Source organism: Ranitomeya imitator, chromosome 5, assembly GCF_032444005.1.
Source record: "Ranitomeya imitator isolate aRanImi1 chromosome 5, aRanImi1.pri, whole genome shotgun sequence".
NCBI classification, from domain to species: domain Eukaryota; kingdom Metazoa; phylum Chordata; class Amphibia; order Anura; family Dendrobatidae; genus Ranitomeya; species Ranitomeya imitator.
In genome coordinates, this window is record NC_091286.1 from 668,786,628 (window position 1) to 669,363,343 (window position 576,716).

Consider the following 576,716-nt stretch of genomic DNA (forward strand, 5'->3'; position numbering starts at 1 on the left):
GCCCCTGTGACAAAAGATCTGGCTGTATTGGAAGTTGCCAAGGAACGCCGGCAAGCAGCTGTACCAGGTCTGCATACCATGACCGCCGAGGCCAATCTGGAGCGACTAGTATTGCTGGAACTCCCTCTGTCTTGATCTTCCTGACTACCTTTCGGAGCAGCGCCAGAGGGGGAATATAGATATAGGAGACTAAATTGGTTCCAAGATAGGACTAGTGCATCTACGGCAATTGCTCTTGGATCTCGATACCGTGCGACGAACCTGGGTACTTTGGCATTCAACCCAGAGGCCATTAGATCCACGTTCGGGGTTCACCAGCGTTGGCATATCTGCCGAAAAATGTCGGGGTGAAGAGACCATTCCCCGGACGCAAGACCCTGTCGGCTCAGAAAATCCGCTGCCCAGTTCTCCTTGCCCGGGATGTGAACTGCCGAGATCACTGAATGGTTGTTTTCGGCCCAGCGGAGGACTTGCTCTTGTGCATGGCTGACCTGCTGCGGGTGCCCCCCTCATGATTTGTGTAGGCCACATCCGTGGCATTGTCCGATTGGATCCGGACCTGGTGATCCGCCAGAAAGTGGTGAAAGTGCTGCAGTGTCAGCCAAATCGCCCTTATTTCCAACAGATTGATTGGAAGAGATGACTCCCTTGGGGACCAATGTCCCTGTACTGTGTGTTGGCAAAACACTGCTCTCCAACCGAGAAGACTGGCATCTGTAGTGACTACCAGCCAATGGTCTGGAGGAAAGGCTTTCCCCTGCTGCAGAGAGGAACTCCTTATCCACCATATTAGGGATTGCCTGACCCGGGGTGACAGACGATACCTGAGATTGAGTGAAAAAGGACTCCTGTCCCAGGCTGTCAACAGTGCATGTTGGAGTGGGCGAAGATGGAATTGTGCGAATGGTACTGATTCTATAGCAGCCACCATTCTTCCTAAGACCTTCATGCAGAACCGGATTGTGTGGGAACTCAGCTGCCGAAGAATTTTCGCTTCCTGCCGGAGGCAGAGTACCTTGTCCTGGGGAAGGACAGTCAGACCCCGAGAGGTGTCGAAGACCATACCTAAAAAAGAACTTTTTCGAGATGGTACTAGAGATGACTTCTTTAAATTGATAAGCCACCCTAGGCGAGATAGAGTGTCCAGAGTGATGCTGACGTTCTCTTTTCATGCCCGAAAAGTTGACCCGTTGACTAAGAGGTCGTCTAAGTATGGCAGAATGACTATGCCCCGAGAGTGCAAGATGGACACAACTGCTGCCATTCCCTTTGTGAACACCCTGGGAGCGGTGGCGAGCTCAAAAGGCAATGCTGTGACTTGGAAGTGCAGTTCGCCTATTGAAAAACGTAAAAATCTTAGATGTGGAGGAAATATGGGGAAGTGCAGATAGGCAGCTTGAATGTCTATGGAAGCTAGGAATTCTCTTTTTTCCATAGCCGCAATGGCAGAGCGGAGAGACTCCATTCGGAAGTGACGAGTGCTGACAAATTTGTTTAAACACTTTAAGACCAGAATGGGTTTTATGACCCCATCCTTCTTGGGAACTATAAACAGATTGGAATAGAATCCTTGAAACCTTTCTTCCTTTGGAACGGGAACAATGACCCCATTGAACTGAAGAGACTCGACTGCCTTGAATAAACTCATAAGCGGGACATTGAACTGGGAAGACTGGACAGAAAAAAACGGCCTGGAGGTACCCTGAAACCACCAGTTCTCTTGCCCATCTGTCGTGAACGACCGACAGCCAGGACTGATGGAACAGAAGTAGGCGACCGCCTACTCTGTTGGAAACGACCTGAGGCTGCCTCCAGTCATTTAGCTGAAAACCGAGGATACCTAGATCCCCTTGATCTTGGCGGTTGGGATCGCATTCTTGTCAATGGATTGGCCCTATATGAAACCTGGTGCTCTCTGACTTGATTAGACCGACTTGGAGGGACTGAGCTTGGCGTTGCAGTCCACCGGGTGTTACGAAAGGATTTAAACCTTGCTTGAAATTGGCAACGAAACGGTTGTTTAACCTTTTGTTGTGGAAGAAAATTGCTCTTTCCTCCTGTGGTATCAGATATAAGCTGATCCAACTTTGCGCCAAATAGTCAGCCACTCTGTTAGGAAGAGATGTAAGGGACTTCTTTGAGGTAGAGTCCGGGCGCCAAGTTCTCAGCCATAGATCCCTTCTGATAGAAATAGCATTTGCAGCTGCCAATGCTGCACAATTTTCAGCATCCAGGGCTGCGTTAATCAGGTAGCTTCCAGCTAAAGAGATCTGATTAGACATCTATGTCACTTCTATAGGTAACTCCCTATCCTGAAGAGCCTTAGTTACGGACTCTGACCAAGCTATCATGGCTTTGGCAACCCATGTCGCTGCAAAAGACGGCGCGAAGGCTGAACCTGAAGCCTCAAACACAGACCGACCTAGACTCTCTATGAGCCGATGAGTCGGATCCTTAATAGCAGACCCATTGCAGCAGTGTGTTAGAGGCCAAATGAGACACGGGGGGATCCACTGAAGGGGATTCTGCCCACCTTTTAGGAAGCTCTGGTGCAAAAGGATACCTTGCACCTAGGGCCTTCTGGCCTAAAAAACGTTTATCCGTTCGCTCCATGAGGTTGCTTGAATTTCTTAAAAGACACCTTATGACCCGAAGGTAAGGTGGCTACGTCCTCTACTCCCAAAGTCTGGTTAACCGCCTCAATGAGACTGTCAACTGATTCCTGATAATCAGGAGCTTCTAAATAAAGAGACCCTTCTGAGTCATAGTCCGAACCGTGTTCACTCATTTCCACAGGTGAGGGAGAACGAGAGACAGATCTCAAAGATGCTGATGCACCCGATGGACCAGGAGACGCTGTGTGGGTTCGTTTCCCCAGCGTCTGCCTATAGGGAGCACGGCCCCTGCAGGCCGGAGGATCCTGAGAACCGGAGGATCTTTCCAAGACAGGCGAATGAATGTCCCTGACGGGCTTGAAGGGACTCAACCGCCTTTGTTAGTGACGCCATAGATTGCGTTAAGGATATGACCCACTCAGGGGGCAATACCGCAGTCTCAGGTACAGGCACACCGGACAGGGTCGCAGGGGGGGGTTCCTGAGCGTGTTCGGAGTCGCAAGCCTCACAGAAACAGTTAGTTTGCTCATGCGGAAAAGCAGACCGACAGGTAATACATGAGTTATACAGAACTGTATGAGTCTTAGTCATTCTAGACATGATCACTCTGCTGCTGCTGCTATGATCCATACCCTTCATGAGCTACTGGATCTAAAACAATGTCGCTGTCAGGCTGAGGGAAGTAGCACTTACCCCAGTCCTGTGTCCCCGTATGTCTTGACCCGACACTGAACCATGCCTCTGTGCAAAACCTCCTTATGTCCAGATTACAGGGCAGATGTGCCCGAAGAAATAGGGGGAGGAGTTACCAGCGTACGGCCCGGAAATAGGCCGAAGCAGGGGGCTTGATTTTTGATTCCCTGAACTCTCCCAGGAAAGCTGGGCGCGCGGCCGGAAGTAAATGCGGCCGATGGGGGCGGGACTTCTGCCCGTGTCCTTGCTGGAAACTACAGGATCCATGATGCAACAGGCCGAGGGTCTAAAACTGGAAGTAGCCGATAGGGGCCGGACTTCTGCCCGCGCTGGGAAATAACAAATAAGTAGCACACGTGAATCTGGAAAATAGCACCGTTCCGGGTCCCTGCAGTATGGCGCTTTGCACCAGCAGAACGCGCAACGAAGCAGGAGCCCCCCGCAGCCTCTTGACAGAGCATGAGGTCAGAGAGACGTACATATGTATATGAAAATATATATATATGGAAAGATGGTGCAGGCACCCTAAGTCTGTACACCCTTCAGAAGGTGAGGAGAGGGACCGTCTGCCTCCTTTAAGCACCGCAGTCAGTGCATTGGAGATGAAGTGGAGGCTGCATGGACAGAGCATGTATGCCTGTACAACCTAGGGTTCTGTTACCTCAGGGTGGTAAGGTTTTAGTCCGGCAAACGAGGTCCCACATTGCGGGAGAGGATACGTGGAGGCGACATTCCACGTGCTCGCCCGTTGTTGGTTTGGGGAGATCGGACCCCTTCAAAAGGATCCGTCGCCCCTGTCTCATCCTCAGAGAAAATGTATCTGGGGAAACCCAGAGATGTGCCTCCTACGGACACTAAGCATAAACTGGAGCTGTCAGGGCCAGTGTCAAGGTGTATACTACGGAGAAGGAGCTAACTTTCTTTGTGTCTACTTAGTGTCAGCCTCCTTGCGGCAGTAGCATTCACCCACAGTCCTGTGTCCCCCAATGAGACAATGGAGAAAAGCTATTTTTTATAACCTTGCATTTATTAAGTTTTGTGGTCTGCCAAAATCTCCGGAGTAAAATTTCAAATTCGATTTGCATGAAATATATTTGACATGAATCAAAGTTCACAAAAATCACACAAATCTGCCGAATCTGAATTTCCCCTCTAGTACTGTAGTTAACTGTTCATAAGGCTATCTCTACATTTTACATTCACCCATAGCATGACATGGCTGCCTACTAAGCAGCTGAATTTTCCTCTTATGAAAGACGGCAAAGGCTGAAGTGAGGATCAACTTTTAAGAATTTAAGCCTCCATTGTCCTTTAACAATTAGCAAAGCATTTATTTTAGACTTGCTTATTTTCATTCCTAATATTTTATAGAAAGAATCTTCAAATTGAAGGGCAACTATAAATTGGCCATAGATGCACACGATGTCTTATCCGCGAGGGATTGCACACATGTCATAGGGTAATGGAGAATTAGTCAATCCCATTTCAGGTGAAAGGTCTAGCTTTGCCCCTGATGGAGCCTTGAATGTGAAGTTCTGGAGCAGGGTTGTGAAGAACAGGAACATTTCCCTTTTTGCCAAGTTCTCTCCGGCACAACTTCTTTTACCTGTATAAGAAAAAAAAAATAGAAAAAACAAACAAAATTCCAGTGATCAGTCATATTGATTATGCATGTAATAGAGCAGGAAAAAATAGCTTTATTTTAGTTTTTCTTTTTTTCCAGAAAACCATAAATCAAAATGGTATACAATGTAACTGAAAGAGTTACTAATATTTCAGATATTCAAATTGCCTCTTCTGAGAAAAAGAGGACTTAAACTCTATAGTGCCACCTACTGGAAGTAGCGATCCTACAAGTCACAATCAACCCTTTAACGAGTCGTGCAATATGACTTAGGATAAAAGCCAAATCGGTATCTCAATTCGCAGACACGGTGTTTTGGGCTGTTGACCCTCTTCAGTGCGAAGCAAGAGAACTGATTTGGCTAGATGAGAGGCTCTGGACTGGGGTCTAAGGGGTAACGTTTCTCCTTATGGAGAGTGACATACCAGCTTATGTATGTAAGAGATATTTTATCTAGCATTCTCTGTATGTTACGGTGTAAGAGTGGATTGAATCAGGTTGACTCCTATTTTTTATCAGTACATCAAAATATTTATTCTATGGCCTAGATGACTATCCATTTTACAACTTGATTGGATACCTATCCCAAGATATCAAAAACAGTTCTTAATGCATATACGGTATATTTTAATATTTCTTATATTTTATTATTATAGTGCTTTTCATCCAGTGCTATTAGATTTGTCTTCCAAAGTTATATATTGTGGCCCATTTTCCTCTGGGAGTATACATAGCACAGAGGTATATGCCTGTTTTTGGTTTTCGTATATACTTTAGAGACTGTTTGATTTAAACCACTGATGCCGCTGTGATCACAGGACTAACATCAGGATGTAAATAAAAAATTCAGTACAGAATCAGCACGCAAAATTACCGTATATACTCGAGTATAAGCCCAGAATTTCAGACCATTTCTTTAGGATGAAATTGTCCCTCTTGGCTTATACTCGAGTCATACCCAGGGGCCGGCAGGGGAGGGGTAGCAGCAACTGTGTAATAATACTCACCTGCTCCTGGCATGGTCCCTGCACGTGCCTGGTTCTCCGAGCACCGGCAGCTTCTTCCTGTAGAGTGAGCAGTTACATGGTACTGCTCATTACAGTGATGAATATGGACGCGGCTCCTCTCCCATAGGGGTGGAGCCGCATATTCATTACTGTAAGGAGCGGTACCATGTGACCGCTCACTACAGGAAGAAGCTGCTGGCGCCAGAGAACCAGGGACTGTACCGCGCCAGGAGCAGGTGAGTATAACTCAGTGCGCGATATTCACATGTTCCCGCTGCGTCTTCCCTGTCCTCTGCAGTGACGCTCAGGTCAGAGGTCGCGGTGACGTGATTCGTGTGCACGCCGCCCTCTGCCTGAACAGTCAGTCCAGAGGACGGAGAAGACACAGCAGCGTCCGTCGGTGGAACGCGGACCAGTGAATATAGCAAGTGCTGGGGGCCTGATAGTATCATTTTTTTTAAATCGCAGCAACAACATATGGGGCAAATGTCTGTATGAAGCATCTTATGGGGCCATGTGCAGCATTATATGGGGCAAATATCTGTATGGGGCCATGTGCAGCTTTATATGGGGCAAATATCTATTTGGAGCATCTTATGGGGCGATGTGCAGCATTATATGGGGCAAATATCTGTATGGAGCATCTTATGGGGGCAAGTGCAGCATTATATGAGGCAAATGTCTGTATGGGGCCATGTGCAGCATTATATGGGGCAAATGTCTGTATGGGGCCATGTGCAGCATTATATGAGGAAAATGTCTGTATGGTGCCATGTGCAGCATTATATGGGGCAAATGTCTGTATGGGGCCATGTGCAGCATTATATGAGGAAAATGTCTGTATGGGGCCATGTGCAGCATTATATGGGGCAAATGTCTGTATGGGGCCATGTTCAGCATTATATGAGGCAAATATCTGTATGGTGCCATGTGCAGCATTATATGGGGCAAATATCTGTATGGGGCCATGTGCAGCATTATATAGGGCAAATATCTGTATGGGGCCATGTGCAGCATTATATGGGGCAAATATCTATATGGAGCATCTTATGGGGCCATGTGCAGCATTATATGAGGCAAATGTCTGTATGGGGCCATGTGCAGCATTATATGGGGCAAATATCTGTATGGGGCCATGTGCAGCATTATATGGGCAAATATCTGTATTGGGCCATGAGCAGCATTATATGGGGCAAATATCTGTATGGTGCAATGTGCAGCATTATATGGGGCAAATATCTATATAGAGCATCATGTGGGGCCATGTGCAGCATTATATGGGGTAAATATCTCTATGGGGCCATGTCCAGCATTATATGGGGCAAATATCTCTATGGAGCATTTTATGGGGCCATGTGCAGCATTATATGGGGCAAATATCTGTATGGGGCCATGTGCAGCATTATATGGGGCAAATATCTGTATGGGGCCATGTACAGCATTATATGAGGCAAATATCTGTATGGGGTCATGTGAAGAATTATTTGGTGCAAATATCTGTATGGAGCATCTTATGGGGCCATGTGCAGCATCATATGGGGCAAATGTCTGTATGGGGCCATGTGCAGCATTATATGAGGAAAATGTCTGTATGGGGCCATGTGCAGCATTATATGGGGCAAATGTCTGTATGGGGCCATGTGCAGCATTATATGAGGCAAATATCTGTATGGTGCCATGTGCAGCATTATATGGGGCAAATATCTGTATGGGGCCATGTGCAGCATTATATAGGGCAAATATCTGTATGGGGCCATGTGCAGCATTATATGGGGCAAATATCTATATGGAGCATCTTATGGGGCCATGTGCAGCATTATATGAGGCAAATGTCTGTATGGGGCCATGTGCAGCATTATATGGGGCAAATATCTGTCTGGGGCCATGTGCAGCATTATATGGGGCAAATATCTGTATTGGGCCATGAGCAGCATTATATGGGGCAAATATCTGTATGGGGCCATGTACAGCATTATATGGGGCAAATATCTGTATGGTGCAATGTGCAGCATTATATGGGGCAAATATCTATATAGAGCATCATGTGGGGCCATGTGCAGCATTATATGGGGTAAATATCTCTATGGGGCCATGTCCAGCATTATATGGGGCAAATATCTCTATGGAGCATTTTATGGGGCCATGTGCAGCATTATATGGGGCAAATATCTGTATGGGGCCATGTGCCGCATTATATGGGGCAAATATCTGTATGGGGCCATGTACAGCATTATATGAGGCAAATATCTGTATGGGGCCATGTGCAGAATTATTTGGTGCAAATATCTGTATGGAGCATCTTATGGGGCCATGTGCAGCATTATATGGGGCAAATGTCTGTATGGGGCCATGTGCAGCACTATATGAGGAAAATGTCTGTATGGTGCCATGTGCAGCATTATATGGGGCAAATGTCTGTATGGGGCCATGTGCAGCATTATATGAGGAAAATGTCTGTATGGGGCCATGTGCAGCATTATATGGGGCAAATGTCTGTATGGGGCCATGTGCAGCATTATATGAGGCAAATATCTATATGGTGCCATGTGCAGCATTATATGGGGTAAATATCTGTATGGGGCCATGTGCAGCATTATATAGGGCAAATATCTGTATGGGGCCATGTGCAGCATTATATGTGGCAAATATCTATATGGAGCATCTTATGGGGCCATGTGCAGCATTATATGAGGCAAATGTCTGTATGGGGCCATGTGCAGCATTATATGGGGCAAATATCTGTATGGGGCCATGTGCAGCATTATATGGGGCAAATATCTGTATTGGGCCATGAGCAGCATTATATGGGGCAAATATCTGTATGGGGCCATGTACAGCATTATATGGGGCAAATATCTGTATGGTGCAATGTACAGCATTATATGGGGCAAATATCTGTATAGAGCATCATGTGGGGCCATGTGCAGCATTATATGGGGTAAATATCTCTATGGGGCCATGTCCAGCATTATATGGGGCAAATATCTCTATGGAGCATTTTATGGGGCCATGTGCAGCATTATATGGGGCACATATCTGTATGGAGCATTTTATGGGGCCATGTGCAGCATTATATGAGGCAAATGTCTGTATGGGGCCATGTGCAGCATTATATGGGGCAAATATCTGTATGGGGCCATGTGCAGCATTATATGGGGCAAATATCTGTATGGGGCCATGTACAGCATTATATGGGGCAAATATCTGTATGGGGCCATGTACAGCATTATATGAGGCAAATATCTGTATGGGGCCATGTGCAGCATTATTTGGTGCAAATATCTGTATGGAGCATCTTATGGGGCCATGTGCAGCATTATATGGGGCAAAAATCTCTATGGGGCCATGTGCAGCATTATATGGGGCAAATATCTCTATGGAGCATCTTATGGGGCCATAATCAGCACTTGTGGAGCATTATTTGGGGCAAATGTGTCTATGGAGCATCGTATGGGGCCATAAACAGCATTTGTGGAGCATTATATGGGACATATTTTAATATGGAGCATCTTATGGGGCCCATCATAAACTGTATGGAGCATTATATGGTGCTCCTGATTCAATATGGATATTCAAAAACACTTAACCTACTTATATCTCAATTAATTTTACTTTTATTGGTATCTATTTTTATTTTTGAAATTTACCAGTAGCTGCTGCATTTTCCACCCTAGGCTTAAACTTGAGTCATTAAGTTTTCCCAGTTTTTTGTGGCAAAATTAGGAGTCTCGGCTTATACTAGAGTATATACGAATACGAGTATGTTTAACCCCTTCACCCCCAAAGCCTGTTTTCACCTAAGTGACAGGGCCAATTTTTACAATTCTGACCACTGTCACTTTATGAGGTCATAACTCTGAAACGCTTCAACGGATCCTGGTGATTCTGACATTGTTTTCTCGTGACATATTGTACTTCATGATCGTGGTAAAACTTCTTCGATATGACTTGCATTTATATGTGAAAAAAACAAAAATTTGTCGGAAATTATGAAAATTTAGCAATTTTCAAACTCTTAGTTTTTATGCCCTTAAATTAGAGAGTTATATCACATAATATAGTTAATAAACAACATTTCCCACATGTCTGCTTTACATCAGCACAATTTTGGAAACATAATTTTTTTTTGTTAGGACGTTATAAGGGTTAAAAGTTGACCAGCGATTTCTCATTTTTGCAACAAAATTTGCAAAACCATTTTTTTAGGGACCACCTCACACTTGAAGTGACTTTGAGGGGTCTATATGACAGAAAATGCCCAAAAGTGACACCATTCTAAAAACTGCACCCCTCAAGGTACTCAAAACCACATTCAAAAAGTTTATTAACCCTTCAGGTGCTTCACAGGAATTTTTTGAATGTTTAAAAAAATTGAACATTTAACTTTTTTTCACAAAATTTTTACTTCAAGTCCTATTTGTTTCATTTTACCAAGGGTAACAGGAGAAATTGGACCACAAAAGTCGTTGTACAATTTGTCCTGAGTACGCTGATACCCCATATGTGGGGGTAAACCACTGTTTGGGCACATGGCAGAGCTCGGAAGGGAAGGAGCGCCATTTGACTTTTCAATGCAAGATTTGCTGGAATTGAGATCGGAGCCCATGTCACGATTGGAGAGCCCCTGATGTGCCTAAACAGTGGAAACCCCCACAAGTGACACCATTTTGGAAAGTAGACCCCCTAAGGAACTAATCTAGATGTGTGGTGAGCACTTTGAACCTCCAAGTGCTTCACAGAAGTTTGTAATGTAGAGCCGTAAAAAAAAATTTATATTAATTTTCACAAAAAATGATCTTTTTGCCCCAAATTTTTTATTTTCCCAAGGGTGAAAGGATAAATTGGACCCCAAAAGTTGTTGTGCAATTTGTCCTGAGTACGTCGATACTTCATATATGGGGATAAACCACTGTTTGAGCGCATGGCAGAGCTCGGAAGGGAAGGAGTGCCATTTGACTTTTCAATGCACAATTGGCTGGAATTGAGATCGGACGCCATGTCGCATTTGGAGAGCCCCTGACGTGCCTTAACAGTGGAAACCCCCACAAGTGACCCCATTTTGGAAAGAAGACCCCCTAAGGAACTTATCTAGATGTGTGGTGAGCACTTTTAACCCCCAATTGTTTCACTAAAGTTTAGAATGTAGCATTGTGAAAATTAAAAAATTATTTTTTCTTTCCACAAAATGATGTTTTAGCCCGCAATTTTTTTTTCCCAAGGGTAACAGGAGAAATTGGACCACAAATGTTATTGTCCAATTTGTCCTGAGTACGCTGATACCCCACATGTGGGGGGGAACCACCGTTTGAGTGCATGGCAGAGCTCGGAAGGGAAGGAGCACCGTTTGAAATGCAGACTTAGATGGAATGGACTGCAGGTGTCATGTTGCATTTGCAGAGCCCCTGATGTTACTTAAACAGTAGAAACCCACCACAAGTGACCCCATATTGGAAACTAGACCCCCCAAAGAACTTATGTAGATGTGTTGTGAGAGCTTTGAACCAACAAGTGTTTCACTACAGTTTATAACGCAGAGCCGTGAAAATAAAAAATATTTTTTTTCCACAAAAATGATATTTTATCCCCTATGTTTTTATTTTCCCAAGGGTATCAGGACAAATTGGACCCCAAAAGTTGTTGTCCAACTTGTCCTGAGAACGCTGATACCCCATATGTTGGGGGGAACCACTGTTTGGGTGCACGGCAGAGCTCGGAAGGGAAGGAGCACCATTTGAAATGCAGACTTAGATGGATTGGTCTGCAGGCGTCATGTTGCATTTGCAGAGCCCCTGATGTACCTAAACAGTAGAAACCCCCCACAAGTGACCCCATATTGGAAACTAGACCCCCCAAGGAACTTATCTAGATGTGTTATGAGAGCTTTGAACCAACAAGTGTTTCACTACAGTTTATAACGCAGAGCCGTGAAAATAAAAAATATTTTTTTTTCCACGAAAATGATATTTTATCCCCTATGTTTTTATTTTCCCAAGGGTAACAGGACAAATTGGACCCCAAAAGTTGTTGTCCAACTTGTCCTGAGAACGCTGATACCCCATATGTTGGGGGGAACCACTGTTTGGGCACACAGGAGAACTCGGAAGGGAAGGAGCCCTGTTTTACTTTTTCAAAGCAGAATTGGCTGGAATTGAGATCGGACGCCATGTCGCGTTTGGAGAGCCCCTGATGTGCCTAAACAGTGGAAACCCCCAATTATAGCTGAAACCCTAACCCCAACCCTAACCCTAGCCCTAACCCTAACCCTAGCCCTAACCCTAGCCCTAACCCTAGCCCTAACCCTAGCCCTAATGGGAAAATGGAAATAAATACATTTTTTTACATTTTATTATTTTTCCCTAACTAAGGGGGTGATGAAGGGGGGTTTGATTTACTTTTATAGTGTTTTTTAGCGGATTTTTAGGGTTGGCAGCCGTCACACACTAAAAGACGCTTTTTATTGCAAAAAATAGTTTTTGCATCACCACATTTTGAGAGCTATAATTTATCCATATTTTGGCCCACAGAGTCATATGAGGTCTTGTTTTTTGCTGGACGAGTTGACGTTTTTATTGGTATCATTTTCGGGCAGATGACATATTTTGACCGCTTTTTATTCCGATTTTTGGGAGGCGGAATGAACAAAAACCAGCTATTCATGAATTTCTTTTGGGGGAGGCGTTTATACCGTTCCACGTGTGGTAAAATGGATAAAGCAGTTTTATTCTTCGGGTCAGTACGATTACAGAGATACCTCATTTATGTAATTTTTTTATGTTTTGGCGCTTTTACACAATAAAAACTATTTTATATAAAAAAATAATTGTTTTTGCATCGCATTATTCTGAGAGCTATAACTTTTTTATTTTTCTGCTGATGATGCTGTATGGTGGCTTTTTTTTTGCGGGACAAGATGACGTTTTCAGCGGTACCATGGCTATTTATATCCGTCGTTTTGATCGCGTGTTATTCCACTTTTTGTTCGCCTGTATGATAACAAAGCGTTGTTTTTTGCCTTGTTTTTTTTTTGCGGTGTTCACTGAAGGGGTTAACTAGTGGGATAGTTTTATAGAGCGGGTCGTTACGGACGCGGCGATACCAAATATGTGTACATTTATTGTTTTTTTTTTTTTTTACATAAATAAATGGATTTATTGGGAAATGTTTTTTTTTTTTATTTGGGGATTTTTTTTTATTTTTTTTACACATTCTATTTTTTTTTTTTACTTTCTAACATTGTCCCAGGGTGGGACATCTCTGTATTAGATCAGATCGTTGATCTGACACTGTGCATAGCACACTGTCAGATCAACGATCTGACAGGCAGTTTAGGTGGCTTTCTGGCGCCTGCTCTCAGCAGGCGCCGGCTAGCCAGATCACTTCATGACCCGGAAGGAGTCCGGCGGCCATCTTGGATCCGGGGACTCCTTCCGGGTCACCGGAGCAACGCGATCTCATTGCGTTGCTCCGGTGGGAGAGCGCAGGGAGCCCCCGTCCCTGCGCGATCCCCCTCTATGCCGCTGTCACTACTGACAGCGCATCAGAGGGGTTAAATGCCCGCGATCGGCGATAGCGCCGATCGTGGGCATTGCTGCGGGGTGTCAGCTGTCATATACAGCTGACACCCGCACCCGATCACCGCGGCGCTCAGCGCGAGACCGCGGTGATCGGTGCGCCGTACTAGTACTGCTGCTGGCACTAATGCAGTGCCGGCAGCGCAGTACTAGTACGGCGCATGTCACGAAGGGGTTAAACCAAGGCAAATTTTGTGGACAGTTTCTACAGTTCACTTTACGTTATATAAACGCATGATGCCATTAAAAGGGAATGAAAGAAAGAAATGTACCTAATGAGAAGGGAATGAAGGCTTCGTTCTTCTTAAATTTTCCTTCTGAGTCAAGAAAGTGCCCAGGATAAAACTCTTCTGGCTTCTCAAAATAAGCTTTATCTCTAAGAGCAGAGTGAAGAAACGGAATGACAGTTGTGCCCTGGAAAAACAAAAGGCAATATGAATTACCATAAAAAATATAATGAAAATATTATAAATATACATCATTTATTAAAATATTTAATGAAAAACACACACAAGTCCAGACTTAAGATATAAACTAAGTCTCCTAACCTTTGGAAGATTATAACCCCTGAATGTGATGTCCGTAGTTGTGGCATGTGGGAGGCTTACAGGTGCGATGTCCCCAAATCTTTGAATTTCATGAATGACAGCATCAGTATATGGCATTTCCTTTCTATGTTCTACTTGAGGTTGAGCAGATCCAATAACATTTTCAATTTCATTTTGGACTTTTTCTAAAAGGTAAAAATGGTATGTATTGTGAGTTACAAAGCAAATTCTAAAAGATATAAAACAAAGTACAAGTTCAATATATGTTGGACCTGTAAAACAATTTTTTTTAATATTGTTATTCTACACTTTCGTTACAGGAGTATTCCCATCTCCAAGATTCTATCCCAACATGCAGTAAATGTAATAATATTAGTAAATAACGACAAATAGAAATATAGTATAGTTCCCCTGATTAACTATGTCACTAAACCTTTAGCTTAGGTATCCATGGTTACAACAACTCATGTAGTGACAGCTACAGTTAGGTCCATATTTATATTTGGACAGAGACATTTTTCTAATTTTGGTTATAGACATTACCACAATGAACTTTAAGCAAAACAATTCAGATGCAGTTGAAATTCAGACTTTCATCTTTCATTTGAGGGTATCCACATTAAAATTGGATGAAGGGTTTAGGCGTTTCAGCTCCTTAACCTGTGCCACCCTGTTTTTAAAGGGACCAAAAGTAATTGGACAACTGACTCCAAGGCTATTTCATGGACAGATGTGGGCAATCCCTTCGTTAGTTCATTGTCAATTAAGCAGATTAAAGGCCTGGAGTTGATTTGAGGTGTGGTGCTTGCATTTGGAAGGTTTTGCTGTGAAGTAAACATGCGGTCAAAGGAGCTCTCCATGCAGGTGAAACAAGCCATCATTAAGCTGCGAAAACAGATAAAACCCATCTGAGAAACTGCTACAATATTAGGAGTGGCAAAATCTACAGTTTGGTACATCCTGAGAAAGAAAGAAAGAAAGCACTGGTGAACTCATCAATGCAAAAAGACCTGGGCGCCCACGGAAGACAACAGTGGTGGATGATCGCAGAATAATCTCCATGGTGAAGAGAAAACCCTTCACAACAGCCGACCAAGTGAACAACACTCTCCAGGAGGTCGGCGTATTAATATCCAAATCTACCATAAAGAGAAGACTGCATGAAAGTAAATACAGAGGGTTCACTGCACGGTGCAGCCACTCATAAGCATCAAGAATAAAAAGGCTAGACTGGACTTAACAAAAAAACATCTAAAAAAGCCAGCACAGTTCTGGAAGAACATTCTTTGGACAGATGAAACCAAGATCAACCTCTACCAGAATGATGGAAAGAGAAAAGTATGGCGAAGGCGTGGTACAGCTCATGATCCAAAGCACCACATCATCTGTAAAACACGGCGGAGACAGTGTGATGGCGCGGGCATGCATGTCTGCCAGTGGCACTGGGTCACTAGTGTTTATTGATGATGTGACACAGGACAGAAGCAGCCGAATGAATTCTGAGGTATTCAGAGCCGCCATACTGTGTGCTCAGATCCAGCCAAATGCAGCCAAACTGATTGGTCGTCATTTCATACTACAGATGGACAATGACCCAAAACATAAAACCAAAGCAACCCAGGAGTTTATTAAAGCAAAGAGTGGAATATCCTTGAATGGCCAAGTCAGTCACCTGATCTCAACCCAATTGAGCAGCATTTCACTTGTTAAAGACTAAACTTCAGACAGAAAGGCCACAACCAAACAGCAACTGAAAACCACCGAAGGCCTGGCCGAGCATTAAAAAGGAGGAAACACAGCGTCTAGTGATGTCCATGAGTTCAAGACTTCAGGCAGTCATTCCCAACAAAGGGTTTTCAACCAAGTACTAGAAATGAACATTTTATTTACAATTATTGAATCTGTCCAATTACTTTTGGTTTCTTTTAAAAACAGGGTGGCACATGTTAAGGAGCTGAAACTCCTAAACCCTTCATCCAATTTTAATGTGGATACCCTCAAATGAAAGCTTAAAGTCTGATCTTCTACTGAATCTGAATTGTTTTGTTTAAAATTCATTGTGGTAACGTCTATAACCAAAATTAGAAAAATGTTGTCTCTGTCCAAATATATATTAACCTAACTGTATTTAACTGTTGAAAGAAACAAAGGATTTAACCGATTCATAGTTAGTAAGGCCGAAAAAAGACATTTGTCCATCCAGTTCAGCCTATATTCCATCATAATAAATCCCCAGATCTACGTCCTTCTACAGAACCTAATAATTGTATGATACAATATTGTTCTGCTCCAGGAAGACATCCAGGCCTCTCTTGAACCCCTCGACTGAGTTCACCCCGAAGCCTATTTTTACCTATCTGACCAGGTCAATTTTTACAATTCTGACCACTGTCAATTTATGAGGTAAAAACTGTGGAACGCTTCAATGGATCCCAGGTATTCTGAGACTGTTTTCTTGTGAAATATTGTACTTTATGGTAGTGGTAAAATTTCTTTTGTATGACTTATGTTTATTTAAAAAACAAAAATGGAAATTTGGCAATTTTCTAAATTTCACAATTTTGAAAATTTAAATTTTTATTCCCTTAAATCATAGTTATATCGCACAAAATAGTCTATATACTGTATATAATCGTCTAGGGTCCATTTCCGTCTGTTTGTCTGTAACAGAAATCCTGTGTCGCTGATTGGTCGCGCCACCCGCCCACTACCAATCAGTGGCTGGCGCAGTCTAGCCGAGGCAAATTGGCGCGGGATTTGAACCACGCTTCACTGATTGGTCACGCCCGGCCGGGCGCAACCAATCAGCGAAGCGGAGTTTAAATCTCGCGCCAATATCGCTGATTGGTCGTGGCCGGCTGGCGCGACCAATCAGCGATGTGGGATTTCCATTACAGACAAACAGACAAACAAACAGACAGTAATGCAAATCCAGCATCTCGGATTGGTCACTCCCGGCCGGCCGCAACCAATCAGTGACAGGCTTTACTATTGATGCTGTCTATGCAGCATCAATAGTAAAAAGATATAAAGTTAAAAATAATAAGAAATAAAAAATCATGCTATTTTCACCTTCAGGCTGCCCTCGATGCCTTCCCCATCCTCGCTATGCTCTCGGCAGCTCCGTTCCCAGTAATGCTTTGCGAAATGACCCCAGATGAGGTATGATCACGCAAGACCGCTACGTCATCACGGGTTATTGCCGCAAAGCATCACTGGTAATTGACCTGGCGAGAGCATTGCTAACTCCTGAGCTGGATCCAGGGGCTGCCGAGAGGTGAGTATATAACTATTTTTTATTTTTATTAACAGGGTTGTGGTGCCCACACTGCTATATACTATGTGGGCTGTGCTATATACTACATGGGCTGTGTTATATACTCAGCGGCTGTGCTATAAACTACATGGGCTGTGCCTGTGCTATATACTACGTGGCTGTGCTATATACTATGTGGTTGTGCTATATACTAAGTGCACTGTGCTATATATTACATGGACTATGCTATATGCTATGTGGGCTGTGTTATATAGTACGTGGACTGTACTATATACTATGTGGATTGTGCAATATACTACGTGGACTGTGCTATATACTATGTGGGCTGTGCTATATACTATGTGGGCTGTGTTATATACTACGTGGCTGCTATATACTACGTCGCTATGCTATACATTAATAAATAATAAATTTATTATTAAATAATTATTAAATAATTAATAAATAGGTTCCAGGGGTACACGGGCAGCAGTGGTCTGGTCAGTGGAGGAGTAGTAGAAAGAAGGGACCGCAGACAGGCTTCGAAAGCCTAACATAATAAAATTGGGCTGTAGGCACTTTATAATTGGTTCCAGGGGTACACGGGCAGCAGTGGTCTGGTCAGTGGAGGAGTAGTAGAAAGAAGGGACCGCAGACAGGCTTCGAAGGCCTAACATAAAAAAATTGGGCTGTAGGCACTTTATAATTGGTTCCAGGGGTACACGGGCAGCAGTGGTCTGGTCAGTGGAGATGTAGTAGAAAGAAGGGACCGCAGACAGGCTTCGAAGGCCTAACATAAAAAAATTGGGCTGTAGGCACTTTATAATTGGTTCCAGGGGTACACGGGAAGCAGTGGTCTGGTCAGTGGAGGAGTAGTAGAAAGAAGGGACCGCAGACAGTCTTCGAAGGCCTAACATAAAAAAATTGGGCTGTAGGCACTTTTAAAAAGGTTCCAGGGGTACACGGGCAGCAGTGGTCTGGTCAGTGGAGGAGTAGTAGAAAGAACGGACCGCAGACAGGCTTCGAAGGCCTAACATAAAAAAATTGGGCTGCAGGCACTTTTAAATAGGTTCCAGAGGTACACGGGCAGCAGTGGTCTGGTCAGTGGAGGAGTAGTAGAAAGAACGGACCGCAGACAGGCTTCGAAGGCCTAACATAATAAAATTGGGCTGTAAGCACTTTATAATTGGTTCCAGGGGTACACGGGCAGCAGTGGTCTGGTCAGTGGAGGAGTAGTAGAAAGAACGGACCGCAGACAGGCTTCGAAGGCCTAACATAATAAAATTGGGCTGTAGGCACTTTATAATTGGTTCCAGGGGTACACGGGCAGCAGTGGTCTAGTCAGTGGAGGAGTAGTAGAAAAAGGGACCGCAGACAGGCTTCGAAGGCCTAACATAATAAATTAGGGCTGTAGGCACTTTAACATTGGTTCCAGGGGTACACGGGCAGCAGTAGACTGGTCAGTGGAGGCCTAGTGGAAGGAGGGACCGCAGACAGGCTTCGAAGGCCTAACATAAAAAAATTGGGCTGTAAGCACTTTTAAATAGGTTCCAGGGGTACATGGGCAGCAGTGGTCTGGTCAGTGGAGGAGTAGTAGAAAGAACGGACTGCAGACAGGCTTCGAAGGCCTAACATAAAAAAATTGGGCTGTAGGCACTTTATAATTGGTTCCAGGGGTACACGGGCAGCAGTGGTCTGGTCAGTGGAGGAGTAGTAGAAAGAACGGACCGCAGACAGGCTTCGAAGGCCTAACATAATAAAATTGGGCTGTAGGCACTTTATAATTGGTTCCAGGGGTACACGGGTAGCAGTGGTCTGGTCAGTGGAGGAGTAGTAGAAAGAACGGACCGCAGACAGGCTTCGAAGGCCTAACATAATAAAATTGGGCTGTAGGCACTTTATAATTGGTTCCAGGGGTACACGGGCAGCAGTGGTCTGGTCAGTGGAGGAGTAGTAGAAAGAAGGGACCGCAGACAGGCTTCGAAGGCCTAACATAATAAAATATGGCTGTATGCACTTTAGAATTGGTTCCAGGGGTGCACGGGCAGCAGTAGACAGGTCAGTGGAGGCCTAGTGGAAGGAGGGACCGCAGACAGGCTTCGAAGGCCTAAGATAATAAAATTGGGCTGTAGGCACTTTGAATTCTCTTGCAGGGGTACACAGGCAGTGGGCACCATTGGTGTTGTCAGCGGCGGCCGATTGTAATGAGTGTCTGCCAGTTAGTAGTCCCAAAAAATCAATACATGTTAATGTCTCGCATTACAACAAAAAGAAAAACCAAAAGGGTGCAATCATTAGGTACAGGGTTGGGCTCCTCTGCGTAGTTTCAGACCTAGTAATTTTGCACAAAGTATTTACTTGGGTAAATATAGGACACTGCCCCTGACTATGTTAAGTACCATCATACATGTCAACACAATGGTATTGTCAGTGGCAGTAATTTACGGATGTCCGCGCATAGACTAAACATAGGTGTAACTGTGAGAGATAATTGTGCAAGTGGTAGAGCAATGTTTGAGCTGGGGGTGGGTGAACTCTCTTGTGGCCGGCGGTACAGGCCCAGGGCCCCTCATGTTACAACAGTGTGTCTGATGTTGGGTGCGCACCACCACCGCCAGAGACACTTTATTGTACTATGAGGGACCCAGTGGCAGTGCTGTCGACCAAAAGCGGGCACACCCACCTCTTCAGACAAACAGCACTCTCACGGGTGCTTGCGCCAAGTGGCGATACCACAGCCCCGTGTGGGGAGTTTGGCCATTTAGGGAGGTGTAAACATGTCGTATGCTGGACAATCAGCTGCTGCAAATTACGAGATTGGTAAAGTCATTCAGAGTAGTCCACAGGCAATACCTTTTCATAGGAAAGCTAGGTGTCGGCCGGGCAAGGTGGGGCAAAAGAATTCGATATCCAGTTGTGGTTCATTTTAATGAAGGTTAGATCATCAACATTTTGGGTGGCCAGACGAGTCCTTTTTTCGGTTAATATTGAACCTGCAGCACTGAATACTCGTTCTGATAGGACACTAGCTGCCGGGCAAGCAAGCTCCTGCAATGCATATTCTGCCAATTCTGGCCAGGTGTCTAATTTGGATGCCCAGTAATCAAATGGGAATGACGGTTGAGGTAGAACATCGATAAGTGATGAAAAATAGTTAGTAACCATACTGGACAAATGTTGTCTCCTGTCACTTTGAATTGATGCAGCAGTACCTGTCCTGTCTGCGGTCATTGCAAAATCACTCCACAACCTGGTCAGAAAACCCCTCTGTCCAATGCCACTTTGGATTTCTGCACCTCTAACACTTCTGTTCTGCTGCCCCCTGCTGCTCGTGTGAGAACGATCACGGGCGCTGTGTGCTGGGAATGCCTGAAGCAAACGGTCAACAAGAGTTGATTGTTTGGTTGCTAATATTAGTTCCAAGTTCTCATGTGGCATAATATTTTGCAATTTGCCTTTATAGCGAGGATCAAGGAGGCAGGCCAACCAGTAATCGTCATCGTTCATCATTTTAGTAATGCGTGTGTCCCTTGTGAGGATACGTAAGGCATAATCCGCCATGTGGGCCAAACTTCAAGTTGTCAAATCAGCGGTTGTGTTTGGTTGAGGGGCAGTTTCAGGCAAATCTACGTCACTTGTGTCCCTCAAAAAACCAGAACCCGGCCTTGCCACGCCACCAATTTCCAGTGGCCCCGGAAAAGCTTCCTCATTAAAAATATACTCATCCCCATCATCCTTCTCGTCCTCCTCCGCTTCGCCCGCTACCTCGTCCTGTACACTGCCCTGACCAGACAATGGCTGACTGTCATCAAGGCTATCCTCTTCCTCGGCTGCAGACGCCTGATTTTTTATGTGCGTCAAACTTTGCATCAGCAGACGCATTAGGGGGATGCTCATGCTTATTATGGCGTTGTCTGCACTAACCAGCCGTGTGCATTCCTCAAAACACTGAAGGACTTGACACATGTCTTGTATCTTCGACCACTGCACACCAGACAACTCCATGTCTGCCATCCTACTGCCTGCCCGTGTATGCGTATCCTCCCACAAAAACATTACAGCCCGCCTCTGTTCGCACAGTCTCTGAAGCATGTGCAGTGTTGAGTTCCACCTTGTTGCAACGTCTTTGATTAGGCGATGCTGGGGAAGGTTCAAAGACCGCTGATAGGTCTGCATACGGCTGGAGTGTACGGGCGAACGGCGGATATGTGAGCAAAGTCCGCGCACTTTGAGGAGCAGGTCGGATAACCCCGGATAAGTTTTCAGGAAGCACTGCACCACCAGGTTTAAGGTGTGAGCCAGGCAAGGAATGTGTTTCAGTTCGGAAAGGGAGATGGCAGCCATGAAATTCCTTCCGTTATCACTCACTACCTTGCCTGCCTCAAGATCTACTGTGCCCAGTCACGACTGTGTTTCTTTCTGCAAGAACTCGGACAGAACTTCCGCGGTGTGTCTGTTGTCGCCCAAACACTTCATAGCCAATACAGCCTGCTGACGCTTGCCAGTAGCTGCCCCATAATGGGACAACTGGTGTGCAACAGTGGCAGCTGCGGATGGAGTGATTGGGCGACTGCGATCTGTGGACGAGCTCTCGCTTCTGCAGGAGGACGAGGAGGAGGAGGGGGTGCGAACGCCTACAGCCAACTGTTTCCTAGACCGTGGGCTAGGCAGAACTGTCCCGAAATTGCTGTCCCCTGTGGACCCTGCATCCACCACATTCACCCAGTGTGCCGTGATGGACACGTAACGTCCCTGGCCATGCCTACTGGTCCATGCATCTGTTGTCAGGTGCACCTTTGTACTCACAGATTGCCTGAGTGCATAGACGATGCGCTCTTTAACATGCTGGTGGAGGGCTGGGATGGCTTTTCTCGAAAAGAAGTGTCGACTGGGTAGCTCGTAGCGTGGTACAGCGTAGTCCATCAGGGCTTTGAAAGCTTCACTTTCAACTAACCGGTAGGGCATCATCTCTAACGACATTAGTCTAGCTATGTGGGCGTTCAAACCCTGTGTACGCGGATGCGAGGATAAGTACTTTTTCTAACCAGAGTCTCATGTAGGGTGAGCTGGACTGGAGAGCTGGAGATCGTGGAACTAGCGGGTGTGCCGGTGGACATGGCAGACTGAGAGACGGTTGGAGACGGTATTGTTTCCGCCTGTGCCCTAGATGCAGTGTTTCCTACTACGAAACTGGTGATTCCCTGACCCTGACTGCTTTGGCCTGGTGTTATGAAAGGTAATTCAGTACCACAATGGACATAGAGGTCAGCGCACATACAGTGACCTGGCAATAACCCAAAAAACAAGAACGAGCTCTGAGACGTGGGAACTCTGTTGACCGCAATCCCTAATCCTCTCAAACCACACTAAAGGCAGCCGTGGATTGCGCCTAACGCTCCCTATGCAACTCGGCACGACCTGAGAAACTAGCTAGCCTGAAGATAGAAAATAAGCCTACCTTGCCTCAGAGAAATACCCCAAAGGAAAAGGCAGCCCCCACATATAATGACTGTGAGTTAAGATGAAAAGACAAACATAGAGATGAAATAGATTTAGCAAAGTGAGGCCCAACTTTCTGAACAGAGCGAGGATAGGAAAGGTAACTTTGCGGTCAACACAAAACCCTACAATAACCACACAAAGGGGGCAAAAAGACCCTCCGTACTGAACAAACGGCACGGAGGTACACCCTCTGCGTCCCAGAGCTTCCAGCAAGCAGTAAAAAACAAATTGACAAGCTGGACAGAAAAAAACAGCAAACAAATAGCAAAGAGGAACTTAGCTATGCAGAGCAGCAGGCCACAGGAACGATCCAGGAGGAAACAGGTCTAATACTAGAACATTGACTGGAGGCCAGGATCAAAGCACTAGGTGGAGTTAAATAGAGCAGCATCTAACGACTTCACCATATCACCTGAGGAAGGAAACTCAGAAGCCGCAGTACCACTTTCCTCCACCAACGGAAGCTCACAGAGAGAACCAGCCGAAGTACCACTTGTGACCACAGGAGGGAGCTCTGCCACAGAATTCACAACAGTACCCCCCCTTGAGGAGGGGTCACCGAACCCTCACCAGAGCTCCCAGGACGACCAGGATGAGCCATATGAAAGGCACGAACAAGATCGGGAGCATGGACATCAGAGGCAAAGACCCAGGAATTATCTTCCTGAGCATAACCCTTCCACTTAACCAGATACTGGAGTTTCCGCCCTGAAACACGAGAATCCAAAATCTTCTCCACAATATACTCCAACTCCCCCTCCACCAAAACCGGGGCAGGAGGATCAACAGATGGAACCATAGGTGGCACGTATCTCCGCAACAATGACCTATGGAATACCTTATGTATGGAAAAAGAATCTGGAAGGGTCAGACGAAAAGACACAGGATTAAGAACCTCAGAAATCCTATACGGACCAATAAAACGAGGTTTAAACTTAGGAGAGGAAACCATAGGAATATGACGAGAAGATAACCAAACCAAGTCCCCAACCCGAAGTCGGGGACCCACATAGCATCTGCGATTAGCGAAGCGTTGAGCCTTCTCCTGGGACAAAGTCAAATTGTCCACTACATGAGTCCAAATCTGCTGCAACCTGTCCACCACAGTATCCACACCAGGACAGTCCGAAGACTCAACCTGCCCTGAAGACAAACGAGGATGGAACCCAGAGTTGCAGAAAAACGGTGAAACCAAGGTAGCCGAGCTGGCCCGATTATTAAGGGCGAACTCAGCCAAAGGCAAAAAGGACACCCAGTCATCCTGATCAGCAGAAACAAAGCATCTCAGATATGTTCCCAAGGTCTGATTGGTTCGTTCGGTCTGTCCATTAGTCTGAGGATGGAAAGCCGAGGAAAAAGACAAGTCAATGCCCATCCTACCACAAAAGGCTTGCCAAAACCTCGAAACAAACTGGGAACCTCTGTCAGAAACGATATTCTCTGGAATGCCATTTTAAACGAACCACATGCTGGAAAAACAATGGCACCAAATCAGAGGAGGAAGGCAATTTAGACAAGGGTTTCCAAATGGACCATCTTAGAGAAGCGATCACAGACCACCCAAATGACTGACATCTTTTGAGAGACGGGAAGATCTGAAATAAAATCCATAGAGATATGTGTCCAAGGCCTCTTCGGGACCGGCAAGGGCAAAAGCAACCCACTGGCACGAGAACAGCAGGGCTTAGCCCGAGCACAAATCCCACAGGACTGCACAAAAGTACGCACATCCTGCGACAGAGATGGCCACCAAAAGGATCTAGCCACTAACTCTCTGGTACCAAAGATTCCAGGATGACCAGCCAACACCGAACAATGAACCTCAGAGATCACTTTATTCGTCCACCTATCAGGGACAAACAGTTTCTCCGCTGGGCAACGATCAGGTTTATTAGCCTGAAATTTTTGCAGCACCCGCCACAAATCAGGGGAGATGGCAGACACAATTACTCCCTCTTTGAGGATACCCGCCGGCTCAGATACACCCGGAGAGTCGGGCACAAAACTCCTAGACAAAGCATCCGCCTTCACATTTTTAGAGCCCGGAAGGTATGAAATCACAAAGTCAAAACGGGCAAAAAACAACGACCAACAAGCTTGTCTAGGATTCAACCACCTGGCGGACTCGAGATAAGTCAAGTTCTTATGATCAGTCAAGACCACCACGCGATGCTTAGCTCCTTCAAGCCAATGACGCTACTCCTCGAATGCCCACTTCATGGCCAGCAACTCTCGATTGCCCACATCATAATTTCGCTCAGCAGGCGAAAACTTCCTGGAAAAGAAGGCGCATGGTTTCATCACCGAGCAATCAGAACTTCTCTGCGACAAAACAGCCCCTGCTCCAATCTCAGAAGCATCAACCTCGACCTGGAACGGAAGCGAAACATCTGGTTGACACAACACAGGGGCAGAAGAAAAACGACGCTTCAACTCTTGAAAAGCTTCCACCGCAGCAGAAGACCAATTGACCAAATCAGCACCTTTCTTGGCCAAATCGGTCAATGGTTTAGCAATACTAGAAAAATTGCAGATGAAGCGACGATAAAAATTAGCAAAGCCCAGGAACTTTTGCAGACTTTTCAGAGATGTCGGCTGAGTCCAATTATGGATGGCTTGGACCTTAACAGGGTCCATCTCGATAGTAGAAGGGGAAAAGATGAACCCCAAAAATGAAACCTTCTGAACACCAAAGAGACACTTTGATCCCTTCACAAACAAAGAATTAGCACGCAGGACCTGAAACACAGTTCTGACCTGCTTCACATGAGACTCCCAATCATCCGAGAAGATCAAAATGTCATCTAAGTACACAATCAGGAATTTATCCAGGTACTCTCGGAAGATGTCATGCATAAAGGACTGAAACACTGATGGAGCATTGGCAAGTCCGAATGGCATTACTAGATACTCAAAATGGCCCTCGGGCGTATTAAATGCAGTTTTCCACTTATCGCCTCGCTTAATACGCACAAGATTATACGCACCACGAAGATCTATCTTGGTGAACCAACTAGCCCCCTTAATCCGAGCAAACAAATCAGATAACAATGGCAAGGGGTACTGAAATTTAACCGTGATCTTATTTAGAAGGCGGTAATCTATACAAGGTCTCAGTGAACCATCCTTCTTGGCTACAAAAAAGAACCCTGCTCCTAATGGCGACGATGACGGGCGAATATGCCCCTTCTCCAAAGACTCCTTCACATAACTCCGCATAGCGGCGTGCTCAGGCACAGATAAATTAAACAGTCGACCTTTTGGGAATTTACTACCAGGAATCAAATCGATAGCACAATCACAATCCCTATGCGGAGGTAGGGTATCGGACTTGGGCTCATCAAATAAATCCCGGTAATCAGACAAGAACTCAGGAACCTCAGAAGGGGTGGATGACGAAATAGTCAGAAATGGGACATCACCATGTACCCCCTGACAACCCCAGCTGGACACAGACATGGATTTCCAATCTAATACTGGATTATGGACTTGTAGCCATGGCAACCCCAACACGACCACATCATGCAGATTATGCAACACCAGAAAGCGAATAACCTCCTGATGTGCAGGAGCCATGCACATGGTCAGCTGGGTCCAGTACTGAGGCTTATTCTTGGCCAAAGGCGTAGCATCAATTCCTCTCAATGGAATAGGACACTGCAAGGGCTCCAAGAAAAACCCACAACCTAGCATACTCCAAGTCCATCAAATGCAGAGCAGCGCCTGAGTCCACAAATGCCATGACAGAATACGATGACAAAGAGCAGATCAAGGTAACAGACAGAAGAAATTTTGACTGTACCATACCAATGGTGGCAGACCTAGCGAACCGCTTAGTGCGCTTAGGACAATCAGAGATAGCATGAGTGGAATCACCACAGTAGAAACACAGCACATTCAGACGTCTGTGTTCTTGCCGTTCAACTCTGGTCAAAGTCCTATCGCACTGCATAGGCTCAGGTTCAAGCTCAGGTATTACCGCCAAATGGTGCACAGATTTACGCTTGCGCAAGCGTCGACCGATCTGAATGGCCAAAGACATAGACTCATTCAGACCAGCAGGCATAGGAAATCCCACCATGACATCCTTAAGGGCTTCAGAGAGACCTTTTCTGAAAATAGCTGCGAGCGCACCTTCATTCCACTGAGTGAGTACGGACCACTTTCTAAATTTCTGACAATATACCTCTATTTCATCCTGACCCTGACAGAGCCAGCAAATTCTTCTGTACCTGATCCACAGAATTAGGCTCATCGTACAGCAATCCGAGCGCCAGGAAAAATGCATTGATATTAGTTAATGCAGGATCTCCTGACGCAAGAGAAAATGCCCAGTCCTGAGGGTCGCCACGCAAAAAAGAAATAACGATCCTAACTTGTTGAACTAGGTCACCAGAGGAGCGAGGTTTCAAAGCCAGAAATAGTTTACAATTATTTTTGAAACTCAGAAATTTAGTTCTATCTCCAAAAAACAAATCAGGAATAGGAATTCTCGGTTCTAACATAGAATTCTGAACCACAAAGTCTTGAATACTTTGTACTCTTGCCGTGAGCTGATCCACACATGAAGACAGACCTTTAATGTCGATTGCTACACCTGTGTCCTGAACCACCCAAATGTCTAGGGGAAAAAAAAGGCAAAACACAGTGCAAAGAAAAAAAAATGGTCTCAGAACTTCTTTTTTCCCTCTATTGAGAATCATTAGTACTTTGGGCCTCCAGTACTGTTATGAAAGGTAATTCAGTACCACAATGGACATAGAGGTCAGCGCACATACAGTGACCTGGCAATAACCCAAAAAACAAGAAGGAGCTCTGAGACGTGGGAACTCTGTTGACCGCAATCCCTAATCCTCTCAAACCACACTAAAGGCAGCCGTGGATTGCGCCTAACGCTCCCTATGCAACTTGGCACGGCCTGAGAAACTAGCTAGCCTGAAGATAGAAAATAAGCCTACCTTGCCTCAGAGAAATACCCCAAAGGAAAAGGCAGCCCCCACATATAATGACTGAGTTAAGATGAAAAGACAAACGTAGAGATGAAATAGATTTAGCAAAGTGAGGCCCAACTTTCTGAACAGAGCGATGATAGGAAAGGTAACTTTGCGGTCAACACAAAACCCTACAAAAACCATGCAAAGGGGGCAAAAAGACCCTCCGTACCGAACTAACGGCACGGAGGTACACCCTCTGCGTCCCAGAGCTTCCAGCAAGCAGTAAAAAACAAATTAACAAGCTGGACAGAAAAAAACAGCAAACAAATAGCAAAGAGGAACTTAGCTATGCAGAGCAGCAGGCCACAGGAACGATCCAGGAGGAAACAGGTCCAATACTAGAACATTTCAAAAACCTGACCTGCACATCCAAACATAGACTGAGTGTGAACAGGTGCTGAACCCAGAGTCGCCAACTCGTATATAGTTAAGTAAAAAGGGCAGCACACTGCAGCGCCAAAACATGCAAACTTGAAAACACGAAATTTGAACTGCATTACTGCACTAGAAATATGAAAAATGAGAGCTTTTAGCGCATAAAAATGGCCATATTTATGTGTACCTCATAGCCACTTTACGGCATCTCTCTTATACGAGGTCCTACGCTTGACCTACCTCACCGAGAATAAACGTCTCCATCTGAATGGGTACATGTGAAACCTCTTCTTGGACTCAAATTATAGTATACCCCTCCACAGAAAGAGAGAATTTGAGTCCAAGAAGAGGTTTCACATGTAGCCGTAAAGTGGCTACGAGGTACACATAAATATGGCCATTTTTATGCGCTAAAAGCTCTCATTTTTCATATTTCTAGTGCAGTAATGCAGTTCAAATTTCGTGTTTTCAAGTTTGCATGTTTTGGCGCTGCAGTGTGCTGCCCTTTTTACTTAACTATATACGAGTTGGCGACTCTGGGTTCAGCACCTGTTCACACTCAGTCTATGTTTGGATGTGCAGGTCAGGTTTTTGAAATGTATTCTTTGGCCTTCTGATCGTGCACTCCCCGCCTCCTAGCCACAGGTGTTTTAATTATAGTAGGTCCAATACCCCTCCACAGAAAGAGAGAATTTGAGTCCAAGAAGAGGTTTCACATGTACCCATTCAGATGGAGACGTTTATTCTCGGTGAGGTAGGTCAAGCGTAGGACCTCGTATAAGAGAGATGCCGTAAAGTGGCTACGAGGTACACATAAATATGGCCATTTTTATGCGCTAAAAGCTCTCATTTTTCATATTTCTAGTGCAGTAATGCAGTTCAAATTTCGTGTTTTCAAGTTTGCATGTTTTGGCGCTGCAGTGTGCTGCCCTTTTTACTTATCAATACTAGAACATTGACTGGAGGCCAGGATCAAAGCAATAGGTGGAGTTAAATAGAGCAGCACCTAACGACTTCACCACATCAAATGAGGAAAGAAACTCAGAAGCCGCAGTACCACTTTCCTCCACCAACGGAAGCTCACAGAGAGAACCAGCCGAAGTACCACTTGTGACCACAGGAGGGAGCTCTGCCACAGAATTCACAACAGCCTGGCAAAGAAACCTGCACAGATACTGCAGGTGGTGCAGAAAATGGTGGCCTTACAGCGATGGCAGGGATGTTGCATTGGTGAGTAGCTTCATTGGCCGAGGGTGCTACAACCTTAAGGGACGTTTGGTAGTTAGTCCAGGCTTGCAAATGCATGGTGGTTAAATGTCTATGCATGCAACTTGTATTCAGACTTTTCAGATTCTGACCTCTGCTGAAGGTAGTTGAACATTTTTGACAGATGACTTTGTGCGGATCAATTGGATGTTGTTTAAAAAAATGCCAGACTGCACTCTTTTTACCATCGGATACCTTTTCAGGCATTGCAGACTGAGCTTTAACCGGATGGACACGCTGTCCTCCAACAGATTTTGGCTTTGCCACGCGTTTTGGGCCAGATACGGGCCCGGCAGATGGAACCTGTTGCGATGTTGATGCCTGCTGCGGCCCCTCCTCCTCCGCTTCAGAACTACTGCCGCCTGCACCCTTTTCCCCCAATGGCTGCCAATCGGGGTCAACAACTGGGTCATCTATAACCTCCTCTTCTAGCTCGTGCGCAACTTCGTCTGTGTCACCATGTAAGTCGGTGGTAGAGCATTCATGACGGGGCAACATAGTCTCATCAGGGTCTGATTCTGGATCAGTTCCCTGCGAGGGCAATGTTGTGGTCTGAGTCAAAGGACCAGCATAGTAGTCTGGATGTGGCTGTGCATCAGTGCACTCCATGTCAGATTCAACTTGTAATGGGCATGGCCTGTTAACTGCTTCACTTTCTAAGCCAGGGACGGTATGTGTAAAGAGCTCCATGGAGTAACCCGTTGTGTCGCCTGCTGCATCCTTCTCTGTTGTTGTTTTTGCTGAAGAGGACAAGGAAGCGACTTGTCCCTGACCGTGAACATCCCCTAACGACGCGCTGCTTTTACATTTACCAGTTTCAAAAGAGGAGGCAAAAGAGCTAGAGGCTGAGTCAGCAAGGTAAGCCAAAACTTGCTCTTGCTGCTCCGGCTTTAAAAGCGGTTTTCCTACTCCCAGAAAAGGGAGCGTTCGAGGCCTTCTGTAGCCAGACGACGAACCTGGCTCCACAGCTCCAGGCTTAGGTGCAATATTTTATTTCCCACGACCACCTGATGCTCCACTACCACTACCATCATTACCAGCTGACAATGAACTCCCACGGCCACGACCTCTTCCACCAGACTTCCTCATTGTTTTAAAAACGTAACCAAAGTAACAGTATTTGTTGCTGTCAAACAACTTACACGGTGAGCTATAACTTCAGTATGATTTAGATATCCCTTTACAGGTGGGTGAGACCGCAAGGAAAATCAGGCACAATGTTACACACTCTGTTTTTGGTGGCACCAAATGAGAGAGATGCCACACACGCAGGACTGTCACTCAAGCAGAAATGTCAATATTGTTCTCCCACTTTTTTTTTTTATTTGTTCAGGGAGAATTTAGAAACCAAATAAAAAAAAGAAAATAGCCTTTCTATGGCCCAGTGCCCACTATTTGAGAGAGAGAGATGGCACACCCAGGAGTCAAGACTGGCACACAAGCAGAAAGGGCAATATTAATCTCCCACTGATTTCTTTTTGATTTTTTCAGGGCGAATATAGAAACACAATAAAAAAAAAATTAGGCTTTCTATGGCCCAGTGCCCACTATTTGAGAGAGAGAGATGGCACACCCAGGAGTCAAGACTGGCACACAAGCAGAAAGGGCAATATTAATCTCCCACTGATTTTTTTTTTCAGGGAGACTTTAGAAACAAAATAAAATAAAATGATTTTTTCAGGAAGAATTTAGAAACCAAATAAAATAAAATGATTTTTTCAGGGAGAATTTAGAAACCAAATAAAAAAAAGAAAATAGCCTTTCTATGGCCCAGTGCCCACTATTTGAGAGAGAGAGAGATGGCACACCCAGGAGTCAAGACTGGCACACAAGCAGAAAGGGCAATATTAATCTCCCACTGATTTCTTTTTGATTTTTTCAGGGAAAATTTAGAAACACAATAAAAAAAAAATAGGCTTTCTATGTCCCAGTGCCCACTACTTGAGAGAGAGAGATGGCACACCCAGGAGTCAAGACTGGCACACAAGCAGAAAGGACAATATTAATCTCCCACTGATTTTTTTTTTCAGGGAGACTTTAGAAACAAAATAAAATAAAATGATTTTTTCAGGAAGAATTTAGAAACCAAATAAAATAAAATGATTTTTTCAGGGAGAATTTAGAAACCAAATAAAAAAAAAGAAAATAGCCTTTTTTATGGCCCAGTGCCCACTATTTGAGAGAGAGAGAGATGGCACACCCAGGAGTCAAGACTGGCACACAAGCAGAAAGGGCAATATTAATCTCCCACTGATTTCTTTTTGATTTTTTCAGGGAGAATTTAGAAACACAATAAAAAAAAAAATTAGGCTTTCTATGTCCCAGTGCCCACTACTTGAGAGAGAGAGATGGCACACCCAGGAGTCAAGACTGGCACACAAGCAGAAAGGGCAATATTAATCTCCCACTGATTTTTTTTTTTTCAGGGAGACTTTAGAAACAAAATAAAATAAAATGATTTTTTCAGGAAGAATTTAGAAACCAAATAAAATAAAATGATTTTTTCAGGAAGAATTTAGAAACCAAATTAAAAAAAATAGCATTTCTATGGCCCAGTGCCCACTATTTGAGAGAGAGAGATGGCACACCCAGGAGTCAAGACTGGCACACAAGCAGAAAGGGCAATATTAATCTCCCACTGATTTTTTTAAATTATTTTTTCAGGGAGAATTTAGAAACACAATAAAAAAAAAAATTGGCTTTCTATGGCCCAGTGCCCACTATTTGAGAGAGAGGGATGACACACCCAGGAGTCAAGACTGGCACACAAAAAGAAAGGGCAATATTAATCTCCCACTGATTTTTTTTTTGTTTTTCAGGGAGATTTTAGAAACAAAATAAACGAAAATGATTTTTTCAGGAAGAATTAAGAAACCAAATAAAATAAAATGATTTTTTCAGGGAGAATTTAGAAACCAAATAAAAAAAAAATTGCCTTTCTATGGCCCAGTGCCCACTATTTGAGAGAGAGATGGCACACCCAGGAGTCAAGACTGGCACACAAGCAGAAAGGGCAATATTAATCTCCCACTGATTTTTTTTTTTTTCAGGGAGACTTTAGAAACAAAATAAAATAAAATGATTTTTTCAGGAAGAATTTAGAAACCAAATAAAATAAAATGATTTTTTCAGGGAGAATTTAGAAACCAAATAAAAAAAAAAATAGCCTTTCTATGGCCCAGTGCCCACTATTTGAGAGAGAGAGAGATGGCACACCCAGGAGTCAGGAGTGGCACACAAGCAGAAAGGGCAATATTAATCTCCCACTGATTTCTTTTTGATTTTTTCAGGGAGAATTTAGAAACACAATAAAAAAAATATATAGGCTTTCTATGGCCCACTAGTTGAGAGAGAGAGATGGCACACCCAGGAGTCAGGAGTGGCACACAAGCAGAAAGGGCAATATTAATCTCCCACTGATTTTTTTTTATTTTTTCTGGGAGTATTTAGAAACCCAATAAAAAAAAAATAATAGGCTTTCTATGGCCCACTATTTGAGAGAGAGATGGCACACTCAGGACTGGCACAGAAGCCCAAAGGCCAATATTAATCTCCCACTGTTTCTTTTTTTTATCAGGGAGAATTTATAAACCCCACAAAAAAAAACAGAAAAATAAATAGGCTTTCTATGGCCCACTATGTGAGAGAGACGGCACACACAGGGATGGCACTCTAGCAGAAATGCCAATCTTAATCTCCCACAAAAAAAAAAAAAAAACAGGGACTGTCCTACAATTACTATCTGCAGTAATCTCAGCAATGTATGGCAGGCAGCAATAAGGAGTGGACTGATGCACAAATGAAATAAAAAGTGTGGACAAACAAACAAGATAGCTGTGCAGAAAGGAAGGAACAACAGGATTTGTGCTTTGAAAAAAGCAGTTGGTTTGCACAGCGGCGTACACACAGCAATGCAGCTATCAGGGAGCCTTCTAGGGCAGCCTAATGAGCTACAGCGCTGAGAAAAAAAAAATGTAGCTTTCACTGTCCCTGCAAACAAAAGGTGGTGTTGGACAGTGGAAATCGCTACAGCACAAGCGGTTTGGGGGTTAATGGATCCTGCCTAACGCTATCCCTGCTTCTGACGAAGCGGCAGCAACCTCTCCCTATGCTCAGATCAGCAGCAGTAAGATGGCGGTCGGCGGGAACGCCTCTTTATAGCCCCTGTGATGCCGCAGACAGCAAGCCAATCACTGCAATGCCCTTCTCTAAGATGGTGGGGACCAGGACCTATGTCATCACGCTGCCCACATTCTGCGTCCACCTTCATTGGCTGAGAAATGGCGCATTTCGCGTCATTGAAACGTGACTTTGGCGCGAAAGTCGCGTACCGCATGGCCGACCCCACACAAGAGTCGGATCGGGTTTCATGAAACCCGACTTTGTTAAAAGTCGGCGACTTTTAAAAATGAACGATCCGTTTCGCTCAACCCATTCACCAATACAAACATTTACCCTTTTTTTTCTCTCCTCATTCCCCTAAGATTCTGGTAGTACTTTAAGGACCTATTACAACATCCACTGCATAACCAATGATTACTCATTAAACAAGTGCTCTCTTATTCGTCTATTTTTCATTTTATTGTTCGTTTTTGTAGACAGCGCAGGTGAATACCATCCTTTTTCATATCTATCTATATCCATCTATCTCTCTCTATATATATATCTATAATATAATGCTGGGAGCGTCACTCTGTCCGAAGCCTTTATAGACTGTGCAAGGCAAGCGCCGGCGCAGTCTGGCCCCCACAGAGTGACGCTCCCAGGAGATCGCGGTATGCGGAAACACTGAACGCACACCGCGATCTCCTCCGGAGAGGCAGGGACGTGCCAGGAGGGTGAGTATATTCACCTGTCCCCCGTTTCAGCACTGCGTGCGGCTCCGTCTCCCGGGTCCTCTGCCTGTGACGTTCACAGTTCAGAGGGCGCGATGACGCGCTTAATGTGCGCCGCCCTCTGACTGAACAGTCACAGCCAGAGGAGCCGGAACATGGAGCGGACGCAGCGCTAGATCAGGGCCAGGTGAATATAGCAAGTGTCAGGGGCCTGAGCTTGCGGCGATACCGGCACCTGACCCCCACAGCGCACCGATGTCCCTGCCTGCTCAGGCCCCCAGCACTCGGCGCCCAGCGACGATAGGTGAGTATGGTATTTTTTTTTATATACAGTTAGGGCCAGAAATATTTGGACAGTGACACAAGTTTTGTTATTTTAGCTGTTTACAAAAACATGTTCAGAAATACAATTATTTATGTAATATGAGCTGAAAGTGCACACTCCCAGCTGCAATATGATAGTTTCCACATCCAAATCGGAGAAAGGGTTTAGGAATCATAGCTCTGTAATGCATAGCGTCCTCTTTTTCAAGGGACCAAAAGTAATTGGACTATGGACTCTAAGGGCTGCAATTAACTCTGAAGGCGTCTCCCTCGTTAACCTGTAATCAATGAAGTAGTTAAAAGGTCAGGGGTGGATTCCAGGTGTGTGGTTTTGCATTTGGAAGCTGTTGCTGTGAGCAGACAACATGCGGTCAAAGGAACTCTCAATTGAGGTGAAGCAGAACATCCTGAGGCTGAAAAAAAAGAAAAAATCCATCAGGGAGATAGCAGACATGCTTGGAGTAGCAAAATCAACAGTTGGGTACATTCTGAGAAAAAAGGAATTGACTGCTGAGCTTGGGAACTCAAAAAGGCCTGGGCGTCCACGGATGACAACAGTGGTGGATGATCGCCGCATACTTAATTTGGTGAAGAAGAACCCGTTCACAACATCAACTGAAGTCCAGAACACGCTCAGTGAAGTAGGTGTATCTGTCTCTAAGTCAACAGTAAAGAGAAGACTCCATGACAGTAAATACAAAGGGTTCACATCTAGATGCAAACCATTCATCAATACCAAAAATAGACAGGCCGGAGTTAAATTTGCAGAAAAACACCTCAAGAAGCCAGCTCAGTTCTGGAAAAGTATTCTATGGACAGATGAGACAAAGATCAACCTGTACCAGAATGATGGGAAGAAAAAAGTTTGGAGAAGAAAGGGAACGGCACATGATCCAAGGCACACCACATCCTCTGTAAAACATGGTGTAGGCAACGTGATGGCATGGGCATGCATGGCTTTCAATGGCACTGGGTCACTTGTGTTTATTGATGACATAAGAGCAGACAAGAGTAGCCGGATGAATTCTGAGGTGTACCGGGATATACTTTCAGCCCAGATTCAGCCAAATGCTGCAAAGTTGATTGGACGGCGCTTCATAATACAGATGGACAATGACCCCAAGCATACAGCCAAAGCTACCCAGGAGTTCATGAGTGCCAAAAAGTGGAACATTCTGCAATGGCCAAGTCAATCTCCAGATCTAAACCCAATTGAGCATGCATTTCACTTGCTCAAATCCAGACTTAAGACGGAAAGACCCACAAACAAGCAAGACCTGAAGGCTGCGGCTGTAAAGGCCTGGCAAAGCATTAAGAAGGAGGAAACCCAGCGTTTGGTGATGTCCATGGGTTCCAGACTTAAGGCAGTGATTGCCTCCAAAGGATTTGCAACAAAATATTGAAAATAAAAATATTTTGTTTGGGTTATGTTTATTTGTCCAATTACTTTTGACCTCCTAAAATGTGGAGTGTTTGTAAAGAAATGTGTACAATTCCTACATTTTCTATCAGATATTTTTGTTCAACCCTTCAAATTAAACGTTACAATCTGCACTTGAATTCTGTTGTAGAGGTTTCATTTCAAATTCAATGTGGTGGCATGCAGAGCCCAACTCGCGAAAATTGTGTCACTGTCCTTATGGGGCCATCAACCATAATGGAGCAGTGTACGGGGCATATAATACCATGGAGCATCTTATGGGGCCATAAACCTTTATGGAGCAGTGTACGGGGCATATAGTATGGAGCATCTTATAGTGGCCAAAAACCTTTATGGAGCAGCATATGGGGCATATGGATGGGAGCATCAAATTACAGAACGGGGGCGCAGGATGGGAGCAGCACATGACAGAACGGGGTCACAGGATGGGAGCAGCACATGACAGGATGGGGGCGCACATGTCAGAATGGGGGCGCAGGATGGGGGCGCAGGATGGAGCAGCTCATGACAGGATGGGGACGCAGGATGGAGCAGCACATACCAGGATGGGGACGCAGGATGGAGCAGCACATGACAGGATGGTGACGCAGGATGGAGCAGCACATGACAGGATGGGGACGCAGGATGGAGCAGCACATGACAGGATGGGGGCGCAGGATGGAGCAGCACATGACAGGATGGGGACACAGGATGGGTGCAGCACATGACAGGATGGGGGCGCAGGATGGGTGCAGCACATGACAGGATGGGGACGCAGGATGGAGCAGCACATGACAGGATGGGGGCACAGGATGGAGCAGCACATGACAGGATGGGGACGCAGGATGGAGCAGCACATGACAGGATGGGGACGCAGGATGGAGCAGCACATGATAGGATGGAGACCATATACCAATATAAATGCTCGCCACCTGGGCGTAGAACGGGTTCAATAGCTAGTATAAATATATATATTATTTCTTTGTTTACAGAGCTTTGTGAGGATTTGTTTTTTGTGATGGTAATATTTATTTTTGTGTGTGTGTTTTCAAAGCTTTAATTTCACTTTGCTCACAAGTTTCTCTTAACTTTCTTTCTGAAAGTTCCCAGCATCAGTTTTATATATGTCCCTGACTAATGACATTTCAAATATACAGATTTGTCCATCATTACCCTTTCACCAATCTCTCATTGTATATATTCATATACAGGTGCATCTCACAAAAAAAAAAATCATCAAAAAGTTACGCTATTTCTGTTCTTCAATGCAAAAAGTGAAACTCATATATTATATAGAGTCATTACAAACAGTGATTGATTTCAAGCATTTATTTCTGTTAATGTTTATGATTATTGTTTACAGACAATGGAAATTCAAAAGTCATTATCTCAGTAAATTAGAATACTTTTTAACACTAGCTTGAAAAATTATTGTAAAATTCAAAATGTTTGCCTACTGAAATGTATGTTCAGTAAATGCACTCCATACTTGATCAGGGCTCCTTTTGCATCAATTACTGCATCAATGCGGCGTGGCATGAAGGGGATCAGCCTGTGGCACTGCTGAGGTGTTATGGAAGCCCAGGTTGCTTTGATGGCAGCCTTCAGCTCTTCTGCATTGTTGGATCTGGTGTCTCTCATCTTCCTCTTGACAATACTCCATAGATTCTCTATGGGGTTAAAGTCAGATGAGTTTGCTGGCCAATTATACAGCAGGGATACTGTTGCTTGTAAACCAGGTATTGACACTTCTGGCAGTGTGGACAGGGGCCAAGAACTGCTGGAGAATTAAATTTCAATCTCCAAAAAGCTTGTTGCAGAGGGAAGCATGAAGAGCTCTAAAATTTCCTGGAAGACGGCTACTCTGACTTTGGTGTTGATAAAACACAGTAAACCTACACCAGGAGATGACATGGCTCCCCAAACCATCACTGATTGTGGAGACTTCACACTAGACCTCCAGCAGCTTGGATTGTGGCCTGTCCACTCTTCCTCCAGACTCTGGGACCTTGATTTCCAAATTAAATGCAAAATTTACTTTCATCTGAAAACACCTTGGACCACTGAGTAACAGTCCAGTTCTTTTCTCCTTGGCCCAGGTAAGACGCTTCTGGTGTTGTCTATTGGTCATGAGTGGCTTGACACAAGGAATGTGACACTTGTAGCCCATGTCCTGGATACGTCTGTGTGTGGTGGCTCTTGAAGAAATGACTCCAGCTGCAGTCCACTCCTTGTGAATCTCACTCAAATTTTTGAATGGCATTTTCTTAACAATCTTTTCAAGGCTGCGGTTATCCCGGTTGCTTGTGCACCTTTTTCCTACCACACTTTTTTCCACCCAACTTTCCATTAATATGCTTGGATACAGCACTCTCTGTACAGCCGGCTTCTTTAGCAATTACTTTTTGTGGCTTACCCTCCTTGTGGAGTGTGTCATTGACTACCTTCTGGAGATCTGTCTAATCAGCAGTCTTCCCCATGATTGTGGAGCTACTGGAGCAGACTAAGGAACCTTTTTAAATGTTAGGAAGCCTTTGCAGGAGTTTTTGTTAGTTATTATAATTTACTGAATTGGCTGTAAGCCATAATCATAAACATTAACAGAAATAAACACTTGAAATAGATCACTCTGTTTCTAATGACTCTATATAATATATGAGTTTCACTCTTTGTATTGAAGAACTGAAATAAATTAACTATTTGATAATATTCCAATTTAGTGAGAAGAACTTGTATATTAGTCATGTCAATAGCTTTGCCACCATAACCACTGTGTGATGATTTAAGGCATAAACAAGAAATATACCATGCAGAAAAGAAAAAGTGCAGATAGTGTCTTATCTCACAATTTAAGAGAATAGTTGACAGTAATGTTACTGCTCATCTGATGTAAAGTATTCATAAGCATATAGTGGTGGCTGCCGCAGATCCACCAGTCAACATGCGACCGTAGCTAAAACGCTGAATAGGAGGATTTGTGGGTTATGATCCACTTTTTAGTCACAAAAATGATGTTTTAGCAACAATGTTTTTATTTTCCCAAGGGTACAAAGAGAAACTGGACACCAAAATTTATTGTACAATTTGTCCTGAGTACGCCAATACCCCATATGTGGGGAAGAACCACTGTTTGGGTGCACAACAGGGCTCGGAAAGGAAGAAGTGCCATTTGACTTTTTCAATGAAAAATTGGCTCCAATCTTTAGCGGACACCATGTCGCGTTTGGAGAGCCCCTGTGTGCCTAAACATTAGAGCTCCCCCACATGTGACCCCATTTTGGAAACTAGACCCCCCCAAGGAATTATTTAATGCATAGTGAGCACAAACTTGCTTCACAAACTGATCCATAAAAATGAAAAAGTACTTTTTCTTCACATAAAATTCTTTTTAACTTCAATTTTTTCATTCTCACAAGGGCAACAGGATAAAATGGATCCTAAAATGTGTTGGGCAGTTTCTTCTTAGTACATCGATACCTCATATGTGGTCACAATTCACTGTTTGTGCACACAGCAATGCTCGGAAGGGAAGGAGCGCCATTTGACTTTTGAATAAAAAATTAGCTCCAATCATTAATGGACACCATGTCGTGTTTGGAGAGCCCCTGTGTGCCTAAACATTGGAGCTCCCCAACATGTGACCCCATTTTGGAAACTAGACCCCCCAGGAACTTATGTAGATGCATAGTGAGCACTTTGAACCCCCAGGTGCTTCACAAATTGATCCGTAAAAATGAAAAAGTACTTTTTTTTCACATGAAATTCTTTTTAACCTCAATTTGTTCATTTCCACATGGGCAACAAGATAAAATGAATCCTAAAATTTATTGGGCAATTTCTCCTGAGTACACTGATACCTCACATGTGGGGGTAAACCACTGTTTGGGCACACAGCAGGGCTTGGAAGGGAAGGAGCGCCATTTGACTTTTTGAATGAAAAATTAGCTCCAATCCTTAGCGGACACCATGTCGTGTTTGGAGAGCCCCTGTGTGCCTAAATATTGGAGCTCCCCCACATGTGACCCCATCTAGATGTGCAGTGACCACTTTAAATCCTCAAGTGCTTCACAGAAGTTTATAACGCAGAGCCTTGAAAATAAAAAATCATTTTAATTTCCTCAAAAATTATATTTTAGCCAGCAATTTTTTATTTTAACAAGAGTAACAGGAGAAATTGGACCCGAAAAATTGTTGTCCAGTTTGTTCTGAGTACGCTGATACCCCATGTGTGGGGGTAAACCATTGTTTGGGCACACGTCGGGGCTCGAAAGGGAAGTAGTGACTTTTGAAATGCAGACGTTGATGGAATGGTCTGCGGGTGTCACGTTGCATTTGCAGAGCCCCTGATATGCCTAAACAGTAGAAACCCCCCCACAAGTGACACCATTTTGGAAACTTGACCCCCAAGGAAGTTATCTAATATGTGGTGAGCACTTTGAACCCCCAAGTGCTTCACAGAAGTGTACAACGCAGAGCCGTGAAAATAAAAAATCATTTTTCTTTCCTCAAAAATTATGTTTTAGCAAGCATTTTTTTATTTTCACAAGGGTAACAGGAGAAATTTGACCCCAGTAATTGTTGCGCAGTTTGTACTGAGTACACTGATAACCCATGTGTGGGGGTAAACCATTGTTTGGGCACACGTTGGGGCTCAAAAGGGAAGTAGTGACTTTTGAAATGCAGACGTTGATAGAATGGTCTGCGGGTGTCACATTGCATTTGCAGAGCCCTTGATGTGCCTAAACAGTAGAAACCCCCCACAAGTGACACCATTTTGGAAACTTGACCCCCAACGAACTTATGTGAGCACTTTGAACCCCCAAGTGCTTCACAGACGTTTACAACGCAGAGTCGTGAAAATAAAAAATCATTTTTCTTTCCACAAAAATTATGTTTTAGGAAGCAATTTTTTATTTTCACAAGGGTAACAGGAGAAATTGGACCCCAATAATTGTTGCCCAGTTTGTCCTAAGTATGCTGGTACCCCATATGTGGGGCTAAACCACAGTTTTGGAACACGTCAAGGCTCGGAAGGGAGGGAGCACCATTTGACTTTTTGAATACAAGATTGGCTGGAATCAATGGTGGCGCCATGTTGCGTTTGGAGACCCCTGATGTGCCTAAACAGTGGAAACCCCTCAATTCTAACTCCAACACTAACCCCAACACACCCCTAACCCTAATCCCAACTCTAGCCATAACCCTAATTACAACCCTAACCCCAACACACCCCTAACCACAACCCTGACCCCAACACACCCCTAACCCTAATCCTAACCCTAATCCCAACCCCTATCGTAACCCTAATCCCAACCCTAACCCCAGTACACTCCTAACCCTAACCATAACCCTAACCACAACCTAATCTTAACCCTATTTCCAACCCTAACCCTAATTCCAACCCTAACTCTAATTCCAACCCTAATCCTAAGGCTATGTGCCCACGTTGCGGATTCGTGTGAGATTTTTCTGCATCATTTTTGAAAAATCCGCAGGTACAAGGCACTGCGTTTTACCTGCGGATTTACTGCGGATTTCCAGTGTTTTTTGTGCAGATTTCACCTGCGGATTCCTATTGAGGAACAGGTGTAAAACGCTGCGGAATACACACAAAGAATTGCCATGCGGCGGAAAATACAACACAGTGTTTCCGCACGGTATTTTCCGCACCATGGGCACAGCGGATTTGGTTTTCCATAGGTTTACATGGTACTGTAAACCTGATGGAAAACTGCTACGAATCCGCCGCAGCGGCCAATCCACACCGTGTGCACATACCCTAACCTAACCCTAGTGGGGCCAAAAAAAAAAATATTTATTTTATTATTGTCCCTACCTATGGGGGTGATAAAGGGGGGGGGGGTTATTTCTTTTTTTTTTTTTTGATCGCTGTGAACCTATCACAGCGATCAAAATATACTTGTAACAAATCTGCCGGCCGGCAGATTCGGCGGGCGCACTGCGCATGTGCCCGTCATTTTGGAATATGGCGGCGCCCATAAAACAGACGGACGGACACTGGGAGGGACACCAGAGGTCGATAAGTATGAGGTAGGGGAGATCGGACAGCAGGGGGGAGATCGGACTACGGGGGGAGCAGACAGGTGGACTTAGGGGAGCGGAGGACAGCAGATGACAGTATGGAGGATGAAGGGGAGGATATCGGTGGCGGTGGCGGGGGGGCAGATCGGGATCTCCAGCCAAGGATGATGCTATTGCAGCATCGGCCATGGCTGGATTGTAATATTTCACCAATTTTCATTGGTGAAATATTACTATCTCTCTGATAGAAAGTGAAACGTCACTTTCAACAGCCAATCAGAGCGATCGTAGCCACGGGGGGGGCAAAGCCCCCCCCCGTCCTCAAGTACAGCTCCATCTGTCCTTGCAGGTCAGGTGAAATTACAGTTAACCATTTCACCCGGCCTGCTGGAGAGCGATCCGACCATGATGCATATGCTGCGTCACAGGTCGGATTGGCACAGGTTTTCATGAAGCATACGCTGCGTCAAAGGTCGGGAAGGGGTTAATAGAAGTGAAGGCCTTGGAGACCTCCTCAGACAACAATTTAGAATTTGCTCCCTTCTTGGTGAGGGCTACCAAGGGAGCTACCAAAGTTGAGAAATGAGGAATGAACTGGCGATAATAGTTAATGAACCCCATAAAGCACTGCACCACTTTAAGAGAATGAGGTTCTTGCCAGCACATCACAGCCTGTAGTTTGGCAGGATCTACAGCCAATCCCTGTGCGGAGATAATATAGCCCAGGAAAGGTAAGGACTCCTGCTCAAACACACATTTCTCCAACTTGGCGTAGAGAGAATTAGCTCGTAAGAGGTCGAAGACTTTGCAAACATCTCTACGGTGTGAGTCAATATCTGGAGAGTAGATGACGATATCATCCAGATAGACTACGACCGAGGTGGAGAGCATATCCCGGAAGATATCGTTTGCAAAGTCTTGGAAAATGGCTGGGGCATTACATAGCCCAAAAGGCATCAGTAGATATTCATAGTGCCCATCCCTGACGTTAAAACCATGTTCCATTCATCCCACACAGGTTGTAAGCACCCCGCAGATCTACTTTAGTAAATACTAGGGTTGAGCGAAACGGGTCGTTCATTTTCAAAAGTCGCCGACTTTTGGCAAAGTCGGGTTTCATGAAACCCGATCCGACCCCTGTGCGGGGTCGGCCATGCGGTACGCGACTTTCGCGCCAAAGTCGCGTTTCAATGACGCGAAAAGCGCCATTTCTCAGCCAATGAAGGTAAACGCAGAGTGTGGGCAGCGTGATGACATAGGTCCTGGTCCCCACCATCTTAGAGAAGGGCATTGCAGTGATTGGCTTGCTGTCTGCGGCGTCACAGGGGCTATAAAGGGGCGTTCCCGCCGACCGCCATGTTACTGCTGCTGATCTGAGCTTAGGGAGAGGTTGCTGCCGCTTCGTCAGAAGCAGGGATAGCGTTAGGCAGGGTCCATTAACCACCAAACCGCTTGTGCTGTAGCGATTTCCACTGCCCAACACCACCTTCGGTGTGCAGGGACAGTGGAAGCTACATTTTTTTTTTTTTTTTTCCCCTCAGCGCTGTAGCTCATTGGGCTGCCCTAGAAGGCTCCCTGATAGCTGCATTGCTGTGTGTACGCCGCTGTGCAAACCAACTGCTTTTTTCAAAGCACAAATCCTCTTGTTCCTTCCTTTCTGCACAGCTATCTTTTTTGGTTGTACACACTTTTTATTTAATTTGTGCATCAGTCCACTCCTTATTGCTGCCTGCCATACCTGGCTGAGATTACTGCAGGGAGATAGTAATTGAAGGACACTCCCTGTTTTTTTTTTTTTTGTGGGAGATTAAGATTGACTTTTCTGCTAGAGTGCCATCCCTGTGTGTGCCATCTCTCACTCAGTGGGCCATAGAAAGCCTATTTATTTTTTTGCTTGATTTGGGTTATAAAATCTACCTGAAAAAATCACTACATCAATCAGTGGGAGAAAAATATTGGCCTCAGGGCTTGTGTGCCACTCTTGACTCCTGTGTGTGCCATCTCTCAGTCAGTGGGCCATAGAATGCCTATTTATTTTTTTGCTTGATTTTGGTTCTAAAATCTACCTGAAAAAATCACAACATCAATCAGTGGGAGAAAAATATTGGCCTCAGGGCTTGTGTGCCACTCCTGACTCCTGTGTGCATCATCACTCACTCAGTGGGCCATAAAAAGCCCTTTTTTTTTTTTTTTTTGCTTTATTTGGGTTCTAAATTCTACCTGAAAAAATCAATAAATCAATCAGTGGGAGATTAATATTGGCCTTTGGGCTTGTGTGCCAGTCCTAAGCGTGCCATCTCTCTCTCTCAGATAGTGGGCCATAGAAAGCCTATTTATTATTTTTTTTATTGGGTTTATAAATTTTCCCTGGAGCAAAAAAAAAAAAAGTGGGAGATTAATATTGGTCTCTGGGCTTGTGTGCCAGTCCTGAGCGTGCCATCTCTCTCACAAATAGTGGGCCATAGAAAGCCTATTTATTTTTTTGCTTGATTTGGGTTCTAAAATCTACCTGAAAAAATCACTACATCAATCAGTGGGAGAAAAATATTGGCCTCAGGGCTTGTGTGCCACTCCTGACTCCTGTGTGCATCATCACTCACTCAGTGGGCCATAGAAAGCCCATTTTTTTTTTTTTGCTCTATTTGGGTTCTAAATTCTACCTGAAAAAATCAATAAATCAATCAGTGGGAGATTAATATTGGCCTTTGGGCTTGTGTGCCAGTCCTAAGCGTGCCATCTCTCTCTCTCAGATAGTGGGCCATAGAAAGCCTATTTATTATTTTTTTTATTGGGTTTATAAATTTTCCCTGGAAAAAAAAAAAAAAAGTGGGAGATTAATATTGGCCTCTGGGCTTGTGTGCCAGTCCTGAGCGTGCCATCTCTCTCACAAATAGTGGGCCATAGAAAGCCTATTTATTTATTTTTTTGGGGTTTTATAAATTCTCCCTGAAAAAAAAAGGGAGCTTAATATTGGCCTTTGGGCTTGTGTGCCAGTCCTAAGCGTGCCATCTCTCTCTCTCTCTCAGATAGTGGGCCATAGAAAGCCTATTTATTATTTTTTTTATTGGGTTTATAAATTTTCCCTGGAACAAAAAAAAAAAGTGGGAGATTAATATTGCCCTTTCTGCTTGTGTGCCAGTCTTGACTCCTGGGTGTGCCATCTCTCTCTCTCTCTCCAATTGTGGGCCATAGAAAGCCTATTATTTTTTTACCTTGATTTGGGTTCCAAAATCTACCTGAAAAAATCACTACATCAATCAGTGGGAGATAAATATTGGCCTCTGGGCTTGTGTGCCACTCCTGACTCCTGTGTGCGTCATCTCTCACTCAGTGGGCCATAGAAAGCCTTTTTTTGTTTTATTTGTTTTCTAAATTCTCCCTGAAAAAATCATTTTATTTTATTTGGTTTCTAAATTCTTCCTGAAAAAATCATTTTATTCTATTATTTTTTTTCCTAAAGTCTCCCTGAAAAAAAAAAAAAAATCAAATCAGTGGGAGATTAATATTTACATTTGTGCTTCAGTGACAGTCCTGCGTGTGTGGCATCTCTCTCATTTGTTGCCACCAACAACAGAGTGTGTAACATTGTGCCTGATTTTCGTTGTGGTCTCACTCACCTGTAAAGGGGAAGCTAAATCATACTGAAGTTATAGCTCACCGTGTAATTTGTGTGACAGCAACAAATACCGTTAGTTTGTTTACGTTTTTAAAACAATGAGGAAGTATGGTGGAAGAGGTCGTGGCCGGGGGCGTTCATTGTCAGCTGGTAATGAGGGTAGTGGTAGTGGTGGAGCATCAGGTGGTCGTGGGAAAAAAAATATTGCACCTAAGTCTGGAGCTGTGGAGCCAGGTTCGTCGTCTGGCTACACAAGGCCTCGAACGCTCCCTTTTCTGGGACTAGGAAAACCGCTTTTAAAGCCGGAGCAGCAAGAGCAAGTTTTGGCTTATCTTGCTGACTCAGCCTCTAGCTCTTTTGCCTCCTCTCGTGAAACTGGTAAATGTCAAAGCAGCGCGTCGTTAGTGGATGTTCACGGTCAGGGACAAGTCGCTTCCTTGTCCTCTTCAGCAAAAACAACAACAGAGAAGAATGCAGCAGGCGACACAACGGGTTACTCCATGGAGCTCTTTACACATACCGTCCCTGGCTTAGAAAGTGAAGCAGTTAACAGTCCATGCCCATTACAAGTTGAATCTGACATGGAGTGCACTGATGCACAGCCACAGCCAGACTACTATGCTGGTCCTTTGACTCAGACCACAACATTGCCCTCGCAGGGTAATGATCAAGAATCAGACCCTGATGAGACTATGTTGCCCCATCACGAACGCTATACCACCGACCGACACGGTGACACAGACGAAGTTGCACACGAGCTACAAGAAGAGGTAATAGATGACCCAGTTCTTGACCCCGATTGGCAGCCATTGGGGGAACAGGGTGCAGGCGGCAGCAGTTCTGAAGCGGAGGAGGAGGGGCCGCAGCAGGCATCAACATCGCAACAGGTTCCATCTGCCGGGCCCGTATCTTGCCCAAAACGCGTGGCAAAGCCAAAACCTGTTGGAGGACAGCGTGGCCATCCGGTTAAAGCTCAGTCTGCAATGCCTGAAAAGGTATCCGATGCTAGAAAGAGTGCAGTCTGGCATTTTTTTAAACAACATCCAATTGATCAGCGCAAAGTCATCTGTCAAAAATGTTCAACTACCTTAAGCAGAGGACAGAATCTGAAAAGTCTCAATACAAGTTGCATGCATAGACATTTAACCACCATGCATTTGCAAGCCTGGACTAACTACCAAACGTCCCTTAAGGTTGTAGCACCCTCGGCCAATGAAGCTAGTCAGCAACGCAACATCCCTTCCGGCAGTGTAGGGCCACCATTTTCCGCACCACCTGCAGTATCTGTGCAGGTTTCTTTGCCAGGCCAAAGCAGTCAGGGTCAGGGAATCACCAGTTTCGTAGTAGGAAACACTGCATCTAGGGCACCGGCGGCAACAATACCATCTCCCACCATCTCTCAGTCTGCCATGTCCACCGGCACCCCCGCTAGTTCCACGATCTCCAGCTCTCCAGTCCAGCTCACCCTACATGAGACTATGGTTAGAAAAAGGAAGTACTTAGCCTCGCATCCGCGTACACAGGGTTTGAACGCACACATAGCTAGACTAATCTCGTTAGAGATGATGCCCTACCGGTTAGTTGAAAGCGAAGCTTTCAAAGCCCTGATGGACTACGTTGTACCACGCTACGAGCTACCCAGTCGACACTTTTTTTCCAGAAAAGCCATCCCAGCCCTCCACCAGCATGTTAAAGAGCGCATCGTCCATGCACTCAGGCAATCTGTGAGCACAAAGGTGCACCTGACAACAGATGCATGGACCAGTAGGCATGGCCAGGGACGTTACGTGTCCATCACGGCACACTGGGTAAATGTGGTGGATGCAGGGTCCACAGGGGACAGCAAGTTTGGGACAGTTCTGCCTAGCCCACGGTCTAGGAAACAGTTGGCTGTAGCCGTTCGCACCCCCTCCTCCTCCTCCTCCTGCAGAAGCGAGAGCTCGTCCACAGACCGCAGTCGCACAACCACTCCATCCGCAGCTGCCACTGTTGCACACCAGGTCTCCCATTATGGGGCAGCTACTGGCAAACGTCAGCAGGCTGTATTGGCTATGAAGTGTTTGGGCGACAACAGACACACCGCGGAAGTTCTGTCCGAGTTCTTGCAGAAAGAAACGCAGTCGTGGCTGGGCACTGTAGATCTTGAGGCAGGCAAGGTAGTGAGTGATAACGGAAGGAATTTCATGGCTGCCATCTCCCTTTCCCAACTGAAACACATTCCTTGCCTGGCTCACACCTTAAACCTGGTGGTGCAGTGCTTCCTGAAAAGTTATCCGGGGTTATCCGACCTGCTCCTCAAAGTGCGTGGACTTTGCTCACATATCCGCCGTTCGCCCGTACACTCCAGCCGTATGCAGACCTATCAGTATTCTTTGAACCTTCCCCAGCATCGCCTAATCATAGACGTTGCAACAAGGTGGAACTCAACACTGCACATGCTTCAGAGACTGTGCGAACAGAGGCGGGCTGTTATGTTTTTGTGGCAGGATACACATACACGGGCAGGCAGTAGGATGGCAGACATGGAGTTGTCAGGTGTGCAGTGGTCGAAGATTCAAGACATGTGCCAAGTCCTTCAGTGTTTTGAGGAATGCACACGGCTGGTTAGTGCAGACAACGCCATAATAAGCATGAGCATCCCCCTAATGCGTCTGCTGATGCAAAGTTTGACGCACATAAAGGATCAGGCGTCTGCAGCTAAGGAAGAGGAAAGCCTTGATGACAGTCAGCCATTGTCTGTCCAGGGCAGTGTACAGGACGAGTTAGCGGGCGAAGAAGAGGAGGAGGACGAGGAGGATGACGGGGATGATTATATTTTTAATGAGGAAGCTTTTCCGGGGCCACTGGAAATTGGTGGCGTGGCAAGGCCGGGTTCTGGTTTTTTGAGGGACACAAGTGACGTAGATTTGCCTGAAACTGCCCCTCAACCAAACACAACCGCTGATTTGAGAACTGGAACTTTGGCCCACATGGCGGATTATGCCTTACATATCCTCAAAAGGGACACACGCATAACTAAAATGATGAACGATGACGATTACTGGTTGGCCTGCCTCCTTGATCCTCGCTATAAAGGCAAATTGCTAAATATAATGCCACATGAGAACTTGGAACTAATATTAGCAACCAAACAATCAACTCTTGTTGACCGTTTGCTTCTGGCATTCCCTGCACACAGCGCCCGTGATCGTTCTAACAAGAGCTGCAGGGGCCAGCAGACCAGAGGAGTTAGAGGGGCAGAAATCAGAAGTGGCGTTGGCCAGAGGGGTTTTCTGACCAGGTTGTGGAGTGATTTTGCTATGACCGCAGACAGGACAGGTACTGCAGCATCAATTCAAAGTGACAGGAGACAACATTTGTCCAGTATGGTTACAAACTATTTTTCATCCCTTATCGATGTTCTCCCTCAACCGTCATTCCCATTTGATTACTGGGCATCAAAATTAGACACCTGGCCAGAATTGGCAGAATATGCATTGCAGGAGCTTGCTTGCCCGGCAGCTAGTGTCCTATCAGAAAGAGTATTCAGTGCTGCAGGTTCAATACTAACAGGAAAAAGGACTCGTCTGGCTACCCAAAATGTAGATGATCTAACCTTCATTAAAATGAACCACAACTGGATTTCGAAATCTTTTGCCCCACCTTGCCCGGCTGACACCTAGCTTTCCTATGAAAAGGTCTTGCCTGTGGACTATTCTGAATGCCTTTTCCAATCTCGTAATTTTCTGCACCTGATTGTCCAGCATACGACATGTTTACACCTAACTAAATGGCCAAACTCCCCACACGGGGCCGTGGTATCGACACTTGGCGACAGCACCCGTGAGAGTGCTGTTTGTCTGAAGAGGTGGGTGTGCCCGCTTTTGGTCGACGGCACTGCCACTGGGTCCCTCCTAGTACAATAAAGTGTCTCTGGCGGTGGTGGTGCGCACCCAACGTCAGACACACCGTTGTAATATGAGGGGCCCTGGGCCTGTACCGCCGGCCACAAGACAGTTCCCCCCCACCAGCTCAAACAGTGCTCTACCACTTGCAAAATTATCTCACAGCTCCACCAATGTTTAGTCTATGCGCTGACATCCTTCAATGCCTGCCACTGACAATACCATTGTATTGACATTTTTGTTATGTTAGGCCTTCGAAGCCTGTCTGCGGTGACTCCTTCCACTAGGCCTCAACTGACCACACCACTGCTGCCCGTGTACCCCTGGAACCAATTTAAAATTGCCTACAGCCATGTGTTATTATTTTAGGCCTTCGATGCCTGTCTGCGGTCACTCCTTACAATATGCCTCCACTGACCACACCACTGCTGCCCGTGTACCCCTGGAACCAATTTAAAATTGCCTACAGCCAGCCCAATTTTTTTATTTTAGGCCTTCGATGCCTGTCTGCGGTCACTCCTTCCACTAGGCCTCCACTGACCACACCACTGCTGCCCGTGTACCCCTGGAACCAATTTAAAATTGCCTACAGCCATGTGTTATTATTTTAGGCCTTCGATGCCTGTCTGCGGTCACTCCTTCCACTAGGCCTCCACTGACCACACCACTACTGCCCGTGTACCCCTGGAACCAATTTAAATTTGCCTACAGCCAGCCCAATTTTTTTATTTTAGGCCTTCGATGCCTGTCTGCGGTCCATTCTTTCTACTACTACTACACTGACCAGGCCACTGCTGCCCGTGTACCCCTGGAACCAATTTAAAATTGCCTACAGCCATGTGTTATTATTTTAGGCCTTCGATGCCTGTCTGCGGTCACTCCTTACAATATGCCTCCACTGACCACACCACTGCTGCCCGTGTACCCCTGGAACCAATTTAAAATTGCCTACAGCCAGCCCAATTTTTTTATTTTAAGCCTTCGATGCCTGTCTGCGGTCCGTTCTTTCTACTACTACTACACTGACAAGGCCACTGCTGCCCGTGTACCCCTGGAACCAATTTAAAATTGCCTACAGCCATGTGTTATTATTTTAGGCCTTCGATGCCTGTCTGCGGTCACTCCTTCCACTAGGCCTCCACTGACCACACCACTGCTGCCCGTGTACCCCTGGAACCAATTTAAAATTGCCTACAGCCAGCCCAATTTTTTTACTTTAGGCCTTCGAAGCCTGTCTGCGGTCACTCCTTCCACTAGGCCTCCACTGACCACACCACTGCTGCCCGTGTACCCCTGGAACCAATTTAAAATTGCCTACAGCCATGTGCTATTATTTTAGGCCTTTGATGCCTGTCTGTGGTCACTCCTTCCACTAGGCCTCCACTGACCACACCACTGCTGCCCGTGTACCCCTGGAACCAATTTAAAATTGCCTACAGCCATGTGTTATTATTTTAGTCCTTCGATGCCTGTCTGCGGTCACTCCTTACAATGTGCCTCCACTGACCACACCACTGCTGCCCGTGTACCCCTGGAACCAATTTAAAATTGCCTACAGCCAGCTTAATTTTTTTATTTTAGGCCTTCGATGCCTGTCCGCGGTCCGTTCTTTCTACTACTACACTGACCAGGCCACTGCTGCCCGTGTACCCCTGGAACCAATTTAAAATTGCCTACAGCCATGTGTTATTATTTTAGGCCTTCGATGCCTGTCTGCGGTCACTCCTTCCACTAGGCCTCCACTGACCACACCACTGCTGCCCGTGTACCCCTGGAACCAATTTAAAATTGCCTACAGCCAGCCCAATTTTTTTACTTTAGGCCTTCGATGCCTGTCTGCGGTCACTCCTTCCACTAGGCCTCCACTGACCACACCACTGCTGCCCGTGTACCACTGGAACCAATTTAAAATTGCCTACAGCCAGCCCAATTTTTTTACTTTAGGCCTTCGATGCCTGTCTGCGGTCACTCCTTCCACTAGGCCTCCACTGACCACACCACTGCTGCCCGTGTACCCCTGGAACCAATTTAAAATTGCCTACAGCCATGTGATATTATTTTAGGCCTTCGATGCCTGTCTGTGGTCACTCCTTCCACTAGGCCTCCACTGACCACACCACTGCTGCCCGTGTACCCCTGGAACCAATTTAAAATTGCCTACAGCCAGCCCAATTTTTTTACTTTAGGCCTTCGATGCCTGTCTGCGGTCACTCCTTACAATATACCTCCACTGAACACACCACTGCTGCCCGTGTACCCCTGAAACCAATTTAAAATTGCCTACAGCCAGCCCAATTTTTTTATTTTAGGCCTTCGATGCCTGTCTGCGGTACGTTCTTTCTACTACTACTACACTGACCAGGCCACTGCTGCCCGTGTACCCCTGGAACCAATTTAATATTGCCTACAGCCATGTGTTATTATTTTAGGCCTTCAATGCCTGTCTGCGGTCACTCCTTCCACTAGGCCTCCACTGACCACACCACTGCTGCCCGTGTACCCCTGGAACCAATTTAAAATTGCCTACAGCCAGCCCAATTTTTTTACTTTAGGCCTTCGATGCCTGTCTGCGGTCACTCCTTCCACTAGGCCTCCACTGACCACACCACTGCTGCCCATGTACCCCTGGAACCAATTTAAAATTGCCTACAGCCAGCCCAATTTATTTACTTTAGGCCTTCGATGCCTGTCTGCGGTCACTCCTTCCACTAGGCCTCCACTGACCACACCACTGCTGCCCGTGTACCCCTGGAACCAATTTAAAATTGCCTACAGCCAGCCCAATTTTTTTACTTTAGGCCTTCGATGCCTGTCTGCGGTCACTCCTTCCACTAGGCCTCCACTGACCACAACACTGCTGCCCGTGTACCCCTGGAACCAATTTAAAATTGCCTACAGCCATGTGTTATTATTTTAGGCCTTCGATGCCTGTCTGTGGTCACTCCTTCCACTAGGCCTCCACTGACCACACCACTGCTGCCCGTGTACCCCTGGAACCAATTTAAAATTGCCTACAGCTGTGTGATTATTTTAGGCCTTCGATGCCTGTCTGCGATCACTCCATACAATATACCTCCACTGAACACACCACTGCTGCCCGTGTACCCCTGAAACCAATTTAAAATTGCCTACAGCCAGCCCAATTTTTTTATTTTAGGCCTTCGATGCCTGTCTGCGGTCCGTTCTTTCTACTACTACTACACTGACCAGGCCACTGCTGCCCGTGTACCCCTGGAACCAATTTAAAATTGCCTACAGCCATGTGTTATTATTTTAGGCCTTTGATGCCTGTCTGCGGTCACTCCTTCCACTAGGCCTCCACTGACCACACCACTGCTGCCCGTGTACCCCTGGAACCAATTTAAAATTGCCTACAGCCAGCCCAATTTTTTTACTTTAGGCCTTCGATGCCTGTCTGTGGTCACTCCTTCCACTAGGCCTCCACTGACCACACCACTGCTGCCCGTGTACCCCTGGAACCAATTTAAAATTGCCTACAGCCAGCCCAATTTTTTTACTTTAGGCCTTCGATGCCTGTCTGCGGTCACTCCTTCCACTAGGCCTCCACTGACCACACCACTGCTGCCCGTGTACCCCTGGAACCAATTTAAAATTGCCTACAGCCATGTGTTATTATTTTAGGCCTTCGATGCCTGTCTGCGGTCACTCCTTACAATATGCCTCCACTGACCACACCACTGCTGCCCGTGTACCCCTGGAACCAATTTAAAATTGCCTACAGCCAGCCCAATTTTTTTATTTTAGGCCTTCGATGCCTGTCTGCGGTACGTTCTTTCTACTACTACTACACTGACCAGGCCACTGCTGCCCGTGTACCCCTGGAACCAATTTAATATTGCCTACAGCCATGTGTTATTATTTTAGGCCTTCGATGCCTGTCTGTGGTCACTCCTTCCACTAGGCCTCCACTGACCACACCACTGCTGCCTGTGTACCCCTGGAACCAATTTAAAATTGCCTACAGCCATGTGTTATTATTTTAGGCCTTCGATGCCTGTCTGCGGTCACTCCTTACAATATGCCTCCACTGACCACACCACTGCTGCCCGTGTACCCCTGGAACCAATTTAAAATTGCCTACAGCCAGCCCAATTTTTTTTTTTTTAGGCCTTCGATGCCTGTCTGCGGTACGTTCTTTCTACTACTACTACACTGACCAGGCCACTGCTGCCCGTGTACCCCTGGAACCAATTTAATATTGCCTACAGCCATGTGTTATTATTTTAGGCCTTCAATGCCTGTCTGCGGTCACTCCTTCCACTAGGCCTCCACTGACCACACCACTGCTGCCCGTGTACCCCTGGAACCAATTTAAAATTGCCTACAGCCAGCCCAATTTTTTTACTTTAGGCCTTCGATGCCTGTCTGCGGTCACTCCTTCCACTAGGCCTCCACTGACCACACCACTGCTGCCCGTGTACCCCTGGAACCAATTTAAAATTGCCTACAGCCATGTGTTATTATTTTAGGCCTTCGATGCCTGTCTGCGGTCACTCCTTACAATATGCCTCCACTGACCACACCACTGCTGCCCGTGTACCCCTGGAACCAATTTAAAATTGCCTACAGCCAGCCCAATTTTTTTATTTTAGGCCTTCGATGCCTGTCTGCGGTACGTTCTTTCTACTACTACTACACTGGCCACTGCTGCCCGTGTACCCCTGGAACCAATTTAATATTGCCTACAGCCATGTGTTATTATTTTAGGCCTTCGATGCCTGTCTGTGGTCACTCCTTCCACTAGGCCTCCACTGACCACACCACTGCTGCCTGTGTACCCCTGGAACCAATTTAAAATTGCCTACAGCCATGTGTTATTATTTTAGGCCTTCGATGCCTGTCTGCGGTCACTCCTTACAATATGCCTCCACTGACCACACCACTGCTGCCCGTGTACCCCTGGAACCAATTTAAAATTGCCTACAGCCAGCCCAATTTTTTTATTTTAGGCCTTCGATGCCTGTCTGCGGTACGTTCTTTCTACTACTACTACACTGACCAGGCCACTGCTGCCCGTGTACCCCTGGAACCAATTTAATATTGCCTACAGCCATGTGTTATTATTTTAGGCCTTCAATGCCTGTCTGCGGTCACTCCTTCCACTAGGCCTCCACTGACCACACCACTGCTGACCGTGTACCCCTGGAACCAATTTAAAATTGCCTACAGCCATGTGTTATTATTTTAGGCCTTCGATGCCTGTCTGCGGTCACTCCTTACAATATGCCTCCACTGACCACACCACTGCTGCTCGTGTACCCCTGGAACAAATTTAAAATTGCCTACAGCCAGCCCAATTTTTTTATTTTAGGCCTTCGATGCCTGTCTGCGGTCCGTTCTTTCTACTACTACTACACTGACCAGGCCACTGCTGCCCGTGTACCCCTGGAACCAATTTAATATTGCCTACAGCCATGTGTTATTATTTTAGGCCTTCGATGCCTGTCTGCGGTCACTCCTTCCACTAGGCCTCCACTGACCACACCACTGCTGCCCGTGTACCCCTGGAACCAATTTAAAATTGCCTACAGCCAGCCCAATTTTTTTACTTTAGGCCTTCGATGCCTGTCTGCGGTCACTCCTTCCACTAGGCCTCCACTGACCACACCACTGCTGCCCGTGTACCCCTGGAACCAATTTAAAATTGCCTACAGCCATGTGTTATTATTTTAGGCCTTCGATGCCTGTCTGCGGTCACTCCTTCCACTAGGCCTCCACTGACCACACCACTGCTGCCCGTGTACCCCTGGAACCAACATCAGAAAATATATAAATATGTATTTTGCTTATAAAAAAGAAAATACTGGAGAGATATCAAATGCAGACATTTTAACATTAAAAACAAACACATACAACAAAAATCTGGTACAGTACTAAAAATGGCCACCAGCTACAATAACTTTCTCCTGCAAGTAGTTAACTGAAAGTTTTTTTCAATTTAAAACACAGATATGGCATCCACCGAGTGTTGTCCTGTCGCGTCTTCTTTATATTATTGCCAAGAAGATGCAAAACAATGAAAATAATAAAATCATTATTTACCAAAAAAATAGAGAAAGTCAAAACCACATTGCAAATAAACATTTATTACAAATAAAGAAGCAGGGCGCGTCCGAGGGTGAGTATATACCTAATAAGAATATAATCACCCTCGGACGCGCCCTGCTTCTTTCCGACAGCCTTCCTTCCTAAGAATCAGCCCTTCCTTGGTGTAGAGAGAGGGTTTGTTACACTCCAAGGTGTTCCCCAGGTTGCCTTTCCTGAGCTTCGATCTTCATGCTCTCGTTTAGTAGTTGTCGGAAAGTAGGCTGCATTAGGCCTACAAATTGGGTATGGGGTGGAGAGAGATGGTGTGTTACACTCCAAGGTGTTCCCCAGGTTTCCTTGCCATTGCTTCGGTCTTCCGACTCTCGTTTAGTAGTTCTTGGAAACTACACTGCATTAGGCCTACAAATTGGGTATGGGGTGTAGAGAGATGGTGTGTTCCACTCCAAGGTGTTCTCCAGGTTGCCTTTCCTGAGCTTCGATCTTCCGGCTCTCGTTTAGTAGTTGTTGACAACTACGCTGCATTAGGCCTACGAATTGGGTATGGGGTGTAGAGAGATGGTGTCTTCCACTCCAAGGTGTTCTCCAGGTTGCCTTTCCTGAGCTTCGATCTTCCGGCTCTCGTTTAGTAGTTGTTGGAAACTACGCTGCATTAGGCCTACAAATTGGGTATGGGGTGTAGAGAGATGGTGTGTTCCACTCCAAGGTGTTCTCCAGGTTGCCTTTCCTGAGCTTCGATCTTTCGGCTCTCGTTTAGTAGTTCTTGGAAACTACACTGCATTAGGCCTACAAATTGGGTATGGGGTGTAGAGAGATGGTGTGTTCCACTCCAAGGTGTTCTCCAGGTTGCCTTTCCTGAGCTTCGATCTTCCGGCTCTCGTTTAGTAGTTCTTGGAAACTACACTGCATTAGGCCTACAAATTGGGTATGGGGTGTAGAGAGATGGTGTGTTCCACTCCAAGGTGTTCCCCAGGTTGCCTTTCCTGAGCTTCGATCTTCCGGCTCTCGTTTAGTAGTTGTTGGAAACTACGCTGCATTAGGCCTACAAATTGGGTATGGGGTGTAGAGAGATGGTGGGTTCCACTCCAAGGTGTTCCCCAGGTTTCCTCGCCAATGCTTCGATCATCATGCTCTCGTTTAGTAGTTGTTGGAAACTACGCTGCATTAGGCCTACAAATTGGGTATGGGGTGTAGAGAGATGGTGTGTTCCACTCCAAGGTGTTCTCCAGGTTGCCTTTCCTGAGCTTCGATCTTCCGGCTCTCGTTTAGTAGTTGTTGGAAACTACGCTGCATTAGGCTTACAAATTGGGTATGGGGTGTAGAGAGATGGTGTGTTCCACTCCGAGGTGTTCTCCAGGTTTCCTCGCCAATGCTTCGATCTTCATGCTCTCGTTTAGTAGTTGTTGGAAACTACGCTGCATTAGGCCTACAAATTGGGTATGGGGTGTAGGGAGATGGTGTGTTCCACTCCAAGGTGTTCTCCAGGTTGCCTTTCCTGAGCTTCGATCTTTCGGCTCTCGTTTAGTAGTTCTTGGAAACTACACTGCATTAGGCCTACAAATTGGGTATGGGGTGTAGAGAGATGGTGTGTTCCACTCTCCAAGGACGTCCACCCATTTCTTCTGATACATGTTGGCACCAATGACACGGCAAGGAAGGACCTACCGACAATCTGCAAGGACTTTGAAGAGTTGGGGAAGAAAGTAAAGGAACTGGATGCACAGGTAGTTTTTTCTTCTATCCTTCCAGTAGACGGGCATGGCACCAGGAGATGGAACAGGATCCTTGATGCAAACAACTGGCTAAGACGATGGTGCAGACAACAAGGATTTGGATTCCTGGACCACGGTGTGAATTACTGGTATGATGGACTCCTCGCCAGAGACGGACTACACCTCAACAAACCTGGGAAACACACATTCGCCAGAAGACTCGCTACACTCATCAGGAGGGCGTTAAACTAGAAGAAGAGGGGACGGGAAGAAAAACATTAGACTCGAACAAAGACGACCCAGGAAAACATACTCAGAAGGGAGGTAAGAACATTTCTAAAACAATCCACAGTGAGGAGATTGGAACAAAACAAAATCCTCTAAACTGCATGCTCGCAAACGCCAGAAGCCTGACAAACAAGATGGAAGAACTAGAAGCAGAAATATCTACAGGTAACTTTGACATAGTGGGAATAACCGAGACATGGTTAGATGAAAGCTATGACTGGGCAGTTAACTTACAGGGTTACAGTCTGTTTAGAAAGGATCGTAAAAATCGGAGAGGAGGAGGGGTTTGTCTCTATGTAAAGTCTTGTCTAAAATCCACTTTAAGGGAGGATATTAGCGAAGGGAATGAGGATGTCGAGTCCATATGGGTTGAAATTCATGGAGGGAAAAATGGTAACAAAATTCTCATTGGGGTCTGTTACAAACCCCCAAATATAACAGAAAGCATGGAAAGTCTACTTCTAAAGCAGATAGATGAAGCTGCAACCCATAATGAGGTCCTGGTTATGGGGGACTTTAACTACCCGGATATTAACTGGGAAACAGAAACCTGTGAAACCCATAAAGGCAACAGGTTTCTGCTAATAACCAAGAAAAATTATCTTTCACAATTGGTGCAGAATCCAACCAGAGGAGCAGCACTTTTAGACCTAATACTATCTAATAGACCTGACAGAATAACAAATCTGCAGGTGGTTGGGCATTTAGGAAATAGCGACCACAATATTGTGCAGTTTCACCTGTCTTTCACTAGGGGGACTTGTCAGGGAGTCACAAAAACATTGAACTTTAGGAAGGCAAAGTTTGAACAGCTTAGAGATGCCCTTAATCTGGTAGACTGGGACAATATCCTCAGAAATGAGAATACAGATAATAAATGGGAAATGTTTAAGAACATCCTAAATAGGCAGTGTAAGCGGTTTATACCTTGTGGGAATAAAAGGACTAGAAATAGGAAAAACCCAATGTGGCTAAACAAAGAAGTAAGACAGGCAATTAACAGTAAAAATAAAGCATTTGCACTACTAAAGCAGGATGGCACCATTGAAGCTCTAAAAAACTATAGGGAGAAAAATACTTTATCTAAAAAACTAATTAAAGCTGCCAAAAAGGAAACAGAGAAGCACATTGCTAAGGAGAGTAAAACTAATCCCAAACTGTTCTTCAACTATATCAATAGTAAAAGAATAAAAACTGAAAATATAGGCCCCTTAAAAAATAGTGAGGAAAGAATGGTTGTAGATGACGAGGAAAAAGCTAACATATTAAACACCTTCTTCTCCACGGTATTCACGGTGGAAAATGAAATGCTAGGTGAAATCCCAAGAAACAATGAAAACCCTATATTAAGGGTCACCAATCTAACCCAAGAAGAGGTGCGAAACCGGCTAAATAAGATTAAAATAGATAAATCTCCGGGTCCGGATGGCATACACCCACGAGTACTAAGAGAACTAAGTAATGTAATAGATAAACCATTATTTCTTATTTTTAGTGACTCTATAGCGACAGGGTCTGTTCCACAGGACTGGCGCATAGCAAATGTGGTGCCAATATTCAAAAAGGGCTCTAAAAGTGAACCTGGAAATTATAGGCCAGTAAGTCTAACCTCTATTGTTGGTAAAATATTTGAATGGTTTCTGAGGGATGTTATTCTGGATTATCTCAATGAGAATAACTGTTTAACTCCATATCAGCATGGGTTTATGAGAAATCGCTCCTGTCAAACCAATCTAATCAGTTTTTATGAAGAGGTAAGCTATAGACTGGACCAAGGTGAGTCATTGGACGTGGTATATCTCGATTTTTCCAAAGCGTTTGATACCGTGCCGCACAAGAGGTTGGTACACAAAATGAGAATGCTTGGTCTGGGGGAAAATGTGTGTAAATGGGTTAGTAACTGGCTTAGTGATAGAAAGCAGAGGGTGGTTATAAATGGTATAGTCTCTAACTGGGTCGCTGTGACCAGTGGGGTACCGCAGGGGTCAGTATTGGGACCTGTTCTCTTCAACATATTCATTAATGATCTGGTAGAAGGTTTACACAGTAAAATATCGATATTTGCAGATGATACAAAACTATGTAAAGCAGTTAATACAAGAGAAGATAGTATTCTGCTACAGATGGATCTGGATAAGTTGGAAACTTGGGCTGAAAGGTGGCAGATGAGGTTTAACAATGATAAATGTAAGGTTATACACATGGGAAGAGGGAATCAATATCACCATTACACACTGAACGGGAAACCACTGGGTAAATCTGACAGGGAGAAGGACTTGGGGATCCTAGTTAATGATAAACTTACCTGGAGCAGCCAGTGCCAGGCAGCAGCTGCCAAGGCAAACAGGATCATGGGGTGCATTAAAAGAGGTCTGGATACACATGATGAGAGCATTATACTGCCTCTGTACAAATCCCTAGTTAGACCGCACATGGAGTACTGTGTCCAGTTTTGGGCACCGGTGCTCAGGAAGGATATAATGGAACTAGAGAGAGTACAAAGGAGGGCAACAAAATTAATAAAGGGGATGGGAGAACTAGAATACCCAGATAGATTAGCGAAATTAGGATTATTTAGTCTAGAAAAAAGACGACTGAGGAGCGATCTAATAACCATGTATAAGTATATAAGGGGACAATACAAATATCTCGCTGAGGATCTGTTTATACCAAGGAAGGTGACGGGCACAAGGGGGCATTCTTTGCGTCTGGAGGAGAGAAGGTTTTTCCACCAACATAGAAGAGGATTCTTTACTGTTAGGGCAGTGAGAATCTGGAATTGCTTGCCTGAGGAGGTGGTGATGGCGAACTCAGTCGAGGGGTTCAAGAGAGGCCTGGATGTCTTCCTGGAGCAGAACAATATTGTATCATACAATTATTAGGTTCTGTAGAAGGACGTAGATCTGGGTATTTATTATGATGGAATATAGGCTGAACTGGATGGACAAATGTCTTTTTTCGGCCTTACTAACTATGTTACTATGTTACTATGTTACTCCAAGGTGTTCTCCAGGTTGCCTTTCCTGAGCTTCGATCTTCCGGCTCTCGTTTAGTAGTTCTTGGAAACTACACTGCATTAGGCCTACAAATTGGGTATGGGGTGTAGAGAGATGGTGTGTTCCACTCCAAGGTGTTCTCCAGGTTGCCTTTCCTGAGCTTCGATCTTCCGGCTCTCGTTTAGTAGTTGTTGGAAACTACGCTGCATTAGGCCTACAAATTGGGTATGGGGTGTAGAGAGATGGTGTGTTCCACTCCAAGGTGTTCCCCAGGTTTCCTCGCCAATGCTTCGATCTTCATGCTCTCGTTTAGTAGTTGTTGGAAACTACGCTGCATTAGGCCTACAAATTGGGTATGGGGTGTAGAGAGATGGTGTGTTCCACTCCAAGGTGTTCCCCAGGTTTCCTCGCCAATGCTTCGATCTTCATGCTCTCGTTTAGTAGTTCTTGGAAACTACACTGCATTAGGCCTACAAATTGGGTATGGGGTGTAGAGAGATGGTGTGTTCCACTCCAAGGTGTTCCCCAGGTTTCCTCGCCAATGCTTCGATCTTCATGCTCTCGTTCAGTAGTTCTTGGAAACTACACTGCATTAGGCCTACAAATTGGGTATGGGGTGTAGAGAGATGGTGTGTTCCACTCCAAGGTGTTCTCCAGGTTGCCTTTCCTGAGCTTCGATCTTCCGGCTCTCGTTTAGTAGTTGTTGGAAACTACTCTGCATTAGGCCTACAAATTGGGTATGGGGTGTAGAGAGATGGTGTGTTCCACTCCAAGGTGTTCTCCAGGTTGCCTTTCCTGAGCTTCGATCTTCCGGCTCTCGTTTAGTAGTTGTTGGAAACTACGCTGCATTAGGCCTACAAATTGGTTATGGGGTGTAGAGAGATGGTGTGTTCCACTCCAAGGTGTTCCCCAGGTTTCCTCGCCAATGCTTCGATCTTCATGCTCTCGTTTAGTAGTTGTTGGAAACTACGCTGCATTAGGCCTACAAATTGGGTATGGGGTGTAGAGAGATGGTGTGTTCCACTCCAAGGTGTTCTCCAGGTTGCCTTTCCTGAGCTTCGATCTTCCGGCTCTCGTTTAGTAGTTCTTGGAAACTACACTGCATTAGGCCTACAAATTGGGTATGGGGTGTAGAGAGATGGTGTGTTCCACTCCAAGGTGTTCTCCAGGTTGCCTTTCCTGAGCTTCGATCTTCCGGCTCTCGTTTAATAGTTCTTGGAAACTACACTGCATTAGGCCTACAAATTGGGTATGGGGTGTAGAGAGATGGTGTGTTCCACTCCAAGGTGTTCTCCAGGTTGCCTTTCCTGAGCTTCGATCTTCCGGCTCTCGTTTAGTAGTTGTTGGAAACTACGCTGCATTAGGCCTTCAAATTGTGTATGGGGTGTAGAGAGATGGTGTGTTCCACTCCAAGGTGTTCCCCAGGTTTCCTCGCCAATGCTTCGATCTTCATGCTCTCGTTTAGTAGTTCTTGGAAACTACACTGCATTAGGCCTACAAATTGGGTATGGGGTGTAGAGAGATGGTGTGTTCCACTCCAAGGTGTTCTCCAGGTTGCCTTTCCTGAGCTTCGATCTTCCGGCTCTCGTTTAGTAGTTGTTGGAAACTACGCTGCATTAGGCCTACAAATTGGGTATGGGGTGTAGAGAGATGGTGTGTTCCACTCCAAGGTGTTCTCCAGGTTGCCTTTCCTGAGCTTCGATCTTCCGGCTCTCGTTTAATAGTTCTTGGAAACTACACTGCATTAGGCCTACAAATTGGGTATGGGGTGTAGAGAGATGGTGTGTTCCACTCCAAGGTGTTCTCCAGGTTGCCTTTCCTGAGCTTCGATCTTCCGGCTCTCGTTTAGTAGTTGTTGGAAACTACGCTGCATTAGGCCTACAAATTGGGTATGGGGTGTAGAGAGATGGTGTGTTCCACTCCAAGGTGTTCTCCAGGTTGCCTTTCCTGAGCTTCGATCTTCCAGCTCTCGTTTAGTAGTTGTTAGAAACTACGCTGCATTAGGCCTACAAATTGGGTATGGGGTGTAGAGAGATGGTGTGTTCCACTCCAAGGTGTTACCCAGGTTTCCTCGCCAATGCTTAGATCTTCATGCTCTCGTTTAGTAGTTGTTGGAAACTACGCTGCATTAGGCCTACAAATTGGGTATGGGGTGTAGAGAGATGGTGTGTTCCACTCCAAGGTGTTCTCCAGGTTGCCTTTCCTGAGCTTCGATCTTCCGGCTCTCGTTTAGTAGTTGTTGGAAACTACGCTGCATTAGGCCTACAAATTGGGTATGGGGTGTAGAGAGATGGTGTGTTCCACTCCAAGGTGTTCTCCAGGTTGCCTTTCCTGAGCTTCGATCTTCCGGCTCTCGTTTAGTAGTTGTTGGAAACTACGCTGCATTAGGCCTACAAATTGGGTATGGGGTGTAGAGAGATGGTGTGTTCCACTCCAAGGTGTTCCCCAGGTTTCCTCGCCAATGCTTCGATCTTCATGCTCTCGTTTAGTAGTTGTTGGAAACTACGCTGCATTAGGCCTACAAATTGGGTATGGGGTGTAGAGAGATGGTGTGTTCCACTCCAAGGTGTTCTCCAGGTTGCCTTTCCTGAGCTTCGATCTTCCGGCTCTCGTTTAGTAGTTGTTGGAAACTACGCTGCATTAGGCCTACAAATTGGGTATGGGGTGTAGAGAGATGGTGTGTTCCACTCCAAGGTGTTCTCCAGGTTGCCTTTCCTGAACTTCTATCTTCAGGCTCTCATTAAATTGTGGTTAAACGGAACAACTGCATTTGGCGTACTAGTTGGTTTGGGGCCTACTATCGGTGTCTGCCACTCCTTGCTGTTCTCCTGGTTTCCTGTCCTGAAATTCCGTTTTCAGGCGCTCGTTAAGTAGTTGTTAATGTTAGACTGCATTTGGCCTACTAGTTGGGTTGGGGCCTACTATCGGTGTCTGCCACTCCTTGCTGTTCTCCTCCACTGAACAAAGCTGTGCCGCCTGTTTACTACGGTTGCCAATTTTGAACTGCATTTCCACTACTTACTGATTTGGGCCTACTCTCTGTGTCAGCCTCTCATTCCAGTTGTCCTCCACTGCAATGCCCCCTGGTTATTCCTGTGTTACCAATTTTGAACTGCATTTAGCCAACTTTATTCTTTGGGCCTATATCTGTGTTTCCTCCTCATCCTGCCCATTGCCCAGCCAGTGATAGATGAGTCTGCTGGTACATTGACCCATAACACAACATTCCCCATGCACGCTACACAACAACATTGTGACCCTGCTGAAAGTCAGGTTGCTCTTCCCGCATACCATACCACCTTACACGGGGACAAAGAGGAAGGTGCAGATGAAAGTGCAGGTTCCTTCATCAGGTGGGGGGAGGAATACTAGTTGGCGACGTCACTGGCACAGGGCCTCTCATAGTATGCAAAAGTGTTGCTGCCGGTGGGAGGCGCCCCCGCCGTGCAAACACACCGCTGTACTTTGAGGGGCCCTGTGCCAGTGCCAATGCCAACGAGTGGGCCCCCCCTGCTTGCTCAGGTTCACAGCACTTGCAAAGTTGAAATACTTACCTCTCCCTGCTCCACTGCCGTGACGTGGTCCAGATTTCCTGGGCCCACTAATTACTTGAACCAGCCCTACCCACCACAACTTTAGCCAAATGACCCCCAATTTCAAATGCCTTCCAATTATTATAAGGTAAATTACGCTTGACAAGCTTCATTAAGAAGAATGGATGGTTTTGACATTAAAATGGGCACTCTAGGTGTTTTCCTGGCCCCCACTCACTGCCGACTATGCTGCCCCATTGACTTGCATTGGGTTTCGTGTTTCGGTCGATCCCGACTTTACGTCATAATCGGCCGATTTCACTCGACCCGACTTTTGAGATAGTCGGGTTTCGCGAAACCCGGCTCGACTCTAAAAAGGTCAAGGTCGCTCAACTCTAGTAAATACCCTTGCTCCCTGAAACCTATCAAAGAGCTCAGATATCAGGGGCAGGGGATATTTATTCTTAACGGTGATGGCGTTAAGACCCCTGTAGTCTAAACACGGATTTAGTTCCTCGTTCTTCTTCTGCACGTAGAAGAACCCGGACCCTGCAGGTGACACTGACTTCTTAATGAATCCCCTTGCCAGATTTTCCTGGATGTACTGTGACATTGCCTCCATCTCCGGGAGAGATAACGGATAGACTCGACCCCGGGGAGGCTCAGCACCAGGCAAGAGGTATATAGGACAGTCATAGGGGCGGTGAGGCGGAAGGGTCTCCGCAGCCCTTTTGGAGAATATGTCCGCATAGGGCCAATATTGCTTGGGGACAGAGGATAGATCTGCGGGTACCTTGGTAGTAGCAACCTGAACACATTCCCTCTGACATCTACCCCCACAAAATTCACCCCATCCCAAAATTCTGCCTGTGGACCACTCAATGTGAGGAGAGTGGTACCGTAGCCAAGGTATCCCTAACAAGACCCCATCAATTCCCTTAGGAATGATGAGCAGAGATATAATCTCCTGATGAGATGGCAACATGAGTGAAAGGGATGGTCTGGTGTGTTATCTGAAAGGGCAGTGTCGACCCAATCACCACTCATACGGTAACTGGTTGAGCAAGCATTACCAGGGGAATTGCGTGACGTTGGGTGAAGGCTAAAGACTAGAGTTGAGCGACTTTTACTTTTTGAGGATTGAGCCGGGTTTCGTCGGGTTTTTTTTGACAAAGTCAGGTCGGGTGAAAACGGCCGATTATTGAGAAATGTCAGGGATCGAACGAAATACGAAACCCAATGCAGATCAATGGGGAATAAAAATCGGCAGTGAGTGGAGGACAGGAAAACACCTAGAGTGTCCATATTAATGCCAAAAACATCAATTCTTATTATTTAAGCTTGTCAATCTTAATTTACTTTATAATAATAGTTAGGCATTGAAAACTGGGGGTAATTTGGCTAAAGTTGTGGGGGGTAGGGCTGGCTCAAGGGAAACGCGGAATACGTCACGGCTGTGACGCAGGGAGAGGTAAGTATTTCAACTTTGCAAGTGCTGTGATCCTGAGCAAGCAGGGAGGGCCCACTCGTTGGCATTGGCACTGGCACAGGGCCCCTCATAGTACGGCGGTGTGTTTGACAGCAGGTGGCGCCTCCCACTGCCAGAGACACTTTTGCGTACTATGAGGGGCCCTGTGGCAGTGACGTCGCCAATGAGTATGCCCCCCCAACCTGATGAAGGAACCTGCACTTTCATCTGCACCTTCCTCTTTGTCCCCGTGTAAGGTGGTATAGTATGTGGGAAGGGGAGCCTGTCTTTCAGCAGGGTCAGATTCTGGCTATGTAGAGTGCAAGGGGAATGTAGTGGTCAGGGTCAATGTACTAGCAAACTCATCTAGCAGTGGCTGGGCAATGGGCAGGATGAGGAGGAAACACAGATATAAGCCCAAATAATAAAGTAGGCTATATGCAGATCAAAATTGGTAACATGACTAAACAGGCGGCATTGCTTTGTTCAGTGGAGGACAACTGTATTGACTGGCAGACACAGTTATTAGGCCCAAATAAGAAAGTAGGCTAAATGCAGTTCAAAACTGGTAACAGGACTAAACAGACGGCATTGCTTTGTTCAGTGGAGGACAACTGTAATGACTGGCAGACACAGTTACTAGGCCCAAATAAGAAAGTAGGCCAAATACAGTTCAAAACTGGTAACATGACTAAACAGGCGGCATTGCTTTGTTCAGTGGAGGACAACTGTAATGACTGGCAGACACAGTTACTAGGCCCAAATAGTAAAGTAGGCTAAATGCAGTTCAAAACTAGTAACAGGACTAAGCAGGCGGCATTGCTTTGTTCAGTGGAGGACAACTGTGATGACTAGCAGACACAATTACTAGGCCCAAATAAGAAAGTAGGCTAAACGTAAATGCAGTTCAAAACTGGTAACAGGACTAAACAGACGGCATTGCTTTGTTCAGTGGAGGACAACTGTAATGACTGGCAGACATAGTTACTAGGCCCAAATAAGAAAGTGGGCTAAATGTATGCCAAAAAATTGTTCATAAATAAACAGCTGGCATAGCTAGGAACAGGGGTGGGCTGCTCTGCTGAGTAGCAGACATTGGTAGTAGGAACACAGTATTAATGTCAAGGTAAAAATATATTTTCTTTATACTCTTTTGTACTTTTATGTATTCTTATGCTGTGAAACAATAAGTTTTTCCTTTATGCTTGCTAATGCAAATTTAACTGTATTTAAGATGGCTGCCAGTATTCACCTTTGCCCCAGATTCGCCCTGCTGAAGAAGCAAGTTACACATTCCAGAAGGACAAGTATCATTTCTCTGGAAATGATACTTAAAGCGATGTGGACAAGATGTGGACAAAGGAAGATTCATCAGAGGAGGGGTCTCACTAGGAGACCGCCTCCCAACGTTTAGAATATCGTGACAGGGCAGACTGTAATCACTGGTGTTCAGGTTAGGGAAAAATATTGAGCGCGAGGCTCTTTATTCATAGCACGTCGAACGAGAAGCTCCGTGTTAAGGACCCAGTGCTGTTGTCGCTGTCAGCGGCCTGCTACAGAATGAAGTAGTATTCTGTGAGTCATTTTGCATCTCTTATAGCAGAAGAAGTCCGTGCCCCACGAGTTGAGCGAGGATGCTGTGGAAGTCAAGACAAAAGTAGAGTCACGGAGGGCAAGAAGGCAGTCAAGAATGTTGAGAGGTTGTACAAGCATGTAGGATTGCCCTCGACAGGGAGATTGCAGCCGTCTACATGGCACAATCTCATAGAGAACAAAAAGGGCATATTGAAAGATAAAGGACTGTTAGAACAAGCGCATGCTCATCTGCGAGTTGGCGAGGTTTAAAGAACGAGGAATGGAAAAAGGTTGATGGAGAGGAAAGATGAAAGGATGCAGAGCCCGTGTTTGGTTATAAAATATCTCAATTATTAGTTTTTCTAGGGTGTTCTGGCATATGAGTTGTGTGAAGGTTTTGTAGAAATTAATTAAGTCTGAGAACTGCTGTATTCCGTTACTCTGTGTGGTTTTTCGAGACACCCGACGGGAGGGGTCAAACAGCTGCGCTGTGCTTTTTTTCTTTTGTGTTGAGGAATGCTGTGATGTTCTTATCTATTCCGTGTTTCTGGTATGGAGGGGGCGAGTCGCTGCATCCTCTCCTTGTGTAGTAAGAATTATTGTAAGTTTAAAGTGAAATGTGTTTTGTTTTAGGAGATTGTTTGGTTATCAGTGTAATTAAAAAAAAATTGGTAAAAGATTCACCTGTTTCAAGTTGAATGGTTGATATATATAGTCAATTAAGGATTAACAGAGAAAGTGAATTCGGATCTGTTTTGTTACGTTGAAAAAAAAAAAAAAAAGGAAAATTGTCTATTGCTACGACAAAAAAAAATTGGATGTTTTGTGGTGCAAGAAGGAATTAAGAAAGTGACTGAGATTAATGTGTTGGGAAAGCAAACAATAAGAAATTTGGTACAGGGGGGCTCCCTGTTAGGTAATATGGTCCCTCCCCAGGAAATTAAGTCTCTTTTCCCGACTGTAAGCTCTGTGCCCCTTAACCGCAAGGCACCAATATATCCTAGACTGCCGAGAAATTCTATGGGCGTCTTATGGTAGTGTTTAAAGATCTGGGGTTTTCACTGTATAATAAAGCCCATTCACACGTTTTTGTGGTAGCTTTGATGTCCGAGTTTTAAATCTGAATTGAAAGAGGCAATAATGTCAGTTAGACCTGACATCGAGAATTCCACTCTGGACGATGCATTAAAAGTAGTACAAAGTTTCCAGAAGAACTTAACCCATTCTGTATCAGCAGCTGCGCTCTGTAGCCCCCACCGCAGCTTCAAGGAGCAGGAACGGCAGCTTCAAGGACACAGCTCCCAGCTCCGTTCCTTATCAGTGGCCCAAGCAGAAGACTTCAGCTCCAGCCCCCCTCCCTTACACAAATCCAGTCTCATACTCCAATATCCATTTTAACCCTGTGTCTGGAAATCTCCCTCGCCATGTTAATTCTCAGACCAAGACAAGACAGATGGACTTGTAAATATTGCGGTCAGACAAACCAAGACTGGAGAAATACTTGTATAATCTGTGCTGCAACCCAACCTAAGTGAATTACACTGAATCCTGTCCAGACAAGATCACATGTAGTGATATAAGAAGCTGACACAGGATTGTGGTTAGTGGGTAGTGGGGACATTAACTTTTGGGAGTAAGCTGACAGTAATCCTTTTGGGAAGGAGCTGTAGACCAGCATGTCATGTCACCCCCAACCGGTCATCTAGTCACCCCCACCACCAGAGAACCAACCACATCAGGTAGTGTAAGACAGATACAGGAGTATTATCCCGGGAAGCCCTCTGACTAGCTAGCTACGCTAAAATAATTGGCTGACCCTGAGAACAAACCTTTCCCATTTTACAGACAAAGATAATATGATGGACGTATAAGTGCACCTGAGCAGACCTAGAGAGTTGGTGAGCCAAGATGATGGTCAGATGGTCCTTATGTTATATAACCTGTATCTTACACGCCCTTTGCCGATCAGTTTGAAAAAAAAAAATAAAAAATAGGGGGGATAGTGTGTGTCTTTAACCCTGACAGTTAGAATATCCCTATGTTATGTTGCTTCAGTATGTGGGCAATCTTTTGTTGTGTGCATAGACAGAGCAGGAAGCCATTTTTGCCACTGTTAGCCTTCGCAAGTATCTGGCAGATCTGAACTGTCGGGTTTCGGCCTCGAAACTTCAGTTCTGCCTTGGTCAAGTGATATTTTTGGGTCACTGTCTCCTTCAGGGTGCCAGACACCTCACAGAAGAAAGAAAAATAGCCGTCAGCTACAAAAGATGAGACTGAACTCCAGCGTTTCCTTGGACCATGTACTTATTGTTGTCAGTGAATACCGGACGCATCCCGCATAATGCAACCTCTCTACAATGCCCTGAAAGACTGTTCAAGATATGGTGATGATTTTGGCAGATTCCACACCGGATAAGCTGTTACTACGGAAGACACTGTAGTGCACGGAGCTGCACTCCCTCCCTCACTGTCAGCACAAGAAGCAGAATTTCGGTATCTGTCTACTGCATGTGTTCTGGCCAAAGACAGGTGGGCTAATATACACGGACTCACAGTATGCATTTGGTATTGCTCATGATTTCGGAGCCCTATGAGCCAATCGAGGATTTGTTACTACTGCCGGGACTCAGTGAAGAATGCTGAAGCTGTTAAAGCCCTCATGGACTAAATCAAATTACCTACCCAGGTGGCCATTATCAAAGTTAAGGAGCACGGTACTATGGAACAGACCACAGACTGGTGGTAACACCTTTGCGGATATGCAAGCAAAAGCCACTGCTCTCCTACCCGTTGAACTGACCATACCAGCTATGGTGACCACACGCTCTCAGCGTGAACAGTTACAAGAAACACTGACTCTACAGGAACCTGATGATCTATGCCAGACTGAGGTTTTCTGCCGGACATCGCAAGACCGCTTAATGATGATGCAGAGAATGTCTCCAAAGGAAGAAGTGAAGCAGTGGAAAGCTGATGGAGCACGTATGGACAATGGTCGCTGGAAAAAGGACCAACTTGTGTGTCTCCCTAAGCGGATGTACCCTGCTATTGCCACGTGGGCGCATGGGCCCACACATCGAAGTATCTGTCAGACCTGCAATCCCGGTCAACTTCAACGTGTAACCCCGAAGCACCTTGCTAAGCCTGACTATCCTTTCCAAAAGCTCCAGTCGGACCACCTCATGTTGCCTAAGTCTGGAAGGTATGAATATTGTCTGGTGGTTGTCGATATGTTCTCCAGTTGGCCAGAAGAATTCCCCGTTACCAACATGACTGCAAAGACCACAGCAAAGAAACTGGTGATGGAAGTTATATGCAGATATGGTGTTCCAGAAGTTGTTGAAAGTGACCATGGCTCATGTGTATCAGGAGGTTCTGACAATGCTTGGATCTACTGTAGCCCTCCATACTCCATACTCTCCACAATCTAGTGGGAAAGTTAAGAGGCTGAACGGCACACTGAAGGGACAATTGACCAAAATGATGCAGGAGACTACGGCTCCATGGCCAGTGCTCTTATATATTTGTACTACCTTTATTGCAAAATATGGCCTGTCCCCATATGAGATATTGTTTGGTGCTAGGTTCTCAGTTGCAAATTTTCAGTCTCAGTAGTTGTCAGAAGAAACTGACCGTGCTGTTCAATATGTTATTCAGTTTAGTAAAAATATTGCTAACACCCATGTTTTAGTTTTTTTCTTCCCTTCCAGATTCAGCAGAAACCGATATTGGTCACAATTTGAAGCCTGGTGGTTTTATGGTCATAGTAACATAGTAACATAGTAACATAGTTAGTAAGGCCGAAAAAAGACATTTGTCCATCCAGTTCAGCCTATATTCCATCATAATAAATCCCCAGATCTACGTCCTTCTACAGAACCTAATAATTGTATGATACAATATTGTTCTGCCCCAGGAAGACATCCAGGCCTCTCTTGAACCCCTCGACTGAGTTCGCCATCACCACCTCCTCAGGCAAGCAATTCCAGATTCTCACTGCCCTAACAGTAAAGAATCCTCTTCTATGTTGGTGGAAAGACCTTCTCTCCTCCAGACGCAAAGAATGCCCCCTTGTGCCCGTCACCTTCCTTGGTATAAACAGATCCTCAGCGAGATATTTGTATTGTCCCCTTATATACTTATACATGGTTATTAGATCGCCCCTCAGTCGTCTTTTTTCTAGACTAAATAATCCTAATTTCGCTAATCTATCTGGGTATTGTAGTTCTCCCATCCCCTTTATTAATTTTGTTGCCCTCCTCTGTACTCTCTCTAGTTCCATTATATCCTTCATGAGCACCGGTGCCCAAAACTGGACACAGTACTCCATGTGCGGTCTAACTAGGGATTTGTACAGAGGCAGTATAATGCTCTCATCATGTGTATCCAGACCTCTTTTAATGCACCCCATGATCCTGTTTGCCTTGGCAGCTGCTGCCTGGCACTGGCTGCTCCAGGTAAGTTTATCATTAACTAGGATCCCCAAGTCCTTCTCCCTGTCAGATTTACCCAGTGGTTTCCCATTCAGTGTGTAATGGTGATATTGATTCCTTCTTCCCATGTGTATAACCTTACATTTATCATTGTTAAACCTCATCTGCCACCTTTCAGCCCAAGTTTCCAACTTATCCAGATCCATCTGTAGCAGAATACTATCTTCTCTTGTATTAACTGCTTTACATAGTTTTGTATCATCTGCAAATATCGATATTTTACTGTGTAAACCTTCTACCAGATCATTAATGAATATGTTGAAGAGAACAGGTCCCAATACTGACCCCTGCGGTACCCCACTGGTCACAGCGACCCAGTTAGAGACTATACCATTTATAACCACCCTCTGCTTTCTATCACTAAGCCAGTTACTAACCCATTTACACACATTTTCCCCGTGAAAAGCTATGTCAGAAGACACGGACTAAAACCCTTGTATGACGGTCCCTACCAAGTCCTCATTACTCCTATGTCAGTAAAGCTGGAAGGAAGGCCGACATGGATCCACGCATCGCACTGCAAGCTGGTCAAACAGACTAGTAGCAAATAAGGGGACATGATGTTTTAGTTTTTCGTATTTCCATATAATAATATTGGTAACCGCATGGGACAGTCTAAATTCCCCAATATCCTTGAATAATAAGTTTGTACAATATCATGAAAGATTAGTAGTACAGATGGGTATAGCCAATAAAATTGTCAGTTATACAAATGTGGGATAAATTGGTTAGGGCCACTGTTGTGAATTCTGTGGCTGAATTCACTCCTGTGGTCACAAGTGGTACTGCAGCTTCTGAGCTTCCTTCCTCAGGTGTTCTGGTGAGCTCATTAGCTGCTTCGTTACTTAACTCCACCTGATGCTGCTATCCTTGCTCCTAGTCAATGTTCCAGTGTTGGATCTGAGCTTCTCCTGATTGTTCCTGTGACCTGCTGCTCTGTATAGCTAAGTGCTTTTTTGCTATTTTGTTGCCTTTTTTCTGTCCAGCTTGTCTTTTGTTTTGCTGGAAGCTCTGAGACGCAAAGGGTGTACCGCCGTGCCGTTAGTCCGGCACGGTGGGTCTTTTTTGCCCCCTTAGCGTGGGTTTTGCTTTAGGGTTTTTTGTAGACTGCAAAGTTCGCTTTACTGTCCTCGCTCTGTCTAAGAATATCGGGCCCCACTTTGCTGAATCTATTTCATCCCTACGTTTTGTCTTTTCATCTTACTCACAGTCATTATATGTGGGGGGCTGCCTTTTCCTTTGGGGTATTTCTCTGGGGGCAAGTCAGGCTTATTTTTCTATCTTCAGGCTAGCTAGTTTCTTAGGCTGTGCCGAGTTGCATAGGTAGTGGTTAGGCGCAATCCACAGCCACTTTTAGTTGTGTTTAGGATAGGATCAGGTGTGCAGTCTACAGAGTTTCCACGTCTCAGAGCTCGTTCTTTTGTTTTTGGGTATTTGTCAGATCACTGTGTGCGCTCTGATCGCTAGGCACACTGTGTCTCTGGATTGCCTTCATTACACCTTTCATTAGCAGACAGAACAGCACTAGGAGCCAACTAATGATTCTCAATAGAGGGAAAGAAAAAGTTCTGACATCATTTTTTTTTTTCTCTGCTCTGTGTTCACTTTTTTTTTTTTTTTTCCCCTAGACATTTGGGTGTTTCTGGACACAGGTGTGGACATGGATTTTCAGGGTCTGTGCTCTTCAATAGATAATCTCGTTATAAATGTACAAAAGATTCAAGATACTATTGATCAGAAATCTATGTTAGAACCAAGAATTCCTATTCCTGATTTGTTTTTTGGAGATAGAACTAAGTTTCCAAGTTTCAAAAATAATTGTAAGCTATTTCTGGCCTTGAAACCTCATTCTTCTGGTAATCCTATTCAACAGGTTTTGATTATTATTTATTTTTTGCGCGGCGACCCTCAAGACTGGGCATTTTCTCTTGCGCCAGGAGACCCTGCATTGAGTAGTGTCGATGCGTTTTTCCTGGCACTCGGATTACTGTACGATGAGCCTAATTCAGTGGATCAGGCTGAGAAAAATTTGCTGGCTTTTTGCCAGGGTCAGGATGATATAGAAGTATATTGACAGAAATTTAGGAAATGGTCAGTAATCACTCAGTGGAATGAATCTGCGCTGGCAGCTTTGTTCAGAAAGGGTCTCTCTGAGGCTCTTAAGGATGTCATGGTGGGATTTCCTATGCCTGCTGGTTTGAATGAGTCTTTGTCTTTAGCCATTCAGATCGGTAGACGCTTGCGCGAGCGTAAATCTGTGCACCATTTGGCGGTATTGCCTGAGGTTAAACCTGAGCCTATGCAGTGCGATAGGACTATGACCAGAGTGGAACGGCAGGAATACAGACGTCTGAATGGGCTATGTTTCTACTGTGGTGATTCCACTCATGCTATTTCTGATTGTCCTAAGCGCACTAAGTGGTCCGCTAGGTCTGCCGTCATTGGTACTGTACAGTCCAAATTCCTTCTGTCCATTACCTTGATATGCTCTTTGTCGTCGTTTTCTGTCATGGCGTTTGTGGATTCAGGCGCTGCCCTAAATCTGATGGATTTGGATTATGCTAAACGTTGTGGGTTTTTCTTGGAGCCTTTGCGGTGTCCTATTCCATTGAGAGGAATTGATGCTACACCTTTGGCCAAGAATAAACCTCAGTACTGGGCCCAGCTGACCATGTGCATGGCTCCTGCACATCAGGAAGTTATTTGCTTTCTGGTGTTGCATAATCTGCATGATGTGGTCGTGTTGGGGTTGCCATGGCAACAAACCCATAATCCAGTATTGGATTGGAATTCCATGTCGGTATCCAGCTGGGGTTGTCAGGGGGTACATGGTGATGTTCCATTTTTGTCGATTTCGTCATCCACCCCTTCTGAGGTCCCAGAGTTCTTGTCTGATTATCAGGATGTATTTGAAGAGCCCAAGTCCGATGCCCTACCTCCGCATAGGGATTGTGATTGTGCTATCAATTTGATTCCTGGTAGTAAATTCCCTAAAGGTCGATTATTTAATTTATCCGTGCCCGAACACGCCGCTATGCGCAGTTATGTGAAGGAATCCCTAGAGAAGGGACATATTCGCCCATCGTCATCACCACTGGGAGCAGGGTTCTTCTTTGTAGCTAAGAAGGATGGTTCGCTGAGACCGTGTATTGATTACCGCCTTCTTAATAAGATCACTGTTAAATTTCAGTATCCCTTGCCATTGTTATCTGACTTGTTTGCTCGGATTAAGGGGGCTAGTTGGTTCACTAAGATAGATCTTCGTGGTGCGTATAATCTGGTGAGAATCAGGCAAGGAGATGAATGGAAAACTGCATTCAATACGCCCGAGGGTCATTTTGAGTATCTAGTGATGCCGTTCGGACTTGCCAATGCTCCATCAGTGTTTCAATCCTTTATGCATGACATCTTCCGTGAGTACCTGGATAAATTCCTGATTGTTTACTTGGATGACATTTTGATCTTCTCAGATGATTGGGAGTCTCATGTGAAGCAGGTCAGAATGGTTTTTCAGGTCCTGCGTGCTAACTCTTTGTTTGTGAAGGGATCAAAGTGTCTCTTCGGTGTGCAGAAAGTTTCATTTTTGGGGTTCATCTTTTCCCCTTCTACTATCGAGATGGATCCAGTTAAGGTCCAAGCCATCCAGGATTGGATTCAGCCGACATCTCTGAAAAGTCTGCAAAAGTTCCTGGGCTTTGCTAATTTTTATCGTCGCTTCATCTGTAATTTTTCTAGCATTGCCAAACCATTGACCGATTTGACCAAGAAGGGTGCTGATTTGGTCAATTGGTCTTCTGCTGCTGTGGAAGCTTTTCAGGAGTTGAAGCGTCGTTTTTGTTCTGCCCCTGTGTTGTGTCAGCCAGATGTTTCTCTTCCGTTCCAGGTCGAGGTTGATGCTTCTGAGATTGGAGCAGGGGCGGTTTTGTCACAGAGAGGTTCTGATTGCTCAGTGATGAAACCATGTGCTTTCTTTTCCAGGAAGTTTTCGCCCGCTGAGCGTAATTATGATGTGGGCAACCGAGAGTTGCTGGCCATGAAGTGGGCATTCGAGGAGTGGCGTCATTGGCTTGAAGGAGCTAAGCATCGCGTGGTGGTATTGACTGATCATAAGAACTTGACTTATCTCGAGTCTGCCAAGCGCTTGAATCCTAGACAGGCCCGTTGGTCGTTATTTTTTGCCCGCTTCGACTTTGTGATTTCGTACATTCCGGGCTCTAAAAATGTGAAGGCGGATGCTCTGTCTAGGAGTTTTGTGCCCGACTCTCCGGGTTTATCTGAGCCAGCGGGTATCCTCAAGGAAGGAGTCATTGTGTCTGCCATCTCCCCTGATTTGCGGCGGGTGCTGCAAAAATTTCAGGCGAATAAACCTGATCGTTGTCCAGCGGAGAAACTGTTCGTCCCTGATAGGTGGACTAATAAACTTATCTCTGAACTTCATTGTTCGGTGTTGGCTGATCATCCTGGAATCTTTGGTACCAGAGAGTTAGTGGCTAGATCCTTCTGGTGGCCATCTCTGTCACGGGATGTACGTACTTTTGTGCAGTCCTGTGGGATTTGTGCTAGGGCTAAGCCCTCCTGTTCTCGTGCCAGTGGGTTGCTTTTGCCCTTGCCGGTCCCAAAGAGGCCTTGGACACATATTTCGATGGATTTCATTTCTGACCTTCCCGTTTCTCAAAAGATGTCAGTCATTTGGGTGGTCTGTGATCGCTTTTCTAAAATGGTCCATCTGGTGCCCTTGGCTAAATTGCCTTCCTCCTCTGATTTGGTACCTTTGTTCTTTCAGCATGTGGTTCGGTTGCATGGCATTCCTGAGAATATTGTTTCTGACAGAGGTTCCCAGTTTGTTTCAAGGTTCTGGCGAGCCTTTTGTGGTAGGATGGGCATTGACCTATCCTTTTCCTCGGCTTTCCATCCTCAGACTAATGGCCAGACCGAACGAACCAATCAGACCTTGGAAACATATCTGAGATGTTTTGTTTCTGCAGACCAGGATGATTGGGTGTCCTTTTTGCCGTTGGCTGAGTTCGCCCTTAATAATCGGGCCAGCTCGGCTACCTTGGTTTCTCCATTTTTCTGCAATTCTGGGTTCCATCCTCGTTTCTCTTCAGGACAGGTTGAGTCTTCGGACTGTCCTGGTGTGGATTCTGTGGTGGACAGGTTGCAGCAGATCTGGACTCAGGTAGTGGACAATTTGACATTGTCCCAGGAGAAGGCTCAACTTTTCGCTAATCGCAGACGCCGTGTGGGTCCCCGACTTCGTGTTGGGGATCTGGTTTGGTTATCTTCTCGTCATATTCCTATGAAGGTTTCCTCTCCTAAATTTAAACCTCGTTTTATTGGTCCGTATAGGATTTCTGAGGTTCTCAATCCTGTGTCTTTTCGTCTGACCCTCCCAGACTCCTTTTCCATACATAATGTATTCCATAGGTCATTGTTGCGGAGATACGTGGCACCTATGGTTCCATCTGTTGAGCCTCCTGCCCCGGTTTTGGTGGAGGGGGAATTGGAGTATATTGTGGAGAAGATTTTGGATTCTCGTGTTTCTAGACGGAAACTCCAGTATCTGGTTAAATGGAAGGGTTATGCTCAGGAAGATAATTCCTGGGTTTTTGCCTCTGATGTTTATGCTCCCGATCTTGTTCGTGCCTTTCATGCGGCTCATCCTGGTAGGCCTGGGGGCTCTGGTGAGGGTTCGGTGACCCCTCCTCAAGGGGGGGGTACTGTTGTGAATTCTGTGGCTGAATTCACTCCTGTGGTCACAAGTGGTACTGCAGCTTCTGAGCTTCCTTCCTCAGGTGTTCTGGTGAGCTCATTAGCTGCTTCGTTACTTAACTCCACCTGATGCTGCTATCCTTGCTCCTAGTCAATGTTCCAGTGTTGGATCTGAGCTTCTCCTGATTGTTCCTGTGACCTGCTGCTCTGTATAGCTAAGTGCTTTTTTGCTATTTTGTTGCCTTTTTTCTGTCCAGCTTGTCTTTTGTTTTGCTGGAAGCTCTGAGACGCAAAGGGTGTACCGCCGTGCCGTTAGTCCGGCACGGTGGGTCTTTTTTGCCCCCTTTGCGTGGGTTTTGCTTTAGGGTTTTTTGTAGACTGCAAAGTTCGCTTTACTGTCCTCGCTCTGTCTAAGAATATCGGGCCCCACTTTGCTGAATCTATTTCATCCCTACGTTTTGTCTTTTCATCTTACTCACAGTCATTATATGTGGGGGGCTGCCTTTTCCTTTGGGGTATTTCTCTGGGGGCAAGTCAGGCCTATTTTTCTATCTTCAGGCTAGCTAGTTTCTTAGGCTGTGCCGAGTTGCATAGGTAGTGGTTAGGCGCAATCCACAGCCACTTTTAGTTGTGTTTAGGATAGGATCAGGTGTGCAGTCTACAGAGTTTCCACGTCTCAGAGCTCGTTCTTTTGTTTTTGGGTATTTGTCAGATCACTGTGTGCGCTCTGATCGCTAGGCACACTGTGTCTCTGGATTGCCTTCATTACACCTTTCATTAGCAGACATAACAGGCCACAGATTGTCCAGATGATCAAATTTGGGATATATTGGATATACTTAATACCACTGCCTGTGTTATGAATCTGTTGAAGGGTCTAAAGCCCACTGATTGCTCAGATTATGTCTCACTAATTCATGAAGAACCCACACTAAAGGTCCCAGGGGGGATAACCGTATTAGCTGATAATTATACCTGCTATAATACCCACGACACTACAGGTACACCAGTAGGGGTCTTCGAGACAGGTTTCTGCAAAGAGAACAGTTCCCTAGATACTGACTTGCTAGTTAATTATACACAGTATATGTACGATATTTATTGGTTATGTGGAGATGGTGAGCTCCGTCCTAGGTTGCCTAATGCCTGGACAGGTCAATGCACCCTTGTTAAACTAGCTATGCAGTTTAAGATTTCACCTTGGGATCCAGAGACACCTGATGAATATACCAGAAAGAGGAGAAGTCTCGATCAGCTCCACATGAGTTATGAAGAAGATCCATTGGTATATGTCGATGGCATTGGAGTGCCAAGGGTGGTGCCTGACCAATTTAAAGCCCAGAATCAGATTTATGCTGGTTTTGCTTCCATAATCTCACAGGTGCAGATTAATAAAAATGTTGATTGGATCAATTACATATATTTCAGTGAACAAAGGTTTGTCAATTTTATCTGTGATGCTTTCCAGGGTATAGTTGAGGAATTGGGCCCTAACACTAGAATGACCCTCCAAAACCGACTAGCCCTTGATATGATCTTAGCTGAGAAAGGAGGAGTCTGTGGGATGGTGGGAGAGGAGTGTTGTACATATATCCCTCAGAACTCTGGGGTAAATGGAAAGACCATGATAGCCCTTAGAAAGATAAATGGGTTAGCAGCAGAATTAAAAACTAATGCTGGAGTAGACACATCTTTCCTTTCCGGCTGGTTGGTTGGGCTCAAAGGATTCCTCCAACAAGCTTGTCTAGTACTGATTGCCCTTCTTATAGTTGGATCGATAATCCTCTGTTGTGTTATTCCCCTGTATAAAAAAGGTTATTGCTGAGGCAACCCCGACTGGCACCTTCCTCAACCAAGAAGTAGACCCACCAGAGTATGATGGCACTGATCCAGGGGAGATCCCCAAGTACGTCCCCCTCAAGGAGTTAGACAAAACCCCTTACTCTCAGATGATGCTAAGAGATTTAGTTTAGGGACAGCGGGAGAACTCCATGTGAAGCTAGTGAAGGGTTCAGCTGCCTGGAGGCCTCTCACAAGGGGAGAGCTTCTGAGGTGTCTGGATGAAGAAATCCACCTCCCCTTTCCCCATCACATGGACAGTCTCGAAGGATTTTTCTTTTTAGGGAAAAACTTAGTGTTTAGGGGGGATTGTCAAGGTAAAAATATATTTTCTTTATACTCTTTTGTACTTTTATGTATTCTTATGCTGTGAAACAATAAGTTTTTCCTTTATGCTTGCTAATGCAAATTTAACTGTATTTAAGATGGCTGCCAGTATTCACCTTTGCCCCAGATTCGCCCTGCTGAAGAAGCAAGTTACACATTCCAGAAGGACAAGTATCATTTCTCTGGAAATGATACTTAAAGCGATGTGGACAAGATGTGGACAAAGGAAGATTCATCAGATGATGTCAGAGCCAACCAGAAGGACTGAATACTAGATACATTGCTTAACCCCTGCATATCCCCGCCCTCTGCACACCTTCCCCCAATAGATCATGTAGTGTTGTGTATTAGAAAATAAAGTCAGTTATTAAAAAAAAAAATTGTTAATAAAAATTATTTGAAAAAAAAAGAAAATAAAGTCAGTTGCTGTGACGTTCCCACTACGTGTGGAAGCACGAGCAGGCACTGAGTTTGAACCAGCTTTTGTCTGACTCATTCTTCACCCCGGTACCACTGCTCTTATTCTGATTTGGAATCACTGGTGAAGGAAGGGTATTGTCGTGAAGACCCCGACATTAACTGGTCTAAATGGAGGTCAGGGCCCTTGTATATTTTAACTATCATCTATCATTTCAACAAATTTGTATTGGCAGTGGCATTGAAGGATTTATCAACACAGACTACACAGTGGAGGAGCAGGGAGAGGTAAGTATTGCAAATGGTAGAGCACTGTTCGAGCAAAGGGGGAACACTCTCTTGTGGGCTGCGGTACTGGCACAGGGCCCCTCTTATTACGACGGTGTGTCTAACATTGGTTGTGCACCACCACCATCAGAGACACTTCACTGTACTATGAGGGACCCTGTGCCAGTGCCGTCGCCTACGAGTGGGCACACCCACCTGTCCAGGCAAACGGCACTCACACGGGTGCTTGCGCCTGTGGTGACCACGGCCCTGTGGGGGGAGTCAGCCCATTTAGAGACGTATAAAAATGGCCTATGGTAGACATTCAGCTGCTGCAAATGGAGGAATTGGAGAAGTCAGTAAGAGGAGGCCAAAAGCAAGATATTTTTCAGGCAAGCTACGTGTCAGCAGGGGAAGGTGGGGCAAAATAATTTGAAATCCATGATTGGTTCATTTTTATGAAAGTTAGATCATTAACATTCTGGGTAGCCAGACGTGTCCTTTTTTTGGTCAGTATTGAACCAGCAGCACTGAAGACACTTTCTGATAGCACACTAGCAGCAGGGCAAGCGAGCTCCTGTAATGCATATTCTGCCAATTCAGGCCAGGTGTCTATTTTAGATGCCCAGTAATCAAAGAGGAATGACCTGTGAGGGAGAACATTGGTAAGGGAGGAAAAGTAGTTGGTAACCATACTGGACAAATGCTGTCTCCTGTCACTTTGAATCGATGCAGCAGTACCTGTTGTGTCAGCGGTCATTGCGAAATCACTCCACAACCTGGTCATGAAACCTCTCTGTCCAACGCCACTTTGGATTTGTGCACCTCTAACACCTCTGGCATGTTGCCCCCTATGGCTCCTGTGAGAACCATGACCGCCACTGTGTGCTGGGAATGCCTGAACCAAACGGTCTACAAGAGTTGCTTGTTTGGCAGCCAATATTTGCTCAAGGTTCTTATGTGGCATGATATTTTGTAATTTTCCTTTATATTGTGGATCCAGGAGGCAGGCCAACCAGTAATCGTCATCGGTCATCATTTTGATAATGCGGGGGTCCCTTTTTAGGATATGCAAGGCATACTCAGCCATGTGGGCCAATGTTCCATGTGTTAATTCACTGCTTGTGCTGGTTTGAGGAGTAGGGTTGAGCGACTTTTACTTTTTTAGGGTCATGAAACCCGACTTTGCCAAAAGTCGGCGACTTTTGAAAATGAACGATCCGTTTCGCTCAACCCTATTGAGGAGCATTTTCTTGCAAATCAACATCACTTGTGTCCCACAAAAACCCTGTACCTGACCTTGCAATACCACCAGTTTCTAGTGCCCCCTGAGAAGCATCCTCCTCCCATAAATATTCATCCCCATCATCCTCCTCCTCCTCCTCTTCATCCGCCACCTTTTCCTGAGTAGACATTGGCTGACTGTCATCAAGTCTTCCCTCCTCCTCGGTTGCAGACGCCTGCTCCTTAATGTGTGTCAAACTTTGCATCAGCAGATGCATTAGTGGGATGCTCAGCTTATGATGGCATTGTCTGCACTTACCAGCCGTGTGCATTCCTAAAAACACTGAAGGACTTGACAGAGGTCTTGTAGCTTCGACCACTGCACACCAGACAACTCCATGTCTTCCATCCAAGTGACTGCCCGTGTATGTGTATCCTCCCACAAATTAATTACAGCACGCCTCTGTTCGCACAGCCTCTGAAGCATGTGCAGTGTGGAATTCCACCTTGTTGCAACGTCGATTATTAGGCGGTGCTGGGGAAGATTCAGCGATCGCTGATGGTTCAGCATACGGCTGGAGTGTACGTTCAGGGCTGGTAACTCCGGATAAGTTTTGAGGAAGCACTGCACCACCAGGTTCAAGGTGTGAGCCAGGCAAGGTATGTGTAAGTTCTGAAAGGGCTATGGCAGCCATAAAATTCCTTTCGTTATCACTGACTACCTTGCCTGCCTCAAAATGTATACTGCCCAGCCATGACTGAGTTTGTTGCTGCGAGTACTCGGCCAGCACTTCCGCGGTGTGTCTGTTGTCGCCCAAACACTTAAATTGTAACACAGCCTGCTGACGCTTACGACTAGCTGTTCGAAAACGGAACACCTCGTGTGCAACACTGGCAGCTGTGGATGGAGTGGTTGTGCAACTGCGCTCTGTGGACGAGCTTTCATTCTGGAGGAGGAGAACGAGGGGTGGCGAACGCCTACAGCCAACTGTTTCCTAGACCGTGGGCTCGGCAGAACTGTCTCTCTATGGGTGTCCCCAGTGGACCCTGCATCCACCACATTAACCCAGTGCACCGTGATGGACACGTAAATCCCTGGCCAAGCCTACTGGTCCATGCATCTGTTGTGAGGTGCACCATTCCACTGATTGATTGTCTCAGTGCATGGACAATGCGGTCTTTGACATGCTGGTGGAGGGGTGGGATGCCTTTTCTCGCAAAGAAGTGCCGATTGGGTAGGTCATAGCGTGGTACTTCATAGGCCATCAGGCCACCAGGTCTTTGAAAGCTTCCCTTTCAACCAACCGGTAGGGCATCATCTCTAACGAGATTTGTCTACAATGTGGGCGTTCAAACCCTGTGTACGCGGATGAGAGGATAAGTACTTTCTTTTCCTAACGAGAGTCTTTTGTAGGGTGATCTGGACTGGAGAGCTGCATATGGTGGAACTAGCGGGTGTGGTGGTGGATATGGCGGATTGAGAGAGGGTTGGCGATGGTATTCTTGATGTTGGCCTACATACAGTGTTTCTTACCAAGAACCTTGTGATTCCCTGACAGCTTTGGCCTTGCGACGATACCTCCACATTTGCTGCTGGTGGTGTCCTAACCAGTGGGCTTACAGTGAGGGAAGCAATGTAGCGCTGCTGACTACCTTCATTCTAAGCAGGTGCATCAAACGGTACCGGACGTTTGGTAGTTAGTCCAGGCTTGCAAGTGCCTGCTGGTTAAATGTCTAAGCATCGACATTGTATTTAAATTTTGAAGATTCTTCCCTCTGCTAAAGGTCTTTGAGCATTTCTTACAGATAACTTTTGACTGATCATTCGGATCTTGATTAAAAAATTGCCACACTGCACTCTCCCTACTACGAAATACTTTTTCAGGCATTGCACGCTGTGTTACTTTCACCGGGCCAGATTCGGGCCTGCCAGATGAAAGCTGTTGCGATGTAGATGCCTGCTGTGGATCCTCCTTCTCCGCTTCAGAGCTATTGCCAGTGACACCCTGTTCCCCCAATGGCTGCCAATCTGGGTCAACAACTGGGTCATCTATCACCTCCTCTTCAATTTCATGTGCACCTTCCTCTGTGTCACTGTGTAAGGTGCTATAGCTTTCGGGACGGGGCACCATAGTCTCATCAGGGTCAGATTCTGGCTCAGTACAATGCGAGGGCAATGTAGTGATCTGAGTCAATGGAACAGCATAATAATCTAGCTGTGGCTGTGCATCTGTTCACACCATGTCCAATTCATCTTGTAATGGGCTTTTAACAATTTCCCTCTCTAACCCAGGCACGGTATGTGTAATGAGCTCCATGGAGTAAACTATAGTGTCACCTGCCGCATCCATCACTTTTGGTTAGGGTGAAGGACACAAGGAAGCGACTTGTTCCTGACCGGGAGCATCCACTGACGACTCGCTGCTTTTATATTTCAAACTTTCTAAAGAGGATACGAAAGAGCTAGAGGCTGAGTCCGCAAGGAATGCCAAAACTTTTTCCTGCTGCTCCGGCTTTAAAAGCGGTTTTCCTACTCCCAGATAAGGGAGCCTTCGAGGCCTTTTGTAGCCAGACGATGACGCTGGCTCAACACCTCCAGCCTTAGGTGCTATTTTGGTTTTCCCACTACCACCAGATGCTCCACCACCACCACCATCATCAGTACCAGCTGGCAACGACCGCCCACGGCCTCTTCCACCAGACTTCCTCATTTTTAGGGAAAATCTAACCAAAATAACAATCGTTATATGGTACTGTAAAACAAGGTAGAAGGTGTAAATAAACGTGTTGTTAATTTAAATCTCCCTTTTTTGGGGGGGAGACTGCCGAAAAAACAGGCCCAGTGTATTACACTACACAATGTAAGCGGCGGAACGTGGCTGAAAGATGTACAACAAACAGAACTGACGTATAGAAACTTGTTGTCAATTTAAATCTCCCTTTTTTGGGGGGGAGACTGCAGCAAAAAACAGGCCCTGTGTATTACACTACACAATGTAAGTGGCAGAACGTGGCTGGCAGATATACGACTAACAGAACTGACGTACAGAAACTTGTCCATTTAAATCTCCCTTTTTTGGGGGGGAGACTACAGCAAAAAACAGGCCCTGTGTATTACACTACACAATGTAAGTGGCAGAACGTGGCTGGCAGATATATAAAAAAATACAAGCACTGTAGTACAATTTCAATCTCCCTACAATGATCAAAGGACAAGTATGGCAGCAATAAAAAGGACTGCTGCACACAAAAGTGTGGACAAAGAAACAAGAGTACTGTGCAGAAAGGAGCAACAGGATTTTTGCTTTTAAAAAAGCAGTTGGTTTGCACAGCGGCGTGCAAACAGCAATGCAGCTATCAGGGAGCCTTATAAGGCAGCCTAATAAGCTACAGAGCTGATGCACAAAAAAAACTCCACTGTCCCTGCAAAGAAAAGGTGGTGTTGGACAGTGGAAATCGCTACAGCACAAGCAGTTTGGGGGTTAATCTTCCCTCCCTAACTATATCCCTTCTTCTGATGCAGCTGCAGCAACCTCTCCCTATGCTAAGATCGGCAGAAGTAAGATGGCGGTCGGCGTGCACGCCCCTTTGTAGCCCCTGTGACGCCGCAGAAAGCAAGCCAATCACTGTCATGCCCTTCTCTAAGATGGTGGGGACCGAGACCTATGTCATCAGCTGCGCACACTCTGCGTCCACCTTCATTGGATGAGAAATGGCGCTGAAAGTGTCATACAAAACGTGACTTTGGCGCGAAGATCACCAACCTCATGGCCGATCCCACACTAGGGTCGGGTTTCATGGAACCCGACTTTGCCAAAAATCGGCGATTTTTTAAATTGTCCGATCCGTTTCGCTCAACCTTAGCGCTAACATATTCCGTAGCTCTTTACAGGTTGCACACATTATCATCACTGTCCCCGATGGGGCACATAATCTAAATTCCCTATCAGTATATCTTTGGAATGTGGGTGGAAACCCATGAAAACACGGGGAGAACATAAATACTCCTTGCAGATGTTGTCCTGGTGGGATTTAGAAATCAGGACTCAAGCGCTGCAAGGCTGCAGTGCTAACCCACCACTGAGCTACAGTACAATAGAGAAACATTGAAAGCCTTCACAAAAGCTGTAGGAGCGATCAGCTCAATGTAGGGTCTTATCCGAGGAGTATGACAGGTGGTAAATTCAAAATTACTCTCAATTTTTATAAACATCTAGAAAGCATGTAATAAAGCACGTCAGCTGCAGCATATCCGTGGGTCAGTAACTGACCATACAATATCCACGACAGAAAGGAGAGGTTTTGTGGATGATTTCCATGCTTACTGATAAATGATTAGATATATATCCCAGAATGTCAAACAAAATTGTTTATTTATTCTACGCATTTCAAAGTACGAAAGACTTCTTAATCAGGAAAGACCACAAGTAGGGTTGAGCAAAACGGATCAGACAAATTCAGAAATCGCCGACTTTCGGCAAAGTCGGATTTCGTGAAACAAGACCATATCCTAGTGTGGGATCGGCCATGAGGTCGGCGATCTTCGCGCCAAAGTCGCGTTTCGTATGACGCTTTCAGCGCCATTTCTCATCCAATAAAGGAGGATGCAGAGTGTGGGCAGCGTGATGACATAGGTCTCGGTCCCCACCATCTTAGAGAAGGGCATGACAGTGATTTGCTTGCTTAATGTGGTGTCACAGGGGCTATAAAGGAATATTTAGAGAGTTAGGGAGCACCACAACTGGGCGACTACCATAATTATGATGAACACATAAAGGGGTGCAGCTCAATGCATAGCAAAAACATCATGGAAAAATAACAAGAGAAAGAAAGCTATGCAAATAGGGCGCACGCCCAAAAAAATACAAACTGAATAGCAAAAAATACAAAAATAATTTATTAAAGAAAGAAACAAATGCACAAAAATAAAAACATATAAAATACAACAACCACACTACTGGTCCCAAGATATTCATATATAAACAGCCCAAATATAAATTATATTAAACGACAGCAATAAAGACATGCCAAAGACATCAATGGGGCCCCAATAAGCGCATAAGAGAATAATATCAAAAAAAAAAAAAAAAATCCCCCCCCCCCAAAAAAAAGTCCCCTGACGAAGCTGCGTCTAGCAGCGATACGCGTGGGGCTCCCCCCACACTCTCTGTATCCCGGGTTCGCCCTTTTCCACCTTTGACTACTGACTGCCGACGACCCATGCCACATACTGGATGACCTACTCTGGGTATTTATCTTTAACCCCTGTATCTTTTTACATCATTGTGCCACATACTTCCATTTTTATGGACGCCTTCTCTATACCTGAGTGGGTTTATTTCCCCACCTGGCTGCTTTGCTTGTCGCATCTCTTTACTAATATCTCAAAATGTATTCATTTTTTTTTATTATTTTTTGGGGGATTTTTTTTTTTATATTATTCTCTTATGCGCTTATTGGGGCCCCATTGATGGTATTAGTCTCTTTCTCTATATTAGGGCACTTTATTTATTGCAAGGTTGTCTGGGGACGCCCAGACTCTTTATGCTCATATATGTTTATATTTGTATAGATATTGTTATATTGTGGCCATTTGAAATATTTAGTCATATTTTACCTATATAAGTATCAGGGGGTTCTTATTTTTCCATATTATAGGCCTTTCCCATATATTGTTTTGGGAAAGGTATGTATATATATTCATGCATATACTTCTATGGTATAACAATCCAATTGTGGCATGTCTTTATTGCTGTCGTTTAATATCATTTATATTTGGGCTGTTTATATATGAATATCTTGGGACCAGTAGTGTGGTTGTTGTATTTTATATGTTTTTATTTTTGTGCATTTGTTTCTTTCTTTAATAAATTATTTTTGTATTTTTTGCTATTCAGTTTGTATTTTTTTGGGCGTGCGCCCTATTTGCATAGCTTTCTTTCTCTTGTTATTTTTCCACAGGGGCTACATTCCTCCATCCCACAAATCTTCCTTACTTGACCTATCTATCGCAGTCAATGACATCATGCTTTCCCCTGTACCCGAAGTCCGCTGCCTCGGAGTAACCTTCGACTCTGCCCTGTCCTTCAAACCACACATCCAAGCTCTTTCCACCTCCTGTCGCCTCCAGCTCAAAAATATCTCCAGGATCCGTCCTTTCCTCAACCCCCAATCTACTAAAATGCTTGTGCATGCCCTCATCATTTTCCGCCTTGACTACTGCAACATCCTTTTCTGTGGCCTCCCTGCTAACACCCTTGCACCTCTCCAGTCCATCCTTAACTCTGCTGCCCGACTAATCCATCTCTCTCCTCGCTACTCCTCCGCTTCCCCCCTCTGCAAATCTCTTCACTGGCTCCCATTCCCTCAGCGTATCCAGTTCAAATTGCTAATACTGACCTACAAAGCCATCCACAACCTGTCTCCTCCATATATCTCTGAACTAATCTCTCGATATCTTCCCTCACGTGATCTCCGGTCCTCCCAAGACCTCCTTCTCTCCTCCACACTTATTCGCTCCTCATCCAATCGCCTCCAAGACTTCTCCCGAATATCCCCCATCCTCTGGAACTCTCTGCCCCAACACGTTCGACTATCAACCACAGTCGGATCCTTCAGACGGAACCTGAAAACTCATCTCTTCAGGAAAGCCTACAGCCTGCACTGACACCGCTGCTGCCTCACCAACACCGGAGCTACCGCCTCACCAACACCGGAGCTACCGCCTCACCAACACCGGAGCTACCGCCTCACCAACACCGGAGCTCTTGCAACCCTCAACCTACTGTCTCCTTCCCCATAATCCTGTAGAATGTAAGCCCGCAAGGGCAGGGTCCTCGCCCCTCTGTATCAGTCCGTCATTGTTTGTTTACTGTATGTGATATTTGTAACTTGTATGTAACCCCTTCTCACGTACTGCACCATGGAATCAATGGTGCTATATAAATAAATAATAATAATAATAATAGAGGGGCATGCACGCCGACCGCCATCTTACTTCTGCCGATCTTAGCATAGGGAGAGGTTGCTGCAGCTGCATCAGAAGAAAGGATATAGTTAGGGAGGGAAGATTAACCCCGAAACTGCTTGTGCTGTAGCGATTTCCACTGTCCAACACCACCTTTTCTTTACAGGGACAGTGGAGTTTGTTTTTTGTGCATCAGCTCTGTAGTTTATTTGGCTGCCCAATAAGGCTCCCTGATAGCTGCATTGCAGTTTGTACGCCGCTGTGCAAACCAACTGCTTTTTTAAAAGCAAAAATCCTGTTGCTCCTTTCTGCACAGTTGTCTTGTTTCTTTGTCCACACTTTTGTGTGCAGCAGTCCTTTTTATTGCTGCCATACTTGTCCTTTGATCATTGTAGGGAGATTGAAATTGTACTACAGCCCTTGTATTTTTTTATATATCTTCCAGCCTCGTGCTGCCACTTACATTGTGTAGTGTTATACACTGGGCCTGTGTTTTGTTGCAGTCTCCCCCCCAAAAAAGGGAGGTTTAAATTCTCCACAAGTTTATATACACCTTCTACCTTGTTTTACAGTACCATATAACAGTTGTTATTTTGGTTAGATGTTTACAAAAATGAGGAAGTCTGGTGGAAGATGCCGTGGGCGTGCGTTGCCAGCTGGTACTGATGTTGGTGGTGGTGGTGTTGGAGCATCTGGTGGTAGTGGGAAAAGCAAAATAGCACCAAATGCTCGAGGTGTTGAGCCAGCGTTATCATCTGGCTGCATAAGGCCTCGAAGGCTCCCTTATCTGGGAGTAGGAAAACAGGCTCTTTTGCCTCCTCTTTAGAAGGTTCGAAATCTAAAAGCAGCGAGTCGTCAGTGGATGCTCCCGGTCAGGAACAAGTCGCTTCCTTGTGTCCTTCACCCAAACCAAAAGTAAAGGATGCGACAGTTTACACATACTGTGCCTGGGTTAGAGAGGGAAATAGTTAAAAGCCCATTAAAAGCCCATTACAAGATGAATCGGACATGGAGTCCACAGATGCACAGCCACAGCTAGATTATTATGCTGTTCCATTGACTCAGATCACTACATTGCCCTCGCAGTGTACTGAGCCAGAATCTGACCCTGATGAGACTATGGTGCCCCGTCACGAACGCTATAGCACCTTACACGGTGACACAGAGGAAGGTTCACATGACATTGAAGAGGAGGTGATAGATGACCCAGTTGTTGACCCAGATTGGCAGCCATTGGGGGAAGAGGGTGCCGCTGCCAGTAGCTCAGAAGCGCAGGAGGATGATCCGCAGCAGCCATCTACATCGCAACAGCTTTTATCTGGCAGGCCCCTATCTGGCCAAAAATGTTTGTCCAATCCAAAAACAGTTTTAGGACACCTTGGCTATCAGGTGACAGTAGCACAGCGTTCAATGCCTGAAAAGGTAATCCATAGTAGGAAGAGTGCATTGTGGGCATTTTTTAACCAAGATCCGAATGATCAGTGCAAAGTTATCTGTAAGAAGTGCTCAAAGACCTTTAGCAGAGGGAATAATCTCCTAAATTTAAATACAACATGCATGCGTAGACATTTAACCAGCATGCACGCTACATTGCTTCCGGCAGACTAAGCCCATTGGTTAGGACACCACCAACAGCAAATGTGGAGGTATCGTCGCAAGGCCAAAGCAGTCAGGGAATCACAAGGTTCTTGGTAGAAAACACTGTACGTAGGCCAACATCAAGAATACCATCACCAACCCTCTCTCAATCTGCCATGTCCACCACCACCCCCGCTAGTTCCACCATATGCAGCTCTCCAGTCCAGCTCACCCTACAAGAGACTCTCGTTAGGAAAAGAAAGTACTCATCCTGTCATCCACGTACACAGGGTTTGAATGCCCACATTGCTAGACTAATCTCGTTAGAGATGATGCCCTACCTGTTGGTTGAAAGCAAAGCTTTCAAAGCCCTGATGGCCTGCGCAGAACCACGCTATGACCTACCCAGTTGACACTTCTTTGCGAGAAATGCCATCCCAGCCCTCCGCCAGCATGTCAAAGACCGCATTGTCCATGCACTGAGGCAATCAGTCAGTAGAAAGGTGCACCTTACAACAGATGCACGGACCAGTAAGCTTGGCCAGGGACGTTACGTGTCCATCACGGCACATTCGGTTAATGTGGTGGATGCAGGGTCCACAGGGGACAGCCTGTTATGATGCGGTGGTCTAGGAGCAACATGGAACGAGCTCAGAAGGAAGTGGTAACCGTACTGACCGCAGTCCCTAAGCTCAACACAACACTAGAAGTAGCCGTGGAATGCTCCTAACTCTCCCTAGGCCTTTCATCACAGCCAAAGAGCCAACTACCCCTAAAGACAGAAGCAGGAAAACTATCTTGCTTCAGAGAAAATCCCCAAAGGATAGATTAGCCCCCCACAAATAAAGACTGTGAGTGGAGAGGAAAAAGACATACACAGAATGAAACCAGGATGAGCACAGGAGGCCAGTCTAACTTGATAGATAGGACAGGATGGAATACTGTGCGGTCAGTATAAAACACTACAAAAATCCACGCAGAGTTTACAAAAAAAATCTCCACACCTGACTAAAGGTGTGGAGGGTAAATCTGCTTCCCAGAGCTTCCAGCAAGACAGAATTAATTCATACTGATAACGCTGGACAAACATAGAAAGCACAGAACGGATATGTCCACAATCTGTGAACAGAAAAGCGCAAGCAAAAACTTAGCTTTGCTGAACTGGTCAGGATAACAGGGAAATCCAAAGAGATGTGAATCCAACCAGGAACCATTTACAAGTGGCACTGGCTGAAGGAACAGCCAGGCGTAAATAGCCGAGCAGAAGAGACGATAAGTGGAGGCAGCTGATGACAGCTAACTCCAAGGAGCAGCCATACCACTTGAAACCACAAGAGGGAGCCCAAGAGCAGAACTCACAAAAGTGCCACTTACAACCAAAGGAGGGAGCCCAAGAGCGGAATTCACAACAGTACCCCCCCTTGAGGAGAGGTCACAGAACCCTCACCAGAGCCCCCAGGCCGATCAGGATGAGCTAAATGAAAAGCACAAACCAAATCGGTGGCATGGACATCGGAGGCAACAACCCAAGAATTATCCTCCTGGCCATAACCCTTCCACTTGACAAGATACTGAAGCCTCCGCCTCGAAAAACGAGAATCCAAAATCTTCTCAACCTCATATTCCAACTCTCCCTCAACTAACACTGGGGCAGGAGGGTCAATCGAGGAACAACGGGCACCACATATCTCCGCAACAAAGATCTATGGAAAACATTATGAATGGCAAAAGAGGCTGGAAGAGCCAAACGAAAAGACACCGGATTAATAATTTCAGAAATTTTATAAGGACCAATAAACCGAGGCTTAAACTTAGGGGAAGAAACCTTCATAGGAACATGACGAGAAGACAACCAAACCAAATCCCCAACACGAAGCCGGGGACCAACACATCGACGGCGGTTAGCAAAACGTTGAGCCCTTTCCTGAGACAACGTCAAATTGTCCACCACATGAGTCCAAATCTGCTGCAGCCTGTCCACCACAGAATCAACACCAGGACAATCAGAAGGCTCAACCTGCCCAGAAGAAAAACGAGGATGAAAACCAAAATTACAAAAGAAAGGTGAAACCAAAGTAGCCGAACTAGCCCGATTATTAAGGGCAAACTCGGCCAACGGCAAGAAAGACACCCAATCATCCTGATCAGCAGACACAAAACATCTCAAATAGGTCTCCAAGGTCTGATTAGTTCGCTCTGTTTGGCCATTAGTCTGAGGATGAAACGCCGAAGAAAAAGACAAATCAATGCCCATCCTAGCACAAAAGGCCCGCCAAAATCTAGAGACAAACTGAGAACCTCTGTCAGAGAGACAATATTCGCCGGAATGCCATGCAAATGAACCACATGCTGAAAAAATAATGGAACCAGATCTGAGGAGGAAGGCAACTTAGCGAAAGGTACCAGATGGACCATTTTAGAGAACCGGTCACAAACAACCCAGATAACAGACATTTTTTGGGAAACAGGAAAATCCGAAATAAAATCCATGGAAATATGCGTCCAGGGCCTCTCAGGGACCGGCAAAGGCAAAAGCAACCCACCAGCGCGGGAACAGCAAGGCTTGGCCCGGGCGCAAGTCCCACAGGACTGCACAAAAGCACGCACATCGCATGACAAGGAAGGCCACCAAAAGGACCTAGCAACCAAATCTCTGGTACCAAAAATCCCAGGATGACCAGCCAACACTGAACAATGAACCTCAGAAATAACCTTACTTGTCCATCTATCAGGAACAAACAGCTTCCCCACTGGACAGCGGTCAGGCCTATCAGCCTGAAATTCCTGAAGCACCCGCCGCAAATCAGGGGAGATAGCAGAAAGAATCACCCCCTCCTTAAAGAATGCCAACCGGCTCAAGGACTCCAGGAGAATCAGGCGAAAAACTCCTAGAGAGGGCATCAGCCTTAACATTCTTAGATCCCGGAAGATAAGAGACGACAAAATCAAAACGGGAGAAAAACAGGGACCATCGAGCCTGTCTAGGATTCAGCCGCTTGGCCGACTAGAGGTAAATCAGATTCTTATGATCGGTCAGGACCACAACGCGGTGTTTAGCTCCCTCAAGCCAATGTCGCCACTCCTCAAACGCCCACTTCATAGCCAACAACTCCCGATTGCCGACATCATAATTGCATTCCGCAGGCGAAAACTTTCTGGAAAAAAAAGCACACGGTTTCATCAAAGAACCATCAGACTCCCTCTGAGACCAAACGGCCCCTGCCCCAATCTCAGAAGCATCGACCTCAACCTGAAAAGGAAGAGAAACATCCGGCTGACGCAACACAGGGGCAGAAGTAAATCGGCGTTTAGGCTCCTGAAAGGCCTCAACAGCCTCAGAGGACCAATTCGTCACATCAGCGCCTTTCTTCGTCAAATCAGTAAGGGGCTTAACCACACTGGAAAAGTTGGCAATGAAACGGCGATAGAAATTAGCAAAGCCCAAAAATTTTTGAAGGCCCTTCACAGATGTGGGTTGAATCCAGTCATGAATAGCTTGGACCTTAACAGGATCCATTTCTATAGACGAGGGAGAAAAAATAAAACCCAAAAAAGAGACCTTCTGAACTCCGAATAGGCACTTAGACCCCTTCACAAACAAAGCATTATCACGAAGGATCTGGAACACCATCCTGACCTGCTTCACATGAGACTCCCAATCATCGGAAAAAATCAAAATATCATCCAAATATACGACCATGAATTTATCAAGATAATTGCGGAAAATATCATGCATGAAAGACTGGAACACAGATGGAGGATTAGAGAGCCCAAATGGCATCACAAGATATTCAAAATGGCCTTCGGGCGTATTAAATGCAGTTTTCCATTCGTCACCCTGTTTAATACGAACAAGATTATATGCCCCTCGGAGGTAAATCTTAGTAAACCAACTAGCCCCCTTAATCTGAGCAAACAAATCAGTAAGCAAAGGCAAGGGGTATTGGAATTTGACCGTGATCTTATTAAGAAGACGATAATCAATACAAGGTCTCAAGGAGCCATCCTTCTTAGCAACAAAAAAGAAACCCGCTCCCAATGGTGACGAAGAGGGTCGAATATGCCCCTTCTCCAAAGACTCCTTAACATAACTCCGCATGGCGGCATGCTCTGGCACAGACAGATTGAAAAGTCGGCCCTTAGGGAACTTGCAACCAGGAATCAAGTTAATAGCACAATCACAGTCCCTGTGCGGAGGAAGGGAACTGGACTTGGGCTCATCAAATACATCCTGGAAATCCGACAAAAATTCAGGGACCTCAGAAGAGGGGGAAGAGGAAATTGACATCAAAGGAACGTCACTATGTACCCCTTGACAACCCCAACTAGTCACCGACATAGTTTTCCAATCCAGCACTGGATTATGTTCCTGTAACCATGGAAAACCCAGTACAACAACATCATGCAAGTTATGCAACACCAGAAAACGGCAATCTTCCTGATGTGCTGGAGCCATGTACATAGTCATCTGTGTCCAGTACTGAGGTTTATCCTTGGCCAAGGGTGTAGCATCAATACCCCTCAAAGGAATAGGGCTCTGCAAAGGCTGCAAGGAAAAACCACAGCGCCTGGCGAATTCTAAGTCCATTAAGTTCAGGGCAGCGCCTGAATCCACAAATGCCATGACAGAAAAGGATGACAATGAGCAAATCAGGGTCACAGATAAGAGAAATTTAGGTTGTATAGTACTAATGGTAACAGACCTATTGACTCTCTTAGTACGCTTAGGGCAATCAGAGATAACATGAGCAGAATCACCACAGTAAAAACACAGCCTATTCTGACGTCTGAATTCCTGCCGTTCTGTTCTAGTCAAAATCCTATCACATTGCATAGGTTCTGGACTCTGCTCAGAGGATACTGCCATATGGTGCACAACGTTGCGCTCGCGCAGACGCCGATCGATCTGAATGGCTAGAGACATAGATTCGCTCAAACCGGCAGGCGTAGGAAAGCCCACCATAACATCTTTAAGGGCTTCAGAAAGACCTTTTCTGAAAATAGCAGCCAGAGCCTCTTCATTCCATTTAGTGAGCACAGACCATTTTCTAACCATTTTCTAAATTTCTGGCAGTATAACTCTGTGGCTTCCTGACCTTGACACAAGGCCAACATGGTTTTTCCTGCATGATCCACAGAATTAGGTTCGTCATACAATAATCCGAGCGCTTGAAAAAATGCATCAACATTCAATAATGCCGGATCCCCTGTTTCAAGAGAAAAAGGCCAGTCTTGAGGGTCACCACGCAGCAAGCATATGATGATTTTTACTTGCTGAATGGGATCACCAGAAGAACGGGGTTTCAAAGCAAAAAACAATCTGCAGTTATTTTTAAAGTTCAAAAACTTGGATCTGTCCCCAAAAAACAAATCAGGAGTAGGAATTCTAGGCTCTAAAGCTGGAGTCTGGACAACATAGTCCTTGATACTCTGTACTCTTGCAGCAAGTTGATCCACACGAGAAAACAAACCCTGAACATCCATGCCAAAGCATATATCCTGAATCACCCAGATATCAAGAGGAAAAAAAAGACAAACCAGAGCACAAAAAAAAATGGTTCAGAACTTTCTTTTCCTTCTTTTGAGATGCATTTAATTCATTTTTGGCCACTTGTACTGTTATGATTCGGTGGTCTAGGAGCAACATGGAACGAGCTCAGAAGGAAGTGGTAACTGTACTGACTGCAGTCCCTAAGCTCAACACAACACTAGAAGTAGCCGTGGAATGCTCCTAACTCTCCCTAGGCATCTCGTCACAGCCTAAGAGCTAACTACCCCTAAAGACAGAAGCAGGAAAACTATCTTGCCTCAGAGAAAATCCCCAAAGGATAGATTAACCCCCCACAAATAATGACTGTGAGTGGAGAGGAAAAAGATATACACAGAATGAAACCAGGATGAGCACAGGAGGCCAGTCTAGCTTGATAGATAGGACAGGATGGAATACTGTGTGGTCAGTATAAAACACTACAAAAATCCACGCAGAGTTTACAAAAAAAATCTCCACACCTGACTAAAGGTGTGGAGGGTAAATCTGCTTCCCAGAGCTTCCAGCAAGACAGAATTAATTCATACTGATAACGCTGGACAAACATAGAAAGCACAGAACGGATAAGTCCACAATCTGTGAACAGAAAAGCGCAAGCAAAAACTTAGCTTTGCTGAACTGGTCAGGATAACAGGGAAATCCAAAGAGATGTGAATCCAACCAGGAACCATTTACAAGTAGCACTGGCTGAAGGAACAGCCAGGCCTAAATAGCCGAGCAGAAGAGACGATAAGTGGAGGCAGCTGATGACAGCTAACTCCAAGGAGCAGCCATACCACTTGAAACCACAAGAAGGAGCCCAAGAGCAGAACTCACAAAAGTGCCACTTACAACCACTGGAGGGAGCCCAACAGCGGAATTCACTACAACAGCCATAGTGGGACAGTTCTGCCTAGCCCACGGTCTAGGAAACAGATAACGGAAGGAATTTTAAGGCTGCCATAGCCCTTTCAGAACTTAAACACATACCTTTCCTGGCTCACACCTTGAACCTGGTAGTGCAGTGCTTCCTCAAAAATTACCCGGAGTTACCAGCCCTGCTCCTGAAGGTGCAAAGACTTTGCTCGCACATCCGCCGGTCTCCCGTACACTCCAGCCGTATGCATAATCATCAGTGATCACTGAATCTTCCCCAGCACTGCTGTTATGTTTGCTAATGACAGGTGTTATGAAGGCAATCCAGAAACACAGTGTGCTTAGCGATCAGAGCGCACACAGTGATCTGACAAATACCCAAAAATACAAGAACGAGCTCTGAGACGTGGAAACTCTGTAGACTGCACACCTGATCCTATCCTAAACACAACTAAAAGCGGCTGTGGATTGCGCCTAACAACTACCTAGGCAACTCGGCACAGCCTAAGAAACTAGCTAGCCTGAAGATAGAAAAATAGGCCTGACTTGCCCCAGAGAAATTCCCCAAAGGAAAAGGCAGCCCCCCACATATAATGACTGTGAGTAAGATGAAAAGACAAAACGTAGGGATGAAATAGATTCAGCAAAGTGGGGCCCGATATTCTAGGACAGAGCGAGGACAGTAAAGCGAACTTTGCAGTCTACAAAAAACCCTAAAGCAAAACCACGCAAAGGGGGCAAAAAAAACCCACCGTGCCGAACTAACGGCACGGCGGTACACCCTTTGCGTCTCAGAGCTTCCAGCAAAACAAAAGACAAGCTGGACAGAAAAAAAGCAACAAAAAAACAAAAAGCACTTAGCTATACAGAGCAGCAGGTCACAGGAACAATCAGGAGAAGCTCAGATCCAACACTGAAACATTGACAAGGAGCAAGGATAGCTGCAGTACCACTTGTGACCACAGGAGTGAATTCAGCCACAGAATTCACAACAGTACCCCCCCCTTGAGGAGGGGTCACCGAACCCTCACCAGAGCCCACAGGCCGACCAGGATGAGCCGCATGAAAGGCACGAACAAGATCGGAAGCATGAACATCAGAGGCAAAAACCCAGGAATTATCTTCCTGAGCATAACCCTTCCATTTAACCAGATACTGGAGTTTCCGTCTAGAAACACGAGAATCCAAAATCTTCTCCACAATATACTCCAATTCCCCCTCCACCAAAACCGGGGCAGGAGGCTCAACAGATGGAACCATAGGTGCCACGTATCTCCGCAACAATGACCTATGGAATACATTATGTATGGAAAAGGAGTCTGGGAGGGTCAAACGAAAAGACACAGGATTGAGAACCTCAGAAATCCTATACGGACCAATAAAACGAGGTTTAAATTTAGGAGAGGAAACCTTCATAGGAATATGACGAGAAGATAACCAAACCAGATCCCCAACACGAAGTCGGGGACCCACACGGCGTCTGCGATTAGCGAAAAGTTGAGCTTTCTCCTGGGACAAGATCAAATTGTCCACTACTTGAGTCCAGATCTGCTGCAACCTATCCACCACAGAATCCACACCAGGACAGTCCGAAGACTCAACCTGTCCTGAAGAGAAACGAGGATGGAACCCAGAATTGCAAAAAAATGGAGAAACCAAGGTAGCCGAGCTGGCCCGATTATTAAGGGCGAACTCAGCCAACGGCAAAAAGGACACCCAATCATCCTGGTCTGCAGAAACAAAACATCTCAGATATGTTTCCAAGGTCTGATTGGTTCGTTCGGTCTGGCCATTAGTCTGAGGATGGAAAGCCGAGGAAAAGGATAGGTCAATGCCCATCCTACCACAAGAGGCTCGCCAAAACCTTGAAACAAACTGGGAACCTCTGTCAGAAACAATATTCTCAGGAATGCCATGCAACCGAACCACATGCTGAAAGAACAAAGGTACCAAATCAGAGGAGGAAGGCAATTTAGCCAAGGGCACCAGATGGACCATTTTAGAAAAGCGATCACAGACCACCCAAATGACTGACATCTTTTGAGAAATGGGAAGGTCAGAAATGAAATCCATCGAAATATGTGTCCAAGGCCTCTTTGGGACCGGCAAGGGCAAAAGCAACCCACTGGCACGAGAACAGCAGGGCTTAGCCCTAGCACAAATCCCACAGGACTGCACAAAAGTACGTACATCCCGTGACAGAGATGGCCACCAGAAGGATCTAGCCACTAACTCTCTGATACCAAAGATTCCAGGATGACCAGCTAACACCGAACAATGAAGTTCAGAGATAAGTTTATTAGTCCACCTATCAGGGACGAACAGTTTCTCTGCTGGACAACGATCAGGTTTATTCGCCTGAAATTTTTGCAGCACCCGCCGCAAATCAGGGGAGATGGCAGACACAATGACTCCTTCCTTGAGGATACCCGCTGGCTCAGATAAACCCGGAGAGTCGGGCACAAAACTCCTAGACAGAGCATCCGCCTTCACATTTTTAGAGCCCCGAAGGTACGAAATCACAAAGTCGAAGCGGGCAACAAATAACGACCAACGGGCCTGTCTAGGATTCAAGCGCTTGGCAGACTCGAGATAAGTCAAGTTCTTATGATCAGTCAATACCACCACGCGATGCTTAGCTCCTTCAAGCCAATGACGTCACTCCTCGAATGCCCACTTCATGGCCAGCAACTCTCGATTGCCCACATCATAATTACGCTCAGCGGGCGAAAACTTCCTGGAAAAGAAAGCACATGGTTTCATCACTGAGCAATCAGAACCTCTCTGTGACAAAACCGCCCCTGCTCCAATCTCAGAAGCATCAACCTCGACCTGGAACGGAAGAGAAACATCTGGCTGACACAACACAGGGGCAGAACAAAAACGACGCTTCAACTCCTGAAAAGCTTCCACAGCAGCAGAAGACCAATTAACCAAATCAACACCCTTCTTGGTCAAATCGGTCAATGGTTTGGCAATGCTAGAAAAATTACAGATGAAGCGACGATAAAAATTAGCCAAGCCCAGGAACTTTTGCAGACTTTTCAGAGATGTCGGCTGAATCCAATCCTGGATGGCTTGGACCTTAACTGGATCCATCTCGATAGTAGAAGGGGTAAAGATGAACCCCAAAAATGAAACTTTCTGCACACCGAAGAGACACTTTGATCCCTTCACAAACAAAGAGTTAGCACGCAGGACCTGAAAAACCATTCTGACCTGCTTCACATGAGACTCCCAATCATCTGAGAAGATCAAAATGTCATCCAAGTAAACAATCAGGAATTTATCCAGATACTCACGGAAGATGTCATGCATAAAAGACTGAAACACAGATGGAGCATTGGCAAGTCCGAACGGCATCACTAGATACTCAAAATGACCCTCGGGCGTATTGAATGCAGTTTTCCATTCATCTCCTTGCCTGATTCTCACCAGATTATACGCACCACGAAGATCTATCTTAGTGAACCAACTAGCCCCCTTAATCCGAGCAAACAAGTCAGATAACAATGGCAAGGGATACTGAAATTTAACAGTGATCTTATTAAGAAGGCGGTAATCAATACACGGTCTCAGCGAACCATCCTTCTTGGCTACAAAGAAGAACCCTGCTCCCAGTGGTGATGACGATGGGCGAATATGTCCCTTCTCCAGGGATTCCTTCACATAACTGCGCATAGCGGCGTGTTCGGGCATGGATAAATTAAATAATCGACCTTTAGGGAATTTACTACCAGGAATCAAATTGATAGCACAATCACAATCCCTATGCGGAGGTAGAGCATCGGACTTGGGCTCTTCAAATACATCCTGATAATCAGACAAGAACTCTGGGACCTCAGAAGGGGTGGATGACGAAATCGACAAAAATGGAACATCACCATGTACCCCCTGACAACCCCAGCTGGATACCGACATGGAATTCCAATCCAATACTGGATTATGGGTTTGTAGCCATGGCAACCCCAACACGACCACATCATGCAGATTATGCAACACCAGAAAGCGAATAACTTCCTGATGTGCAGGAGCCATGCACATGGTCAGCTGGGCCCAGTATTGAGGTTTATTCTTGGCCAAAGGTGTAGCATCAATTCCTCTCAATGGAATAGGACACCGCAAAGGCTCCAAGAAAAACCCACAACGTTTACCATAATCCAAATCCATCAGATTCAGAGCAGCGCCCGAATCCACAAACGCCATGACAAAAAAACGACGACAAAGAGCATATCAAGGTAATGGACAGAAGGAATTTGGACTGTACAGTACCAATGACGGCAGACCTAGCGGACCGCTTAGTGCGCTTAGGACAATCAGAAATAGCATGAGTGGAATCACCACAGTAGAAACACAGACCATTCAGACGTCTGTATTCCTGCCGTTCAACTCTAGTCATAGTCCTATCGCACTGCATTGGCTCAGGTTTAACCTCAGGCAGTACCGCCAAATGGTGCACAGATTTACGCTCGCGCAAGCGTCGACCGATCTGAATGGCCAAAGACAAAGACTCATTCAAACCAGCAGGCATAGGAAATCCCACCATGACATCCTTAAGAGCCTCAGAGAGACCCTTTCTGAACAAAGCTGCCAGCGCAGATTCATTCCACTGAGTGAGTACTGACCATTTCCTAAATTTCTGACAATATACTTCTATATCATCCTGACCCTGGCACAAAGCCAGCAAATTTTTCTCAGCCTGATCCACTGAATTAGGCTCATCGTACAGCAATCCGAGCGCCAGGAAAAACGCATCGACACTACTCAATGCAGGGTCTCCTGGCGCAAGAGAAAATGCCCAGTCTTGAGGGTCGCCGCGCAAAAAAGAAATAATAATCAAAACCTGTTGAATAGGATTACCAGAAGAATGAGGTTTCAAGGCCAGAAATAGCTTACAATTATTTTTGAAACTTGGAAACTTAGTTCTATCTCCAAAAAACAAATCAGGAATAGGAATTCTTGGTTCTAACATAGATTTCTGATCAATAGTATCTTGAATTTTTTGTACATTTATAACGAGATTATCCATTGAAGAGCACAGACCCTGAATATCCATGTCCACACCTGTGTCCAGAATCACCCAAATGTCTAGGGGAAAAAAAAAAAGTGAACACAGAGCAGAAAAAAAAAAAAAATGATGTCAGAACTTTTTCTTTCCCTCTATTGAGAATCATTAGTTTGGGCTCCTTGTACTGTTATGTTTGCTAATGACAGGTGTTATGAAGGCAATCCAGAAACACAGTGTGCTTAGCGATCAGAGCGCACACAGTGATCTGACAAATACCCAAAAATACAAGAACGAGCTCTGAGACGTGGAAACTCTGTAGACTGCACACCTGATCCTATCCTAAACACAACTAAAAGCGGCTGTGGATTGCGCCTAACAACTACCTAGGCAACTCGGCACAGCCTAAGAAACTAGCTAGCCTGAAGATAGAAAAATAGGCCTGACTTGCCCCAGAGAAATTCCCCAAAGGAAAAGGCAGCCCCCCACATATAATGACTGTGAGTAAGATGAAAAGACAAAACGTAGGGATGAAATAGATTCAGCAAAGTGGGGCCCGATATTCTAGGACAGAGCGAGGACAGTAAAGCGAACTTTGCAGTCTACAAAAAACCCTAAAGCAAAACCACGCAAAGGGGGCAAAAAAAACCCACCGTGCCGAACTAACAGCACGGCGGTACACCCTCTGCGTCTCAGAGCTTCCAGCAAAACAAAAGACAAGCTGGACAGAAAAAAAGCAACAAAAAAGCAAAAAGCACTTAGCTGTACAGAGCAGCAGGTCACAGGAACAATCAGGAGAAGCTCAGATCCAACACTGAAACATTGACAAGGAGCAAGGATAGCAGCATCAGGCGGAGTTAAGTAATGAAGCAGTTAACGAGCTCACCAGAACACCTGAGGGAGGAAGCTCAGAAGCTGCAGTACCACTTGTGACCACAGGAGTGAATTCAGCCACAGAATTCACAACACACTGCCTAATAATAGAAGTTGCAACAAGGTGGAACTCCACACTGCACATGCTTCAGAGGTTGTGCGAACAGAGGCGTGCTGTCATTTATTTGTGGGAGGATACACATACATGTGCAAGCAGTTGGATGGCAGACATGCAGTTGTCTGGTATGCAGTGGTCGAAGCTCCAAGACCTCTGTCAAGTCCTTCAGTGTTTTGAGGAATGCACACGGCTGTTAAGTGCAGACGACGCCATCATAAGCATGACCATCCCACTAATGTGTCTGCTGATGCAAAGTTTGATGCACATCAAGGAGCAGGCGTCTGCAGCCGAGGAGGAGGGAAGCCTTGATGACAGTCAGCCATTGTCTGGTCAGGGAACTCTCCTGGACGAGGTGGTGGATGAAGAGGAGGAGAAGGAGGATGATGGGGATGATTATTTATGGGAGGAGGATGCTTCTCAGGGGGCAATAGAAACTGGTGGCGTTGCAAGGTCAGGTACAGGGTTTTTGCAGGCAACAAGTGATGTTGAATTGCAAGAAAGTGCTCCTCAACCCAGCACAAGCAGTGAATGGACACCTGGAACATTGGCCCACATGGCAGAGTATGCCTTGTATATCCTAAAAAGGGACCCGCGCATTATCAAAATGATGACCGATGACGATAACTGGTTGGCCTGCCTCCTGGATCCACGATACAAAGGAAAATTACAAAATATCATGCCACATGAGAACCTGGAGCAAATATTGGCTACCAACCAAGCAACTCTTGTAGACCGTTTGGTTCAGGCATTCCCAGCACACAGAGGCGGTGATAGTTCTCACACGAGCTGTAGGGGGCAACATGGCAGAGGTGTTAGATGTGCACAAATCAGAAGTGGCGTTGGACAGAGGGGTTTTATGACCAGGTTGTGGAGTGATTTCTCAATGGCCGCAGACACTACAGGTACTGCTGCATCAATTCAAAGTGACAAGAGACAGCATTTGTCCAGTATGGTTACCAACCATTTTTCCTCCCTTATCGATGTTCTCCCTCACAGGTCATTCCCCTTTGATTACTGGGCATCTAAAATAGACACCTGGCCTGAATTGGCAGAATATGCATTACAGGAGCTTGCTTGCCCTGCTGCTAGTGTGCAATCAGAAAGAGTCTTCAGTGCTGCTGGTTCAATACTGACCAAAAAAAGGACAAGTCTGGCTACTCGAAATGTTGATGATCTAACCTTCATTAAAATGAAGCAATCATGGGTTTCAAATTATTTTGCCCCACCTTTCCCTGCTGATACGTAGCTTGCCTGAAAAATGTCTTGCTTTTGGCCTCCTCTTACTGACTGCTCCAATTCCTCCATCTGCAGCTTCTGAATGTCCACCATAGGCCATTTTTATACGTCTCTAAATGGGCTGACTCCCCCAACAGGGCCATGGTCACAACTTGGTGCAAGCACCCGTGCAAGTGCCATTTGCCTGGACAGGTGGGTGTGCCCACTCTTGGGCGACGGCACTGGCACAGGGTCCCTCATAGTACAATGAAGTGTCTCTGGTGGTGGTGGTGCACAACCAACACCAGACACACCGTCGTAATATGAGGGATTTCTGTGCCAGTATCGCCTCCCACGAGAGAGTGTTCCCCCTCAGCTCGAACAGTGCTCTACCACTTGCAAAACTTACCTCTCCCTGCTCCACCACTGTGTAGTCTGTGCTGTTAAATCCTTCAATGACACTGCCAATAGAAATTTGTTGAAATGATAGATGATGGTAAAAATATACAGGGGCCCTGGCCTCCATTTAGACCAGTTAATATTTTGCACCAACTTCCACTGTCTGCTACTCAGCAGAGGAGCCCACCCAAGTACCTAGCTATGCCACCAGTTTATTTATGATCTTTTTTTGGCTGACATTTAGCCCACTTTATTATTTTGGCCTACTAACTGTGTCAGCCACTTATTACAGTTGTCCTCCACTGAACAAAGCTATGCCGCCTGTGTACTCCTATTACCTATTTTGAACTGCATTTAGCCTACTTTTTTATCTTAGGCCTACTAAGCCTGCATACCTCCCAACCGTCCCGGATCCAGCAGGACTGTCCTGATTTTGACAGTCAGCCCCGCGATCCCAGGCGGGACATTAACTGTCCCGCACTGGTTGGGAGGTATGTGATATTACCAGGTCAGCTCCCTGAGTCCCTGCACCCGGCCCGCACAGCAGCAAACCACATGATGGCTGCTCTGTGCGCACAGGACCTGTGATGAGGTCACAGGATGGGAGGAGTCAGGGGTCACATGATCGGGAGGACATCCTTGTACAGGACTCTGCTGGTTGCCATGGGCACCGGAGGAGGGTAAGTCAAGTGTATGTGTGTGTTGTGAGGTCAGGAGGTGTTTACAGTGTGGATGTAGCAGAGCCGTGTGTGTACGAGGTGTATGGATCAGAGCAGCGTGTGAAAGGTGTACGGAGCGGAGCCGTGTGTGTAAGAGGTGTACGGAGCCGTGTGCATGAGATGTAAGGAGCGCAGCCGCGTGTGTACGAGGTGTACGGAGGGGAGCAGCATGTGAAAGGTGTACGGAGCGGAGCCATGTGTACGAGGTGTACGGAACCATGTGTACGAGGTGTACGGAGCGCAGCCGCGTGTGTACGAGGTGTACGGAGCGCAGCCGAGTGTGTACGAGGTGTACGGAGCGCAGCCGCGTGTGTACGAGGTGTACGGAGCGCAGCCGCGTGTGTACGAGGGGTACGGAGCGCAGCCGCGTGTGTACGAGGGGTACGGAGCGCAGCCGCGTGTGTACGAGGGGTACGGAGCGCAGCTGCGTGTGTACGAGGTGTACGGAGCGCAGCCGCGTGTATACGAGGTGTACAGAGCGCAGCCGCGTGTGTTCGGGGTGTACGGAGCGCAGCTGCATGTGTACGAGGTGTACGGAGCGCAGCCGCGTGTGTACGAGGTGTACAGAGCGCAGCCGCGTGTGTACGAGGTGTACGGAGCTCAGCCGAGTGTGTACGAGGTGTACGGAGCGCAGCCGTGTGTGTATGAGGTGTACAGAGCGGAGCCGTGTGTACGAGGTGTACGGAGCTCAGCCGCGTGTGTACGAGGTGTACGGAGCGCAGCCGAGTGTGTACGAGGTGTACGGAGCGCAGCCGCGTGTGTACGAGGTGTACGGAGCGCAGCCGCGTGTGTACGAGGTGTACGGAACGCAGCCGCGTGTATACGAGGTGTACAGAGCGCAGCCACGTGTGTACGAGGTGTACGGTGCTCAGCCGAGTGTGTACGAGGTGTACGGAGCGCAGCCGCGTGTGTATGAGGTGTAAGGAGCGGAGCCGTGTGTACGAGGTGTACGGAGCTCAGCCGCGTGTGTACGAGGTGTACGGAGCGCAGCCGAGTGTGTACGAGGTGTACGGAGCGCAGCCGCGTGTGTACGAGGTGTACGGAGCGCAGCCGCGTGTCTACGAGGTGTACGGAGCGCAGCCGCGTGTATACGAGGTGTACAGAGCGCAGCCGCGTGTGTTAGGGGTGTACGGAGCGCAGCTGCATGTGTACGAGGTGTACGGAGCGCAGCTGCGTGTGTACGAGGTGTACGGAGTGCAGCCGAGTGTGTACGAGGTGTACGGAGCGCAGCCGCGTGTGTACGAGGTGTGCGGAGCGCAGCCGCGTGTGTACGAGGTGTGCGGATCAGAGCAGAGTGTGAAAGGTGTATGGAGCGCAGCCGCATGTGTACGAGGTGTACAGAGCGCAGCCGCGTGTGTACAAGGTGTACGGAGCGCAGCCGCATGTGTACGAGGTGTAAGGAGCGCAGCCGCGTGTGGACGAGGTGTACGGAGCGCAGCCGCGTGTGTATGAGGTGTACGGAGCGGAGCTGTGTGTACGAGGTGTACGGAGCTCAGCCGCGTGTGTATGAGGTGTACGGAGCGCAGCCGAGTGTGTACGAGGTGTACGGAGCGCAGCCGCGTGTGTACGAGGTGTACGGAGCGCAGCCGCGTGTGTACGAGGTGTACGGAGCGCAGCCACGTGTATACGAGGTGTACAGAGCGCAGCCGCGTGTGTTCGGGGTGTACGGAGAGCAGCTGCATGTGTACGAGGTGTACGGAGCGCAGCCGCGTGTGTACGAGGTGTACGGAGCGCAGCCGCGTGTGTACGAGGTGTACGGAGTGCCGCCGAGTGTGTACGAGGTGTACGGAGCGCAGCCGCGTGTGTACGAGGTGTACAGAGCGCAGCCGCGTGTGTACGAGGTGTGCGGAGCGCAGCCGCGTGTGTACGAGGTGTGCGGATCAGAGCAGAGTGTGAAATGTGTATGAAGCAGAGCCACGTGTGTACGAGGTGTATGGAGCGCAGCCGCATGTGTACGAGGTGTACAGAGCACAGCCGCGTGTGTACGAGGTGTACGGAGCGCAGCCGCGTGTGTACGAGGTGTACGGAGCGCAGCCGCGTGTGTACGAGGTGTACGGAGCGCAGCCGCGTGTGTACGAGGTGTACGGAGCGCAGCCGCGTGTGTACGAGGTGTACGGAGCGCAGCCGCGTGTGTACGAGGTGTACGAAGCGCAGCCGCGTGTGTACGAGGTCTACGGAGCGCAGCCGCGTGTGTACGAGGTGTACGAAGCGCAGCCGCGTGTGTACGAGGTCTACGGAGCGCAGCCGCGTGTGTACGAGGTGTACGGAGCGCAGCCGCGTGTGTACGAGGTGTACGGAGCGCAGCCGCGTGTGTACGAGGTCTGCGGATCAGAGCAGAGTGTGAAAGGTGTACGGAGCGGAGCAGCATGTGAAAGGTGTACGGAGCCGTGTGTACGAGGTGTACGGAGCGCAGCCGCGTGTGTACGAGGTGTACGGAGCAGAGCAGCATGTAAAAGGTGTGCGGAGCGGAGTCGTGTGTAAGAGGTGTACGGAGCCGTGTGTACGAGGTGTACGGAGCACTGCCGCGTGTGTACGAGGTGTACGGAGCGGAGCAGCATGTGACAGGTGTACGGAGCGGAGTCGTGTGTGTAAGAGGTGTGCGGATCAGAGCAGAGTGTGAAAGGTGTAGGGAGTGGAGCCACGTGTGTACGAGGTGTACGGAGCGGAGCCACGTGTGTACGAGGTGTACAGAGCAGAGCCACGTGTGTGGAGCAGAGCCATGCGTGTACAAGGTATACAGAGCGGAGCAGCGTGTGTAATGTGTATGGAGCAGAGCGGTGTGTGTACGAGGTGTACGGAGTAGTGCCTTGTGTACGAGATGTATGAAGAGGAGCCGTGTGTGTATGAGGTGTATGGAGCGGAGCTGAATGTGTACGAGGTGTATGGAGCAGAGCTGAATGTATACGAGGTGCCTTGTGTACGAGGTGTACGGAGCGCAGCCGCGTGTGTACGAGGTGTACGGAGTGCAGCCAAGTGTGTACGAGGTGTACGGAGCGCAGCCGTGTGTGTACGAGGTGTGCGGAGCGCAGCCGCGTGTGTACGAGGTGTGCGGATCAGAGCAGAGTGTGAAAGGTGTATGGAGCGCAGCCGCATGTGTACGAGGTGTACAGAACGCAGCCGCGTGTGTACAAGGTGTACGGAGCGCAGCCGCGTGTGTACGAGCTGTACGGAGCGCAGCCGCGTGTGTACGAGGTGTACGGAGCTCAGCCGAGTGTGTACGAGGTGTACGGAGCGCAGCCGCGTGTGTATGAGGTGTACGGAGCGGAGCTGTGTGTACGAGGTGTACGGAGCTCAGCCGCGTGTGTACGAGGTGTACGGAGCGCAGCCGAGTGTGTACGAGGTGTACGGAGCGCAGCCGCGTGTGTACGAGGTGTACGGAGCGCAGCCGCGTGTGTACGAGGTGTACGGAGCGCAGCCGCGTGTATACGAGGTGTACAGAGCGCAGCCGCGTGTGTACGAGGTGTACGGAGCGCAGCCGCATGTGTACGAGGTCTACGGAGCGCAGCCGCGTGTGTACGAGGTGTACGGAGCGCAGCCGCGTGTCTACGAGGTTTGCGGATCAGAGCAGAATGTGAAAGGTGTACGGAGCGGAGCAGCATGTGAAAGGTGTACGGAGCAGAGCAGCATGTCAAAGGTGTACGGAGCGGAGTCGTGTGTAAGTCTACGTTCACATTTGCGTTGTGCGCCGCAGCGTCGTCGCCGCAACGCACAACGCAAACAAAAACGCAGCAAAACGCATGCACATGCGGCCCCATGCGGCGCCTATGTTAAAGATAGGGCCGCACGACGCATGCGTTTTTTAAAAGGTCGGCGCCGCACAAAAAATCCAACATGTTGCGTTTGCCGCGCCCAGACAGGTGCGCCCTAACGCCGCATGCGGCGTAAAACGCAACACAACGCATGCACATGCGGCCCCATGCGGCGCCAATGTTAAAGATAGGGCCGCACGACGCATGCGTTTTGTTGCGGCGGCGACGCTGCGGCGCAAACCGCAAATGTGAACGTACCCTAAGAGGTGTACGGAGCCACGTGTACGAGGTGTACGGAGCACAGCCGCGTGTGTACGAGGTGTACGGAGCGGAGCAGCATGTGAAAGGTGTATGGAGCAGAGTTGTGTGTACGAGGTGTACGGAGCACAGCCGCATGTGTACGAGGTGTACGGAGCGGAGCAGCATGTGAAAGGTGTACGGAGCGGAGTTGTGTGTACGAGGTGTACGGAGCGGAGCAGCATGTGAAAGGTGTACGGAGCGGAGTTGTGTGTATGAGGTGTACGGAGCACAGCCGCATGTGTACGAGGTGTACGGAGCGGAGCAGCATGTGAAAGGTGTACGGAGCCGTGTGTACGAGGTGTACGGAGCGCAGCTGCGTGTGTACGAGGTGTACGGAGCAGAGCAGCATGTGAAAGGTGTACGGAGCGGAGTCGTGTGTAAGAGGTGTACGGAGCCGTGTGTACGAGGTGTACGGAGCACAGCCGCGTGTGTACAAGGTGTACGGAGCGGAGCAGCATGTGACAGGTGTACGGAGCGGAGTCGTGTGTGTAAGAGGTGTGCGGATCAGAGCAGAGTGTGAAAGGTGTAGGGAGTGGAGCCACGTGTGTACGAGGTGTACGGAGCGGAGCCACGTGTGTACGAGGTGTACAGAGCAGAGCCACGTGTGTGGAGCAGAGCCATGCGTGTACAAGGTAAACAGAGCGGAGTAGCGTGTGTAATGTGTATGGAGCAGTGCGGTGTGTGTACGAGGTGTACGGAGTAGTGCCGTGTGTACGAGAGGTATGGAAAGGAGCCGTGTGTGTATGAGGTGTATGGAGCGGAGCTGAATGTGTACGAGGTGTATGGAGCAGAGCTGAATGTGTACGAGGTGTACAGAGCGGAGCCGTGTGTGTATGAGATGTATGGAGTGGAACCGTGTGTACGGAGCGGAGCCGTGTGTGCAAAGTTTACAGAGCGCAGCCGCGTGTGTAGGAGTAGCTATGTGTGGCCATTATACGGTACGAAGTATCATGTGCTGCCAATATACAGTATGGAGCATCATGTGCAGTCATTATACAGTATGGAGCATCATGTGCGGCCATTATATAGTATGGAGCATCATGTGGGGTCATTATACAGTATGGAGCATCATGTGCAGTCATTATACAGTATGGAGCATCATGTGCAGTAATTATACAGCATGGAGCATCATGTGTGGCTATTATATATTATGGAGCATCATGTGTGGTCATTATACAGTATGGAACATCATGCGGGGTCATCATACAGTATGGAGCATTATGTGCGGTCATTATACAGTATGGAGCATCATGTGTGGCCATTATACAGTATGGAGCATCATGTGTGGTCATTATACAGTATGGAGCATCATGTGTGGTCATTATACAGTATGGAGCATCATGTGCGGTCATTATACAGTATGGAGCATCATGTGTGGTCATTATACAGTATGGAGCATCATGTGCAGCTATTATACAGTATGGAGCATCATGTGCGGCCATTATACAGTATGGAGCATCATGTGTGGCTATTATACAGTATGAAGCATCATGTGCGGTCATTATACAGTATGGAGCATCATGTGCGGTCATTATACAGTATGGAGCATCATGTGTGGCCATTATACAGTATGGAGCATCATGTGTGGCCATTATACAGTATGGAGCATCATATGCGGTCATTATACAGTATGAAGCATCATGTGCGGTCATTATACAGAATGGAGCATCATGTGGGGTCATTATACAGTATGGAGCATCATGTGTGGTCATTATACAGTATGGAGCATCATATGCGGTCATTATACAGTATGAAGCATCATGTGCGGTCATTATACAGTATGGAGCGTCATGTGCGGCCATTATACAGTATGGAGCGTCATGTGTGGCTATTATACAGTATGGAGCATCATATGCGGCCATTATACAGTATGGAGCGTAATGTGTGGCTATTATACAGTATGGAGCAACATGTGCGGCCATTATACAGTATGGAGCTTCATGTGTGGCTATTATACAGTATGGAGCATCATATGCTGCCATTATACAGTATTGAGCATCATGTGCGGCCATTATACAGTATTGAGCATCATGTGCGGCCATTATACAGTATGGAGCATCATGTGCGGCCATTATACAGTATGCAGCATCATGTGCGGCCAATATACAGTATGGAGCATCATGTGCAGCCAATATACAGTATGGAGCATCATGTGGGGCCATTATACAGTATGGAGCATCATGTGGGGTCATTATACAGTATGGAGCACTGTGTGGCCAATATACAGTATGGAGCATCATGTGGGGCCATTATACAGTATGGAGCATCATGTGCGGCCATTATACAGTATGGAGCATAATGTGGGGCCATTATACAGTATGGAGCATCATGTGGGGCCATTATACAGTATGGAGCATCATGTGCAGCCAATATACAGTATGGAGCATCATGTGCAGTCATTATACAGTATGGAGCACTGTGTGGCCATTATACAGTATGGAGCATCATGTGGGGCCATTATACAGTATGGAGCATCATGTACAGCCATTATACAGTATGGAGCATCATGTGGGGTCATTCTACAGTAAGAAGCATCATTTGCGGCCAATATACAGTATGGAGCATCATGTGCGGCCATTATACAGTATTGAGCATCATGTGCGGTCATTATACAGTATTGAGCACCATGTGCGGCAATTATACAGTATGGAGCATCATGTGCGGTCATTATACAGTATGGAGCATCATGTGTGGTCACTATACAGTATGGAGCATCATATGCGGCCATTATACAGTATGGAGCATCAAGTACGGCCATTATACAGTATGGAGCATCACGTGCGGCCATTATACAGTATGGATCATCACGTGCGGCCATTATACAGTATGGAGCATCACGTGTGGTCATTATACAGTATGGAGCATCACGTGCGGCCATTATACAGTATGGAGCATCACGTGTGGCCATTATACAGTATGGAGCATCATGTGTGACCATTATACAGTATAGAGCATCATGTGGGGTCATTATAGAGTATGGAGCATCACGTGCGGTCATTATACAGTATGGAGCATCATGTGCGGCCATTATACAGTATGGAGCATCATGTGCGGCCATTATACAGTATGGAGCATCATGTGCGGCCATTATACAGTATGGAGCATCATGTGCAGTCACTATACAGTATGGAGCATCATGTGCGGCCATTATACAGTATGGAGCATCATGTGCAGCCATTATACAGTATGGAGCATCACGTGTGGCCATTATACAGTATGGAGCATAACGTGTGGCCATTATACAGTATGGAGCATCACGTGCGTTCATTATACAGTATGGAGCATCATGTGCGGCCATTATACAGTATGGAGCATCACGTGCGGCTATTATACAGTATGGAGCATCATGTGTGGCCATTATACAGTATGGAGCATCATGTGCGGCCATTATACAGTATGGAGCATCACGTGTGGCCATTATACAGTATGGAGCATAACGTGTGGCCATTATACAGTATGGAGCATCACGTGCGTTCATTATACAGTATGGAGCATCATGTGCGGCCATTATACAGTATGGAGCATCACGTGCGGCTATTATACAGTATGGAGCATCATGTGTGGCCATTATACAGTATGGAGCATCATGTGCGGCCATTATACAGTATGGAGCATCACGTGTGGCCATTATACAGTATGGAGCATAACGTGTGGCCATTATACAGTATGGAGCATCACGTGCGTTCATTATACAGTATGGAGCATCATGTGCGGCCATTATACAGTATGGAGCATCACGTGCGGCTATTATACAGTATGGAGCATCATGTGTGGCCATTATACAGTATGGAGCATCATGTGCGGCCATTATACAGTATGGAGCATCACGTGTGGCCATTATACAGTATGGAGCATAACGTGTGGCCATTATACAGTATGGAGCATCACGTGCGTTCATTATACAGTATGGAGCATCATGGGCGGCCATTATACAGTATGGAGCATCACGTGCGGCCATTATACAGTATGGAGCATCATGTGCGGCCATTATACAGTATGGAGCACCATGTGTGGCCATTATACAGTATGGAGCATCATGTGTTACCATTATACAGTATAGAGCATCACGTGCGATCATTATACAGTATAGAGCATCATGTGTGGCCATTATACAGTATTGAGCATCATGTGGGGCCATTATACAGTATGGAGCATCATGTGCGGTCATTGTACAGTATGGAGCATCATGTGCGGCCATTATACAGTATGGAGCAGCATGTGCGGCTATTATACAGTTTGGAGCATCATGTGCGGCTATTATACAGTATGGAGCATCATGTGCGGCCATTATACAGTATGGAGCATCATGTGTGGCCATTATACAGTATGGAGCATCATGTGCGGCCATTATACAGTATGGAGCATCATATGCGGCTATTATACAGTATGGAGCATCATGTGCGGCTATTATACAGTATGGAGCATCATATGCGGTCATTATACAGTATTGAGCATCATGTGTGGCCATTATACAGTATGGAGCACTGTGGCCATATTTTTTTGTTTATAATTATTCTTTATGAGCAGTGTGATCAGCAGTGCTAAATGGGTGTGGTTGGGTCGTGAATATGGGTGTGGCTAGTAAATGGGTGTGGTCAGAGGTGTGGCCGAAAATTTGCCGCGGCGCGCGTTTCGCACCGCAAAATTTGTCCCTCATTCCCAGCTTCAAAAGTTGGGAGGTATGAGTCTGTCTGAGCCACTTATTACAGTTGCCCTTGACTGAACAAAGCAATGCCGCCAGTGTACTCCTGTTACCAATTTTGAACTGCATTTAGCCTACTTTTTTATTTTAGACCTACTAAGTCTGTGTGAGCCTCTCATAACAGTTGTCCTCTTCTGCTGAACAAAGCTATGCCGCCTGTGTACTCCTCTTACCAATTTTGAACTGTATTTAGCCTACTTACTTACTTGGGCCTAGTAACTGTGTGAGCCTCTCATAACAGTTGTCCTCCTCCGCTGAACAAAGCTATGCCGCCTGTATACTCCTCTTACCAATTTTGAACTGCATTTAGCCTACTTACTTACTTGGGCCTAGTAACTGTGTGAGCCTCTCATAACAGTTGTCCTCCTCCCATGAAAAAAGCTATGCCGCCTGTGTACTCCTCTTACCAATTTTGAACTGCATTTAGCCTGCTTACTTACTTGGGCCTAGTAACTGTGTGAGCCTCTCATAACAGTTGTCCTCCGCTGAAAAAAGCTATGCCACCCGTGTGCTCCTCATATATTTTGAACTGCATTTGGCCTACTTACTTATTTGAGCCAGCCCAACCCCCCCCCAACTTTAGCCAAATGACCCCCAGTTTTCAATGCCTAACTATTATTATAAAGTTAATTAAGATTGACAAGCTTAAGTAATAAGAATTGATGTTTTTGGCATTAAAATGGGCACTGTAGGGGTTTTCCTGTCCTCCACTCACTGCCGACTTTGATTCCCCATTGACTTGCATTGGGTTTCGTGTTTCAGTCGACCCCCGACTTTTGAGAAAGTCGGGTTTCACGAAACCCGACTCGATCCTAAAAAAGTAAAAGTCGCTCAACTCTAACCACAAGTATAACAAAGGCAGCAAGGGTAACATTTAAATAGTGTAAGGATTTCACTACGCTATTTAATCATTACCCTTGCTACCTTTGTTTTTCTTGTGGTCCTTCCTGATGAAGAAGTATTTTGTACTTTGAAATGTGTAGAATAAAGGACTAAAGGACAATTTGGTTTGATATTCTGGGATATACGTCTAATCATTTATCCGCAGACGCTGACAACATCAACAAACCTTTCCTTTCTGTCTTGAATATTGAAATTTTACTTTAATTTCCAAAATATTTAAAGATACTACTATTATTCTCCAAATATATGGTGTACATACACTAATCATGGTTTAATTTTTAAAATATGTATTATATCAAATGAACATTTGGCACTATTCACTTTCATATCTTGAGCTAAAAGGCAGTGGCACCACTCTACAGATACTATACCTCTGGATCATAATCACCAGGTATCATGACCATGTCCTCTTCATGACACATGCACAGTACTTACAATTTCATTCAGGTAATGCAATGAAATTAATAAACTGAGGTAGATTTAGTGCCCATTGCGGTACCATAAATTATTACATTGATGCAGTTCAGAAATCTATGTTCATATCTGTTTCAGTTCATTGTTCAGTTACTATTTGTTATTACTTACGTACTTTGGATTTCAGGATATTTCATCATTAGCAAAAGGCCCCATCGCAAAGTGGATGATGTGGTCTCCATTCCAGCAGCAAATAGATTGGTCACCAGTTTGCCCAAGTTTTTATCATGAAAGTATAATGTAGATTCTGGCTTATCCTTTGTAAGATATAAATAAACAGTTTGGATAATTATTTTATTTTAGGAATTGAATTATGCAACTTAAATCTTAAGATTATCTGCAACACAATACTTAGTATTAATATTAGAATAACTTTGTAACATATAATATGAAAAGGTCAATTGTCTGTACCACACAACCAGCAGCTTGCATTCATCAGTTTTCTGGTGACTCGAAATGAAAAGCAAGACAGGAAGGATGGGCATATAGATTTAGTGCATCAGATTGTTTCCTGAAAGATTGAGTGACAAAGAGAAAGAGAATGTGGAGCAGTTGGTGGGAGACGATATTTGATCCTAAAAGACTAAGGAGACTTATTTAATTTATTTTATTTTTTAATGTCAATAAATGGAATTGTTTATATCCAAAATGTTATATCCCCTATAGACTAATCACATATCAACTTACATCCATTTCTCAGGAGATGGACTTGTAGTCTTGAGATTTTTTTATATTGTTCAGTAATTTTGATTCTTAAGCCATCAGACAGCTGTCTTCTCCTCTTTCTGTTCACCATACTTAGGCCTCATACCCATTTGCGAGAAAAACTGACGAGTGCAATCCAATAAAAAATCGGTTTGCACTCGGACCAATGTTATTCAATAGGTGACATCTCATTTGCAAATTTTTTCTGAGCAAAAATTGGACTGAGAAAAAAAGTGCAGCATGCTGCAATTTGCTGCAATTCTTGGAGACTCACCAATGTAAGTCAATGGGTGCGAGCAAAAAAATCTGATTTTTACGCACCGGTGTCCTTTAGAAAAGCCAGTAATTAAGTACGGTGTACAGTAAAATCACACTGACAGGTTAGAATAGAATAGATAAAATAAATGTCTACACATAGTATAGGTAGATATATATATATATATATATATATATATATATATATATATATGTCATTGACACACACACATATATATATATATATATACACATATATATATGTATAAATATATATATTTCACATAGAGCTATATAGCATAAAAGCCGGTAATTCAATTGCCGGCTTTTGCTAAGTCCCCCCAAACCCGACAGGATATGAGACACGGTTTACATACAGTAAACCATTTCAGATCCGTTAAATTTTTACATTTTCCTCACTAATAATGTTAGAAGTGTTTGTGTGTAAAATTTGGGAGCTCTAGGTGTTAAATTAAAGGGTTAATTCACAAAAAAACTGCCATGGGCTCCCGCGCAATTTTCTCCGCCAGAGAGGGAAAGCCACTGACTGAGGGCAGATATTGATAGCCTTGAGAGGGACCATGGTTATTGCCCCCCGGCTAAAACATCTGCCTAAAGCCACCCCAGAAAAGGCGCATCTATAAGATATACCTTTTCCAGCACTTAGCCTCTTTCTTCCCACTGCTGCAGCAGTGGGATATAGGGCAACAAGGGGGTAATGTCACCTTGCTATTGTATGGTGACATTAAGCCTGGGTAATAATGAAGAAGTGTCAATGAAACACCTATCCATTATTAAGCCACTAGTCTGAAAGGGTTAAAACACACACACACACTCACACACATTAAGAATAAAGTATTTTAATGAAAGAAAGAAAGACACAGGGTTTTTAATTACTTCTGAGAAACATTCCCCCCAAAAAAGCAACAATATCCCATACCTGTCCGCCGTACAGTCATGTCCCACGCAGTAAATCCATCTAAAGAGGTTACATTCATTTACAACTGATGCTGCCTGTTGTGAATTCTGTTGTCGAGCTCCCTCCTGTGGTCGTGAGTGGTACTTCGGCGAGTTCTGTCCATGGACTCCCTCTGGTGGCTGTGAGTGGAGCTGCTGCTTCTGAGGTTCCTTACACAGATGACGTGGTTTATCCTTTGGTTGGCTGCTCTATTTAACTCCACTCAGATCGTTACTCCATGCCAGCTGCCAATGTTCCTGCATTGGTTCAGTTCGCTCTTGGATCTTTCTGGTGACCTGTCTACTCCAGCAGAAGCTAAGTTTCTGCTTGTTATTATTTGTTCATTGTTTCCTTGTCCAGTTGGCTATCATGATTTTGTCTTGCTAGCTGGAAGCTCTGGGATGCAGAGTGGCATCTCCGCACCGCTAGTCGGTGCAGAGGTCTTTTGCACACTCTGCGTGGTCTTTTGTAGTTTTTTGTGCTGACCGCAAAGATACCTTTCCTATCCTCTGTCTGTTTAGTAAGTCTGGCCTCCCTTTGCTGAAACCTGTTTCATTTCTGCGTTTGTGACTTTCATCTTTACTCACAGTCAATATATGTGGGGGGCTGCCTTTTCCTTTGGGGAATTTCTCTGAGGCAAGGTAGGCTTTATTTTCTATTTCTAGGGCTAGCTAGCTCTTAGGCTGTGAAGAGGCGTCTAGGGAGAGTCAGGAACGCTCCACGGCTATTTCTAGTTGTTGTGATAGGATTAGGGGTTGCGGTCAGCAGAGTTCCCACATCCCAGAGCTTGTCCTGTTGAGTTTAACTATCAGGTCGTGCCGGGTGCTCTTAACCACCAGGTCCATAACAGCTGCCGCTCCCAGCTGTAAAACACTGGGGAATGAATTAAATGAAGGTAAAGTAGCTTCGGTGACAAGCGGTGCTGTCAACGAAGCTGCGTCCCTTGGTGGCATAAACTCATATGAACTGTAGCATGAGAAAATATGCAGAAAAATTCCCACGCTACAGTTTATATGAGTTTATGTCACCAGGGGTTGCAGCTTCGGTGATGGCACCGCTAGTCACAGAAGCTATGTTACCTTCATTTCATTCATTCCCCAGTCTTTTACAGCCAGGAGCGGCCGCATTATCAGCGCTCCCGGATGTAAATGTATTTAACCACTTGAGATGGATTTACAGCGTGGGACATGACTGTACGGCGGACAGGTATTGGATATTGTTGGGGTTTTTTGGAATATTTTTTCAGCGTACAATAAAGATAATAAAACCCTGTGTATTTCTTTCTTTCGTTGAAACACTTTATTCTTAATGTGTGTGTGTTTTTTTAGCCGTTTCAGACTAGTGGCTTAATAATGGATAGGTGTCTCAAAAGAATCATATAGTGTGCAAAACTTGTTCATAATTAGTGTTGAGCGATACCGTCCGATGTATCGGTATCGGATAGTATCGGCCGATACCCGAAAAGTATCGGATATCGCCGATACCGATACCCGATACCAATACAAGTCAATGGGACACCAAGTATCGGAAGGTATCCTGATGGTTCCCAGGGTCTGAAGGAGAGGATACTCTCCTTCAGGCCCTGGGATCCATATTAATGTGTAAAATAAAGAATTAAAATAAAAAATATTGATATACTTACCTCTCCGGAGGCCCCTGGACATTACCGCTGGTAACCGGTCGCCTTCTGTGCTTAAAATTAGGGACTTCCATGACGTCACGGCTTCTGATTGGTCGCGTGCCGCTCATGTGACCGCCACGCGAACAATCACAAGCCACGACGTCATTCTCAGGCTCTAAACTCCTCATTCTAGGAATTTAGGACCTGAGAATGACGTCGCGGCTTCTGATTGGTCGCGTGGCGGTCACGTGAGCGGCATGCGACCAATCAGAAGCCGCGACGTCATTCTCAGGTCCTAAATTCCTAGAATGAGGAGTTTAGGGCCTGAGAATGACGTCGTGGCTTGTGATTGGTTGCGTGGCGGTCACATGAGCGGCACGCGACCAATCAGAAGCCGTGACGTCATGGAAGTCCCTAAACGCGCGCATTTTAAGCACAGAAGGCTGCCGGTTACCAGCGGTGATGTCCAGGGGCCTCCGGAGAGGTGAGTATGTTAATATTTTTTATTTTAATTCTTTATTTTACACATTAATATGGATCCGATACCGATTCCCGATACCACAAAAGTATCGGAACTCGGTATCGGAATTCCGATACCGCAAGGCAGGCAGCAGGAATCGGCGCCTGCGCAGTCCGCGCTCTCCGGCACCATTTTCTTGAAGACACACCTGCAGTGGAGCCGGAGTGTGTGTTCAAGAAAATGGCACCGGAAAGCGCGGACTGCGCAGGCACCAATTCCGGCAGCAGGAATCGGCGTCTGCGCAGTCCGGCGCCATTTTCTTGAACACACACTCCGGCTCCTCTGCCTGTGACTGGACTTTGTCACAGCAGAGGAGCCGGAAGACGGAGCCGCACGCAGCGCTGGAACGGAGGACAGGTGAATATACTTACCCTCCCTCCTGGCGCGTCCACGGTCCCTGACTCTCCGGTGGAGATCGCGGTATGCGTTCAGTGCTTACGCATACCGCGATCTCCTGGGAGCGTCACTCTGTGGGGGCCAGACTGCGCCGGCGCTTGCGCCTGCGCAGTCTATAAAGGCTTCAGACAGAGTGACGCTCCCAGCGTTATATTATAGATATATATATATATATATATATATATATATATATATATATATATACACACACACAGTGTAGAGGAAAAGTTTGGACACACCTTCTCATTTAAAGATTTTTCTGTATTTTCATGACTATGAAAATTGTACATTCACACTGAGAGCATCAAAACTATGAATTAACACATGTGGAATTATATACTTAACAAGAAAGTGTGAACCAACTAAATGTATGTCTTATATTCTAGGTTCTTCAAAGTAGCCACCTTTTGCTTTGATGACTGCTTTGCACAGTCTTGGCATTCTCTTGATGAGCTTCAAGAGGTAGTCACTGGGAATAATTTTCACTTCACAGGTGTGCCCTGTCAGGTTTAATAAGTGGGATTTCTTGCCTTATAAATGGGGTTGGGACCATCAGTTGTGTTGTGCAGAAGTCTGGTGGATACACAGCCGATAGTCCTACTGAATAGACTGTTGGAATTTGTATTATGGCAAGAAAAAAGCAGCTAAGTAAAGAAAAACGAGTGGTCATCATTACTTTAAGAAATGAAGGACAGTCAGTACAAAAAATTGGGAAAACTTTGAAAGCGTCCCCAAGTGAAGTTGCAAAAACCATCAAGCGCTAGAAAGAAACTGGCTCACATGAGGACCGCCCCAGGAAAGGAAGACCAAGAGTCATCTCTGCTGCTGAAGATAAGTTTATCCGAGTCACCAGCCTCAGAAATCGCAGGTTAACAACAGCTCAGATTAGAGACCAGGTCAATGCCACACAGAGCTCTAGCAGCAGACACATCTCTACTTCAACTGTTAAGAGGAGACTTTGTGCAACAGACCTTCATGGTAAACCTCTGCTAAGGACAGGCAACAAGCAGAAGAGAATTGTTTGGGCTAAAGAACATAAAGAATGGTTGAGATGTGAGCATGTTGTGCATTTGGAAACCCAGATTCTGACTCTAAATGTGCAGCTGGCAACACTGAGATCCATAGACAATATGGAGAGGAGTCTTCTGCTCACGGAGCAGACGTTCAATGGGACAGATGAGGCGGGGGATGGTGGGATGGAGCTGCAGGACGGTGAAGTAGCAAGCTGGGTGACAGTTAGGAAGCGGGGTAGAGGGAAGAGTGCCAGTGAGGCTAGTCCTGATCTGGAACACCCCAATAAGTTTGCTAAGTTGGCAGATGAGGGGGGTGCCAGTACAGGGGTAGCACTGCTGCAGCCAGGCATGTCCTCTGAAAGCCGGGGGAGTGACTGCTCCAGTAAGGAGGGAAATAGGAGAGCAGGGCAGGCCAGACAGGTGTTGGTAGTGGGGGACTCAATTATTAGGGGAACAGATAGGGCAATCTGTCACAAAGACAGGGATCGTCGAACGGTGTGCTGCCTACCTGGCGCTCGAGTCCGACACATTGCTGATCGGGTGGACAGATTACTGGGAGGGGCTGGTGAGGACCCAGCGGTCATGGTGCACATAGGCACAAATGACAAAGTTAGAGGTAGGTGGAAGGTCCTTAAAGATGATTTCAGGGAATTAGGCTGCAAGCTGAAAGCAAGGACCTCCAACGTGGTATTCTCCGAAATACTGCCTGTACCACGTGCCACGCCAGAGAGGCAACGGGAGATTAGGGAGGTTAATAAGTGGCTCAAGAATTGGTGTAGGAAGGAGGGGTTTGGGTTCCTGCAGAACTGGGCCGACTTCTCAGTTGGCTACAGGCTCTACGCTAGGGATGGACTGCACCTCAATGGGGAGGGTGCAGCTGTGCTGGGGGAGAAAATGGCTAGAAGGTTGGAGGAATATTTAAACTAGGGATTGGGGGGAGGGTATTCAATTTATAGGAGGGGAAGATAGTGCAGACAGAGACCTGGGCACAAATAAGGAAGTTGGGGGTGGCGGTGGCATGGGGGGGTGGGGTTAGAACAGTTAATAATTTAAGAAAGAGTAGAGGTACAGAGAGGAACATCAAGTGCATGTATACTAATGCCAGAAGCCTCGCCAACAAAATGGACGAATTAGAACTAATGTTGTTGGAGCATAATTATGACATGGTGGGGATATCTGAAACGTGGCTGGATGAGAGCCATGACTGGGCTGTTAACTTGCAGGGCTATAGTCTGTTCAGAAATGACCGTACAGATAAGCGAGGGGGAGGGGTGTGTCTATATGTAAAATCGTCCTTAAAACCCATCCGGCGTGATAATATACGTTAATTTAATGAAAATGTAGAATCCCTGTGGGTGGAGATAAGGGGAGGGGGAAAAATAATAAATTACTGATAGGGGTTTGTTATAAATGTCCAAAAATAATGGAAGCAATGGAGAATATCCTCGTAAAGCAAATAGATGAAGCTGCGACTCAAGGAGAAGTCATTATTATGGGGGACTTCAACTACCCTGAAATAGATTGGGGAACAGAAACCTGCAGTTCCAGCAAAGGTAATCGGTTTTTGACAACTATGAGAGACAAATACCTTTCACAGCTGGTTCAGGACCCAACAGGAAGGGGGGCACTGCTAGACCTAATATTAACCAACACGCCAGACCGCATAGCAAATATAAGGGTTGGGGGTTACTTGGGAAATAGCGATCACAAAATAATAAGTTTTCATGTATCCTTTAAAAAGATGTGTAATAGAGGGGTTACAAGGACACTAAACTTCAGGAGGGCAAATTTCCAACGGGTGAGAGAGGATCTTGGTGCAATTAAATGGGACGATATCCTGAGACACAAAAATACACAAAGAAAATGGGAGACATTTATTAGCATCCTGGATAGGACCTGTGCACAGTATATACCGTATGGGAATAAACATACTAGAAATAGGAGGAAACCAATATGGCTAAATAGAGCTGTAAGGGGAGCAATAAGTGACAAAAAGAAAGCATTTAGAGAATTAAAGGAAGTAGGTAGTGAGGAGGCATTAAATAAATACAAAAAATTAAATAAATTCTGTAAAAAGCAAATCAAGGCAGCAAAGATTGAGACAGAGAGACTCATTGCCAGAGAGAGTAAAAATAATCCCAAAATATTCTTTAACTACATAAATAGTAAGAAACTAAAAAATGATAGTGTTGGCCCCCTTAAAAATAGTCTGGGTGAAATGGTGGATGAGGATGAGGAAAAAGCCAATATGCTAAATGACTTTTTTTCATCAGTATTTACACAAGAAAATCCCATGGCAGACAAAATGACTAGTGATAAAAATTCCCAATTAAATGTCACCTGCTTAACCCAGCAGGAAGTGCGGCGGCGTCTAAAAATCACTAAAATTGACAAATCTCCGGGCCTGGATGGGATACACCCTCGAGTACTGCAGGAATTAAGTACAGTCATTGAGAGACCATTATTTTTAATCTTTAAAGACTCCATAACAACAGGGTCTGTACCACAGGACTGGCGTATAGCAAATGTGGTGCCAATATTCAAAAAGGGGACAAAAACTGAACTCGGTAATTATAGGCCAGTAAGCTTAACCTCTACTGTGGGTAAAATCCTGGAGGGAATTCTAAGGGATGCTATACTGGAGTATCTGAAGAGGAATAACCTCATGACCCTGTATCAGCACGGGTTTACTAGGGACCGTTCATGTCAGACTAATTTGATCAGTTTCTATGAAGAGGTAAGTTCCGGACTGGACCAAAGGAACCCAGTGGATGTAGTGTATATGGACTTTTCAAAAGCTTTTGATACAGTGCCACACAAAAGGTTGATACATAAAATGAGAATAATGGGGATAGGGGAAAATATGTGTAAGTGGGTTGAGAGCTGGCTCAGGGATAGGAAACAAAGTGTGGTTATTAATGGAGCACACTCGGACTGGGTAGCGGTTAGCAGTGGGGTACCACAGGGGTCAGTATTGGACCCTCTTCTTTTTAACATATTTATTAATGACCTTGTAGGGGGCATTCAGAGTAGAATTTCAATATTTGCAGATGACACTAAACTCGGCAGGGTAATCAATACAGAGGAGGACAATTTTATATTACAGGATGATTTATGTAAACTAGTAGCTTGGGCTGATAAATGGCAAATGAGCTTTAATGGGGATAAATGTAAGGTCATGCACTTGGGTAGAAGTAATAAGATATATAATTATGTGCTTAATTCTAAAACTCTGGGCAAAACCGTCAATGAAAAAGACCTGGGTGTATGGGTGGATGACAAACTCATATTTAGTAGCCAGTGTCAGGCAGCTGCTACAAAGGCAAATAAAATAATGGGATGCATTAAAAGAGGCATAGATGCTCATGAGGAGAACATAATTTTACCTCTATACAAGTCACTAGTTCGACCACACTTAGAATACTGTGCACAGTTCTGGTCTCCGGTGTATAAGAAAGACATAGCTGAACTAGAGCGGGTGCAGAGAAGAGCGACCAAGGTTATTAGAGGACTGGGGGATCTGCAATACCAAGATAGGTTATTACACTTGGGGCTATTTAGTTTGGAAAAACGAATACTAAGGGGTGATCTTATGTTAATGTATAAATATATGAGGGGACAGTACAAAGACCTTTCTGATGATCTTTTTAATCATAGACCTGAAACAGGGACAAGGGGGCATCCTCTACGTTTGGAGGAAAAAAGGTTTAAGCATAATAACAGACGCGAATTCTTTACTGTAAGAGCAGTGAGACTATGGAACTCTCTGCCGTATGATGTTGTAATGAGTGATCCATTACTTAAATTTAAGAGGGAACTGGATACATTTCTGGAAAAGTATAATGTTACAGGGTATATACACTAGATTCCTTGATAGGGCGTTGATCCAGAGAACTAGTCTGATTGCCGTATGTGGAGTCGGGAAGGAATTTTTTTCCCCAAGGTGGAGCTTACTCTTTGCCACATGGGTTTTTTTTGCCTAACTCTGGATCAACATGTTAGGGCAAGTTAGGTTAGGCTATGGGTTGAACTAGATGGACTTAAAGTCTTCCTTCAACCTTAATAACTATGTAACTATGTAACTATTAGACCATTGGAAATCTGTGCTTTGGTCTGATGAGTCCAAATTTGAGATCTTTGGTTCCAACCACCGTGTCTTTGTGCGATGCAGAAAAAGTGAACGAATCGACTCTACATGCCTGGTTCCCACCGTGAAGCATGGAGGAGGTGGTGTGATGGTGTGGGGGTGCTTTGCTGGTGACACTGTTGGGGATTTATTAAAAATTGAAGGCATACTGAACCAGCATCGATACCACAGCATCTTGCAGCAGCATGCTATTCCATCCGGTTTGCGTTTAGTTGGACCATCATTTATTTTTCAACAGGACAATGACCCCAAACACACCTCCAGGCTGTGTAAGGGCTATTTGACCAAGAAGGAGAGTGATGGGGTGCTACGCCAGATGACCTGGCCTCCACAGTCACCAGACCTGAACCCAATCGAGATGGTTTGGGGTGAGCTGGACCGCAGAGTGAAGGCAAAAGGGCCAACAAGTGCTAAGCATCTCTGGGAACTCCTTCAAGGTTATTGGAAGACCATTTCCGGTGACTACCTCTTGAAGCTCATCAAGAGAATGCCAAGAGTGTGCAAAGCAGTCATCAAAGCAAAAGGTGGATACTTTGAAGAACCTAGAATATAAGACATATTTTCAGTTGTTTCACACTTTTTGTTAAGTATATAATCCCACATGTGTTAATTCATAGTTTTGATGCCTTCACTGTGAATGTACAATTTTCATAGTCATGAAAATATAGAAAAATCTTTAAATGAGAAGGTGTGTCCAAACTTTTGCTCTGTGTGTATATATATACAGTTAGGTCCATATATATTTGGACAGAGACAACATTTTTCTAATTTTGGTTTTAGACATTACCACAATGAATTTTAAACAAAACAATTCAGATGCAGTTGAAGTTTAGACTTTCAGCTTTCATTTGAGGGTATCCACATTAAAATTGGATGAAGGGTTTAGGAGTTTCAGCTCCTTAACATGTGCCACCCTCTTTTTAAAGGGACCAAAAGTAATTGGACAATTGACTCCAAGGCTATTTCATGGACAGGTGCGGGTAATCCCTTCGTTATGTCATTCTCAATTAAGCAGATAATAGGCGTGGAGTTGATTTGAGGTGTGGTGCTTGCATTTGGAAGGTTTTGCTGTGAAGTAAACATGCGGTTAAAGGAGCTCTCCATGCAGGTGACACAAGCCATCCTTAAGCTGCGAAAACAGAAAAAACCCATCCGAGAAATTTCTACAATATTAGGAGTGGCAAAATCTACAGTCTGGTACATCCTGAGAAAGAAAGAAAGCACTGGTGAACTCATCAATGCAAAAAGACCTGGGCACCCACAGAAGACAACAGTGGTGGATGATCGCAGAATAATCTCCATGGTGAAGAGAAACCCCTTCACAACAGCCGACCAAGTGAATAACGCTCTCCAGGAGGTCGGCGTATTAATATCCAAATCTACCATAAAGAGAAGACTGCATGAAAGTAAATACAGAGGGTTCACTGTGAAGTGACCGAGGGCAAGGTCGCCCATGTATATCCATGATCAGGCCCAGCAAAACTTCCACACTCAGATTCTATTTTAACAACCGTATCTTTACTGTTATACATTTTCCTTAACACAGCGGAACACAATAATATACAGTACAAAATATGCCTATTCACAGAGATAACGTGTAATAACAAACTGTCCCTCACTTTCCCTATCCACACGTTACCAGTTCCTTTGTTCCAAGAGGTTATCTTCCCACGTCGCAGGCCTGTCTGTCACTGCAGGGGGACGCTCCAGCCGAAGAGAAAAACAACAGGGATTGAACAAAACTCCGTCTCTCAGGTCCAGACTGTAGTCCTTGGAGTTCAACAGGTAAGGGTGGAATGTTCGGCCTCTCAACAGAGGACCCGCTTACAGTTCATGGGCTCCAGGATCTGTGAAGATGTCACCGTTGGGTGCTCCGCAGTGTGGGAGCTGGGAACAATCTGGATGTCGGCTTCCAAGAGATAGCGGTCATCCAGGCAATCTTCTATATCGCCTCTACAGGAGGACGCCAGCAGACACAGACCTCTCTCTGCACACACCAGTTTCCCGGGCTTTCTCTTTTCCTCCCCTTCCTGTTCACATGACATCACAGGGGGAAGTTTTGCCAATACAGTTTGTCCCTCTGTAATCACATTTGGCATAGGTATAACTTCTGGCCACACGGGGGCAGTGTCTGTCACAGATTCTATGTCAATGATAACAGAACAGTCACAGCCGGCCAGCTCACTACAACTGCACGGTGCAAGCCACTCACAAGCATCAAGAATAAAAAGGCTAGACTGGACTTTGCTAAAAAACATCCAAAAAAGCCAGCACAGTTCTGGAAGAATATTCTTTGGACAGATGAAACCAAGATCAACCTGTACCAGAATGATGGAAAGAGAAAAGTATGGCGAAGGCGTGGTACAGCTCACGATCCAAAGCATACCACATCATCTGTAAAACATGGCGGAGGCAGTGTGATGGCTTGGGCATGCATGGCTGCCAGTATCTCTGGGACACTAGTGTTTATTGATGATGTGACACAGGACAGAAGCAGCCGAATGAATTCTGAGGTATTCAGAGACATACTGTGTGCTCAGATCCAGCTAAATGCAGCCAAACTCCTGGTCATCGTTTCACACTACAGATGGACAATGACCCAAAACATAAAGCCAAAGCAACCCAGGAGTTTATTAAAGCAAAGAAGTGCAATATTCTTGATTGGCCAAGTCAGTCACCTGATCTCAACCCAACTGAGCAGCATTTCACTTGTTAAAGACTAAACTTCAGACAGAAAAGCCCACAACCAAACAGCAACTAAAAACCACCGCAGTGAAGGCCTGGCAGAGCATCAAAAAGGAGGAAACACAGCGTCTGGTGATGTCCATGAGTTCAAGACTTCAGGCAGTCATTGCCAACAAAGGGTTTTCAACCAAGTATTAGAAATGAATATTTTATTTAAAATTATTAAATCTGTCTAATTACTTTTGGTCCCTTTAAAAACAGGGTGGCATATGTTAAGGAGCTGAAACTCCTAAACCCTTCATCCAATTTTAATGTGGATACTCTCAAATGAAAGCTGGAAGTCTGAACTTCAACTGCATCTGAATTGTTTTGTTTAAAATTCATTGTGGTAATGTCTATAACCAAAATTAGAAAAATGTTGTCTCTGTCCAAATATATATGGACCTAACTGTATATATATATATATATATATATATATATATATATATATATATATATATATATATATATATATATGGACCCGTAGAAGCGCTCGTGTAGCGCGAAACGGCCGTCGTCTTGTTTGCCGCACTCCCTTTGGTCATTTCCCTCTCCCCCGTGCCGTGAAGATGTCCTGCTTTATGTTTGAATAAACACCTTCAACTGCAGTTGGTGAGTGCATTTGCGATTCTTCTTTACTATTTGGATTCATATGGACTTTTTTTTCATGCAAATAGCACCTCCTTCTCTCTCTTGGACTGCTACAGCGGACCTGAATGTGTTAATTTGGATTTTCTCTACGTTGGTGGGGGGTTGTGCTGCTCCTTTCTTCTTTTGTTTTCTGATATATATATATATATATATATATACACGTGTGTGTTTTGAAGAATATTTTATTCTAAAACGATGTGAAAATGTCAGAGAACTTCTGTATGTAAAAGTTCATGTTAAAATCGCATTGCATACGTGTCTTGCGATAAAGAAATCGCATTGACATCGCTTGACATTTGCATGGCAATTGCATGTCTTGCCTCTGTTTTTTTCCGTCCGGAAATCCGACCTTTTTTTCTCCCAAATTGTTATGAGGCCTTAATGTGAAACACACATACACACAGTGCAAAGTTAACTTCTCACCTTTTTATCTGGTTTCAGGTGTGATTTTCATATTGCCCACACCTGTTTGAGCAAGCATCACATGCCAGAAACAGAGTTATCTACATATATAAAAAGGTGTAGCCTGCCTTTTTTTGAGCTGGGCATTATCTTAATGTGGTCTCCCATAGTTGTGTGCCCATTAGCTGGCCCCAGTCCTTCTCAGCCCTTAACCACAGGCATGTCACTTGACAAACAGTAAGGTTTTTAACAGTAGAGCTAGAACTGTCCCAATTATGGTCATGAAGTAGTGGGATGGCTTTCACATTTTTTTTTATCAAAAACATATGAACTAATTACCGTATATTATTTTCATGCACTATGCTATTTATTTATTGCAAGGTATGTAATCATTAGGTTTCTGTCTTTAGTTAATTTTAGAAAGGTGTCAATAATTTTAACCAGCCCATTTTTGGGACTGTGTGCGAAATTTTGTCAATTTACGTTTTTTTCCCTTATTTTGTGTTGTTCGAATACACACAAATGAAATAAACATGCGTGTTAGGCGCCTGGACTCTCCCACTGCACGGGGTAGATCCCAAGCCTTGTCTGCCACTACGGTCTCCCATTCTGTTCCGGCCACAGTGGGGGCTGCTCAGCAAAGTCGTCAGTCTCAGCGTCTTGCTCAGACTAGGGCTGGTTGCTTGATTACTGCTGACCTTCCAGCCAAAGCTATGGTAATAGGCAATAAGAACCAGCAAACAGATGCTCCAGAGGGTAAGTTCAGAAATCACTTACTGAGCATGCTTGTGAGGTGGCAACTTGTCATTGGTGGTTGGTTGTCAGCTGCTCAGGTGATGTGGCTGTTCCGGATTGGTCCTCAAGCAAGCTCCTGTCTGACTGGACTTAGGTGGAACATATAAAAGGTTCTCTGGAGCGCAAGCCGGCGCGCTAAGATCACTTATGTTAAATGTGTGTGTGGAACATTACGGTAGTGTGAACTTTTCTGCATGTGCTCATGGCAGGTGTACAGCCTTTAGAATTGCGGCACCTCAGTAGAGGAGTACATGTGCGTGCATGCACTGTGACTGTGTCCACTGCCTGTTCCTTTGCCCCAGTGAGGGTTGCATTCACCTGTGAAATAACAGGGGATTTCACATAGCGCCATTTTCATGAGCATTACATCTAGCTGCACCATACTGTCTAGGGACAGCTCTATCTCCGTCCATACCCCTCTGTAAAGCTAACAGAGTTGGATAATTAGTTTCATTCACACAGGGTGACATTTAACCCCATGTGTTTTCAAGATCGCTTGCCACACGCTTCCCCCATTGTTTACTAGCTGCGGCTTTCCATCTCTACATGGTGGACCCGGGTTGCAATCGCATTCCATCATAATTTATATGTAGTGTAATCTGACGACCATAACAATGTGTTTAACAAAACATGTAAAATTGCAATCATTTTCTTACAGAAATACTTCATTTTCTGAAACAATTTCAATGGTGCCAACACTACAAAGAGCAACTCTTTCTGTAGAATCCAGAACCTCTATCACAATCTATGCCAATAAAATAGAAAAGTTGCAACTTGAACATTGACTACAATTCCATTTATCTTTACCATTGGGGCTTTATTGACATAGGTATGGTTAGTCAAAACATGACAACTCTTTCAAGCATCATATAGTGTGAAAAACTTGTTCATAGTGTTAGGACTGGCGGAACGCACCAAGTACAAGATGAAATGGAACTAGGTGCGTTCGCAGTCCGAGGTCCACCGTGCAGGTAAAAACCCTGCTGCTAGTAAGACGGACTATATGGCGGTACTACAAGTATACACGCACGGGTTAACTGCACCCTGCGTGAAGTAAGCGATCCTGTTGCGTCACAGGACCGCGGTACCGCACATAGAGCGTGAGCAATAAGTCAGCGAACTCAACCCCAACTAGGATTGAAGTCCGATTAGACACTTGCTGGCACAACACCGCAACTGGGTGTGTAAGGAAACTAAATAATAATATAAAGGCACAAGAGTGCATGCGGTGCCGCACAGACGGACGCCACTTACCACCTAGGCTTGGGTCAGGAAAGCGCAGAGCAAGCGAACGGCGCCGTACAGGCGGACACAGCAACTGGCAGCTGTAATGTGTGTTACGTGCTGTTGGATAAGTCGGGCGCTAGAGAGCAAACATACACCTTCCGCGAAAAGACATTCAATAGGGAGGGTATTTAAAGAGCGACTTTCACTCACAACACACACACATATTTACAAGACAATACTAGCGCATGGCCGTGCAGTCATGCGCAGTTTATATAGCTGCAGCACAGGAAACAGCTACAGAAGTTTTGCCCTTTCAGGACCTGCCAAAAGGACCAATGGGATGTGCTGCAGTACCTGAGCATGTGACCCTCGATCTCCAACAGGAGATCTTGCCCTGGGCATGCTCAGTGTGTGCAAATAAGGACATAGATCCAGAAACGTCCACTCGCCACTGCCCAGCACTGGATTCAATGGCAGAAGCAGGAAAAGCAGTAGTAACTCTTCGCACAGAGTCACACTGAGCGAGACGCTGGGATCGACGTCCCTGCTGAGCAGACTCCACTGCAGCTGGAGGAGAATGGGAGACCGCAGCGGAGACGGATCGAGATTCCCCCTGTGCAGCAGAGGAAACTCGACTCCTAACATTACCCCACCTCCTAGGGCCCCCCTCCTTGGGCCTCGCTACGTTCGAAGGCAGCAATGAGCTGCGGGGCCCGAATGTGCTCAACAGGCTCCCAGGACCTGTCCTCGGGGCCATAACCCTTCCAGTCTACCAAATAAAATTTTTTGCCACGTACCACCTTGCACCCCAAAATAGCGTTCACCTCATAATCGTCCGTAGACGAACCCGATGTCCCAGCAGATGACTCGGAGAACCGGGACATATACACGGGTTTCAAGAGGGACACATGAAAGGTGTCGGTGATACCCAGGCGTGGCGGAAGTGCCAAATGATAGACCACAGGATTAACCTGCTCGAGGACCTTGAATGGGCCCAAGTAGCGAGGAGCAAATTTAGTGGACTCAACTCGCAGCCTGATGTTACGGGCGGAGAGCCACACCAAGTCGCCAGGAGCAAAGGTCGGAGCGGGGCGCCGATGAGCATCGGCGGAGGACCTCATTCTCTCCTTAGAGGCCCGAATGGCATCCTGAGTGCGGTCCCAAATATCCCGTGCCTCCACAGCCCAGTCTGCCACCCTGGAGTCTGCGGAAGACACGGGCATAGGCACAGGTACCCGTGGATGCTGACCATAGTTGAGGAGGAATGGGGTTTGTCCAGTGGAGTCGGCTACGGCGTTGTTCAGTGCAAATTCTGCCCATGATAGCAAGGATGCCCAGTCATCCTGCCTGGCTGAAACAAAATGTCGCAGGTATGTGACCAAGGTCTGGTTGGCCCTCTCTACCAACCCATTTGTCTCGGGATGATATGCGGAAGAGAGATTTAACTCAATGCTGAGAAGACGGCAAAGCTCTCTCCAGAACCGAGACGCAAACTGGGGACCCCGGTCACTGACAATTTTGTCTGGCATGCCGTGTAGGCGGAAGATGTGTCTTATGAACAACGCTGCCAAGGACCGTGCAGAAGGTAACCGTGGGAGCGGCACCAAATGCACCATTTTCGAGAAATGATCGGTAATAACCCAAATGACGGTACAGCCGCGAGACTTGGGCAAACCCACTACAAAGTCCATCCCGACCATCTCCCAGGGCCTGTCTGCCACCGGCAAGGGATAGAGTAACCCAGATGGCTGTTGTCGAGGAGACTTATTTTTGGCGCATGAGACACATGCCAGAACGTAATCTCTGACATCTCGGACCATATGCGGCCACCAGTACGTCCTCGCCAGTAGCTCAGATGTCCTCTTTGTCCCAAAGTGTCCACCCACCCTGGACGAATGAGCCCAAGAGAGAACCTCCGGTCGCAAATTAATGGGCACAAAAGTCTTGCCCAGAGGCACAGACTCTAGCGAAACCGGCGCTGCGGTTCTCAGGCTCTCGGAAGGGACAATAAGCCGAGGCTCCTCTTCCTCCTCCTCAGTTGACATAAGGGAGCAAGAGAGAGCGTCAGCACGGATATTCTTCTCCCCGGCGAGAAAATGAAGGGAAAAGTGGAACCGGGAGAAGAACAGGGACCATCTGGCCTGGCGAGAATTTAGCCGCTGGGTTGTCTGCAAATAGACCAAATTTTTGTGGTCCGTGTAAACTTGGAAGGGAAACCGCGCACCTTCCAGAAGGTGTCTCCACTCCGAAAAGGCCAACTTCATTGCTAGCAACTCCCTGTCCCCGATGGAGTAGTTTCTCTCCGCTGGCATGAAGGTCTTAGAGAAGAAGAAGCATGGATGCTTCCGACCTTGAGCATCCTTTTGATAGAGGACTGCTCCAGCACCAACGGACGAGGCATCCACCTCCATTAGGAATGGCTTATCCACATCGGGACGATGTAAGATGGGAGCGCTAGCAAAGTGGGACTTAATAGAAGTGAAGGCCTTGGAGACCTCTTCCGACCACAATTTGGGATTTGCTCCCTTCTTGGTGAGGGCTACCAAGGGAGCTACCAGAGTTGAGAAGTGGTGAATGAACTGGCGGTAATAGTTTATGAACCCCATAAAGCGCTGCACCGCTTTAAGAGAATGGGGCTCTTGCCAGTCCATCACAGCCTGTAGTTTGGCAGGATCCATAGCCAATCCCTGGGCGGAGATGATATAGCCCAGGAAAGGTAAAGACTCCTGCTCAAATATACACTTCTCCAACTTTGCATAAAGAGAGTTTGCCTGTAGGAGGTCGAAGACTCTGCCAACATCTCTCCGGTGGGAGTCAATATCTGGAGAAAAGATGAGAATATCATCCAGATAGACTACAACTGAGGTGGAAAGCATATCCCGGAAGATGTCATTGACAAAGTCTTGGAAAACGGCTGGGGCGTTACAGAGCCCGAAGGGCATTACCAGATACTCATAGTGCCCATCTCTGGTGTGAAACACCGTTTTCCATTCGTCCCCCTCACGGATGTGAATCAGGTTGTAAGCACCCCGCAGATCTAGTTTAGTAAACACCCTTGCTCCCCGAAGCCTATCGAAAAGCTCAGATATCAAGGGCAAAGGATACTTGTTCTTAACGGTGATAGCGTTAAGACCCCTGTAGTCTATGCATGGACGTAGTTCCCCATTCTTCTTCTGCACGAAAAAGAACCCTGCCCCAGCAGGTGACACCGACTTCCTGATGAACCCTCTTGCCAGATTCTCTTGAATGTACTGAGACATTGCCTCCGTCTCCGGGAGAGATAATGGATAGACTCAACCCCGGGGAGGCTCAGCACCAGGCAAGAGATCAATAGGACAGTCATGGGGGCGATCGGGTGGAAGGGTCTCCGCCGCCTTTTTGGAGAACACGTCTGCATAAGACCAATATTGCTTGGGGAGAGAGGATAGATCTGCGGGTACCTCTGTAGTAGCAACCTGAACGCACTCTCGGTGACACCTACCCCCACAAGATTCACCCCATCCCAGAATTCTGCCTAAGGACCACTCGATGTGAGGAGAGTGGTACCGTAGCCAAGGTATCCCCAACAGGACCTCATCAATTCCCTCAGGAATGATGTGCAGAGATATAATCTCCTGATGGGATGGCGACATGGACAGAGTAAAAGGGATAATCTGATGTGTTATCTGTGAGGGCAGTGTCGACCCATTCACCACTCGTACTGTTACTGGTTGAGGTAGCATAAAATTGCCCTCCGCCCCAGAATCCACGCAGAGCTCTACCGAGTGGGAGGATGAGCCTAATGTTATTGTCCCCTTAAAGGACAATTTGGAGGCAAACGTCGCCGTGTCTAGTGTACCTCCACCTACTACCACTAGACGCTGATGTTTCCTCGTCTGCTGGAAACATCTGGTGGCAAGATGTCCTGACTGCTGGCACACATGACAAACCTGGAGTGCACGAGCGGTCCCGGACTTAGATCCCGCTTGTGACACTACCATAGGCTCATGGGACTCAGGGGCCTGGACTGGAGATTCCAAAGGTTTGGCGAAGGTGGGAGCCAGCCGAAACCTCTGCCTACACTGGGCTCGCTGTAGCCTCCACTCGTGAAAACGGAGGTCAATACGAGTGGATACTGTTATTAATTCCTCCAGTGTGGCGGGAATCTCCCTAGTGGCCAGAGCGTCCTTAACGTGGTCAGCCAGCCCCCTCCAAAATATAGGAATAAGGGCTTTATCCGACCACTCCAGCTCAGATGCTAGGGTGCGGAAGTGTACGGCAAAATGGCTGACCAAGGACGAGCCCTGAGTCAATGCCAACAGTTGGAGTGCCGTATCATGGGTGACAGGAGATCCTAAAAAGACCTGTTTCAGAGTGCTCAGGAATAACGGAGCACTCTGCACCACATGATCGCCACGCTCCCACAGCGGCGTAGCCCACTGCAACGCCCTGTCCGACAGGAGAGACACGATAAACCCCACCTTTGCCCGCTCTGTAGGGAAACGAGAGGCCAGAAGCTCGAGATGTATAGAGCACTGACTCACGAAACCCCTACAAGACTTACTGTCACCAGAAAATTTCTCTGGTAGCGGGAGGCGAGATAGAGTCGGAACAGGGGTGGCAGTGGACAAGGTAGCTGCAGCCACGCTAGCAGCCTGAACAGCGACAGCAGTGACATCCACAGCTGATGTTGAACGCTCTAGAGCCGCAAACCTTCCCTCCAGCTGCTGGATGTACCGCTGTAAACGCTGATCGTCCGCCATTTACTAGCCAGACCTTGGCGCTAGTATTATGTTAGGACTGGCGGAACGCACCATGTACAAGATGAAATGGAACTAGGTGCGTTCGCAGTCCGAGGTCCACCGTGCAGGTAAAAACCCTGCTGCTAGTAAGACGGACTATATGGCGGTACTACAAGTATACACGCACGGGTTAACTGCACCCTGCGTGAAGGAAGCGATCCTGTTGCGTCACAGGACCGCGGTACCGCACATAGAGTGTGAGCAATAAGTCAGCGAACTCAACCCCAACTAGGATTGAAGTCCGATTAGACACTTGCTGGCACAACACCGCAACTGGGTGTGTAAGGAAACTAAATAATAATATAAAGGCACAAGAGTGCGTGCGGTGCCGCACAGACGGACGCCACTAACCACCCAGGCTTGGGTCAGGAAAGCGCAGAGCAAGCGCACGGCGCCGTACAGGCGGACACAGCAACTGGTAGCTGTAATGTGTGTTACGTGCTGTTGGATAAGTCGGGCGCTAGATAGCAAACATACACCTTCCGCGAACAGACATTCAATAGGGAGGGTATTTAAAGAGCGACTTTCACTCACAACACACACACATATTTACAAGACAATACTAGCGCATGGCCGTGCGGTCATGCGCAGTTTATATAGCTGCAGCACAGGAAACAGCTACAGAAGTTTTGCCCTTTCAGGACCTGCCAAAAGGACCAAAGGGATGTGCTGCAGTACCTGAGCATGTGACCCTCGATCTCCAACAGGAGATCTTGCCCTGGGCATGCTCAGTGTGTGCAAATAAGGACTTAGATCCAGAAACGTCCACTCGCCGCTGCCCAGCACTGGCTTCAATGGCAGAAGCAGGAAAAGCAGTAGTAACTCTTTGCACAGAGTCAGACTGAGCGAGACGCTGGGATCGACGTCCCTGCTGAGCAGACTCCACTGCGGCTGGAGGAGAATGGGAGACCGCAGCGGAGACGGATCGAGATTCCCCCAGTGCAGCAGAGGAAACTCGACTCCTAACACATAGTGCATAAAAATGGGGAGAGCAATCTAAAACTGCATCTTCTAGGATACACTAGAGTTTCTGTGCACAATGCATCAGCAGAGTCGAAAGAGATGGTGGGGAAAAAAGAGATACATGGAAGGTGGTGTTGGGTAGGGGAGGGTCTGAGGGTCTCTAGAAAGAACTGGATATGTGATTGGGCCATCCAGTAAGTCATTGCAAATTAGAGTGTGACTTCCTGGCCACGCTTTAGACCATGTACTGGACTAGCGGTCATACAGGAAATCACATGATGCCAATATTAAAAGTTGTACAATATATTAAGGTAATTGGGATTGGATGAAATAAATAAAAAATACTGCTGAAATAAATTAATAGTTAGTTAGCATTATATGAAAAAAAAACACTTTTTAAAAGTGCTTCTGTAAAGGCAGTCTGTCAGCAATTGTGACCAACATGGGTTACTGGAGACCTGCTTCTTAAAGGGACTCCTAACAGCACAGAAAGTCCGGTAGCTCAGTGTAACACGGCAGGACCAATATTTTGTATACACCTTTCTACTTGCTTATTTTCCCTCAATCTCCAGCCCCCACTTCTTTGATTGACAGCTCAAATTTCATAGAGCCAGAGATGGTGGTGATAAATGGAAACAAAGCAGGTGGGAACCTGTATACAAGTGATTGGCCTCACTATGAAGCACCGAGCGCCTGTACTTGGTTTGAGCATTCGTTCTGTGCTAACAGAGTTCCTTTAATCTTACCTTCCTGTACTGTTTTTTTCAGTTATACTGGCATTTAAGGATTTATGCCCTACAGTAATCACTCAAAAGCAGATGTCAGGGGTTGAAAAGTCTTTAATGAAGAGATCTGAGAGCATTTCAGGCATGAGAACCGCCCTCCAGGGCACTTGTTGGCGATGTGCTGCTGTGGTAAGACTTAACTTCCACATTCATGCTAATGCTGAAACAGTGCAAAATTGTATGTTTAACCTTCGTCAGGCTGCATAATTTTACAACGTTAACAGGCAGCAGAGGTACAATTGTACCTTCATATATATTTTATTAAAATTTGGCCAATATATTCTGGACCAAAACTGCAGAGATGTCACGAAATTTCAGCCCTCTACGGCTTTTTGAAAAAAAAAAGTTATTGCAATTTTAAAACGGAATAGTTACAATTGTACCTACTCAGCCGGACGAAGGTTAAAGGCGGATTCCCGTCTCTTAGATTATATAATATCAGTAATATTAGCAAATACCTCCAATTAGAAATGTAATATAGTCTTCTGATTCGCTATGTCACTTATCATATGTGCAGGGCATTGCCGAAGCTTAGTTATCCATGGTTACGACTAGTGATGTGCGAAATGTTCGGTACTGCTTGTTAATAATTCGGGTTTCTAGCATTATGGTACTCAAAATACTCGGTACTCATCCACCATTCTCAAATAATACTGTTCTGAGCTGCAATTAGTTTAGGGAAAGTTTATAGATAAGGGATATTTTCTTAGAGGTATGTATTCAATGATTATTGTTACCTTACCTTCCTTCATGCTGCAATCTAAAACCAACAGTCCTTATCAGCGTTACATGTATTGTATTCTATTCCCTATTAATACCGATGTTAGCTGCATTTAGTGCAGGAATAGGTGCTGCAAGAGGGATAGTGTGGATTTAAAAATAAACAATGAACCATATACCCTTTTTGAGAGGGGAAGGGATGCATGGGAATACACCAAAAAAAATGCAACTCCTAACCCCTGGTCTGGGAACGTAGCGTGAGTGAGTGCTCTTGGGAACAGTTGTTTGGCTTCTCCTTCTAGCCACCCCACTACCTCTTCCTGCCTGTTGCGCTGCTACTTATCCCACCACCAATGCACTGCTGTGCTTGCTCTTCATGGCACCTTGCCCGGTTGGGTAACTTACTTCATCATTATCCACCTCGTTTTCTACTTAAGCAATCTTGTCCTCCTCCAGACTTGTTGACTTAACAATGTTGCTTGTCAAATGTGTCTCATTATCATCAACTGCTGGAGACTCTAATATACCACACCCTTATCTTCTTCTGGCTGTAACTGCACAAATATTTGTCCATTATGACACACAATATCCTCATGTCCTCCTTGAGCTATCTAGGGAGAGAGGCACTTGTCTCCTGGAACTTGCCATGGTGGGACAAAGGAGAATCAGGTTGATGATTGGGTTGTCTAGACTCTTGGCTACTGAGACTGGACCGTGTAGAAGACAGGGTGGTGCTGATCAACGCAATGGAAGTATTATCTGCCATACAACCGACCACCTGTTTCCAAGGTTCTGCCTTAAAGCATGTCGTTCACCGCCCCCCTGCAAAGTGGGACAGGAATCTAGGTCTCATGGATTAGCATATCTGCTGGCTCTCTAAAATTTATGAGTGTATTTATGAGTTCTACTCAGAGCGTGGGTCAAGAATGGTGAGCAACCAGTATTCAATTTTGTTCAAAAATACATATAACGTGTGGGTATCGGGAAACGCAGCAGTAAATAAAGTTACCATGTCTGCCATGCTCCCAATAGTCAAGACTTCCCTGTTCCCATAAGGAAAAGGACTTTTCATCTCCTCCTCCCTCTACTTATTGTAACATTTCAGTGTTGCTGCTGGCAAACAATTTTGAAAAAATTAGCAAAAAGCCAGTGAGGCAGATAATTTAGAATTGATAAAAGGACCAAGTATGGAATGGACAAGGTAACTGTTAGGTGGATTCATAACTGGCTTAGTGATCAGACCCAAAGTGTGGTTGCAAATGGCTGCACATCCAGTTGAAAGAATGTCTCAAGTGGGGTACCACAGGGCTCTGTCCTGGGCCCTGTATTGTTCTTTATCAATGATTTAGATAAATGAATTGAGGGTAAACTGATTAAATTTGCTGATGACACAAAGCTAGGAGAGATAGCTAATACTAGAGAACAGAGAGAGTATTCAAAAAGATTTAAATAAACTGGAGCCGTGGGCAGCAACTAACAGAATGTTTTTTTAAAGGGAAGAAAGCAAAGTAATACATCTGGGCAATAAAAGTGAAAAAAGCATATACAGAATGGGAGGAATAGGGCTAAGCAACAGCACATGTGGAAAAGACTTGGGTATACTAATAGATCACAGACTGAACATGAGTCAACAGTGTGATGCTGCAGCAAAAAAGGCAAAATACAATTTTGGGATGTATTAACAGAAGCATACAGTCTAGATCACGTGAAGTCATTATTGCTCTCTACTCATCTTTGGTCAGACCTCACCTGGAATACTGTGTCTAGTTTTGGGCACCACATTTTAAAAATGACATCAACAAACTGGAGCAAGTTCAGAGAAGAGCGACCAGAATGGTGACCGGTCTGCAAACCATGTCCTATGAGGAACGGTTACAGGATTTGGGAATGTTTAGCTTGCAAAAAAGAAGACAGAGGACATAATAGCTGTCTACAAATATCTCAAGGGCTGTCACAATGTAGAAGGATCATCTTTATTCTCATGTTCACAAGGAAAGACTAGAAGCAATGGGATGAAACTGAATGGGAGGAGACACAGATTAGATATTAGAAAAAACTTTTTGACACTTAGGGTGATCAATGAGTGGAACAGGCTGTCACGAAAGGTGGCGAGTTCTCCTTCAATGGGAGTCTTCAAACAGAGGCTAGACAGACATCTGTCTGGGATGAAGCAGTGAATCCTGCTTTGAGCAGGAGGTTGGATAAGATGACCCAGGAGGTCCCTTCCAACTCTACTATTCTATGATTGGTAATCTTAAAGTGCCAAACTCTGCAGTCAAACAGAGACAATTCAGAGTCAGGTTTAGGCAACTCTTAGCCTCTTTAGGGTCCTTTGGCTATATCTTCCCATCTTTTTCCATCCTTGTGTGCATAAGGATGCAGTAGTAAAAGAAGTATAGCATTCTTATCCACAAGACTTGTCCACATGTCGGTTGTTAGAATGACATTCACAGTAGCTGCATTGGTCATGGCATGGGTGCTGTTATGAGATACGTGCTGGTGTAAGGTGAGGGAAGTACGCCGCCATGAGGTTGCAGAAACCCAAAGTGTCCACCAGTCTGAAAGTCAAGATTACAGAGCAAGCAGTCTGTAAATGTGACCATTTAGCCTGTGGCTGGGTGGGTTGTTGGATATTTTCTTTGTGTTTCAAGGTCTGTGGTAGGGACAGCTTAAAGGTGCATTGGGACAAGCAAGTGGAAGTGATTAATGATGGTGCTTGCAAATGTGGAATGATAGTTGCAGTGCTGGACACATGCACGCCTGCCTACTGGACAGGGAATTGACAAGCACAAAGCATCCTGTGTACTTTCTTCCTCCATCTCTGCCAGGTCTGTATGCAAGCCTTCCTCTTTATTTGTGAGCAGTGAGCGTTTGAGTAGATATATGCAAATTTTCGCTTCATAGAGGAAGAGGACTAGAACTCTAGTGTCACCTATAGGAAGTAGCAATCCAAAAAGTCAATATCGACTTTACAAAGAGACTTGTCACATGACTTAGGATAAAAGACAAGGTGGCACTGGAGTTCTAGTTTTCTTCCTCTCCGTTTTTATTTCCCAGCGGAGCATTGCTGCTCAAATATCTCCTCACGTCTGCATAATTGACATGTTATTCTATGCAAGGAGAAATATTACTCTTTGGATCCTGAGGAGGTATGTAGGCAGGATAATTACACTGATTATGGCGACATTGCCATTCATCATCTAGGTTGATTCGTCACAGATGTCATACTTCCATAGCCACTCGTAACTTGTTATGTGCAGAATGCTGAGTGGAATACCAATGGGCATGTTGAAGCTGGTATTCAAATACTGCCCACTACTAGAGCTGAGTGACTTTTACTTTTTTAAGATCGAGTCGGGTTTTGAAAACCCGACTTTGTCAAAAGTCGGGTCGGGTGAAATCGGCCGATTATTGCAAAAAGTCGGGGGGGCCGACTGAAACACGAAACCCAATGCAAGTCAATGGGAATCAAAGTCGGCAGTGAGTGGAGGACAGGAAAACACCTACAGTGCCCATTTTAATGCCAAAAACATCATTTCGTATTACTGAAGCTTGTCAATCTTAATTTACTTCATAATAGTAGTTAGGCATTGAAAACTGGGGGTCATTTGGCTAAAGTTGTGGGGGGGTAGCAGGCGTCATTGCTTTGTTCAGTGGAGGACAACTGTAATGAGGGGCTGACACAGTTAGTAGGCCCAAAACGTAAGTAGGCTAAATGCAGTTCAAAATAGCTAACAGGACTAAACTGTTGTGAGTTCTGTTTTTGGGCTCCCTCTGGTGGTTACTGATGGTACTGGGTGACTTGTCTTTCCTGGGTTTCTGGGTTCCACCTGTTCCATCAGCATATGGGAGTTTCCTATTTAACCTGGCTTTGCTGGCAGTTCCTCGCCGGTTTTCAATGTATCCAGTGTGTCTTGTTACCTCTGCTCCCTGCTCCTAGAACCTTCTGGTCAAGCTAAGTTTGGATTTTCCTGTTTTGGTGTTTTGCTTTATTTGGTTTTTAGTCCAGCCTGCAGATATGTGATTCTTGCTGCTGGTTGCTCTAGTGGGCTGAAATTGCTCCTCATGTACCATGAGTTGGCACATGAGTTCAAGTAATTTCAGGATGGGTTTTTGAAGGGTTTTTCGCTGACCGCGCAGTTCACTTTTGTATCCTCTGCTATCTAGCTTTAGCGGGCCTCATTTTGCTGAAACTGTTTTCATACTGCGTATGTGCTTTCCTCTCATTTCACCGTCATTATATGTGGGGGGCTGCTATTTCTGTGGGGGATTTCTCTGGAGGCAAGAGAGGTCTGTGTTTCTTCTAATAGGGGAAGTTAGATCTTCGGCTGGAGCGAGACGTCTAGGATCATCGTAGGCACGTTCCCTGGCTACTTTTATTTGTGTGTTAGGTTCAGGGTCGCGGTCAGCTCAGGTTCCATCGCCCTAGAGCTTGTTTGTATCTGTGCTTGTCCTTTAGTGATCCCCTGCCATTGGGATCATGACAGTATAACCGGCCCACAAAGTGTTAATTGTATTGGCTGAAGTAGGAGGATAAGTAGTCTGAGGAAGTTGTTTTTTTTTTTTTTTTTTTTCCCCCCTCAGAGTTTGCTGCCTAGCCTTATTGCAGCCTGGCTACTTCCTCCTCCTCTTAATCTTTGAATGGCTCTGATCCCAGCTGTTTATCATGGACGTCCAGAGTTTGGCTTCCAGCCTGAATAATCTTGCCACTAAGGTTCAAAATATACAGGATTTTGTTGTACATGCTCCTATGTCTGAACCTAGAATTCCTGTCCCAGAGTTTTTTTCTGGAGATAGATCTCGTTTTCTGAATTTTAGGAACAATTGCAAGTTGTTTCTTTCTTTGAAATCTCGCTCCTCTGGAGACCCTGCTCAGCAAGTCAAGATAATTATATCTTTCCTGCGGGGTGACCCTCAGGATTGGGCATTTGCATTGGCACCAGGGGACCCTGCGTTGCTTAATGCGGATGCGTTTTTTCTGGCATTGGGTTTGCTCTATGAGGAACCTAACCAAGAGATTCAGGCTGAAAAAGCTTTGTTGGCCCTCTCTCAGGGGCAAGATGAAGCAGAAATTTATTGTCAAAAATTTCGGAAGTGGTCGGTGCTTACTCAGTGGAATGAGTGCGCTCTGGCTGCAAAGTTCAGAGATGGCCTTTCTGAGGCCATTAAAGATGTTATGGTGGGGTTCCCTGCGCCTGCTGGTCTGAATGAGTCTATGACTATGGCTGTTCAGATTGATCGGCGTTTACGGGAGCGCAAACCTGTGCATCATTTGGCGGTGTCGTCTGAACCGTCACCTGAGATAATGCAATGTGATAGAATTCAGTCCAGAAGTGAACGGCAAAAGTATAGGCGGAAAAAAGGGTTGTGCTTTTATTGTGGTGATTCAGCTCATGTTATATCAGCATGCTCTAAACGCACAAAAAAGGTTGATAAGTCTGTTGCCATTAGTACTTTACAGTCTAAGTTCATTCTGTCTGTGACTCTGATTTGTTCATTATCATCCATTTCCGTCGATGCCTATGTGGATTCAGGCGCTGCCCTGAGTCTTATGGATTGGTCATTTGCCAATCGCTGTGGGTTTAGTCTGGAGCCTCTGGAAGTCCCTATTCCTTTGAAGGGAATTGACTCTACACCTTTGGCTATGAATAAACCTCAGTACTGGACACAAGTGACCATGCGTATGACTCCCGTTCATCAGGAGGTGATTCGCTTCCTGGTACTGTATAATTTGCATGATGTTCTAGTACTTGGTCTGCCATGGTTACAAACTCATAATCCAGTCCTTGACTGGAAATCAATGTCTGTGTTAAGCTGGGGTTGTCAGGGGGTTCATGATGATGCACCTCCGATTTCTATCGCTTCATCTACTCCTTCTGAGATTCCTGTGTTTTTGTCTGACTATCGGGATGTTTTTGAGGAGCCTAAGCTCAGTTCGCTTCCTCCTCACAGGGATTGCGATTGTGCTATAAATTTAATTCCAGGCAGTAAATTTCCTAAAGGTCGTTTGTTCAATCTGTCAGTGCCAGAGCATACTGCTATGCGGGATTATGTTAAGGAGTCCTTGGAAAAGGGACATATCCGTCCATCTTTGTCCCCTTTGGGAGCAGGTTTTTTTTTCGTGGCCAAAAAAGATGGTTCCTTGAGGCCTTGTATAGATCATCGTCTTTTGAATAAGATTACCGTAAAATATCAGTATCCTTTGCCATTGTTGACTGATTTGTTTGCTCGCATTAAGGGGGCTAAATGGTTCACTAAGATTGATCTTCGGGGTGCGTATAATCTTATACGAATAAAGCAAGGTGATGAGTGGAAAACCGCATTTAATACGCCTGAGGGCCATTTTGAGTATTTGGTAATGCCTTTTGGACTTTCTAATGCTCCTTCAGTCTTCCAGTCCTTTATGCACGATATTTTACGTGAATATCTGGATAAATTTATGATTGTGTATTTGGATGATATTTTGTTTTTTTCTGATGACTGGGAGTCTCATGTTCAGCAGGTCAGGAAGGTGTTTCAGGTTCTGCGGGCCAATTCCTTGTTTGTAAAAGGCTCAAAGTGTCTCTTTGGAGTCCAGAAGATTTCTTTCTTGGGGTATATTTTTTCCCCTTCTACTATTGAGATGGATCCCGTCAAGGTTCAGGCTATTTGTGACTGGACGCAGCCTACATCTCTTAAGAGTCTACAGAAGTTCTTGGGCTTTGCTAATTTCTATCGTCGTTTTATAACTAATTTTTCTAGTGTTGTTAAGCCTTTGACGGATTTGACTAAGAAGGGTGCTGATGTTGCTAATTGGTCTCCTGCGGCTGTGGAGGCCTTTCAGGAACTTAAGCGCCGGTTTTCTTCTGCTCCTGTGTTGTGTCAGCCAGATGTTTCGCTCCCTTTTCGGGTTGAGGTTGATGCTTCCGAGATTGGAGCGGGGGCGGTTTTGTCACAGAGAAGCTCCGATGGTTCAGTGATGAAGCCATGCGCGTTTTTTTCTAGAAAGTTTTCGCCGGCTGAGCGGAATTATGATGTTGGTAATCGGGAACTTTTGGCCATGAAGTGGGCATTTGAGGAGTGGCGTCATTGGCTAGAGGGTGCTAGACATCGTGTGGTGGTCTTGACTGATCACAAAAATTTGATTTACCTTGAGTCTGCCAGGCGTCTGAATCCTAGACAGGCTCGTTGGTCACTGTTTTTCTCTCGTTTCAATTTTGTGGTTTCATACCTGCCAGGTTCAAAGAATGTGAAGGCGGATGCTCTTTCTAGGAGTTTTGTGCCTGACTCCCTTGGAAATTCTGAGCCCTCTGGTATCCTTAGGGATGGGGTGATTTTGTCTGCTGTCTCCCCAGACTTGCGACGTGCTTTGCAGGAGTTTCAGGCGGGTAAACCTGATCGTTGTCCACCTGAGAGACTGTTTGTTCCGGATAATTGGACCAGTAGAGTCATCTCCGAGGTCCATTCTTCTGCGTTGGCAGGTCATCCTGGAATATTTGGTACTAGAGACTTGGTGGCCAGGTCTTTTTGGTGGCCTTCCTTGTCGAGGGATGTGCGTTCTTTTGTGCAGTCTTGTGAGGTTTGTGCTCGGGCTAAGCCTTGCTGTTCTCGGGCCAGTGGATTGTTGTTACCTTTGCCTATCCCGAAGAGGCCTTGGACGCACATTTCCATGGACTTTATTTCGGATCTCCCTGTCTCTCAAAAGATGTCCGTCATCTGGGTTGTGTGTGATCGCTTTTCTAAAATGGTTCATCTGGTACCCTTGCCTAAGTTGCCTTCCTCCTCTGAGTTGGTCCCTCTGTTTTTTCAGAATGTGGTTCGTTTGCATGGGATTCCTGAGAACATCGTTTCTGACAGGGGATCCCAGTTTGTGTCTAGATTTTGGCGGACGTTCTGTGCTAAGATGGGCATTGATTTGTCCTTTTCGTCTGCATTCCATCCTCAGACGAATGGCCAGACTGAACGAACTAATCAGACCTTGGAAACTTATTTAAGGTGTTTTGTTTCTGCTGATCAGGATGACTGGGTTACCTTTTTGCCGCTGGCCGAGTTTGCCCTTAATAATCGGGCTAGTTCTGCTACCTTGGTTTCTCCTTTCTTTTGTAATTCGGGGTTTCATCCTCGTTTTTCCTCTGGTCAGGTGGAACCTTCTGATTGTCCTGGAGTGGACATGGTGGTGGATAGGTTGCATCGGATTTGGAGTCATGTGGTGGACAATTTGAAGTTGTCCCAGGAGAAGGCTCAGCAGTTTGCTAATCGCCGTCGCCGCGTGGGTCCTCGACTTCTTGTTGGTGACTTGGTGTGGTTGTCTTCTCGTTTTGTTCCTATGAAGGTCTCTTCTCCTAAGTTCAAGCCTCGGTTCATCGGTCCCTATAGGATCTTGGAAATTCTTAACCCTGTGTCGTTTCGTTTGGATCTCCCGGCATCGTTTGCTATTCATAATGTGTTCCATCGGTCGTTGTTGCGGAAGTATGAGGTACCTGTTGTTCCTTCGCTTGAGCCTCCTGCTCCAGTGCTGGTGGAGGGAGAATTGGAGTATGTTGTGGAGAAGATCTTGGATTCTCGTGTTTCCAGACGGAAACTCCAGTATTTGGTCAAGTGGAAGGGTTATGGTCAGGAGGATAATTCTTGGGTGGTTGCCTCGGATGTTCATGCTGATGATTTGGTTCGCGCTTTTCATAGGGCTCATCCTGGTCGCCCTGGTGGTTCTCGTGAGGGTTCGGTGACCCCTCCTCAAGGGGGGGGTACTGTTGTGAGTTCTGTTTTTGGGCTCCCTCTGGTGGTTACTGATGGTACTGGGTGACTTGTCTTTCCTGGGTTTCTGGGTTCCACCTGTTCCATCAGCATATGGGAGTTTCCTATTTAACCTGGCTTTGCTGGCAGTTCCTCGCCGGTTTTCAATGTATCCAGTGTGTCTTGTTACCTCTGCTCCCTGCTCCTAGAACCTTCTGGTCATGCTAAGTTTGATTTTCCTGTTTTGGTGTTTTGCTTTATTTGGTTTTTAGTCCAGCCTGCAGATATGTGATTCTTGCTGCTGGTTGCTCTAGTGGGCTGAAATTGCTCCTCATGTACCATGAGTTGGCACATGAGTTCAAGTAATTTCAGGATGGTTTTTTGAAGGGTTTTTCGCTGACCGCGCAGTTCACTTTTGTATCCTCTGCTATCTAGCTTTAGCGGGCCTCATTTTGCTGAAACTGTTTTCATACTGCGTATGTGCTTTCCTCTCATTTCACCGTCATTATATGTGGGGGGCTGCTATTTCTGTGGGGGATTTCTCTGGAGGCAAGAGAGGTCTGTGTTTCTTCTAATAGGGGAAGTTAGATCTTCGGCTGGAGCGAGACGTCTAGGATCATCGTAGGCACGTTCCCCGGCTACTTTTATTTGTGTGTTAGGTTCAGGGTCGCGGTCAGCTCAGGTTCCATCGCCCTAGAGCTTGTTTGTATCTGTGCTTGTCCTTTAGTGATCCCCTGCCATTGGGATCATGACACTAAACAGGCAGCATAGCTTTGTTCACTGGAGTACAACTGTAATGAGTGGAGCAGACACCGTTTGTAGGCCCACAAGAAAAAAAGGCTAAAAGCATTTCAAAATTGGAAACAGGACTAAACAGGCGGCATTGATTTGTTCAGTGGAGTATGACTATAATGAGTGGAGCAGACACAGTTTTTACGCCCACAAGAAAAAGTGGGCAAAAAGCAGTTCAAAATTGGTAACAGGACTAAACAGGCAGCCTTGCTTTGTTCAGTGGAGGACAACTGTAATGAGGGACTGACACAGTTAGTAGGCCTAAATAAGTAAGTAGGCTAAATGCAGTTCAAAATAGCTACAAGACTAAACAGGTGGCATAGCTTTGTTCAGTGGAGTACGACTGTAATGAGTGGAGCAGACACAGTTTGTAGGCCCACAAGAAAAAAGTAGGCTAAAAGCATTTCAAAATTGGAAACAGGACTAAACAGGCGGCATTGCTTTGTTCAGTGGAGTACAGTGTGGAGTCAGTGTGATTCCCTGACAGCTTTGGCCTTGCGTCGATACCTCCACATTTGCTGCTGGTGGTGTCCTAACCGGTGGGCTAACAGTGAGGGAAGCAATGTAGTGTTGCTGACTACCTTCTTTCTGAGCAGGTGCACCAACGGTACGGGGTGTTTGGTAGTTAGTCCAGGCTTGCAAGTGCATGCTGGTTAAATGTCTAAGCATGCACGTTGCGTTTAAATTTTGGAGATTCTTCCCTCTGCTAAAGGTCTTTAAGCATTTCTTACAGATAACTTTGCACTGATCATTCGGATCTTGGTTAAAAAATTGCCACACTACACTTTTCCTACTATGGAATATGCAGCGCCCCAGAGACCTGGTCGTTGCAGTATTGTCGCTCTGCCACTAAGGGGAGTGATGGTACGTCTGATGGCACTAAAGGAGTTCACCTGACCAGGTATCACAGTCACACACTACATTTCACATTCCGGCCACCAGGGGGAGCAAAAGGTTCTATTTATTAGGCCACTCCTCACACTTTGGTAAAACTGGGGGTTGGATAGGAAGTTAGTCAGAAGCTGGCTGGGTTTAGTCCAGGCAACATCCCGTGGCATGGGGTGTTGCGGGGAAGATTCAGAGGGGTCCCTGTCAGGCGTGGGAACCTTGCAGTGACTTAGCGACAAGGACAGATCGTTACAGAACCGCGCCTGCACTACCTTGCGGTGGTATCTTAAACGAGGACACGAAGTGAAGTATATTGTGGAGAAGTGAGAAACGAGATCAAAGCACAAAGGAGAACCAGTAGGAGTTGTGCCCCGAGATTGGCAACATCCTACTGAGGCGCTTAGCCGGTGGCCAGAACGCCGAGGAAGTAACTGACTCCAAGCATTACTTCAAACAGAGGCAGGACAGCCAGAATAGCTCCGAGCCTTCCCATCAAACGGGTGCATCCTAGCCATAACAAACTGGGGGACGAAGCAGAACATCAGAATAGAAATGACAGTTGTGAGGACTATCCTGAATGCTCAGCAGGGAAGGACTGCAACACAGGCACTAGTTGGTAGGCACTGATTTCCACCTGCAAAGGGAACTCTGGATGTGCCTTCGGACCGGCCGGTCTCAGACAGCCCTGTTAACAGTGCTCCGGATTGAGGATCCTGAAGTCACCAGTAAAGAGGTAAAGAGACTGCAACCCTGTGTCCTCATTATTAACTGCGCCTCACACCATCGCCACCTACACTACTGGGAAGCCCTGGGGATACACTTCACCTGTGGGAAGGTATACCATCTAGCTGCCATTCCATCACCCCAGTGGACCACCAAGCAGCGTCGGTCGCCCTGACCGAACACCACAGGTGGCATCACGAACCCTTGACAAACTACCATCTACCCTTTTATTGGATGCCCCTTAGCAGGGTCACGGACCGGGTCCCGCCACCATGACAACCCCAGAACTGAGACAGAGAGGACCGGTACCGAGTAACCTGTGGCCCTGTGTCTGGGGGCGCTCCAGAATACCTTTTCAGGCATTGCATGCTGTGCTACTTTAACAGGATGGCCACACTGTCCTAAAACTGGTTTTGTTTTTGACAAACATTTTTTGACCAGATACGAGCCTGCCTGATGAAAGCTGTTGCGATGTAGATGGCTGCTGCGGATCATTCTCCTCCGCTTCTGAGCTACTGGCAGCGGCACCCTCTTCCCCCAATGGCTGCCAATCTGGGTCAACAACTGAGTCATCTATCACCTCCTCTTAAATGTCATGTGCACCTTCCTCTGTGTCACCGTGTAAGGTGCTATAGCGTTCAGGAAGGGGCACCATAGTCTCATCAGGGTCAGATTCTGGCTCAGTACACTGTAAGGGCAATGTAGTGATCTGAGTCAATGGAACAGCATAATAATCTAGCTGTGGCTGTGCATCAGTGCACTCCAGGTCCGATTCATCTTGTAATGGGCTGTTAACAATTTCCCTTTCTAACCCAGGCACGGTATGTGTAAAGAGCTCCATGGAGTAAACTGTAGTGTCGCCTGCCGCATTCTTCACTTTTGGTTTGGGTGAAGGACACAAGGAAGCAACTTATTCTTGACCGGGAGCATCCACTGACAACTCACTGCTTTTATATTTGGAATTTTCTGAAGAGGAGGCGAAAGAGCTAGAGGCTGAGTCAGCAAGGAAAGCCAAAACTTTTTCCTGCTGCTCCGGCTTTAAAAGCGGTTTTCCTACTCCCAGATAAGAGAGCCTTCGAGGCCTTGTGTAGCCAGACGATGACGCTGGCTCAACACCTCGAGCCTTAAGTGCTATTTTGCTTTTCCCACTACCACCAGATCCCCCCACCACCACCACCACCACCATCAGTATCAGCTGGCAACGACCGCCCATGGCCTCTTCCACCGGACTTCCTCATTTTTGGGAAAATGTAACCAAAATAACAACCGTTATATGATACTGTACAACAAGGATGAAAATATATATAAACTTGTTGATAATTTAAATCTCCCTTCTTTTGTTGGGAGACTAAACCAAAACTCAGGCCCAGTGTACAACACTACACAATGTAAGTGGCAGAACGTGGCTGGCTGAAATACTCCAAACTAACAGAACTCACGTAGCTCCACTTTGTGACAATTTGAATCTCCCTTTTTTGGGGGGGGAGACTGCACCAAAACTCAGGCCCAGTGTACAACACTACACAATGTAAGTGGCAGAACGTGGCTGGAAGATATACGCCAAACTAACAGAACTGACACTTTGTCCACTTTGTGACAATTTGAATCTCCCTTTTTTTTTGGGGGGGGAGACTGCACCAAAACTCAGGCCCAGTGTATAACACTACACAGTGTAAGTGGCAGAACGTGGCTGGCTGATATACGCCAAAATAACAGAACTGACGTAGATTCACTTTGTGACAATTTGAAGCTCCCTTTTTTGGGGGGAGGAGACTGCACCAAAACTCAGGCCCAGTGTACAACATTACACAATGTAAGTGGCAGAACGTGGCTGGCTGATATAGGCCAAACTAACAGAACTGACGTAGATCCACTTTGTGACAATTTGAATCTCCCTTTTTTTTTTGGGGGGGGGGTGAGACTGCACCAAAACTCAGGCCCAGTGTACAACACTAAACAATGTAAGTGGCAGAATGTGGCTGGAAGATATATTAAAAAAAATACAAGAGCTGTATTACAATTTCAATCTCCCTACAATGATCTCAGGACAAGTATGACAGCAATAAAAAGGACTGATGCACACAAAAGTGTGGACAAATAAACAAGAGAACTATGCAGAAAGGAGCAACAGGATTTTTGCTTTTAAAAAAGCAGTTGGTTTGCACAGCGGCGTACAAACAGCAATGCAGCCATCAGGGAGCCTTATAGGGCAGCCTAATAAGCTACAGAGCTGATGCACAAAATATAAACTCCACTGTCCCTGCAAAGAAAAGGTGATGTTGGACAGTGGAAATCGCTACAGCACAAGCAGTTTCGGGGTTAAATTTCCCTCTCTAACTATATCCCTTCTTCTGATGCAGCTGCAGCAACCTCTTCCTATGCTAAGATCGGCAGAAGTCAGATGGCGGTCAATGTGCACGCCCCTTTATAGCCCCTGTGATGCCGCAGAAAGCAAGCCAATCACTGTCATGCCCTTCTCTAAGATGGTGGGGACCGAGACCTATGTCATCACGCTGCCCACACTCTACGTCCTCCTTCATTGGATGAGAAATGGCACTGAAAACTTCATACAAAACACGACTTTGGTGCGCTGATGCCGACCTCATGGCTGATCCCACACTAGGATCAGGTCGGGTTTCACGAAACCCAACTTTGCCGAAAGTCGGCAATTTTTGAATTTGTCCGATCCGTTTCGCTCAACCTTACTTGGGGATTCAAAGTGCTCGCACACATCTAGATAACTTCCTTGGGGGTCTAGTTTCCAAAATGGGGTCACTTGCGGGGGGTTTCTACTGTTTAGGCACATCAGGGGCTCTGCAAACGTAACATGATGCCCGCAGATCATTCCATCAAAGTCTGCAATCCAAAACATCACTACTTACCTTCCGAGCCCCGACGTGTGCCAAAAAAGTGGTTCCCCCAATCTTTGGGGTATCAACATACTCTGGACAAACTGGACACCAACGTTTGGTGTCCAATTTCTCCTGTCACCCTTGTGAAAATAAAAAAATTGCGTCCTAAAAAATAATTTTTGAGGAAAAAAAATGATTTTTTATTTTCACGGCTCTGCGTTATAAAATTCTTTGAAGCACTTGGGGGTTCAAAGTGCTCACCATGCATCTATATAAGTTCCTTGGGGGGTCAAGTTTCCAAAATGGAGTCTTTTGTGGGGGGTTTCTATTGTTTAGGCACATCAGGGACTGTGCAAACGTAACATGATGTGTTGTGAATTCTGTGGTCAAGCTCCCTCCTGTGGTCATGAGTGGTACTTCGGCTGGTTCTGTCTATGAGCTTCCTCTGGTGGATGTGAGTGGGGCTGCGGCTTCTGAGTTTCCTTCCTCAGGTGACGAGGTTAAGTCGTTAGGTGCTGCTCTATTTAACTCCACCTAGTTCTTTGTTCCTGGCCTCCAGTCAATGTTCCAGTGTTGGTCTTGTTCTCTCCTGGATCGTTCATGTGGCCTGTCTACCCTGCATAAGCTAAGTTTTGCTGGTGTTACTTTTGCTTGCTATTTTTTCTGTCCAGCTTGCTATATTGGTTTTTCTTGCTTGCTGGAAGCTCTGAGACGCAGAGGGAGCACCTCCGTACCGTTAGTCGGTGCGGAGGGTCTTTTTGCGTCCTCTGCGTGGTTGTTTGTAGGTTTTTGTGCTGATCGCAAAGCTATCTTTCCTATCCTCTATTCAGTAAGTCGGGCCTCACTTTGCTAAAATCTATTTCATCTCTGTGTTTGTATTTTCATCTTTACTCATAGTCATTATATGTGGGGGGCTGCCTTTTCCTTTGGGGAATTTCTCTGAGGCAAGGTAGGCTTCTCTTTCTATCTTCAGGGCTAGCTAGTTTCTCAGGCTGTGCCCGAGGCGCCTAGGTCTGGTCAGGAGCGCTCCACGGCTACCTCTAGTGTGGTATGATAGGATTAGGAATTGCAGTCAGCAGAGTTCCCACGTCTCAGAGCTCGTCCTATGTTATTAGTAACTATCAGGTCACCTTGCGTGCTCTTAACCACTAGGTCCATTGTGGTTCTGAATCACCAGTTCATAACAGTACTGGAGGCCCAAAGTACTAATTCTTCTCAATAGAGGGAAAGGAGAAGTTCTGAGACCATTTTTTTTTCTTTGCACTGTGTTTTGTCTTTCCTTTCCCCTAGACATTTGGGTGGTTCAGGACACAGGTGTAGTGATGGACATTAAAGGTCTGTCTTCTTGTGTGGATCATCTCACTGCAAGAGTACAAAAATTCAAGACATTGTGGTTCAGAAATCTATGTTAGAACCTAGAATTCCTATTCCTGATTTATTTTCTGGAGATAGAGCTAAGTTTCTGAATTTCAAAAATAATTGCAAACTGTTTCTGGCTTTGAAACCCCGCTCCTCTGGTGACCCAGTTCAACAAGTTAAGATCATTATTTCTTTATTACGTGGTGACCCTCAAGACTGGGCATTTTCCCTTGCGCTAGGAGATCCTGCATTATGTGATATTGATGCGTTTTTCCTTTCGCTCGGATTGCTTTATGATGAACCTAATTCAGTGGATCAGGCAGAGAAAAATTTGCTGGCTCTGTGTCAGGGTCAGGATGAGGTAGAGATATATTGTCAGAAGTAGTGTTGAGCATTCCGATACCGCAAGTATCGGGTATCGGCCGATACTTGCGGTATCGGAATTCCGATACCGAGATCCGATACTTTTGTGGTATCGGGTATTGGTATCGGATACATAGAGATGTGTAAAATAAAGAATTAAAATAAAAAATATTGATATATTTACCTCTCCGGCGGCCCCTGGACTCAGCGCGGGTAACCGGCAGGCTTCGTTGTTCAAAATCAGCGCTTTTAGGACCTGAGAATCACGTCCCGGCTTCTGATTGGTCGCGGGCCGCCCATGTGACCGCCACGCGACCAATCACAAGCCGCGACGTCACCGCAAGCTATTAACGCGCTCATTTTTAAAAATGAGCGCGTTAATGACTTTCAAAGACGTAGCGGCTTGTGATTGGTCGCGGCCAATCACAAGCCGCTACGTCTTTGAAAGTCATTAACGCGCTCATTTTTAAAATGAGCGCGTTAATAGCTTGCGGTGACGTCGCGTCTTGTGATTGGTCGCGTGGCGGTCACATGGGTGGCCCGCGACCAATCAGAAGCCGGGACGTGATTCTCAGGTCCTAAAAGCGCTGATTTTGAACAAAGAAGCCTGCCGGTTACCCGCACTGAGTTCAGGGGCCGCCGGAGAGGTAAATATATCAATATTTTTTATTTTAAGTCTTTATTTTACACATCCCTATGGATCCCAGGGCCTGAAGGAGAGTTTCCTCTCCTTCAGACCCTGGGAACCATGAGAATACCTTCCGATACTTGATGTCCCATTGACTTGTATTGGTATCGGATATCGGTATCGGCGATATCCGATATTTTTCGGGAATCGGCCGATACTATCCGATACCGATACTTTCAAGTATCGGACGGTATCGCTCAACACTAGTCAGAAGTTTAGGAAGTGGTCTGTGCTCACTCAATGGAATGAATGTGCGCTGGCAGCAATTTTCAGAAAGGGTCTCTCTGAAGCCCTTAAGGATGTCATGGTTGGATTTCCTATGCCTGCTGGTCTGAATGAGTCTATGTCTTTGGCCATTCAGATCGGTCGACGCTTGCGTGAGCGTAAAACTGTGCACCATTTGGCGGTATCATCTGAGCATAAACCTGAGCCTATGCAGTGCGATAGGACTTTGACCAGAGCTGAACGGCAAGAACACAGACGTCAGAATGGGCTGTGTTTCTACTGTGGTGATTCCACTCATGCTATCTCCGATTGTCCTAAGCGCAATAAGCGGTTCGCTAGTTCTGCCACCATTGGTACGGTACAGTCAAAATTTCTTTTGTCCGTTACTTTGATCTGTTCTTTGTCATCCTATCCTGTCATGGCATTTGTGGATTCAGGCGCTGCCCTGAATTTGATGGACTTGGAGTATGCTAGGCGCTGTGGGTTTTTCTTGGAGCCCTTGCAGTATCCTATTCCATTGAGAGGAATTGATGCTACGCCTTTGGCCAAGAATAAGCCTCAGTACTGGACCCAGCTGACCATGTGCATGGCTCCTGCGCATCAGGAGGATATTCGCTTTCTGGTGTTGCATAATCTGCATGATGTGGTCGTGTTGGGGTTGCCATGGCTACAAGTCCATAACCCAGTATTGGATTGGAAATCAATGTCTGTGTCCAGCTGTTGTTGTCAGGGGGTACATGATGATGTTCCATTTCTGTCTATTTCATCATCCACCCCTTCTGAGGTCCCAGAGTTCTTGTCGGATTACCGGGATGTATTTGATGAGCCCAAGTCCAATGCCCTACCTCCGCATAGGGATTGCGATTGTGCTATCGATTTGATTCCTGGTAGTAAGTTTCCTAAAGGTCGACTGTTTAATTTGTCTGTGCCTGAGCACGCCGCTATGCGGAGTTACGTAAAGGAATCCTTGGAGAATGGTCATATTCGCCCGTCGTCGTAGCCATTGGGAGCGGGGTTCTTTTTTGTGGCCAAGAAGGATGGTTCGTTGAGACCTTGTATTGATCACCGCCTTCTAAATAAAATCATGGTCAAATTCCAGTACCCCTTGCCGCTGCTGTCTGATTTGTTTGCTCGGATTAAGGGGGCTAGTTGGTTCACCAAGATAGATCTTCGTGGTGCGTATAATCTTGTGCGTATTAAACCAGGTGATGAATGGAAAACAGCATTTCATACGCCCGAGGGCCATTTTGAGTACCTGGTTATGCCATTCGGGCTTTCTAATGCTCCATCAGTGTTTCAGTTTATTATGCATGATATCTTCCGAGAGTACCTGGATAAATTCCTGATTGTATACTTGGATGATATTTTGGTCTTCTCGGATGATTGGGATTCTCACGTGAAGCAGGTCAGAATGGTGTTCCAGGTCCTGCGTGCGAATTCTTTGTTTGTGAAGGGGTCAAAGTGTCTCTTTGGTGTTCAGAAGGTTTCATTTTTGGGTTTCATTTTTTCCCCTTCTACTATCGAGATGGACCCTGTTAAAGTTCAGGCCATTTATGATTGGACTCAGCCGACATCTCTGAAGAGTCTGCAAAAGTTCCTGGGCTTTGCTAATTTTTATCGTCGCTTCATCAATAATTTTTCTAGTATTGCTAAACCGTTGACTGATTTAACCAAGAAGGGTGCTGATGTGGTCAATTGGTCTTCTGCTGCTGTGGAAGCTTTTCAGGAGTTAAAGCATCGTTTTTCTTCTGCCCCTGTGTTGTGCCAGCCAGATGTTTCGCTCCCGTTCCAGGTCGAGGTTGATGCTTCTGAGATTGGAGCAGGGGCTGTTTTGTCGCAGAGAAATTCTGATGGCTCGGTGATGAAACCATGCGCCTTCTTTTCCATGAAGTTTTCACCTGCTGAGCGTAATTATGATGTTGGCAATCAAGAGTTGCTGGCCATGAAGTGCGCATTCGAGGAGTGGCGTCATTGGCTTGAAAGAGCTAAGCATCGCGTGGTGGTCTTGACTGATCACAAAAACTTGACTTATCTCGAGTCTGCCAAACGGTTGAATCCTAGACAGGCTCGTTGGTCGCTGTTTCTCTTCCGTTTTGACTTTGTGGTTTCGTACCTTCCTGGCTCTAAAAATGTGAAGGCGGATGCCCTTTCTAGGAGTTTTGTGCCCGACTCTCCGGGTTTGCCTGAGCCGGCGGGTATTCTCAAAGAGGGGGTAATTTTGTCTGCCATCTCCCCTGATTTGCGGCGGGTGCTGCAAAAATTTCAGGCTAATAGACCTGACCGTTGCCCAGCGGAGAAACTGTTTGTCCCTGATAAATGGACGAGTAGAGTTATCTCTGAGGTTCATTGTTCTGTGTTGGCTGGTCATCCTGGAATCTTTGGTACCAGAGATTTGGTGGCTAGATCCTTTGGTGGCCGTCTCTGTCGCGGGATGTACGTTCGTTTGTGCAGTCCTGTGGGATTTGTGCTCGGACTAAGCCCTGCTGTTCTCGTGCCAGTGAGTTGCTTTTGCCCTTGCCAGTCCCGAAGAGGCTCTGGACACATATCTCTATGGATTTTATTTCGGATCTCCCCGTCTCTCAAAAAATGTCAGTTATTTGGGTGGTTTGTGATCGCTTCTCTAAGATGGTCCATTTGGTACCCTTGTCTAAATTGCCTTCCTCCTCTGATTTGGTGCCATTAATCTTCCAGCATGTGGTTCGTTTACATGGCATTCCGGAGAACATCGTTTCTGACAGAGGTTCCCAGTTTGTTTCGAGGTTTTGGCGAGCCTTTTGTGCTAGGATGGGCATTGATTTGTCTTTTTCCTCGGCTTTCCATCCTCAGACAAATGGCCAGACTGAACGAACCAATCAGACCTTGGAAACATATCTGAGATGTTTTGTTTCTGCTGATCAGGATGATTGGGTGTCCTTTTTGCCTTTGGCTGAGTTCCCCCTTAACAATCGGGCCAGCTCGGCTACTTTGGTTTCGCCGTTTTTCTGTAATTCTGGTTTCCATCCTCGTTTCTCTTCAGGGCAGGTTGAGTCTTCAGACTGTCCTGGTGTGGATACTGTGGTGGATAGGTTGCAGCAGATTTGGACTCATGTAGTTGACAATTTGACATTGTCCCAGGAGAAGGCTCAACGTTTCGCTAACCGCAGGCGCTGTGTGGGTCCCCGACATCGTGTTGGGGATTTGGTGTGGTTGTCATCTCGTTATATTCCTATGAAAGTTTCCTCTCCTAAGTTTAAGCCTCGTTTCTTTGGTCCGTATAGGATTTTTGAGGTTCTTAATCCTGTGTCTTTTCATTTGACCCTTCCAGCTTCTTTTTCCATCCATAATGTATTCCATAGGTCATTGTTGCGGAGATACGTGGCACCTGTGGTTCCATCCGTTGATCCTCCTGCCCCGGTTTTGGTTGAGGGGGAGTTGGAGTATATAGTGGAGAAGATTTTGGATTCTCGTATTTCGAGACGAAAACTCCAGTACCTGGTCAAGTGGAAGGGTTATGGTCGGGAAGATAATTCCTGGGTCTTTGCCTCTGATATTCATGCTGCCGATCTGGTTCGTGCCTTTCATTTGGCTCATCCTGGTCGGCCTGGGGGCTCTGGTGAGGGTTCGGTGACCCCTCCTCAAGGGGGGGGTACTGTTGTGAATTCTGTGGTCAAGCTCCCTCCTGTGGTCATGAGTGGTACTTCGGCTGGTTCTGTCTATGAGCTTCCTCTGGTGGATGTGAGTGGGGCTGCGGCTTCTGAGTTTCCTTCCTCAGGTGACGAGGTTAAGTCGTTAGGTGCTGCTCTATTTAACTCCACCTAGTTCTTTGTTCCTGGCCTCCAGTCAATGTTCCAGTGTTGGTCTTGTTCTCTCCTGGATCGTTCATGTGGCCTGTCTACCCTGCATAAGCTAAGTTTTGCTGGTGTTACTTTTGCTTGCAATTTTTTCTGTCCAGCTTGCTATATTGGTTTTTCTTGCTTGCTGGAAGCTCTGAGATGCAGAGGGAGCACCTCCGTACCGTTAGTCGGTGCAGAGGGTCTTTTTGCTCCCTCTGCGTGGTTGTTTGTAGGTTTTTGTGCTGATCGCAAAGCTATCTTTCCTATCCTCGGTCTATTCAGTAAGTCGGGCCTCACTTTGCTAAAATCTATTTCATCTCTGTGTTTGTATTTTCATCTTTACTCATAGTCATATGTGGGGGGCTGCCTTTTCCTTTGGGGAATTTCTCTGAGGCAAGGTAGGCTTATCTTTCTATCTTCAGGGCTAGCTAGTTTCTCAGGCTGTGCCCGAGGCGCCTAGGTCTGGACAGGAGCGCTCCACGGCTACCTCTAGAGTGGTATGATAGGATTAGGGATTGCGGTCAGCAGAGTTCCCACGTCTCAGAGCTCGTCCTATGTTATTAGTAACTATCAGGTCACCTTGCGTGCTCTTAACCACTAGGTCCATTGTGGTTCTGAATCACCAGTTCATAACAATGATGCCCACTGACCATTCCGTCAAAGTCTGCATTCCAAAACGTCACTATTTCCCTTCTGGGCCCCAATGTGTTCCCAACCAGTAGTTCCCCCCACATATGGGGTATCAGCGTACTCAGGACAAACTGGACAACAACGTTTGTGGTCCAATTTCTCCTATTAACCTTGTGAAAATAAAAAATTGTGGGCCTAAAAATAATTTTTGAGGAAAGTAAAATGATTTTTTATTTTCACGGCTCTGCGTTATAAACTTCTGTGAAGCACTTGAGGGTTTAAAGTGGTCACCGCACATCTAGATTAGTTCCATGGGAGGTCTAGTTTCCAAATTGGGGTCACATGTGGGTGGAGATCCAATGTTTAGGCACACAGGGGCTCTCCAAACGCGACATGGTGTCCGCTAACGATTGGAGCTAATTTTTCATTCAAAAAGTCAAATGGTGCTCCTTCTCTTCCGAGCCTTGCCATGTGCCCAATCAGTGGTTTACCCCCACATTTGAGTTATCGGCGTACTCAGGAGACATTGACTAACAAATTTTAGGATCCATTTTATCCTGTTGCCCATGTGAAAATGAAAAAATTGAGGGAAAAACATTATCTTGTGAAAAAAAGTACTTTTTCATTTTTATGGATCAAGTTGTGAAGCACCGGGGGGGTTCAAAGTGCTCACTATGTATCTAGATAAGTTCCTTGGGGGGTCTAGTTTCCAAAATGTGCTCAATTGTGGGGGAGCACCAATCTTTAATCAGGAAGAGCACTCGAGCAGGTTCGATAAGAGTAATGTGCGCCAAGGCATTTTAGTGCTCGCTCATCACAAGTTGCGGCTTCTCATATAGTGACAGTTAATTGTTACTGGTTGTAACCATGGATACTTAAGCTCCTGTAATGCCCTGCACATGGGGTAAATAACACAGCTTATCAGAAGAATTATACTACATTTCTAATTGGAGGTTGTTGCTAATATTATTATTATTACTACTACTATAAAATCTTGGAGATGGAAATACCCTTTATAGCACCTCTATTGCTCTCCTATTCTGAATGGTCAGCATTTTGTAGGATCAAAATTGCTAACAGACCCCTTTTAAATACTGGAATACTATACCTCTTGTTGCTTTGCAAGGAAGGCATCAATAAGGTTTCTCTGATTGTTCACATCCAGTTCTCTCCGTTTTCTTGTGAAGGTCTCCCTTACAAAGTTCTGCATCTCATTGTGGCATTTGTTCAGTTTTCTATGATTCCCTGGCAGCCAGCCAACCAGTGAGGGATAACCGTTGTATAGCTTTAAATACAAAGTCACATTACTTCATCAAATATATATATATAAAAACAAATACATTTCACATAAACTACGAGTTATTCAGCAATCAAAGCTTAGATATCTGAGAAAAAAAATTCACCCATGAAACTCAGACATCTCATGTACCGAACATTAAAGTTAAGAAACTGAAATATAGCGAATGGGAATGTTCTTTCCCTGGTCCTTCTTATTGACCAAATCAGTCCACCCATTATATAAGCTGATTTAAAACGTATGTGGGGTTTTCTTGCTGCTCAATATACTGTATTTTTATTTTTTTTCATAAACTAGTTTATTTATTAAGAACAGCATGTAGTTGCAATATTTCTAAATACAACCAAAGAAATAGTTTTCAGACCTTAGTAATACTGTCAAAGGTATTCAAAAATATCAAGAGAATATGTTAACTTCAAATCACATATCAGAATACCGTATATACTCGAGTATAAGCCGAGATTTTCAGCCCAAATTTTTGGGCTGAAAGTGCCCCTCTCGGCTTATACTCGAGTTACGGTCGGCGGTGGGGTCGGCAGGTGAGGGGGAGAGAGGACTGTCATATACTCACCTAGTCCCGGCGCTCCTGGCGCTCCCCCTGCCCGTCCCATGGTCTTCGGTGCCGCAGCTCTTCCCCTGTTTAGTGGTCACATGGGACCACTCATTAAAGTTATGAATATGGACTCCACTCCCATAGGGGTGGAGCCGCATATTCATTCCTCTAATGAGCGGTGCCAGTGACCGCTGACAGAGGAAGAGGCTGCGGCACCCGGAGACCAGCTGTCCGGGATAAGGAGCCAGGGACGCCGGGAGCAGGTAAGTATGTCATAGTTAGGCTGCTTTCACACATCATGTTTTTTCTTTCAGGCACAATCCGGCAGTTTCAGGCACAATCCGGATCCGTTTTTTTCTTACACTGGATCCATTTTTTTCCCATAGAGTTGTATTAGCGGCGGATTGTGCCTGAAGGACATGCGTTTCATCCGTTTTGTGCCGGATCCGTCCCTTCAGGCTTTTTTGCCGGACACAAAAAACGTCTCCTGCAACGTTTTTTGTGTCCGGCGAAAAAGCCTGAAGGGACGTTTTCGGCAATAAACGCATGTGTGAATGAACGTTTCCGGCAGCCGAATCCGTTTTTATCTCTATCTATCTATCTCTCTCTCCTCTCTCTCTCTCTTCCCACCAGGAAGTCAAAAACCATGCGCAGTACAGAGAGCCGGATCCAGCTAAAAAAAACGGATCCGGTGCATCAGTTTTTCACAATTTATGCTGGATCCGTTTTTTAGCAAATTTGCCGGATTTAGCCTGAAACCAAAAACCTGATGTGTGAAAGCAGCCTTACCTGTCCACGTTCCACCCGCCGGGCGCCGCTCCGTCTTCCCGTCCTCTGCACTGACTGTTCAGGTCAGAGGGCGCGAAGATGTACTAGTGTGCGCTGCCCTCTTCCTGAATAGTCAGTGCGGAGAGAAGCCGAGACGGGACGCTGAGGAGCTGCAAGCAGCAGCAGCATTCTATATTATATATGGGGCAGCTTTATGTGGAGCATCTATGGGGCCATAATGAACAATGCAGAGCATCATATATGGCACAGCTTTATATGGAGCATCTATGGGGCCATACTGAATGGTGCAGAGCATTATATATGGCACAGCTTTATATGGAGCATCTATGGGGCCATAATGAACGGTATGGAGCATTTATTTTTACTTTTGACAATTACCGGTAGCTGCTGCATTTTCCACCCTAAGCTTATACTTGAGTCAATAAGTTTTCCCAGTCTTTTGTGGCAAAATTTGGGGGGTCGGCTTATACTCGGGTCGGCTTATACTCGAGTATAAACGGTACCCCTTTTTTAAAGAAAAATGTGACATATTAACAAATTGTTCATTAACCCATTTACCCCCAAGTGTGGTTTGCACATTAATGACCAGGCCAATTTTTACAATTCTGACCACTTCCCTTTATGAGGTTATAACTCTGGAACGCTTCAATGGATGCAGGTGATTTTGACAATGTTTTCTTGAGACATATTGTTCTTCATAATAGTGGTAAAATTTCTTTGATATTACGTGCGTTTATTTGTGAAAAAAATTGAAATTTGGCAAAAAAGTTTGAAAATTTTGCAATTTTCCAAATTTGAATTTTTATGCAATTAAATCACAGAGACATGTCACACAAAATACTTAATAAGTAACATTTCCCACATGTATACTTTACATCAGCACAATTTTGGAACAAATTTTTTTTTGTTACAGAGTTATAAGGGTTAAAAGTTGACCAGCAATTTCTCATTTTTACAACACCATTTTTTTAGGGACCACATCTCATTTGAAATAATTTTGAGGAGTCTATATGATAGAAAATAACCCAGTTTGACACCATTCTAAAAACTGCACCCCTCAAGGTGCTCAAAACCACATTCAAGAAGTTTATTAACCCTTCAGGTGTTTCACAGGAATTTTTGGAATGTTTAAATAAAAATGAACATTTACCTTTTTTCACAAAAATGTACTTCAGCTCCAATTTGTTTTATTTTACCAAGGGTAACAGGAGAAAATGGACCCCAAACTTTGTTGTACAATTTGTCCTGAGTATGCCAATACCCCATATGTGGGGGTAAACCACTGTTTGAGCGCATGACAGAGCTCGTAAGCGAAGCAAATTTGACTTTTCAATGCAAAATTGACTGTAATTGAGATGGGACGCCATGTTGAGTTTGGAGAGCCCTTGATGTGCCTAAACATTGAAACCCCCCAAAAGTGACACCATTTTGGAAAGTATTTCCCATTAAGTGATTCACAGAAGTTTATAATGCCGAGCCGCAAAAATAAAAAATCATATTTTTTCACAAAAATGATTTTTCGCCACCAATTGTTTATTTTCCCAAGGGTAAGAGAAGAAATTGGACCCCAAAAGTTGTTGTACAATTTGTTCTGAGTATGCTGATACCCCATATGTGGGGGTAAACCACTGTTTGGGCAGATGGGAGAGCTCGGAAGGGAAGGAGCGCCGTTTGACTTTTCAATGCAAAATTGACTGGAATTGAGATGGGACGCCATGTTGGGTTTGAAGAGCCACTGATGTGCCTAAACATTGATACCCCCCAAAAGTTACACCATTTTGGAAAGTAGATTCCCTAAGCAACTCATATAGATGTGTTATGAGAGCTTTGAATTCCCAAGTGTTTCACTACAGTTTATAACGTAGAGCCGTGAAAATAAAAATACTTTTTTTTTTCCACAAAAATTATTTTTAGCCCCCAGTTTTGTATTTTCCCAAGGGTACCAGGAGAAATGGGACCCCAAAAGTTGTTGTCCAATTTGTCCTGAGTACGCTGATACCCCATATGTAGGGGAGAACCACCGTTTGGGCGCATGGTAGGGCTCGGAAGGGAAGGAGCGCCATTTGGAATGCAGACTTAGATGGAATGGTCTGCAGGCGTCACATTGCGTTTGCAGAGCCCCTAATGTACCTAAACATTAGAAACCCCCCACAAGTGACCCCATATTGGAAACTAGACCAACCACGGAACTTATCTAGATGTTTTGTGAGAACTTTGAACCCCCAAGTGTTTCACTACAGTTTATAACGCAGAGCAGTGAAAATAAAAAAAATCTTTTTTTTTCCACAAAAAATATTTTTTTAGCCCAAAGTTTTGTATTTTTACAAGGGTAACAGTTGAAATTGTACCCCAAAAGTTGTTGTCCAATGTGTCCTGAGTTTGCTGATACCCCATATGTTGGGGTAAACCCCTGTTTAGGCGCACGGGAGAGCTCGGAAGGGAAGGAGCACTGTTTTACTTTTTCAATGCAGAATTGGCTGGAATTGAGATCGGATGCCATGTCGCGTTTGGAGAGCCCCTGATGTGTCTAAACAGTGGAAACCCCCAATTATAACTGAAACGCTAATCCAAACACACCCCTAACCCTATTCCCAATGGTAACCCTAACCACACCTCTAACCCAGACACACCCCTAACCCTGACACACCCCCAACCCTATTCCCAACGTAAATGTAATCCAAACCCTAACCCTAAATTTAGCCCCAACCATAACCCTAACTTTAGCCCCAACCCTAACCGTAGCCTTAATCCTAGCCCCAACCCTAACCCTAGCCCTAACCCTAGACCTAACCCTAGCCCGAACCCTAACCCTAGACCTAGCCCTAACCTTAGCCCCAACCCTAACCCTAGCCCTAACCCTAATGGGAAAATTGAAATAAATACATTTTTTTTTTTTCCCCTAACTAAGGGGGTGATGAAGGGGGGTTTGATTTACTTTTATAGTGGTTTTTTTAGCAGATTTTTATGATTGGCAGCCGTCACACACTGAAAGACGCTTTTTATTGCAAAAAATATTTTTTGCGTTACCATATTTTGAGAGCTATAATTATTTCATATTTTGGTCCACAGAGTCATGTGAGGTCTTGTTTTTTGCGGGACGAGTTGACGTTTATATTGGTAACATTTTCGGGCATGTGACATTTTTTGATCGCATTTTATTCTGATTTTTGTGATGCAGAATGACCAAAAACCAGCTTTTCATGAATTTCTTTTGGGGGAGGCGTTTATATCGTTCCACGCTTGGTAAAATGGATAAAGCAGTTTTATTCTTCGGGTCGGTATGATTACAGAGATACCTCATTCATATTTTTTTTATGTTTTGGCGCTTTTATACGATAAAAATTGTTTTATAGAAAAAAAAATTATTTTTGCATTGCTTTATTATGAGGACTATAACTTTTTTCTTTTTTCTTTGATGACGCTGTATCACGACTCGTTTTTTGCAGGACAAGATGCCATATTCAGCGGTCCCATGGTTATTTATATCCATCATTTTGATTGCGTGTTATTCCACTTTTTGTTTGGCGGTATGATAATAAAGTGTTGTTTTTTGCCTCGTTTTTTTGTTTTTTTTTACGGTGTTCACTGAAGGGGTTAACTAGTGGGACAGTTTTATAGGTCTGGTCGTTACAGACACGGCGATACTAAATATGTGTACTTGTATTGTTTTTTTGTATTTAGATTAAGAAATGTATTTATAGGAACAATATATATTTTTTAGGAATTTTTTTAGGAATTTTTTTTTTTTTTTTTTTTTTTTTTTTTTACACATGTGAATATTTTTTTTACACTATAGCATTGCCCCAGGAGGGGGGGGGGCATCATGTTATAGTGTAAGATCGCTGATCTGACACTTTGCTGTGCACTGTGTCAGATCAGCGATCTGACATGCACACAGCAGTGAGGCATCCCAGCGCCTGCTTTGAGGAGGCGCTGTGAAGCCATCTCCCTGCAGGACCCGGATGCCGTGGCCATCTTGGATCCGGGCCTGCTGCAGGAAGGAGGAGATAAGAGTCCCTCGCAACAACACGATCACATCGCGTTGCTCCGGGGGTCTCAGGGAAGCCCGCATCGAGCCCCCTCCCTGCGCGATGCTTCCCTTTACCGCCGGAACACTGCGATCATGTCAGCTGCGATAGTCAGCTGACGCCCAGCTGTGATCGGCCGCATTCCCCCTGTGAGCGCGGCTGATCGCTCTGGACGTACTATTCCATCCTTGGGAATTAGCCCCCCCCCACATGGACAGAATAGTACGTCCAATGGCAGAAAGGGGTTAATTTTTGCAATCAAGTTCAGGGAGTCTCTGAATAAAATCCATCCTTGCCAAGTACGGAAAAAAGTTGTCTGAGCTTGTTTTATTATGAGCAGAGAGTCTTTCCATTCTACATAAAAAATCAATTTCAAGAGACCATTCTTGGGTAGATCGAGTGGTTCTGCAATGCCAGTGTCTGGGAATGACTGTCCTAGTGGTGAATAAACAGTGTCTCAGCAATCCTCTTTTGATAGATGTAAAAGACCCTGGTACCATAGAAAGAAGTCCAAATTGGGGAGTTCTAGATGATTATCCCCTGTAATCCGTTTGTGAACTTCAAAGACTTTGGCCACTTATTTGAGGGCACTCCCACCAGATATGAAGCATAGTGCCTTCAGCACTTTCACATATCTAGCATTTATTGGAAACAGAGGGAAATATCTTATGAAGATCTGTTGGCAACGATCCCATCTAGTTATGATTTTGTAATTATTTTCTTTAACTTTGCAAGCCAATGGAAATCTGTCCGTGCAAAATAAAGATTTGTTCCATTGCTCCTTTGAGAAGGTCATCCTAATCTTTCTAACTCTTTCTTGAACCATAGGAGCTCTATATTAGTCTGAGATGACAAAATATAATCTATTTGGGAGATCATATGCTTGGGCGCAACTTCTCCAATCAGCAATAAATCAAACTGAGTAGGGTCAGACATGAGCACCGAGAACGGCTGAAAGGAATCAATGAATGAACGGAAATGGAAGTATGATACCCAAGGTATAGGTTGATCGGGGTAGAGAATTTTAAGCTCATTTAGCGATGGTATATTAATTAAATTTGCAGGGACCTGATGGAGTCTAGTTTTATAGTTGAAGACCAGGAATTTACTCACTCAAACTCCAGGGGGGGAATTCTGGATTGTCCATGGTCAGTGTCTTAGGTCCTAGAATCTTAGAAATCTTAAGTTTCTTTACCAATTGGTTCCAAACTCTGAGAAAATCAACTGTTGGGGGGAGTGGACCCTTTGAAGAATAAAATTGTTTAGAAATCCAGGGTAGAGAAGTTGTCTAGAAACGATAAGAATTACTCTAGTGTGACCCAACGCTTTTGATTTGCACCATGAAACCTGTCCACCATCCGCACCAGCACAGCTGCAGCATGATAGAGTTGAAAATTCATGAGGCCGGCACCCCCTTGAGATTTAGATCTAGCCAAAAATTTAACAGCCAGTTTCGATCTTTTTGATCTAAAAATGAAATTGTTACCAACTGTATTTAGTTGCTTAAAGAGGAACAGGGGAGTGCAATTGGAACCGCTTGAAATACATAAAGCAGTTTCAAAAGAATGACCATCTTTAATACGTTAATTCTACCAAACCAAGATCATTGTGTTTTGTCATAAGCCTTGAGCTCAGCTTTGACATGACTGAGAAAAGGCTCATGATTCAGATGGGAGAGCTGGGACAAATCTAAGGGCAATTTGACCCCAAGATATTTCATAGAACCATTATACCAACGAAAAGGAAAGGACCCCTTTAACCCCTTCACCCCAAAGCCTGTTTTCACCTAAGTGACAGGGCCAATTTTTACAATTCTGACCACTGTCACTTTATGAGGTCATAACTCTGAAACGCTTCAACGGATCCTGGTGATTCTGACACTGTTTTCTCGTGACATATTGTACTTCATGATAGTGGTAAAACTTCTTCGATATGACTTGCATTTATTTGTGAAAAAAACAAAAATTTGTCGGAAATTATGAAAATTTAGCAATTTTCAAACTCTTAGTTTTTATGCCCTTAAATTAGAGAGTTATATCACATAATATAGTTAATAAACAACATTTCCCACATGTCTGCTTTACATCAGCACAATTTTGGAAACATAATTTTTTTTTGTTAGGACGTTATAAGGGTTAAAATTTGACCAGCGATTTCTCATTTTTGCAACAAAATTTGCAAAACCATTTTTTTTAAGGACCACCTCACACTTTAAGTGACTTTGAGGGGTCTATATGACAGAAAATGCCCAAAAGTGACACCATTCTAAAAACTGCACCCCTCAAGGTACTCAAAACCACATTCAAAAAGTTTATTAACCCTTCAGGTGCTTCACAGGAATTTTTTGAATGTTTGAAAAAAATTGAACATTTAACTTTTTTTCACAAAATTTTTACTTCAGGTCCAATTTGTTTCATTTTACCAAGGGTAACAGGAGAAATTGGACCACAAAAGTCGTTGTACAATTTGTCCTGAGTACGCCGATACCCCATATGTGGGGGTAAACTACTGTTTGGGCACATGGCAGAGCTCGGAAGGGAAGGAGCGCCATTTGACTTTTCAATGCAAGATTTGCTGGAATTGAGATCAGAGCCCATGTCACGATTGGAGAGCCCCTGATGTGCCTAAACAGTGGAAACCCCCACAAGTGACACCATTTTGGAAAGTAGACCCCCTAAGGAACTAATCTAGATGTGTGGTGAGCACTTTGAACCTCCAAGTGCTTCACAGAAGTTTATAATGTAGAGCCGTAAAAAAAATTTTTATATTAATTTTCACAAAAAATGATATTTTTGCCCCAAATTTTTTATTTTCCCAAGGGTAAAAGGATAAATTGGACCCCAAAAGTTGTTGTGCAATTTGTCCTGAGTACGTCGATACTTCATATATGGGGATAAACCACTGTTTGAGCGCATGGCAGAGCTCGGAAGGGAAGGAGTGCCATTTGACTTTTCAATGCAAAATTGGCTGGAATTGAGATCGGACGCCATGTCGCATTTGGAGAGCCCCTGACGTGCCTTAACAGTGGAAACCCCCCACAAGTGACCCCATTTTGGAAAGAAGACCCCCTAAGGAACTTATCTAGATGTGTGGTGAGCACTTTTAACCCCCAATTGTTTCACTAAAGTTTAGAATGTAGCATTGTGAAAATTAAAAAATCATTTTTTCTTTCCACAAAATGATGTTTTAGCCCGCAATTTTTTTTCCCAAGGGTAACAGGAGAAATTGGACCACAAATGTTATTGTCCAATTTGTCCTGAGTACGCTGATACCCCACATGTGGGGGGGAACCACCGTTTGAGTGCATGGCAGAGCTCGGAAGGGAAGGAGCACCGTTTGAAATGCAGACTTAGATGGAATGGACTGCAGGTGTCATGTTGCATTTGCAGAGCCCCTGATGTACCTAAACAGTAGAAACCCCCCACAAGTGACCCCATATTGGAAACTAGACCCCCCAAGGAACTTATCTAGATGTGTTGTGAGAGCTTTGAACCAACAAGTGTTTCACTACAGTTTATAACGCAGAGCCGTGAAAATAAAAAATATTTTTTTTTCCACGGAAATGATATTTTATCCCCTATGTTTTTATTTTCCCAAGGGTAACAGGACAAATTGGACACCAAAAGTTGTTGTCCAACTTGTCCTGAGAACGCTGATACCCCATATGTTGGGGGAACCACTGTTTGGGTGCACGGCAGAGCTCGGAAGGGAAGGAGCGCCATTTGAAATGCAGACTTAGATGGATTGGTCTGCAGGCGTCATGTTGCATTTGCAGAGCCCCTGATGTACCTAAACAGTAGAAACCCCCCACAAGTGACCCCATATTGGAAACTAGACCCCCCAAGGAACTTATCTAGATGTGTTGTGAGAGCTTTGAACCAACAAGTGTTTCACTACAGTTTATAACGCAGAGCCGTGAAAATAAAAAATATTTTTTTTTCCACGAAAATGATATTTTATCCCCTATGTTTTTATTTTCCCAAGGGTAACAGGACAAATTGGACCCCAAAAGTTGTTGTCCAACGTGTCCTGAGTTTGCTGATACCCCATATGTTGGGGGGAACCACTGTTTGGGCACACAGGAGAACTCGGAAGGGAAGGAGCACTGTTTTACTTTTTCAAAGCAGAATTGGCTGGAATTGAGATCGGACGCCCCCTGATGTGCCTAAACAGTGGAAACCCCCAATTATAACTGAAACCCTAACCCCAACCCTAACCCTAGCCCTAACCCTAGCCCTAGCCCTAATGGGAAAATGGAAATAAATACATTTTTTTACATTTTATTATTTTTCCCTAACTAAGGGGGTGATGAAGGGGGGTTTGATTTACTTTTATAGCGTTTTTTTGGCGGATTTTTATGATTGGCAGCTGTCACACACTAAAAGACGCTTTTTATTGCAAAAAATAGTTTTTGCATCACCACATTTTGAGAGCTATAATTTATCCATATTTTGGCCCACAGAGTCATATGAGGTCTTGTTTTTTGCGGGACGAGTTGACGTTTTTATTGGTAACATTTTCGGGCAGATGACATTTTTTGGTCGCTTTTTATTCCGATTTTTGGGAGGTGGAATGAACAAAAACCAGCAATTCCTGAAATTCTTTTAGGGGGGGGCGTTTATACCGTTCCACGTGTGGTAAAATGAATAAAGCAGTTTTATTCTTCGAGTCAGTACGATTACAGCGATACCTCATTTATGTAATTTTTTTATGTTTTGGTGCTTTTACACAATAAAAACTATTTTATATAAAAAAATAATTGTTTTTGCATCGCATTATTCTGAGAGCTATAACTTTTTTATTTTTCTGCTGATGATGCTGTATGGTGGCTTTTTTTTTGCAGGACAAGATGACGTTTTCAGCGGTACCATGGTTATTTATATCCGTCGTTTTGATCGCGTGTTATTCCACTTTTTGTTCGCCTGTATGATAATAAAGCGTTGTTTTTTGCCTTTTTTTTTTTTTTTTTTGCGGTGTTCACTGAAGGGGTTAACTAGTGGGATAGTTTTATAGAGCGGGTCGTTACGGACGCGGCGATACCAAATATGTGTACATTTATTGTTTTTTTTTTTTTTACATAAATAAATGGATTTATTGGGAAATGTTTTTTTTTTTTTATTTGGGGATTTTTTTTTTTTTACTTTCTAACATTGTCCCAGGGTGGGACATCTCTGTATTAGATCAGATCGTTGATCTGACACTGTGCATAGCACACTGTCAGATCAACGATCTGACAGGCAGTTTAGGTGGCTTTCTGGCGCCTTCTCTCAGCAGGCGCCGGCTAGCCAGGTCACTTCATGACCCGGAAGGAGTCCGGCGGCCATCTTGGATCCGGGGACTCCTTCCGGGTCACCGGAGCAACGCGATCTCATTGCGTTGCTCCGGTGGGAGAGCGCAGGGAGCCCCCGTCCCTGCGCGATCCCCCTCTATGCCGCTGTCACTACTGACAGCGGCATCAGAGGGGTTAAATGCCCGCGATCGGCGATAGCGCCGATCATGGGCATTGCTGCGGGGTGTCAGCTGTCGTATACAGCTGACACCCGCACCCGATCACCGCGGCGCTCAGCGCGAGACCGCGGTGATCGGTGCGCCGTACTAGTACTGCTGCTGGCACTAATGCAGTGTCGGCAGCGCAGTACAAGTACGGCGCATGTCGCGAAGGGGTTAACAATTGTGCCTCCTCCTGTGAAATATTGGTGATCAGTAATCTCTGACTTAGAAAGATTTACCTTAAAATTTCTCAGTCGACTATATGTCTCAAATTCTTTCAGAATAGAGGACAGTGATGTTTTAGGATTATTTATGTACAACAGGAGGTCATCTGCGTATAGTGCCAATTTATGAGATTCGTGCCTGACTGGGATTCCTTGAATGTTGGAGCTTTTCCTGAGGACAATTGCCAGATGTTCCATTACAATAGCATACAATAACGGGGAGAGTGGACACCCCTGTCTTGTTCCATTCGACATGCCTAAAGATTCTGAATAGGTGCCATTGCAATGGACCTTGGCAGAGGGATCTGAATATAAATACCGTACATTATTTGTTAAAAATGTTGGGACCTAAATTGATTTGTTTAAGAGCACTATGTAGAAATGGCCAACAAACCCGGTAAAATACTTTTTCAGCATCAACCGATAGAATGCATGCTGGGATCTTTTTCAATTTCATGTAGCATATAAGCAGCACCATTTTAATCGTGTTGTCTCTGCCTCCCTCTGGGGCACAAATCCTACTTGACCATTGTGCACGATATGAGGCATCAGGGGGGCTAATTAAGGATATTGGCCAGTAACTTGAGCATAATGTTTGGTCTTTCCCAGGTTTCAGTATCACCAAAAATGGGGTTCCAGAGTTTGTCTGGGAAAAGTGTTTGAAGTCGAAACCAAATTAAATAATTTGGTTAAGACTGGTGTTATTTGCTTAGCAAATGTTTTATAAAATTTGGTAGAGTAACCATCTGGACCTGAGCATTTATTAGATGGGGAGCTTTTGATGACCAGAAATAGCTCCTCTTCTTCAAATGATTGCTCTTGGGATGCCTTTGTGTCAACTGGTATTGAGGGCAGAGCAGTGTCTCTCATGTATTAGTCAATTTTCAAATGAAGTCGGGTTGGTGACATATCTACGTATTGGCCCTCAATATTGTATAGGAAGCTATCATATCCTTTGAATGCCTCAAGAATTTGTTTGAATTCATTGATTACAAATCCTGCAGCATCCTATATAGATTGGAAAAATGTTGTTGGGGCTTTAGGATGGATGCTTCTAGCTAGAGGTATGCAAATTGCTTCTTCTGAGAAAAAAGAGGACTTAAACTCTATAGCGCCACCTATTGAAAGTAGCGATCCTACAAGTCACAATCAACTCTTTAACGAGTCGTGCAATATGACTTAGGATTAAAGCCAAATCAGTATCTCAATTTGCAGACACGGTGTTTCGGGCTGTTGGCCCTCGTCAGTGCGAAGCATGAGAACTGATTTGGCTAAGTGAGAGGCTCTGGACTGGGGTCTAAGGGGTATAGTTTCTCCTTGTGGAAAGTGACATACCATCTCTGGCTTGTCAAGGTAAGGAGGCTTATTCTTTTTCTCAGAAGAGGCAATTTGCATATTTAATTTCCCAGAGGAGCGTTGCATGGCGAATAAGCCTCCTTACCTTGACAAGCCAGAGATGGTATGTCACTCTCCACAAGGAGAAACGATACCCCTTAGACCCCAGTCCAGAGCCTCTCACCTAGCCAAATCAGTTCTCATGCTTCGCACTGACGAGGGCCAACAGCCCGAAACACCGTGTCTGCGAATTGAGATACTGATTTGGCTTTAATCCTAAGTCATATTGCACGACTCGTTAAAGAGTTGATTGTGACTTGTAGGATCGCTACTTCCAATAGGTGGCGCTATAGAGTTTAAGTCCTCTTTTTCTCAGAAGAGGCAATTTGCATATTTAATTTCCCAGAGGAGCGTTGCATGGCGAATAAGCCTCCTTACCTTGACAAGCCAGAGATGGTATGTCACTCTCCACAAGGAGAAACGATACCCCTTAGACCCCAGTCCAGAGCCTCTCACCTAGCCAAATCACTTCTCATGCTTCGCACTGACGAGGGCCAACAGCCCGAAACACCGTGTCTGCGAATTGAGATACTGATTTGGCTTTAATCCTAAGTCATATTGCACGACTCGTTAAAGAGTTGATTGTGACTTGTAGGATCGCTACTTCCAATAGGTGGCGCTATAGAGTTTAAGTCCTCTTTTTCTCAGAAGAGGCAATTTGCATATTTAATTTCCCAGAGGAGCGTTGCATGGCGAATAAGCCTCCTTACCTTGACAAGCCAGAGATGGTATGTCACTCTCCACAAGGAGAAACGATACCCTCTAGCTAGAGGGTCACCACATTTGTCTGCAACCTTTTCCTATGTTTTGAGTAAGAGAAGCTACCTTAATTGATATTGGCCTGTAACTTAAGCCTAATGTTTGGTTTTTCCCATGTTTCAGTATCACCAAAAATGGGGTTCCAGTGTTTGTCTGGGAAAAGTGTTTGAAGTCGAAACCAAATTAAATACTTTGGTTAAGAATGGTGTTATTTGCTTAGCAAATAATTTAGATTAGGTCATTGTTTGGAAGATAAAAGTTAGCTAGTGTGTAGATCTGATTTAAAAAAAGATCTTGAATAACAAAAAATGTTCATTTTTATCAGTTTCAAGCCCTAGTAGGGAGAAGGGGAAATTTTTGTTTATAGCAATGCTAACCCCTTTAGATTTAGCCATCAGATTCGAATTATGATACCAGGTTGTGTAGTACTGATTCTAAATTTCTGGGAAGTGATTACTATTAAAATGGGTCTCCTGTAAGAAAAGAATTTGCACTCCCATTTTATGCATCCCACAAGTGGATTATCAGCGTACTCAGGACAAATTGTACAACAACTTTTAGGATTGATTTTCTCCTGTTACCCTTGGTAAAATAAAACAAGTTGGAGCTGAAAGAAATTTTTTGTTAAAAAAGTTAAATGTTCATTTTTTTATACATTCCAAAAATTCCTGTGAAACACCTGAAGGGTTAATAAACTTCTTGAATGGGGTTTTGAGCACCTTGAGGGGTGCAGTTTTTAGAATGGTGTCACACTTGGTTGGTTTTCTATCATATAGACCCCTCAAAATGACTTCAAATATGATGTGGTCCTTAAAAATATTGGTGTTGTAAAAATGAGAAATAGCTGGTCAATTTTAACCCTTATAACTCCCTAACCAAAAAAACAAATTTGGTTCCAAAATTATGCTGATGTAAAGTAGACATGTGGGAAGTGTTACGTATTAATTGTTTTGTGTGACATATCTTTGTGATTTAAGGGCATAAAAATTAAAAGTTGGAAAATTGCAAAATTTTCTAAATTTTTGCCAAATTTCCATTTTTTTCACAAATAAATGAAAATTATATCAAAGAAATTTTACCATTTTCATGAAGTACAATATTTCTCGAGAAAACACTGTCAGAATCGCCAAGATTCGTTGAAGTGTTCCAGAGTTATAACCTCATAAAGGGACAGTGGTCAGAGTTGTAAAAAATTGGCCCGGTCATTAACGTGCAAACCACCCTTGGGGCTTAAGGGGTTAAAGATGCATAACACTAGGCAACCTATAAGAAAAAGAAAATGCAGTAATTAACCCAATTAGAACATATCCCAGTGTTCATTCTAAACCGTTAGGTGTTTCTGAAAGTTGTGTTAGTCTGTCACACAAACTACAGGTATCTATTTTTATGTTCATAAATCTTCTCACATTAACACGATGTACATCACATTTTTGTGTCTAAATTATTAGTCTAAGAGCTCAGTAGAATCTACTTCACAGGCAAGGTATATCAAACGACATCACCCTGGTGGCCTTTCCAGGAGCATACTAAAGATGCAGCAAAGGGTGAGAATAAGATCGGCTGTGCCAGTTGCTTCAGGTAAACACTGCATGCAAATTTTATTTCAGCAGTTGTATGCGGATGCGTACGCATGCATAGTTTTGATGTGCCCGCCGAGCACGAGAAAATGCAACATGTTGTGTTTGGTGGGCAAGTCATCGGCATACAACGCATGTCCCTGCGTACACAATGCTAAAGATAGGTACGCAGGATGCATGCAGAAGTAGGCTGGGCTTAAGGGAAGAAGTCTGCAGCACCAATCTGTGGATTCAAATGCTAATGTGAACCCGTCCCAAGGCAGTTTCAGCAGGAGGGATCTTGCTTTGCTGCAAGCGTAGAGACACATGACCATCTTCTCTCTCCTCTCAACGTCTTCCCCCTCACCTCAAATACAGAGCTGCTCATCCTCCTCACTAGGGTTGATCGAAACGGGTCGTTCATTTTCATAAGTCGCCGACTTTTGGCAAAGTCTGGTTTCATGAAACCCGACCCGATCCTTGTGTGGGGTCGGCCATGCGGTACGCGACTTTCGCGCCAACGTCGCGTTTCAATGATGCGAAAAGCACCATTTCTCAGCCAATGAAGGTGGACGCAGAGTGTGGGCAGCGTGATGACATAGGTCTCAGTCCCCACTATCTAAAAGAAGGGCATAGCATTCATTGGCTTGCTTTCTGCGGCGTCACAGGGGCTATAAAGGGGCGTTCCCGCCGACCGCCATCTTACTGCTGCTGATCTGAGCATAGGGAGAGGTTGCTGCCGCTTCGTCAGAAGCAGGGATAGCGTTAGGCAGGGTCCATTAACCCCCAAACCGCTTGTGCTATAGCGATTTCCACTGTCCAACACCATCTATTCTTAGCAGGGACAGTGGAGGCTAGATTTTTTTTTTACTCAGCGCTGTAGCTCATTGGGCTGCCCTAGAAGGCTCCCTGATAGCTGCATTGCTGTTTGTACACCGCTCTGCAAACCAACTGCTTTTTTCAAAGCACAAATCCTGTTGCTCCTTCCTTTCTGCACAGCTATCTTGTTTGTTTGGCCACACTTTTGTGTGCAGCAGTCCTTTTTATTGCTGCCTGCCATACTTTGCTGAGATTACTGCAGGGAGATAGTAATTGTAGGACAGTCCCTTTTTTTTTCCTTATATCTCTTCAAGCCACTTTCTGCCACTGAAAATATACTCTAATACAGTAGCCCAGATTTATTCACTAGTCTCTGTGAAGAAAAAAAAAAGGGTGCAGATTAAAATTGGCAAATCTGTATCAGTGGCAGTCCTGTGTGTGGCATCTGTGTCTCATTTTCTGGCACAGAAAACATACAGTCTAACAGTGGGCCTGATTTCTTGCCAATTCTCCCAAAACTAAAAAAAAAAATAGTGGGAGATTAAGATTGGCAATTTTGCCTCAGTGCCAGTGCTGTGTGTGCCACCTGTCTCATATTTTGTGCCACATTAAACCTAGTGTGTAATACTGGGCCAGATTTCTTTTCAATTCTCCCTGAAAAAAAAAAATAGTGGGAGATTAAGATTGGCATTTCTGCTTCAGTGCCATTCCTGTGTGTGCCACCTGTCTCAAATCTTGTGCCACATTAAACCTAGTGTGTAATACTGGGCCAGATTTCTTTTAAATTCTCCCTGAAAAAAAAATAGTGGGAGATTAAGATTGGCAATTCTGCCTCATTTCCAGTGCTGTGTGTGGCATCTGTCTCTAATTTTGTGCCACAGAACATATACTGTATAAGAGTGGGCCAAATTTCTTCAATATTCTCCCAGAAAAAAATAAAAAAGGGGAGATTTTTATTGGTAGTGTCTGCATCAGCGTCAGTCCTGTTAGTGGCATATCTGTCTGCCACTGAAGCTGTGTACTGTTATACCTTGGGCCTGATTTTCCCTGCAGTCTCACCCACCTATAAAGGGATATATAAATCCAACAGAAGTTTGAGTTCACCTTGTAACTGGTTTTACAGTAACAAATACCATTAGTTTGGTTATGTTTTTCAAACAATGAGGAAGTCTGGTGGAAGAGGTCGTGACCGTGGGCGGTCATTGCCAGCTGGTAATGATGGTAGTGGTGGTGGAGCATCAGGTGGTCGTGGGAAAAGCAATATAGCACATAAGTCTCAAGTTGTTTAGCCAGGTTCATCGTCTGGCTACACAAGGCCTCGAACGCTCCCTTTTCTGGGAGTAGGAAAACCGCTTTTAAAGCCGGAGCAGCAAGAACAAGTTTTGGCTTTCCTTGCTGACTCAGCCTCTAGCTCTTTCGCCTCCTCTTCTGAAACTGCTAAATGTAAAAGTATTGCGTCGTTAGTGGATGTTCACAGTCAGGGACAAGTCGCTTCCTTGTCTTCTTCACCAAGAACAACAGAGAAGGATGCATCAGGTGACAACGGGTTACTCCATGGAGCTCTTTACACATACCGTTCCTGGGTTAGAAAGTGAAACAGTTAACAGGCCATGCCCATTACAAGTTGAATCGGACATGGAGTGCACAGATGCACCGCCACAGCCAGATTACTATGCTGTTCCTTTGACTCAGACCACAACATTGCCCTCGCAGTGTACTGATCCAGAATCAGACCCTGATGAGACTATGGTGCCCCGTCACGAACGCTATACCACCGGCTTACACGGTGACACAGACGAAGTTGTACACGAGATAGAAGAGTAGGCCATAGATGACCCAGTTGTTGACCCCGATTGGCAGCCATTGGGGGAACAGGGTGCAGGCGGCAGTAGCTCTGAAGTGGAGGAGGAGGAGCCGCAGAAGGCATCAACATCGCAACAGGTTCCATCTGCCAGGCCCATATCTGGCCAAAAACGCGTGGCAAAACCAGTTGTAGGACAGCGTGGACATTCGGTTACAGAAGCTCAGTCTGCAATGCCTGAAAAGGTATCCGATAGTAGAAAGAGTGCAGTCTGGCATTTTTTGAAACAACCTCCAAATGATCATCTGTCAAAAATGTTCAACTACCTTAAGCAGAGGTCAGAATCTTAAAAGTCTAAATACAAGATGCATGCGTAGACATTTAACCACCATGCATTTGCAAGCCTGGACTAACTACCAAACGTCCCTTAAGGTTGTAGCACCCTCGGTCAATGAAGCTAGTCAGGAACGCTACATCCCTTCCATCACTGTAAGCCCAACATTTCCCGCACCACCTGCAGTAAATGTGCAGGTTTCATCACCAGGCCAAAGCAGTCAAGGAATCACCAGTTTCATAGTAGGAAACACTGCATGTAGGGCACCAGCAAGAATACCATCTCCAACCCTCTCTCAGTCTGCCATGTCCACTGGCACCCCCGCTAGTTCCACGATCTGCAGCTCTCCAGTCCAGCTCACCCTACATGAGACTCTCGTTAGGAAAAGGAAGTACTCATCCTCGCATCCGCATACACAGGGTTTGAACACTCACATTGCTAGACTAATCTCATTAGAGATGATGCCCTACCGGTTAGTTGAAAGCGAAGCTTTCAAAGCCCTGATGGACTACGCTGAACCACGCTACGAGCTACCCAGTCGACACTTCTTTTCGAGAAAATTCATCCCAGCCCTCCACCAGCATGTAAAAGACTGCATCGTCCATGCAATTCGGCAATCTGTGAGTACAAAGGTGCACCTGACAACAGATGCATGGACCAGTAGGAATGGCCAGGGACGTTACGTGTCCATCACGGCACACTGGGTTAATGAGGTGGATGCAGGGTCCACAGGGGACAGCAATATTGGGACAGTTCTGCCTAGCCTACGGTCTAGGAAACAGTTGGTTGTAGGCGTTCGCTCCCCCTCCTCCTTGTCGTCCTGTAGAAGCGAGAGCTCGTCCACAGACCGCAGTCGCACGAGCACTCCATCCGCAGCTGCCACTGTTGCACACGAGGTGTCCCATTATGGGACAGCTAGTGGCAAGCGTCAGCAGGCTGTATTGGCAATGAAGTGTTTGGGTGACAACAGACACACCACGGAAGTTCTGTCCGAGTTCTTGCAGCAAGAAACTCAGTCATGGCTGGGCACTGTACATCTTGAGGCAGGCAAGGTAGTGAGTGATAATGGAAGGAATTTTATGGCTGCCATAGCCCTTTCCTAACTGAAACACATCCCTTGCCTTGCTCACACCTTAAACCTGCTGGTGTAGTGCTTCTTGAAAAGTTATCTGGGGTTACCCGACTTGCGCCTCAAAGTGCGCAGACTTTGCACGCATATCCGCCGTTCGCCCGTACACTCCAGCCGTATGCAGAACCATCACCGGTCTTTGAACTTTCCCCAGCATCGCCTAATCATCAACGTTGCAACAAGGTGGAACTCCACACTGCACATGCTTCAGAGACTGTGCGAACAGAGGCGTGCTGTTATGTATTTGTGGGAGGATACACATACACGAGCAGGCAGTTGGATGGCAGACATGGAGTTGTCAGGTGTGCAGGGGTCGAAGGTACAAGACCTGTGTCAAGTCCTTCAGTGTTTTGAGGAATGCACACGGCTGGTAAGTGCAGACAACGCCAAAATAAGCATGAGCATCCCCTTAATGCGTCTGCTGATGCAAAGTTTGACGCACATAAAGGAGCACGCGTCTGCAGCCGAGGAAGAGGATAGCCTTGATGACAGTCAGCCATTGTCTGGTCAGGGCAGTCTACAGGACAAGGTAGCGGGCGAAGAGGAGGAGGACGAGGAAGATGATGGGGATGAGTATTTTTTGAATGAGGAAGCTTCTCCGGGCCAATAGAAACTGGTGGCGTTGCAACGCCGGGTTCAGATTTTTTGAGGGAGACAAGTGACGTAGATTTGCCTGAAACTGCCCCTTAACCCAGCACAACCGCAGATTTGACAACTGGAACTTTGGCCCACATGGCGGATTATGCCTTATGTATCCTCAAAAGGGAACCACGCATTATTAAAATGATGACCGATGACGATTACTGGTTGGCCTGCCTCCTTGATCCTTACTATAAAGGCAAATTGCAAAATATCATGCCACATGAGAACTTCGAACAAATATTAGCAACCAAACAAGCAACTCTTGTAGACCGTTTGATTCAGGCATTCCCAGCACACAGTGCCTGTGATGGTTCTCACACGAGCTGTAGGGGGCAACAGGGCAGAGGTGTTAGACTTGCACAAATCAGAAGTGGCATTGGACAGAGGGGTTTTCTGACCAGGTTGTGGAGTGATTTCGCAATGACCGCAGACAGGACAGGTACTGCAGCATCAATTCAAAGTGACAGGAGACAACATTTGTCCAGTATGGTTACTAACTATTTTTCATCCCTTATCGATGTTCTCCCTCAACCGTCATTCCCATTTGATTACTGGGCATCCAAAATAGACACCTGGCCTGAATTGGCAGAATATGCATTGCAGGAGCTTGCTTGCCCAGCAGCTAGTGTGCTATCAGAAAGAGTATTCAGTGCTGCTGGTTCAATATTGACCGAAAAAAGGACTCGTCTGGCTACCCAAAATGTTGATGATCTAACCTTCATTAAAATGAACCACTCATGGATTTCAAATTATTTTGCCCCACCTTTCCCGGCTGACACCTAGCTTTTCTATAAAAAGGTTTAGCTTGTGGACTGGTCTTACTGACTGTTCCAATCTCTTAATTTGCAGCAGCTGTTTGTCCAGCATACGACATGTTTACACCTCCCTAAATGGGCTAACTCCCCTCACGGGGCCATGGTCTCGCCACTTGGCGCGAGCACCCGTGAGAGTGCCGTTTGTCTGAAGAGGTGGGTGTGCCCGTTTTTGGTCTACAGCACTGCCACTGGGTCCCTCATAGTACAATAAAGTGTCTCTGGCGGTGGTGGTGCGCAACCAACGTCAGACACACCGTTGTAACATGAGGGGCCCTGGGCCTGTACCGCCGGCCACAAGAGAGTTTCCCCCCCAGCTCAAACACTGTTCTACCACTTGCAAAATTATCTCTCACAGCTCCACCAATGTTTAGTCTATGCGCTGACATCCTTCAATGCCTGGCACTGACAATACCAATTTTTTGACATGTATGATGCTAGTTAAAATAGTCAGGGTCAGTGTCCTATATTGACACCAGTAAATACTTAGCGGCGCCAAATTACTATGTCTGAAACTCAGCAGAGCAGCCCACCCCTGTACCTAAGTATGCCACCCTTTCGTTTTTTGGTTTTGTTGTTTTGCGAGACATTAACATCTATTTATTTTTTGGGAGTACTAACTGTGTCAGACACTCCTTCCAATCGTCCTCCGCTGACCACACCAATGCTGCCTGTGTATCCCTGCAAGATAATTCAAACTGCATTGAGCCTAATTGTTTTAAATTTTAGGCCTACTAAGTCTGTCTGCGGTCCCTCTTTCCATTTGTCCTCCGCTGAGCACACCAATGCCGACTGTGTACCATGTAACTTTTTTCATCCTGCAGTGAGCCTACTTTGTGGTGTAAGGCCTACTAGCAGTGTCTGTCTGCGCCACTTAATACAGCTGTCCTCCAAAAAAAGAAAATGGCTGATTTTCAGCTTGTCAGAATTATAAAACTGCATTGGGGCCACAAGTTTTGTTGTGGTCTACAAACTGAGTCTTCCGCTCCAAGGTGTTCTCTCTGTTGTCTCTCCCTCGCTTCTATCTTGAAGCTCTTGTTAAGTAGTTGTTGAAACAACACTGCATTAGGCCTACAAGTTGGGTCTGGGTTGTAGAGACGGTGTCTGCCGCTCCAAGGTGTTCTCCTGATTGCCTTTTCTGAGCTTCAATCTTCAGGCTCTTGTTAAATAGATTTTTAATCAAACAACTGCAGTGGGGCTACTAGTTTGGTTGGGGCCTACTAACGGTGTGTGCCGCTCCGTGCTGTTCTCCATGTTTCCTGTCCTGAAATTCCATTTTCAGGCTCTCGTTAAGTAGTTGTTGAAGCAACACTGCATTAGGCCTACAAGTTGGGTCTGTGTTGTAGAGACTGTGTCTGCCGCTCCAAGGTCTTCTCCAGGTTGTCTCTCCCTAGCTTCTATCTTTGAAGCTCTCTTTAAGTAGTTTTTGAAACAACACTGCATTAGGCCTACAAGTTGGGTCTGGGTTCTACAAACGGTGTCTTCTGCTCCAAGGTGTTCTCCAGGTTGCCTTTCCATAGCTTCTATCTTCAGGCTCTCGTTAAATTGTTTTTAATATAACACTGCATTTGACCTACTTGTTTTGTTGGCCCTACTAACGGTGTCTGCCACTCCTTGATGTTCTCCTACACTGAACAAACCAGTGCCGCCTGTTTACTTCTGTTACCAATTTTGAACTGCATTTAGCCTACTTACTGATTTGGGCCTACTCACTGTGTCAGCCTCTCATTACAGTTGTACTCCACTGAACAAAGCAATGCCCCCTGGTTAGTCCTGTTACCAATTTTGAACTGCATTTAGCCCACTTTATTTTTTGGGCCTATATCTGTGTTTCCTCCTCATCCTGCCCATTGCCCAGCCAGTGATAGATGAGTCTGCTGGTACATTGACCCAGAATGCTACATTCCCTGTGCATGCTACAAAGCCAGAATTTGACCCTGCTGAAAGTCAGGTTCCCCTTCCCGCATACCGTACCACCTTACACGGGGACAAAGAGGAAGGTGCAGATGAAAGTGCAGGTTCCTTCATCAGGTGGGGGGGAAACTCGTTGGCAACGTCACTGGCACAGGGCCCCTCATAGTACGCAAAAGTGTCGCTGCCAGTGGGAAGCGCCCCCGCCGTGCAAACACACGCCGTACTTTGAGGGGCCCTGTGCCAGTGCCAATTCCAACGAGTGCCCCCCCCCCCCCTGCTTGCTCAGGATCACAGCACTTGCAAAGTTTAAATACTTACCTCTCCCTGCTCCACTGCCGTGACATGTTCCAGATTTCCTGGGCCCACTAAATACGTGAACCAGCCCTACCCCCCACAACCTTAGCCAAATGACCCCCAATTTTCAATGCCTTACTATTATTATAAGGTAAATTAAGATTGACAAGCTTCAGTAACAAGAATGGATGTTTTTGCCATTAAAATGGGCACTGTAGGTGTTTTCCTGGCCTCCACTCACTGCCGACTATGCTCCCCCATTGACTTGCATTGGGTTTCGTGTTTCAGTCAATCCCCGACTTTTCGCGATAATCGGCCGATTCCACTCGACTCGACTTTTGAGATAGTCGGGTTTCGCGAACTCCGACTCAACCCTAAAAATCTAGAAGTCGCTCAACCCTACTCCTCACCTCTCCTTTGTTACTACTTGATGCCTGATGTCCTAGAGCTCTTTATTGCAGCATATAGCCTTGACCATGGCCCTTGAATCACCGGGAGCAGCAGGAGCATCAATGAACATATCCACTTGGAGCTATAGCCAGGCCCCGCCCCTCAATGTACTGTATTTTAACCCATTAAATCATTTGAATAATAGAAAACTTATTATATATTTCATAAATTTACAGTAGGTTGGACTAATTTTTGTGTACTGGCTCTCATAGATTGTCGAGGAACCTGGAAAGAAGACAGAAGCAGCAAAAAATGAGCCGTGGATGTCGCGTTGGAGACCACTGCAGCTCCAGAAATCTTCCTATTTGCTCATAGCAGGTTTGCCTACAACAACCACGCAGAACTAATTTTGATATATGATCGTGCAGCGATTAAAATTCCCATAACCGGCATTTATTTGATAATCTCCTGTAACTGATGAAGGTCACAATTGACCGAAATGTTTTCCTGTATTTACTACAATACATTTTTCCTGCTGCATCTTACCTAAAGTTGAGTGCTAGGTCTCTTACTAGGGTTAAGCGACCTTTAGTTTTATAGGATCGGGTCGGGTTTCACGAAACCCGACCTTTTCAAAAGTCGGGTCGAGTGAAATCGGCCGATCCTATAAAAAAGTCGGGTCGGGGTCGGCCGAAACTCGAAACCCAATGCAGTGCATTCGGTTTCCAATGGTTCCCAGGGTCTGAAGGAGCGGCCCTGGGATCCATATTTAAGTGTAAAATAAAGAATTAAAATAAAAAATATCTCTATACTTACCCTCTGACGCGCCCTGGTACTAACCGGGAACCTTCCTTCCTTCGAATCAGCGCTTCCAGGACCTTGCGGTGACGTCGCAGCTTGTGATTGGTCGCGCGGCCGAACATGTGACCGCTTGCGCGACCAATCACAAGCCGCGACGTCACGCAAGGTCCTGCAAGCGCTGATTCTTAGGAAGGAAGGCTGCCGGAAAGAAGCAGGGCGCGTCCGAGGGTGAGTATATTCCTATTAGGAAACCCGACTTTGCCAAAAGTCGGCGACTTCTGAAAGTGGCCGACCCGTTTCGCTCAACCCTATCTCTTACTATTAATCTATATGGTTTGGGAACCTGTCATTGGCACCCCTTCTCTAGTAGTGCTCACGGTTAAATTTTCCAATTATAAATTCATAGACACCAAACATGTCATGTCGAGGTTACATTTTATCTAGTTGGTAAAAAAAATCTAAACTTTGCTAAAAAAAAAAAAAATAAAAAAAATAAAAATTTTGCAATTTTCCGAGACCCGTAGCATCTCCATTTTTCGTGATCTTGGGTTGGGCTTAATTTTTGCGAGCCGAGCTGACATTTTTAATGATACTGTTTTGGTGCAGATACGTTCTCTTGATCGCCCGTTATTACGTTTTAATGCAATATCGCGGCGACCAAAAAAACGTAATTCCGGCGTTTTGAATTTTTTTCTCGCTATGCTGTTTAGTAGGGTTGAGCGAAACGGGTCGAACATTTTCAAAAGTCGCCGACTTTTGGCTAAGTCGGGGTTTCATGAAACCCGATCCGACCCCTGTGCGGGGTCGGCCATGCGGTACGCGACTTTCGCGCCAAAGTCGCGTTTCAATGACGCGAAAAGCGCCATTTCTCAGCCAATGAAGGTAAACGCAGAGTGTGGGCAGCGTGATGACATAGGTCCTGGTCCCCACCATCTTAGAGAAGGGCATTGCAGTGATTGGCTTGCTGTCTGCGACGTCACAGGGGCTATAAAGAGGCGTTCCCGCCGACCGCCATCTTACTGCTGCTGATCTGAGCTTAGGGAGAGGTTGCTGCCGCTTTGTCAGAAGCAGGGATAGCGTTAGGCAGGGTCCATTAACCACAAAACCGCTTGTGCTGCAGCGATTTGCACTGTCCAACACCACCCTCGGTGTGCAGGGACAGTGGAAGTTTTTTTTTTTTTTTTTTTCCCCTCAGCGCTGTAGCTCATTGGGCTGCCCTAGAAGGCTCCCTGATAGCTGCATTGCTGTGTGTACGCCGCTGTGCAAACCAACTGCTTTTTTCAAAGCACAAATCCTCTTGTTCCTTCCTTTCTGCACAGCTATCTTTTTTGTTTGTCCACACTTTTTATTTCATTTGTGCATCAGTCCACTCCTTATTGCTGCCTGCCATACCTGGCTGAGATTACTGCAGGCAGGGAGATAGTAGCTGCCTGCCATACCTGGCTGAGATTACTGCAGGCAGGGAGATAGTAATTGTAGGACATTCCCTGTTTTTTTTTTTTTTTTTTTTTTGGTGGGAGATTAAGATTGGCAATTTGGCATTTCTGCTAGAGTGCCATCCCTGTGTGTGCCATCTCTCTCACATAGTGGGCCATAGAAAGCCTTTTCATTTTTCTGTATTTTTTTTTGTGGGGTGTATAAATTCTCCCTGATAAAAATACAGTGGGAGATTAATATTGGCCTTTGGGCTTGTGTGCCAGTCCTGAGTGTGCCATCTCTCTCACAAATAGTGGGCCATAGAAAGCCTATTTATTTTTTTTTTTGGTTTTATAAATTCTCCCTGAAAAAAAGGGAGATTAATATTGGCCTCTGGGCTTGTGTGCCAGTCCTGAGCGTGCCATCTGTGCCAGCCCTGAGCGTGCCATCTCTCTCACAAATAGTGGGCCATAGAAAGCCTATTTAATTTTTTTTTTTGTTTTATAAATTTTCCCTGAAAAAAGGGAGATTAATATTGGCCTCTGGGCTTGTGTGCCAGTTGTGAGCGTGCCATCTGTGCCAGTCCTGAGCGTGCCATCTCTCTCACAAATAGTGGGCCATAGAAAGCCTATTTAAATATTTTTTTGGTTTTATAAATTCTCCCAGAAAAAAAGGGAGATTAATATTGGCCTCTGGGCTTGTGTGCCAGTCCTGAGCGTGCCATCTGTGCCAGCCAGCCCTGAGCGTGCCATCTCTCTCACAAATAGTGGGCCATAGAAAGCCTATTTAATTTTTTTTTTTGTTTTATCAATTTTCCCTGAAAAAAGGGAGATTAATATTGGCCTCTGGGCTTGTGTGCCAGTTGTGAGCGTGCCATCTGTGCCAGTCCTGAGCGTGCCATCTCTCTCACAAATAGTGGGCCATAGAAAGCCTATTTAAATATTTTTTGGGTTTTATAAATTCTCCCAGAAAAAAAGGGAGATTAATATTGGCCTCTGGGCTTGTGTGCCAGTCCTGAGCGTGCCATCTGTGCCAGCCAGCCCTGAGCGTGCCATCTCTCTCACAAATAGTGGGCCATAGAAAGCCTATTTAATTTTTTTTTTTGTTTTATCAATTTTCCCTGAAAAAAGGGAGATTAATATTGGCCTCTGGGCTTGTGTGCCAGTTGTGAGCGTGCCATCTGTGCCAGTCCTGAGCGTGCCATCTCTCTCACAAATAGTGGGCCATAGAAAGCCTATTTAAATATTTTTTTGGTTTTATAAATTCTCCCAGAAAAAAAGGGAGATTAATATTGGCCTCTGGGCTTCTGTGCCAGTCCTGAGCGTGCCATCTGTGCCAGTCCTGAGCGTCCCATCTCTCTCACAAATAGTGGGCCATAGAAAGCCTATTTTATTTTTTTTTTGGGTTTTAGAAATTCTCCCTGAAAAAAGGGAGATTAATATTGGCCTCTGGGCTTGTGTGCCAGTTGTGAGCGTGCCATCTGTGCCAGTCCTGAGCGTGCCATCTCTCTCACAAATAGTGGGCCATAGAAAGCCTATTTAAATATTTTTTTGGTTTTATAAATTCTCCCAGAAAAAAAGGGAGATTAATATTGGCCTCTGGGCTTCTGTGCCAGTCCTGAGCGTGCCATCTGTGCCAGTCCTGAGCGTCCCATCTCTCTCACAAATAGTGGGCCATAGAAAGCCTATTTTATTTTTTTTTTGGGTTTCAGAAATTCTCCCTGGAAAAAAAAAGGGAGATTAATATTGCCCTTTGGGCTTGTGTGCCAGTACTAAGCGTTCCATCTCTCTCTCTCTCTCAGTCAGTGGGCCATAGAACGCATATTTTTGGTTTTATTTGTTTTCTAAATTCTCCCTGAAAAAATCATTTTATTTTATTTGGTTTCTAAATTCTTCCTGATAAAATCATATTTTTTTTATTATTTTTATTTCTAAAGTCTCCCTGAAAAAAAAAAAAAAAAAACAACCAAAAAAACAGTGGGAGATTAATATTGGCCTTTCTGCTTGTGTGCCAGTCTTGACTCCTGGGTGTGCCATCTCTCTCTCTCTCTCTCTCTCTCTCTCTCTCTCTCTCTCCAATTGTGGTCCATAGAAAGCCTATATTTTTTTTCCTTGATTTGGGTTCTAAAATCTACCAGAGAAAATAACTACATCAATCATTGGTAGAAAAATATTGGCCTCTGGGTTTGTGTGCCACTCCTGACTCCTGTGTGCGTCATCTCTCAGTCAGTGGGCCATAGAACGCCTATTTTTGGTTTTATTTGTTTTATAAATTCTCCCTGAAAAAATCATTTTATTTTATTTGGTTTCTAAATTCTTCCTGATAAAATCATATTTTTTTTATTATTTTTTTTTCTAAAGTCTCCCTGAAAAAAAAAAAAAAAAAAAAAAAAAAAAAAACAGTGGGAGATTAATATTGGCCTTTCTGCTTGTGTGCCAGTCTTGACTCCTGGGTGTGCCATCTCTCTCTCTCTCTCTCTCCAATTGTGGTCCATAGAAAGCCTACATTTTTTTTCCTTGATTTGGGTTCCAAAATCTACCAGAGAAAATAACTCCATCAATCATTGGTAGAAAAATATTGGCCTCTGGGCTTGTGTGCCACTCCTGATTCCTGTGTGCGTCATCTCTCACTCAGTGGCCCATAGAAAGCATATAGTTTGTTACATTTGTTTTCTAAATTCTCCCTGCAAAAATCTATTTTTTTTTTTTTGGGGGGTTTCTAAAGTGTTCCTGAAAAAAATAAAAATAAAAAAAAAATAATAGTGTGACATTAATATTAACATTTGTGCTTCAGTGACAGTCCTGCGTGTGGGGCATCTCTCTAATTTGCAGCCACCAAAAAAAGAGTGTGTAACATTGGGCCTGATTTTCGCTGTGGTCTCACCAACCTGTAAAGGGGTAGCTAAATCATACTGAAGTTATAGCTCACCGTGTAAGTTGTGTGACTGCAACAAATAACGTTAGTTTGGTTACGTTTTTAAAACAATGAGGAAGTCTAGTGGAAGAGGTCGTGGCCGGGGGCGTTCATTGTCAGCTGGTAATGAGGGTAGTGGTAGTGGTGGAGCATCAGGTGGTCGTGGGGGAAAAAATATTGCACCTAAGTCTGGAGCTGTGGAGCCAGGTTCGTCGTCCGGCTACACAAGGCCTCGAACGCTCCCTTTTCTGGGATTAGGAAAACCGCTTTTAAAGCCGGAGCAGCAAGAGCAAGTTTTGGCTTATCTTGCTGACTCAGCCTCTAGCTCTTTTGCCTCATCTCGTGAAACTGGTAAAAGTAAAAGCAGCGCGTCGTTAGTGGATGTTCACGGTCAGGGACAAGTCACTTCCTTGTCCTCTTCAGCAAAAACAACAACAGAGAAGAATGCAGCAGGCGACACAACGGGTTACTCCATGGAGCTCTTTACACATACCGTCCCTGGCTTAGAAAGTGAAGCAGTTAACAGTCCATGCCCATTACAAATTGAATCTGACATGGAGTGCACTGACGCACAGCCACAGCCAGACTACTATGCTGGTCCTTTGACTCAGACCACAACATTGCCCTCGCAGGGTGCTGATCAAGAATCAGACCCTGATGAGACTATGTTGCCCCATCACGAACGCTATACCACCGAACGACACGGTGACACAGACGAAGTTGCGCAGGAGGTACAAGAAGAGTTATTAGATGACCCAGTTCTTGACCCCGATTGGCAGCCATTGGGGGAACAGGGTGCAGGCGGCAGCAGTTCTGAAGCAGAGGAGGAGGAGGGGCCGCAGCAGGCATCAACATCGCCACAGGTTCCATCTGCCGGGCCCGTATCTTGCCCAAAACGCGTGGCAAAGCCAAAACCTGGTGGAGGACAGCGTGGCCATCCGGTTAAAGCTCAGTCTGCAATGCCTGAAAAGGTATCCGATGCTAGAAAGAGTGCAGTCTGGCATTTTTTTAAACAACATCCAATTGATCAGCGCAAAGTCATCTGTCAAAAATGTTCTACTTCCTTAAGCAGAGGTCAGAATCTGAAAAGTCTCAATACTAGTTGCATGCATAGACATTTAACCACCATGCATTTGAAAGCTTGGACTAACTACCAAACGTCCCTTAAGGTTGTTGCACCCTCGGCCAATGAAGCTAGTCATCAACGCAACATCCCTTCCGGCAGTGTAGGACCACCATTTAGCGCACCACCTGCTGTATCTGTGCAGGTATCTTTGCCAGGCCAAAGCAGTCAGGGTCAGGGAATCACCAGTTTCGTAGTAGGAAACACTGCATCTAGGGCACCGGCGGCAACAATACCATCTCCCACCGTCTCTCAGTCTGCCATGTCCACCGGCACCCCCGCTAGTTCCACGATCTCCAGCTCTCCAGTCCAGCTCACCCTACATGAGACTATGGTTAGAAAAAGGAAATACTTAGCCTCGCATCCGCGTACACAGGGTTTGAACGCCCACATAGCTAGACTAATCTCGTTAGAGATGATGCCCTACCGGTTAGTTGAAAGCGAAGCTTTCAAAGACCTGATGGACTACGCTGTACCACGCTACGAGCTACCCAGTCGACACTTTTTTTCCAGAAAAGCCATCCCAGCCCTCCACCAGCATGTTAAAGAGCGCATCGTCCATGCACTCAGGCAATCTGTGAGCACAAAGGTGCACCTGACAACAGATGCATGGACCAGTAGGCATGGCCAGGGACGTTACGTGTCCATCACGGCACACTGGGTAAATGTGGTGGATTCAGGGTCCACAGGGGACAGCAAGTTTGGGACAGTTCTGCCTAGCCCACGGTCTAGTAAACAGTTGTCTGTAGCCGTTCGCACCCCCTCCTCCTCCTCCTCCTCGTCCTCCTGCAGAAGCAAGAGCTCGTCCACAGACCGCAGTCGCACAAACACTCCATCCGCACCTGCCACTGTTGCACACCAGGTCTCCCATTATGGGGCAGCTACTGGCATACGTCAGCAGGCTGTATTGGCTATGAAGTGTTTGGGCGACAATAGACACACCGCGGAAGTTCTGTCCGAGTTCTTGCAGCAAGAAACGCAGTCGTGGCTGGGCACTGTAGATCTTGAGGCAGGCAAGGTAGTGAGTGATAACGGAAGGAATTTCATGGCTGCCATCTCCCTTTCCCAACTGAAACACATTCCTTGCCTGGCTCACACCTTAAACCTGGTGGTGCAGTGCTTCCTGAAAAGTTATCCGGGGTTATCCGACCTGCTCCTCAAAGTGCGTGGACTTTGCGCACATATCCGCCGTTCGCCTGTACACTCCAGCCGTATGCAGACCTATCAGCGTTCTTTGAACCTTCCCCAGCATCGCCTAATCATAGACGTTGCAACAAGGTGGAACTCAACACTGCACATGCTTCAGAGACTGTGCGAACAGAGGCGGGCTGTTATGTTTTTGTGGGAGGATACACATACACGGGCAGGCAGTAGGATGGCAGACATGGAGTTGTCAGGTGTGCAGTGGTCGAAGATTCAAGACATGTGTCAAGTCCTTCAGTGTTTTGAGGAATGCACACGGCTGGTTAGTGCAGACAACGCCATAATAAGCATGAGCATCCCCCTAATGCGTCTGCTGATGCAAAGTTTGACGCACATAAAGGATCAGGCGTCTGCACCAGAGGAAGAGGAAAGCCTTGATGACAGTCAGCGATTGTCTGGTCAGGGCAGTGTACATGACGAGGTACCGGGCGAAGAGGAGGTGGAGGATGAGGAGGATGATGGGGATGAGTATATTTTTAATGAGGAAGCTTTCCCGGGGGCACGGGAAATTGGTGGCGTGGCAAGGCCGGGTTCTGGTTTTTTGAGGGACACAAGTGACGTAGATTTGCCTGCAACTGCCCCTCAACCAAGCACAACCGCAGATTTGACAACGGGAACTTTGGCCCACATGGCGGATTATGCCTTGCGTATCCTCAAAAGGGACACACGCATTACAAAAATGATGAACGATGACGATTACTGGTTGGCCTGCCTCCTTGATCCTCGCTATAAAGGCAAATTGCAAAATATTATGCCACATGAGAACTTGGAACTAATATTAGCAACAAAACAATCAACTCTTGTTGACCGTTTGCTTCTGGCATTCCCTGCACACAGCGCCCGTGATCGTTCTCACACGAGCTCCAGGGGCCAGCAGACCAGAGGTGTTAGAGGGGCAGAAATCAGAAGTGGCGTTGGACAGAGGGGTTTTCTGACCAGGTTGTGGAGTGATTTTTCTATGACCGCAGACAGGACAGGTACTGCAGCATCAATTCAAAGTGACAGGAGACAACATTTGTCCAGTATGGTTACAAACTATTTTTCATCCCTTATCGACGTTCTCCCTCAACCGTCATTCCCATTTGATTACTGGGCATCCAAATTAGACACCTGGCCAGAATTGGCAGAATATGCATTGCAGGAGCTTGCTTGCCCGGCAGCTAGTGTCCTATCAGAAAGAGTATTCAGTGCTGCAGGTTCAATACTAACAGAAAAAAGGACTCGTCTGGCTACCCAAAATGTAGATGATCTAACCTTCATTAAAATGAACCACAACTGGATTTCAAAATCTTTTGCCCCACCCTGCCCGGCTGACACCTAGCTTTCCTATGAAAAGGTCTTGCCTGTGGACTATTCTGAATGACTTTTCCAATCTCGTAATTTTCTTCACCTGATTGTCCAGCATACGACATGTTTCCACCTCACGAAATGGCCAAACTCCCCACACGGGGCCGTGCTATCGCCACTTTGCGCTTGGACCCTTGAGAGTGCTGTTTGTCTGAAGAGGTGGGTGTGGCCGCTTTTGGTCGACGGCACTGCCACTGGGTCCCTCATAGTACAATAAAGTGTCTCTGGCGGTGGTGGTGCGCACCCAACGTCAGACACACCGTTGTAATATGAGGGGCCCTGTGCCTGTACCGCCGGCCACAAGACAGTTCCCCCCCCCAGCTCAAACAGTGCTCTACCACTAGCAAAATTATCTCTCACAGCTTCACCAATGTGTAGTCTAGCCGCTGACATCCTTCAATGCCTGGCACTGACAATACCATTGTTTTGACATTTTTGTTATGTTAGGCCATCGAAGCCTGTCTGCGGTCCCTTCTTTCTACAACTACTACACTGACCAGGCCACTGCTGGCCGTGTTACCCTGGAACCAATTTAAAAGTGCCTACAGTCAGCCCAATTTTGTTATGTTAGGCCTTCGAAGACTGTCTGCCGTCACTCCTTCCACTAGACTTCCACTGACCATACACTGCTGCCCATGTACCCCTGGAACCAATTTAAAGTGCCTACAGCCAGCCCAATTTTGTTATGTTAGGCCTTCGAAGCCTGTCTGCGGTCACTCCTTCCACTAGACTTCCACTGACCAGACCACTGCTGCCCGTGTACCCCTGGAACCAATTTAAAAGTGCCTACAGCCAGCCCAAGTTTGTTATGTTAGGCCTTGGAAGCCTGTCTGCGGTCACTCCTTCCACTAGACTTCCACTGACCAGACCACTGCTGCCCGTGTACCCCTGGAACCAATTTAAAAGTGCCTACAGCCAGCCCAAGTTTGTTATGTTAGGCCTTGGAAGCCTGTCTGCGGTCACTCCTTCCACTAGACTTCCACTGACCAGACCACTGCTGCCCGTGTACCCCTGGAACCAATTTAAAAGTGCCTACAGCCAGCCCAAGTTTGTTATGTTAGGCCTTGGAAGCCTGTCTGCGGTCACTCCTTCCACTAGACTTCCACTGACCAGACCACTGCTGCCCGTGTACCCCTGGAACCAATTTAAAAGTGCCTACAGCCAGCCCAAGTTTGTTATGTTAGGCCTTCTAAGCCTGTCTGCGGTCCATTCTTTCAACTACTACTACACTGACCAGGTCACTGCTGCCCGTGTACCCCTGGAACCAATTTAAAATTGCCTACAGCCAGCCCAATTTTTTTATTTTAGGCCTTCGATGCCTGTCTGCGGTCCATTCTTTCAACTACTACTACACTGACCAGGTCACTGCTGTCCGTGTACCCCTGGAACCAATTTAAAATTGCCTACAGCCATGTGTTATTATTTTAGGCCTTCGATGCCTGTCTGCGGTCACTCCTTCCACTAGGCCTCCACTGACCACACCACTGCTGTCCGTGTACCCCTGGAACCAATTTAAAATTGCCTACAGCCAGCCCAATTTTTTTATTTTAGGCCTTCGATGCCTGTCTGCGGTCCATTCTTTCAACTACTACTACACTGACCAGGTCACTGCTGTCCGTGTACCCCTGTAACCAATTTAAAATTGCCTACAGCCATGTGTTATTATTTTAGGCATTCGATGCCTGTCTGCGGTCCATTTTTTCAACTACTACTACACTGACCAGGTCACTGCTGCCCGTGTACCCCTGGAACCAATTTAAAATTGCCTACAGCCATGTGTTATTATTTTAGGCCTTCGATGCCTGTCTGCGGTCACTCCTTCCACTAGGCCTCCACTGACCACACCACTGCTGCCCGTGTACCCCTGGAACCAATTTAAAATTGCCTACAGCCAGCCCAATTTTTTTATTTTAGGCCTTCGATGCCTGTCTGCGGTCCATTCTTTCAACTACTACTACACTGACCAGGTCACTGCTGCCCGTGTACCCCTGGAACCAATTTAAAATTGCCTACAGCCATGTGTTATTATTTTAGGCCTTCGATGCCTGTCTGCGGTCACTCCTTCCACTAGGCCTCCACTGACCACACCACTGCTGTCCGTGTACCCCTGGAACCAATTTAAAATTGCCTACAGCCAGCCCAATTTTTTTATTTTAGGCCTTCGATGCCTGTCTGCGGTCCATTCTTTCAACTACTACTACACTGACCAGGTCACTGCTGTCCGTGTACCCCTGTAACCAATTTAAAATTGCCTACAGCCATGTGTTATTATTTTAGGCATTCGATGCCTGTCTGCGGTCCATTTTTTCAACTACTACTACACTGACCAGGTCACTGCTGCCCGTGTACCCCTGGAACCAATTTAAAATTGCCTACAGCCATGTGTTATTATTTTAGGCCTTCGATGCCTGTCTGCGGTCACTCCTTCCACTAGGCCTCCACTGACCACACCACTGCTGTCCGTGTACCCCTGGAACCAATTTAAAATTGCCTACAGCCAGCCCAATTTTTTTATTTTAGGCCTTCGATGCCTGTCTGCGGTCCATTCTTTCAACTACTACTACACTGACCAGGTCACTGCTGCCCGTGTACCCCTGGAACCAATTTAAAATTGCCTACAGCCATGTGTTATTATTTTAGGCCTTCGATGCCTGTCTGCGGTCACTCCTTCCACTAGGCCTCCACTGACCACACCACTGCTGTCCGTGTACCCCTGGAACCAATTTAAAATTGCCTACAGCCATGTGTTATTATTTTAGGCCTTCGATGCCTGTCTGCGGTCCATTCTTTCAACTACTACTACACTGACCAGGGCACTGCTGGCCGTGTACCCCTGGAACCAACATCAGAAAATATAAAAATAAGTATTTTGCTTATAAAAAAGAAAATACTGGTGAGATATCAAATGCAGACATTTTAACATTAAAAACAAACACACAACTCTAATCTGGTACAGTACTAAAAATGGCCACCAGCTACAATTACTTTCTCCTGCAAGTAGTTAACTGAAAGTTTTTTTAAATTGAAAACACACATATGGCATCCACCGAGTGTTGTCCTGTCGCGTCTTCTTTATATTATTGCCGAGAAGATGCAAAATAATGAAAATAATAAAATCATTAATTACCAAAATAATAGAGAAAGTCAACACCACATTGCAAATAAACATTCATTCCAAATAAAGAAGCAGGGCGCGTCCGAGGGTGAGTATATACCTAATAAGAATATAATCACCCTCGGACGCGCAATGCTTATTTCCAACAGCCTTCCTTCCTAAGAATCAGCCCTTCCGTCGTGTAGAGAGACGTTGTGTTACACTCCAAGGTGTTCCCCAGGTTGCCTTTCCTGAGCTTCGATCTTCCGGCTCTCGTTTAGTAGTTCTTGGAAACTACTCTGCATTAGGCCTTCAAATTGGGTATGGGGTGTAGAGAGATGGTGTGTTCCACTCCAAGGTGTTCCCCAGGTTGCCTTTCCTGAGCTTCGATCTTCCGGCTCTCGTTTAGTAGTTGTTGGAAACTACGCTGCATTAGGCCTTCAAATTGGGTATGGGGTGTAGCGAGAGGGTGTGTTACACTCCAAGGTGTTCCCCAGGTTGCCTTTCCTGAGCTTCGATCTTCCGGCTCTCGTTTAGTAGTTCTTGGAAACTACACTGCATTAGGCCTTCAAATTGGGTATGGGGTGTAGAGAGAGGGTGTGTTACACTCCAAGGTGTTCCCCAGGTTGCCTTTCCTGAGCTTCGATATTCCGGCTCTCGTTTAGTAGTTGTCGGAAACTACGCTGCATTAGGCCTACAAATTGGGTATGGGGCGTAGAGAGAGGGTGTGTTACACTCCAAGGTGTTCCCCAGGTTGCCTTTCCTGAGCTTCGATATTCCGGCTCTCGTTTAGTAGTTGTCGGAAACTACGCTGCATTAGGCCTACAAATTGGGTATGGGGTGTAGAGAGAGGGTGTGTTACACTCCAAGGTGTTCCCCAGGTTGCCTTTCCTGAGCTTCGATCTTCATGCTCTCGTTTAGTAGTTGTCGGAAACTACGCTGCATTAGGCCTACAAATTGGGTATGGGGTGTAGAGAGAGGGTTTGTTACACTCCAAGGTGTTCCCCAGGTTGCCTTTCCTGAGCTTCGATCTTCCGGCTCTCGTTTAGTAGTTGTTGGAAACTACGCTGCATTAGGCCTTCAAATTGGGTATGGGGTGTAGCGAGAGGGTGTGTTACACTCCAAGGTGTTCCCCAGGTTGCCTTTCCTGAGCTTCGATCTTCCGGCTCTCGTTTAGTAGTTCTTGGAAACTACACTGCATTAGGCCTTCAAATTGGGTATGGGGTGTAGAGAGAGGGTGTGTTACACTCTAAGGTGTTCCCCAGGTTTCCTTGCCATTGCTTCGGTCTTCCGACTCTCGTTTAGTAGTTGTAGAAAAGTACACTGCATTAGGCCATACAAAATGGGTATGGGGTGGAGAGAGATGGTGTGTTACACTCCAAGGTGTTCCCCAGGTTGCCTTTCCTGAGCTTCTATCTTCAGGCTCTCATTAAATTGTGGTTAAATGGAACAACTGCATTTGGCGTACTAGTTGGTTTGGGGCCTACTATCGGTGTCTGCCACTCCTTGCTGTTCTCCTCCACTGAACAAAGCTGTGCCGCCTGTTTACTACGGTTGCCAATTTTGAACTGCATTTCGACTACTTACTGATTTGGCCCTACTCTCTGTGTCAGCCTCTCATTCCAGTTGTCCTCCACTGCAATGCCCCCTGGTTATTCCTGTGTTACCAATTTTGAACTGCATTTAGCCCACTTTCTTCTTTGGGCCTATATCTGTGTTTCCACTTCATCGTGCCCATTGCCCAGCCAGTGATAGATGAGTCTGCTGGTACATTGACCCATAACGCAACATTCCCCGTGCACGCTACACAACAACATTGTGACCCTGCTGAAAGTCAGGTTGCTCTTCCCGCATACCATACCACCTTACACGGGGACAAAGAGGAAGGTGCAGATGAAAGTGCAGGTTCCTTCATCAGGTGGGGGGAGGAATACTAGTTGGCGACGTCACTGGCACAGGGCCTCTCATAGTACGCAAAAGTGTTGCTGCCGGTGGGAGGCGCCCCCGCCGTGCAAACACACCGCTGTACTTTGAGGGGTCCTGTGCCAGTGCCAATGCCAACGAGTGGGCCCCCCCTGCTTGCTCAGGTTCACAGCACTTGCAAAGTTGAAATACTTACCTCTCCCTGCTCCACTGCCGTGACGTGGTCCAGATTTCCTGGGCCCACTAATTACTTGAACCAGCCCTACCCCCCACAACTTTAGCCAAATGACCCCCAATTTCAAATGCCTTCCAATTATTATAAGGTAAATTACGCTTGACAAGCTTCATTAAGAAGAATGGATGGTTTTGACATTAAAATGGCCACTCTAGGTGTTTTCCTGGCCCCCACTCACTGCCGACTATGCTGCCCCATTGACTTGCATTGGGTTTCGTGTTTCGGTCGATCCCGACTTTACGTCATAATCGGCCGATTTCACTCGACCCGACTTTGGACATAGTCGGGTTTCGCAAAACCCGGCTCGACTCTAAAAAGGTCAAGGTCGCTCAACTCTACTGTTTAGCGATCAGGTTAATGCTTTCTTTTCTTGATAGATTGGGCGATTCTGAACGCAGTGATACCAAATTTGTGTATGTTTGATTTTTTTATAGTTTTATTTTGAATGGGGCGAAAGGGGGGCGATTTAATCTTTTATATATTTTTTTTTCATATTTTTTTTTAAACTTTTTTTTACTTTTGCCATGCTTCAATAGCCTCCATGGTAGGCTGGAAGCTGGCATAGCCTGATCGGCTCTGCTACATAGGAGCGATCATTAGATCGCTGCAATGTAGCTTAATTACAGGCTTGCTATGAGCGCTGACCACAGAGTGGCACTCACAGCAAGCCGGCATCAGTAACCATAGAGGTCTTAAGGAGACCTCTGGTTACTATGCCGATGCATCGCTGACCCCCGATCATGTGACGGGGATCGGCGATGCGCTCATTTCCGGCCCGATGGTCGGAAGCTCCGGATAAATGCCGCTGTCAGCATTTAAGTCAGTGTTTAACTAGTAGATAGCAGCGGGTGAATCGCGATTTCACCCGCTGCTATTGTGGGCACATGTCAGCTGTTCAAAACAGCTGACATGTCCCGGCTTTGAGGTGGGCTTAGCGCCGGAGCCCACATCAAAGCAAGGGATCCGACCTCCGCAGTAATAGTACAGCAGAGGTTGGTAAGGGGTTAATCTGTGCTTTTTGGCGGAATTCCTTTTATCCATAGTCAAGCAAAGATGTCATTCACAACTCACTGTATTGTCTGACGCAGCTTTTATACAGACCTTATTGGCTATGATATACCTTGTTATTTGTCAGCTTCAAGCATCACAAGGAAATTTGAAGGGCCACATCCGCGGTCATATGAGCCTTATCTTGCTCTATTAATCTTATGCTTTGTGACAAATGTGAGGAAGAATTTTTGGGAAAATATATGCGAATTGAGTCAAATTGTTTGAATTCTCCAGTTTAAGCAAATTTGATCTCTTATTAGAATCAACTTTAAAACTTTTTAACATTTTAAAGAAAACTTTTTGGCTAAGCTGTGTATGGTCTTGGAAATGCAATCGCAAATACATCGCAACAGCTGTCATCTGGCAGGCCCGTATCAGGTCAAAAATGTTTGTCAAAAACAGTTTTAGGACAGCGTGGCCATGCGGTGAAAGTAGCACAGCGTCCAATGCCTGAAAAGCTAATCCATAGTAAGAAGAGTGTGGTGTTGCAATTTTTTAACCAAGATCCGAATGATCAGTGCAAAGTTATCTGTAAGAAATGCTCAAAGGCCTTTATCAGAGGGAAGAATCTTCAAAATGTAAATAGAACGTGCATGCTTAGACATTTAATCAGCATGCACTTGCAAGCCTGGACTAACTACCAAACGTCCCATACCATTGGTGCACCTGCTCAGAGTGAAGGTAGTCAGCAACGCTACATTGCTTCCCTCACTAAAAGCCCACCGGTTGGGACACCACCTGGAGCAAATGTGGAAGTATCGTCGCAAGGCCAAAGCAGTCAGGGAATCACAAGGTTCTTGGTAGGAAACACTGTATGTAGGCCAACATCAAGAATACCATCACCAACCCTCTCTTAATCCACAATGTCCACCACCATCACCACCGCTTGTCCCACCATATGCAGCTCTCCAGTCCAGCTCACCCTACAAGAGACTCTCGTTAGGAAAAAAAAAGTACTCATCCTCTCATCCGCGTACACAGGGTTTCAATGCCCACATTGCTATACTAATCTCATTAGAGATGATGCCCTACTGGTTAGTTGAAAGCGAAGCTTTCAAAGACCTGATGGCCTACGTAGTACCACGCTATGACCTACCCAGTCGGCACTTCTTTGCGAGAAAAGCCATCCCAGCCCTCCACCAGCTTGTCAAAGACCGCATTGTCCATGCACTAAGGCAATCAGTCAGTAGAAAGGTGACATCAGATGCATGGACCAGGGGGAAAGGTCACATCAGATGCATGGACCAGTAGGCATGGCCAGGGACATTACGTGTCCATCACGGTGCACTGGGTTAATGTGGTGGATACAGGGTCCACACGGGACAGCCATAGTGGGACAATTTTGCCTAGCCCACGGTCTAGGAAACAGTTGGCTGTAGGCCTTCGCCCCCCCTCCTCCACCCCTCCTCCTCCTTCTCCAGAAGCGAAAGCTCATCCACAGAGCGCAGTTGCAAGAACACTCCATCAGCATCTGTCAGAGTTGCACATGGTGTCCCATTATCGAACAGCTAGTGGTAAGCGTCAGCAGGCTGTGTTACAAATGAAGTGTTTGGGCGACAACAGGCACACCGCAGTAGTACTTGCAGCAACAAACTCAGTCATGGCTGGGCAGTGTACATCTCGAGGCAGGCAAGGTAGTCAGTGATAACGGAAGGAATTTAATGGCTGCGATAGCCCTTTCAGAACTGAAACACATACCTTGCCTGGCTCACACCTTGAACCTGGTGGTGCAGTGCTTCCTCAAAAAGTATCCGGAGTTACCAGCCCTGCTCCTGAAGATGCGAAGACTTTGCTCGCACATCCGCAGGTCGCCCGTACACTCCAGCCGTATGCTGAACCATCAGCTGAATCTTCCCAGGCATCGCCAAATCATCGACGTTGCAACAAGGTGGAACTCCACACTGCACATTGTTCAGAGGCTGTGCGAACAGAGGCGTGCTGTAATTAATTTGTGGAAGGATACACATAAACGGGCAGGCACTTGGATGGCAGATATGGAGTTGTCTGGTGTGCAGTGGTCGAAGCTACAAGACCTCTGTCAAGTCCTTCAGTGTTTTGAGGAATGCACACGGCTGGTAAGTGCAGATGACGCCATCATAAGCATGAGCATCTCACTAATGCGTCTGCTGATGCAAAGTTTGACGCACATTAAGGAGCAGGCATGTGCAGCCGAGGAGGAGGGAAGCCTTGATGACAGTCAGCCATTGTCTGTTCAGGGAACTCTCCTGGGCGAGGTGGCGGACGAAGAGGAGGAGGAGGAGGATGATGGGAATGAATATTTATGGGAGGAGGATGCTTCTCAGCGTGCAATAGAAACTGGTGGCGTTGCAGGGTTTTTTGCGGGACACAAGTGATGTTGATTTCCAAGAAAGTGCTCCTCAACCCAGCACAAGCTGTTAATTGACACCTGGAACATTGGCCCACATGGCTGAGTATGTCTTGCATATCCTAAAAAGGGACCCCCACATTATCAAAATCATGACCAATGACGATTACTGGTTGGCCTGCCACCTGGATCCATGATATAAAGGACAATTACAAAATATCATGCCACATGAGAACCTTGAGAAAATATTGGCTACCAAACAAGCAACTCTTGTAGACCATTTGGTTCAGGCATTCCCAGCACACAGCGGCGGTGATGGTTCTCACACGAGCCGTAGGGGGCAACATGGCATAGGTGTTAGAGGTGCAGAAATCCGAAGTGGCGTTGGACAGAGGAGTTTGATGACCAGGTTGTGGAGTGATTTTGCAATGACCGCTGATACGACAGGTACTGCTGCATCGATTCAAAGTGACAGGAGACAGCATTTGTCCAGTATGGTTACAAACTACTTTTCCTCCCTTATCGATGTTCTCCCTCACAGATCATTCTTCTTTGAATACTGGGCATCTAAAATAGACACCTGGCCTGAATTGGCAGAATATGCATTACAGGAGCTCGCTTGCCCTGTTGCTAGTGTGCTATCAGAAAGAGTCTTCAGTGCTGCTGGTTTAATACTGAACGAAAAAAGACACGTCTGGCTACCCAGAATGTTGATGATCTAACCTTCATTAAAATGAACCAATCATGGATTTCAAATTATTTGGCCCCACCTTCCCCTGCTGACACGTAGCTTGCCTGAACAATGTCTTGCTTTTGGCCTCCTCTTACTATCTTCTCCAATTCCTCCATTTGCAGCTGCTGAATGTCCACCATAGGCCATTTTTATACCTTTCTAAATGGGCCGACTCCCCCCACAGGGCCGTGGTCACCACCTGGCGCAAGCACCCATGCGAGTGCCGTTTGCCTGGACAGGTGGGTATGCCCACTCTGGGGAGACTGTACTGGCACAGGGTCCCTCATAGTACAACGAAGTGTCTCTGAGGGTGGTAGTGCACAACCAATGTCAGACACACCGTCTTAATATGAGGGGACCTGTGCCAGTACCGCCGCCCACGAGAGAGTGTTCCCCCCAGCTCAAACAGTGCTCTACCACTTGGAATACATACCTCTCCCTGCTCCACCACTGTGTAGTCTGTGCTGTTAAATCCTTCAATGGCACTGCCAATACAAATTTGTTGAAATGATAGATGATAGTTAAAATATACAGGGGCTCTGGCCTCCATTTACACCAGTTAATACTTTGTGCCTACTACTACTGTCTGCTACTCAGCAGAGGAGCCCACTCCTGTACCTAGCTATGCCACCAGTTTATTTATGAACAATTTTTTGGCAGACATTTAGCCCACTTTACTATTTAGGCCTACTAACTGTGTCTGCCACTCAATACAGTTGTCCTCCACTGAACAAAGCAATGCCGCCTGTTTAGTCCTGTTACCAATTTTGTACTGCAGTTAGCCTACTATAATATTTGGGCCCACTAACTGTGTCTGTCACTCATTTCAGTTGTCCTCCACTGAACAAAGCCATGCCGCCTGTTTAGTCCTGTTACCAATTTTGAACTGCATTTAGCCCACTTTATTATTTGGGCCTATATCTGTGTTTCCTCCTCATCCTGCCCATTGCCCAGCGTCTGCTAGATGAGTCTGCTGGTATATTGACCCAGACCACGACATTCCCCTTGCACTCTACACAGCCATAATCTGACCCTGCTGAATGTCAGGTTCCCCTTCCCGCATACTATACAACCTTACACGGGGACAAAGAGGAAGGTGCAGATGAAAGTGCAGGTACCTTCATCAGGTGGGGGGGCATACTCGTTGGCAACGTCACTGCCACAGGGCCCCTCATAGTACGCAAAAGTGTCTCTGGCAGTGGGAGGTGCCACCCACCATCAAACACACCGCCGTTCTATGAGGGGCCCTGTGCCAGTGCCAACGCCAATGAGTGGGCCCCCTGCTTCCTCAGGATCACAGCACTTGCAAAGTTGGAATACTTACCTCTCCCTGCTCCACCGCCGTGATGTATTCCGCGTTTCCTGGGCCCAAGAAAATCTTTAGCCAGCCCTACCCCCCACAAATTTAGCCAAATGACCCCCAGTTTTCAATGCCTAACTATTATTATAAAGTAAATTAAGATTGACAAGCTTAAGTAATAAGAATTGATGTTTTTGGCATTAAAATGGGCACTGTAGGTGTTTTCCTGTCCTCCACCCACTGCCAACTTTGATTCCCCTTTGACTTGCATTGGGTTTCGTGTTTCAGTCGGCCCCTGACTTTTCACAATAATCGGGCGAATTCACCCAACCCGACTTTTGACAAAGACTCGATCCGAAAAAAGCAAAAGTCGCTCAACTCCTGCTTGTACATCTAACCAACATACTGGTGGGGTACCATGTCCAAATTTTGCACCAGGGCCCATACGACTCTAGTTACACCACTGCCAATAACCCATTTCTTGTGGTACAGTTATAAAAGTATACCTACCCGAACCATCTTACTTTCCATGATCCTGAAAATTTCATTCACTATATTCATGAGTTTTAGGAGTGTCGGGTCATCATATTCATATCTATGACCCAGCAGGATGCACACGATTATGTTGGCCATTGCAGCATTTATGATGGTTTGGTTATTGAATTTTTTCCCTGAAAATACAATGTGGGGAAGTTTTTAGTTCAAGGAATTAAAATGAAGTTTGTTAGATCAAAAACAACACAAAATTAAACTCATTTCTTTGCCACTTTGTATGTCATTACCAGTAATTGGGAATGCTCCAATTAAGGTTTTTATTACTCCAATCTAACCAAAATAAAAATTAAGAAACTTTGAAAACACTCCTGATAAAAAAAGAGTCTATACAGTTTCTATGCAGATACGTTAAGACATTTTTTGAACTGAATTACCTCCATAAGATCTGATTATCTGTAGTAAGCAGTCACACTCTTCAGTGATCTTGATTTCTATGTCCTTTCTCCCCATGCCATAGTCTCGTAATGTGGACAGCGTGAATCTTCTCATCACTCTCCAGTTCTCTCCATTGGAGAAGAGGACACCTGCATGGATTGAAGACAGGTCACTGTTGTTATAATAATTGCTAAAAATTGATGCTATGGGATAAGCGCACGCCTGTTCTCCAGGTTCTCCAGCCTTGAGGATATTTGTATAGAGCAGAATGTGGCTCAGGAGCTCTGCATACTATATGCATTTTTGACAATTTTATTACAACAATCCCTATCTAAACGTCCCAATTAGAAGTTTTCTGTCCATCACTCATCTTAATGGGTGCTGCACAAGAGATGTCTAACTGGTCGCACTTTCACTGGTACCATCTGGTTCTTTGCAGGGACAAAGGAAGAAGAACCTGGTGTGACCGGCTGATCATCCCGTAGCCACATTTTGAAATATGTGATAGTATTCTACTCCTCAAAATTCATTCAAATTGCAACAACAAGAATGAAAAGTCATGGACTTCACAGGATCAATAGCCATGATAATTTTATGCAAATTGCAAAATGTAGAAAATAAATTGAGTTGTTTGGAAAGATGTCATTATCCAGTATGAGCATCATGCACAGAAAAACACACACAGCCTTGGCTTCTTTCAATGTGGTTATTAATGATTGTATAATGAATGTTCTGGGTATAGAATTCATCTTGTATTTCTATGGGATTGTTTTGTAGTGGCTTCATTTTGGCAAGGTGCCTCTCATCATATTTCTAAAATTGTTGGTTTTGGAAGTTGTGTTCCCTATACAGTACCTACGGCCGTAACGGGAGTTATTAACAAAACTTGATTACATCATTCTTTTGACATGATTGATATTTATCAACCAAAATGTCCAGAATGATACAAAGGGCAATTCTACATACAATATCACCCAACTTCCATTTACACTATATCTGTGGAAATATGAAGAGATCTCAAATTAAGATAAATATTAGCTTTTATTCAATAATACATAAAACAATTAAAAAAACAAGAATACTGTCAAAGGACTCTGAAAAAATGAACACACACATAGTACACTGATATCAATGATACACGGGATATTCTACATTACCAATGATAATGCAGAAAAATATTGCTATACCAATATAATGCAAAAAAAAAGGGAAGAAGCCAGCACTGCTTATGGTCAGAACGCAATAACTGAAGTGCAATTGCACATAAATTCTAACTGTATTTCAAATATGAGACATTTAGCAAACAATTGATCAATTCTTTGAGCTACCCCGCCACTTCACGGCATTCTCATAATGGTGCAGTCCTAATCTACGTATTTTATTTACGTTGTGCCATTATGGCCTCCTGAATGTATAAAAAAAAAAAAAAAAAAGGACCACATAACATGCGAACTGTACCTGGAGCATTTTCAGAATCACTCCCTTGGTGCCAGGAAAGACAAACGCAGGTAAAGGCCGATCAGGTCCAGTGCGGACATTTCAGATCTGGCATCCACACTGCCAAACCCGCACCAAAGATGAAGGGTGAGACAGGCTGAGACACAGGTGCACAATTAACTTGAGCCTGAGGCAGGGCAGGGCTGCTATGTGTGTGCACAGCAGCCTATCAATCACAGTGAACACAGAAAGAATGGCGCACATAACCCAGCGTGCGCGGCAACAGTGGTGGTCAGCCACATACCAATGCAAAGCAAAAAAAAGGGAAGAAGCCAGCACTGCTTATGGTCAGAACGCAATAACTGAAGTGCAATTGCACATAAATTCTAACTGTATTTCAAATATGAGACATTTAGCAAACAATTGATCAATTCTTTGAGCTACCCCGCCACTTCACGGCATTCTCATAATGGGGCAGTCCTAATCTATGTATTTTATTTACGTTGTGCCATTATGGCCTCCTGAATGTATAAAAAAAAAAAAAAAAAAAAAAAAAAAAAAAAAAAGGACCACATAACATGCGAACTGTACCTGGAGCATTTTCAGAATCACTCCCTTGGTGCCAGGAAAGACAAACGCAGGTAAAGGCCGATCAGGTCCAGTGCGGACATTTCAGATCTGGCTTCCACACTGCCAAACCCGCACCAAAGATGAAGGGTGAGACAGGCTGAGACACAGGTGCACAATTAACTGGAGCCTGAGGCAGGGCAGGGCTGCTATGTGTGTGCACAGCAGCCTATCAATCACAGTGAACACAGAAAGAATGTCAGCCTGTGTTCATTCAGGAAGCCATAATGGCACAACGTAAATAAAATACGAAGATTAGGACTGCCCCATTATGAGATTGCCGTGAAGTGGCGGGGTAGCTCAAAGAATTGATCAATTGTTTGCTAAATGTCTCATATTTGAAATACAGTTAGAATTTATGTGCAATTGCACTTCAGTTATTGCGTTCTGACCATAAGCAGTGCTGGCTTCTTCCCTTTTTTTTTGCTTTGCATTGGTATGTGGCTGACCACCACTGTTGCCGCGCACGCTGGGTTATGTGCGCCATTCTTTCTGTGTTCACTGTGATTGATAGGCTGCTGTGCACACACACAGCAGCCCTGCCCCGCCTCAGGCTCAAGTTAGTTGTGCACCTGTGTCTCAGCCTGTCTCACCCTTCATCTTTGGCGCGGGTTTGGCAGTGTGGAAGCCAGATCTGAAATGTCCGCACTGGACCTGATCGGCCTTTACCTGCGCTTGCCTTTCCTAGCACCAAGGGAGTGATTCTGAAAATGCTCCAGGTACAGTTCGCATTTAATGTGGTCCTTTTTTTTTTTTTTTTTTTTTTTTTTTATACATTCAGGAAGCCATAATGGCACAACGTAAATAAAATACGAAGATTAGGACTGCCCCATTATGAGATTGCCGTGAAGTGGCGGGGTAGCTCAAAGAATTGATCAATTGTTTGCTAAATGTCTCATATTTGAAATACAGTTAGAATTTATGTGCAATTGCACTTCAGTTATTGCGTTCTGACCATAAGCAGTGCTGGCTTCTTCCCTTTTTTTTTGCATACCAATATAATGCAGTTTGTAAATTCCCACAGTTCTAAGAATAAATACAACAAATATCAATGTTAATGGACGACTGGCACTAAACATATACTGACATGAAAGCTCACAAGCAGTGTATATATCAAGGGCACATTATATTGACATATAGCCATATGGATTAACTGTTACAATAAAGTGCAGTGTTATAAAGTAGATCCACTATCTCCATGTAAACTCATACAGATATAAGGCTAATACAAGTAATAATGTCAGTGTTGCCCACATCAATTTAGCCACTAGTCCCATCAATCCATTAAAAAATGTAGGAATTACCTGTGCAAAGGTGCTTAGTGTTTGTTCGGCGTCCACTCACCCAGACGTACTTTCGCCACTACCCTCTTCTTTGGGTGAAACATATGTCCAGGTGAGTGGACACCGAACGAACAATAAGAACCTTTGTTTATTCTCCAGTCTTTGGAACGCAAGCGGAAATACCCAGCCAACGCCCCACAGGCCACAGTCCTAAATTCTAATATTTCTCTTCTGCTTGCACTATAAATGCTGCCTTTTAGGCTCGTTGAGATGTAAGCTTTCTGCAACCTGATAGCCCCAGCTGTCCCAAGGTACTCGGTCCCCAGTCGCCACTATTTCTCCCGGGGTGCTGAATTGGCATTACACCAGCATGTGTCCCACAACATTACCCATGCCCTCAACAATGCTGTTAAAGGGAAAGTCCACATAACCATGGACATATGGACAAGTGCTTGTGGGCAGGGACGGTACATCTCACTGACGGCACACTCGGTTAACATAGTGGACCTTGGGATGGAACACATCCTCCCCACGCTGAGGATTGCTGGCTCTACGTCAATCAGGGTTGCCCCATAGTCTACAGCTCCTGCACCTCCTCCTCTTATTCATCCTCCATCTCTGAAATCAACACATCAGTCAGAAGCTGGAAACACTTTAGCATTTCCTCAGCCAAGCGGCAACAGGCTGTACTGAAGCTAATCTGCATAAGTGACAAACCGCACGATGCAGAAAAGTTGTGGACAGCACTGAAAGAGCAGTCAGATGTTTGGATGACACCGCTGAAACTACAGCCAGGCATCGTCGTGTGCCACAATGGCTGTAACTTGGTGGCGGGTTTGAGGCAAGGTGAGCTCACACACGTACCTTGCTTAGCCCATGTGCTTAACCTCGTGGTTCAACGTTTTCTGAAAAGCTACCCGGAGCTGCCGGATCTGCTAGTGAAAGTATGCCATCTATCTGCCCATTTTAGAAAGTCTGCTACAGCTTCAGCCGCCCTTGCCATGCTTCAGCAGCGTTTGCAGCTTCCAGCTCACCGACTGGTGTGTGATGTCCCCACGAGCTGGAACTTTACGCTGCATATGTTGGAAAGGATTTGTGAGCAGAAGAGGGTAGTTGTTGACTACCAACATCAACAAGGCGATGACGCCATAATTAGCATCACCATCCCGCTTCTCAGCATTCTGAAAACCTCTCTGCTCACAATTAAAGAGGATGCATTGCAGGCAGAGCACGAGGACATGGAGCAAGGAAACATACAGGGGGATTGCGTGCAGCCCAGCCTCTTGTCTTCTCAACGTGGATTGGTAGTCAATGAGGAGGAGTAAGAGGAGGAAGAACAGGAGCTACTTTCATGTGCTATAGAGAGTACTACTAACACAACTGTCCTATCGTCTGTTCAGTGGGAATGGCCAGAGGACAGGGAGGAGGAGGATGAGGATAAGGAGGAGCAGGACTGCATGGTCAGTTGTCATGTTGGTGAGGACATGGAAGTCTTGCCTGTTAGCAGTCTGGCACGCATGGCTGACGTTATGTTGCGCTGCATGTCACATGACCCTTGCATTATAGAAATTTTGGGTGACACTCATTACTGGTTGGTGACACTTCTAGACCCACGCTACAAGGAGAACTTTCAATCTCTTCTACCAGAGGCAGAGAGGTGTGTTATGACTTGGTGGTCAGGACAATAATGGACCTGGTGGTTAAGAGCACACGGAATGACCTGATAGTTACTGATAATAAAGGACGAGCTCTGGGACGTGGGAACTCTGCTGACCGCAATCCCTAATTCTATCAAACACACTAGAAATAGCCGTGGTTTGCGCCTAACACTCCCTATGCAACTCGGCACAGCCTAAGAAACTAGCTAGCCCTGAAGATAGAAAAATAAAGCCTACCTTGCCTCAGAGAAATTCCCCAAAGGAAAAGGCAGCCCCCCACATATAATGACTGAGAGTAAAGATGAAAATACAAACACAGAGAAGAAATAGATTTAGCAAAGTGAGGCCCAACTAACTGAACAGACCGAGGATAGGAAAGGTTACTTTGCGGTCAGCACAAAAACCTACAAAAAGACAACGCAGAGGACGCAAAAAAGACCCTCCGCACCGACTCACGGTGCGGAGGCACTCCCTCTGCGTCCCAGAGCTTCCAGCAAGCAAGACAACAATAAAATAGCAAGCTGGACAGAAAAATAGTAAACCAAAGAAATACAAGCTGGAACTTAGCTTCTGCTGGGAAGACAGGTCACAAGAACGATCCAGGAGAGAACTAGACCAATACTGGAACATTGACAGGTGGCCTGGAGCAAAGATCTAAGTGGAGTTAAATAGAGCAGCCAGCTAACGAATTAACCTCGTCACCTGAGGAAGGAAACTCAGAAACATCCACCAGAGGAAGTCCATGGACAGAACCAGCCGAAGTACCATTCATGACCACAGGAGGGAGTCCGACAACAGAATTCACAACAGTACCCCCCCCTTGAGGAGGGGTCACCGAACCCTCACCAGAGCCCCCAGGCCGACCAGGATGAGCCAAATGAAAGGCACGAACCAGATCAGCAGCATGAACATCAGAGGCAAAAACCCAGGAATTATCTTCCTGACCATAACCCTTCCACTTGACCAGGTACTGGAGTTTCCGTCTCGAAACACGAGAATCCAAAATCTTCTCCACCACATACTCCAACTCCCCCTCAACCAACACCGGGGCAGGAGGATCAACAGATGGAACCACAGGCGCCACGTATCTCCGCAATAACGACCTATGGAACACATTATGGATGGCAAAAGAAGCAGGAAGGGCCAAACGAAATGACACAGGATTGATAACCTCAGAAATCTTATATGGACCAATGAAACGAGGCTTAAACTTAGGAGAGGAAACCTTCATAGGAACATAACGAGACGACAACCAAACCAAATCCCCAACACGAAGTCGGGGACCCACACAGCGCCGGCAGTTAGCGAAACGTTGAGCCTTCTCCTGGGACAATGTCAAATTGTCCACCACATGAGTCCAAATCTGCTGCAACCTATCCACCACAGTATCTACACCAGGACAGTCCGAAGACTCAACCTGCCCTGAAGAGAAACGAGGATGGAAACCAGAATTGCAGAAAAACGGCGAAACCAAAGTAGCCGAGCTGGCCCGATTATTAAGGGCGAACTCAGCCAACGACAAAAAGGACACCCAATCATCCTGATCAGCAGAAACAAAGCATCTCAGATATGTTTCCAAAGTTTGATTAGTTCGTTCGGTTTGGCCATTTGTCTGAGGATGGAAAGCCGAGGAAAAAGGTAAATCAAGGCCCATCCTAGCACAAAAGGTTCGCCAAAACCTCGTAACAAACTGGGAACCTCTGTCAGAAACGATGTTCTCCGGGATACCATGTAAACGAACCACATGCTGGAAAAATAATGGCACCAAATCAGAGGAGGAAGGCAATTTAGACAAAGGTACCAAATGGACCATCTTAGAAAAGCGATCACAAACCACCCAAATGACCGACATCTTTTGAGAGACGGGGAGATCCGAAATAAAATCCATAGAAATATGCGTCCAGGGCCTCTTCGGGACCGGCAAGGGCAAAAGCAACCCACTGGCACGAGAACAGCAGGGCTTAGCCCGAGCCCAAGTCCCACAGGACTGCACAAAAGAACGCACATCCCGTGACAAAGACGGCCACCAGAAGGATCTAGCCACCAAATCTCTGGTACCAAAGATTCCAGGATGCCCAGCCAACACTGAACAATGAATCTCAGAGATAACTCTACTAGTCCATCTATCAGGGACAAACAGTTTCTCCGCTGGGCAACGGTCAGGTCTATCAGCCTGAAATTTTTGCAGCACCCGCCGCAAATCAGGGGAGATGGCAGACAAAATTACCCCCTCTTTGAGAATACCCGCCGGCTCAGGAACACCCGGAGAGTCAGGCACAAAACTCCTTGACAGGGCATCAGCCTTCACATTCTTAGAGCCCGGAAGGTACGAAACCACAAAATCAAAACGGGAGAAAAATAACGACCATCGAGCCTGTCTCGGATTCAACCGTTTGGCAGACTCGAGATAAGTCAAATTCTTGTGATCTGTCAAGACCACCACGCGATGCTTGGCTCCTTCCAGCCAATGACACCACTCCTCGAATGCCCACTTCATGGCCAACAACTCACGATTACCAACATCATAGTTACGCTCAGCAGGCGAAAACTTCCTAGAAAAGAAAGCACATGGCTTCATCACCGAGCCATCAGAACTTCTTTGCGACAAAACAGCCCCTGCTCCAATCTCAGAAGCATCAACCTCAACCTGAAATGGGAGCGAAACATCTGGCTGGCACAACACAGGGGCAGAAGAAAAACGACGCTTCAACTCCTGAAAAGCCTCTACAGCTGCAGAAGACCAATTGACCACATCAGCACCCTTCTTGGTCAAATCAGTCAACGGTTTAGCAACAGTAGAAAAATTAGCGATGAAGCGCCGATAAAAATTAGCAAAGCCCAGGAACTTTTGCAGGCTCTTCACAGATGTCAGCTGAGTCCAATCGTAAATGGCCTGGACTTTAACAGGGTCCATCTCGATAGTAGAAGGGGAAAAAATGAACCCCAAAAATGAAACCTTCTGAACTCCAAAGAGACACTTTGACCCCTTCACAAACAAGGAATTTGCACGAAGGACCTGGAACACCATTCTGACCTGCTTCACATGAGACTCCCAATCATCCAAAAAGACCAAAATATCATCCAAATACACAATCAGGAATTTATCCAGGTACTCTCGGAAGATGTCATGCTTAAAGGACTGAAACACAGATTGAGCATTAGAAAGCCCGAATGGCATAACCAGGTACTCAAAATGGCCCTCGGGCGTATTAAATGCTGTTTTCCATTCATCGCCTTGTTTAATACGCACAAGATTATACGCCCCTCGAAGATCTATCTTGGTGAACCAACTAGCCCCTTTAATACGAGCAAACAAATCAGACAGCAACGTCAAAGGATACTGAAATTTTACTGTAATTTTATTAAGAAGGCGGTAATCAATACAAGGTCTCAAAGAACCATCCTTCTTGGACACAAAAAAGAACCCTGCTCCTAACGGTGATAACGACGGGCGAATATGACCCTTCTCCAAGGATTCCTTTATATAACTCCGCATAGCGGCGTGCTCTGGCACAGATAAATTGAACAATCGGCCCTTAGGAAACTTACTACCAGGAATCAAATTAATTGCACAATCGCAATCCCTATGAGGAGGTAGGGCACTGGCTTTGGGCTCATCAAATACATCCCGATAATCCGACAAAAACTCTGGAACTTCAGAAGGAGTGGAAGACGAAATAGACAAAAATGGAACATCACCATGTACCCCCTGGCAACCCCAGCTGGACACAGACATAGATTTCCAGTCCAATACTGGATTATGAACCTGTAGCCATGGCAACCCCAAAACGACCACATCATGCAGATTATGCAACACCAGAAAGCGGATATCCTCCTGATGTGCAGGAGCCATGCACATGGTCAATTGGGTCCAGTACTGAGGCTTATTCTTGGCCAAAGGCATAGCATCAATTCCTCTCAATGGAATAGGATACTGCAAGGGCTCCAAGAAAAAACCACAGCGCCTAGCATACTCCAAGTCCATCAAATTCAGGGCAGCGCCTGAATCCACAAATGCCATAACAGAATAGGATGACAAAGAGCAAATCAGAGTAACAGACAATAGAAATTTAGACTGTACCGTACCAATGGTGGCAGACCTAGCGAACCGCTTAGTGCGCTTAGGACAATCGGAGATAGCATGAGTGGAATCACCACAGTAAAAACATAGCCCATTCCGACGTCTGTGTTCTTGCCGTTCAGCTCTGGTCAAAGTCCTATCACATTGCATAGGCTCAGGCCCATTACATAGTAACATAGTAACATAGTTAGTAAGGCCGAAAAAAGACATTTGTCCATCCAGTTCAGCCTATATTCCATCATAATAAATCCCCAGATCTACGTCCTTCTACAGAACCTAATAATTGTATGATACAATATTGTTCTGCTCCAGGAAGACATCCAGGCCTCTCTTGAACCCCTCGACTGAGTTCGCCATCACCACCTCCTCAGGCAAGCAATTCCAGATTCTCACTGCCCTAACAGTAAAGAATCCTCTTCTATGTTGGTGGAAAAACCTTCTCTCCTCCAGACGCAAAGAATGCCCCCTTGTGCCCGTCACCTTCCTTGGTATAAACAGATCCTCAGCGAAATATTTGTATTGTCCCCTTACATACTTATACATGGTTATTAGATCGCCCCTCAGTCGTCTTTTTTCTAGACTAAATAATCCTAATTTCGCTAATCTATCTGGGTATTGTAGTTCTCCCATCCCCTTTATTAATTTTGTTGCCCTCCTTTGTACTCTCTCTAGTTCCATTATATCCTTCCTGAGCACCGGTGCCCAAAACTGGACACAGTACTCCATGTGCGGTCTAACTAGGGATTTGTACAGAGGCAGTATAATGCTCTCATCATGTGTATCCAGACCTCTTTTAATGCACCCCATGATCCTGTTTGCCTTGGCAGCTGCTGCCTGGCACTGGCTGCTCCAGGTAAGTTTATCATTATCTAGGATCCCCAAGTCCTTCTCCCTGTCAGATTTACCCAGTGGTTTCCCATTCAGTGTGTAATGGTGATATTGATTCCTTCTTCCCATGTGTATAACCTTACATTTATCATTGTTAAACCTCATCTGCCACCTTTCAGCCCAAGTTTCCAACTTATCCAGATCCATCTGTAGCAGAATACTATCTTCTCTTGTATTAACTGCTTTACATAGTTTTGTATCATCTGCAAATATCGATATTTTACTGTGTAAACCTTCTACCAGATCATTAATGAATATGTTGAAGAGAACAGGTCCCAATACCGACCCCTGCGGTACCCCACTGGTCACAGCGACCCAGTTAGAGACTATACCATTTATAACCACCCTCTGCTTTCTATCACTAAGCCAGTTACTAACCCATTTACACACATTTTCCCCCAGACCAAGCATTCTCATTTTGTGTACCAACCTCTTGTGCGGCACGGTATCAAACGCTTTGGAAAAATCGAGATATACCACGTCCAATGACTCACCGTGGTCCAGCCTATAGCTTACCTCTTCATAAAAACTGATTAGATTGGTTTGACAGAAGTGATTTCTCATAAACCCATGCTGATATGGAGTTAAACAGTTATTCTCATTGAGATAATCCAGAATAACATCCCTCAGAAACCCTTCAAATATTTTACCAACAATAGAGGTTAGACTTACTGGCCTATAATTTCCAGGTTCACTTTTAGAGCCCTTTTTGAATATTGGCACCACATTTGCTATGCGCCAGTCCTGCGGAACAGACCCTGTCGCTATAGAGTCCCTAAAAATAAGAAATAATGGTTTATCTATTACATTACTTAGTTCTCTTAGTACTCGTGGGTGTATGCCATCCGGACCCGGAGATTTATCTATTTTAATCTTATTTAGCCGGTTTCGCACCTCTTCTTGGGTTAGATTGGTGACCCTTAATATAGGGTTTTCATTGTTTCTTGGGATTTCACCTAGCATTTCATTTTCCACCGTGAATACCGTGGAGAAGAAGGTGTTTAATATGTTAGCTTTTTCCTCGTCATCTACAACCATTCTTTCCTCACTATTTTTTAAGGGGCCTACATTTTCAGTTTTTATTCTTTTACTATTGATATAGTTGAAGAACAGTTTGGGATTAGTTTTACTCTCCTTAGCAATGTGCTTCTCTGTTTCCTTTTTGGCAGCTTTAATTTGTTTTTTTAGATAAAGTATTTTTCTCCCTATAGTTTTTTAGAGCTTCAATGGTGCCATCCTGCTTTAGTAGTGCAAATGCTTTCTTTTTACTGTTAATTGCCTGTCTTACTTCTTTGTTTAGCCACATTGGGTTTTTCCTATTTCTAGTCCTTTTATTCCCACAAGGTATAAACCGCTTACACTGCCTATTTAGGATGTTCTTAAACATTTCCCATTTATTATCTGTATTCTTATTTCTGAGGATATTGTCCCAGTCTACCAGATTAAGGGCATCTCTAAGCTGGTCAAACTTTGCCTTCCTAAAGTTCAGTGTTTTTGTGACTCCCTGACAAGTCCCCCTAGTGAAAGACAGGTGAAACTGTACAATATTGTGGTCGCTATTTCCTAGATGCCCGACCACCTGCAGATTTGTTATTCTGTCAGGTCTATTAGATAGTATTAGGTCTAAAAGTGCTGCTCCTCTGGTTGGATTCTGCACCAATTGTGAAAGATAATTTTTCTTGGTTATTAGCATAAACCTGTTGCCTTTATGGGTTTCACAGGTTTCTGTTTCCCAGTTAATATCCGGGTAGTTAAAGTCCCCCATAACCAGGACCTCATTATGGGTTGCAGCTTCATCTATCTGCTTTAGAAGTAGACTTTCCATGGTTTCTGTTATATTTGGGGGTTTGTAACAGACCCCAATGAGAATTTTGTTACCATTTTTCCCTCCATGAATTTCGACCCATATGGACTCGACATCCTCATTTCCTTCGCTAATATCCTCCCTTAAAGTGGACTTTAGACAAGACTTTACATAGAGACAAACCCCTCCTCCTCTCCAATTTTTACGATCCTTTCTAAACAGACTGTAACCCTGTAAGTTAACTGCCCAGTCATAGCTTTCATCTAACCATGTCTCGGTTATTCCTACTATGTCAAAGTTACCTGTAGATATTTCTGCTTCTAGTTCTTCCATCTTGTTTGTCAGGCTTCTGGCGTTTGCGAGCATGCAGTTTAGAGGATTTTGTTTTGTTCCAATCTCCTCGCTGTGGATTGTTTTAGAAATGTTCTTACCTCCCTTCTGAGTATGTTTTCCTGGGTCTTCTTTGTTCAAGTCTAATGTTTTTCTTCCCGTCCCCTCTTCTTCTAGTTTAACGCCCTCCTGATGAGTGTAGCGAGTCTTCTGGCGAATGTGTGTTTCCCAGGTTTGTTGAGGTGTAGTCCGTCTCTGGCGAGGAGTCCATCATACAAGTAATTCACACCGTGGTCCAGGAATCCGAATCCTTGTTGTCTGCACCATCGTCTTAGCCAGTTGTTTGCATCAAGGATCCTGTTCCATCTCCTGGTGCCATGCCCGTCTACTGGAAGGATAGAAGAAAAAACTACCTGTGCATCCAGTTCCTTTACTTTCTTCCCCAACTCTTCAAAGTCTTTGCAGATTGTCGGTAGGTCCTTCCTTGCCGTGTCATTGGTGCCAACATGTATCAGAAGAAATGGGTGGACATCCTTGGAGCTGAAGAGCTTTGGTATCCTATCGGTCACATCCTTGATCATCGCACCTGGAAGGCAGTATACTTCTCTTGCGGTTATGTCCGGTCTGCAGATGACTGCTTCTGTGCCTCTCAGTAGTGAGTCTCCCACCACCACCACTCTTTGTTGCTTCTTGGCTGTACTTTTTGCTGTCACTTGTTGCTGTGTGCCCTTTTCTTTTTTGCTTGCTGGTATTGCTTCATCCTTAGGTGTGCCATCTTCATCCTCTACAAAGATTTGATATCGGTTCTTCAGTTGTGTGGTTGGTGATTTCTCCATGGTCTTCTTGCTTCTTTTGGTCACATGCTTCCACTCATCTGCTTTTGGAGGTTCTCTGACACTTTTTTCACCTTCTGTGACCAGTAGAGATGCTTATGTTCTGTCTAGAAAGTCTTCATTCTCTTTGATGAGTTTCAATGTTGCTATTCTTTCTTCCAGACCCCGCACCTTTTCTTCTAAAAGGGCCACTAGTCTACACTTCTGACAGGTGAAATTGGATTCTTCTTCTGGTCGATCTGTGAACATGTAGCACATGCTGCAGCTCACCATGTAGGTTGTCACATCTGCCATGTTGCTCCTAGATACTGCTGACTTGCTGTGTGTTTTCCTTCTTGTGTAATCTACTCAGTCAAGCTCTCTTGCAATAATGTCCTACAGGCAAAAATTTGCGCGCCGTCAGGCGCGCGGTTTGGTGATGCTTTCCAAGCAGCTGGTCCCGGCTGTACCCAACGATCTTCTAGCTTAGGGAGACTCTTCGCTTTTCCCAGAAGGCACCTGGAATATGCAAATTAGCCTCCTCAAGCTTGAATCCCTGGTTCTCAGATAGTACCGCCAAATGGTGCACAGCTTTATGCTCACGCAAGCGTCGATCGATCTGAATGGCCAAGAACATAGACTCATTCAGACCAGCAGGCATGGGAAACCCCACCATGACATCCTTAAGGGCTTCAGAGAGACCCTTTCTGAAGATTGCAGCCAGGGCACATTCATTCCACTGAGTGAGCACAGAACACTTTCTAAACTTCTGACAATATATCTCCGCTTCATCCTGACCCTGACACAGAGCCAGCAAGATTTTCTCTGCCTGATCCACTGAATTAGGTGCGTCATAATGCAATCCAAGAGCCAGGAATAACGCATCAACATCACGCAATGCCGGATCTCCTGGCGCAAGGGAAAATGCCCAGTCTTGAGGGTCACCACGTAACAAAGAAATAATGATCCTTACTTGTTGAACAGGGTCACCTGAGGAGCGAGGTTTCAAGGCAAGAAACAATTTACAATTATTTTTGAAATTCAAGAACTTAGATCTATCACCAAAAAACAAATTAGGAATTGGAATCCTAGGCTCTGACATCGGATTCTGAACCACAAAATCTTGAATGTTTTGTACCCTTGTAGTGAGATTATCCATCCAAGAGGACAGACCTTGAATGTCAATGTTTACACCAGTGTCCTGAACCACCCAGAGGTAAAGAAGGGGAAAAGAGAGACAAAACACACTGCAAAGAAAAAAAAATGGTCTCAGAACTTCTCTTATCCCTCTATTGAGATGCATTAGTACTTTGTGCCACCTGTACTGTTATGACCTGGTGGTCAGGACAATAATGGACCTGGTGGTTAAGAGCACACGGAATGACCTGATAGTTACTGATAATAAAGGACGAGCTCTGGGACGTGGGAACTCTGCTGACCGCAATCCCTAATCCTATCAAACACACTAGAAATAGCCGTGGATTGCGCCTAACGCTCCCTATGCAACTCGGCACAGCCTAAGAAACTAGCTAGCTCTGAAGATAGAAAAATAAAGCCTACCTTGCCTCAGAGAAATTCCCCAAAGGAAAAGGCAGCCCCCCACATATAATGACTGAGAGTAAAGATGAAAATACAAACACAGAGAAGAAATAGATTTAGCAAAGTGAGGCCCGACTAACTGAACAGACCGAGGATAGGAAAGGCTACTTTGCGGTCAGCACAAAAACCTACAAAAAGACCACGCAGAGGACGCAAAAAAGACCCTCCGCACCGACTCACGGTGCGGAGGCGCTCCCCCTGCGTCCCAGAGCTTCCAGCAAGCAAGACAACAATAAAATAGCAAGCTGGACAGAAAAATAGTAAACCAAAGAAATACAAGCTGGAACTTAGCTTCTGCTGGGAAGACAGGTCACAAGAACGATCCAGGAGAGAACTAGACCAATACTGGAACATTGACAGGTGGCCTGGAGCAAAGATCTAAGTGGAGTTAAATAGAGCAGCCAGCTAACGAATTAACCTCGTCGCCTGAGGAAGGAAACTCAGAAACACCCACCAGAGGAAGTCCATGGACAGAACCAGCCGAAGTACCATTCATGACCACAGGAGGGAGCCCGACAACAGAATTCGCAACAGAGGTGTATTATTATATTGCAGTTCCAGAGGGCCCTTGTAGCAAATTACTTAGAAAATTTCCATGTGTTTCCATGTGCAAACGCTGGCAGCAGACGTCAGAATTTATTGAACAACCAAGGAGTCCAAGCGAGAGAGACAGAAGTACAATCCAGCTCAGGCAGAGGAACAATGGCAAAGTTCTGGGACAGTTTTCTCAGACCCTCCCATCGTCATGGTACAGAGGCAAGGGGTGCTATCACAAGAAGTGCAATGTTTGGGAAGATGCTGAGGGAGTACCTTTAACCCCTTCCCGACCCATGACGCCACGTAGGCATCATGAAAGTCGGTGCCAATCCGACCCATGACGCCTATGTGGCGTCATGGAAAGATCGCGTCCCTGCAGATCGGGTGAAAGGGTTAACTCCCATTTCACCCGATCTGCAGGGACAGGGGGAGTGGTAGTTTAGCCCAGGGGGGGTGGCTTCACCCCCTCGTGGCTACGATCGCTCTGATTGGCTGTTGAAAGTGAAACTGCCAATCAGAGCGATTTGTAATATTTCACCTATTATAACTGGTGAAATATTACAATCCAGCCATGGCCGATGCTGAAATATCATCGGCCATGGCTGGAAATACTAATGTGCCCCCACCCCACCCCACCGATCGCCCCCCCAGCCCCCCGATCTGGCCGGTACACTGCTCCGGCTCCCCTCTGTCCAGTGCTCCGCTCCCCCCCGTGCTCTTGTCCGCTCCCCCCGTGCTCCAATCACCCCCCCGTGCTCCATTCCAGCCCCCCCGTGCTCCGTTCCACGCCCCCCGTGCTCCGTTCCACCCCTCCCGCGCTCTGATTCCTCCCCGCCCGTGCTCCGATCCCCCCCCCCGTGGTCCCCCACCACCCCATCATACTTACCGATCCAGCCGGGGTCCCGTCCGTCTTCTCCCTGGGCGCCGCCATCTTCCAAAATGGCGGGCGCATGCGCAGTGCGCCAGCCGAATCTGCCGACTGGCAGATTCGTTCCAAAGTGCATTTTGATCACTGAGATAGATTATATCTCAGTGATCAAAATAAAAAAAATAATAAATGACCCCCCCCCCTTTGTCACCCCCATAGGTAGGGACAATAAAAAAATAAAGAAAATTTTTTTTTTCCACTAATGTTAGAATAGGGTTAGGGTTAGGGGTAGGGTTAGGGTTAGGGGTAGGGCTAGGGGTAGGGTTAGGGTTAGGGGTAGGGTTAGGGGTAGGGTTAGGGCTATGGTTAGGGGTAGGGTTAGGGGTAGGGTTAGGGCTAGGGTTAGGGTTTCGGTATGTGCACACGTATTCTGGTCCTCTGCGGATTTTTCCGCTGCGGATTTGATAAATCCGCAGTGCTAAACCGCTGCGGATTTATGGCGGATTTACCGCGTTTTTTTCTGCGCATTTCACTGCGGTTTTACAACTGCGATTTTCTATTGGAGCAGTTGTAAAACCGCTGCAGAATCCGCACAAAGAAGTGACATGCTGCGGAATGTAAACCACTGCGTTTCCGTGCAGTTTTTCCGCAGCGTGTGCACAGCGATTTTTGTTTCCCGTAGGTTTACATTGAACTGTAAACTCATGGGAAACTGCTGCGGATCCGCAGCGTTTTCCGCAGCGTGTGCACATACCTTTAGAATTAGGCTATGTGCACACGGTGCGGATTTGGCTGCGGATTGGCCGCTGCGGATTCGCAGCAGTGTTCCATCAGGTTTACAGTACCATGTAAACATATGAAAAACCAAATCCGCTGTGCCCATGGTGCGGAAAATACCACGCGGAAACGCTGCGTTGTATTTTCCGCAGCATGTCAATTCTTTGTGCGGATTCCGCAGCGTTTTACACCTGTTCCTCAATAGGAATCCGCAGGTGAAATCCGCACAAAAAACACTGGAAATCCGCGGAAAATCCGCAGGTAAAACGCAGTACCTTTTACCCGCGGATTTTTCAAAAATGGTGCGGAAATATCTCACATGAATCCGCAACGTGGGCACATAGCCTTAGGGTTAGGGTTGGAATTAGGGTTGTGGTTAGGGGTGTGTTGGGTTACGGGTGTGTTGGGGTTAGGGTTGTGATTAGGGTTATGGCTACAGTTGGGATTAGAGTTAGGGGTGTGTTGGGGTTAGTGTTGGAGTTAGAATTGAGGGGTTTCCACTGTTTAGGCACATCAGGGGTCTCCAAACGCAACATGGCGCCACCATTGATTCCAGCCAATCTTGTATTCAAAAAGTCAAATGGTGCTCCCTCACTTCCGAGCCCTGACGTGTGCCCAAACAGTGGTTTACCCCCACATATGGGTACCAGCATACTCAGGACAAACTGCGCAACAATTACTGGGGTCCAATTTCTCCTGTTACCCTTGTGAATCTAAAAAAATGCTTGCTAAAACATAATTTTTGAGGAAAGAAAAATGATTTTTTATTTTCACGGCTCTGCGTTGTAAACGTCTGTGAAGCACTTGGGGGTTCAAAGTGCTCACCACATATCTAGATAAGTTCCTTGGGGGGTCTAGTTTCCAAAATGGGGTCACTTGTGGGGGGTTTCTACTGTTTAGGCACACCAGGGGCTCTGCAAACGCAACGTGACACCCGCAGACCATTCCATCAAAGTCTGCATTTCAAAAGTCACTACTTCCCTTCTGAGCCCCGACGTGTGCCCAAACAGTGGTTTACCCCCACTCATGGGGTATCAGCGTACTCAGGAGAAACTGGACAACAACTTTTGGGGTCCAATTTCTCCTGTAACCCTTGGGAAAATAAAAAATTCTGGGCTAAATAATAATTTTTGAGGAAAGAAAACGTATTTATTATTTTCACGGCTCTGCATTATAAACTTCTATGAAGCACTTGGGGGTTCAAAGTGCTCACCACACATCTAGATAAGTTTCTTTGGGGGTCTAGTTTCCAGCGTACTCAGGAGAAACTGGACAACAATTTTTGGGGTCAAATTTCTCCTGTTACCCTTGGGAAAATAATAAATTGCAGGCTAAAAGATCATTTTTGAGAAAAAAAAAATTTATTTTTATTTTCATGGCTATGCGTTATAAACTTCTGAGAAGCACTTGGGGGTTCAAAGTCCTCACCACACATCTAGATTAGTTCCTTTGGGGGTCTAGTTTCCAAAATGGTGTCATTTCTGGGGGATCTCCAATGTTTAGGCACACAGGGGCTCTCCAAACGTGACATGGTGTCCGCTAATGATTGGAGCTAATTTTCCATTTAAAAAGCCAAATGGCGTGCCATCCCTTCCGAGCCCTGCAGTGCGCCCAAACAGTGGTTTACCCCCACATATGGGGTATCAGCGTACTCAGGACAAATTGGACAACAATATTTGGGGTCCAATTTCTCCTATTATCCTTGGCAAAATAGGAAATTCCAGGCTAAAAATCATTTTTGAGGAAAGAAAAATTATTTTTTATTTTCATGGCTCTGCGTTATAAACTTCTGTGAAGCACCTGGGGGTTTAAAGTGCTCAATATGCATCTAGATAAGTTCCTTGGGGGGTCTAGTTTCCAAAATGGGGTCACTTGTGGGGGAGCTCCAATGTTTAGGCACACAGGGGCTCTCCAAACGCGACATGGTGTCCGCTAACGATGGAAATAATTTTTCATTCAAAAAGTCAAATGGCGCTCCTTCCCTTCCGAGCCTTACCATGTGCCCAAACAGTGGTTTACCCCCACATATGAGGTATCTGCGTACTCAGGAAAAATTGCCCAACAAATTTTAGGATCCATTTTATCCTGTTACCCATGTGAAAATGAAAAAATTGAGGCTAAAAGAATTTTTTTGTGAAAAAAAAGTACTTTTTCATTTTTACGGATCAATTTGTGAAGCACCTGGGGGTTCAAAGTGCTCACTATGCATCTAGATAAGTTCCTTGGGGCGTCTAGTTTCCAAAATGGGGTCACTTGTGGGGGAGCTCCAATTTTTAGGCACACGGGGGCTCTCCAAACGTGACATGGTGTCCGCTAAAGAGTGGAGCCAATTTTTGATTCAAAAAGTCAAATGGCGCTCCTTCCCTTCCAAGCCCTGCCGTGCGCCCAAACAGTGGTTTACCCCCACACATGAGGTATCAGCGTACTCAGGACAAATTGGACAACAACTTTCGTGGTTCAGTTTCTCCTTTTACCATTGGGAAAATAAAAAAATTGTTGCTAAAAGATAATTTTTGTGACTAAAAAGTTAAATATTCATTTTTTCCTTCCATGTTGCTTCTGCTGCTGTGAAGCACCTGAAGGGTTAATAAACTTCTTGAATGTGGTTTTTTGCACCTTGAGGGGTGCAGTTTTTAGAATGGTGTCACTTTTGGGTATTTTCAGCCACATAGACCCCTCAAACTGACTTCAAATGTGAGGTGGTCCCTAAAAAAAATGGTTTTGTAAATTTTGTTGTAAAAATGACAAATCGCTGGTGAAATTGTAATCCTTATAACTTCCTAACAAAAAAAAATTTTGTTTCCAAAATTGTGCTGATGTAAAGTAGACATGTGGGAAATGTTATTTCTTAACTATTTTGTGTCACATATCTCTCTGTTTTAACAGAATAAAAATTCAAAATGTGAAAATTGCGAAATTTTCTAAATTTTCGCCAAATTTCCGTTTTTATCACAAATAAACGCAGAATTTATTGACCTAAATTTACCACTAACATGAAGCCCAATATGTCATGAAAAAACAATCTCAGAACCGCTAGGATCCGTTGAAGCGTTCCTGAGTTATTACCTCATAAAGGGACACTGGTCAGAATTGCAAAAAACGGCAAGGTCTTTAAGGTCAAAATAGGCTGGGTCATGAAGGGGTTACGATCGTACAAACGTCCTCCGGGATTCCACTGTGCCTTTGGGTATCCAAGCTGGACACGTGGCATGAACTGCCTCTCTACGCCTTGGAGGTCCTGGCCTGCCCTGCTGCTAGCGTTCTGTCAGAGCAGATTTTTAGTGCCGCTGGTGGAATTATAACAGATAAGCGCATATGCCTGTCAACTGAAAATGCTGACAGGCTGACTCTTATAAAAATGAACAAGGGCTAGATTGGGAAAGACTTCTGAACACCACCAAGTGAAAACAGCGACACAGAACCTCAAATACATTATCTTGTTTGGGGAGGTGTATTCTCAGGCACATCTTGACAACTACACATGTGTATACGCTTCCAGATTTGGTCTGTTTGTTGTTATTCTCCTCCCTATCCTCATCCTCATCATCCATAACCAGTAGAACACCAGAGTGAACGGATTCTGTGATGCCAAAGACACATTTTTTCTTTTTGCAAGGGTGTAAATATTATGGCCGTAACTAATTTTAAACCAAAACAAATGCTACTCTCATAAGGGGAAATATCATAAAAAAGAGATGTAGGTCTATTTATCCCATGTATTCTTATATTTTCCATTTTCCCAATCTCTGGACAGTCCTGTTATGAGGAAGTGTATACCTCAGCAATAGAAAATTATTCAAAGACTTTTAAATTATATTTTTATTTATAGCCCTGTCTCTCAACTGTTGCTAGGGACAAACATATCTCGTTGGACACATTCAGGCTTCAAATTTATGAACGTGTGTTCGCCAATCCCTTTTGTTCTTTACTTTCATCGGTTGATTCACATTTTTTATTTCTTTGTTTAATTTCATTATGATTTAGCTTTATGTCTCCTCATTGTCCACCACTAGATCACCAGGGTTATCGGCCTCTGGGCCGCTACAGGCAATCAATTTTTTGGCATGGGTGTCTCGGATGCCCGTAGTATGTTTTTAATCAATGTATCCCACTTGAGGAAATGTTTGTCAGCCCATACGCACTTAGTGTATGGGCAATACTAGTGTAGGAGAAACACTCCTTTCAATTGAGCCTAGGTTTTAATGAGGCCATCCTCCAGTTCTCATCATTTTCTACCATTAGATCCCCAGGGTTCATGTGTTCTGTGCTGCTACAGACAGTCAATTTTGTGGAAAGGGTGTCTTTGATCCACATGAAATATTTTTAAAAAATGTACCCCCATGAGCAAATGCTTGTCAGGCCAGGCACTCCTTTACAAGTCTCAGAGACCCACACCCCTACATTGGGCGCACCTCTTAACTCTGTCTCCTGCAATGTTTCTTCTTTACCTGCCACTAGATAACCAGGGTGAACGAGCTCTGTACTGTTATAGGCCCGTGAATTTTGGGCAAGGGGGCTTTGATAGCACTATTTTATTTAGTAAAGAAAGGACCCCACAATGGGGAATTGGGCATTACATTACATTGGGCCTACTTCTTAACTCTGTCTCCTGCAATGTGTCCTTTAACTGCCACTAGATCACCAAGGTGAATGTGCTCTGTATGGTGAATTTTGGGCAAGGGTGCTGTGATGGCACTATTTTAGTAAAGAAAAGACCCCACATTGGGGAATTGTTTGTCAGCTCATGCCCTCCATTAAAAGTCTCAGAGAACCACACCCCTACATCGGGTCTACTTCTTAACTCTGTTTCCTGCAATGTCTCTTCCTTATCTCCAGCGACATGACCTGGATGAACGTGTACTGTACATTTATAGGCCACAAAATTTTTAGCAAGGAGGTCTGTGATGGCACTAGTATACTTTTAAAAAATGTACCCCCCATTGGTGAAACCACATCAATGTTGGCAAAGACTTCATAACATTTGTGTACCTTAAAGAGCTCACTTGAAAAGCTCCTTTTTGTGTTGCCTGGTTGCTCACATTGGACACAATACACTTCATATAAATTTGATAAAGCAATGCTGTTAGTTTGGCTCAATAGTTCCTTATAATTATTTCTTTGTTGACTATATTAGTTTCTCTACTTGAGAGCCATAACTTTGGCTGCCTAAAATGTACAAATGTCGAATATACAAATGGCGATTTGGAATCCAGACTAAAATACGGTATACCGAATGCATTCAGACAATCACATAGCATTTCTTGTAAAACAATTACAGATGTGACAGACAATGCTCATAGTGACACAATCTTGAGAAATGTTTGTTTATTCACTTCACAAACAGTTTTAAGCCTCTATATGTTTGCTGTTTGTCAGTGTAAAACATTAAGGTTTACTGAAACTCTGCCTGAGGTGGTTTGATATATATCCTTGTGGCTTTTAATTTCTAGGGGTTTATGGCCCCTCCTCTGAAGACTCCATGATATCTCAGTTTCATACAACCTTGAAAGCTGGTCACTTGAAGGTCTGGGTGAAACTAGAGTTAATACATAGTGTAAATCACTATATAACACCAGAGAAACATGACTAAGACAGAGGCCAAAACTGGGGTACCTGTACATGTACAGTGTGCTGATACCTGCATAATTGGGGATGCCCATGCAGTGTACGTAATCTCCCAGGGGTTCTCTGTCTTGGTGTTGCTTCTCTGATATTCCAGACGGATGATGTTTAAATGCCTCTTGTGGATCATGTAAGTATACTGTATGTTAATCTTTATATATACGTAATCACTATATGTATTTAATCCTTGTATGTACTTATTAACCTTTGTATGTTAACATACAAAAAAGTGTACGCACTCACACTATCACACATCATACTATTCCTTGGATTTTGTAGTTTGCAATAAAATTGCGTTGTATTGCAAGTGTTAGCCTTATTTAAAGCCATATCAGAACCTACAGTCATGGCCAAAACTATTGAGAATGAGACAAATAGTAATTTTTCCAAAGTTTACTGCTTCATTTTTGTAATGGCAATTTGCATATACTCCTGAATGTCAAAGAGTGATCAGCTTAACAGCAATTACTGTACTTGCAAAGTCAATATTTGCCCAGAAAATGAACTTTAACCCCCAAAACACATTTCAACATCATTGCAGTCCTGCCTTAAAAGGAGCAGCTAACATCGTTTTAGTGCTTGATTCATTAACACAGGTGTGGGTGTTGATGAGGACAGGGCTGGCGATCAATCAGTCATGATAAAGTAAGAATGACATCACTGGACACTTTAAAAGGAGGCTGGTTCTTGGTATCATTGTTTCTCTTCAGTTAACCATGGTTATCTCTAAAGAAACATGTGCAGCCATCATTGCACTGCACAAAAATGGCCTAACAGGGAAGAGTATCGCAGCTACAAAGATTGCACCTCAGTCAACAATCTATTGCATCATCAAGAACTTCAAGGAGAGAGCTTCCATTGTTGTCAAAAAGGCTCCAGGGCGCCCAAGAAAGGCCAGCAAGCGCCAGGACCGTATCTTAAAACTGTTTCAGCTGCGGGATCGGACTACCAGCAGTGCCGAGCTTGCTCAGGAATGGCAGCAGGCTGGTGTGAGTGCTTCTGCACGCACTGTGAGGCGGAGACTCTTTGAGCAAGGCCTGGTTTCAAGGAGGGCAGCAAAGAAGCCACTTCTCTCCAGAAAAAACATCAGGGACCGACTGATATTCTGCAAAAGGTACAGGGAGTGGACTGCTGAGGACTGGGGCAAAGTCATTTTCTCTGATGAATCCCCTTTTCGATTGTTTGGGACATCTGGAAAACAGCTTATTCGGAGAAGAAGAGGTGAGCGCTACCTTCAGTCTTGTCTCATGCCAACTGTAAAGCATCCTGAAACCATTCATGTGTGGGGTTGCTTCTCAGCCAAGGGAATCGGCTCACTCACAGTCTTGCCTAAAAACACACAGCCATGAATAAAGAATGGTACCAGAATGTCCTCCAAGAGCAACTTCTCCCAACCGTCCAAGAGCAGTTTGGCGCCCAACAATGCCTTTTCCAGCATGATGGAGCACCTTGCCATAAAGCAAATGTGATAACTAAATGGCTCATGGAACAAAACATAGAGATTTTGGGTCCATGGCCTTGAAACTCCCCAGATCTTAATCCCATTGAGAACTTGTGGTCAGTCATCAAGAGACGGGTGGACAAACAAAAACCAACAAATTCTGGCAAAATGCAAGCACTGATTATGCAAGAATGGACGGCTATCAGTCAGGATTTGGTCCAAAAGTTGATTGAGAGCATGCCAGGGAGAATTACAGAGGTCTTGAAGAAGAAGGGGCAACACTGCAAATATTGACTTGCTGCATTAACTCATTCTAACTGTCAATATAACCTATTGGTACTCATAATATGATTGCAATTATATTTCTGTATGTGATATAAACATCAGACAAACACTAATAAAAACCAGAGGCCAGCAGATCATGTGAAAATATAATTTTGGTGTCATTCTCAAAACTTTTGGCCATGACTGTAGGTGTTAAAAACACAGCAAATAAAATTGCCAAATTCTCCTGTAAATAATTCTGCAAAGTGGGAGCCATCATACCATTAAAAAATACAAGTGGATTTTCATGGGCCCATCCAGTATGTGGGTTCCAAGGCGTAATGGGGTGCATATGACTGACTATGCAGCAGGGCTGGCCTTGCTGCCAATGTGTAAAACAAAGGAGTACAGAGTACAAAATGCATATTATGAAGTGGATTTTCATGGGCCCATCAAGTATGTGGGTTCCAAGGTATAATGGGGTGCTTATGAATTGGTAGCAGAGCAGGCCTTGCATTCAATGCAACATTTTTTCAGGAGGCCCTCCTGGACATCTTATGAAAGAGGTATTGTGGTAATTCTTGGCAGCCCATCCACTCAGAGCATAGGCTACAACAGCTTCAGAGACCCACTGTTTAATAATGGCCCTTTAAGAAGATTAATGTCGCCTGATGCACCAGTAAAAATAGGCTCTGTGACTTTAAGAGTCCCTCCTTCATAAATGAAACAAGATGGGTCTGCTCATGTGTCACACACCACATGGCCAGATAGGGGTGTTACATGTTACAATGACATTTCCCAGTGAATGAATTTGCAGTGGTTGAAAGCAATTATAAAATTGAAAAACACTTCAATAACACTGCGACTGAACTAAGCCTAAGTGGGAGAAGAAATTTTTGGCCTGGGGTTAAATATTTGGCCTTACAGGCAAGTCATTAACCTGCAAAGGATGTACCTTATCATATTTCACAGCAAAATCCGTTCTGGTTTTGTTTTAGTGTGTTTTTTGTGGCATCGGGAAAAATGGCATGAATCTCAGAAAAAAAATGTTTACAGCTGTGAACTAGCAGTCAGGAATGCTTCCAGGGGCTATATCCATAATGTCTCTGTGTCATTTGAGCAGTGTTTCCATCATTTTCAGACATTTTTAGACATTAAAAGGACCCCAGGGGGAGATCGTGGTAAAAATACTCGGGTTTCCCATAGACTTACATTGGGCTCGTTGCTCGGATCGAGTACCTGAGTATACCAATCTGCTTGACCTGAGCATTTTAGTGCTCGCTCATCACTATTCCTTTCCTTTACATCCTCCTCCTCAGCTTTTGCTTTATTTCTATATGTCAAACAGTAAAAAATTTGTGGAACTGAAAAACAGATTGTGGGATAATTTCGAGAAATATCTGGACCATTGGTTCGACTAGCAAATCAATACCTCACATATTTTTTTATATATGTGTTTTTTGCATTTTTTCGGGGTGCAGTTGGGCCCATTCTGTCTTGCAAACTGTGGTGTCTGTTCACATGGGATGCATCTTAATAGCGCTGGGCAGCCCGCCTGAGCTAATAGAAGGGCGTCACTAATAGGCTGTTATCCTGGATGCTGTGCATTCCCATTGTGTGAACAGCGACACATACAAGTCTCTAATGTGCAGTCATATGCCAAGCAGCCACCCCCTACATTAATTTGGTAGGTTGTGAGTGGCTGCCTCATCGGTATTTCAGCACCTGTGTTGCCTCCATCTTAACCACATGGGTCCACTGCATCCTGGTGCATTTGTTTGGAGGTCGAGGCAGGCAAGCATCTCCTGCCCTTTTTGCTATTTTTCTGAATTTTTGGAGGATCTCTGAATCCTCTTTTTGTGCTAGCATTGGCTTGAGTAGCAAATCAATGCAATGCTGAGCTGGGATTCATCTACCGTAAATTATGCCATCCCACACCGTATACCATTGTGATGTTTCTTTATGAAGACCTCTTCATGGCATTGCCTATATGGTCCCCACTTCAGACAAAATTGTGGCTATAATTAAGTCCAAGACAATTAGGACTCAACTCTTGAGTGGAAAGTCCTTTATTCCAGTCTTCATTTGGAGACCATGTTTGCAAAGCAATAAAGAGACCTTCATGAGGGAACTTTACACCATTCCTATTTCCAGGATTTTGGTGTGGATTGGTATAAAAGCTGGAACCCTCTAGTCTTCATTCCCAGTACACTAACAGTTTGGGTTACATTGATTTGGTGGTGGAACTTAGGTGAGACCATTTCTGCAGTGTCCCAGGATCAGTTCCTCAACACAACACTAGACCGCATGTTGCTTGTGCTAGTGTGAGCAGTCTGTCTGATGTAAAGGTTCTACCATGGTCTTTAACACCTCTCCAGACTCATCTCCCATCAAACACATCTGGAACGTCACTGTTCAGAAAATACAATGTGTACTGCTAGCAGTGGATCCTCATGATTTCAATGTGCAAGCACGTATAGTGCTACAGAACATTCAACGAACAATCACTAAAAACCTCACTGATAACAGTCAAGGTGGAAAAGTGTGTGTATTTCTGTGCATGGCACTTACATTTGATACATAATTTGAGAGGTTTCAAAAATGTTTGTTTCCATTATTCCCTCATTTGCAGATCATTACTATGTCTATCGATCCTGCGATTTTCATAATTCCACAACCATTTTTCTTGGTGTTGTAATGTTATAGCCTTACGATTGGTCATCTATTTAAGATAGTTGGGGGTGTGACACCCAGAACTCCCAATTTGCAGTCTCACATCAGATGAATGAAAAATGGTGTGCAGAATGGGAAAAGCAGAGTTCTGTACACAAATGAATAGCCGTTCTCAGGTAATGCAAGTCAGATTCTTAGCTTCCTGCTATGGATCTATAAACAGCTGATCAGTTGGGGTGCCAGGAGTTGGACTCCCAATGATCGGTAATCAATATCCAAGTCCCCCAAACCCCCCTGTGAAATGTTGTAATAGGTGTTGTGAATTCTGTGGCTGAATTCACTCCTGTGGTCACAAGTGATACTGCAGCTTCTGAGCTTCTTCCCTCAGGTGTTCTGGTGAGCTCGTTAACTGCTTCATTACTTAACTCCGCCTGATGCTGCTATCCTTGCTCCTTGTCAATGTTTCAGTGTTGGATCTGAGCTTCTCCTGATTGTTCCTGTGACCTGCTGCTCTGTATAGCTAAGTGCTTGTTGCTTTTTTGTTGCTTTTTTTCTGTCCAGCTTGTCTTTTGTTTTGCTGGAAGCTCTGAGACGCAAAGGGTGTACCGCCGTGCCGTTAGTTCGGCACGGTGAGTTTTTTTTGCCCCCTTTGCGTGGTTTTGCTTTAGGGTTTTTTGTAGACTGCAAAGTTCGCTTTACTGTCCTCGCTCTGTCCTAGAATATCGGGCCCCACTTTGCTGAATCTATTTCATCCCTACGTTTTGTCTTTTCATCTTACTCACAGTCATTATATGTGGGGGGCTGCCTTTTCCTTTGGGGAATTTCTCTGGGGCAAGTCAGGCCTATTTTTCTATCTTCAGGCTAGCTAGTTTCTTAGGCTGTGCCGAGTTGCCTAGGTAGTTGTTAGGCGCAATCCACAGCCGCTTTTAGTTGTGTTTAGGATAGGATCAGGTGTGCAGTCTACAGAGTTTCCACGTCTCAGAGCTCGTTCTTGTATTTTTGGGTATTTGTCAGATCACTGTGTGCGCTCTGATCGCTAAGCACACTGTGTTTCTGGATTGCCTTCATAACACCTGTCATTAGCAAACATAACAAATAGGATATTTGAAATTAAATAGCTTAGAAAGAAAAGATGCTTTAGAGGAGACCTTATTTATATGTATAGTACATGTGTGGTCAGTACTAAGGATGGCACATGACTTATTGCTTCCAAATACCTTACAAAGAATTTTCATTATATGTGAAGGAAAGACTTTGGGTAGCTAAATCGAAAGGGTTCTTAATAATGATGAGTGAGCATACTCAGTAATGCTCGGTACTCGCCCGAACATCTCTGTACTTGTGGTGCTTGGTGAACATCGAGCATTTCCAGGATTATTCGTCGGGAGCTCGGGTCCCCGCCCTGCATGTTTGGCGTTCTTTAGAGTGCCAATCAACATGAAGGGATTGTCTGCCACGCACTGTAATGTTGCAGCCATGTTGGTTGTGGCATTACAGTGATTGGCTGGCCGCACAGCTTCATCAGGTCTATATCTGACCTGGCACCGCCCTACTTGACACAGTCAGCACCAGAATCACCAGTGTAGGGAGAAAGTTGCTGCAGCGATAGGGACAGAATAGGTGGGGTATACAGTTACTGTGGGTATACTATAATTGAATACACAAATCCAGCTAATCCAACAGTCCTCCTAAGGACTAATTACAGTGTATATAGATTGCAGTGCTAGGTAGGCAGGAAGTGTATATGGGTATATAGATATCAGTAGCAGGCAGGTATCATATGTGGCATACTTCATTACATACATCAAGAGGGTCTATTCCATTACTGTCTGCTGCTGCCTATTACATATATTGACCATTTATACATAGCCTCCGGTATCATTGGCCAGGAATAATTTTTTTGCACCTTAATCATGCTTACTTCATTGCAAAGCATTCCAGAGACCACATTTTTTTCTCCATTTGCTTGCTGGGACTGCAGAATACAGCCAAATCCTATTTATAGTACAGTGTAAAAATCCAGCTATTTTAAACGGGTTTGCCCTTCCCAGCGGTCACATCTGAGTGCGCATAAAATTCTGCCATTTTTGTGGTACTGTAAAAAGTTTTGTGAGTGTCTTATACAATTTCTTGATACCATTTTGCTGCCAAAAAAATATTTAGCTACAGGACAAATATTTTACACTGGGTTTTGTCTGCCACACAGATGGCATATCATTGCGGTCAAAATTGTGCCATTTCAGGTCTCCATAGAATTGTTTTTGTTGTGTCATAGTCTACTTACTGACACAATTTTGCTGGCCAAAAAAAAATAAAAATACAGGTCAGATATTTGAAAGTGGGCTATCTCCGTCAGATGCCTCTTTGCTTTGTGGGCTGCAAATTGTGGCATTTCAGGCCTACATTGAACTGTTTTTGCTGTGTGCTACCCTAGCTTTTGACACTGTTTTCCTGCAAGAAAATAAAAATACAGGCCACATATTTTACAGTTGGGTATCTCTGTCACACAGCTTATCTATCTGTGGTCTAGAATTTGTGGCATTTCAGGCCTACATTGAACTGTTTGTGCTGCGTGCTACTCTAGTTAGTGACAATATTTTGCTGTTCAACACTTTATCGAAAGCTACCCGGAGCTGCCGGATCTGCTTGTGAAAGTATGACGCTCGTGTGCAGCTTCCGACTCACAAACTGGTGTTTGATATCCCCACGTATTGGAACTCTACACTGCATATGTTGGAAAGGATTTGTGAGTAAAAGATGGCAGTTGTTGACTACCAACATCAACAAGGCCATTGATATTCAGTTCAGACTCCACACTTAAGATCTCACGAGTGTACATGGATGTCAGACATCTGTACCATCCTACAAAACTTTGAGGAGTCCACTAAGATGGTGAGCTCGCGATGACGCCATAATTAGCATCATCATTCAACTTCTCTGTATTCTGAAAGCTCTGTGCTCACAATGAAAGAGGATGTATAGCAGAAGGAGCATAATGAGATGGAGCAAGGAACGATACAGGGTGATTACACACAGCCCAGTCTTATGTCATCCCAACATAGATTGGTTGACAATGAGGAAGAGGAGGAGGAAGAAAAGGAGCTACTTTCATGCGCTATAGACGATACTACAAGCACAACTGTCATACCATCTGTTCAGCGTTGATGGCCTGAAGACAGGGAGGAGGAGGAGAGCATGGTCAGTCGTCCTCTTGGTGAAGACACAGCAGTCTTGCCTGTTAGCTGTCTGGCACACATGGCTGACTTTGCTGCTTTTCCCGTGACCATCGTATTCTCCAAATTTTGGGTGACAGTCATTACAGGTTGGTGACACTTCTAGACCCATGCTACAAGGAGAACTTTCAATCTGTTATACCATTGCCAGACAGGTCTAGTAAAATGGGGCAGTACCAGAAGGCCATTGTTGTGGAATTATTAAAAAAAATTCTCATCTGAAAATGCTGGTGGCAGAGGTCACAGTTCTTTGGACAACCAAAGAGTACATGCGAGAGAGACACAACTTTAATCCAGCAGAGGAAGGAGAACACTGGCAAAGTTCTGGGACCGTTTTATTAGACCCTGATATCGCACTGGCCCTGAGGCACGAGGTACTCTCACAAGGAGTGCAAAGTTTTGGAAGATTCTGAGAGAGTACCTTGCTTACCGTAACAATGTCCTCCGTGATTCCTCTGTGCCTTTTAATTATTGGGTATCCAAGCTGGACACGTGTCATGAACTGGCTCTCTACGCCTTGGAGGTCCTGGCCTGCCCTGCCACTAGCATTTTGTCAGAGCTGGTTTTTATTGTCATTGGTGGAATTATAACTGATAAGTGCATCCACCTGTCAACTGAAAATGCTGACAGGCTGACTCTTATAAAAATGAACAAGGGCTGAACTGGGCCAGACTTCTCTACACCACTAAATGATAGCAGCGAAACAAACTGAAATCCAATGTCTTTTTTGGGAACTCTATTCCCATGCACCTCTTCACACACCCACACATGGCTATACCCTTCCTGATTTTGCCTATGTGCTGTTATCCTTCTTCCTCTCCTTATCCTCATCAGCCACCACCACTAGATCATCATAGTGACCATGGTCCATGATGCAACAGCCATGTTATTGTGTTAAAGGGTGTTCTTAATGCCTGTTAAAAAATATGTTTACACAGTATGTTAATGTGCACCCACCAGGGGGAAATGTTTATCAGCCCATACATTTAGTGTATGGGCATTACAATTATAGGAAACATGCTCTTTTAAACTATGAAAATATTTTTAGGAGGCCATCCTCCACTTCTCTTCCAACACCACCACTAGATCACCAGGATGAAAGTGTTCTGTGATGCAACAGTCAAGTTATTTTTTTCAGGGATGTTTTAGATGCCCATAAAAAAATGTTTACACAGCATGTTGAGGTATACTCCCCAGGGGGAAATGTTTGTCAGCCCATACATTTAGTGTATGGGCATTAAAAATATAGGAGACCTGCTGCTTTAAGCTGGGAAAACATTTTTTGGAGGCCATAGTCCACATTTATTCCAAGTAGGATTGGGGTGTGTGCAAATTTGTGGTAGGTCTTGCATTCACTTCATGGGCAAACTTTATGGGAGTACCAAATGACTAATAATGGGAACTGTTCAATGGGTTGTTGGGATGCGTCCAAATTTTGGGCAGCTCTGCCACTCACAGCATATGCAAAAAAGTATAAGGGACCCACTGCTTAATACTGGGAACAACAAAGCATAGCCAGCTGAGGCTCTCTAAGAATCCAGTAGTGTGGGTCGACTGCTGGTCCTATAAAAATAGACTTTATGACTTTCAGAATTCCTCCTTCATAAATGAAATAGGATGTGTCTGATGATGTCTCCCACACCACATGGCCAAATAGGGTTGTAAAATGTTAAAATGACATTTCCCAGTGGACGCTTTGTCCTGGTTGAAAGCAATGCTAAAGTTGAAAAAAGTATCAAAAACGCTTTGTGTGAACGGATCCCCCCCCCCCCCGGGTAGTCACTGCAAAAATGCTCGGTTTTCCCATAGACTTACATTGGGCTTGTTGCTCGGGTCGAGCACCCGAACATTCCAATTTGCTCGACCCGAGCAACGAGTACCTGAGCATATTCGTGCTCGTCCATCACTAGTTCTTTACAGTTAGAGGAGTCAGAATGTGGAATGCCGACCACAAGAGGTAGTAATGGCCAATACTATAACAGCAATTATAGGAGAACTGAATGATTTTCTCACATCCAATGGGTGATAAAAAATTTTGCGAAAAAGAATGTAGAACTGGTGGAGAAAGTTTGAACTTTATAGACCCAAGTCTTTTTTTCACTTATGTAATCTTGTTTATTACTTACCATACTTATCGGATACTTTAGAACCCATCGCCGTATACGGCCTGCCAGAAAATTCCTCGGCGTGGTTGACGAGAGCATCTTTCACCGTGTCATAACCACACAGTACAACGAGCCTTTGAACACCTAGATACACGGTGAATATTGGTCCGTATTTCTTTGACATCTGGATAAACATAATAGGAATATTTATTAAAATGATTTTACAGCTTAGTTATCATTAAAAGCTTCCATTTGATGCATTTTTGCCTCAGCTAGTCTACATGTCAAATTCTGTTCTCTTCAATGCTGACAGAAAATCTGATGCCCTGATATCTCTTTCCTAAAAAGTGTTTTCTGATATTTTTTTTTAAAAAGTGGGCCACAAGGAAAAAAATTATATAAAATTAGGAAGTAACCCATATCCCCCTATCTGACACACTCTTGGCTTCGGTACTGCCGTGCTGGTGGTGGTCTTCGCTCTCTGGCTACTTCCTGTGTATTATTCATGTACACATGACCGCTGCAGCCAATTACTGTCACCAACAATGAGGTCATCATCATGGCAGGAAGCAAGTAGAGAATATCGGGGGATTATTAAATATCATTTGGTCCTTTTTGGCAATTTTGTTAAAATACTAGACAATTCATTTAATGCTTTAAAAATATAAGACGTTTGCAAATTTTTAAATCTCTCATTTTTTGCAGACTTAGGTGTTCCTTCGTTAGCAGACTACACACAATTATGTAGCCTGATCCTGCAGTCAGGTGCTATTCTTTTTTTATCTGCCCTGTATTTTACTGCCTGAAACTAAAGAAAACATTGATTTAAATTTGCCCCCCTTTCACATGTAAAGTGACATGGAATAAATGGCCCTAAAAAAAAAAGTATAATCGTAATAATAGTAAAGTTGAGCATATGGAATGGAGTAACCCATGACTGCAGAATCCACACAGGGTTTGTTTGTTGTGCTCTTCATTAGGAAATAAAATAGCTGAATACACAAAATGATAGGATATATAAATGAAAGGAATGGTCTGGGACTTTGACATTGGTGACCTATTCTTAGGAGGAGTCATCAGTGTCTGATCCTTTGGGTGGGGCATACGGCACTCCCACAGATTAGCTGTTCCTGCTGCTGACATTGTCTAGAACTGCTCAGTTCCGCACAATCACAGGAATATCTATATTAAATGTATACTCGACAGGTCAAAAGTGGTGCACTCTCCAAGTTGTATGGTGCTCAAAGGAAAAATAATCGTATGTAGAAAGAATATCCTTCGGCACTCAACAAGTCCACAAGTATTAGTTCTCAATGAAAAATGATATATTGATAGACAGCCAGCAAAAAAACAGACATCAGAACTCCAACGTTTCGGCATACAATGCCTTTGTCAAGGAAGTCTGTATATGATCCACAATATTTATGATACGCCGTTTTGCCAAAGATGGCTTAGGCTGGTTTCACACTTGCGTTTCAAAACGCATGCGTTTAAAAAAAAACGCATGGTGAAAAAACGCATGTAAACGCGTGCAAACGCTGCGGTTTTTTTTACGCATGCGTTTTTGCATGCAGATAAATGTGTGACAGCTGCCAATCATCAAAATAGAGTAAAAACCCCACTATAAACAGAAAGAGCTAGGGTTAGGGTTAGGGGTAGTGTTAGGGGCAGGGATCCTAACCCTAACCCTAACCCTAAAGGGATCCTAACCCTAACCCTAACCCTACCCCTAACCCTAAAGGGATCCTAACCCTAACCCTACCCCTAACCCTACCCCTAACCCTACCCCTAAACCTAACCCTAACCTTAACCCTAACCCTAACCCTACCCCTAAACCTAACCCTACCCCTAACCCTACCCCTACCCCTAACCCTACCCTTAAAGAGTTTAGGGTTAGGGGTAGAGTTAGGGTTAGGGGTAGGGTTAGGGGTAGGGGTAGGGTTAGGGGTAGGGTTAGGGGTAGGGTTAGGGTTAGGGTTAGGGGTTAGGGTTAGGGGTAGGATCATTTTATCAATTTTATGGTGTGGGGTGGTTTATCAGTGTGTTTTTTTTTTTGTTTTTTTTAAACGCATGCGTTTTTAATGCATGCAAACGCATGTGGTTAAAAACGCATGCGTTTACATAGACAGCAATGCATTTTTTTGCCACAAAAAAATGCATGCGTTTTTTTGTGGCCAAAAAACGCCGCTAAAAATACTACATGTTGCATTTCTGCAACACAACGCATTCAGAAAAAAACGCATGCGTTGCAAAAACGCGTCAAAACGCATACAAAAAAACGCATGCGTTTTTAATGTTAAATATAGGGAAAAAAACGCATGCGTTTTTTGCGTTTTTTACCGCAAAAACGCAAAAAAAAAAAAAATGAAACCACCCTTACTGAAGAGAAATAATGACTGCAATCATAGGAACAAATCGTGCTATGCCATTGCCAAATGATTAATGGCTACAAAGGAAGCCGGGTATTAGATCAGGGAGATCAACAAACGTGTGATCGCGTGCCTAAAAGAAGTAAGTAACCGGCATGCGTCCCATGGCTCCAGGGCAGGATGACAACAGGATGATATAACAACTGCAGCTGGGTGCTGCATAAGTTGCCTCCTATCAGTTTGTATAAAATTGAAATTTCATTACTCCTCTAAACATTAATAAAAAAAAAAGATAATTAGCTCATAAATTGGCTAATTCATGTAAACCAGCAGCCACAACAAGGCAACCTTCTTTGCTGGGAATCTAACCTAATGTGTTTCCCTTCTTGGGCTGATAGCCTACATTTATATGGGTAGGTGGGATCCTGTTGTGATTAAAAAAAACATCTGTTGACGGGTAGAAGGTTTGGTCAGAGAGTCTATGCATGCAAATATCAAAAGACTGTCAATCACTTCCAAACAGAACAGGTGTGAACAGGTGCATAGTAAGAGTAGCAATCTCCATATATAACTATCAGCCTATGGCAGTTTTAATCACAGCAGGATCATCAGGATCTTACAATCCATTTAAATGTAGGTTATCAGTTCAATAGAGGAAACACATTAGGTTAGGTTGCAGGAAAAAGAGGAAATGCTTCAGGTGGTGGTAAAATTTTCAGAGTAAACTTTACTCCATCAAAAAACAATTACAAATATGGTGGACAGGGACAGGAACAAGCGACACGGTTCAAACATGGTTGTTCTTTATCAAGCTTACATACAGTAAACCACTGCAGAACAGTTAGATTTATATATGTCAGTGTCTAATACTAAAAGTAGTATGTGTGTTTAAAATTTGGGATCTGTACGTATTTAATAAAATAATTTTTTCACAGAAAAAAATGCCGTGGACTCCCGCGCAATTTTCTGCGCCAGAGAGGGAAAGCCAGTGACTGAAGGCAGATATTAATAGTTTAGAGAGGGACCATGGTTATTGTCCCCCCATGGCTAAAAACATCTGCCCCCAGCCATCCCAGAAAAGGATGGCGCCATGGAAGTGATTCAGAAATGCTACAGGTACGGTTTGCATTTAATATGGTCCCGCTTTTAACACATTTAGGAGGCCATAATGGCACAGTGAATATAACAAAAAAAAACGTAGAGTGGGATTAACGTGGTCTTTCTCCTAACATATTAAGGAGGCCGTAATGGCACAGCGAATATAAAAATCCTAGAGTAGGACTGCTCCAAGAGAATGCCGTGACGTGGCGGGGTGGCTCAAAGAATTGATCAATTGTTTGTCTCATTTTGATATACAGTTAGAAATTAATATGTGCATGTGCACTTTTAGTATTGCGTTCTGACCACAAGCAGCGCTGGCTTCTCCCCTTTTGATCCTAAATTCTACACACACAGACTACTAACAGTATTAGATACTGATATTTATAAATATAACTGTTCTGCAATGGTTTACTGTCTGTAAACCATGTCGTCTATCCTGTCGGCTTCTGCAATGATTTTTCAGAAGCCAACAAATTAATAGCCATTCTGCTATCGCTCTAAAAAATATACAGATATATATATATATACTGTATATATATATACAATGTGTGTGTGTCACTGACATAAAGTATATTACATACAGTTAGGGCCAGAAATATTTGGACAGTGACACAAGTTTTGTTATTTTAGCTGTTTACAAAAACATGTTCAGAAATACAATTATATATATAATATGGGCTGAAAGTGCACACTCCCAGCTGCAATATGATAGTTTCCACATCCAAATCGGAGAAAGGGTTTAGGAATCATAGCTCTGTAATGCATAGCGTCCTCATTTTCAAGGGACCAAAAGTAATTGGACAATGGACTCTAAGGGCTGCAATTAACTCTGAAGGCGTCTCCCTCGTTAACCTGTAATCAATGAAGTAGTTAAAAGGTCAGCGGTGGATTCCAGGTGTGTGGTTTTGCATTTGGAAGCTGTTGCTGTGAGCAGACAACATGCGGTCAAAGGAACTCTCAATTGAGGTGAAGCAGAACATCCTGAGGCTGAAAAAAAAGAAAAAATCCATCAGAGAGATAGCAGACATGCTTGGAGTAGCAAAATCAACAGTTGGGTACATTCTGAGAAAAAAGGAATTGACTGGTGAGCTTGGGAACTCAAAAAGGCCTGGGCGTCCACGGATGACAACAGTGGTGGATGATCGCCGCATACTTAATTTGGTGAAGAAGAACCCGTTCACAACATAAACTGAAGTCCACAACACTCTCAGTGAAGTAGGTGTATCTGTCTCTAAGTCAACAGTAAAGAGAAGACTCCATGACAGTAAATACAAAGGGTTCACATCTAGATGCAAACCATTCATCAATACCAAAAATAGACAGGCCAGAGTTAAATTTGCAGAAAAACACCTCAAGAAGCCAGCTCAGTTCTGGAAAAGTATTCTATGGACAGATGAGACAAAGATCAACCTGTACCAGAATGATGGGAAGAAAAAAGTTTGGAGAAGAACGGGACATGATCCAAGGCACACCACATCCTCTGTAAAACATGGTGGAGGCAACGTGATGGCATGGGCATGCATGGCTTTCAATGGCACTGGGTCACTTGTGTTTATTGATGACATAAGAGCAGACAAGAGTAGCCGGATGAATTCTGAAGAGTACCGGGATATACTTTCAGCCCAGATTCAGCCAAATGCTGCAAAGTTGATTGGACGGCGCTTCATAGTACAGATGGACAATGACCCCAAGCATACAGCCAAAGCTACCCAGGAGTTCATGAGTGCCAAAAAGTGGAACATTCTGCAATGGCCAAGTCAATCTCCAGATCTAAACCCAATTGAGCATGCATTTCACTTGCTCAAATCCAGACTTAAGACGGAAAGACCCACAAACAAGCAAGACCTGAAGGCTGCGGCTGTAAAGGCCTGGCAAAGCATTAAGATGGAGGAAACCCAGCGTTTGGTGATGTCCATGGGTTCCAGACTTAAGGCAGTGATTGCCTCCAAAGGATTTGCAACAAAATATTGAAAATAAAAATATTTTGTTTGGGTTATGTTTATTTGTCCAATTACTTTTGACCTCCTAAAATGTGGAGTGTTTGTAAAGAAATGTGTACAATTCCTACATTTTCTATCAGATATTTTTGTTCAACCCTTCAAATTAAACGTTACAATCTGCACTTGAATTCTGTTGTAGAGGTTTCATTTCAAATCCAATGTGGTGGCATGCAGAGCCCAACTCGCGAAAATTGTGTCACTGTCCAAATATTTCTGGCCCTAACTGTATATACAAATATATATACACCTATACTGTGTATATATTTCTATTCTATCTACTTTGTTGTTACCTATTCTATACTGTACGCGGCATCTGCCAGCTTTTGATAGGTAGGGGGCGCTGCATGGTCTCCCCAGAATACTCATGGAGGCGTATTGAGGCCATCGGAATGCATGGCAGTCACAGGCATAACTATGGTGATGAGACAAAGTCCGGCATTATTGTGAATGGCTGTTATGTGTGTCGCAGAGGAAGAAACTCTGCGCTGTAAGCCTGAAGTAAGGTTGTTCTGGGACCTGTAGTCCCACAAGTAATTGTGGTGTTTTTGAGGGCGGCTGGAAGGGCTAGTTTGAGAGCTGGGCGGGTCAAACTAGCCACACAGAGCTTCCACCTATGGGAGTGGTTACAAGTGTGTAATGTGACCAGCGTGTGGGTCACATGTTTCCTGTGTATGGACCTGAATGATGTCCTGTGAGAGGAAGGGCCTGAGTGTTGGGAGATTCAGATTGTGGACCGGTCCCTGAATAGTAAGAGGTGAGGCCAAGGACCTACAGAGCCAATGACAGCTACTGTGATGGGGAAGCTACCGTCCTTCGATAAGTCTGGAAACGACTGGTGTATGCCTGTCAGACATGTTGGTGATCCCCATAAGGCAGTTCCCCAGAAGAGAGGACTGACAAGGAGTCAGCAGGTGGAGCAGGAGTTCCCGTAAGTTACCTCCACAGACCATTGGGGCTTATTATGTTCTATGAACTGTGCGGTCACCACGGCAACTGGTCAGAGGCGGACCAGCGTGTTTAGTTGCCGCAAACTAATGACATGAAACCTAATGTCATGTCCTGATACAGTGTGTAATGGACTGTGCATGACCCGGATTAAGATGCCATAAAAAAAAGCCTGGACTGTTTTTGTGAGAAAAACGTGCCTGTGTGACTGAGTCCCCGTTGCTAAGTGAGTGTCCTCCAACACATGCAGTAAGCGCTATCTAACACTATCTATCTATCTATCTATCTATCTATCTATCTATCTATGTATCTATCTATCTATCTATCTATCTATCTATTATCTATCTATCTATCTATCTATCTATCTATCTATCTATCTATCTATCTATTATCTATCTATCTATCTATCTATCTATCTATCTATCTATCTATCTATCTATCTATTATCTATCTATCTATCTTCTATCTATCTATCTATTATCTATCTATCTATCTATCTATCTATGTATCTATCTATCTATCTATCTATCTATCTATTATCTATCTATCTATCTATCTATCTATCTGTCTATCTATCTATCTATCTATTATCTATCTATCTATCTTCTATCTATCTATGTATTATCTGTCTATCTATTATCTATCTATCTATGTATCTATCTATCTATTATCTATCTATCATCTATCTATCATCTATCTATCATCTATCTATCTATCCATGTGTTTTGAAGATTATTTGGTTTTATAATGATGTGTACACTTGTATTTTAAAATGCAATTTTAACATGAGCTTTTACATACGGAGAACTGCTTTATGTAAAACCTCATGTTAAAATTGCATACGGATTGCATACGCATGTCATACGGATGTTCCGTGAAAAAATCGCATGGCACTCACATGACACTCGCATAGCACTCGTCAGTTTTTTCAGTCCGGATATTGGATCTTTTTTTTTTTCTCCTAAATGGGTTTGAGCCCTAAGGCCACGTGCACACATTCAGTATTTGGTGAGTATTTTATCCCAGTATTTGTAAGCCAAAACAGGAGTGGGTGAAAAATGCAGAAGTGGTGCATATGTTTCTATTATGCTTTTCCTCTCTGACAGTTCCAATCCTGGTTTTGGCTTACAAATACAGGGGTAAAAACTCACCAAATACTCAATGTGTGCATGTGGCCTAATACTGACAAGTCAGAGCTTTAGCATTAAGCAATTCAATAATTCAATAATTATAACGCTGATCACGTCGTTTATGCCATCGAATGTACAGCCTGTAGCAAGCAGTACATTGGATGTACATCGCGCAAATTAAAAGTTCGTATCAATGAACATATTAATGATATTACTGGTAATAATTAAGCTTGAGCGAAACGGATCGGACAAATTCAAAAGTCGCCGACTTTTGGCAAAGTCGGGTTTCATGAAACCCGACCCGATCCTAGTGTGGGATCGGCCATGCGGTCGGCGATCTTCGCGCCAAAGTCGCGTTTCGTATGACGCGTTTGGCACCATTTTTTCTGCCAATGTAGGAGCGTGGGCAGAGTGATGACATAGGTCTTAGGGGTGTGGACGCCTATCGCCATCTTGTTGCTTGTGCGCTGTAGCGATTTGCAGTGTGTAACACCAGCTTTTCTGTTCAGGAACGGAGGAGAGAGAGAGAGAGAGAGAGAAAGAGAGAGAGAGAGAAAAAAAAGTTAGATTTCCCTTTGACTTGCATTGGGTTTCGTGTTTCGGTCGATCCCCGACTTTTCACCATAATCGGCCGATTTCACTCGACTCGACTTTTGAGATAGTCGGGTTTCAAGAAACCCGACTCGACCCTAAAAAAGTAAAAGTTGCTCAACCCTAGTAATAATCATTACAATAGGAATATATCCTCTGTATCCAAACACTTTGACACACATAGAGGCGGTCTCTCATCTGTTATGATAAGGTAATTCAGTACCATAATGGACATAGAGGTCAGAGCACAAACACTGACCTGACAATAACCCAAAAACATAGAACGAGCTCTGAGACGTGGGAACTCTGCTGACCGCAATCCCTAATCCTCTCCAACCACACTAGAGGCAGCCGTGGATTGCGCCTAACGCTCCCTATGCAACTCGGCACAGCCTGAGAAACTAGCTAGCCTTAAGATAGAAAATAAGCCTACCTTGCCTCAGAGAAATACCCCAAAGGAAAAGGCAGCCCCCACATATAATGACTGTGAGTTAAGATGAAAAGACAAACGTAGAGATGAAATAGATTTAGCAAAGAGAGGCCCGACTTTCTGAACAGAGCGAGGATAGGAAAGGTAACTTTGCGGTCAACACAAAACCCTACAAAAACCACGCAAAGGGGGCAAAAAGACCCTCCGTACTGAACTAACGGCACGGAGGTACACCCTCTGCGTCCCAGAGCTTCCAGCAAGCAGGAAAAAACAAATAGACAAGCTGGACAGAAAAAACAGCAAACAAAATAGCAAAGCGGAACTTAGCTATGCAGAGCAGCAGGCCACAGGAATGATCCAGGAGGAAACAGGTCCAATACTAGAACATTGACTGGAGGCCAGGATCAAAGCACTAGGTGGAGTTAAATAGAGCAGCACCTAACGACTCACCACATCACCTGAGGAAGGAAACTCAGAAGCCGCAGTACCACTTTCCTCCACCAACGGAAGCTCACAGAGAGAATCAGCCGAAGTACCACTCGTGACCACAGGAGGGAGCTCTGCCACAGAATTCACAACACTCCACTTAACCAGATACTGGAGTTTCCATCTTGAAACACGAGAATCCAAAATCTTCTCCACAATATACTCCAGCTCCCCCTCCACCAAAACCGGGGCAGGAGGATCAACAGATGGAACCATAGGTGCCACGTATCTCCGCAACAATGACCTATGGAATACGTTATGTATGGAAAAAGAATCTGGAAGGGTCAGACGAAAAGACACAGGATTAAGAACCTCAGAAATCCTATACGGACCAATGAAACGAGGTTTAAACTTAGGAGAGGAAACCTTCATAGGAATATGACGAGAAGATAACCAAACCAAATCCCCAACACGAAGTCGGGGACCCACACAGCGTCTGCGATTAGCGAAACGTTGAGCCTTCTCCTGGGACAAGGTCAAATTGTCCACTACATGAGTCCAAATCTGCTGCAACCTGTCCACCACAGTATCCACACCAGGACAGTCCGAAGACTCAATCTGCCCTGAAGAGAAACGAGGATGGAACCCAGAGTTGCAGAAAAACGGCAAAACCAAGGTAGCCGAGCTGGCCCGATTATTAAGGGCGAACTCAGCCAAAGGCAAAAAGGACACCCAGTCATCCTGATCAGCAGAAACAAAGCATCTCAGATATGTTTCCAAGGTCTGATTGGTTCGTTCGGTCTGGCCATTAGTCTGAGGATGGAAGCCGAGGAAAAAGACAAGTCAATGCCCATCCTACCACAAAAGGCTCGCCAAAACCTCGAAACAAACTGGGAACCTCTGTCAGAAACGATATTCTCTGGAATGCCATGTAAACGAACCACATGCTGGAAGAACAATGGCACCAAATCAGAGGAGGAAGGTAATTTAGACAAGGTTACCAAATGGACCATCTTAGAGAAGCGATCACAGACCACCCAAATGACTGACATCTTTTGAGAGACGGGAAGATCTGAAATAAAATCCATAGAGATATGTGTTCAAGGCCTCTTCGGGACCGGCAAGGGCAAAAGCAACCCACTGGCATGAGAACAGCAGGGCTTAGCCCGAGCACAAATCCCACAGGACTGCACAAAAGAACGCACATCCCGCGACAGAGATGGCCACCAAAAGGATCTAGCCACTAACTCTCTGGTACCAAAGATTCCAGGATGACCGGCCAACACCGAACAATGAACCTCAGAGATAACTTTATTCGTCCACCTATCAGGGACAAACAGTTTCTCCGCTGGGCAACGATCAGGTTTATTAGCCTGAAATTTTTGCAGCACCCGCCGCAAATCAGGGGAGATGGCAGACACAATTACTCCCTCTTTGAGGATACCCGCCGGCTCAGATAAACCCGGAGAGTTGGGCACAAAACTCCTAGACAGAGCATCCGCCTTCACATTTTTAGAGCCCGGAAGGTACAAAATCACAAAGTCAAAACGGGCAAAAAACAGCGACCAACGAGCCTGTCTAGGATTCAACCGCTTGGCAGACTCGAGATAAGTCAAGTTCTTATGATCAGTCAAGACCGCCACGCGATGCTTAGCTCCTTCAAGCCAATGACACCACTCCTCGAATGCCCACTTCATGGCCAGCAACTCTCGATTGCCCACATCATAATTTCGCTCAGCAGGCGAAAACTTCCTGGAAAAGAAGGCGCATGGTTTCATCACCGAGCAATCAGAACTTCTCTGCGACAAAACAGCCCCTGCTCCAATCTCAGAAGCATCAACCTCGACCTGGAACGGAAGCGAAACATCTGGTTGACACAACACAGGGGCAGAAGAAAAACGATGCTTCAACTCTTGAAAAGCTTCCACAGCAGCAGAAGACCAATTGACCACATCAGCACCCTTCTTGGTCAAATCGGTCAATGGTTTAGCAATACTAGAAAAATTGCAGATGAAGCGACGATAAAAATTAGCAAAGCCCAGGAACTTTTGCAGACTTTTCAGAGATGTCGGCTGAGTCCAATCATGGATGGCTTGGACCTTAACAGGGTCCATCTCGATAGTAGAAGGGGAAAAGATGAACCCCAAAAATGAAACCTTCTGAACACCAAAGACACACTTTGATCCCTTCACAAACAAAGAATTAGCACGCAGGACCTGAAACACCGTTCTGACCTGCTTCACATGAGACTCCCAATCATCCGAGAAGATCAAAATGTCATCCAAGTACACAATCAGGAATTTATCCAGGTACTCTCGGAAGATGTCATGCATAAAGGACTGAAACACTGATGGAGCATTGGCAAGTCCGAATGGCATTACTAGATACTCAAAATGGCCCTCGGGCGTATTAAATGCAGTTTTCCATTCATCGCCTCGCTTAATACGCACAAGATTATACGTACCACGAAGATCTATCTTGGTGAACCAACTAGCCCCCTTAATCCGAGCAAACAAATCAGATAACAACGGCAAGGGGTACTGAAATTTAACCGTGATCTTATTTAGAAGGCAGTAATCTATACAAGGTCTCAGTGAACCATCCTTCTTGGCTACAAAAAAGAACCCTGCTCCTAATGGCGACGATGACGGGCGAATATGCCCCTTCTCCAAGGACTCCTTCACATAACTCCGCATAGCGGCGTGCTCAGGCACAGATAAATTAAACAGTCGACCTTTTGGGAATTTACTACCAGGAATCAAATCGATAGCACAATCACAATCCCTATGCGGAGGTAGGGTATCGGACTTGGGCTCATCAAATACATCCCGATAATCAGACAAGAACTCTGGAACCTCAGAAGGGGTGGATGACGAAATAGTCAGAAATGGGACATCACCATGTACCCCCTGACAACCCCAGCTGGACACAGACATGGATTTCCAATCTAATACTGGATTATGGACTTGTAGCCATGGCAACCCCAACACGACCACATCATGCAGATTATGCAACACCAGAAAGCGAATAACCTCCTGATGTGCAGGAGCCATGCACATGGTCAGCTGGGTCCAGTACTGAGGCTTATTCTTGGCCAAAGGCGTAGCATCAATTCCTCTCAATGGAATAGCATACTCCAAGTCCATCAAATTCAGGGCAGCGCCTGAATCCACAAATGCCATGACAGAATACGATGACAAAGAGCAGATCAAGGTAACGGACAGAAGAAATTTTGACTGTACCGTACCAATGGTGGCAGACCTAGCGAACCGCTTAGTGCGCTTAGGACAATCAGAGATAGCATGATTGGAATCACCACAGTAGAAACACAGCCCATTCAGACGTCTGTGTTCTTGCCATTCAACTCTGGTCAAAGTCCTATCGCACTGCATAGGCTCAGGTTTAAGCTCAGGTAATACCGCCAAATGGTGCACAGATTTACGCTCACGCAAGCGTCGACCGATCTGAATGGCCAAAGACATAGACTCATTCAGACCAGCAGGCATAGGAAATCCCACCATGACATCCTTAAGGGCTTCAGAGAGACCTTTTCTGAAAATAGCTGCGAGCGCACCTTCATTCCACTGAGTGAGTACGGACCACTTTCTAAATTTCTGACAATATATCTCCACTTCATCCTGACCCTGACACAGAGCCAGCAAATTCTTCTCTGCCTGATCCACAGAATTAGGCTCATCGTACAGCAATCCGAGCGCCAGGAAAAACGCATCGATATTACTTAATGCAGGATCTCCTGACGCAAGAGAAAATGCCCAGTCCTGAGGGTCGCCACGTAAAAAAGAAATAATGATCCTAACTTGTTGAACTGGGTCACCAGAGGAGCGAGGTTTCAAAGCCAGAAATAGTTTACAATTATTTTTGAAACTCAGAAATTTAGTTCTATCTCCAAAAAACAAATCAGGAATAGGAATTCTCGGTTCTAACATAGAATTCTGAACCACAAAGTCTTGAATATTTTGTACTCTTGCCGTGAGCTGATCCACACATGAAGACAGACCTTTAATGTCCATCGCTACACCTGTGTCCTGAACCACCCAAATGTCTAGGGGAAAAAAAAGGCAAAACACAGTGCAGAGAAAAAAAAATGGTCTCAGAACTTCTTTTTTCCCTCTATTGAGAATCATTAGTACTTTGGGCCTCCAGTACTGTTATGATAAGGTAATTCAGTACCACAATGGACATAGAGGTCAGAGCACATACAGTGACCTGACAATAACCCAAAAACATAGAACGAGCTCTGAGACGTGGGAACTCTGCTGACCGCAATCCCTAATCCTCCCCAACCACACTAGAGGCAGCCGTGGATTGCGCCTAACGCTCCCTATGCAACTCGGCACAGCCTGAGAAACTAGCTAGCCTGAAGATAGAAAATAAGCCTACCTTGCCTCAGAGAAATACCCCAAAGGAAAAGGCAGCCCCCACATATAATGACTGTGAGTTAAGATGAAAAGACAAACGTAGAGATGAAATAGATTTAGCAAAGAGAGGCCCGACTTTCTGAACAGAGCGAGGATAGGAAAGGTAACTTTGCGGTCAACATAAAACCCTACAAAAACCACACAAAGGGGGCAAAAAGACCCTCCGTACCGAACTAACGGCACGGAGGTACACCCTCTGCGTCCCAGAGCTTCCAGCAAGCAGGAAAAAAAAATAGACAAGCTGGACAGAAAAAACAGCAAACAAAATAGCAAAGCGGAACTTAGCTATGCAGAGCAGCAGGCCACAGGAACTATCCAGGAGGAAACAGGTCCAATACTAGAACATTGACTGGAGGCCAGGATCAAAGCACTAGGTGGAGTTAAATAGAGCAGCACCTAACGACTCACCACATCACCTGAGGAAGGAAACTCAGAAGCCGCAGTACCACTTTCCTCCACCAACGGAAGCTCACAGAGAGAATCAGCCGAAGTACCACTCGTGACCACAGGAGGGAGCTCTGCCACAGAATTCACAACACTCATCCCTCAAGGTTTTTGGTTTTCAGAAAATTACTAGACCGGCTAGAGGAGGCTATATGCGGAGACTTCTAATGGTGAGAGAGGCGTTCAGGATTTTTAACTTGGGTGCTCATTCCCCTTTGGGACTTAATTTAGAGAAATTAAATAACTTATCATAGGTTTTGAATATTGTCAAATTGTCCTATGTATTTCTTTTTCCTCTGGTTTCATTTTATTTTCTATTTGGATTTTAATATTTATTCATTTTTTGTGTTTCCTTTCTCCCCCCTCCCTCCTTATTTCACAATGTGTTCGTTTCAAATAGTTAATTATTTCTCATGTGTGTTTCACCTGTGTATTTAAGACTGGTGTTTGGTCATTTTAAAGTAAGCTTGATAAAGATCACCCATGTTCGAAACATGTCGCTTGCTCCTGTTCCTGTCCACTATATTTTTAATTGTTTCTTTTTTTTGATGGAATAAAGATTACTCTGAAAATTTTACCAGAAGCTGGAACATTTCCTCTTTTTCTTGCAAAACATTCACCAAACATAAATTCAGCACGAATATGGCACATTCGGATTCGTGATCAGAAACCCAAGCAATCCATCTCTGCAGATATTTTGGAAAACAATCTCCAGGACTATTTTTGAGGTCATGGGCAAGCAATTCACTCTGAAACCCGAATCCGCCTTACTAAATTTCCCAATCTGGCCTAACAATAAGCTACATTCAAAACTTACCGAATCTATAATCGCAGTAGGGAAATCCTTGATCCCTATACAATATCAGACAAGTGTGGTTCCCACGACACAGCAAATTTACCGCAAAATAGACCAAATCTATCATGTTGCGGAATTAGCAGCTAAAGTGAATCATGGTAGTAATAAATTCTATGAAACCTAGACAACCTTAGAATCTTTTTCGATCCAAACCATCGTATTACACCACAATTTCCTCTTAAATGATCAATGTTTGTATCACCCGAGATGCTCCCCACTAGGGTTGAGCGACCTTGACCTTTTTAGAGTCGAGCCGTGTTTCGCGAAACCCGACTATCTTAGAAGTCGAGTCGAGTGGAATCGGCCGATTATCGCGAAAAGTCGGGTATCGCCCGAAACACGAAACCCAATGCAAGTCAATGGGGGAGCATAGTCGGCAGTGAGTGGAGGCCAGGAAAACACCTACACTGCCCATTTTAATGGCAAAAACATCCATTCTTGTTACAGAAGCTTGTCAATCGTAATTTACCTTATAATAATTGGAAGGCATTTGAAATTGGGGGTCATTTGGCTAAAGTTTTGGGGGGTAGGGCTGGTTCAAGTAATTAGTGGGCCCAGAAAATCTGGAACACGTCACGGCAGTGGAGCAGGGAGAGGTAAGTATTTAAACTTTGCAAGTGCTGTGATCCTGAGCAAGCAGGGGGGGCCCACTAGTTGGCATTGGCACTGGCACAGGGCCCCTCAAAGTACAGCGGTGTGTTTGCACGGCGGGGGCGCCTCCCACCGGCAGCAACACTTTTGCGTACTATGAGAGGCCCTGTGCCAGTGACGTCGCCAACTAGTATTCCTCCCCCCACCTGATGAAGCAACCTGCACTTTCATCTGCACCTTCCTCTTTGTCCCCATGTAAGGTGGTATGGTATGCGGGAAGAGGAACCTGACTTTCAGCAGGGTCACAATCTTGCTGTGTAGCGTGCACGGGGAATTTTGCGTTATGGGTCAATGTACCAGCAGACTCATCTATCACTGGCTGGGCAATGGGCAGGATGAGGAGGAAACACAGATATAGGCCCAAAGAATAAAGTTGGCTAAATGCAGTTCAAAATTGGTAACACAGGACTAACCAGGGGGCATTGCAGTGGAGGACAACTGGAATGAGAGGCTGACACAGAGAGTAGGCCCAAATCAGTAAGTAGTCGAAATGCAGTTCAAAATTGGCAACCGTAGTAAACAGGCGGCACACCTTTGTTCAGTGGAGGAGAACAGCAAAGAGTGGCAGACACCGATAGTAGGCCCCAACCCAACTAGTAGGCCAAATGCAGTCTAACATTAACAACTACTTAACGAGAGCCTGAAAATGGAATTTCAGGACAGGAAACCAGGAGAACAGCAAGGAGCGGCAGACACTGTTAGTAGGCCCCAACCCAAATAGTACGCCAAATGCAGTTGTTCCATTTAACCACTATTTAACAAGAGCCTGAAGATAGAAGCTCAGGAAAGGCAACCTGGAGAACACCTTGGAGTGGAACACACCATCTCTACACCCCATACCAAATTTGTAGGCCTAATGCAGTGTAGTTTCCAACAACTACTAAACGAGAGCATTAAGATTGAAGCAATGGAGAGGAAACCTGGGGAACACCTTGGAGTGGAACACACCGTCTCTACACCCCATACCCAATTTGTAGGCCTAATGCAGTGTAGTTTTCTACAACTACTAAACGAGAGTCGGAAGACCGAAGCAATGTGGACGGAACCTGGGGAACACCTTGGAGTGTAACACACCATCTCTCTACACCCCATACCCAATTTGTAGGCCTAATGCAGTGTAGTTTTCTACAACTACTAAACGAGAGTCGGAAGACCGAAGCAATGTTGACAAAACATGGGGAACACCTTGGAGTGTAACACACCATCTCTCTACACCCCATACCCAATTTGTAGGCCTAATGCAGTGTAGTTTCCAACAACTACTAAACGAGAGCATTAAGATTGAAGCAATGGAGAGGAAACCTGGGGAACACCTTGGAGTGGAAAACACCGTTTATACACCCCATACCCAATTTGTAGGCCTAATGCAGTGTAGTTTTCTACAACTGATAAACGAGAGTCGGAAGACCGAAGCAATGTGGACGAAACCTGGGGAACACCTTGGAGTGTAACACACCATCTCTCTACACCCCATACCCAATTTGTAGGCCTAATGCAGTGTAGTTTCCAACAACTACTAAACGAGAGCCAGAAGATCGAAGCAATGGCGAGGAAACCTGGGGAACACCTTGGAGTGGAACACACCGTCTCTACACCCCATACCCAATTTGTAGGCCTAATGCAGTGTAGTTTCCAACAACTACTAAACGAGAGCATTAAGATCGAAGCAATGGCGAGGAAACCTGGGAAACACCTTGGAGTGGAACACACCGTCTCTACACCCCATACCCAAGTTGTAGGCCTAATGCAGTGTAGTTTTCTACAACTACTAAACGAGAGCCTGAAGATAGAAACTCAGGAAAGGCAACCTGGAGAACACCTTGGAGTGGAACACACCGTCTCTACACCCCATACCCAATTTGTAGGCCTAATGCAGTGTAGTTTTCTACAACTACTAAACGAGAGTAGGAAGACCGAAGCAATGTGGACGAAACCTGGGGAACACCTTGGAGTGTAACACACCATCTCTCTACACCCCATACCCAATTTGTAGGCCTAATGCAGTATAGTTTTCTACAACTACTAAACGAGAGTCGGAAGACTGAAGCAATGTTGACGAAACCTGGGGAACACCTTGGAGTGTAACACACCATCTCTCTACACCCCATACCCAATTTGTAGGCCTAATGCAGTGTAGTTTCCAACAACTACTAAACGAGAGCATTAAGATCGAAGCAATGGAGAGGAAACCTGGGGAACACCTTGGAGTGGAACACACCGTTTATACACCCCATACCCAATTTGTAGGCCTAATGCAGTGTAGTTTCCAACAACTACTAAACGAGAGCATTAAGATTGAAGCAATGGAGAGGAAACCTGGGGAACACCTTGGAGTGGAACACACCGTCTCTACACCCCATACCCAATTTGTAGGCCTAATGCAGTGTAGTTTTCTACAACTACTAAACGAGAGTCGGAAGACCGAAGCAATGTGGACGAAACCTGGGGAACACCTTGGAGTGTAACACACCATCTCTCTACACCCCATACCAAATTTGTAGGCCTAATGCAGTGTAGTTTTCTACAACTACTAAACGAGAGTCGGAAGACCGAAGCAATGTGGACGAAACCTGGGGAACACCTTGGAGTGTAACACACCATCTCTCCACACCCCATACCCAATTTGTAGGCCTAATGCAGTGTAGTTTTCTACAACTACTAAACTAGAGTCGGAAGACCGAAGCAATGTTGACAAAACCTGGGGAACACCTTGGAGTGTAACATACCATCTCTCTACACCCCATACCCAATTTGTAGGCCTAATGCAGTGTAGTTTCCAACAACTACTAAACGAGAGCATTAAGATCGAAGCAATGGAGAGGAAACTTGGGGAACACCTTGGAGTGTAACACACCGTTTATACACCCCATACCCAATTTGTAGGCCTAATGCAGTGTAGTTTTCTACAACTACTAAACGAGAGTTGGAAGACCGAAGCAATGTGGACGAAACCTGGGGAACACCTTGGAGTGTAACACACCATCTCTCTACACCCCATACCCAATTTGTAGGCCTAATGCAGTGTAGTTTCCAACAACTACTAAACGAGAGCCAGAAGATCGAAGCAATGGCGAGGAAACCTGGGGAACACCTTGGAGTGGAACACACCGTCTCTACACCCCATACCCAATTTGTAGGCCTAATGCAGTGTAGTTTCCAACAACTACTAAACGAGAGCATTAAGATAGAAGCAATGGCGAGGAAACCTGGGGAACACCTTGGAGTGGAACACACCGTCTCTACACCCCATACCCAATTTGTAGGCCTAATGCAGTGTAGTTTTCTACAACTACTAAACGAGAGCCTGAAGATAGAAGCTCAGGAAAGGCAACCTGGAGAACACCTTGGAGTGGAACACACCGTCTCTACACCCCATACCCAATTTGTAGGCCTAATGCAGTGTAGTTTTCTACAACTACTAAACGAGAGTCGGAAGACCGAAGCAATGTGGACGAAACCTGGGGAACACCTTGGAGTGTAACACACCATCTCTCTACACCCCATACCCAATTTGTAGGCCTAATGCAGTGTAGTTTCCAACAACTACTAAACGAGAGCCTGAAGATAAAAGCTCAGGAAAGGAAACCTGGAGAACACCTTGGAGTGGAACACAACGTCTCGACACCCCATACCCAATTTGTAGGCCTTATGCCGTGTAGTTTCCAACAACTACTAAACGAGAGCATTAAAATTGAAGCAATGGAGAGGAAACCTGGGGAACACCTTGGAGTGGAACACACCGTCTCTACACCCCATACCCAAGTTGTAGGCCTAATGCAGTGTAGTTTTCTACAACTACTAAACGAGAGCCTGAAGATAGAAGCTCAGGAAAGGCAACCTGGAGAACACCTTGGAGTGGAACACACCTTCTCTACACCCCATACCCAATTTGTAGGCCTAATGCAGTGTAGTTTTCTACAACTACTAAACGAGAGTCGGAAGAGCGAAGCAATGTGGACGAATCCTGGGGAACACCTTGGAGTGTAACACACCATCTCTCTACACCCCATACCCAATTTGTAGGCCTAATGCAGTGTAGTTTCCAACAACTACTAAACGAGAGCCTGAAGATAGAAGCTCAGGAAAGGCAACCTGGAGAACACCTTGGAGTGGAACACACCTTCTCTACACCCCATACCCAATTTGTAGGCCTAATGCAGTGTAGTTTTCTACAACTACTAAACGAGAGTCGGAAGAGCGAAGCAATGTGGACGAATCCTGGGGAACACCTTGGAGTGTAACACACCATCTCTCTACACCCCATACCCAATTTGTAGGCCTAATGCAGTGTAGTTTCCAACAACTACTAAACGAGAGCCTGAAGATAGAAGCTCAGGAAAGGCAACCTGGAGAACACCTTGGAGTGGAACACACCGTCTCTACACCCCATACCCAATTTGTAGGCCTAATGCAGTGTAGTTTCCAACAACTACTAAACGAGAGCATTAAGATTGAAGCAATGGAGAGGAAACCTGGGGAACACCTTGGAGTGGAACACCGTCTCTACACCCCATACCCAATTTGTAGGCCTAATGCAGTGTAGTTTTCTACAACTACTAAACGAGAGTCGGAAGACCGAAGCAATGTTGACGAAACCTGGGGAACACCTTGGAGTGTAACACACCATCTCCCTACACCCCATACCCAATTTGTAGGCCTAATGCAGTGTAGTTTTCTACAACTACTAAACGAGAGTAGGAAGACCGAAGCAATGTGGACGAAACCTGGGGAACACCTTGGAGTGTAACACACCATCTCTCTACACCCCATACCCAATTTGTAGGCCTAATGCAGTGTAGTTTCCAACAACTATTAAACGAGAGCCTGAAATAGAAGCTCAGGAAAGGAAACCTGGAGAACACCTTGGAGTGGAACACACCGTCTCTACACCTCATACCCAATTTGTAGGCCTTATGCCGTGTAGTTTCCAACAACTACTAAACGAGAGCATTAAAATTGAAGCAATGGAGAGGAAACCTGGGGAACACCTTGGAGTGGAACACACCGTCTCTACACCCCATACCCAATTTGTAGGCCTAATGCAGTGTAGTTTTCTACAACTACTAAACGAGAGCCTGAAGATAGAAGCTCAGGAAAGGCAACCTGGAGAACACCTTGGAGTGGAACACACCGTCTCTACACCCCATACCCAATTTGTAGGCCTAATGCAGTGTAGTTTTCTACAACTACTAAACGAGAGTCGGAAGAGCGAAGCAATGTGGACGAAACCTGGGGAACACCTTGGAGTGTAACACACCATCTTTCTACACCCCATACCCAATTTGTAGGCCTAATGCAGTGTAGTTTCCAACAACTACTAAACGAGAGCCTGAAGATAGAAGCTCAGGAAAGGCAACCTGGAGAACACCTTGGAGTGGAACACACCGTCTCTACACCCCATACCCAATTTGTAGGCCTAATGCAGTGTAGTTTTCTACAACTACTAAACGAGAGTCGGAAGACCGCAGCAATGTGGATGAAACCTTGGGAACACCTTGGAGTGTAACACACCATCTCTCTACACCCCATACCCAATTTGTAGGCCTAATGCAGTGTAGTTTCCAACAACTACTAAACGAGAGCATTAAGATTGAAGCAATGGAGAGGAAACCTGGGGAACACCTTGGAGTGTAACACACCATCTCTCTACACCCCATACCCAATTTGTAGGCCTAAAGCAGTGTAGTTTCCAACAACTACTAAACGAGAGCCAGAAGATCGAAGCAATGGCGAGGAATTTGTAGGCCTAATGCAGTGTAGTTTCCAACAACTACTAAACGAGAGCATTAAGATCGAAGCAATGGCGAGGAAACCTGGGGAACACCTTGGAGTGGAACACACCGTCTCTACACCCCATACCCAATTTGTAGGCCTAATGCAGTGTAGTTTCCAACAACTACTAAACGAGAGCCTGAAGATAGAAGCTCAGGAAAGGCAACCTGGAGAACACCTTGGAGTGGAACACACCGTCTCTACACCCCATACCCAATTTGTAGGCCTAATGCAGTGTAGTTTTCTACAACTACTAAGCGAGAGTCGGAAGACCGAAGCAATGTGGACGAAACCTGGGGAACACCTTGGAGTGTAACACATCATCTCTCTACACCCCATGCCCAATTTGTAGGCCTAATGCAGTGTAGTTTCCAACAACTACTAAACGAGAGCCTGAAGATAGAAGCTCAGGAAAGGCAACCTGGAGAACACCTTGGAGTGGAACACACCGTCTCTACACCCCATACCCAATTTGTAGGCCTAATGCAGTGTAGTTTCCAACAACTACTAAACGCGAGCATTAAGATTGAAGCAATGGAGAGGAAACCTGGGGAACACCTTGGAGTGGAACACACCGTCTCTACACCCCATACCCAATTTGTAGGCCTAATGCAGTGTAGTTTTCTACAACTACTAAACGAGAGTCGGAAGACCGAAGCAATGTGGATGAAACCTTGGGAACACCTTGGAGTGTAACACACCATCTCTCTACACCCCATACCCAATTTGTAGGCCTAATGCAGTGTATTTTCCAACAACTACTAAACGAGAGCATTAAGATAGAAGCAATGGAGAGGAAACCTGGGGAACACCTTGGAGTGGAACACACCGTCTCTACACCCCATACCCAATTTGTAGGCCTAATGCAGTGTAGTTTTCTACAACTACTAAACGAGAGTCGGAAGACTGAAGCAATGTTGACGAAACCTGGGGAACACCTTGGAGTGTAACACACCATCTCTCTACACCCCATACCCAATTTGTAGGCCTAATGCAGTGTAGTTTCCAACAACTACTAAACGAGAGCCAGAAGATCGAAGCAATGGCAAGGAATTTGTAGGCCTAATGCAGTGTAGTTTCCAACAACTACTAAACGAGAGCATTAAGATCGAAGCAATGGCGAGGAAACCTGGGGAACACCTTGGAGTATAACACACCGTCTCTACACCCCATACCCAATTTGTAGGCCTAATGCAGTGTAGTTTCCAACAACTACTAAACGAGAGCCTGAAGATAGAAGCTCAGGAAAGGCAACCTGGAGAACACCTTGGAGTGGAACACACCGTCTCTACACCCCATACCCAATTTGTAGGCCTAATGCAGTGTAGTTTCCAACAACTACTAAACGAGAGCATTAAGATCGAAGCAATGTGGACGAAACCTGGGGCACACCCTGGGGCGGCAGACACCGTTAGTAGGCCCTACTAAAGTTGTAGCCCCAATGCAGTTTTAAAATTCCTAGAGGCTGAAAACAAGACTATTTACGCTCAGCTTTTTTAAAAGGAACACAGCTGTATTGAGTGGCGCAGACAGACACAGGTAGTAGGCCTTAAACCAAAAATGTGGCTTACTGCAGCTTAAAAAAGGTTACAGGGGTACACAGGCAGCATTGCTCTGGGCAGTGGAGGACAATTTCAATAGTGGACCGCAGACAGACTTTGTACGCCTACTATTAAAAAAAGGATGCTCTATGCAATAAAAAATAGGTTCCAGGGGTACAGGGGCAGCAGTGGTCTGGTCAGTGTAGGAGTAGTAGAAAGAACGGGCCACAGACAGGCTTCGAAGGCGTAACATAAAAAAATATTGGACTGTAGGCACTTTAACATTGGTTCCAGGGGTACACGGGCAGCAGTAGACTGGTCAGTGTAGTAGTAGTAGAAAGAACGGGCCGCAGACAGGCTTCGAAGGCCTAACATAAAAAAATTGGACTGTAGGCACTTTAACATTGGTTCCAGGGGTACACGGGCAGCAGTAGACTGGTCAGTGTAGTAGTAGTAGAAAGAAAGGGCCGCAGACAGGCTTCGAAGGCCTAACATAAAAAAATATTGGGCTGTAGGCACTTTTAAATAGGTTCCAGGGGTACACAGGCAGCAGTAGACTGGTCAGTGTAGTAGTAGTAGAAAGAACGGGCCACAGACAGGCTTCGAAGGCCTAACATAATAAAATGGGCTGGCTGTAGGCAATTTAAAATTGGTTCCAGGGGTACACGGGCAGCAGTGGTCTGGTCAGTGGAGGCCTAGTGGAAGGAGGGACCGCAGACAGGCTTCGAAGGCCTAACATAATAAAATGGGCTGGCTGTAGGCAATTTAAAATTGTTTCCAGGGGTACACGGGCAGCAGTAGACAGGTCAGTGGAGGCCTAGTGGAAGGAGGGACCGCAGACAGGCTTCGAAGGCCTAACATAATAAAATTGGACAGGCTGTAGGCACTTTATAATTGGTTCCAGGGGTACACGGGCAGCAGTAGACAGGTCAGTGGAGGCCTAGTGGAAGGAGGGACCGCAGACAGGCTTCAAAGGCCTAACATAATAAAATGGGCTGGCTGTAGGTAATTTAAAATTGGTTCCAGGGGTACACGGGCAGCAGTGGTCTGGTCAGTGGAGGCCTAGTGGAAGGAGGGACCGCAGACAGGCTTTGAAGGCCTAACATAATAAAATTGGACAGGCTGTAGGCACTTTATAATTGGTTCCAGGGGTACACGGGCAGCAGTGGTCTGGTCAGTGGAGGCCTAGTGAAAGGAGGGACCGCAGACAGGCTTCGAAGGCCTAACATAATAAAATGGGCTGGCTGTAGGCAATTTAAAATTGGTTCCAGGGGTACATGGGCAGCAGTAGACAGGTCAGTGGAGGCCTAGTGGAAGGAGGGACCGCAGACAGGCTTCGAAGGCCTAACATAATAAAATTGGACAGGCTGTAGGCACTTTATAATTGGTTCCAGGGGTACACGGGCAGCAGTGGTCTGGTCAGCGGAGGCCGATTGTAATGAGTGTCTGCCAGTTAGTAGTCCAAAACAATAAATAAATGTGAATGTCTCGCATTAAAACAAAACGAAAACACTAAAGGGTGCAATCATTAGGTACAGGGGTGGGATCCTCTGCGTAGTTTCAGACCTACTAATTTAGCGCAAAGTATTTACTGTGGTAAATAGAGGACACTGCCCCTGACTATGTTAAGTACCATCATACATGTCAACACAATGGTATTGTCAGTGGCAGGAATGGAAGGATGTCAGCGCATAGACTAAACATTGGTGGAAGTGTGAGAGATAACTGAGGAAGTGGTAGAGCAATGTTTGACCTGGGGGTGGGTGAACTCTCTTGTGGCCGGCGGTACAGGCCCAGGGCCCCTCATGTTACAACAGTGTGTCTGACGTTGGGTGCGCACCACCACCGCCAGAGACACTTTATTGTACTATGAGGGACCCAGTGGCAGTGCCGTCGACCAAAAGCGGGCACACCCACCTCTTCAGACAAACAGCACTCTCACGGGTGTTGCGCCAAGTCTGTCACGATATGGTATGAAATATCATAAGTAGTTCTCTAGCCTGTGTGGGCTAAGCCCCCCTTCTTGGAGCAACAGTTTGTAGCTGCAAATTTCTGGCTTTCCTTCTCTGAGAGTATGGGGGAAGAGAGGTTTTATTGCTCTGGGGTCGTAAATTCCAGGCTCAGAGGAAAGTCCCTCACCCCTCCCACATTCTCTAGTTCAAACTGGAAAAGTGGCTCCAAGATTCAGGAAAGATTCTTTGTTTAGTTTTTGTTAGATATTAGGCAAACGATTTAAGCTAGAAATACGAAAATATATATTTTTATTCTCACTCGGTGTATCTACACAACCCGCGAAACACGAGTTTCTAACTCCATCTGGTAAAGAAGTAGGGTTTTCTCTGTAAATATGTATCCCAGATAGGACATATTTGATCTCATTAGAATGCTCACGTTAATCCGAGATGAATTATGGGTTTGGTATGACTCTGTCATGTTTTGTAGTGAAGTTATAGAAATTAGAGAGAATAGTTTAAAGTTTAGGCAGAATGTAGAGAGAGGAGGGTCTGGATAAGCCAGCCTTTCTGTGATGTCACAGCCTTAATGTTTTAAGTGTCTGGCAGGCTCTGAGGAGTGACTTTTTTGCTGATTTCTCCTTCTGGACTGCTTTGTCCTATTGTCCTGGAAGAGCTGGTACATCCCATGGACTGGGATGTATGGAAACTGCACTAGCCTGGATGCCTGCAATGCTTTTAATATGTGAGTGTTATCTTTTCTCATTTATTCCCTTTATGTTATAATTACCCTTGTACATATTTGCAATTGTCTCATGTATAACATCGTTATAAACTATTTTTGATAACGCACTGCCTAGTTATTTTGAATGGGATATACTATTATATATTAGTTCGTTCTCCTGCTCTAAACTGTACCCTAAGTCTCTTGAAGGGAAAATTCGCTACTGTTACTGTTGAGTTGGGTTAGCTTCGGACCCGTTTAATCGAAGCTGGTGGCAGCGAAAGTGTGCTGACGGTTGGATTATGCTGAAGCAACTGCGGGTTTGATAATTATTGTTCCTGCCTGTGTGGGAGTAGTTATCGCGTCGCTGCAGCGTGCCCAATAGCCAGTACATAGCAGGCAGCCTTTCTGGCGACTAATTACCCAGGGTGCAGTACCTAATCTGACCTGAGAGTAAGGGGGGCGCCAGAGAGCTGCAAGTGTTAAGTGGAACTGTAAGCGGGATATACATAAATCCCTGCAGTTCGTGGTATATAGAAAAGCAGTGGGATACCTAGAATAAGCCCCTGCTGGAAACTAAGAGGTCAATAGCCTTGTGTGTGGTTTTTCATCACATTGTTAGCAGTGGAGGGATAACTAAGATAAGCCCCCCTGCACATGTGATAGCCGTCTGTTGGCCTAAAGTCACCCTGATCCGTGACGTAGGGGGGACGGTCACGGTGTGAATCCTGACCCAGTGGTGACAGCGGTCGGGGGAATCGTGACAATTGGTGGCAAGGCGGTGGGATATCTTAGAGCATTAGTGATTTGGTTTGAGTAATCATTCCTCTCACTAAAAACTTGCAGAAAGTTCTTGCGAGGACTCTGCACAAATAAGTTTGGAGAACGAACTCAGTGCTTTTTAGTTGTGAGACAATTGCGTACTGGTAATTATCCCCTCCCTTTCTCTTCGTTTTTCTATCCTATCTTTTATTTGGCAACCATGGCTGCGAAAGGGGAAGCTTGGTACAACCAGCAGAAGAAGGACATTCTTGCTGGGATATGCACGTACCATGGCCTGAACCCCCAGGGTAAGACCAAGACTCAAATGGTCGCTGAACTGGTGCAATTTGAAGCAGACCAAGCCAGGTCACAGAGCCCAGAGGCCGCAGAAGCCGGCACAAGTGAACATGGTGCTGCAGCAGAGGCCCAACCACTGAATACGGGCCCTACTGGCAACCAGGGGGGTGCAGACCTCCTCCTGCAGCTGGCTCTGCAACAATGCTCCGCAGATGACCTAGAGAGACGTCTGCAGCTGATCCAGCAATACCAGGAGCGAGCCGAGCGAGAGGCCCAGGCCCAGCGAGCCGAGAGAGAGGCCCAGCGAGCCGAGCGAGAGGCCCAGGCCCAGCGGCAGTACCAGCTGCAGATGGCCCGACTGCAAATGCAGGGGTCGTCCCAGTCCAGCCGTGAGCCCAGCAGCGCTCAGATACCTAAGCCCCGGCTCGATCACTTCCCTGTTATGGAGAAGGACGGGGACTTGGACACTTTTCTGCGGGCCTTTGAGAAAGCCTGCAGGCAGTACCAGCTGCCTACAGATGAATGGGCCCGATACCTGACACCAGGGCTGAGAGGCAAAGCTCTGGAGGCGTTTGCTGCCCTCCCTCAAGAACAAGATGGAGACTATGAGGCCATCAAGCAGGCCCTGATAGCAAAGTACCAGCTTACTCCTGAGGTGTACCGTAGAAAGTTCCGGACCCTCCAACGTGGCCCACACGACAGTTACAGTGATGTGATGCATGGACTGGGGACCCACTTTGACCAGTGGACCCAAGGACTGTCAGTGACCACCTTTGCACAGCTGCGAGACCTGATGATCAAAGACCAGTTCTTTCATCTTTGCCCAGCTGAGGTGCGACAGTTCGTGATGGACAGAGAACCCAAAGACGTGACGAAAGCAGCGCAGATTGCCGATGCCTATGAGGCCAACCGTAGATCGGAAGTGCGGAAGCCAGTCACCACCAGCTGGAGAGGGGGTAAGCCTGCAACCAACGCCAGTACCCCTGCCAGCCAGCACACCAGAGGTCCTGGCCCTGTGGCCAACAGCACCAGACCTACCACCGAACCTCGCACGTGTCACACCTGCAAGCGGCCTGGGCATATCAGTACCTTCTGTCCAGACAGGCCGAAGAACCCCCCAGCCAAGTCCCCAGGGCCTAATGCAGCAGTTCTTTTGGTGGGTGGTGTGGTTGGGAGGGTGTGTGACAACGTACAGCCCGTCACTGTGGGAGGCCATGTTGCTACAGGCCTCAAGGACACCGGGGCTGAACGAACCCTCATCCGACCCGAACTGGCGGCCCCTGAAGAAATCATTCCGGGGAAAACCCTAACTGTCACTGGGATTGGGGGCATCAGCTGTCCCTTACCGATGGCGCGGGTTTTTATTGATTGGGGTGCCGGGAGCGGGGTGAAGGAAGTGGGGCTGTCTGATAATTTGCCCACTGATGTTTTGTTGGGGACTGATTTGGGGAGGATGGTTGCATACTACGTCCCTGACACCCCTCCCCAATCTACTAATAAGGGTAAAGTTAACCCTGATGATGATGATGATGGGAAATCGCATGTGTTACCTGACCATGCTTTATCTTGTAATGATGCATCTAATAACCATTTTTTCCCTAGGATTGATGGTGAAAATGTTGTACCTGTGCCAACTGAACCTGATAATGATTTTTCTGTGAAGGTTAATGTGTCCATAGGTACAGGCGTGCCCAGCCCCGTCGCTCTGCGGAGTGAGACGGCTGAGGAACCCCTAGCAGGGGCAAGTGTCGGTGCTACAGGAAATGGGGAGAAGCATGGGAACCGTGAGAAAGGTGATGCCATGAAATTGACCAGTGCCACCGAGGAAGGTAACTGGCCCATAAGTAGCACTGCCCCTGGAGTGTTGGGGGTGGATGGGGAGGTAGAGCCCATAGCAGCATCGGCTGATGGGCCTGTAGAAATCCCCGGGGAGACAGCCTACGTAGCTGCTGTCACCCGCAGTCAGAGTGCCCGGAACGCAGATAACTGTCGGCCTTCCAGACCCTCCTCAGTCATTACTGTGACTGAACCAGAGGTGGACCCAGAGCAGGTCCAAGAGGGTTCCCGTGGGGAAGGGACCCTGACATCGCTTCTGGCTTCCCCTAGCCAGGAGTTTCAGGCCGCTCTGCACACAGATGCGAGCCTAGAGAGTTTGAGACAACTTGCCGGGACGCACTTCTCCGAGACTGATAAGGAGAGGATGTTCTGGGAACGAGGAAGGTTGTACCGGGAGACAGTACCCGGAGAATCACAAAAGGAGTGGTTGAGGGAAAGACAGCTGGTCGTCCCGCAGCAATTCCGGGGTGAGTTGTTGCGGATTGCCCATGAGATCCCGCTAGCTGGACACTTGGGGATCAGCAAAACTAAGGCCCGGCTGTCTCAACACTTCTATTGGCCTAAGATGGGGACAGATGTGTCAAACTACTGCCGCTCCTGTATCACTTGTCAAAGAGTGGGGAAGGCGGGACCTGCTATTAAGGCTCCCCTGATCCCTTTGCCAGTGATAGAGGAGCCTTTCCAGAGGATCGCGGTGGACATTGTGGGCCCGCTGGCCGTCCCCAGCAGCTCTGGAAAGCAATACATCCTTACTGTGGTAGACTATGCTACCCGGTACCCAGAGGCAGTAGCTCTGTCGTCAACTAGGGCAGATAAGGTGGCGGATGCCCTGTTGGCCATCTTTTCACGTGTAGGATTTCCCAGGGAAATGCTTACTGATCAAGGGACCCAATTTATGTCTCGCCTAATGGAGGCTCTCTGTAAGAGAATGCAGGTGAAGCACCTGGTATCGAGTGCGTATCACCCACAGACCAATGGCTTGTGTGAACGCTTCAATGGTACCCTCAAACAGATGCTACGCATGCTGGTTGAGACTCAAGGGCGCGACTGGGAGCGGTACCTCCCACACCTGCTGTTCGCTTACCGAGAGGTTCCGCAGGCCTCGACGGGGTTCTCACCCTTCGAGCTCCTGTACGGCAGGCGAGTCCGGGGACCCCTTGGGTTGGTAAGAGAATTCTGGGAAGAGGAGCCGAACCCTTCTGAAGTGTCCATAGTGGAGTATGTCATGCGCTTCCGTGACAAGATGCAGACCTTGACGCAGTTGGTGCATGACAACATGACGCAGGCTCAGGCTGATCAGAAGCACTGGTACGACCAGAACGCCCGGGAGCGGACCTACCACGTGGGTCAAAAGGTGTGGGTGCTGGTCCCTGTACCAACGGATAAGCTTCAGGCAGCCTGGGAGGGCCCGTACGTCGTCCACCAACAGCTCAACCCGGTCACGTACGTGGTCACGCTTGACCACGCTCGGGGTAGGCGAAAGGCCTTTCACGTCAACATGATGAAGGCTCATCACGAACGTGAACCTTTCGTCCTACCGGTCTGCAGCTTACCCAAAGACGGGGAGGAAGACACCCTCCTGGACTTGCTGGCCCAAGCCAAGGCCAATGGGTCCATCGAGGATGTGGAGGTAAGCGCCTTGTTAACTGAACCCCAGCGGGTGCAGTTGCAAACCACACTGGAACCCTTCCGGGTCGTATTCTCCAACCGACCTGGGAGGACTGAGTTAGCAGTCCACGAGGTGGACACCGGGAATCACGCCCCACTACGGCGAACACCCTATCGAATCTCTGACCAGGTGCAGCAGACTATGCGCCAAGAGATCGATGAGATGTTACAGCTGGGGGTGATTCGACGGTCAAAGAGCGCGTGGGCATCACCTGTAGTTCTCGTGCCAAAGAAGGACCGGACCACCCGGTTCTGCGTGGACTACAGGGGGCTCAACGCCATCACAGCCTCGGATGCGCACCCAATGCCGCGCATGGAGGAGCTGCTTGAGAAGTTAGCTGGCGCAGATTACCTAACAATAATGGATCTGAGTCGAGGATACTGGCAGATTCCCCTGAGCCCCGAGGCGCAGGAGAAGTCCGCCTTTATCATGCCCTTCGGACTGTACGAGTCCACGGTCATGCCCTTCGGCATGAAGAATGCCCCTGCCACTTTCCAGCGGATGGTCAACCTCCTGCTTCAGGGACTGGAGACGTACGCCGTGGCGTACTTGGATGACATTGCCATCTTCAGTCCCTCCTGGAAGGAACACCTGCAGCATCTCGAGGAGGTGCTCAGGCGAATTCACCAAGCAGGACTGACTATCAAGCCGGGAAAGTGTCAGATGGGCATGAGGGAGGTTCACTACCTGGGAAACCGGGTAGGCGAAGGCACCATGGAGCCAGATCATGGCAATGGTGATGGGTTGGCCCACCAGGGTGAACCTGCTGAGGTGCGCATGGAGGAGAACCATCAGGTCCTGCCTCCCTAGCGCACACCAAAAGGGGGAGGTGTCACGATATGGTATGAAATATCATAAGTAGTTCTCTAGCCTGTGTGGGCTAAGCCCCCCTTCTTGGAGCAACAGTTTGTAGCTGCAAATTTCTGGCTTTCCTTCTCTGAGAGTATGGGGGAAGAGAGGTTTTATTGCTCTGGGGTCGTAAATTCCAGGCTCAGAGGAAAGTCCCTCACCCCTCCCACATTCTCTAGTTCAAACTGGAAAAGTGGCTCCAAGATTCAGGAAAGATTCTTTGTTTAGTTTTTGTTAGATATTAGGCAAACGATTTAAGCTAGAAATACGAAAATATATATTTTTATTCTCACTCGGTGTATCTACACAACCCGCGAAACACGAGTTTCTAACTCCATCTGGTAAAGAAGTAGGGTTTTCTCTGTAAATATGTATCCCAGATAGGACATATTTGATCTCATTAGAATGCTCACGTTAATCCGAGATGAATTATGGGTTTGGTATGACTCTGTCATGTTTTGTAGTGAAGTTATAGAAATTAGAGAGAATAGTTTAAAGTTTAGGCAGAATGTAGAGAGAGGAGGGTCTGGATAAGCCAGCCTTTCTGTGATGTCACAGCCTTAATGTTTTAAGTGTCTGGCAGGCTCTGAGGAGTGACTTTTTTGCTGATTTCTCCTTCTGGACTGCTTTGTCCTATTGTCCTGGAAGAGCTGGTACATCCCATGGACTGGGATGTATGGAAACTGCACTAGCCTGGATGCCTGCAATGCTTTTAATATGTTATCTTTTCTCATTTATTCCCTTTATGTTATAATTACCCTTGTACATATTTGCAATTGTCTCATGTATAACATCGTTATAAACTATTTTTGATAACGCACTGCCTAGTTATTTTGAATGGGATATACTATTATATATTAGTTCGTTCTCCTGCTCTAAACTGTACCCTAAGTCTCTTGAAGGGAAAATTCGCTACTGTTACTGTTGAGTTGGGTTAGCTTCGGACCCGTTTAATCGAAGCTGGTGGCAGCGAAAGTGTGCTGACGGTTGGATTATGCTGAAGCAACTGCGGGTTTGATAATTATTGTTCCTGCCTGAGTGGGAGTAGTTATCGCGTCGCTGCAGCGTGCCCAATAGCCAGTACATAGCAGGCAGCCTTTCTGGCGACTAATTACCCAGGGTGCAGTACCTAATCTGACCTGAGAGTAAGGGGGGCGCCAGAGAGCTGCAAGTGTTAAGTGGAACTGTAAGCGGGATATACATAAATCCCTGCAGTTCGTGGTATATAGAAAAGCAGTGGGATACCTAGAATAAGCCCCTGCTGGAAACTAAGAGGTCAATAGCCTTGTGTGTGGTTTTTCATCACATTGTTAGCAGTGGAGGGATAACTAAGATAAGCCCCCCTGCACATGTGATAGCCGTCTGTTGGCCTAAAGTCACCCTGATCCGTGACGTAGGGGTGACGGTCACGGTGTGAATCCTGACCCAGTGGTGACAGCGGTCGGGGGAATCGTGACAAGTGTCTGCCAGTTAGTAGTCCAAAACAATAAATAAATGTGAATGTCTCGCATTAAAACAAAACGAAAACACTAAAGGGTGCAATCATTAGGTACAGGGGTGGGATCCTCTGCGTAGTTTCAGACCTACTAATTTAGCGCAAAGTATTTACTGTGGTAAATAGAGGACACTGCCCCTGACTATGTTAAGTACCATCATACATGTCAACACAATGGTATTGTCAGTGGCAGGAATGGAAGGATGTCAGCGCATAGACTAAACATTGGTGGAAGTGTGAGAGATAACTGAGGAAGTGGTAGAGCAATGTTTGACCTGGGGGTGGGTGAACTCTCTTGTGGCCGGCGGTACAGGCCCAGGGCCCCTCATGTTACAACAGTGTGTCTGACGGGTGCGCACCACCACCGCCAGAGACACTTTATTGTACTATGAGGGACCCAGTGGCAGTGCCGTCGACCAAAAGCGGGCACACCCACCTCTTCAGACAAACAGCACTCTCACGGGTGTTGCGCCAAGTCGCGATACCACGGCCCCGTGTGGGGAGTTTGGCCATTTAGGGAGGTGTAAACATGTCGTATGCTGGACAATCAGCTGCAGCAAATTAGACATTAGAAAAGTAATTCACAGTAGTCCACAGGCAAGAGCTTTTCATAGGAAAGCTAGGTGTCGGCCGGGCAAGGTGGGGCAAAAGAATTCAAAATCCAGTTGTGGTTCATTTTAATGAATGTTAGATCATCAGCATTTTGGGTAGCCAGACGAGTCCTTTTTTCGGTTAATATTGAACCTGCAGCAATGAATACTCTTTCTGATAGGACACTAGCTGCCGGGCAAGCAAGCTCCTGCAATGTATATTCTGCCAATTCTGGCCAGGTGTCTAATTTTGATGCCCAGTAATCAAATGGGAATGACGGTTGAGGGAGAACATCGATAAGGGATGAAAAATATTTAGTAACCATACTGGACAAATGTTGTCTCCTGTCACTTTCAATTGATGCTGCAGTACCTGTCCTGTCTGCGGTCATAGCAAAATCACTCCACAACCTGGTCAGAAAACCCCTCTGTCCAACGCCACTTCTGATGTGTGCACCCCTAACACTCCTGGTCTGCTGCCCCCTGGAGCTCGTGTGAGAACGATCACGGGCGCTGTGTGCTGGGAATGCCTGAAGTAAACGGTCAACAAGAGTTGATTGTTTGGTTGCTAATATTAGTTCCAAGTTCTCATGTGGCATAATATTTTGCAATTTGCCTTTATAGCGTGGATCAAGGAGGCAGGCCAACCAGTAATCGTCATCGTTCATCATTTTAGTAATGCGTGTGTCCCTTTTGAGGATACGTAAGGCATAATCCGCCATGTGGGCCAAAGTTCCAGTTGTCAAATCTGCGGTTGTGATTGGTTGAGGGGCAGTTTCAGGCAAATCTACATCACTTGTGTCCCTCAAAAAACCAGAACCCGGCCTTGCCACGCAACCAATTTCCAGTGCCCCCGGGAAAGCTTTCTCATTAAAAATATACTCATCCCCATCATCCTCCTCGTCCTCCACCTCCTCTTCGCCCGCTACCTCGTCCTGTACACTGCCCTGACCAGACAATGGCTGACTGTCATCAAGGCTTTCCTCTTCCTCTGGTGCAGACGCCTGATCCTTTTTGTGCGTCAAACTTTGCATCAGCAGACACATTAGGGGGATGCTCATGCTTATTATGGCGTTGTCTGCACTAACCAGCCGTATGCATTCCTCAAAACACTGAAGGACTTGACACATGTCTTGTATCTTCGCCCACTGCACACCTGACAACTCCATGTCTGCCATCCTACTGCTTGCCCGTGTATGTGTATCCTCCCACAAAAACATAACAGCCCGCCTCTGTTGGCACAGTCTCTGAAGCATGTGCAGTGTTGAGTTCCACCTTGTTGCAACGTCTATGATTAGGCGATGCTGGGGAAGGTTCAAAGACCGCTGATAGGTCTGCATACGGCTGGAGTAAACAGGCGAATGTCGGATATGTGAGCAAAGTCCACGCACTTTGAGGAGCAGGTCGGAGAACCCAGGATAAGTTTTCAATAAGCACTGCACCACCAGGTTTAAGGTGTGAGCCAGGCAAGGAATGTGTTTCAGTTGGGAAAGGGAGATGGCAGCCATGAAATTCCTTCCGTTATCACTCACTACCTTGCCTGCCTCAAGATCTACTGTGCCCAGCCACGACTGCATTTCTTGTTGCAAGAACTCGGACAGAACTTCCGCGGTGTGTCTGTTGTCGCCCAAACACTTCATAGCCAATACAGCCTGCTGACGCTTGCCAGTAGCTGGCCCATAATGGGACAACTGGTGTGCAACAGTGTCAGCTGCCGATGGAGTGGTTGGCCGACTGCTGTCTGTGGAAGAGCTGTCGCTTCTGCAGGAGGAGGAGGAGGAGGGGGTAAGAACGCCTACAGCCAACTGTTTCCTAGACCGTGGGCTAGGCACAACTGTCCCGAAATTGATGTCCCCTGTGGACCCTGCATCCACCACATTCACTCAGTGTGACGTGATGGACACGTAACGTCTCTGGCCATGCCTACTGGTCCATGCATCTGTAGTCAGGTGCACCTTTGTACTCACAGATTGCCTGAGTGCATGGACGATGCGCTGTTTAACATGCTGGTGCAGGGCTGGGATGGCTTTTCTGGAAAAAAACTGTCGACTGGGTAGCTCGTAGCGTGGTTCAGCGTACTCCATCAGGGCTTTGAAAGCTTCGCTTTCAACTAACCGGTAGGGCATCATCTCTAACGAGATTAGTCTGGCTATGTGGGCGTTAAAACCCTGTGTACGCGGATGAGAGGATAAGTACTTTCTTTTTCTAACCAGAGTCTCATGTAGGGTGAGCTGAACTGGAGAGCTGGAGATCGTGGAACTAGCGGGTGTGCCGGTGGACATGGCAGACTGAGAGACGGTTGGAGACGGTATTGTTTCCGCCGGTGCCCTAGATGCAATATTTCCTCCTACAAAACTGGTGATTCCCTGACCCTGACTGCTTTTGGCTGGCAAAGAAACCTGCACAGATACTGCCGGCGGTGCGGAAAATGGTGGCCTTACAGTGACGGAAGGGATGTTGCGTTGCTGACTAGCATCATTGGCCGAGGGTGCTACAAGCTTAAGGGACGTTTGGTAGTTAGTCCAGGCTTGAAAATGCATGGTGGTTAAATGTCTATGCATGCAACTTGTATTGAGACTTTTCAGATTCTGACCTCTGCTTAAGCTAGTTGAACATTTTTGACAGATGACTTTGCGTTGATCAATTTGATGTTGTTTAAAAAAATGCCAGACTGCACTCTTCCTAGCATCTGATCCCTTTTCAGGGATTGCAGACTGAGCTTTAACCGGATGGCCACGCTGTCCTCCAACAGGTTTTGGCTTTGACACGCGTTTTGGGCCAGATACGGGCCCGGCAGATGGAACCTGTTGCGATGTTGATGCCTGCTGCGGCCCCTCCTCCACCTCCGCTTCTGAACTACTGCCGCCTGCACCCTGTTCCCCAAATGGCTGCCAATCGGGGTCAACAAATGGGTCATCTATTACCTCCTCTTCTAGCTCGTGTGCAACTTTGTCTGTGTCACCGTGTCGGTCGGTGGTATAGCGTTCGTGACGGGGCAACATAGTCTCATCAGGGTCTGATTGTGGATCAGTACCCTGAGAGGGCAATGTTGTGGTCTGAGTCAAAGGACCAGCATAGTAGTCTGGCTGTGGCTGTGCATCAGTGCACTACATGTCAGAATCTACTTGTAATGGGCATGGCCTGTTAAGTGTTTCACTTTCCAAGCCAGGGACGGTATGTGTAAAGAGCTCCATGGAGTAACCCGTTGTGTCGCCTGCTGCATCCTTTTCTCTTGTTGTTGTTTTTGCTGAAGAGGACAAGGAAGCGACTTGTCCCTGACCGTGAACATCCACAAGCGACGCGCTGCTTTTACATTTACCAGTTTCAGAAGAGGAGGCAAAAGAGCTAGAGGCTGAGTCTGCAAGCCAAAACTTGCTGCTGCTGCTCCGGCTTTAAAAGCGGTTTTCCTACTCCCAGAAAAGAGAGCGTTCGAGGCCTTGTGTAGCCAGACGACGAACCTGGCTCCACAGATCCAGACTTAGGTGGAATATTTTTTTTCCCACGACCACCTGATGCTCCACTACCACTACCATCATTACCAGCTGACAATGAACGCCCACGGCCACGACCTCTTGCACCAGACTTCCTCATTGTTTTTAAACTTAACCAAAGTAACTTTATTTGTTGCTGTCAAACAACTTACATGGTGAGCTATAACTTCAGTATGATTTCAATATCCCTTTACAGGTTGGTGAGACCACAAGGAAAATCAGGCACAATGTTACACACTCTATTTTCTGTGGCACCAAATCACAGAGATGCCACACACGCAGGACTGTCACTCAAGCACAAATGTCAATATTAATCTCCCACTTATTTTTTTTTTTTTTTCAGGGAGACTTTAGAAACAAAATAAAATAAAATGATTTTTTCAGGAAGAATTTAGAAACCAAATAAAATAAAATGATTTTTTCAGGGACAATTTAGAAACCAAATAAAAAAAAAAGGCTTTCTATGGCCCACTGAGTGAGAGATGGCACACACAGGAGTCAGGAGTGGCACACAAGCCCAGAGGCCAATATTGTTCTCCCACTGATTGATGTAGTGATTTTTTCAGGTTGATTTTGGAACCCAAATCAAGCAAAAAAATAAATAGGCTTTCTATGGCACACAATTTGAGAGAGAGAGAGAGAGAGAGAGAGAGAGAGATGCCACACCCAGGAGTCAAGACTGGCACACAAGCAGAAAGGGCAATATTAATCTCCCACTGTTTTATTTTTATTTATTTTTTTCAGGGAGACTTTAGAAACAAAATAAAATGATTTTTTCAGGAAGAATTTAGAAACCAAATAAAATAAAATGATTTTTTCAGGGACAATTTAGAAACCAAATAAAAAAAAAAGGCTTTCTATGGCCCACTGAGTGAGAGATGGCACACACAGGAGTCAGGAGTGGCACACAAGCCCAGAGGCCAATATTTTTCTCCCACTGATTGATGTAGTGATTTTTTCAGGTTGATTTTGGAACCCAAATCAAGCAAAAAAAATAAATAGGCTTTCTATGGCACACAATTTGAGAGAGAGAGAGAGAGATGGCACACCCAGGAGTCAAGAGTGGCACACAAGCAGAAAGGGCAATATTAATCTCCCACTGTTTTTTTTTTTTTCAGGGAGACTTTAGAAACAAAATAAAATAAAATGATTTTTTCAGGAAGAATTTAGAAACCAAATAAAATTAAATGATTTTTTCAGGGACAATTTAGAAACCAAAAAAAAAAAAAAAAAAAAAGGCTTTCTATGGCCCACTGAGTGAGAGATGGCACACACAGGAGTCAGGCACACAAGCCCAGAGGCCAATATTTTTCTCCCACTGATTGATGTAGTGATTTTTTCAGGTAGATTTTAGAACCCAAATCAAGCAAAAAAATAAATAGGCTTTCTATGGCCCACTGAGTGAGAGATGGCACACACAGGAGTCAGGAGTGGCACACAAGCCCAGAGGCCAATATTTTTCTCCCACTGATTGATGTAGTGATTTTTTCAGGTAGATTTTAGAACCCAAATCAAGCAAAAAAATAAATAGGCTTTCTATGGCCCACTGAGTGAGAGATGGCACACACAGGGATGGCACTCTAGCAGAAATGCCAATCTTAATCTCCCACAAAAAAAAAATAAAAACAGGGACTGTCCTACAATTACTATCTCCCTGCTGTAATCTCAGCCAGGTATGGCAGGCAGCAATAAGGAGTGGACTGATGCACAAATTAAATAAAAAGTGTGGACAAACAAAAAAGATAGCTGTGCAGAACGGAAGGAACAAGAGGATTTGTGCTTTGAAAAAAGCAGTTGGTTTGCACAGCGGCGTACACACAGCAATGCAGCTATCAGGGAGCCTTCTAGGGCAGCCCAATGAGCTACAGCGCTGAGAAAAAAAAAATGTAGCTTCAGTGGAAATCGCTACAGCACAAGCGGTTTGGTGGTTAATGGACCCTGCCTAACGCTATCCCTGCTTCTGACGAAGCGGCAGCAACCTCTCCCTAAGCTCAGATCAGCAGCAGTAAGATGGCGGTCGGCCGGAACGCCCCTTTATAGCCCCTGTGACGCCGCAGACAGCAAGCCAATCACTGCAATGCCCTTCTCTAAGATGGTGGGGACCAGGACCTATGTCATCACGCTGCCCACACTCTGCGTTCACCTTCATTGGCTGAGAAATGGTGCTTTTTGCGTCATTGAAACGTGACTTTGGCGCGAAAGTCGCGTACCGCATGGCCGACACCGCACAGGGGTCGGGTCGGGTTTCATGAAACCCGACTTTGCCAAAAGTCGGCGACTTTTGAAAATGAACGACCCGTTTCGCTCAACCCTACTCCCCACCTCCTCGCCCCCTTTTACCCTCATCCTCGACTCTTCCTCCACCCCTTCCATCTTACATCTCTAAACCCTCCCATCCCTTGCCTTGTTACTTCCTCTTCCTTAACTAGTCCCTTATTTTCTTATTCTAAGTTTGCTTAAAGGAATAACCTTGATAATATTTCATTCAACTAAAAATTTTTTAAAGTATCATTGCTTTAATAGATTTGCCATGTTTGGTTAATTTGTCATATACAGTTAGGGCCAGAAATATTTGGACAGTGACACAATTTTCGCGAGTTGGGCTCTGCATGCCACCACATTGGATTTGAAATGAAACCTCTACAACAGAATTCAAGTGCAGATTGTAACGTTTAATTTGAAGGGTTGAACAAAAATATCTGATAGAAAATGTAGGAATTGTACACATTTCTTTACAAACACTCCACATTTTAGGAGGTCAAAAGTAATTGGACAAATAAACATAACCCAAACAAAATATTTTTATTTTCAATATTTTGTTGCAAATCCTTTGGAGGCAATCACTGCCTTAAGTCTGGAACCCATGGACATCACCAAACGCTGGGTTTCCTCCTTCTTAACCCTCCGTCACATACAACTGATCTCACAGGCGCTTCTCTTTTACTTTCATTTCTCCTTCCTCACCAGATTGTGAGGAAACCCCCTCCCTCCAGGTAGTCTCCTGTCTCTTGAAGGTCTGTGAAACCTGATATCACAGTTGGATTTCAGAGATTCAGGGGAGAGGATATAGCTGCACAGATCTCTCAGGCTCATTGTATGTGAATACGTCACATTCAGTAAGGTTGGTATTTTATGTTTTTATTCATCACAATAGTTTATTTAGCTTGTTTTATGAATGTATAGCACAAAATGTGAGGATATTTCATAGAAATAAGGGAGATTTTATAAAAGAAAGTGTGCTGCTCAGGCATATACAGTAGTTCCCTAACATATTCCTTCTCTTGCTTCAGATTATCTGCTGAAATGGAGAGGAAAATGTACAATTTATCCAAACAACTTGATGTTGAGGAAGTAACAAACATGATGTTAGATGATAGAGACCTCACACTGAATGAGGATTTAGGAGAGGAAAGTGAGATTGATTCTCATGATGAGGTGGAAGAATGTGTCCTGGATTCTGAAACAGAGCAAGATGGTGACAGTGGTGAGGATGAAGAAGTTGGATCATATTATATTGGAAAAGATAAAAATACTAAATGGAACAAGAAGCCATTCCAGAAAAAACGTAGGGAACCTTTAAACATTATTACTCACCTTCCTGCAGTAATAGGAACTGCACGTAATGCAAAAACTGCAGTTGAATGCTGGAACAGTATATTTACAGATGACATTCTGGACTCTATTGTCACATATACCAACCAATATATAGACATTATAAAGGACAAGTACATCTGCAACAGAACCATCAAGCCCACAGATGAAATAGAACTGCGTGCTTTTTTTGGATTACTGTACCTTGCAGGAGCTTATAGGGCAAATAGACAAACTTTGGAGGAACTTTGGGGTAAAGATGGGGATGGAGTTGAAAAATTTAGCCTTGTTATGTCCATAAACAGATTCAAGATTCTAATTCGTTGCCTTCGGTTTGACGACAGAACTACCCGAACCGAACGCAAAACACATGACCGACTTGCTCCAATTCGTGATGTATTTCAAAGATTTGTTGCAAACTGTAAACAAAGTTATTACCCTGGAGAGAATCTCACTATTGACGAAATGCTCCCTGGTTTTCGTGGTAGATGTGCCTTTCATCAATATATTCCATCAAAGCCAAACAAATATGGAATAAAAATTTATGCCCTTGTTGATGCCAGTAAGACCTACACTTACAACCTGGAAGTTTATGCAGGAAAACAACCAGAAGGTCCTTACTGTGTGAGCAACAAACCCATTGATGTTGTAAAAAGACTGGCTGAACCCTTATTTGGATCAGGTCGCAATATTACAGCTGACAATTGGTTTACAAGTTGTGATCTGATTGATTATCTGAAAATTCAGAAGCTGTCATATGTGGGAACTGTAAGAAAAAATAAAAGGGAATTGCCGCCACAGTTTGTAAGTGTGAAAGAGAGACAACAGTACAGCAGTATGTTTGCATTCCATAATGGAAAGGCTTTAGTTTCCTATGTACCACATGCCAAAAAAATCGTACTTCTTCTATCAACACTTCATGATGATGCTGCCATCGATCCTGGGACTGGGACAGAAAAAAAAACGGAGATAATTACATTTTACAATGCCACCAAAGGGGGTGTGGATACAGCAGATCAGATGTGCTCCACTTTCAACGTCAGCAGAAACATCAAACGCTGGCCAATGGTCATATTTTTTGCTATGTTGAATTTGGGTGGTATAAATTCACAAGTAATTTATCTTGAAAACAAGCTTGAACCACTCCGTAGACGATTGTATCTGAAAAAATTGGCCCATGAACTAGTACTTGGAGAGCTACGCAGGAGAAGCGTGAAAACAATTGGTATCCCCTCTCGCCTTCAAGTTCAGCTCAAAAGGTTCCGCCCAGAAGATGATGGTGAAAAGTCACCATCTGCACCACCTCACAAAAGAAGGAGATGCACCACCTGCCAAACGGAAAGCGGAACCAGAAGGCTTTCAAATTATGAATGTCTCAAATGTCATAAAGCAATTTGCCTTACACATGCAAAAATGGTGTGTAATTCTTGCTATTTGCTCTGCAAGTGTGACTTTTCTGGGGAAACCTCAGCATCTACTTCTGATTGAATATGTTTTTAATAGTACTTAAGGTACCTTAAAATTAAGTTTGTGCTCAAAAATTTTCTTTGTACATTTTTTTGAGAGAGTCGAACTGGGGACTATTTGGCGGGAGTTTTGAAAAGTTTGTATTTCATAGTTATTAGTTTTATGTTAAGTAAATGTTTTTTTTTTGCAACTGATTATGTGTAGTCTCTTTTATTACATCCCTATGAAGGTCACTGATCACTTTTAGAGCACTGAAATTGCAAACATTAGATATTATAGGTATTTTTCCAGCAGGCGCCTGACAGGCACACTGTATGTGAACTCGTTAGTCCGAATATTGTATGTGACGGAGGGTTAATGCTTTGCCTGGCCTTTACAGCCGCAGCCTTCAGGTCTTGCTTGTTTGTGGGTCTTTCCGTCTTAAGTCTGGATTTGAGCAAGTGAAATGCATGCTCAATTGGGTTTAGATCTGGAGATTGACTTGGCCATTGCAGAATTTTCCACTTTTTGGCACTCATGAACTCCTGGGTAGCTTTGGCTGTATGCTTGGGGTCATTGTCCATCTGTACTATGAAGCGCCGTCCAATCAACTTTGCAGCATTTGGCTGAATCTGGGCTGAAAGTATATCCCGGTACACTTCAGAATTCATCCGGCTACTCTTGTCTGCTCTTATGTCATCAATAAACACAAGTGACCCAGTGCCATTGAAAGCCATGCATGCCCATGCCATCACGTTGCCTCCACCATGTTTTACAGAGGATGTGGTGTGCCTTGGATCATGTACCGTTCCCTTTCTTCTCCAAACTTTTTTCTTCCCATCATTCTGGTACAGGTTGATCTTTGTCTCATCTGTCCATAGTATACTTTTCCAGAACTGAGCTGGCTTCTTGAGGTGTTTTTCTGCAAATTTAACTATGGCCTGTCTATTTTTGGTATTGATGAATGGTTTGCATCTAGATGTGAACCCTTTGTATTTACTGTCATGGAGTTTTCTCTTTACTGTTGACTTAGAGACAGATACACCTACTTCACTGAGAGTGTTCTGGACTTCAGTTGATGTTGTGAACGGGTTCTTCTTCACCAAATTAAGTATGCGGCGATCATCCACCACTGTTGTCATCCTTGGACGCCCAGGCCTTTTTGAGTTCCCAAGCTCACCAGTCAATTCCTTTTTTCTCAGAATGTACCCAACTGTTGATTTTGCTACTCCAAGCATGTCTGCTATCTCTCTGATGGATTTTTTCTTTTTTTTCAGCCTCAGGATGTTCTGCTTCACCTCAATTGAGAGTTCCTTTGACCGCATGTTGTCTGCTCACAGCAACAGCTTCCAAATGCAAAACCACACACCTGGAATCCACCCCTGACCTTTTAACTACTTCATTGATTACAGGTTAACGAGGGAGACGCCTTCAGAGTTAATTGCAGCCCTTAGAGTCCATTGTCCAATTACTTTTGGTCCCTTGAAAAAGAGGACACTATGCATTACAGAGCTATGATTCCTAAACCCTTTCTCCGATTTGGATGTGGAAACTATCATATTGCAGCTGGGAGTGTGCACTTTCAGCCCATATTACATATATAATTGTATTTCTGAACATGTTTTTGTAAACAGCTAAAATAACAAATCTTGTGTCACTGTCCAAATATTTCTGGCCCTAACTGTACTATGCAGAGCGATTATCTTTAAAGGTTTAACCGCTCTTTATTTTTTCATTCATGTCCTTTAATTGTTCATATTTATTTATTAGCTTTACAAGATATATATGGTCATAAAAATCCTATTTGAGCGAATGCCTCATTTCCATACATGGATTAATGTTCATGATATGTTTGTTATTTTTCATTGTATACTTTACTAACGTTACATAAAAAGAAAGAAACGCAAGCAAAATTTTATAAAATTGGGAAAAAAAATCAGTAGAATTCCTTAAAAGTGCGGGAAAATATTTGCTTTGCCGCAAAAATATTTTCAGCACTTTAGCAACGATAATGGTGGTGGATCATGAGCGTTTGGCGTTTGGCACATGTTTGATGAGAGGAGGGGTCTGCAGAGCCCAGATGCGCAGCATTCTTGGAAGCACAGCACAGAAGTATTTTTTTTTTCCTAACTTTATTTGTGCACATTGCGACTAGCCAGTCATGGCGCAGAAAAACACCCACAATGTCCTGACACTACGGCTTGTGTCATTGGCTGCAGAAATCACATGTACCTATCCATAAACACAGCGGACATCTTGTTTAGCGCTATTTTGACACTGTAACAGCGCAGAGAGGCTTCTCCTGATGCTGCCACTGTAAACAGAAATATTTTAGCTACTTTGTATACAGTTGTATATCAATCAGATTAGGTGTAGTGATATAAAACTGTCTGTGGATCTAAGGCACATTAAAAAAATTATCATTTCCAGTTCACCACCTGACAGCACCATTGGAGGATGTCCATCTTACCCTCAGTTGGACAGGAACAACAAGAGGTTAAAAGGACCCTCCCCCTACCACTCACCAATGTTTTTCCTGTCCCATTGTGGATAGGAACGGCAGGCGTGTCCTCAGATGGTGCTATGCAGGTGGTGAGGATTGGGGGCCCCAGCCTTTCCCTTCCCACCGCAAGACAACTGCCGCTGATACCTGCGATGGGTCCTTCAGCCTCACCAGTATAGTGCTGCTCCTGGGCCCCCAGGCATTGGTCGGGGAGACTGCTGTCTTTTGCTTGATTAGATGTCCGGATCCATCTGATGAAACCGCATACCCACCACGGACCCGTGTTATTTGGATCTATTTAACATCGCTTTATATCCACCACGGACCTGCAGATGAGTATTGAATGCTCTCTGATTTCTTTTTATGAGGGGGATCATTGTGTCCTGCCCTATTACTTTTTGTACCTGTGGGGGTTTCGGTGCGGTGGGCTATGATTGACCTGTCACTTTGTAGCATATATGGAAACAATAATAACACCTGCTCTTGTGAGATATGCATTGAAATTACAATAACAGTGTGAGCAAATCTGATGCTACTTATCTTAAAGTACTGTTTCAATGTGACTAACGGGCAATCTCTATCAAGCATTCATATTTATTATTCTTTATTTGGGTGTAAGGAGTTATACATCTGATCTTCTAGTTGCTGTATCCTGCTGCTCAATTGAGGCTTCTGATGTTAGTATACTATATGGTTGACTTTTTGTATAGCGGGTGACCATGTTCTTATACTTTAGCATTTGACTAAAACCTCAAGTATTTTTTTACTCCTTAAACCAGAAAAGATCGCATGTATGTATTGAGTATGGACAATACTGGTATTTTCTCATTCACCCTATTTTTGTGAATCTTTTTGCTGGCAGATATTGCTATAGACATAATTGTCTACTACATGAAATATACGCATATTTAAGCAACGCATTAGACTCATTGCATATTCTTTATTATTTAATAGTTTTTCGTTTTTTGTTTAAGATATTTATGATTTCTGGGTGTTTGGGTTTGTTTGTGGGACATTTTCTTTATTCTATCCCTATTCAGGGACGTTTTAGGGCTCCTAGGGTCAGTCGAGTGGAGTGGGGGCGCCTACCGCTTCACATTAGGGTGCCAACCCCCACTGCCAGGTAGGTCTTCCGTTAGGGATTTTTTAGATCTACTTTAGGGTTCCCAATTTAGGGTCTTCTAGGGATTCCCTAGGGTTAGTCGACGTTGAGCGGGGGCGCCTACCGTAGTAACTTAGGGTGCCAACCTCCACTGCTAGGTAGGTCTCAGTGTAGTTTCTTCCTAGGGCCCTACAGGTACATAATTATATGTTTGTTAAATTTTTTGAGTACTTTTTTAACGACTATTAATAAAGGTTATTTTTTAGGTATCCTTGTTAGTTTTAGGTTTTTTGAGTTGGTCTAGGATTCCACATATATTTGGATTAAGGTTTTTTTTAGTGCTGCTCCTGGGGTCAGATCCTCTTCCTCCGCTCAGGGGACTCTCGGACCGGGCGCCATGCCGCTGAGCTGTGTGCGGCGGCCGCGTCGCTTCCGGCCGCGACGGCCACACACTTCAAGATTCCTGATTGCCGGAGGGCAGATGTCAGTGGCGGCAGCGGCCTCAGGAGAGCCCTTTCAAGCACTGTCACGCCACGTGGGGCACAGTCGAGGATGAGCAGGATCAACCAGGTAAATCGCATATAAGGGGGGAAATTGCAGTTTATGCCGCCTGCCATCCTGAGTAAGGAGCACTCAGCTAGTGTGCTTTGTAACATGCAGGATACAGGCAAACCTGAAGGTCCAGAACAAAGCGAGGGGCACGTGAGTAGGCTACTCAAAAGCCATACCACAATGCCAATTTTAATCCCCTATTCACTCGGAGATAATACTAGGATCTCTGTGTATTGCATTGTAGGGAGAGCCACCCACCCCCGCAGCTGAAAGGAAGAAATCTGGGAAAGATAAATGTCCCATTTATGCAGCTAAATTGCCAGAGAACTGGCGGAAGCTGCTCTCTAAAACCTGCACATTTAAAATCGTCGGCGAAGAGCAAACTTCATTAATGACTAACATGAGGGCAATGATAAGACAGGAGGTTCAGGCGTCCATCTCGAGTCTGAATCTCCCTCAGACCAGCCAGACAGAACCGCAAAAATCGCGAAAGAGACTTAGAGAATCCAGCACATCCTTGCATCATGATGTTTCTGAGAATTTGAATCAGGAAAAAAGAGAAGACTCTGTAGGAAGGTGGAAAAAATATCTTTTCCCAGCAGCAGATACGGATGAGCTCCTACATGCATTACGAAACACTATGCAGTTACAGGATGCCCCAAAGGAAGTCTCTATTCAGGATGAAATGTTTGGCGGTCTGCGTGCTCAGGTCGCTAGAGTTTTCCCAGTTAATATCCACATCCGTTCCGTGATCTTAGAAGAGTGGCAAGAAGCGGAGAAGAGGCTAGTGGTACCTAGAGACTTTAGGCTCCATTTGCCTTTTAATCCAGAGGATATAAAAGTTTGGGATGAAGTACCCAAGATAGATGTGCCATTGGCCAAAGTGGCAAAGAAGATGGTGATTCCATTCGAGGACTCCTCCGCACTGAAGGAGAGCTTGGGAATCTTCAGCAGCGATAATACGGGCCAACATAGCAGCAACCTCTGTAGCCCGGTCCATGCGTCTATGGATGGACAATTTGGAGGAACATCTCAGGGCAAAGACTTCCAGAGATGTCATCGTTAAATCAATACCTTTGCTTAAGCTCACGACAGGTTTCATGGTGGACGCTTCGGCTGAGTCAGTGCGATTCACCGCAAGGAGCGAATCTTTGTCCAATGCGGCCAGAAGAGATATCTGGCTAAAGACTTGGTCAGGGGATATTTAATCAAAAATAAACTCTGTGGGATCCCTTTCTTAGGGTTTAAAGTGTTTAGGCCGATTCTATACGACATATTAGAAAAGGCCTCAGACGAGAAAAATGGGTTCCCCAAGGAAAATGCAAAAAAGTACCAGCCCTTTCGTAGATCCCAGCCTAGTCAGAAGACAGACTACAGGAAGAAAGGGAAATCAGGAAGGTGGTCTCATCCCAAATGGAAGAAAAAGTAGAGACTCCATCTTCCTGGGTCCCGGCTCAGGAAAATGTAATAAATGACATGAGAGTGGGAGGTCGGTTACAAAAATTTCTAGGCGGTTGGCAGAATACATCCAAAAATGCTTCAGGTGGTTGGTCAAGGCTACAAACTATAATTCACAAGCCTACCACCGGAAAGGTTCAATAGTAACCAGATCCTATCCCCTCTTAAGCTCTACATCCAGGAGTTATTAAGAATAGAAGCAGTTGTTCCAGTACCTATTCCAAAGAGAGGCAAGGTCCATTATTCAAATCTCTTCTCAATAAAAAAAAACATCTGGAGACCCCCAGGCAATCATAAATCTCCAACTCCTAAACAGGTGGATAAGATAGAAAAGATTCAAGCTGGAGTCCATAAGGTCCACAATACCCCTGATAGACAAGGATATGGTCATGTGTACCTTAGACTTAAAGAGTGCATACTATCACGTTCCAATCCACACTTCCTACCAGAGATACCTAAGATTTGCTCTGATGAACAGAGGAGTAGTGCAACATTTCCAATTCAGGTGCCACTGCCTTCCCTTTGGCCTAGCTTCGTCCCCTAGAATATTTACCAAACTGATGTTAGAGGAAGTCACCTACTTGAGGAACCAGGGTATTTCCATAGTACCATATCTGGATGACTTTCTAATAATTGCGAAATCCGAGAAGCTTCTCAGGATCGAGTGGGACTTTACAATCTCCATTCTACAGGAGCTAGGGTGGATTGTAAATTGGGAGAAATCAAATCTGGTCCCACATTCCAGAATAAAGTTTTTGGGAGTCATACTAGATTCCCACATCAAAACACCTTTTTTGACAGAAGAGAGGCAGGTGACGTTAATCGAAAACGTCCATCGCTTTAGTAGAAATCCATCCTCTATAAGAGAAGCAATGAGGTTTCTAGGCTTAATGACGGCCTGCATCCCCTGTGTGAAGTGGAGTCAATTTCACTCACTAGGGTTGCAGAAGGAGGTTTTGAAGGACTGGGACATAAGGCAAAGTTCTTTGGACAAAAAGATGACTCTTTCTCTTTCAGGGAAGAAAGCACTAACTTGGTGGACCATCCCAGAAAACCTGAGGGTGGGAGTACCATGGATTCTTTATCACGTTGTCACCGTTACCACAGACGCCAGTCAGTACGGATGGGGCAGACACATAGAAGTAACATACTACCATGGGAAGTGGGATCCAGAAATGACAACCAAATCATCAAATTTCAGAGAGCTATATGCAGTTTGGAAGGTGCTTTACCAGGCCCAGTCACGGATCAGAGGCAAGCACGTAAAGATACTATCCGACAATGTGACAGCGGTGGTGTTTCTAAGACACCAAGGAGGCCCGAAGCACCCATCGTTACAGCATCTGGCAAACCATCTTTTTATGTGGGTGGAAAACTCTGTTGAATCCATCTCGGCGGTACACCTGGAGGGAGCCAAGAACCAGGTGGCAGATTTTTTGAGCAGAACCACCAATAGATCCCACAGAGTGGGAGTTGAATTCAGAAGTGTTCAACAGGCTGTGTCAACAGTGGGGAACACCACAAGTGGATCTCTTTGCCACCAGGTCAAATGCAAAGGCCAGAACATTTTTTTCACTCAATCCTCTAGACGGGGCAGCAGGGGTCGACATGCTATCACATCGTTGGGGAGAACGACTCCTATACGCCTTCCCGTAGATACTTCAAGTACAGACATCCCTAAGATCCTCAACCTCCTACAATTAGATTTTAAAAAAGGCCTTCGGCCTAGTACTTTAAAAGTACAGATTTTGGATCTTAGTGTCCTCTTTGACTCCTCTTTGGCCTCCCATTCTTGGATAGCAAGGTTCTCTAGAGCCATGCAAAGAATGAGACCCATTGTGAGGAAGTCATCTCCACCTTGGGACCTTAACTTAGTCCTTAATGCCCTGTGTAATTCTCTGTATCTCTTATTAGAGGACATAGATATAGCCAATCTCTCTTTTAAAACAGCTTTTCTGGTGGCCATCACTTCGGCTAAGAGATTAGGGGAGATGCAGGCTTTATATCTTCAGATTTTTGACGATAGAATAGTCTTAAGACTTGACCCCGCCATTCTCCCTAAAGTAGTTTCATCTACAAATATGAACCAAGAAGTAATCCTTCTCTCGTTCTGCCAACATCCTAGAAATTAGAAACCCAAAAGAAGAGGTCTATCATAATCCAGACGTTAGAGAGATGGTTTTAAAATATCTAAAGGCGACTGAGAGTTGGAGACGAGACAAGAACCTGTTCATACAGTATAGGGGACCAAATAAGGGTTGTAAATCAACAAGGGCAACCATCACAAGGTGGATAAAAACTACAATAGACTTAGTGTATAGAGCTCAAGGGAAGGATCCTCGAGACATTCTTAGAGTGCATTCAACCCGAGCTGTAGCTACGTCATGGGCAGAAAGGGGGGAGCTTCAACAGAACAGATCTGTAGGGTCGCAACTTGGACTAGTCTTACTACTTTTGCCAGACATTATAATCTAGATGTTGCTTCAGAGCAGTTTGCTTTTGGCCAAAAGGTATTACATGCAGTAGTCCCACCCTAAGATTTTCATCCTTTGGTATTTCTCCAATGGTGCTGTCAGGTGGTTAACGGGGAAACCGTAATTAGACCTACTGGTAATTGTATTTCCCACTGCAGAATTGGTGTTGTTTACTAATGTGATGTAACATTGGTGTGAGAATTGTTAATAAACTCTCTCTTTTGCATCCATCCAGGTGTGCTACTTTGGAAAATCACTGGTTGGTGGTAGGAGGAGGGTCCTTTTTAACGCTTGTTGTTCCTGTCCCACTGAGGGTAAGAAGGACGTCCTCTAATGGTGCTGTCAAGATGGATTCCTGGAAATACAATTACCGGTAGGTCTAATGACTGTTTTTTCAGTTGCAAAAAGTTAGACAACCTGCCGTATCACACTTAGTCATTTGTTTAGGTTGGAATAAAGCTGTGGAGGCCTGATCTGTAGGCCACAAAAAATTCTTGTTATTTGCATCATACAGTAAGGGGCCTAACTGTAAAATAGTTTGTAGCATCTAGTGTGTTATAGATGCCTGATCTAGACACCACAAAAAATTCTTCTGTTCCTAGTGTTATACAGTAATGGACCTGACTTTAACATAGTTTGTAGCATCTAGTGTGTTATAGAGGCCTGATCCATAAGCCACAACAAAGTCTTGATTTATTAACATCATACAGTAAAGGACCTGACTTGAAAATTGTTTGTAGCACAACTCTTTTGTCATACAGGCCTCATCCAAACTCAAACAATCCTTTTTCTGTGACTAACACGATACAGCACACCATATTTCAACTTTGAGTTTACTGTAGCTGATGTTCAGCTGTTTGCAGAGATGGTGCAGCATTTAAAATCTAATTTTTGTTGCTAATAATGTGCTCCTACCACACTATCTGTGCAACATGACTAGGAAAAAGTGAGGCCGTGGTGGAAGGGGAATTAGGCTTGTTGTTCATAACTGTACGTGGGGTAGGTGATAATGTTTGTGAAAGCACTAGTAAAGTAACGTTCTATGCAAAGACCATGGACAATTTATGTTACTGGACAGGCTACTCCACTGCCATTCTTGGGCAGATGCACAGAGGTATGCCTTATCGATGATGCCCAGAAAGAGCATGTACTCGAGTGGATGACAAGTGCCACTTCAAGTGGCCTCTCCTCCTCTTCCTCCACCTCAACATCACACCCAGTACAGTCCAGAGATGTGGTACCCAAATTCCCCTTGCTTCCCCCCAAGTCCCAACTATCCAACCACTCAACTGACTGTATGGAACCACAGATGGGTGAGTTTGAAAAGCTGTTCTCGCATTCTATGCCTTGTTCATCAGTGTACTCAAAAGCTTTGCAGAGTCAAGAGGAGGAAATCTGCACCAATGCCCCAAATTTGTTTAGCTTAGATCCTGGGCAGGACGGAGTAGGGTCCAAACAACATACTGACCTTCGTTAACAGATGTTAACCCCGGGGGGTGATCCTGATGGGACTCCGATATCTAAGGCTCATGCGGACTGTACTGTGCTGTCAGGGCAAGAAGAGGAGGAGGGTGATTCCAATGGTGAGGAATGTGATAACACAGGAGATGATGATTATGATGAGGTGTTAGATCCCAGATGGTGGGGAACATAGAGGCACGCAGCTAAGTAGGTCATCTGAGGAGGAAGATGAAGAGGTTGCATTGTGCCGTCCATCATAGACACATGGTGTGGCAGCCATGATTAGATATGCATCATCAGCCACAATTGTGCCTCTGATCTGCATCATCCACGGGTCTGCAGCACGCAGGGGTGGCAAGGGGTGCCTTTTATGACACTACAAAGGATGAGCCAAATCAAGTAATCTGCCAACTTTGCAAAAAAAACAGTCGAGGTAAAAAGTGCAATAATTTGACTTCTACAGGTGTGAACCTTCACATGTGCAATCAACATGCGTTACTGTGGGAATCCCACTGCACAAAATGCGGATCAGCAAACCTCAATAACCAACAGCTGTTCCATCAATCGCATCTTCCGCCTCTTCCTCCTTCTCTGTTACTGTTCCAACTAGGGTTGAGCGACTTTTACTTTTATAGGGTCGGGTTTCACGAAACCCGACTTTCTCAAAAGTCGGGTCGAGTGAAATCGGCCGATCCTATAGAAAAGTCGGGGTCGGGGTCGGCCGAAACACGAAACCCAATGCAGTGCATTGGGTTTCTAATGGTTCCCAGGGTCTGAAGGAGAGGAAACTCTCCTTCAGGCCCTGGGATCCATATTTAAGTGTAAAATAAAGAATTAAAATAAAAAATATTGCTATGCTCACCCTCTGACGCGCCCTGGTACTAACCGGCAGCCTTCCTTCCTTAGAATCAGCTCGTGAAGGACCTTAGATGACGTCGCGGCTTGTGATTGGTCGCGTGACCGCCCATGTGACCGCTCACACGACCAATCACAAGCCTCGATGTCACCGAAGGTCCTTCAAGCGCTGATTCTTAGGAAGGAAGGCTGCCGGAAAGAAGCAGGGCGCGTCCGAGGGTGAGTATATACCTAATAATAGTTAGTGTAATTTACACTTAAATATGGATCCCAGGGCCTGAAGGAGAGTTTCCTCTCCTTCAGACCCTGGGAACCATAGTATCCCATTGCACTGCATTGGGTTTCGTGTTTCGGCCGACCCCGACCCCGACTTTTCTATATAATCGGCCGATTTCACTCGACCCGACTTTTGAGAAAGTCGGGTTTCGTGAAACCCGACCCGATCCTATAAAAGTAAAAGTCGCTCAACCCAAGTGGACATGCCTGCTTTTTTTGACCAGTTAAAGAGAATGATCACACCACAAGTTTCTTAATCCACAGTAACTTCTCTGCCTTCACCTCTCTCACGATACAGCAGTTTGTCCAGTTCACTGTACTCTACCCTCTCATAGCTCTGCAGCCAGCCCACGGTTCCACAGTTGTGGTCACATAAAAGATTGTTTCTTCCTACGCATGACAAAGCTATGAGGTTGAACTCCACTAGTCATACAGCTGAAGAATTTTAGACAGCTGGAGAGCCTGAGTTTGATCAATGGTTGTCTCTGCTGAACCTGCATCCAGGGAAGGCCGTGTCCAATAATAGTGCAAACCTCGTGGTGGCCCTACAGTGAGGCAAGCTCACACATATGCCTTGTATGGTTCACATCCTAAACCTGGTGGTACAGCATTTTCTCAGCCACTATCCAGGCCTGGGTGAGCTGCTCCACAAAGCACAAAAGCTGTATACTCATTTCCATAGTTCGCCCATGTCTGCTTATCAACTTGCATCAATACAGAGGTGTTTATCTATACCAGTTAACAGGTTAGTATGCCGATATGGTGGAATTTCATTCTGCACATGATGCAGGGACTGTAGCAGCAGCAATGAGCCCTGACGCAGTATGTCATGCCATATAGCCTGGGCCAACGCAGTACGGATGTGGGGCATATAATGTTTAAACAGTGGGCAAAGAGCAAGGACCACTGCACTTTTCCTGCACAGTTTAAAAATGGCTATTGAAATTATTAGCACTGACGATGCCGTCATCAGCATCACTATCCCGGTCATCTTTATGCTGGATGTTATGAACAGGTGATTCAGAACCACAATGGACCTAGTGGTTAAGAGCACACAAAGTGACCTGATAGTTACTAACATAGGACGAGCTCTGAGACGTGGGAACTCTGCTGACCACAATCCCTAATCCTATCATACCACACTAAAGGTAGCCGTGGAGCGCTCCTGACCAGACCTAGGTGCCTCGGGCACAGCCTGAGAAACTAGCTAGCCCTGAAGATAGAAAAATAAGCCTACCTTGCCTCAGAGAAATTCCCCAGAGGAAAAGGCAGCCCCCCACATATAATGACTGTGAGTTAAGATGAAAATACAAACACAGAGATGAAATAGATTTTAGCAAAGTGAGGCCAGACTTACTGAATAGACCGAGGATAGGAAAGATAGCTTTGCGGTCAGCACAAAAACCTACAAACAACCACGCAGAGGGGGCAAAAAGACCCTCCACACCGACTAATGGTACGGAGGTGCTCCCTCTGCGTCTCAGAGCTTCCAGCAAGCAAGAAAAACCAATATAGCAAGCTGGACAGAAAATATAGCAAACAAAAGTAACACAAGCAAAACTTAGCTTATGCAGAGCAGACAGGCCACAAGATAGATCCAGGAGAGAGCAAGACCAATACTGGAACATTGACTGGAGGCCAGGAACAAAGAACTATGTGGAGTTAAATAGAGCAGCACCTAACGACTTAATCTCGTCACCTGAGGAAGGAAACTCAGAAGCCGCAGCCCCACTCACATCCACCAGAGGAAGCTCACAGACAGAACCAGCCGAAGTACCACTCATGACCACAGGAGGGAGCTTGACCACAGAATTCACAACAGTACCCCCCCTTGAGGAGGGGTCACCGAACCCTCACCAGAGCCCCCAGGCCGACCAGAATGAGCCAAATGAAAGGCACGAACCAGATCGGCAGCATGAACATCAGAGGCAAAGACCCAGGAATTATCTTCCTGACCATAACCCTTCCACTTAACCAGGTACTGGAGTTTCCGTCTCGAAATACGAGAATCCAAAATCTTCTCCACTATATACTCCAACTCCCCCTCAACCAAAACCGGGGCAGGATGATCAACGGATGGAACCACAGGTGCCACGTATCTCCGCAACAATGACCTATGGAATACGTTATGGATGGAAAAAGAAGCTGGAAGGGTCAAACGAAAAGACACAGGATTAAGAACCTCAGAAATCCTATACGGACCAATGAAACGAGGCTTAAACTTAGGAGAGGAAACTTTCATAGGAATATAACGAGATGACAACCAAACCAAATCCCCAACACGAAGTCGGGGACCCACACAGCGCCTGCGGTTAGCGAAACGTTGAGCCTTCTCCTGAGACAATGTCAAATTGTCCACCACATGAGTCCAAATCTGCTGCAACCTATCCACCATAGTATCCACACCAGGACAGTCAGAAGACTCAACCTGCCCTGAAGAGAAACGAGGATGGAAACCAGAATTGCAGAAAAATGGCGAAACCAAAGTAGCCGAGCTGGCCCGATTATTAAGGGCGAACTCAGCCAAAGGCAAAAAGGACACCCAATCATCCTGATCGGCAGAAACAAAACATCTCAGATATGTCTCCAAGGTCTGATTGGTTCGTTCAGTCTGGCCATTTGTCTGAGGATGGAAAGCCGAGGAAAAAGACAAATCAATGCCCATCCTAGCACAAAAGGCTCGCCAAAACCTCGAAACAAACTAGGAACCTCTGTCAGAAACGATGTTCTCCGGAATGCCATGTAAACGAACCACATGCTGGAAGAACAATGGCACCAAATCAGAGGAGGAAGGCAATTTAGACAAGGGTACCAAATGGACCATCTTAGAGAAGCGATCACAAACAACCCAAATGACCGACATTTTTTGAGAGACAGGGAGATCCGAAATAAAATCCATAGAGATATGTGTCCAGGGCCTCTTCGGGACTGGCAAGGGCAAAAGCAATCCACTGGCACGAGAACAGCAGGGCTTAGCCCGAGCACAAATCCCACAGGACTGCACAAACGAACGCACATCCCGCGACAGAGACGGCCATCAAAAGGATCTAGCCACCAAATCTCTGGTACCAAAGATTCCAGGATGACCAGCCAACACCGAACAATGAACCTCAGAGATAACTCTACTCGTCCATTTATCAGGGACAAACAGTTTCTCCGCTGGGCAACGGTCAGGTCTATTAGCCTGAAATTTTTGCAGCACCCGCCGCAAATCAGGGGAGATGGCAGACAAAATTACCCCCTCTTTGAGAATACCCGCCGGCTCAGACAAACCCGGAGAGTCGGGCACAAAACTCCTAGACAGGGCATCCACCTTCACATTTTTAGAGCCCGGAAGGTACGAAACCACAAAGTCAAAACGGGAGAAAAACAGCGACCAACGAGCCTGTCTAGGATTCAACCGTTTGGCAGACTCGAGATAAGTCAAGTTCTTGTGATCAGTCAAGACCACCACACGATGCTTAGCTCCTTCAAGCCAATGACGCCACTCCTCGAATGCCCACTTCATGGCCAGCAACTCTCGATTGCCAACATCATAATTACGCTCAGCAGGCGAAAACTTCCTGGAAAAGAAGGCGCATGGTTTCATCACCGAGCCATCAGAACTTCTTTGCGACAAAACAGCCCCTGCTCCAATCTCAGAAGCATCAACCTCAACCTGGAACGGGAGCAAAACATCTGGTTGGCACAACACAGGGGCAGAAGAAAAACGACGCTTCAACTCTTGAAAAGCTTCGACAGCAGCAGAAGACCAATTGACCACATCAGTACCCTTCTTGGTTAAATCAGTCAACGGTTTAGCAATACTAGAAAAATTATTGATGAAGCGACGATAAAAATTAGCAAAGCCCAGGAACTTTTGCAGACTCTTCAGAGATGTAGGCTGAGTCCAATCATAAATGGCCTGAACTTTAACAGGGTCCATCTCGATAGTAGAAGGGGAAAAAATGAAACCCAAAAATGAAACCTTCTGAACACCAAAGAGACACTTTGACCCCTTCACAAACAAAGAATTCGCACGCAGGACCTGGAACACCATTCTGACCTGCTTCAAGTGAGACTCCCAATCATCCGAGAAGACCAAAATATCATCCAAGTATACAATCAGGAATTTATCCAGGTACTCTCGGAAGATGTCATGCATAAAGGACTGAAACACTGATGGAGCATTAGAAAGCCCGAATGGCATAATCAGGTACTCAAAATGGCCCTCGGGCGTATTAAATGCTGTTTTCCATTCATCGCCCTGTTTAATACGCACAAGATTATACGCACCATGAAGATCTATCTTGGTGAACCAACTAGCCCCCTTAATCCGAGCAAACAAATCAGACAGCAGCGGCAAGGGGTACTGAAATTTGACCGTGATTTTATTTAGAAGGCGGTAATCAATACAAGGTCTCAGCGAACCATCCTTATTGGCCACAAAAAAGAACCCTGCTCCCAATGGCGACGACGACGGGCGAATATGACCCTTCTCCAAGGATTCCTTTACGTAACTCCGCATAGCGGCGTGCTCAGGCACAGACAAATTAAACAGTCGACCTTTAGGAAACTTACTACCAGGAATCAAATCGATAGCACAATCACAATCCCTATGCGGAGGTAGGGCACTGGACTTGGGCTCATCAAATACATCCCGGTAATCCGACAAGAACTCTGGGACCTCAGAAGGGGTGGATGATGAAATAGACAGAAATGGAACATCACCATGTACCCCCTGACAACCCCAGCTGGACACAGACATTGATTTCCAATCCAATACTGGGTTATGGACTTGTAGCCATGGCAACCCCAACACGACCACATCATGCAGATTGTGCAACACCAAAAAGCGAATATCCTCCTGATGCGCAGGAGCCATGCACATGGTCAGCTGGGTCCAGTACTGAGGCTTATTCTTGGCCAAAGGCGTAGCATCAATTCCTCTCAATGGAATAGGATACTGCAAGGGCTCCAAGAAAAACCCACAGCGCCTAGCATACTCCAAGTCCATCAAATTCAGGGCAGCGCCTGAATCCACAAATGCCATGACAGAATAGGATGACAAAGAGCAGATCAAAGTAACGGACAAAAGAAATTTCGACTGTACCGTACCAATGGTGGCAGACCTAGCGAACCGCTTAGTACGCTTAGGACAATCGGAGATAGCATGAGTGGAATCACCACAGTAAAAACACAGCCCATTCTGACGTCTGTGTTCTTGCCGTTCAGCTCTGGTCAAAGTCCTATCGCACTGCATAGGCTCAGGTCCATGCTCAGATAATACTGCCAAATGGTGCACAGTTTTACGCTCACGCAAGCGTCGACCGATCTGAATGGCCAAAGACATGGACTCATTCAGACCAGCAGGCATAGGAAATCCCAACATGACATCCTTAAGGGCTTCAGAGAGACCTTTTCTGAAAATTGCTGCCAGCGCACATTCATTCCATTGAGTGAGCACAGACCACTTCCTAAACTTCTGACAATATATCTCTACCTCATCCTGACCCTGACACAGAGCCAGCAAATTTTTCTCTGCCTGATCCACTGAAATAGGTTCATCATACAGCAATCCGAGCGCCAAAAAAAACGCATCAATATTACATAATGCAGGATCTCCTGGCGCAAGGGAAAATGCCCAGTCTTGAGGGTCGCCACGTAATAAAGAAATAATGATCTTAACTTGTTGAACTGGGTCACCAGATGTTAGGAGTCGAGTTTCCTCTGCTGCACAGGGGGAATCTCGATCCGTCTCCGCTGCGGTCTCCCATTCTCCTCCAGCCGCAGTGGAGTCTGCTCAGCAAGGACGTCGCTCCCAGTGGCTTGCTCGCTCTCACTCTGTACAGAGAGTTACTGCTGCTTCTTCAGCTCCTGCCATTAAAGTCAGTGCTGGTCAGCGGCGAGCGGACTTCCCTGGGACTAAGTCCTTGTTTGCGCACACTGAGCATGCCCAGAGCAAGATCTCCCGTTGGAGATCGAGGGTCATGTGCTCTGGCTCTGCAGCGCATTCCATTGGTCCTCTTGGCAAAGTTTCTGTGGCCACTTCCTGTCCTGCAATTATATAAACTGCGCATGACCGCACGGCCATGCGCTAGTGTACAATTGAATACGTGTGTTTGTTGTGAGTGCAAGTCGATCATTAAATACCCCTACCCTATTGTATGACTGTTCGCGTATGGTGTGTGGCTGCTATCTAGCGCCCGACAAATCACTTAACGTGTCACACACGTATCAGCGTCTATTGCTGTGACCGCCAGTGCGGCGCCACGCGCCAGTAGTGCGCTTCCTGACCCACGTCTGGGTGCTTAGTGGTGCCTGCCAGCACGGCACAGTTCGCACTTCGGTGCTCTAATTATAAGAGTTGCCTAACACACCCTGTTGCGGTGTTGTGCCAGCAAGGGTCTAATCGGACTTCAATCCTAGTTGGGGTTAAGTTCGCTGACTGCTTGCTCGCCTTCTATGTGCGGTACCGCGACCCTGTGACTCAACAGGATCGCTTCCTTCACGTTGGGTGAAGTTTAACCCACGCGAGTATACTTATGAGCACCGCCATATAGTCCGTCATTACTCAGCAGCAGGTTCCATCTCTGCACGGTGGACCCCGGGCTACAAACGCACCGTACACTATCAGTCTTATTATTTGGTGCGTTCCGCTAGCCCTAACATTACACTAGCGCCAGGGTCTGGCTAGTGATGACGGACAAACAGCAATCCCTGCGGTATATACAGCAGCTGGAGGGTAGGTTGGCGGCTCTCGAGAGCGCAACCTCAGCTGTGGATGTTACCGCAGTTGCTGTACAGGCTGCCAGCGTGGCTGCAGCAACTTTGTCCATTGCCACCCCTGTTCCGACATTTTCTCGCGTCCCGCTGCCAGAAAAATTTTCTGGTAATAGCAAATTTTGTAGGGGATTCGTGAGTCAGTGCTCTATTCATCTCGAGCTTCTGGCTGCACGTTTCCCCACAGAGCGGGCTAAGGTGGGATTTATTGTGTCTCTATTGTCGGACAGGGCGTTGGAATGGGCTACGCCGCTGTGGGAGCGTGGCGATCATGTGGTGCAGAGTGCTCCGCTGTTTCTGAGCACTCTGAAACAGGTCTTTTTAGGACCTCAAGTCACCCATGATACTGCGCTCCAACTGCTGGCATTAACTCAGGGTGAGTCCTTGGTCAGTCATTTTGCCGTCCAATTCCGCACTTTAGCATCTGAGCTGGAATGGTCGGATAAAGCTCTTATCCCCATATTTTGGAGAGGCTTGGCTGACCATGTAAAGGACGCTCTGGCCACTAGGGAGATTCCTGCCACACTGGAGGACTTAATAACAGTCTCCACTCGAATTGACCTCCGTTTTAACGAGCGGAGGTTAGAGCGAGCCCAGTGTAGGCAGAGGTTTCGGCTGGCTCCTACTTTCGCCAAACCTCTGGAATCTCCGGTCCTGGTTCCTGAGTCACATGAGGCCAGGGAAGTGTCACAAGCGGGACCTAAGTCCCGTACCGCTTGTGCACTCAGGGTCTGTCATGTTTGCAAGCAGTCTGGACATTTAGCCACCAGATGTCCTCAGCGGTCGAGGAAACGTCAGCGTCTAGTGGTCGTAGGTGGAGGTACACTAGACACGGCGACGTTTGCCTCTAAATTGTCCTTTAAGGGGACAATTACTATAGGCTCATTCTCCCACTCGGTAGAGCTCTGCGTGGATTCTGGGGCGGAGGGCAATTTTATGTCTTCTGCCTTCGCCCAACGCCACGCAATACCTCTGGTTATGCTAGCTCAACCTGTAACGGTACGAGTGGTGAATGGGTCGACTCTGCCCTCACAGATAACTCACCAGACCATCCCTTTTACTCTGTCCATGTCGCCATCTCATCAGGAGAATATTTCTCTGCTCGTCATTCCAGAGGGAATTGATGAAGTCCTGTTGGGAATACCTTGGCTACGGTACCACTCTCCTCATATCGAGTGGTCCTCAGGCAGAATTCTGGGATGGGGTGAATCTTGTGGGGGTAGGTGTCAGAGGGAGTGCGTTCAGGTAGCTACAACTGAGGTACCCGCAGATCTTTCCTCTCTCCCCAAGCAGTATTGGTCGTATGCAGACGTATTCTCCAAAAAGGCGGCGGAGACCCTTCCGCCCCATCGCCCCTATGACTGTCCTATTGACCTCTTGCTTGGTGCTGAGCCTCCCCGGGGTCGAGTCTATCCGCTATCTCTCCCGGAGATGGAGGCAATGTCACAGTACATCCAGGAAAATCTGGCAAGAGGGTTCATCAGGAAGTCAGTGTCACCTGCTGGGGCAGGGTTCTTCTTCGTGCAGAAGAAGAGTGGGGAATTGCGTCCATGCATAGACTACAGGGGTCTTAACGCCATCACCGTTAAGAATAAATACCCTTTGCCTTTGATATCTGAACTGTTTGATAGGCTTCGGGGAGCAAGGGTATTTACTAAATTAGATCTGCGGGGTGCTTACAACCTGATTCGCATCCGTGAGGGGGACGAATGGAAGATGGCTTTTAACACCAGGGATGGGCACTATGAATATCTGGTGATGCCCTTTGGGCTCTGTAATGCCCCAGCCGTTTTCCAAGACTTTGTGAACGATATCTTCCGGGATATGCTTTCCACCTCGGTTGTAGTCTATCTGGATGATATTCTCATCTACTCTCCAGATATTGACTCCCACCGGAGAGATGTTTGCAAAGTCTTCGACCTCCTACGGGCAAACTCCCTCTATGCCAAGTTGGAGAAGTGTATGTTTGAGCAGGAGTCCTTACCTTTCCTAGGCTACATCATCTCAGCCCAGGGATTGGCTATGGATCCTGCCAAACTACAGGCTGTGATGGACTGGCAGGAACCCCATTCTCTTAAAGCGGTGCAGCGCTTTATGGGGTTCATCAATTATTATCGCCAGTTCATCCCGCATTTCTCAACTTTGGTAGCTCCCTTGGTTGCCCTCACCAAGAAGGGGGCGAATCCCAAATTGTGGTCTGAGGAGGTCTCCAAGGCTTTTATCTCTATAAAGTCACACTTCGCTAGCGCTCCCATTCTTCGTCGCTCCGATGTTGATAAGCCATTTATCATGGAGGTGGATGCCTCTTCTGTTGGTGCTGGAGCAGTCCTCTTCCAATAGGATGCTCAAGGTCGGAAGCATCCTTGCTTCTTTTTCTCCAAGACCTTCGCACCAGCAGAAAGGAATTATTCCATCGGGGACAGGGAGTTGCTAGCCATGAGGTTGGCTTTCTCGGAGTGGAGACATCTCTTGGAGGGAGCACGTTTTCCCTTCCAAGTCTTCACAGATCACAAAAATTTGGTGTATCTGCAGACAGCTCAGCGGTTGAAATCTCGCCAGGCCAGATGGTCCTTGTTCTTCTCCCGATTTCATTTCACCCTCCATTTCCTTTCTGGGGAGAAGAACATTCGGGCTGACGCTCTCTCTCGCTCCGTTGTGTCATCTGCGGAGGAGGAGGAGGAGCCTCGGCTTATTGTCCCCACCGAGAGTTTGAGAACCGTGGCCCCGGTTTCGCTGGAGTCTGTGCCCCCGGGCAAGACTTTTGTTCCATCTAGTTTGCGACCGGAGGTTCTCTCTTGGGCGCACTCGTCCAGGGTGGGTGGACATTTTGGTACTAAAAGGACATCAAAGTTACTGGCGAGGACATACTGGTGGCCGCATATGGCTCGTGATGTCGCGGAGTACGTTCGGACGTGTGTCTCTTGCGCCAGGAACAAGACTCCTCGGCAACGGCCAGCTGGGTTGCTTTATCCTCTGCCCGTGGCTGACAGGCCCTGGGAGATGGTCGGGATGGACTTTGTGGTTGGCTTACCCAAGTCTCGTAATTGCACCATTATCTGGGTAATCACCGATCATTTCTCCAAAATGGTGCATTTGGTGCCTCTTCCACGGCTACCATCTGCACGGGCGTTGGCTGTCTTGTTTATCAAGCATATCTTTCGCTTACACGGTATGCCAGACAAAATTGTTAGTGACCGGGGTCCCCAGATTGCGTCTCGATTCTGGAGGGAGCTATGTCGTCTACTCAGTATTGAGTTAAATCTCTCTTCGGCATATCATCCCGAGACGAATGGGTTGGTAGATAGGGCCAACCAGACCTTGGTCACATATCTGCGAAATTTTGTTTCTGCCAGACAGGATGACTGGGCATCCTTGCTACCATGGGCAGAGTTTGCACTTAACAATGCCGTAGCCGACTCTACCGGTCAGACTCCATTCCTCTTAAATTACGGCCAGCATCCGCGTGTTCCTGTGCCCATGCCTGTGTCTTCCGCTGATCCCGGGGTGGCAGACTGGGCTGTGGAGGCATGGGACATTTGGGATCGCACGCAGGATGCCATTCGGGCCTCCAAGGAGAGAATGAGGTCCTCCGCCGATGTTCATCGGCGCCCCGCTCCGACTTTTGCCCCTGGCGACTTGGTGTGGCTCTCCGCCCGTAACATCAGGCTGCGAGTTGAGTCCACTAAGTTTGCTCCTCGCTACTTGGGTCCCTTCAAGGTTCTTGAACAGGTTAATCCTGTGGTCTACCGCCTGGCTCTTCCTCCACGCTTGGGTATCACCGACACCTTTCATGTGTCCCTCTTGAAACCCGTATACATGTCCCGGTTTTCCGAGTCATCTGCCGGGACATCGGGTTCGTCTACGGACGATTACGAGGTGAACGCTACTTTGGGGTGCAAGGTGGTACGCGGCAAAAAGTTTTATTTGGTGGATTGGAAGGGTTATGGTCCAGAGGACAGGTCTTGGGAGCCTGCTGAAAACATTCGGGCCCCACAGCTCATTGCTGCCTTCGAGCGTAGCGAGGCCCAAGGAGGGGGGGCCCTAGGAGGGGGGGTAATGTTAGGAGTCGAGATTCCTCTGCTGCACAGGGGGAATCTCGATCCGTCTCCGCTGGGGTCTCCCATTCTCCTCCAGCCGCAGTGGAGTCTGCTCAGCAGGGACGTCGCTCCCAGTGTCTTGCTCGCTCTCACTCTGTACAGAGAGTTACTGCTGCTTCTTCAGCTCCTGCCATTAAAGTCAGTGCTGGTCAGCGGCGAGCGGACTTCCCTGGGACTAAGTCCTTGTTTGCGCACACTGAGCATGCCCAGAGCAAGATCTCCCGTTGGAGATCGAGGGTCATGTGCTCTGGCTCTGCAGCGCATTCCATTGGTCCTCTTGGCAGGTCTTGGAAGGGCAAAGTTTCTGTGGCCACTTCCTGTCCTGCAATTATATAAACTGCGCATGACCGCACGGCCATGCGCTAGTGTACAATTGAATATGTGTGTTTGTTGTGAGTGCAAGTCGTTCATTAAAAACCCCTACCCTATTGTATGACTGTTCGCGTATGGTGTATGGCTGCTATCTAGCGCCCGACAAATCACTCAACGTGTCACACACATATCAGCGTCTATTGCTGTGACCGCCAGTGCGGCGCCACGCGCCAGTAGTGCGCTTCCTGACCCACGTCTGGGTGCTTAGTGGTGCCTGCCAGCACGACACAGTGCGCACTTCGGTGCTCTAATTATAAGAGTTGCCTAACACACCCTGTTGCGGTGTTGTGCCAGCAAGGGTCTAATCGGACTTCAATCCTAGTTGGGGTTAAGTTCGCTGACTGCTTGCTCGCCTTCTATGTGCGGTACCGCGACCCTGTGACTCAACAGGATCGCTTCCTTCACGTTGGGTGAAGTTTAACCCACGCGAGTATACTTATGAGCACCGCCATATAGTCCGTCATTACTCAGCAGCAGGTTCCATCTCTGCACGGTGGACCCCGGGCTACGAACGCACCGTACACTATCAGTCTTATTATTTGGTGCGTTCCGCTAGCCCTAACACCAGAGGAGCGGGGTTTCAAAGCCAGAAACAGTTTACAATTATTCTTAAAACTCAGAAACTTAGCTCTATCTCCAGAAAACAAATCAGGAATAGGAATTCTTGGTTCTAACATAGAATTCTGAACCACAAAGTCTTGAATATTTTGTACTCTTGCAGTGAGATGATCCACACAAGAAGACAGACCTTTAATGTCCATCACTACACCTGTGTCCTGAACCACCCAAATGTCTAGGGGAAAAGAAAGACAAAACACAGTACAGAGAAAAAAAAATGGTCTCAGAACTTCTCTTTTCCCTCTATTGAGAAGCATTAGTTCTTTGGGCCTCCAAGTCTTGTTATGAACAGGTGATTCAGAACCACAATGGACCTAGTGGTTAAGAGCACACAAAGTGACCTGATAGTTACTAACATAGGACGAGCTCTGAGACGTGGGAACTCTGCTGACCGCAATCCCTAATCCTATCATACCACACTAAAGGTAGCCGTGGAGCGCTCCTGACCAGACCTAGGCGCCTCGGGCACAGCCTGAGAAACTAGCTAGCCCTGAAGATAGAAAAATAAGCCTACCTTGCCTCAGAGAAATTCCCCAGAGGAAAAGGCAGCCCCCCACATATAATGACTGTGAGTTAAGATGAAAATACAAACACAGAGATGAAATAGATTTTAGCAAAGTGAGGCCCGACTTACTGAATAGACCGAGGATAGGAAAGATAGCTTTGCGGTCAGCACAAAAACCTACAAACAACCACGCAGAGGGGGCAAAAAGACCCTCCGCACCGACTAACGGTACGGAGGTGCTCCCTCTGCGTCTCAGAGCTTCCAGCAAGCAAGAAAAACCAATATAACAAGCTGGACAGAAAATATAGCAAACAAAAGTAACACAAGCAAAACTTAGCTTATGCAGAGCAGACAGGCCACAAGAACGATCCAGGAGAGAGCAAGACCAATACTGGAACATTGACTGGAGGCCAGGAACAAAGAACTATGTGGAGTTAAATAGAGCAGCACCTAACGACTTAATCTCGTCACCTGAGGAAGGAAACTCAGAAGCCGCAGCCCCACTCACATCCACCAGAGGAAGCTCACAGACAGAACCAGCCGAAGTACCACTCATGACCACAGGAGGGAGCTTGACCACAGAATTCACAACAGCTGGAGCAGTATTTGAATAGCCTGTGTGAGGAGATGGTGGTTCCAGAAGAAGAGGAGGAAGCAGAGGAGGAAGCGAAAGGGATACCATTGTCTCTAAGTTCAAGACTGTCGTCATGTCACGCCGTCTCCACTGCCGCCTTCCGCACCCTGCTATACTTACTTGTCCTCGGCGTCCCGGCGCGGCTCTGCTGCTGCGGCATCCTCCCTCCAGCGCTCACTCCCAGCTTCTGCTGCTCGTCAGCTGCACGCACACGCCGGGTTCCGTTCTGCGCGTGCGCACCTCTAGGCCCTACTAGCGCTTTCTGTCCTGTCCTCTCTTGTAGACATACGTGCACACATATATACAGGCATACACATACAAGTATCTATACACACATATACCATGCATACAGACACATACAGTAGGGTTGAGCGAAACGGGTCGAACATTTTCAAAAGTCGCCGACTTTTGGCTAAGTCGGGGTTTCATGAAACCCGATCCGACCCCTGTGCGGGGTCGGCCATGCGGTACGCGACTTTCGCGCCAAAGTCGCGTTTCAATGACGCGAAAAGCGCCATTTCTCAGCCAATGAAGGTAAACGCAGAGTGTGGGCAGCGTGATGACATAGGTCCTGGTCCCCACCATCTTAGAGAAGGGCATTGCAGTGATTGGCTTGCTGTCTGCGACGTCACAGGGGCTATAAAGAGGCGTTCCCGCCGACCGCCATCTTACTGCTGCTGATCTGAGCTTAGGGAGAGGTTGCTGCCGCTTTGTCAGAAGCAGGGATAGCGTTAGGCAGGGTCCATTAACCACAAAACCGCTTGTGCTGCAGCGATTTGCACTGTCCAACACCACCCTCGGTGTGCAGGGACAGTGGAAGTTTTTTTTTTTTTTTTTTTCCCCTCAGCGCTGTAGCTCATTGGGCTGCCCTAGAAGGCTCCCTGATAGCTGCATTGCTGTGTGTACGCCGCTGTGCAAACCAACTGCTTTTTTCAAAGCACAAATCCTCTTGTTCCTTCCTTTCTGCACAGCTATCTTTTTTGTTTGTCCACACTTTTTATTTCATTTGTGCATCAGTCCACTCCTTATTGCTGCCTGCCATACCTGGCTGAGATTACTGCAGGCAGGGAGATAGTAGCTGCCTGCCATACCTGGCTGAGATTACTGCAGGCAGGGAGATAGTAATTGTAGGACATTCCCTGTTTTTTTTTTTTTTTTTTTTTTGGTGGGAGATTAAGATTGGCAATTTGGCATTTCTGCTAGAGTGCCATCCCTGTGTGTGCCATCTCTCTCACATAGTGGGCCATAGAAAGCCTTTTCATTTTTCTGTATTTTTTTTTGTGGGGTGTATAAATTCTCCCTGATAAAAATACAGTGGGAGATTAATATTGGCCTTTGGGCTTGTGTGCCAGTCCTGAGTGTGCCATCTCTCTCACAAATAGTGGGCCATAGAAAGCCTATTTATTTTTTTTTTTGGTTTTATAAATTCTCCCTGAAAAAAAGGGAGATTAATATTGGCCTCTGGGCTTGTGTGCCAGTCCTGAGCGTGCCATCTGTGCCAGCCCTGAGCGTGCCATCTCTCTCACAAATAGTGGGCCATAGAAAGCCTATTTAATTTTTTTTTTTGTTTTATAAATTTTCCCTGAAAAAAGGGAGATTAATATTGGCCTCTGGGCTTGTGTGCCAGTTGTGAGCGTGCCATCTGTGCCAGTCCTGAGCGTGCCATCTCTCTCACAAATAGTGGGCCATAGAAAGCCTATTTAAATATTTTTTTGGTTTTATAAATTCTCCCAGAAAAAAAGGGAGATTAATATTGGCCTCTGGGCTTCTGTGCCAGTCCTGAGCGTGCCATCTGTGCCAGTCCTGAGCGTCCCATCTCTCTCACAAATAGTGGGCCATAGAAAGCCTATTTTATTTTTTTTTTGGGTTTCAGAAATTCTCCCTGGAAAAAAAAAGGGAGATTAATATTGCCCTTTGGGCTTGTGTGCCAGTACTAAGCGTTCCATCTCTCTCTCTCTCTCAGTCAGTGGGCCATAGAACGCATATTTTTGGTTTTATTTGTTTTCTAAATTCTCCCTGAAAAAATCATTTTATTTTATTTGGTTTCTAAATTCTTCCTGATAAAATCATATTTTTTTTATTATTTTTATTTCTAAAGTCTCCCTGAAAAAAAAAAAAAAAAAACAACCAAAAAAACAGTGGGAGATTAATATTGGCCTTTCTGCTTGTGTGCCAGTCTTGACTCCTGGGTGTGCCATCTCTCTCTCTCTCTCTCTCTCTCTCTCTCTCTCCAATTGTGGTCCATAGAAAGCCTATATTATTTTTCCTTGATTTGGGTTCTAAAATCTACCAGAGAAAATAACTACATCAATCATTGGTAGAAAAATATTGGCCTCTGGGTTTGTGTGCCACTCCTGACTCCTGTGTGCGTCATCTCTCAGTCAGTGGGCCATAGAACGCCTATTTTTGGTTTTATTTGTTTTCTAAATTCTCCCTGAAAAAATCATTTTATTTTATTTGGTTTCTAAATTCTTCCTGATAAAATCATATTTTTTTTATTATTTTTTTTTCTAAAGTCTCCCTGAAAAAAAAAAAAAAAAACAGTGGGAGATTAATATTGGCCTTTCTGCTTGTGTGCCAGTCTTGACTCCTGGGTGCGTCATCTCTCAGTCAGTGGGCCATAGAACGCCTATTTTTGGTTTTATTTGTTTTATAAATTCTCCCTGAAAAAATCATTTTATTTTATTTGGTTTCTAAATTCTTCCTGATAAAATCATATTTTTTTTATTATTTTTTTTTCTAAAGTCTCCCTGAAAAAAAAAAAAAAAAAACAACCAAAAAAAACAGTGGGAGATTAATATTGGCCTTTCTGCTTGTGTGCCAGTCTTGACTCCTGGGTGCGTCATCTCTCAGTCAGTGGGCCATAGAACGCCTATTTTTGGTTTTATTTGTTTTATAAATTCTCCCTGAAAAAATCATTTTATTTTATTTGGTTTCTAAATTCTTCCTGATAAAATCATATTTTTTTTATTATTTTTTTTTCTAAAGTCTCCCTGAAAAAAAAAAAAAAAAAAACAACCAAAAAAAACAGTGGGAGATTAATATTGGCCTTTCTGCTTGTGTGCCAGTCTTGACTCCTGGGTGTGCCATCTCTCTCTCTCTCTCTCTCTCTCTCTCTCTCTCTCCAATTGTGGTCCATAGAAAGCCTATATTTTTTTTCCTTGATTTGGGTTCTAAAATCTACCAGAGAAAATAACTACATCAATCATTGGTAGAAAAATATTGGCCTCTGGGTTTGTGTGCCACTCCTGACTCCTGTGTGCGTCATCTCTCAGTCAGTGGGCCATAGAACGCCTATTTTTGTTTTTATTTGTTTTATAAATTCTCCCTGAAAAAATCATTTTATTTTATTTGGTTTCTAAATTCTTCCTGATAAAATCATATTTTTTTTATTATTTTTTTTTCTAAAGTCTCCCTGAAAAAAAAAAAAAAAAAAAAAAAAAAACAGTGGGAGATTAATATTGGCCTTTCTGCTTGTGTGCCAGTCTTGACTCCTGGGTGTGCCATCTCTCTCTCTCTCTCTCTCCAATTGTGGTCCATAGAAAGCCTACATTTTTTTTCCTTGATTTGGGTTCCAAAATCTACCAGAGAAAATAACTCCATCAATCATTGGTAGAAAAATATTGGCCTCTGGGCTTGTGTGCCACTCCTGATTCCTGTGTGCGTCATCTCTCACTCAGTGGCCCATAGAAAGCATATAGTTTGTTACATTTGTTTTCTAAATTCTCCCTGCAAAAATCTATTTTTTTTTTTTTGGGGGGTTTCTAAAGTGTTCCTGAAAAAAATAAAAATAAAAAAAAAATAATAGTGTGACATTAATATTAACATTTGTGCTTCAGTGACAGTCCTGCGTGTGGGGCATCTCTCTAATTTGCAGCCACCAAAAAAAGAGTGTGTAACATTGGGCCTGATTTTCGCTGTGGTCTCACCAACCTGTAAAGGGGTAGCTAAATCATACTGAAGTTATAGCTCACCGTGTAAGTTGTGTGACTGCAACAAATAACGTTAGTTTGGTTACGTTTTTAAAACAATGAGGAAGTCTAGTGGAAGAGGTCGTGGCCGGGGGCGTTCATTGTCAGCTGGTAATGAGGGTAGTGGTAGTGGTGGAGCATCAGGTGGTCGTGGGGGAAAAAATATTGCACCTAAGTCTGGAGCTGTGGAGCCAGGTTCGTCGTCCGGCTACACAAGGCCTCGAACGCTCCCTTTTCTGGGATTAGGAAAACCGCTTTTAAAGCCGGAGCAGCAAGAGCAAGTTTTGGCTTATCTTGCTGACTCAGCCTCTAGCTCTTTTGCCTCATCTCGTGAAACTGGTAAAAGTAAAAGCAGCGCGTCGTTAGTGGATGTTCACGGTCAGGGACAAGTCACTTCCTTGTCCTCTTCAGCAAAAACAACAACAGAGAAGAATGCAGCAGGCGACACAACGGGTTACTCCATGGAGCTCTTTACACATACCGTCCCTGGCTTAGAAAGTGAAGCAGTTAACAGTCCATGCCCATTACAAATTGAATCTGACATGGAGTGCACTGACGCACAGCCACAGCCAGACTACTATGCTGGTCCTTTGACTCAGACCACAACATTGCCCTCGCAGGGTGCTGATCAAGAATCAGACCCTGATGAGACTATGTTGCCCCATCACGAACGCTATACCACCGAACGACACGGTGACACAGACGAAGTTGCGCAGGAGGTACAAGAAGAGTTATTAGATGACCCAGTTCTTGACCCCGATTGGCAGCCATTGGGGGAACAGGGTGCAGGCGGCAGCAGTTCTGAAGCAGAGGAGGAGGAGGGGCCGCAGCAGGCATCAACATCGCCACAGGTTCCATCTGCCGGGCCCGTATCTTGCCCAAAACGCGTGGCAAAGCCAAAACCTGGTGGAGGACAGCGTGGCCATCCGGTTAAAGCTCAGTCTGCAATGCCTGAAAAGGTATCCGATGCTAGAAAGAGTGCAGTCTGGCATTTTTTTAAACAACATCCAATTGATCAGCGCAAAGTCATCTGTCAAAAATGTTCTACTTCCTTAAGCAGAGGTCAGAATCTGAAAAGTCTCAATACTAGTTGCATGCATAGACATTTAACCACCATGCATTTGAAAGCTTGGACTAACTACCAAACGTCCCTTAAGGTTGTTGCACCCTCGGCCAATGAAGCTAGTCATCAACGCAACATCCCTTCCGGCAGTGTAGGACCACCATTTAGCGCACCACCTGCTGTATCTGTGCAGGTATCTTTGCCAGGCCAAAGCAGTCAGGGTCAGGGAATCACCAGTTTCGTAGTAGGAAACACTGCATCTAGGGCACCGGCGGCAACAATACCATCTCCCACCGTCTCTCAGTCTGCCATGTCCACCGGCACCCCCGCTAGTTCCACGATCTCCAGCTCTCCAGTCCAGCTCACCCTACATGAGACTATGGTTAGAAAAAGGAAATACTTAGCCTCGCATCCGCGTACACAGGGTTTGAACGCCCACATAGCTAGACTAATCTCGTTAGAGATGATGCCCTACCGGTTAGTTGAAAGCGAAGCTTTCAAAGACCTGATGGACTACGCTGTACCACGCTACGAGCTACCCAGTCGACACTTTTTTTCCAGAAAAGCCATCCCAGCCCTCCACCAGCATGTTAAAGAGCGCATCGTCCATGCACTCAGGCAATCTGTGAGCACAAAGGTGCACCTGACAACAGATGCATGGACCAGTAGGCATGGCCAGGGACGTTACGTGTCCATCACGGCACACTGGGTAAATGTGGTGGATTCAGGGTCCACAGGGGACAGCAAGTTTGGGACAGTTCTGCCTAGCCCACGGTCTAGTAAACAGTTGTCTGTAGCCGTTCGCACCCCCTCCTCCTCCTCCTCCTCGTCCTCCTGCAGAAGCAAGAGCTCGTCCACAGACCGCAGTCGCACAAACACTCCATCCGCACCTGCCACTGTTGCACACCAGGTCTCCCATTATGGGGCAGCTACTGGCATACGTCAGCAGGCTGTATTGGCTATGAAGTGTTTGGGCGACAATAGACACACCGCGGAAGTTCTGTCCGAGTTCTTGCAGCAAGAAACGCAGTCGTGGCTGGGCACTGTAGATCTTGAGGCAGGCAAGGTAGTGAGTGATAACGGAAGGAATTTCATGGCTGCCATCTCCCTTTCCCAACTGAAACACATTCCTTGCCTGGCTCACACCTTAAACCTGGTGGTGCAGTGCTTCCTGAAAAGTTATCCGGGGTTATCCGACCTGCTCCTCAAAGTGCGTGGACTTTGCGCACATATCCGCCGTTCGCCTGTACACTCCAGCCGTATGCAGACCTATCAGCGTTCTTTGAACCTTCCCCAGCATCGCCTAATCATAGACGTTGCAACAAGGTGGAACTCAACACTGCACATGCTTCAGAGACTGTGCGAACAGAGGCGGGCTGTTATGTTTTTGTGGGAGGATACACATACACGGGCAGGCAGTAGGATGGCAGACATGGAGTTGTCAGGTGTGCAGTGGTCGAAGATTCAAGACATGTGTCAAGTCCTTCAGTGTTTTGAGGAATGCACACGGCTGGTTAGTGCAGACAACGCCATAATAAGCATGAGCATCCCCCTAATGCGTCTGCTGATGCAAAGTTTGACGCACATAAAGGATCAGGCGTCTGCACCAGAGGAAGAGGAAAGCCTTGATGACAGTCAGCGATTGTCTGGTCAGGGCAGTGTACATGACGAGGTACCGGGCGAAGAGGAGGTGGAGGATGAGGAGGATGATGGGGATGAGTATATTTTTAATGAGGAAGCTTTCCCGGGGGCACGGGAAATTGGTGGCGTGGCAAGGCCGGGTTCTGGTTTTTTGAGGGACACAAGTGACGTAGATTTGCCTGCAACTGCCCCTCAACCAAGCACAACCGCAGATTTGACAACGGGAACTTTGGCCCACATGGCGGATTATGCCTTGCGTATCCTCAAAAGGGACACACGCATTACAAAAATGATGAACGATGACGATTACTGGTTGGCCTGCCTCCTTGATCCTCGCTATAAAGGCAAATTGCAAAATATTATGCCACATGAGAACTTGGAACTAATATTAGCAACAAAACAATCAACTCTTGTTGACCGTTTGCTTCTGGCATTCCCTGCACACAGCGCCCGTGATCGTTCTCACACGAGCTCCAGGGGCCAGCAGACCAGAGGTGTTAGAGGGGCAGAAATCAGAAGTGGCGTTGGACAGAGGGGTTTTCTGACCAGGTTGTGGAGTGATTTTTCTATGACCGCAGACAGGACAGGTACTGCAGCATCAATTCAAAGTGACAGGAGACAACATTTGTCCAGTATGGTTACAAACTATTTTTCATCCCTTATCGACGTTCTCCCTCAACCGTCATTCCCATTTGATTACTGGGCATCCAAATTAGACACCTGGCCAGAATTGGCAGAATATGCATTGCAGGAGCTTGCTTGCCCGGCAGCTAGTGTCCTATCAGAAAGAGTATTCAGTGCTGCAGGTTCAATACTAACAGAAAAAAGGACTCGTCTGGCTACCCAAAATGTAGATGATCTAACCTTCATTAAAATGAACCACAACTGGATTTCAAAATCTTTTGCCCCACCCTGCCCGGCTGACACCTAGCTTTCCTATGAAAAGGTCTTGCCTGTGGACTATTCTGAATGACTTTTCCAATCTCGTAATTTTCTTCACCTGATTGTCCAGCATACGACATGTTTCCACCTCACGAAATGGCCAAACTCCCCACACGGGGCCGTGCTATCGCCACTTTGCGCTTGGACCCTTGAGAGTGCTGTTTGTCTGAAGAGGTGGGTGTGGCCGCTTTTGGTCGACGGCACTGCCACTGGGTCCCTCATAGTACAATAAAGTGTCTCTGGCGGTGGTGGTGCGCACCCAACGTCAGACACACCGTTGTAATATGAGGGGCCCTGTGCCTGTACCGCCGGCCACAAGACAGTTCCCCCCCCCAGCTCAAACAGTGCTCTACCACTAGCAAAATTATCTCTCACAGCTTCACCAATGTGTAGTCTAGCCGCTGACATCCTTCAATGCCTGGCACTGACAATACCATTGTTTTGACATTTTTGTTATGTTAGGCCTTCGAAGCCTGTCTGCGGTCCCTTCTTTCTACAACTACTACACTGACCAGGCCACTGCTGGCCGTGTTACCCTGGAACCAATTTAAAAGTGCCTACAGTCAGCCCAACTTTGTTATGTTAGGCCTTCGAAGACTGTCTGCCGTCACTCCTTCCACTAGACTTCCACTGACCATACACTGCTGCCCATGTACCCCTGGAACCAATTTAAAGTGCCTACAGCCAGCCCAATTTTGTTATGTTAGGCCTTCGAAGCCTGTCTGCGGTCACTCCTTCCACTAGACTTCCACTGACCAGACCACTGCTGCCCGTGTACCCCTGGAACCAATTTAAAAGTGCCTACAGCCAGCCCAAGTTTGTTATGTTAGGCCTTGGAAGCCTGTCTGCGGTCACTCCTTCCACTAGGCCTCCACTGACCACACCACTGCTGTCCGTGTACCCCTGGAACCAATTTAAAATTGCCTACAGCCAGCCCAATTTTTTTATTTTAGGCCTTCGATGCCTGTCTGCGGTCCATTCTTTCAACTACTACTACACTGACCAGGTCACTGCTGTCCGTGTACCCCTGTAACCAATTTAAAATTGCCTACAGCCATGTGTTATTATTTTAGGCATTCGATGCCTGTCTGCGGTCCATTTTTTCAACTACTACTACACTGACCAGGTCACTGCTGCCCGTGTACCCCTGGAACCAATTTAAAATTGCCTACAGCCATGTGTTATTATTTTAGGCCTTCGATGCCTGTCTGCGGTCACTCCTTCCACTAGGCCTCCACTGACCACACCACTGCTGTCCGTGTACCCCTGGAACCAATTTAAAATTGCCTACAGCCATGTGTTATTATTTTAGGCCTTCGAAGCCTGTCTGCGGTCACTCCTTCCACTAGACTTCCACTGACCAGACCACTGCTGCCCGTGTACCCCTGGAACCAATTTAAAAGTGCCTACAGCCAGCCCAAGTTTGTTATGTTAGGCCTTGGAAGCCTGTCTGCGGTCACTCCTTCCACTAGGCCTCCACTGACCACACCACTGCTGTCCGTGTACCCCTGGAACCAATTTAAAATTGCCTACAGCCAGCCCAATTTTTTTATTTTAGGCCTTCGATGCCTGTCTGCGGTCCATTCTTTCAACTACTACTACACTGACCAGGTCACTGCTGTCCGTGTACCCCTGTAACCAATTTAAAATTGCCTACAGCCATGTGTTATTATTTTAGGCATTCGATGCCTGTCTGCGGTCCATTTTTTCAACTACTACTACACTGACCAGGTCACTGCTGCCCGTGTACCCCTGGAACCAATTTAAAATTGCCTACAGCCATGTGTTATTATTTTAGGCCTTCGATGCCTGTCTGCGGTCACTCCTTCCACTAGGCCTCCACTGACCACACCACTGCTGTCCGTGTACCCCTGGAACCAATTTAAAATTGCCTACAGCCATGTGTTATTATTTTAGGCCTTCGAAGCCTGTCTGCGGTCACTCCTTCCACTAGACTTCCACTGACCAGACCACTGCTGCCCGTGTACCCCTGGAACCAATTTAAAAGTGCCTACAGCCAGCCCAAGTTTGTTATGTTAGGCCTTGGAAGCCTGTCTGCGGTCACTCCTTCCACTAGGCCTCCACTGACCACACCACTGCTGTCCGTGTACCCCTGGAACCAATTTAAAATTGCCTACAGCCAGCCCAATTTTTTTATTTTAGGCCTTCGATGCCTGTCTGCGGTCCATTCTTTCAACTACTACTACACTGACCAGGTCACTGCTGTCCGTGTACCCCTGTAACCAATTTAAAATTGCCTACAGCCATGTGTTATTATTTTAGGCATTCGATGCCTGTCTGCGGTCCATTTTTTCAACTACTACTACACTGACCAGGTCACTGCTGCCCGTGTACCCCTGGAACCAATTTAAAATTGCCTACAGCCATGTGTTATTATTTTAGGCCTTCGATGCCTGTCTGCGGTCACTCCTTCCACTAGGCCTCCACTGACCACACCACTGCTGTCCGTGTACCCCTGGAACCAATTTAAAATTGCCTACAGCCATGTGTTATTATTTTAGGCCTTCGATGCCTGTCTGCGGTCACTCCTTCCACTAGGCCTCCACTGACCACACCACTGCTGCCCGTGTACCCCTGGAACCAATTTAAAATTGCCTACAGCCAGCCCAATTTTTTTATTTTAGGCCTTCGATGCCTGTCTGCGGTCCATTCTTTCAACTACTACTACACTGACCAGGTCACTGCTGCCCGTGTACCCCTGGAACCAATTTAAAATTGCCTACAGCCATGTGTTATTATTTTAGGCCTTCGATGCCTGTCTGCGGTCACTCCTTCCACTAGGCCTCCACTGACCACACCACTGCTGTCCGTGTACCCCTGGAACCAATTTAAAATTGCCTACAGCCATGTGTTATTATTTTAGGCCTTCGATGCCTGTCTGCGGTCCATTCTTTCAACTACTACTACACTGACCAGGGCACTGCTGGCCGTGTACCCCTGGAACCAACATCAGAAAATATAAAAATAAGTATTTTGCTTATAAAAAAGAAAATACTGGTGAGATATCAAATGCAGACATTTTAACATTAAAAACAAACACACAACTCTAATCTGGTACAGTACTAAAAATGGCCACCAGCTACAATTACTTTCTCCTGCAAGTAGTTAACTGAAAGTTTTTTTAAATTGAAAACACACATATGGCATCCACCGAGTGTTGTCCTGTCGCGTCTTCTTTATATTATTGCCGAGAAGATGCAAAATAATGAAAATAATAAAATCATTAATTACCAAAATAATAGAGAAAGTCAACACCACATTGCAAATAAACATTCATTCCAAATAAAGAAGCAGGGCGCGTCCGAGGGTGAGTATATACCTAATAAGAATATAATCACCCTCGGACGCGCAATGCTTATTTCCAACAGCCTTCCTTCCTAAGAATCAGCCCTTCCGTCGTGTAGAGAGACGTTGTGTTACACTCCAAGGTGTTCCCCAGGTTGCCTTTCCTGAGCTTCGATCTTCCGGCTCTCGTTTAGTAGTTCTTGGAAACTACTCTGCATTAGGCCTTCAAATTGGGTATGGGGTGTAGAGAGATGGTGTGTTCCACTCCAAGGTGTTCCCCAGGTTGCCTTTCCTGAGCTTCGATCTTCCGGCTCTCGTTTAGTAGTTGTTGGAAACTACGCTGCATTAGGCCTTCAAATTGGGTATGGGGTGTAGCGAGAGGGTGTGTTACACTCCAAGGTGTTCCCCAGGTTGCCTTTCCTGAGCTTCGATCTTCCGGCTCTCGTTTAGTAGTTCTTGGAAACTACACTGCATTAGGCCTTCAAATTGGGTATGGGGTGTAGAGAGAGGGTGTGTTACACTCTAAGGTGTTCCCCAGGTTTCCTTGCCATTGCTTCGGTCTTCCGACTCTCGTTTAGTAGTTGTAGAAAAGTACACTGCATTAGGCCATACAAAATGGGTATGGGGTGGAGAGAGATGGTGTGTTACACTCCAAGGTGTTCCCCAGGTTGCCTTTCCTGAGCTTCTATCTTCAGGCTCTCATTAAATTGTGGTTAAATGGAACAACTGCATTTGGCGTACTAGTTGGTTTGGGGCCTACTATCGGTGTCTGCCACTCCTTGCTGTTCTCCTCCACTGAACAAAGCTGTGCCGCCTGTTTACTACGGTTGCCAATTTTGAACTGCATTTCGACTACTTACTGATTTGGCCCTACTCTCTGTGTCAGCCTCTCATTCCAGTTGTCCTCCACTGCAATGCCCCCTGGTTATTCCTGTGTTACCAATTTTGAACTGCATTTAGCCCACTTTCTTCTTTGGGCCTATATCTGTGTTTCCACTTCATCGTGCCCATTGCCCAGCCAGTGATAGATGAGTCTGCTGGTACATTGACCCATAACGCAACATTCCCCGTGCACGCTACACAACAACATTGTGACCCTGCTGAAAGTCAGGTTGCTCTTCCCGCATACCATACCACCTTACACGGGGACAAAGAGGAAGGTGCAGATGAAAGTGCAGGTTCCTTCATCAGGTGGGGGGAGGAATACTAGTTGGCGACGTCACTGGCACAGGGCCTCTCATAGTACGCAAAAGTGTTGCTGCCGGTGGGAGGCGCCCCCGCCGTGCAAACACACCGCTGTACTTTGAGGGGCCCTGTGCCAGTGCCAATGCCAACGAGTGGGCCCCCCCTGCTTGCTCAGGTTCACAGCACTTGCAAAGTTGAAATACTTACCTCTCCCTGCTCCACTGCCGTGACGTGGTCCAGATTTCCTGGGCCCACTAATTACTTGAACCAGCCCTACCCCCCACAACTTTAGCCAAATGACCCCCAATTTCAAATGCCTTCCAATTATTATAAGGTAAATTACGCTTGACAAGCTTCATTAAGAAGAATGGATGGTTTTGACATTAAAATGGCCACTCTAGGTGTTTTCCTGGCCCCCACTCACTGCCGACTATGCTGCCCCATTGACTTGCATTGGGTTTCGTGTTTCGGTCGATCCCGACTTTACGTCATAATCGGCCGATTTCACTCGACCCGACTTTGGACATAGTCGGGTTTCGCAAAACCCGGCTCGACTCTAAAAAGGTCAAGGTCGCTCAACTCTAACATACAGACATACATATACAAGCAAGCATATACACACATACAAGCATATACACACATACAGGCCCGGCGTCAGCACCTGGCGTACCCGGGCAAGTGCCGGGGCCCTGTCGAGACAGGGGGGCCCATTCAGGGCCAGCATTAGGGGCAGGCAGCTGCCTAGGGCCCCCGCTTCCCCAGGGGCCCTCAGCTAGCGGTACATCATGCAGCCACTATAAGGCATCTGTGAGGCAGAGGGGCCCGCCTTTCGCCAGCGCCAACTCCCCCGCCGCCTCATTGAACTATACCGGCATCTGTCGGTAAAGTTCAAAGCAAATGATGGAGGAGAGAGCGTCACCTGATGCTCCCTCTCCCATCATTCCCCTCTCTGCCTCTGACACTGCCACTGCGGGTGCACAATGACGTCATCGCACACTCGCTGTGTGTCAGGCAGTGCAGTGGCAGCTGCGAGACCGGAGCAGGGAGCAGCGCAGGCACGTTGAGAGGTGAGGACTAGGGTTGAGCGAAACGGGTCGGCCATTTTCAGAAGTCGCCGACTTTTGGCAATGGCGGGTTTCATGAAACCCTACCCGACCCCTGTGTGGGGTTGGCCATGAGGTCGGCGGTCTTCTGAATCTGGTATCGGAATTCCGATACCAAGTTCCGATATGTTTGCAATATCGGAAATCGGTATCGGAATCCATATTTAAGTGTAAAATAAAGAATTAAAATAAAAAATATTGCTATAATCACCCTCTGACGCGCCCTGGTACTAACCGGCAGCCTTCCTTCCTTAGAATCAGCGCGTGAAGGGCCTTAGATGACGTCGCAGCTTGTGATTGGTCACACGACCGCCCATGTGACCGCTCGCGCGACCAATCACAAGCCGCGACGTCACCGAATGTCCTTCAAGCGCTGATTCTTAGGAAGGAAGGCTGCCGGAAAGAAGCAGGGCGCGTCCGAGGGTGAGTATATACCTAATAGGAATATACTCACCCTCGGACGCGCCCTGGTACTAACCGGCAGCCTTCCTTCCTTAGAATCAGCGCTTGAAGGACCTTCGGTGACGTCGCGGCTTGTGATTGGTCGCGCGAGCGGTCACATGGGCGGTCGCGCGACCAATCACAAGCCGCGACGTCATCTAAGGCCCTTCACGCGCTGATTCTAAGGAAGGAAGGCTGCAGGTTAGTACCAGGGCGCGTCAGAGGGTGAGTATAGCAATATTTTTTTATTTTAATTCTTTATTTTACACTTAAATATAAATCCCATGGCCTGAAGGAGAGTTTCCTCTCCTTCAGACCCTGGGAACCATTGGAAACCCAATGCACTGCATTGGGTTTCGTGTTTCGGCCGACCCCGACCCCGACTTTTTTATAGGATCGCCCGATTTCACTCGACCCGACTTTTGAAAAAGTCGGGTTTCGTGAAACCCGACCCGATCCTATAAAAGTAAAAGTCGCTCAACCCTAGTGAGGACGAGTGTTTTTTTTTTTTTGTAACTATACCAGTGAGTACTTGGGGGAGGGAGGGGGGCTATGCTATTTACTACATGTCTGTGCTATATACTACACGGCTGTTATATACTACGTGGGCTGTGCTATATACTATATGGGCTGTTATATGCTATGTGGGCTGTGCTATATACTACATGGCTGTTCTATATACTACGTGGGCCGTGTTATATACTATGTGGGCTGTTATATGCTACGTGGGCTGTGCTATATACTATATGGCTGTTCTATATACTACATGGGCCGTGTTATATACTACATGGGCTGTTATATAATATGTGGCTGTGCTATATACTATTTGGCTGTTCTATATGCCACATGGGCTGTTATATGCTACGTGGGCTGTGCTATATACTATGTGGCTGTTTTATATGCCACATGGGCTGTTGTATGCTATGTGGCTGAGTTATATACTACGTGGGCTGTGTTGTATACTACATGGCTGTGTTATATGCAATCATGAATCGTGCTATGTGTTAAATGGGGGGCCCACAGAGACTCTTTCGCCCGGGGCCCTCAAAAACCTGGAGCCGGCCCTGGCTGTGCTATATACTATATGGGCTGTTATATGCTATGTGGGCTGTGCTATATACTACATGGCTGTTCTATATACTACGTGGGCCGTGTTATATACTATGTGGGCTGTTATATGCTACGTGGGCTGTGCTATATACTATATGGCTGTTCTATATACTACATGGGCCGTGTTATATACTACATGGGCTGTTATATAATATATGGCTGTACTATATACTATGTGGCTGTTCTATATGCCACATGGGCTGTTATATGCTACGTGGGCTGTGCTATATACTATGTGGCTGTTCTATATGCCACATGGGCTGTTGTATGCTATGTGGCTGAGTTATATACTACGTGGGCTGTGTTGTATACTACATGGCTGTGTTATATGCAATCATGAATCGTGCTATGTGTTAAATGGGGGGCCCACAGAGACTCTTTCGCCCGGGGCCCTCAAAAACCTGGAGCCGGCCCTGCACACATACCATGCATACACATATATACAGACATACACATAAAAACATATTTACACACATATGCCATGCATACATACACATACAGGCATATACATACACACATATACCATATACACGTACAGGCATATATACACACATATAAATTCATATGTACACATACAGGCATACACATACAAGCATATGTACACACATATACCATGCATACATACACATATATACCATGCATACACATATATACCATGCATACATACAGGCATACACATACAGGTATATACATACACACATATACCATGTACACATGCAGGCATATGCATACAATCCGTATATAACCACACACACACATTCGGGGTGTTAGGACCCTACCTTGGCTTGTTTGCAGCCCAGCACAGGCATTATTGAAGCACTGCACTGCAGTGACTGCACTCCTATACCGGAAGCAGCAGTGCAGGGCACACAGAATGATGTCACTTTAAGCAGACCCAGCTGTGGCCGAGTCTGCTAGCTGTGACTCTGCTGGGCGTACGACCCCCTGCTGTTCTCCTGCTCCCTGGCCCAGCTCTCCAGTCTCCACTGTGTGTGCATCGCGGCCGTTAAGCTACACCCACATTTAAAGGGCCTGCAACATTTTTTTTCCACTTCCTCTCCTGCTCTTCTCCAGGGGCCCACCGGGGAAGTCAATAGCTTGCGGTGACGTCGCGGCTTGTGATTGGTCGCGGCCGCGACCAATCACAACCCGCTACGTCTTTGAAAGCCATTAACGCGCTCATTTTTAAAAATGAGCGCGTTAATAGCTTGCGGTGACGTCGCGGCTTGTGATTGGTCGCGGCCGCGACCAATCACAACCCGCTACGTCTTTGAAAGCCATTAACGCGCTCATTTTTAAAAATGAGCGCGTTAATAGCTTGCGGTGACGTCGCGGCTTGTGATTGGTCGCGTGGCCGCGACCAATCACAAGCCGCTACGTCTTTGAAAGTCATTAACGCGCTCATTTTTCAAAAATGAGCGCGCTAATAGCTTGCGGTGACGTCTCGGCTTGTGATTGGTCGCGTGGCGGTCACATGGGCGGCCCGCGACCAATCAGAAGCCGGGACGTGTTTCTCAGGTCCTAAAAGCGCTGATTTTGAACAACGAAGCCTGCCGGTTACCCGCGGACTCACCAGGGGCCGCCGGAGAGGTAAATATATCAATATTTTTTATTTTAATTCTTTATTTTACACATCTCTATGTATCCGATACCGATACCCGATACCACAAAAGTATCGGATCTCGGTATCGGAATTCCGATACCGCAAGTATCGGCCGATACCCGATACTTGCGGTATCGGAATGCTCAACACTAGTAATCAGTTTTTAAAATGTGAACACTCCTGATTGCGTGTCCATCTGCTGTATTGGGTGTAGTGAAAGACCTGTTGGTCCCTATTATATTATTTCTACTGTGGTGAAATTGATGCCACTTTGGTGGTGTAAGGTCCTCATTTGTTTAAATGTGAACACTCCTTGTTGGGTGTCCATCTGCTGGATTGGGTATAGTGGAAGACTTGATGGTCCCTATTTTACTATTTGCACTATGGTGAAATTGATGCCACTTTGATGGTGGCTGCCAATAATTTTTGGAAATGTGACTACTCATGGTTTGGTCGATTTCATGCGTTCTGTCTGTAGCAGTAGGCCTCCAACACCATCAGGCCTCCACCACCTTGGACTCAACTACCCGTGTTACTATCCTTAAATTTTTCTGATAATGGTAGTCTACAAAACTGATATTTGTGCCACCTGAGTGTGGCTCAGCATGAAAGCAGGCAGAGGTGTTGCATGTGGTATCAGGGATCCTAGCAAAGGGGCCGTATACCGATCCCTCACCGACATAGTCTTACTGTGACATTCATTGGAAAGATATAAATGCTGTCCCAGACTCCGATACCTCATGCCTGGTTATTTGCTGTGCCATGCTATAATCTGTACTGGGGGTGAAATTGGGCCAATTTCCTGGTGTCTGCCGCTCATTTGATGTGTTTTGGCAGCATTTGGTGCCTTTATAAGATATTGTGCATTTGTTTGTTTTTGCATCCCATTGACGTGAATGGTGTCCCGTAATGATCGTTGAATATTTGATGAATTAATCAGTGAATATTGCAAATTTGGTGAACGTAATCCGAACTGAACATTCAAACATTCGCTCATCTTTAGTTAGATTGCCTGCAAAGTAGATCGTGTCTGCTCGGCATACATGAATTGACTGAATTATGCGCTAAGTATCATAGATTTTAACTATTTTCTAGAGAAGAAATGCAATTCTACTTTCATATATTTCATGCTTACATGCTATAGCACTAAAGAGTAGGGTTGAGCGAAACGGGTCGGCCGCTTTCAGAAGTCGCCGACTTTTGGCAAAGTCGGGTTTCATGAAACCCGACCTGACCCCTGTGTGGGGTCGGCCATGAAGTCGGCGATCTTCTGAATGTGGTATCGGAATTCCGATCCCGATTCCCGATATGTTTGCAATATGGGAATCGGTATCGGAATCCATATTTAATGTAAAATAAAGGATTAAAATAAAAAATATCGCAATACTTACCCTCTGACGTGCCCTGGTACTAACCGGAACCTTCCTTCCTTCGAATCAGCGCTTCCAGGACCTGGCGGTGACGTCGCGGTGACGTCGCGGCTTGTGATTGGTTGCGCGGCCGCCCATGTGACCGCTTGCACGACCAATCACAAGCCGCGACGTCACCGCAACGTCACCGAAGGTCCTGGAAGGGCTGATTCGAAGGAAGGAAGGCTGCCGGAAAGAAGCAGGGCGCGTCCAAGGGTGAGTATATTCCTATTAGGTATATACTCACCCTCGGACGGGCCCTGCTTCTTTCCGGCAGCCTTCCTTCCTAAGAATCAGCCCTTCCAGGACCTTCGGTGACGTCGCGGTGACGTCGCGGCTTGTGATTGGTCGCGCGAGCGGTCACATGGGCGGCCGCGCGACCAATTACAAGCCGCGACGTCACCGCGACGTCACCGCCAGGTCCTGGAAGCGCTGATTCGAAAGAAGGAAGGTTCCGGTTAGTACCAGGGCGCGTCAGAGGGTAAGTATTGCAATATTTTTTATTTTAATTCTTTATTTTACACTTAAATATGGATCGCAGGGCCTGAAGGAGAGTTTCCGCTCCTTCAGACCCTGGGAACCATTGGAAACCCAATGCACTGCATTGGGTTTCGAGTTTCGGCCGACCCCGACCCCGACTTTTTTATAGTATCGGCCGATTTCACTCGACCCGACTTTTGAAAAAGTCGGGTTTCGTGAAACCCGACCCGATCCTATAAAAGTAAAGCTCGCTCAACCCTACTAAAGAGTACAATTAAATGTATTAGTCCAATTGGTATGAATATGGGATACATGCGCAGTACCTGGCCATAGCTGCCATTAAATTGATGGAGCTGTGCAGCTCCGCAACTGAGCATTTCTGACCCCAGAACAAGGAAGAGCTGATCGCACCCCCACAGATCAGACATTTATGACGTATCATTAAGGCTTTTTGAAAAGTTGCGGAATCTTATTACATTGGAATAAGATTTGAGGCACATTAATTCAAGGTATGAATTAAAAACCGTACAAAAGTATTAACAAGTAAAGCCATATGCAATCTTAACACTCCGCCAAGAATAAGAATCCCAATTTAATGCACAATACGTCAGTACATACAGCGGAGCATCTCTTACCTCTGTGAAAGACTTTTGGGGTTTTGATGGGTTGATCACATGCATATTTCCTATGATTGGTAAAGGCATAGGACCAGGAGGGAAGTTCATGGATTTTTTCTGGTTCTGAAAAGCTTTGACCAGAAATAAAATGACCACAAAGGACACAAGAACAGAGATGGGATCCACCATGACCATGTCTGCAAAAGCCTAGAAAACAGGGAAGAAAATGCAGGTAATTCAATATTCAGTATTCTCAGAATTAAGGAACCTCTCCAGAACTCTGCCACAGGAGCAACGATACAAAAATATCCTGGGAGGGTTGGACACTTTAAAGAAACAGTACAGACAACTAATACCCAGAAAATCCCAGTATTGGACTGAAAGAGTGGACCGTGACCCCAGGAAAATCAAATCTGTGTCTTCCTGTGTCCTGTACCCTTCCTCAAGTCCAACAATAGGCAAAAACAACATCAGCTCAGCCCTGAGTGTTCCCAGAAAAGCCACTTTCCCTTGTCCGGACTCACAGGGCATGGCGTCCATCAGTGGTGATATAATCTGAAAGCCACAAAACTTTCACAATAAATTCAATTTTCTCTCATGCGTAAATCTAATGAGAAATAAAATTTATAATTTAGAAAATCAGTTCCTTCGGTGCGTATAAAATATACCTTATAGTAAGTGCAGGCGGCTCCTCACCTCGTCCCCGTGGTCAGGTGAATCAATGCAGTCAATATAAGATCCACATAAGCTTTAGACAAAGACCTGCACTTGCGTTCATATTTATGACCTATCTGGTTCATGAAGTGAGTAATTAGCAGGTGTCGAAAAACAGAAGCTTAAAAAATGGGACCCAACAAGCTTAATCACCCTCCCAAAACAGTCAGACAGAATATTAATGACATAAAGACAAACAATAAAATCATCTATTCTCTAAGTTATCCCAAGGAGCCCCAACCGTCCTCGCTTATAGCTGGTCTACAGGTCAACAAAGGAAAAGCTGGGAGTATTGTCATTGTGAACATCTTAAGGCTATGTCCTCATGCAACTTTTTTAAGTGTGGTTTTATTTTGCAATTTTTTGGGGGTACAGATTACATGTCTGCTTGTTTAATAAAGTTAGTTTAATTCTCCAAAAATCCTTGTTGCATTTTTTTTTTCAATTTCCCATTGGTTTTTATGGGTGCAAAAATCCCTGCAAAAAGCAGGACAAAATGGCAGGTTTCCTCACTTTGGCATCATTTTCATCACTCATGTCTTCCTTGATACATTTAGATTTCCTTGATACATTCTATTCATTTTCTACCAAAGCATATATCTTTGGCTAGTAATAGATGAAAAACAACACTGTGTGAAAATACCGGTCTCCTTTCTCATTTTCCTACTAAAAAGTACAAATTATTTCTGAATGAGCGCACTGATTCCCATTTCACCCGTTATACCCTTGTCATCTGCCATCTTCAAAAGACTTGAAAATTAAAAAAACAACAATATTCCTCACTAGTGATGAGCGAACGTGCTCGCCTCTAATCGTTACTCGCCCGAGTATCACTATGCTCGGTCTACTCGGCAAGCATCGAGCACTTCCAGGATTACTTGGCGGGAATTTAACAAAACCCCAAACAAAATTTAATACAGACTGTTAGGTCAGGCTGAGGACTGGTGTTTGTGTTTGAAAAATTGCAGCTTTGCAAGCATACTTATCAGATATAGTTTAGCTCTAAGTAAATACATTTGTGTTGAGCTTTAGAAATAGTGCAGTAGTCCATTTAAAATGGTAAAGGCAAGGGATGGGGAAGTGGACGTGATGATGATGGTGCATGCAGAGGATGAGGCCGTGGCCAAGCTGAAAGTGGGCCACAACAAAGACCCACATCTTCTCGCTCGACCATCCTGTCCCAGATTCTAGGGGACCGCAGCACACCACTATTGAAGCCAGAGCAGTGTGAAACAGTTGTTAGTTGGATAGCGGATAATGCTTTCAGTCACTTACCCACCACCACCACCACAATGTCTTCCACACGGTCAAGTCTGAGTAGCCGTGAGTGTGGCCCAGATATTCCTCACCCTGATCCTCCTTTCTCCCACCATGCCAAGTGCCCTATGCCAACTGACCCCACACTTGGACACTCCGAAGAGCTGTTCAGTTTTCAAACTCAAGATTCCAGACTCTCGGCCAGTCAAACTGAAGTAAGGCCAGATGAGATCGCATGTAGCAATGCCCAAAGCTTTGACCAGCCACAGTCACACGAAGGTGATGGTGAGAAAGTGTTACAAGAGGTGGACGATGATGAGATACAATTGCCAGAAAGTCAGGATGTGGAGCAGGGTGCGGATATGGAAGACAAGGTGGTGGATGACACCCAACCTGGCAGGAGGACATGCAGAGTGAGGGCAGCAGCACACATGGGAAAGGAGGCCTATCCCCCCAACAGGCAGGGAAAAGCAGTGTGATGGCCACATTCCAACTGTTCGATCTTCCTGAGTATGGTTATTTTTTAAACACTCTGTCGATAACCCCAAACAGACCATTTGCAGCACCTGCCATGCCCGCATCAGCAGGGGTAGCAAAACAACCAGCCTGACCACCACCAGCATGATCAGGCACATTGCAGCAAAGCACCAGACTTTGTGGGCCAAACCTCAGGATTCAGGAACACTGTCTGAGGTGACAACACTGCTTCTTCCACTGTTTTGCGTAGAAGCCAATTCCCAGTCCACCGTGCATGTGAAGATGCCTCCTGCCCTGCACCTGTTGTTGCCCACAGTCAAGCAGCACCATCATCAAGCCCATCCACATCCTTGTCCCAGCACAGCCTTCAGTTGTCTATACCCCAGTCTTTGGAACGCAAGCAGAAATACCCAGCCAATGCCCCACAGGCCACAGTCCTAATTTCTAACATTTTTCTTCTGCTTGAGCTAGAAATGTTGCCTTTTAGGCTAGTTGAGACCGAAGCTTTCTGCAACCTGATGGCGGCAGCCGTCCCAAGATACCCGGTCCTCAGTTGCCATTATTTCTCCCAGTCTGCCATACAGGCATTACACCAACATGTGTTCCACAACATTACCCGTGCCCTCAACAATGCTGTTAGGGAAGGGAAAGTCCACCTAACCATGGACACGTGGTCAAGTGCCTGTGAGCAGAGATGGTTCATCTCACTGATGGCACACTGGGTTAACATAGTGGAAGTAGGGACCAAGCCGGCCCTTGGGATGAAACACATCCTCCCCACTCTGAGGATTGCTGGCCCTACGCCAGTCAGGGTTGCCCCCACAGTCTACAGCTCCTGCACCTCCTCCTCCTTCTCTTCATCCACCATCTCTGAAATCAACACAAGAGCCAGAAGTTGGAAGCACTGCCTCAGCCAAGCGGCAACAGGCTGTACTGAAGCTGACAAACCACACAATCAAGAAGAGTTGTGAACAGCGCTAAAAGAGCAGTCAGATATTTGGATGACACCTCTGAACCTGTAGCCAGTAGCCAGGCATGGTCGTGTGTGACAATGGCTGGAACCTGTTGGTGGCTCTGAGGCAAGGTGAGCTCACACACGTACCTTGCTTGGCCTATGTGCTTAACCTTGTGGTTCAACGTTTTCTGAAAAGCTACCCGGAGCTGCTGGATCTGCTAGTGATAGTACACCATCTGTCTGCCCATTTTAGAAAGTCAGATACAGCTTCAGCCACCCTTGCCATGCTTCAGCAGCGTTTACAGCTTCCAGCTCACTGACTGGTGTGTGATGTCCTTACACAATGGAACTCTACGCTGCATATGTTGAAAAGGATTTGTGAGCAGAAGTGGGCAGTTGTTGACTACCAAAATGAACAAGGCTGTCGATATTCAGTTCAGACTCCACACATAAGAACTCAGGAGTGGACATGGATGTCAGACATATGTACCATCCTCCAAAACTTTGAGGACTGCACCAAGATGTTGAGCGGTCATAGCGCTATAATTAGCATCACCATCCCTCTTCTCAGCATTCTGAAAACCTCTCTGCTCACAATTAATGAGGATGCATTACAGGCAGAACACGAGGACATGGAGCAAGGAACCATACAGGGGGATTACACTCCGCCCAGCCTCATGTCTTCTCAATGTGTATTGGTAGTCAATGAGATGGAGGAGGAAGAACAGGAGCTACTTTCATGCGCTATAACCAGTATTACAAACACAGCTGTCATACCGTCTGTTCAGATGGCTTGAGGAAAGGGAAGAGGAGGATGAGGAGGAGCAGGACAGCATGGTCAGTCGTCATGTTGGTGAGGACATGGAAGTCTTGCCTGTTAGCAGTCTGGCACACATGGCTGACTTTATGTTGCGCTGCATTTCACGTGACCCTTGCATTATAAAAATTTTGGGTGACACTCATTACTGGTTGGTGACACTTCTAGACCCACGCTACAAGGAGAACTTTCAATCTCTTCTACCAGAGGCAGAGAGATGTACTAAATAGTGATGAGTGAACGTGCCTGCCACTACTGGTCACTTGCCCGAGTATCACTATGCTCGGTGTACTTGGCGAGCAGCAAGCATTTTCGGGATTATTCGGCGGTAACTGGTGTCTCCACCCAGCATTTTTGGTGGACTTTAGAGACCCAATCACAGTGCAGGGATTGTCTGTCAGGCCATGAAACGCTGAAGCCATCTTTTTTCTGGTCATGCAGTGATTGGCTGGGCCGCACAGCATCATCCCGAGTATAAGAGACCTGGCGCCGCCCTGCTCACTGCATTCTTTTGTTCCTGATGCAGCGGGAGTAGGGTGAGCTGGAGCCTAAATAGGGTCAGAATCGTGGTATTTAGAGGTAGTGTAGGTCTGCAGCTGTTAAATCCACAACTCCTGAGAAACCAACATTCCTTTTTAGGGCTAATTCGTGGGTTCTGATATTGCAGCGCTAGGCAGGCAGGGCACAGCATATCCACATCAGTGCAAGGCCTGCAGGCACTGTATGTGCATCCATTGATCCCACTGCATCCTTCCCAAAGCTCCATAACTGCCTGCTGCTGCAGCTTATTTACTGTCTATATACCTATTTTTTTTCTCCAAAAATTCCCCCCCCCCAAAAAAAAATATATGCAGTCTGTTCTGTCAGACTGAGGCCTGTTGAAAAATTATAGTTTGTCAGGCATATGTAGCATAGTTGTGGGTGCTACCCTTGTGCCCTTTTTTCTTGTTGTTTTAAATTCACCGAAAAAGGCCTCATATATCTGCTTGCTCCAAGTTTGGTCATTGGAGGCCGGTGTACTTATTTTTTGGCTGTCTGATACTCAAACAGCACTATTTTGCATAAAAAAAATTGAAATGCCACAGATTTGTTGGTTTGGTATTTCCGTTACAGCCGTCATATATCTCCTGTGCTCCAAGTTTGGTCATTGGAGACAGGTGTACTTATTTTTTGGCTGTGTGATACTCAAATTCTGTACAGCGCTATTTCGCATAAAAAAATTGAAATGCCATAGATTTGCCAGTGTGGTATTTCCGTTACAGTCGTCATATATCTCTGTGCTCCAAGTTTGGGCATTGGAGGCCGGTGTACTTATTTTTTGGCTGTGTGATGCTCAAATTCTATACAGCGCTTTTTAGCATAAAAAATTGAAAGGCCACAGATTTGCCAGTGTGGTATTTCTGTTACAGCCGTCACATATCTCTGTGCTCCAAGTTTGGGCATTGGAGCCGGTATACTTATTTTTTGCCTGTGTTATACGCAAATTCTATACAGCGCTATTTCTCATAAATTTTTTTTAAAGGCCACAGATTTGCCAGTGTGGTATTTCCGTGTCTGCCCTGATATATCTGCGTGCTCCAAGTTAGCGCATTTTTGGCCGGTTGACCACTTTTTTTTTGCTGTCTGATTATATACAGCACTATTTTGCTTTTAAATAAAACCCCACCTATTTGGCAGTGTGTTATTTCAATGACACGACTCATATATGTGCGTGCTCCAAGTTAGTGCATTTTAGGCCTTTTTTACACAGTATTTGCTGTCTGTTACCCTAGTTCGGTACACTATTTTAGTTTAAATAAGTAAAAAATGCAGGCCACATATCGAACTGTGTGGTATCTCATTAAAAATACTTCTCTTTCAAGTTGTTATGGCTGCTTCATGACTGTGTTAAATACTCCAACTACTACTACCACCATCCTTTCCGGCCTAATGCCAGTCACTGCGCACATAGAAAGTCTGAGAAGCAGAGTGTGAACACTTGGACGGTGTTGTACTCTGTCTCTGTATTATGAAGGCATTTTCTCCCACCAATAATAGTGGTACTGCCATAAAGCGAGGAGACATGTGCCCAAATGACCACCAGAGAGCGAGACACCGTGCGCTCCATGACCGTGAGTACAGCGCACATGCACAGTGGAGAGAAACAGTTCATGCTCCGTGTTCAGCTTTGCTAAACAATAATTAAAGGGCACAGAGGACGTTGGCACGGTCATCAAGGTACTCCCTCTGCATTTTCCCAAACTTTGCACTCCTTGTGAGAGTCCACCATGCCTCAGAGAGATGGGAGGGTCTGAAAAAACTCTCCCTGAACTTTGTAAGTGTTGCACTGCCTCTGCTGGATTGGAGTTGTGTCTCTCTCACCTGTACTCCTTACTTGGCCCACGAACTGTGACCTCTTCTGCCAACGTTTTCAGATGGTATTTTTTTAAATAATTCAGCAAGTAGGGCCCTATCGTCCAACAACCTTGTAGTACACCTGTCTGCCTCCCCTTATAGTATGGGTCTAGAAGTGTCAACAACACCAATCAGTATTGGCTGTCAACCAAAATTTGGAGAACGCGAGGGTGACGGGAAAGGCAGCGTAACCTGAACTCAGCCATGCATCATAAACTGCAAACAGTAGATACTTCCATGTTCTCACCAAAAGCACAACTGACCATTGTCTCCCCCTCCTCCTTGTCCTCAGGCATCCACTACTTTCGACAAACGTCAGTAATATTGCAAATAAATCATTGTAAATACATTCCCCTAAAGTTTTTATTTCCCCCACCTCATTGTAGATTTTTAGTTGTCAGTGTTGTCACCTTTTTTTTTTTCGCTTTAATTATTGTTATCGTTATAATTTAGTATACATTCTAAAGGTACCGTCACATTAAGCAACGCTGCAGCGATATAGACAATGATGCCGATCACTGCAGCGTCGCTGTTTAGGTCGCTAGGAGACGTCAAACACTGTAACAGCAGAACGATGCAGGCGCGATCCACTGACGTACTTATCGTTCTCGCTGGTTGTTCGCTCCATGGAAAAACATTGCAGGCATCGTTGCTTTTGCTGTCAAACAGGACGAATTACGCCAACCTGACGACCAAATAAAGTTCCGGACTTTCAGCGACGACCAGCGATGTCACAGCGGGATCCTGATCGCTGCTGCGTGTCAAACACAACGAGATCGCTATCCAGGACGCTGCAACGTCACGGATCGTTGTTGTTCTCGTTGGTAAGTTGCTTAATGTGACGGTACCTTAAGCTGTCACGAGAAGGGTACTTTTATTTCTGTTTAATTATTGTATTATTATTGTTGTTACTTAGGACTGTTGTGTTTGAAACTGTAAATATGTTTACGCTATAAATATTAATGTTACTGTAAAAGTCAGAAGGACGGTAAAACCTCGGATTTACCGGTCAATCTGGACATTCACCGAGGCCGTCGTTAAAAGCTCAAAATGAAGTCTTGGTAAATGTTAACATTTCTCAACAGCGTTGGTAAAAGTCAGATGAATTCCATATAAACGAACGATTTTGGACTTTTACCTGGGCGAATTGGTAAATCTTTACATTTACCAGCATGTGTTGGTAAAAGTAACTTTGAGTCACAGAATTCTGATTCTGACCAGCAGATGATGGTGGTAAACGTTAACTAAACGCAATTTTCGACTCTGATGAAGGCCTTAATCGTTAGAAATATTTTTATTCTTCAAAATGCAAATGAACAAAGACAAATAGGAAAATGCAAATAGAAAACATTTATGTATCAAAATACTTCTCAAAAAAGATAAATTAATGCAAATACAAGAATAACGCAACTTCAAAACTATGTAGTTCATTGTTACTACCATATTTTCCCCATTTACTCTTATTACATTTATAAAAACTTTGAACACTGTGTCCTCCATTTCCTCGCCCGCAGTGGCTTACACTTTTTATTACACCCTTCTCAGCTACATTTACCAAGAATCCGTGGTAAATGTGCACATTTACCAACAGCGCTTGGTTAAAGTCAGATGTTCCATCTTCACACCAGATATTTCTGACTTTTACCAACGCTGTTGAGAAATGTTAACATTTACCAAGACTTCACCGGTAAAAGTCCAATTTTACTTTTCATTTTGAGCTTTTACCGACAGCCTCGGTGAATGTCCAGATTGACCGCTAAATCCTAGGTTTTACCGTCCTTCTGACTTTTACAGTAACATTAATATTAGAACACAGAGAAGCAGGATGGAGATGTTAATTATGGCATCATTGCCGCTCACCATCTTGGTGAATTCCTCAAAGTTTTGGAGTATGGTACATATGTCTGACATCCATGTCCACTCATGAGATCTTATGTGTAAATTCAGAACTGAACACCGACGGCCTTGTTGAAGCTGATAGGCAACAACTGCCCTCTTCTGCTCACAAATCCTTTCCAAAATATGCAGTGTAGAGTTCCAATGCATGGGGAGGACATAACACAACAGTCGGTGAGACATAAGCTGCAACTGATGCAGAAGCACGTCAAAGGCAGATGAAGCTCTAGCTGACTTTCTAAAATGTGTACGCAGAGCCTCGTACTTTTCCTAGCACATCTGGAACTTCCGTGTTGCTTTTCATAAAATGTTGAACAATGAGATTAAGCACATGGGCCAGGCATGGCACGTGTGTGAGCTCGCCTCGACAAGGAGCAGACACCAAGTTTTAGCCTGGTCCCACTCAACCATGGCTGGCTGTAGGTTCAGCGGTGTCAGACACAGATCGACCTGCTCTTTCAGAGCTGTCCACAAATCTTCATCATTGTGTGGGTTGTCACCTAATCATATTAGCTTCAACACAGCCTGTTGCTGCTTGGCTGAGGCAATGCTGCAGTGCTTCCAGCTTGTGACTGATGTGCTACTTGCGGAAATGGAGGCTGAAGAGAAGGAGGTGGAGTAGCTGAAGACTGTGGGGGCAACCCAGATTGACTAAGGGCCCGTAATACTCATGGTTGGTCGGACGTGCATCATCCCAAGGTCTGACTGGGTCCTGGCTTCCACTATGTTAACCCAGTGTGCTGTTAGTGTGATGTACCATCCATGACCACAAACACTTGTCCACGTGTCTGTGCTTAGGTTGACTTTGACAATAACAGAATCTTGGAGGGCACGGGTAATGTTTTGTCATGCCGGGATGTCACACTGGCACGAAAAGTCCCGCATGTTCATAGCCTCGGGGTGATCCTCGACTCTGCCCTCTCTTTCAATATACATATCCAAGTCCTTGCCTCTTCCTGCCTACTACAACTCAAAAACAGTTCTAGGATCCGAACATTCCAAGAAACTGCAAAAATATTTGTAACATACATAGTAACATAGTTAGTAAGGCCGAAAAAAGACATTTGTCCATCCAGTTCAGCCTATATTCCATCATAATAAATCCCCAGATCTACGTCCTTCTACAGAACCTAATTGTATGATACAATATTGTTCTGCTCCAGGAAGACATCCAGGCCTCTCTTGAACCCCTCGACTGAGTTCGCCATCACCACCTCCTCAGGCAAGCAATTCCAGATTCTCACTGCCCTAACAGTAAAGAATCCTCTTCTATGTTGGTGGAAAAACCTTCTCTCCTCCAGACGCAAAGAATGCCCCCTTGTGCCCGTCACCTTCCTTGGTATAAACAGATCCTCAGCGAGATATTTGTATTGTCCCCTTATATACTTATACATGGTTATTAGATCGCCCCTCAGTCGTCTTTTTTCTAGACTAAATAATCCTAATTTCGCTAATCTATCTGGGTATTGTAGTTCTCCCATCCCCTTTATTAATTTTGTTGCCCTCCTTTGTACTCTCTCTAGTTCCATTATATCCTTCCTTCCATTTGTGCATGCCCTCATGATCTCCCGCCTCCACTATTGCAACCTTCTAATATCTGGCCTCCCCTCTAGTACTCTTGCACCACTCCAATCTTTCCTAAAGTCTGATGCCTGAGTAGTGCTACTGTCCCTCGGTTATTCCCCGGCCTCTCCTCTGTGCTAGGCCCTTCATTGACTTCCAATTGCCCAGAGGCTACAGTTCAAAATCAAAACCCTAAGTATGACATGCAAAGCCTTCCACAACCTGTCTCCATACATCTGTAACATGGTCTCCCAATGTCCAACTGGGTCATGGCTTCCTCTATGCTAACCCAGTGTGCCATCAGTGAAATGTACCATCCTTGCCCACAAGCACTTGTTCACGTGTCCGTAGTTAGGTGCACTTTCCCTGTAACAACATTGTTGAGGGCCCGGGTAATGTTGTGGGACATGTCGTTGCTTGTGTAAAGTCCTGATGGCAGACCGGGCAAAATTGTGGCAGTTTGGTTAACGAGTACATTGTGATGGTCACCACTATGAGGTTGCTGAAAGCTTAGGCCTCACACGGGCCTAAAATGCAACATTTTGAGCTCCTGCAGATGAGAAATGTGTGAATTTAGTACTGTGGCATTGCCTGAGTATTTGTTAGGAGTCGAGTTTCCTCTGCTGCACAGGGGGAATCTCGATCCGTGTCTGCTGCAGTCTCCCATTCTGCATCGGCCGCAGTGCAGCCTGATCAGTGGAGACGTCGCTCCCAGCGTCTCACTGAGACTGATACTGTGCAAAGGGTTACTACTGCCTCTCCAGGCTCTGCTACTGTACCCTGCACTGATCTGCAGCGAGCAGGCTTTTCTGGGTCTAAGTCCTGCTTTGCACACACTGAGCATGCCAAGGGAAAGATATCTCAGTGGAGATCTAGGGTCACATGCTCAGGTACTGCAGCAATTCCATTGGTCCTTCTTTGAAGGGTCCTGTACGTGCTGCAGCTATTTAAGGCTCGCATGGCCACACGGCCATGCGCTAGTATCAAATGTGTTTTGGCTTATGCCAGTGGATACTATACCACTCAGTTCTATGTAGTGTGAAGCTGTTAGCATTTGGACTGTACACTCAGGCAGGCAGCTAGTGTCAGTGGGGGCAATTAGCCTAGTTAGGGCATTAGCTTTGTGCACAGCACGACTCTGTGAGGAAACAGAGTTTGCTACCAGTTCACACGGGGTGAAGTCTAACCCACGTGTGAGCTCAGAGTCCTTCTGCCCTTACTTAGCAGCAGATATCTCTGCACGGTGGATCCCGGGCTGTGAACGCACCTTGTAGCTATCTACCTATTACTCGGTGCATTCCGCTAGCCCTAACAGTATTTCCACTTTCGTTCCAAAGACTGGGATATGGACAACTGAATGGTGCGCTGGGACAAGGACATGGTTGATGGTGGTATGTGTGCAACTGAAGATGCAGGGCATGAGGCATGATTGCATGCAGCATGGACAGGGGATTGGCTTGCACGCACAACATCGGAAGAAGCAGTGGCATCACCCGCACACATTGTTCATGGAGCCTTGTGTTCAACCCACAAAGTCGGGAGCTTTCCTGCAATGTGCCTGATCATGCTTGTGGTGGTTAGGATGGGAGTTTTGCTACCCCTGCTGATGTGGGCATGGTTGGTGGTGCAAATGGCCTTTTTGGGGTTATTGGCAGAGTCTTTAAAAAACAACCAGGCTGTTACGAGGACATTCGGTGTCTCCCTCTCCCAAACCACCACCTCACCTTGACCTCGGTCTTTTGATGTTCCCCAAGGCACAGTTCTAGGACCCCTACTCTTCTCCATCTACACCTTCGACCTGGGCCAGCTGATGTAATGGTATGGTTTGCAATCTTATCAGTACGCCGATGACAAGCGTATCTACCTATCTGTACCTGACATCACCTCCTTACCGTCCAAAATCACACGTCTTTCCGCTAATTCATCCTTCTTTTGTGCTCGCTTTCAAAAAGTGGACATGGACCAAACAGAATACATCATCTTTCAACCATCTCAGGCTAAATAGACATGAGAGCTGTGTATGCATCATTCGGGACCACTTTAGTTAGAGGGAAAGTTTGCCCAAGAGAAAATTATTTCCCAGACATTCAATCACAGCCTTTTTCGCACATTTTTTGCAGCTGTGATCTTCATCTCTTGGTGTGGATGTAGTAAATTTCAAAGTGTTCATCAATACCATCATCGTCCATATCTCGGAAAGAGGAAATCTGATGTTTCCCAGAGTTGTGGTTATGTTCCTTTTTGTGGCTTTCCCTTAACAGTGTTTGTTACACTAGACAAAAGAATTGTTGACTGTGACATTTAGACATTATTGCTAATATGTATTGGTGAAGATGAAGAAGCTTTGTCCCACGGGTGTGTTTACCGTTACGGACAATGCACTGCTCTTTAAACTTTTTTTTTCACAAGCATCCATCATTTTGTTTGGTTTTCCTACCACACTGATCTGCTTTCTCTAATTCAGCATCTCTTGAACATGTTGCACTTTGCTCTTTAGAGAGACACGTCCATCTTACGCAAAATATTTTTGACAGGAATTTTTTAGGCCGAGTCTAACACGTGCATCCGTTACAGCGATCTTCTGACGGGCATGAAGCACATTATGGTAATTGGTGGTGGCTAAATGACTAATCATTGTAGGCTGTATCCTGGATCTCATACCTCCCATAGCCACCGCTGCGATTAATCATTTACATTCCCATTTCTGTCATCACCATGCCCCTTTTCGTGATCATTTCATCCAATGATTCGTCCTCCATATTTTTAGTAAAAAGCTGAACCTTCCCTGCAGCAACTGTGTAGGAAACCAATTTTCAGTTTTGCAAGGTGTTTAGAAATTATGATCCCCGTTAACAATTTTTCTTTACAAAATTCACCCCCATGGGGAAATGTTTCACAGCCCATGTACTTAGTCTATGGGCATTACAAGTGTAGGAGACCTGTTCCTTTCCATTGGGAATAGGATTTAATGAGGCCTTCCTCCACCTCTCATCATTCTCCACCAATACATCACCAGGCTTCACGTGTTCTGTGCTGCTAAAGACAGTCAATTTTTGGGCAAGGGTGTCCATGATCCCCTTGAAATATTTTTTAAACATTTACCCCCGCATTAGCAATTGCTTGTCAGGCCATGTACTCCATTACAAGTGTCAGACACCACACCCCTACATTGGGCTTACTTCTTAACCTGTCTCCTGCAATGTCTCCTTTAACTGCCACTAGATAGCCATGGTGAACGTGCTCTGAACTGTTATAGGCCAGTGAATTTTGGGCAAGGAGGCTGTGATGGGACTATTTTTTTTAAATACTATCTAGCAAAAGGTTAATAACCAATCAATTAAAGAAAAAAGTGGGTACCCAATATATATATTTTTTATATTTTTCTCTATTCTATATTTCTATATTCCATATTTTTCTATATTTTTCTCTAAGGAGCCTATGAGAGGCTCCTTAGAGATACCAATAACGGTGGGGCACTCCATCATTATGACCACAGATTGACTGCCCTGTCCCCTGATGATTCCTCCTGGGATGAAATGCGTAGGGAGTTGGACCTGAATACGGGAGGTGGTCCTAAAACACAACTAATCTAATGAATTGGAAAGTGACCCATTGGATTCTTTTCTGATCAGAGGGACACATTCTAGTGTGCGGCATCATCATAATTGGGTGAGACCATTCTAAAGGTACCTTCACACATAACGATATCGTTAACGATATCGTTGCTTTTTGTGACGTAGCAACGATATCGTTAAGGAAATCGTTATGTGTGACAGCGACCAACGATCAGGCCCCTGCTGGGAGATCGTTGGTCGCTGAAGAAAGTCCAGAACTTTATTTCGTCGCTGGATCTCCCGCTGACATCCCTGGATCGGTGTGTGTGACACCGATCCAGCGATGTCTTCACTGGTAACTAGGGTAAACATCGGGTAACTAAGCGCAGGGCCGCGCTTAGTGACCCGATGTTTACCCTGGTTACCAGCGTAAAAGTAAAAAAAAAAAAACACTACATACTTACCTACCGCTGTCTGTCCCCGGCGCTCAGCTTCTCTGCACTCCTCCTGCACTGGCTGTGAGCACAGCGGCCGGAAAGCAGAGCGGTAACGTCACCGCTCTGCTTTCCGGATGCTGTGCTCACAGTCAGTGCAGAGGAGTGCAGAGAAGCACAGCGCCGGAGGACAGACAGCGGTAGGTAAGTATGTAGTGTTTGTTTTTTTTACTTTTACGCTGGTAACCAGGGTAAACATCGGGTTACTAAGCGCGGCCCTGCGCTTAGTTACCCGATGTTTACCCTGGTTACCGGGGACCTCGGGATCGTTGGTCGCTGGAGATCTGTCTGTGTGACAGCTCTCCAGCGACCAAACAGCGACGCTGCAGCGATCGACATCGTTGTCGGTATCGCTGCAGCGTCGCTTAGTGTGAAGGTACCTTTACTCTTATGTGTTTCCTCCTGTTACCACATAGTACGGGTGATCATCAGTGGTACTGATTTACTGCCCTATAGATGTTGTTTTTCTTTTCTGACAGTAGCATTTATATCATATTGGATGTATGCATTTGGTTCTCTTGCTTTACCTAAGTAGATGTCTTTTGAATTGAGACCGTGGTGGTTGTGCAGTGAACAAGTCTGTCTACAAATTATTTGCCTCTGGACTTACCAGAATACTGTCCGATTAACTGATGGTTAATGTACATGTTTGTCCTTGTGTGTTGTGTCGTTCTATTTTAAAATGGTCTAAATTAAACGTTATATTTTAGATTCCCCTTTGACTGTTTTTTTAAGTCCAAAAATTTCAACACATTGGGTATGGCATTCCATTGGGCCTACTTCCTAAATCTGTCTCCTGCAATGTGTCCTGTAACTGCCACTAGATCACCAGTACAAAGTACTGGTGAGTACAAAATGCATATTGTGAAGTGGATTTTCATGGGCCCAACACTATGTGAGTTCCAAGGCCTAATGGGGTGCATATGACTATGCAGCAGGGCTCGCCTTCCTGCCAATGTATAAAACAAAGGAGTGTGGAGCACAAAATGCATATTGTGAAGTGGATTTTCATGGGCCCATCCAGAATGTGGGTTCCAAGGTCTAATGGGGTACATATGACTATGCAGCAGGGCTGGCCTTGCCGCCAATGTGTAAAACCAAGGAGTACGGGAGTACAAAATGCATATTGTGAAGTGGATTTTCATGGGCCCATCCAGTATGTGGTTTCCAAGGCCTAATAAGGTTGCATATGACTACGCAGCAGGGCTGGCTTTGCTGCCCATGTGTAAAACAAAGGAGTTCGGGAGTACAAAATGCATATTGTGAAGAGGATTTTCATGGGCCCATCCAGTGTGTGGGTTCCAAGGCCTAATGGGGTGCATATGACTATGCAGCATGGCTTGACTTCCTGCCAGTATATAACACAAAGGAGTATGGAGCACAAAATTTATATTGTGAAGTGGATTTTCATGGGCCCATCCAGAATGTAGGTTCCAAGGCCTAATGGGGTGAATATGACTACGCAGCAGGGCTGGCCTTCCTGCCAATGTGTAAAACAAAGTAGTACGGGAGTACAAAATGCATATTGTATAGTGGGTTTTCATGGGCACATCCAGTATGTGGGTTCCAAGGCCTAATGGGGTGCATATGACTATACAGCAGGGCTCGCCTTCCTGCCAATATATCACACAAAGGAGTATGGAGCACAAAATGCATATTGTGAAGTGGACTTTCATGGGCCCATCCAGAATCTGGGTTCCAAGGCCTAATGGGTTGCATACGACTATGCAGCAGGGCTGGCCTTGCTACCAATGTGTAAAACCAAGGAGTATGGGAGTACAAAATGCATATTGTGAAGTAGATTTTCATGGGCACATCCACTATATAGGTTCCAAGGCATAATGGGGTGCATATGACTATGTAGCATGGCTTGACTTCCTGCCAGTATATAACACAAAGGAGTACGGGAGTACAAAATGCATATTGACCACATTCGACAGGAAATCATCTCCCAATATCTTCATACCATGCACTGTCCTCCCTCCCCCACTGCATCTAGTTCACTCTCTGACTTTGACGCAGTTACAGAAGAAGAAGTAATCAGGCTCCTTGCATCTTCTCGCCCGACCACTTGCACCAGTGACCCCATTCCGTCACATCTCCTCCAGTCCCTTTCCCCGGCTGTCACCTCTCACCTAACAAAAATATTCAACCTTTCCCTCACTTCCGGTATTTTTCCCTCCTCATTTAAGCATGCCATCATACATCCATTACTTAAAAAACCATCCCTCGACCAAAACTGTGCCGCTAATTATAGACCTGTCTCTAATCTTCCCTTCATCTCTAAACTCCTCGAACACCTGGTCCACTCCCGTCTTACCCGCTATCTCTCAGAGAACTCTCTTCTCGACCCTCTTCAATCTGGCTTCTGCTCTTTACACTCTACTGAAACTGCCCTCACTAAGGTCTCTAATGACCTACTAACAGCTAAATCTAATGGTCACTACTTCATGCTAATTCTCTTGGATCTCTCTGCAGCATTCGACACTGTGGATCATCAGCTCCTCCTCACTATGCTCCGCTCCATCGGTCTCAAGGACACCGTTCTCTCCTGGTTCTCCTCCTATCTCTCTGACCGATCCTTCACTGTATGTTTTGCTGGTTCCTCCTCCTCTCACCTTCCCCTTACTGTTGGGGTTCCTCAAGGATCAGTCCTAGGCCCCCTCCTCTTTTCGTTGTATACTGCCCCTATTGGACAAACAATCAGTAGATTTGGTTTCCAGTACCATCTCTATGCTGATGACACCCATTTATACACTTCTTCTCCTGATCTCACGCCTGCCTTATTAGAAAACACCAGTGATTGTCTTACCGCTGTCTCTAACATCATGTCCTCCCTCTATGTGAAAATAAACCTGTCAAAAACTGAACTCCTCGTGTTCTCTCCCTCTACTAACCTACCTTTGCCTGACATTGCCATCTCCGTGTGCGGTTCCACCATTACTCCAAAGCAACATGCCCGCTGCCTTGGGGTCATCCTTGATTCTGACCTTTCATTCACCCCCCACATCCGATCACTGGCTCACTCTTCTTACCTGCATCTCAAAAACATTTCTAGAATTCGCCCTTTTCTTACTTTCGACTCTGCAAAAACTCTTACTGTTTCACTTATTCATTCTCGTCTGGACTATTGTAACTCTCTACTAATTGGCCTCCCTCTTACCAAACTCTCCCCGCTCCAATCTGTCCTGAATGCTGCAGCCAGGATCATATTCCTCACCAACCGTTACACCGATGCCTCTACCTTGTGCCAGTCATTACACTGGCTACCCATCCACTCCAGAATCCAGTACAAAACTACTACCCTCATCCACAATGCACTCCATGGCTCAGCACCACCCTACATCTCCTCTCTGGTCTCAGTCTACCACCCTACCCGTGCCCTCCGCTCTGCTAATGACCTCAGGTTAGCATCCTGAATAATCAGAACCTCCCACTCCCGTCTCCAAGACTTTACACGTGCTGCGCCGATTCTTTGGAATGCACTACCTAGGTTAATACGATTAATCCCCAATCCCCACAGTTTTAAGCGTGCCCTAAAAACTCATTTGTTCAGACTGGCCTACCGCCTCAATGCATTAACCTAACGATCCCTGTGTGGCCTATTTAAAAAAAATAAATAAAAAAAAATACAGGTTCCTCTCATTATGTTCTCATTCACTTTATGCAGTTAATAGCCCTCTGTGTATGTACTGCTACATACTTAGGCAGTTAACTGGTTCATGCAGCTTTACATGAACACCCGAGCCTTACACTATGGCTGGTCCGAATAACTATAGCAATTGTTACCATCCACCTCTCGTGTCTCCCCTTTTCCCCATAGTTTGTAAGCTTGCGAGCAGGGCCCTCATTCCTCCTGGTATCTGTTTTGAACTGTATTTCTGTTATGCTGTAATGTCTATTGTCTGTACAAGTCCCCTCTATAATTTGTAAAGCGCTGCGGAATATGTTGGCGCTATATAAATAAAAATTATTATTATTATTATATTGTGAAGTGGGTTTTCATGGGCACATCCAGTATGTGGGTTCCAAGGCCTAATGGGGTGCATATGACTATGCAGCAGGGCTCGCCTTGCCGCCAATGTGTAAAAACAAGGAGTACAGGAGTACAAAATGCATATTGTGAAGTGGATTTTCATGGGTCCATCCACTATGTGAGTTCCAAGGCCTAATGGGTGTATATGACTATGTAGCAGGACTCGCCTTCCTGCCAATGTACAGTATAAACAAAGGAGTATGGAGCACAAAATGCATATTGTGACGTGGATTTTCATGGGCCCATCCAGTATGTGGGTTCCAATGCCTTATGGGGTGCATATGACTGACTATGCAGCAGGGCTCGCCTTCCTGCCAATGTGTAAAACCAAGGAGCACGGGAGTGCAAAATGTATATTGTGAAGTGGATTTTTATGGGCCCATCCACTATGTGGGTTCCAAGGCCTAATGGGGTGCATATGACTGACTATGCAGCAGGGCTCGCCCTCCTGCCAATGTGTAAAACCAAGGAGTACACCAAGGAGTATGGGAGTAAAAAATGCATATTGTGAAGTGGATTTTCATGGGCCCATCCAGTATGTGGGCTCCAAGGCCTATTGGGGTGCATATGACTGACTACGCAGCAGGGCTCGCCTTCCTGCCAATGTGTAAAACAAAGGAGTACGGGAGTACAAAATGCATATTGTGAAGTGGGTTTTCATGGGCATATCCACTTTGTGGGTTCCAAGGCCTAATGGGGTGCATATGACTATGCAGCAGGGCTGACCTTGCCGCCAATGTGTAAAACCAAGGAGTACGGTGTTAGGAGTCAAGTTCCCGTCGCTGCACAGGGGGAATCTAGAGCCATGTCTGCTGCGGTCTCCTATTCTGCTTCAGCTAGAGTGGAGCCTGCTCAGCAGAGACGTCAGTCCCAGCGTCTCGTTCAGCCTGATACTGTGCAAAGGGTTACTGCTGCCTTTCCAGGTTCTGCTTTTGTAGCCAGTACTGGTCAGCGGTGTGCAGGATTTTCTGGGACTAAGTCCTGCTTTCCATACACTGAGCATGCCCATGGGAAGACCTCTCATTAGAGGTCGGGGGTCACACACTCAGGCACTGTAGCAGTTCCTATTATACCACTTGGAAGGTCCTTGTCTGATACAGCTATAAAAGGTTCGCATGGCCACACGGCCATGCGCTAGTATCAAACCAAAGTCTATGAGCTCAGCGCCAGTGTGGTCATGTCTGGATGTGGTTAGGGTTTGGCTGAAATAAGCTCCTAGAAAACCGGCACCTCCGGTGAGGAGTTGTTTGCCTGTTTCTCTGACTGCATGACCACAGTTTTGCTCTGTTTGGTAGCTGTGTACCTCTGTCAGGTTAACAGAGTTTGCTTATACCGCCATATAGCACCACCATTTGCCAGCAGCTGGTTCCTCTCCTGCACGGTGGACCCCGGGTTGCGAACGCCCCTATTAATACATATATATATAATTGGTGCGTTCCGCAATCCTAAAATACGAGAGTACAAAATGCACATTGTGAAGTGGATTTTCATGGGCACATCCACTATGTGGGTTCCAAAGCCTAATGACGTGCATATGACTGACTTTGCAGCAGGGCTGGCCTTGCCGCCAATGTGTAAAACAAAGGAGAACGAAGTACAACATGCATATTGTGAAATGGATTTTCATGGGCCTATCCACTATGTGGGTTCCAAGGCTTATTAGGGTGCATATGAATTGGTAGCAGGGCAGGCCTTGCATTCAATGCAACACTTTTTCAGGAGTCCCCCCTGGACATCTTATGACAGGGGTATTGTGGTGCATCGTAATGCTTGGCAGCCCATCCACTCACAGCATAGGCTACAACAGCTTAGGAGACCCACTGTTTCATAATGGCCCTTTACGAAAATTAATATCACCTGATGCACCTTACACAGGGACAAAGAGGAAGGTGCAGATGAAAGTGCAGGATCCTTCATCAAGTGGGGGGGCATACTCGTTGGCGACGTCACTGGCACAGGGCCCCTCATAGTACGCAAAAGTGTCTCTGCCGGTGGGAGGCGTTACCCGCCGTCAAACACACCGCCGTACTATGAGGGGCCCTGTGCCAGTGCCAATGTGAACGAGTGGGCCCCCCCTGCTTGCTCGGGATCACAGCACTTGCAAAGTTTAAATAATTACCTCTCCCTGCTCCACCGGCAGGGCCGTATTTAGAGTTTCTGCTGCCCTAGGCACTTTTCGTGCTGCCTCCCCCATTGGTGAGTGACTAATGCAGACACTATCGGCAGTGACTTAGGCTACTTTCACATCAGCGATATTTGACATTTGCGGCAGATCCGGCAGTTTTTCCGCATCCGTAACGGATCACTTACGGCAACACTGTGTTCGGCCTCATTCATTCCCTATGGGACTTGCGGCACTTGCGGTTTTGCTGCGATCCGGCAAATGCAGTATTTGCAGCAACAAGAAAAAAAATGCTGCTAGCAGTGGTTTTTTTTGTCTCACCTCAAGTGCTGCACATGTCCGCAAGTCCCATAGGGAATAAATGAGGCCGAACGCAGAGTTGCCGGCCTGTAAGTGATATGTTACACGACAGAGGCGGAAAAACTGCAGTATCTGCCACGAACGGAGAAAATCGCTGATGTGAAAGTAGCCTTAGCAAACCTTTCCATTAGTTGTCATGTGAGAATCTGGTGGATCTCATACACAGTACATGGTCAGTTGATTCTGCCACGGTTGCAAGGTTTGGCTGACAGGTTTTTAATGGGAACCTGTCAGTCGATTCATACTACCAAAACTACGGGCAGCATCACTCAGACTGCTAACAGGGAAGTTTATCTCTGCAATGCTGGGACATTTCAGAGAGAATAGTTTGAAGAGCTGGATGGGTAATTTAGTGAGAGAACAGACTAATCTGTTGCTATTGTCTGTGGGCTTCTCACTCCATGTCTCTAGATCAGGGGTGGGCAATTTATTTTCCTGAGGGGCCAGATGAAAGACCATGACTGTTGTGGAGGCCGAACCAATAGCATGAAAATAATTCTACTCAATATTAATTGTATCACTTAATATTGAGCAGAATTAAGTATGCTGACACCCCCTATATATCTTTAAACCCCCCACAGCCCCTTAAATACAGCATGAGCCCCACACAGCCTCCCCATATACAGCATGAGACCAACCTCTCATCTCCTCTCCTCAGCAGCCTCCCCTCTCCTCACTCACATCAGCAGCCTCTCCTCACCAGCCTCTCACATACTCCCATCACCAGCCTCCCCTCTCCTCTCCTCAGCAGCCTCTCATCTCCTCTCCTCAGCAGCCTCCCCTCACCAGCCTCTCATCTCCTCTCCTCAGCAGCCTCCCCTCACCAGCCTCTCATGTCCTCTCCTCAGCAGCCTCCCCTCACCAGCCTCTCATGTCCTCTCCTCAGCAGCCTCCCCTCACCAGCCTCTCATGTCCTCTCCTCAGCAGCCTCCCCTCACCAGCCTCTCATGTTCTCTCCTCAGCAGCCTCCCCTCACCAGCCTCTCATGTCCTCTCCTCAGCAGCCTCCCCTCACCAGCCTCTCATGTCGTCTCCTCAGCAGCCTCCACTCACCAGCCTCTCATGTCCTCTCCTCAGCAGCCTCCCCTCACCAGCCTCTCATGTCCTCTCCTCAGCAGCCTCCCCTCTCCAGCCTCTCATCTCCTCTCCTCAGCAGCCTCCCCTCACCAGCCTCTCATCTCCTCTCCTTTCCAGCCTCTCCTCTCATTTCCAGCCTCTCCTCTCATTTCCAACCTCTCCTCTCATTTCCAGCCTCTCCTCTCCAGCCTCTCCTCTCCAGCCTCTCATCTCCTCTCCAGCCTCTCATCTCCTCTCCTTTCCAGCCTCTCCTCTCCAGCCTCTCATCTCCTCTCCAGCCTCTCATCTCATCTCCTTTCCAGCCTCTCCTCTCCTTTCCAGCCTCTCATCTCCAGCCTCTCATCTCATCTCCTTTCCAGCCTCTCATCTCCTTTCCAGCCTCTCATCTCCTCTCCTTTCCAGCCTCTCCTCTCCTTCCCAGCCTCTCCTCTCCTTTCCAGCTTCTCCTCTCCAGCCTCTCATCTCCTCTCCTTTCCAGCCTCTCCTTTCCAGCCTCTCATCTCCTTTCCAGCCTCTCATCTCCTCTCCTTTCCAGCCTCTCATCTCCTCTCCTTACCAGCCTCTCATCTCCTCTCCTCTCCAGCCTCTCCTCTCTTTTCCAGCTACTCCTCTCCAGCCTCCCCTCTCCTTACCAGCCTCTCATCTCCTCTCCCTTCCAGCCTCTCATCTCCTTTCCAGCCTCTCATGTCCTTTCCAGCCTCTCATCTCCTTACCAGCCTCTCATCTCCTCTCCTTACCAGCCTCTCATCTCCTCTCCTTTCCAGCCTCTCCTCTCCTCTCCAGCCTTTCCTCTCCTTTCCAGCCTCTCCTCTCCAGCCTCTCCTCTCCTTACCAGCCACTCATCTCCTCTCCTTTCCAGCCTCTCCTCTCCAGCCTCTCCTCTCCTTACCAGCCACTCATCTCCTCTCCTTTCCAGCCTCTCCTCTCCTGCCTCTCATCTCCTTAACAGCCTCTCATCTCCTCTCCCTTACCAGCCTCTCATTTCCTCTCCTTTCTAGCCTCTCCTCTCCTTTCCAGCCTCTCCTCTCCTGCCTCTCATCTTATTTCCAGCCTCTCCTATCCTTACCAGCCTCTCATCTCCTTTCCAGCCTCTCCTCTCATCTCCTTTCCAGCCTCTCCTCTCCTTACCAGCCTCTCAGCTCCTCTCCTTTCCAGCCTCTCCTCTCCTTTCCAGCCTCTCCTCTCCTGCCTCTCATCTCCTTTCCAGCCTCTCCTCTCCTTACCAGCCTCTCATCTCCTCTCCTTTCCAGCCTCTCCTCTCTTTCCAGCCTCTCCTCTCCTGCCTCTCATCTCCTTTCCAGCCTCTCCTCTCCTGCCTCTCATCTCCTTTCCAGCCTCTCCTCTTCTTACCAGCCTCTCATCTCCTCTCCTTTCCAGCCTCTCCTCTCCTTTCCAGCTTCTCCTCTCCTGCCTCTCATCTCCTTTCCAGCCTCTCCTCTCCTTACCAGCCTCTCATCTCCTCTCCTTACCAGCCTCTCCTCTCCTTTCCAGCCTCTCCTCTCCTGCCTCTCCTCTCCTTTCCAGCCTCTCCTCTCCTTACCAGCCTCTCATCTCCTCTCCTTACCAGCCTCTCCTCTCCTTTCCAGCCTCTCCTCTCCTGCCTCTCATCTCCTTTCCAGCCTCTCCTCTCCTTTCCAGCCTCTCCTCTCCTGCCTCTCATCTCCTTTCCAGCCTCTCCTTTCCTTACCAGCCTCTCCTCTCCTGCCTCTCATCTCCCTTCCAGTCTCTCCTATCCTTACCAGCCTCTCATCTCCTCTCCTTACCAGCCTCTCCTCTCCTTTCCAGCCTCTCCTCTCCTGCCTCTCATCTCCTTACCAGCCTATCCTCTCCTTTCCAGCTTCTCCTCTCCTGCCTCTCATCTCCTTTCCAGCCTCTCCTCTCCTTACCAGCCTCTCATCTCCTCTCCTTACCAGCCTCTCCTCTCCTTTCCAGCCTCTCCTCTCCTGCCTCTCATCTCCTTTTCAGCCTCTCCTCTCCTGCCTCTCCTCTCCTTACCAGCCTCTCATCTCCTCTCCTTTCCAGCCTTTCCTCTCCTTTCCAGCTTCTCCTCTCCTGCCTCTCATCTCCTTTCCAGCCTCTCCTCTCCTTACCAGCCTCTCATCTCCTCTCCTTTCCAGCCTCTCCTCTCCTTTCCAGCCTCTCCTCTCCTGCCTCTCATCTCCTTTCCAGCCTCTCCTCTCTTTACCAGCCTCTCATCTCCTCTCCTCTCATCTCCTCTCCTTTCCAGCCTCTCCTCTCCTTTCCAGCCTCTCCTCTCCTGCCTCTCATCTCCTTTCCAGCCTCTCCTCTCCTTTCCAGCCTCTCCTCTCCTGCCTCTCATCTTCTTTCCAGCCTCTCCTTTCCAGCCTCTCCTCTCCAGCCTCTCCTCTCCTTACCAGCCTCTCATCCCCTCCCCTTAGCAGCCTCCCCTCTCCTCACTCACTCACATCAGCAGACTCCCGTCTCCTCTCTCACCTCACTCCTCTCTGCAGCTTCCTCTGAGTCCTCACACACTGCCCGCCTCCTCCTCTCCCTGCTCACCGCCGACTTCAGTATCTTCTCCCACAAAAATTACCTGCTTCTCTGCAGTCTGCTCCAGTGCTCTTAAGAAGAGCGCGCAGCGTGTGACATGACCGGCGTCAGGGGGACCATGATGCACTTGGGCTGCTGCTGCTTAAAGGTACAGCACCCATTTCTGCCCCATACAGTAGTCAGGGCAGCAATGCCCTGATGGCGGCCTTGCGCCCAAGACCCCCTCCCCCCGCAGCAGCTGGGATTGAGGTGGGTGGGCGGGGGGACCCCCGGACTTTAACATTTTTTTTTTTTTTTTTAACTTGCTCAGGTGCCACCCCCCTGCATTGTCCCCGCCCTAGGCACGTGCCCTCAAGTGCCTAGTGGGAAATACGGCCCTGTCCACCGCCGTGACGTAGTCTGTGTTCCCTGGGCCCACTAAAATCTTGAGTCAGCCCTACCCCCACAACTTTAGCCAAATGACCCCCTGTTTTCAATGCCTAACTATTATTATAAAGCAAATTAAGATTGACAAGCTTAAGAAATAAGAATTGATGTTTTTGGCATAAAAATGGGCACTGTAGGTGTTTTCCTGGCCTCCACTCACTGCCGACTTTGATTCCCCATTGACTTGCATTGGGTTTCGTGTTTCGGTCGATCCCCGACTTTTCGCAATAATCGGCCGATTTCACCCGTCCCGACTTTTGACAAAGTCGGGTTTCGCGAAACCCAACTCGATCCTAAAAAAGTAAAAGTCGCTCAACTCTCGTTAGAATTCATTTTAATTTGTCATTTTGTTTTAACATGGTTAAATGATTTTTGACAATATCCACGATCTGCCTATATTGTGAACTATATGGGTACTGAATACTACATTATTTTTACTTTTTTGTGGACTATTATAAGTAGGTTTATAATTTTTCATCGTTAATAAATTTTTGCAATCTACTTTAGAGATTTTTTTACGTGCTTTGTCCAGATTCCATTTAGGAAATCCTCTATTAGAAAGACGCTCACAGGTTTTCTCTGTCTCTGCCAAAAAACATCATTGTCTGAGCAATTCCATCTTGTTCTAATAAGTTCACCATATGGAATGTTATTAATGACATGATTTGGATGGCAAGAATTGGCTCTAAGAATTTAATTACTTGAGGTCGGTTTTCTATAGGGGGTAATCTCAACAGTATGTTTTAATGTGTTGCCTGAGAGATTCAAATCCAAAAAAATAATATGTTTTTTCTGAAAAGAATGGGTGAATTTTAAATTAAAATTATTGTTATTTATATGTTATTTATATATTTAAAAACTAATTAAAGCTGCCAAAAAGGAAACAGAGAAGCACATTGCTAAGGAGAGTAAAACTAATCCCAAACTGTTCTTCAACTATATCAATAGTAAAAGAATAAAAACTGAAAATGTAGGCCCCTTAAAAAATAGTGAGGAAAGAATGGTTGTAAATGACGAGAAAAAAGCTAACATATTAAACACCTTCTTCTCCACGGTATTCACGGTGGAAAATGAAATGCTAGGTGAAATCCCAAGAAACAATGAAAACCCTATATTAAGGGTCACCAATCTAACCCAAGAAGAGGTGCGAAACCGGCTAAATAAGATTAAAATAGATAAATCTTCGGGTCTGGATGGCATACACCCACGAGTACTAAGAGAACTAAGTAATGTAATAGATAAACCATTATTTCTTATTTTTAGGGACTCTATAGCGACAGGGTCTGTTCCGCAGGACTGGCGCATAGCAAATGTGGTGCCAATATTCAAAAAGGGCTCTAAAAGTGAACCTGGAAATTATAGGCCAGTAAGTCTAACCTCTATTGTTGGTAAAATATTTGAAGGGTTTCTGAGGGATGATTGTTGTGAATTCTGTTTTCGGGCTCCCTCCTGTGGTCATGAATGGTACTTCGGCTGGTTCTGTCCATGGACTTTCTCTGATGCCTGTGGGTGTTTCTGAGTTTCCTTCCACAGGTGACAAGGCTAATTCGTTAGTGGGCTGCTCTATTTAACTCCTCTTGGATCCTTGTCTGATGCCAGCTGTCAATGTTGTAGCATTGGTCTAGTTCGCTCCTGGATCTTCCTGGTTACCTGTTTTCTCCAGCAGAAGCTAAGTTTTGCTTTTTTCTTGTTTGCTATTTTTTTCTGTCCAGCATGCTTATGTGATTTTTGCCTTGCTTGCTGGAAGCTCTGGGACGCAGAGGGGCGCCTCCGCTCCGTTAGTCGGTGCGGAAGGTATTTTTCCCTGCACTCTCTGTGTGGCTTTTTTAGGGTTTTGTGCTGACTGCAAAGTGACCTTTCCTATCTTCTGTCTGTTTAGTAAGTCGGGCCTCTCTTTGCTAAATCTATTTCATCTCTGTGTTTGTGATTTCATCTTACTCACAGTCAATATATGTGGGGGGCTGCCTTTTCCTTTGGGGAATTTTCTCTGAGGCAAGATAGGCTTATTTTTCCTATCTCTAGGGCTAGCTAGTTCTGAGGCTGTGACGAGGCGCCTAGGTCATGATAGGAGCGCTCCACGGCTATTTCTAGTGTACGTGATAAGATTAGGGATTGCGGTCAGCAGAGGTTCCACTTCACAGAGCTGGTCCTGTATTAATGTGCTATCAGGTCTTTTCTGGTGCTCTAACTACCAGGTCAACTATTTGTTCTAACCACCAGATCATAACAGATGTTATTCTGGATTATCTCAATGAGAATAACTGTTTAACTCCATATCAGCATGGGTTTATGAGAAATCGCTCCTGTCAAACCAATCTAATCAGTTTTTATGAAGAGGTAAGCTATAGGCTGGACCACGGTGAGTCATTGGACGTGGTTTATCTCGATTTTTCCAAAGCGTTTGATACCGTGCCGCATGAGAGGTTGGTACACAAAATGAGAATGCAAATGGGTTAGTAACTGGCTTAGTGATAGAAAGCAGAGGGTGGTTATAAATGGTGTAGTCTCTAACTGGGTCGCTGTGACCAGTGGGGTACCGCAGGGGTCGGTATTGGGACCTGTTCTCTTCACCATATTCATTATTGATCTGGTAGAAGGTTTACACAGTAAAATATTGATATTTGCAGATGATACAAAACTATGTAAAGCAGTTAATACAAAAGAAGATAGTATTCTGCTACAGATGGATCTGGATAAGTTGGAAACTTGGGCTGAAAGGTGGCAGATGAGGTTTAACAATGATAAATGTAAGGTTATACACATGGGAAGAAGGAATCAATATCACCATTACACACTGAACGGGAAACCACTGGGTAAATCTGACAGTGAGAAGGACTTGGGGATCCTAGTTAATGATAAACTTACCTGGAGCAGCCAGTGCCAGGCAGCAGCTGCCAAGGCAAACAGGATCATGGGGTGCATTAAAAGAGGTCTGGATACACATGATGAGAGCATTATACTGCCTCTGTACAAATCCCTAGTTAGACCGCACATGGAGTACTGTGTCCAGTTTTGGGCACCGGTGCTCAGGAAGGATATAATGGAACTTGAGAGAGTACAAAGGAGGGCAACAAAATTAATAAAGGGGATGGGAGAACTACAATACCCAGAAAGATTAGCGAAATTAGGATTATTTAGTCTAGAAAAAAGACGACTGAGGGGCGATCTAATAACCATGTATAAGTATATAAGGGGACAATACAAATATCTCGCTGAGGATCTGTTTATACCAAGGAAGGTGACGGGCACAAGGGGGTATTCTTTGCGTCTGGAGGAGAGAAGGTTTTTCCACCAACATAGAAGAGGATTCTTTACTGTTAGGGCAGTGAGAATCTGGAATTGCTTGCCTGAGGAGGTGGTGATGGCGAACTCAGTCGAGGGGTTCAAGAGAGGCCTGGATGTCTTCCTGGAGCAGAACAATATTGTATCATACAATTATTAGGTTCTGTAGAAGGACATAGATCTGGGGATTTATTATGATGGAATATAGGCTGAACTGGATGGACAAATGTCTTTTTTCGACCTTACTAACTATGTTACTATGCTACTATGTTACTATGATCAACCAATTTGGTCACCTCCTCTTGTGAACCCCTCCATACTAGGATCAGGTCATCTATATAGCGGCCATACCACACAGTGTGTTTGCATATATCATTATCTTCATTGTAGATATGGCTCTCTTCCCATTTCAACATAACAATATTCGCTAGAGAAGGCGAAAATTTAGCGCCCATACTCACTCCCGTTAATTGTTTAAAAAAACCTATTGTCAAAACAAATGTAATTATGGTTTAGTAAAAAATCCACTGCAGATATCAAAAAACTTTTTGTATCATTATTATAGGCAGAGTATGTATCCAAATGATATAACAAACTCGACAATGTCACTGAATAAGGAATTGATGGATATAAACCTACCACATCACATGTAAGCCATGCATATTCTTCCTTCCAGTAAAAATGATCAAAAACTGAGGTTACATATTTTGAGTCCCGTATGAAACTACGGGTATTTTGTACCAATGGTTGCAGATAATGGTCCACCCAGGATCCCAATCTCTCCCCTATGGAACCAATACCTGCAACTATTGGTCTCATTGGGGGAGGAAACACATTATTGTGTATTTTAGGGAATGAATGACCTGATCCTAGTATGGAGGAGTTCACAGTAGGAGGTGACTAAATTTGTTGATCACATAAATAACAATAATTTTAATTTAAAATTCACCCATTTTTTTTTCAGAAAAAACATATTAATTTTTTGGGATTTGAATCTCTCAGGCAACACATTAAAACATACCGTTGAGATTACTCCCTATAGAAAACCGACCTCAAGTTATTCAATCCTTAGAGCCAATTCTTGCCCATCCAAATCATGTCATTAATAACATTCCATATGGTGAACTTATTAGAACAAGAAGGAATTGCTCTGACAATGATGTTTTTTTGGCAGAGACAGATAAAACCTGTGAGCGTCTTTCTAGTAGAGGATTTCCTAAATGGAATCTGGACAAAGCACGTAAAAAAATCTCTAAAGTAGATCGCAAAAACTTATTAACGACGCAAAATTATAAATCTACTTATAATAGTCCACAAAAAAGTAACAATAATGTAGTATTCAGTACCCCATATAGCTCACAGTATAGGTAGATCGTGGACATTGTCAAAAATCATTTACCCATGTTAAAACAAGATGACAAATTAAAACGAATTCTAACACAGAACGATATCAAATTTGTTGCTAAATGAGCACCCACTTTGGGCTCGATCCTGTCCCCAAGTCTATTCTCTAGCTTTCTACGGGATACTAATAGAGCTACTTGGCTCAACGCCACAGGGTTTTTTAGATGTGGAGCCACTCGCCGCAAAACATTTAACTATGTGCACAAAACAAACAAATTCTCATCTTTTCATAATCGTAAAGAATTTGATATACATGATTAATTATTAACTGCAACACTGAAAATGTTGAAACTTTTCAATCGGGAAACGTATTAGATGTTTATGCTTGACACACGTATTCCCTATGGCCTTAATGCTAGACATGATTTAATAAAGCAATACTAATTAATGTTTAAGTAGTGTTCAAGCAATGTTCCTTAAGGGTATTTACTATGTCAATTTAAGTTATTTCTATGATATTCTTAACCGGTGATGATTACTTCTTTATACATTTATACATGCTTGTTTGCATTTTTAATTGTCTGTTAAATCAATGTCTTGTGCACACTATATATATGTTCTCATTGCACTATTAGATAGATCATGAGTAAAACTTCATAGTTGAAACGCGTTGATCCTCCTTACTGGTGTGCCAGGTGTTTGCTATGCAAAGACTTTTTTGAAGAACGATATATTGTTTTAGTTGTCTAATAAAGTCTCACAAAGTTTGAACCAACTCCGCCTGCAGCTGGATCATTTCTCGACATTTTTATTGGTACCATTTTCGGGCACATTACATTTTTTGATCGCTTTTTATTTAGTTTTTGGGAGGCAGAATGAACAAAAAACAGCAATTCCTGAATTTCTTTTAGGGGGGGGGGGGCATTTATACTGTTCTGCGTGTGGTACAATTGATAAAGCAGCTTTATTCTTTGGGTTAGTACGATTACAGCGATACCTCTTTTTTTATGTTTTGGCGCTTTTCCACAATAAAAACTATTTTATATAAAAAATAATTGTTTTTGCATCGCTTTATTCTGAAAGCGCTAACTTTTTTATTTTTCTGCTGATGAGGCTGTATCATGGCTTTTTTTTGCGGGACAAGATGACGTTTTCAGGGTTACGTATTAATTTATATCCTTTTTTTATCACATTTTGTTGCACTTTTTGTTCGGCAATATGATGATAAAGCATTGTTTTTTGTCTCGTTTTTTATTTATTTTTTGTGGTGTCCACTGAAGGGGTTAACTAGTGGGATAGTTTTATAGAGCGGGTCCTTACGAATGCGGCGATATTAAATATGTGTACTTTTATTATTGTTTTTTTATTTACATGAATAAATTGATTTATTGGAAAATATTTATTTCTTATTTTCTTCATTTGGGGATTTTTTTTTTCATACATTCTATTTTTTTTTTACTTTTTAACATTGTCCCAGGGTGAGACATCACTATCATCACTATATTACTTCAGATCACTGATCTGACACTTTGCATAGCGCTGTGTCAGATCAGTGATCTGACAGGCAGTGCAGGAGGCTTTCCGGCGCCCTTTCTCAGCAGGCGCCGTGAAGCCACCTCACTTCAGGACCCGGAAGGAGCCCGGTGGCCATTTTGGATCCATGGACTCCTTGTAGAACAACCGAACAATGTGATTGCATCACGTTGTTTCAGTGGGAGAGCGCAGGGAGCCCCTGTCCCTGCGTGATGCCCCTCTATGCCGCTGTCACTACTAACAGCGGCATCAGAGGGGTTAAATGCCCACGATTGGCGCTAGCACCGATCGTGGGCATGGCTGCATGGTGTCAGCTGTTACATGCAGCTGACACTAGCACATATTTGCCACGGTTCTCATCGTGAGGCCGCGCGATCGTGCCACCGTACTAGTACTGCAGTTTGCAGGAACTCAGTTCCCGCAGAGCAGTACTAGTATGGCGCATGTCGGGAAGGGGTTAACTAGCTGGCATATAAAGTACAGTTCTAACTAACTTTGGATATTATTTTAGCAAAGTGCAACAAGTCAACATTCCCTTTAAGGGTACAAACAATATTCAAGTCTTTTAATATGGAGGTAGTGCAATTTAATACTCAATTCAATCAAAAACTTTATCCCGGCTAATTGTTTCCAACTACTCCCCCTCAGCTTGGGCCTCCCTGGGGAACCCAATCAGGTCGGTGCTGGTGTGTTTCCACTGAAAGGTCACCCATTCTCCTTGCACTTCTAGGGCTTTCCTCGTCAGCTGCAGCGGGGAATCAGTGGTCTCTAAGGTCTCCCAGGGTGTTCCCACTCGAGGAGACTATACACCTGGCCGGGTGGTAGTGGTGGCGGGGCGTCTATGGGCAATACCAGGGTGTCCTCAATGACCGGAGCAGGGTTGGTGTTCTTATCTGCCGGTGCATTGTCTCCGGTGCCGGACTCCTCTGCTGCAGGCTTGAGCTCCAGGGGTTGGCTGCGCTGCTGCACCCGGTCGTTTGTGGCTGTGCAGTACCAAGATCACTGGAGCTGACGACATAGTTCTTCCCACTCTGCGCCGAGAGCCTCCGGGTTCATCAGCGAAGGTGGGGTCTCCTCTTCGTCCAATTGGCTGGGACAGCTGCAGGCTTTCTCCCCCTCCTTCGGGTGACCTCCGCTCACCATCTTGCCAACCAGGTTCTCTTCGGCGTCTTACTGTTCTAGACGGTCTCTTCTCCTCCCCCCGCCATCCCAGACTAGGAGGCGGATCTCTTTCATTGATGGGCATATCTTTCAGACTTAGTAGTATCTGTGAGGGACGGCTACTACTTTCACGCCATTTTTACATACTCCACCCACAACAACATCCTCACTCCTCCTGCTCGCCACATGGTGCTCTAATGGCAGCGGTTTTGGTGGCAAATTACATTACACAGTCTCTCAATAAAGCACAGTTCAGGCACAGTTTTTAGGCGCACATGACCAGATTTGCTGGGTCAGTCCATCCTGTTCGTGACGCTAAAATGAGTCGCCCCACCTGGGCCGTGGGGTACTCGGCACCGGGTCTGATGTTTCACAGGGGGATGTCATGGTGGCGACCAGAGACATGGCCCTGGACGCCCATGTAAAAGGGAAAGGTCTTTAAAGGGAATAAAGTTTATGTTCGTGACGCCACCTGTGGTATTCGGTAAGTGTGGACAGACGCTGCTTTAAGGGGTCCTTTGGGGTGATGTTATGGCAGCTAGATGGTATAACTTCCCACAGGTGAAGTGTCTCCCCAGGGCTCCCGGTGCGAAGATGGAATTTGGTGAATGGCGCAGTAAGGAATGAGGACACAGGTTTGCAATCTCTTTAGCTTGTTTACTGAAGACTTCTGGCAGCCACAGTCGAGGGCCACAGATCACAGGGCAGGCAGGGTCTGGCCGGATTGGAGGCAAGTTAGGAGTCCCCTTATCCAGGTGGAAATCAAAGCCTTCCTCTAGCACGATGGTGTTGTAGTCCCTTACTGCCCATGGCTTCAGATAAGGTCCTCACAGATGTTCTCTCTCTTTCCCCCGTATAGGATAGGACACAACCTGTATGACTGGTGACTTGAGCCTGTTTATAGGGACTCTAGCATGCCCTGGGCTCTAATGGTGTCACCATGCCTCCTGGGTATTAAGGCGGACAGGTAACTTGGAGTTCAGCTGTCCTGCTGGTCTCTGATGTAAGTCGTAGAGGCCCTTACAACCTCGGTGTTCCGGCTACCAGTCTCTGCCCCTCAGAAGGAGGCAGCCTGCCGTGGCTGGTCTCCCACTGGTGTTCCTCTCCTGTGCTTCGCTCTCCTACATGCTCACTGCAATATATTCGGCTTTCTGTTTATCTCTTTCCAGGAGCTGCAGCACTGTGGCTACACAGCTCCATACACCCTCTTCTGCCTCAGACTGATCCAGTCTGCTTCCTGGCAAGAACTCACTAACTTTCCCTACAAACTACCATATATATAGGGAGTCACCTAGTAAATAGGATCAAAAGCTCCCCCTGGTGGCCTGGAGTGTGAATGTGTTGCATGCTTGTGTTTACCTGGTGACAGTTATCCTTTCTTCCCTCTCCCTGTGAGGAAAGCAATGATACTGTAATAACCAGGACCCTGGGGCGCCACAGTTACGTCACAGAGACAGGCCATCTCTGTGACACATACCTCCCATCGACTAATTGACAATTCACCACACAAAATATACATACTTAAGAGGAGGAATAGGAGTTGTACTAGGTATGTATGAGGTAAAAATATCAAAATTTATTGAAAATTCACATAATATTATTTACATACGTTTAAAGACATAAATAAAGTGATACATGTGCAAAGACAACACACCAGGGTAACCAGGACCCACCAATAGCCCTAATCCATTAATGCCTATCAGTCAGTCTCATCATAAGGTGCATGTGCAAGGAGTACTATGGCACAGGTAAGTATGCCTACCATCTAGGAAAGGACCCTTAATATGCACAACCCCACAAAGAGGTAATAGTGACCGCATAAAGAGTCAGCAGACACTTACTACTGGCAGGGGTAGGAGGGTCCTGGGCTGGGTATGTGAAAAAGCCCCCCGACGCGCATTTCGCGTCCCTAATCGACCGCTTTCTCAAGGGAAGTGTTATATGGGCTAACGCTAGCCCCTTCTGCTGATGGAAATATGTCAGAGAGGTTTTCGTGGCTACAAAATATACAGTATATACAGTATGTGTGTTTTGATGAATATTTCCTTTGAAAACTGTAAATGACATGGAGAACTGCTCTATGTAAAATCTCATATTAAAATCGTATTGCAATCAGATAGCAATCAAACTGCATTCGGATGTAAATCGGATGCTAGGTGTGAAAAAACGGACTGTACTCGCATGACACTTACATTACACTCGTGCTAATCTCGGCAGGGAGACTCAGACTGATTTTTAGTACATTTAGAGTGACTCCGGCCTTTGGGTATAAATCACATAATTTTTGCAACCGAACCTGAAAACCTGCAATTCTGTTATTTCAAAAATATTTGTTTGCTTCTCTCCGTTTACAATAAAATGGTCAAAAATTTAAGATGAAAAACAAGTGGGTTGAAAGGTGCACTGAACTATTTGGCCACACCAAGGGTGCACCAAGCACCATAGCTGGTGTTGAACAGTCATTCTGACAGAATCCTTTTTCAGTGGATATAACTAGAAAGTAAAGATTGTAACCGGAAGAAAAACTGTCTCAAAGAGTGCTTCCAAAGAGATGTGGTGAATTATTGCTTCTCCAAATTGCTCATGCGTGTAAAAATGTGATGTTCTCCAAGGTTGAGCACTGGGTCTAATGTTATTCAATTTAGTTATTAATGATATAGCAGATGGGATTAATTCTGTCCTTTCTAATTTTGCAGAAGACGTGAAGCTACGTGATATGTTAGTCTATGCAGCATGTTCAAATGTTACAGGCTGACTTGGACAAATAGTGTAAGGGCATCCACTTGGCAGATGAGGTTCAATATGGAAAAGTGTTGTTATGTATCTGGGTATCATATGTTCTAAGGGAAGAAAAACTAGGAGAGTTACAGATCATACTAAAACTAAGGGGCCATTTCACCAGCACAATTTCTTCAGAATTCTGTCGTAAATTGCTTTGAAAAGTTGCAAAATTTATGAACAACACAAAATTGAGCAAACATTTTTGGAACTTTTGACATTTTCACGACAGTCTCCGCCAGCCTCGCCAAAATGGGCAGAGCTGAAGCGAGACAAATCAGCTTGTCTAATTCATGGCGAGCTGTGGTGGTCTCCATGTCAGACATCTTACTCTAGCCAGGGACTGGAGTAAGATTTCTGATCGGATGCTTAGGTGCTTCTAATTCATTATGCGGCATGCACCTCTAAATGAATTAGGCCCCCTCATAAAGTCCAGCTAGATAGTTATCAGTCCTGATAAACTAAGGTAATGATGGATTATTCTTGTAGTCAAGTTTTCCCACCAACCCTTCCTCTTCCCCTCGATATTGAGATCACACAAATTTATTAGCACGACCATTTTATTTTTGTGAAAAATTCACCAAGACCTGTGAATTAGAATTTCAAACAATTTTCAGATCTCTTTATGTAAAAGTTTATAATATCGAAGGACAAAAGAAGGGCATAAGACATACTCTCTCACTTGGTCCTGATGAAGTCACAATAGTGACGATACGCGTCAGGCTTGCAGGAGCTGGTTTAGTCCTGCTCCTCTTTGATCATATATAATGCATGAGGTTTTGTGAGCTGGTCTGGTTTGATGTTGGGACCTGATTGGTAACGTATTTTTAGGAGTATAATTTACTCTCCATACGGTTTATTATCTTGGACTCATGAATGACTGTATTGGATACCTATCTTGATATATATATAAATTTGAATATTTTCATATTTATCCCCAACTGCTCTATATGTGTATGGGTTCTTAATAATATTGTATTTGGTGCCAATCTTCATAATCTTGAATCAGCCACGTATACCTTCTTACGTTTTGGAGAGAATTTTCCATCCAAAAAGTACTTTTTTGATTAACACTAGGACTACTGGTATAGTCATTTTGACTACTTACTTGCAATAGTTCTAGTCAGGGTTCACGAGTCCAGTAGTCCTAGTGTTAAGACATAGAATTTATCACCGTCACCGTATATTGTACTGCATTTTTTCATATATGACCTCTCGGTGTTATTAGGTAAACCGTTACTCCTATACGTGTTGGCTACACATGGTGTAACCATTTTGTATTTTACATGCTTTTATATATCTTGTTGTGGGTTGATGTGTACTAATAAAATTTGTTACAGTGTTTAAGGTGATCAATGCTTTTTTGTATGTCTCCTTGTCTTTATTTGGTACTTATCTATGTTTAGACATACTGCAGGTGGATCCCTTTCATATTTGAAATTAGTTTATTCGATGGTGCCTCCTTTTCTATCATATATGTAAAACACCCTCACTCACAGGTAAAGATAACAGGGAACACCTACTACAGAGAGACGCTGAACCTGCAAGTAACTGGTCCCTGTACAAACTAAAAAAAAACGTAGCCGCACAACTCAAAAACACCACCTTGGACCTGGTTCCCCAAAAGACCATCAAGAGGTTCCTCATACATCTTGAGGCCCCGGAGGGGAGACCACAACACACTGCCATCAAAAGAAAAAAAATGTGCATGAACATACAAAAACCCAGGGTGAGAAAATCAAAACATGTTCATATAAGGTAGAAAGAAAATGCTATAGAGAGCCAAAAGAAAAAGAACAAATGCTACCTCCCAGAAACTTAAAGAGGTGAAAGGAAGATGAACTGAGAAGGAAAATAAACAGACTCACTGCAGGAATTCAGTTGGTGTTTACCATGCAAGGTAAACCCCTTTGCTCAAGGTCTGGAACTCCAAAACCAAAGACCAATTAGAGGTATAGCCAGCAAGGAAGTGCAGGGAAGAATGAGCATATAAATCTGAGCCCAGAAAGTGACTGGACAGACCACAACAGATAAATGGAAAACACTAGGAGAAAGAGAAAACCAAGAAGGGAGAACAAAGAAAATTGGAACCATCAGCATTTGGACAGGGAAGAAAAAGCAATAGCTCAGCATACTGTGAAACTGACCACGGAGCAACATGAAAGCAGATCAAATCCCTGACTGAGCCATGTCACTGTCTTGATCGCTCAGATTCTTGCACTTGTCCTTCTTTCCGGCAATAAATCTGTCAGCTTACCTTTATACCTAATATATCTAAACCGTCAATTACCAAAGTTACTTGATTGTCAATGTTCTTCATTTCAGTTGTCTGTAATTTTACGCGAAGGCTACAATCCATGGCAGCCTGCTATTGTGCTAAAATGAATCAGTGAATGGATAAATAATTGTCAGAAATTAGCTTGCAAAACCACAATACCCATTATAGATTTCAGATATAAATAACAGCAATGTAATATAATCAGTGCACCTAAAAATGTTTCTTACATTTATATTACATGCTTATATTATATTAAGTGACATAACAGGTGTAAATATCAGCGGAGCCAGTTCTCACCGTGCAGTGTCAGTCATCCAGCCAGATCTGTCTTATCTCTGAGTTGTGTGTTGTTGTAGTGAATATTTAAGCCTTCTACAGGCTGCTTATGTTAAAATGTGATTGAAGTCCATCCCATACATTACAATGCTGCTTTACTTAATGTCACAATTTAATGCAGTTGTTTTGAGCGAATCTTAGAATGGATTGAAATAGAATAAGAGATATAGAAGGAAGGTAATACTCTGTACTTCCTACTACTGGAGCCATGTTTGTCTCTGGCTCAAAAGCTGCATGAAGCTCAGTAGTTTTTATGTTAGTTTTTTCCATAAAGGATGCACCAGAGGACACACTAAAACTGGGGATAAAAAAACACTACAAAAAATTATTATTCCCTTTTAAGCTGCAACCATCTGGCTGCAGTTTTTCTTGCAGTAAAATAATTGCAAAAACCGTCTTCTAAGAGCTCATTGACATGTCCATGATTAAACACGTATGAGAAACAATGGTGTAATCAGTGTTGTGCATCACCGTGTCCGTTTTTACCATCAGTGTCACATGAGTGTGTTCGTTTTTTCCTTCACTGTGTCATTAGTGTGTTCACTTTTACCATCAGTATGTGATCCGTGTACCTAGTTTTATTATTATTATTATTATTTATTTATATAGCACCATTAATTCCATGGTGCTGTACATGAGAAAGGGGTTACATACAGGGTTATAGATATCGTTTACAGTAAGCAGGTTTACAGTGACGGACTGGAACAGAGGGGAGAGGACCCTGTCCTTGCGGACTTACATTCTATGGGATAGTGGGGAAGAGGCAGAAGGTAGGGGCGAGCTGGCGGCTCTGGCGATGGCGAGGCGGCGGCTCTGGCGATGGCGAGGCGGTGGCTCTGGCGATGGCAAGGTGGCGGCTCTGGCGATAGCGAGGCGGCAGAATGGTTATTGCAGGCTGTAGGCTTTCTTGAAGAGAAAGTTTAACCATCAGTGTGTTATCCATGTGACCGTTTTTACCATCAGGGGGTCATCCGTGTGTCCGTTTTTACCCTCAGTGTGTCAACCATGTGTCCGTTTTTACCATCAGTGTGTCATCCGTGTATCCGTTTTTACCATCAGTGTGTCATCCATGTGTTTGCTTTTTACCATCTATGTGTCATCCATGTCCTAGTTTTACCATTAGTGTGTCATATGTGTGTCCGTTTTTACCATCAGTGTGTTCTCCTTGTGTCCTTTCTTACATCAGTGTGCCATCGACTTATCCAGGGTCTTTATCAAAAGGTCGCAGAATATCTAAAACAGAATTCATGATACAAAATGTACATTAATGTAAGAAAAAGTAAAATAAACAATATCATCATGTATAGACAATGATAATAGAATGTGAAAATGTGAAAATTAAATATACATAATTGGGACCAGTGGAATAAGAGAAAGGATCACAGGGCAGTGTGTAGTCCATGTGTAAAGTTACAGAACATTCAATGAAGAGGTGGGTGTTGTACGTTGGGAGTTGACATGTCTCAGCAGCAGGGTGACAGATCCCTGGGGCTATTCCTGACCAGGAGACACATAGTGAGTGTGACCTTGCAGTTACCATGTCAGTCACAAGTTGTTTTCAGTTGAAGTCTACGAAATGCAACACAAAGGATATGTCTGCATACAGCCATAAGGTAATCAATAATCAGTGTCGGACTGAGGTGCCAAGGGCCCACCAGTAACCGACTCCAGGGCCGCTCATTTCAGCTACATGTAAATGTGACATTATCCTCAATTACAAATTTATATAACCATGAACTGGGTAACCTGTTAAATGAATAAGATGCCGCCATTGTCTGTAAATAGTGATTCATACAACCTATTTCCACTAGCGAACAAAGATGTGCTAGTCCAATGTAAAATTTATATAATCTTTATTAGAAAAATTAACAAAGAAATAGACAGATGTATGTTATATTACAGCTATGGAAAATAAAGATGTGAAAGGCACCTCACCCCCCCTGTGTGTCCGACCAATAACCAATTGCTGTATCACAAGAAACTAGTGTGACTCCAACAGGGTCCTTTCCCCCATTGCCTAAGCACTACACCATGCCTCAGTTGTAGGCCCATGCATTTCTATGCCATCACTGGGCCACACTACTATGGATGACAACACTTGTACTATGTATCCAATACCAGGCCCGGATTTAGGGGTGGGCCCAAGAGGCCCGGGCCCTGGGCCACCCACCAAGTGGGGGCCTCCCACCAATATAGGGATAAATATCTCAAAACATGTAAAATACATGTCTCTTTGCTGTGAACCGTTTCTAATGATAAGGAACATTTAACAAAAGAGAAACTATTGAAAGTGTAGGGACCTGGCTACTGTCCTACATCTCAGTGGCTGGCGCAGAGCGGCAGAGTCATGGCACCTGACCTGCGTCAGCATCCCCTGACCTGGCTAGCCTAGCCAGACTTCCTTAGTGCCCTCCCTGTACCTAATGCTTAGCTTATGGCATGCGGCAGCCTTCTCCGATCCCAACAGAAGCTTCTAGGCGCTACCTATTCAGCTATATGATCGCTTCTTCAGGTCAGCACAGCAATAGCCTCTGATATATACAGCCCAACAGCAGCTTCTAATATATACAGCCCAGCAGCAGCCCCTCATATATATATATATATATATATATATATATATATATATATATACAGCTCAGCAGAAGCCCTTCATACATATACAGCCAGCACAGCAACAGCCTTTGATATATACAGGTAAACAGCCTCTGATATATACAGCCCGGCAGCAGCCCCTCATATATATACAGCCCAGCAGAAGCCCCTCATATATACAGCACAGCAGAAGCCCCTCATATACTGTATATATACAGCCCAGCAGCAGCCCCTCATATATATATATATACAGCCCAGCAGAAGCCCCTCATATACTGTATATATATACAGCGCAGCAGAAGCCCCGGGGCAGCACGGTGGCGCAGTGGTTAGCACAGCATCCCTGCAGTGCTGGAGTCCTGGGTTCAAACCCCACCAAGGACAACATCTGCAAAGAGGATGTATGTTCTCCCCGTGTTTGCATGGGTTTCCTCCCACATTCCAAAGACATACTGATAGGGAATTTAGATTGTGAGCCCCATCGGGGCAGTGATGATAATGTGTGCAAACTGTAAAGCGCTGCGGAATATGTTAGCGCTATATAAAGATTATTATTATTATTATATATATAGCTCAGCAGAAGCTCCTCATATATACCGTATATACTCAAGTATAAGCCGAGATTTTCAGCCCAAATTTTTGGGCTGAAAGTGCCCCTCTCGGCTTATACTCGAGGCAGGGTCGGCGGGTGAGGGGGAGAGAGGTCTGAGGCATAGTAACCTGCTTCCGAGGCTCCTGGCGCTGTCCCTGCAGTCCCACGGTCTCTGGGTGCCACAGCTCTTCCCCTGTTCAGCGGTCACGTGGGACTGCTCATTAAAGTTATGAATATGGACTCCACTCCCATAGGGGTGGAGCCGCATATTCATTTCTCTAATGAGCTGTAACGGTGACCGCTGATAGAGGAAGAGGCTGCGGCACCCGGAGACCAGCTGTCTGGGGGAAGGAGCCAGGGACGCCGGGAGCAGGTAAGTATTACATATTCACCTGTCCGCGTTCCACACGCCGGGCGCTGCTCCGTCTTCCGCGTCCTCTTGCTCTGTCTGTTCAGGTCAGAGGGCGTGATGACGTACTAGTGTGCGCCGCCCTCTGCCTGAACAGTCAGTGCGGATAGACGCCGAGATGGGACACTGAGGAGCTGCAAGCAATGTCACAGCTTTCTATGGCACATCTATGGGGCAATAATGAATGGTTCAGAGCAATCTATATGGGGCACAGCTTTCTATGGCACATCTATGGGGCAATAATGAACGGTGCAGAGCATTATATATATAATTTTACTTTTATTGGTATCTATTTTTATTTTTGAAATTCACTGGTAGCTGCTGCATTTCCTACCCTAGGCTTATACTCGAGTCAATAAGTTTTCCCAGTTTTTTGTGGCATGATTAGGGGGGTCGGCTTATACTTGGGTATATACGATATATATACAGCCCAGCAGAAGCTCCTCATATATATACAGCCCAGCAGAAGTCTCTCATACATATACAGCCCAGCAGAAGCCTCTGACATATAGAGCCCAGCAGAAGCCCCATGCATATACAGCCCAGCAGAAGCCTCTCATCAGGGCCGGTCTGGCCATCGGGCAGTTCTGGTAAATGCCAGAAGGGCCGGTGACACTAGTGGGAGGCTGCGCGCCGACTCACCCCCCACACGCCGCATTCAACTATACCGGCGTCTATGACAGTTGAATGCAATGATGAAGGAGAGAGTGTCACCTGACTCCCCCTCTCCCATCATTCACCGCTCTGCCTCTGACACTGCTGTGGGTGTGTGCACACTCACTGTGTCCCAGGCAGTGCAGCGGCAGCCGCCGAGACAGGAGCAGGGAGCAAAGCTGGCAAGAAGAGAGGTGAGGAGTGTGTTTTTTTTTTACTGGACTGTGGGGCCATTCTCGGGGGGGGGGGGGGAGATACGGGCTGTGCTGTATACTACTGTGTGGGCTGTGCTATATACTACTATGTGGGCTGGGTTGTGCTATATACTACTATGTGGGCTGTGCTATATACTACTGTGTGGGCTGTGCTACAGTATAAACTACTATGTGGGCTGGGCTGTGTTATATACTACTATGTGGGCTGTGCTGTATACTACTTTGTGGGCTGTGCTGTATACTACAATGTGAGCTGTGCAATATACTACTGTGTGGGCTGTGCTATATACTATTGTGTGGATTGTGCTGTATACTACTGTGTGGGCTGTGCTGTATACTACTTTGTGGGCAGTGCTGTATACTACAGTGTGGGCTGTGCTATATACTACTGTCTGGGCTGTGCTATATACTACTATGTGGGCTGTGCTATATACTACTCTGTGGGCACTGCTAAATACTACTCTTTGGGCTGTGCTATATACTACTATATGGGCTGTGCTGTATACTACTATGTGGGCTGTGCTATATACTACTGTGTGGGCTGTGCTGTATACTGCTGTGTGGGCTGTTGTCATGATCCTGTGACCTTGGAGTAGCATGAAAACTTTCATTGGAGTAGGTGGTAACTATACTGACCGCAAATCCTGATCTTAACACCGCAACTAGAAGTAGCCGTGGGGTGTACCTAACAAACCCTAGACACCTCGTCACAGCCGGAGGACTAGATACCCCTATAGATGGAAACAGGAATACTACCTTGCCTCAGAGCAGAACCCCAAAGGATTGGCAGCCCCCCACAAATATTGGCTGTGAGTAGGAGAGGAAAGACAAACACAGGCAGAAAACAGGATTTAGCACAAGAGGCCACTCTAGCTAAAATAGGAAAGGATAGAACAGAGTCCTGTGCGGTCAGTATTAAAACCCTTCCAAAAATATCCACAGCAGATTATACAAAAAAGTCCTCCATCTAACTAAAGACGTGGAACGTATATGTGCAACTCCAGAGACTCCTACACTCAGAGCAGGAATACAATCAAAAAACAAGCACACAGCTTGTGTGCCATAGAAAAAGAAACAGACACTTATCTTTGCTGAATTGGCAGCTAAGCAGGAGAAGCCAGACAGAGATCCAACACTTCCCAAGAAACATTGACAACTGGCAAGGACTAATGAGTCCTGCAAACCTAAATACCCCGGTCAGAATTGCAATCAGCAGATACACCTGTCCAGGACTGCAGGCCAGGGACAACTGCATTACCACCTACAACCACCAGAGGGAGCCCAAAAGCAGAATTCACAACAGGCTGTGCTGTATACTGCTACATGGGCTGTACTGTATACTGCTAAGTGGGCTGTGCTGTATAATGCTACGTGGGCTGTATTATCTGCTATGCGGGTTGTGCTATATGCTATGCTGGTTGTGCTATATACTATACGGGTTGTGCTATATACTTTGCGGGCTTTGCTATATACTATGCGGGTTGTGCTGTGTACTATCCGGGCTTTGCTATATACTATGGGGGTATATTATATTCTATGGGGAGGCCGTGTTGTATACTATGTGGCTGTGTTATATACTATTGTGGGGGTATATTATATTCTATGGAGGAGGCTGTGTTATATACTATGGGGGGCTGCATTATATTCTATGGGGGCTACATTATATATTATGGGGAGGTGGGCTGTATTAGATTTTATGAGGGATGATTACATCATACTCTTTGAAGGGGCTGCATTATATTCTGTGGGGAGGTGGGCTGTATTATATTCTATTCGAGGCTACATTATATTATATAGGGGGCTGTATTTTATTTATATTCTTTGAGGGGTGATTGCATCATACTCTATGAGGGGGCTGCATTAAACTATGAGGGGGGCTGCATTATATTATATGGGGTGGCTGCATGATACTCTGGGTTGGCTGCATTATACTCTGGGGTGGCTGCATTATATTCTGTAGGGTGGTGGCTGCATTATACTATATGTGGGCTGCATTATACTGTATTGAGGACTATGGGGAATACGTTATACTATATGAAGAACTATGGGGTGCATTATACTATGGGAAGTGAATTCATGGATGAAGTACTACATGGATGACTATGGCGGTGCATTTTGCTATATGGAGCTCTATGAGGAGTATATTATGCTATATGGAGCACTATGAAGAGTGTATTATGCTATATGGAGGACTGAGCAGTGTATTTTAATGTATGGAGGACTATAGGGAGTGTATTATACTATATGGAGGACTGTGGTGCACATTATAATATATGGAGGACTATGGGGTGTATTTTACTAAACAAGTAAAATACTGCATATTCACATTGTTTTTGCTGGAACAAAAATCATTGTTCTCAGCAGGACATCGCCGGTGTAAACTGTAGATGTGCTGCTGACAACATGATACTGTATGGTGATCTGTTAGTGATCTATTAGTGATCGTTCTGTCCCATCATTATTCCTCAGCTGGTGGAAAGAGGCTGGGAAACAAGTGTTGAACAACTTCAGTATTGTTGATCAAACTCATTTAGCGGCCTCAGATCAGCGCTTGTAAATACAACCGAAATGCTTTTGTGTGATGTGCAATATGTTAGCATTTGGGGCCCCATTTTAAACTTTGCCTAGGGCCCCAATTTGCCTAAAACCAGCCCTGCCTACAAGTGTACAAAGATATTTTACAGTCACCAAGTGACAAGTGGGCCTGTGTAACTTCCCAGTCCAGCCCTGCCTCTCATACATATACAGCCCAGCAGAAGCCCCTCATATATATACAGCCCAGTAGAAGCCCTTCATACATATACAGCCCAGTAGAAGCCTCTCATACATATACAGCCCAGCAGAAACCCCTCATATACCGGTATATACAGCCCAGCAGAAGCCTCTCATACATATGCAGCCCAGCAGGAGCCTCTCAGACATATACAGCCCAGCAGAAGCCTCTGACAGATAGAGCCCAGCAGTAGCCCCTTATATATACAGCCCTGCAGAAGCCTCTCATACATATACAGCCCAGCAGAAGCCTCTCATACATATACAGCCCAGCAGAAGCCTCTGACATATAGAACCCAGCAGAAGCTCCTCATATATAAAGCCCATCAGAAGCTTCTCATACATATACAGCCCAGCAGAAGCCTCTCATACATATACAGCCCAGCAGAAGCCTCTCATACATATAGAGCCCAGCAGAAGCCTCTGACATATAGAGCCCAGCAGGAGCCCCCTTATACATATACAGCCCAGCAAAAGCCTCTCATACATATACAGCCCAGCAAAAGCCTCTCATATATATACAGCCCAGCAGAAGCCTCTGACATATAGAGCCCAGCATCAGTCTTTGATATAGACAGCCCAAACTTCTACAATATTCATACATACATATGTACATATTTTAATCTTTAACGCCCTTTTAGGACTTCAAGGGCTGACGAGGTCAGATATACTGCGTGAATTGGACTTTAGTGACATCATTAGTGATTTTGCAGAACGAAAATCAAGGAAAGTGCCCGGATTGTAAAAAATGAGTGATTTTACTTAAATTACTCTGCATAAATTATTTTTGTAAATAAACTTGCGTTTGTTACATTTTGTGTTTTTGCTTTACATATTGCAGCACCTTGAAAAATGGGCCTTCCTCCAAAATGGGCCCCGGGCCATCCACCTCTTAAATCCGGCCCTGTCCAATACTTACTATGAAAGTGCAGAGTGCGCAGCTAGAGGTAGGGAACAGGGGCCGGCGCACACTCCCCTGTGCACTTAGTGTATGGGCATTACAAGTCTAGGAGACCAGCTCCTTTAGGGCTCATACTCACTTGCGTGAAATACGGCCGAGTCTTGCATGGTAACACCCGGCTCTATTGCCGGCACTTGGGAGCGGAGCGTGCAGCTCCATGTATTGCTGTGTGGCCGTATGCTCCACTCTGGATTGCCTTCACCAGAGTCGGGTTTTAACCAGCGAGACTCAGCTGTATTTCACGCAAGTGAGTATGAGCCCTTACATAGGGCCTAGTTTTTAATGAGGCCTTCCTCAACTTGCCATCTTTCTCCGCCACTAGATCACCAGGGTTAACGTGTTCTGTGCTGCTACAGCCAATCCAATTTTTGGCAAGGGTGTCTATGATGCCCATAAAATATTTTTTTTTAAAATGTACCCCCCATGGGTCATTGTTTGTCAGCCCAGGCACTTTGTGTATGGGCATTACAAGTCTAGGAGACCCGCTCCTTTATATTGGACTTAGTTTTTAATGAAGCCTTCCTTCACCTCTCATCATCCACCGCGACGGCTCTTGCGCTGCCCGTCGTTGGCTATAATGGAAGCCTATGGACGCAAGATCCGTCGCTGACTGTCAAAAGCAGGAATCCAGCGATGGGTTTCATCTTCTGAAACTGAGCATGCGTGGAAGAATTTCCAGTCAGGGAAATTCTCTCTCGCTCGCTCTCTCTCTTTTTACTATTGATGCTGCCTATGCAGCATCAATAGTAACAAGATATACAGTAATGTTAAAAATAAAAAAAATAAAAAATCACAATATCCTTACGGCATTACTGGGAACGCCAGCTGCAGGGAGTATTGGTAACGCTGTGCGGGAGGCCGGAAGGTAAGAATATTGTGGTTTTTTATCTTTTTCATTATTTTTAACCTGTGTTGTGTATGCGTTTTCACAGCGGAAATCTGCTGCGAAGACACATACACAACAGGTGCACATAGCCTTGACGGGTCTGTCAGAAAAACGGGCCCAGTGCACCCCTTTATTATAATCTGCACAAGATTTATCTTTTCAACATTTTGACGGATCCTGAGAGCAGTTGTAGTGCTCTGAGACAAGCGGTGGATGCCACGTCGGTGAGCACCACAACTTCAGGAATCTTCCTATTTGCTCATAGCAGGTTTGCCTGCAACAACCACGCTGAACTAACCGTGATATATGATTGTGCAGCAATTATAATTCCCGTTACCGGCTTTTATTTAACAACCTCCTGTAACTGATGAAGGTCACAATTGACCGAAACGTTTTCCTGTATTTACTACAATAAATTTTTCCTGCTACATCTTACCTAAAGTTGAGTGCTAGGTCTCTTACTATTAATAGTCTACTTATTAACACAATTTTGGTGGCCCCCAAAAAATCAAGGCCACATTTTGATCTGAGTGTTATCTCCGTCAGACGCACAGTGTATCTGTGGTATCCAAATCCTCGCTTTGCAAGCATACATTGCATTTTTTTGTCTGCTACCCTTGCTGTATACAACATTTTTTGTTTTAAAAAAAATTGTACAAAATACAGGCCACATATTGAATGTCTGTTATCTCAGTCACATATCTGGTATATCTATGGTCTGCAAATCTTGGCTTTTCAGCCATACATTCCATACATTCCAGTTTTTGGTCTGCTAGACTGCTACCCTTTCTGTATACAGTATTTTGTTGTTTTTAAAATTGTGAAAATACAAGCCACTTACTGAAACAGTCTGTTATCTCAGTCACAAGTTGTTAGGGCTGGCGGAATGCATCAAATAATTATAAAGATAGTAAAAGGGGCGTTCTCAGCCCGGGGTCCACCGTGCAGAGATGCAACCTGCTGCTGGGTAATGGCGGCACTATATGGCGGTACTACGCAAGAATAAACACGGATTCCTTCACCCGGTATGAACTGATGCAAACTCTGTTGCTTCAGAGATTCGCAGGAAAGCAAAGTAAATGCTGTGCCCTGTTAGCAGTCAAAGGGTACAGCAGGTGGACCCTGGTGGGATCCCTGAAACTCACCCCCACTATGCCGGTGACTGATCTCGCTCTGACCTTTGTTGGCTTTTGAGCCCGAACCTGAGGCCCCCTGAGTCAGATGCTGAGATGAAGCAGGAGTTCCCACCCTACACTGACCGGTTGTCAGGACTGATTAAAGATTACCGCACAGAGTGCGCACAGCGCCGCTCTGACGGATGCCACTAACCACCCTAACTAGGGCTAGAAAAGTGCACTGATTGTGCACAGCACCGCACTGGTGGCCACTGCTGGTTTGACGCAGTAGGGTCATGCTCTTGTCTCTAGTATAGCACTGTCAGTTGATAGGTAGCCCCAACATTTGCAAACAATCAATAACACTAGGAATGGGAATGATTAAGGAGCAATCACCAGAACAAGCATACATCCACACACAAACACATGATAACAGGTTTATACTAGCACATGGCTTTTATAGCAGAAGCTCTCCGGGACCTTCCTAGTGGTCCAATAGGAGCTGCTACAGGACCTGAGTATGTGACCCCTGACCTCCAATGGGAGGTCATCCCTTGGGCATTCTCAGAAGAAGAAAAGCAGGACTTAGTCCCATGAGCAACCGCTCACCGCTGGTCAGTACTGGTTACGATGGCTGAGCTTGGAAGGACAGCAGCAACCAGCCACACAGTATTGGCTTGAGCCAGACGCTGGGACTGATGTCTCTGCTGAGAAGGCTCTACTGTGGCTGGAGGAGAATGGGAGACTGCAGCGGAGATGATTCGAGATTCCCCCTGTGTAGCTGCGGGAACTCGACTCCTAGCATTACCTCCCCTTCTAGGGCCTCCCTCCTTGGACCTTGCTACGCTAGAAGGCTGCAATGAGCTGCGGAGCCAGACTGTGCTCAGTAGGCTCCCAGGACCTGTCTTCAGGGCCATGACCCTTCCAATCCACCAAATAGAATGTTTTGCCACGTACCACTGGATGAACTCGATGTCCCAGCAGATGACTCGGAAAACCGGGACATGTGAACGGGCTTTAGGAGGGACATATGAAAGGTGTCGGTGATGTCAAGGTGTGGAGGAAGGGCCAGATGGTAGACCACAGGATAAACCTGTTCCAGGACCTTGAAGGGACACAAGTAGCGAGGTGCAAACTTAGTGGACTCAACTCGCAACCTGATATTATGGGCGAAGGGCCACACCAAGTCGCCAGGAGCAAAGGTTGGAGCGGGGCGCCAACGTGCATCGGCGGAGTACCTCATTCTCTCCTTGGAGACCCAGATGGCATCCTGTGTGCGGTCCCAAATTTCACGTGCCTCCACAGCCCAGTCTGCCACCCTGGAGTTGGCGGAAGACACTGGCATGGGCACAGGAACCCAGAGATGCTGGCTGTAATTATGGAGGAATGGTGTCTGCCCAGTGGAGTCGGCTATGGAGTTGTTCAGCGCAAACTACGCCCATAGTAGCAAGGATGCTCAGTCATCCTGCCTGGCTGAAACAAAATGTCGCAGGTATGTGACCAGGGACTGGTTGGCCCTCTCTACCAACCCATTCGTCTCGGGATGGTGTGCTGAAGAGAGATTCAGCTCGATGCTGAGTAAACGACAAAGCTCTCTCCAAAACCGAGACGCAAACTGGGGACTCCTGTCACTGACAATTTTGTCAGGCATACCGTGTAGGCGGAAAACATGTTTAATAAACAATGTCGCCAAGGCCCGTGCAGAAGGTAGCCGAGGAAGCGACACCAAGAGCACCATTTTGGAGAAATGGTCGGTGACTACCCACATAATGGTGCAGCTACGGGACTTGGGTGAGCCCACCACGAAGTCCATCCTGACCATCTCCCAGGGCCTGTCTGCCACCAGCAGTGGGTAAAGTAACCCAGCAGGCCATTGTCGAGGAGATTTATTCTTGGCACAGGAGACACATGCCCGAATATAGTCTCCGACATCACAGGCTATATGCGGCCACCAGTACGTCCTCACCAGAAGCTCAGATGTCCTCTTGGTCCCAAAATGTTCACTCACCCTGGATGAAAGAGCCCAATAGAGAACTTCCGGTCGCAAATTAGATGGCACAAAAGTCTTGCCCGGGGGCACAGATTCCAGCAAACCCGGAGCCACAGTTATCAGTCTCTCTGAAGGGACAATAAGCCGTGGCTCCTCCTCCTCTGATGACACTACGGAGCAGGAGAGAGCGTTGGCATGAATGTTCTTCTCCCCGGAGAGAAAATGGAGGGTAAAATGGAACCGGTAGAAGAACATGGACCTCCTAGCCTGGTGAGAATTTAGCCGCTGAGCAGTCTGTAGATACACCAAATTTTTGTGGCCGGTGTAAACTTAGAAGGTAAAGCTAGCCCCATCCAGGAGGTGTCTCCACTCTGAGAAGGCCATCTTCATGGCTAGCAACTTCCTGCCCCCAATGTAATAGTTCCTCTCCACAGGTATGAAGGTCTTGGAGAAGAAGCAAGGATGCTTCCGACCTTGAGCATCCTTCTGGAAGAGGACTGTTTCAGCACCGATGGAAGAGACATCCACCTCCATGATAAATGGTTTATCAACATCGGGGCAATGTAGAATGGGACTGCTCCACGAGTTCTACGTGTGGTCTAAAATTTGTTGTTTTTAATGCATAAATTCCAATTTTCGGTCTGTCTAATACCCTAGGTCTATACACTATTTTGGTAAAAAAAAAACATATTACAGTGTGGTAGTTCCGTGACACGCCTCATCTATCTGTGGGCTACAAAGTGCTTTTGAGGCTTCCATTCTCCTTTTTTTGCGGTGTTACCCTAGCTCTAAACAATATATAGCAGTAAAAAATAAATATTTCAGGCCATATATTGAAGAGTCTGGTATCTCAGTCAAACACCATATGTATCTGTGGCCTACAAACTGTGGTGTTCAAGGGGCAATCCCCATGATGTTCCTGTGTCAATTTAGCAGTGTTTCCATCATTTTCTGATGTTTTTAGACCTGAAAAGGACCACCGGGGGGTTGCAGTAGAGATACTCGGGTTTCCCATAGACTTACATTGGGCTCAGGTCGAGTACCAGAGTATCCCAATTTGCTCGACCCGAGCAACGAGCATTTTAGTGCTCGTTCATCACTAGTCCCTATGCTGTTATTTGCTTGGATGACCGTTTTGCTTAGTGACAGATCATTCACCCTTGGTCTGGATGAGAAACGCCAAGGAGAGGAATGCTCGGTTTACCAGATGGTAGTTGTTCTTGCAAAATTTTTATTTCACTGTGGAATATCATGCAGGGAAGTAACAGGGAAATGCAGATGTCGTGTCACGGGCCCATTGCATGGTGACTAGTGTTGAGCATTCCGATACCGCAAGTATCGGGTATCGGCCGATACTTGCGGTATCGGAATTCCGATACCGAGATCCGATACTTTTGTGGTATCGGGTATCGGTATCGGATCCATAGTGAGGTGTAAAATAAAGAATTAAAATAAAAAATATTTATATATTCACCTCTTCGGCGGCCCCTGGACATCACCGCGGGTAACCGGCAGGTCATTCTAGGAATTTAGGGCCTGAGGAATGACGTCGCGGCTTCTGATTGGTCGCGTCGTGGTCACATGGGCGGCACGCGACCAATCAGAAGCCGCGACGTCATTCCTCAGGTCCTAAACGCGCTCATTTTAAACAAAGAAGCCTGCCGGTTACCCGCGTGATGTCTAGAGGCTGCCGGAGAGGTGAATATATCAATATTTTTTATTTAATTCTTTATTTTACACATTAATATGGATCCCAGGGCCTGAAGGAGAGTTTCCTCTCCTTCAGACCCTGGGAACCATCAGAATACCTTCCGATACTTGGTGTCCCATTGACTTGTATTGGTATCGGATATCGGTATCGGCAATATCCGATAATTTTCGGGTATCGGCCGATACTATCCGATACCGATACTTTCAAGTATCGGACGGTATCGCTCAACACTAATGGTGACAAGTGTTCAACCCCACAAGTTATAACAGTAGGGGGGATATGTGAGACAGTGAGGGGTAGCATATGCAAGGGTCGATATGTATTCCCCGGTATGTGGACTGTGTATACATTTTATATACAGTTAGGGCCAGAAATATTTGGACAGTGACACAAGTTTTGTTATTTTAGCTGTTTACAAAAACATGTTCAGAAATACAATTATATATATAATATGGGCTGAAAGTGCACACTCCCAGCTGCAATATGATAGTTTCCACATCCAAATCGGAGAAAGGGTTTAGGAATCATAGCTCTGTAATGCATAGCGTCCTCTTTTTCAAGGGACCAAAAGTAATTGGACAATGGACTCTAAGGGCTGCAATTAACTCTGAAGGCGTCTTCCTCGTTAACCTGTAATCAATGAAGTAGTTAAAAGGTCAGGGATGGATTCCAGGTGTGTGGTTTTGCATTTGGAAGCTGTTGCTGTGAGCAGACAACATGCGGTCAAAGGAACTCTCAATTGAGGTGAAGCAGAACATCCTGAGGCTGAAAAAAAAGAAAAAATCCATCAGAGAGATAGCAGACATGCTTGGAGTAGCAAAATCAACAGTTGGGTACATTCTTAGAAAAAAGGAATTGACTGGTGAGCTTGGGAACTCAAAAAGGCCTGGGCGTCCACGGATGACAACAGGGGTGGATGATCGCCGCATACTTAATTTGGTGAAGAAGAACCCGTTCACAACATCAACTGAAGTCCAGAACACTCTCAGTGAAGTAGGTGTATCTGTCTCTAAGTCAACAGTAAAGAGAAGACTCCATGACAGTAAATACAAAGGGTTCACATCTAGATGCAAACCATTCATCAATACCAAAAATAGACAGGCCAGAGTTAAATTTGCAGAAAAACACCTCAAGAAGCCAGCTCAGTTCTGGAAAAGTATTCTATGGACAGATGAGACAAAGATCAACCTGTACCAGAATGATGGGAAGAAAAAAGTTTGGAGAAGAAAGGGAACGGCACATGATCCAAGGCACACCACATCCTCTGTAAAACATGGTGGAGGCAACGTGATGGCATGGGCATGCATGGCTTTCAATGGCACTGGGTCACTTGTGTTTATTGATGACATAAGAGCAGACAAGAGTAGCCGGATGAATTCTGAAGTGTACCGGGATATACTTTCAGCCCAGATTCAGCCAAATGCTGCAAAGTTGATTGGTCGGCGCTTCATAGTACAGATGGACAATGACCCCAAGCATACAGCCAAAGCTACCCAGGAGTTCATGAGTGCCAAAAAGTGGAACATTCTGCAATGGCCAAGTCAATCTCCAGATCTAAACCCAATTGAGCATGCATTTCACTTGCTCAAATCCAGACTTAAGACGGAAAGACCCACAAACAAGCAAGACCTGAAGGATGTGGCTGTAAAGGCCTGGCAAAGCATTAAGAAGGAGGAAACCCAGCGTTTGGTGATGTCCATGGGTTTCAGACTTAAGGCAGTGATTGCCTCCAAAGGATTTGCAACAAAATATTGAAAATAAAAAGATTTTGTTTGGGTTATGTTTATTTGTCCAATTACTTTTGACCTCCTAAAATGTGGAGTGTTTGTAAAGAAATGTGTACAATTCCTACATTTTCTATCAGATATTTTTGTTCAAACCTTCAAATTAAACGTTACAATCTGCACTTGTATTCTGTTGTAGAGGTTTAATTTCAAATCCAATGTGGTGGCATGCAGAGCCCAACTCGCGAAAATTGTGTCACTGTCCAAATATTTCTGGCCCTAACTGTATATACAGGTCCTTCTCATAAAATTAGCATATAGTGTTAAATTTCATTATTTACCATAATGTAATGATTACAATTAAACTTTCATATATTATAGATTCATTATCCACCAACTGAAATTTGTCAGGTCTTTTATTGTTTTAATACTGATGATTTTGGCATACAACTCCTGATAACCCAAAAAACCTGTCTCAATAAATTAGCATATCAAGAAAAGGTTCTCTAAACGACCTATTACCCTAATCTTCTGAATCAACTAATTAACTCTAAACACATGCAAAAGATACCTGAGGCTTTTATAAACTCCCTGCCTGGTTCATTACTCAAAACCCCCATCATGGGTAAGACTAGCGACCTGACAGATGTCAAGAAGGCCATCATTGACACCCTCAAGCAAGAGGGTAAGACCCAGAAAGAAATTTCTCAACAAATAGGCTGTTCCCAGAGTGCTGTATCAAGGCACCTCAATGGTAAGTCTGTTGAAAGGAAACAATGTGGCAGAAAACTCTGTACAACGAGAAGAGGAGACCGGACCCTGAGGAAGATTGTGGAGAAGTGGAAACATCCAGAGCCACCGTGCACAGGCGTGTGCAGGAAATGGGCTACAGGTGCCGCATTCCCCAGGTAAAGCCACTTTTGAACCATAAACAGCGCCAGAGGCGCCTGACCTGGGCTACAGAGAAGCAGCACTGGACTGTTGCTAAGTGGTCCCAAGTACTTTTTTCTGATGAAAGCAAATTTTGCACGTCAGCTGGTCCTCGGTAGTTCCATAGGCTCTTGAACCTTCGGGTAGCCATCCGAGTTCCAGTTCCATCAGCTGGTTCTTGGCATTTTCTCAGCCTTCTTGTACCTTCTGCTACATTTCCAAGTTGAAGACCCTAAAGTCGACGACCCGGAAGACCACCCCGATGATTCTCATTGAGATAATCCAGAATAACATCCCTCAGAAACCCTTCAAATATTTTACCAACAATAGAGGTTAGACTTACTGGCCTATAATTTCCAGGTTCACTTTTAGAGCCCTTTTTGAATATTGGCACCACATTTGCTATGCGCCAGTCCTGCGGAACAGACCCTGTCGCTATAGAGTCACTAAAAATAAGAAATAATGGTTTATCTATTACATTACTTAGTTCTCTTAGTACTCGTGGGTGTATGCCATCCGGACCCGGAGATTTATCTATTTTAATCTTATTTAGCCGGTTTCGCACCTCTTCTTGGGTTAGATTGGTGACCCTTAATATAGGGTTTTCATTGTTTCTTGGGATTTCACCTAGCATTTCATTTTCCACCGTGAATACCGTGGAGAAGAAGGTGTTTAATATGTTAGCATTGACACCCTCAAGCAAGAGGGTAAGACCCAGAAAGAAATTTCTCAACAAATAGGCTGTTCCCAGAGTGCTGTATCAAGGCACCTCAATGGTAAGTCTGTTGGAAGGAAACAATGTGGCAGAAAACGCTGTACAACGAGAAGAGGAGACCGGACCCTGAGGAAGATTGTGGAGAAGCACCGATTCCAGACCTTGGGGAACCTGAGGAAGCAGTGGACTGAGTCTGGTGTGGAAACATCCAGAGCCACCGTGCACAGGCATGTGCAGGAAATGGGCTACAGGTGCCGCATTCCCCAGGTAAAGCCACTTTTGAACCATAAACAGCGGCAGAGGCGCCTGACCTGGGCTACAGAGAAGCAGCACTGGACTGTTGCTAAGTGGTCCCAAGTACTTTTTTCTGATGAAAGCAAATTTTGCATGTCATTCGGAAATCAAGGTGCCAGAGTCTGGAGGAAGACTGGGGAGAAGGAAATGCCAAAATGCCTGAAGTCCAGTGTCAAGTACCCACAGTCAGTGATGGTGTGGGGTGCCATGTCAGCTGCTGGTGTTGGTCCACTGTGTTTCATCAAGGGCAGGGTCAATGCAGCTAGCTATCAGGAGATTTTGGAGCACTTCATGCTTCCATCGGCTGAAATGCTTTATGGAGATGAAGATTTCATTTTTCAGCACGACCTGGCACCTGCTCACAGTGCCAAAACCACTGGTAAATGGTTTACTGACCATGGTATTACTGTGCTCAATTGGCCTGCCAACTCTCCTGACCTGAACCCCATAGAGAATCTGTGGGATATTGTGAAGAGAAAGTTGAGAGACGCAAGACCCAACACTCTGGATGAGCTTAAGGCCGCTATTGAAGCATCCTGGGCCTCCATAACATCTCAGCAGTGTCACAGGCTGATTGCCTCCATGCCACGCCGCATTGAAGCAGTCATTTCTGCCAAAGGATTCCCGACCAAGTATTGAGTGCATAACTGAACATTATTATTTGTTGGTTTTTTTGTTTGTTATTAAAAAACACTTTTATTTGATTGGATGGGTGAAATATGCTAATTTATTGAGACAGGTTTTTTGGGTTATCAGGAGTTGTATGCCAAAATCATCAGTATTAAAACAATAAAAGACCTGACAAATTTCAGTTGGTGGATAATGAATCTATAATATATGAAAGTTTAATTGTAATCATTACATTATGGTAAATAATGAAATTTAACACTATATGCTAATTTTTTTGAGAAGGACCTGTATATAGAGAGAGAGAGAGAGAGAGAGAGATACACACACTAACATTTATATAATTTTTCATAAATCATAAACAAGTAAATAATTGCGACATATAATCAGAATTGATATATCCTGTAATATACAACATAATGATCAATCATACTGAAATCCAACAAATTAATAAAGGATGTGAATCCACTTAAGAAAGAAAATAACAAAAGGTAAGGGGTGAACACAGGTTCATAGTTATGAAGCCAGAATGTGTCAAACGAGATACATTGGTCTCCAGCAACAGCTCAGAGACAGGGTTATAAAAAAAATAATATAATAGTATTTTAACCCCTTCATGACCTTGGGATTTTTCGTTTTTCCGTGTTCGTTTTTCACTCCCCTCCTTCCCAAAGCGATAACTTTTTTACTTTTCCGTCAAATTGGCCATGTGAGGGCTTATTTTTTGCGGGACGAGTTGTACTTTTGAACGACATCATTGGTTTTAGCATGTCGTGTACTAGAAAACGGGAAAAAAATTCCAAGTGCGGTGAAATTGCAAAAAAATGTGCAATCCCACACTTGTTTTTTGTTTGGCTTTTTTGCTAGATTCACTAAATGCTAAAACTGACCTGACATTATGATTCTTCAGGTCAGTATGAGTTCGTAGACACCTAACATGACTAGGTTATTTTTTATCTAAGTGGTGAAAAAAAAATTCCAAACTTTGCTAAAAAAAAAAAAAATTGCGCCATTTTCCGATACTCGTAGCATCTCCAATTTTCATGATCTGGGGTCGGTTGAGGGCTTATTTTTTGCGTGCCGAGGTGACGTTTTTAATCATAGCATTTCGGTGCAGATACGTTCTTTTGATCGCCCGTTATTGCATTTTAATGCAATGTCGCGGCGACCAAAAAAACGTAATTCTGGCGTTTTGAATTTTTTTCCCGCTACGCTGTTTAGCGATCAGGTTAATGCTTTTTTTTAGTTGATAGATCAGGCGATTCTGAGCGCGGCGATACCAAATATGCGTACATTTTATATTTTTTTTATTTTATTTTGATTGGAACGAAAGGGGGGTGATTTAAACTTTTATATTTTTTTAACATTTTTTTCAACTTTTTTTTTTAACTTTTGCCATGCTTCAATAGCCTCCATGGGAGGCTAGAAGCAGGCACAACGCGATCGTCTCTGCTACATAGCAGCGATCTGCTGATCGCTGCTATGTAGCAGAAATGGAGGTGTGCTGTGAGCGCCGACCACAGGGTGGCGCTCACAGCCACCGGTCATCAGTAACCATAGAGGTCTCAAGGACCTCTATGGTTAAAATGGAGACGCATCGACGACCCCCGATCATGTGACGGGGGTCGGCGATGACGTCATTTCCGGCCGCCCGGCCGGATGCGGTAGTTAAATGCCGCTGTCTGTGTTTGACAGCTGCATTTAACTAGTTAATAGGTGCGGGCAGATCGCGATTCTGCCCGCGCCTATTACGGGCACATGTCAGCTGTTCAAAACAGCTGACATGTCCCGGCTTTGGTGCGGGCTCACCGCGGAGCCCTGCATCAAAGCAGGGGATCTGACCTCGGACATACTATCCCGTCCGAGGTCAGATAGGGGTTAATATGTTTATATTGGAGAGGTATACACTAGGTCATAAGAGGATGGTCCAGAGATCGGAAAAATTGAAAATATAAGAATAAATGGGAAGAATATACGTACACATCATTTTTATAAGAGTCAGCCTGTCATCATTTTCAGTTGATAGGCGGATGCGCATATCTGTTATAATTCCACCAGCGGCACTAAAAACCCTCTCTGACAGAACGCTAGCAGCAGGACAGGCCAGGACCTCCAAGGCGTAGAGAGCCAGTTCATGCCACGTGTCCAGCTTGGATACCCAATAATTAAAATGCCCAGAGGAATCACGGAGGACGTTTGTGCGATCTGCAAGGTACTTCCTCACCATCATACCAAACATTTCACTTCTTGTGACAGCACCCCTTGCCTCTGTCCTGGCACGGTGGGGGGATCTGAGAAAACTGACCCAGTACTTTGCCATTGTACTTCTGTCTCTCTCGCTTGGACTCCTTGGTTGTACAACAAACTTTGACGTCTGCTGCCAGCGTTCTCAGATGAGAATTTTCTAAGTAATTCTGCTTCAAGGGCCCTCTGGTACTGCAACATTTTAGTACACCTATATTGGGTAAGCTCTACCATATGTAACTTAGGAAAACCGAAAGAGAATGGACAACGGAGCTATATAAAAATATCAAATTTTATTCACAATATATTAAATAAATAAACAAATGCAATAAAGATGGAAAAATTAAAAGGGAATGACACCATAGTGCCATGTCCATGCAGGTAATAAAACTGAGTGGATAGATAGTCTATCTATAGAACTAGGCAGCTAGATCACAATAAATGTGGACAATAACTGATAATAATAAGTGAGAATAAAAGAAAACGAAACATATAAATGGGACTTAACAGACAAGAAGGCCTTGTAGACCTCCTCCGACCACAATTTGGGATTTGCACCCTTCTTGGTGAGGGCTACAAAGGGAGCTGCCAAAGTTGAGAAGTGTGGAATCAACTGGCGATAATTAATGAACCCCATAAAGCGCTGCACTGCTTTGAGTGAATGAGGTTCCTGACAGTCCATCACTACATGTAGGGTGGCAGGATCCATAGCTAATGCTCGGGCTGAGATGATATAGCCCAGGAAAGGAAAGGACTCATGCTCAAATGCACACTTCTCCAACTTGGTTGGCATAGAGGGAGTTTGCCCGTAAGAGGTCGAAGACTCTGCGAACATCTCTCCGGTGGGAATCTATATCTGAAGAGTAGATGAGAATATCATTCAGATAGACTACCACCGAGGTGGAAAGCATCTCCCGGAAGATATCGTTCACAAAGTCTTGGAAGACGGCTGGGGCATTACAGAGCCCGAAGGGCATCACCAGATATTCATAGTGCCCATCACACATATTAATTATTTATGAACTTAATTTATTGGGACATCTTACTAGCCTTGCACAGTGCTCACTTTACTCTGAATATTCTATTGATATACAGGTCCTTCTCAAAAAATTAGCATATAGTGTTAAATTTCATTATTTACCATAATGTAATGATTACAATTAAACTTTCATATATTATAGATTCATTATCCACCAACTGAAATTTGTCAGGTCTTTTATTGTTTTAATACTGATGATTTTGGCATACAACTCCTGATAACCCAAAAAACCTGTCTCAATAAATTAGCATATTTCACCCATCCAATCAAATAAAAGTGTTTTTTAATAACAAACAAAAAAACCATCAAATAATAATGTTCAGTTATGCACTCAATACTTGGTCGGGAATCCTTTGGCAGAAATGACTGCTTCAATGCGGCGTGGCATGGAGGCAATCAGCCTGTGACACTGCTGAGATGTTATGGAGGTCCAGGATGCTTCAATAGCGGCCTTAAGCTCATCCAGAGTGTTGGGTCTTGCGTCTCTGAACTTTCTCTTCACAATATCCCACAGATTCTCTATGGGGTTCAGGTCAGGAGAGTTGGCAGGCCAATTGAGCACAGTAATACCATGGTCAGTAAACCATTTACCAGTGGTTTTGGCACTGTGAGCAGGTGCCAGGTCGTGCTGAAAAATGAAATCTTCATCTCCATAAAGCATTTCAGCCGATGGAAGCATGAAGTGCTCCAAAATCTCCTGATAGCTAGCTGCATTGACCCTGCCCTTGATGAAACACAGTGGACCAACACCAGCAGCTGACATGGCACCCCACACCATCACTGACTGTGGGTACTTGACACTGGACTTCAGGCATTTTGGCATTTCCTTCTCCCCAGTCTTCCTCCAGACTCTGGCACCTTGATTTCCGAATGACATGCAAAATTTGCTTTCATCAGAAAAAAGTACTTGGGACCACTTAGCAACAGTCCAGTGCTGCTTCTCTGTAGCCCAGGTCAGGCGCCTCTGCCGCTGTTTATGGTTCAAAAGTGGCTTTACCTGGGGAATGCGGCACCTGTAGCCCATTTCCTGCACATGCCTGTGCACGGTGGCTCTGGATGTTTCCACACCAGACTCAGTCCACTGCTTCCTCAGGTTCCCCAAGGTCTGGAATCGGTGCTTCTCCACAATCTTCCTCAGGGTCCGGTCTCCTCTTCTCGTTGTACAGCGTTTTCTGCCACATTGTTTCCTTCCAACAGACTTACCATTGAGGTGCCTTGATACAGCACTCTGGGAACAGCCTATTTGTTGAGAAATTTCTTTCTGGGTCTTACCCTCTTGCTTGAGGGTGTCAATGATGGCCTTCTTGACATCTGTCAGGTCGCTAGTCTTACCCATGATGGGGGTTTTGAGTAATGAACCAGGCAGGGAGTTTATAAAAGCCTCAGGTACCTTTTGCATGTGTTTAGAGTTAATTAGTTGATTAAGAAGATTAGGGTAATAGGTCGTTTAGAGAACCTTTTCTTGATATGCTAATTTATTGAGACAGGTTTTTTGGGTTATCAGGAGTTGTATGCCAAAATCATCAGTATTAAAACAATAAAAGACCTGACAAATTTCAGTTGGTGGATAATGAATCTATAATATATGAAAGTTTAATTGTAATCATTACATTATGGTAAATAATGAAATTTAACACTATATGCTAATTTTTTGAGAAGGACCTGTATCTATATGTATGAAATTTGAAACGTGAGCAGGTAGTACTTATACAATATAATACCGTAGGATATCTATGCTTAATACACCAATATGGTATGCTTCTGATTGATTGGGCTATTTTTTGTATTTGATCTTCCCCTTTCATGTATATTAATTATTTATGAAATTATTTATCTATTTAATTTATTGGGGCATTTTACTAGCCTTGCACAGCGCTCACTTTATTTTATCCACCCTTTATGGTATCTCGCACTCTATTGCCACCTGGTGGTCTGTTCCCTTATTTTTAGATATTGTAATTACTATTAGTGTTGAGCGATACCTTCCGATATCGGAAAGTGTCGGTATCGGATAGGATCGGCCGATATTCAAAAAATATCGGATATCGCCGATACCGATACCCGATCCCAATGCAAGTCAATGGGACCAAAATATCGGAATTAAAATAAACCCTTTCTTGCCTTGTAGGTTCATTCTACATGAAGGAAAACAACTAAGAATAATGCCGGATGTATTTGGGGAGGTGGCGGAGACATTAAAGTTATAGAGGTTTATCCCAATCAAATAGAATAGCATGTTTTTTTTTTTTTTTTAAGACGTTCGGAGTGACAAAGATATTGACTATGTAAATTTTTTTTTTTATTTTGTCAGATATTGATGTTTCACTATTCCACGCCCTTCCCCTTCTTTTTTTTCTTTTTTTTTTTCTTTTCCCACACTTTCATCTTCATCATCATCAGCATCTTTGACATCAACTTCTTCTTCACCTTATTCATCTTCTTCTTCATCCTTTACCTTTTTTTTTTTTTTTATTACATTCTTCATATTCATTTTATTCAACTATTATTATTCTTCCTATTCTACATATTCTTTTTATTCCACTGTTATTATTTTTCCTATTCTACTTCTTCATCATATTCTCATTTGTGACAGGCATTCCCGTAGTTGTTATCTATAAAAGTTTGAAGATTACACCTTCCGTTCTGCCAGTCACAAAAGTTACATTTGTCCGCGTTCAGTTTGGCCTGCAGCATCAGGCTTTATCCAGGGGCACCACGAGGAGGAACGGACTCACCCCCATACACTGCTTAGTCTTCTTCTGCATATAATTTAGATAATATCTTTTGCTCTGATATTAAGTCTTATGCTTAATGTTCTTCTGCTCTTTGTTCTGCAGCCTCTTGTTCTTCTGCTTCTCGGTCTTCCATGTCGTCGTCTCCAGGGTCGTCGTCTCCAGTGTCGTCATCTCCGCCGTCGTCGTCTCAGCCGTCGTTGTCTCCGCCGTCGTCGTCTCCGCCGTCGTCGTCGTCGTCATCGGGGTGGTCTTCTGGGTCGTTGTCGTCGTCATCGGGGTGGTCTTCCGGGTCGTCGACTTTAGGGTCTTCAACTTGGAAATGTAGCAGAAGGTACAAGAAGGCTGAGAAAATGCCAAGAACCAGCTGATGGAACTGGAACTCGGATGGCTACCCGAAGGTTCAAGAGCCTATGGAACTACCGAGGACCAGCTGACGTTACTGGAACCCGGTTACTAAGCAGGAGGTACCCGTGCTAAAAAGCACTACCAAGGACCGCCTGACGTTGGCGGAACTCGGATACCCAGAAGGAGGCACCTAAGCCAAAGGCTCTGCCCGGAACGAGCTGACGGTACTGGAACCAGGATGGGGAGCAGAAGGTAAAAGAGCAAAAGACAATGCCGAGAACCAGCTGACGGTACTGGAACCCGGATGGGTAGCCGAAGGTCCAAGAGCCAATGGAACTACCGAGGACCAGCTGACGTTACTGGAACCCGGTTACTAAGCAGGAGGTACCCGTGCCTGAAAGCACTACCAAGGACCACCTGACGTTGGTGGAACTTCGATACCCAGAAGGAGGCACCTAAGCCAAAGGCTCTGCCTTGAACCAGCTGACGGTACTGGAACCAGGATGGGGAGCAGAAGGTACAAGAGCAAAAGACACTGCCGAGAACCAGCTGACTGTGCTGGAACCAGGTGGTGGACCTGAAGGCCCACAGGAGAGGAGAGAACAGCTAGGCCGCGAGGCAGCCGCAGTTACCGAACCCCAACAGTCCTACAGGGGGAGCTGGGCCTACTGGCACTACAGAACCAGCCTTGACTACCAGTTCACGCAGCCCACATAGGATGCTCCTAAACTGGAGGCACCCTGGAGTTGGCTAACCCGACAGCACCACGACGGGGCAAGCATAGGCGTCTCAGTGAGCTTGACACAACCCGGAAACGGCTGACGGTGCTGAAACCAGGCTTGGCACGAGGGAGTACCTGTGTCAAAAACACTGCCGAGAACCAGCTGGCGTTGCTGGAACCCAGATGCGTTGCCCCAGTGTGCAAGAGCCAATGGCACGACCGAGGACCAGCTGACGGTGCTGGAACCCGGTTACTAAGCTTTAGGTGCCCACGCTTAAAAGCACTACCAAGGACCGCCTGACGTTGGCGGAACTCGGATACCCAGGAGGAGGCACCTAAGCCAAAGGCTCGGCCCGGAACCAGCTGACGGTGCTGGAACCAGGAGGTGGACCCGAAGGCCCACAGGAGAGGAGAGAACAGCTAGGCCGCGAGGCAGCCGCAGTTACCGAACCCCAATAGTCCTATAGGGGGAGCTGGGCCTACTGGCACTACAGAACCAGCCTTGACTACCAGTTCACGCAGCTCACATAGGAAGCTCCTAAACTGGAGGCACCCTGGAGTTGGCTAACCCGACCGCACCACGACGGGGCAAGCATAGGCGTCTCAGTGAGCTTGGCACTACCCGGAAACAGCTGACAGTGCTGAAACCAGGTTTGGCACGAGGGAGTACCTGTGACAAAAACACTGCCGAGAACCAGCTGACGGTGCTGGAACCCAGATGCGTTGCCCCAGTGTGCAAGAGCCAATGGCACGACCGAGGACCAGCTGACGGTGCTGGAACCCGGTTACTAAGCTTTAGGTGCCCGCGCTTAAAAGCACTACCAAGGACTGCCTGACGTTGGCGGAACTCGGATACCCAGGAGGAGGCACCTAAGCCAAAGGCTCGGCCCGGAACCAGCTGACGGTGCTGGAACCAGGAGGTGGACCCGAAGGCCCACAGGAGAGGAGAGAACAGCTAGGCCGCGAGGCAGCCGCAGTTACCGAACCCCAACAGTTCTACAGGGGGAGCTGGGCCTACTGGCACTACAGAACCAGCCTTGACTACCAGTTCACGCAGCCCACATAGGAAGCTCCTAAACTGGAGGCACCCTGGAGTTGGCTAACCCGACTGCAACACGACGGGGCAAACATAGGCGTCTCAGCGAGTTTGACACACCCCGGAAACAGCTGACGGTGCTGAAACCAGGTTTGGCACGAGGGAGTACCTGTGACAAAAACACTGCCGAGAACCAGCTGGCGGTGCTGGAACCCAGATGCGTTGCCCCAGTGTGCAAGAGCCAATGGCACGACCGAGGACCAGCTGGCGGTGCTGGAACACGGTTACTAAGCTGTAGGTGCCCGCGCTTAAAAGCACTACAAAGGACCGCCTGACGTTGGCGGAACTCGGATACCCAGGAGGAGGCACCTAAGCCAAAGGCTCGGCCCGGAACCAGCTGACGGTGCTGGAACTCGGATGCTTTGCCTATCAAACATTGTCTTCCTACAGCCCCAACTAGCGGTGTTGGAGCAAAGGGTAAGCAGGGGGAGCAGAGTGTAGGCCGAAGCCTGCACTGGAGTCAGCTTTGTGTCTGCGTTGCGTTTGCAGGACACTTTGCCGGCTACACAGTGGGGGAACAGCAGGCGGTGCTGAACCCCACTAACACATTGGCTGGTGTTTTTCTCTGTGCAGCTAGCACTTCCGGGCAAAAACTAGCGTTGTTACAGCCCAGGGTCAGCAGGAGGAGGAGAGGAGCAGAGTGTAGGCCGAAGCCTAGTTGAACCAATTTCAAAGGTAACCTTTAACCCCCCCTCAGGTGTTACAAAGTACAAGAGCCACACCTTGTGCAGCATTAATGCTGCACAAGAAAAGGTTGCTCTATTAATTTGTCTACTTGCACACGCTGAATGCAACACGTACACAATTTAGCCCATTCTACAGTCAAACTGTAGTTGAGGCGTGACTTGTATTTTTAAGGAGACGCAGCATAGGTGTCCCAAATAACGCCTTTGTGCTTGACGCTGCTTCCTGAGCGTTGTTTTTTGCTGTACAGGAGTCTGCGCTCTTGTGTTATCCCTTGGCAATGCCCTGTTAGCGCTGCCCGTCTTATGACCTCATTTCATGTTGGCCGCTGCGGTTAACGATGGCCATAAATCCCAGACCCACACTGCCTTTTCATAAAGTCACACTGCGGTGCTGGGATTCGTGGCCTTGAGCAGTAAATATTTTCGACGCTCACACGCGTCCTTACACCTGCTTCAGACTGGGCGGCCTCTGCTGATCCCTTTTCGCATGCCGCGGCCAGGAGGCCGCACAGTCTGAAGAAGGCGGAAGGAGATGAGTGACGACAGGCGAACATATGCACTGCTCGTGCCCATAAACCACACCCTCGCTGACAAAATAAATAAGACAACGAGGGGCGTTGTTTCACGCAGGGCGGATGCACAGGCACAGCCAGCTAACCATGATGTCAAAAGACGGGAAGCGCTACCAAGGGGGGTGCTGCGTATCATTAGAAAGGAAAGTCACACCTCAGGGACAGTGGAATGGTCTCAATGAGACACATTTTGTACGTGTTGAGTTCCACGTGGGCAAGGAGAAAAAGTCAGCCACCTTGTACAAATGCAGCAGTACTGCTGAACAAGGTGGCTGTTATACATAGAAACACCTGGGGGTGGGGGGCAGGCTCCCTTCAATTTCAGTTCATGTGCCTGTGTGGCGTTTGCAGGTCACGTTGCCGGCTACACAGCTGGGTTTATCGGGAGTTGTATGCCAAAATCATCAGTATTAAAACAATAAAAGACCTGACAAATTTCAGTTGGTGGATAATGAATCTATAATATATGAAAGTTTAATTGTAATCATTACATTATGGTAAATAATGAAATTTAACACTATATGCTAATTTTTTGAGAAGGACCTGTATCTATATGTATGAAATTTGAAACGTGAGCAGGTAGTACTTATACAATATAATACCGTAGGATATCTATGCTTAATACACCAATATGGTATGCTTCTGATTGATTGGGCTATTTTTTGTATTTGATCTTCCCCTTTCATGTATATTAATTATTTATGAAATTATTTATCTATTTAATTTATTGGGGCATTTTACTAGCCTTGCACAGAGCTCACTTTATTTTATCCACCCTTTATGGTATCTCGCACTCTATTGCCACCTGGTGGTCTGTTCCCTTATTTTTAGATATTGTAATTACTATTAGTGTTGAGCGATACCTTCCGATATCGGAAAGTGTCGGTATCGGATAGGATCGGCCGATATTCAAAAAATATCGGATATCGCCGATACCGATACCCGATCCCAATGCAAGTCAATGGGACCAAAATATCGGAATTAAAATAAACCCTTTCTTGCCTTGTAGGTTCATTCTACATGAAGGAAAACAACTAAGAATAATGCCGGATGTATTTGGGGAGGTGGCGGAGACATTAAAGTCATAGAGGTTTATCCCAATCAAATAGAATAGCATGTTTTTTGTTTTTTTTTAAGACGTTCGGAGTGACAAAGATATTGACTATGTAAATTTTTTTTTTTTTTGTCAGATATTGATGTTTCACTATTCCACACCCTTCCCCTTCTTTTTTTTCTTTTTTTTTTTCTTTTCCCACACTTTCATCTTCATCATCATCAGCATCTTTGACATCAACTTCTTCTTCACCTTATTCATCTTCTTCTTCATCCTTTACCTTTTTTTTTTTTTATTACATTCTTCATATTCATTTTATTCAACTATTATTATTCTTCCTATTCTACATATTCTTTTTATTCCACTGTTATTATTTTTCCTATTCTACTTCTTCATCATATTCTCATTTGGGACAGGCATTCCCGTAGCTGTTATCTATAAAAGTTTGAAGATTACACCTTCCGTTCTGCCAGTCACAAAAGTTACATTTGTCCGCGTTCAGTTTGGCCTGCAGCATCAGGCTTTATCCAGGGGCACCACGAGGAGGAACGGACTCACCCCCATACACTGCTTAGTCTTCTTCTGCATATAATTTAGATAATATCTTTTGTTCTGATATTAAGTCTTATGCTTAATGTTCTTCTGCTCTTTGTTCTGCAGCCTCTTGTTCTTCTGCTTCTCGGTCTTCCATGTCGTCGTCTCCAGGGTCGTCGTCTCCAGTGTCGTCATCTCCGCCGTCGTCATCTCAGCCGTCGTCGTCTCCGCTGTCGTCGTCTCCGCCGTCGTCATCTCCGCCGTCGTCGTCTCCGCCGTCGTCGTCATCCGGGTGGTCTTCCGGGTCGTCGACTTTAGGGTCTTCAACTTGGAAATGTAGCAGAAGGTACAAGAAGGCTGAGAAAATGCCAAGAACCAGCTGATGGAACTGGAACTCGGATGGCTACCCGAAGGTTCAAGAGCCTATGGAACTACCGAGGACCAGCTGACGTTACTGGAACCCGGTTACTAAGCAGGAGGTACCCGTGCTAAAAAGCACTACCAAGGACCGCCTGACGTTGGCGGAACTCGGATACCCAGAAGGAGGCACCTAAGCCAAAGGCTCTGCCCGGAACCAGCTGACGGTACTGGAACCAGGATGGGGAGCAGAAGGTACAAGAGCCAAAGATACTGCCGAGAACCAGCTGACGGTACTGGAACCCGGATGGGTAGCCGAAGGTCCAAGAGCCAATGGAACTACCGAGGACCAGCTGACGTTACTGGAACCCGGTTACTAAGCAGGAGGTACCCGTGCCTGAACGCACTACCAAGGACCACCTGACGTTGGTGGAACTTGGATACCCAGAAGGAGGCACCTAAGCCAAAGGCTCTACCCGGAACCAGCTGACGGTACTGGAACCAGGATGGGGAGCAGAAGGTACAAGAGCAAAAGACACTGCCGAGAACCAGCTGACGGTGCTGGAACCAGGTGGTGGACCTGAAGGCCCACAGGAGAGGAGAGAACAGCTAGGCCACGAGGCAGCCGCAGTTACCGAACCCCAACAGTCCTACAGGGGGAGCTGGGCCTACTGGCACTACAGAACCAGCCTTGACTACCAGTTCACGCAGCCCACATAGGAAGCTCCTAAACTGGAGGCACCCTGGAGTTGGCTAACCCGACAGCACCACGACGGGGCAAGCATAGGCGTCTCAGTGAGCTTGACACAACCCGGAAACAGCTGACGGTGCTGAAACCAGGCTTGGCACGAGGGAGTACCTGTGATAAAAACACTGCCGAGAACCAGCTGACGGTGCTGGAACCCAGATGCGTTGCCCCAGTGTGCAAGAGCCAATGGCACGACCGAGGACCAGCTGACGGTGCTGGAACCCGGTTACTAAGCTTTAGGTGCCCGCGCTTAAAAGCACTACCAAGGACCGCCTGACGTTGGCGGAACTCGGATACCCAGGAGGAGGCACCTAAGCCAAAGGCTCGGCCCGGAACCAGCTGACGGTGCTGGAACCAGGAGGTGGACCCGAAGGCCCACAGGAGAGGAGAGAACAGCTAGGCCGCGAGGCAGCCGCAGTTACCGAACCCCAACAGTCCTACAGGGGGAGCTGGGCCTACTGGCACTACAGAACCAGCCTTGACTACCAGTTCACGCAGCCCACATAGGAAGCTCCTAAACTGGAGGCACCCTGGAGTTGGCTAACCCGACCGCACCACGACGGGGCAAGCATAGGCGTCTCAGTGAGCTTGACACTACCCGGAAACAGCTGACAGTGCTGAAACCAGGTTTGGCACGAGGGAGTACCTGTGTCAAAAACACTGCCGAGAACCAGCTGACGGTGCTGGAACCCAGATGCGTTGCCCCAGTGTGCAAGAGCCAATGGCACGACCGAGGACCAGCTGACGGTGCTGGAACCCGGTTACTAAGCTTTAGGTGCCCGCGCTTAAAAGCTCTACCAAGGACTGCCTGACGTTGGCGGAACTCGGATACCCAGGAGGAGGCACCTAAGCCAAAGGCTCGGCCCGGAACCAGCTGACGGTGCTGGAACCAGGAGGTGGACCCGAAGGCCCACAGGAGAGGAGAGAACAGCTAGGCCGCGAGGCAGCCGCAGTTACCGAACCCCAACAGTCCTACAGGGGGAGCTGGGCCTACTGGCACTACAGAACCAGCCTTGACTACCAGTTCACGCAGCCCACATAGGAAGCTCCTAAACTGGAGGCACCCTGGAGTTGGCTAACCCGACCGCACCACGACGGGGCAAGCATAGGCGTCTCAGTGAACTTGACACAACCCGGAAACAGCTGACGGTGCTGAAACCAGGTTTGGCACGAGGGAGTACCTGTGACAAAAACACTGCCGAGAACCAGCTGGCGGTGCTGGAACCCGGATGCTTTGCCTATCAAACATTGTCTTCCTACAGCCCCAACTAGCGGTGTTGGAGCAAAGGGTAAGCAGGGGGAGCAGAGTGTAGGCCGAAGCCTGCACTGGAGTCAGCTTTGTGTCTGCGTTGCGTTTGCAGGACACTTTGCCGGCTACACAGTGGGGGAACAGCAGGCGGTGCTGAACCCCACTAACACATTGGCTGGTGTTTTTCTCTGTGCAGCTAGCACTTCCGGGCAAAAACTAGCATTGTTACAGCCCAGGGTCAGCAGGAGGAGGAGAGGAGCAGAGTGTAGGCCGAAGCCTAGTTGAACCAATTTCAAAGGTAACCTTTAACCCCCTCTCAGGTGTTACAAAGTACAAGAGCCACACCTTGTGCAGCATTAATGCTGCACAAGAAAAGGTTGCTCTATTAATTTGTCTACTTGCACACGCTGAATGCAACACGTACACAATTTAGCCCATTCTACAGTCAAACTGTAGTTGAGGCGTGACTTGTATTTTTAAGGAGACGCAGCATAGGTGTCCCAAATAACGCCTTTGTGCTTGACGCTGCTTCCTGAGCGTTGTTTTTTGCTGTACAGGAGTCTGCGCTCTTGTGTTATCCCTTGGCAATGCCCTGTTAGCGCTGCCCGTCTTATGACCTCATTTCATGTTGGCCGCTGCGGTTAACGATGGCCATAAATCCCAGACCCACACTGCTTTTTCATAAAGTCACACTGCGGTGCTGGGATTCGTGGCCTTGAGCAGTAAATATTTTCGACGCTCACACACGTCCTTACACCTGCTTCAGACTGGGCGGCCTCTGCTGATCCCTTTTCGCATGCCGCGGCCAGGAGGCCGCACAGTCTGAAGAAGGCGGAAGGAGATGAGTGACGCCAGGCGAACATATGCACTGCTCGTGCCCATAAACCACACCCTCGCTGACAAAATAAATAAGACAACGAGGGGCGTTGTTTCACGCAGGGCGGATGCACAGGCGCAGCCAGCTAACCATGATGTCAAAAGACGGGAAGCGCTACCAAGGGGGGTGCTGCGTATCATTAGAAAGGAAAGTCACACCTCAGGGACAGTGGAATGGTCTCAATGAGACACATTTTGTACGTGTTGAGTTCCACGTGGGCAAGGAGAAAAAGTCAGCCACCTTGTACAAATGCAGCAGTACTGCTGAACAAGGTGGCTGTTATACATAGAAACACCTGGGGGTGGGGGGCAGGCTCCCTTCAATTTCAGTTCATGTGCCTGCATGGCGTTTGCAGGGCACGTTGCCGGCTACACAGCTGGGGAACAGCTGGCGGTGCTGAACCCCACTGACACATTGGCTGGTGTTTTTCTCTGTGCAGTTAGCACTTCCAGGCTAAAACTGGCGGTGTTATGAGCCCAGGGTCAGCAGGAGGAGGAGAGGAGCAGAGTGTAGGCCGAAGCCTGCACTGGTGGCAGCTTTTGTTCTGTTGTGCCTGCGTGGCGTTTGCAGGTCACGTTGCCGGCTACACAGCTGGGGAACAGCTGGCGGTGCTGAACCCCACTAACACATTGGCTGGTGTTTTTCTCTGTGCAGCTAGCACGTCCGGGCAAAAACTGGCGGTGTTAGAGCCCAGGGTCAGCAGGAGGAGGAGAGGAGCAGAGTGTAGGCCGAAGCCTAGTTGAACCAATTTCAAAGGTAACCTTTAACTCCCCTCAGGTGTTGCAAGGTACAAGAGCCACACCTCGTGCAGCATTAAGGCTGCACAAGTAAAAGGTTGCTCTATTAATTTTGCTGCTTGCACACGCTGAATAAAACATGTACACTATTTAGCCCATTCTACTGTAAAACAGTAGTGGAGGCGTGACTTGTCTTTTTAAAGAAAAGCAGCACAGGTGTCGAAAATAACACCTTGGTGCATGGGCGCAGCTTCCTGAGCGTTCTTATTTGCTGTACAGGAGTCTGCGCTCTTGTTATCCCTTGGGCATGCGCTGTGAGCGCTTACTGTCTTCTGACCTCATTTCATGTTGGCTGATGCGGTTAGCGGTGGACATGAATCCCAGACCCACAGTGTGTTTGGAAAAAATCACACTGCGTGGCTGGGATTCGTGCCCTTGTGCAGTTAATATGTTTGCCGCTCACACATGTCCTTACACCTACTTCAGACTGGGCGGCCTCATCTGATCCCTTATCGCATGCCGCGGCCATGAGGCCGCACAGTTTGAAGAAGGCGGAAGGAGATGAGTTAAGACATGCGAACATATGCACTGCACATGCCCATCAATAACACCCTCGCTGCCAAAATATATGAGACAACGAGGGGCGTTGTGTTGGGCAGGGCGGACGCACAGCCACAGGCAGCCAACCAATGATGTCAGAAGACGGGCAGCGCTACCAAGGGTGGTGCTGCGTATCATTAGAAAGGAAAGTCACACCTCAGGGACAGTTGAATGGTCTCAATGAGACACATTTTGTACGTGTTGAGTTCCACGTGGGCAAGTAGAAAAAGTCAGCCTCCTTGTACAAATGCAGCAGTACTGCTGTACAAGGTGGCTGTTATACATAGAAACACCTGGGGGTGGGGGGCAGGCTTCCTTCAATTTCAGTTCATGTGCCTGCGTGGCGTTTGCAGGACACGTTGCCAGCTACACAGCAGGGGAACAGCTGGCGGTGCTGAACCCCACTAACACATTGGCTGTTGTTTTTCTCTGTGCAGCTCGCATTTCCGGGCAGAAACTAGCGGTGTTAGAGCCCAGGGTCAGCAGGAGGAGGAGAGGAGCAAAGTGTAGGCCGAAGCCTGCACTGGTGGCAGCTTTTGGTCGGTTGTGCCAGCGTGGCTTGTGCTGGACACGATGCCGGCTACACAGCAGGGGAACAGCTGGCGGTGCTGAACCCCACTAACACATTGGCTGGTGTTTTTCTCTGTGAAGCTCGCATTTCCGGGCAAAAACTAGCGGGGTTAGAGCCCAGGGTCAGCAGGAGGAGGAGAGGAGCAGAGTGTAGGCCGAAGCCTGCACTGGTGGCAGCTTTTGTTCTGTTGTGCCTGCGTTGCGTTTGCAGGTCATGTTGCCGGCTACACAGCTGGGGAACAGCTGGCGGTGCTGAACCCCACTAACACATTGGCTGGTGTTTTTCTCTGTGCAGCTAGCACATCCGGGCAAAAACTGGCGGTGTTAGAGCCCAGGGTCAGCAGGAGGAGGAGAGGAGCAGAGTGTAGGCCGAAGCCTAGTTGAACCAATTTCAAAGGAAACCTTTAACCCCCCCTCAGGTGTTTCAAGGTACAAGAGCAACACCTTGAACAGCATTAATGCTGCACAAGTCTAAGGTTGCTCTCTTCATTTTGCTCCTTGCACACGTTGAATAAAACACGTACACTATTTAGCCCATTATACTGTCAAACAGTAGTGGAGGCGTGACTTTTCTTTTGAAGAAGACGCAGCACAGGTGTCAAAATTTACACCTAGGTGCTGGGCGCAGACTCCTTACCGTTGTTATTTGCAGTACAGGAGAGTGCGCTCTTGTGTTATCCCTTGGCAATACCCTGTTAGTGCAGGCCGTCTTATGACCTCATTTCATGTTGGCCAGTGCGGTTAACGATGGCCATAAATCCCAGACCCACAGTGCCTTTCCATAAAGTCACACTGCGGTGCTGGGATTCGTGGCCTTGTGCAGTAAATATGTTCGCCGCTCACACATGTCCTTACACCTGCTTCAGACTGGGCGGCCTCAGCTGATTCCTTATTGCCTGCCACGGCCATGAGGCCGCACAGTCTGAAGAAGGCGGAAGGAGGGGAGTGAAGACAGGCGAACATATGCACTGCTCGTGCCCATCAATCACACCCTCGCAGTCAAAATATATGAGACAACGAGGGGCGTTGTGTCAGGCAGGGAGGACGCACAGGCACAGCCAGCCAACCAATGATGTCTGAAGACGGGCAGCGCTAACAATGGGGGTGCTGCGTGTCATTAAAAAGGTAAGTCACACCTCAGGGACATTGTAATGGTCTCTAATGAGACACATTTTGTACGTGTTGAGTTCCACGTGGGCAAGGAGAAAAAGTCAGCCACCTTGTACAAATGCAGCAGTACTGCTGTACAAGGTGGCTGTTATACATAGAAACACCTGGGGGTGGGGGGCAGGCTTCCTTCAATTTCAGTTCATGTGCCTGCGTGGCGTTTGCAGGACACGTTGCCAGCTACACAGCAGGGGAACAGCTGGCGGTGCTGAACCCCACTGACACATTGACTGGTGTTTTTCTCTGTGCAGCTCGCATTTCCGGGCAAAAACTGGCGGTGTTAGAGCCCAGGGTCAGCAGGAGGAGGAGAGGAGCAAAGTGTAGGCCGAAGCCTGCACTGGTGGCAGCTTTTGGTCGGTTGTGCCAGCGTGGCTTGTGCTGGACATGATGCCGGCTACACAGCAGGGGAACAGCTGGCGGTGCTGAACCCCACTAACACATTGGCTGGTGTTTTTCTCTGTGAAGCTCGCATTTCCGGGCAAAAGCTAGCGGGGTTAGAGCCCAGGGTCAGCAGGAGGAGGAGAGGAGCAGAGTGTAGGCCGAAGCCTGCACTGGTGGCAGCTTTTGTTCTGTTGTGCCTGCGTTGCGTTTGCAGGTCACGTTGCCGGCTACACAGCTGGGGAACAGCTGGCGGTGCTGAACCCCACTAACACATTAGCTGGTGTTTTTCTCTGTGCAGCTAGCACATCCGGGCAAAAACTGGCGGTGTTAGAGCCCAGGGTCAGCAGGAGGAGGAGAGGAGCAGAGTGTAGGCCGAAGCCTAGTTGAACCAATTTCAAAGGAAACCTTTAACCCCCCCTCAGGTGTTTCAAGGTACAAGAGCAACACCTTGAACAGCATTAATGCTGCACAAGTCTAAGGTTGCTCTCTTCATTTTGCTCCTTGCACACGCTGAATAAAACACGTACACTATTTAGCCCATTATACTGTCAAACAGTAGTGGAGGCGTGACTTTTTTTTGAAGAAGACGCAGCACAGGTGTCAAAATTTACACCTAGGTGCTGGGCGCAGACTCCTTACCGTTGTTATTTGCAGTACAGGAGAGTGCGCTCTTGTGTTATCCCTTGGCAATACCCTGTTAGTGCAGGCCGTCTTATGACCTCATTTCATGTTGGCCGGTGCGGTTAACGATGGCCATAAATCCCAGACCCACAGTGCCTTTCCATAAAGTCACACTGCGGTGCTGGGATTCGTGGCCTTGTGCAGTAAATATGTTCGCCGCTCACACATGTCCTTACACCTGCTTCAGACTGGGCGGCCTCAGCTGATCCCTTATTGCCTGCCACGGCCATGAGGCCGCACAGTCTGAAGAAGGCGGAAGGAGGGGAGTGAAGACAGGCGAATATATGCACTGCTCGTGCCCATCAATCACACCCTCGCAGTCAAAATATATGAGACAACGAGGGGCGTTGTGTCGGGCAGGGCGGTCGCACAGGCACAGCCAGCCAACCAATGATGTCTGAAGACGGGCAGCGCTAACAATGGGGGTGCTGCGTGTCATTAAAAAGGTAAGTCACACCTCAGGGACATTGTAATGGTCTCTAATGAGACACATTTTGTATGTGTTGAGTTCCACGTGGGCAAGGAGAAAAAGTCAGCCACCTTGTACAAATGCAGCAGTACTGCTGTACAAGGTGGCTGTTATACATAGAAACACCTGGGGGTGGGGGGCAGGCTTCCTTCAATTTCAGTTCATGTGCCTGCGTGGCGTTTGCAGGACACGTTGCCAGCTACACAGCAGGGGAACAGCTGGCGGTGCTGAACCCCACTGACACATTGACTGGTGTTTTTCTCTGTGCAGCTCGCATGTCCGGGCAAAAAAACTAGCGGGGTTAGAGCCCAGGGTCAGCAGGAGGAGGAGAGGAGCAGAGTGTAGGCCGAAGCCTGCACTGGTGGCAGCTTTTGTTCTGTTGTGCCTGCGTTGCGTTTGCAGGTCACGTTGCCGGCTACACAGCTGGGGAACAGCTGGCGGTACTGAACCCCACTAACACATTGGCTGGTGTTTTTCTCTGTGCAGCTAGCACATCCGGGCAAAAACTGGCGGTGTTAGAGCCCAGGGTCAGCAGGAGGAGGAGAGGAGCAGAGTGTATGCCGAAGCCTAGTTGAACCAATTTCAAAGGTAACCTTTAACCCCCCTCAGGTGTTGCTAGGTACAAGAGCCACACCTTGTGCAGCATTAATGCTGCACAAGTAAAAGGTTGCTCTATTTAGTTTGCTCCTTGCACACGCTGAATAAAACACGTACACTATTTAGCCCATTATACTGTCAAACAGTAGTGGAGGCGTGACTTGTCTTTTTAAGGAGACGCAGCACAGGTGTCAAAATTTACACCTAGGTGGTGGGCGCAGATTCCTTAGCGTTGTATTAGCTGTACAGGAGTCTGCGCTATTGTGATCCCTTGGCCATGCGCTGTGAGCGCTGCCTGTCTTCTCACCTCATTTCATGTTGGCCGTTGCGGTTAGCAATGGATATGAATCCCAGGCCCACAGTGTGTTTTCAAAAAATCACACTGCATGGCTGGGATTTGTGGCCTTGTGCAGTAAATATGTTTGCCGCTCACACATGTCCTTACACCTGCTTCAGACTGGGCGGCCTCAGCTGATCCCTTATCGCCTACCACGGCCAGGAGGCCGCACAGTCTGAAGAAGGCGGAAGGAGATGAGTTAAGACAGGCGAACATATGCACTGCACATGCCCATCAATCACACCCTCGCAGCCAAAATATATGAAACGAGGGGGGTTGTGTCGGGCAGGGCGGACGCACAGGCACAGGCAGCCAACCAATGATGTCAGAAGACGGGCAGCGCTACCAAGGGGGGTGGTGCGTGTCATTAAAAAGTAAAGTCACACCTCAGGGACATTGTAATGGTCTGTAATGAGACACATATTTTACGTGTTTAATTCTACGTGGGCAAGGATAAAAAAACAGCCACCTTGTACAAATGCAGCAGTACTGCTGTACTAGGTGGCTGTTATACATAGAAACACCTGGGGGTATGGGGCCAGGTTCCCTTTAATTTCAGTTCATGTGCCTGCGTGGCATTTGCAGGTCACGTTGCCGGCTACACAGCAGGGGAACAGCTGGCGGTGCTGAACCCCACTAACACATTGGCTGGTGTTTTTCTTTGTGCAGCTAGCACTTCCGGGCAAAAACTAGCGGTGTTTGAGCCCAGGGTCAGCAGGAGGAGGAGAGGAGCAGAGTCTAGGCCGAAGCCTGCACTGGTGGCAGCTTTTGTTCTGTTGTGCCAGCGTGGCTTGTGCTGGACACGTTGCCAACTACACAGCAGGGGAACAGCTGGCGGTGCTGAACCCCACTGACACATCACCTAGTGTTTTTTCTGTGTAGACAACACTTCCAGGTGGCAACTGACAGTGTTCAAACCCAGGGAATCAAAGAGGAGCAGAGTGTAGGCCGAAGCCTGCAGTGGAGCAAGTTGAAAGGGAACCTTTAACCCCCCCCCCCAGGCATTTGTTGCTGAAAGAGCCATCTTGTACAGCAGTAATACTGCACATGGAAAATGGTGGCTCCGAAAATTATGCTCCTTGCAAACGCTGAAGTACACACTCATATAATGTGTCCCCTCACACCGTCAAACCATCCCGGAAGTGGGACTTTCCTTTGTAATGTGACACAGCACAGCCGTCATTCCAACCCCCTTGGTGCCGGGCACCACCTCCTCAACGTTGTTTGGTTCTGTCACGGAGCCCGCGCTGTAATGTTATCCCTTGGCCATGCACAGTTAGCGGTGCCCGTCTTCTGACATCATGTAGGTGTCAGGCTGGCAGTGCCTGTGCGTCCAAGCTGCCCGAGATCCAACCTTGCAGTGTAATCTAATGTAGTCCCACTGCGGGCCAGGGATCCATGGGCATGCGCAGTGCATATCATCGCCTCTCACTCACCTCCTTCCTGCTTCTTCAGACTGTGCGGCGTCACGGCCGTGGCATGCTATTAGGGATCAGCTGACGCCGCCTAGTCTGAAGAAGCGTGAAGAAGGGGAGTGAGAGGCTAGTATATGCACTGCGCATGGCCATGGATACCAGGCCCACTGTGGGATCACATTAGACGACACTGCGAGGTGTGATTTCGGGCAGCGTGGACGCACAGGCGCAGCCAGGACGACAACAAATGATGTCAGAGGACGGGCAGCGCAAACTGTGCATGGCCAAGGGATAACATAACAGCGCAGGGTCCATGACGGAATCAAACAACGCTAAGGAGGCAGCGCACGGTGCCAAGGGGGTAGCAATGACGGCTGTGCTGCGTCACATTACAAAGGAAAGTCCCACCTACGGGACGGTTGGACGGTGTGAGGGGACACATTACATGAGTGTGTAGTTCAGCGTTTGCAAGGAGCATAATTTCAAGAGCGACCTTTCCCTTGTGCAGTATTAGTGCTGCACATGGTGGCTCTTTCAGTAACAAACGCCTAGGGGGGGGGGAACAGGTCCCCTTACATTTTAGTTGTGCCAGCGTGGCGGTCGCATGACACGTTGCCGGATACACAGCTGGGGATCAGCTGACATTACTGAACCCCAATAACAGAGGAGCGACTGTTGACTGTGCACACAGCACTTCCAGGCACCAACTGGCGGTGTTAGAGCCCAGGGACAGCAGGAGGAGCAGATTGGAGGTATTGCCGCACAGACAGCTGGGGATCAGCTGACGTTACTGAACCCCAATAACAGAGGAGCGACTGTTGACTGTGCAGATAGCACTTCCAGGCACCAACTGGCGGTGTTAGAGCCCAGGGACAGCAGGAAGAGCAGATTGGAGGTATTGCCGCACACAAAGCTGGGGATCAGCTGACGTTACTGAACCCCAATAACAGAGGAGCGACTGTTGACTGTGCACACAGCACTTCCAGGCACCAACTGGCGGTGTTAGAGCCCAGGGACAGCAGGAGGAGCAGAGGAACAGAGTGTAGGCCGAAGCCTGATTGGAGCAAGTTGAAAGGGAACCTTTAACCCCCCCCAAGACGTTTGTAGCTGAAAGAGCCATCTTGTGCAGCACTAAGGATGCAAAAGGAAAAGGTGGTTCTTTTAATTATGCTCCTTGCAAACACCGAAGTAAACACTAAAAATGTGTCCCCTTATACCGTTAAACCGTCCCGGAGGTGCGAATTTCCTTCGTAATGGGACACAGCACAGCTGTCATTCCTATCCCCTTGGTGCCGTGCGCTGCCTCCTCAGCGTTGTTTTAAGCTGTCACGGAGCCTGCGCTGTTCTGTTAGCCCTTGGCCATGCCCAATTAGCGCTGCCTGTCTTCTGACATAATTTGGTGTCAGGCTGTCAGTGCCTGTGCTTCCACGCTGCTCCAGATCCCACCTCGCAGTCTTGTCTAACGTAATCCCACTGCGGGCCTTGGAACCATGGGCATGCACAGTGCATATCCTCGACTCTCACTCCCCTCCTTCCCTCTTCTTCAGACTGTGCGGTGTCACGGCCGTGGCATGCTATTAGGGATCAGCTGACGGCGCACAGTCTAAAGAAGGCGGAGGGAAATGAGCGAGAGCCCGAGGGGAAGATATGCACTGCACATGCCCATGGATCCCAGGCTCGCAGTGTGACTCAATCAGAAGACACTGCGAGGCGGGATCTCGGGCAGCGCGGCCGCACAGGCGCAGCCAGCCTGACACCAAATTATGTCAGAAGACAGGCAGCGCAAATAGGGCATGCCCAAGGGATAACAGAACAGCGCAGGCTCCGTGACAGCTTAAAACAACACTGAGGAGGCAGCGCATGGCACCAAGGGGGTAGGAATGACGGCTGTGCTGCGTCACATTACGAAGGAAAGTCCCAGCTCCGGGACAGTATAACGGTATCAGTGAACACATTTTATAAGTGTTAAGTTCTGCGTGTGCAAGGAGCTAAAAAAAAAGAGCCACCTTTTCCTTGTGCAGCATTACTGCTGCACAAGATGGCTCTTTCAGTAACAAACGAAGGGGGGGGGGACAGGTTCCCTTACATTTAGGTTGTTGTGCCAGCGTGGCGGTCGCAGGACACATTGCCGGCTACACAGCTGGGGATCAGCTGACGTTACTGAAACCCAATAACACTGGGTCGTATGTTTTTACTGTGCAGCCTGCACTTCTGAGCCGCAACTGGCGGTGTTGGAGCCCAGGAATAGCAGTTCAGGTGGTAGAAAGATGAACACAGCAGGAGACCTGGATGACACCCAATTACTTAATCAGGCAGAGGAGTGGCAAATTCCTGCGAGATCCAGGCCTGGTTCATTTTCAGGAAAGTAAGCCAGTCAACGTTATCGGAGGATAGTCGCATGCGACGGTCTGTTAGTATACCACCTGCGGCACTAAAGACAAGTTCCGATAAGACACTAGCCGCAGGGCAAGCCAGCACCTCCAATGCATACTGGCTTAGCTCTGGCCATGTATCCAGCTTAGAGACCCAAAACTTGAACGGGGAAGAGCCGTCTGGGAGTACAGTAAGAGGGCAAGCCATGTAGTCTGTCACCATCTGACGGAACCGTTGCCTCCTGCTGACTGAAGCCACCGGTGATGGTGTAGACATTTGGGGCGGGCACACAAAAGTGTGCCAGAGTTGTGCCATACTGGGCTTGCCTTGGGCAGAGGCACTGCTTCTGCTCCCTCTTTGGGCAGAGCCTCCCCCACTGCCTCGACGCACTGAGCTGCTTTGTAAAGCACTAGCAGCACTCCTCTCAGTTGGACAGGAGAAGATGATGGAATTCACCAGTGTGTCGTGGTACTCCCGCAATTTACGCTCCCGGGTCAACGCAGGGATGAGGTTTTGGACGTTGTCCCGGTAGCGAGGATCGAGGAGGGTGAACACCCAATAATCAGGCATGCTGAGAATGTGGTCGATGCGGCGGTCGTTTCTCAGGCACTGCAGCATGAAATCCACCATGTGCTGCAGAGTGCCAACTGGCCCAGAAACGCTGTCCCCTGCTTGAGACATGATCTCTGCCCGCTCGTCATCACCCCACCCTCGCTGTACACACTGACCACTGGACAATTGTGTCGCTCCCTCCTCTGGACGGAGCTCTTCCTCCTCCATTGACTCCTCCTCATCCTCCTCACAAATTGGCCCCTGCGTACCCCTTTGTGAGGAACCACGTGGCGCTGACTCTCCAGAAGCTGATGGAAAAGGTGACTCCTCATCCTCCACCTCTTCCACAACATCATCCCTTAACCCTTGCAAAGTTTGCTGAAACAGGCAGATAAGGGGGACAGTCATGCTGACTAGTGCATCATCTGCACTTGCCATCCGCGTGGAATAATCAAAAGGACGCAAAACCTGGCAGACGTCCTTCATAGTGGCCCACTCTGTGGTTGTGAAGTCTGATCGGCGCTGACTGCGACTTCTTTGCGCCTGATGCAGCTGGTACTCCATAACTGCTTGCTGCTGCTCACACAACCGCTCCAACATATGTAACGTGGAATTCCACCGGGTAGGTAGGTCACATATGATGCGGTGTTCCGGAAGGCGGAATCGGCGCTGCAGAGCAGCAATGCGAGATCTGGCCAAGCGGGAACGCCGCAAGTGAGCACACTCTAGGCGGACCTTGTGCAGCAGGGCATCAAGATCCGGATAGTCCCTCAGAAAACTCTGCACAACCAAATTGAGCACATGTGCCAGACATGGGATGTGAGTGAGGTTGCCAAGGGCCAAAGCTGACACCAGATTTCGGCCATTGTCACACACTACCATGCCTGGCTGGAGATTCGCTGGCAGTAACCACACATCGCTCTCCTGCTTGATGGCATTCCAGAGCTCCTGCGCTGTGTGGCTTCGATGCCCCAATGAAACTAGTTTCAAGACGGCCTGCTGACGTTTGGCCACGGCTGTGCTCATGTCGGTCATAGGTAAACGTTCACGGGTCCATGTGGAGGTGGACTGTGACGGATCCTGCAGAGAGGAATCTGAGGAACTGGTGTAAGAGGAGGAGTCGATGCGTACAGACTGGATTCCTGCAATCCTTGGAGTGGGCAGGACACGTCCTGCGCCACTCGCACGATCTGTACCTGGCTCAACAACATTAACCCAATGGGCAGTGAGGGAAACATATCGCCCCTGTCCATGCTGACTGGTCCACGCATCGGTGGTGAGGTGGACCTTGCTACTGACGGCGTTCAGTAGCGCATGTTTTATGTTTGCCTCAACATGCCTGTGCAGGGCAGGGACAGCCTGCCTGCTGAAGTAAAAGCGGCTGGGCACCTTGTACTGTGGGACTGCCAATGCCATCAAGTCACGGAAGCTGTCAGTCTCCACCAGCCTGAACGAGAGCATTTCCAGGGACAACAGTTTGGCAATGCCTGCATTCAGAGCCTGTGCTCGGGGGTGGTTGGCCGAGAATGCCCGCCTTTTCTCCCATGCCTGTACTACCGATGGCTGTAGAGTAGACTGGGAGTGTGAGGATGACTGGGAAGGTGGTGCTGTGGGTGGAATTACACAAGGTCTCTGGACAACAGTGCCAGAGGTTCTTCCATGGCGATCCTGGGAGGAAGCCAAACCAGCTGTGCGTGAGCTGGAGGAAGAGGCAACACGAGCTGAAGAGGTGGTAGCTGCCACTGTTGGTTGGCCTACATCTTCAGTCTGTTTCTGTAGCTCCACCGCATGCCTGGTCCGCACATGTTTCCACATATTTGTGGTATTGAGGTTGCTGACATTTTTCCCTCATTTTACTTTCTGATGACACAGCTTGCATTTGACAAAACAAATGTCATCTGCAACTGTGTCAAAAAAGGACCAGGCACTGCAAGTCTTGGGAGCGCCCTTTTTGGCTTTGGAAAGAGACAGGCTCCTAACGGGTGCCAAAGTGGAGGCTACAGGCTCCGCAGTCTTCCCCCTCCCTCTCCCTCTTTGGCCCGTAAGGGGAAGCTCTTCCTCAGAGCTGCTCCCACCACCTTCCTGTTCCTCACGCCACGATGGGTCAAGGACCTCATCATTTCCATCACCCTCTGCCACCAACTGCTCCTCCTGGGTAGTCTCGGCAGCACAGTACGCATCAGAAAGCGGCACCTGAGTTTCATCATCAGATGCGTACTGCGCTGTGGTCACCGGAGGCACTGGCCCACCTGCCTCTTCAGAGTCAGAGAGAAAAAGCTGTTGGGCATCACTGCACACTGCCTCTTCTTCCATTTCTCCAATGCTGCTTGGCTGGCCCCCTGTTTCCAAGCCAAGAGATTCAGAGAACAGAAGTAGAGACGGCTCCCGTCCTGGGCTCTCTGACTGCCTGGCCAATTTGGCAGGTGGTGAAGAGACAGATGGCTGCTCTCCAGTGCTCTGTGCCTGAGAGGATGTGGCACTAACTGAAGTCGATGCCGAGGCGTTAGCTGCCATCCACCCGACAATGGCTTCAATTTGGTCTTTACGCAGCAGCGGTGCACGGCGCTCTCCGACAAAGCTGCGCAGGAAGGACTGTTCCCTGCTGAAACTGAGTGACGACGAGTCACCGGCGCCCGCAGCAGGCACAGAATCACCACGTCCTCTCCCTGCTCCTCTCCCTGCTCCGCGCCCACGCCCACGTGCCTTACTCCCTGCCCTCTTCATCTTGGTTGACAGATAAAGATAAGCAGAAAAGTACTAAGGCCTTAGTGTGCTTATTCCTGAAATGCTTCTCCTAACAGGTGTAAGAAACACTAATGTTGTAAAGTGTGGACTAAACTTTATTATTTTTCAAATGTGGCCTACACAAGTGTTAAGTTGTGTTTGGTGAACTTTACTTTTTTTTTTGTGCAGATCGAGCTACAGAGCTAGTTTAAATTACACGGAGACCGTGCAGACAGCCGTAAACGGCGCTGCAAGGCCAAAAAACCCTCCTCTAGGTTATCCTATGTAGTGTTTTTCCACTATTTAGCTGGAGACGGGTGGAAAGACACTAATAGGAATTTTTTTTTTTTAATTTTAAACAGGCTGCACTATTTGAAAAAAAGGAAATTGTTTTTCAAGGTATGAGGCAGTAACGCACCCTGAGCTGAATCCAACCGGCTATAGCTGCACACAGACTACAGGGCGAGCTGCGCTCACACAGAGACCGTGCAGACAGCCGTAAACGGCGCTGCAAGGCTCTATAAACCCCCTCTAGGTTATCCTATGTAGTGTTTTTCCACAATTTAGCTGGAGACGGGTGGAAAAACACTAATAGGAAATTTGAGAAAAAATGTGCAGCAGGCTGCACTATGAGCAAAAAAGGACAACTGTGTGAGGCAGTGTGAACCCCCCCTGAGCTGAATACAACCGGGTATATGGCTGCACACAGACTACAGAGTGAGCTGCACACACACACACACAGAGACCTTGCAGAATGCTGTTAAAACAGCGCTGCAAGGCAAGAGCAAGGTGAACAGTGAAGAACACACAGCGTTTTGCTAAATTAGCCTTTGGAAAGGAAAATAAAGCAATTAGCTATCTCAACTGGCCCTCAGTTAGAACACAGCGTCCTGTCCCTAACTGAAATCACAGCAGAGTGAGCGCAAAATGGCGGCAGCGTTTTTTATAGTGCAGAGTGACATCATTTCAGCAGCCAATCCAAGCCTTGCCAGTACTTACATGCCCACCATGCTAAACAGGATGTGCCCACACTTCCAATCATTCCTCATTGGCTGCTGCGTTCAGTTTGAATTCTGGGAACTTCCGATTCCGGTATCCGATACGCGGGAAGTATCGGAATTCGGTATCGGAATTCCGATACCGCAAATATCGGCCGATACCCGATACTTGCGGTATCGGAATGCTCAACACTAATTACTATGTAACAAATAAAATATATATATTTTTTTTAAGTCTTTTTTGTCCGTATATCATATTTGTAGGTGCTTATGGTTCTGATTGATGCACAACTACCAATATATCTTAGTGTTTGGTTTATTAGCCCATCCCTGGTATTGGAAGCCGTCTTCCATTCATCCCCCTCACGGATGTGAATCAGGTTGTAACAACCCTGCAGATCTAGCTTAGTAAATACCCTCACCCTTTATAGTCTATCAAAGAGCTCAGATATCAAGGGCAGAGGGTACTTATTTTTAACGGTGATGGCGTTAAGACCTCTGTAGTCAATGCATGGACGCAATTCTCTGTACTTCTTTTGTACTAAGAAGAACCCCACCCCCGCAGGTGACACTGACTTCCTAATGAATCCTCTTGCCAGATTCTCCTGGATGTATTGTGACATTGCCTCTATCTCCAGGAAAGACAGGATAGACGTGCCCCCGGGGAGGCTCTGCCCCTGGCAAGAGATCAATAGGACAGTCACAGGGGCGGTGAGGTGAAAGAGTCTCCGCAGCTCTCTTGGAGAATACGTCCGCATAAGACAAATAGTGTTTGGGGAGAGAGGCAAGATCTGCGAGTACCTCAGTAGTGGCAACCGGAATGCACTCCCTCAGACATCTTCCCTCACAAGATTTACTCCATCCCAGAATTCTCCCAGAGGACCACTCTATATGTGGGGAGTGGTAACGCAGCCAAGGTATCCCTAGCAGAATCTCGTCTATTCCCTCAGGAATGACACGAACGAAAATGATCTCCTGATGGGTTGGAGACATAGATAATATAAACGGGATAGTCTGATGTGTAATCTGTGAGGGCAGAGTCGACCCATTCACCACTCAGACGGTCACTGGTTTGGCTAACATAACCAGGGGTTTTGGGTGCAGTTGGGTGAAGACAGAGGACATGAAATTTCCCCTCGCCACAGAATCCACACAAAATTCGACCATAAAAGTGGAAGGGCCAAAGGTAATTGTCCTCTTGAAGGGCAATTTGGAGGAAAACGCCACAGTGTCTAGTGAACCTCCTCCTACAGTTACTAGACGCGGTCGTTTCCCTGCTGCTGTGGACATTTCTTGGTATAATGTCTGGACTGCTGGCAGACATTACAGACCATTGGTATTTGAGCAGCCCAAGACTTAGGACCCGCTCGAGAAACCTCTATGGCCTCATAGGGCTCGGACGTCTGAACAGGAGACTCCAGAGGCCTGGCGAAGGTCGGTGCCAACTGAAACCTCTGCCTACACTGGGCTCGCTCCAACCTTGGCTCGTGAAAACGGAGGTCAATGCGAGTGAATATACTGTAGCTATTAGCTCCTCCAGTGTGGTGGGAATCTCCCTAGTGGCCAAGGTGTCTTTCACATGGTCAGCCAATCCTTTCCAGTACACAGGGATAAGGATTTTATCCAGCCACTCCAGCTCAGATGCCAAAGTGCGTAAGTGGATGGCAAAATGACTGACCATGGACAAACCCTGTGTTAATGCCAGAAGTTGGAGTGCTGAATCATGGGTGACACAAGGTCCCAGAAAGACCTATTTCAGAGAGTCCAGGAACCTTGGAGCACTCTGCACCACATGATCATCACGCTCCCACAGCGGCATTGCCCACTCCAACGCCCTGCCCAACAACAGGGATACCATAAATCCCACCTTCACCTGCTCCATAGGAAAACATGCAGCCAGGAGCTCAAGGTGTATGGCACACTGACTCATGAATCCCCGACACAGCTTACTGTCACCAGTAAACTTATCAGGTAGCGGCAGATGGGATAAGGTCGGAGCAAGGGTGGCAGTGGACAAACTGGCTGCAGCTATGCTAGCAGCCTGAAAAGCAACTGCGGTAACATCCACAGCCGAGGTTGTACGCTCAAGAGCCGCCAAACTACCCTCCAGCTGCTGGATGTACCAGTCTAGAGACTGTTCGTCCGACATTACAAGCCAGACCCTGGCGCTAGTGTAATGTCAGAATGGCAGAATGCACCAAATATTAGTTATAGGTGATATAAGATGCATTCGCAATCCAGGGTCCACTGTGCAGAAGAGACACCTGCTGATCGGTAATGATGGACTATATGGCGGTATTAAGAGGAAACACACACGGGTGAGCGGCACCCTGCATGAAGGAAAAGAACCCTGTTGCGTCACAGGGCCACGATACCACACAGAGAGCGCAAGCAAGGAGTCACAGGACTCTGCCCAAAGACTCAGGGTAAGAGTCCCTCTAGACTTCTTGTGCTCGACACTGCTACAGTGATTTCAGGGAATAAACTAACTAAAGATCTACCAAACAAGAGTGCATGCAGCGCCGCTCTGGCGGAAGCCACTAACCACCCTAACTTGGGCCAGGAAAGCGCACTATTTGTGCAGGGCGCCGCACTGGCTGTCAATGCTAATAGATGCAGTATCTTGTGCTACATGTGTGGGATCGCACTGTCAGGTGTTAGGTAGCTCCAACAGTCAACAACTCTAGGAAGGGGAATGATTAGGAGCTTTCATACATTGACAGGCATACATCCACACACACATGTTAACAGGTTTGCACTAGCGCATGGCCGAGCGGCCATGTGAACCTTTTATAGGAGTAGCACTCCGGGACCTTCCTGATGGCCCAACAGGAGTTGCAACAGGACCTGAGCATGTGACCCCCGACCTCCAATGGGAGGTCGTTCCGTTGGCATGCTCAGTATGGGAAAAGCAGGACTTAGTCCCTGAAAGGCTTGCTCGCTGTTGATCAGTGCTGGCTACAAAGGCAGAGCCTGGAAAGGCAGCAGTAACCAAGCGCACAGTATCAGCTTGAGCCAGACGCTGGGAACTACATCTCCACTGTGGGTGGAGGAGAATGGTTGAACACACCGGACATGGTTCGAGATTCCCCCTGTGCAGTGGAGGAAACTCGACACCTAACACATATTAATCATGCATGTTGTAGAGCAAAACAATGACTTTGTTATACTTAAGCCACTTTGTTACCATTTTGGCAGTATGCTTCGGGTCATTGTCCTTTAGGAATATCCATTTCCGCCCAAGCTTTAACTTCTTGGCTGATGTCTTGAGATCTTTCTTCAGTGTTGCAACATAATCTTTTTTTCTCATGATGCCATCTATTTTGTGAAAGGCACCAGTCCCTCCTGCAGCAAAACAACCCCACAACATGATGCTGCCTCCCCTGTGTTTCACAGTTGGGATGGTGTTCTTAGAATTCCAAGCTTTTCCCTTTTTCACCTAAACATAACGATGATCAATATGCCCAAAAAGTTAAATTTTAGTTTCATGAGCCCATAAGACATGTCTTCAAAAATTATGTTCTTTGTTCTTGTGTGCATTTGCAAACATTAGTCTGGCTTTTTTATTTTCTTTTGGAGCAATGGCTTCTTCCTGGCAGAGTGGCCTTTTCAGCCCATATTCATACAGTAATCATTGCACTGCAGATACACAATCTCACCAGCTTCTGCTATCATCTTCACAAGGTCTTTTGCTTTTGTCCTTGGGTTAATAGGCACATGTCGGTCCAAAGCATATTTGTCTCTGGGACACAGAACCATCTCCTAGCTGAGTGGTGTGGTGGTTGGACATTCCTATCTTGTTTGTACTTGCGTGTAGTTGTGTGCACAAATAAACGAGGCACCTTCAGGTATCTTGAAATTGTACTCAAGGATGAGCCAGACTTGTGCAAGTTCACAATTTTCTTCTTGATTTCTTGGATGATTTCTTGAGAATTTCCAATGATGCTACAGTGTGTTTCAGATGTGCATTAACCCCTTTACCCATGAGGGTGGTTGCATGTTATTGCCCGGCTCAATTTTTACAATTCTGACCACTGTCATTTTATGAGGTAAAAACTCTAGTGTAAGGACTTGGACTCTATATCTGTTTCTAGTTGCTGTTTGCCCTCAGTTCAGTTAATTTTGCCCTTACCTAAGATGGAGTCATTGGCCTCACGGGGGCCATCTTGTTTCCTGTCAGATTTTCCTTGTTCCTGTCTGTGGTGTATTTAAGGGAGCTCTGAATATATACTCATTGCTTGAGTATCTTGTTCCTGACTTGTGATCAAGCTGGAAGAACTGCTATCTTGCTGGTTTCTTTGTTACTTTGGGATATCCCATCTGTCTCCGGATCTACATCTCTTCATTGCAAAGACTTGCTTCCCTGGGTCTGCTCTGCACTCGTCTCTGCCGCTGGACTGCTCCCTGCTAGGAGGCCTGGTCTGGTCTCCAGGTCTCTGGATCTGACATACTTGGACCTCCACGGTCTGTACATGTGCTTACTGCCTATCCAGCTCTTTCTGCTACTAAACTGCTGTGTCATAGCTGTTTACCTGCATATCATTATAAATATTCTTGAACTCTTAACCTATTGTCTCTCGGCCTCTTTTCTGACCCATGATACTGATCTCCACTGCACTTAGCACTAAGTTTATTACATCTAGAATGCTTCAATGGATCCTGGTGATTATGAGAATGTTTTTTTGCAACACATGGTACTTCATGGTAGTGGTAAAATTTCTTTGATATGACTTGCGTTTATTTGTGAAAAAAAAGGGAAATTTGGCGGAAATTTGGAGAATTTTGCAATTTTCCAACTTTGCATTTTCATGCCATTAAATCACAGAGATATGTCGCATAAAATACTTAAACAACATTTTGCACATGTCTACTTTACATCTGCACAATTTCGGAACCAAATTTTTTTTTTGTTAGGGAGTTATAAGGGTTAAAATTTAAACAGCAATTCCTCATTTTTGCAACACTAATTTTTTTTTTAGCGACCACCTCACAATTGAAGTCACCTTGAGGGGTCTAAATGATAGAAAATAGCCAAAAGTTACACCATTCTAAAAACTACCTTCCTCACGATGCTCAAAACCACATTCAATATGTTTATTAACTCTTCCGGTGCTTCTCAGGAATTTTTGGAATGTTTAAAAAAAAAAATGAACATTTTACTTTTTTCACATAAAAATTACTTCAGATCCAAATTTTTTATTTTACTAAAGGTAAAAGAAGAAACTGGACCCCACAAGTTGTTGGGCAATTTGTCATGAGTACGCTGATACCCCATATGTGCAGATAAACCGTTTGGTCACATGGTAGAGCTCGGAAGGGAAGGAGCGCCGTTTGACTTTTCTATGCAAAATATCCTAGAATTGAGATCGGACGCGTTTGGAGTGCCCCTGATGTGCCTAAACAGTGAAAAATCCACACAAGTGACAACATTTTGGAAACTAGATCACATAAAGAACTTATCTAGATGTGTTTTGAGTTCTTTGAACCCCTAATTGCTTCACAAACGTTTAGAACGCAGAACCGTGAAAATAAAAATAAAAATTTTTTCCACAAAAATGATATTTTCTCCCCCATATTTTTTATTTTACCAAGGGTAACTGGAGAAATTAGACAACAATAGTTATTTTGCAACTGGCCCTGAGTACACTTATACTCTATATGTGCAGAAAAAACGTAATAGCAACAATGGGCACAAAACATATATAAAATAAAAGGTATGTATATATGTATATATATGTAAGAAACTACTCCCTAGTTGCTAAAAAGAAAAAAGAAGAGTGGCTGACCACCCGGATATGATATAAAAATACCAAAAGACTAACAAAAGGACTCCCAATACTAATAAATAATCTATATATATAATTGTCTAAGGGTTTTTCCGTCTGTCTGTCTTTCTGTCTGTCTGTCCTGGAAATCCCGCGTCTCTGATTGGTCGAGGCCGCGAGGCCTCGACCAATCAGAGACCGGCACAGCATCGACGTAGAAATCCCACGTCTCTGATTGGTCGAGGCCGCCAGGCCTCGACCAATCAGCAACGGGCACAGCGACGATGATGTCATAATGGTTGCCATGGCGACGATGATGTCATAAATGTTGCCTCGACCAATCAGCGACGGGCACAGTCTGCCGCGAATTCCGGAATCATCATTGTTCATATACTACGGGGACATGCATATTCTAGAATACCCGATGCGTTAGAATCGGGCCACAATCTAGTAAATATATATATATATATATATATATGTAGGACAAAGAAATATACCTATATATATAGAAGATCACAAGAGGATAATTCAGATAAAAAAGCCTTTATTAATAATAATATGGCAGCATTAACACAGAAAGTGCATGTGCTTGGGGAATACACACAGGTATACAGGTAAAAATATACGATAAAAAATATATATATATGTCTCTAAGAGGTCCCACAATCTATTTATAAGCGCATGTCAAAAAAGATTATTATGTGCATACACAGGAGGTATTATAAATAAGTACAAGAAGTGCTAAAACAAATAAAAAATATATTTGTGTAACTGTGTCCTTAATAAACCAGTGTACAGAAAAAAGTGTACAGAAAAAAGTATAACCATAAATTTGCGTGCAAAATTCGCATATAAAGATAGACTAAGTCTATAATGTGCCAAGTGTCCTCCTCTGCACAATAGTATCAAAGATACACGCAGCGATATATATTTAAAGATGTGTGGGAATGTACCAAATGCTCGATGTATATATACATGATGATCCTGCGGGCCCAAGCACAGAGCACCCCGACGCGCGTTTCGAAAGGTTCTTCGTCAGGGGGTGATGTGCAGGCAGAACCAAAGGGGTATATATACTCACCAAAGACGCCGATAAGTGTGAGCTAAGAATATTGCGTCGCACGCGCTGTCAGGAGGACACCGGAAGCGCTCAGAGCCAGCGTCACGTAACCCGGCAGTGGAGAAGCCGCTGCTAGGTAACCAAGACGCTGGATGCGCGCCAGCCGGGACACAGGCAGCACATGTGCACATTCATGCCCAACACTATGGACTCTGGGTGGTAAGAGACGATGTCAGGTATGGAAATTAGCCGGGCGGGGAACTGAAACTGAGTGAAGGGGGAGAAAAAGAAAAGAAAGGGGAGGGAAAGATCTATATGAAACCGCTTAAACCACAGATCAAAGGAAACGGTCACTACCAAAGAAAATCTATGTGGAAACATTTATATACATTGATCTAACGAAACTGGTAGCTACCATATAATGCACCCTCACGATATATGTGTATAAGGAAAATATAACACGAATAAATATGAAAAGAAAAAATAAAAAATAATAAAAAATATAAATAAATAACTACATTATCTCATTGATATTATATAGTGTATAACATACTGTAGAGCATATCACATGTACAGTTAGGGCCAGAAATATTTGGACAGTGACACAAGTTTTGTTATTTTAGCTGTTTACAAAAACATGTTCAGAAATACAATTATATATATAATATGGGCTGAAAGTGCACACTCCCAGCTGCAATATGATAGTTTCCACATCCAAATCGGAGAAAGGGTTTAGGAATCATAGCTCTGTAATGCATAGCGTCCTCTTTTTCAAGGGACCAAAAGTAATTGGACAATGGACTCTAAGGGCTGCAATTAACTCTGAAGGCGTCTCCCTCGTTAACCTGTAATCAATGAAGTAGTTAAAAGGTCAGGGGTGGATTCCAGGTGTGTGGTTTTGCATTTGGAAGCTGTTGCTGTGAGCAGACAACATGCGGTCAAAGGAACTCTCAATTGAGGTGAAGCAGAACATCCTGAGGCTGAAAAAAAAGAAAAAATCCATCAGAGAGATAGCAGACATGCTTGGAGTAGCAAAATCAACAGTTGGGTACATTCTTAGGAAAAAGGAATTGACTGCTGAGCTTGGGAACTCAAAAAGACCTGGGCGTCCACGTATGACAACAGTGATGGATGATCGCCGCATACTTAATTTGGTGAAGAAGAACCCGTTCACAACATCAACTGAAGTCCAGAACACTCTCAGTGAAGTAGGTGTATCTGTCTCTAAGTCAACAGTAAAGAGAAGACTCCATGACAGTAAATACAAAGGGTTCACATCTAGATGCAAACCATTCATCAATACCAAAAATAGACAGGCCAGAGTTAAATTTGCAGAAAAACACCTCAAGAAGCCAGCTCAGTTCTGGAAAAGTATTCTATGGACAGATGAGACAAAGATCAACCTGTACCAGAATGATGGGAAGAAAAAAGTTTGGAGAAGAAAGGGAACGGCACATGATCCAAGGCACACCACATCCTCTGTAAAACATGGTGGAGGCAACGTGATGGCATGGGCATGCATGGCTTTCAATGGCACTGGGTCACTTGTGTTTATTGATGACATAAGAGCAGACAAGAGTAGCCGGATGAATTCTGAAGTGTACCGGGATATACTTTCAGCCCAGATTCAGCCAAATGCTGCAAAGTTGATTGGACGGTGCATCATAGTACAGATGGACAATGACCCCAAGCATACAGCCAAAGCTACCCAGGAGTTCATGAGTGCCAAAAAGTGGAAATTCTGCAATGGCCAAGTCAATCTCCAGATCTAAACCCAATTGAGCATGCATTTCACTTGCTCAAATCCAGACTTAAGACGGAAAGACCCACAAACAAGCAAGACCTGAAGGATGTGGCTGTAAAGGCCTGGCAAAGCATTAAGAAGGAGGAAACCCAGCGTTTGGTGATGTCCATGGGTTCCAGACTTAAGGCAGTGATTGCCTCCAAAGGATTTGCAACAAAATATTGAAAATAAAAAGATTTTGTTTGGGTTATGTTTATTTGTCCAATTACTTTTGACCTCCTAAAATGTGGAGTGTTTGTAAAGAAATGTGTACAATTCCTACATTTTCTATCAGATATTTTTGTTCAATCCTTCAAATTAAACGTTACAATCTGCACTTGAATTCTGTTGTAGAGGTTTCATTTCAAATCCAATGTGGTGGCATGCAGAGCCCAACTCGCGAAAATTGTGTCACTGTCCAAATATTTCTGGCCCTAACTGTATATCAGTGGCCATAAAACACACAATATTTAGAAAAGTGTTTTACACAAAAAACAGTGAAAACGACAATTATATAATAAATATAATAATTGAGACATAAATAAGCATAATGTGATGAAAAAGTCTTTGTCTTCCATTCAATGAGATCCTTATAGAGAAATCTTGACACGACCATGGTATCACGGGATCAAAGAAACATCATTCCAAATAATACGGGCTAAAGAGAAATTGATTATAAAGTTAAAAAAATCACTAAAATCTATAAACATCGATACTGAAAACATGCCTATATATAATATAATAAAAGACAAAAGGGAAAGGAAAGAGGGGAGGGCGGGAGGGGGGAGGGGGGGAAGAGGGGAAGGGGGAAGGGGAAGAGGGAAAGAGGGGAGGGGGGGAAGGGAGGAAAAAAGGAAAAGAGGAGAGAAAAAAAGATACCATATATAAAAAAAATTTTTTGTGTTCTGCTGTTATGGAATATGTCCACATAAATATAATATATCAAATTATTATCAAATTTTAAAAAATATAATATAGTCGTAGACAAAAATTACGATCTAAACCATACAGTGACATATAGGAGGGAAACATAAAATGCCATACCAGAAAACTTAAAAAAATTAAAATGTGAGGGTAAGTATATAAAAATGGGTTCATGTGAATGTTTGTGACTAACACACATCATAAATAGTATATATCTGTCAAACATGAAAATAATCATGTGTTTTATACAAAAATATATAGTCACAAATTCACATGAATACTTTAAAATGTTCTAAACAGAGATAAAAAAGAAATAAAAAAATTAGTTCACAAAAAAGGGGCAAAACTTAAATTTTCATTCAACCCTAAAGGTGTAACCGTTTTTAGGGTCCAAATCCACTTGGCCTCCATCATGGCCAAGGGAGTACTTACCTTACCAGCTCTGATGGTAGAATTAATCCTATCAATCCCAGTAACACGTAGGAGAGAGGCATCGGAATTATGAAACTTCTTAAAATGCTTGGGAAGAGTCTTGAATGTAGTTACATCTTCCACTTCCTTGGCTGCAATAATGCCCCGTACGTGCTCCCGAATTCGTACTTTTAAATGACGTGTAGTGAGGCCCACGTAAATCAGTGAGCAAGGGCATGTAGCATAGTAAATTACAGCTTTGGTGTTGCATGTTATGGGATATTTTATTTCAAAAGAATTTTGACCATCAGAAATGGAAAATGTTTTGGTTCTTGCCCCATTTGGACACGCCACGCATTTACCGCAAGAGTAACAGCCCCTCACAGGTTTCACAGATGATAGGAAAGAAATAGGTTCATTGGTATAGTGGCTCTTTACTAATTTATCACCTAAATTGGCACACCTTCTAAATGTTATACTGGGCTTCTTATCAATATATTGGGAGATTATTGGGTCTGCCTGTAAGATAGGCCATGATTTCTCCAAGTAGGACCTTATTAGATCAGTTTGACCATTAAATTGGGTAATATATCTTACAGGTTGATGGGTACTTGGTGATTTTGAAGAATACAAAGCTTGATGTCTAGTTATATTTTTTGCTCTGTTATAAGCCCTTTCAACAGAGCGACGGCTATAGCCACGATCCAAAAACCTCAATTTTAGGTCCTCAGCCTGTTTTTTAAAATCCTCATCATCTGAACAAATTCTGCGGAGCCGTAAGAACTGGCCGATTGGAATCGACCGTATCATTGATGGTGGGTGTGCGGAAGATGGATGCAAAAAGGAGTTGACTGCTGTAGGTTTGCGAAACAAATTAGTCTTCAAACAGCCATCATCATCTCTACTAATAGTAACGTCCAAAAAGTCGATATGGTCCCTGCTATATTGATAAGTTAAATGTATATTATATGCATTTTGATTTAGCAGGCCAATGAACTCCTTTAGAGTTTCGACTGGTCCCTGCCAGATCAAGAATATGTCGTCGATGTACCGCGCCCAAAAGAGGACGCGGCCCATCGACGGCACATGATCTGACAGGAACAGGTCCCTCTCCCACAGCCCCAGGAACAGCCCGGCATAAGCCGGCGCAAAGGAAGCGCCCATGGCTGTTCCCTGGAGCTGTAGGTAGAAGGACCCTTTGAAGAGGAAGAAATTATGGGATAAAGAAAAATGTAAAAGTTGTTCCACAAAAGATCCCATGTGATTGGATGTGGAAGATGATTGTAACAAGTACTTGGCTGCCCGAACACCATCAGCGTGGCGAATATTAGTGTATAATGATTCGACATCGCACGTCACTAATAAAGTATCTGTGTCAACGTATAAGCCATCCACTTTTTTTAAAAACTCATTTGTATCTTTAATGAAAGATGGTAATACTTCCACAAGAGCTTGAAGTTCAGAATCCAAAAACCTATTTACATGTTCCAAGTAATTGCCGCACCCAGAGATGATTGGTCTTCCCGGGGGTGTCGTTTGATTTTTATGAATTTTGGGCAGCAGATAAAGGGTGGGAATGGAAGGTTCACTGATCTGCAATGCAGAAAACAATTACCCACTGATGACTCCATTATCCTTAGCCTCACACAATAGAGTCAATAATTCAGCCTGGAATTTAATCAAAGGATTGTAGGTTAAATGAAGCCAATGCACAGACTATGGCAAGAAACCCTTCTGCCTCTTCTTTTGTATCAGCAAGCGATGTGTCTGGCGCCTCCTCTTCCGTCTCTGTACAGAATCATATTGATTCAACTCCAAAACGCAAATGGAATTTACGATATCCACCCCTCAAGCGGTCATTCAGATTCTCTCCTGAAAACCACAGGAATGGTCCACAGGTAATTAACTTGAGTCAGCATGTACTTTCGGTGGTGGAAATTGCACTACTGAATAAAGGTGTAATGTTTTGCCCAACCGCACAATTCGATAGATTTAGTGCGGTAAAGGATTTGCATTTATTCGCTAGAAAATTGCTGTTTAAGCGATATTTCCATGACGAATCCCTGTTAAAATTATTTCCTACAGAGACGGAACAGGAGGCGCTAGCAATTCTGGAAGAACTTAGAGTTGAACATGATACTCCCCTAGGAGGTAAGATCCCACCATCTATTAAACCTCGGTCTAAAAAATTTCCTCCCCTTTCATCTTGTTCTACCTTAGATGTATTTGTAAAGACTGTTAGTCAAGAATTTGAAAAAATACCTAGATACCCCCATTCCAACAATTTGTCTAATGAAGAGAATAAGGCCCTTAAGAGATTACAAAATTTACAGGATGTTGTGTTTAAAGCAGCAGATAAGGGTGGGAATGTGGTGATCTGGCCTAAGCCGATGTATGAGGCGGAGGAATTTCGCCAGTTGAGGGATAACACATGCTACAAAAAATTAACCTACAATCCTTTGATTAAATTCCAGGCTGAATTATTGACTCTATTGTGTGAGGCTAAGGATAATGGAGTCATCAGTGGGGAATTGTTTTCTGCATTGCAGATCAGTGAACCTTCCATTCCCACCCTTTATCTGCTGCCCAAAATTCATAAAAATCAAACGACACCCCCGGGAAGACCAATCATCTCTGGGTGCTGCAATTACTTGGAACATGTAAATAGGTTTTTGGATTCTGAACTTCAACCTCTTGTGGAAGTATTACCATCTTTCATTAAAGATACAAATGAGTTTTTAAAAAAAGTGGATGGCTTATACGTTGACACAGATACTTTATTAGTGACGTGCGACGTCAAATCATTATACACTAATATTCGCCACGCTGATGGTGTTCGGGCAGCCAAGTACTTTTTACAATCATCTTCCACATCCAATCACATGGGATCTTTTGTGGAACAACTTTTACATTTTTCTTTATCCCATAATTTCTTCCTCTTCAAAGGGTCCTTCTACCTACAGCTCCAGGGAACAGCCATGGGCGCTTCCTTTGCACCCGCTTATGCCGGGCTGTTCCTGGGGCTGTGGGAGAGGGACCTGTTCCTGTCAGATCATGTGCCGTCGATGGGCCGCGTCCTTTTTTGGGCGCGGTACATCGACGACATATTCTTGATCTGGCAGGGACCAGTCGAAACTCTAAAGGAGTTCATTGGCCTGCTAAATCAAAATGCATATAATATACATTTAACTTATCAATATAGCAGGGACCATATCGACTTTTTGGACGTTACTATTAGTAGAGATGATGATGGCTGTTTGAAGACTAATTTGTTTCGCAAACCTACAGCAGTCAACTCCTTTTTGCATCCATCTTCCGCACACCCACCATCAATGATACGGTCGATTCCAATCGGCCAGTTCTTACGGCTCCGCAGAATTTGTTCAGATGATGAGGATTTTAAAAAACAGGCTGAGGACCTAAAATTGAGGTTTTTGGATCGTGGCTATAGCCGTCGCTCTGTTAAAAGGGCTTATAACAGAGCAAAAAATATAACTAGACATCAAGCTTTGTATTCTTCAAAATCACCAAGTACCCATCAACCTGTAAGATATATTACCCAATTTAATGGTCAAACTGATCTAATAAGGTCCTACTTGGAGAAATCATGGCCTATCTTACAGGCAGACCCAATAATCTCCCAATATATTGATAAGAAGCCCAGTATAACATTTAGAAGGTGTGCCAATTTAGGTGATAAATTAGTAAAGAGCCACTATACCAATGAACCTATTTCTTTCCTATCATCTTTGAAACCTGTGAGGGGCTGTTACCCTTGCGGTAAATGCGTGGCGTGTCCAAATGTGACAAGAACCAAAACATTTTCCAGTTCTGATGGTCAAAATTCTTTTGAAATAAAATATCCCATAACATGCAACACCAAAGCTGTAATTTACTATGCTAGATGCCCTTGCTCACTGATTTACGTGGGCCTCACTACACGTCATTTAAAAGTACGAATTCGGGAGCACGTACGGGGCATTATTGCAGCCAAGGAAGTGGAAGATGTAACTACATTAAAGACTCTTCCCAAGCATTTTAAGAAGTTTCATAATTCCGATGCCTCTTTCCTACGTGTTACTGGGATTGATAGGATTAATTCTACCATCAGAGCTGGTAAGGTAAGTACTCCCTTGGCCATGATGGAGGCCAAGTGGATTTGGACCCTAAAAACGGTTACACCTTTGGGATTGAATGAAAATAAGTTTTGCCCCTTTTTTGTGAACTAATTTTTTTATTTCTTTTTTATCTCTGTTTAGAACCTTTTAAAGTATTCATGTGAATTTGTGACTATATATTTTTGTATAAAACACATGATTATCTTCATGTTTGACAGATATATACTATTTATGATGTGTGTTAGTCACAAACATTCACATGAACCCATTTTTATATACTTACCCTCTCATTTTAATTTTTTAAAGTTTTCTGGTATGGCATTTTATGTTTCCCTCCTATATGTCGCTGTATGGTTTAGATTGTAATTTTTGTCTACGACTATATTATATTTTTTAAAATTTGATAATAATTTGATATATTATATTTATGTGGACATATTCCATAACAGCAGAACACCCAAAAAAATTTTTCTATATGGTATCTTTTTTTTTCTCTCCTCTTTTCCTTTTTTCCTCCCTTCCCCCCCTCCCCTCTTTCCCTCTTCCCCTCCCCCCTTCCCCTCTTCCCCCCCTCCCCCCTCCCTTCCCTTTCCTACCCTTCCCCCTCCCCCCCTCCCCTCTTTCCTTTCCCTTTTGTCTTTTATTATATTATATATAAGCATGTTTTCAGTATCGATGTTTATAGATTTTAGTGATTTTTTTAACTTTATAATCAATTTCTCTTTAGCCCGTATTATTTGGAATGATGTTTCTTTGATCCCGTGATACCATGATCGTGTCAAGATTTCTCTATAAGGATCTCATTGAATGGAAGACAAAGACTTTTTCGTCACATTATGCTTATTTATGTCTCAATTATTATATTTATTATATAATTGTCGTTTTCACTGTTTTTTGTGTAAAACACTTTTCTAAATATTATGTGTTTTATGGCCACTGATATACATGTGATATGCTCTACAGTATATTATACACTATATAATATCAATGAGCTAATGTAGTTATTTATTTATATTTTTTATTATTTTTTATTTTTTCTTTTCATATTTATTCGTGTTATATTTTCCTTTTACACATATATCGTGAGGGTGCATTATATGGTAGCTACCAGTTTCGTTAGTTCAATGTATATGAATGTTTCCACATAGATTTTCTTTGGTAGTGACCGTTTCCTTTGATCTGTGGTTTAAGCGGTTTCATATAGATCTTTCCCTCCCCTTTCTTTTCTTTTTCTCCCCCTTCACTCAGTTTCAGTTCCCCGCCCGGCTAATTTCCATACCTGACATCGTCTCTTACCACCCATAGTCCATAGTGTTGGGCATGAATATGCGCATGCGCTGCCTGTGTCCCGGCTAGCGCGCATCCAGCGTCTTGGTTACCTAGCAGCGTCTTCTCCAATGCCGGGTTACGTGACGCTGGCTCTGAGCGCTTCCGGTGTCCTCCTGACAGCGCGTGCGCCGCAATATTCTTAGCTCACACTTATCGGCGTCTTTGGTGAGTATATATACCCCTTTGGTTCTGCCTGCATATCACCCCCTGACGAAGAACCTTTCGAAACGCGCGTCGGGGTGCTCTGTGCTTGGGCCCGCAGGATCATCAGGTATATATACATCGAGCATTTGGTACATTCCCACACATCTTTAAATATATATCGCTGCGTGTATCTTTGATACTATTATGCAGACGAGGACACTTGGCACCTTATAGACTTAGTCTATCTTTGTATGCGAATTTTGCACGCAAATTTATGGTTATACTTTTTTCTGTACACTTTTTTCTGTACACTGGTTTATTAAGGACACAGTTACACAAATATATTTTTTATTTGTTTTAGCACTTCTTGTACTTTTTTATAATACCTCCTGTGTATGCACATAATAACCTTTTTTGACATGCGCATATAAATAGATTGTGGGACCTCTTAGAGACATATATATATATATTTTATCGTATATTTTTACCTGTATACCTGTGTGTATTCCCCAAACACATGCACTTTCTGTGTTAATGCTGCCATATTATTATTAATAAAGGCTTTTTTATCTGAATTATCCTCTTGTGACCTTCTATATATATAGGTATATTTCTTTGTCCTACATGTATATATATATATTTATTATTTATTAGTATTGGGAGTCCTTTTGTTAGTCTTTTGGTATTTTTATATCTATATGTGCAGGTAAATTACTGTTTGGGCTCATGGCAGAGCTTGAAAGGAAAGGAGCGCTGTTTGACTTTATCAATGTAAAATTGGCTGGAATTGAGATTGGATGCCATGTCGTGTTTGGAGAGCCCCTGATGTGCCTAAATAGTGGAAAACACCACCAGTGACACCATTTTAGAAACTAGACCACCCAAGGAACTTATCTAGATGTGTTTTGAGCACTTTGAACCCCAAGTGCTTCAAAGAAGTTTATAACGTAGAGCCGTGAAAATAAAAAATCATATTTTTTCCACAAAAATAATCTTTTTGCCCCCTTTTTAATATCAGGAGAAATTGGACCCCAAAAGATTTTGTGCAATTTTTCTTGAGTATGCAGATACCCATATGTAGGAGAATGGAGGCGGTCACCTGAGGTAGCCTCTATGACGTCTTCCCCGGTTACTGACGCTGCGTTCCCAGCAGTTCATTCACCAGTGGCCTTCAGACGGGGCGGTTGTATCATGGCACCATCCAGGTTGCAACTAATTATCCCCAAGACATGGATTATGACGTGAGAGAGAACGACGGACTGGTAAGGAATATTTTTTTATTTTACTTTATTACAGGAGATCGAGGGCTTCGGTGGAATTAGGCAATGCAATAAGTATGGTTTAATTGAGAGTAAAGGACTTTATTCTGGCTGTGTCTTTATTTACCATATAACTGTAGGATTAGTAATGGATAGGTATCTTATAGACACTTCTCCATTACTGAGCCATGTGTTTGATGTCACCTGACAATACAAAGGTGACAAACTTCACAAATTTGAATCTCACTTGCCATCGCTACAGGGCAAGTGGGAAGAGCAGGGCAAAGTGCCAGAATTGGTGCATCTAATAGATGTGCCTTTTCTGGGCAGTTGCCGACTGCTATTTTTAGGTTGGGATGGTCAATATCCATGGCCCATTACCAGCCTGAGAATACCAGCCCCCAGCAGTGAGCTTTAGTAAGGCTGGTTGTCAAAAATGGAGGGAACACCATGCCATTTAAAAAAAAAATGTATTTAATTTAAAGAAAACAGCACGTGTACCCCTCTAATCTTGATAACCAACCTTGCTGAAGCTGACAGCTGAGGATTGCAGCCCCCAGCTGTGAATTTTGCCTGGCTGGCTATGAAAAATACAAGGGAACCCATGTCGATTTTTTCATTAATTTATTTATTTATAGCGCAGGTGGCGGCTGATGAATACCCCCATCAGCCACTCCTGCTGTCGCTGTTAGTAGCAGAAGCAGGGATAGGCTGATGGGAGTAATAGTCCCATAAGCCATTGTCTGCTGTCTCTTTTATCACTTAACTGTAACTGTAATCATTCTCCCCTGCTCGCTCCCATCACTGGCAAAGCAGGGAAGAATGATGAGAGCCGTGTTCAGCACCCGGAGCCAGGGAACAGCACTTACTGTAACGCTTCTTCCCTGGCGCCCATCCGTGTGGTACTGATGCAGCGCACAGATGCCACACGTGTGCCGCTAGTATTACACCCACGGACACTGACATCTCTGGTACTGGAAATAGGATATGTGAAAGAAGCCTTATAGCGGATTTTTATGTTTGGCTGCTGTCACACACTAAAAGACGCTTTTTATTGCAAAAAATAGTTTTTGCATCACCGCATTTTGAGAGCTATTTTTCAATATTTTTGCCCACAGGGTCAAGTGAGGACTTGCTTTTTGCGGGACGAGTTGAAGATGTTATTGGTTCCATTTTTGGGCACATAGCCTTTGCGGATCACTTTCTATTCCGATTTTTTGGTAGGCTGAAAGAGCAAAAAACAGCAATTCACAAATTTCTTTTGGTGGGGTGTTTATACCATTCCATTTGAGGTAAAATTGATAAAGCAGTTTTATTCTTCGGGTCAGTACGATTACAGCGATACCTCATTTATCTTGTGTTTTTATGTTTTGACGCTTTTATACAAAAATAACTATTTTATAGAAAAAATAATTATTTTTGTATCACTTTATTCTGAGAGCTATAACTTTTTTATTTTTCTGCTGATGGAGCTGAGTGGCAGCTTGTCTTATTTGCAGGACAAGATGACATTTTCAGTGGTACCATGTGTTAGATGTCAAGTTCCCACAGGTGGAATCTCGAACCATCTCTGCTGCGGTCTCCCATTCTTCTCCAGCCGCAGTGGAGTCTGCTCAGTGGAGACGTCAGTCCCAGCGTCTTGCTCAGTCTCACTCTGTGCATAGTGTTACTGCTGCTTTTCCAGCTTCTGCCATTGAAGCCAGTGCTGGGCAGCGGCGAGCAGACGCTTTTGGGACTAAGTCCTGCTTTTTCCCTTCTGAGCGTGCCCAGGGTGAGATCTCCCGTTGGAGATCGAGGGTCACATGCTCAGATGCTGCAGCGGTTCCCATTGGTCCTCCAGGAAGGTCTTGAAGGTGCTAAACTTCTGTGGCAGCTTCCTATTGGTCCTTTATTGGAAGGTCCTGAACGTGCTGCAGCTATATAAGCTTCGCATGACCGCACGGCCATGCGCTAGTGTACATTTGTAAACGTGTGTGTGTTGTGAGTGAAAGTCGCTCTTTAAAAAACCCTCCCTATTGGATGACTGTTCGCGGAAGGTGTATGATTGCTATCTAGCGCCCGACTTACCCAACAGCACGTTACACACCAATACAGCGTCTAGTTGCTGTGTCTGCCAGTGCGGCGCCGTGCGCTTTCACAGCACTTTCCTGACCCAAGCCTGGGTGGTTAGTGGCGTCCTCCAGTGCGGCACCGCACGCACTCTCGTGCATTTTTTGTTATTATTTTGGTTACGCTGACACCCCAGTAGCGGTGTCGACCGCAAGTAGTCTACACAGACTCAGATCCCAAGTCTTTGGACTGAGCTCGGAGACTCCTTGCTTGTGCTCTTGTGTGCGGTACCGCGGCCCTGTGACTTAACAGGGTTCGCTTCCTTCACACAGGGTGAAGTTAACCCGTGTGTGTATTCACATTGTACCGCCATATAGTCCGTCATTACTTGGCAGCAGGTTCCATCTCTGCACGGTGGACCCCGGGCTGCGAACGCACCTTATTCTACCTATCTCATTATTTGGTGCGTTCCGCTAGCCCTAACACCATGTTTATTTATATCCGTCTTTTTGATCACATGTTATTCCACTTTTTGTTTGGGAGTATGAAGATAAAGCATTGTTTTTTGCCATGTTTTTTATTTTTTGTGGTGATCACTAAAGGGGTTAACTGGTGAGACAGTTTTATAGGTCGGGTGGTTGCAGACTCGGCGATACCAAATATGTGTACTTTTATTGTTTATATTTTTTTTCATTAAAATAATTTTTTACAGATAGAATATACAGTATATTGATTTTTTATTATTATTTTGTATTTTTTAAAATATTTTTACAATTATTTTAAAAAATTTGTTTTTTATTTATTTTGTTCCACTATGAGACAACAATTTTTTGCTGGCTGATCGCTTCTATAGTTTGCAGATGAAGCAGCATCTGCAAGCCAAAGAGGCTGTCAGCGCTTCACTGACAGGGAGACTTGGTGATCATGTAAGTTTCCTAGCTCTGGTGACCCGGATGTCATGACTACATTGGGTCACCATGGCAATGATCAGGAACCTGCGTCACGCCGTGGGGTATCCGATCCAAAGGCAGAGGGGGTGTCAGCCCTGTGCCATGTTCGATAGCAGTATTTTGGGGTTAAGGTGCCAGCTGTCAGAATCAGCTGACATCCGGTGGCGATGGGCCACGCACCCCCCATGAGTGCGGCCCATCGCAATATTATTGTGATCCGTCCATGGTCAAATAGGCCCAGGTCACATGGACGGATCATTACATCCGATATCAAAAAGGGGTTAAAATATATCCACAGGTGTGTCTCAGATGTTGCAAAAAAAAACTATCAGAAGCTTCCAAACACATAACATCATTATATGGGCAGTCCAGAATTGTTTAAAGGCATAGTAATCTTAGTGCATGTAAACTTTTGACTTTCCAGTAAGCAATAAAAAGGCCTTAAACATCCTCTCTCTCTCTCATTATTCTGGCATTTGGCAAATAATAATTTTGGTAATCTAAATTGACCTAAAACTGGAAAGGTTTATTCTGATTTCATGTCCGATATTGAGAAAAACATTCAGATGTGTCTTTTTAGATTGTGTATGTGAACTTCAGGTTTCCACTGTAGATACCCTATGTTGTGGACTATAAGATGCACCCCATATTTTAGGGAGGAAAACAGAAAAAATGTTTATTAATAATAAGGTGGAGCATTTTAGAATCCATTTTTACGGTAGCATACCTGGGGTTGAAGTAGACAGCTCAGGTGGAGGGTCCAAGGAGGCAGGGTCGCTGCTGCAGGAAGCTGGGAGTGGTGGCAGGAGTGGGGTGATGCTGCGGGTCCCAGGCTGCGAGGAGGGGGTGTTTGGCGGTGCAAGGCTGCAGCGGGCCAGGGCTTCCAGAAAATGTTTGCCTAGACAATGCGCTGCTCATCATTTTCACTGCGCTGGACTTTAGGAAAATGGCTGGCGGATGCGACACATGCACAGATAAAGATATTGGCTCCTGAGATTTCAGGAGACGAGATCTCAATCTGCACATTCACAGCATGCTAGCAGTCTCCTCTGATGAAAGAAACTAAGATTTCCAAGAAGCGTAAGGCTCGGGATTTGCGGACATCACCGGCCTGGGCTCCCTGATCGCTCTACTTGCAGCTCCACATTTCTTCTTCTGACTTTGACCCTGGATCTTGCAGGACTGCACAAGGGGCGAGTGGGTTAATCATCTACTCTTCTATTGCACCTTATTGATCTCTATATATGTAAGAGATATTTTATCTAGCATTCTCTGTATGTTACATTGTAAGGGCGGATTGAATCAGGTTGACTCCTATTTTTTATCAGTACAGCTTAATATTTTCTCTACGTCATATGTATTCTATGGCCTAGATGACTATCCATTTTACAGCTTGATTGGATGCCTATCCCAAGATATATAAAACAGCTCATATTGTATATATATATATATATATATATATATATATATATACATATATATATATATATATGTATATGTATATATATATATATATACAGTGGGGCAAAAAAGTATTTAGTCAGTCAGCAATAGTGCAAGTTCCACCACTTAAAAAGATGAGAGGCGTCTGTAATTTACATCATAGGTAGACCTCAACTATGGGAGACAAACTGAGAAAAAAAAATCCAGAAAATCACATTGTCTGTTTTTTTAACATTTTATTTGCATATTATGGTGGAAAATAAGTATTTGGTCAGAAACAAAATTTCATCTCAATACTTTGTAATATATCCTTTGTTGGCAATGACAGAGGTCAAACGTTTTCTGTAAGTCTTCACAAGGTTGCCACACATTGTTGTTGGTATGTTGGCCCATTCCTCCATGCAGATCTCCTCTAGAGCAGTGATGTTTTTGGCTTTTCGCTTGGCAACACGGACTTTCAACTCCCTCCAAAGGTTTTCTATAGGGTTGAGATCTGGAGACTGGCTAGGCCACTCCAGGACCTTGAAATGCTTCTTACGAAGCCACTCCTTCGTTGCCCTGGCGGTGTGCTTTGGATCATTGTCATGTTGAAAGACCCAGCCACGTTTCATCTTCAATGCCCTTGCTGATGGAAGGAGGTTTGCACTCAAAATCTCATGATACATGGCCCCATTCATTCTTTCATGTACCCGGATCAGTCGTCCTGGCCCCTTTGCAGAGAAACAGCCCTAAAGCATGATGTTTCCACCACCATGCTTTACAGTAGGTATGGTGTTTGATGGATGCAACTCAGTATTCTTTTTCCTCCAAACACGACAAGTTGTGTTTCTACCAAACAGTTCGAGTTTGGTTTCATCAGACCATAGGACAATCTCCCAAAACTCCTCTGGATCATCCAAATGCTCTCTAGCAAACTTCAGACGGGCCCGGACATGTACTGGCTTAAGCAGTGGGACACGTCTGGCACTGCAGGATCTGAGTCCATGGTGGCGTAGTGTGTTACTTATGGTAGGCCTTGTTACATTGGTCCCAGCTCTCTGCAGTTCATTCACTAGGTCCCCCCACGTGGTTTTGGGATTTTTGCTCACCGTTCTTGTGATCATTCTGACCCCACGGGGTGGGATTTTGCGTGGAGCCCCAGATCGAGGGAGATTATCAGTGGTCTTGTATGTCTTCCATTTTCTAATTATTGCTCCCACTGTTAATTTCTTCACTCCAAGCTGGTTGGCTATTGCAGATTCAGTCTTCCCAGCCTGGTGCAGGGCTACAATTTTGTTTATGGTGTCCTTTGACAGCTCTTTGGTCTTCACCATAGTGGAGTTTGGAGTCAGACTGTTTGAGGGTGTGCACAGGTGTCTTTTTATACTGATAACAAGTTTAAACAGTTGCCATTACTACAGGTAATGAGTGGAGGAAAGAGGAGACTCTTAAAGAAGAAGTTACAGGTCTGTGAGAGACAGAAATCTTGATTGTTTGTTTCTGACCAAATACTTATTTTCCACCATAATATGCAAAAAAAAATGATAAAAAAACAGACAATGTGATTTTCTGGATTTTTTTTTCTCAGTTTGTCTCCCATAGTTGAGGTCTACCTATGATGTAAATTACAGACGCCTCTCATCTTTTTAAGTGGTGGAACTTGCACTATTGCTGACTGACTAAATACTTTTTTGCCCCACTGTATATATATATATATATATATATATATATTTCAGCAGTGCTATTAGATTTTTCTTCCAAAGTTATATACTGTGGCCCATTTCTTTGTCCTCTGTGTATAAGAACTTTCTTGCAGGGGTTCTTGTGTTTATTTTGTCTCTGGGAGTATACATAGCACAGAGGTATATGCCTGTTTTGGTCTTCATATATACTTTAGAGACTGTTTGTTTGTAACCACTGATGCTGCTGTGATCACAGGACTAACATCAAGATTTAAATTTAAAATGCAGTACAGGATCAGCAAACACAATTATGCTTAGCCCAAGGCAAATCTTGTGGTACAGTTTATACAGTTAGCATTATGTTAAATAAATGTATGATGCAATTAAAAGGGAATGAAATAAAAAGATTTACCTAATAAGAAGGCAATCAAGGCTTCGCTCTTCTGAAATTTTCCTTATGAGTTGAGAAATTACCCATAACTGAATAACTGTTCTGGCTTCTCAAAATAATCTTTATCGCTAAGAGCAGAGTGAAGAAATGGAATGACAGTTGTGCCCTAGAGAAACAAAAGGTAATAACTTACCATAAAAATATACAATATAACGAAAATATTATAAATATACAGAATTTATTAAATTATTCAATGAAAAACACACAAAGTCCAGACTTATGATATAAAAGAAGTCTCCTAACCTTTGGAAGATTATCACCCCTGAATATGATGTCCGTACTTGTGGCATCTGGGAGGCTTCCAGGTACGACGTCCCCAAATCTTTGAATTTCAGGAATGACAGCATCAGTATATGGCATTTCCTTTCTATGTTCTACTTGAGGTTGAGCAGATCCAATAACGTTTTTAATTTCATTTTGCACTTTTTCTAAAAGGTAAAAATGATATGTATTGTGAGTAGTGTTGAGCGATACCTTCCGATATCGGAAAGTATCGGTATCGGTTTGGATCGGCCGATATTCAAAAAATATCGGATATCGCCGATACCGATACCCGATCCCAATGCAAGTCAATGGGACCAAAATATCGGAATTAAAATAAACCCTTTCTTTCCTTGTAGGTTCATTCTACCTGAAGGAAAACAACTAAGAATAATGTAGGATGTATGGGGGAGGTGGCGGAGACATTAAAGGCAATGAGGATTAGTCCAATCAAATAGAATAGCATGTTTTTTTTTTTTTTTTAAAGAAGTTCGGATTGAAAAAGATATTGAGTATGTAAATTTTTTTTATTTTGTCAGATATTGATGTTTCACTATTCCACGCCCTTCCCCTTCTTTTTTTTCTTTTTTTTTTTTTTCTTTTCCCACACTTTCATCTTCATCATCATCAGCATCCTTGACATCAACTTCTTCACCTTATTCATCTTCTTCTTCATCTTCTACCTATTTTTTTTTTTATTACATTCTTCATATTCATTTTCTTCAACTATTATTATTCTTCCTATTCTACATATTCTTTTTATTCCACTGTTATTATTCTTCCTATTCTACTTCTTCATCATATTCTCATTTGTGACAGGCATTCCCGTAGTTGTTATCTATAAAAGTTGGAAGATTACACCTTCCGTTCTGCCAGTCACAAAAGTTACATTTGTCCGCGTTCAGTTTGGCCTGCAGCATCAGGCTTTATCCAGGGGCACCACGAGGAGGAACGGACTCACCCCCATACACTGCTTAGTCTTCTTCTGCATATAATTTAGATAATATCTTTTGCTCTGATATTAAGTCTTATGCTTAATGTTCTTCTGCTCTTTGTTTTGCAGCCTCTTGTTCTTCTGCTTCTCGGTCTTCCATGTTGTCGTCTCCAGGGTCTTCGTCTCCAGTGTCGTCATCTCCGCCGTCGTCGTCTCAGCCGTCGTCGTCTCCGCCGTCGTCGTCGTCGTCGTCATCGGGGTGGTCTTCCGGGTCGTCGTCATCGGGGTGGTCTTCCGGGTTGTCGACGTTAGGGTCTTCAACTTGGAAATGTAGCAGAAGGTACAAGAAGGCTGAGAAAATGCCAAGAACCAGCTGATGGAACTGGAACTCGGATGGCTACCCGAAGGTTCAAGAGCCTATGGAACTACCGAGGACCAGCTGACGTTACTGGAACCCGGTTACTAAGCAGGAGGTACCCGTGCTAAAAAGCACTACCAAGGACCGCCTGACGTTGGCGGAACTCGGATACCCAGAAGAAGGCACCTAAGCCAAAGGCTCTGCCCGGAACCAGATGACGTTACTGGAACCAGGATGGGGAGCAGAAGGTACAAGAGCAAAAGACACTGCCGAGAACCAGCTGACGGTACTGGAACCCGGATGGGTAGCCGAATGTCCAAGAGCCAATGGAACTACCAAGGACCAGCTGACGTTACTGGAACCCGGTTACTAAGCAGGAGGTACCCGTGCCTGAAAGCACTACCAAGGACCACCTGACATTGGTGGAACTTGGATACCCAGAAGGAGGCACCTAAGCCAAAGGCTCTGCCCGGAACCAGCTGACGGTACTGGAACCAGGATGGGGAGCAGAAGGTACAAGAGCAAAAGACACTGCCGAGAACCAGCTGACGGTGCTGGAACCAGGTGGTGGACCCGAAGGCCCACAGGAGAGGAGAGAACAGCTAGGCCGCGAGGCAGCCGCAGTTACCGAACCCCAACAGTCCTACAGGGGGAGCTGGGCCTACTGGCACTACAGAACCAGCCTTGACTACCAGTTCACGCAGCCCACATAGGAAGCTCCTAAACTGGAGGCACCCTGGAGTTGGCTAACTCGACCGCCCCACGACGGGGCAAGCATAGGCGTCTCAGTGAAGTTGACACAACCCGGAAACAGCTGACGGTGCTGAAACCAGGCTTGGCACGAGGGAGTACCTGTGACAAGAACACTGCCGAGAACCAGCTGGCGGTGCTGGAACCCGGATGCGTTGCCCCAGTGTGCAAGAGCCAATGGCACGACCGAGGACCAGCTGACGGTGCTGGAACCCGGTTACTAAGCTGTAGGTGCCCGCGCTTAAAAGCACTACCAAGGACCGCCTGGCGTTGGCGGAACTCGGATACCCAGGAGGAGGCACCTTAGCCAAAGGCTCGGCCCGGAACCAGCTGACGGTGCTGGAACCAGGTGGTGGACCCCAAGGCCCACAGGAGAGGAGAGAACAGCTAGGCCGCGAGGCAGCCGCAGTTACCGAACCCCAACAGTCCTACAGGGGGAGCTGGGCCTACTGGCACTACAGAACCAGCCTTGACTACCAGTTCACGCAGCCCACATAGGAAGCTCCTAAACTGGAGGCACCCTGGAGTTGGCTAACTCGACCGCCCCACGACGGGGCAAGCATAGGCGTCTCAGTGAAGTTGACACAACCCGGAAACAGCTGACGGTGCTGAAACCAGGCTTGGCACGAGGGAGTACCTGTGACAAGAACACTGCCGAGAACCAGCTGGCGGTGCTGGAACCCGGATGCGTTGCCCCAGTGTGCAAGAGCCAATGGCACGACCGAGGACCAGCTGACGGTGCTGGAACCCGGTTACTAAGCTGTAGGTGCCCGCGCTTAAAAGCACTACCAAGGACCGCCTGGCGTTGGCGGAACTCGGATACCCAGGAGGAGGCACCTAAGCCAAAGGCTCGGCCCGGAACCAGCTGACGGTGCTGGAACCAGGTGGTGGACCCGAAGGCCCACAGGAGAGGAGAGAACAGCTAGGCCGCGAGGCAGCCGCAGTTACCGAACCCCAACAGTCCTACAGGGGGAGCTGGGCCTACTGGCACTACAGAACCAGCCTTGACTACCAGTTCACGCAGCCCACATAGGAAGCTCCTAAACTGGAGGCACCCTGGAGTTGGCTAACTCGACCGCCCCACGACGGGGCAAGCATAGGCGTCTCAGTGAAGTTGACACAACCCGGAAACAGCTGACGGTGCTGAAACCAGGCTTGGCACGAGGGAGTACCTGTGACAAGAACACTGCCGAGAACCAGCTGGCGGTGCTGGAACCCGGATGCGTTGCCCCAGTGTGCAAGAGCCAATGGCACGACCGAGGACCAGCTGACGGTGCTGGAACCCGGTTACTAAGCTGTAGGTGCCCGCGCTTAAAAGCACTACCAAGGACCGCCTGGCGTTGGCGGAACTCGGATACCCAGGAGGAGGCACCTTAGCCAAAGGCTCGGCCCGGAACCAGCTGACGGTGCTGGAACCAGGTGGTGGACCCCAAGGCCCACAGGAGAGGAGAGAACAGCTAGGCCGCGAGGCAGCCGCAGTTACCGAACCCCAACAGTCCTACAGGGGGAGCTGGGCCTACTGGCACTACAGAACCAGCCTTGACTACCAGTTCACGCAGCCCACATAGGAAGCTCCTAAACTGGAGGCACCCTGGAGTTGGCTAACTCGACCGCCCCACGACGGGGCAAGCATAGGCGTCTCAGTGAAGTTGACACAACCCGGAAACAGCTGACGGTGCTGAAACCAGGCTTGGCACGAGGGAGTACCTGTGACAAGAACACTGCCGAGAACCAGCTGGCGGTGCTGGAACCCGGATGCGTTGCCCCAGTGTGCAAGAGCCAATGGCACGACCGAGGACCAGCTGACGGTGCTGGAACCCGGTTACTAAGCTGTAGGTGCCCGCGCTTAAAAGCACTACCAAGGACCGCCTGGCGTTGGCGGAACTCGGATACCCAGGAGGAGGCACCTAAGCCAAAGGCTCGGCCCGGAACCAGCTGACGGTGCTGGAACCAGGTGGTGGACCCGAAGGCCCACAGGAGAGGAGAGAACAGCTAGGCCGCGAGGCAGCCGCAGTTACCGAACCCCAACAGTCCTACAGGGGGAGCTGGGCCTACTGGCACTACAGAACCAGCCTTGACTACCAGTTCACGCAGCCCACATAGGAAGCTCCTAAACTGGAGGCACCCTGGAGTTGGCTAACTCGACCGCCCCACGACGGGGCAAGCATAGGCGTCTCAGTGAAGTTGACACAACCCGGAAACAGCTGACGGTGCTGAAACCAGGCTTGGCACGAGGGAGTACCTGTGACAAGAACACTGCCGAGAACCAGCTGGCGGTGCTGGAACCCGGATGCGTTGCCCCAGTGTGCAAGAGCCAATGGCACGACCGAGGACCAGCTGACGGTGCTGGAACCCGGTTACTAAGCTGTAGGTGCCCGCGCTTAAAAGCACTACCAAGGACCGCCTGGCGTTGGCGGAACTCGGATACCCAGGAGGAGGCACCTTAGCCAAAGGCTCGGCCCGGAACCAGCTGACGGTGCTGGAACCAGGTGGTGGACCCCAAGGCCCACAGGAGAGGAGAGAACAGCTAGGCCGCGAGGCAGCCGCAGTTACCGAACCCCAACAGTCCTACAGGGGGAGCTGGGCCTACTGGCACTACAGAACCAGCCTTGACTACCAGTTCACGCAGCCCACATAGGAAGCTCCTAAACTGGAGGCACCCTGGAGTTGGCTAACTCGACCGCCCCACGACGGGGCAAGCATAGGCGTCTCAGTGAAGTTGACACAACCCGGAAACAGCTGACGGTGCTGAAACCAGGCTTGGCACGAGGGAGTACCTGTGACAAGAACACTGCCGAGAACCAGCTGGCGGTGCTGGAACCCGGATGCGTTGCCCCAGTGTGCAAGAGCCAATGGCACGACCGAGGACCAGCTGACGGTGCTGGAACCCGGTTACTAAGCTGTAGGTGCCCGCGCTTAAAAGCACTACCAAGGACCGCCTGGCGTTGGCGGAACTCGGATACCCAGGAGGAGGCACCTTAGCCAAAGGCTCGGCCCGGAACCAGCTGACGGTGCTGGAACCAGGTGGTGGACCCCAAGGCCCACAGGAGAGGAGAGAACAGCTAGGCCGCGAGGCAGCCGCAGTTACCGAACCCCAACAGTCCTACAGGGGGAGCTGGGCCTACTGGCACTACAGAACCAGCCTTGACTACCAGTTCACGCAGCCCACATAGAAAGCTCCTAAACTGGAGGCACCCTGGAGTTGGCTAACTCGACCGCCCCACGACGGGGCAAGCATAGGCGTCTCAGTGAAGTTGACACAACCCGGAAACAGCTGACGGTGCTGAAACCAGGCTTGGCACGAGGGAGTACCTGTGACAAGAACACTGCCGAGAACCAGCTGGCGGTGCTGGAACCCGGATGCGTTGCCCCAGTGTGCAAGAGCCAATGGCACGACCGAGGACCAGCTGACGGTGCTGGAACCCGGTTACTAAGCTGTAGGTGCCCGCGCTTAAAAGCACTACCAAGGACCGCCTGGCGTTGGCGGAACTCGGATACCCAGGAGGAGGCACCTTAGCCAAAGGCTCGGCCCGGAACCAGCTGACGGTGCTGGAACCAGGTGGTGGACCCCAAGGCCCACAGGAGAGGAGAGAACAGCTAGGCCGCGAGGCAGCCGCAGTTACCGAACCCCAACAGTCCTACAGGGGGAGCTGGGCCTACTGGCACTACAGAACCAGCCTTGACTACCAGTTCACGCAGCCCACATAGAAAGCTCCTAAACTGGAGGCACCCTGGAGTTGGCTAACTCGACCGCCCCACGACGGGGCAAGCATAGGCGTCTCAGTGAAGTTGACACAACCCGGAAACAGCTGACGGTGCTGAAACCAGGCTTGGCACGAGGGAGTACCTGTGACAAGAACACTGCCGAGAACCAGCTGGCGGTGCTGGAACCCGGATGCGTTGCCCCAGTGTGCAAGAGCCAATGGCACGACCGAGGACCAGCTGACGGTGCTGGAACCCGGTTACTAAGCTGTAGGTGCCCGCGCTTAAAAGCACTACCAAGGACCGCCTGGCGTTGGCGGAACTCGGATACCCAGGAGGAGGCACCTAAGCCAAAGGCTCGGCCCGGAACCAGCTGACGGTGCTGGAACCAGGTGGTGGACCCCAAGGCCCACAGGAGAGGAGAGAACAGCTAGGCCGCGAGGCAGCCGCAGTTACCGAACCCCAACAGTCCTACAGGGGGAGCTGGGCCTACTGGCACTACAGAACCAGCCTTGACTACCAGTTCACGCAGCCCACATAGGAAGCTCCTAAACTGGAGGCACCCTGGAGTTGGCTAACTCGACCGCCCCACGACGGGGCAAGCATAGGCGTCTCAGTGAAGTTGACACAACCCGGAAACAGCTGACGGTGCTGAAACCAGGCTTGGCACGAGGGAGTACCTGTGACAAGAACACTGCCGAGAACCAGCTGGCGGTGCTGGAACCCGGATGCGTTGCCTTGCCTATTAAAGATTGTCTTCCTAGAGCCCCAACTAGCGGTGTTGGAGCAAAGGGTAAGCAGGGGGAGATGAGTGTAGGCCGAAGCCTGCACTGGAGGCAGCTTTGTGTCTGCGTTGCGTTTGCAGGACACTTTGCCGGCTACACACTGGGGGAACAGCTGGCGTTGCTGAACCCCACTAACACAATGGCGTGTGTTTTTATCTGTGCAGCTAGCACTTGCGGGCAAAAACTTGCGATGTTAGAGCCCGTGTTGAAGCAGGAGGAGGAGGAGAGGAGCAGAGTGTAGGCCGAAGCCTAGTTGAACCAATTTCAAAGGAAACCTTTAACCCCCCCCTCAGGTGTTACAAAGTACAAGAGACACACCTTGTGCAGTATTAATGCTGCACAAGTGAAAGGTTGCTCTATTAATTTGTCTACTTGCACACGCTGAATGAAAGACATACACAATTTACCCCATTCTACAGTCAAACTGTAGTGGATGCGTGACTTGGTTTTTTGATGAGACGCAGCACAGGTGTCCAAAATAACGCCTTGGTGCTTGGCGCAGCTTCCTGAGCGTTGTTATTTGCTGTACAGGAGTCTGCGCTCTTGTGTTATCCCTTGGCAATGCCCTGTTAGCGCTGCCCATCTTATGACCTCATTTCATGTTGGCCGGTGCGGTTAACGATGGCCATAAATCCCAGACCCACAGTGTCTTTTCATAAAGCCACACTGCGGTGCTGGGATTCGTGGCCTTGAGCAGTAAATATTTTGGCCGCTCACACACGTCCTTACACCTGCTTCAGACTGGGCGGCCTCTGCTGATCCCTTCTCGCATGCCGCGGCCATGAGGCTGCACAGTCTGAAGAAGGCGGAAGGAGATGAGTTAAGACAGGCGAAGATATGCACTGCTCGTGCCCATCAATCACACCCTCGCAGTCAAAATAATTAAGACAACGAGGAGCATTTTATTCAGGCAGGGCGGACGAACAGGCGCAAGTAGCCAACCAATGATGTCAGAAGACGGGAAGCGCTACCAAGGGGGGTGCTGCGTATCATTAGAAAGGAAAGTCACACCTCAGGGACAGTGGAATGGTCTCAAAGAGACACATTTTGTACGTGTTGAGTTCCACGTGGGCAAGGAGAAAACGTCAGCCACCTTGTACAAATGCAGCAGTACTGCTGTACAAGGTGGCTGTTATACATAGAAACACCTGGGGGTGGTGGCCAGGCTCCCTTCAATTTCAGTTCATGTGCCTGCGTGGCGTTTGCAGGTCACGTTGCAAGCTGCACAGCAGGGGAACAGCTGGCGGTGCTGAACCCCACTAACACATTGGCTGGTGTTTTTCTCTGTGCAGCTAGCATGTCCGGGCAGAAACTGGCGTTGTTTGAGCCCAGGGTCAGCAGGAGGAGGAGAGGAGCAAAGTGTAGGCCGAAGCCTGCACTGGTGGCAGCTTTTGTTCTGTTGTGCCAGCGTGGCTTGTGCTGGACACGTTGCCGACTACACAGCAGGGGAACAGCTGGCGGTGCTGAACCCCACTAACACATTGGCTGGTGTTTTTCTCTGTGCAGCTAGCATTTCCGGGCAAAAACTAGCGGTGTTTGAGCCCAGGGTCAGCAGGAGGAGTAGAGGAGCAGAGTGTTGGCCAAAGCCTAGTTGAACCAATTTCAAAGGTTACCTTTAACCCCCCCCTCAGGTGTTGCAAGGTACAAGAGCCACACCTTGAACAGCATTATTGATGCACAAGTCAAAGGTTGCTCTATTTAATTTTGCTCCTTGCACACGCTGAATTAAACACGTACACTATTTAGCCCATTATACTGTCAAACAGTAGTGGAGGCGTGACTACTAGTCTTTTTAAGGAGACGCAGCACAGGTGTACAAATTTACACCTAGGTGCTGTGCGCAGATTCCTTACCGTTGTTATTTGCAGTACAGGAAACTGCGCTCTTGTGTTATCCCTTGGCAATACCCTGTTAGTGCAGGCCGTCTCATGACCTCATTTCATGTTGGCCGGTGCGGTTAACGATGGCCATAAATCCCAGACCCACAGTGGCTTTTCCTAAAGTCACACTGCGGTGCTGGGATTCGTGGCCTTGTGCAGTAAATATGTTCGCCGCTCACACATGTCCTTACACCTGCTTCAGACTGGGCGGCCTCAGCTGATCCCTTATCGCATGCCGCGGCCATGAGGCCGCACAGTCAGAAGAAGGCGGAAGGAGGGGAGTGAAAACAGGGGAACATATGCACTGCTCGTGCCCATCAATCACACCCTCGCAGTCAAAATATATGAGACAACGGGGGGCGTTGTGTCGGGCAGGGGGGACGCACAGGCACAGCCAGCCAACCAATGATGTCAGGAGACGGGCAGCGCTAACAATGGGGGTGCTGCGTGTCATTAAAAAGGAAAGTCACACCTCAGGGACATTGTAATGGTCTGTAATGAGACACATTTTGTACTTGTTGAGTTCCACGTGTGCAAGGAGAAAAAGTCAGCCACCTTGTACAAATGCAGCAGTACTGCTGTACAAGGTGGCTGTTATACATAGAAACACCTGGGGGGGTGGGGGGCAGGCTCCCTTCAATTTCAGTTCATGTGCCTGCGTGGCGTTTGCAGGTCACGTTGCAAGCTACACAGCAGGGGAACAGCTGGCGTTGCTGAACCCCACTGACACATTGACTGGTGTTTTTCTCTGTGCAGATTGCATGTCCGGGCAAAAACTAGCGGTGTTAGAGCCCAGGGTCAGCAGGAGGAGGAGGAGAGGAGCAAAGTGTAGGCCGAAGCCTGCACTGGTGGCAGCTTTTGGTCGGTTGTGCCAGCGTGGCTTGTGCTGGACACGATGCCGGCTACACAGCGGGGGAACAGCTGGCGGTGCTGAACCCCACTAACACATTGGCTGGTGTTTTTCTCTGTGCAGCTAGCATGTCCGGGCAGAAACTGGCGTTGTTTGAGCCCAGGGTCAGCAGGAGGAGGAGAGGAGCAAAGTGTAGGCCGAAGCCTGCACTGGTGGCAGCTTTTGTTCTGTTGTGCCAGCGTGGCTTGTGCTGGACACGTTGCCGACTACACAGCAGGGGAACAGCTGGCGGTGCTGAACCCCACTAACACATTGGCTGGTGTTTTTCTCTGTGCAGCTAGCATTTCCGGGCAAAAAATAGCGGTGTTTGAGCCCAGGGTCAGCAGGAGGAGTAGAGGAGCAGAGTGTAGGCCGAAGCCTAGTTGAACCAATTTCAAAGGTTACCTTTAACCCCCCCCTCAGGTGTTGCAAGGTACAAGAGCCACACCTTGAACAGCATTAATGATGCACAAGTCAAAGGTTGCTCTATTTAATTTTGCTCCTTGCACACGCTGAATTAAACACGTACACTATTTAGCCCATTATACTGTCAAACAGTAGTGGAGGCGTGACTTGTCTTTTTAACGAGACGCAGCACAGGTGTCAAAATTTGCACCTAGGTACTGGGCGCAGATTCCTGAGCGTTGTTATTTGCTGTACAGGAGTCTGCGCTCTTGTGTTATCCCTTGGCAATACCCTGTTAGTGCAGGCCGTCTCATGACCTCATTTCATGTTGGCCGGTGCGGTTAACGATGGCCATAAATCCCAGACCCACAGTGGCTTTTCCTAAAGTCACACTGCGGTGCTGGGATTCGTGGCCTTGTGCAGTAAATATGTTCGCCGCTCACACATGTCCTTACACCTGCTTCAGACTGGGCGGCCTCAGCTGATCCCTTATCGCATGCCGCGGCCATGAGGCCGCACAGTCAGAAGAAGGCGGAAGGAGGGGAGTGAAAACAGGGGAACATATGCACTGCTCGTGCCCATCAATCACACCCTCGCAGTCAAAATATATGAGACAACGGGGGGCGTTGTGTCGGGCAGGGGGGACGCACAGGCACAGCCAGCCAACCAATGATGTCAGGAGACGGGCAGCGCTAACAATGGGGGTGCTGCGTGTCATTAAAAAGGAAAGTCACACCTCAGGGACATTGTAATGGTCTGTAATGAGACACATTTTGTACTTGTTGAGTTCCACGTGTGCAAGGAGAAAAAGTCAGCCACCTTGTACAAATGCAGCAGTACTGCTGTACAAGGTGGCTGTTATACATAGAAACACCTGGGGGGGTGGGGGGCAGGCTCCCTTCAATTTCAGTTCATGTGCCTGCGTGGCGTTTGCAGGTCACGTTGCAAGCTACACAGCAGGGGAACAGCTGGCGTTGCTGAACCCCACTGACACATTGACTGGTGTTTTTCTCTGTGCAGATTGCATGTCCGGGCAAAAACTAGCGGTGTTAGAGCCCAGGGTCAGCAGGAGGAGGAGGAGAGGAGCAAAGTGTAGGCCGAAGCCTGCACTGGTGGCAGCTTTTGGTCGGTTGTGCCAGCGTGGCTTGTGCTGGACACGATGCCGGCTACACAGCGGGGGAACAGCTGGCGGTGCTGAACCCCACTAACACATTGGCTGGTGTTTTTCTCTGTGCAGCTAGCATGTCCGGGCAGAAACTGGCGTTGTTTGAGCCCAGGGTCAGCAGGAGGAGGAGAGGAGCAAAGTGTAGGCCGAAGCCTGCACTGGTGGCAGCTTTTGTTCTGTAGTGCCAGCGTGGCTTGTGCTGGACACGTTGCCGACTACACAGCAGGGGAACAGCTGGCGTTGCTGAACCCCACTAACACATTGGCTGGTGTTTTTCTCTGTGCAGCTAGCATTTCCGGGCAAAAAATAGCGGTGTTTGAGCCCAGGGTCAGCAGGAGGAGTAGAGGAGCAGAGTGTAGGCCGAAGCCTAGTTGAACCAATTTCAAAGGTTACCTTTAACCCCCCCCTCAGGTGTTGCAAGGTACAAGAGCCACACCTTGAACAGCATTAATGATGCACAAGTCAAAGGTTGCTCTATTTAATTTTGCTCCTTGCACACGCTGAATTAAACACGTACACTATTTAGCCCATTATACTGTCAAACAGTTGTGGAGGCGTGACTTGTCTTTTTAACGAGACGCAGCACAGGTGTCAAAATTTGCACCTAGGTACTGGGCGCAGATTCCTGAGCGTTGTTATTTGCTGTACAGGAGTCTGCGCTATTGTGATCCCTTGGCCATGCGCTGTGAGCGCTTCCTGTCTTCTGACCTCATTTCATGTCGGCCGTTGCGGTTAGCGATGGACATGAATCCCAGACCCACAGTGTGTTTTTAAAAAATCACACTGCGGTGCTGGGATTTGTGCCCTGGTGCACTAAATATGTTTGCCGCTCACACATGTCCTTACACCTGCTTCAGACTGGGCGGCCTCATCTGATCCCTTATCGCCTGCCGCGGCCATGAGGACACCCAGTCTGAAGAAGGCGGAAGGAGATGAGTGAACACAGGCAAACATATGCACTGCACATGCCCATCAATCACACCCTCGCTGTCCAAAAAAATAAGACACCGAGGGCCGTTGTTTCGAGCAGGGGAGATGCACAGGCGCAGCCAGCTAACCAATGATGTCAAAAGACGGGCAGCGCTAACAAGGGTGGTGCTGCGTGTCATTACAAAGGAAAGTCACACCTCAGGGACATTGTAATGGTCTCTAATGAGACACATTTTGTACGTGTTGAGTTCCACGTGGGCAAGGAGAAAAAGTCAGCCACCTCGTACAAATGCAGCAGTACTGCTGTACAAGGTGGCTGATATACATAGAAACACCTGTGGGTGGGGGGCAGGCTCCCTTCAATTTCAGTTCATGTGCCTGCGTGGCGTTTGCAGGTCACGTTGCAAGCTACACAGCAGGGGAACAGCTGGCGTTGCTGAACCCCACTGACACATTGACTGGTGTTTTTCTCTGTGCAGATTGCATGTCCGGGCAAAAACTAGCGGTGTTAGAGCCCAGGGTCAGCAGGAGGAGGAGGAGAGGAGCAAAGTGTAGGCCGAAGCCTGCACTGGTGGCAGCTTTTGGTCGGTTGTGCCAGCGTGGCTTGTGCTGGACACGATGCCGGCTACACAGCGGGGGAACAGCAGGCGGTGCTGAACCCCACTAACACATTGGCTGGTGTTTTTCTCTGTGCAGCTAGCATGTCCGGGCAGAAACTGGCGTTGTTTGAGCCCAGGGTCAGCAGGAGGAGGAGAGGAGCAAAGTGTAGGCCGAAGCCTGCACTGGTGGCAGCTTTTGGTCGGTTGTGCCAGCGTGGCTTGTGCTGGACACGTTGCCGACTACACAGCAGGGGAACAGCTGGCGGTGCTGAACCCCACTAACACATTGGCTGGTGTTTTTCTCTGTGCAGCTAGCATTTCCGGGCAAAAACTAGCGGTGTTTGAGCCCAGGGTCAGCAGGAGGAGTAGAGGAGCAGAGTGTAGGCCGAAGCCTAGTTGAACCAATTTCAAAGGTTACCTTTAACCCCCCCCTCAGGTGTTGCAAGGTACAAGAGCCACACCTTGTGCAGCATTAATGCTGCACAAGTAAAAGGTTGCTCTATTTGTTTTGCTCCTTGCACACGCTGACTAAAACACGTACACTATTTAGCCCATTATACTGTCAAACAGTTGTGGAGGCGTGACTTGTCTTTTTAACGAGACGCAGCACAGGTGTCAAAATTTGCACCTAGGTACTGGGCGCAGATTCCTGAGCGTTGTTATTTGCTGTACAGGAGTCTGCGCTATTGTGATCCCTTGGCCATGCGCTGTGAGCGCTTCCTGTCTTCTGACCTCATTTCATGTCGGCCGTTGCGGTTAGCGATGGACATGAATCCCAGACCCACAGTGTGTTTTCAAAAAATCACACTGCGTGGCTGGGATTCGTGGCCTTGTGCAGTAAATAGGTTTGCCGCTTACACATGTCCTTACACCTGCTCCAGACTGGGCGGCCTCAGCTGATCCCTTATCGCCTACCACGGCCAGGAGGCCGCACAGTCTGAAGAAGGCGGAAGGAGATGAGTTAAGACAGGCGAACATATGCACTGCTCGTGCCCATAAACCACACCCTCGCTGACAAAATAAATATGACAACGAGGGGCGTTGTTTCTAGCAGGGCGGATGCACAGGCGCAGCCAGCTAACCATGATGACAAAAGACGGGAAACGCTACCAAGGGGGGTGCTGCGTATCATTACAAAGGAAAGTCACACCTCAGGGACAGTGGAATGGTCTCAATGAGACACATTTTGTACGTGTTGAGTTCCACGTGGGCAAGGAGAAAAAGTCAGCCACCTTGTACAAATGCAGCAGTACTGCTGTACTAGGTGGCTGTTATACATAGAAACACCTGGGGGGGTGGGGCCAGGTTCCCTTTTAATTTCAGTTCCTGTGCCTGCATGGCGTTTGCAGGTCACGTTGCCGGCTACACAGCAGGGGAACAGCTGGCGTTGCTGAACCCCACTAACACATTGGCTGGTGTTTTTCTCTGTGCAGCTAGCACTTCCGGGCAAAAACTAGCGGTGTTTGAGCCCAGGGTCAGCAGGAGGAGGAGAGGAGCAGAGTGTAGGCCGAAGCCTGCACTGGTGGCAGCTTTTGTTCTGTTGTGCCAGCGTGGCTTGTGCTGGACACGTTGCCGACTACACAGCAGGGGAACAGCTGGCGGTGCTGAACCCCACTGACACATCACCTAGTGTTTTTTTCTGTGTAGACAACACTTCCAGGTGGCAACTGACAGTGTTGAAACCCAGGGAATCAAAGAGGAGCAGAGTGTAGGCCGAAGCCTGCAGTGGAGCAAGTTGAAAGGGAACCTTTAACCCCCCCCCCCAGGCATTTGTTGCTGAAAGAGCCATCTTGTACAGCAGTAATACTGCACATGGAAAATGGTGGCTCCGAAAATTATGCTCCTTGCAAACGCTGAAGTACACACTCATATAATGTGTCCCCTCACACCGTCAAACCATCCCGGAAGTGGGACTTTCCTTTGTAATGTGACACAGCACAGCCGTCATTCCAACCCCCTTGGTGCCGGGCACCACCTCCTCAACGTTGTTTGGTTCTGTCACGGAGCCCGCACTGTAATGTTATCCCTTGGCCATGCACAGTTAGCGGTGCCCGTCTTCTGACATCATGTAGGTGTCAGGCTGGCAGTGCCTGTGCGTCCAAGCTGCCCGAGATCCAACCTTGCAGTGTCATCTAATGTAGTCCCACTGCGGGCCAGGGATCCATGGGCATGCGCAGTGCATATCATCGCCTCTCACTCACCTCCTTCCTGCTTCTTCAGACTGTGCGGCGTCACGGCCGTGGCATGCTATTAGGGATCAGCTGACGCCGCCTAGTCTGAAGAAGCGTGAAGAAGGGGAGTGAGAGGCTAGTATATGCACTGCGCATGGCCATGGATACCAGGCCCACTGTGGGATCACATTAGACGACACTGCGAGGTGTGATTTCGGGCAGCGTGGACGCACAGGCGCAGCCAGGATGACAACAAATGATGTCAGAGGACGGGCAGCGCAAACTGTGCATGGCCAAGGGATAACATAACAGCGCAGGGTCCATGACGGAATCAAACAACGCTAAGGAGGCAGCGCACGGTGCCAAGGGGGTAGCAATGACGGCTGTGCTGCGTCACATTACAAAGGAAAGTCCCACCTCCGGGACGGTTGGACGGTGTGAGGGGACACATTACATGAGTGTGTAGTTCAGCGTTTGCAAGGAGCATAATTTCAAGAGCGACCTTTCCCTTGTGCAGTATTAGTGCTGCACATGGTGGCTCTTTCAGTAACAAACGCCTAGGGGGGGGGGGGACAGGTCCCCTTACATTTTAGTTGTGCCAGCGTGGCGGTCGCATGACACGTTGCCGGATACACAGCTGGGGATCAGCTGACGTTACTGAACCCCAATAACAGAGGAGCGACTGTTGACTGTGCACACAGCACTTCCAGGCACCAACTGGCGGTGTTAGAGCCCAGGGACAGCAGGAGGAGCAGATTGGAGGTATTGCCGCACACACAGCTGGGGATCAGCTGACGTTACTGAACCCCAATAACAGAGGAGCGACTGTTGACTGTGCACACAGCACTTCCAGGCACCAACTGGCGGTGTTAGAGCCCAGGGACAGCAGGAGGAGCAGATTGGAGGTATTGCCGCACACACAGCTGGGGATCAGCTGACGTTACTGAACCCCAATAACAGAGGAGCGACTGTTGACTGTGCACACAGCACTTCCAGGCACCAACTGGCGGTGTTAGAGCCCAGGGACAGCAGGAGGAGCAGATTGGAGGTATTGCCGCACACACAGCTGGGGATCAGCTGACGTTACTGAACCCCAATAACAGAGGAGCGACTGTTGACTGTGCACACAGCACTTCCAGGCACCAACTGGCGGTGTTAGAGCCCAGGGACAGCAGGAGGAGCAGAGGAACAGAGTGTAGGCCGAAGCCTGATTGGAGCAAGTTGAAAGGAAACCTTTAACCCCCCCCCCCAAGACGTTTGTAGCTGAAAGAGCCATGTTGTGCAGCACTAAGGATGCAAAAGGAAAAGGTTGCTCTTTTAATTATGCTCCTTGCAAACACCGAAGTAAACACTAAAAATGTGTCCCTTTATACCGTTAAACCGTTCCGGAGGTGCGAATTTCCTTCGTAATGGGACACAGCACAGCTGTCATTCCTATCCCCTTGATGCCGTGCGCTGCCTCCTCAGCGTTGTTTTAAGCTGCCACGGAGCCTGCGCTGTTCTGTTAGCCCTTGGCCATGCCCAATTAGCGCTGCCTGTCTTCTGACATAATTTGGTGTCAGGCTGTCAGTGCCTGTGCGTCCACGCTGCTCCAGATCCCACCTCGCAGTCTCATCTAACGTAATCCCACTGCGGGCCTTGGAACCATGGGCATGCACAGTGCATAACCTCGACTCTCACTCCCCTCCTTCCCTCTTCTTCAGACTGTGCGGTGTCACGGCCGTGGCATGCTAGGGATCAGCTGACGGCGCACAGTCTAAAGAAGGCGGAGGGAAATGAGCGAGAGCCCGAGGGGAAGATATGCACTGCGCATGCCCATGGATCCCAGGCCCGCAGTGTGACTCAATCAGAAGACACTGCGAGGCGGGATCTCGGGCACCGCGGCCGCACAGGCGCAGCCAGCCTGACACCAAATTATGTCAGAAGACAGGCAGCGCAAATAGGGCATGCCCAAGGGATAACAGAACAGCGCAGGCTCCGTGACAGCTTAAAACAACGCTGAGGAGGCAGCGCATGGCACCAAGGGGGTAGGAATGACGGCTGTGCTGCGTCACATTACGAAGGAAAGTCCCAGCTCCGGGACGGTATAACGGTATCAGTGAACACATTTTATAAGTGTTAAGTTCTGCGTGTGCAAAGAGCTAAAAAAAAAGAGCTACCTTTTCCTTGTGCAGCATTACTGCTGCACAAGATGGCTCTTTCAGTAACAAACGACGGGGGGGGGGGGGACAGGTTCCCTTACATTTAGGTTGTTGTGCCAGCGTGGCGGTCGCAGGACACATTGCCGGCTACACAGCTGGGGATCAGCTGACGTTACTGAAACCCAATAACACTGGGTCGTATGTTTTTACTGTGCAGCCTGCACTTCTGAGCCGCAACTGGCGGTGTTGGAGCCCAGGAATAGCAGTTCAGGTGGTAGAAAGATGAACACAGCAGGAGACCTGGATGACACCCAATTACTTAATCAGGCAGAGGAGTGGCAAATTCCTGCGAGATCCAGGCCTGGTTCATTTTCAGGAAAGTAAGCCGGTCAACGTTATCGGAGGATAGTCGCATGCGACGGTCTGTTAGTACACCACCTGCGGCACTAAAGACACGTTCCGATAAGACACTAGCCGCAGGGCAAGCCAGCACCTCCAATGCATACTGGCTTAGCTCTGGCCATGTATCCAGCTTAGAGACCCAAAACTTGAACGGGGAAGAGCCGTCTGGGAGTACAGTAAGAGGGCAAGCCATGTAGTCTGTCACCATCTGACGGAACCGTTGCCTCCTGCTGACTGGAGCCGCCGGTGATGGTGTAGACATTTGGGGCGGGCACACAAAAGTGTGCCAGAGTTGTGCCATACTGGGCTTGCCTTGGGCAGAGGCACTGCTTCTGCTCCCTCTTTGGGCAGAGCCTCCCCCACTGCCTCGACGCACTGAGCTGCTTTGTAAAGCACTAGCAGCACTCCTCTCAGTTGGACAGGAGAAGATGATGGAATTCACCAGTGTGTCGTGGTACTCCCGCAATTTACGCTCCCGGGTCAACGCAGGGATGAGGTTTTGGACGTTGTCCCGGTAGCGAGGATCGAGGAGGGTGAACACCCAATAATCAGGCATGTTGAGAATGTGGTCGATGCGGCGGTCGTTTCTCAGGCACTGCAGCATGAAATCCACCATGTGCTGCAGAGTGCCAACCGGCCCAGAAACGCTGTCCCCTGCTTGAGACATGATCTCTGCCCGCTCGTCATCACCCCACCCTCGCTGTACACACTGACCACTGGACAATTGTGTCGCTCCCTCCTCTGGACGGAGCTCTTCCTCCTCCATTGACTCCTCCTCATCCTCCTCACAAATTGGCCCCTGCGTACCCCTTTGTGAGGAACCACGTGGCGCTGACTCTCCAGAAGCTGATGGAAAAGGTGACTCCTCATCCTCCACCTCTTCCACCACATCATCCCTTAACCCTTGCAAAGTTTGCTGAAGCAGGCAGATAAGGGGGACAGTCATGCTGACTAGTGCATCATCTGCACTTGCCATCCGCGTGGAATAATCAAAAGGACGCAAAACCTGGCAGACGTCCTTCATAGTGGCCCACTCTGTGGTTGTGAAGTCTGATCGGCGCTGACTGCGACTTCTTTGCGCCTGATGCAGCTGGTACTCCATAACTGCTTGCTGCTGCTCACACAACCGCTCCAACATATGTAACGTGGAATTCCACCGGGTAGGTAGGTCACATATGATGCGGTGTTCCGGAAGGCGGAATCGGCGCTGCAGAGCAGCAATGCGGGATCTGGCCAAGCTGGAACGCCGCAAGTGAGCACACTCTAGGCGGACCTTGTGCAGCAGGGCATCAAGATCCGGATAGTCCCTCAGAAAACTCTGCACAACCAAATTGAGCACATGTGCCAGACATGGGATGTGAGTGAGGTTGCCAAGGGCCAAAGCTGCCACCAGATTTCGGCCATTGTCACACACTACCATGCCTGGCTGGAGATTCGCTGGCAGTAACCACACATCGCTCTCCTGCTTTATGGCATTCCAGAGCTCCTGCGCTGTGTGGCTTCGATGCCCCAATGAAACTAGTTTCAAGACGGCCTGCTGACGTTTGGCCACGGCTGTGCTCATGTCGGTCATAGGTAAACGTTCACGGGTCCATGTGGGGGTGGACTGTGACGGATCCTGCAGAGAGGAATCAGAGGAACTGGTGTAAGAGGAGGAGTCGATGCGTACAGACTGGATTCCTGCAATCCTTGGAGTGGGCAGGACACGTCCTGCGCCACTCGCACGATCTGTACCTGGCTCAACAACATTAACCCAATGGGCAGTGAGGGAAACATATCGCCCCTGTCCATGCTGACTGGTCCACGCATCGGTGGTGAGGTGGACCTTGCTACTGACGGCGTTCAGTAGCGCATGTTTTATGTTTGCCTCAACATGCCTGTGCAGGGCAGGGACAGCCTGCCTGCTGAAGTAAAAGCGGCTGGGCACCTTGTACTGTGGGACTGCCAATGCCATCAAGTCACGGAAGCTGTCAGTCTCCACCAGCCTGAACGAGAGCATTTCCAGGGACAACAGTTTGGCAATGCCTGCATTCAGAGCCTGTGCTCGGGGGTGGTTGGCCGAGAATGCCCGCCTTTTCTCCCATGCCTGTACTACCGATGGCTGTAGAGTAGACTGGGAGTGTGAGGATGACTGGGAAGGTGGTGCTGTGGGTGGAATTACACAAGGTCTCTGGGAGGAAGCCAAACCAGCTGTGCGTGAGCTGGAGGAAGAGGCAACACGAGCTGAAGAGGTGGTAGCTGCCGCTGTTGGTTGGCCTACATCTTCAGTGTGTTTCTGTAACTCCACCGCGTGCCTGGTCCGCACATGTTTCCACATATTTGTGGTATTGAGGTTGCTGACATTTTTCCCTCTTTTTACTTTATGATGACACAGCTTGCATTTGACAAAACAAATGTCATCTGCAACTGTGTCAAAAAAGGACCAGGCACTGCAAGTCTTGGGAGCGCCCTTTTTGGCTTTGGAAAGAGACAGGCTCCTAACGGGTGCCAAAGTGGAGGCTACAGGCTCCGCAGTCTTCCCCCTCCCTCTCCCTCTTTGGCCCGTAAGAGGAAGCTCTTCCTCTGAGCTGCTCCCACCACCTTCCTGTTCCTCACGCCACGATGGGTCAAGGACCTCATCATCTCCACTACCCTCTGCCACCAACTGCTCCTCCTGGGTAGTCTCAGCAGCACAGTACGCACGAGAAAGCGGCACCTGAGTTTCATCATCAGATGCGTACTGCGCTGTGGTCACCGGAGGCACTGGCCCACCTGCCTCTTCAGAGTCAGAGAGAAAAAGGTGTTGGGCATCACTGCACACTGCCTCTTCTTCCATTTCTCCAATGCTGCTTGGCTGGCCCCCTGTTTCCAAGCCAAGAGATTCAGAGAACAGAAGTAGAGACGGCTCCTGTCCTGGGCTCTCTGACTGCCTGGCCAATTTGGCAGGTGGTGAAGAGACAGATGGCTGCTCTCCAGTGCTCTGTGCCTGAGAGGATGTGGCACTAACTGAAGTCGATGCCGAGGCGTTAGCTGCCATCCACCCGACAACGGCTTCAATTTGGTCTTCACGCAGCAGCGGTGCACGGCGCTCTCCGACAAAGCTGCGCATGAAGGACTGTTCCCTGCTGAAACTGAGTGACGACGAGTCACCGGCGCCCGCAGCAGGCACAGAATCACCACGTCCTCTCCCTGCTCCTCTCCCTGCTCCGCGCCCACGCCCACGTGCCTTACTCCCTGCCCTCTTCATCTTGGTTGACAGATAAAGATAAGCAGAAAAGTACTAAGGCCTTAGTGTGCTTATTCCTGTAATGCTCCTCCTAGCAGGTGTAAGAAACACTAATGTTGTAAATTGTGGACTAAACTTTATTATTTTTCAAATGTGGCCTACACAAGTGTAAGTTGTGTTTGGTGAACTTAACCTTTTTTTTGGTGCAGATCGGGCTACAGAGCTAGTTTAAATCACACGGAGACCGTGCAGACAGCCGTAAACGGCGCTGCAAGGCCAAGAAACCCTCCTCTAGGTTATCCTATATAGTGTTTTTCCACTATTTAGCTGGATACAAGTGGAAAGACACTAATAGGAATTTTTTTTTTCAAATTTTAAACTGGCTGCACTATTTGAAAAAAAGGAAATTGTTTTTCAAGGTATGAGGCAGTAACGCACCCTGAGCTGAATCCAACCGGCTATGGCTGCACACAGACTACAGGGCGAGCTGCGCTCACACAGAGACCGTGCAGACAGCCGTAAACGGCGCTGCAAGGCCCCCAAAAAAACCTCTAGGTTATCCTATGTAGTGTTTTTCCACAATTGAGCTGGAGACTGGTGGAAAGACACTAATAGGAATTTTTTTTTTTTTCAAATTTTAAACAGGCTGCACTATTTGAAAAAAAGGAAAATTTTTCTCAAGGTATGAGCCAGTAACGAACCCTGAGCTGAATCCAACCGGCTATGGCTGCACACAGACTACAGGGCGAGCTGGGCTCACACGGAGACCGTGCAGACAGCCGTAAACGGCGCTGCAAGGCCAAAAAACCCTCCTCTAGGTTATCCTATATAGTGTTTTTCCACTATTTAGCTGGATACGAGTGGAAAGACACTAATAGGAATTTTTTTTTTCAAATTTTAAACAGGCTGCACTATTTGAAAAAAAGGAAAATTTTTCTCAAGGTATGAGCCAGTAACGAACCCTGAGCTGAATCCAACCGGCTATGGCTGCACACAGACTACAGGGCGAGCTGGGCTCACACGGAGACCGTGCAGACAGCCGTAAACGGCGCTGCAAGGCCCAAAAACCCCCCTCTAGGTTATCCTATGTAGTGTTTTTCCACAATAGAGCTGGAGACTGGTGGAAAAACACTAATAGGAAATTTGAGAAAAAATGTGCAGCAGGCTGCACTAAGAGCAAAAAAGAACAACTGTGTGAGGCAGTGTGAACCCCCCCTGAGCTGAATACAACCGGGTATATGGCTGCACACAGACTACAGAGTGAGCTGCACACACACACACACACAGAGACCTTGCAGAACGCTGTTAAAACAGCGCTGCAAGGCAAGAGCAAGGTGAACAGTGAAGAACACACAGCGTTTTGCTAAATTAGCCTTTGGAAAGGAAAATAAAGCAATTAGCTAGCTCGACTGGCCCTCAGTTAGAACACAGCGTCCTGTCCCTAACTGAAATCACAGCAGAGTGAGCGCAAAATGGCGGCAGCGCTTTTTTATAGTGCAGAGTGACATCATTTCAGCAGCCAATCCCAGCCTTGCCAGTACTTACATGCCCACCATGCTAAACAGGATGTGCCCACACTTTCATTCATTCCTCATTGGCTGCTGCGTTCAATTTGAATTCTGGGAACTTCCGATTCCGGTATCCGATACGCGGGAAGTATCGGAATTCAGTATCGGAATTCCGATACCGCAAATATCGGCCGATACCCGATACTTGCGGTATCGGAATGCTCAACACTAATTGTGAGTTACAAAGCAAATTCTGAAAGATATAAAATAAAGTAGAAGTTCAATATATGTTGGTCATAAATCAACATGAGAGAGGGGAAAAAGGATTTTCACAGTGCTCACCAGAGTATCTCAGGACCACGGGTGCCAGGTTCAATGTGGCTGGACTCCACTTGTAAATGCAGGCAAAAAAGGAAAAACCAGCACCAGGTGATTTCCATAAAAATTCAAGTTTCATCTTTTATTCAATCCATTGTTTGTAAAAAGTTGACAACATACATATCATAGAGTCTCAAGGGGCAAAGATCCCCCTCCACGCCTGATGCATTTCGGACTTTTTGTCCTTACTCATAGGCATCTAAAATTACAATGAACACACAAGGTTTATAACACGTACACAAACCCAACCTCACATGTGAAAACAATTACAATACAAATGGACCAATCATTATTTGGTGGAATGAACCTTCGAATCATGGTCTTGAGAAAGCAGAATTAGAATCATGCGGCAAACAAATATTGTTCTATCAAATATTACCCTTATCAAAACTAGAAAAATAGAACAATTAGTTGACACATATTCAAAAACGTATGATGTTATTATTATTATTATTATTTTTTTTTTATATAGCACCATTATTTCCATGGTGCTGTACATGAGAAGGGGTTACATCAAAATACAAATATCACTTACAATAAACAAAACTAACAATAACATACTGATACAGAGGGGAGATGACCCTGCCCTTGCGGGCTTACATTCTATAGGATTGTGGGGAAAGAGACAGTCTCAGTGGAATGGTAAGGACGGAATCCAGATTGTAGGCTGTCGAAGAGAGAGTTAGATGCAAAGTGAGAGAAAAGTTCAGCTTGGACGTTCTGCTCAAGGAGTTTGGAAGCTAATGGGTGCAAAGATATGGGGCGGTATCTGGACATAGCGCTCGGGTCAAGGAAGGCTTTTTGAGGATAGATGTGATTGTGGCATGTTTGAAAGCAAAGGGGAAGGTACCAGAAGTTAGTGATAGATTGTATAGATGGGTTAGGGATGGGATTAGTTAATGGTGAGATCGGAGAGGAGGTGGTATAAGATGGGGTCAAGTGCACAAATGATAAGTTGTGATTTGGATAGAAGTTGAGCAAGCTGTCCTTCAGTGATTTTGGAGAGGGAAGTTATGGGGTTAGGGCATTGGTCCTGCATACAAATGGGTTGTGGTGATCGGACAACAGAGGCTTGCCTTGTTTTGTCTATCTTATTTTTGAAGTGCGTGGCAAATTCCTCAGCAGAGATTAAGGAAGTCGGAGGGGGCAGTGGTTGGCGGAGGAGGGAGTTAAATAATAATAATAATAATAATTTTATTTATATAGCGCCAACATATTCAGCAGCGCTTTACAAATTATAGAGGGGACTTGTACAGACGATAGACATTACAGCATAACAGAAATCACAGTTCAAAATAGATACCAAGAGGAGTGAGGGTCCTGCTCGCAAGCTTACAAACTATGAGGAAAAGGGGAGACACAAGAGGTGGATGGTAACAATTGCTTTAGTTATTCAGACCAGCCATAGTGTAAGGCTCGGGTGTTCATGTAAAGCTGCATGAACCAGTTAACTGCCTAAGTATGTAGCAGTACAGACAGAGGGCTAATAACTGCATAAAGTGTATGAGAACATGTGGCGAGGAACCTGATTGTTTTTTTTTTTTTTTGAATGGGCCACACAGGGATAGTTAGGTTAATGCGTTGATGTGGTAGGTGTTAGGAGTCTAGTTTCCTCTGCTGCACAGGGGGAATCTCGGGCCATCTCCGCTGCGGTCTCCCATTCTCCTCCAGCCGCAGTGGAGTCTGCTCAGCAGGGACGTCGCTCCCAGTGTCTTGCTCGCTCTCACTCTGTACAGAGAGTTACTGCTGCTTCTTCAGCTCCTGCCATTAAAGTCAGTGCTGGTCAGCGGCGAGCGGACTTCCCTGGGACTAAGTCCTTGTTTGCGCACACTGAGCATGCCCAGAGCAAGATCTCCCATTGGAGATCGAGGGTCATGTGCTCTGGCTCTGCAGCGCATTCCATTGGTACTCTTGGCAGGTTTTGGAAGGGCAAAGTTTCTGTGGCCACTTCCTGTCCTGCAATTATATAAACTGCGCATTACCGCACGGCCATGCGCTAGTGTACAATTGAATACGTGTGTTTGTTGTGAGTGCAAGTCGTTCATTAAATACCCCTACCCTATTGTATGACTGTTCGCGTATGGAGTATGGCTGCTATCTAGCGCCCGACAAATCACTCAACGTGTCACACACGTATCAGCGTCTATTGCTGTGACCGCCAGTGCGGCGCCACGCGCCAGTAGTGCGCTTCCTGACCCACGTCTGGGTGCTTAGTGGTGCCTGCCAGCACGGCACAGTTCGCACTTCGGTGCTCTAATTATAAGAGTTGCCTAACACACCCTGTTGCGGTGTTGTGCCAGCAAGGGTCTAATCGGACTTCAATCCTAGTTGGGGTTAAGTTAGCTGACTGCTTGCTCGCCTTCTATGTGCGGTACTGCGACCCTGTGACGCAACAGGATCGCTTCCTTCACGTTGGGTGAAGTTTAACCCACGCGAGTATGCTTATGAGTACCGCCATATAGTCCGTCATTACTCAGCAGCAGGTTCCATCTCTGCACGGTGGACCCCGGGCTACGAACGCACCGTACACTATCAGTCTTATTGTTTGGTGCGTTCCGCTAGCCCTAACAGTAGGCCAATCTGAACAAATGAGTTTTTAGGGCACGCTTAAAACTGTGGGGATTGGGGATTAATCGTATTAACCTAGGTAGTGCATTCCAAAGAATCGGCGCAGCACGTGTAAAGTCTTGGAGACGGGAATGGGAGGTTCTGATTATTGAGAATGCTAACCTGAGGTCATTAGCGGAGCGGAGGGCACGGGTAGGGTGGTAGACTGAGACCAGGGAGGAGATGTAGGGTGGTGCTGAGCCTCGGAGTGCTTTGTGGATGAGGGTAGTAGTTTTGTACTGGATTCTTGAGTGGATGGGTAACCAGTGTAATGACTGGCACAAGGTAGAGGCATCGGTGAAACGGTTGGTGAGGAATATGATCCTGGCTGCAGCATTCAGGACAGATTGGAGTGGGGAGAGTTTGGTAAGAGGGAGGCCGATTAGTAGAGAGTTACAATAGTCCAGACGAGAATGAATAAGTGAAACAGTAAGAGTTTTTGCAGATTCGAAAGTAAGAAAAGGGCGAATTCTAGAAATGTTTTTGAGATGCAGATAAGAAGAGCGAGCCAGTGATCGGATGTGGGGGGTGAATGAAAGCTCGGAATCAAGTATGACCCCAAGGCAGCGGGCATGTTGCTTTGGAGTAATGGTCTTCTCCTGAGACAATGTCAAATTGTCCACCACATGAGTCCAAATCTGCTGCAACCTATCCACCACAGTATCCACACCAGGACAGTCAGAAGACTCAACCTGCCCTGAAGAGAAACGAGGATGGAAACCAGAATTGCAGAAAAACGGCGAAACCAAAGTAGCCGAGCTGGCCCGATTATTAAGGGCGAACTCAGCCAAAGGCAAAAAGGACACCCAATCATCCTGATCGGCAGAAACAAAACATCTCAGATATGCCTCCAAGGTCTGATTGGTTCGTTCAGTCTAGCCATTTGTCTGAGGATGGAAAGCCGAGGAAAAAGACAAATCAATGCCCATCCTAGCACAAAAGGCTCGCCAAAACCTCGAAACAAACTGGGAACCTCTGTCAGAAATGATGTTCTCCGGAATGCCATGTAAACGAACCACATGCTGGAAGAACAATGGCACCAAATCAGAAGAGGAAGGCAATTTAGACAAGGGTACCAAATGGACCATCTTAGAGAAGCGATCACAAACAACCCAAATGACCGACATTTTTTGAGAGACGGGGAGATCCGAAATAAAATCCATAGAGATATGTGTCCAGGGCCTCTTCGGGACCGGCAAGGGCAAAAGCAACCCACTGGCACGAGAACAGCAGGGCTTAGCCCGAGCACAAATCCCACAGGACTGCACTAACGAACGCACATCCCGCGACAGAGACGGCCACCAAAAGGATCTAGCCACCAAATCTCTGGTACCAAAGATTCCAGGATGACCAGCCAACACCGAACAATGAACCTCAGAGATAACTCTACTCGTCCATTTATCAGGGACAAACAGTTTCTCTGCTGGGCAACGGTCAGGTCTATTAGCCTGAAATTTTTGCAGCACCCGCCGCAAATCAGGGGAGATGGCAGACAAAATTACCCCCTCTTTGAGAATACCCGCCGGCTCAGACAAACCCGGAGAATCGGGCACAAAACTCCTAGACAGGGCATCCGCCTTCACATTTTTAGAGCCCGGAAGGTACGAAACGACAAAGTCAAAACGGGAGAAAAACAGCGACCAACGAGCCTGTCTAGGATTCAACCGTTTGGCAGACTCGAGATAAGTCAAGTTCTTGTGATCAGTCAAGACCACCACGCGATGCTTAGCTCCTTCAAGCCAATGACGCCACTCCTCGAATGCCCACTTCATGGCCAGCAACTCTCGATTGCCAACATCATAATTACGCTCAGCAGGCGAAAACTTCCTAGAAAAGAAGGCGCATGGTTTCATCACCGAGCCATCAGAACTTCTTTGCGACAAAACAGCCCCTGCTCCAATCTCAGAAGCATCAACCTCGACCTGGGACGGAAGCGAAACATCTGGTTGACACAACACAGGGGCAGAAGAAAAACGACGCTTCAACTCTTGGAAAGCTTCCACAGCAGCAGAAGACCAATTGACCACATCAGCACCCTTCTTGGTTAACTCAGTCAACGGTTTAGCAATACTAGAAAAATTATTGATAAAGCGACGATAAAAATTAGCAAAGCCCAGGAACTTTTGCAGACTCTTCAGAGATGTCGGCTGGGTCCAATCATAAATGGCCTGAACTTTAACAGGGTCCATCTCGATAGTAGAAGGGGAAAAAATGAACCCCAAAAATGAAACCTTCTGAACACCAAAGAGACACTTTGACCCCTTCACAAACAAAGAATTCGCACGCAGAACCTGGAACACCATTCTGACCTGCTTCACGTGAGACTCCCAATCATCCGAGAAGACCAAAATATCATCCAAGTATACAATCAGGAATTTATCCAGGTACTCTCGGAAGATGTCATGCATAAAGGACTGAAACACTGATGGAGCATTAGAAATCCCGAATGGCATAACCAGGTACTCAAAATGGCCCTCGGGCGTATTAAATGCTGTTTTCCATTCATCGCCCTGTTTAATACGCACAAGATTATACGCACCACGAAGATCTATCTTGGTGAACCAACTAGCCCCCTCAATCCGAGCAAACAAATCAGACAGCAGCGGCAAGGGGTACTGAAATTTGACCGTGATTTTATTTAGAAGGCGGTAATCAATACAAGGTCTCAGCGAACCATCCTTCTTGGCCACAAAAAAGAACCCTGCTCCCAATGGCGACGACAACGGGCGAATTTGACCCTTCTCCAAGGATTCCTTTACGTAACTCCGCATAGCGGCGTGCTCAGGCACAGACAAATTAAACAGTCAACCTTTAGGAAACTTACTACCAGGAATCAAATCGATAGCACAATCACAATCCCTATGCGGAGGTAGGGCACTGGACTTGGGCTCATCAAATACATCCTGGTAATCCGACAAGAACTCTGGGACCTCAGAAGTGGTGGATGATGAAATAGACAGAAAAGGAACATCACCATGTACCCCCTGACAACCCCAGCTGGACACAGACATTGATTTCCAATCCAATACTAGGTTATGGACTTGTAGCCATGGCAACCCCAACACGACCACATCATGCAGATTATGCAACACCAAAAAGCGAATATCCTCCTGATGCGCAGGAGCCATGCACATGGTCAGCTGGGTCCAGTACTGAGGCTTATTCTTGGCCAAAGGCGTAGCATCAATTCTTCTCAATGGAATAGGATACTGCAAGGGCTCCAAGAAAAACCCACAGCGCCTAGCATACTCCAAGTCCATCAAATTCAGGGCAGCGCCTGAATCCACAAATGCCATAACAGAATAGGATGACAAAGAGCAGATCAAAGTAACAGACAAAAGAAATTTCGACTGTACCGTACCAATGGTGGCAGACCTAGTGAACCGCTTAGTGCGTTTAGGACAATCAGAGATAGCATGAGTGGAATCACCACAGTAAAAACACAGCCCATTCTGACGTCTGTGTTCTTGCCGTTCAGCTCTGGTCAAAGTCCTATCGCACTGCATAGGCTCAGGTCCATGCTCAGATAATACCGCCAAATGGTGCACAGTTTTACGCTCACACAAGCGTCGACCGATCTGAATGGCCAAAGACATAGACTCACTCAGACCAGCAGGCATAGGAAATCCCACCATGACATCCTTAAGGGCTTCAGAGAGACCTTTTCTGAAAATTGCTGCCAGCGCACATTCATTCCATTGCGTGAGCACAGACCACTTCCTAAACTTCTGACAATATATCTCTACCTCATCCTGACCCTGAGACAGAGCCAGCAAATTTTTCTCTGCCTGATCCACTGAATTAGGTTCATCATACAGCAATCCGAGCGCCAGAAAAAACGCATCAACATCACACAATGCAGGATCTCCTGGCGCAAGGGAAAATGCCCAGTCTTGAGGGTCGCCACATAATAAAGAAATAATGATCTTAACTTGTTGAACTGGGTCACCAGAGGAGCGGGGCCTCAAAGCCAGAAACAGTTTACAATTATTCTTAAAACTCAGAAACTTAGCTCTATCTCCAGAAAACAAATCAGGAATAGGAATTCTTGGCTCTAACATAGAATTCTGAACCATAAAGTCTTGAATATTTTGTACTCTTGCAGTGAGATGATCCACACAAGAAGACAGATCTTTAATGTCTTGGGCAACTTGGGCTGAAAGGTGGCAGATGAGGTTTAACAATGATAAATGTAAGGTTATACACATGGGAAGAGGGAATCAATATCACCATTACACACTGAACGGGAAACCACTGGGTAAATCTGACAGGGAGAAGGACTTGGGGATCCTAGTTAATGATAAACTTACCTGGAGCAGCCAGTGCCAGGCAGCAGCTGCCAAGGCAAACAGGATCATGGGGTGCATTAAAAGAGATCTGGATACACATGATGAGAGCATTATACTGCCTCTGTACAAATCCCTAGTTAGACCGCACATGGAGTACTGTGTCCAGTTTTGGGCACCGGTGCTCAGGAAGGATATAATGGAACTAGAGAGAGTACAAAGGAGGGCAACAAAATTAATAAAGGGGATGGGAGAACTACAATACCCAGATAGATTAGCGAAATTAGGATTATTTAGTCTAGAAAAAAGACGACTGAGGGGCGATCTAATAACCATGTATAAGTATATAAGGGGACAATACAAATATCTCGCTGAGGATCTGTTTATACCAAGGAAGGTGACGGGCACAAGGGGGCATTCTTTGCGTCTGGAGGAGAGAAGGTTTTTCCACCAACATAGAAGAGGATTCTTTACTGTTAGGGCAGTGAGAATCTGGAATTGCTTGCCTGAGGAGGTGGTGATGGCGAACTCAGTCGAGGGGTTCAAGAGAGGCCTGGATGTCTTCCTGGAGCAGAACAATATTGTATCATACAATTATTAGGTTCTGTAGAAGGACGTAGATCTGGGGATTTATTATGATGGAATATAGGCTGAACTGGATGGACAAATGTCTTTTTTCGGCCTTACTAACTATGTTACTATGTTAATGTCCATCACTACACCTGTGTCCTGAACCACCCAAATGTCTAGGGGAAAAGAAAGACAAAACACAGTGCAAAGAAAAAAAAATGGTCTCAGAACTTCTCTTTTCCCTCTGTTGAGAAGCATTAGTACTTTGGGCCTCCAGTACTGTTATGAACAGGTGATTCAGAACCACAATGGACCTAGTGGTTAAGAGCACACAAAGTGACCTGATAGTTACTAACATAGGACGAGCTCTGAGACGTGGGAACTCTGCTGACCGCAATCCCTAATCCTATCATACCACACTAGAGGTAGCCGTGGATTGCGCCTAACGCTCCCTATGCAACTCGGCACAGCCTGAGAAACTAGCTAGCCCTGAAGATAGAAAAATAAGCCTACCTTGCCTCAGAGAAATTCCCCAAAGGAAAAGGCAGCCCCCCACATATAATGACTGTGAGTTAAGATGAAAATACAAACACAGAGATGAAATAGACTTTAGCAAAGCGAGGCCCGACTTAATGAATAGACCGAGGATAGGAAAGATAGCTTTGCGGTCAGCACAAAAACCTACAAACAACCACGCAGAGGGGCAAAAAGACCCTCCGCACCGACTAACGGTACGGAGGTGCTCCCTCTGCGTCTCAGAGCTTCCAGCAAGCAAGAAAAACCAATATAGCAAGCTGGACAGAAAATATAGCAAACAAAAGTAACACAAGCAAAACTTAGCTTATGCAGGGCAGACAGGCCATAAGAACGATCCAGGAGAAAGCAAGACCAATACTGGAACATTGACTGGAGGCCAGGAACAAAGAACTAGTTGGAGTTAAATAGAGCAGCACCTAACAACTTAACCTCGTCAACTGAGGAAGGAAACTCAGAAGCCGCAGCCCCACTCACATCCACCAGAGGAAGCTCATAGACAGGACCAGCTGAAGTACCACTCATGACCACAGGAGGGAGCTTGACCACAGAATTCACAACAGTGGACCCACACACGGAGATGTCAATGTTAGGCAAAGACATACTGATAAGAATTCTAGATTGTGAGCCCAATCGGGGACAGTGATGATAATGTGTGCAAACTGTAAAGCGCTGCGGAATATGTTAGCGCTATATAAAAATAAAGATTATTAAAGGTAGGTTAATAGAGGGCGTAAACACGAGGAGTTAAGTTTTTGACAGATTCAGTTTCAGATAGAGGGAGGACATGATGTTAGAGACAGCGGTAAGACAATCACTGGTGTTTACTAAAAAGGCAGGCGTGATATCAGGAGAAGAAGTGTATAATTGGGTGTCGTCAGCATAGAGATGGTACTGGAAACCAAATCTACTGATTGTTTGTCCAATAGGGGCGGTATACAAAGAGAAGAGGAGGGGGCCTAGGACTGATCCTTGAGGAACCCCAACAGTAAGGGGAAGGTGAGAGGAGGAGGAACCAGCAAAAGATACAGTGAAGAAACGGTCAGAGAGATAGGAGGAGAACCAGGAGAGAACGGTGTCCTTGAGGCCGATGGAGCGGAGCATAGTGAGGAGGAGCTGATGATCTACGGTGCCGAATGCTGCGGAGAGATCCAAGAGAATTAGCATGGAGTAGTGACCATTAGATTTAGCTGTTAGTAGGTCATTAGAGACTTTAGTGAGGGCAGTTTCAGTAGAGTGTAAAGAGCGGAAACCAGATTGAAGAGGGTCGAGAAGAGAGTTATCTGAGAGATAGCGGGTAAGACGGGAGTGGACCAGGCGTTCGAGGAGTTTAGAGATGAAGGGAAGATTAGAGACAGGTCTATAGTTAGCGGCACAGTTTTGATCGAGGGATGGTTTTTTTAAGTAATGGATGTATGATGGCATGCTTAAATGAGGATGGAAAAATACCGAAAGTGAGAGAAAGGTTGAATATTTTTGTTAGGTGAGAGGTGACAGCCGGGGAAAGGGACTGGAGGTGATGTGACGGAATGGGGTCACTGGTGCAAGTGGTTGGGCGAGAAGATGCAAGGAGCCTGATTACTTCTTCTTCTGTAACTGATTCAAAGTCAGAGAGTGAAGTAGATGCAGTAGGAGAGGGAGGACAGTGCATGGTATGAAGAGATTGGGAGATGATTTCCTGTCGAATGTGGTCAATTTTTTCTTTGAAGTAATTGGCCAGATCGTCAGCATGGAGATCCGTGGTTGGGGCCTGCACTCTTGGGTTGAGTAGAGACTGGAAAGTGTCAAAGAGACATTTAGGGTTATTGGACAGGGAGGTGATGAGGGTGCAGCTTCATCCAGAGCACTTTGCAGGGTTTCATTGTAATGCTTCAGAGCAGGATCAGGACATGAGATGGAGGAGATTGGGGCCAATGAGGACTGCAAGTTCTTCATAAGTCTCTGGGTGTTAATGGCCTGTATGTTTCTATAAGTGTGGAAAGTGGGGGTGACCTGAGCGGGATGGCAGTTCTTGATAGAGAATGAAAGAAGGTGGTGGTCAGAGAGCGGGAGAGAGGAGTTTGTGAAATCATCCACTGAGCAAAGACTGGAGAAGACTAAGTCGAGGGAGTTTCCATTTTCATGCGTTGGAGAGTTAGTATGCTGTGAGAGGCCGAAAGAGGAGGTTAGAGATAAAAGGTGAGAAGCAGATGGGGATAGGGGAGAAGCAATGGGGATGTTGAAATCACCCATGATGAGGGTGGGGATGTTACAGGAGAGAAAGTGTGGAAGCCAGGTGGCAATGTGATCCAGGAACTGATGAGGGGCCCGGAGGATGATACGCCACCGCCACTCACATGGAGAAGGGGATATAGAGTCTGACAGCATGGACCTCAAAGGAAGGGAAGACAAGTGAGGGCACTTGGGGGATAACTTGGAAGGTACATTTGGGTGAAAGGAGCAGAGCAACTCCTCCACCTGCTCTGTTGTCCGATCTTGGGGTATGAGAAAAGTGTAGTCCACCATATGAAAGAGCAGCAGCAGCAGTGGTGTCTGCTTGCTGGATCCAGGTTTCAGTAAGAGCCAGGAGATTAAGAGAATTAGAAAGGAAGAAGTCATGGATGAAGGAGAGTTTATTACACACAGAGCGAGAATTCCAAAGGGCACAATTGAAAAAGACAGAAGGCATGCATGGAATATTAATAAGGTTAGAGGGGTTTCTGAGTGTAGCAGTTGGGAGGTTTGACTGGCTATAACATGGAGGGCCGGGGTTGGGAGAGATGTCTCCAGCAACTAGGAGAAGGAGGATAGAAAGAGTGAGCAGATGGTTAAGTGATTTGTGAGAGCGTCTCTTGTGTTGGATGGTGGGACTGAAGGGATCTGTGCTGTTAAGCATTGTGAACAGAGCATGAGTGCTATACATAGGAGAGGGAAGGACAGAGGGGCCGATATGGATGGTTTGAATAGAGTTAATGCAAGGGCGGTGAATGTGAGTGAATGTGGCAGCCAGGATATAGAATATACAAATACATATGTTGAGTATTTGTTCTGTGCCAAATGAACAGGGAATAGATTTAGATTGTCTTAACTGTCTCCTGCCCTGTCTAACTGCCATGGTATAACTGCGAGTACTTAGAAAAAAGTACTTTGATAAAAAGTACACGAATAATAGTGCATGAATGCACCCCTGCACGAATGCTTCCCCTGACGAAGCCGTCCTTGTAATGGCGATATGCGTGGGGTCTGTCCCCACTCTGATCCTTGCCTCCCTGCTTTCTGCCTTCCTTACGGCTCTGCTCTTATTGCTCCATATGGCTGGATCTGGCACCTGCATATATATCTTGGGTATACGAGCATTGCAGCTCCATGTGTAGAGCGCTGGGCGCATCCGCTTTTGTGTTATGACCCTTACCTGGTGCTGTCCCAGATAGGTGGCTATATTGCTTACTGACATACGGGTACTTATTAGTGTTGGTCACCTTTTTCTACATCCTGGTACAGGGTCTGTTCTTTTGCCCTTAGATACATGCCCCTGTCTGGCTACTAATATCTTGATGGATCATTGTGGGGATTTTTGGTGTTTTCTTCATTGGTTTTAAATGTTTTTATCTATGCATCAATAAAGTTTGCCTTTTGATATTTTTGATTACATATTGTGGTGTGCAGTGCTGTAGAGTGGTTCTCTTTCTTTTCATTGGTTGTTATATTATACCACTCTTCTGCACCCCTTCTACCCCATATAATATTTGGTAGTGCGCTGGTATTTATCTCTTTTTTCCCCAAAGTATGTCTACATTTATAGAAGGCTAGCTCTTAGATCTCACTTTTTTTTTTGTTTGTTTTTTTTTGTTTCCCTCTCGTTAGCAATCAATCTAACTCAGCTGAGACAGCAGGACACAATAAATGTAGTGAACAGATAAACAAAAGACCAGGCCTACATGGATCATAAACCGCTTTGAAATAGTTATGTGATCTCTTTGCATGAGGACAAGCAGAAGTGAGTTAAATATCTATAAACAAAAACAATTGCATACTAAGATGGCTAACAAATATAGATATATGCAGGATTCAATGCCGAAGATTGACTGACTCAGATACCATTGAGGCTGCTTGCTGGCAGGGACTGGAGCAATAGACATGCAGGGTATTTCAGTTCAGAGAATGAATGATAAGTTTACCATTCAGGCTGCTTGCTGGCAGGGACTTGAGCAATAGACATGCAGGGTATTTCAGTTCAGAGAATGAATGATAAGTTTACATGTGTGAAGAGAAAGTTAAAAGTGTTGAACAACTGTTTGGGGTTGTAGGATAAAGAAGATACGAGGGATATGAAATAGGCCTGTTTAGTAGAGGTGAGAGCTGATTTGAATGCAAGTGTTGCTTATTTAAGTGCAATGAAATCATCTTGTGAATGTGTTTTCTTCCAATTCTGGATACTTGTCAAAGCTTTTTGGTGATGTTATTGTGCCAGGGTTGTCTATTGATTTGTTGCACTCTGTTATGCATGACAGAGGCGACCGAGTTGATGGCTGCTGCCAGAGTGGCATTGTAGAAACTAGTGGCAGTGTCTGGTTTGTCGAGTGAAGCTATGGATGACAGTGTTATGATCCGGTGACCTTGGAGCCGCATGAAACTTTCTCTGGAGTAGGTGGAAACTGTACTGACCGCAAATCCTAAACTAACACCGCAACTAGAAGTAGCTGTGGGGTGTGCCTAACAAATTCTAGACACCTCGACAGAGCTGAAGGACTAAATACCCCTATAGATGGAAATAGGAATTCTACCTTGCCTCAGAGCAGAACCCCAAAGGATATACAGCCCCCCACGAATATTGACTGTGAGTAGTAGAGGAAAGACACACGCAGGCAGAAAACAGGATTTAGCAAAAGAGGCCACTCTAGCTAAATAGGAAAGGATAGGACAGAATACTAATCAGTCAGTATTAAAACACTTCCAAAAATATCCACAGCAGATAATACAAAAATTCCACCATCTAACTAAAGACGTGGACCCTATATCTGCAACTCCTGAGAATCCAACAAGACTGAGAAAATACTGACACAATCTAAGCTGGACAAGAAAAAACAAATGAATAGCACTGAATAATTAAGCACACAGTATGTGTGCCACAGAAACAAAAACCAGACACTTATCTTTGCTGATTTGGCAGCAAGGCAGGAGGAACCAGACAGAGATCCAAAACCTCCCAACAACCATGGACAACTGGCAAGGACTAATGAATCCTGCACACCTAAATACCCCAGTCAGAACTGCAATCAGCAGATACACCTGACCAGGACTGCATCCCAGGGACAACTGCATTACCACCTACAACCACCGGAAGAAACCCAAAAGCAGAATTCACAACAGAATCCCCCCTTGAGGAGGGGTCACCGAACCCTCACCAGAGCCCCCAGGCCGATCAGGATGAGCCAGATGAAAGGCACGGACCAAATCAGCAGCATGGACATCAGAGGCAAAAACCCAAGAATTATCCTCCTGGCCATAACCCTTCCATTTGACAAGGTACTGAAGCCTCCACCTCGAAAAACGAGAATCCAAAATCTTCTCAACCACATACTCCAACTCTCTATCAACCAACACAGGGGCCGGAGGATCAACAGAGGGAACAACGGGCACCAAATATTTCCTCAATAAAGATCTATGGAAGACATTATGGATAGCAAAAGAGGCCGGAAGCGCCAATCAAAAAGACACCGGATTAATAATCCCAGAAATCCTATAAGGACCAATAAACCGAGGCATAAACTTAGGGGAAGAAACCTTCATAGGAACATGACGGGAAGACAACCAGACCAGATCCCCAACCCGAAGCCGGGAACCAACACACCGATGACGGTTAGCAAAACGTTGAGCCTCCTCCTGAGACAACACCAAATTGTCCACCACATGAGCCCAAATCTGCTGCAACCTGTCAACCACAGAATCCACACCAGGACAGTCAGAAGGCTCAACCTGCCCAGAAGAAAAACGAGGATGAAAACCAAAATTACAAAAGAAAGGCGAAACCAAAGTAGCCGAACTACCCCGATTATTAAGTGCAAACTCGGCCATTGGCAAGAAGGCCACTCAATCATCCTGATCAGCAGACACAAAGCATCTCAAATAAGTCTCCAAAATCTGATTAGTTCGCTCAGTCTGGCCATTTGTCTGAGGATGAAATATAGTAACATAGTAACATAGTAACATAGTTAGTAAGGCCGAAAAAAGACATTTGTCCATCCAGTTCAGCCTATATTCCATCATAATAAATCCCCAGATCTACGTCCTTCTACAGAACCTAATAATTGTATGATACAATATTGTTCTGCTCCAGGAAGACATCCAGGCCTTTCTTGAACTCCTCGACTGAGTTCGCCATCACCACCTCCTGAGGCAACCAATTCCAGATTCTCACTGCCCTAACAGTAAAGAATCCTCTTCTATGTTGGTGGAAAAACCTTCTCTCCTCCAGACGCAAAGAATGCCCCCTTGTGCCCGTCACCTTCCTTGGTATAAACAGATCCTCAGCGAGATATTTGTATTGTCCCCTTATATACTTATACATGGTTATTAGATCGCACCTCAGTCGTCTTTTTTCTAGACTAAATAATCCTAATTTCACTAATCTATCTGGGTATTGTAGTTCTCCCATCCCCTTTATTAATTTTGTTGCCCTCCTTTGTACTCTCTCTAGTTCCATTATATCCTTCCTGAGCACCGGTGCCCAAAGCTGGACACAGTACTCCATGTGCGGTCTAACTAGGGATTTGTACATAGGTAGTTGTTATGATTAGGCAATTCAGTACCACAGTGAACATAGAGGTCAGAGCACATACAGTGATCTGACAATAATCCAAAAACATAGAACGAGCTCTGAGACGTGGGAACTCTGTTGACCGCAATCCCTGATCCTCTCCAACAACACTAGAGGCAGCCGTGGATTGCGCCTAACGCTACCTATGCAACTCGGCACAGCCTGAGAAACTAGCTAGCCTGAAGATAGAAAATAAGCCTACCTTGCCTCAGAGAAATACCACAAAGGAAAAGGCAGCCCCCCACATATAATGACTGTGAGTTAAGATGAAAAGACAAACGTAGAGATGAAATAGATTTAGCAAAGTGAGGCCTGACTTTCTGAACAGAGCGAGAATAGGAAAGGTAACTTTGCGGTCAACACAAAACCCTAAAAACCACGCAAAGGGGGCAAAAAGACCCTCCGTACCTAACTAACGGCACGGAGGTACACCCTCTGCGTCCCAGAGCTTCCAGCAAACAAATAGATAAGCTGGACAGAAGAAAAGCAAACAAAATAGCAAAGGAAAACTTAGCTATGCAGAGCAGCAGGCCACAGGAACGATCCAGGAGGAAAACAAGTCCAATACTGGAACATTGACAGGAAGCCAGGATCAAAGCACTAGGTGGAGTTAAGTAGAGCAGCCCCTAACGACCTCACCACATCACCTGAGAGAGGAAACTCAGAAGCCGCAGTACCACTTCCCTCCACCAACGGAAGCTCACAGAGAGAATCAGCCGAAGTACCACTTGTGACCATAGGAGGGAGCTCTGCCACAGAATTCACAACAGGTAGCATAATGCTCTCATCATGTGTATCCAGACCTTTTTAATGCACCACATGATCCTGTTTGCCTTGGCAGCTGCTGCCTGGCACTGGCTGCTCCAGGTAAGTTTATCATTAACTAGGATCCCCAAGTCCTTCTCACTGTCAGATTTACCCAGTGGTTTCCCGTTCAGTGTATAATGGTGATATTGATTCCTTCTTCCCATGTGTATAACCTTACATTTATCATTGTTAAACCTCATCTGCCACCTTTCAGCCCAAGTTTCCAACCTATCCAGATCCATCTGCAGCAGAATACTATCTTCTCTTGTATTAACTGCTTTACATAGTTTTGTATCATCTGAAAATATCGATATTTTACTGTGTAAACCTTCTACCAGATCAGTAATGAATATGTTGAAGAGAACAGGTCCCAATACCGACCTCTGCGGTACCCCACTGGTCACAGCGACCCAGTTAGAGACTATACCATTTATAACCACCCTATGCTTTCTATCACTAAGCCAGTTACTAACCCATTTACACACATTTTCCCCCAGACCAAGCATTCTCATTTTGTGTACCAACCTCTTGTGCGGCACGGTATCAAACGCTTTGGAAAAATCGAGATATACCACGTCCAATGACTCACCGTGGTCCAGCCTATAGCTTACCTCTTAAACCTCTTATAAAAACTGATTAGATTGGTTTGACAGGAGCGATTTCTCATAAACCCATGCTGATATGGAGTTAAACAGTTATTCTCATTGAGATAATCCAGAATAACATCCCTCAGAAACCCTTCAAATATTTTACCAACAATAGAGGTTAGACTTACTAGCCTATAATTTCCAGGTTCACTTTTAGAGCCCTTTTTGAATATTGGCACCACATTTGCTATGCGCCAGTCCTGCGGAACAGACCCCGTCACTATAGAGTCCCTAAAAATAAGAAATAATGGTTTATCTATTACATTACTTAGTTCTCTTAGTACTCGTGGGTGTATGCCATCCGGATGCGGAGATTTATCTATTTTAATCTGATTTAGCCGGTTTCGCACCTCTTCTTGGGTTAGATTGGTGACCCTTAATATAGGGTTTTCATTGTTTCTTGGGATTTCACCTAGCATTTCATTTTCCACCGTGAATACCGTGGAGAAGAAGGTGTTTAATATGTTAGCTTTTTCCTCGTCATCTACAACCATTCTTTCCTCACTATTTTTTAAGGGGCCTACATTTTCAGTTTTTATTCTTTTACTATTGATATAGTTGAAGAACAGTTTGGGATTAGTTTTACTCTCCTTAGCAATGTGCTTCTCTGTTTCCTTTTTGGCAGCTTTAATTAGTTTTTTAGATAAAGTATTTTTCTCCATATAGTTTTTTAGAGCTTCAATGGTGCCATCCTGCTTTAGTAGTGCAGGAGAAAAAGACAAATCAATGCCCAGCCTAGCACAAAAGGCCCGCCAAAACCTAGAAACAAACTGGGAACCTCTGACGGACACAATATTCTCCGGAATACCATGCAAACGAACCACGTGCTGAAAAAACAATGGAACCAAATCTGAAGAGGAAGGCAATTTAGGCAAAGGCACCAAATGAACCATCTTAGAGAACCGGTCACAAACAACCCAGATAACAGACATCTTCTGGGAAACCGGAAGATCAGAAATAAAATCCATAGAAATATGCGTCCAGGGCCTCTCAGGGACTGGCAATGGCAAAAGCAACCCACTAGCACGGGAACAACAAGGCTTGGCCCGCGCACAAGTCCCACAGGACTGCACAAAAGAACGCACATCACGTGACAAAGAAGGCCACCAAAAGGACCTACCAACCAAATCTCTGCTACCAAAAATACCAGGATGACCAGTCTACACAGAACAGTAAACCTCAGAAATCACTCTACTAGTCCATCTGTCAGGAACAAACAGTTTCCCCACTGGACAGCAGTCAGGTCTGTCAGCCTGAAATTCCTGAAGAACCCGTCGTAAATCAGGGGAAATGGCAGAAAGGACCACTCCTTCTTTCAGAATGCCGACCGGTTCAAGGACCTCAGGAGAATCAGGCAAAAAACTCCTAGAGAGGGCATCAGCCTTAATATTCTTAGAATCCGGAAGATACGAAACCACAAAATCAAAACGGGAAAAAAAACAAGGACCATCAAGCCTGTCTAGGATTCAGCCGTTTGGCAGACTCGAGGTAAATCAGATTCTTATGATCGGTCAAGACCACAATACAGTGCTTAGCTCCCTCAAGCCAATGTCGCCACTTCTCAAATGCCCACTTCATAGCCAACAACTCCCGAATGCCGACATCATAATTGCGTTCAGCAGGCAAAAATTTACGGGAAAAGAAGGCACACGGTTTCATCAAGGAACCAACAGAATCCCTCTGAGACAAAACGGCCCCTTCCCCTATCTCAGAAGCGTCAATCTCAACCTGAAACGGAAGCGAAACATCCGGTTGGCGCAACACCGAAGCAGAAGTAAATCGGCGTTTAAGCTCCTGAAAGGCAGAGACAGCCGCAGAGGACCAATTCGCCACATCAGTGCCTTTCTTCGTCAAATCGGTCAAGGGTTTAACCACGCTGGAGAAGTTAGCAATGAAACGGCAATAAAAATTAGCAAAACCCAAAATTTCTGAAGGCTCTTCACGGATGTGGGTTGAATCCAATCATGAATGGCCTGAACCTTAACCGGATCCATCTCCATAGATGAGGGAGAAAAAATGAAGCCCAAAAAAGAAACCTTCTGCACCCCAAAGAGACACTTAGACCCCTTCACAAACAAAGCATTGCCACGAAGGATCTGAAATACCATCCTGACCTGTTCCACATGAGACTCCCAATCATCGGAAAGAATCAAAATATCGTCCAAATAGACAATCAAGAATTTATCAAGATAAGTCCGGAAGATATCATGCATGAAGGACTGAAAAACTGATGGAGCATTAGTGAGCCCGAATGGCATCACAAGGTATTCAAAATGGCCTTCGGGCGTATTAAACGCAGTTTTCCATTCATCACCCTGCTTAATACGAACAAGATTATATGCCCCCCGAAGGTCAATCTTAGTAAACCAACTAGCCCCCTTAATCCTAGCAAACAAATCAGAAAGCAAAGGTAAAGGGTATTGAAACTTGACCGTGATCTTATTCAAGAGGCGATAATCAATACAGGGTCTCAAGGAGCAATCCTTCTTAGCAACAAAAAAAATCCCGCTCCCAACGGTGAAGAAGATGGCCGAATATGCCCTTTCGCCAAAGACTCCTTAATATAATTCCGCATGGCGGTATGTTCAGGCACAGACAGGTTGAAAAGTCGTCCCTTAGGAAACTTACAGCCTGGAATCAAGTCAATAGCACAATCACAGTCCCTGTGCGGTGGAAGGGAACTGGACTTGGGCTCATCGAATACATCCTGAAAATCAGACAAAAACTTAGGAATTTCAGAAGAGGAAGAAGAGGAGATTGACATCAAAGGAACATCATTATGAATCCCCTGACAACCCCAACTAGTCACAGACATAGACTTCCAGTCCAACACAGGTTTATGTACCTGCAACCACGGAAAACCCAGCACGATAGCATCATGCAAATTATGCAACACCAGAAATCGACAATCTTACTGATGGACTGGTGCCATGCGCATGGTCACCTGTGTCCAAAACTGTGGCTTATTTTTAGCCAAAGGTGTAGCATCAATGCCCCTTAAAGGAATAGGGTTCTGCAAAGACTGCAAGGGAAAACCACAACGCCTGACAAACTCAAAGTCCATTAAGTTCAAGGCGGCGCCTGAATCCACAAACGCCATGACAGAAAATGATGACAAAGAGCAGATCAAGGACACAGATAACAGAAACTTAGGTTGTACAGTACTGATGGTAAATGAACTGGCGATCCTCTTTGTCCACTTAGGGCAGACAGAAATGACATGAGAAGCGTCGCCACAATAATAACACAACCTATTCTGACGTCTGAAACCTTGTCGTTCCGTTCTAGACAGAATCCTATCACACTGCATTGACTCAGGAATTTGCTCTGAGGACAACGCCACAGCGCGCACAGTTCTGCGTTCCCGCAAGCGCCGGTCAATCTGAATGGCCAGAGACATAGAATCACTCAGACCGAAAGGAGTGGAGTGTATATTTGCAACTCCTGAGAATCCAACAAGACTGAGAAAACACTGACACAATCTTAGCTGGACAAGAGAAAACAAATGAATAGCACAAAATTATTAAGCACACAGCATGTGTGCCACAGAAACAAAAAAACAGACACTTATCTTTGCTGATTTGGCAGCAAGGCAGGAGGAACCAGACAAAGATCCAAAACCTCCCTGAACCATGGACAACTGGCAAGGACTAATGAATCCTGCACACCTAAATACCCCAGTCAGAACTGCAATCAGCAGATACACTTGACCAGGACTGCAACCCAGGGACAACTGCATTACCACCTACAACCACTGGAGGGAACCCAAAAGCAGAATTCACAACAGCCATTAGCCTCGTGACACCTGGCTTACGATTAGAGTTTGCTCTTGTTCCTCTGGACTTCTTCCTATTGACTTCTCTAAAGTCTCAGGCTCAGCAGGAGGCTTTGTAGTTGGAAATTAAGGGTCTGTTAGCTATACATTTTTTTTTAAATAGGTTTCGGCAGACCAAAGAGGGAAGGGATTTTACTCCCCCTTATTTCTGGTCTCTAAGCCAGATGGCGCTTATAGGAAAATGATAAATTTAAGAAGGTTGAACACCTTTTTAAGATCTCGGACCTTCAAAGTGGAGTCCATTCGACCAGCCATAAAAATTTTATTTCCCAGGTGCTTCATGGCAGTCCTGAATCTCAAAGATGCAAATTACCTTCTCCCAATTCATGTCATGTCATGTTACATCAACAATACCTCCGGGGGCGGTCGTGTTAGAAGGTCAGATCCATCATCTCCTGTTCATGGCAATGCTTTTCGGATTGTCCATGGTGCCTGGGTCTTCATCACGTTAATGGTAATGTCATATTTACAGTTAAAGGACACTTTAATCGTCCCGCACCTGGACGATCATCTAGTGGTAGGAAACTTAGCCTTTCAATGTGAGCGGCGGCTAGCTGATGTAATTTCATCTTTGCAGGATTTGGGTTGGCTGATCATCTACAAAAAATCCAGGTTGCTCCTGATAACCTGCCAGACATTCCTGGGCCTTCATCTAGACTCCGTAATTCAGAAATACCTCCTTCTAAAAGTGAAGAAATTAACAATAGTTGATAAAGCATGTTCAGCAATTGACAACCCTAGAATGTCCCTGAGGTAGGGTATGTCTCTGCTTGTCTCTCTTACATCATGTATTCCTGCAGTGCAGTGGGCCCAGTTCCATACTAGACAGCTACAGTGGGCATCCTACAGGAAGAGGAAAAACTGCAGGGACAGTTGGAGGGAGTAATGTCACTTTCAACTGAGGTAGTTAGATCCCTGTAATGGTGGCTAGATCTAAGACGTCTCTCGAGAGGAGTTCTGTGTGTAGTAAGACCCTCAAAAACAAGTTCCACGGATGCTAGCCCCTTTGCATGGGGAGCACATTTAGGGGCAATCAGAGACACTGGTCTCCAACGAAAGAACACGACTCTTTAAATTTAAGAGAGTTAAAAGCGATTTATTATGCCATACGTAATTTTCTTCCACAGTTGCAAGGAACTCATACAAGAGTTCTATCAGACAACACCACCACAGTAGCAAATTTTAATCATCAAGGAGGAACACGATCAGGAACTCTGATGTCTACAGCAGACAGGATACTTAATCTGGCCAAAGAACATCTCTTGTCCCTGTCAGCCCTGCACATCAGGGGTGTAGACAACTCTGCAGCAGACTTCCTAATTTGCCATACCCTGCATCAAGGAATGGTTGCTCAACCGTTGCATTTTCAAGAAGATAATGGACATGTGGGGCATGCCGGAGATAGACATCTTTGCCGCAAGAAACAACCGGCAGGTTGAAAGGTTCGCTTCGCTATACAGACAGGACCATCCAGATATACTCGTCTCCCTTCAGTCCCCATGGACCTTTCATCAGGCTTATGCCTTTCCCTGATAATTCTACTGATAGTCATCAGAAAAATAAAGAAGGAAAGAGTGAAAGTGATCTTGATAGTCCCATTTTGGCTCAAGAGGCCGTGGTTTTCATGGCTCAGAGCCATGTCAGTCTCTGACCCTTGGATCCTCCCTTGGGATCGGCACCTGCTTTCTCAAGGACCCTTCTATCATCCACATGTGAGGGGCCTAGGGCTGACGGCATGGAACTTGAGAGGCAGTTGCTGAGACTAAGAGGATTCTCAGAAAATTTAATACATACCCTCCTGAATTGTAGGAAGGAGGCCACAGCCAAAATTTACCCTAGAATTTGGAAAAAAATGTCTTAGTTTCCATTTAGAGGCCCCTTCTAATTAGATTCATAACCCTGCTACAGTATATTAGAAATCCTGCAGAGAGGTCAGGAGTTGGGTCTATCAGTGAACACCTTGTAGGTCCAAATATCGGATCTAGGAGCCTTATATAGTTACAATGTTGCTGGAGGCAGATGGGTAGCTAGGTTCGCTTAAGCATGGCAGTGAGAGGACCCAGTGCATATTTCTCATATATCACCTTGGGATCTCAACCTATTTCTAGATGCATTGACAGTGGGTCTATTGAGCCTTACACTTAGCCTCATTAAAATACATTTGATTCAAGACAGTTTTATTAGTAGCCTTAGTATCAGCAAGAAGAGTGAGTGATATCCAGGCCCTGTCAATAGATCCTCCCTTTCTGTCAATATTCCATGATAGTATAGTTTTAAAAACAGGCCTTAGTATCAACAAGAAGAGTAAGTGATATCCAAGCCCTGTCAATAGATCCTCCCTTTCTGTCAATATTCCACAATAGGATAGTTTTAAAAACAGACCTTTCCTACCTTCCTAAGGTGTCTACTAAATTCCATAGATCCCAGGAGATTTATCTTCCCTCCTTTTTTAATAACCCGACAACACCGGAGGAGAAAAAATGTCACATTAGACGTGAAGAGGGCTGTCTTAGCCTATTTAGATAGGACTAGATCCTGGAGGCAGAGCAGGGCTCTCTTTGTGTCCTTTCAGGGCCACAGGAAGGGGTCTGGAATAACAAAGGCCATGCTTTCTCGATGGATCAGAGAGGCGATTGTTCTGACATACTCGGCAAAAGAGGAGAACCCGCTGCAGGGTGTGAAAGCACATTCCGCAAGAGCATTCTCCTGGGTGGAGAGAGCGGATATCCCAATTGACCTTAAATGTAAGGCAGGGCCGGAGTCAGCACCCGGGCAAGTGCCAGGGCCCTGAGCAGGCAGGAAGCCCACTCACCATCAGGGACACTGGCGTGTTACGGGAGCTTGGTGCCGGCCCCCGTGAGTGGACACCCCACCCCGCCGCTCCGGGCCCCGACAATTGTGATACTTACCTCTCCAGCTTCCAGCACTGCAGCGTCTTCCATCCTCTGATTGTGATGTTCAGGTCAGAAGGCGCGATGACGTCACCAGTGTGCGCCCTCTGCCTGAGCAGTCACAGCACAAAGAGCAGGAAGAGGCAATACTGAGGAGTCCAGAGCAGAGCAGCAACAAGCAACGAGAGGTGAGCAATTCATTTTTTTTTATATTTGGAGCAATATATGGGGACTATAAGAAGGGGTCCATATATAGAGCATTATATGGGGCTAATTCTATATGGAGTATCTTATGGGGCCAATAATATAGGGAGCATCTTATGGGGCCAGTTTTATGGGGAGCATCTTATGGGGCCAATTCTATAGGGAGCATCTTATGTGGATAATTCTATATGGAGCTTCTTAATGGGGCCAATTCTATATGGAGCTTCTTAATGGGGCCAATTCTATATGGAGCTTCTTAATGGGGCCAATTCTATATGGAGCTTCTTAATGGGGCCAATTCTATAGCAAGCATCTTATGGGGCCAATTACATATGGAGCAGTATATGAGGCCAATTACATATGGAGCAGTATATGAGGCCAATTGCATATGGAGCAGTATATGAGGCCAATTACATATGGAGCAGTATATGTGGCCAATTACATATGGAGCAGTATATGGGGCCAATAATATATGAAGCATACTGTATTATGGGACTAATTATATATGGAGCATTTTATATGGCCAATTATATATGGAGCATTACACAGTTTTATAGGTCGGGTTGTTGCGGACGCAGCAATACCAAATATGTGTACTTTTATTTCTTACTTTTTTTCATTAAAATATTTTTTACAGATAGAATATATATTGATTTTTTATCATTATTTATTTTTTTTAAATATTTTTACAATTGTTTAAGAAACATGTTTTACTTTTTTACTTTGATCCACTATGAGACAACAATTTTTTGATGGCTGATCGCTTCTATAGTTTGCAGATGAAGCAGCATCTGGAAGCCATTGAGGCTGTCACCTACTGGGAGACTTGGTGACCATGCAAGTTTCCTAGCTCTGATGACCCGGATGTCATCATGACTACAATTTGTCACCATGGCAATGATCAGAAGCCTGTGTCACTCCATGGGGTCTCCGATCCAAAGGCAGAGGGGGTGTCAGCCCTGTGTAATGTTCGATCACAGTATTTTGGGGTTAAAGTGCCGGGAGCGGTCTGTCAGAATAAGCTGACATCCGGCCGTGATCGACCGCGCACCCCCCGTGAGGGTGACCCATCGCAATGATGTTATGGACTGATCACTACGTCAGAAGTCAGAAAAGGGTTATTATTATTATTATTTATTATTATAGCGCCATTTATTCCATGGCGCTTTACACATAAAAACAAGTACAATAATCTTAAACAATACAAGTCACAACTGGTACAGGAGTAGAGAGGACCCTGCCCGCGAAGGCTCTAAATCTACAAGGGATGGGTGAGAATAGAGTAGGTGAGGGTAGAGCTGGTAATGCAGCGGTTTGGTCGATCGGTGGTTACTGCAGGTTATAGGCTTGTCGGAAGAGGTGGGTCTTCAGGCTCTTTTTGAAGGTTTCCATGGTAGGTGAGAGTCTGATATGTTGTGGTAGAGAGTTCCAGAGTAGGGGGGATGCGCTAGATAAATCTTGTATGCGATTGTGGGAAGAGGAGATAAGAGGTGAGTAGAGAAGGAGATCTTGTGAGGATCACAGGTTGCGTGTAAGTAAGTACCGGGAGACGAGGTCACAGAAGTATGGAGGAGACAGGTTGTGGATGGCTTTGTATGTCATGGTTAGGGTTTTGTACTGGGGTCTCTGGGTAATGGGGAGCCAGTGAATGGATTGACAGAGGGGAGAGGCCAGGAAATAGTGGGGGGACAGGTGGATTAGTCGGGCAGCTGAGTTTAGAATAGATTAGAGGGGTGCGAGAGTGTTAGAGGGGAGGCCACAGAGCAGGAGGTTACAGTAGTTAAAATATATCCACAGGTGTTTCCCCAATTATCTCATATGTTGCCAAAAAAAAACCCAGAAGCTTCCAAAAACATAACATCATTATATGGGCAGTCCAGAATTGTTTAAAGGCATAGTAATCTTAGTGTATGTAAACTTTTGACTTTCCAGTAAGCAATAAAAATGCCTTAAACATTCTCTCTCTCTCTCTCTCTCTCTCTCACATTATTCTGGCATTTGGTAAATAATAATTATGGTAATCCAAATTGACCTAATTGACCCGGGGGTTGGGGTAGATGGCTCGGGTGGAGGGTCCAAGGAGGCAGGGTCGCTGCTGCAGCATGCTAGCAGTGGGGGCAGGAATGGGGTGATGCTGCGGACCCCACTGGCTTAAGGACCAGGATTTGTGGACATCACCAGCCTGGGCTCCCTGATCGCTCTACTTGCAGATCTATGTTTCTTCTACTTCCCCTAGAATATCTCATGCATCACCTTTATGGGGGTCGCCTTGCTGGAAAATATTTGGTGACTGTGATAATGGATCTTGCAGGACTTCACAAGGGGCGAGTGGGTTAATCATCTACTCTGATATTGCACCTTATTCATCTCTATGTATGTAAGAGATATTTTATCTAGCATTCTCTGTATGGTACAGTGTAAGGGTGGATTGAATCAGGTTGACTCCTATTTTTTTATCAGTACATCTTAATATTTTTTCTACGTCATATTTGTTCTATGGCCTAGATGCCTATCCATTTTACAGCTTGATTGGGTACCTATCCCAAGATATATAAAACAGCTCAAAATGTATATATATCTACTATATGTTAGGAGTCGAGTTTCCTCTGCTGCACAGTGGGAATCTAGATCCGTCTCCGCTGCGGTCTCCCATTCTTCTCCAGCCGCAGTGGAGTCTGCTCAGCAGGGACGTCGATCCCAGCGTCTCGCTCAGTCTGACTCTGTGTGAAGAGTTACTGCTGCTTTTCCTGCTTCTGCCATTGAAGCCAGTGCTGGGCAGCGGCGAGTGGACGTTTCTGGATCTAAGTCCTGCTTTTCTCTGTCTGAGCATGCCCAGGGCAGGATCTCCTGTTGGAGATCGAGGGTCACATGCTCAGGTACTGCAGCACATCCCATTGGTCCTTTTGGCAGGTCCTGAAAGGGCAAAACTTCTGTAGCTGTTTCCTGTGCTGCAGCTATATAAACTGTGCATGACCGCACAGCCATGCGCTAGTATTGTCTTGTAAATATGTGTGTGTGTTGTGAGTGAAAGTCGCTCTTTAAATAACCCTCCCTATTGAATGATTGTTCGCGGAAGGTGTATGTTTGCTATCTAGCGCCCGACTTATCCAACAGCACGTAACACACATTACAGCTACCAATTGCTGTGTCCGCCTGTACGGCGCCGTGCACTTGCTCTGCGCTTTCCTGACCCAAGCCTGGGTGGTTAGTGGCGTCCGTCAGTGCGGCACCGCACGCACTCTTGTGCCTTTAAATTATTATTTAGTTTCCTTACACACCCAGTTGCGGTGTTGTGCCAGCAAGTGTCTAATCGGACTTCAATCCTAGTTGGGGTTGAATTCGCTGACTTCTTGCTCGCGCTCTATGTGCGGTACCGCGGTCCTGTGACGCAACAGGATCGCTTCCTTCACGCAGGGTGAAGTTAACTCGTGCGTGTATACTTATAGTACTGCCATATAGTCCGTCTTACTAGCAGCAGGGTTTTTACCTGCACGGTGGACCTCGGACTGCGAACGCACCTAGTTCCATTTCATCTTGTACTTGGTGCGTTCCGCCAGTCCTTAACATAATACTAGCGCCAAGGTCTGGCTAGTAATGACGGACGATCAGCGTTTACAGCGGTACCTCCAGCAGCTGGAGGGAAGGTTGGCGGCTCTTGAGCGTTCAACCTCAGCTGTGGATGTTACTGCTGTCGCTGTTCAGGCTGCAAGTGTGGCTGCAGCTACCTTGTCCACTGCCGCCCCTGTACCGACGCTATCTCGCCTCCCGCTACCAGAGAAATTTTCTGGTGACAGTAAGTCCTGTAGGGGTTTCGTGAGTCAGTGCTCAATACATCTCGAGCTTCTGGCCTCTCGTTTCCCTACAGAGCGGGCTAAGGTGGGCTTTATCATATCTTTATTGTCGGACAGGGCGTTGCAGTGGGCTACGCCGCTGTGGGAGCGTGGCGATCATGTGGTGCAGAGTGCTCCGTTATTCCTGAGCACTCTGAAACAGGTATTTTTGGGACCTCGTGTCACCCATGATACGGCACTCCAACTGTTGACATTGACTCAGGGCTCGTCCTTGGTCAGCCATTTTGCCGTCCACTTCCACACTCTAGCATCTGAACTGGAGTGGTCGGATAAAGCCCTTATTCCCATATTTTGGAGGGGGCTGGCTGACCACGTTAAGGACGCCCTGGCCACTAGGGAGATTCCCGCCACACTGGAAGAATTAATAACAGTATCTACTCGTATTGACCTCCGTTTTCACGAGCGGAGGTTAGAGCGAGCCCAGTGTAGGCAGAGGTTTCGGCTGGCTCCCACCTTCGCCAAACCTTTGGAATCTCCAGCCCAGGCTCCTGAGTCTCATGAACCTAAGGTAGTGTCACGAGCGGGATCTAAGTCCCGGACCGCTCGTGCACTCCAGGTTTGCCATATTTGCCAACAGTCAGGACATCTAGCCACCAGATGTCACCAGCGGTCGAGGAAACGTCAGCGTCTAGTGGTAGTAGGTGGAGGTGCACTAGACACGGCGACGTTTGCCTCCAAATTGTCCTTTAAGGGGACAATAACATTGGGCTCATCCTCTCACTCGGTAGAACTCTGCGTGGATTCTGGGGCGGAGGGCAATTTTATGTCTTCAGCCTTCGCCCAACGTCACGCAATTCCTCTGGCCATGCTATCTCAACCAGTAACGGTACGAGTGGTGAATGGGTTGACACTGCCCACACAGATTACACATCAAACTATCCCTTTTACTCTGTCCATGTCACCATCTCATCAGGAGATTATATCTCTACTCGCCATTCCTGAGGGAATTGATGAGGTTCTCTTGGGGATACCTTGGTTACGGTACCACTCTCCTCACATCGAGTGGTCCTCAGGCAGAATTCTGGGATGGAGTGAATCTTGTGGGAACAGGTGTCATCGAGAGTGCGTTCAGGTTGCTACTACAGAGGTACCCGCAGATCTTTCCTCTCTCCCCAAGCAATATTGGTCTTATGCAGACGTGTTCTCCAAAAAGGCAGCGGAGACCCTTCCGCCCCATCGCCCCTATGACTGTCCTATTGATCTCTTGCCTGGTGCTGAGCCTCCCCGGGGTCGAGTCTATCCATTATCTCTCCCGGAAACGGAGGCAATGTCTCAGTACATTCAAGAGAATCTGGCAAGAGAGTTCATCAGGAAGTCAGTGTCACCTGCTGGGGCAGGGTTCTTTTTCGTGCAGAAGAAGAATGGAGAACTACGTCCATGCATAGACTACAGGGGTCTTAATGCTATCACAGTTAAGAACAAATACCCTTTGCCTTTGATATCTGAGCTTTTCGATAGGCTTCGGGGAGCTAGAGTGTTAACTAAACTAGATCTGCGGGGTGCTTATAACCTGATTCGCATCCGTGAAGGGGACGAATGGAAAACGGCATTTAACACCAGAGATGGGCACTATGAGTATCTGGTGATGCCCTTCGGGCTCTGTAACGCACCTGCCGTTTTCCAAGACTTTGTCAACGACATCTTCCAGGATATGCTTTCCACCTCGGTTGTAGTCTATCTGGATGATATTCTCATCTTTTCTCCAGATATTGACTCCCACCGGAGAGATGTTGGCAGAGTCTTCGACCTCCTACGGGCAAACTCTCTTTATGCGAAGTTGGAGAAGTGTGTGTTTGAGCAGGAGTCCTTACCTTTCCTGGGCTATATCATCTCCGCCCAGGGATTGGCTATGGATCCTGCCAAACTACAGGCTGTGATGGACTGGCAAGAACCCCATTCACTTAAAGCGGTGCAGCGCTTTATGGGGTTCATTAATTATTACCGCCAGTTCATTCCCCATTTCTCAACTTTGGTTGCTCCCTTGGTAGCCCTCACCAAGAAGGGAGCAAATCCCAAAGTGTGGTCTGAAGAGGTCTCCAGGGCCTTTTCTTCTACTAAGTCCCATTTTGCTAGCGCTCCCATCCTACATCGTCCCGATGTCGATAAGCCGTTTATAATGGAGGTGGATGCCTCTTCCGTTGGTGCTGGAGCAGTCCTCTTCCAAAAGGATGCTCAAGGTCGGAAGCATCCGTGCTTCTTCTTCTCCAAGACCTTCACACCAGCGGAGAGGAATTATTCCATCGGGGACAGGGAGTTGCTAGCGATGAAATTGGCTTTCTCAGAGTGGAGACATCTCTTGGAGGGGGCTCGTTTTCCCTTTCAAGTTTTTACTGACCACAAAAATTCGCTATATTTGCAAACAGCCCAGCGGCTATATTCTCGCCAGGCCAGATGGTCCTTATTCTTCTCCCGATTCCACTTCACCCTCCATTATCTCGCTGGGGAGAAGAACATTCGTGCTGATGCTCTTTCTCGCTCTGTTGTGTCATCTGAGGAGGAGGAAGGAGAGCCTCGGCTTATTGTTCCTTCTGAGAGCTTGAGAATCGTGGCTCCGATGTCGCTTGAGTCTGTGTCTCCGGGCAAGACTTTTGTGCCCATAAATTTGCGACCGGAGGTTCCCTCTTGGGCTCATTCCTCCAGGGTGGGTGGACACTTTGGAACAAAAAGGACATCTGAGCTGCTGGCGAGGACGTACTGGTGGCCGCATATGCTCCGAGATGTCAGAGATTACGTTCTGGCGTGTGTCTCATGCGCCAAAAATAAGTCTCCTCGACAACGGCCGTCTGGGTTACTCTATCCCTTGCCGGTCGCAGACAGGCCCTGGGAGATGGTCGGGATGGACTTTGTGGTGGGTTTGCCCAAGTCTCGCGGCTGTACCGTCATTTGGGTCATTACCGATCATTTCTCGAAAATGGTGCATTTGGTGCCGCTCCCAAGGTTACCTTCTGCACGGGCTTTGGCAGTGTTGTTCATAAGACACGTCTTCCGCCTACACGGCATGCCAGACAAAATTGTCAGTGACCGGGGTCCCCAGTTTGCGTCTCGGTTTTGGAGAGAGCTTTGTCGTCTTCTCAGCATTGAGTTAAATCTCTCTTCCGCATATCATCCCGAGACGAATGGGTTGGTGGAGAGGGCCAATCAGACTCTGGTCACATATCTGCGACATTTTGTTTCTGCCAGGCACGATGACTGGGCATCTTTATTACCATGGGCAGAGTTTGCCCTTAATAACGCTGTAGCTGACTCCACCGGTCAGACTCCTTTCTCCCTTAATTACGGCCAGCATCCGCGGGTTCCTGTGAATATGCCCGTGTCCTCTGCTGACTCCAGGGTGGCAGACTGGGCAGTGGAGGCACGGGACATTTGGGACCGCACTCAGGATGCCATTCGGGCCTCGAAGGAGAGAATGAGGTCCTCCGCCGATGCACATCGGCGCCCTGCCCCGACCTTTGCTCCTGGCTATTTAGTGTGGCACTCCGCCCGTAGCATCAGGCTGCGTGTAGAGTCCACTAAGTTTGCACCTTGCTACTTGGGTCCCTTCAAGGTCCTCGAACAGGTTAATCCTGTGGTCTACCGTCTGGCCCTTCCGCTACGCCTGGGTATCACCGACACCTTTCATGTGTCCCTCTTGAAACCCGTGTATATGTCCCGGTTTTCCGAGTCATCTGCTGGGACATCGGGTTCGTCTACGGACGATTATGAGGTGAACGCTATTTTGGGGTTCAAGGTGGTACGTGGCAAAAAATTTTATTTGGTAGACTGGAAGGGTTATGGCCCCGAGGACAGGTCCTGGGAGCCTGTTGAGCACATTCGGGCCCCGCAGCTCATTGCTGCCTTCGAACGTAGCGAGGCCCAAGGAGGGGGGGGCCCTAGGAGGGGGGGTAATGTTAGGAGTAGTGTTGAGCGATACCGTCCGATACTTGAAAGTATCGGTATCGGATAGTATCGGCCGATACCCGAAAAATATCGGATATCGCCGATACCGATATCCGATACCAATACAATTCAATGGGACATCAAGTATCGGAAGGTATTCTCATGGTTCCCAGGGTCTGAAGGAGAGGAAACTCTCCTTCAGGCCCTGGGATCCATAGGGATATGTAAAATAAAGAATTAAAATAAAAAATATTGATATGCTCACCTCTCCGGCGGCCCCTGGACATCACGCTGCTAACCAGGAGGCTTCTTTGTTTAAAATGCGCGCCTTTAGGACCTGCGAATGACGTCCCGGCTTCTGATTGGTCGCATGCCGCCCATGTGACCGGCACGCGACCAATCAGAAGCCGCGACGTCATTCGCAGGTCCTTAATTCCTAGAATTAGGAGTTTTTGTGAATGAAAATGACGTCGCAGCTTCTGATTGGTCGCGTGCCGGTCACATGGGCGGCACGCGACCAATCAGAAGCCGCGACGTCATTCGCAGGTCCTAAAGGCGCGCATTTTAAACAAAGAAGCCTCCCGGTTAGCAGCGTGATGTCCAGGGGCCGCCGGAGAGGTGAGCATATGAATTTTTTATTTTAATTCTTTATTTTACACATCCCTATTGATCCGATACCGATACCCGATATCACAAAAGTATCGGATCTCGGTATTGGAATTCCGATACCGCAAGTACCCGATGCTTGCGGTATCGGAATGCTCAACACTAGGGTTGAGCGAAACGGGTCGAACATTTTCAAAAGTCGCCGACTTTTGGCTAAGTCGGGGTTTCATGAAACCCGATCCGACCCCTGTGCGGGGTCGGCCATGCGGTACGCGACTTTCGCGCCAAAGTCGCGTTTCAATGACGCGAAAAGCGCCATTTCTCAGCCAATGAAGGTAAACGCAGAGTGTGGGCAGCGTGATGACATAGGTCCTGGTCCCCACCATCTTAGAGAAGGGCATTGCAGTGATTGGCTTGCTGTCTGCGACGTCACAGGGGCTATAAAGAGGCGTTCCCGCCGACCGCCATCTTACTGCTGCTGATCTGAGCTTAGGGAGAGGTTGCTGCCGCTTTGTCAGAAGCAGGGATAGCGTTAGGCAGGGTCCATTAACCACAAAACCGCTTGTGCTGCAGCGATTTGCACTGTCCAACACCACCCTCGGTGTGCAGGGACAGTGGAATTTTTTTTTTTTTTTTTTTTCCCCTCAGCGCTGTAGCTCATTGGGCTGCCCTAGAAGGCTCCCTGATAGCTGCATTGCTGTGTGTACGCCGCTGTGCAAACCAACTGCTTTTTTCAAAGCACAAATCCTCTTGTTCCTTCCTTTCTGCACAGCTATCTTTTTTGTTTGTCCACACTTTTTATTTCATTTGTGCATCAGTCCACTCCTTATTGCTGCCTGCCATACCTGGCTGAGATTACTGCAGGCAGGGAGATAGTAGCTGCCTGCCATACCTGGCTGAGATTACTGCAGGCAGGGAGATAGTAATTGTAGGACATTCCCTGTTTTTTTTTTTTTTTGGTGGGAGATTAAGATTGGCAATTTGGCATTTCTGCTAGAGTGCCATCCCTGTGTGTGCCATCTCTCTCACATAGTGGGCCATAGAAAGCCTTTTCATTTTTCTGTATTTTTTTTTGTGGGGTGTATAAATTCTCCCTGATAAAAATACAGTGGGAGATTAATATTGGCCTTTGGGCTTGTGTGCCAGTCCTGAGTGTGCCATCTCTCTCACAAATAGTGGGCCATAGAAAGCCTATTTTATTTTTTTTTGGGTTTTATAAATTCTCCCTGAAAAAAAGGGAGATTAATATTGGCCTCTGGGCTTCTGTGCCAGTCCTGAGCGTGCCATCTGTGCCAGTCCTGAGCGTCCCATCTCTCTCACAAATAGTGGGCCATAGAAAGCCTATTTAATTTTTTTTTTGGTTTTATAAATTTTCCCTGAAAAAAGGGAGATTAATATTGGCCTCTGGGCTTGTGTGCCAGTTGTGAGCGTGCCATCTGTGCCAGTCCTGAGCGTGCCATCTCTCTCACAAATAGTGGGCCATAGAAAGCCTATTTAATTTTTTTTTTGGTTTTATAAATTTTCCCTGAAAAAAGGGAGATTAATATTGGCCTCTGGGCTTGTGTGCCAGTTGTGAGCGTGCCATCTGTGCCAGTCCTGAGCGTGCCATCTCTCTCACAAATAGTGGGCCATAGAAAGCCTATTTAAATATTTTTTTGGTTTTATAAATTCTCCCAGAAAAAAAGGGAGATTAATATTGGCCTCTGGGCTTCTGTGCCAGTTGTGAGCGTGCCATCTGTGCCAGTCCTGAGCGTGCCATCTCTCTCACAAATAGTGGGCCATAGAAAGCCTATTTAAATATTTTTTTGGTTTTATAAATTCTCCCAGAAAAAAAGGGAGATTAATATTGGCCTCTGGGCTTCTGTGCCAGTCCTGAGCGTGCCATCTGTGCCAGTCCTGAGCGTCCCATCTCTCTCACAAATAGTGGGCCATAGAAAGCCTATTTTATTTTTTTTTTGGGTTTCAGAAATTCTCCCTGGAAAAAAAAAGGGAGATTAATATTGCCCTTTGGGCTTGTGTGCCAGTACTAAGCGTTCCATCTCTCTCTCTCTCTCAGTCAGTGGGCCATAGAACGCATATTTTTGGTTTTATTTGTTTTCTAAATTCTCCCTGAAAAAATCATTTTATTTTATTTGGTTTCTAAATTCTTCCTGATAAAATCATATTTTTTTTATTATTTTTATTTCTAAAGTCTCCCTGAAAAAAAAAAAAAAAAAAAACAACCAAAAAAACAGTGGGAGATTAATATTGGCCTTTCTGCTTGTGTGCCAGTCTTGACTCCTGGGTGTGCCATCTCTCTCTCTCTCTCTCTCTCTCTCTCTCTCTCTCTCTCTCTCTCTCTCCAATTGTGGTCCATAGAAAGCCTATATTTTTTTTCCTTGATTTGGGTTCTAAAATCTACCAGAGAAAATAACTACATCAATCATTGGTAGAAAAATATTGGCCTCTGGGTTTGTGTGCCACTCCTGACTCCTGTGTGCGTCATCTCTCAGTCAGTGGGCCATAGAACGCCTATTTTTGGTTTTATTTGTTTTCTAAATTCTCCCTGAAAAAATCATTTTATTTTATTTGGTTTCTAAATTCTTCCTGATAAAATCATATTTTTTTTATTATTTTTTTTTCTAAAGTCTCCCTGAAAAAAAAAAAAAAAAACAGTGGGAGATTAATATTGGCCTTTCTGCTTGTGTGCCAGTCTTGACTCCTGGGTGCGTCATCTCTCAGTCAGTGGGCCATAGAACGCCTATTTTTGGTTTTATTTGTTTTATAAATTCTCCCTGAAAAAATCATTTTATTTTATTTGGTTTCTAAATTCTTCCTGATAAAATCATATTTTTTTTATTATTTTTTTTTCTAAAGTCTCCCTGAAAAAAAAAAAAAAAAAACAACCAAAAAAAACAGTGGGAGATTAATATTGGCCTTTCTGCTTGTGTGCCAGTCTTGACTCCTGGGTGCGTCATCTCTCAGTCAGTGGGCCATAGAACGCCTATTTTTGGTTTTATTTGTTTTCTAAATTCTCCCTGAAAAAATCATTTTATTTTATTTGGTTTCTAAATTCTTCCTGATAAAATCATATTTTTTTTATTATTTTTTTTTCTAAAGTCTCCCTGAAAAAAAAAAAAAAAAAAACAACCAAAAAAAACAGTGGGAGATTAATATTGGCCTTTCTGCTTGTGTGCCAGTCTTGACTCCTGGGTGCGTCATCTCTCAGTCAGTGGGCCATAGAACGCCTATTTTTGGTTTTATTTGTTTTATAAATTCTCCCTGAAAAAATCATTTTATTTTATTTGGTTTCTAAATTCTTCCTGATAAAATCATATTTTTTTTATTATTTTTTTTTCTAAAGTCTCCCTGAAAAAAAAAAAAAAAAAACAACCAAAAAAAACAGTGGGAGATTAATATTGGCCTTTCTGCTTGTGTGCCAGTCTTGACTCCTGGGTGCGTCATCTCTCAGTCAGTGGGCCATAGAACGCCTATTTTTGGTTTTATTTGTTTTCTAAATTCTCCCTGAAAAAATCATTTTATTTTATTTGGTTTCTAAATTCTTCCTGATAAAATCATATTTTTTTTATTATTTTTTTTTCTAAAGTCTCCCTGAAAAAAAAAAAAAAAAAAACAACCAAAAAAAACAGTGGGAGATTAATATTGGCCTTTCTGCTTGTGTGCCAGTCTTGACTCCTGGGTGCGTCATCTCTCAGTCAGTGGGCCATAGAACGCCTATTTTTGGTTTTATTTGTTTTCTAAATTCTCCCTGAAAAAATCATTTTATTTTATTTGGTTTCTAAATTCTTCCTGATAAAATCATATTTTTTTTATTATTTTTTTTTCTAAAGTCTCCCTGAAAAAAAAAAAAAAAAAAACAACCAAAAAAAACAGTGGGAGATTAATATTGGCCTTTCTGCTTGTGTGCCAGTCTTGACTCCTGGGTGTGCCATCTCTCTCTCTCTCTCTCTCCAATTGTGGTCCATAGAAAGCCTACATTTTTTTTCCTTGATTTGGGTTCCAAAATCTACCAGAGAAAATAACTCCATCAATCATTGGTAGAAAAATATTGGCCTCTGGGCTTGTGTGCCACTCCTGATTCCTGTGTGCGTCATCTCTCACTCAGTGGCCCATAGAAAGCATATAGTTTGTTACATTTGTTTTCTAAATTCTCCCTGCAAAAATCTATTTTTTTTTTTTTGGGGGGTTTCTAAAGTGTTCCTGAAAAAAATAAAAATAAAAAAAAAATAATAGTGTGACATTAATATTAACATTTGTGCTTCAGTGACAGTCCTGCGTGTGGGGCATCTCTCTAATTTGCAGCCACCAAAAAAAGAGTGTGTAACATTGGGCCTGATTTTCGCTGTGGTCTCACCAACCTGTAAAGGGGTAGCTAAATCATACAGAAGTTATAGCTCACCGTGTAAGTTGTGTGACTGCAACAAATAACGTTAGTTTGGTTACGTTTTTAAAACAATGAGGAAGTCTAGTGGAAGAGGTCGTGGCCGGGGGCGTTCATTGTCAGCTGGTAATGAGGGTAGTGGTAGTGGTGGAGCATCAGGTGGTCGTGGGGGAAAAAATATTGCACCTAAGTCTGGAGCTGTGGAGCCAGGTTCGTCGTCCGGCTACACAAGGCCTCGAACGCTCCCTTTTCTGGGATTAGGAAAACCGCTTTTAAAGCCGGAGCAGCAAGAGCAAGTTTTGGCTTATCTTGCTGACTCAGCCTCTAGCTCTTTTGCCTCATCTCGTGAAACTGGTAAAAGTAAAAGCAGCGCGTCGTTAGTGGATGTTCACGGTCAGGGACAAGTCACTTCCTTGTCCTCTTCAGCAAAAACAACAACAGAGAAGAATGCAGCAGGCGACACAACGGGTTACTCCATGGAGCTCTTTACACATACCGTCCCTGGCTTAGAAAGTGAAGCAGTTAACAGTCCATGCCCATTACAAATTGAATCTGACATGGAGTGCACTGACGCACAGCCACAGCCAGACTACTATGCTGGTCCTTTGACTCAGACCACAACATTGCCCTCGCAGGGTGCTGATCAAGAATCAGACCCTGATGAGACTATGTTGCCCCATCACGAACGCTATACCACCGAACGACACGGTGACACAGACGAAGTTGCGCAGGAGGTACAAGAAGAGTTATTAGATGACCCAGTTCTTGACCCCGATTGGCAGCCATTGGGGGAACAGGGTGCAGGCGGCAGCAGTTCTGAAGCAGAGGAGGAGGAGGGGCCGCAGCAGGCATCAACATCGCCACAGGTTCCATCTGCCGGGCCCGTATCTTGCCCAAAACGCGTGGCAAAGCCAAAACCTGGTGGAGGACAGCGTGGCCATCCGGTTAAAGCTCAGTCTGCAATGCCTGAAAAGGTATCCGATGCTAGAAAGAGTGCAGTCTGGCATTTTTTTAAACAACATCCAATTGATCAGCGCAAAGTCATCTGTCAAAAATGTTCTACTTCCTTAAGCAGAGGTCAGAATCTGAAAAGTCTCAATACTAGTTGCATGCATAGACATTTAACCACCATGCATTTGAAAGCTTGGACTAACTACCAAACGTCCCTTAAGGTTGTTGCACCCTCGGCCAATGAAGCTAGTCATCAACGCAACATCCCTTCCGGCAGTGTAGGACCACCATTTAGCGCACCACCTGCTGTATCTGTGCAGGTATCTTTGCCAGGCCAAAGCAGTCAGGGTCAGGGAATCACCAGTTTCGTAGTAGGAAACACTGCATCTAGGGCACCGGCGGCAACAATACCATCTCCCACCGTCTCTCAGTCTGCCATGTCCACCGGCACCCCCGCTAGTTCCACGATCTCCAGCTCTCCAGTCCAGCTCACCCTACATGAGACTATGGTTAGAAAAAGGAAATACTTAGCCTCGCATCCGCGTACACAGGGTTTGAACGCCCACATAGCTAGACTAATCTCGTTAGAGATGATGCCCTACCGGTTAGTTGAAAGCGAAGCTTTCAAAGACCTGATGGACTACGCTGTACCACGCTACGAGCTACCCAGTCGACACTTTTTTTCCAGAAAAGCCATCCCAGCCCTCCACCAGCATGTTAAAGAGCGCATCGTCCATGCACTCAGGCAATCTGTGAGCACAAAGGTGCACCTGACAACAGATGCATGGACCAGTAGGCATGGCCAGGGACGTTACGTGTCCATCACGGCACACTGGGTAAATGTGGTGGATTCAGGGTCCACAGGGGACAGCAAGTTTGGGACAGTTCTGCCTAGCCCACGGTCTAGTAAACAGTTGTCTGTAGCCGTTCGCACCCCCTCCTCCTCCTCCTCCTCGTCCTCCTGCAGAAGCAAGAGCTCGTCCACAGACCGCAGTCGCACAAACACTCCATCCGCACCTGCCACTGTTGCACACCAGGTCTCCCATTATGGGGCAGCTACTGGCATACGTCAGCAGGCTGTATTGGCTATGAAGTGTTTGGGCGACAATAGACACACCGCGGAAGTTCTGTCCGAGTTCTTGCAGCAAGAAACGCAGTCGTGGCTGGGCACTGTAGATCTTGAGGCAGGCAAGGTAGTGAGTGATAACGGAAGGAATTTCATGGCTGCCATCTCCCTTTCCCAACTGAAACACATTCCTTGCCTGGCTCACACCTTAAACCTGGTGGTGCAGTGCTTCCTGAAAAGTTATCCGGGGTTATCCGACCTGCTCCTCAAAGTGCGTGGACTTTGCGCACATATCCGCCGTTCGCCTGTACACTCCAGCCGTATGCAGACCTATCAGCGTTCTTTGAACCTTCCCCAGCATCGCCTAATCATAGACGTTGCAACAAGGTGGAACTCAACACTGCACATGCTTCAGAGACTGTGCGAACAGAGGCGGGCTGTTATGTTTTTGTGGGAGGATACACATACACGGGCAGGCAGTAGGATGGCAGACATGGAGTTGTCAGGTGTGCAGTGGTCGAAGATTCAAGACATGTGTCAAGTCCTTCAGTGTTTTGAGGAATGCACACGGCTGGTTAGTGCAGACAACGCCATAATAAGCATGAGCATCCCCCTAATGCGTCTGCTGATGCAAAGTTTGACGCACATAAAGGATCAGGCGTCTGCACCAGAGGAAGAGGAAAGCCTTGATGACAGTCAGCGATTGTCTGGTCAGGGCAGTGTACATGACGAGGTACCGGGCGAAGAGGAGGTGGAGGATGAGGAGGATGATGGGGATGAGTATATTTTTAATGAGGAAGCTTTCCCGGGGGCACGGGAAATTGGTGGCGTGGCAAGGCCGGGTTCTGGTTTTTTGAGGGACACAAGTGACGTAGATTTGCCTGCAACTGCCCCTCAACCAAGCACAACCGCAGATTTGACAACGGGAACTTTGGCCCACATGGCGGATTATGCCTTGCGTATCCTCAAAAGGGACACACGCATTACAAAAATGATGAACGATGACGATTACTGGTTGGCCTGCCTCCTTGATCCTCGCTATAAAGGCAAATTGCAAAATATTATGCCACATGAGAACTTGGAACTAATATTAGCAACAAAACAATCAACTCTTGTTGACCGTTTGCTTCTGGCATTCCCTGCACACAGCGCCCGTGATCGTTCTCACACGAGCTCCAGGGGCCAGCAGACCAGAGGTGTTAGAGGGGCAGAAATCAGAAGTGGCGTTGGACAGAGGGGTTTTCTGACCAGGTTGTGGAGTGATTTTTCTATGACCGCAGACAGGACAGGTACTGCAGCATCAATTCAAAGTGACAGGAGACAACATTTGTCCAGTATGGTTACAAACTATTTTTCATCCCTTATCGACGTTCTCCCTCAACCGTCATTCCCATTTGATTACTGGGCATCCAAATTAGACACCTGGCCAGAATTGGCAGAATATGCATTGCAGGAGCTTGCTTGCCCGGCAGCTAGTGTCCTATCAGAAAGAGTATTCAGTGCTGCAGGTTCAATACTAACAGAAAAAAGGACTCGTCTGGCTACCCAAAATGTAGATGATCTAACCTTCATTAAAATGAACCACAACTGGATTTCAAAATCTTTTGCCCCACCCTGCCCGGCTGACACCTAGCTTTCCTATGAAAAGGTCTTGCCTGTGGACTATTCTGAATGACTTTTCCAATCTCGTAATTTTCTTCACCTGATTGTCCAGCATACGACATGTTTCCACCTCACGAAATGGCCAAACTCCCCACACGGGGCCGTGCTATCGCCACTTTGCGCTTGGACCCTTGAGAGTGCTGTTTGTCTGAAGAGGTGGGTGTGGCCGCTTTTGGTCGACGGCACTGCCACTGGGTCCCTCATAGTACAATAAAGTGTCTCTGGCGGTGGTGGTGCGCACCCAACGTCAGACACACCGTTGTAATATGAGGGGCCCTGTGCCTGTACCGCCGGCCACAAGACAGTTCCCCCCCCCAGCTCAAACAGTGCTCTACCACTAGCAAAATTATCTCTCACAGCTTCACCAATGTGTAGTCTAGCCGCTGACATCCTTCAATGCCTGGCACTGACAATACCATTGTTTTGACATTTTTGTTATGTTAGGCCTTCGAAGCCTGTCTGCGGTCCCTTCTTTCTACAACTACTACACTGACCAGGCCACTGCTGGCCGTGTTACCCTGGAACCAATTTAAAAGTGCCTACAGTCAGCCCAATTTTGTTATGTTAGGCCTTCGAAGACTGTCTGCCGTCACTCCTTCCACTAGACTTCCACTGACCATACACTGCTGCCCATGTACCCCTGGAACCAATTTAAAGTGCCTACAGCCAGCCCAATTTTGTTATGTTAGGCCTTCGAAGCCTGTCTGCGGTCACTCCTTCCACTAGACTTCCACTGACCAGACCACTGCTGCCCGTGTACCCCTGGAACCAATTTAAAAGTGCCTACAGCCATGTGTTATTATTTTAGGCCTTCGATGCCTGTCTGCGGTCACTCCTTCCACTAGGCCTCCACTGACCACACCACTGCTGTCCGTGTACCCCTGGAACCAATTTAAAATTGCCTACAGCCATGTGTTATTATTTTAGGCCTTCGATGCCTGTCTGCGGTCACTCCTTCCACTAGACTTCCACTGACCAGACCACTGCTGCCCGTGTACCCCTGGAACCAATTTAAAAGTGCCTACAGCCAGCCCAAGTTTGTTATGTTAGGCCTTCGATGCCTGTCTGCGGTCCATTCTTTCAACTACTACTACACTGACCAGGTCACTGCTGCCCGTGTACCCCTGGAACCAATTTAAAATTGCCTACAGCCAGCCCAATTTTTTTATTTTAGGCCTTCGATGCCTGTCTGCGGTCCATTCTTTCAACTACTACTACACTGACCAGGTCACTGCTGCCCGTGTACCCCTGGAACCAATTTAAAATTGCCTACAGCCATGTGTTATTATTTTAGGCCTTCGATGCCTGTCTGCGGTCACTCCTTCCACTAGGCCTCCACTGACCACACCACTGCTGCCCGTGTACCCCTGGAACCAATTTAAAATTGCCTACAGCCAGCCCAATTTTTTTATTTTAGGCCTTCGATGCCTGTCTGCGGTCCATTCTTTCAACTACTACTACACTGACCAGGTCACTGCTGCCCGTGTACCCCTGGAACCAATTTAAAATTGCCTACAGCCATGTGTTATTATTTTAGGCCTTCGATGCCTGTCTGCGGTCACTCCTTCCACTAGGCCTCCACTGACCACACCACTGCTGCCCGTGTACCCCTGGAACCAATTTAAAATTGCCTACAGCCAGCCCAATTTTTTTATTTTAGGCCTTCGATGCCTGTCTGCGGTCCATTCTTTCAACTACTACTACACTGACCAGGTCACTGCTGCCCGTGTACCCCTGGAACCAATTTAAAATTGCCTACAGCCATGTGTTATTATTTTAGGCCTTCGATGCCTGTCTGCGGTCACTCCTTCCACTAGGCCTCCACTGACCACACCACTGCTGCCCGTGTACCCCTGGAACCAATTTAAAATTGCCTACAGCCAGCCCAATTTTTTTATTTTAGGCCTTCGATGCCTGTCTGCGGTCCATTCTTTCAACTACTACTACACTGACCAGGTCACTGCTGCCCGTGTACCCCTGGAACCAATTTAAAATTGCCTACAGCCATGTGTTATTATTTTAGGCCTTCGATGCCTGTCTGCGGTCACTCCTTCCACTAGGCCTCCACTGACCACACCACTGCTGTCCGTGTACCCCTGGAACCAATTTAAAATTGCCTACAGCCATGTGTTATTATTTTAGGCCTTCGATGCCTGTCTGCGGTCACTCCTTCCACTAGACTTCCACTGACCAGACCACTGCTGCCCGTGTACCCCTGGAACCAATTTAAAAGTGCCTACAGCCAGCCCAAGTTTGTTATGTTAGGCCTTCGATGCCTGTCTGCGGTCCATTCTTTCAACTACTACTACACTGACCAGGTCACTGCTGCCCGTGTACCCCTGGAACCAATTTAAAATTGCCTACAGCCAGCCCAATTTTTTTATTTTAGGCCTTCGATGCCTGTCTGCGGTCCATTCTTTCAACTACTACTACACTGACCAGGTCACTGCTGCCCGTGTACCCCTGGAACCAATTTAAAATTGCCTACAGCCATGTGTTATTATTTTAGGCCTTCGATGCCTGTCTGCGGTCACTCCTTCCACTAGGCCTCCACTGACCACACCACTGCTGCCCGTGTACCCCTGGAACCAATTTAAAATTGCCTACAGCCAGCCCAATTTTTTTATTTTAGGCCTTCGATGCCTGTCTGCGGTCCATTCTTTCAACTACTACTACACTGACCAGGTCACTGCTGCCCGTGTACCCCTGGAACCAATTTAAAATTGCCTACAGCCATGTGTTATTATTTTAGGCCTTCGATGCCTGTCTGCGGTCACTCCTTCCACTAGGCCTCCACTGACCACACCACTGCTGCCCGTGTACCCCTGGAACCAATTTAAAATTGCCTACAGCCAGCCCAATTTTTTTATTTTAGGCCTTCGATGCCTGTCTGCGGTCCATTCTTTCAACTACTACTACACTGACCAGGTCACTGCTGCCCGTGTACCCCTGGAACCAATTTAAAATTGCCTACAGCCAGCCCAATTTTTTTATTTTAGGCCTTCGATGCCTGTCTGCGGTCCATTCTTTCAACTACTACTACACTGACCAGGTCACTGCTGCCCGTGTACCCCTGGAACCAATTTAAAATTGCCTACAGCCATGTGTTATTATTTTAGGCCTTCGATGCCTGTCTGCGGTCACTCCTTCCACTAGGCCTCCACTGACCACACCACTGCTGTCCGTGTACCCCTGGAACCAATTTAAAATTGCCTACAGCCATGTGTTATTATTTTAGGCCTTCGATGCCTGTCTGCGGTCACTCCTTCCACTAGGCCTCCACTGACCACACCACTGCTGTCCGTGTACCCCTGGAACCAATTTAAAATTGCCTACAGCCATGTGTTATTATTTTAGGCCTTCGATGCCTGTCTGCGGTCACTCCTTCCACTAGACTTCCACTGACCAGACCACTGCTGCCCGTGTACCCCTGGAACCAATTTAAAAGTGCCTACAGCCAGCCCAAGTTTGTTATGTTAGGCCTTCGATGCCTGTCTGCGGTCCATTCTTTCAACTACTACTACACTGACCAGGTCACTGCTGCCCGTGTACCCCTGGAACCAATTTAAAATTGCCTACAGCCAGCCCAATTTTTTTATTTTAGGCCTTCGATGCCTGTCTGCGGTCCATTCTTTCAACTACTACTACACTGACCAGGTCACTGCTGCCCGTGTACCCCTGGAACCAATTTAAAATTGCCTACAGCCATGTGTTATTATTTTAGGCCTTCGATGCCTGTCTGCGGTCACTCCTTCCACTAGGCCTCCACTGACCACACCACTGCTGCCCGTGTACCCCTGGAACCAATTTAAAATTGCCTACAGCCAGCCCAATTTTTTTATTTTAGGCCTTCGATGCCTGTCTGCGGTCACTCCTTCCACTAGGCCTCCACTGACCACACCACTGCTGCCCGTGTACCCCTGGAACCAATTTAAAATTGCCTACAGCCAGCCCAATTTTTTTATTTTAGGCCTTCGATGCCTGTCTGCGGTCCATTCTTTCAACTACTACTACACTGACCAGGTCACTGCTGCCCGTGTACCCCTGGAACCAATTTAAAATTGCCTACAGCCAGCCCAATTTTTTTATTTTAGGCCTTCGATGCCTGTCTGCGGTCCATTCTTTCAACTACTACTACACTGACCAGGTCACTGCTGCCCGTGTACCCCTGGAACCAATTTAAAATTGCCTACAGCCATGTGTTATTATTTTAGGCCTTCGATGCCTGTCTGCGGTCACTCCTTCCACTAGGCCTCCACTGACCACACCACTGCTGTCCGTGTACCCCTGGAACCAATTTAAAATTGCCTACAGCCATGTGTTATTATTTTAGGCCTTCGATGCCTGTCTGCGGTCACTCCTTCCACTAGGCCTCCACTGACCACACCACTGCTGTCCGTGTACCCCTGGAACCAATTTAAAATTGCCTACAGCCATGTGTTATTATTTTAGGCCTTCGATGCCTGTCTGCGGTCCATTCTTTCAACTACTACTACACTGACCAGGGCACTGCTGGCCGTGTACCCCTGGAACCAACATCAGAAAATATAAAAATAAGTATTTTGCTTATAAAAAAGAAAATACTGGTGAGATATCAAATGCAGACATTTTAACATTAAAAACAAACACACAACTCTAATCTGGTACAGTACTAAAAATGGCCACCAGCTACAATTACTTTCTCCTGCAAGTAGTTAACTGAAAGTTTTTTTAAATTGAAAACACACATATGGCATCCACCGAGTGTTGTCCTGTCGCGTCTTCTTTATATTATTGCCGAGAAGATGCAAAATAATGAAAATAATAAAATCATTAATTACCAAAATAATAGAGAAAGTCAACACCACATTGCAAATAAACATTCATTCCAAATAAAGAAGCAGGGCGCGTCCGAGGGTGAGTATATACCTAATAAGAATATAATCACCCTCGGACGCGCAATGCTTATTTCCAACAGCCTTCCTTCCTAAGAATCAGCCCTTCCGTCGTGTAGAGAGACGTTGTGTTACACTCCAAGGTGTTCCCCAGGTTGCCTTTCCTGAGCTTCGATCTTCCGGCTCTCGTTTAGTAGTTCTTGGAAACTACTCTGCATTAGGCCTTCAAATTGGGTATGGGGTGTAGAGAGATGGTGTGTTCCACTCCAAGGTGTTCCCCAGGTTGCCTTTCCTGAGCTTCGATCTTCCGGCTCTCGTTTAGTAGTTGTTGGAAACTACGCTGCATTAGGCCTTCAAATTGGGTATGGGGTGTAGCGAGAGGGTGTGTTACACTCCAAGGTGTTCCCCAGGTTGCCTTTCCTGAGCTTCGATCTTCCGGCTCTCGTTTAGTAGTTCTTGGAAACTACACTGCATTAGGCCTTCAAATTGGGTATGGGGTGTAGAGAGAGGGTGTGTTACACTCCAAGGTGTTCCCCAGGTTGCCTTTCCTGAGCTTCGATCTTCCGGCTCTCGTTTAGTAGTTGTTGGAAACTACGCTGCATTAGGCCTTCAAATTGGGTATGGGGTGTAGCGAGAGGGTGTGTTACACTCCAAGGTGTTCCCCAGGTTGCCTTTCCTGAGCTTCGATCTTCCGGCTCTCGTTTAGTAGTTCTTGGAAACTACACTGCATTAGGCCTTCAAATTGGGTATGGGGTGTAGAGAGAGGGTGTGTTACACTCTAAGGTGTTCCCCAGGTTTCCTTGCCATTGCTTCGGTCTTCCGACTCTCGTTTAGTAGTTGTAGAAAAGTACACTGCATTAGGCCATACAAAATGGGTATGGGGTGGAGAGAGATGGTGTGTTACACTCCAAGGTGTTCCCCAGGTTGCCTTTCCTGAGCTTCTATCTTCAGGCTCTCATTAAATTGTGGTTAAATGGAACAACTGCATTTGGCGTACTAGTTGGTTTGGGGCCTACTATCGGTGTCTGCCACTCCTTGCTGTTCTCCTCCACTGAACAAAGCTGTGCCGCCTGTTTACTACGGTTGCCAATTTTGAACTGCATTTCGACTACTTACTGATTTGGCCCTACTCTCTGTGTCAGCCTCTCATTCCAGTTGTCCTCCACTGCAATGCCCCCTGGTTATTCCTGTGTTACCAATTTTGAACTGCATTTAGCCCACTTTCTTCTTTGGGCCTATATCTGTGTTTCCACTTCATCGTGCCCATTGCCCAGCCAGTGATAGATGAGTCTGCTGGTACATTGACCCATAACGCAACATTCCCCGTGCACGCTACACAACAACATTGTGACCCTGCTGAAAGTCAGGTTGCTCTTCCCGCATACCATACCACCTTACACGGGGACAAAGAGGAAGGTGCAGATGAAAGTGCAGGTTCCTTCATCAGGTGGGGGGAGGAATACTAGTTGGCGACGTCACTGGCACAGGGCCTCTCATAGTACGCAAAAGTGTTGCTGCCGGTGGGAGGCGCCCCCGCCGTGCAAACACACCGCTGTACTTTGAGGGGCCCTGTGCCAGTGCCAATGCCAACGAGTGGGCCCCCCCTGCTTGCTCAGGTTCACAGCACTTGCAAAGTTGAAATACTTACCTCTCCCTGCTCCACTGCCGTGACGTGGTCCAGATTTCCTGGGCCCACTAATTACTTGAACCAGCCCTACCCCCCACAACTTTAGCCAAATGACCCCCAATTTCAAATGCCTTCCAATTATTATAAGGTAAATTACGCTTGACAAGCTTCATTAAGAAGAATGGATGGTTTTGACATTAAAATGGCCACTCTAGGTGTTTTCCTGGCCCCCACTCACTGCCGACTATGCTGCCCCATTGACTTGCATTGGGTTTCGTGTTTCGGTCGATCCCGACTTTACGTCATAATCGGCCGATTTCACTCGACCCGACTTTGGACATAGTCGGGTTTCGCAAAACCCGGCTCGACTCTAAAAAGGTCAAGGTCGCTCAACTCTACTCAACACTAGTTAGGAGTCGAGTTTCCTCTGCTGCACAGTCGGAATCTCGATCCGTCTCCGCTGCGGTCTCCCATTCTTCTCCAGCCGCAGTGGAGTCTGCTCAGCAGGGACGTCGATCCCAGCGTCTCGCTCAGTCTGACTCTGTGCGAAGAGTTACTGCTGCTTTTCCTGCTTCTGCCATTGAAGCCAGTGCTGGGCAGCAGCGAGTGGACGTTTCTGGATCTAAGTCCTTATTTGCACACACTGAGCATGCCCAGGGCAGGATCTCCCGTTGGAGATCGAGGGTCACATGCTCAGGTACTGCAGCACTTCCCATTGGTCCTTTTGGCAGGTCCTGAAAGGGCAAAACTTCTGTAGCTGTTTCCTGTGCTGCAGCTATATAAACTGCGCATGACCGCACGGCCATGCGCTAGTATTGTCTTGTAAATATGTGTGTGTGTTGTGAGTGAAAGTCGCTCTTTAAATAACCCTCCCTATTGAATGATTGTTCGCGGAAGGTGTATGTTTGCTATCTAGCGCCCGACTTATCCAACAGCACGTAACACACATTACAGCTACCAATTGCTGTGTCCGCCTGTACGGCGCCGTGCGCTTGCTCTGCGCTTTCCTGACCCAAGCCTGGGTGGTTAGTGGCGTCCGTCAGTGCGGCACCGCACGCACTCTTGTGCCTTTATATTATTATTTTGTTTCCTTACACACCCAGTTGCGGTGTTGTGCCAGCAAGTGTCTAATCGGACTTCAATCCTAGTTGGGGTTGAATTCGCTGACTTCTTGCTCGCGCTCTATGTGCGGTACCGCGGTCCTGTGACGCAACAGGATCGCTTCCTTCACGCAGGGTGAAGTTAACTCGTGCGTGTATACTTATAGTACCGCCATATAGTCCGTCTTACTAGCAGCAGGGTTTTTACCTGCACGGTGGACCTCGGACTGCGAACGCACCTAGTTCCATTTCATCTTGTACTTGGTGCGTTCCGCCAGTCCTTAACACTATATAATTGTCTAATTCTGTCTGTTTGTCTGTAACGGAAATCCTGCATCGCCGAATGATCGCCACATAGTTCACTCACGTTTACTGAACAAGTTCTGTCAGTCACAGTGCCACGTAGTTCAGTCAAGTTTACTGAACACGTTCAGTCAGTCAATGTGGTGTACAAAAATATTTTGGGTTGATATTGTTAACAAATATAGTGTCGATGTACTTCTTTCGACCGATGATTTATTTAAGTACTGTTATATATTCATGTTATGGTTTATATATTTTGATGATCTGTTTAATAATTTCGTTCAGTTGTATTAAGTTATTTGAGCAAGAAAATTTAATGTTAATGTATATATTTCACCTGGAAAATCCTGTGTACTCATTGCATTATTCTTAATTCTTCATAAATAAACTACATACTCTCTCTCTCTCTCTTTATATATCTATAATATAACGCTGGGAGCGTCACTCTGTGTCCGAAGCCTTTATAGACTGCGCAGGCGCAAGCGCCGGCGCAGTCTGGCCCCCACAGAGTGATGCTCCCAGGAGATCATCATCCAGCAGTCCAGCAGTCCAGCAGTCATCAAAGCAAAAGGTGGCTGCTTTGAAGAACCTAGAACATAAGACATATTTTCAGTTGTTTCACACTTTTTTGTTAAGTATATAATACCCCATGTGTTAATTCATAGTTTTGATGCCTTCAGTGGGAATGTACAATTTTCATAGTCATGAAAATACAGAAATATCTTTAAATGAGAAGGTGTGTCCAAACTTTTGGTCTGTACTGTATATATATATACATATACAGTATATATATCTATATATATCTATATATATATGTACAGTGTGTATATATATATATATATATATATATATATATATACTGTATATAGTGCCTTGCGAAAGTATTTGGCCCCCTGGAGCTTTTCAACCTTTTCCCACATATCATGCTTCAAACATAAAGATACTGAATGTAAATTGAAACAAGTGAAACACAATTGTGAAGTTGAAAAAAAATTATTGGTTATTTTAAATTTTTGTGGAAATTCAACAACTGAAAAGTGGAGCGTGCAATATTATTCATAGTATGTAAGTCCGCAAGGACAGGGTCCTCTCCCCTCTGTACCAGTCTGTCACTGTAAACCTGCTTACTGTAAACGATATCTATAACCCTGTATGTAACCCCTTTCTCATGTACAGCACCATGGAATTAATGGTGCTCTATAAATAAATAATAATAATATTTATTATTATTATTCGGCCCCTTTAACGTAATACTTTGTTGCGCCACCTTTTGCTGCGATTACAGCTGCAAGTCACTTGGGGTACGTCTCTATCAGTTTTGTACATCAAGAGACTGAAATTCTTGCCCGTTCTTCCTTGGCAAACAGCTCGAGCTCAGTGAGGTTTGATGGAGATCGTTTGTGAACAGCAGTTTTCAGCTCTTTCCACAGATTCTCGATTGGATTGAGGTCTGGACTTTGACTTGGCCATTCTAACACCTGGATATGTTTATTTGTGAACCATTCCATTGTAGATTTTGCTTTATGTTTGGGATCATTGTCTTGTTGGAAGTAAACTCTCCATCCCAGTCTCAGGTCTTTTGCAGACTCCAAAAGGTTTTCTTCAACAATGGTCCTGTATTTGGCTCCATCCATCTTCCCATCAATTTTAACCATCTTCCCTGTCCCTGCTGAAGAAAAGCAGGCCCAAACCATGATGCTGCCACCACCATGTTTGATGGTGAATGTGGGGATGGCGTGTCCAGGGTGATGAGCTGTGTTGCCTTTACGCCAAACATATCGTTTGGCATTGTTGCCAAAAAGATTAATTTTGGTTTCATCTGACCAGAGCACCTTCTTCCACATGTTTGGTGTGTCATCCAGGTGGTTTGTTGCAAACTTTTTAAACAACACTTTTTATGAATAACTTTGAGAAATGGCTTTCTTCTTGCCACTCTTCCATAAAGGCCAGATTTGTGCAGTGTATGACTGATTGTTGTCCTATGGACAGACTGTCCCACCTCAGCTGTAGATCTCTGCAGTTCATCCAGAGGGATCATGGGCCTCTTGGCTGCATCTCTGATCAGTCTTCTTGTTTGAGATGAAAGTTTAGAGGGATGGCCGGGTCTTGATAGATTTGCAGTGGTATGATACTCCTTCCATTTCAATATGATCGCAGGTGCATTTGTACGGAGACTTGATTACACACAGGTGGATTATATTTATCATCATTAGGCATTTAGGACAACATTGGATCATTCCGAGATCCATAATGAACCTCTGTAGTGAGTTTGCTGCACTAAAAGTAAAGAGGCCGAATAATATTGCACGTCCCACTTTTCAGTTCTTGATTTTCCACAAAAATTTAAAATAACTAATACATTTTGTTCAACTTCACAATTATGTTCCACTTGTTGTTGATTTACATTTGGTATCTTTATGTTTGAAGCATGATATATGGGAAAAGGTTGAAAAGTTCCAGGGAGCCGAAAACTTTCACAAGGCAATGTACCTAGCTGCAGTTTTCTGTGGCTTTTTTTTTCAAAAATTCACCAAAACCCCCCCAAAATGTATACAGTCTGTTATGTCATGGTGTATTTGTGGTAGAAAAATCATATTTTTGCAGGCACACGTGGCATCAGGGCTGCCACTAGAAATTTCGGGGCCTCATACTGGCAACATTTTTAGGGCCCCCTTGAGACTCCGCCCAGGCTCCACCCCAGCCCCTCCACCACGCTCCACCCCTTGAACTGTCCACAGTCCCACCACTCTCTCTTGGAAAAACTCCACTTCTCACCTATCACACATTAACAGTTCTCATCACCAGATCACACATATAGCCAGCAGCTTTTGTTTTGGCCAAAAGAATTTTTTTATTTTTTTTATTTTTTATTTTCAAATTTTCAAAATACATGAACAACAAAATGGTACACATGGAACTGAGATATCGTGTTACAAACGTCTGATTGGGATAAAATGTACCATACAGATGCATATTGTTCATCGAAGGTGACCATAACTATGGTTATTTGCATAAAATGTTGGTGGCAATTTTAGGTCACGAAGTTCGGGTTGTGCAACCCAAAACGCTCAAAAGAAAATAGTAAACACTTTAACATGTGAATCGAGAGTAACAAAAACTGTAATATAAGGGGGGGTGGGTGGGGAGAGAGGGGGGTGGGGAAAAAGTACCGGAGGGGAGATAGTGGTCGAAGTAGAAATTTCTGAAAACAGGTCCTTCGTCTGAAGAAGACGGGTACACTAAAACCTAAAACCAGCAGACATTAGTCAGATGATTTCGACCATCTGTAACAGAGTGCTATGGAGAATATTTAAGTAAAACTAAAGTAACCAGGTGAGTGAGTAGTGCCCGGGTCCATCACAGTGCATTGTCAATAAACTTGATGAGTTCACAGGGGAACAAAATTGTATAGCTAAGAAGAATAGCTAGTGGAAGGCAGTGAAGAAGGGCTATTTAACATTTGCCATGGCAACCATGTCCGAAAGTGTGAGTGTGAATCCCAGCTGGACAATTCCTCCATCCTACAGATGTCCTGGACTTTTTTGGTCCATTCTTCGATATGAGGGGGGTTCTTTTGTCTCCAGTGCAATGAGATCAAGTGTTTGGCTGCGGCTATTAGGAGAGGGAGAAGGTCATGTTTTTTCGGCTTGTATGACTTCGTGGGAAGTGACAGTAGAGTTTCTTGGGGTGTTAGGTTGTGAGTTATTAATCCCAATTGGCGGAGTCGGTCGAAAACGTCTTTCCAGAATTTTGTGATAGCTGGGCATGACCAGAATATGTGTGATAACGAGCCCTTTGACTTCATACATCTCCAACAAAGAGGAGAGTCTGAGAGGCCCAGGTGATAGAGTGACTCGGGGGTTCTATACCATCTGGAAAGGACTTTAAAAGCATTCTCCTGTAACAGGACACATCTTGAGAACCCAAGTGAGTGTCCTAATACTTGATTTGATTCCCTATTGGAGAGGAGAGAAATGTCCATTTCGGACTCCCAAGAGGATAGGTATAAGGGTTTAAAATTAGTGTTTGGGGAAATTAAATTATGGTATAGTTTGGATATTAATTTAGGGGGTGTGGGATTAAGTTTTAGTATAAGCTCAAATCAAAGCCAATCTGGGTTGTGTTGGATGTTTGACCTTAGTTTGGGCATGATGTGTTGAACGTGGTGTACTTGCATGAAGTCTCGGGGACGCTTCCTGGCTTCACATGGCCAACTATTTAAACAGTTGATTTGATTAGAAAGCAAATGAGAAACTGGGAGATTCGGTAATGAGTCCCAGAGGTCAAATGCGTCTACGTATTTTGGATCGATGAGCCAAGGTACGACCCCCAGAGGCATGCTATCCAGAAAGAGACAATATGGCCAGTTGTTTGGGATCAGTTTCCTCCTAATGGACAGTGTTTTGCTAGTTATTTCTTCAAGGGAATTTTTCGGGGGGACGACTGAGGTCCAGAGGTATTTTTCAGCCCCCTTTCCCAGTAGTAAGAGTTCAAGGTTAGGTGTTTTTTGGGAAAGTCTGGGTTTGATCAGAGATATCCACCTGGCCAAATGGATTGCCCGGTAGTAATTTTCAAAGTGCGGAAGTCCCAGACCCCCCTTCTTTCTCGGGAGTGAGAGGATTTTGAATGGGAGTCTAGGTCTTTTACCCTTCCAAACATATCTTTTGACTATTTTATTGATTGCTGTGAAGAAAGTCTTGGGGAGAGGTATAGGAATCATGTTCATTTGATAGAATATCCTTGGAAGGATATACGATTTGATTATGTTTATCCTCCCAATCCATGAAATGTATGGTAAGTCATAGGTTTTAAGGAGTGTTTGGAGATTGTCCAGGAGGGGTTCATAATTGTGTTTGTAAAGAGTGGAGGGGTTTGCAGTGAGATCGACACCTAGATATTTCAGTTTATCTGTAAGCCAATTGAAGGGGGTAGACTTTTTGAGATATAGGGCAAGCTCGTCTGGTAGTGAGACGTTCATGACTTCTGACTTTTGCATATTTACTTTGAAGTTGGAGACAACTCCAAACTCCTCGAGGAGTTTCGAAATAGAGGGGAATGCAGACTTAGGATTTGAGATCAAGATCATAAGGTCGTCTGCGAAAGCAGCTGTTTTAAATTCTGTGTGATCTACGGTTAGACCCCTTATTGACTCTTCCTGTCTTATTTTCTGTATTAGCGTCTCCATAACCAACACAAAAAGCGTTGGGGAGAGAGGGCAGCCCTGCCTGGTCCCATTTCCTATCCCAAAAGGATCCGAAAGTAGCCCGCTGACTCTAACTCTAGCGGTTGGAGTAGAATACAGAGTCATGATGGCATCAATGAGAGGTTGTCGGAAGTCAAACTTCTTTAGAGTGCATACCATGTAATGCCAACTGACTCTGTCAAAGGCCTTCTCGGCGTCAGTTGATAATAGAGCCAACGGGATTCCGGAGCGTCTGGCATGTGAGATGGCTAAAAGGATTTTTAATGTGTTGTCTTTCCCTTCACGACCTCTGACAAAACCCACCTGGTCAGGGTGTATCAGGGATTCAAGGACACTGTTGATCCTAGATGCAAGGATTTTAGCCCAAAGTTTTAGATCAGAGTTCAATAGAGATATTGGGCGATAGTTGCTGCATTGACCGCCATCTCTCCCTTCTTTGGGGATAACAGATATGTGTGCTTCTAAAGTCTGTCTGGTTGGGGGAATTCCTGCTAGAAAGGAGTTAAACAGGGAAGTCAAATGTGGTAGGAGTAGGTCAGAAAATTTTTTATAGTATGACAGTGGGAAGCCATCTGGGCCCGGAGTTTTATTGGTTGCCATATTTTGTAAGGTGTCGCTAATTTCTTGACTGGTAACTTGAGACAGGAGGGCTGTATGGTCTTTGGATTGAACCTTTGGGAGGGAGAGAGGCGCCAAGAAATCATGGATCTTATCTGTCGCAGCTACACAGTCTTTCATGGAATCGGGGGACTCTAAGTTATAGAGGGATTGGTAATAGCGTCTAAACGCCTCAGCAATATCCTCGGATCTGTCGACCTTCGCGTTCAGATCGTTGTGCACATGCTTTATAAATTTGCTCTCCTTCTGTTTTTTGAGAAGGTGGGAGGTCAGCTTGCTATTTTTGTTCCCGTGCATATAGAATCGATGTTTACAATGCATGAAGATCTTAGCCGATTTGACATTAAGCAAGTCTTTTAACCTGACGCGGAGGTCGACTAACTCCCGTTGAAGATCTTGTGTGCCAGTTTTTTTATGTAGGCGCTCTGTGGTTGCGATTTGGTGAAGAAGAGACATCATCTCTTTATCTCTTTGTTTTTTTGCGTGGGCCCCGATTGAAATGAATTCTCCTCGGAGTACCGCTTTGTGGGCCTCCCATATGTTGGGTGTTATTGACTCATCTGTGATATTTTCTAAAAAATATCGTGAAAGTGTGCACTTTATTTTCTCTAAGTTTTGTGGGTTATCTAATAGGGATTCATTTAGTCTCCAAGATGTTGCTGGACGGGGTAAGGTATCGATGACAATGTCTATGAAGATCGATGCGTGATCTGAAATTGTGATTGAGCCAATACTAGCGGACTTAATTAAATTTAAGGATCTCGATTGTGTCAAAAGGAGGTCAATACGATGGTAGGATGAGTGACGGGGGGAGAAGAAGGTGAGGTCTTTAGTGGTAGGGTGAAAGATACGCCATGGATCAATGAGATGTAGGGTGGATAGTTTGTTCAGGAGATTATGCCTTAGTTTTTTAGAAACAAAGGACAGGCCGCTTGAGGAGTCAATCTCTGGATTTAAGGTGATGTTAAAATCTCCCCCTATAATTAATAACCCCTTGGTGAAAAGTTGTAATACCTCCAATGTTTTCGATATCCACTGAACTTGGTGTTTATTAGGTGCATAGAGGTTGGCAAATGTGGCCAGGGTGTTGGCTAAGTGTCCCTTAACAAAGATGTATCTCCCCTCATGATCACTCAATGTATCCTTGGGCGAGAACGGTAAACCTTTTTTTAGTGCTATACTGACACCCTTGGACGCAGAAGAGTTGCAGCTGTTGAACCACGTTGGGTATGGGGAGAAAGAGGTGTTAGGTGCCCTACCGCTCTTAAAGTGTGTTTCCTGGAGGAAGGCTACTTGGGTTTTTTGTTTTTTTAGGAGATTAAGAATTTGGTTTCTTTTTGAGGGTGTATTAAGGCCTTTAACATTAAAGGAGGCAACTGTGATGGACCCGGAGCTCACCTTACTATTCGCACTCATCATGTCTTGAAGAGAAGATTATCCCATCACGGTACCTGGGAGAAGAGGGGAAAAACATGAACAACAAAATATATACATTTAAATTTAAATTCTCGCCCATCGCAGGGGGGGGGGAAGAATACCCAAACATAGGCGAGGGTTAGTCCAAGTTGTGATCTGGTCTATAGCTATGTAAAAATACAATCTAGTGAATTAAAGATAGAAACTCAAAAAAGGCAGAGGTAGTTGTCTGAAAAAACAAAAAATCTTAACAATTCAAACAACTACTCTATTGTACCAAATGAAGGGCCAAAGGAGGAATAAGGTTTTCATGGTGGGTGTTTCTTAGGGTCTTGTTTCTTCACTTTAGGCAAAGTGTATTTCTTCCTTTGTGACCATTCTAAGGGTTTTTTCATTGGAGGCAGGTTCCAGTCGGAGTCAATTGGCATCCAGGAGGGTATGTTGATTGGTGGAATGTCTAGGGTTTCCCAGGCCTTTTGAAGGTCCTCTGGGGTACGGATCGTAATTTGACGACTGGCGATATTCACTGCGAGGCCAAATGGGAATAGCCATTTATATGACAAGTTCTTGGCCTTCAGGGCTGCAAGGAGGGGTTTGAGGATTCGTCTTTTTGCTAAAGTCGAAGGGGCTAAGTCCTGGAAGAGCTGTATTTGTGAGTTTTTGTGTAGTATTTTGTCTTGTTCTCTAGCGCTTGCTAGAATCGCGGCTGTATCCACAAAGCTGAGCAGTCCACATATGATATCTCTAGGAGGTTCTTCAGGTTTTGGTTTAGGTCTTAGAGCACGATGGATCCTTTCAATTGTAACTTTGGAGGCTCTCTCTGGTCCCAGAGGGTTAACGAAGATTTCTTTAGCTACCTTGTCTAGTGCCTTTCGGGCGAAGGATTCTGGGACCCCTCTAATCCTAATATTCTTCCTCCTGCTTCTGTTTTCTTGGTCTTCCACGGCTAGCAGTGCTGTGTTCAGATGTTGTTGCTGCTTAAGAGCTTGTTCATTTAGGCAGGTAACAACCTCTACCATATCGACATTTGCGGATTCAAGGGACTCGACTCTGTGGCCAAGATGTTGAAGGTCTGAGCGCATACCTGAGACTTCCTCCATGAGTGGCTTCATGTTTTGGGCCATCAGTTTTCTCATCAAGGCTCTAGAGATAGGGGCAATGTCTCCTGTAGTTGAGTCGCTGTCAGAGTCCGCCTCACTGGGGTCTGATTCATCAATGTTTTCGGATGAGATTGCTTTTTTGAGAGATCGCCTAGTAGGGGTTTGGGAGACCTCATTTTTCTTTTTCAGATATGAGTCGAGAGCACCATGAGCACCTTTTTTCTGGTCGTCTGCCATGGTTTTATTTGCTGACTTTTCACGTTCTTTCTGTGATTTAACCATTTTGAGGCTGCGTGTTAACGTGAAGTGCGACGATCACAACTTGGACGTGAAGGGAAACAACTATTTACATAATGTAATGGAATTAAAGCATATTCTCAAAGTGGCCACTAGGTGTCGCTCTAAGATCAGAAAAGAAAGCGAAAACAAATGCCTTGTTGAATCCAGTTATCAATGCAGAACGTTGTAGAGAAGGGGGTGAGGGCATTAGGCAGTCTGCAGTATATGGCATGAGCTGCAGAATGTGCCCCTTTAGCACCCCTTAAAGTGGTTAAAAGAGTCTGGTGATTAGCTCTCAGTGGGGGCTGGAGAAGTAGACAGCGGTGAATAGCTGAATACCGGCTTTGCCGGTGTGAGAGCCGCCGCTTTGGTAATCTGCTGCTGCTTAGCAGTGGCTCAGAGAATCTCCCGGGGAAGCCCTTATGTCCTCGCAGGAGAGGAGGGGGGAGGGCCACCCGGTCGGCGCTCACAGCGGGGTGTATTATGAGCATGTGGGGGACGGAGACCGCAGCTGCAGCCGCGCAGATGAGAGCGTTAATCCTGCCGAGTGCTGGGCCCGGGACCGTTGCCTTTGATGCTCGGACTCCTCGGCGTGCTCGCACTCCTGCGGGTCCTCCGTGGTGTGTAACTGCCTCACAGACAGCCCTGCTTGTTCCTCCCGGTCACCGGGTGGAGGAGGGGGGGAGGGCCCACCTGCGCCTCCTACCCGCGAGACCCGGCGGCCGCAGGGATCAGCTGCGGCGAGGGCTTCGGCTGTTTCACTCAGCCTGCGGCTCCGGCGGGTCTGAGGCTTGGAGCCGCAGCAGTGGTGAGGGGAGCGCGCTTCAGCGCTTACCTTCTCAGGGCGCGTGTGTCCCTCCGGACGCTGTTTGCTGGTGCCCCGGGTCCTCTGTAGTTTCGCGCCAATGCGGCGCTTTGCTTTCCCGGCGCTGTGAGGGGGGAGCGGCGTCCCTACTTGGTGTGTGAGCTGCAGCGGTCCCCGTCTCAGCCGCTCACCAGTTATAGCAGTGTGTCCGAGTTGTGGCTTTTACCCCAGCGCTGTCCGCTCCTATGTCCCACTATTGGTAGGGCGAGCCACCCGGCGGGGTCCAGTTCTCTGTTGTTAGGCCTCAGGCCTGCTCGTCCTAGGCCTCAAGCCTCCTCCAAGGGCCGGAGTGAATTTAAGCGGGTCATATCACCACTAAGTGACTCCGGTGGTCCTAGATAGGCATATGGGGCTTTCAAATGATGAGATAGGGCTTCAAGACCCTCGGATTGGCCTGATTAAAAGTCTCAGCAAGGGAGCTCATGAAATGTGCGTCCTGCTGCCTCAGCTGCTAGCCACGCCCCCTGGCCAAAAGATATTTTTAAGCCACCACCATAACACGGTAGACTCTTTTGGCCTGGCCCTACTCTGCTGTAACCTACTAAATATTTGTTAAAATATGCAATACAATTTAGGTATATTTTTATATATTTTTCAATTTTTAAAATGACCAATAATATCACATACAATTAACAAATACAACACCATGACCTGACCACATATTGCCACCACAGTGATCAAATAATATCACATACAAGGAACAAATACCACCGCACCATTACCAGACCACATATTACCACCACTTAGTGACTGAATACAATACTGATCAGTAATAAAAAAAAAATACAATACCATCACCATAAGTGCCATTATACACAGGAGATCTGTACTTAGTATGCAGTGTCTGTGTAGAGGTTATACAGTGATCACCGGTGACATTATACACAGGAGCTCTGTATATAGTATACAGTGTATAGGGTCAGTGTATAGGTGACACACTGACTCACCAATGACGTCTCTAGGTGAAGTCCTTCATCTTTCATCCAGCACAGACCGCCATCACTTCATCCAGCCATGACTCGTCTCTGCAGGAAATAACACAGTTATCTCGAGCTCCGCTTGTAGAACACATTACTTAATTTTTTCCAACTTCTACATTACACCACATGAAGAAAAAAAGGCGACATAGTGTCACTTTACACAGTAACAGGACCGCCCCCCCTTTTAAAACAGTGTGCTAAAAAAATAAAATAAATACATCACTGCAGTAATAATATCCCTTAATTAGCCCCTATGGTAATAATAATATCTCCCACCCTGGCCCTGTGTGTCTCAATCCTGGCTTCAGCCATATGTTCACCCATCCTGCCCTCATGAGTATCCATCCTGACCCATATGATCTCTGTTATGACCTGGTGGTTAGGATCACCCAGCACGACCTGATAGTTAAACTCACACAGGACAAGCTGTGGGATGTGGGAGCTCTGCTGACCGCAGGCCCTAATCCTATCACAACTAGAAATAGCCGTGGAGCGTTCCTGACTCTCCCTAGACGCCTCTTCACAGCCTAAGAGCTAGCTAGCCCTAGAGATAGAAAATAAAGCCTACCTTGCCTCAGAGAAATTCACCAAAGGAAAAGGCAGCCCCCCACATATATTGACTGTGAGTAAAGATGAAAGTCACAAACGCAAAAATGAAACAGGTTTCAGCAAAGGGAGGCCAGACTTACTAAACAGACAGAGGATAGGAAAGGTATCTTTGCGGTCAGCACAAAAACTACAAAAGACCACGCAGAGTGTGCAAAAAGACCTCCGCACCGACTAACGGTGCGGAGATGCCACTCTGCATCCCAGAGCTTCCAGCTAGCAAGACAAAATCATGATAACCAGCTGGACAAGGAAACAATGAACAAATAATAACTATCAGGAACTTAGCTTCTGCTGGAGAAGACAGGTCACCAGAAAGATCCAAGAGCGAACTGAACCAATGCAGGAACATTGACAGCTGGCATGGAGTAACGATCTGAGTGGAGTTAAATAGAGCAGCCAACCAAAGGATAAACCACGTCACCTCTGTAAGGAACCTCATAAGCAGCAGCTTCACTCACAGCCACCAGAGGGAGTCCATGGACAGAACTCGCCGAAGTACCATTCACGACCACAGGAGGGAGTTCGACAACAGAATTCACAACAGTAACCCCCCTTGAGGAGTGGTCACCGAACCCTCACCAGAGCCCCCAGGCCGATCAGGATGAGCCAAATGAAAGGCACGAACTAGATCGGCAGCATGAACATCAGAGGCAAAAACCCAGGAATTATCTTCCTGACCATAACCCTTCCACTTGACCAGGTACTGGAGTTTCCGACTCGAAACACGAGAATCCAAAATCTTCTCCACCACATACTCCAACTCCCCCTCGACCAACACCGGGGCAGGAGGATCAACGGAGGGAACAATAGGCGCCACGTATGTCCGCAACAACGACCTATGGAACACATTATGGATGGCAGAAGAAGCTGGAAGGTCCAAACGAAATGACACAGGATTAAGAACTTCAGAAATCTTATATGGTCCAATGAAACGAGGCTTAAACTTAGGAGAGGAAATCTTCATAGGAACATGACGAGATGACAACCAAACCAAATCCCCAACATGAAGTCGGGGACCAACACAGCGCCGGCGGTTAGCGAAACGTTGAGCCTTCTCCTGGGACAATGTCAAATTGTCCACCACATGAGTCCAAATCTGCTGCAACCTGTCCACCACCGTATCCACACCAGGACAGTCCGAAGGCTCAACCTGCCCTGAAGAGAAACGAGGATGGAAACCAGAATTACAGAAAAAAGGAGAAACTAAAGTAGCCAAGCTGGCCCGATTATTAAGGGCAAACTCAGCCAAAGGCAAGAAGGACACCCAATCATCCTGATCAGCAGAAACAAAGCATCTCAGATATGTTTCCAAAGTCTGATTAGTTCGTTCGGTTTGGCCATTAGTCTGAGGATGGAAAGCCGAAGAAAAAGACAAATCAATGCCCATCTTAGCACAAAAGGACCGCCAAAACCTCGAAACAAACTGGGAACCTCTGTCCGAGACGATGTTCTCTGGAATGCCATGCAAACGAACCACATGCTGGAAAAACAATGGCACCAAATCAGAGGAGGAAGGCAATTTAGACAAGGGTACCAAATGGACCATCTTAGAGAAGCGATCACAAACCACCCAAATGACCGACATCCTTTGAGAAACAGGGAGATCAGAAATAAAATCCATGGAAATATGCGTCCAAGGCCTCTTCGGGACCGGCAAGGGCAAAAGCAACCCATTGGCACGAGAACAGCAGCGCTTAGCCCGAGCACAAGTCCCACAGGACTGCACAAAAGAACGCACATCCCGTGACAAAGAAGGCCACCAAAAGGATCTAGCCACCAAATCTCTGGTACCAAAGATTCCAGGATGACCAGCCAACACCGAACAATGAACCTCAGAGATAACTCTACTAGTCCATCTATCAGGGACAAACAGTCTCTCCGCTGGACAACGGTCAGGTCTATCAGCCTGAAACTTCTGCAGCACGCGCCGCAAATCAGGGGAGATGGCAGAGAAAATTACCCCCTCTTTAAGAATACCCGCCGGCTCCGGAACACCCGGAGAGTCAGGCACAAAACTCCTTGACAGGGCATCAGCCTTCACATTCTTAGATCCCGGAAGGTATGAAACCACAAAATCAAAACGGGAGAAAAAGAGCGACCATCGAGCCTGTCTAGGATTCAACCGTTTGGCACACTCGAGATAAGTCAAATTCTTGTGATCCTTCAAGACCACCACGCGATGTTTAGCTCCTTCAAGCCAATGTCGCCACTCCTCGAATGCCCACTTCATGGCCAACAACTCTCGATTGCCAACATCATAATTGCGCTCAGCAGGCGAGAATTTTCTAGAAAAGAAGGCACATGGTTTCATCACCGAGCCATCAGAACTTCTTTGCGACAAAACAGCCCCTGCTCCAATCTCAGAAGCATCAACCTCGACCTGAAACGGGAGCGAAACATCTGGCTGGCACAACACAGGGGCAGAAGAAAAACGACGCTTCAACTCCTGAAAAGCCTCTACAGCCGCAGAGGACCAATTGACCACATCAGCACCTTTCTTGGTCAAATCAGTCAACGGTTTAGCAATACTAGAAAAATTAGCGATGAAGCGACGGTAAAAATTAGCAAAGTGTTGTGAATTCTGTGGCTGAATTCACTCCTGTGGTCACAAGTGGTACTGCAGCTTCTGAGCTTCCTCCCTCAGGTGTTCTGGTGAGCTCGTTAACTGCTTCATTACTTAACTCCGCCTGATGCTGCTATCCTTGCTCCTTGTCAATGTTTCAGTGTTGGATCTGAGCTTCTCCTGATTGTTCCTGTGACCTGCTGCTCTGTATAGCTAAGTGCTTTTTGCTTTTTTGTTGCTTTTTTTCTGTCCAGCTTGTCTTTTGTTTTGCTGGAAGCTCTGAGACGCAAAGGGTGTACCGCCGTGCCGTTAGTTCGGCACGGTGGGTTTTTTTGCCCCCTTTGCGTGGTTTTGCTTTAGGGTTTTTTGTAGACTGCAAAGTTCGCTTTACTGTCCTCGCTCTGTCCTAGAATATCGGGCCCCACTTTGCTGAATCTATTTCATCCCTACGTTTTGTCTTTTCATCTTACTCACAGTCATTATATGTGGGGGGCTGCCTTTTCCTTTGGGGAATTTCTCTGGGGCAAGTCAGGCCTATTTTTCTATCTTCAGGCTAGCTAGTTTCTTAGGCTGTGCCGAGTTGCCTAGGTAGTTGTTAGGCACAATCCACAGCCGCTTTTAGTTGTGTTTAGGATAGGATCAGGTGTGCAGTCTACAGAGTTTCCACGTCTCAGAGCTCGTTCTTGTATTTTTGGGTATTTGTCAGATCACTGTGTGCGCTCTGATCGCTAAGCACACTGTGTTTCTGGATTGCCTTCATAACACCTGTCATTAGCAAACATAACAGTACAAGGAGCCCAACTAATGATTCTCAATAGAGGGAAAGAAAAAGTTCTGACATCATTTTTTTTTTTTTCTGCTCTGTGTTCACTTTTTTTTTTTCCCCTAGACATTTGGGTGATTCTGGACACAGGTGTGGACATGGATATTCAGGGTCTGTGCTCTTCAATGGATAATCTCGTTATAAATGTACAAAAAATTCATGATACTATTGATCAGAAATCCATGTTAGAACCAAGAATTCCTATTCCTGATTTGTTTTTTGGAGATAGAACTAAGTTTCTAAGTTTCAAAAATAATTGTAAGCTATTTCTGGCCTTGAAACCTCATTCTTCTGGTAATCCTATTCAACAGGTTTTAATTATTATTTCTTTTTTGCGCGGCGACCCTCAAGACTGGGCATTTTCCCTTGCGCCAGGAGACCCTGCATTGAGTAGTGTCGATGCGTTTTTCCTGGCGCTCGGATTGCTGTACGATGAGCCTAATTCAGTGGATCAGGCTGAGAAAAATTTGCTGGCTTTGTGCCAGGGTCAGGATGATATAGAAGTATATTGTCAGAAATTTAGGAAATGGTCAGTACTCACTCAGTGGAATGAATCTGCGCTGGCAGCTTTGTTCAGAAAGGGTCTCTCTGAGGCTCTTAAGGATGTCATGGTGGGATTTCCTATGCCTGCTGGTTTGAATGAGTCTTTGTCTTTGGCCATTCAGATCGGTCGACGCTTGCGCGAGCGTAAATCTGTGCACCATTTGGCGGTACTGCCTGAGGTTAAACCTGAGCCTATACAGTGCGATAGGACTATGACTAGAGTTGAACGGCAGGAATACAGACGTCTGAATGGGCTATGTTTCTACTGTGGTGATTCCACTCATGCTATTTCTGATTGTCCTAAGCGCACTAAGCGGTCCGCTAGGTCTGCCGTCATTGGTACTGTACAGTCCAAATTCCTTCTGTCCATTACCTTGATATGCTCTTTGTCGTCGTTTTCTGTCATGGCGTTTGTGGATTCGGGCGCTGCCCTGAATCTGATGGATTTGGATTATGCTAAACGTTGTGGGTTTTTCTTGGAGCCTTTGCGGTGTCCTATTCCATTGAGAGGAATTGATGCTACACCTTTGGCCAAGAATAAACCTCAATACTGGGCCCAGCTGACCATGTGCATGGCTCCTGCACATCAGGAAGTTATTCGCTTTCTGGTGTTGCATAATCTGCATGATGTGGTCGTGTTGGGGTTGCCATGGCTACAAACCCATAATCCAGTATTGGATTGGAATTCCATGTCGGTATCCAGCTGGGGTTGTCAGGGGGTACATGGTGATGTTCCATTTTTGTCGATTTCGTCATCCACCCCTTCTGAGGTCCCAGAGTTCTTGTCTGATTATCAGGATGTATTTGAAGAGCCCAAGTCCGATGCTCTACCTCCGCATAGGGATTGTGATTGTGCTATCAATTTGATTCCTGGTAGTAAATTCCCTAAAGGTCGATTATTTAATTTATCCGTGCCCGAACACGCCGCTATGCGCAGTTATGTGAAGGAATCCCTGGAGAAGGGACATATTCGCCCATCGTCATCACCACTGGGAGCAGGGTTCTTCTTTGTAGCCAAGAAGGATGGTTCGCTGAGACCGTGTATTGATTACCGCCTTCTTAATAAGATCACTGTTAAATTTCAGTATCCCTTGCCATTGTTATCTGACTTGTTTGCTCGGATTAAGGGGGCTAGTTGGTTCACTAAGATAGATCTTCGTGGTGCGTATAATCTGGTGAGAATCAGGCAAGGAGATGAATGGAAAACTGCATTCAATACGCCCGAGGGTCATTTTGAGTATCTAGTGATGCCGTTCGGACTTGCCAATGCTCCATCTGTGTTTCAGTCTTTTATGCATGACATCTTCCGTGAGTATCTGGATAAATTCCTGATTGTTTACTTGGATGACATTTTGATCTTCTCAGATGATTGGGAGTCTCATGTGAAGCAGGTCAGAATGGTTTTTCAGGTCCTGCGTGCTAACTCTTTGTTTGTGAAGGGATCAAAGTGTCTCTTCGGTGTGCAGAAAGTTTCATTTTTGGGGTTCATCTTTACCCCTTCTACTATCGAGATGGATCCAGTTAAGGTCCAAGCCATCCAGGATTGGATTCAGCCGACATCTCTGAAAAGTCTGCAAAAGTTCCTGGGCTTTGCTAATTTTTATCGTCGCTTCATCTGTAATTTTTCTAGCATTGCCAAACCATTGACCGATTTGACCAAGAAGGGTGCTGATTTGGTTAATTGGTCTTCTGCTGCTGTGGAAGCTTTTCAGGAGTTGAAGCGTCGTTTTTGTTCTGCCCCTGTGTTGTGTCAGCCAGATGTTTCTCTTCCGTTCCAGGTCGAGGTTGATGCTTCTGAGATTGGAGCAGGGGCGGTTTTGTCACAGAGAGGTTCTGATTGCTCAGTGATGAAACCATGTGCTTTCTTTTCCAGGAAGTTTTCGCCCGCTGAGCGTAATTATGATGTGGGCAATCGAGAGTTGCTGGCCATGAAGTGGGCATTCGAGGAGTGGCGTCATTGGCTTGAAGGAGCTAAGCATCGCGTGGTGGTATTGACTGATCATAAGAACTTGACTTATCTCGAGTCTGCCAAGCGCTTGAATCCTAGACAGGCCCGTTGGTCGTTATTTTTTGCCCGCTTCGACTTTGTGATTTCGTACCTTCCGGGCTCTAAAAATGTGAAGGCGGATGCTCTGTCTAGGAGTTTTGTGCCCGACTCTCCGGGTTTATCTGAGCCAGCGGGTATCCTCAAGGAAGGAGTCATTGTGTCTGCCATCTCCCCTGATTTGCGGCGGGTGCTGCAAAAATTTCAGGCGAATAAACCTGATCGTTGTCCAGCAGAGAAACTGTTCGTCCCTGATAGGTGGACTAATAAACTTATCTCTGAACTTCATTGTTCGGTGTTGGCTGGTCATCCTGGAATCTTTGGTACCAGAGAGTTAGTGGCTAGATCCTTCTGGTGGCGATCTCTGTCACGGGATGTACGTACTTTTGTGCAGTCCTGTGGGATTTGTGCTAGGGCTAAGCCCTGCTGTTCTCGTGCCAGTGGGTTGCTTTTGCCCTTGCCGGTCCCAAAGAGGCCTTGGACACATATTTCGATGGATTTCATTTCTGACCTTCCCGTTTCTCAAAAGATGTCAGTCATTTGGGTGGTCTGTGATCGCTTTTCTAAAATGGTCCATCTGGTGCCCTTGGCTAAATTGCCTTCCTCCTCTGATTTGGTACCTTTGTTCTTTCAGCATGTGGTTCGGTTGCATGGCATTCCTGAGAATATTGTTTCTGACAGAGGTTCCCAGTTTGTTTCAAGGTTTTGGCGAGCCTTTTGTGGTAGGATGGGCATTGACCTATCCTTTTCCTCGGCTTTCCATCCTCAGACTAATGGCCAGACCGAACGAACCAATCAGACCTTGGAAACATATCTGAGATGTTTTGTTTCTGCAGACCAGGATGATTGGGTGTCCTTTTTGCCGTTGGCTGAGTTCGCCCTTAATAATCGGGCCAGCTCGGCTACCTTGGTTTCTCCATTTTTTTGCAATTCTGGGTTCCATCCTCGTTTCTCTTCAGGACAGGTTGAGTCTTCGGACTGTCCTGGTGTGGATTCTGTGGTGGATAGGTTGCAGCAGATCTGGACTCAGGTAGTGGACAATTTGATCTTGTCCCAGGAGAAAGCTCAACTTTTCGCTAATCGCAGACGCCGTGTGGGTCCCCGACTTCGTGTTGGGGATCTGGTTTGGTTATCTTCTCGTCATATTCCTATGAAGGTTTCCTCTCCTAAATTTAAACCTCGTTTTATTGGTCCATATAGGATTTCTGAGGTTCTCAATCCTGTGTCTTTTCGTTTGACCCTCCCAGACTCCTTTTCCATACATAATGTATTCCATAGGTCGTTGTTGCGGAGATACGTGGCACCTATGGTTCCATCTGTTGAGCCTCCTGCCCCGGTTTTGGTGGAGGGGGAATTGGAGTATATTGTGGAGAAGATTTTGGATTCTCGTGTTTCTAGACGGAAACTCCAGTATCTGGTTAAATGGAAGGGTTATGCTCAGGAAGATAATTCCTGGGTTTTTGCCTCTGATGTTCATGCTTCCGATCTTGTTCGTGCCTTTCATGCGGCTCATCCTGGTCGGCCTGGGGGCTCTGGTTAGGGTTCGGTGACCCCTCCTCAAGGGGGGGGTACTGTTGTGAATTCTGTGGCTGAATTTACTCCTGTGGTCACAAGTGGTACTGCAGCTTCTGAGCTTCCTCCCTCAGGTGTTCTGGTGAGCTCGTTAACTGCTTCATTACTTAACTCCGCCTGATGCTGCTATCCTTGCTCCTTGTCAATGTTTCAGTGTTGGATCTGAGCTTCTCCTGATTGTTCCTGTGACCTGCTGCTCTGTATAGCTAAGTGCTTTTTGCTTTTTTGTTGCTTTTTTTCTGTCCAGCTTGTCTTTTGTTTTGCTGGAAGCTCTGAGACGCAAAGGGTGTACCGCCGTGCCGTTAGTTCGGCACGGTGGTTTTTTTTGCCCCCTTTGCGTGGTTTTGCTTTAGGGTTTTTTGTAGACTGCAAAGTTCGCTTTACTGTCCTCGCTCTGTCCTAGAATATCGGGCCCCACTTTGCTGAATCTATTTCATCCCTACGTTTTGTCTTTTCATCTTACTCACAGTCATTATATGTGGGGGGCTGCCTTTTCCTTTGGGGAATTTCTCTGGGGCAAGTCAGGCCTATTTTTCTATCTTCAGCCTAGCTAGTTTCTTAGGCTGTGCCGAGTTGCCTAGGTAGTTGTTAGGCGCAATCCACAGCCGCTTTTAGTTGTGTTTAGGATAGGATCAGGTGTGCAGTCTACAGAGTTTCCACGTCTCAGAGCTCGTTCTTGTATTTTTGGGTATTTGTCAGATCACTGTGTGCGCTCTGATCGCTAAGCACACTGTGTTTCTGGATTGCCTTCATAACACCTGTCATTAGCAAAGATAACAGCAAAGCCCAGGAACTTCTACAGGCTCTTCACAGATGTCGGCTGAGTCCAATCATAAATGGCCTGAACTTTAACAGGGTCCATCTCGATAGTAGAAGGGGAAAAAATGAAACCCAAAAATGAAACCTTCTGAACTCCAAAGAGACACTTTGACCCCTTCACAAACAAGGAATTCTCACGAAGGACCTGGAACACCATTTTGACCTGCTTCACATGAGACTCCCAATCATTCGAAAAGACCAAAATGTCATCCAAATATACAATCATGAATCTATCCAGGTACTCTCGAAAGATGTCATGCATAAAGGACTGAAACACAGATGGAGCATTAGAAAGCCCGAATGGCATAACCAGGTACTCAAAATGGCCCTCGGGCGTATTAAATGCTGTTTTCCATTCATCGCCCTGTTTAATTCGCACAAGATTATACGCCCCTCGAAGATCTATCTTGGTGAACCAACTAGCCCCCTTAATCCGAGCAAACAAATCAGACAGCAGCGGCAAAGGATACTGAAATTTGACTGTGATCTTATTAAGAAGGCGGTAATCAATACAAGGTCTCAAAGAGCCATCCTTCTTGGCCACAAAAAAGAACCCTGCTCCCAATGGTGACGACGATGGGCGAATATGGCCTTTCTCCAAGGATTCCTTTATATAACTCCACATAGCGGCGTGCTCTGGCACAGATAAATTAAACAGACGGCCCTTAGGAAACTTGCTACCAGGAATCAAATTAATAGCACAATCGCAATCCCTATGAAGAGGTAGGGCATCGGATTTGGGCTCTTCAAATACATCCCGGTAATCTGATAAAAACTCAGGGACTTCAGAAGGAGTGGAAGGCGAAATTGACAACAATGGAACATCACCATGTACCCCCTGACAACCCCAGCCGGACACAGACATAGATTTCCAATCTAACACTGGATTATGGACCAGTAGCCATGGCAACCCCAAAACGACCACATCATGCAGATTATGCAACACCAAAAAGCGAATATCCTCCTGATGTGCAGGAGCCATGCACATGGTCAATTGAGTCCAGTACTGAGGCTTATTCTTGGCCAAAGGCATAGCATCAATTCCTCTCAATGGAATAGGATACTGCAAGGGCTCCAAGAAAAAACCACAGCGCCCGGCAAACTCCAAGTCCATCAAATTCAGGGCAGCACCTGAATCCACAAATGCCATAACAGAATAGGATGACAGAGAGCAAATCAGAGTAACGGACCAAAGAAATTTAGACTGTACCATACCAATGGTGGCAGACCTAGCGAACCGCTTAGTGCGCTTAGGACAATCGGAGATAGCATGAGTGGATTCACCACAGTAAAAACACAGCCCATTCCGACATCTGTGTTCTTGCCATTCAGCTCTGGTCAAAGTCCTATCACACTGCATAGGCTCAGGCCTATGCTCAGAGAATACCGCCAGATGGTGCACAGCTTTGCGCTCACGCAAGCGCCGATCGATCTGAATGGCCAAGGACATAGACTCATTCAGACCAGCAGGCGTGGGAAATCCCACCATGACATCCTTAAGGGCTTCAGAAAGACTTTTTCTGAAAATTGCCGCCAGGGCACACTCATTCCACTGAGTAAGCACAGACCACTTTCTAAACTTCTGACAGTACACCTCCGCTTCATCCTGACCCTGACACAAAGCCAGCAAGATTTTCTCTGCCTGATCCACTGAATTTGGTTCATCATAAAGCAATCCAAGCGCCAGAAAAAAACGCATCAACATCACACAATGCAGGATCTCCTGGCGCAAGGGAAAATGCCCAGTCTTGAGGGTCACCACGCAACAAAGAAATAATGATTTTTACTTGTTGAACGGGGTCACCAGAGGAGCGGGGTTTCAAAGATAGAAACAGTTTACAATTATTTTTGAAATTCAGAAACTTAGATCTATCCCCAGAAAATAAATCAGGAATAGGAATTCTAGGCTCTAACATAGGATTCTGAACCACAAAATCTTGAATGTTTTGTACCCTTGCAGTGAGATGATCCACACAAGAGGACAGACCTTGAATGTCCATATCTACACCTGTGTCCTGAACCACCCAAAGGTTTAGGGGAAAAGAAAGACATAACACTGTGCAAAGAAAAAAAAATGGTCTCAGAGCTTCTCTTATCCCTCTATTGAGATGCATTAATACTTTGGACCAGCTGTACTGTTATGACCTGGTGGTTAGGAGCACCCAGCATGACCTGATAGTTAAACTCACACAGGACAAGCTCTGTGATGTGGGAGCTCTGCTGACCGCAGGCCCTAATTAGTGTTGAGCGATACCTTCCGATATCGGAAAGTATCGGTATCGGATAGGATCGGCCGATATTCAAAAAATATCGGATATCGCCAATACCGATACCCGATCCCAATGCAAGTCAATGGGACCAAAATATCGGAATTAAAATAAACCCTTTCTTGCCTTGTAGGTTCATTCTACATGAAGGAAAACAACTAAGAATAATGTAGGATGTATTGTGGGAGGTGGCGGAGACATTAAAGGCAATGAGGTTTAGCCCAATCAAATAGAATAGCATGTTTTTTGTTTTTTTTAAGACGTTCGGAGTGAAAAAGATATTGAGTATGTAAATTTTTTTTTATTTTGTCAGATATTGATGTTTCACTATTCCACGCCCTTCCCCTTCTTTTTTTTTTTTACTTTTCCCACACTTTCATCTTCATCATCATCAGCATCTTTGACATCAACTTCTTCTTCACCTTATTCATCTTCTTCTTCATCTTCTACCTATTTTTTTTTATTACATTCTTCATATTCATTTTATTCAACTATTATTATTCTTCCTATTCTACATATTCTTTTTATTCCACTGTTATTATTAGTAACATAACATAGTAACATAGTTAGTAAGGCCGAAAAAAGACATTTGTCCATCCAGTTCAGCCTATATTCCATCATAATAAATACCCAGATCTACGTCCATCTACAGAACCTAATAATTGTATGATACAATATTGTTCTGCTCCAGGAAGACATCCAGGCCTCTCTTGAACCCCTCGACTGAGTTCGCCATCACCACCTCCTCAGGCAAGCAATTCCAGATTCTCACTGCCCTAACAGTAAAGAATCCTCTTCTATGTTGGTGGAAAAACCTTCTCTCCTCCAGACGCAAAGAATGCCCCCTTGTGCCCGTCACCTTCCTTGGTATAAACAGATCCTCAGCGAGATATTTGTATTGTCCCCTTATATACTTATACATGGTTATTAGATCGCCCCTCAGTCGTCTTTTTTCTAGACTAAATAATCCTAATTTAGAATCCTAATTTAGAATCCTAATATTCTTCCTATTCTACTTCTTCATCATATTCTCATTTGTGACAGGCATTCCCGTAGTTGTTATCTATAAAAGTTGGAAGATTACACCTTCCGTTCTGCCAGTCACAAAAGTTACATTTGTCCGCGTTCAGTTTGGCCTGCAGCATCAGGCTTTATCCAGGGGCACCACGAGGAGGAACGGACTCACCCCCATACACTGCTTAGTCTTCTTCTGCATATAATTTAGATAATATCTTTTGCTCTGATATTAAGTCTTATGCTTAATGTTCTTCTGCTCTTTGTTCTGCAGCCTCTTGTTCTTCTGCTTCTCGGTCTTCCATGTCGTCGTCTCCAGGGTCGTCGTCTCCAGTGTCGTCATCTCCGCCGTCGTCGTCTCAGCCGTCGTCGTCTCCGCCGTCGTCGTCGTCGTCATCGGGGTGGTCTTCCGGGTCGTCGTCGTCGTCATCGGGGTGGTCTTCCGGGTCGTCGACTTTAGGGTCTTCAACGTGGAAATGTAGCAGAAGGTACAAGAAGGCTGAGAAAATGCCAAGAACCAGCTGATGGAACTGGAACTCGGATGGCTACCCGAAGGTTCAAGAGCCTATGGAACTACCGAGGACCAGCTGACGTTACTGGAACCCGGTTACTAAGCAGGAGGTACCCGTGCTAAAAAGCACTACCAAGGACCGCCTGACGTTGGCGGAACTCGGATACCCAGAAGGAGGCACCTAAGCCAAAGGCTCTGCCCGGAACCAGCTGACGGTACTGGAACCAGGATGGGGAGCAGAAGGTACAAGAGCAAAAGACACTGCCGAGAACCAGCTGACGGTACTGGAACCCGGATGGGTAGCCGAAGGTCCAAGAGCCAAAGGAACTACCGAGGACCAGCTGACGTTACTGGAACCCGGTTACTAAGCAGGAGGTACCCGTGCCCGAAAGCACTACCAAGGACCACCTGACGTTGGTGGAACTTGGATACCCAGAAGGAGGCACCTAAGCCAAAGGCTCTGCCCGGAACCAGCTGACGGTACTGGAACCAGGATGGGGAGCAGAAGGTACAAGAGCAAAAGACACTGCCGAGAACCAGCTGACGGTGCTGGAACCAGGTGGTGGACCTGAAGGTCCACAGGAGAGGAGAGAACAGCTAGGCCGCGAGGCAGCCGCAGTTACCGAACCCCAACAGTCCTACAGGGGGAGCTGGGCCTACTGGCACTACAGAACCAGCCTTGACTACCAGTTCACGCAGCCCACATAGGAAGCTCCTAAACTGGAGGCACCCTGGAGTTGGCTAACCCGACCGCACCACGACGGGGCAAGCATAGGCGTCTCAGTGAGCTTGACACAACCCGGAAACAGCTGGCGGTGCTGAAACCAGGCTTGGCACGAGGGAGTACCTGTGTCAAGAACACTGCCGAGAACGAGCTGGCGGTGCTGGAACCCAGATGCGTTGCCCCAGTGTGCAAGAGCCAATGGCACGACCGAGGACCAGCTGACGGTGCTGGAACACGGTTACTAAGCTGTAGGTGCCCGCGCTTAAAAGCACTACCAAGGACCGCCTGACGTTGGCGGAACTCGGATACCCAGGAGGAGGCACCTAAGCCAAAGGCTCGGCCCGGAACCAGCTGACGGTGCTGGAACCAGGTGGTGGACCCCAAGGCCCACAGTAGAGGAGAGAACAGCTAGGCCGCGAGGCAGCCGCAGTTACCGAACCCCAACAGTCCTACAGGGGGAGCTGGGCCTACTGGCACTACAGAACCAGCCTTGACTACCAGTTCACGCAGCCCACATAGGAAGCTCCTAAACTGGAGGCACCCTGGAGTTGGCTAACCCGACTGCAACACGACGGGGCAAACATAGGCGTCTCAGCAAGTTTGACACACCCCGGAAACAGCTGACGGTGCTGAAACCAGGTTTGGCACGAGGGAGTACCTGTGACAAAAACACTGCCGAGAACCAGCTGGCGGTGCTGGAACCCAGATGCGTTGCCCCAGTGTGCAAGAGCCAATGGCACGACCGAGGACCAGCTGGCGGTGCTGGAACACGGTTACTAAGCTGTAGGTGCCCGCGCTTAAAAGGACTACCAAGGACCGCCTGACGTTGGCGGAACTCGGATACCCAGGAGGAGGCACCTAAGCCAAAGGCTCGGCCCGGAACCAGCTGACGGTGCTGGAACCAGGTGGTGGACCCCAAGGCCCACAGGAGAGGAGAGAACAGCTAGGCCGCGAGGCAGCCGCAGTTACCGAACCCCAACAGTCCTACAGGGGGAGCTGGGCCTACTGGCACTACAGAACCAGCCTTGACTACCAGTTCACGCAGCCCACATAGGAAGCTCCTAAACTGGAGGCACCCTGGAGTTGGCTAAACCGACCGCAGCACGACGGGGCAAACATAGGCGTCTCAGCGAGTTTGACACACCCCGGAAACAGCTGACGGTGCTGAAACCAGGCTTGGCACGAGGGAGTACCTGTGACAAAAACACTGCCGAGAACCAGCTGGCGGTGCTGGAACCCAGATGCGTTGCCCCAGTGTGCAAGAGCCAATGGCACGACCGAGGACCAGCTGGCGGTGCTGGAACACGGTTACTAAGCTGTAGGTGCCCGCGCTTAAAAGCACTACCAAGGACCGCCTGACGTTGGCGGAACTCGGATACCCAGGAGGAGGCACCTAAGCCAAAGGCTCGGCCCGGAACCAGCTGACGGTGCTGGAACCAGGTGGTGGACCGCAAGGCCCACAGGAGAGGAGAGAACAGCTAGGCCGCGAGGCAGCCGCAGTTACCGAACCCCAACAGTCCTACAGGGGGAGCTGGGCCTACTGGCACTACAGAACCAGCCTTGACTACCAGTTCACGCAGCCCACATAGGAAGCTCCTAAACTGGAAGCACCCTGGAGTTGGCTAACCCGACCGCACCACGACGGGGCAAGCATAGGCGTCTCAGTGAGCTTGACACAACCCGGAAACAGCTGACGGTGCTGAAACCAGGCTTGGCACGAGGGAGTACCTGTGACAAGAACACTGCCGAGAACCAGCTGGCGGTGCTGGAACCCAGATGCGTTGCCCCAGTGTGCAAGAGCCAATGGCACGACCGAGGACCAGCTGGCGGTGCTGGAACCCGGTTACTAAGCTGTAGGTGCCCGCGCTTAAAAGCACTACCAAGGACCGCCTGACGTTGGCGGAACTCGGATACCCAGGAGGAGGCACCTAAGCCAAAGGCTCGGCCTGGAACCAGCTGACGGTGCTGGAACCAGGTGGTGGACCCCAAGGCCCACAGGAGAGGAGAGAACAGCTAGGCCGCGAGGCAGCCGCAGTTACCGAACCCCAACAGTCCTACAGGGGGAGCTGGGCCTACTGGCACTACAGAACCAGCCTTGACTACCAGTTCACGCAGCCCACATAGGAAGCTCCTAAACTGGAGGCACCCTGGAGTTTGCTAACCCGACCGCACCACGACGGGGCAAGCATAGGCGTCTCAGTGAGCTTGACACAACCCGGAAACAGCTGACTGTGCTGAAACCAGGCTTGGCACGAGGGAGTACCTGCGACAAGAACACTGCCGAGAACCAGCTGGCGGTGCTGGAACCCAGATGCGTTGCCTATTAAAGATTGTCTTCCTAGAGCCCCAACTAGCGGTGTTGGAGCTAAGGGTAAGCAGGGGGAGCAGAGTGTAGGCCGAAGCCTGCACTGGAGGCAGCTTTGTGTCTGCGTTGCGTTTGCAGGACACTTTGCCGGCTACACAGTGGGGGAACAGCTGGCGTTGCTGAACCCCACTAACACAATGGCGTGTGTTTTTCTCTGTGCAGCTAGCACTTGCGGTCAAAAACTAGCGATGTTAGAGCCCGTGTTGAAGCAGGAGGAGGAGGAGAGGAGCAGAGTGTAGGCCGAAGCCTATTTGAACCAATTTCAAAGGAAACCTTTAACCCCCCCTCAGGTGTTACAAAGTACAAGAGACACACCTTGTGCAGTATTAATGCTGCACAAGTGAAAGGTTGCTCTATTAATCTGTCTACTTGCACACGCTGAATGAAAGACGTACACAATTTAGCCCATTCTACAGTCAAACTGTAGTGGATGCGTGACTTGGCTTTTTAAGGAGACGCAGCACAGGTGTCCCAAATAACGCCTTGGTGCTTGGCACAGCTTCCTGAGCGTTGTTATTTGCTGTACAGGAGTCTGCGCTCTTGTGTTATCCCTTGGCAATGCCCTGTTAGAGCTGCCCGTCTTATGACCTCATTTCATGTTGGCCGGTGCGGTTAACGATGGCCATAAATCCCAGACCCACAGTGCCTTTTCATAAAGTCACACTGCGGTGCTGTGATTCGTGGCCTTGAGCAGTAAATATTTTGGCCGTTCACACACGTCCTTACACCTGCTTCAGACTGGGCGGCCTCTGCTGATCCCTTCTCGCATGCCGCGGCCATGAGGCTGCACAGTCTGAAAAAGGCGGAAGGAGATGAGTTAAGACAGGTGAAGATATGCACTGCTCGTGCCCATCAATCACACCCTCGCAGTCAAAATAAGACAACGAGGAGCATTGTTTCAGGCAGGGAGGACGCACAGGCGCAACAAGCCAACCAATGATGTCAGAAGACGGGAAGCGCTACCAAGGGGGGTGCTGCGTATCATTAGAAAGGAAAGTCACACCTCAGGGACAGTGGAATGGTCTCAATGAGACACATTTTGTACGTTTTGAGTTCCACGTGGGCAAGGACAAAAAGTCAGCCACCTTGTACAAATGCAGCAGTACTGCTGTACAAGGTGGCTGTTATACATAGAAACACCTGGGGGGGTGGGGGGCAGGCTCCCTTCAATTTCAGTTCATGTGCCTGCGTAGCGTTTGCAGGACACGTTGCCAGCTACACAGCATGGGAACAGCTGGCGGTGCTGAACCCCACTAACACATTGGCTGGTGTTTTTCTCTGTGCAGCTAGCATGTCCGGGCAGAAACTGGCGTTGTTTGAGCCCAGGGTCAGCAGGAGGAGGAGAGGAGCAAAGTGTAGGCTGAAGCCTGCACTGGTGGCAGCTTTTGTTCAGTTGTGCCAGCGTGGCTTGTGCTGGACACGATGCCGACTACACAGCAGGGGAACAGCTGGCGGTGCTGAACCCCACTAACACATTGGCTGGTGTTTTTCTCTGTGCAGCTAGCATGTCCGGGCAGAAACTGGCGTTGTTTGAGCCCAGGGTCAGCAGGAGGAGGAGAGGAGCAAAGTGTAGGCCGAAGCCTGCACTGGTGGCAGCTTTTGTTCTGTTGTGCCAGCGTGGCTTGTGCTGGACACGTTGCCGACTACACAGCAGGGGAACAGCTGGCGTTGCTGAACCCCACTAACACATTGACTGGTGTTTTTCTCTGTGCAGCTAGCAGTTCCGGGCAAAAACTAGCGGTGTTTGAGCCCAGGGTCAGCAGGACGAGGAGAGGAGCAGAGTGTAGGCCGAAGCCTAGTTGAACCAATTTCAAAGGTTACCTTTAACCCCCCCCTCAGGTGTTGCAAGGTACAAGAGCCACACCTTGAACAGCATTAATGATGCACAAGTCAAAGGTTGCTCTATTTAATTTTGCTCCTTGCACACGCTGAATTAAACACGTACACTATTTAGCCCATTATACTGTCAAACAGTAGTGGAGGCGTGACTAGTCTACTAGTCTTTTTAAGGAGACGCAGCACAGGTGTACAAATTTACACCTAGGTGCTGTGCGCAGATTCCTTACCGTTGTTATTTGCAGTACAGGAAACTGCGCTCTTGTGTTATCCCTTGGCAATACCCTGTTAGTGCAGGCCGTCTCATGACCTCATTTCATGTTGGCCGTTGCGGTTAACGATGGCCATAAATCCCAGACCCACAGTGGCTTTTCCTAAAGTCACACTGCGGTGCTGGGATTCGTGGCCTTGTGCAGTAAATATGTTCGCCGCTCACACATGTCCTTACACCTGCTTCAGACTGGGCGGCCTCAGCTGATCCCTTATCGCATGCCGCGGCCATGAGGCCGCACAGTCAGAAGAAGGCGGAAGGAGGGGAGTGAAGACAGGGGAACATATGCACTGCTCGTGCCCATCAATCACACCCTCGCAGTCAAAATATATGAGACAACGGGGGGCGTTGTGTCGGGCAGGGGGGACGCACAGGCACAGCCAGCCAACCAATGATGTCAGGAGACGGGCAGCGCTAACAATGGGGGTGCTGCGTGTCATTAAAAAGGAAAGTCACACCTCAGGGACATTGTAATGGTCTGTAATGAGACACATTTTGTACTTGTTGAGTTCCACGTGTGCAAGGAGAAAAAGTCAGCCACCTTGTACAAATGCAGCAGTACTGCTGTACAAGGTGGCTGTTATACATAGAAACACCTGGGGGGGTGGGGGGCAGGCTCCCTTCAATTTCAGTTCATGTGCCTGCGTGGCGTTTGCAGGACACGTTGCCAGCTACACAGCAGGGGAACAGCTGGCGGTGCTGAACCCCACTAACACATTGGCTGGTGTTTTTCTCTGTGCAGCTAGCATGTCCGGGCAGAAACTGGCGTTGTTTGAGCCCAGGGTCAGCAGGAGGAAGAGAGGAGCAAAGTGTAGGCCGAAGCCTGCACTGGTGGCAGCTTTTGTTCAGTTGTGCCAGCGTGGCTTGTGCTGGACACGATGCCGACTACACAGCAGGGGAACAGCTGGCGGTGCTGAACCCCAGTAACACATTGACTGGTGTTTTTCTCTGTGCAGCTAGCATGTCCGGGCAGAAACTGGCGGTGTTTGAGCCCGGGGTCAGCAGGAGGAGGAGAGGAGCAGAGTGTAGGCCGAAGCCTGCACTGGTGGCAGGTTTTGGTCGGTTGTGCCAGCGTGGCTTGTGCTGGACACGATGCCAACTACACAGCAGGGGAACAGCTGGCGGTGCTGAACCCCACGAACACATTGACTGGTGTTTTTCTCTGTGCAGCTAGCAGTTCCGGGCAGAAACTAGCGGTGTTTGAGCCCAGGGTCAGCAGGAGGAGTAGAGGAGCAGAGTGTAGGCCGAAGCCTAGTTGAACCAATTTCAAAGGTTACCTTTAACCCCCCCCTCAGGTGTTGCAAGGTACAAGAGCCACACCTTGAACAGCATTAATGATGCACAAGTCAAAGGTTGCTCTATTTAATTTTGCTCCTTGCACACGCTGAATTAAACACGTACACTATTTAGCCCATTATACTGTCAAACAGTAGTGGAGGCGTGACTACTAGTCTTTTTAAGGAGACGCAGCACAGGTGTACAAATTTACACCTAGGTGCTGTGCGCAGATTCCTTACCGTTGTTATTTGCAGTACAGGAAACTGCGCTCTTGTGTTATCCCTTGGCAATACCCTGTTAGTGCAGGCCGTCTCATGACCTCATTTCATGTTGGCCGTTGCGGTTAACGATGGCCATAAATCCCAGACCCACAGTGCCCTTTCCTAAAGTCACACTGCGGTGCTGGGATTCGTGGCCTTGTGCAGTAAATATGTTCGCCGCTCACACATGTCCTTACACCTGCTTCAGACTGGGCGGCCTCAGCTGATCCCTTATCGCATGCCGCGGCCATGAGGCCGCACAGTCAGAAGAAGGCGGAAGGAGGGGAGTGAAGACAGGGGAACATATGCACTGCTCGTGCCCATCAATCACACCCTCGCAGTCAAAATATATGAGACAACGGGGGGCGTTGTGTCGGGCAAGGGGGACGCACAGGCACAGCCAGCCAACCAATGATGTCAGGAGACGGGCAGCGCTAACAATGGGGGTGCTGCGTGTCATTAAAAAGGAAAGTCACACCTCAGGGACATTGTAATGGTCTGTAATGAGACACATTTTGTACTTGTTGAGTTCCACGTGTGCAAGGAGAAAAAGTCAGCCACCTTGTACAAATGCAGCAGTACTGCTGTACAAGGTGGCTGTTATACATAGAAACACCTGGGGGGGTGGGGGGCAGGCTCCCTTCAATTTCAGTTCATGTGCCTGCGTGGCGTTTGCAGGACACGTTGCCAGCTACACAGCAGGGGAACAGCTGGCGGTGCTGAACCCCACTAACACATTGGCTGGTGTTTTTCTCTGTGCAGCTAGCATGTCCGGGCAGAAACTGGCGTTGTTTAAGCCCAGGGTCAGCAGGAGGAGGAGAGGAGCAAAGTGTAGGCCGAAGCCTGCACTGGTGGCAGCTTTTGGTCAGTTGTGCCAGCATGGCTTGTGCTGGACACGATGCCGACTACACAGCAGGGGAACAGCTGGCGGTGCTGAACCCCACTAACACATTGGCTGGTGTTTTTCTCTGTGCAGCTAGCATGTCCGGGCAGAAACTGGCGTTGTTTGAGCCCAGGGTCAGCAGGAGGAGGAGAGGAGCAGAGTGTAGGCCGAAGCCTAGTTGAACCAATTTCAAAGGTTACCTTTAACCCCCCCCTCAGGTGTTGCAAGGTACAAGAGCCACACCTTGAACAGCATTAATGATGCACAAGTCAAAGGTTGCTCTATTTAATTTTGCTCCTTGCACACGCTGAATAAAACACGTACACTATTTAGCCCATTATACTGTCAAACAGTAGTGGAGGCGTGACTACTAGTCTTTTTAAGGAGATGCAGCACAGGTGTCAAAATTTACACCTAGCTGCTGTGCGCAGATTCCTGAGCGTTGTTATTTGCTGTACAGGAGTCTGCGCTATTGGGATCCCTTGGCCATGTGCTGTGAGCGCTTCCTGTCTTCTGACCTCATTTAATGTCGGCCGTTACGGTTAGCGATGGACATGAATCCCAGACCCACAGTGTGTTTTCAAAAAATCACACTGCGTGGCTGGGATTCGTGGCCTTGTTCAGTAAATATGTTTGACGCTCACACATGTCCTTACACCTGCTTCAGACTGGGCGGCCTCATCTGATCCCTTATCGCCTGCCGCGGCCATGAGGACACCCAGTCTGAAGAAGGCGGAAGGAGATGAGTGAACACAGGCAAACATATGCACTGCACATGCCCATCAATCACACCCTCGCTGTTCAAAAAAATAAGACACCGAGGGGCGTTGTTTCGAGCAGGGCAGACGCACAGGCGCAGCCAGCTAACCAATGATGTCAAAAGACGGGCAGCGCTAACAAGGGTGGTGCTGCGTATCATTAGAAAGGAAAGTCACACCTCAGGGACAGTGGAATGGTCTCAATGAGACACATTTTGTACGTGTTGAGTTCCACGTGGGCAAGGAGAAAAAGTCAGCCACCTTGTACAAATGCAGCAGTACTGCTGTACAAGGTGGCTGTTATACATAGAAACACCTGGGGGGGTGGGGGGCAGGCTCCCTTCAATTTCAGTTCATGTGCCTGCTCGTGCCCATCAATCACACCCTCGCAGTCAAACTATATGAGACAACGGGGGGCGTTGTGTCGGGCAGGGGGGACGCACAGGCACAGCCAGCCAACCAATGATGTCAGGAGACGGGCAGCGCTAACAATGGGGGTGCTGCGTGTCATTAAAAAGGAAAGTCACACCTCAGGGACATTGTAATGGTCTGTAATGAGACACATTTTGTACTTGTTGAGTTCCACGTGTGCAAGGAGAAAAAGTCAGCCACCTTGTACAAATGCAGCAGTACTGCTGTACAAGGTGGCTGTTATACATAGAAACACCTGGGGGGGTGGGGGGCAGGCTCCCTTCAATTTCAGTTCATGTGCCTGCGTGGCGTTTGCAGGACACGTTGCCAGCTACACAGCAGGGGAACAGCTGGCGGTGCTGAACCCCACTAACACATTGGCTGGTGTTTTTCTCTGTGCAGCTAGCATGTCCGGGCAGAAACTGGCGTTGTTTGAGCCCAGGGTCAGCAGGAGGAAGAGAGGAGCAAAGTGTAGGCCGAAGCCTGCACTGGTGGCAGCTTTTGTTCAGTTGTGCCAGCGTGGCTTGTGCTGGACACGATGCCGACTACACAGCAGGGGAACAGCTGGCGGTGCTGAACCCCAGTAACACATTGACTGGTGTTTTTCTCTGTGCAGCTAGCATGTCCGGGCAGAAACTGGCGGTGTTTGAGCCCGGGGTCAGCAGGAGGAGGAGAGGAGCAGAGTGTAGGCCGAAGCCTGCACTGGTGGCAGGTTTTGGTCGGTTGTGCCAGCGTGGCTTGTGCTGGACACGATGCCAACTACACAGCAGGGAAACAGCTGGCGGTGCTGAACCCCACGAACACATTGACTGGTGTTTTTCTCTGTGCAGCTAGCAGTTCCAGGCAGAAACTAGCGGTGTTTGAGCCCAGGGTCAGCAGGAGGAGTAGAGGAGCAGAGTGTAGGCCGAAGCCTAGTTGAACCAATTTCAAAGGTTACCTTTAACCCCCCCTCAGGTGTTGCAAGGTACAAGAGCCACACCTTGAACAGCATTAATGATGCACAAGTCAAAGGTTGCTCTATTTAATCTTGCTCCTTGCACACGCTGAATTAAACACGTACACTATTTAGCCCATTATTCTGTCAAACAGTAGTGGAGGCGTGACTACTAGTCTTTTTAAGGAGACGCAGCACAGGTGTACAAATTTACACCTAGGTGCTGTGCGCAGATTCCTTACCGTTGTTATTTGCAGTACAGGAAACTGCGCTCTTGTGTTATCCCTTGGCAATACCCTGTTAGTGCAGGCCGTCTCATGACCTCATTTCATGTTGGCCGTTGCGGTTAACGATGGCCATAAATCCCAGACCCACAGTGCCCTTTCCTAAAGTCACACTGCGGTGCTGGGATTCGTGGCCTTGTGCAGTAAATATGTTCGCCGCTCACACATGTCCTTACACCTGCTTCAGACTGGGCGGCCTCAGCTGATCCCTTATCGCATGCCGCGGCCATGAGGCCGCACAGTCAGAAGAAGGCGGAAGGAGGGGAGTGAAGACAGGGGAACATATGCACTGCTCGTGCCCATCAATCACACCCTCGCAGTCAAAATATATGAGACAACGGGGGGCGTTGTGTCGGGCAAGGGGGACGCACAGGCACAGCCAGCCAACCAATGATGTCAGGAGACGGGCAGCGCTAACAATGGGGGTGCTGCGTGTCATTAAAAAGGAAAGTCACACCTCAGGGACATTGTAATGGTCTGTAATGAGACACATTTTGTACTTGTTGAGTTCCACGTGTGCAAGGAGAAAAAGTCAGCCACCTTGTACAAATGCAGCAGTACTGCTGTACAAGGTGGCTGTTATACATAGAAACACCTGGGGGGGTGGGGGGCAGGCTCCCTTCAATTTCAGTTCATGTGCCTGCGTGGCGTTTGCAGGACACGTTGCCAGCTACACAGCAGGGGAACAGCTGGCGGTGCTGAACCCCACTAACACATTGGCTGGTGTTTTTCTCTGTGCAGCTAGCATGTCCGGGCAGAAACTGGCGTTGTTTGAGCCCAGGGTCAGCAGGAGGAGGAGAGGAGCAAAGTGTAGGCCGAAGCCTGCACTGGTGGCAGCTTTTGGTCAGTTGTGCCAGCATGGCTTGTGCTGGACACGATGCCGACTACACAGCAGGGGAACAGCTGGCGGTGCTGAACCCCACTAACACATTGGCTGGTGTTTTTCTCTGTGCAGCTAGCATGTCCGGGCAGAAACTGGCGTTGTTTGAGCCCAGGGTCAGCAGGAGGAGGAGAGGAGCAGAGTGTAGGCCGAAGCCTAGTTGAACCAATTTCAAAGGTTACCTTTAACCCCCCCCTCAGGTGTTGCAAGGTACAAGAGCCACACCTTGAACAGCATTAATGATGCACAAGTCAAAGGTTGCTCTATTTAATTTTGCTCCTTGCACACGCTGAATAAAACACGTACACTATTTAGCCCATTATACTGTCAAACAGTAGTGGAGGCGTGACTACTAGTCTTTTTAAGGAGATGCAGCACAGGTGTCAAAATTTACACCTAGCTGCTGTGCGCAGATTCCTGAGCGTTGTTATTTGCTGTACAGGAGTCTGCGCTATTGGGATCCCTTGGCCATGCGCTGTGAGCGCTTCCTGTCTTCTGACCTCATTTAATGTCGGCCGTTACGGTTAGCGATGGACATGAATCCCAGACCCACAGTGTGTTTTCAAAAAATCACACTGCGTGGCTGGGATTCGTGGCCTTGTTCAGTAAATATGTTTGACGCTCACACATGTCCTTACACCTGCTTCAGACTGGGCGGCCTCATCTGATCCCTTATCGCCTGCCGCGGCCATGAGGACACCCAGTCTGAAGAAGGCGGAAGGAGATGAGTGAACACAGGCAAACATATGCACTGCACATGCCCATCAATCACACCCTCGCTGTTCAAAAAAATAAGACACCGAGGGGCGTTGTTTCGAGCAGGGCAGACGCACAGGCGCAGCCAGCTAACCAATGATGTCAAAAGACGGGCAGCGCTAACAAGGGTGGTGCTGCGTATCATTAGAAAGGAAAGTCACACCTCAGGGACAGTGGAATGGTCTCAATGAGACACATTTTGTACGTGTTGAGTTCCACGTGGGCAAGGAGAAAAAGTCAGCCACCTTGTACAAATGCAGCAGTACTGCTGTACAAGGTGGCTGTTTTACATAGAAACACCTGGGGGTGGGGGGCAGGCTCCCTTCAATTTCAGTTCATGTGCCTGCGTGGCGTTTGCAGGTCACGTTGCAAGCTACACAGCAGGGGAACAGCTGGCGGTGCTGAACCCCACTGACACATTGACTGGTGTTTTTCTCTGTGCAGCTCGCATGTCCGGGCAAAAACTGGCGGTGTTAGAGCCCAGGGTCAGCAGGAGGAGGACAGGAGCAATGTGTAGGCCGAAGCCTGCACTGGTGGCAGCTTTTGGTCAGTTGTGCCAGCGTGGCTTGTGCTGAACACGATGCTGGCTACACAGCGGGGGAACAGCTGGCGGTGCTGAACCCCACTAACACATTGGCTGGTGTTTTTCTCTGTGCAGCTAGCACTTCCGGGCAGAAACTGGCGGTGTTTGAGCCCAGGGTCAGCAGGAGGAGGAGAGGAGCAGAGTGTAGGCCGAAGCCTGCACTGGTGGCAGCTTTTGGTCAGTTGTGCCAGCGTGGCTTGTGCTGGACACGATGCCGACTACACAGCAGGGGAACAGCTGGCGGTGCTGAACCTCACTAACACATTGACTGGTGTTTTTCTCTGTGCAGCTAGCAGTTCCGGGCAAAAACTAGCGGTGTTTGAGCCCAGGGTCAGCAGGAGAGGAGCAGAGTGTAGGCCGAAGCCTAGTTGAACCAATTTCAAAGGTTACCTTTAACCCCCCTCAGGTGTTGCAAGGTACAAGAGCCACACCTTGTGCAGCATTAATGCTGCACAAGTAAAAGGTTGCTCTATTTGTTTTGCTCCTTGCACACGCTGACTAAAACACGTACACTATTTAGCCCATTATACTGTCAAACAGTTGTGGAGGCGTGACTTGTCTTTTTAAGGAGACGCAGCACAGGTGTCAAAATTTGCACCTAGGTACTGGGCGCAGATTCCTGAGCGTTGTTATTTGCTGTACAGGAGTCTGCGCTATTGTGATCCCTTGGCCATGCGCTGTGAGCGCTTCCTGTCTTCTGACCTCATTTCATTTCGGCCGTTGCGGTTAGCGATGGACATGAATCCCAGACCCACAGTGTGTTTTCAAAAAATCACACTGCGTGGCTGGGATTCGTGGCCTTGTGCAGTAATTAGGTTTGCCGCTTACACATGTCCTTACACCTGCTCCAGACTGGGCGGCCTCAGCTGATCCCTTATCGCCTACCACGGCCAGGAGGCCGCACAGTCTGAAGAAGGCGGAAGGAGATGAGTTAAGGCAGGCGAACATATGCACTGCTCGTGCCCATAAACCACACCCTCGCTGACAAAATAAATATGACAACGAGGGGCGTTGTTTCTAGCAGGGCGGATGCACAGGCGCAGCCAGCTAACCATGATGACAAAAGACGTGAAACGCTACCAAGGGGGGTGCTGCGTATCATTAGAAAGGAAAGTCACACCTCAGGGACAGTGGAATGGTCTCAATGAGACACATTTTGTACGTGTTGAGTTCCACGTGGGCAAGGAGAAAATGTCAGCCACCTTGTACAAATGCAGCAGTACTGCTGTACTAGGTGGCTGTTATACATAGAAACACCTGGGGGGGTGGGGCCAGGTTCCCTTTAATTTCAGTTCATGTGCCTGCGTGGCGTTTGCAGGTCACGTTGCCGGCTACACAGCAGGGGAACAGCTGGCGTTGCTGAACCCCACTAACACATTGGCTGGTGTTTTTCTCTGTGCAGCTAGCACTTCCGGGCAAAAACTAGCGGTGTTTGAGCCCAGGGTCAGCAGGAGGAGGAGAGGAGCAGAGTGTAGGCCGAAGCCTGCACTGGTGGCAGCTTTTGTTCTGTTGTGCCAGCGTGGCTTGTGCTGGACACGTTGCCGACTACACAGCAGGGGAACAGCTGGCGGTGCTGAACCCCACTGACACATCACCTAGTGTTTTTTCTGTGTAGACAACACTTCCAGGTGGCAACTGACAGTGTTGAAACCCAGGGAATCAAAGAGGAGCAGAGTGTAGGCCGAAGCCTGCAGTGGAGCAAGTTGAAAGGGAACCTTTAACCCCCCCCCCCAGGCATTTGTTGCTGAAAGAGCCATCTTGTACAGCAGTAATACTGCACATGGAAAATGGTGGCTCCGAAAATTATGCTCCTTGCAAACGCTGAAGTACACACTCATATAATGTGTCCCCTCACACCGTCAAACCATCCCGGAAGTGGGACTTTCCTTTGTAATGTGACACAGCACAGCCGTCATTCCAACCCCCTTGGTGCCGGGCGCCACCTCCTCAACGTTGTTTGGTTCTGTCACGGAGCCCGCGCTGTAATGTTATCCCTTGGCCATGCACAGTTAGCGGTGCCCGTCTTCTGACATCATGTAGGTGTCAGGCTGGCAGTGCCTGTGCGTCCAAGCTGCCCGAGATCCAACCTTGCAGTGTCATCTAATGTAGTCCCACTGCGGGCCAGGGATCCATGGGCATGCGCAGTGCATATCATCGCCTCTCACTCACCTCCTTCCTGCTTCTTCAGACTGTGCGGCGTCACGGCCGTGGCATGCTATTAGGGATCAGCTGACGCCGCCTAGTCTGAAGAAGTGTGAAGAAGGGGAGTGAGAGGCTAGTATATGCACTGCGCATGGCCATGGATACCAGGCCCACTGTGGGATCACATTAGACGACACTGCGAGGTGTGATTTCGGGCAGCGTGGACGCACAGGCGCAGCAAGGACGACAACAAATGATGTCAGAGGACGGGCAGCGCAAACTGTGCATGGCCAAGGGATAACATAACAGCGCAGGGTCCATGACGGAATCAAACAACGCTAAGGAGGCAGCGCACGGTGCCAAGGGGGTAGCAATGACGGCTGTGCTGCGTCACATTACAAAGGAAAGTCCCACCTCCGGGACGGTTGGACGGTGTGAGGGGACACATTACATGAGTGTGTAGTTCAGCACTTGCAAGGAGCATAATTTCAAGAGCGACCTTTCCCTTGTGCAGTATTAGTGCTGCACATGGTGGCTCTTTCAGTAACAAACGCCTAGGGGGGGGGACAGGTCCCCTTACATTTTAGTTGTGCCAGCGTGGCGGTCGCATGACACGTTGCCGGATACACAGCTGGGGATCAGCTGACGTTACTGAACCCCAATAACAGAGGAGCGACTGTTGACTGTGCACACAGCACTTCCAGGCACCAACTGGCGGTGCCAAGAGCCATCTTGTACAGCAGTAATACTGCACATGGAAAATGGTGGCTCCGAAAATTATGCTCCTTGCAAACGCTGAAGTACACACTCATATAATGTGTCCCCTCACACCGTCAAACCATCCCGGAAGTGGGACTTTCCTTTGTAATGTGACACAGCACAGCCGTCATTCCAACCCCCTTGGTGCCGGGCGCCACCTCCTCAACGTTGTTTGGTTCTGTCACGGAGCCCGCGCTTTAATGTTATCCCTTGGCCATGCACAGTTAGCGGTGCCCGTCTTCTGACATCATGTAGGTGTCAGGCTGGCAGTGCCTGTGCGTCCAAGCTGCCCGAGATCCAACCTTGCAGTGTCATCTAATGTAGTCCCACTGCGGGCCAGGGATCCATGGGCATGCGCAGTGCATATCATCGCCTCTCACTCACCTCCTTCCTGCTTCTTCAGACTGTGCGGCGTCACGGCCGTGGCATGCTATTAGGGATCAGCTGACGCCGCCTAGTCTGAAGAAGTGTGAAGAAGGGGAGTGAGAGGCTAGTATATGCACTGCGCATGGCCATGGATACCAGGCCCACTGTGGGATCACATTAGACGACACTGCGAGGTGTGATTTCGGGCAGCGTGGACGCACAGGCGCAGCAAGGACGACAACAAATGATGTCAGAGGACGGGCAGCGCAAACTGTGCATGGCCAAGGGATAACATAACAGCGCAGGGTCCATGACGGAATCAAACAACGCTAAGGAGGCAGCGCACGGTGCCAAGGGGGTAGCAATGACGGCTGTGCTGCGTCACATTACAAAGGAAAGTCCCACCTCCGGGACGGTTGGACGGTGTGAGGGGACACATTACATGAGTGTGTAGTTCAGCACTTGCAAGGAGCATAATTTCAAGAGCGACCTTTCCCTTGTGCAGTATTAGTGCTGCACATGGTGGCTCTTTCAGTAACAAACGCCTAGGGGGGGGGACAGGTCCCCTTACATTTTAGTTGTGCCAGCGTGGCGGTCGCATGACACGTTGCCGGATACACAGCTGGGGATCAGCTGACGTTACTGAACCCCAATAACAGAGGAGCGACTGTTGACTGTGCACACAGCACTTCCAGGCACCAACTGGCGGTGTTAGAGCCCAGGGACAGCAGGAGGAGCAGATTGGAGGTATTGCCGCACACACAGCTGGGGATCAGCTGACGTTACTGAACCCCAATAACAGAGGAGCGACTGTTGACTGTGCACACAGCACTTCCAGGCACCAACTGGCGGTGTTAGAGCCCAGGGACAGCAGGAGGAGCAGATTGGAGGTATTGCCGCACACACAGCTGGGGATCAGCTGACGTTACTGAACCCCAATAACAGAGGAGCGACTGTTGACTGTGCACACAGCACTTCCAGGCACCAACTGGTGGTGTTAGAGCCCAGGGACAGCAGGAGGAGCAGATTGGAGGTATTGCCGCACACACAGCTGGGGATCAGCTGACGTTACTGAACCCCAATAAGAGAGGAGCGACTGTTGACTGTGCACACAGCACTTCCAGGCACCAACTGGCGGTGTTAGAGCCCAGGGACAGCAGGAGGAGCAGAGGAACAGAGTGTAGGCCGAAGCCTGATTGGAGCAAATTGAAAGGAAACCTTTAACCCCCCCCCAAGACGTTTGTAGCTGAAAGAGCCATCTTGTGCAGCACTAAGGATGCAAAAGGAAAAGGTTGCTCTTTTAATTATGCTCCTTGCAAACATTGAAGTAAACACTAAAAATGTGTCCCTTTATACCGTTAAACCGTTCCGGAGGTGCGAATTTCCTTCGTAATGGGACACAGCACAGCTGTCATTCCTATCCCCTTGATGCCGTGCGCTGCCTCCTCAGCGTTGTTTTAAGCTGTCACGGAGCCTGCGCTGTTCTTTTAGCCTTTGGCCATGCCCAATTAGCGCTGCCTGTCTTCTGACATAATTTGGTGTCAGGCTGTCAGTGCCTGTGCGTCCACGCTGCTCCAGATCCCACCTCGCAGTCTCGTCTAACGTAATCCCACTGCGGGCCTTGGAACCATGGGCATGCACAGTGCATAACCTCGACTCTCACTCCCCTCCTTCCCTCTTCTTCAGACTGTGCGGTGTCACGGCCGTGGCATGCTATTAGGGATCAGCTGACGGCGCACAGTCTAAAGAAGGCGGAGGGAAATGAGCGAGAGCCCGAGGGGAAGATATGCACTGTGCATGCCCATGGATCCCAGGCCCGCAGTGTGACTTAATCAGAAGACACTGCGAGGCGGGATCTCGGGCAGCGCGGCCGCACAGGCGCAGCCAGCCTGACACCAAATTATGTCAGAAGACAGGCAGCGCAAATAGGGCATGCCCACGCGATAACAGAACAGCGCAGGCTCCATGACAGCTTAAAACAACGCTGAGGAGGCAGCGCATGGCACCAAGGGGGTAGGAATGACGGCTGTGCTGCGTCACATTACGAAGGAAAGTCCCAGCTCCGGGACGGTATAACGGTATCAGTGAACACATTTTATAAGTGTTAAGTTCTGCGTGTGCAAGGAGCTAAAAAAAAAGAGCTACCTTTTCCTTGTGCAGCATTACTGCTGCACAAGATGGCTCTTTCAGTAACAAACGACGGGGGGGGGGGGACAGGTTCCCTTACATTTAGGTTGTTGTGCCAGCGTGGCGGTCGCAGGACACATTGCCGGCTACACAGCTGGGGATCAGCTGACGTTACTGAAACCCAATAACACTGGGTCGTATGTTTTTACTGTGCAGCCTGCACTTCTGAGCCGCAACTGGCGGTGTTGGAGCCCAGGAATAGCAGTTCAGGTGGTAGAAAGATGAACACAGCAGGAGACCTGGATGACACCCAATTACTTAATCAGGCAGAGGAGTGGCAAATTCCTGCGAGATCCAGGCCTGGTTCATTTTCAGGAAAGTAAGCCGGTCAACGTTATCGGAGGATAGTCGCATGCGACGGTCTGTTAGTACACCACCTGCGGCACTAAAGACACGTTCCGATAAGACACTAGCCGAAGGGCAAGCCAGCACCTCCAATGCATACTGGCTTAGCTCTGGCCATGTATCCAGCTTAGAGACCCAAAACTTGAACGGGGAAGAGCCGTCTGGGAGTACAGTAAGAGGGCAAGCCATGTAGTCTGTCACCATCTGACGGAACCGTTGCCTCCTGCTGACTGGAGCCGCCGGTGATGGTGTAGACATTTGGGGCGGGCACACAAAAGTGTGCCAGAGTTGTGCCATACTGGGCTTGCCTTGGGCAGAGGCACTGCTTCTGCTCCCTCTTTGGGCAGAGCCTCCCCCACTGCCTCGACGCACTGAGCTGCTTTGTAAAGCACTAGCAGCACTCCTCTCAGTTGGACAGGAGAAGATGATGGAATTCACCAGTGTGTCGTGGTACTCCCGCAATTTACGCTCCCGGGTCAACGCAGGGATGAGGTTTTGGACGTTGTCCCGGTAGCGAGGATCGAGGAGGGTGAACACCCAATAATCAGGCATGTTGAGAATGTGGTCGATGCGGCGGTCGTTTCTCAGGCACTGCAGCATGAAATCCACCATGTGCTGCAGAGTGCCAACTGGCCCAGAAACGCTGTCCCCTGCTTGAGACATGATCTCTGCCCGCTCGTCATCACCCCACCCTCGCTGTACACACTGACCACTGGACAATTGTGTCGCTCCCTCCTCTGGACGGAGCTCTTCCTCCTCCATTGACTCCCCCTCATCCTCCTCACAAATTGGCCCCTGCGTACCCCTTTGTGAGGAACCACGTGGCGCTGACTCTCCAGAAGCTGATGGAAAAGGTGACTCCTCATCCTCTACCTCTTCCACCACATCATCCCTTAACCCTTGCAAAGTTTGCTGAAGCAGGCAGATAAGGGGGACAGTCATGCTGACTAGTGCATCATCTGCACTTGCCATCCGCGTGGAATAATCAAAAGGACGCAAAACCTGGCAGACGTCCTTCATAGTGGCCCACTCTGTGGTTGTGAAGTCTGATCGGTGCTGACTGCGACTTCTTTGCGCCTGATGCAGCTGGTACTCCATAACTGCTTGCTGCTGCTCACACAACCGCTCCAACATATGTAACGTGGAATTCCACCGGGTAGGTAGGTCACATATGATGCGGTGTTCCGGAAGGCGGAATCGGCGCTGCAGAGCAGCAATGCGGGATCTGGCCAAGCTGGAACGCCGCAAGTGAGCACACTCTAGGCGGACCTTGTGCAGCAGGGCATCAAGATCCGGATAGTCCCTCAGAAAACTCTGCACAACCAAATTGAGCACATGTGCCAGACATGGGATGTGAGTGAGGTTGCCAAGGGCCAAAGCTGCCACCAGATTTCGGCCATTGTCACACACTACCATGCCTGGCTGGAGATTCGCTGGCAGTAACCACACATCGCTCTCCTGCTTGATGGCATTCCAGAGCTCCTGCGCTGTGTGGCTTCGATGGCCCAATGAAACTAGTTTCAAGACGGCCTGCTGACGTTTGGCCACGGCTGTGCCCATGTCGGTCATAGGTAAACGTTCACGGGTCCATGTGGAGGTGGACTGTGACGGATCCTGCAGAGAGGAATCAGAGGAACTGGTGTAAGAGGAGGAGTCGATGCGTACAGACTGGATTCCTGCAATCCTTGGAGTGGGCAGGACACGTCCTGCGCCACTCGCACGATCTGTACCTGGCTCAACAACATTAACCCAATGGGCAGTGAGGGAAACATATCGCCCCTGTCCATGCTGACTGGTCCACGCATCGGTGGTGAGGTGGACCTTGCTACTGACGGCGTTCAGTAGCGCATGTTTTATGTTTGCCTCAACATGCCTGTGCAGGGCAGGGACAGCCTGCCTGCTGAAGTAAAAGCGGCTGGGCACCTTGTACTGTGGGACTGCCAATGCCATCAAGTCACGGAAGCTGTCAGTCTCCACCAGCCTGAACGAGAGCATTTCCAGGGACAACAGTTTGGCAATGCCTGCATTCAGAGCCTGTGCTCGGGGGTGGTTGGCCGAGAATGCCCGCCTTTTCTCCCATGCCTGGACTACCGATGGCTGTAGAGTAGACTGGGAGTGTGAGGATGACTGGGAAGGTGGTGCTGTGGGTGGAATTACACTAGGTCTCTGGACAACAGTGGAGGAAGAGGCAACACGAGATGAAGAGGTGGTAGCTGCCGCTGTTGGTTGGCCTACGTCTTCACTGTGTTTCTGTAACTCCACCGCGTGCCTGTTCCGCACATGTTTCCACATATTTGTGGTATTGAGGTTGCTGACACTTTTACCTCTTTTTACTTTCTGATGACACAGCTTGCATTTGACAAAACAAATGTCATCTGCAACTGTGTCAAAAAAGGACCAGGCACTGCAAGTCTTGGGAGCGCCCTTTTTGGCTTTGGAAAGAGACAGGCTCCTAACGGGTGCCAAAGTGGAGGCTACAGGCTCCGCAGTCTTCCCCCTCCCTCTTTGGCCCGTAAGGGGAAGCTCTTCCTCAGAGCTGCTCCCACCACCTTCCTGTTCCTCACGCCACGATGGGTCAAGGACCTCATCATTTCCACTACCCTCTGCCACCAACTGCTCCTCCTGGGTAGTCTTGGCAGCACAGTACGCATCAGAAAGCGGCACCTGAGTTTCATCATCAGATGCGTACTGCGCTGTGGTCACCGGAGGCACTGGCCCACCTGCCTCTTCAGAGTCAGAGAGATAAAGCTTTTGGGCATCACTGCACACTGCCTCTTCTTCCATTTCTCCAATGCTGCTTGGCTGGCCCCCTGTTTCCAAGCCAAGAGATTCAGAGAACAGAAGTAGAGACGGCTCCTGTCCTGGGCTCTCTGACTGCCTGGCCAATTTGGCAGGTGGTGAAGAGACAGCTGGCTGCTCTCCAGTGCTCTGTGCCTGAGAGGATGTGGCACTAACTGAAGTCGATGCCGAGGCGTTAGCTGCCATCCACCCGACAACGGCTTCAATTTGGTCTTCACGTAGCAGCGGTGCACGGCGCTCTCCGACAAAGCTGCGCATGAAGGACTGTTCCCTGCTGAAACTGAGTGACGACGAGTCACCGGCGCCCGCAGCAGGCACAGAATCACCACGTCCTCTCCCTGCTCCTCTCCCTGCTCCGCGCCCACGCCCACGTGCCTTACTCCCTGCCCTCTTCATCTTGGTTGACAGATAAAGATAAGCAGAAAAGTACTAAGGCCTTAGTGTGCTTATTCCTGAAATGCTCCTCCTAACAGGTGTAAGAAACACTAATGTTGTAAATTGTGGACTAAACTTTATTATTTTTCAAATGTGGCCTACACAAGTGTTAAGTTATGTTTGGTGAACTTAACTTTTTTTTTGGTGCAGATCGGGCTACAGAGCTAGTTTAAATCACACGGAGACCGTGTAGACAGCCGTAAACGGCGCTGCAAGGCCAAAAAACCCTCCTCTCGGTTATCCTATATAGTGTTTTTCCACTATTTAGCTGGATACGAGTGGAAAGACACTAATAGGAATTTTTTTTTTCAAATTTTAAACAGGCTGCACTATTTGAAAAAAAGTAAAATTTTTCTCAAGGTATGAGGCAGTAACGAACCCTGAGCTGAATCCAACCGGCTATGGCTGCACACAGACTACAGGGCGAGCTGGGCTCACACGGAGACCGTGCAGACAGCCGTAAACGGCGCTGCAAGGCCAAAAAAACCTCCTCTAGGTTATCCTATATAGTGTTTTTCCACTATTTAGCTGGATACGAGTGGAAAGACACTAATAGGAATTTTTGTTTTTCAAATTTTAAACAGGCTGCACTATTTGAAAAAAAGTAAATTTTTCTCTAGGTATGAGCCAGTAACGAACCCTGAGCTGAATCCAACCGGCTATGACTGCACACAGACTACAGGGCGAGCTGGGCTCACACGGAGACCGTGCAGACAGCCGTAAACGGCGCTGCAAGGCCCAAAAACCCCCCTTTAGGTTATCCTATGTAGTGTTTTTCCACAATAGAGCTGGAGACTGGTGGAAAAACACTAATAGGAAATTTGAGAAAAAATGTGCAGCAGGCTGCACTAAGAGCAAAAAAGGACAACTGTGTGAGGCAGTGTGAACCCCCCCTGAGCTGAATACAACCGGGTATATGGCTGCACACAGACTACAGAGTGAGCTGCACACACACACACACACAGAGACCTTGCAGAACGCTGTTAAAACAGCACTGCAAGGCAAGAGCAAGGTGAACAGTGAAGAACACACAGCGTTTTGCTAAATTAGCCTTTGGAAAGGAAAATAAAGCAATTAGCTAGCTCGACTGGCCCTCAGTTAGAACACAGCGTCCTGTCCCTAACTGAAATCACAGCAGAGTGAGCGCAAAATGGCGGCAGCGTTTTTTATAGTGCAGAGTGACATCATTTCAGCAGCCAATCCAAGCCTTGCCAGTACTTACATGCCCACCATGCTAAACAGGATGTGCCCACTGTTGTGAGTTCTGTTTTTGGGCTCCCTCTGGTGGTTACTGATGGTACTGGGTGACTTTTCTTTCCTGGGTTTCTGGGTTCCACCTGTTCCATCAGCATATGGGAGTTTCCTATTTAACCTGGCTTTGCTGGCATTTCCTCGCCGGTTATCAATGTATCCAGTGTGTCTTGTTACCTCTGCTCCCTGCTCCTAGAACCTTCTGGACAAGCTAAGTTTGGATTTTTCTGTTTTGTGTTTTGCTTAATTTGGTTTTTAGTCCAGCCTGCAGATATGTCTGCTGCTGGTTGCTCTAGTGGGCTGAAATTGCTTTTCATGTACCATGAGTTGGCACATGAGTTCAAGTAATTTCAGGATGGTTTTTTGAAGGGTTTTTCGCTGACCGCGCAGTTCACTTTTGTATCCTCTGCTATCTAGCTTTAGCGGGCCTCATTTTGCTGAAACTGTTTTCATACTACGTATGTGCTTTCCTCTCATTTCACCGTCATTATATGTGGGGGGCTGCTATTTGCTGTGGGGTATTTCTCTGGAGGCAAGAGAGGTCTGTGTTTCTTCTGATAGGGGAAGTTAGATCTTCGGCTGGAGCGAGACGTCTAGGATCATCGTAGGCACGTTCCCCGGCTACTTTTATTTGTGTGTTAGGTTTAGGGTCGCGGTCAGCTCAGGTTCCATCGCCCTAGAGCTTGTTTGTATCTGTGCTTGTCATTTTTGTGATCCCCTGCCATTGGGATCATGACAGTATAACCGGCCCACAAAGTGTTAATTGTATTGGCTGAAGTAGGAGGATAAGTAGTCTGAGGAAGTTTTTTTTTTTTTTTTTTTTTCCCTTTCCCTCAGAGTTTGCTGCCTAGCCTTATTGCAGCCTGGCTACTTCCTCCTCCTCTTAATCTTTGAATGGCTCTGATCTCAGCTGTTTATCATGGACGTCCAGAGTTTGGCTTCCAGCCTGAATAATCTTGCCGCTAAGGTTCAAGATATACAGGATTTTGTTGTACATGCTCCTATGTCTGAACCTAGAATTCCTGTCCCAGAGTTTTTTTCTGGAGATAGATCTCGTTTTCTGAATTTTAGGAACAATTGCAAGTTGTTTCTTTCTTTGAAATCTCGCTCCTCTGGAGACCCTGCTCAGCAAGTCAAGATAATTATATCTTTCCTGCGGGGTGACCCTCAGGATTGGGCATTTGCATTGGCACCAGGGGACCCTGCGTTGCTTAATGCGGATGCGTTTTTTCTGGCATTGGGTTTGCTCTATGAGGAACCTAACCAAGAGATTCAGGCTGAAAAAGCTTTGTTGGCCCTCTCTCAGGGGCAAGATGAAGCAGAAATTTATTGTCAAAAATTTCGGAAGTGGTCGGTACTTACTCAGTGGAATGAGTGCGCTCTGGCTGCAAAGTTTAGAGATGGCCTTTCTGAGGCCATTAAAGATGTTATGGTGGGGTTCCCTGCGCCTGCTGGTCTGAATGAGTCTATGACTATGGCTGTTCAGATTGATCGGCGTTTACGGGAGCGCAAACCTGTGCATCATTTGGCGGTGTCGTCTGAACCGTCACCTGAGATAATGCAATGTGATAGAATTCAGTCCAGAAGTGAACGGCAAAAGTATAGGCGGAAAAAAGGGTTGTGCTTTTATTGTGGTGATTCAGCTCATGTTATATCAGCATGCTCTAAACGCACAAAAAAGGTTGATAAGTCTGTTGCCATTAGTACTTTACAGTCTAAGTTCATTCTGTCTGTGACTCTGATTTGTTCATTATCATCCATTTCCGTCGATGCCTATGTGGATTCAGGCGCTGCCCTGAGTCTTATGAATTGGTCATTTGCCAATCGCTGTGGGTTTAGTCTGGAGCCTCTGGAAGTCCCTATTCCTTTGAAGGGAATTGACTCTACACCTTTGGCTATGAATAAACCTCAGTACTGGACACAAGTGACCATGCGTATGACTCCCGTTCATCAGGAGGTGATTCGCTTCCTGGTACTGTATAATTTGCATGATGTTCTAGTACTTGGTCTGCCATGGTTACAAACTCATAATCCAGTCCTTGACTGGAAATCAATGTCTGTGTTAAGCTGGGGTTGTCAGGGGGTTCATGATGATGCACCTCCGATTGCTATCGCTTCATCTACTCCTTCTGAGATTCCTGTGTTTTTGTCTGACTATCGGGATGTTTTTGAGGAGCCTAAGCTCAGTTCGCTTCCTCCTCACAGGGATTGCGATTGTGCTATAAATTTAATTCCAGGCAGTAAATTTCCTAAAGGTCGTTTGTTCAATCTGTCAGTGCCAGAGCATACTGCTATGCGGGATTATGTTAAGGAGTCCTTGGAAAAGGGACATATCCGTCCATCTTTGTCCCCTTTGGGAGCAGGTTTTTTTTTCGTGGCCAAAAAAGATGGTTCCTTGAGGCCTTGTATAGATTATCGTCTTTTGAATAAGATTACCGTAAAATATCAGTATCCTTTGCCATTGTTGACTGATTTGTTTGCTCGCATTAAGGGGGCTAAATGGTTCACTAAGATTGATCTTCGGGGTGCGTATAATCTTATACGAATAAAGCAAGGTGATGAGTGGAAAACCGCATTTAATACGCCTGAGGGCCATTTTGAGTATTTGGTAATGCCTTTTGGACTTTCTAATGCTCCTTCAGTCTTCCAGTCCTTTATGCACGATATTTTCCGTGAATATCTGGATAAATTTATGATTGTGTATTTGGATGATATTTTGGTTTTTTCTGATGACTGGGAGTCTCATGTTCAGCAGGTCAGGAAGGTGTTTCAGGTCCTGCGGGCCAATTCCTTGTTTGTAAAAGGCTCAAAGTGTCTCTTTGGAGTCCAGAAGATTTCTTTCTTGGGGTATATTTTTTCCCCTTCTACTATTGAGATGGATCCCGTCAAGGTTCAGGCTATTTGTGACTGGACGCAGCCTACATCTCTTAAGAGTCTACAGAAGTTCTTGGGTTTTGCTAATTTCTATCGTCGTTTTATAACTAATTTTTCTAGTGTTGTTAAGCCTTTGACGGATTTGACTAAGAAGGGTGCTGATGTTGCTAATTGGTCTCCTGCGGCTGTGGAGGCCTTTCAGGAACTTAAGCACCGGTTTTCTTCTGCTCCTGTGTTGCGTCAGCCAGATGTTTCGCTCCCTTTTCAGGTTGAGGTTGATGCTTCCGAGATTGGAGCGGGGGCGGTTGTCTTCTCGTTTTGTTCCTATGAAGGTCTCTTCTCCTAAGTTCAAGCCTCGGTTCATCGGTCCCTATAGGATCTTGGAAATTCTTAACCCTGTGTCGTTTCGTTTGGATCTCCCGGCATCGTTTGCTATTCATAATGTGTTCCATCGGTCGTTGTTGCGGAAGTATGAGGTACCTGTTGTTCCTTCGCTTGAGCATCCTGCTCCAGTGCTGGTGGAGGGAGAATTGGAGTATGTTGTGGAGAAGATCTTGGATTCTCGTGTTTCCAGACGGAAACTCCAGTATTTGGTCAAGTGGAAGGGTTATGGTCAGGAGGATAATTCTTGGGTGGTTGCCTCGGATGTTCATGCTGATGATTTGGTTCGCGCTTTTCATAGGGCTCATCCTGGTCGCCCTGGTGGTTCTCGTGAGGGTTCGGTGACCCCTCCTCAAGGGGGGGGTACTGTTGTGAGTTCTGTTTTTGGGCTCCCTCTGGTGGTTACTGATGGTACTGGGTGACTTGTCTTTCCTGGGTTTCTGGGTTCCACCTGTTCCATCAGCATATGGGAGTTTCCTATTTAACCTGGCTTTGCTGGCATTTCCTCGCCGGTTATCAATGTATCCAGTGTGTCTTGTTACCTCTGCTCCCTGCTCCTAGAACCTTCTGGACAAGCTAAGTTTGGATTTTTCTGTTTTGTGTTTTGCTTAATTTGGTTTTTAGTCCAGCCTGCAGATATGTGATTCTCTGCTGCTGGTTGCTCTAGTGGGCTGAAATTGCTTTTCATGTACCATGAGTTGGCACATGAGTTCAAGTAATTTCAGGATGGTTTTTTGAAGGGTTTTTCGCTGACCGCGCAGTTCACTTTTGTATCCTCTGCTATCTAGCTTTAGCGGGCCTCATTTTGCTGAAACTGTTTTCATACTACGTATGTGCTTTCCTCTCATTTCACCGTCATTATATGTGGGGGGCTGCTATTTGCTGTGGGGTATTTCTCTGGAGGCAAGAGAGGTCTGTGTTTCTTCTGATAGGGGAAGTTAGATCTTCGGCTGGAGCGAGACGTCTAGGATCATCGTAGGCACGTTCCCCGGCTACTTTTATTTGTGTGTTAGGTTTAGGGTCGCGGTCAGCTCAGGTTCCATCGCCCTAGAGCTTGTTTGTATCTGTGCTTGTCATTTTTGTGATCCCCTGCCATTGGGATCATGACAGCCCACACTTCCAATCATTCCTCATTGGCTGCTGCGTTCAGTTTGAATTCTGGGAACTTCCGATTCCGGTATCCGATACGCGGGAAGTATCGGAATTCGGTATCGGAATTCCGATACCGCAAATATCGGCCGATGCCCGATACTTGCGGTATCGGAATGCTCAACATTAGCCCTAATCCTATCACAACAACTAGAAATAGCCGTGGAGCGTTCCTGACTCTCCCTAGACGCCTCTTCACAGCCTAAGAGCTAGCTAGCCCTAGAGATAGAAAATAAAGCCTACCTTACCTCAGAGAAATTCCCCAAAGGAAAAGGCAGCCCCCCACATATATTGACTGTGAGTAAAGATGAAATTCACATCGCAGAAATGAAACAGGTTTCAGCAAAGGGAGGCCAGACTTACTAAACAGACAGAGGATAGGAAAGGTATCTTTGCGGTCAGCACAAAAACGACAAAAGACCACGCAGAGTGTGCAAAAAGACCTCCGCACCGACTAACGGTGCGGAGATGCCACTCTGCATCCCAGAGCTTCCAGCTAGCAAGACAAAATCATGATAACCAGCTGGACAAGGAAACAATGAACAAATAATAACTTTCAGGAACTTAGCTTCTGCTGGAGAAGACAGGTCACCAGAAAGATCCAAGAGCGAACTGAACCAATGGAGGAACATTAACATAGTAACATAGTAACATAGTTAGTAAGGCCAAAAAAAGACATTTGTCCATCCAGTTCAGCCTATATTCCATCATAATAAATCCCCAGATCTACGTCCTTCTACAGAACCTAATAATTGTATGATACAATATTGTTCTGCTCCAGGAAGACATCCAGGCCTCTCTTGAACCCCTCGACTGAGTTCGCCATCACCACCTCCTCAGGCAAGCAATTCCAGATTCTCACTGCCCTAACAGTAAAGAATCCTCTTCTATGTTGGTGGAAAAACCTTCTCTCCTCCAAACGCAAAGAATGCCCCCTTGTGCCCGTCACCTTCCTTGGTATAAACAGATCCCCAGCGAGATATTTGTATTGTCCCCTTATATACTTATACATGGTTATTAGATCGCCCCTCAGTCGTCTTTTTTCTAGACTAAATAATCCTAATTTCGCTAATCTATCTGGGTATTGTAGTTCTCCCATCCCCTTTATTAATTTTGTTGCCCTCCTTTGTACTCTCTCTAGTTCCATTATATCCTTCCTGAGCACCGGTGCCCAAAACTGGACACAGTACTCCATGTGCGGTCTAACTAGGGATTTGTACAGAGGCAGTATAATGCTCTCATCATGTGTATCCAGACCTCTTTTAATGCACCCCATGATCCTGTTTGCCTTGGCAGCTGCTGCCTGGCACTGGCTGCTCCAGGTAAGTTTATCATTAACTAGGATCCCCAAGTCCTTCTCCCTGTCAGATTTACCCAGTGGTTTCCCGTTCAGTGTGTAATGGTGATATTGATTCCCTCTTCCCATGTGTATAACCTTACATTTATCATTGTTAAACCTCATCTGCCACCTTTCAGCCCAAGTTTCCAACTTATCCAGATCCATCTGTAGCAGAATACTATCTTCTCTTGTATTAACTGCTTTACATAGTTTTGTATCATCTGCAAATATCGATATTTTACTGTGTAAACCTTCTACCAGATCATTAATGAATATGTTGAAGAGAACAGGTCCCAATACTGACCCCTGCGGTACCCCACTGGTCACAGCGACCCAGTTAGAGACTATACCATTTATAACCACCCTCTGCTTTCTATCACTAAGCCAGTTACTAACCCATTTACACACATTTTCCCCCAGACCAAGCATTCTCATTTTGTGTACCAACCTCTTGTGCGGCACGGTATCAAACGCTTTGGAAAAATCGAGATATACCACGTCCAATGACTCACCGTGGTCCAGCCTATAGCTTACCTCTTCATAAAAACTGATTAGATTGGTTTGACAGGAGCGATTTCTCATAAACCCATGCTGATATGGAGTTAAACAGTTATTCTCATTGAGATAATCCAGAATAACATCCCTCAGAAACCCTTCAAATATTTTACCAACAATAGAGGTTAGACTTACTGGCCTATAATTTCCAGGTTCACTTTTAGAGCCCTTTTTGAATATTGGCACCACATTTGCTATGCGCCAGTCCTGCGGAACAGACCCTGTCGCTATAGAGTCACTAAAAATAAGAAATAATGGTTTATCTATTACATTACTTAGTTCTCTTAGTACTCGTGGGTGTATGCCATCCGGACCCGGAGATTTATCTATTTTAATCTTATTTAGCCGGTTTCGCACCTCTTCTTGGGTTAGATTGGTGACCCTTAATATAGGGTTTTCATTGTTTCTTGGGATTTCACCTAGCATTTCATTTTCCACCGTGAATACCGTGGAGAAGAAGGTGTTTAACCCTTGTCAGGCTGCATAATTTTACAACCTTAACAGGCTGCATAGGTACAATTGTACCTTCACATATACCTCCACTGTGGGAAGACTTTACTTGGTTTCAGAAACTAAAGTTCATTCAGCTACAAATGTTATGCTGATATCTATTGTTCAGTGTTGTTACTGGTCACTTATGTTGCTGTCAATTAAGTTAATTCAAACTGGGAGTGGCTTCTACTTGTCTTCCTGCCTCCCTCCTCTCATTAGCCATTTTGCTGTTCATCTCATTGCTGTGAGCACACATTTCTAGGCTTGTGAAGTCTTCAATTTCTTGGAAACGAAGGTAGGAAAGTCTCACAGCATCTAACAGCCAGTTATACCTTTATTCTCATTATGTGGGGACAGAACAGTCAAATTGTCTTTCAGCCTGGACTTGGCTTACATATATTTTGTATGAAACTTATCACTATAGGTATAATTTTTATACGAAAAATGGATAATAATTAGTATCTACATATTGTTTTACGATGTTTTATTTATATTCAGCACAAAATACGAAGCCAAAATTCATCTAGCAAGTCATCATGAGTGATAGTAATGCTTGATCTAGTTTCCGCCATAATCCAAGAAAACGTGTTTGCAGGTTAGTATAATTTTGTGAAAAGCCAATAATGTAGTATTTCGGAAAATTATTTATTTTACATTTTTTCATATTTACAGATTTACGTCTGACGAAATAATGCGAATGCTAGAAGAATCTGATTCTGAGCATGAGGATGAACCATATGTTCCATCTGATGATGAAAACTATGTACCACAAGTGGATGTTACTGAAGAAGATTCAGACATTGAACAAGAAATGGTCATAGAGCATGAAAATGAATACGAATCAGACGAAAGTGTTGAGGATGATTCTGTGCCTCAAAGTGCAGGCGACATTTGGACTGCTAAGGATGAAACTCAATGGTGCAGTAATCCACTGCCAAATGCACAAACAAAATCTCGTAATGTCCTACGACAAAGAGGTGGCCCTGCAGCAATCAGCAACCTATATACAGCAAAAGAGCTATTCAAGTCCATCATGACTCCCGAGATGTGTGACATCATATTACGGGAAACGAATCGAAAGGCCAAGAGAGTTTGTGATGCTTACAACAACGAACTGGTACAACGTTTTCCTGATTCTTCCAAACGGCCACCACAAAAAACATTCAAGCAATTTACTGAAACTGAACTTCATGCATTTTTGGGCATACTGATTGCTGCTGGTGTGCACAGAGCCAACAAAGAGAATCTGGAGGAAATGTGGAATGTTGCTGCTCTGCCTCTTATACGTGCAGCCATGTCTCGTGACCGCTTCAAGATGATACTCAGATTTATCAGGTTTGACAACGAAAATACACGTGCAGAACGTGTGCAAACAGATAAAGCTGCACCAATACGGGACATCTGGACAATGCTGAACAGTAATCTGGAGAGAGCCTACAAGCCATATCATTGTATCACCGTCGACGAGCAATTATTTCCATTTAGAGGTCATACTAAATTTACCCAGTATATACCTTCAAAACCAGCTAAATATGGCATAAAGATTTTCTGGGCTTGTGACTCATCAAATGCCTACCCTTTACAAGGTCAGCTCTACACTGGGAAACCAACTGATGGTCCTCGACAAGTAAACATTGGAGAACGAACAGTATTGGACCTAGTGAGCTCGTATAAAGGCTCTGGAAGAAATGTCACCACCGATAACTTCTTTACAACCATGGAACTAGCTAAGGTATTGAACTCCTGGAACATGACACTAGTTGGTACAGTGAGAAAAAACAAAAGGTTCCTACCTAACAACATGCAGCCTGCCAAAGAAAGGCCTGTATACTCGACAAATTTTGCCTACAATCATGATGCAACAGTCTGTTCATATGTACCAAAGAAGAACAAATCAGTCGTGCTTCTATCATCTATGCACATGACGGGAGAAGTTGAAGAGACACTAGCAGCCAAGCCAGAGATAATAAAATACTACAACATAACAAAAGGTGGCGTTGATGTTATGGATAAAATGTTGGGAGAGTACACTGTGAAACGACGAACATCACGTTGGACTTTGGCATTTTTCTACAATATGATTGATGTCAGTGGGTTAGCATCCTACATCATCTACAGAGAACACAATCCAAGCTTCAGGGCAAAGGATCAACGAAGAAAGTTCCTGAAAGATCTCGCAAATCAGCTGTGTATGATTGCAATTGAAGATCGTAGTACAAACAAAATGATAATGAGAAACCATTTTCTTCGAGGTGCAGTAGAAATGGTGCTTGGACGATGCATTGTGGTAGCATCGCAGCCAGCAGCTGGCCCCAAAATACCTCATGGTAGTCGTGGACCCTCCCCTGTTGTTGGTAGTTGCTATGTCTGCAGAGACCTGAGGCGAAAACAACGCAAGACTAGAAAGTCTTGTGTGGTTTGTGTGAAACCCATTTGCGATGAACACTCTGTAGCAAAGCCAACATGCATTACTTGCAAAGAAAATCAATAAAAAAAAGTTTCTTACATTTTCTTTTATAATGTAAATGAACAGTTTTTTACTTGTTTATAATAGTTAAATAGCATTATCATTAAAAAAAAATTTATGCTTTTTCCCTTGCATTATCTTCATTCAAAATATATGAGGTACATTTGTACCTATGCAGCTTGTTATGGATGCAAAAAGATCTCGACCCCTTATCTCGGAAGCGGGTGGAGATATTTTATTGAAATTTGGCCAATATATTCTGGACCAAAAATGTAGAGATGTCACGAAATTTCAGCCCTCTACGTCTTTTCAAAAAAAAGTTATTGCAATTTTAAAACGGAATAGTTACAATTGTACCTATTCAGCCGGATAAGGGTTAATATGTTAGCTTTTTCCTCGTCATCTACAACCATTCTTTCCTCACTATTAAGGGGCCTACATTTTCAGTTTTTATTCTTTTACTATTGATATAGTTGAAGAACAGTTTGGGATTAGTTTTACTCTCCTTAGCAATGTGCTTCTCTGTTTCCTTTTTGGCAGCTTTAATTAGTTTTTTAGATAAAGTATTTTTCTCCCTATAGTTTTTAGAGCTTCAATGGTGCCATCCTGCTTTAGTAGTGCAAATGCTTTCTTTTTACTGTTAATTGCCTGTCTTACTTCTTTGTTTAGCCACATTGGGTTTTTCCTATTTCTAGTCCTTTTATTCCCACAAGGTATAAACAACTTACACTGCTTATTTAGGATGTTCTTAAACATTTCCCATTTATTATCTGTATTATTAGTTCTGAGGATATTGTCCCAGTCTACCAGATTAAGGGCATCTCTAAGCTGGTCAAACTTTGCCTTCCTAAAGTTCAGTGTTTTTGTGACTCCCTGACAAGTCCCCCTAGTGAAAGACAGGTGAAACTGTACAATATTGTGGTCGCTATTTCCTAGATGCCCGACCACCTGCAGATTTGTTATTCTGTCAGGTCTATTAGATAGTATTAGGTCTAAAAGTGCTGCTCCTCTGGTTGGATTCTGCACCAATTGTGAAAGATAATTTTTCTTGGTTATTAGCAGAAACCTGTTGCCTTTATGGGTTTCACAGGTTTCTGTTTCCCAGTTAATATCCGGGTAGTTAAAGTCCCCCATAACCAGGACCTCATTATGGGTTGCAGCTTCATCTATCTGCTTTAGAAGTAGACTTTCCATGCTTTCTGTTATATTTGGGGGTTTGTAACAGACCCCAATGAGAATTTTGTTACCATTTTTCCCTCCATGAATTTCAACCCATATGGACTCGACATCCTCATTCCCTTCGCTAATATCCTCCCTTAAAGTGGACTTTAGACAAGACTTTACATAGAGACAAACCCCTCCTCCTCTCATTGACAGCTGGCATGGAGTAACGATCTGAGTGGAGTTAAATAGAGCAGCCAACCAAAGGATAAACCACGTCACCTGTGTAAGGAACCTCAGAAGCAGCAGCTTTACTCACAGCCACCAGAGGGAGTCCATGGACAGAACTCACCGAAGTACCATTCACAACCACAGGAGGGAGTTCGACAACAGAATTCACAACAGATCTCCCCATCTTGCCCCATCTGTCTCCATCGTATCCATCCTGTCCCATGATCCTGTACGATCTGTCTCCAACCCTGCTTCATCTGTCTCCAATCATGCCCCCATGTCTTTCATCCAGCATTCTGCCCCATGTCTCACAGTCTGCCCCTGTGACCAGCATTCTGCCCGGTGTCTCCAATCATGCCACCTGTGTCTCCATTCTGCCCTATCTGTCTCCAGTCATGCCCTGTATCTCTATTCTGCCCTGGTGTCCAGCATTCTGCCCCTTGTCCAGCATTCTGCACCTGTGTCCAGCATTCTGCCCGTGTCTCATAGTCTGCCCCTCGTGTCCAGCATTCTGCCCCTGTGTCCAGCATTCTGCCCCCATGTCTCACAGTCTGCCCCTCGTGTCCAGCATTCTGCCCCTGTGTCCAGCATTCTGCCCCTGTGTTCAGCATTCTGGTCCTGTGTCCAGCTTCTGCCCCCGTGTCTCACAGTCTGCCCCTCGTGTTCAGCATTCTGATCCTGTGTCCAGCATTCTGCCCCTGTGTCTTGCATTCTGCCCCTGTGTCCAGCATTCTGCCGATGTGTCCAGCATCTCTGCCCCAGCGTGTCCAGCATCTCTGCCCCAGCATCCAGCATTATGCCCCCATGTCCAGCATTCTGCTCCTGTGTCCAGCATTCTTCCCCGTGTCTCACAGTCTGCCCCTGTGTCCAGCATTCTGCCCCTGTGTCCAGCATTCTGCCCCCGTGTCCAGCATTCTGCCCCCGTGTCCAGCATTCTGCCCCATGTCTGTCTGCCCCTCGTGTCCAGCATTCTGCCCCCATGTTACAGTCTGCCCCTCGTGTCCAGCATTGTGCCCCTGTGTCTCAGTCTGCCCCTTGTGTCCAGCATTCTGCCCCTGTGTCCAGCATTCTACCCCCGTGTCTGTCTGCCCCTTGAGTCCAGCATTCTGCCCCCATGTTCCAGTCTGCCCCTCGTGTCCAGCATTCGGCCCCCATGTCTCAGTCTGCCCCTCATGTCCAGCATTCTGCCCCTGTGTCTCAGTCTGCCCCTCGTGTCCAGCATTCTGCCCCTGTGTCCAGCATTCTGCCCCTGTGTCCAGCATTCTGCCCATGTGTCCAGCATCTCTGCCACAGCGTGTCCAGCATCTTTGCCCCAGCATCCAGCATTCTGCCCCCGTGTCCAGCAGTCTGTGTCCAGCAGTCTGCCCCCGTGTCCAGCATTCTGCCCCGTGTCTCACAGTCTGCCCCTGTGTCCAGCATTCTGCCCCTGTGTCCAGCATTCTGCCCATGTGTCCAGCATCTCTGCCACAGCGTGTCCAGCATCTTTGCCCCAGCATCCAGCATTCTGCCCCCGTGTCCAGCAGTCTGTGTCCAGCAGTCTGCCCCCGTGTCCAGCATTCTACCCCTGTGTCCAGCATTCTGCCCCCGTGTCCAGCATTCTGCCCCATGTCTGTCTGCCCCTCGTGTCCAGCATTCGGCCCTCGTGTCTCAGTCTGCCCCTCGTGTCCAGCATTCTGCCCCTGTGTCTCAGTCTGCCCCTTGTGTCCAGCATTCTGCCCCTGTGTCTCAGTCTGCCCCTGTGTCCAGCATGCTGCCCCTGTGTCCAGCATTCTGCCCCTGTGTCCAGCATTCTGCCCCCGTGTCCAGCATTCTGCCCCCGTGTCCAGCATTCTGCCCCTGTGTCTCAGTCTGCCCCTCGTGTCCAGCATTTTGCCCCTGTCTCCAGAATTCTGCCCCTGTGTCTGTCTGCCCCTCGTGTCCAGCATTCTGCCCCCATGTTCCAGTCTGCCCCTCGTGTCCAGCATTTGGCCCCCATGTCTCAGTCTGCCCCTCGTGTTCAGCATTCTGCCCCTGTGTCTCAATCTGCCCCTCGTGTCCAGCATTCTGCCCCTGTGTCCAGCATTCTGCCCCCGTGTCCAGCATTCTGCCCCTTTGTCCAGCATTCTGCCCCTGTGTCCAGCATTCCGCCCCTGTTTCCAGCATCTCTGCCCCAGCGTGTCCAGCATTTTGCCCCTCGTGTCCAGCATTCTGCACCCGTGTCTCAGTCTGCCCCTTGTGTCCAGCATTCTGCCCCCGTGTCTCACAGTCTGCCCCTCATGTCCAGCATTCTGCCTCTGTGTCCAGCATTCTGACCCTGTGTCCAGCATTCTGTCCCTGTGTCTCACAGTCTGCCCCTATGTCCAGCATTCTGCCCCTGTGTCTCACAGCCTGGCCCTGTGTCCAGCATTCTGCCCCTCGTGTCCAACATTCTGCCCCTGTATCCAGCATTCTGCCCCTGTCTCCAGCATTCGGCCCCTGTCTCCAGCATCTCTGCCCCAGCGTGTCCAGCATTCTGCCCCGGGGCCCCCTGGATTGCCGCTCTCAAAAAAAAAAAACACGATTTCTTACCTGGCCGTGCTCCTGCAGCGGGCGAAGCTCTCTCCCTCCACGCAGGTGAAGCACGCACTCGCCGGCGGCTGACAATGACGTCAGATGCGGCGAAATGTGCACTGCGGCTCAAGTCAGCTGCCAGCTTCCGACTGGCTGGCGGTTGTTAACTATTATAATAGATCAATCCGAGGACATCAAAAGAGTCAATTGTTCCAAAAAATTATTTGTTTGTTTATTGCAGACCAGACATACAGTCAAAAAAGCCAACGTTTCGGCCACAATTGGCCTTTATCAAGGCAGAGATCTATAAAGGTATAATAACAAAAAAGAAAATTAATATATACATCAAAATCATAAATCAGATACATTTAGTATCATAATTGATGTTCTGGTCCAAGACAATCTTACAGCAGAAAGTCCAAACATATATACACATACAATAGGTCCAGGCTATGAGCCATAACATAATGTGCATAAAGCAACATAATCAAAACAATATAGATGGTGACCTCACTGACAACATTGCATGAGAAGTAGATGAACAATATAGTAGTCACATATGGTCATTAATGCCCATGGTAAACATGACACTTCCGAGTAGGATCCTATAAAATCAAGTGAGAGAGCATACAAAGTTACCTGTATGGTGGTATAGGAAGGGGAACTGAAAAACAATAGAGGTATACAGGAGTAAGTGACCTGAGTAAAAGGAGCAGCATAGGCAGACTCAAGAAGACCCTATAAAATACGGGCATAAACATACCTATTTGTAATGGAACGCGGGATCCAGGATACAGCCGCCGTGTGAGAGAGGTGTGCGTCCCTAATAGAAGTCGGCATCTTATTATGACGGTGGCACAGCGCGCAAACCAGAAGGAGGAAGCCCGGAAGAAGGGCAGAGAAATCAGCCAAAACTACAGCGCACGTGCCGACTAGCCGAAAAGCGCATGCGCAGTAGAGAAAAACCGGACGGAAATGGGGCAACAGCACTAAAGGACTAATGAAACCTAAATGGAGCAATAAAAAACAGGGAGGGGGGAAGAAAAAGAGCCTAGCGGTCTGAACCCCAATAGGGGAGGAATCAATGACTACCCTGAATACAGGGACTAAGCGAAACAAACCAAGGGGACGGACATAAAATAAGGACAAAGTGAAAGGGGAAAGGAAACAGAATAGAAAGAGAGGACAACTCAAAAGACAGTATCCACAAACCTGAAGGAGAACAACGCACCACAAGTCTGTGAGGATCCACCGGATTATGTCTAAATAAAAAGAGAGAAAAAAAATAAAAAAAATTATAATCACAGTATATACATATATGAAACGATATCACATTACAATCATGAACAGCAATATGATTATATACAAATATGAGTAGCCATATACATAAGAATATATAAATGTATCAAATAAAAATAAGAATAATAAAGAATAAAAAAGGACCCATATATTATAGTACACCAGAGAGCCTAAAGGTCCCTATAGAAGTCAATATAACAGCTCATATTCTCTATTTAAGCCATTGGGTTCTAGAGTTTGAAGGGTATGAATCCAATAGACTTCTTTCTCCTTAAGCTTCAATATTCTGTTACCACCTCGTCTTGCAATCGGTATATTATCAATAACCTGGTATCGAAGCTGCGAAATGTTATGATTATGTGAGATGAAGTGGGCTGGGATGGGCAACATTATCCTTTTACATCGAATGGTTGATTTATGCTGCGATATGCGGTCTCGGATATGTTGAGTGGTTTCACCAACATATCCGAGACCGCAGGGACACTTGATGGGATAGATGACATATGTAGAGTCACAATTATAATAATTACGGATAGGAAAACGTTTCCCAGATCTCGGACGGGTAAATGTGTCTCCCTTACTGATATTATAACATTGTAAACAATGCAAGCAGGGATATGTTCCCTTACGTGCTGAGCCCAAAAGAGTTTGTCTCATCTCATTTCTAGAGCTCCCGACATCAGCTGACACCAAGAGATTACGTAAATTAGGTGGTTTCTAATGGCACATCAGTGGAGGAGAAAGGAATTCTGGAATCTCAGGATATGATAGGCCCAATAAAGGCCAATGTTTATGTATGATCCTGTGAAATAACCGCATGAAAGGGTGGTGGGTACTGACGAAGGCCATCCTCCGTATATCACGACGTACTGTTCTAGAGGATGAAACATCAGATGAATAATTAAGCAGGGTGTCAGGGTAACCCCGGTTTTGGAATTTAAGGGCCATATCTTTTAACCTCAAAGTACGTTGAGAGCTATCAGACACAATCCGGTTTATCCTCTGAAATTGTGACTGCGGGAGAGCCCTTTTAATGTGCTGAGGATGACAACTGGTAAATAATAAAAGACTATTTTTGTCCGTCGGTTTGACATACAAGTCAGTCTATAGAGACCCATCCTCATTCACTATAATTTGAGTATCCAAAAATGCAATAGATTTATGATCATAATGTATGGTAAATGTTAATTTAGTAACACACTGGTTAATATACTGATGAAAAGACACTAAAGACTCTATGTCACCACACCATACGAGAAAAATATCGCCTTGCTCAATTTTTTTTAATTCACCAAAAAAAAATAAAAAAAATAAATGCAGTCTGTTATATCAGGCTGAGGCGTCGTGTATCTCTGTTTTAAAAATCGTAGCTTTGCAGGCATACTGATCAGATATAATTTAGCTCCAAATAAATACATTTGTGTTGAGCTTTAGAAATAGTGCAGTAGCCCAATTAAATTGGGCAAGGCAAGGGACGGGGAAATGGACGTGATGCTGATGGTGCTTCGAAGGCATATGTTACATTGTTCTGTCTGCTAGCCTTGGTCTACTCAGTATTTAGGGTTTTCCAAAATTAAAAAAAAATAAATAAAAAACGTATACAGTCTGTTATCACCTTGAGATGACTGGTGTATCTGTGGTGTCAAAATATTGGCTTCACAGGCATACGTTGCATTGTTCTGCCTGCTAGCCTTGGTCTAATCGGTATTTTCAAAAATTACCAAAAAACATTTTTTTAAATTTATACAGTCTGTTATCTTTGTCAGACTCCTGGTGTACCTGTGGTGTCAAAATCTTCGCTTCACAGGCATACATTGCATTGTTCTGTCTGCTAGCCTTGGTCTACTCAGTGTTTAGTGTTTTCAAAAATTACAAACAAAATTTAAAAAAATGTATACAGTCTGTTATCTCCGTCAGGGGACTGGTGTATATGTGTTGTCAAAATCTTCACTTTGCAGGCATATGTTGTATTTTTTGTTTACTATCCTTGATCTATTCATTATTTTTTGTTTAAAAAATATTTGAAAAAAACACAAAACATATTTTAACTGTCTGTTATCTCTGTCAGATGCTTGGTGTATCTGTGGTCTCCAAATACATGCTTTTCAGGCACACTGAGTGATCACATATAGGAGGACATGCAGAGCGAGGACAGCAGCACAAATGGGGAAGGAGGCATATCACCACAACAGGCAAGAAGAAGCAGTGTGGTGGCCACAGCCAGAAGGCGTGCATATGTTCCTCATAATACCAACATAAGGGAAATTCCAACTGTTAGATCTTCCCGAGCCATTTGCAGCACCAGCCATGCCCGCATCAGCAGGGGTAGCAAAACAACCAGTCTGACCACCACCAGCATGATCAGGCTCATGGCAGCAAAGCACCCGACTTTGTGGGCCGAACTACAGGCAGTGACACCACTGCTTCTTCCACTGTTTTGAATAGAAGTTAATCCCCAGTCCACCGTGCTTGTGAAATTTCTCTAGCCCTGCACCTGTTGTTGCCTACCGTCAAGCAGCACCATCATCAAGCCCGTCCAGGTCCTTGTCCCTAAACAGCCTTCAGTTGTCTATACCCCAGTGGTAACAGACTGTGCTGAAGCTAATCTGCATAGGTGACAAACCTTACAATGCAGAAGAGTTGTGGACAGCACTGAAAGAGCAGTCAGATATTTGGATGACACCACTGAACCTACAGCCAGGCATGGTTGCGTGTGACAATGGCGGGAACCTTGTGGCAGCTCTGAGGCAAGGTGAGCTCACACATGTAGCTTGCCTGCCCCCTGTGCTTAACCTCATTGTTCAACGTTTTCTGAAATGCTCCCCAGAGCCGCCGGATCTGCTAGTGAAAGTATGCTGTCTGTCTGCCCATTTTAGAAAGTCAGATACAGCTTCAGCCATCCATGCCATGCTTCAGCAATGTTTGCAGCTTCTGGCTCACCGACTGGTGTGTGATGTCCCCACACGTTAGAACTCTACACTGCATATGTTGGAAAGGATTTGGGAGCAGAAGAGGGCTGTTGTTGACTACCAACATCAACAAGGCCATCGATATTCAGTTCAGACTTCACACATAAGACCAACTGAGTAGACATGGATGTCAGACATATGTACCATCCTCCAAAACTTTGAGGACTGCATCAAGATGATGAGCGGCGATGATGCCATAATTAGCATCACCATCCCACTTCTCAGCTTTCTGAAAACCTCTCTGCTCACAATTAAAAAGGATGCAATGCAGGCAGAGCATGAGGATATGGATCAAGGAACCAGACAGGATGATCACATTCAGCCAAGCCTCATGTCCTCCCAACGTGAATTGGTATGCAATGAGGAGGAGGAAGAACAGGAGCTACTTTCATGCGCTATAGACAGTGCTACAAGCACAGCTATCATATCGTCTGTTCAGCGGTGATGGCCTGAGGACAGGGAGGAGTAGGATGAGGATGAGGAGGACAGCATGGTCAGTCATCCTGTTGGTGAGGACACAGAAGTCTTGCTTGTTAGCAGTCTGGCACGCATGGCTGACTTTATGTTGCGCTGGGTTTCACGTGACCTTCGTATTATAAAAATTTTTGGTGACACTCATTACTGGTTGGTGACACTTCTAGACCCACGCTATAAGTAGAACATTCAATCTCTTCTGCCAGAGGCTGACAGGTGTACTAAAATGTTGGCCCTTGTAGCGGAATTACTTAGCAAATTCACATTCAAGAACGCTAGCAGCAGATGTCATAGTCTGTTTTACAACCAAGGAGTCCAAGCGAGAGAGACAGAAGAAAATCCAGCTCAGGCAGGGGAACAATGGCAAAGTTCTGGGACAGTTTTCTCAGACCCTCCCATTGTGTCGACACAGAGTCAAGGGGTGCTGTGACAAGAAGTGCAATGTTTAGGAAGATGCTGAGCGAGTACCTTGCAGATTGTACAAACGTCCTCTGTGATTCCTCTGTGCCTTTTAATTATTGGGTATCCAAGCTGGACATGTGGCATGAACTGGCTCTCTATACCTTACATGTCCTGGCCTACCCTGATGCTAGCATTCTGTCCGAGCGGGTTTTTAGTGCCGCTGGTGGAATTATAACAGATAAACGTATACGCCTGTCAACTGAACAAGCTGACAGGCTGACTCTTACAAAAATGAGCAAGGGCGAGATTGAACAAGACTTCTGTACACCACCAAGTGAAAACAGCGAAACATAACCTCTAATACATTCTGTTTTTTGGGGAGGTGTATTCTCATGCACCTCATCTCAACTACACATTATTATTATTATTATTATTATTATTATTATTTATTGTTATAGCGCCATTTATTCCATGGCGCTTTACATGTAAGGAGGGGTATACATAATAAAAACAAGTACAATAATCTTAAACAATACAAGTCATAACTGGTACAGGAGGAATGAAGACCCTGCCCGCGAAGGCTCACAATCTACAAGGGATGGGTGAGAATACAGTAGGTGAGGATAGAGTTGGTCATGCAGCGGTTTGGTCGATCGGTGGTTACTGCAGGTTGTAGGCTTGTCGGAAGAGGTGGGTCTTCAGGTTCTTTTTGAAGGTTTCGATGGTAGGCGAGAGTCTGATGTGTTGTGGTAGAGGGTTCCAGAGTAGGGGTGATACGCGAGAGAAATCTTGTATACGATTGTGGGAAGAGGAGATAAGAGGGGAGTAGAGAAGGAGATCTTGTGAGGATCGGAGGTTGCGTGTAGGTAAGTATCGGGAGACGAGGTCACAGATGAATGGAGGAGACAGGTTGTGGATGGCTTTTGTATGTCATGGTTAGGGTTTTTTTAGTGGAGTCTCTGGGCAATGGGGAGCCAGTGAAGGGATTGACAGAGGGGAGAGGCCGGGGAATAGCTGGGGGACAGGTGGATTGGTCGGGCAGCAGAGTTTAGAATAGATTGGAGGGGTGCGAGAGTGTTAGAGGGGAGGCCACAGAGCAGGAGGTTGCAGTAGTCAAGGCGAGAGATGATGAGGGCATGGACTAAGGTTTTTGCAGATTCATGGTTGAGGAATGTACGGATTCGTGAAATATTTTTGAGTTGAAGTCGGCAGGAAGTGGAAAGGGCTTGGATATGTGGTTTGAAGGAGAGATCAGCGTCAAGGATTACCCCGAGGCAGCGAGCTTGTGGGACTGGGGAGAGTGCGCAGCCATTTACTGTAATGGATAGGTTCGTTGGGGGGGTCGCGTGAGTTGGGGGAAAGATGATGAATTCTGTTTTGTCCATGTTAAGTTTCAGAAATCTAGCGGAGAAGATGGATGAAATAGTGGACAGACATTGAGGGATTCTGGTTAGAAGGGAAGTGATATCTGGTCCAGAGATGTAGATTTGTGTGTCGTCAGCATAGAGGTGATACACATGGGAATATGCTTCCAGATTTGGTTTGTTTGTTGTTATCCTCCTCCTTTTCCTCATCCTCATCATCCACAACCAGTAGAACACCAGAGTGAATGGATTCTGTGATGCCAAAGTCGCAATATTTTTTGTGCAAGGGTGTTTTTATGATGCCAGTTACTAATTGGAAACCAAAACAAATGTTACTCCCACAGGGGTAATTGTCATAAAAAAGAGATGTACATCTATTATTCCCATTTCTTCTTATATTTTCTGTTGTGAATTCTGTGGCAGAGCTCCCTCCTGTGGTCACAAGTGGTACTTCGGCTGATTCTCTCTGGGAGCTTCCGTTTGTGGAGGAAAGTGGTACTGCGGCTTCTGAGTTTCCTCCCTCAGGTGATCTGGTGAGGTCGTTAGGTGCTTCTCTACTTAACTCCACCTAATGCTTTGGTCCATGCTTCCTGTCAATGTTCCAGTGTTGGACTTGTTTTTCCCTGGATCACTCCTGTGGCCTGCTGCTCTGCATAGCTAAGTTCTTCTTTGCTATTTGTTTGCTATTTTTTCTGTCCAGCTTGTCTAATTGTTTTGCTGGGAGCTCTGGGACGCAAAGGGTGTACCTCCGTGCCGTTAGTTCGGTACGGAGGGTCTTTTTGCCCCCTTTGCGTGGTTTTCTTTAGGGTTTTGTGTAGACCGCAAAGTTATCTTTCCTATCCTCGCTCTGTTAAGAAAGTCGGGCCTCACTTTGCTGAATCTATTTCATCCCTACGTTTGTCTTTTCATCTTAACTCACAGTCATTATATGTGGGGGGCTGCCTTTTCCTTTGGGGTATTTCTCTGAGGCAAGGTAGGCTTATTTTCTATCTTCAGGCTAGTTAGTTTCTCAGGCTGTGCCGAGTTGCATAGGCAGACTTAGGCGCAATCCACGGCTGCCTCTAGTGTTGTTTGGAGAGGATTAGGGATTGCGGTCTGCAGAGTTCCCACGTCTTAGAGCTCGTTCTATTATTTTGGGTTATTTTCAGATCACTGTATGTGCTCTGACCGCTATGTCCATTGTGATACTGAATTGCCTATCACAACAATTTTCCATTTTCCTTATCTCTGGACAGTCCTCTAATGAGGTAGTGTATACCTCTACAATAGAAAATTATTCAAAGACTTTTATATTATATCTTTATTTATAGCCCTGTCTCTGAGCTGTTGCTAGGGACAAACATATCTCGTTGGACACATTCTGGCTTCAAATCTATGAACCTATGTTCGCCCGTCCCTTTTGTTATTTACTTTCATCAGTGTATTCACACCCTTTATTTATTTGTTTGATTTCATAATGATTTACCTTTGTCTCCTCATTCTCCACCACTGGATTACCAGGCTTAACTTATTCTGTGCCGCTACAGGCAGTCCTAGTTTTGGCAAGGGTGTCTATGATGCCCATAGTATATTTTTAAAATATGTTTCACCCTTAGGGAAATGTTTGTCAGCCCATGCACTGCGTGTATGGCCATTACAAGTCTAGGAGGCACACTCCATTAAATTGAGCCTAGTTTTTACTGAAGCTTTCTTCTACCTCTCATCATTTCCCTCGCTAGATCACCAGGGTTCACATGCTCCGTGCTGCTACAGCCCCGCTCCTTTGTAATTTGACAGTTTTTTTTACGAGGCCCACCTCCATGTTTCTTCCAAGGGGGCTTGGGGTGCATGCAAATTTGGGTCAAGGCGGCCCTTGCATTCAATGCATAAGGAAACAGTAAGGCAGGACCAACTGAAGAATGTGAAGTGGGTTTTCCTGTGGCCATCCAGTACCTTGGTTCAAAGGCTTATTGGGGTGCATATGACTTGGTAGCTGTCACGATCACACCCAGACTGGTTGGCTCAGGTGTGCAGGGGTGTGTCCCCACTGTGCCACAGACCAGACTATCCTCGAAGGGGCATGACTAAGTAGTTTCCTTGGTGATCGCTGGAGCCTCTGATGGTGAGGTCGGACTTATGCTGCAGGAAGCTAACAGATACCACTCCAGGGTGGTGTCTGGCTGTGGCTGCTGATAGCACCGGGGGACGGAACAAGGCAGAGACACTGGGGGGCAAACGGGCATGGCTGATACACTGGCAGGCAGGGGGGTGCGGCTGGCACTCTGCCAGATAGGCAGGCACAGCTGGGACACTGGCAGTCAGGCACGGCTGGTACTCAGGGAGGACAGGAGGACTGGAGTGGTACTCTAGCAGGACCGGAAGACAAGCAGGCACGGCTGGTATATGAAACAGGTAGGGACTAGGGTTGAGCGACTTTTACTTTTTTATGATCGAGTCGGGTTTCGCGAAACCTGACTTTCTCAAAAGTCTGGTCGGATGAAATCGGCCGATTATTTTGAAAAGTCGGGAATCGAACGAAACACGAAACCCAATGCAAGTCAATGGGGAATAAAAGTCGGCAGTGAGTGGAGGACAGGAAAACACCTACAGTGCCCATTTTTATGCCAAAAACATGAATTCTTATTTCTTAAGTTTGTCAATCTTAATTTACTTTATAATAATAGTTAGGCATTGAACACAGGGGGTCATTTGGCTAAAGTTGTGGGGGGTAGGGCTGGCTCAAGATTTTAGTGGGCCCAGGAAACGCGGACTACATCACGGCGGTGGAGCAGGGAGAGGTAAATATTTCAACATTGCAAGTGCTGTGATCCCAAGCAAGCAGGGGGGCCCACTCATTCGCATTGGCACTGGCACAGGGCCCCTCAAAGTACGGCGGTGTGTTTGACGGCGGGGGCGCCTCCCACCGGCAGAGACACTTTTGCGTACTATGAGGGGCCCTGTGCCAGTGACGTCGCCAACTAGTATGCCCCCCCACCAGATGAAGGGACCTGCACTTTCCTCTTTGTCACTGTGTAAGATGGTATAGTATGCGGGAAGGGGAACCTGACATTCAGCAGGGTCAGATTCTGGCTGTGTAGAGTGCAAGGGGAATGTAGTGGTCTGGGTCAATGTACCAGCAGACTCATGTAGCAGTGGCTGGCCAATGGGCAGGATGAGGAGGAAACAAAGATATAGTCCGAAAGAATAAAGTAGGCTAAATGCAGTTCAAAATTGGTAACAGGACTAAACGGCATTTGTTCAGTGGCGAAAAACTGTAATGAGTGGAAGACACAGTTAGTAGGCCCAATTAATAAAGTGGGCCAAATGAAGTTCAAAATTGGTAACAGAAGTAAACAGGCGGCACAGCTTTGTTCAGTGGAGAACAACAAGCAGCGGCAGACACCGTTAGTACGCCCAACCAAACCAGTAGACCAAAAGCAGTGTAATATCTGATATAGCCCGAACGCCAAAAGATTGAAGCTCAGCTTTGTAAAGTGGAGGAGAACACCAAGCAGCCGCAGACACCATTAGTACACCCAACCAAACCAGTAGCCCAAATTCAGTGTGGTATGTGATGTAGGCCGAAAGCCTGAACATTGAAGCTCAGCTTTATAAAGTGGAGGAGAACACCAAGCAGCCGCAGAAACCGTTAGTAGGCCCAACCAAACAAGTAGGCCAAATGCAGTGTAATATTTGATATAGGCTGAAAGCCTGTAAATTTAAGATCACCTTTATTCTGTGGAGAACACCAAGCTGCGGCTCACACCATTTGTGGGCCCAACCAAAGAAGTAGACCAAATGCAGTTAAATATCTGACACTGGATGAAAATTGAGGCTCAGCTTTGTTCAGTGGAGGACAACAGTAATGGGAGGCAGACACAGTTAGTAGGCCTTAATAAGTAAGTAGGCAAAATGAAGTTCAAAATGGGTAAGTGGAGTACATAGTAACATAGTAACATAGTAACATAGTTAGTAAGGCCGAAAAAAGACATTTGTCCATCCAGTTCAGCCTATATTCCATCATAATAAATCCCCAGATCTACGTCCTTCTACAGAACCTAATTGTATGATACAATATTGTTCTGCTCCAGGAAGACATCCAGGCCTCTCTTGAACCCCTCGACTGAGTTCGCCATCACCACCTCCTCAGGCAAGCAATTCCAGATTCTCACTGCCCTAACAGTAAAGAATCCTCTTCTATGTTGGTGGAAAAACCTTCTCTCCTCCAGACGCAAAGAATGCCGTCTTGTGCCCGTCACCTTCCTTGGTATAAACAGATCCTCAGCGAGATATTTGTATTGTCCCCTTATATACTTATACATGGTTATTAGATCGCCTCTCAGTCGTCTTTTTTCTAGACTAAATAATCCTATTTTCGCTAATCTATCTGGGTATTGTAGTTCTCCCATCCCCTTTATTAATTTTGTTGCCCTGCTTTGTACTCTCTCTAGTTCCATTATATCCTTCCTGAGCACCGGTGCCCAAAACTGGACACAGTACTCCATGTGCGGTCTAACTAGGGATTTGTACAGAGGCAGTATAATGCTCTCATCATGTGTATCCAGACCTCTTTTAATGAACCCCATGATCCTGTTTGCCTTGGCAGCTGCTGCCTGGCACTGGCTGCTCCAGGTAAGTTTATCATTAACTAGGATCCCCAAGTCCTTCTCCCTGTCAGATTTACCCAGTGGTTTCCCATTCAGTGTGTAATGGTGACATTGATTCCTTCTTCCCATGTGTATAACCTTACATTTATCATTGTTAAACCTCATCTGCCACCTTTCAGCCCAAGTTTCCAACTTATCCAGATCCATCTGTAGCAGAATACTATCTTCTCTTGTATTAACTGCTTTACATAGTTTTGTATCATCTGCAAATATCGATATTTTACTGTGTAAACCTTCTACCAGATCATTAATGAATATGTTGAAGAGAACAGGTCCCAATACTGACCCCTGCGGTACCCCACTGGTCACAGCGACCCAGTTAGAGACTATACCATTTATAACCACCCTCTGCTTTCTATCACTTAGCCAGTTACTAACCCATTTACACACAATTTCCCCCAGACCAAGCATTCTCATTTTGTGTACCAACCTCTTGTGCGGCACGGTATCAAACGCTTTGGAAAAATCGAGATATACCACGTCCAATGACTCACCGTGGTCCAGCCTATAGCTTACCTCTTCATAAAAACTGATTAGATTGGTTTGACAGGAGCGATTTCTCATAAACCCATGCTGATATGGAGTTAAACAGTTATTCTCATTGAGATAATCCAGAATAACATCCCTCAGAAACCCTTCAAATATTTTACCAACAATAGAGGTTAGACTTACTGGCCTATAATTTCCAGGTTCACTTTTAGAGCCCTTTTTGAATATTGGCACCACATTTGCTATGCGCCAATCCTGCGGAACAGACCCTGTCGCTATAGAGTCCCTAAAAATAAGAAATAATGGTTTATCTATTACATTACTTAGTTCTCTTAGTACTCGTGGGTGTATGCCATCCGGACCCGGAGATTTATCTATTTTAATCTTATTTAGCCGGTTTCGCACCTCTTCTTGGGTTAGATTGGTGACCCTTAATATAGGGTTTTCATTGTTTCTTGGGATTTCACCTAGCATTTCATTTTCCACCGTGAATACCGTGGAGAAGAAGGTGTTTAATATGTTAGCTTTTTCCTCGTCATCTACAACCATTCTTTCCTCACTATTTTTTAAGGGGCCTACATTTTCAGTTTTTATTCTTTTACTATTGATATAGTTGAAGAACAGTTTGGGATTAGTTTTACTCTCCTTAGCAATGTGCTTCTCTGTTTCCTTTTTGGCAGCTTTAATTAGTTTTTTAGATAAAGTATTTTTCTCCCTATAGTTTTTTAGAGCTTCAATGGTGCCATCCTGCTTTAGTAGTGCAAATGCTTTCTTTTTACTGTTAATTGCCTGTCTTACTTCTTTGTTTAGCCACATTGGGTTTTTCCTATTTCTAGTCCTTTTATTCCCACAAGGTATAAACCGCTTACACTGCCTATTTAGGATGTTCTTAAACATTTCCCATTTATTATCTGTATTATTAGTTCTGAGGATATTGTCCCAGTCTACCAGATTAAGGGCATCTCTTAGCTGGTCAAACTTTGCCTTCCTAAAGTTCAGTGTTTTTGTGACTCCCTGACAAGTCCCCCTAGTGAAAGACAGGTGAAACTGTACAATATTGTGGTCGCTATTTCCTAGATGCCCGACCACCTGCAGATTTGTTATTCTGTCAGGTCTATTAGATAGTATTAGGTCTAAAAGTGCTGCTCCTCTGGTTGGATTCTGCACCAATTGTGAAAGATAATTTTTCTTGGTTATTAGCAGAAACCTGTTGCCTTTATGGGTTTCACAGGTTTCTGTTTCCCATTTAATATCCGGGTAGTTAAAGTCCCCCATAACCAGGACCTCATTATGGGTTGCAGCTTCATCTATCTGCTTTAGAAGTAGACTTTCCATGGTTTCTGTTATATTTGGGGGTTTGTAACAGACCCCAATGAGAATTTTGTTACCATTTTTCCCTCCATGAATTTCGACCCATATGGACTCGACATCCTCATTTCCTTCGCTAATATCCTCCCTTAAAGTGGACTTTAGACAAGACTTTACATAGAGACAAACCCCTCCTCCTCTCCGATTTTTACGATCCTTTCTAAACAGACTGTAACCCTGTAAGTTAACTGCCCAGTCATAGCTTTCATCTAACCATGTCTCGGTTATTCCCACTATGTCAAAGTTACCTGTAGATATTTCTGCTTCTAGTTCTTCCATCTTGTTTGTCAGGCTTCTGGCGTTTGCAAGCATGCAGTTTAGAGGATTTTGTTTTGTTCCAATCTCCTCGCTGTGGATTGTTTTAGAAATGTTCTTACCTCCCTTCTGAGTATGTTTTCCTGGATCTTCTTTGTTCAAGTCTAAGCAAAGCATAGCTTTGTAAAGCGGAGGACAGTTGTAATGTGTGGCACGGACAGACAGGAAGACAGAGGCCTAAAATAAAAAATAGTAAGCTAATGTCAGTTCAAAATTTGTTTGAGTAGTATACAGGCGGCATAGCTTCGTAAAAGCGGTGGACAGTTGTAATGTGTGGCATGGACAGACAGGCAGACAGAGGCTTAAAATAAAAATAGTCGGCTAATGTCAGTTCAAAATTTGTTTGAGTAGTACACAGGCGGCATAGCTTCATAAAGCGGAGGACAGTTGTAATGTGTGGCACGGACAGACAGGCAGACAGATGCTTAAAATAAAAAAAGTAGGCTAATGTCAGTTCAAAATTTGTTTGAGTAGTACACAGGTGGCATAGCTTCGTAAAGCGGAGGACAGTTGTAATGTGTGGCACGGACAGACAGGCAGACAGATGCCTAAAATAAAAAAAAGTAGGCTAATGTCAGTTCAAAATTTGTTTGAGTAGTACACAGGCGGCATAGCTTCATGAAGCGGAGGACAGTTGTAATGTGTGGCACGGACAGACAGGCAGACAGGGGCCTAAAATAAAAAAAGTAGGCTAATGTCAGTTCAAAATTTGTTTGAGTAGTACACAGGCTGCATAGCTTCATGAAGCGGAGGACAGTTGTAATGTGTGGCACGGACAGACAGGCAGACAGATGCTTAAAATAAAAAAAGTAGGCTAATGTCAGTTTAAAATTTGTGTGAGTAGTACACAGGCGGCATAGCTTCGTAACGCGGAGGACAGTTGTAATGTGTGGCACGGAGAGACAGTCAGACAGAGGCCTAAAATAAAAAAAGTAGGCTAATGTCAGTTCAAAATTTGTTTGAGTAGTACACAGGTGGCATAGCTTCGTAAAGCGGAGGACAGTTGTAATGTGTGGCACTGACAGACAGTCAGACAGAGGCCTAAAATAAAAAAAGTAGGCTAATGTCAGTTCAAAATTTGTTTGAGTAGTACACAGGCGGCATAGCTTGGTAAAGCGGAGGACAGTTGTAATGTGTGGCACGGACAGACAGGCAGACAGAGGCCTAAAATAAAAAAAAGTAGGCTAATGTCAGTTCAAAATTTGTTTGAGTAGTACACAGGCGGCATAGCTTCATGAAGCGGAGGACAGTTGTAATGTGTGGCACGGACAGACAGGCAGACAGAGGCCTAAAATAAAAAAAGTAGGCTAATGTCAGTTCAAAATTTGTTTGAGTAGTACCCAGGCGGCATAGCTTCGTAAAGCTGAGGGCAGTTGTAATGTGTGGCACAGACAGACAGGCAGACAGAGGCCTAAAATAAAAAAAAGGTGGCAAAATGCAGGTCAAAACTGCTACCAGGACTAACTCGGCGGCCTAGCTTGTTTCAGGGGGGGAGAGTTGTAATATGTGGCGCAGACAGACAGACAGACAGAGGCCTAAACTAAAAAAAGTGGCAAAATGCGGTTCAAAACTGCTACCAGGACTAACCCGGCGGCCTAGCTTGTTTCAGGGTGGAGAGTTGTAATGTGTGGTGCAGACATACAAAAAAGACAGACAGACAGACAGAGGCCTAAAATAAAAAAAGGTGGCTAAATGCAGTTCACAATTGGTAACAGGATTACTCAGGTGGCATAGCTTTGTTCAGCAGAGGACAACTGTTATAAGTGGCTGACAGTTAGTAGGCCTAAATACTATAGTTGGCTAAATGTCAGCCAATGAATTGGTCATAATAAATAAACTGGTGCCATTGCGAGGTACAGGGGTGGGCTCCTATGCAGAGTTGCAGGCAGTGGTAGTTGGCGCAAAGCATTAAGGGGTCTAAATGGAGGGCAGGGCCCCTGTATAATTTAACTATCATCTATCATTGCAACAAACTTGTAATGGCAGTGCCATTTAAGGATTTAACATCACAGACTACACAGTGGTGGGGCAGGGAAGTTTTGCAAGTGGTAGAGCACATTTCGAGCTGGGGAGGAACACTCTCTCGTGGGAGGCGGTACTGGCACAGGGCCCCTCATATTACGACGGTGTGTCTGACGTTTCTTGTGCACCACCACTGTCAGAGACACTTCATTGTACTATGTGGGACCCTGTGTCAGTGCCGTCGCCCAAGAGTGGGAACACACACAGCTGTCCAGGCATACGGCACTCGCACGGGTGCTTGCGCCAAGTGGTGACCACAGACCTGTGGGGGGAGTCAGCCCATTTAGGGAGGTATAAAAAGGGACTATGGTGAACATTAGGCACCTGCAAATGGCATAATTGGAGCAGTAAGAGGAGGCCAAATACAAGCAATTTTCCAGGCAAGCTACGTGTCTGCAGGTGAAGGTGGGGCAAAATAATTCGAAATCCGTGATTGGTTCATTTTGATGAAGGTTAGCTCATCAACATTTCGGGGAGCCAGATGTGTCCTTTTTTCGGTCAGAATCGAACCAGCAGCACTGAAGACCATTTCAGAGAGCAGACTAGCAGCTGGGCAAGCGAGTTCCTGTAATGCATATTCTGCCAATTCAGGCCAGGTGTCTAGTTTAGATGCCCAGTAATCAAAGGGGAATGACCTGTGAGGGAGAACATCGATAATGGCGGAAAAATAGTTGGTTACCATACTGGACAAATGCTGTCTCCTGTCACTTTGCATCGATGCAGCAGTACCTGTCGTGTCTGCGGTCATTGCAAAATCACTCCACAACCTGGTAATAAATCCCCTCTGTCCAACGCCACTTCAGCTTTGTGCACCTCTAACACCTCTGCCATGTTGCCCCCTAAAGACCATCAGCGCCGCTGTGTGTTGGGAATGCCAGAACCAAACGGTCTACAAGAGTTACTTGTTTGGTAGCCAATATTTGCTCAAGGTTCTCATGTGGCATGATACTTTGTAACTTGCCTTTGTATCGTGGATCCAGGAGGCATGCTAACCAGTAATTGTCATCGATCATCATTTTGATAATGCGGGGGTCCCGTTTTAGGATACGCAAGGCATACTCTGCCATGTGGGCCAAAGTTCCTTGTGTCAATTCACTGCTTGTGCTGGGTTGAGGAGCACTTTCTTGAAAATCTACATCACTTGTGGCCCGCAAAAACCCTGTACCTGACCTTGCAATACCACCAGTATCTATTTCCCCCTGTGAAGCATCCTTCTCTCCTAAATATTCCGCCCCATCATCCTCCTCCTCCTCTTCGTCCGCCACCTCGTCCAGGAAAGTTCCCTTAGCAGACAATGGCTGACTGTCATCAAGGCTTCCCTTCTCCTCGGCCGCAGACGCCTGCTCCTTGATGTGCGTCAAACGTTGCATCAGCAGACGCATTAGTGGGATGCTTATGATGGCATCGTCCGCACTGACCAGCCATGTGCATTCCTCAAAACACTGAAAGACTTGACAGAGGTCTTGGAGCTTCGACCACTGCACACCAGACAACTCCATGTCTGCCTTCCAACTGCCTGCCCGTGTATGTGTATCCTCCCACAAATACATGACAGCACGCCTCTGTTTGCACAGCCTCTGAAGCATGTGCAGTGTGGAGTTCCACTTTGTTGCCACGTTGGTTATTAGGTGGTGCTGGGGAAGATTCAGTGATCGTTGATGGTTAAGCATATGGCTGGAGTGTATGGGCGACCGGCGGATGTGGGAGCAAAGTCTGCGCACCTTCAGGAGCAGGGCTGGTAAATCTGGGTAATTCTTGAGGAAGCACTGCACCACCATGTTCAATGTGTGAGCCAGGCAAGGTATGTGTTTCAGTTCTGAAAGGGCTATGGCAGCCATAAAATTTCTTCCGTTATCACTCACTACCTTGCCTGCCTCAAGATGTACACTGCCCAGCCCTGACTCAGTTTCTTGCTGCAAGTACTCGGCCAGTACTTCCGCGGTGTGTCTGTTGTCGCCCAAACACTTCATTTGCAGCACAGCCTGTTGACACTTCCCCCTAGCTGTTCCATAATGGGACACCACGGGTGCAACACTGACAGCCGCGGATGGAGTGGTCATGCGACTGCGCTCTGTGGAAGAGCTTTCTCTTTTGGAGGAGGAGGAGGAGGAGGAAAAAACACCTACAGCCAACTGTTTCCTAGACCGTGGGCTAGGCAGAACTGTGCCAGTATTGTTGTCCCCTGTGGACCCTGCATCCACCACATTAACCCAGTGTGCGGTAATGGACACGTAACGTCCCTGGCCATGCCTACTGGTCCATGCATCAGTTGTGAGGTGCGCCTTTCTACTGACCGATTGCCTGAGTGCATGGACAATGCGTTCTTTGACATGTTGGTGTAGTGCTTGGATGGCTTTTCTTGCAAAGAAGTGTCGACCGGTTAAGTCAAAGCATGGTTCTGCGTAGGCCATCAGGGCTTTGAAAGCTTCGCTTTCAACCAAACAGTAGGGCATCATCTCTAACGAGATTGTCATGATCCAGTTCTGAGATTATGTTCAGCTCTCTTGTCTCTGGACTGGTCAGGTGGGAGTTAATCCTCTCTGCCTCACCCTGGAGCTGGCTGAACTATTTAAGTCCTCTGCAGCCATTGGGCCAGTGTCAGCTATAGTTCATGCTGCACGGTTTGAGCTCCTGACCTGATCCCTGTTATTGTGTTCCTGTTTGCCTCTGACTGCCTACACCCGTTTATGACTTGTTCTGACCTCTGGCCTGTACCCCCACTCCGTCTCCGTCTCACGTTTTGGTTACCACGTTCCCGGTAGGTTCTGACGTCTTGCTTGTCCCCGACGATTCTCTGCTCGCCCCTTCTGTACCGCGCTGCTATCTCCGTGTATGACCTTGGCTTGTTTCATGTCCCTTTCATTACCTGTGACACCTGTGTTGTTGCTCAGTGTTGCTGTGCTGTGTGTGCAACCTCCTTTCCTTAGCCAGCACCCCCTGGTGGAGATTGCTCTATACTGCACTGCAGCAGCACATCACAGAGATTAGTCGAGCAATGTAGCCGTTCAAACCCTGTGTACGTGGATGAGAGGAAGAGTACTTTCTTTTCCTATTGAGAGTCTCTTTTAGGCTGAGCTGGACTGGAGAGCTGCATATGGTGGAACTAGCGGGGGTGGTGGTTGACATGGCAGATTAAGAGAGGATTGGCGATGGTATTCTTGATGTGGGCCTACCTACAGTGTTTCCAACCAAGAACCTTGAGATTCCCTGACTGCTTTGGCCTTGCGGCAATACCTCCGCATTTGCTACTGGTGGTGTCATAACCGGTGGGCTTCCAGTTAGGGAAGCAATGTTGCATTGCTGACTAGCTTCAATATGAGCAGGTGCACCAATGGTACGGGACGTTTGGTAGTTAGTCCATGCTTCCAAGTGCCTGCTGGTTAGATGTCTATGCATGCACATTGTATTTAAATTTAGAACATTCTTCCCTATGCTGAAGGTCTTTCTTACATATTACTTTGGACTGATCATTCGGATCTTGGTTTAAAAATTGCCACACTGCACTCGTCCTACTATGGAATACCTTTTCAGGCTTTACACGCCGCGCTACTGCCACCAGATTGCAACGCTGTCCTACACCTGTTTTGGTTTTTGACACACGTTTTTGGGCCTGATGCGGGCCTGCCAGAAGACAACTTTTGCGATGTAGATGGCTGCTGCAGATCATCCTCCTCCGCTTCTGAGCTACAGGCTGCGGCACCCTCTTCCCCCAATGGCTGCCAATCTGGGTCAACAACTGGGTCATCTATCACCTCCTCTTCAATGTCATGTGCACCGTCCTCTGTGTCACCGTGTAAGGTGCTATAGCGTTCGGGACTGGGCACCATAGTCTCATCAGGGTCAGATTCGGGCTCAGAACACTGCAAGGGCAAAGTTGTGATCTGAGTCAATTTAACAACATAATAATCTAGCTGTGGCTGTGCATCTGTGCACTCCATGTCCAATTCTTCCTGTAATGGACTTTTTACTATTTCCCTCTCTAACCCAGGCACGGTATGTGTAAAGAGCTCCATGGAGTAAAGTGTAGTGTTGCCTGCCACATCCTTCACTTTTGTTTTGGGTGAAGGACACAAGGAAGCAACTTTTTCCGGACATGGAGCATCCACTGACGACTCGCTGGTTTTAGATTTTGAAGCTTCTGAAGAGGAGGTGAAAGAGCTGGAGTCAGCAAGGAAAGCCAAAACGTGTTCCTGCTGCTCCGGATTTAAAAGCTGTTTTCCTACTCCCAGATAAGGGAGCCTTCGAGGCCTTGTGTAGCCAGACGATGACGCTGCCTCTACACCTCGAGACTTTGGTGCTATCTTGCTTTTCCCAGTACCACAAGATGCTCCACTACCACCCCCATCAGCTTTACCGGTTGTCAACGATCGCCCACGGCCTCTTCCACCAGACTTCCTCATTTTTGCTGAAATATTGCCAAAATAACAACCATTATATGCTAGGTAGAAGGTGTATATTAACTATTGGAGAATTTATATCTCCCTTTTTTTGGCGGGAAGATAGCAGGAAAAAACAGGCCCTGTGTATTACACAACACAATGTACAAGGCAGAACGTGGCTAGCAGATATACGCCAAACAGAACTCACGTAGATCCACTTAGTGGCTATTTATAGCTCCCTTTTATTTTTGTTTTTGTGGGAGACTGCAGGTAACAACAGGCCCTGTGTGTTAAACTACACACAGTGTACAAAGCAGAACGTGGGTGGCAGATATACGCCAAACAGAACTCACGTTTATCCACTTAGTGGCAATTTAAAGCAGCCTTTTTTTTGTTTTTGTGGGAGACTGCAGGAAAAAACAGGCCCAGTGTATTAGACCACACAATGGACAAGGCAGAACGTGGCTGCCAGATATATCAAAAAATACAAGGGCTGTAGTAGAATTTCAATCTCCCTATATTGATCAAAGGACAAGTATGGCAGCAATAAAAAGGACTGCTGCACACAAAGCAGTGTAGACCAAGAAACAAGAGAACTGTGCAGAAAGAAGCAACAGGATTTTTGCTTTGAAAAAAGCAGTTGGTTTGCAGAGCGGCGTACACACAGCAATGCAGCTATCAGGGAGCCTTATAAGGCAGCCTAATAAGCTACAGAGCTGATGCAACAAAAAAAACCACTGTCCCTGCAAAGAAAAGGTGGTGTTGGACAGTGGAAATCGCTACAGCACAAGCGGTTTGGTGGTTAATGGACCCTGCCTAACGCTATTCCTGCTTCTGACGAAGCGGCAGCAACCTCTCCTTAAGCTCAGATCAGCAGCAGTAAGATGGCGGTCGGCGTGCACGCCCCTTTATAGCCCCTGTGACGCCGCAGAAAGAGCCAATCACTGCCATGCCCTTCTCTAAGATGGTGGGGATGGTGGAGACTTATGTCATCACGCTGCCCACACTCTGCATGCACCATCATTGGCTGAGAAATGGCGCTAAAAGCATCATACGAAACGCGACTTTGGCACACAGATTGCCGACCTCATGGCCGATCCCACAGTGGGATCGGGTCAGGTTTCAAGAAACCCGACTTTGCCAAAGTCGGCGATTTATGAAAATGTCCGATCAGTTTAGTTCAACCCTAGTAGGGACCTGTTCAGACTGGAGGAACAGAGATAGTGAAAGACCGCAAGAGCAGATGCAAAGCAGAAGCACAGGAGGTGGAGCCAAGAGCAGGAGGCGGAGCCAAGAACAGGAGGTGGAGCCGAGAACAGAAATGCAGGAGGCGGAGCCAAGAGCAGAAACACAGGAGATGGAGCCAAGAGCAGAGACGTAGAAACGGAGCCATAAGGAGCAGAGCAGGGAACAACCGCAAGGAGCAGAGCCAGGTAGAACCGCAAGGAGCGGAGCTGCAGAGCAAGAGCTGAGCGGAGCCACAGAACACAGGGCAAGGTCACAGAGTGCAGAGCTGAGAGCAGAGCAAAGACACAGAGTGCAGAGCAGAGTGTAGAGCCAAATACAAAACAGAGCCATAGATTGCAGAGCCGAGAGCAGGGTGAAACAAGACTCAGAGTGCAGAGCCGAGAGCAGAGCAAAGCAAGACACAGAGTGCAGAGCCGAGAGCAGAGCAAAGCAAGACAGGGAAATATATACGGACACAGGAACAGGACTAGACTAAGACTGAGTCAGGAATAGGACAACGCACAGACACAAGGACACAAGCGAGGGTACGATGCCCCACTGGGTGAAAGACAAGGACACAGTCCAGGGTACGACGCCCCATTGAGTGGCAGACAAGGACACAGGCCAGGGTACAATGCCCGATTGGGTGGCAGACAAGGACACAGGCCAGGGTACAATGCCCGAATGGGTGGCAGACAAGGACACAGTCCAGGGTACGATGCCCCACTGGGTGGCAGACACAGGAGACAGAGCACAGGGACCTGGCACCTCAGCAGGAAGGAACTGACTGAGGAAGCACGATGCACAGGCCCCCACCAATGGGTGGGGAAGTCTTATGTACAAGAAGCCTCATGGCAATTGGCTAGGGACACCTTAGCAAGGGGCACACAGTCTCAATAAGAAACAGGAATTGCCAGTGCCGCCCCCTATGCACACAGACAGAAGGCATGCACAGAGCACG

At 46.3% G+C, this 576,716-nt stretch overlaps 1 protein-coding gene and 1 long non-coding RNA gene across 3 annotated transcripts; both read right to left on the minus strand.

Annotated features, from left to right (window-relative positions):
- Positions 1-4,445: 4,445 nt before the first annotated feature.
- Positions 4,446-426,376, minus strand: LOC138638740 (cytochrome P450 2B4-like). Its single transcript, XM_069728285.1, has 13 exons — positions 426,197-426,376; positions 425,915-426,059; positions 357,711-357,794; positions 356,523-357,467; positions 319,216-319,404; positions 235,282-235,444; positions 203,221-203,370; positions 202,802-202,962; positions 159,710-159,886; positions 115,010-115,151; positions 14,059-14,243; positions 13,783-13,924; positions 4,446-4,914 (listed from the first exon to the last, which is right to left on the minus strand). The coding sequence occupies exons 5-13, from the start codon at positions 319,390-319,392 to the stop codon at positions 4,736-4,738; spliced, it is 1,476 nt and encodes a 491-aa protein (XP_069584386.1). The 5' UTR covers positions 319,393-319,404; positions 356,523-357,467; positions 357,711-357,794; positions 425,915-426,059; positions 426,197-426,376; the 3' UTR covers positions 4,446-4,735.
- Positions 426,377-448,380: 22,004 nt separating this feature from the next.
- Positions 448,381-560,096, minus strand: LOC138638745 (uncharacterized). 2 transcript variants are annotated; one of them, XR_011312541.1, is made up of 3 exons: positions 555,565-560,096; positions 554,820-555,465; positions 448,381-448,615 (listed from the first exon to the last, which is right to left on the minus strand). It is a non-coding gene; the product is annotated as an uncharacterized lncRNA (long non-coding RNA). The 2 variants fall into 2 exon arrangements; XR_011312542.1 differs by having other exon boundaries at positions 554,820-555,406; positions 556,014-560,094.
- Positions 560,097-576,716: the final 16,620 nt, after the last annotated feature.

Excerpts from the sequence above, each read along its gene's own strand:
- LOC138638740 (XM_069728285.1), bottom strand. The coding sequence starts at position 319,392 with ATGGTCATGGTGGATCCCATCTCTGTTCTTGTGTCCTTTGTGGTCATT. Across the intron at positions 202,963-203,220 it reads GATAATCAGATCTTATGGAG|GGAAAAAATTCAATAACCAA; the intron begins GTAATTCAGTTC and ends TTGTATTTTCAG. Across the intron at positions 13,925-14,058 it reads GGGGTTATAATCTTCCAAAG|GGCACAACTGTCATTCCGTT; the intron begins GTTAGGAGACTT and ends TTGTTTTTCCAG.